Below are 487,587 nucleotides of genomic sequence, written 5' to 3' on the forward strand. Positions count from 1 at the left end.
TGGTTTATACACTGATTTTATTGGCAAAAAATCGATATATATATATATAGATAGATAGATAGATAGATATCTTTTTCAGAGATTAGGAAGTTTATCTGGAAGGTTTGTTGATGATTATAAACATTCTGGGCCTCAGTACCCCTGAGGGTATCCATTTTGAGCCTGATAGGAAACTACCAAACTACCACCTCCTTCTAGTAAATATTTTTGATAAACATTTTTGAAAAATATTTTTGATAAACATAATGTCTGGTGATAGTTAAAAACATCTGGCAATAATTATAGTCCATTTCATTTGTTGCTAGAGGGTGTTCCTTTGGAGTTTTCCCATCAACAAAATGACTAACGTCTTCCATGCCAAACTCCCTTGCTGCTCTACCCCTCATGCTACACCTTAGGGGTTTTTGTGCTACTCAGCCTTGCTGCTATCCCCCAATCCTTGCACTTTTGAGCTGTTCCTACCATTCTTTGGAGCTTCTCTGCACCTCTCATGTTGCTTTGATGTCTTGATGCCACTCTTTGTACTGCTTTGTCCCTTTATTTGTGGCTTGGTGTTTTTCCTGACACCTTTTCTGCTTTGCTACCCCTTCTTGGTGCCTTTGGATGCTCATGCTAGTTTGCTTTTCATACTTTCATTAAGGATTCATGCCACTATTGCTATTGCTCTCTTTTGGAGCTTTGAAGTGTTCATCCCGCACTAGCTTTCTACTTTGCTCCTCTGCTGGTGCCTTTACTCTTTGCCCCTTCATGGATCCTTAAGCTATTCACGCCGTTTTTGGTACCACTTTGCCACAGTTTAGGTACCTTGAAGTTCTTTCTCTTTTCTGATGATTTTTTTTTTCCACAAGTTTTATGAGAATTGATTAGAAAACCCCAATTCTGGAGCTCAAAATAGGCTGCAATGATTCCCCCACTGACTTTAATGGCAAACGAAAAAACAAACAGGCCAATTTTAAAAAGCTGCGGGCATTTTCAAATGCCCACGTCCACGCATGTATCTCCTAGTACTCGCAGAAGACCAGCTCGCTAAATAAGTAGCAAGGCAGATGCCAGCCAGCGCACACTATTTACTACTGCTCCGGAGAATAGGTAAGTATATTAAAAAATAAATCCTATTAGAAGGGATTTAGAAGTCGGAAAAGAGAGGGGAAAAGACAGGCAGGATAAGTAGGGGGTGTAGAAAGTTCCCTCCCAGTCCGCTCGTGATTCTGCACTCACGAACACATATGCGCATCAATATAAAACCAGGTGTGCATGTGCGCATGGTAGCCGATTTTATAACATGTGCGCATTGACACGTGCATGTTAGAATATCAGCGCATCCATGTGCGCGCATCGTGAACCACGCACACATGGACTCCCATGCGGTTCTTTAAAAATTTACCTTAAAATGAACAAACTTTTTTTTTTGTTTTGAAACTAATGAAACAAATTTACATTCTCACATAACAAATGAACTATACAAAATTAATTGTTTTCTTCTGCACATCCCTAGTGCTTCCAAGAGGAGACTCTGCTGGAGACCATCTCTCAAAAAGATAAGATCAGTGGGATCTGAAAGACAAATGTTTTCACTGGTTATTCAGTGTTTATGAAATATGTTACTGTAAGATATTAGGATAACAAATTCCCTAATTAATTTTAAGATCTCTCCAAACCTGGTTATTTTAACTATATTTTCAGTAACCTTTGTTTCTGATTAGTCTATTTCTGACCCTTGGGTTTATAGAGGGTATATGTAGTAATCTGTGGGGAATGTGGATACTCTAACCTGCCAGTTTATGAATTAAGTTGTACATATTTTGTGATGGGCATTATATTCCCCTGGTAATATAAGAAGGCAGGCTGTAAGGAAAATCTGGGAAGGAGATCTAGTATGTAAAAGAAATCAGAATAGGAGGTGAACTCCAACTTTGCCACCCCTAAAAAAAAAAAACAGGGATTATGGAGGGGGAAGAACTTCCCAGGCTTTGCCCTGTTGAGAAGAGAGAGGGCCTGGGCATGTTGGGAGAAGGGTGAGAGCTTGTCTGAAGGAGGGGCATGGCAGGACTAGGGAGGAGTCCTACTAAACCAGACGAAGAGACAGTAGAGATGGAGGTGGAGGTGTTGAGTAGCCCTGAGGACAAGCCAGAACCAATGGACTTTGCAGACAAGTGGTGGAGACCTCCACCAGAGGAGGACACGCTCATGGAGACTGAAGGTCAGGAGTTTTAAATGAACCCTGCTGTAGGGTGGATGTAGTTGCAGCCATTGTGAAAGGAGAAGCACAAACCCCAGCTGCAGACTATGGTGGGAGGTGGCAGTAGGGCCTGGTTCCTTAAAATAGAGGCCCATAGAGCACAGATAAGCTTAGACTGTGCAAGAAGCAACTGTGAGCAACGTGTTGGAAAACAAAGGTGAGAGTTGCTTTCTTATATTATGAGTTTGAGACCGATTTGGTTTGATAAAATAAAGCTATAGAGACTTTAAACTACCTGGATAACCTGGGACTATGTGTGATTAATTTAAGGCCAGCTCACCAATGGGAGCGAGAGGATTTGAACCCATAGCCATGACACCCTGGAAGGAATGGGGTAAAGTATAGGCAATAGAGTCTGGAGTACCTGGCCTGGGGAGTACCTGGCCTGGGGAGCTGCAAGGAGGATTCGGGCAGAGGAACAGGGGAAATGCACTCTCCAGAGGCTTAACCAATGCTTCAGTTTCTTATGTAACCAGAGAATTCCAGCCAGATTGGGACTGGAGAGTGACCGATGGCACGAACCAGCAACATTTGTTTAGGGTTTTATTTTCGGCCAAGTGCTGTTGCCTTTTAATTATGTTCTTGGATTTCTTATTTCTGGCTTGTAGTTATTGTTGCTATGTAACATTTGTAAGCCATTGGGTTTGCACTTAGAAATGACATATAAATATTAAATAAACAGAGAACCAGAGATGGTAATGGGGGTTGTTAGAGGTGTATGGGAGTGGAAGGAATGACAGAATGCTACCGTAGTAGTGGTGACTAGGAGGGGAGAGAGGGAAAAGGAGAGATAGAAAGAAACACACAAGAGGAATAATTGATGGGAGGATGTGAAAAGGTGTGATGAGGAAGAATATGAGGGAGAGCCAGGGAGTGTACTGTGGGGTAGGGAAAGGAAAGATCATACAAGGGGGGTAACTAGGGGTGAAAGTGAATCAGTGAGAGGCTGATAGGGGGAGCATGAGAGGGGATAATTTTGGGATGAGGGAATTCAAGCTGAAAAAATAGAGTAAATCAGTTTGGAAGAGGTGGGAGAACCTAAGAGGGGGTGAATGAACTGAAATGGTTGAAGACAAGGTGAAAGTGACGGTTGGGAGGAGAAAGGAAGCAGATAGCAGGAGATTGATGGGAGCAGCAATCCAGTGATGGAGTGATAAAGGGCTGAGAGAAACAATGGAGGGGAAAATTGAGGAGGTAAAGTGATGGAGGAGAATGGTGAAGGACAGAAGAGGCAGGTGGAGAAAGAGGGAGAGATTCAGGTGTGCCTAGATAGAAAGAGTGAAGAAATTATGAGGAAAGGCAGCAATTCAGAGGGAGAAAAAAGACAAATAGAAGAAAATGAAATGAATGGTAAAGATCAATGTCAGAAAGTGAAATAGAAGAGGAATTGATGAAGACAGAAAGAGAAAAAAAAAGTGAGATTGGGAAAGGAGTTAAAGGACAGATAAGAGGAAAGCAGAAAGTAGAGAGTGGGACCAACACAATTAGAAAAGAAACCCACCCAGACAACAAAGGTAAAGAGAAGCATTTTATTTTCAGTTTAGTGTTTGGAATACGTAATGCAGTGATGTAGTAGCTGTATGGATCCTGAAGTAAATTGGATTCTCTGCAAACTGTGATAGCTTTTTTTAAATCAATGTAAGTATTATCCAAAAATATTGTTCATGAGCTATCGAGATCCCATAGGTTCCTTCTTCAGATGTGACTGGAAGATTTTTTGTGGTTTAGAAGCTCATATACAATATTTTTAGATAACTTTTATGGTGATGCAGTAAAGCATTTCAATCTGCACAGAACCCAGGTTTGTAATGTAATTTTCAGTATTTGTTAAGAGATTTGTGGCCCAACAGAATTTGTTTAGATAAGAGAATACCTTCTTAAAAAATCCAAACAAGCGCACGTGAATTTCTCTATGGTGATCGTCTTTAACGAGTCCAAATCCTTGCATACAAAATTGATTCTTATTCTTCTGAAGTGGTTTTGTCAAGGCATCAGTGATCATCTTTTCTGTTGGGATGTAGCTCAGCTGAAATTTTCCCTGTTTCACTTCATCTCTTATGAATACATATTTAAGATCAATGTATTATGTTCATATATTGAGTTATACTCTCTAGCAGTTTCATCGTAGACTGACTGCCAGTTTTTATGTCAAATGGGTTTTTATAGTACTTTTTATAGTACTTGTTAAATCCAAGTTCTTCCAGAATTTAGTTAACCATTTTCTTTCTTTGATAGTTTTATATAGAACAATGTATCCAGCTTCACAAGCAAATAAGCACACCATCTGTTGCTTAACAGCTTTTCAACTAATTGCTGCTTTTAACAGCATGTATAACCTCCTATAGATCTTCCATCTTGAGCCCAAGAGTTCCAAATACATCTAAATAACCAGTGATTCTTTCTCCTGAAGCTTCATTACACAAAATATTCTCTTTGGTTCCTTGACGATATCTAAAAATACATTTGGCCATCATCCAGTGTTTAGTATATAGCAAGTTCTGAAATGGCACACTTAGGGGTTGATTATAAAAGGTGCGCACATGCAGCCACATGCTTGCAGTTTCCAGCGCGCATAAGGACGCACTGATTTTATAATATGTGCATGGCCCTTCTGTGCATAACAGGGGTTATGCGCATGGACAGGCCCTTTGTAAAATATGCACGGCGTGTGCAGGACCCGGCCATGTGTGTAACCTCAGATTTTTATGTGCGCAGGCCTTTTAAAACTGACTCGATAATAAACTGCAAATGAGGAAGGTGGTCTTGGCCTGTTCAAGCTACATCAAACATTTTTCGTCTGCATTTTTCTCTGTGTCAATGCCAAAGATTCAACTTGGCTCTTCTAAATCTTTTAGTTTAATTTTACTCTCTAGAAAAGTCTTTACTCCTTGTAGAAACATGCCACCCGTTGTTACTACTAGCATGTCATCTACATAAATGCATAGCATAGCATATTCTTCCCCTTGTTTCAGCATATAGATGCAGCGATCTGATTCTAGTTGATGATAACCCTTGTCACATGGTATTTGATCTAACATCTTGTCCCTTGCAAAACCTGATTGTTTTAATCCATTCATTGCCTTTTTGAGCTTGCAAACTCTAGACATTTTTTCTTCTTCATTAGTTCCTGGAGGTTGCTCCATATAGACTCCTTGTAGTTCTATGTGAAGATATACTGTTCTCACATTAAATTGTCACATAATTATCTTAAATGTTCTTCATTTGCTAAAGCCAATAATAACCTAAGAGTTTTCATTTTCATTACTGGTGAATATGTTTCTTGATAGTCTATTCCATATTGCTGATCATAACCAACTGCCACAAGTTGTGCTTTATATCAGGGGATTCAAGATGGCAGCTTGAAGAAAAGATATGCTTGGAGCCCTCTCTGAACCTGTTGTTGCCCTATCCCACTTTTCTTTTATTATTGACTGATTTTCTTTGTAATGGTCAAGAGGAAAGGGAAGATTTGGGGTGACCCCAAGTCCCTCCAGAAGAATGCCTTACTCAGCACTCAAAGACTGAGGTATTCCTGGGGCAGTTGGTGGTTGAAGTACCGAAAGAAATGACATTGACTGCAGAAGGACGAGCCACTCTGCAGTCGGACTTAAAAATCTCATTGAGTCCAGATGGATTGGCAATATCTCCTCCACAAGCCAGTGAAGATATGAGCGGTGAGGTCTTGTATCCAACGGGATAGATAGCAGGCATACCAGGTGAAGAGACTGCGGGCATGAGGGGCAACTCTTGCCCCTTCTTGTGGGAGCTCATTGAATTGAGTTGTCAGGCATGGAAAGTAGGCTGGAAGAAACTTTGGGTGAGACTCAGCTGATTCAAGCTCCTCTGTTTGGGGAGAGCACATCAGTGGTGCTCACTGGGTATACCATCAGACCATCATCCCCCCCCCCCCCCCCCCCCCCCTTGGTTGAGGCATCTACTATCTCCCTGAACTATCTATGGCAAATCTTGTCACCATTTGAACTTTGCTAGTTATATTGACTGTTGATATGCATAAGAATTTACAGTCCAATTAAGTGACTTTGAAAACTCAGCAGGAGAAAATGAATCAGAACAGCAAATTAATCAAAAGTCTGCATCTCAGAGTGAGCTATTACAGGGGAATCTTCTGCTCACACAGAAGATTGATTATTTGGAAAACTCTGCTAGACATTTGAATGTTCATGCTCTTAATTTTTCCTAAATTGATTACTAATAATCCTGTTGGTGTTTTTAAAGAATATTTGCTGGAGAATTTGCATGTTCCATCTGAGGCTGTTCCACCTATACATACAGCCTTTTTCTTGCTGACTGCTGAAAAGAGAAGGAGACATGGTCAAGGAGACCATAAGGAAGTTGTACATCTAACAGTTTGGCTATTACTGGTCAACTGAAGAAGTCCAATATTGATGAAGAAGTCAGCAGAGGAACTCTCCTTGTCACCTTTCAGGGGAATTTTAAATCCATGGTGCATGCAAATGCTGGACTGCATAGAGAGAGGAATATTGTGTAAGAAAAGGGAAGTGATTATCCCCTTGTACAGGTCCTTGGTGAGGCCTCACCTGGAGTACTGTGTTCAATTCTGGAGACCGTATATCTGAAAAGACAGAGACAAGATGGAAGCGGTCCAGAGAAGGGCGACCAAAAATATGGATGGTCTTCATCGAATGACTCATGAGGAGAGATTGAAGAATCTAAATATGTACACCCTGGAGGAAAGGAGGAGCAGAGGTGATATGATACAGACTTTCAGATACTTGAAAGGTTTTAATGATCCAAAGACAACGACAAACCTTTTCCGTTGGAAAAAAATCAGCAGAACCAGGGGTCACGATTTGAAGCTCCAGGGAGAAAGACTCAGAACCAATGTCAGGAAGTATTTCTTCACGGAGAGGGTGGTGGATGCCTGGAATGCCCTTCCTGAGGAAGTGGTGAAGACCAGAACTGTGTAGGACTTCAAAGGGGCGTTGGATAAACACTGTGGATCCATAAAGTCTAGAGGACTTGAATGAAGAATGGGTGGCTCGTGGGAATGACGGCTACTACCTGGAGATAATACCCTTATTCAATAAACATACACACGGTTAATGCGACTCCAACATTGCTCTAAGCTTCAACAGCAAGAGGAAATGTGGAAAAAAGGATTTGCATTCACAAAAAAGCGGGGAGTAGCTTGCTTGTTACGGCAGTTACTACCCCAAACCAAATAAGCCTGATACTTCACTTTCAATGCATATCCAGCATAGCTCTCTGCTTCAACAGCAGGGGGAATGAAGTAAAGTGGATCTATATATAGACAACAACCAACAAGGACTGAATTACATAGTCTGGGTAAACAAATAAGCATGGGTGTAGCTTGCTTATTGCGGCGGTTACTACCCCTAACTAATTAAGCTAGATATTTCTCTTAGATGCATTTCCAACACCTCTCTCTACATTAATGATGGGGGTGAAAGGGTAATAGAACCAAAAGCTTACTAAGAGCCAAGAGTAGCAGATAAGTATGAGAAAAAAGAAAAAAAAAGTGCGAAACTTGCTGGGCAGACTGGATGGGTCGTTTGGTCTTCTTCTGCCGTCATTTCTATAAATATCAGGGGATATGCACATGACTGGGCCAAGCGCATGCTGAGCACATTTTCAAAACAGCTCAGCCAAAATGCATGGAAGAGTTGGGTTTTTGAAAAAGGGCGAGATGGGGCGTGGAACTTACTGCTGCTCCATCAAGCAGGTAAGTTCCAAAAGAAAAAACATTTGGGTAGGTAGGTGAGGTTTAGGGGTCAGGGAGGAGAGGGAGGAGAGGGAGAAGAGGGGAAAAGAGAAGAGGGATAAGTAGGGGATTAGGGAAGTTCTCTTCCAGTCTGCCCCTTAAGCAAAATACCCCCCTTGCGTGAGCGAGTGGGAACCCACGCACATGTGTGCATGGGAATCAGATTTTATAACGTGCGTGTCGCAACGTGCACATGTTATAAAATTGGCCCGTCCATGTGCTTTCACTGAGAACCTCGCGCACATGGACGCCCACGCAGCCCTTTTAAAATGTACCCCCTTTGTTTCTCCTCGAGACAGAGATTCTTTTATGAGGCTTTTTTTTTTCCAAATATGTCTACTTTCTTTCATGGCCAAAAACTGTAGCTTTTTCTGGATGTTTCAAAAGCAACTCAAGATTCTAGACATTTATGACTGTGTGCCAAGAAGCTTTGACTTTGAATGCCACATTTGTTGTACCTTTCCCTTGTAAATGAAAAATATGGGTGTTTTGGAGCCATTATAGTTGCATTATTTTCTTAGATGCTAAGAAAACATAGGAGTCTTACGGTGTTGGTTTGAATTCATGGCTTCCCAGCAATCTTATAATAGTACAATTTCTGTCTCTGTACTACTTTTCTGGTTGCTTTTTTCCTTTTTATTTGAAGCTTGGAACTTACCGTACTTAGATCCTTTCATTGCATTGTGGTCTCATATAAACTCATGGAAAAATGTTTTCTTAGGTTTTTATTTTTCTTCTTATTTTTGGAATGCTGCATTGTTTTCTAATCAAGATTGTTCTTGAATTATATGTATAAGCAAATAAAAACAAAGTAAAAAAAATGTTGTAATTTATATCACACCACATCATCTTTAGAACTTAACTTTAACTTAAATACCCATTTTGATGTAATAATTCTCATGTGCTTCCTTGGCACTAGTTTCTAATAGAGATGTGAATCATAACCGGAATTGGTTTGGTTCCGGTTCAAATTGTGCATTTTTTTTCGTCCAGCCTGATCATTTTTTTTTTATCGGCTGCGCCCAGTCCGATAAACAAAAAACCCACCCGACCCTTTAAAACCGCTCCCTTAGCCTCCACCACCCTCCCGACCCCCCCAAAAATGTTTTAAAATTACCTGGTGGTCCAGTGGGCCCCGGGAGTGATCTCCCGCTCTCGGGCCGTCGGCTGCCACTAATAAAAATGGCGCCGATGGCCTTTTGCCCATGGTAGGAGCACTGGATGGCCGGCACCATCTTTAAAAATGGCACGGGCTATCCAGTGGACGGCTGGCGCCATCTTTAAAAATGGCAGGGGCCATCCAGTGGACGGCCAGCGCCATCTTTAAAAATGGAGCCGGCCGTCTAGTGCTCCTACCATGTGACAGGGGCCGGCCAATGGCACGGTTACCCTGTCACGTGGTAAGGGCAAAGGGCCATCGGCGCCATTTTTATTAGTGGCAGCCGATGGCCCAAGAGCAGGAGATCGCTCCCGGGGCCCACTGGACCACCAGGTAATTTTAAAACATTTTTGGGGGAGTCGGAGGGTGGTGGAGGCTAAGGGAGCAGTTTTAAAGGGTCGGGGTGGGTTTTTTGTTTATCGGCTGACAGCGCGAGCGCGAGAGAATGCTCCCGAGACCCCTGCTGGACCACCAGGTAATTTTAAAACATTTTGGTGGGGGGGGGGTCGGGAGGGTGGTGGAGGGGTTTTAAAGGGTCAGGGTGGGTTTTTAGGTTGTGTCCTAACTCCCGTTAGTGTGCACTAACCCGATTAACGATTTTTTCTCGATAAATCGGTGGAATTTCTATTGTATCGCTCTCTATAATGATTAATGACGATTTAAAAAATATCGGATGATATTTTAAATCGTCAAAAAACGATTCACATCCCTAGTTTCTAAGTTTCATCCAGTTGTGAGATGAAAGTTCTGCAATAGCCTCTGAGCACTTATCATGCTGGTCAAACTTCATTGCAGCTTCAGTGCTCATGCGGTTCTTTCACTTTGTTGCACACTTTTGTGATTATTATTATTATTATTATTATTATTAATAATTATACTTGATAAACTTCTATTCCATAATATTATAATCATAGCAGTTTATAATATTATTCTGTACAATAAAATAAAAGTCAAATTACACAAAATAGACATTCTAAAAAATTACATCTAGGCATTAAAATAAAATAACAATGCCTAGGTACTAGTTACAACTTGCACATTGAATTACATAGTTCCTGCCTCTGATTGTTTCTTTTCTTGTTCTAATGAGATTTCACCATGTATTTCTGCCACAGATGATGGAAGTTCATGCGCTGACTCAGAAACAACGGAATAGTCTTCAAGCAATTGGAAGAGAGAGTCTAGAGTGTCAACGATATGTTCCAGTGGGACAACCCGACACCAGCTTTTCAGTAACAAACACCTTCTTCTCGTGATTCCATCCCAAAAAGTGAGAAGTTCCCGGTATATACGCAAATCTGGTGGACAAGATATCTCACAAACATCTCACAACAGGATGTGGTTCTGAGACATAGATAAGTTACTTTACTGTGTTCTATGTTTTGTATGACATTATCTCCTGTTGGGAATCACTTATTTCACAAAGCTTGGAATTATAACAATTTTTTATGTCTGAGGAGACTGCATTATTATGTTTAAGCTTTTTTTGACATTTTTCATTTTGGATACTTTGTTGATTTATCACATTTAAAAACTCCACAACATCTAGATTGACATAAGCCTTTGCCCTTTCCTGGGGCTTGCAATAACAATTGTCCATACCCTATGGGGTAGTTTATGGCACCTTCAGTTAGTGATTTTTACATTTATTAAAGAAGTAATTGAACATCATTGATTTATTTATATATTAGATTTTTTTTTTAACCTTTCTTTATTGTATGCATGTGTTGCTTGAATGTTATCTTTAATGCAGTCTTTACATGTAGCTAGAACCGCTGTCTTCAAGTGACTGATTTTCCCACTTTCACTCAATGGGACAGTATCTTTGATACCAGCACGCAGGCACACATGTAGCACATATGCTGGCTCGCACCAAAAGAAATGGCCATTTATGACATACGCACGTATATGTGCATGTGGTATAAAACAGACTGTACGTGTTGACATGTGCACACAATTTTGCTCGCATTTGTGCAATTGTGCGCAAATGCCACCTCTACTGTGTAAGTGGGGGGGATTTTAGTAGACGTGCGCAGACGCAATTACCAGTTTCCCCAGTTCGTTCCCAGTTCATCCAGGTAAGAGATAGGACTTCCTAACCAATACCTCTCTTTTACCCTGTTAGCAACAACCCTTAAAACCCTGCTGACTAGCCTAGATTTTTTTTATTTTATTACTCACACGCCATCCATAGCAGTAGTAAAGTTACGCAGCAGGGAACCCCAGCGCGCACTTGTGCATGTAGATACTTGCACACACATTTAATATTAAAGTCCCGGAATGCCCATGTTCCACCCAGACCATGCCGTCATCCTGCCCCTTTTTTTGCAACTTCTTATTTGTGCGCGTATTGGGAAATACGCGCTTATACGAGCAGCTTTTAAAATCTGCTTGGCATGTACCGGCCGGGCATACTTGCGCATCTCCTGGTTTTGGTGCACAGCGGGCTTTTAAAATTCACCTATATGATTTTAGAGTACTGTAATCCAAATGTGCAGGGCATTCATGCCACAACTTGGCAGTATTTGCATGATCACTCACTGGTATAGTCTTGGCTTTCATCCAATAAATGGCAAAGCCACATTCTTGATGCAGTAAACAAAAGTTCTTTGCCATTTTTTACTTTGCAACTGTCAAAATAACTTTCAATCTAGCATCTGTTAATTTGGAAACATACAGGATTGTCAGCTAATTCAGGTACATATAATACATCTTCTGTTATCAGACTTTTATAGTTGCTGTTTTCTTATGGCTTGCATTGAATACTGACTATTCCTACTGCTTCCTTGGACGTGCCATCTGCCATTGTTACAGATCTTCCCTGTACTGCACTGTAGTTATCAAGTAATTCAATCCAGTTAAATGACTTGAGGCACCAGAATCTATTTAAAATGACTCTGTTGTAAATTGTTTCGATCTATATGGTGTTTTTACATAGAATTTACATCGCCTCTTGGTGAAGTACCTTTTACATTTTGGATTTTTAAGATCTTTATTTCCCTTGGGTGCAAAATGTCCACTTTACTTGCAATGAAAACATTTTACTTTCTATCTGTCATTTTCTATGAAGTTTCTCAAACTCTGCATACACTATATGCTGATTCAGTATCTGGAGAATCATTTTTATGTTGTTCTTTTTGTAGTCGTACATGATGTTGTTCTTTTTGTAGACGTGCATGATAGACATTTTCTGAAGTCATCTCAGACATACTGCACACGTCAAAACTTCTGACTCCCTAGAATGCTTGAGGGAGTCCTTAAATTGTTAGTGATGCAACTTCTACCTCCTCAGCTGGATCTCCTAAGATTCAGATTTCTTCAACTAATGATTTCACACACACTTCTTTCTGCCACATCACAATTTTTATCTCAAGTACTAGAACAACCGCCGGCATGTTTTTGTGCAAGTGAAGATTTTAAAGGCTTGTATAATCCATCTCAGCGGGTTGCAAGTCTGTGACTTCATCATTTATGATGCCCTTCGATTCCTGAAAAGTTTAACCCACCCCACCCTCTACAGCTTTTGCTTCATAAGTTGTACACCCTAGGACAGCCGGTGGCATGTTTTATGCCAGTGAATTTTCTCAATTCCCACTCATCCTGATTCATCGTTTGAGATGCTTTGACTTCTGTCTGAATTCTGACACTTGTATCTAACAGAGCATCAATTCATTCACCATAAAAATGTATTTTCTTTCACTGATAGAGCCTAAAATATAGTGACATAAAAATGTGCCAGCAGCTGTTCTAGGGTGTAAAAAAGTTGGTAGTTCTGGTTCATTTTCAGATGCTTTCCCCCATACTTTTGTAAATAACATACCTTGTTTGTGAAGTGCCTATGACTAGACAATTATATTTATGGTATCTAGATAATTTTTCTTCCAGGAATTTTTTATTTCCTATATAGATGTTATTTCAGGTGGATCAGATTCTATGACTATCCGGTTACTTAGTTTTTAGAAGAATCATCATCCTAAATCTGCAGGTTAGATAATTGCTAAAATTCACCATTTTAATATGATTTGCCACATTTTCAGCCATTTTTTAGTTACGTTTACTTTCAATATGTTCAAAGAAAACCTTTTTTTGTTAACTAAATTATTTCTGTAATTCACAAAAAAATAATTTGTATGAGTTTCTCTCTAAAGCATGCTTAGTGTTGCATGTCCCGGCTGCGGCATGTCTGCGACAGGCCCTATTCACCCCCGGCACCTGGGTCCTGAACCTGGCCCTTCCTCTCTAGCAGTGGTAGGCAGCTGCCTATGTGCCCATGCTCCTAGCATGTCCCCAGGATCCTTCAGCTGCTCCGTGGCCTCCTCAAGTCCCAGTTGAGTCTCCCCATGTGTGCGTAGGGGAGATGCCGCCACCTCATAATTCCTGCCATTTGCCTTAGGTGTGCGCGCGTGCACCTCTCTTGTCTTTAAAGGGGCTGCGGTGGGAAACATTCCCGCGGCCCCGGATGATGATGTTGCCGGGCCCTGCTATTTAAGGCAGGCCCCGCCACTTGGTCTTTGCCTCGGCAACAGGTCTCTAAGTTTTATGTGCGTAGTTGCTACTCCTTCATTCCTGTTCCTGCTCCTGTGCTCGTTTGATCCAGTCCTGCATTCCTGTTTCCAGTTCCTGAGTTCCAGTACCTGTTACCTTGTTTCTGATTACCTTGGATGGATTCCTGGATTGACCCTTGCTACTCTTGACTATGCTTTTGGACGGATTCCTGGCTTCGACCCTTGCTATTCCTGACTACGCTTTTGGACGGATTCCTGGCTTTGAACCTTACTACTCCTGACTACACTTTGGACGGATTCCCAGCTCTGACCTGTGCTCATACCTTGTCCTTGTCTCCAGCTGCCTGCCCTGTCTTCAGCCTGTACTCGACTTCATCTCCAGCCACCTGCCCTAACTTTACTCAGCACCTGACTCTGTCACCAGCCACCTGTCCCGATTCTAGCTTTTGGACCTGTCTCTGCCTCCAGCAGATTACGTGGACTTGGCCTCTTTTAGGCTTCAGCCTACTTACGAGCCCGGACTTAACTTGTGCTCGTCCTCTAGCCTGTCTCAGCCTTTCCGGACTTTCGTATCCAGGCCTTCTCTTACACTCAGTTCCTTTGGACCCTGTGTGTCAGCTGCTTCCTGGCTCCCTGTTCTGAACACCTTCCTCGGGATCAACCACGCGGAGGCCCACCTAAGATCAGCTGGCCCCAGTACCCAAGGGCTCAACCTGCGGGGAACAAGGGCTGGTATTGGCGACACTCCAATCGGCCTCCACTTCCCGGTCTGCTCCACCTCCCAATGGTGGAGACCCATGGGGGTTTCCCCACGGGTAGTGTCAACTCTAACTCGGGCCAAAGGTCCACCTCTGCAACACTTACCTCACTTTTTCTTTACTGTTTGATGTTTTTTGTTTGTTTGGGAGTTCATCTTTATTCCTTTTGGCTTTCTCTTTATCACCTTTTTCATTGCCTGGGCCCATAACCCATTTTTTATTGGAGATTTGTGGTAAAATGGAGCTTGTTTAGGTCAGAAATACCTTCTAAAAAAATAAATAAGTGAGGGAGATTTCTTCTTTGTAAGAGTAGTAAAAGAGCATTGTTTTTATTAAAGGAAAAATGGAGCTATAAGCAGCCAACAACTTAACTCATAGAAACAGGAAGCAAGTCTACATACAGACAATACAGAAGTCATAGTAGCTCAAAACACTTCAGTACTAGCTAACTCAATACAATCCAGCACTGTAACATGAAATGTATTCCCAACAATATTAAGTTATTGAATGTTTATATCTAATTACTCATCTTTCTAAATCTAAGCTCAAGAAAAGTTACAAAACAGATACAATAGGTGTTGCAGAACCCCAGATGGTACTGTTTTGCAGTATCTTACCATGGAAGGGTGACAAATACCACAGACTGTGGTAAAACACAATGGGGGGAGGGCACTACCGCTTTTTTCCCCTCCATGGTAAAATACCTTGGTAGCTTCCTTGAGGTATTTGTTCTCACAGAAAAATTCTGGATGATAATGCTAGGAACAGAGCCAGAATCTGGAGATGTGGTCAAGCAGGCAGAGGTCAGAATCCAAGGGACAGTCCAAGGAGTGGTCAACAAAGCAGGGGTCAGGTTCTGGAGGTTGATGAGGTCACAGGCAGGCCGAGGTCAGAAGGCAGGCAGCAGTCTGTCAGGTCAAGGAGCAAGCCGAGGTTAGTACCAGTGAGACAGTCCGGAGGTACTACCTGGGGAGACGACAGACGAACACAGGAACAAGAGGACACTGGATCGTGGATGCAGGAACAAGACTAGAACAAGGCTGGAACAGAAGAATTCTGGAACGAGACTGGAACAAGACTGGACAAGACTGGAACAAGACTTAGAATGCATTGACAATCTAGCATGAGTAAACCCGATTGCCAAGGCAAGGAAGTGCAGTCAGGGACTTCCTTATATTAGGGAATCAATCAGTGCATGCCGCGGATCTAGGACCCGCCCCTGGCCATACAAGAGACTGGGTGGTCCGTGTGCACGCATGTAGGGGTGTGGCCAATGCCATTGAGGACAGCGAACTCCGGCGTGAGGCCTCGTGCATAGTGGAAGGCCCGGCGACCGCCGCCGCCAGACGCCAAGGCCTGGAAGAGCTCGCAGCTGCCGCTAGGGAGGCCAACCTGGGACCTGCCGTGGAACCAGAGTGGTGAGCAGGCCCGTGCATGGGCCGGACGTGGATGGGGTGCGTAACAGCTTACTGATGATCAATTTGTGTTTGCAGGGCGTTCTGTAATTGCTGCTGCCTTATAACGAGGACCTGGATCACCTGCTCCATCTTCCCTGCTTACCAAGCTGCCTCCAAACTACATACCTCTCCAGGGAAAAGAGGGGAGAACAAAAAAAAACCTGATGCCCTGTCCAGCCCTTACTCACTGCTTGACGTCTGACTACACAGGTGGGGCTAGCTCCTTTGGTCTGTTGTGTGAAGGCTGGGTGAGTCGAACTAGAATGCCCAGGAAAAAAGAAAATAAAACTCTGCAGGGTTTTTTTCCCTTACTGCTGTGACTGTGGGCTCATGCCTATGCTTCCTGTTTAGGCAAGAAATCCCACTACTGCCACCATATATGGTAACTTGGCGATAGCAACTTGGGAAACAGCCAGAAAGAAAAAGGAGGCAGACTCTGTCTGTTTCCTTTATGTGCAATTTATTTACTATGAAAGAAAAGTCAAACAAACAAATGCAGCTCACGTTAAGTTCAAGTAGCACACCGACATCACACATAGCAGGTCTTTGCATAGGATGCTTCCCTGCTTACCAGCTAAGCCAGACCACTTGTCCAAAGAGTGGTCTGGCTTAGCTGGTAAGCAGGGAAGATAAATGTTAAACAAAACAGCAAGTCCCTTTTATATTGAGGTTTCAAAGAATCTTCTTCAGGAGAGCTGCAATGAAGACAAAGCATGAGGTAGTAAATGCTCACTTTTCAGCAAAAAAAGCGTGAAAATGGTGAAGAAAATCACATGACATTAGACAACCAATCCAATGTTTGAAAGCTGTAAGTGCAAACCAAAAACCTGTAAATGATTATGAAATACCTAATTAATAGAAGTCACAAAAATACAGTCCAATATACATTTTTATTTAATCCATGTGGAACCACAGTTTTTAATCTGAAAATCAATTTTTGGTCAAGACGCAAAAGCTGTAAATCCAAGTTTCCTCTTTAAATTGATGGTCGCATGGTGTCTAAAATACCCCATGTGAGTGAGTCATTTGAATGCTGAAAATTGATGCAATGTTCAAAATTGGTGCTTCAAACTGTTGTGTATTGATGCAACATCGATGTTCAATCATCCTTTGCTGGAAGGGCCAAGCTGTCTTCCCTACATAAAGGAGTGAGCAGGGGCATTGGCCGTTTTGTTTTAATTTTACAACAGCTAAGCCAGACCACTCATTCGGCAAATTAAGTATCGTTGTGACTGACAACGTTGGCATCATCCAAAAAATCCTTTATAAGTTGATTTTGATATTTTGAGCACTATTTGGGCACCATTTACTTTGAGAAAAATATATTGAAAAAGACTGGCAAATGATGGCATAGGGTGGAGTATTTCATGCAAAAATAATGCGATGAAGTTCCACGTTTGATGCCTCTTTAAAAAATGTTTAAATAATTTTCTTGTTTTTTGAAACAGTGCAATTTGTTTCCACATTTATAGGTCACGATGAGTATTGCTAATCCACCAGCAATTAACATGCATTACTGCCTTAGTACATGGACACTAGCTGACACCTGCATTGATGTGTGTTAAGTGCAGGTCTCGGCACTATTGCCCATCAGTACATAGGCCTCATGTTTTTCTCTTGTCTAGAATATACTTGGTAGCCACCTAGTGGCTGAAGCCAAAATTTACATTCAAGGTTTTATGGCTGCTTCACAAGTTGCATGTTTTACGTAGGCAGGAAACGATTCAAGTAACAGCATCTGGGAAATTCCTGAAGCATCCTTCTTGATGGGTCTGGAACAAAACCTGCAGAATAGCTGTACAAACTCTGATGTGTAAAACATTCAAGAATTATTTGCTAGGGATAGTTTGTGCTTCTTCAAAATTAAATGCATGACTGGAGATCAGGTTAGTTGCTAAGCAGTGGAAATCAAGCCAGTTATCATCCTACTGCTTCTCACAGGAGAAACATATACTTATCTAAACTAATTAACCTTTCAGAACTGTTAAAAAATGTTTATGAAATGTCAAAAGGACAGGCATATGTCACAATTTTTAGAATACTTTTAGTATTAAATCTTATAAAATAACTACAAAATATTAATGACTCATGGCATTAATTCTATTAATAAAAGAATGTACATGAAAATGCATGAAAAGTAATTTGTTTATTTTGGAATATTTTTACAAAACGTTTTTAAAATTCATACATAACTAAATCAAACTAAGCTTTACTAAATGACAAATATTGTTATATTATTTATAGATGTATTTTTATGCTACATTATGTATTGTATTTTATTCCTATATTATTTATGATGCATTTTGATTGTATTTGCTTCAAGTAAACTGCCTTAGGTTGAACTTGTTTCAAGGAAGGCATAAAAATATAACATAACATAATAATAACATATTTGTGCAAATATATTCCATATAGTTTAATGGAAAACCTTTATAAAACTCATAAGGCTTAATCCACCCAGTCTGAGGCCATAAAAGAGGCTTTGGCAAATATTTATTTGGGAAGACCTATAAATAGGGCCGGTGCAAGGATATTAGGCACTTTAGACCAGTGGTCCCCAACCCTGTCCTGGGGGCCCACCAGCCAGTCAGGTTTTCAAGATATCCACAATGAATATGCATGAGAGAAAATTTGCATGTTATGGAGGCAGTATATGCAAATTTTCTCTCATGCATATTCATTGTGGATATCCTGAAAACCCGACTGGCTGGTGGGCCTGCAGGACAGGGTTGGGGACCTCTGCTTTAGACAAATCTTACAGCCTTATACTCTGTCCTCCACACACACAATTAAAAATTATGGGGTAGATTTTCAAAGGGTTACGCGCATATATAATGAGGCTTTCCAAAATGGGCAGGGCCGGGGGCGAGGCAACATACCGGGGGCAGGACCAGGGGCGTGGCGGCGGGCCAGGGGGAGTCTCGAGTGCTCCAGCACAGCGGCCTGTGCCGGGGCATGGCGCATCGTCAGCCAGCCGGTGCGCGCAAGTTACGCTTGCCTCAGGCAGGCGTAACTCCTGAAAAAAAGGTAGGGCTGGATTTAGTTAGGGCTGGGGGGTGGGTTAGATAGGGTTAGATAGATTTCAGAGCGGCCTTGGATGGAACGGAGAAAGCCATAGGGACTCCTCTTGGGCTCGGCGCGCACAAGGTGCACAAGTGTGCACCCCCTTGTGCGCACCGACCCTGGATTTTATAACATGCGCACAGCAGCGCACGCATGTTATAAAATCGAGTGTACATTTGTGTGCGCCGAGTAGCGCGCACAAATGTACCCCGCGCGCGTAACATTTAAAATCTGCCCCGTGCATTCATAATAAAAGATTTTATGTGAAAAATACATTCAAAGTGAAATCTTCTGTGGTGAAAATATCACTTACAATAGTATATATTATATTTACATGCATTGGGTGGTACCAACCAGAAAATCCTATGAGAAAAGGTTAAAGAGGTTAAGGCTGTTCAGCTTTGAGAAGAGATGGCTGAGAGGAGTTATAATAGAGGTATGCAAAATCATAAAAGGACTTGAATTGGTTATTTACTCTTTCAGATAATAGGAGGACTAGGGGACAAGTAGGACATTTAAAACAAATCAGAGAAAATTCTTTTTCAGTCAACGCACAATTAAGCTCTGGAATTCATTGCTAGAGGATGTGGTTAAGGCAGTTAATGTAGCTGGGTTAAAAAAAAGTTTGGATAAGATCCTGGAAAAGTCCATAAACTGCAATTAATCAATAAGGAATAGCCACTGCTTGTTACCAGCATTAGTAGCTTGCAATTTGGATTGGCCACTGTTGGAAACAGGATACTGGGCTTGATGGACCTTTGATCTGACCCAGTGTGGTATATCTTATGTTCTTATGATCTTTTGTAACCATGAAAAAGAGAAAGTTGGAACCCATATGGTACTAGGCCTATTGTAAAGTGCATTGTTGTGTAAGCTTGGCCCTCAAAGCCAGAAGTAAACTGAATTACAACATAATAAACATCCCATACCAAAACTGCATTAATTGCCCACACTCAAATAGTAACGACCCTACCTACGAAGATATAACATTGCAAATATTACACCAGGCTCTAAAATACCAATTCACCTCCTGTAGGGAAAACAGAAACAGCCAGGCTGCTATAGATCTCTACACAGAAAGTTCATGTTGACAGAATACCTCACCAGAACACATAGACCCTCACCAAATACAAAATAAAGAGACCTTAGTGTACTAATAGAAATGTACAGACTCTGTATGTAGTGAAACAATGGAAAAACAGAAACAATAAAACCAAGAAATATAAAAGACTAGCGAAAATATCTGGCATTGCTTGGGGAGGCTGGTCTATAGCAGCCTGTGTGTGTGTACCTGTGCGTTTGTGCCTGCTTGTGTGTGGGTGCGTGCCTGTGCTTGCACATGTGTGTGTTTGCTTGGGGGAGCCTGTGGGGGGAGGCCTGTGCCTCTGTTTGTGTGGGAGGCTCTCAGCCTATGTTTGTGTGTATATGTGTCGTCCTATGTATATGTGTGTATGTGTGTGCGTGCGTGCATATGTGAGCCTGTGTGAGTATTCGAGCCAGTGTGTATGCATGTGGGAGCCTGTGTGTGCTTTTGTGAACTTGTGGGCACTTCTGCATGCTTGCCCGAGCTTGTGTGCGCTTTTGCATACCTGCACATACTTCTGCCATTAGCAATGGTAACATGGAATAGACTTAGTTTTTGGGTACTTGCCAAGTTCTTATGGCCTGGATTGGCCACTGTTGGACACAGGATGCTGGGCTTGATAGACCCTTGGTCTGACCCAGTATGGCATTTTCTTATGTTCTTATGCTCACTAGCATGAGCTTGTGTGCATGTAAATTCCAGTTGCACAAGCTTGCATGTGCACATGATAGAGCTTGTATGCACTTGTGTGCACCTATGCTTGCCTGTCCCTGTGTTTGGCAGTATGAGAGTGATATAATTCATAACTCTGGTTCAGAACTGTGGCTCATTCAGCCATTCCCAGAATCCTCAGAGGGCTGATTCATACTGACACTGCTGAACTATAGTGAATTTTCTGACCATCTCAAGAGTCAAAGAATGTAGAAGAGTTGGGAAACTTGTGGCTCTGCAAAGCCTATAATTAAAGGCCAGGAAGGCATCAATGACAATATTTGCACCACAATACAGGGAAGCTTGGTTCGCATGAAGCCAAGATGCAAGCTTTTGTCTTACAAATGCCTATCTCAACGACAGGAGCCAGGTGAAAAGATTCTTCTTTAAGGTTACAAAGTCCTGGCGCCAGTAAACGGAATTCAGGCCGAGCTTCTATTCAGAATACAGACTTGCTATCTATTTACACAACACAGCGGATCAAGAGAAGATCAGAAGAAACAAAGGGCATCAAAGCCATGTTGATAAAGGAACTTTTATGGTGGGAGGATGGACAGGTTTAGCTGGTGAAGAATTCTCAGTTGGGGGGAGTGATCCTCACAAGCATTTTCTATACATGATAGATTGTCATGACAACAGCATAATGTATCTTTGTAAATGAGTCTTTGGGCAGTCACGCCATTCTGGAAGTTTCGGCAATACCGTATGTTTAACTATAAAAGAAGGTTCTCTTCCTGTATTAGAGGAGATGCTGGTTATTTTGAAAAGACAAAAGGGCACCTAGCATACAGCATCTCCCAGGAACACTTTAAAAAAGCCAAATAAAATGTATTTTATACCTTTTACTGAGTCTAAGTGTTCTTGCGTGCCTGGCCCTGAGTCCAGAAATTATGGACAAGAGACAATGCTTAACAAATAGAGCATGTCTTGGCTGTCCATGTGTTTATCAGTGTGAGAGACAGTACTTCACAAATAGAGCATTTAAGTGAACATTACCCGGCGTTGCTCGGATTGTCTGCTCAATAATAATCTGTGTGTGTGTATGCATCTGTGTGTGTGCCTATGGGTGCCACGGACTGTGTGTGTGTGTGTGTGTGTGTGTGTGGAGACATGTGCCTGTGTGTGTGTGGGTGCATGTACCTGTGTGTTTAATTGGGGAGCCTGTGTATGTGTGTGTGCCTGTGTGAGTGTATGCCTCTGTGTATATTTCTCTGCCTGTGTGTGCGTCTGCCTGTGGTTGCCTGGGCATGTGTGAGTGTGTGCGCGCCTATGTTCCTATGTCTGCCTGTGTGCCTGTTTTCATGTGTGTATGCCTCAATGTATGTGTGTGTGTGTATGAGTGTGCCTGTGTGTTTTTTGACAGTGTTTTGCAGCAGAGCAAATTGGGTTAGATTTTAAAAGAAGCACGCGTGCGTCCATGTGCACGCACTTTCCAGCACGCACATGGACGCGCCAATTTTATAACATGCGCGCGCACATGTGCGCCAGATTTTATAATCCACATGCATATGTGCGAGCAGCACGCGCAGGGGGGCCTAATTTTAGAAAAGTACGCATGGTGACGAGATCGGGCCTCTCCGTTCCCTACCCATACTCCTTCCCTCTTCCCCTCTCCTCTCCTCCCCACCCTTACCTTTTTTTTTGTTCTGTTGTTTACTGCTCCCCGCCCCTGGAACACTCCTCCCTGCTCCCGGATTGCCCCTTTCTCTGGGCCCAGCACTTCAGCGTGTAACGGGAGTTACATGCGTGGCTGAGTTCCTTTGAAAAGACGCGCAGTGCGCGCAAGGCCCAGCCACACTCATAATCCCCGTTTTTTATGAGCGCAACATTTTTAAAATCTACCCAATTGTCTTTGCACATTGCATCTTTCACTGCTTCAGGCACCACTTGGTGGCCATAGACAGAGCAACACAAGCCTTAGCCATATATATATATATATATATATATATATATATATATATATATATATATATATATATATATATATATATATATATATATATATATATACACTACTAATACAAAATAAATATTTCAAAAGAGCTGACTAATAGAATAACATTCAATAATTTTAAACCTCATTTAAAAATGTTAAAAATTTCCCAAACACCAATAAAATATTTCAAAAGAGCAGACACATCAAATAAGACCTAATAATAACTAACAAGGATAAAAAAATTCCCCCTGCTCTCCGTACCTGGCAACTTTTGATTTCCGTTACCACAAGATTGTCACAGATTAGTCAGGGAAGGGGGGTGCCACGAACTTTCTCCTCTTTCTTTCAAATACACAAACTCTCTAACACCCACATGTTCATTCTCATATCCCTGTTGCTCTCTCTCACACACACACACATACACATACACACAAACACACATTCTCTTCCTCACTCTCATATACACAATCATTGACTTAATTACATACTCGCACAAACATGCATTGACTCATTCTCTCACTCTCACGCACATGCTCACAAGCTTAGGGGTAGATTTTAAAAAGCCTACTTATATAAATCCATTGGATTTATGCGCGTAGCTGGGGTTATGTGCTCCGGACCTATTTTAGAAAGGTACCTGTAGGAGTGAGATATATGATGACGAACCTCTTCTGTACAGGTGTGCAGCATAGGCTTCACAGTGTTGGAGCCCTTTTGCGTAACAGATAAGTCTCCAGTGTTGGGTGCCCCTATTCTTGCTGGATTTTGTTGATATGTGGAAGGGGGTTGTGAAGCCATGAAAGCAATGCAGGGGTTAAGGACTAGATGGTAAGAGAAAGGTCTCATGGTGCCAGATCCCAGCCCTGGTTCTGATTGAGCTGGAAGATCAAAGGAAGAGAAGGAAAAGTGCCATGTTACAAAAAAAAAAAAAAAAAAGGCACTGGCGGGTCAAAAGGAAGCTGCATTTTTCTGCCTATAGGAAAAGAATGTGAGCTACATGATCAATAGGGAGGCCAGATAGCTTTACTCTGAGCAGGAGTAAAGCAGGTCTTGTGGAAGTCAATAAAACCTATGGAGGTGAATTTTCAAAGAAGTTATGTAAATGTAGAATACTACTGCAGCAATCTTCAAAATTTCATTTATGCGCTAATATTTCTAAGGGGCAGTGATGGGGCTAGAGGCAGAATGGCCTCCAATGATAAAGAGTATTTTTCTATTATTATTTAAAAAGCTTATTTCCCACTTAACCAGTAAATACAATTTAAAAAAGTTTCCAAAACTACACTCTGTTTATACTGTATATAATAAAATCATGGGTAGGCACCACCTCTCGCAGACCCAAATTTCCTCTTACGGGGCCTTCTAAATAACTTTGTGACTGTTTCAAAACATACTGAGATGAAGCGGAATATCCCCTTTTTCAACTGAGATATTCTCAAAAAGATGATATCCGGCTACTATTCACTTATTAGAGGCCCAAACCTCTAGGAGTGAATCAAAATCATTGTCTTTTCTTTTAAACACAATAAAGGTTAAAAAAGAGTTATGAGAAACAACTGTTTTAACAGTTTTCATAGTTCCCTTCAAAACTTTTTTGCACAAAGGCAAAAACCCTATTGCTTACCATATTTGCATCAAAATATTTTGCAAATAGTCTATACACGGTAGGTAGATACACAGCAACATCAATATTGAAATGGTTCAAACTTCCCCCAAACCAATTGGGTCAATGCTGCCAGGCTGGTGGTAGCCAGATACCATCCAGCAACGTGATAATGCGAAAACAAGGGGTCAGATAAAGGAAACAAAACCTGGTAACTCCACAAGCCATCAGGTAAGTGGCTTGGAACCAGCAAGCTATAACTCCAGAAAACAACCAGCAGGTTGGTTGCTGGCTGGCTGCCAGATATTTGGGCAATAGCCTCGCTAATTTTGATAGCCATTTAGATTGTTAGAGAGCTTGGTGATAAGGCCTGAATGTAGGGGAGTGTAATCCACACTGAACAATAAATTGGAAGCGGCGGAATACAAAAGATTTTAAATAAATAATAAATGAGGTGTCGGATTAAATATGGAAATTTGGATGCTCATCTCTGCAGGATGGTAGCGAGCCAATGAGGAAGACAACTAAAACTTAACTAAGCAGTCAAGATTGTACAACTGGCAGCTGATACGCATTCTTAGCACTGTTTTGTCTTTGCTCTCATCTATCTATATGTTTCAGTTGAAAGGACTTATAGAATCATCCACCCTGTCTGAATGATCCAAATCATACTATTTTGCTTTCTTGCACTAAAGAATTTAACACCTTCTCTATGAAAATAACGCATTGTGTATGCAGGTATTTTTCTATACTATTTTGATGAATAAATAGTTATAAAACTCAAAAAGAAAGATGAACAAGTAAATCAGAAGCTCAAAAACACTTGTTGGAATCAAGATGCTGAAGATATACTTATCTTACATACAGGATTTAATCCATATTCTATAAACTGTAGGAATAATGAGCCAATCCCTGGAACAAAATAGTAAAACAGAGGTGGAATTTCAGTACTATAGAGAGAGGCATACAAAATCCTTCTGTATAACATTTTTTAAAACATTGTAAATACATGGAAAAGCTCATTCTCATGTTTGGTCCAGAGAGAGAGCTTGTATCTAAGGTGGAAATCCAGAATAATTCCCTATCATTTAACTCATGTTCATTAATACCACCCTGGTCACCGAGCACAATTCTCTCATGTGTTCACTCCTAGGATCGCCCAGTCACTAGTCAAGAACTGACAGCATTATGTCCTAAACATCTGTAACTCTTTCACTTAGTCTGGGCAGGGCCCTCAGATGGCTCTGGGTTCAGAAAAAAAATAAATAAAAAGTATAGGGCCAAACAGAGTATAGGGCCAATCATTACAACAACAGATGTTGTAATGATCCCTGCAGAATGTCTTCGGAGTTCTAAGTTGGTATATTAGAAAACAGAGAAAACATGAATAAGATTGCCATACGTCAAAAACATTTAAAAACAAAAATATTACATATAAAGTTGAGCTCACAAATTATTAACCCAGACCAGCAGGCATATCCATAATAACCAGAAAACTCAGAAGAATGATGCGTCAACAAAAGGAAGACAATCTGCTCTAATCATAGTTGATAGAACAGAGCCAGGCCACCTCACCAGTTGTACCCGAATGGGGACAATTCTCCTTAAAATAAGACTAGAAATCACCTGAGAAAGAAAACAAAATCTTCCTAATAAGGCAGTCATATACAAAAGTCCTTTCATTCCTTGAGTGAAAATGCCATCTCAGGAGAGGCAAGACATATTGCAAAGCTTCTTGAAGATGAAAATGTAATAGTTCACCAGGAAATAATCCTTGGACTCTGACTCTCTGAAGAAGCAGCCTGAAGCTAGGCCTCACTCCTAGAGGAGCCAGGAATTCTTCTTTGGCAGACTGTATCCTTGGGTTTCCGAGACCCTTCGCAGAGAAAATGGGAACCTGGGTCTTGAGCAGAAGTATCAGAGGCAATGAGCTGTCTAAAATACGAGTCACACCTTTATGGACGAGGGTCCTTCTGCCCTCTGCTGCTCCTGGATCTTCTGGACAACTCTTGGCTGCCTACCTTCCATCCCATCTCTTCTGTCATGTTTCCCAGCCCCAGGCATCATCATGGGACATGGAGAAGCAGCAGCAGCAGCATTGTGTCCTGGAACAGTCCTTAGGCAGGACATAGTAGTACAGGGACCAGCAGTATTGCTGCATGCCGGGTCCCTGCAGCATCTCCTCATCCTTTCCCCTGGCACATGCTGCTCCCATCATAACTCCCTCATCCTTTTTCTACGGGTATACACTTCATTTGTAAGGAAAGGAAAGGAGGCTACCGTGGGGATAGCACATGCCAAAGTAGAAGAAGAGAAGTTGCCAGTTGACCTAGCAGAGAACACGTGCCAGAACCTGCTCTTTTGCCATGATTGGGTGAGATGGGCGTTGGAATTGAAAGGCAATGAATGGCTAAGGAGGAATGTAGGGCTAAAAGGAAGTGGTGGAAGCCAGAGAAGAATGACAGAGGGGCTGAAGAAGGCAGGGGAGGCAGAGAGCAAGAAAACCTGAAATGTGAAAGAGGTGGCAGAGAGAAAAGAGTTGGAGGGCTAAACAGCACAGAAGGAGCCATAGGAGCCAGAAAGAAGGATGGAGACCTGGATGGGGGCGTCAAAGAGTAGGATGTGAGAGAGCCAGAAAGGGAGGCATAGAAGGCTGAATGGGGTGGGGGAGCCAACTTGAGGCCTATGGTGGACTTAAGAGGGGTAGGGGAGCTATTGGGGGGGGGGACGGGTGGAGAATTGAAAGAAGAAGTCACAAAGGAGGAAATGGAGGGCCAATGGCAAGATCAGTTGGTAGAATGGGGAGAAAGGGAGAGAAGGATGGTAGATGAAATGAGGTGGAGGAGGTGGAGGAGAAAGAGAAGGAATGGCAGGAAAGGGGAAATAGAGATAGAAAGATGGAGGGTGAGTGCAGTGCAGGTGCAAACCATGCATTTGCATGGGGCAGCGTTCTAGTCCTACTATGTTTGCAGCCTGCCAGACAGACCCAGTTGCTAGTTACAGTAATTCTATCATCTGTAAAACACCGCCATCCTTTCAGAGAAGCCCGCCTGCTTGCTGCTTCTTTGCTAACATCCACAGTTCTAGATGTGCCTGGAGAGAAATGATTCCATTCTTTACTGTTCCTGGAGATGCAGAATAAGACATTTGAATGCAGTTCTGCCAAAAGACCCCTGACAAGATGTGATGGCATTCCTGATAGTTAATTCTCAGAGAAAATGCTGCTGTATTTCCAGAGGATTTTCTTTCATACTCAAAACAGCTGGGGCACCTTGAAATGACCTTCTGTTTAAGCACATTCAAAGCATCTACAGTACGTACATCAATCTTATTAAAATTGTGATTTAAATTGTTTTCTTCAGGCCAAATACCAATTTCAATAGACATATCCTTTAGCAAGGAGTTTAATGCCTGGGTGAAAAGGATCCACAGTGACATCCTGGCAGGGGCAGGATATATGAAGTGGTCTACTTTTCAAGTACATATTTGCAAAGTGACAAACTCAGCAAAATGCCCCTAAGTGTAAAGTTTGATTAAATGTTGCAGATTGCAGCTTACATTTATCTCCTCCATAGTTAATCAGGCCCAGTATTATTCCAGCTTAGGGCACATACTGGTTTGGGGAACTCAAACTTCCATGAATGATTTTTCTTTTTTTTTTTTTTTGTTTGTTTGGGGAGTGGTGGACGGGAGGAGGTGTAGAATTGAACATGTTAATTACTATGAAGTTAATCTTCAAAGGGGCTTCACATGTAAAAATAGCTTATATGTGCATAAGTAGCATGTACTCTTGTATATACTATTTTATAAAAGTCAAGAATGCGCGAGTATTTTCCATTTCACACATATATTTTATTGGTAGACCAGAAGTGTTCCAGGTTAGGGTTCAGAAGTATACGCGGTAGTTACTATTTTGTAAGAGATATACACATATACATTACTGAACTAATTTGTTCACTTTTGCACCTGCTAATTCAGGGGTAGGTAAACTACGACCCACGGACCATACCTGGCCCGACAGATTTCTTCCGGCCCTCCTTCTTCTCAATTTGCCTAATTAGATGCAGCCCGCCGGCACCTTCAATGTCATCTAAAATGGCCTAAAGAAATAGCACGGAAAATGGACTGTTAGAGCCAGGAAGCAAGTGAAACAGAGCGTAGACCAGTCGTCTTAGTTGAAGGGATGTTTTTATCAGGGGACGAAAGTTGCACAAGTGAAACGAGAGGTTCCCAAATAGCCCGACTCTGGCTGAATTTCGCCCAAAATTAGAGCTGCATCAGGGGTTGCAATAAACAAAAATAGATCCCTCTAAGAGGACTTGTGGTCCCATAGGTTAATGGTGCGTGACGGCAGTGGCTGAGAGTGAGCAAGATCTTCTCAATCCCGCGGTGGCATACACTGAGGTGGGTGGTGCTTTTCCGTTCCTGCAGTGGCATTGGCTGAGTTTCACTTTGCCGGGTTGGAACATTTTTGTAGGAGTGTTTAACTATTAGATATTATTCTATTTGTTTATGTGTTGAATTATTCTTTTTATTGGTATGGTTGCTGCTTTGGTCCTCTTACTGTGGGGTATAATTGCCAGTGTTACTGCCCCTCCCCCTGCTCACGGAGTTCTAAGGTGAACTCTGGCCCTTGGTTCCGATAAGCACCAGTAATGTGGCCCTCTTTAAAAAAAAAAAAAAAGGTTTCCCAACCCCTGTGCTAACTGACTCCTGCAAGTGAAATTGGATTTGTTTGTTGTCTGCAGTTCTTGGGTGGGAGGTCTGGGTGGGGGTTCAGGGTGAAGTGCTAGAAGGTCTAGTTGACTGGGTGAACTGGCAGAAGAAGTGATTTCAAGTATGTGTATACTCTCAAAAAAAAGTATAGGAGCACACTTTATAAAATACCTGCCTCTGTGTCTAAAATCGGGGTTATTACACATCACATTTTTTATGCATCTAAAATATACGCACATAGGGGGTAATTTTCAAAAGGAGTTACATACGTAAATGTAGCTACTATTGTAGCAATTTTCAAAAGCCATTTACTCAAGTAAAGTGCACTTATGTGAGTAAATCCTATAGACAAGTCAATGGCATATATTGTAGCAATTTTCAAAAACCCACTTACTCAAGTAAAGTGAATTTACCCCAGTAAACCTGGTTTTTACTCGAGTAAATGCTTTTTAAAATCAGGCCCTTGTGTTTTAAAAATAGGTAAAGAAAGTAGGTGTTTTTCTTGCATTGGAAATATTATTGTGTACTGAAACATACATGCATATATTTGGAGCACACAGTTTATAAAATACTAGGGTAAATCTCTGCACATCCAGTCACACACAAAAAATGCTGTACCACAGATAGGTCTGAAAGTTAGGCTCCCTGTGTGTATGGAATGTTATAGGTTACCAAATGCTATTGATCAAACTTTAAAAAGAAAGCAAAATGCACTTGCATTGTTATTCTGTTTCTGTTCTCCACTGCATACCGTCTGAAAAAGGATGTGGAGGAGAATGTCTTATTCTACATTTCTGGTCACAATATCAAATAATTCATGGTGGGGGGGAGGGGAAGGACTTCATGCCAGGCAGGCTCCTGCAACTAAGATTGATATTGATAATGCCACTCTTCAGACCTTCTCTCTCCATCCCAAGTGACAGATGCAAGATCTGGAAAAGCTGAGCTTAACCCAGCCAGGATGGGCGCCCGTACGAGTCCCTTACAGTCTTGCCTGATACACTGAGATAGGTCCCCCACCATTGCTGCTTGCGGCTCTATTCTCTGCCCTGCATCCGATGTAATGATAGTAGATAAGGATTAAGGATGTGCCTTCTTTCTCTTCAGATTATCTCCTCTTGTGACAAGGCCTATGTCTGTCTTCTCTGATTAGCATTCCGGTTAAAATCACTTTTTCACTTTTAGCTCCGGAACAGTAACAAAAAAAAAAAAATAGAAAATCGAACTTAGAAAAAGAGAATATGTCAGCAGACAAAGATCACAAAGTCCATTTAATCTGGTCATTTTCCCTTTCTGTTGCAATACGGCAGACCCAACTTGATCTCCAGCTTTACCACCCACTCCCTTGCAAATAAGGATTCCCTATGCTTATGCCCTGCTTTCTGGAATTCCACTACAGGGCCTACTTGCGCTATCTCCTCTGGGACGTTATTCCATTCATCCATTAGCCTTTCTGTGCACAAGTATTTTCTTATGTTACTCCTGAGATGGACCACTTCATCTAGAAATGATTTTCCACTGTAAAATGTTTACATTTGGTACATTATTTCTGCCTTTGAGGTATTTGACTATCAAATTCTCCTCCCCCCACTGCTGTACTAGGGTAGTGCTATTAAACCTTTTCTAATCACATACCACTTTCAATAAGCGTGACTTAAAAGAATGATTGATGGTAGTAGTAGCTTTATCATTTTAACCTTAAAAAACGTATTTAGAATACATTTTGGGGTAAATTATATAGGCAGAAATAGAATTAACCCATCCAAATTATCCATATCTGGGTAAGTGGATTCTTACCCACCTGGATGTATGCACAGACGTTCATAACACACATACTTTTGGCCGCATAGCAAAGAAGTGTTCTGGAAGAGAAGTAGGGGAGGTCTTAGAGGCCTGTTTTGAAAATACACATGTACATTTAATTCTCAAAAATGCCCACACATAGCAGGCATGCCGCTAACATGCGCACTTTATGACATCAGTGGGTAATATGTAAGAGTACTGCATTGGCAGCCCAATATTGAAACACAATGTGCGCGGCTAACTTATGTTTGGAAATGGGTTTGTTTTGCTCAGGCAAAAAAGAAAGAAGGCAGAGAAAGATAGAAGAAAGAAGGGAGGCCCGAAGTGGAATAGTAAAATTGAAAGATGACAAAGAGCAATGTGTGGAGAAAGACGAAGAAATGGCAGAAATATTAAACAAATACTTCAGTTTGGTGCTTGCTAAAGAAGACCCTGGAGAAGGACCATTGCTGGTTGAGAAGACTGTAGATAGGGGTGGGATAGGGATGAAACTCCATTTACAGAAGAGAATATATGGGAAGAGCTAGGAAAACTGAAAGTGGACAAGGCTACGGGGCCAGATAAGGTACATCCCAGGATACTAAGGGAGTTCAGCAATGTGCTGGCGGGTCCACTGAAAGACCTGCTCAATAGATCCCTGAAAACGGGAGTGGTACCGCATGACTGGAGAAGAGCAGTGGTGGTCCAGCTTCACAGGAGTGGGAACAGAGAGGAGTCTGGAAACTACAGGCTGGTTAGCCTCACCTCGGTGGTGGGAAAATGAATGGAGATTCTGCAGAAGGAAAGGAAGTGAACTATCTACAAACTGGTGGGCTGCTGGACACAAGGCAGTATGAATTCACCAGGCGAAGGTACTGTCAGACAAATCCAATTGACGTTTTTGACACGGACCCACATAGTAGGCTGATGAATAAAAAGGGAAGCTGGGACTCTGTGCCAAGTTGGTGGAGTGGATTACAAACTGTTTGACTGACAGGAGACAGATGTAATGGTAAATGGAACCTACTCTTAAGAGAGAACAGTGTTAAGTGGAGTGCCACAGGGATCTGTTTTGGAACAGGTTCTCTTCAATATCTTTGTGAGTGACATTGTGGAAGGGATAAAAGGTAAACATTTGTCTATTTGCAGATGATACTAAGACCTGCAACAGCGTGGCCATGCCTGAAGGAGTAGGGAGAATGAAAAGAGACTTTTAAAAAATTGAAGCGCGGTCAAAGACTTGGCAGCTGTGATTCGATGCCAAGAAGTGCAGAGTCCTGCATCTGGGGTGTGGTAATCCAAAAGCGCTGTATGTGATGAGCGGTGAAAGACTAATGTGCATGGACAGGGAGAGGGACCTCAGAGTGATAGTGTCTGGGGATCTGAAGGCAGCGAAACAATGTGACAAGGCAATAGCTAAAGCCAAAATTAGGTTGGATTGCATAGGTCAGGGCTTCCCAAATCTGTCCTGGGGACCCCCCAACCAGTCGGATTTTCAGGATATCCACAATGAATATGCATGAGATACATTTGCATACCATGGAGTCTCGGTATATGCAGATTTATCTCATGCATATTCATTGTAGATATCCTGAAAACCCGACTGGCTGGGGTGGTCCCCCAGGATGGGTTTGGGAAGCCTGGCACAGAGAGAGGAATAGCCAACAAGAAAAAGGAGGTGTTAATGCCCTTGTTCAGTTCTGGAGATCGTATCTCAAAAAAAACAAACCAGACAGGATGGAGGCAGTCCAGAGAAGGGGTCTGTCTGATTCGGCAGACTTATGAGGAGAGGCTGAAGGATCTGAATATGTACACCCTGGAAGTGAGGAGGTGCAGGGGAGATGTAGACCTTCAGAAAGGTTTTAATGATGCACAAACTTCAAACCTTTTCTATTGGAAAGCAAACAGTAGAACTAGGGGTCATGATATGAAACTCCAGAACCATACTCAGGAAATATTTCTTCACAGAATGCTCTCTCAGAAGAGACGGTGAAGATGAAAACAGTAAACAAATTCAAAAGGGTATGGGATAAATACTGTGGATCCCTAAAGGCTGGAGATGGAAATGAGGAAAAGCGGGCATGGGGATAACCTGCAAGGAGCAGCAAATTCTACCCCTAGCAGAAAGCATGTGGATACCGTTAACCCATTAGCTTACATGATTTTTATGGAATTGCAACATCATTCTCCACTGTAACCGTGGGGGGAGGGGGTTGGGGGAAGAGAATTGGAGTCAGACGATAGCCAATACTGGGCCCTGACCTTTACAGTCCAGGGTACTGATATACAGACATTAGGGAAAAAGCACAGGTCTGCTTCTACTGCCAAGTCCAAAAGCAAAGCACGTTCAATCAGCACTGTCTGAATTATCAAGAAGGCTGCTCACCCTGTAAAAATGTTACTAGCGGTAATTTTTTTTATGGGTTTAACAGTTACTTGTTTTTGATTGTTAATATTACTACTCTTCATATAAGGCAAATACAGAATAAAGCGATCAGAAAGTATAAACAGAAATGTGCTGAGAAGAACTGAACTGGAACCCACAATAAGCCATATGCAGAGCAACAAAGGGAAAACAGAAACATTACCATTCTTCATAAAACACTAATATTAAAATCAAGAAATATAAAACATCAATCATAGTAGTAAAATCATATTCATAAAAAGAATATTTCAAACCAGCCAATAAATAAAATATTGAAAATTTCCCAAACACCAATAAAATATTTCAAGATATCGGATGAATAAAAAATCCAATAATTAAAAAGTGTTCTATTCCCCTGCCAAAAAAAATTAAATATTTCAAAAAAACAGAATCAAATTACATCCAATAATTAAAACTATTAAGGATTAAAAAATCTCCTGCTCTCCAAAGCTGGGATCTTCTGGTTTCCAGTCACACTGAGATTATCGTGGATTGGGAGAGGTAGGCCACACAAATTTTATCTTTCTCACACACATGCCCAATAACACATTCATTCTCTCACACACTCCCTCTCTCTAACATATACAGGCTCCCTCTCCATCACCCTCCAGATACATTGTGTTTGTGTGTGTGTGTATGTTTGCACCTGCCTGTGAGAGCCTATATGAGACACATAGGTTCTCATAGACACACAAACACACAAGCTCTCTCACACACACATACACAGGCATACAGGCTCTCACACAGATACACACACATAGGATCTCACACAGACACATATGCACACACACAGGCTCTCTCTCACTCATAAACACATTCAAGCTCACACACACACAAACACACATGGTCTCCTATTGTTGTTGGGCCCCAGTGGGATGAGCTCCACTACAGTCCCGCAGGCCTCCTGCTGTCTTCGGACCATGGTGGGATGAGCTCCACCACGGCCCTGCGAGCTTCCTGCAGTCTTTGGGCCTTGGTGGGATGAGCTCCACCACGGCTCCATGAGCCTCCTGCTGTCTTGTGGTGGAATGAACTCTACCATGGCCCACCAATCTTCCTGCTTTGGGGGGGGAGCTGAAGCTGTGAATGGGCATGAGTGTATGCACACAAATGGAAGATGGGCCTCTCCTTTGGCCACCTGACGGTTGAGCGCAGGCAGCCTCCAGTCTCTCTCCTTCGACCGCTGGCGGGATAGGCTTTGCCGGCAGCCCTGTGGCCTATCCTGTTGCCGCTAGCCCCCCCCCCCCCAAATATGTGTCGTCCCATGCAAATGCACTGTATGCATATCCTGTCACGCTAGGCCTGTTTCCCAGAAATCTCCACAAAGTAACTTCTGGGCGAATCAGTAGAGAGTAACTCAGGTAGGGTGAGGTCAGCTCTCCAGTAGAAGCTAGCTGCCAGGTGAAATAAATAAGACAGCTTTGGCAAAACAGGGGTCATGAAGGAGGAAGCATGAGACTGGGGGTTGCTGGAGGAACCATGGCAACAGAACACCACAACCTCCCTAAAGCTGAGCCATTGGAGGAAGCTTCTGAGGAAGTGGAGCCAGAACCATCTTTATAACAGCTCCAGCACTAAGGTTAAGTCCTCTTTCTCTGAAAAACAGTTAGTGATTAGAAACTATTAGTTATTGGGAATTTAGAAAATTAAGCATGAGCCAGCGTAGGGTTCCAGAAGGCTAAGGTCCCTGTGAGATAACTATATGCAGGAAGAGGTGGGAAATTGTGTGGGGTTGAAGTGTTGCTGCATTTTGTATCTGTGGTTTATTTTTTTGTTTTACTGAAGCACTGCTGCAAGTGTGAGGGCTAGAGCTCTAAGTGATTGTGTTAAAGTAGAGCTAGCTACCTGATTCGTAGAAACACAGAAATATAGAAGTGACGGCAGAAGAAGACCAAATGGCCCATCCAGTCTGCCCAGCAAGCTATCTTACTTATTTTTCTCATACTTATCTGTTACTCTGACCGCTGAGGTCAGGGCCCTTATTGGTAACTTTTTGGTTCTAATTTCCTTCCACCCCCGCCATTGATGTAGAGAGCAGTGCTGGAGCTGCATCAATGTGAAGTATCAAGCCTAAATGGTTAGGGGTAGTAACCGCCGCAATAAGCAAACTACTCCCATGCCTATTTGTTTACCTAGCCTGTACAATTTAGTCCTTATTGGTTGTTGGCTGAATATAAATCCTCTTTTCTTCATTCGATCCTGCCGTTGAAGCAGTGAGCTTCAGGGAGATTTGTTTTGTTTTAATTCACTACTGCCTTAAATTGAAAGGGGAAGCTGGACTAGCTGGCTGTTTGCTTCCTGTGAGTTCTCTTAAAATGTGAGTTTTATGTGCTGCCTCTTAGTTAAAACAGCATGATCCTGTCTGATGAGCAATTGAAAAGTGATGAAGAAAATGTTAAGGAAAGAACTCTGATGCTATTCAAATAGTAGTTACTTTGCTGTACTTTCCCAGTCAAACACTAGAAACATTTTTTTTCTTCTTTATTGGTACCAGATGATGTGTTGGTATTTGCATGTTACCATCTACTATGTGTCTCTTCTAAATATGTAGTAAATTCAATAAAGAATTAATTATAAAAAAATGGTGCTTCAGCTATGGTTAGTTCTCAGAAATGATTAGTTACTCTAGTCAAGAAAGAAAGGAATAGTCTTAATCTTGACCCAAATAAATTGATTGTATATCATTACATTATTCAAGAGATTCTGCGCGCGCAGTTCTTGAGGCTAGATAATGTGATGTCAGTGTAATAAACAGCATTAAATTTATTAAAAAGTAGAACACTAAACAACCACCAGTTGAAAGAATTACTAAAAGACCTAGAATCATAGTACAGCAATTTAGTTTGCTATTGTGATGGCTGAATCAGGGACGTATGCTGTGGTGGTTTCATAAACTGAGAAGCGAGATAAAACTTTTCACGGAGATGAAGAGAAAACTTATGGTTGAGCTGAGTGATGACAACTGGCGATCTGACTTGTCATTCAAGGTTGACATTACATTGTACTTCAGTGAATACTGTGCCAAATTACAGGGGCCTAATCAGCGTTTTACTTTTCTTCTGTCAAATGTGAAATCACTTGAAACTAAATTAAAGTTGTGGCAAATGCAGCTTGAAAAGGGCAACAAAATCCATTTTCTTTTCCTTCATGAGCAACAACCGGGGGACAAGAGTACAGTAAGCCATGAAGTGTACCAATTTACTATGAAAATGTGCTGAGCAATTTCAAGACCTAAGAATAAAAGACCTGGAATTCAACATTTTTTTGCCACATCATTCCATTTCGAAGCAGTCAATGTATCTGAAAACTTTCCACTTGAAGTTATAAAACTGCAAAGCAAAGATGCATTAAAGGCTAAATACCATAGCTTGATTCTGCATTCATTCTATGGGATGCATGATGGCGACAATGAATTTCCAGACTTTTGGAGGCACACTCTGAAAATCGCATCACTCTTTGGAACTACATACAGCAGTGAGCATTTCTTTTCAAAGCTTTCTCTTGCAAGCTTGCATGCCAAATTAACAGAGGAGTATTTGGAAAGCCAATTGTGAGTTGCAACATCTTCAGTGCCACTCCAGCACACATTATAAGGCTCACTAAGGAAAAGCCAGCTCAGCCATTGCAGTAAAACATCTCATAAGCCCTGATTGGGCTCATGAAAGAAGGGACACTAGTGGACAAAGTGGGGAGCAGGAGGAAGAAAGGATATGGGGGCCAGTGAGTCAATAAACAGGAAAACAGTATTAAGACAGTTTTTAATCCCTGATTAGGTTCATGAAATCTTTGGAAGGGCACACTCCCCCTCCCATCAGAAACAGTTAATGTGATCCCCTAAGGGTCTCATGACTGCTAATCCAGCCCTTTATCCAAAATATATTCCTCTCCCCTGAATTAGAGATAGTGTTCAGAGAATCTGAACCATTGATCCCTCACACAGTCATATACAGTGTATCTTTATTTGGCAGAATTTCTGTAGATTTTCTGGCTCTTCTTTGAATGCTTAGGGAGGATTCGGTGATTCTAACAAGTCATTCGAATTTGTCAACGCATCAGCAGTTGTGCTGGACTCAGGCTCAGCACTGAAAGTGGAGTTAAGGACTGGCTGTGGTAAGATGCATTTGGCCAGTTGAATTGTTCATTCTGCTGGATCACTGGCCTGGAGAAAATGAGGGCTTGCCATGATATGTTTATTAATTGTTTAATGTGATATTCTGATACAAACTGCTAGAACATATGTTTAATAAAGAGAGGTTCATTATCAATCTAAAAAAATATAGGCATGTCAAAATTACCCAAAATGGCTGTTACCCCTGTCGGTCGCAGACGGCTGTGACCGCGAGTGCTCACCTCCTACACTCTCCTGCCCTTCCCGCGGCTGCTCACTGCGTGGGCTTGTCTGCAATGCTGTGTTCCGCAGGACTCTCTTTGGCGGCATGGATGCCGCCGCTCCCTGCTCCAACACTGGGCCCTCCTAGGCACGCACTCACATCACTGACCCCACCTATGAGTGTCATGGGGTGGAAGGACTGGAGCAAGTGCAGGTGGTCCAGTTGTCAGTGTATGTGACAGGGTACACTCTGCTCCTACCCTACCTGAATCACACGACCCTTCTGCCCTTAGGATGAAGTTTATTTATTAGAGATATGGATTCTCCTTTAGAGTTAGTTAGAGAAATTAACCAGTCTGAATGTATGAAAAATAATTTCTTTTATTCAGATAAAAGGGGTGATAATGTTTTATAGCATATGAATAACTTTATGAAGTACTACAGTGCTTAAATCTTATTTTAATGACAGTGCAGAGCTATAAGAGCAAATATGGTAACAATAGTGACTGCAACAATAGAAATTAGATAAACATCTACTAAAGACATTTCTCTTGTAAAATAAATGCATTTCTAATACATATCTTGCTAATACTTGCTAGAAATAATAGTATTTAATTAGAAAGGGTTCTCATATGCAGAAAAGTAAAATTTCTTACCAGATCTCACGAAGCTATTAGCCCGCTATTGTCTGTCTCTCTCGTGCACACGGTTAGTCAAAGTTCTGCCTGCATTGCCCTCTCTCTTTCGGGCCGATACAGTAAAGTCTGCGGGAGAGCGGATGAACGCCCGCTCTCCCGGTGCACGCACAGGCCCTTTGCCGGTGCGCGCAATTCTCTATTTAAATTAGGTGACGTGGTAGATCCGGGTAAAAGGAGGCACTAGGGACACTAGCGCGTCCCTAGCGCCTCCTTTTTAACAGGAGTGGCGGCTGTCAGCGGGTTTGACAGCCGACGCTCAATTTTGCTGGCGTCGGTTCTCGAGCTCGCTGACAGCCATGGGCTCAGAAACCGGACGCCGGCAAAACTGAGCGTCCGGTTTTCAGCCCGACAGCCGCGGGCCGAATTCAAATTATTATTATTATTTTTTTTATACTATGATATTAAGTCGAAGGGTGCACAGAAAAGCAGTTTTTACTGCTTTTCTGTGCACTTTCCCGGCGCCGGAAGAAATTAGCGCCGACCTTTGGGTCGGCGCTAATTTCTGAAAGTAAAATGTGTGGCTTGACTGCACATTTTACTTTCTGTGTCCCGCGTGCATACCTAATAGGGCCCTCAACATGCATTTGCATGTTGAGGGCGCTATTAGGTGCCGCAGGTTGGACGCGCGTTTTCCTCCCCTTACTGAATAAGGGATAAGGGAAAACGCGCGTCCAAGAGCAGGCAGTGTGCTCCATCGGAGCACACTGTACTGTATCGGACTGTTTGTTAGCAGTGGTTTAAATAAATAGAAAAGCCAGGTAGGGGCTAGTCTGCTCCTTCTCTTTCAAAAAGGTTAACAAATGTGCCCCCCTTCCTGAAACAGAGGGGTCTGGAGCTGAAAGGCTTCCCAGCTCAATAAAGTTGCCTTCATTGCCCTCCCCCGACAGGGCTAGACAGGAAGGGCTCTCACTTTTTTTCTACTAAGAGCAAAGATAAGAAATAAAAGTTCTTCTATTTTTTTATTTTTTCTTCCTAGCTTCCAAGGACACAGGTGTCTAATTGGAAAGCATTCCCTAAAGAGGTCCCTTTCTAGTGCAGGGCCTAGGAAAAGCAATTCTTATGTTTCAATACTAACAACGTTACTGACTACTCTGAATATACTTGATTACAAATAAATACATTTTAATATTTAATAACATATTTTCTGACACAGTGAGGCTGAGCTGAGTCTTTGGAATTTCAACAAATTATCCACGATGATGCCTAGATCCTTTTCCTGGGTGGTGATTCCCAATGTGGAATCTTACAATGTGTAGCTATAATTTGGGTTGTTCTTCCTACATGCATCACTTAGTACTTGTCCACATTAAAATGAATCTGCCATTTGAATGCCCAGTCTTCCAGTCTTGCAAAATCCTCTTGCAATTTTTCACAATCTTCATGTGATTTAACAACTGAATAATTTTATCAGCATATTTGAACACCTTACTTGTTGTTCCCATCTATAGTTCATTTATAAATAAGTTAAAAAGCAGCAATCCTAGTACAGATCCCTGGGGCACTCCACTATTCATCTTTCTCCATTGAGAAAATTGACCATTTAACCCTACTCTCTGTTTTCTACCATTTCTCATTAGAACATTGCCTTTTTCCCAATGACTTTTTAATTTCCTCAAGAGTCTCTCATAATGAATTTTGACAATTGCTTTCTGAAAATCCAGAAACACTCTGGGGTAGATTTTAAGACCTGTGCTCGGGCGTACATGTACATGCGCTACCCAGCACATGTGTATGTTATAAAATCGGGGGTCGGCGCGCTCAAGGGAGTGCAGAATTGTGCACCTTGTGCGCGCCAAGCCGCACCGAGCCGTGCTGCCTTCCCCTGTTCCCTTCCTCCTAATCTTCCCCCCCCCCCCAGCCCTACTCTAACCCCCCCCAAAATTTTTATCAAACCTTTTGCGCCTGCCTGGAGGCAGACACAGGTTGCGCATGCCAGCAGCCTGCCGGCACGCAATCCTCCAACACAGTGGTAAATGGCTGCTGTGTCGGAGGCTACTGGCCCCGCCCCCACCCATGCCCTGCCCTCAGACCACCCCTTTTTGCAAGCCCCAAGACTTAGACGTGTCCTGGGGCTTTACACACGTTGCCGGGCCTTTATAAAATAGGCCCGGTGTGCATAAGGTTATTTACTCGCATAGAGCTTTTAAAATCCGGCCCTATATCAATTGGCTCTCCTTTATCCCCATGTTTATTTATGCCTTTAGAAAAATGAGGCAAATTGGTGAGACAAGACTTCCCTTGGTTAAATCCATGTAGATTCCATCCCATTAAATTATGTCTATCTATATGTTCAATAATTTTATTCTTTAGAATAGTTTCAACCATTTGTCTTGGCACTGATGACAAACTTACCAGTCTGTAGTTTCCAAAATCACCTCAGAATCCTTTTTAAAAACCAGCGTTATGTTGGCCACCCTCCAATCTTCAGGTATCATAACTGATTTTAATGATAGTTTACAGATTATTAACACTAGGTCTATCAATTTCATGTTTCAGTTCTTTCAACACTCTGGATGTATTCCATCTGGTCCAGATGATTTGCCGCTCTTTAGTTTGTCAATTTGCCCTAGTACAACTTCCAGGTTCACTGAGATTTGTTTCATTTCTTCTGAATCATCACGTTTAAATATCACTTTTGACACACTGCCTTACTGAGTAAAGACTGAAGCAAAGAATTAGTTTAATCTCTGCACTATGGCCTTGTCCTCCCTTAGTGCCCCTTTTACCCATCTAATGATCCAACTGACCCCTTCACAGATCTTTTCTTTGAATGTACTTGGAAACGTATCTAATTTGAATTTTTGCTTCCACGGTAAGCTTCTTTTCAAATTCTGTTTTGGGTTTTTTTTTGGGTTTTTTGCCTTCCATATCAGTGTTTTGCATCTCACTTAACAGTGCTTATACTGTTTCCTATTTTCTTCATTTGGATCCTTTTTCCATTTTTTGAAAGATGTTCTTTTGGCTAGAATAGCCTCTCTCACCTCACCTTTTTACCATGCTAGCAGTTGTTTGGCCTTCCTTCCACCTTTCATTAATGTGTGAAATACATCTGGTCTGGGTTTCTAAGATGGTATTTCTCTTCAAAGCAATAACAGGGAAGCAATTCATTTTTGAATGTAATATAAAAATAACTTATAAAAGGACTAGTTCTGGATCAATGATTATGCAATACCCAGTTGTGCTGAAAGATGAAAATAAGTAACGTCAGTGTGGGTAGTATGATGGTCCTATTTAAAAACTGATATTTAAAAAGAGAAATTGTTTAGAAACAGCACAAATTTAATAACAAGTGAACATACATTTTCTCTCTGGGTATATATTTTTAAACAATGCCTGATTTAGACCTTTTCAGCTGCTCCTTTCAGTTTTTTCCCAAAGATTTTTCTCATTTTATCATAATCTCCTTTTTGAAAGTTAAATGCTATCACAGTAGATTTCCTTAGTGTATAATTTTATATATACACACACACACACAAATTTTTAGAAGTGTTTTCGGTGTCAGAACACCTATTTTTTAAAATTAAAAACGTACAGCCCCCACAATCCTACATACCGTACTTGGCAGTTACAAGTATACATACATAAGACAAGAACCAATACAAATCAACCTGCTAGATTAAAATTAGACAACAGACAGAAATTAACTATACAATAAATATTCCTTTCTGCCTAACAGTACACAAACTTACTTTCAACCCAAAGAAAATCAGATTCCCATTATGCACAGTCTGCTTGTTTAAAATAGAAGGCCTTCACTTGCTTTCTAAATATTGGATAACATTTAATCGCCCTGATGTCATCCAGTAAGAGTGGGCCTGTAACAAAAAAACAGTCTTTCTCTGGTCTCAGTCAGTCATAACGTCAAACTGATGTTACGTAAAGTAAATTGTAACCCGCTGACCTCAATGTTTGGAATTGTAAACTTTTAATAACATTGTTCGCTGTTCCATTTATTATTTTGTTACGCCTATTAACGCTGTTCGATGTAGCATTTATTACTATTTAATATTTACGTTCTATTGTTCAGACGCCTTGTTTAATGTAACGCCTTAGCCGCGACTGTTTTGTTATAATGGAAACCGATATGATTTGATATTTGTATCAAGAATGTCGGTATATAAAAATTCTAAATAAATAAATAAATAATGAGTTTACGCATGTCACTGTCTCTTCATTTAAGGCACAATGGATCAATGCTACTGTATTAAACTGAATTTTCCAAACTATGGGCAATCAGTGTAGTGGTCGCAAGATCAATGTGGATGTTATCATAAAGACTAGATCCAGTCACCAATCTTGCAGCTGCATTTTGCACAGCTTGTTAACAACAGGTAAAATCAACATAAAATGAATTATAATAATCCAGCTTTGATAATGCCAGATCCTGCAAAACTGTACGGAAATCCTCACAGGACAAATACAGCTTCAATCCTCATAGCATCTTTAATTTTAAACATGCACTTTTTTGCCACTGCTTTTATCTGCTGCTTCAACTACAGTTCTGATTCTAACAACACCTGTATGCCTTATCTGTTGAGAGATGCAATTACCCATTCTTCAAATCAGAAAGAAGTATGGAAAACTGCTCAGTATCATCAACTCTGTTTTATTAATTTTGAACGCCAAACTATTCTATATCATCCATGCCTTAACTGCACATAAGTAATTTTTAACGGTTTCCACTGTTATGGTCGACAGTCCAATCTGTCCATATGCTTGTCTATGCCAATGTTTCAGCAGTACAACAAGTGAATCAATTTGGTTGAAAAGCAATGTGCTTCATGTTTGGTGAAAGGTGTCGGGAACTCCTGAGTTTGGTTCAGATTGGTCCATATGGAGACCAACCTAACTCCTAAAGTGCCTCTGTGTTATTCAATGTATAACTTTCTTCAATTTGTTATTTATTTCTTAGAACACTGAAAACAGTAAAAGCTAACCCTGTGCTTAAGTTGAAGAAGGCAAAGATTTTTACTCAGAGATATTTGAAAGCTAGTTATTAGCAAATGAAATGGAATATAATAAAAAAAAAAAAGTGATATTAGCTGCAAAAACATGTGCCCCTACTGAAAACCTTATTTGTACCAAGAAAGCCCAATGATATGAATTATTTTGGATTGGTAGACAACTTATTATTATAGCTGAATGTTTCAGATTTCATAAGAAAAATCAGAAACCCAGGGAAAACCCTTTTGCATTTCTTTCAGCTATTAAATAAATAAATTGTTACTGCTTGTACTTTTGAGGGATTTTTGGATCACACCCTAAGAGAACATTTTGTTTGAGGACTGCAAGATAAATATTATTTGCACAAGCTATTGCATGAAAAAGATTTGACTTATGAAACAGCTTGCAACGCTGGCCTTTCATTAGTGTTAGCTAAAAATGATATAGGGCCATTGACAAAACACTCAGCAACTGGGCAGCCTGGAATAAATTTTGTCCAGTACTTTACACCAGTTCAAGTTAATAGAAATAATAATGGAAATGGGGCTCTCAAGTGAAATAGGAAAACTGATGTAGCCCAAAGTAGCAATAATACAAACTTTAAGAAAAGTTAGTATAGATGTGTTGTACACCACCTAAATCAATGCAATTTCAAGAATGACAGCGGCTATAAAAATGGCAAAATGGGACGTATCTTAAAGGTGTGGAAAAGTAAATACATCAGAATGAACCCTTATGGTACTAATGTACTAAAGAATTTTTTTCCATTTTGTGTTTATTCAAAAAAATACTTAGTACATAGGCCCCTATTGTTGCGGTTGGTCACAAGTCTCGCGACCGGGCCCTTACCTCCTCCTCCGGGTCGTCAATGACGGGATCCGCTGCTCGCCGGGCCCTTACCTCCTCCCCCGGTTCGCCGATGACGGGACCCGCTGCTGGCCGGGCCTGCTCAGGCCTTCCCGCGGCGGCGTCTCCACGAAGGAGATGCCGCCGAGCCTCGGAACCAGGCCTCTCCCCTCCTAGGCGCACGCGCGCAAGGAGGGACTATTTAAAGGGCTTTTCCCGCCAGACCGCGGGCCACCCCCAGAAGTGACGTCAGACGCCAGCAGGGATTTAAGCCCGGCATCTGACTGATCAGATCGCCTTGCAATGAGGTTCCCTGCTTGGGTATTAGTTGCTGTGTGCTGCTTTCTTCTCTGCTTGGATCTTCAGTTGGTTCCTGCTCCTGGTCCTGCTTCAGTTCCAGCTCCAGATCTTCTGTTCCAGTTCCTGGTCCCGCTTCAGTTCCAGCCCCGGATCTTCTGTTCCAGTTCCTGGTTTCGCTTCAGTTCCAGCCCCGGATCTTCTGTTCCAGTTCCTGGTCCCGCTTCAGTTCCAGCTCCGGAACTTCTGTTCCAGTTCCGGATTCCTCCTGGCTTGCTTCTTTGGTTCCTGACTCCAGCCTGCTTCTGACTCTCCGTGTCTGCCGCCCGCCTCGACCTTTGGTTTGCCATCTCGTCTATTCGCTGCCTTCGCCTAAGTCCCAGCGGCCCGGGTCCTCATGGGCTCCTCCCGGGGGGATCTCAGGCGTCCAGGGTGAAGACGTCATCTCCTCTTCCAGCCTCGCTGCCGTCACCTAAGTCCCTGCGAACCGGGTCCTCACAGACTCCTCCCGGGGGAATCCCGGGCTTCCAGGGTGAAGACTTTGGCTCTATGTCCAGTTTGGCTCCGCCTTCCGGCCTACCTCATCACAGCGGAGTGCTCTTCTTCTTCCATCCCACTCCATCAGGCCGGTCCAAGGGTCCACTGTTAGGTCCGCAACAGTTTGCAAGGCCATGGACCCGGTGGATATACCTGGCCTCCATGCCATCCCCGGAATGGCTCAGCGCTTGCAGCAGCAGCAACATTGCCTGGATGTACTTGCAGCCACTGTTGAACGCTTGGCAAACCGTTTGGATGCCACGCCTCCAGGACTTCCCTAGGTGCCACCTCATGCTCCTGTGGTGAGTGTGAACACGCCTACTCAGCTGCCGGCACCTTCTCGCTACTCTGGGGAGGCTAAAGCTTGCTGAGGATTCTTGAACCAATGTTACATTAGGTTTTCTCTCTTACCCAACCAGTTTCCTACTGACTCTGTGAAGGTGGCGTACATCCTATCTTTCCTTGATGGGAAGGCGCTGACTTGGGCCTCACCCATGTGGGAACGAAATGACCCTTTGCTAAACAGCTTGCCACAGTTCGTAACCAGCTTCAAACAAGCCTTTGATGAACCCGCACGCTTGTCTAAAGCCACATCAGAGCTATTACAATTACGACAAGGGTCCCGCTCCTTGGCAGATTACGCTATTGAATTCCGTACCCTCGCCCTAGAAGTAGCGTGGCGGGAAGATAGTCTGCGAGGAGTCTTTTTGGAGGGCCTGTCGGCATGTATCAAGGATGAATTAGCAGCTCGGGATATCCCTGATGATATTAATGGGGTCATCGACTTGGCTGGGCGAATTGACCACCGCTTACAGCAGAGGGCAAAAGAGGGCCGTCCAATTCGGCGTACAGTGCCGTTAGCCCCTGTGTTCTCTAGACCCATGACGTCTGAGTCGAGCCAAGAAGCAGCGCGCTCTGAAGTGTCAACGGAGGAGCCCATGCAATTGGGGCGCACTCCATTATCTGCGGAGGAGAGGCGACATCGCCGAACTTTGGGCTTATGTCTCTACTGTGGTAATAAGGGCCACTTTTTAGCCCAATGTAAGGAGTGCCCGGAAAACACCAGAGCCTAGGATGTATCGGGGAGCTGCTACTAGGCTGTGTCAACTCTGCTCCTCAATGTACTGTACCTATTACTTTGGAATATCTTGGTGGTTCTTTTGAGACTCTCGCCTTCATTGACTCTGGGGCAGGTGGGAATTTTATTTTGGCTGACCTAGTACAACAGCTATGAATTCCCATCCTTCCACGTGAACCTCCTTTATGAATTCCTCTATCCGAGGATCACTCCTTCCAGGAAATATCTCCGCCTCCACGGTTTCTCTCACTCTCCGTACCAGAGTCCTGCATTTGGAAGAGATTTCTTTTCTGATCTTGGAGAAAGCCGTCCACCCCATGGTACTGGGATTACCATGGTTACAGCAACATTCTCCAGTCATCCATTGGGACACTTTACAGATTGCGGAATGGAGTCCCTTTTGTTTCACCAATTGTCTCAAAGTTCCATGCGCACCATGCATCTCCTTCCTGCACACTTCCGTTTCACCTCCTGCATCCTACGCAGACTTTGCAGATGTATTTTCCAAGAAAAAGGCAGAGATTCTGCCACAACATTGCCCTTTTGACTGTGCAATAGAACTGTTACCGGGGACCACGCCACTTCATGAGAGGGTGTATCCCTTATCCCTGCCAGAGACACAAGCTATGTCGGAGTACATTACCGAGAATCTTGCTAGAGGATTCATCAGACCCTCCAAGTCGCCTGTAGGGGCGGATTCTTCTTTGTAGGGAAAAAGGATGGTTCCTTAAGGCCGTGCATCGACTATAGAGGCCTTAACGCCATTACCAAGCAAGATCGCTACCCCCTTCCGTTGATTCCTGAACTCCTAGACAGGTTACAAGGAGCCAGGATCTTCACCAAGCTGGATCTGCGGGGTGCTTATAACTTGGTCCAGATTCATCCTGGTGACGAGTGGAAGACTGCCTTTAACACCAGGGATGGCATTATGAGTACCCTGTCATGCCGTTCAGGTTATGCAACACCCCGGTCGTCTTCCAACACCTAATGAATGAAGTACTTCGTGACCTACTACATTCTTCAGTCATTGTAAACTTGGATGACGTACTAATTTATTCCCGGGACCTGGAGTCACATCGACAACACTTAAGACAAGTTTTGCAAATTCTCAGAGACAATCACTTGTATGCAAAGCTGGAAAAGTGCATGTTGAGCAGGAGTCTCTTCCCTTTCTGGGATGTATAGTATCAGCAACTGGGTTTCAGATAGATCCCGAGAAAGTGGCAGCTATTAAAGATTGGCCTCGCCCAAGAGGATTAAAAGCCTTGCAGCATTTTCTCGGCTTTGCGAATTTTTACAGACACTTCATTCCTCACTACTCTCTCAGGGTGGCGCCACTCACTGCACTCACTAGAAAGGGGGCTGATGCTGTGGAATGGCCGGAGGCGGCTTGTCAGGCATTTGAAGACCTTAAGAAGGCCTTTTTACTGGATATTTGCCTACGTCACCCAGATCTCCTTTGCCCTTTTATAGTGGAGGTGGATGCTTCCAACATAGCAGGAGGAGCCGTGCTTAGCCAAAGCACCAGTTTGGGGAGATTATTACCATGCTCATACTTCTCCAAGAAATTCTCCGCAGCTGAATGTAATTACAGCATAGGAGATAAAGAACTTTTGGCAATCAAGCTGGCTTTTGAAGAATAGAGACAATGGCTGGAGGGGGCTGCGCATCCTGTCACAGTCGACACAGGCCCCAAGAACTTGGAGTTCCTATGTCAGGTGCAACGCTTAAATCCCAGGCAAGCTCGTTGGTCTCTTTTTTTCAACCGCTTTGACTTCGTGCTTCGCTACCGGCCTGCATCCAAAAACGTGCGAGCAGATGCGTTATCTCGTACCTCGGAGTTGGAGGAGGAGGGGGAACTTCCTCAGTATATTCTAGATCCTGCAAAATTTAATTTATCCAGTACGATTGTAAGTCCTCTAAAGAGGACTGGTTCCACGACGATCTCGAAGGAGAGTTCTGATGTGGGCCCACAAATCCTTACAGGCGGCCATGCTGGCCGCGAAAGAATGCTTGATTTGTTAAATCGCTATTACTGGTGGCCCACCATAAGGCAAGATGTCCGCGCTTATGTCAGTTCATGCCCCACCTGCGCTAAACAAAAACCGCGAACTGGAAAACCGTGCGGGTTGCTGCAACCTTTGCCCATACCTGTAGAACCCTGGACACACATTGCCACGGATTTCGTGATAGACCTGCCTGTTTCTGAACGGAACAAAGTCATCTGGTTGACCGTGGATCGCTTCTCCAAGATGGCCCACTTTGTTCCACTTCCCAAGTTACCGTCTGCACCAGAACTGGCCCAGCTCTTCGCACATGTCTTCCGAATTCATGGTCTCCCACAAGATATAGTGTCTGATCGGGGACCCCAGTTCACAGCCCGCTACTGGAGGGCATTGTGTAAAACGTTTGATGTGCAACTTAATTTGTATACAGCCTTCCGTACCCAAAGTAATGGGCAGATGGAACACACCAATCATTCTTTGAAGACGTTTCTCCGCACATTCGCCAATGAAAGACAAGATAACTGGGTGAGACTACTGCCATGGGCCGAGTTCTCCTATAATAACCATTCCCATTCGGTTACGGGAAAATTGCCTTTTCTAACAGTATTTTCAAGCAACTCAAACCACCATTGCCCCTGCCCATGACTAGTTCCTCTCCAGAAATTCAACTATCTGCTCAACAATTGCACACTCTCTGGGTCTCTATCCAAGGCAAGCTCACCAAAGCGGCAGGCACAGCTAAAAAGTGGGCAGACCGACACCACCAACCTGCACCAGTCTTTCTCCCCGGCGATCGAGTCTGGCTCAGCACCAGGAATATACATCTTCGGGTCCAATCTCGAAGATTGGCTCCAAAGTACTGTGGGCCATTTCCAGTTGCAGAAAGAGTGGGCTTGGTGTCTTACCGTCTGCATCTTCCTTCTTCCATATGCATTCACAATGTGTTCCACATCTCTTTGCTTAAACCTCTCATTCTCTCCAGGTATCATCATAGAATTCAAGATCCCATGGACATGTCTGTTCAGGCCGATACAAACTATCAGGTTCGTGATGTTCTTGATGTCCGTTTTCACCATCGGCGATGGGAGTATCTGCTGGCCTGGGAGGGGTATGGCCCTGAAGAGAACACGTGGGAGTCAGCCCGTCAAATCTTGAACAAGTCCCTGCTTCATCAATTCCATCTGGATCACCCCGGTAAACCTGGTCCTTCTAGAAGGGGGCGCAAGAGGGGGGGTACTATTGCGGTCCCGGTCGCAAGTCTCGCGACCGGGCCCTTACCTCCTCCCCTGGTCCACCGACGACGGGACCTGGTGCTGGCCGGGCCTGCTCAGGCCTTCCCGCGGCGGCATCTCCATGAGGGAGACGCCGCCGAGCCTCAGAACCAGGCCTCTCCCCTCCTAGGCGTGCGCGCGCATGCAAGGAGGGACTATTTAAAGGGCTTTTCCCGCCAGACCACGGGCCACCCCCAGAAGTGATTTCAGACGCCGGCAGGGATTTAAGCCCGGCATCTGACTGATCAGATCGCCTTGCATCGAGTTTCCCTGCTTGGGTATTAGTTGCTGTGTGCTGCTTTCTTCTCTGCTTGGATCTTCAGTTGGTTCTTGCTCCTGGTCCTGCTTCAGTTCCAGCTCCGGATCTTCTGTTCCAGTTCCTGGTCCCAATTCAGTTCCAGCCCCGGATCTTCTGTTCCAGTTCCGGATTCCTCCTGGCTTGTTTCCTGGTTCCTGAGTCCAGCCTGCTTCTGACTCTCCATGTCTGCTGCCCGCCTCGACCTTTGGTGTGCCATCTCGTCTATTCGCTGCCTTCGCCTAAGTCCCAGCGGCCCGGGTCCTCTTGGGCTCCTCCCGGGGGGATCTCGGGCTTCCAGGGTGAGGACGTCATCTCCTCTTCCAGCCTTGCTGCCGTCACCTAAGTCCCAGCGGCCCAGGTCCTCATGGGCTCCTCCCGGGGGAATCCCAGGCTTCCAGGGTGAAAACTTTGGCTCTACGTCCAGTTTGGCTCCGCCTTCCGGCCTACCTCATCACAGCGAAGTGCTCTTCTTCTTCCATCCCACTCCGTCAGGCCGGTCCAAGGGTCCACCGTTATGTCCGCAACACCTATCTAGTGTGTGAGATGAGGTTCTGATAGTATCAAGCCCTGGAAGAATTAATTCACCTATGGGTATATTATGTACTAAATCATATTAGTGCTAATACCTTCATTAGGAAACATGCAACTTCGCAGAGGCCTAATGCATGTTTTTCAGTTTTATCATGCCATGATAAGATGCATTACATAATTATTAATGCCCATGTTAATAAGTTGATAAAATGCAAATGCACAAAATTTGATAATACCACAATGATAACTACGCCATCCAGAGGTATAGTTAACTCTTGTATTAACATAAGAATGATAATACAGTTATCAATGCAATAAAAGTTTGCAGCAGATAAGTGACCACACCTTCACAGGTGGTAATCTATAAAAGTGCACCTAAGCATGTCACATGCTTGTAGCCAGAATATTTGCTGTTGAGCAGTACTGCCTACTGTAATACGGAAAGAGGCTTGAAGGATTGAGGAGACACTACCCAGAGTCTAAGTGGAACAGGAGAAGGAAGAAGAGAAGATGAGCCTGCAACCAGGAAGATGCAGGAAGCTTCTTGCTCTTTTTCTTTGCCCTGTCAATGTCCTCCTGCTCCACTGTACTTTCAGCTCAGTCAGAGCCAAGATTAGGACCTGTTGCCATGAGCTTTCATTTTCAACCATCTAGAGATTTTTCTCCTATTTTATTTCTCCACCCCCCAGGTCACTTCAGTGAAAGTCCTGGACCAGAGACTATACAGCACCATGGCTCCTTCCAGAATCATGGACTCTGAATTCAGATGTCACTCTTAAGCAATGAGCACAGTACCTTCCACCACCTTACCTGAGGTATTGCTTCCACAGCATCTCAGACCCAGCTGACCTGAGGAATGGAGGATCCCACTTGTGGATCAAACCATGGATCTTCCGCATGGCAGTGCACATCTCTTGTCACCTGAGCCAATGAGCTAGCCTTACCTTTCCTTCCTGTAGCTAGTCTAAATAAATCTGCAGAGAGAATGTACAATGAGGCACATACATCCACTTTATCATTGAGCACACCTTTGGAATGTTAAAAAGTTGTTTTCTGGTATTTAGACAAAGCAGGTGGTACCTTACAGTAGTAATCCATCAAAATCACAGAGATTTTGCTTGCCTGTTGCATGCATCCTAATCTTGTTGTGAGATATTGACTCCTAACCAGCATTAATCTAGATCTTGGATAGGTGCATGTATAAGGGAAACAACATTAACGCCTACTTTCTGTGCACAGCAGAATGATTTTAAAAGATGTTTGTTATGGAGAGGGAGGGGTACAACCTGAGCAAGCACAACTTCCCTTTCATTGCTTGTTCTTTATTTACAGGACACCACTGCTCTGCTTTTCCCTGCACTGGAGATCAAACAGAAGTTACTGCACAAGAAGGGGCATTCTGACCAGCTTAGAGTCTAGGGTGTTTGTTGTCCACACCTGGCTGTGGGACCCTGTTTCCTGATCTGCACAGGCATGAATATTTACATCTCAATAGACAGCACGTTGAATTCAATAGGTATGTCAGCTGTATGGACTCCAGTTCAAAAAGGCCATATTGGGAAGGCAGTAGGGCATACTACAGGTCATACTTTTATGAAAGGATTCTGTTGCTGGCCAGTCAATGGCTGCTGTATGAACATGTACAGCCCCAAGGATGCAGTGCATCGCATCCTTATCAACAAGTGACCCCCATGCATAAAGGCAGATTTTAGGGTAATCTTGTATTTTGTTTGAGGACTCACTTCAGATCAAATGAATTTTCTATTGCAGCCCACATTTTCTTCTACAGCATAAGGAGTCCTTATGATTTCCTACTAAATTTACCTTAGAACCATGCTCTGACTCACAGATTCTCTGTAGGAATGTACATTCATTAGAAATGAAACACGAGGACTTCTCATTATCATTTCCTGTTTTGTTTCATTTCATTCTCAGAATGAAACGATTGAAAATCTGATGAAATTTAATTGTTTTTCACATTTCATTTTGAAAACCAATAAAAAAAAAAGTCACCTGAGGCCAGGGTCTCATCAAGGCATAGGCACGGCCAATGCAGGGGCCATGGCCTATGTCTGAGTGTGATGCCAGGATCTTGGTCTAGGTCTAGGCCCAGGCGCAATACCAGGGCTTTGGCCGAGATCCAAGCAAAGGCCCAGGACCCCAAATCTTTGCAATTGCCAAAAAATGTCCCAGTCCCCAATTACCTTATTCAATTGGGATGAGTGGCTAAAGGCAGATAAAAAGAATTGAAGAAAAGAGGTGAAAGAGAAAGATCAATCTTGGAGTCCAAATGTTGAAGAGGAAGTAAAGACAGAAAAGAAATAAAAAATGGAAAGGAGATCCTGGACAAAGACATTGGAAAAACAGAAAAGAGAGACTGGTAGCAATAAACTTAGAAAAATAGTATGTCCGGACAATAAAGGTAGAAGAAAGCATTTTAATTTTAGTTTATTGACTGGAATATGTCTGTTCTGGAAATATGCATTTCTTATTCTTTCATTTTGCTCAGCAGAGAAGGAAATGCATTTCTGGTTTAGGTCTCCAATGTTTCACTGCATGTGGAATCCGGCTACTTGGGATATCTATTTCAGTTTTTGTCTACACATTTCTAATGTCTGGTCACGTTATTATGTATTAGGGAAGGGTCTGTGTTCTGCATGTGTGGTTGAAGGGAGATACAATGCTAGCATGTAGGTTTTGTTTAGGGATTGATAGCAATCTGCTTTCTTCTGTTTTTCCGGTGGGAGGTATATTTGGTGTTTTAGAGCCCACTGCAATTTTTGCAGTGCCAACTCTTCATAGGCATGGATCTTGCTGCTTGTGACCTGGGTATTAGTGCCTTTTGGGGAATGACAGATTTACTCCAAAGTTGCTGAGTGCGCTTTCAGCAGGGTTTGTGTTGCTTGGTAGAGTAAGGAGTTTATGTCACTGTTACAAAGATGATGCCAAAATTTGAATATTCTTATTAGTATGGTAAATAGTAAGGGGAAACATCCTAGCTCAGCTCTGCACCCTTATCAGGGGTGTTTCTTTTCTATGAACATTCAATATTTGTTTGCAGAACTGGAGGTTCAGGATTTCTGTGTGGCTCTGTCCATTCTAATTAGTTTGGGGTTAATGACAGATCCGAGAGCTCATTCTTTTATAGGAGGAAAAATTGAATGATGCTAATGAATAATTGGTCTTTATCTGTCATCATTTATTATGTTTCTAATGGTAGAGTGGCAATAAAAGTCGTTTGTGAATGTAGAAGGGCATTATCAACAAAAATATTACTCAGCACCTCCATGTGTTTGGAATGTTCACAGTAGAAAGTTGGCCCACAGACCCAGCAAGAAGACTGGTCCATCTTTAGCACACTGGTACAAGGTTCTTTCTGAGCAGACAATCCAAGCAGTCCAGAACCAATCCCCGGACCTTGCCTCAGTCATATATAAGGTCAAGATCAGGTCGGCACCATATTGAAAAATGGCGTTGACCGGGTAGGGTGCCCTATTGCGGGACTGGATTCTTATTTTTAAGGTTCAGGGATGCATGGGGGGGGGGGTCGAGAGGTGAGGAAGTGCCTGGGGGTATGGGGAGGTGGGGGGCCCTGAACCTCATGTATTTCATTTCACATCTTTGGGGGAGGGGGAGAGGAGGGGTGCCAAGGAGGATACTATACCCCAGTGCCTTTATGTCTCTCTTTAGGAGGGGACCCCTAAACCTCCAATTACTTTTATTTAAAATTTTGTAGGAGGGGATGGGTGCAGGTCATCACCTTTTGTGAAAACATTTTTTTTTTTTCACTTTGAGGAATCGGAGCTTCCTCAAGTGGCGGCCCCAGATTGAGCTGGGAGTCAGCCCTGACCCCCACTTGACCTTCTCCTTAGCCATGGCTTTTTTTTTCCAGGCCCTTTAAATGTAACGTGGAAGCTTTGGGACCTGAGTTAGGGTCCTGGGACTCCTACATCACATTTAATGCTTTCACAGGAGGTGTTGTTATTTTATCACAGCTGACCACTTTCTCAGTCAGCCGCGATAAAGTATTAGAATCAAATTTCCTATTAATGACCTTCTTTGCATGTATTTGCATTATTCATGCATGTAAAGTACATGCAAAGCAAGCCATTGTAATAGGGAAGGCAACCGGGGCAGGTCTGTGCATAATATCATGAGCTATATGATGTTTAACATGCGTTAGAGCACTGTTGCAGCTTGATGCATCACCCAGTAAGTTTGTACCTGAGCAAAGGGTAGAGTGAGTTACCCAAGGTCTCAAAGAGCAGTAGTGGGATTTGAGCCCTGGCTTGTAACCTGTTGCTCTAACTACTATGCTACTCCTCCGTTCAAGGAAGACACTACTGTCTCTCGAGCAATTTAATCATCAGCCTATATTCATGCTAGCAGTATTATCAAAATAGGAAAGGGGGATGAAAACACTGCCATGCAGAGTAGAGCTCGTGTTATTTTTATTGCAAGCAGCACAAAATAAATCAGAAATCAGTTGTTGGTTGTCCTTAAAGGGAAGGAAAACAATGAAAATAGCAAAAACCATGGCAATTCCTGTCGCTGCATCCCCCTACCTTCCCAGAGAGAGGAAAATAACTTAGAGCCATAATTATACTGGTGATATGCTAGCAGTGAAGAACGATTCATTGTGGATATCCTGATCACTCTCCATTGCCTCAGGTACAAGTTTAGGGCTTCATTTACTAAGCATTTTTCCCACAGACACTGAAAGAGAGAAATCAGGCCTTTAGACTGCAAGCTCTCTGGGGACAGGAAAATACCTACCTGAATGTATTCCGCTTTGAAGTGCCTGAATAACTGCAAATTGTCCAGTGTCCAGTTGTGCTGCAATAGCAACAAATATCCACCCTATGGGGCAGATTTTAAAAAAGTACACGCGCCCGTACTTTTGTTCACGCAACCGGCACAAATAAGAGTACACCGGATTTTAATAGATACGTGTGTAGCCGTGCATATCTTTTCAAATCCGGGGTCGGTACGCGCAAGGCTGCGCAAAATCGGCAGCCTGCGTGCACCAAACCGCGCAGCCTGCCTCCGTTCCCTCCGAGGCCGCTCCGAAATCGGAGCAGCCTCAGAGGGAACTTTCTTTCCAGCGCCCCCCACCTTCCCTTTCCTTCCCCAACTAACCCGCCCCCCAGCCCTAACTAATTCCCCCCCCTACCTTTATTTCAAAAGTTACGCCTGCCTTAACTTGCATGCGCTGGGCCGGCTGCCGGCGTGCCATGTTCCTGTCCGGGGGCTGGTCCAGAGGCCACTGCCACACCCCCGGGCCAGAACCATGCCCGCAGCCCCACCCCGGAACGCCCCCAATGACGCGCCGGTCATGACACGCCCCCGACATGCGCCTCGAAATGCCCCCCCCCCCCAGGAAAGCCCCGGGACTTACGCGTGTCCCGGAGCTTTGCGCGCACCAGCAGCCTATGCAACATAGGCTCGGCGCACACAGGGGGAGCTTGAGGGAGGTTTTGGGGGGGTACGCGCGTATCTTATGCGCGTACCCCTTTGAAAATCTGCCCCTATGTCAGGAGCCTTTTGAGAACTTCAGAGGTGCTCCTCTGCCAAGGGGGAAAATCCTCTGCCAACGTCACCATCAACGGCTCCATTTCCAGCACCTAATCTTGTAAATCAGGAGCAGGAAATGCTTCCTTACCAAACCTATCACAATCCTGATGTTTTAAAAGTAGGGGGCCCCCCCTTAAAGTACATCATGTTTTAGTTTGGCAGTACAAGTCCTTCTGAATGGAGCAGACCTGAGGAGTTATTATTTTTACATTTTCTTGGACATCTTACATATTGCACTGGTAATAATGTTGAATGACCACTGGATGGTAAAATTGAGCAACGTGATATATTAATACTGTTTGGGTTTAAGGGTTGGTGTGTTGGTCCCCTTTAAAAATGTGGGATTACAGGATCGGAGTAAGATGATTTAGTGGGAGGTATAAATTTGGGAGGAATTGGTGGAAGCTTTCCCTTTCCCAGTTTGGAACTGGTGTGAGAGGGACCTCCAGCCTGTGGAGTGGTGGGTCCAGGACTGCCCCTGTATGGAATGGAGCTCTTCCCCTCAAGGGAAGAAGCTCAAGGACAGGATATCAAAGAATGTTTTCTTCCTTCTGAGGAAAAGTCCCAGAGTTAAGAGTGAAGAAGCAATTCCTTCCTTGGAGAAAATAACTAGGAAGAAGGAGAAAGGGGGGTCGACCTAAAATGAGGAGAAGCCCGAGTAAATCCAGAGAGTGGAGGCAATTGAGGAACACTGCACACTGCTGTTAGGATGGAGAGGAGATGATCCTGAGAAGTCTGAGATGTTCGAGCAGGTGTGAGTATGGAGTGAGTGGCCGCAGGAGTAAGGGATGTAAACCTGATATCCCACTAATGGTTAAAATGATGAGGAATCTGGGAGGAACATCCTTATCTGGTAGTCGTGAGGGGGCTGAGTGATGGGGAAGTGACTAATGGTGTGAAAATGAGAGACTATTATAGATAATTTTATGGGCCAGGGTTCATGGAGGAGAGGCGGATTGTTCTCCCTGACCTGTCCAGAAAATACTACCCCTCCCTGTTCTCCCTGACCTGTAATCTACCCCTGCTGTCTCCATTCAGGTCCACTTCACCACCTGCATGACCCAGTAGTTCAAACCCACTAAATAAGTTGGGGAGATGGGAAAACCCTCATATCATTTTATGTACTCCAGGATGTGGATTACATAAATAAGCATGGAGGAAAGAAAGTGAGTCAGTAACAGTACAAGTATAACAACATATATACGGGCAAATTTTTAATTGGCCACGCGCGTAAAAAATGGGGGTTATCTGCGTGGCCGGGCCCTGCGCGCACTGTGCACATTTTCAAAGCGGTCCGGCTACATGCGTAACCCCCATTGCGCCCAGAGAAAGAGGCGGGGAGGGGGACAGGGAGGGGTGGGGCTGGAGGCGGCCGGTACAGCGGACATTTGATACTGTGCCGGGGAAGCGAGCGCAAGTTGCTTCTGCTCCAGCAGAGCAGTAAGCAACAAAATAAAAATAATGAAAGGTAGGAGAAAGGGTTTAGGGGGTGAGGAGGAGAGGAGGAGAGGAGGAGAGGAGGAGAGGGGGAGAGGGAGGGAGTATGGGAAGGGGGGTAAGGAATTTCCCTCCCAGGGGAGTCATGCTTGAAAATCCTGACCTACATACAACGAACAGGAATGATGCAAATACCTCTTAAAAGCACACAAATACTGATGGCAATGAAAAAAACGATACTATATTTTGGGATAGCAAATTTTTAATTCTGTTTCAGGGTTTGTTCGCAGATCAGAGAAGAATACAAACTCCCTAACCCCCCCATACCTGTAAAGGGTCTCTGTTTCCCTGATGCTGTTAAGTGCAGTAGAGATGCATGCTGCAGAAGCTTGGAACCGGATGCCTCTAATTGACTGGAACTCATTGTCAGTTAAATGATGTCAGCTTTAGAAAAGAAAAGCCTTGGAAAATATGCTGGAGAACTTATCAAAATGTAAATTAGGGATGTGCATTCGTTTTACCCAAATGGGTAAAACTCAACAAATGAGCCCATTTTCAGTTTGTTCCAAATGAACAAATCAAAAATGGATTTTTTTGGATTGGTAAATAGTGCATGCTAGCAAATCGTGCACACTGTTTACTGGCACATCCGGCCTCCGCAACCTCTCCACATCTCTCCTCTCCCATCCCCTCAACTCCTACTTACCCCATCAGGGGTTTTCAAGATAGGAAGTGGCAGGATCCAACCCCATTCTCTTCTGCCCCTCTCTTCTGGTAGCTCCTCTGGAAGGGAAGAATCCCTCTGCTTGCCACTCCAGAATTTCTTGGCTTCCGGTCCAACCCTGAAGGTGAACAGACCTCTCCAACTCTTCTCGGCCTCAGGCCTCTCTCCTTGAGGAGGAGAACCCCTGCAGGATCCTACTCTATTTGGAGGGTCCCCCAACCTCCCAGCCCATAGTCTGGGTACTCCAGTGTAGTCACATACCTGGAGGTCCTTCCTTCCCATGCTATACAAAGGAGAGCAGGGAAGAAAAGTGCAAAATCCCTCAAAATTCCCATTCTTTTCTGTCCCCTGCTTCATAACTTGGGATCCAATAGGAAAAAACCCCCAAAACTTCAATTGAAAGACTCACATTTTATCCCAATCAGATTACCCAATGATCACTTATCAAGAACTGCCATCCAGTGGCCAACATCATTATTACATGCAATAATTATTTTAAAATTCCTTTCTCCTTACTAGAAATGTCTCTCCCATCCAGAGTTCTCTGCACTCCCCCAGGCTCAAATGACAGGCACAAGTGGGTGGCTCCTTATACTCAGAATAAGGAAGGGACCCTGAGGACTGTTTTGAAGAATCAAAGAACCATAATTCATGTATTTATATAGCTGACATTTTTTTTTTGTGGATATTATCTAAAAGGCATATGTCATATTATCAGTAAAATTCTGTTGGAATGCCAGCTTTGCCTCCAGTTTTGGTTAATGTCACCCATCAGATCAACAGGCAGATTATGCTGAGGGCCCAGGAGGTTATCCTTCCCTTCTATGGAGAATCCTGTAGGGTCATAGATGGAAAGAGTGAATAAAGTGGGAAAGATTTTATTTATTTATTTAGAGATTTTTTATATACCGCGGCACGTTACAAACATCACCTCGGTTTACAATGAACCATAATTCAGCAACAAGCTTTACAATCAATTGAGAATCAAACAAGCCTATATCTAATAAAGTAAGTAACAAAAACAATAGCATATGCATATAGTACAAAAGAGTCTAGCCTATCAGGAGGATGTCATCTCTTGAGAGAAACTATGTATAGTTAAGAACTTTCAAGCAATTGCAGCAAGAGGAGTGATGGGTTGAAATCAGCTTGGTATAGGTAATATATTGTATGGGGATACATTAATGTATACAATTGATTTTTACCAGTAAGAAATAACCGTTGAGATATCGTGTGTGATGGGTAGTTCTGAGGATGAGGTGACCATTATGTATAGGCTTGTCTGAAGAGCCAAGTCTTTAAGTTTTGTTTAAATTTTTTATGGCACGGCTCCTGGCGCAGGTCTGTGGGCATTTTGTTCCAGATGTTGGTTCCTGCTATGGTAAATGATCGTTCTCTCATTGACACATGCTTGATATGTTTGAGCGAGGGAGTCTTGAGTTTGGCTTGGTGTATTGTTCTTATTGGTCTATTTGATTTTTGGAATGTGAAATGGTCAGAGAACCATTGCATATCTTGATTGTAGATGGATTTGTGTATTAGGGTGAGGACTTTGTAAATAATCCTAGATGCTACTGGTAGCCAGATGTTTAATCCAGACTATTGTGTGTGTGTGCAATAGACTACTATCTAGGATCCCAGTCTGGAGATCACAATTGAAAGGAAGGAAAAACAAAAATTCATATTGGCTGCATGTCACCCAAGATAAAAAGGTGCCCACCCTTAGTTTCAGCATCAGAGCTAAAGCTAGTGATAGCAATAGTGCAGATCCTTTAGGTGAAGATAATATTCCTGGAACAGCTATAAGTCACTGTTCATGAACCCACTACAATAAAGGACAGACCACACAAGTTAATGGAAAAACTAAGAAGACGAGATACAGTTCCACAGATTCCAGAACATAAAAAGGAGATAATGTGCTACTGTTTTTATGCCACAAACCCTATATTTAAATCAAGAGAGTGAACAAACGGAGCATTCCAAAAACTGGAAGGAAGAGAAATATCCATGGAAAAAGCTGCAAAAAGCAACTGACCAAAATTTAAGATCTTTAACAAAAGTTTTACTAAAAGGTATTCAAGTGATAATATTTTAAAACAATTAAGGGTTGGTGCAGAAAGAGAAAGAAAGACTAAAAGAGGAGATTTGTAGAGAAGTGCCAGATGTGCAGGAACAGTCAAGGAGGCACCAAATGACAAGCAAAGAAACTATCAAGAAGAACCAGAAGAAAGTCATCGGAACAGTCAAGAGGCACCAAACGAAAAGCGAAGAAACTATCAAGGAGAACCAGAAGAAAGTCATCGGAACAGCCAAGAGGCACCAAACAAAAAGCGAAGAACCTATCAAGGAGAACCAGAAGAAAGTCATCGGAACAGCCAAGAGGCACCAAACAAAAAGCGAAGAACCTATCAAGGAGAACCAGAACAAAGTCATCGAAACAGCCAAGAGGCACCAAACGAAAAGTGAAGAAACTATCAAGGAGAACCAGAAGAAAGTCATCGGAACAGCCAACAAGCTGCATAAGAGAGGCGTTGGAACAAGCAGCGCAATAGGAGAAGGTAAACGGGTGATATCACAGTGAATGAGAAAAATGCATAGCAGAAGACTGAGCAGTTGGAAACTCTATAACATCATGACACCACAAAAGCACTGGGATCATAATCCAGAAAGAATTGTAGAGAATTAAGTTGTGACTACCTGGAGCCTTTACACCGATGAAAAGCTTGATGCAAGAAAACTGGGAGAAAAGCTCAAGAGCGGCCTTGATAACAGAAGTTTCAGGACCAAACAACTATTCTGTGGAACATATGGCGAAATACCAACAGATGCAATCATGGGCCATGAAAATAAGGCAGAAAGATACAGAAATAGTCCCAACTGTATTGGGTGCCCCTGGCCTGATTAAAAAGAACTTCCAGGCGCAACTTAATATACCTGTGCATATCACATCCTACGAACTCCAGAAGGTGGCTCTTTTTGTAAGTGCAAGTGGTAAGAAGGATATTAGCCATAAATCTGAGCGATTGAGGTCATGTCTTATCCAACATACCCTGGCTTTGCGCGAGTTTCATTCTTCGCATGGTATGTGCAAAAACTAACCCCTTCAGAAGCTTTACCCCATTGTGAGACTCTCTAGAATGCAGTTCATGGAGGTTCTTCAGTGTCTGTGTGAGAGAGAAAGCGAGTGAGTTTCTAAGCTAACAGGTGCAGACAGCAGATGCAGTTAAGCTGCAGTACAAGAGGGAAAGATAGTGTTTGGTGAGCCTTGTGAAGAGCTCCTTACAGGACCATCTAGGTCCATCTAGGTCCAGCTTGAGAAAGTAGGCAAATCTGTACTTTGCAGTGAGGGAAATCTGCCATGAGCCTCCAGACAAAGGGAGAATCTCCCTAGGACATGCAGAGATTGCACAGGGTTTTCAAAGTAAAATGGCTGGAAACCGAGCTAACTGTACTTGCAAGCTGCTTGTTTGCAGAAATCTGGTGAACACATGAAACAAGTGTTCTAAATTTAATAAGAGTCTGTATGGAAGCTGTTTAGTCAAGGAATGCAGTGAACAGCAGGGCCGGTTCAAGGCTATAATCAGGAAATATGACTGCATTCGGCCGAAAAAGAATGGCGGCGAGATATAACTCCTAGTGCTCCCTAGCATTGCTTCTGCCCATCTCACTGTTTTGCTGCTATTTCCGTTTAAAAACAAAAACAGCTTGCTTTGCTGTCTCACAGCAGGAATGGAACAACAGGCTGCCAAAAGTATCCCCATTTTGTGAGCTAGGGATGTGCATTCCTTCAATTTGTTTTCATTTTTAGTGCAAACTGGATCGAAATAGTGCGCACAAAGACAATAACTTTTAAACTGGTGTGTGGGCACACGTGTGCGTGTGTTTGTTGGCCCGCGCCCAGGGCTGTGGTTATTGTATAACATACACACGTATATGCATGCATGTATTAAAATAGCCTGGCTATGAGCACACGTGCGCTGAATTTCAAGTGGGAGCGCACCGGTCACGCAAATTCCGCTTCTACTGCGTGAGTGGAGAGATTTTAAAAGGGACGCGTGCAGATACATTTGCCAGTTTTATCAGTTCCTTCCCAGTACACCCAGTTAGCAGATAGGCCCTCCAGCTCTCCCTGGTTTGATAGCCTGTATGCCCCCCTCTCCCATTGCCCCATACCCTTTAAACCCCTCCGAAATGGCTCTTTTGTTTGTTTTTGTTTACATGCCATCCATAGCAGAAGTAAAGTTACGCAGGAGGGGGGCCTCAGTGCGCATCGGATTGCGAAAATATTTACGCACAAATTTCTGTTTAAAGTCCCAATACTCCCATGCACCGCCCACACCATCCTCCTTTTTGAGAAGTTCAACGCACAGCGACATAAAGGTGCGTATCCGGGCAGCTTTTAAGATCCTCTTGGTGCGCATTAGCCTTACATATTCGCACATCCCCTAATTAATGCGCGCGAATCGGGTTTTAAAATTCACCTTAGAATGAGGTTTTGTGCACACTAAATAAAATTAAGCAAAAACAAACCAGGAAAAAAAAAAAAGCAACTGAAATTTTTCCAGCTGCTCATCCTTACTGTGAAGAAATTAGCTGCCTTGCATTGCAAGACGAAGGGGGAGATTTTCTGTTTCCTTTTTTTCTGGTGAAAAAGGGGAAGGAGAATTTTATTTTCATAGCCCGGAGTGAGCTGTAATTATACTTCCCTTTGCCACGAAAGGTATGTGTGCATTGGCAGGGAAGGGCTCCAAATCTGTATTGCACTGAGCCCAAAAATTCCTTAAACCGGATCCGCTCTCTTAAGCAGGGGATGCCTTCCTCAGTTGTATTCCTTTTCCAGTTTGTTGTCCCAAGCAAGTAAAGCTAATGCATGAACTCCGGACAGGGTTACAGCGAATTCAATGGCACATTCAGAAGAAATGTCAGGGCCAGCCAGGTTTTCATATATGAGGCAATTTTCAGAATGGCCACAGGCCTGCAAACTCATTTTGGACGGGAAAGCCCCTGGGGAGGGTGGCACCCAGTGGGCACTAAGTATTCATGTACACTTGTGCCTGCTTTGAAGCAGATGCAAAAATACATGCAGAAGATACTTGTGTGTGTGGGTGTGTGTGGGGGGGGTTACTTTCTCCCCAAACCTAATTCTGCCCCTTTTTTTCTGTCACGGGTAGAACCACATTTGTTTTTCACAGTACGGGAAAAAAGGACTGTTGCTGGTAGTTTGATTCCAAGCCTATGCCTGGTTACTGAGGTTCTTTAGTAGTGGACTGGGCTCAAGATGAGTTTTACACTGGACAGGGAGAAAGATCCCCTCCATGGTTATAGAAGTACCTTCCTTTTCAGATCCTGGCTCCTTTGACAACCTTCACCTCCCTCAAACTGAGCTCAGGCCAAAGACTTGGTGATGGTTCCACACTGTGCCAGTTTATTTGCAAAAAGCAAAAGAAAAGGTAAACCACAAAAGCCCATGGCTACAGGCTCCACAGTGAGTGATGGCTCCAGCAGGTAGCAGCACATTCCAGCAGCAAATAAAACTCCTCGCTGTTGGAATTCATTTTCTGGAACAGGCGGCAGAGTCTATGCTCACAGTGAACAAACGCTCCTTGCTGGGGGTTAAAGGCAATGGTGAGACAAGGTTTTCAGAATCTGATTCCCCCCAGTCCTCCTTGGGTAGCTAGGCCAATTGGCCTAAGGATAGATCCAAGTACTATTTCTCCATGAGATGAGCTACAAACAGCCTGCTGCTATTTAAGGCAGATCTCTCTCTCTCTGAATCTCTCACTGAAATCTCAGCAGGATCTCTAACTGACTGACCTCCTCCCACCACACATCTCATTACCTACACTCACAGGAGTGTATGATCAAGATCTGAAGTTGTTAAGTCACAGCACCACAGAATGCCCCTGCAAATGGTAGCTAAGGGCACCTTTTTATGATATAGCTACAATTGCAAAGAAATGGTTTCTCAGTGTCTAAGCAACATAGATGCAGCTGTTTTTAGATATTGGAGATAATGGTGGATGATTAAATATTGTTTACGATGAAGTATGAAGGTGAAAATTCTCACATTGCCTTTGATTGTGGCACAGAGATGTTGACTCACTTTACTGGATATAAATTGGCAGCAATATAAAAAGTTTTGTTATAAGGAAGCTGGAGCATAAGCATCCATCTGTTTATAAAAGATTTGGTAAAAAAAATATGCCTCAAGTAAGAATAAAGCCACAAGTCATGTCATGACACAGAAGAGAGTGAACTTGTTGTAAAAGGAGAGCTACTCAGCAACCTCTCTCATTTGGCTACATAACTGATGATTTGTTGAACAGAGTGAAACTTCTACACTATAGTTATCCTTCTCTTGGTGCATAGATGATTTTGTAGGGAAGCCACCATCCAAAACATTGCCAGAACTTTGTAAAGCTTGAAGCGACCAGAACAAGCAAGGAGTAGATTCAAATTATTCAGTCTTAATAATGCCTGAAAGTGTTTCCAAAGGTGTGGCCATAACTGCCACTTTAAGAGGACAAATTAGCCTTCCATTCCAATCAAATTGCTAAAACTGAAAACAGAATCGTGTTGCACGAGCAGACTACAGAGAATACACAGCACCGGTAGACCACCAGTTCCTCTTGGAGAGATGTGAGGAGGTGGATTTGAGTGGACAGGTGTTAGCCTGGATTGCTAATGGCAGGGGCATACTCACAACCAGTGGATTTACAGAAGACGATTCCCCAGGGCTCCTGTCTTTCACCTTTGTCGTTTAATATTTTTATACACCCCTGTGGCTGATCTTTTGCAGGAGCTGGATATTCCTGGATATATTTATGCAGATGACATCCAGCTTCTGGCGCCTATTGATTCAAGCATAGTTGCAGCTGTTGATTTGTTAATAACTTTTTGACAAGTTTAGCTAGGCAATATGGCAGAAATTGCTAAAGGCAAGAGATTCAAAAATGATGCAGCTAGTGCCTGCTAGGAAAGATAGTTATTCTTTAGAAGCTTTACTATATATAATAATAAGTACAGTTATTTACTGCAAATAGGACCATTAGATCACATAGGCAGTACCTGATGTTATGCACAGATATTAGTTACAGGGATTTAATGAATATTGAAATAGTGTTAAATATTGCCAGGTGATTTGTTGATTGCTTATTATCATGATCTGTACAGCACATATAATAATTAAAACTGTGAAACTTCCTCAGAACAGGTTCCCAATTTTTATGATAACCTGTTTAGTCAGAGTGCATGCATCTGGTAAGAAATAAAGAAGTAGGATTGCAAACTGTTTCTGGACCTTGTTATTTAAAGCATTTTTGTACAAATTCAAACAGTGTTAAGACAGAGCCAAGAGTTTGAGCCTGATAAGGAATTTCACAAGGGAGATTTACTCCAGTTTTTAAAGAAAGTTTTCTCACATCCATGTTCTAAACATTTTTCTCAAACTGCTCCTCCATCTGTGAATGTGTCCCTCAGTACTTAGTTCCAACATGTTCTTATCTCCAGGGCTTGGAATAATGAGTCCTTAATGGGTGAGGGTATCCTAGATGTTGTGGGATCCCTTTCCAAACAACACCTGAGGTCCAAGTGTAATTCCAAAATAAAGGCCCTTGACTTTTTTTTCCTCCCAGGGTGAAAACTCTGGTGGGCATCATCAGCTGACATGACATCTCTTACTCCTGCTTCTCCTCTCAAGATGGAAAAAGTAGATCTTTCAGGCTGAAAGATCTTGCAGCCAGGGAAAGGGTCAGCTTGTCTCCTTTCTCCAACCACTGGGCAGGAAGGGTAGCTGCAAACTCAAAAAGAAAAAAATCTTCTACAAAATACAAAAAACCAGGGCTCTTTTGTGGTGAGTCACCACTGTCACTCTACAAGTTCTGAGATATAAGCAGCAGATTTTCTGTCCCCCTGTCTGTCTCACTGCAGGACTCTCCCCTCCGAGCCAGGACCAGGAATTCCAAAACTGCCCTTCAACAGAGCTTTTATAATGGGGAAGACGTTTTATTTGTGACACTTGATGCTGAAAAGTATTTGATATTATTTCATGGGATTATTTGTTTTGACTTTAGGTGATTTTCGCTTCTCTGGACCTGGAATTGGGTAAATTATTATTATTATTATTATTATTATTATTACTTATATTAGGTAGCCTGCCCTTCTACTCGAGGTACACAAAGCAAATTATATCATTAAAATGCATAAGATATTTAACTAATACAATATAAATTCTACTCAAAAATCAAAAGACAAACACCATCAACAATAAAATAGAGCACAGCAGTGAAAATGCCATTTTAAAAATAAAATAAATACAACTTTCTCACCTATTGATCAACCAAATACCCACATATTATAAAAATATAAATAACAAACCCAACAGCAGTACACTCCTCTTCCCTGACCAAACAATAACTAACTAAGGGGGTCATTTATCAAAATGCAGTAAGGTGTTTTTGCATGTGTTAAGGGCTTATTGCATGCGAAAAAGCCCTGTTTTTGCATGTGATTGCACCATATTGTATGGTGTGATGCAAATGCTGGGAGGAGTAGGGGTGGAGAGGGGATAGCCATAATAGCATGTCCCATAGATAGGTATTTGTATCCCTAGGATAAGCCCACCTAGTAACTCGAGGTGGGGATTAGGTAAGAGTGTAGGGGGGTAGGGGCCGCTTTCACATTGTACATGAGACGTACGAACAGAACAGTGGTCTCTTGTGAGGATTAGCTGGCCTTCGGAGTGAGGAAACTCACTCCAAGATGAGATTTGGGCAAGGGTCTCTCAACCTAGCTTGATGGACTACATCAAGCTAGGTTGAGAGACCCTTGCCCAAATCTCATCTTGGAGTGAGTTTCCTCACTCCGAAGGCCAGCTAATCCTCACAAGAGACCACTGTTCTGTTCGTACGTCTCATGTACAATGTGAAAGCGGCCCCTACCCCCCTACACTCTTACCTAATCCCCACCTCGAGTTACTAGGTGGGCTTATCCTAGGGATACAAATACCTATCTACGGGACATACTATTTTGGCCAGTCTCTCTCTCTCTCTCTCTCTCTCTCTCTCTCTCTCTCTCTCTCTCTCTCTCTCTCTCTCTCTCTCTCTCTCACTCACTCACTCACTCACTCACTCACTCACTCAAACCAGGTCCCCCAGTGGTTGAATTACATCTAAACCATGCCCCTTTTGCTATCGCATGCGGTACTTACTGCATTTTGATAAATGCTTGTTCAAACACCCTGATCTTTATAATTTTCCTGAGGAGCCTTATTACAAAGCTCAGGAACAAAACCCGAAAAGGCGCATTGCCTCGTACCTACAAGCTTTACTTCTGAAATTGGAGGAACCCACAACAGCTGCCATGATCACCTTAAAGATCTTATGGGTACGTATGGCACAAATAAATAAAACCTTCAAGTGCCTCGTTCCCAAGTCATTCAAAACCCTATAGGTAAGACACAGATCTTAAACTTACTCTTCCAGGCTACCAGCAACTAATGAAGTTTCTTTAGTATGGGAGAGATGTGATCTCTAACTTTGGCACTAACCAACAGCCTGGCATTACAGTAACCAGTGCGTGAATAACTCCACAAACCATATAGGCTTCCATCTCTCGGTCTCTTTAAGCCTTGATCATAGGGACTTCTCCAACAGTGGGTATAGAGGCAATTGCAAGATCTAGGACTGGGAATTCCTTAGTGATGTCCCCTTGGATTCTCTAGTTCAAGACAGGGAGATCTTTGCAGAAGATCAAGACGGTGCCACCACATCTGTAGACTACTACATTGTGTTAAGATCTGCTGTTCTAATTTTAGAAACATTATGGTCAGCTCTCGTTGTCTTGGAAAGGAATTTAACTACCAAAATGGACAAGATGATTTCCCTCAGTTAATGATTTATCCGTTAGGTTTATCCATTAAATCTAATGAACATACTAAAAAAAATTAAAGAGCAGAAGGAGAAACTAAAATCAGTAGAGAATTCTTCTAAGAGTTTGTATGAAACCAATTTAGCTCTGACCAAAGATAATCAGATTACACAGCTCTTGAACTGCTGAGAAAGTTCTATATTGAGTTACTAAAAGTTCCCACAAAGAATCTGTCCCTCCCATTGCGAAATTATATTATTTTCCTATGCCTCGGGGAGGACTACTTCATTAGAGGCTTTAAATGATGTACAAACTTTCGATTTGTCAGCTCTTCTAGCACAATCACAAGAAGATATAAGAGAAAGAGCAACATTGTTGGTTAGTTTTGCTTTGAAACTGGATAACTTATGAACTCTTTAAATGTATTTTTTGTTTGAAAGACAAGACATTACTTGGTCAAAATATTGCTTTATTTTATAATGTTGCTAAGGCAACGCAATATAGAAGAAAATTATAAGAGCTATGTTTCTTTCTATGATTTCCCTGTAAATGTTTTGTTAAATTTAAGGGGGTCAATTATGTCTTTTTTGAGCCTTCATAATTAGATGAATTTTTTAAAATACAGGATTCTTCTTAGAGATGCTGATGCACAGGATGTTTAGGAATCCTAAAAATTTTGTTTAGCCTGTATTGTTGTTCTTTTTTTTTTTTTGTCCTTTTTTTCTCACCCTCTAGTGGTCTGATTTATGATGATTTCTTTTTCCTAAATTTCTTTTTTGTTTGATTATTTGATTTGTAACCAATCATCTGTTTCTGATATTAGAATTGGGTTTTGATTCAATTTGAAAATGCTAAAAAGACTAATTGGGGGGGAAAAAAAAGAGGAAAAAGTATATAGGAGAGGACAGAAAGGCACTCAGAGAGAAGGGGAAAGAAAGCGGGCCAATGAGGAAACCTAGGGACCTGGGTAAAGGAAGGAGGGAAAGGAGAACCCACAGTCCTGAGGATGGTCAGAGAGACTGCAGCAGGGAAGGAAGAGCAGTAGAAAGATGGGTGGGAAGCAGACGCTATGAGAGTGTGGAAGTTGTGTTTTCTGGTTCACATGGTAATGCAGACATCGTAATTGAGGCTCTGATGCACATTTTTTTTTTATTAGGTAGCTGTACTGTCACTTGAGCCAGAGGACCAGCCTAAGAACGCCAGCTTGTAATGAGGATATGGATAAAAGCTTGAATCCTGTTTGCTTTTTCATCCCTCTGAAGAAGACAATTTCCACATAGGTCAGTTTATCTACAGTAGGTAAATCGTTATTTACTCAGATAAGTGGCTTTGAAAATTGCCTTTCCCATCTTTAATCACCTTCTTCACTTCAAATTGTGAGCTTGTGTGTACGAGGATGGTAAATCCTCTCTTTCATCTAGCAAAGGAGGAGGAAAAGTAAAAGCCTATCCAGTCACTGTAGGAAAGCTGTCTGAGCATTCAACTTTTTAAATGACATTAAAATGTTTTCCTCCTTTTGGGGAGAAAACAAAAGAACAAAAGTTTATTCTTAACATCAAAGCAATTTAAAGTAGAGGTATATCCTTATGCAAAGGTAAACATCTTTAACCTGGTTTGTCTTTCCAGGCCTAAACACCTATACACAATTAAAAAAAAAAAGTTTATTTTTATGAGTCAATGACTGAAAAAATAAATCCTGAACTTGGCTCTCCAAATCATTCATACTCTAGTCTACACCCAATTGATTATAAACCACAGACCCACACCATCCACAACAAATGATTCCAGGAAGCATGCAAATATCCCCCATGGTACCCACCAGGATCTGTTTTGCACACCCCCATCCTCTTCTTATTCTTCAGCATGAACAATGATGAGGTCTTTCTCTCTTGCAGCTTTCCTTTATAAACACAGTTTCATAAAATGTTCAGTCCTTAAATAAGGTTTCTAAATTTTAAGCTCCTAAATTTAGAAAGATTTTCAAATGAAAACTCACTTAATTTAGGGGCCTAAAACTTAAGGTCCTACATTCAGAGCTGCTCAATTAATTTCCTAGATTTAGGCACCAAAGTTAGGTATCTAGTGTGAGGCCCTGTTGAGCAGTCCTTGCCTCCTGCCAGCAAAAGGCCTCGGTGCACCTTTTGGACTGCCTGGTTAGTCCTCCCAGCACCATGGCTGGTGGCCATCTTGTTCCTGTATATTCCAGGCTCACAGCCTGCACTTTGCCAGAGCTTGGTGCAGCACTTGGGCCTGTGTTTAAACTTGTGTTGGTCCTAGTCTCGGGCCTGCATTTTCAGTTCCTGTTTATTCCTAGATTGCTTTGTGTATCCTGTGTTCTTGTTTGATTTTAGTTTGCTTCGTGCATCCCGTCCTCCAGCAGTGATCCAACACTGTTTCTGGGAGCACCTTTATATTTCTAGGTTTGGTTCTACAGTGTCGTAATGTGTGCCTTGAGTTTTCTGTTCCGGTCCAAGTCTTGGTAGCCTCCAACATGGCTCGACCCAAGGAGAAGGTGGCCATCACTGGCTGAAGATGCCTTGCTCTTGCTCCAGTTAAAACTTGCCAGTCTCTCATGGTCTGGGCACCAGCAGCTCTTAGCTTTGGAGGACACACCTTATCTCTCCATCCTAATTCTCTCCTGTTTCTGCCCTCTTTCTAGGAATCCTAAATATCAGGTGCTTAGCCCTAGTCAATTTTCAAAGGAGCTGGCCAATTTAAGTGCCTAACTGCCAAAACTAGAAACTTAAACTCCTTGAAAATTGACCCCATAAAGTTTAATATTCCAGCTAAATATTTATTGAGTGTAACTTGATGCTGTAACAATTGCTATTAATACTATAATACAGATATTTATACATTTTGTACTAAGAACTACATGCCCTTTGTGTAAATCCACATAATCTTAAAATGTTGTACCATTTAAAATAACCAAATAACTATAAGAACATAAAAACATGCCATACTGGGTTAGACGAAGGGTCCATCATGCTCAGCATCTTGTTTCCAACAGTGGCCAATCCAGGTCATAAGAACCTGGCAAGTACCCAAAACTAAGTCTATTCCATGTTACTGTTGCTAGTAATAGCAGTGGCTATTTTCCAAGTCAACTCCAAGAACTTATCCAATCCTTTTTTAAACACAGCTATACTAACTGCACTAATCACATCCTTTGGCAACAAATTCCAGAGTTTAATTGTGCGTTGAGTGAAATAGAACTTTCACCGATTAGTTTTAAATGTGCCACATGCTAACTTCATGGAGTGCCCCCTAGTTTTTCTATTATCTGAAAGAGTAAATAACCGATTCACATCTACCCATTCTAGACCTCTCTTGATTATAAACACCTCAATCATATCCCGCCTCAGCCGTCTCTTCTCCAAACTGAAAAGTCCTAACCTCTTTAGTCTTTCCTCGTAGGGAAGCTATTCCATTCCCCTTATCATTTTGGAAGCCCTTCTCTGTACCTTCTCCATCACAATTATATCTTTTTTGAGATGCGGCAACCATAATTGTACACAGTGGGGCAGATTTTCAAAGAGGTACGCGCATAAGATACATACGTACCCCCTGAAAACCTGCCCCAAGTTCCCCCTGAGTGCGCCGAGCCTATATTGAATAGGCTCGGCGGCACGTGTAAGCCCTGGGACGAGCGTAAGTCCCCGGGCTTTCCTGGGGGGCGTGTCAGGGGCATGTTGGGGGGGTGTCATGGCGGCGTATCATCCGGGGCAGGGCCGTGGGCATGGTTCCGGCCCGGGGGTATTTCGGGGGCATGGCCAAGGTCTCCGAAACTGCTCTCGGGCCAGGGAATCGTGCTGCCGGGGCAGGAGTAACTTTTCAAACAAAGGTGGGGGGGTTTAGATAGGGCTGGGGGGATGGGTTAGGTTGGGGAAGGGAGGGGAAGGTGCGGGGGAGGTGGAATGAAAGTTCCCTCCGAGGACGCTCCGATTTCGGAGCGTCCTCGGAGGGAACCGAGGCAGGCTGCGCGGCTCGGCGCGCGGAGGCTGCCGATTTTGCACAGCCTTGTGCGCGCTGACCCAGGATTTTAAAAGATATGTGCGGCTACGTGCGTATCTATTAAAATCTGGCGTACTTTTGTTTGCGCCGGTTGCGTGAACAAAAGTACGCGCGGGCATACTTTTTAAAAATCTGCCCCAGTCTTCAAGGTGCGATCTCACCATGGAGCGATACAGAGGCATTATGACATTTTCCGTTTTATTCACCATTCCCTTTCTAATAATTCCCAACATTCTGTTTGCTTTTTTGACTGCCGCAGCACACTGAACTGACAATTTCAATGTGTTATCCACTATGACGCTTAGATCTCTTTCTTGGGTGGTAGCACCTAATATGGAACCTAACATTGTGTAACTATAGCATGGGTTATTTTTCCCTAGATGCATCACCTTGCACTTATCCACATTAAATTTCATCTGCCATTTCAATGCCCAATTTTTCAGTCTCACAAGGTCTTCCTGCAATTTATCACAATCTGCTTGTGATTTAACTACTCTGAACAATTTTGTATCATCTGCAAATTTGATTACCTCACTCGTGTTATTTCTTTCCAGATCATTTTAAACCCATAAAAATCAGAACATTTATCTAATAGAGACTTCAATGTTTCCACTACTAGCGGGCTAAGCCTCTGACATACCATCCAAAAACTCTCCATTTGGATCATATAAAGATTATATTCCCTGCCCCACAAATAGATAAATACCAGATAAAGCCTTCTGTATAAGGCTGATTGTAAATCAGAACCTAAAATTCAGTTGCATCTTCATTTCATAGATTCTTGTTACCAAGATTAAAAGAAAGAAAATGCAGTAAACAGTTGAAAACAAATATCAATCAAGTTATCATTCCATTGCCCCTCAAATGACCCGTACAGATATTCTCATGGGCTAGAAGAAGATATAGAAAGAGACCAGTCGTACTGTGCAGCAGACTGTACACACTCAACCATAAATCAAACTATTCGTTCCATCTCTCCTCTGACAATGAATAGAGTAGACAACTCCCAAAAGTGTCTGATAAAAATAATGTGGTTTCTGCCCAGCCCATTTCAACAGCCACAAGCATAAATTATAATATATCATTAGTCAGTATGATTTTAATCAATGTCTCTACGTAGCTTACTTACTTAATATACATTAATCAAACACTGTGGTAGTCTGTTGGAAGGCAACCATCTGTGCCTATTCTCTAGACAGGCAAATCATCAGCGTCAACTGAGTCACAACTGAAGAAATGTCAAAGCCATCACCCAAAAAAGCAGCAGGCATGTTATACATACAGTGATATTCACGTTCCTTGACTTCTTGGGAACAACTGCCCATTACTCATCCATGTACCATGCCGCATACATCTAGCTCGTCCAATAGTGCATTTTCGTTTTTGGTGGGTAGGACATATTCTCCTCTTGTTCTCATGTGGGGCTCTAGAGACACTCCTGTACACATGCATGATGAAAATTTGATGGAAAATGAAGCATAAGGATGTACAAAAATAGCCAGTATCACAACTGACTCCATTTTGACAAGTTTCCACACATTTAGCAAAGCTTGAGGAATGGTCTAGAATCTGGCAGCTAAGATTTAATATTAAAAAATGCAACAGCATGTATTTGGACTGCAAAAGCCCAAGGAAGCTGTACAATAGAGAGAGCAAAATTCTTCTTTGCATGAAGCAAGAGTGGGATCTGGGGGTGAGATCGTATTTGACGATTTCAATTGGGCCCAACAGGTGGATAAGGCGATAGTAAAAGCCAGAAAGATGCTCACAGGCGCAGGAAGAGGAATACTCAGCAAAAAAAAACAAAAACAAACAAAGAGGAGATATTGCCCTTGCAAAAGTCCCTGCTGAGACCTCATTTGGAATACTGTGTACAATTCTGCACCTTCAAAACAATATAAATAGGATGGAGCAAGTCCAGAGGGTGGCCACTAAAATAGTCACATCAGCAGCCTTTGCTGTAAAGGATATGGGGAAAGGCAAAGATCTAAACATGTACACCCTAGAAAAAAGACAGAATAGGGGTGATATGAAAGAGACATTTAAACACCTCAATGGTATCAAAAAGGAAGCTTTGGAACAAGGGGCGATGACATGAAGGTGAAAAGGGTAGTCTGAGGAGTAGTGAAAAATATTTCTTTACAGAAAGTATGGTGGATGTATGGAACAGCCTCCTAATGGAAGTAGTGCAGACAAGACCAGTATCTGAATTCAAGAAAGCATGGGACAAGCACCGGGGATCTCTGAGGGGGGTGGTAGGGGTTGAGGAGCTGAGCTGATGGTGTGGATGAGCTGATGGTGTTCTGCTGTTATTTTTCTTTATTTAAAAACTGCAAGGTCCACTTTCAAATGCATTTAGCCTGACAACTAGGAAGTTATCAGGCTAAATGAAAATGTGGCCACTTATCTGGCTAGATTCTAGCTGGATAACTGCTTAGCTGACTAGAATTTGGCAAGACCGAAGCACGGGGCAGTCCAGGGGTGTTCCAGAGGCATCGTGGAGAGGGCCTGAGTTAGTCGGATAAGGTATCCGGCTAACTCCAATATTCAGAGTCAGCCGGAAAACTTATCTTGCTAACTCTGGTCACACCGTAGGGCTGTCCTAAAGTTAGCTGGCTATACATATCCCAGCTAACTTTAAGACAGCCATGTGGAACAGCTCTGCCGCTGAAAAGTTATGTACTCAGCACAGTGGCTGAATATGAACCTCCAAAAGCCTCACTTCATCTGAGACTGTACCTTAAATTCTATCTTAATAAAAAAAGAAGAAAAGGAGGGGAGAAAAAAAACAATCCACAAACCCTAAAGATCACTCTTTCACATTTCAGATATTCCTTATGTTCATATCAATTGTATATTAAAAAATTAGTAAACTTTTAAATGATTTCTCAGGATTGTGCAGTCAACGCTTTCAGACTTGTAGGACATAATGAGATAGGATACCCTCACAGCTCTGATTTATACCCAAAGCTACTTGTCCTGTGATTCAATAAACAACTTTGACTTCCATAGGAGACTCCAAGACTCTGCTATCTCCATTATGGAACTCATGAAGCTCAGCAGGACGTTGTAACCCTCCGAGGCCGCTCCGATTTCGGAGCGGCCTCGGAGGGAACGGAGGCAGGCTGCGTGGCTCGGCGCGCGCAGGCTACCCAAAATCGGCAGCCTTGCGCGTGCCGATCCAGGATTTTAGAGGATACGCGTGGCTATGCGCGTATCTTATAAAATCCAGCGTACTTTTGTTTGCGCCTGCTGCAGAAACAAAAGTACGTGATCGTGCTTTTTTTAAAAATCTACCCCACCATGTATTAGAGTTGAGACAATTGACTCGAAAGGGATAGTACACAAACACGATCCAAAGAAGTTTTATTATTATGAAACAATAAATTGTCTCTATGTGCAAACAGAGCCCATTTGTATGCATTTTCAATAATAGACCTGGGATAGACCCTTTGTTCGAATAGTTAGCTCATATGTACTGCATAATGGTTAAAATTCTCAGTAGAACATAGATGATGCAATATGCGAAACTGCCCAACAGCATAAGCCCCATGTAATTTATCTGCCAGATTTATGCTGCTTATTCACCCCTCTTGATGTACCTTAATCACTTTACTGGAGGCCTAAACTGTCTCTACTTTATCTGCTGGCAGATCTCACACTGAGAAGTAACCAGCTTGCACTGATCTTGAATTACATAATAACATAGTAATGACAGCAGAAAAAGACTAAATGGTCCATCCTACCTAAGCTCAGCAAGCTTTCCATGGCAGCAACCGTTATTCTGTGGAGGTCACCCCCACGCCCTATGTCAAGGACAGTAATATTTACAATCAAAACCAAGCAACTTTCAAACCCATAACAAAATTACTGCTAGCAACATTTTTACAAGATGAGCAGCCTTCTTGAGAATTTTGACAATGCTGCTTGAATATGCTTTGATTTTGGACTTTGTAATAGAAGCATTCCTGTGCTTTTTCTCTATACTCTGGACCATAAAAATCCGATCCCAGCATTGGTTGTTGTCTGAATCCAATTCCCCTTTTTCTCCCCTTCCATCAAAGTGGAGAGCGATGTTGCAGTTGCGTCAAAAGCATCAAGGCTAATTGGTTAAGAGTAGTAATCCCCATGCCTTCTGATAAGGGTATGTATTAGTGTGTAATTTTCTGTGTAATTTGTCCTTTATGAGAGGAAAATACTGTCATATAGTTATGGTTTGTTTATAATGATTGCATGCAGTTTTGTATTCACTGAGAAAACAGTTCTTGTTTCATGCTTCACGGCCTCTGCCATTTCTCCTCTAGTAAAGTTGAGAAGGAGCATATTAATAGAAAGTACAATTTAAATTCCATTATTAAGTACATGGTCAGCATGCACACACAGTCTTGTGGGGGTCAGGAGGCCCCCCCCAAGCTGGCCAAAAGTCCCTGGGGGTCCAGCGGGGGTCCGGGAGCGATCTCCTGCCGCGAATCGTTTTCCATACGGAAAATGGCGCCGGCAGGAGATCGACTGCAGGAGGTCGTTCAGCCAGGGTCCGGAACCCCCGCTGAACGACCTCCTGCAGTCGATCTCCTGCCGGAGGTCGTTCAGCCGGGGTAAATCCATGTTGACTGTGTTCCATTAAACCATGTCTTTCTATATGCTGTACAATTTTGATCTTTAGAATAGTTTCCACTATTTTTCCCAGCACTGAAGTCAGGCTCACTGGTCTATACTTTCCCGGATCACCCCTGGAGCCCTTTTTAGATATTGGGGTTACATTGGCCACCCTCCAGTCTTCAGGTACAATGGATGATTTTAATGATAGGTTACAAATTTTAACTAATAGATCAGAAATTTCATTTTTGAGTTCCTTCAGTGTGTATATATATATATATATATATATATCCGGAACAGGTTAACTTATTTCTCATAAGGCACAGAAGAGTAATACATTCCTTATGTGGCTTGGTTAATTTAAAAAGTTATTTCTCCCTCCATCTCCAAGTCTGTTACACTCTGCTGTGTTTTTTTATCTTATTCTGTGATTGAGGGGGCGAAAGAAAGGCACATTTTTTCTCTCCCTCCCTGAATCCCACAGCACACAGAGCAACACAGAATGCTTTTTCAGTGAGCTAAACCACATCTGCTCCTTACTTACTTATCACTGTTTATCTTTTGTTCTGCTTTGATATATATTACATGCAAAAGCATCTAATCCTGCCTGGGACAAGCTCTTTTGTGCCCTGTGAGAAACATGTGTACAATTCTGGTTGCCGGATCTCAAAAAAGATATAGTTGCGATAGAGAAGGTACAGAGAAGGGCAACCAAAATGATAAAGGGAATGGAACAGTTTCCCTATGAGGAAAGGCTGAAGAGGTTAGAGCTGTTCAGCTTGGAGAAGAAACAGCTGAGGAGGGATATGATAGAGGTCTTTAAGATCATGAGAGGTCTTGAACGAGTAGATGTGAATCTGTTATTTATTTATTTTATTTTATTTATTTAAGTTTTTTTATATACCAACATTCAAGACAGAAGTCCCATCATGCTGGTTCACAAGGAACAGGGGTGCACAATATAATAAACTTTACAATTTGAACAATAGTGCAGAAAAGCAGTTACATGTAACAGGAAAACAATAACTTGGATTAAGAAGGAACTTGGATTAGAAGGACCAGGGGGCATTCCATGAAGTTAGCATGTAGCACATTTAAGACTAATTGGAGAAAATTCTTTTTCACTCAACGCACAATAAAGCTCTGGAATTTGTTGCCAGAGGATGTAGTTAGTGTAGTTAGAGTAGCTGTGTTCAAAAAAGGTTTGGATACGTTCTTGGAGAAGTCCATTAACTGCTATTAATCAAGTTTACTTAGGTAATAGCCACTGGTATTAATTGCATCAGTAGCATGGGATCTTCTTGGTGTTTGGGTACTTGCCAGGTTCTTGTGGCCTGGTTTGTCCTCTGTTGGAAACAGGATGCTGGGTTTGATGGACCCTTGGTCTGACCCAGCATGGCAATTTCTTATGTTCTTATGTTCTTCTTGCAATATTTTTAGCATGCAGTTTCGCTGTGCTGGCATTGGATGAAATGGTTTGATATTGCAAATACAATACAGAGAAATCACACAAAGACCCACATTTTGAGTTTCAAAAATTCGGACTTTTTCAAAATGGGGATGTATCTGGAGGAAGAAGACCGAGAGAAAATAGGTAAGGTGGAACAATATCATGTAACCCATGCTGTAGTATATATTCCATATGACATCAATATGATATTTGCCTTTAGAGTAACTGTATTAGAATCCCAACATTCATAAATACCTAATGTATCTCATAGATGTCCTTCATAACGCCCTGCAGTATTTAGGGCATCGCTGCTGCATTATTAAACTGCTAAAGGGTCATCTTTAATCATTGGTTGTGTACTGTCCAGCACTCAAAAATATATTTTTTTCTTTTTTGAATTATATTAAAACTCAGTATTATATCATATTGCACAGTAATTTTAAAGTGTTTGCCTTTCACCGATATCACAACTTTAGGTTCTTCCCTTAAATGGCAGAGCTCAATTCAGCTCTATTCAGTATGAATTCGAGTATTCCTCTTGAGAAGATAGCAAAGCTTGGTCCAATGTGATCAAGTTTTGCATCCCAGCTGTCTCAGGGACCTCTCTGATATCAGGTTTTATGTTCTGGTACTTCAGGTTTCAAGGGATTGTTTCTCGATTTTATTTCATATTTATTCTACAATGACAAGAACATTATCACAACCACATTTACGGAGTTTCTACTTTTTGGTACTCACTTTTCAGAGATAGACTTACTCCTCCGCAGGCTTTATCATTACGTCCCCGCGGTATTGGAGATTCCTCCTACTAAACTATGATGGATTTCTACAAAATCATAAGAGGTCTAGAATGGGTAAATGTGAATCAGTTATTTACTTGATCAGATAATAGAAGGAATAGGGGGCGCTCCATGAGATTAGCAAGTAGCACATTAAAAAAAAAAAAAATTCAAGGAAAATACTTTTTCACTGAACACACAATTAAGCTCTGGAATTTGTTGCCAGGTGATGTGGTAAAGGCAATTAGCTTAGCTGGATTTAAAAAAGGTTTGGAGAAGTTCCTGGAAGAGAAGTCCATAAACTGCTGTTACTCAAGCTGACGTAGGGAATAGCCACTGTTTATTACTGGAATTAGTAGCATGGGATCTATTTACGGTAATGTTTGGGTTCTTGCCAGGTACTTGTATCCTGGATTGGCCACTGTTGGAAACAGGATGCTGGACTTGATGGACCCTCAATCTGACCCAGTATGGCAAGTTCTTATGTTCTTAACAGTGGGCCAAATTAAAAGTAGCCATTACCAAGGCAACAAATTGATATGTTAGAAAAGTAAACAAAAGTAAGAGGATAAATAAACCTATCTGGTTCCCAAAGGAGGTGGCTGAAAAAAATAAAGGCAAAAAGAACAGTTTTCAAGAAGTATAAAGGATCTCAAAAAGAGGATTACAGGGAATAATATCTGGTGAAACTGAGGAAGACAAAGAAAGAAATCAGGAAAGCAAAAAGTCAAGGGGAAGAAAGGTTTGCCAAAGAGGTAAAGAGAGGTGGCAAAAAGTTTTTCTGCTGTATCAGAAAAAGAAAGAAGAAAGGACAAGTGGTATAGTGAAATTGAATGGTGATAAGGAACAAGTTGTAGAGAGAGAGATTAAGAAATGGCAGAAATACCAAAAAAAATATTTCAGTTTGGTGTTCACTAAAGAAGGCCCTGGAGAAGGGATTGTTGCTAGTTGACAAGACCATTGATGGGGTAGATGAAACTATGTTTAAGGAAGAGAATGTATGGGAAGAGCTAGGAAAACTAGAAGTTGGACAAGACCATGGGGCTGGATAAAGTGTATCCCAGGATACTAAGGGAGTTCAGCAATGTGCTGGTGGGTCCACTGAAAGACCTGTTTAATAGATCCCTGGAAATGGGAGTGATGCTACAAGATTGGAGAAGAAGCAGCATGGATTCACCAGGGGAAGGTCCTGTCAGACAAATCTGATTTTTTTTGATTGGGTGACTAAAGAATTGGATCAAAGAAGAGTGCTTAATGTGGTTTATTTGGATTTCAGCAAAGCTTTCGATACAGTCCCACATAGGAGGCTCGTGAGTGGGTGCAAAAATGGTGGAGTGGATTACAAACTGGTTGACTAACAGGAGACAGTGAGTAATGGTAAATGGAATCTACTCCAAAGAGAGAACAGTGTTAAGTGGAGTGCCACAGGGATTGGTTTTGGGACCAGTTCTTTTCACAATCTTTGTGAGCGACATTGTGGAAGGGATAAAGGTTAAGTTTGCCTGTTTACAGATGATACTAAGATCTGTAACAGAGTAGACATACCTGAAAGAGTAGAGAGAATGAAAAGTGATTTAAGAAATCTTGGAGAGTGGTCAAAGATTTGGCAACTGGGATTCAATATATAAAACACAAACAGTGGAGAAAATAGTTATTTTGTGGGAAAAAACAATTGTCTGGTGCTATGGATCTTGGGTTGTGACCACAGAATCACTTTCAGTTACAATCCAGTGTAGGCACCAAATTAATAAATGTATTCACTAATGAAAACTATAATAATTTCTTTTCTTTTTTTATTTTTATTGCTAATAAAATATTCCCTTAAGGAAAATTGTCTCTCTTTTTGTAGTTTAATCCTCTAAAGCCAATACCCTCATTATAATCTACATCAGGGGCAGCACATGACGTCGAATCAATTAATGTCTAATATAATGGCAGCACAGCTGCTCAAATGAAAGGAGCCCAAAGCAATTCAAAGACAAATACTGTAATTACTGTATTTTAATAGCACCAATGTGCCTCTATTGAGCCAATTCAGTCAGTGGTATTGTCCGAGTGATCGTGCTCAAGGAAGCCCAACACTGGCAGCGTTTTGACATTAAACATGTGCTTCAGGGGCTAGGAGGGTACTTGGGAATATGCAAAACAGAATATCAGTACTCAAACACAACTACAATTCTGCCACAAAAGTTATGGCAAAACTTACTATGCATTCGTCCGACTGCTCTTTCAGGCCGCCATCTTTGGAAGATCCTCGGCATCTTGCTGCATTTAAAAAGGTTAACACGGGACCAATCAGAGTCATTCTTATTGCTGCTTATTTGTGATTGGCTAATGTTTGAAAACCTTATAGTTAAGAAGCTGTAAATATAAAACTATGAAAGGAAACAAACATGTACACCCAGTATTTCAACAACCACCAATTTTTACGTTATCTTGTGCCAAAAATATGTGATCAATTGGTTCACTCTGTTTCTATGATCTGGTATTAGACAAAACCCCTTCACAACAAACAGGGTATTTTTCCTGTGGATACTGTAACATTTGTGATATTACTGAGTCCCCATGGGCTCAGTAGAGAAATTGAATGGTCACATTTTCTTTGAATTCATTCTAGAAAATTGATGTGCTTAAATTTTCAGCTTCTGTGTATTAACTTTTAAAATCACCGTGAGCAACTCGATATGGGATCCTTTCCAAATAAGTGGATATGTGCTTGGTGATAAACCATTATAGGGTATGATAGAGCAGTGTGAAAACTCTGCATTCTGTGGTTTCACAGAGAGGGAGGTAGATGCCTGGAATGCCTTTCCAGAAGAGGTGTTGAGGACAAAATCAGTAAATGAATTGAAAAGGGCATGTAATAAACACTGTGAATCCCGAAAGGCTAGAGGGTGGAAATGAAGAAAAGAGTACATGGGTGTAACCTCTATGGAGCAGCAGTTTACCACCCTGTAGTGGGTTCTGCTAGTATGGGGGGGAGGGTCAGAAATGGGATATTTGCCTTGTAGCCTGTATTATTCAAACAAACTAAAAAAGTAACAATACTGACAATGTCTTATGTGAAAAAATGAAAAGATAAAACAGGTGCTTATGAGAACACCTGAGACAAATAACAAAACAGAATATATACAATATATCAGTACAAACTTAGGGACAGATTTTAAAACCTGCGCGCGGGCGCAGATTTGTTCGCACAACCCGACGCAAACAAATCTACGCCCGATTTTATAACATGCGCATGCTACCGCGCGCATGTTATAAAATCCAGGGTCAGTGCGCACAAGGGGGTGCACAATTGTGCAACTTGCATGCGCCGAGCCGAGCCCCCACCTTCCCCTATCTAACCCACCCCCCAGCCCTAACTAGATCCCCACCCTATCTGTGCTTCAGAAGTTACACCTGCCCAAGCTAGAAGATTAAGAATTAAGTAAGTAGTGATCTTATGCTTTTAATTAGGTCATGTTTTCAGTGCTCAGTATCTATCATAACCTTGAAGCTTGCAGACTTCAAGTTAGAGAAAGGGAGGACTAGCAGGGGAAATGTATGTAAGGTATTCCAGGCTTCTTCTAGCAAAGGAGGAAAAGGGAGGAGAAGATGTGGGCTGTGTGCGCATGCTGACCATGTACATAATAGTGGAGTCTAAATTGAACTTTCCATTAATATCCTCCTTCTCAACTTTACTAGAGGAGAAATGGTGGAGGCCGTGAAGCATGAAGCAAGAACTGTTTTCTCAGTGAACACAAAACTGCATGCAATCATTATAAACAAATCATAACTATATGACAGTATTTTCCTCTCATAAAGGACAAATTACATAGAAAATTACACACTAATACATACCCTTATCAGAAGGCATGGGGATTACTACTCTTAACCTTGATGCTTTTGTCGCAACTGCAATATCGCTCTCCACTTTGATGGAAGGGGAGAAAAAGGGAATTGGATTCAGACAACAACCAATGCTGGGATCGGATTTTTATGGTCCAGGGTATACAGAAAAAGCACAGGAATGCTTCTATTACAAAGTCCAAAATCAAAGCACATTCAAGCAGCATTGTCAAAATTATCAAGAAGGCTGCTCATCTCATAATAATGTTGCTAGCAGTAATTTTGTTATGGGTTTGAAAGTTGCTTGGTTTTGATTGTAAATATTACTGTCCTTGACATAGGGTGTGGGAGTGACCTCCACAGAATAATGGTTGCTGCCATGAAAAGCTTGCTGGGCTTAGGTAGGATGGACCATTTAGTCTTTTTCTGCTGTCATTACTATGTTATTATGTAATTCAAGATCAGTGCAAGCTGGTTCTCAGTGTGAGATCTGCCAGCAGATAAAGTAGAGATAGTTTAGGCTTCCAGTAAAGTGATTAAGGTACATCAAGAGGGGTAAATAAGCAGCATAAATCTGGCAGATATTTATTTATTTATTATTTTTAATTTTTATATACCGATATTCTTACATTCAATGTAAATCAAACCGGTTTACATAAAACAGGAAAAGCAGGAAATATAATTCCGTTGTCTGATACAATGAACATTTATAATTTAGCTAGTTAACAAGTTAAAAAGATAAAGATTGGATAAAAGGGTCAATTAATAGGAGAAAAACAAAGATAGGATAAAAGAATATTAGATAAGGCACTAAGGATTGCACGAAGGGGTGCACAAAGGGGAGAACCCCTTTGTTGCACTCCTTCGACGCACGGCGCCTGATGTTGATGTGCTTTTCAAGCGTCGCCGAAGCTCTCTTTGACGTCGTGGGAAGGGGCATGGTCTCTCTCTCCTTATTTGCATTTCACCTCCCGATGTTCCCTTCTTTTACTTTTTTTCTTTTTAATGGTGGAATAAAGTTACTGCGGGAGCTAAAGGTAGAAAAATGCCTCCCCGCTCGCCAGCACCTGATGTTGAGGTGCCCCTCAACCGCCGCCGAAGCTCTCTCTGACGTCGTGGGAGGGGGCGTGGTCTCTCTCTCCTTATTTGCATTTCACCTGCCGATGTTCCCTTCTTTTACTTTTTTTCTTTTTAATGGTGGAATAAAATTACTGCGGGGGCTAAAGGTAGAAAAATGCCTCCCCGCTCGCCAGCACCTGATGTTGAGGTGCCCCTCAACTGCCGCCGAAGCTCTCTCTGACGTTGTGGGAGGGGGCGTGGTCTTTCTCTCCTTATTTGCATTTCACCTCCCGATGTTCCCTTCTTTTACTTTTTTTCTTTTTAATGGTGGAATAAAGTTACTGCGGGGGCTAAAGGTAGAAAAATGCCTCCCCGCTCGCTAGCACCTGATGTTGAGGTGCCCCTCAACCGCCGCCAAAGCTCTCTCTGATGTCGTGGGAGGGGGCGTGGTCTCTCCTTATGTGCATTTCACCTCCCGATGTTCCCTTCTTTTACTTTTTTTCTTTTTAATGGTGGAATAAAGTTACTGCGGGGGCTAAAGGTAGAAAAATGCCTCCCCGCTCGCCAGCAGCTGATGTTGATAATTACTTGGGGCTTATGCTGTTGGGCAGTTTCTCATATTGCATCATCTATATTCTTCTATTGAGAATTTTAACTATTATGCAGTACATATGAGCTAACGTTTTGAACAAAGGATCTATCCCAGGTCTATTATTAAAAATGCATACAAATGGGCTCTATTTGCACATAGAGACATACAAATGCATACAAATGGGATCTATTTGCACATAGAGACAATTTATTGTTTCATAATAATAAACTTCTTTGGATCATGTTTGTGTACTATCCCTTTTGAGTCAATTGTCTCAACTCTAATACATTATATACTAGCATTGAAAATTGCTTAGTCAACCCCCATCATTTTTGCTTTACAGTGGGGGAGAAATGAGTGAGTCTTGTTAGTATCATCCAATGATCCAATAGAAAAGGTTTCAGATTCTTCAGTTAAACATAGTCAAGTTAGTTGTGGCAAATATTCTGACTGTGATAATGCATTACACATATGAAAGCTTATTCATCCTTCATTGGGATTTGTTTATACTATACCTGATTGTTTTGACTGCAGCTATTCACAGGTAGTATATGCAGTGCTCTGCCCATGTGACATGCTGAGCCACTTAGTTAACCATCTAAAAGACTTACCCAGCTATATTTATAGTTACCCACCTAGAATTTAGCTGGATAAGAAGGGGACATTCTGTGGGTGGGCGGGAGGCATTTCTGGGCAGAGTAGAGTTAGCTGCATAACTAACTGGGTAATATATGCCGTTATATAGCCATGTTTTTTAGTCTACATAGGGCGCACTAAATGAGCTATCAAAATGCACCTAAATGAACATTGAAGCTGTTTAACATGGCCATGTTAAACATTCCAATCATATATAATATAGACAGCGGCCATGTGTTCAATGATCTGCAATGGCTAGTTACAGAACAAATACAGACATTAAATTGAGAAGGTGACAGGAAAGTTTTATTGAACTGATAGGAACACTTTTGAATCTTCACTCTAAATACTATACAACCTATTGTCTTGAACAAGGAGGTGGAGTGGGATACACTTTATAATACAGTTTTCTTCCATTTACCATTTTAAATTAAAGTGATTGTATTCATGATTGATACAATTGGTTTAGCACAAATAAAGTTAAAATGGTCAGACACTATAAGGACAAATGTTTCCGGCTATATAGTTGATTCTTGGCGTGGATGACAGCGTTTTGTTGGTATATATCGTGTTGGATGTCTGGTATGAAATTTTATTGTTTGGAAGAAAAAAAAGGGGGGGGTATGTTGGAGATTGGAAATTTGATTGGTGATGGGTGTGTCTTCGGTAGAGTGATTGACAGTTCTCCTTTAGAGTGGGGGATTTAAACAGCGGAAATATCGTGTTGGTTGTCTAGTATGAAAAGCTATCGGGTGGTAGGTAAGGGGGTGTGTTGGAGATTGGAAACCCAATTGGTGATGGGCGTGTCTTCGGTAGAGTGATTGACAGTCCTCCTTTAGAGCGGGGGACTTAAAAAGCGGAAATTCGGTGTCTTGTTCCGGTACGAGGAGACGTTGAACCATGGCGGTATGAAGAGACACTCAATGGCGGTGGTATGAGGAGATGTTGAGTTGTGGTGGTATGAGGAAATAGTGAGTTGATTCGCTTTGTGAATTGTAGGTTATTTATATAGGTAGGATGGGTTATCTGATTCTTTAAGTATTTAAGATTTTAGATAATAGCGGGTATATTGAATGTCGGGATATGTCATTGATTTTAGGATAAAGTTATATACCGTTGGAGATTTTTTGACTGAATTTTTTGTTTTGTGTTTAGGATAAAAATACATGCTGTTGGAGATATGTCCTGGTTGATGGAGTTCAGACTATGTTTTAGTCATATTGGAGATAAGTTTAATAAATTCATTTGACGTATATGTGAAAGTCCTCCTTGTACACATGTAAGTTATGTTTGGTGATATTAAAAACATGGCGTTCGATGTAGGTTGGTGTTAGTGGTAACATTGTTACTGTTATTTTTTAGAATTAATGGGAAGTTGGTTGAAGATATTTTTCGCATATATGAGATGATTGGATGTTAACGGGAAGTTTGATTGTAAGTAAATTTTGTCGAATAGTTTAATGGTTCCGTTATATTTCATTATTTTTGTTACTAAAAGTATTTATATTATAGGTTGGTGTGGATACCAATACAATTGTTTGGAAGATTTGGGACAACGGGATATTGAGACTGCCTCGTGAGGGCTGCAAGACATATTAATAATATTGTGAAGGATAACCCCTGAAGAAGCTAATGTGCGAAACAAGGTCCTTGTCGGGGATTACCTATTTGATGTATAAATTGAATATATGAGAGTTTAATAAATGTTTCCCGCTCAAGTGCTGGGTGATAATTAAAAGTTCAAATTTAACATATGTTGTATGTAAAAAAAAGTATCTCAGTATCCCTGTATTCTAAATTTATGTTTGTAACATCAGGTTGTAAGTTATGTTTTTGGGATAAGTGCAATATTGTGGGGAATTTTAGGTAAATGTGTGTATGAGTGAATGAATGGTAGTGTATTTTAAGGTTGGGTTACTTGTTGCTGTTATAGGACGTGGGAAATTGGGGAGTTTAGGTATCCACATATATTAAGAGATATTACACTTGTGTTTTAATAATATTGTGTCTTGAAATTATTGATGCTATATTTATATTTGGTATGTACTTAGTTTGTGAAAGAAATACATGTTGAATAATAAAAAATGTATGTATTAAAAAGATATTAGTTTTCATGTTGGTAAATGAACGAAATACATGTTTTACATAACCTATGTTGAATAAGAATATATTTATGTCCTTTTGATGATATATGATTATGTTAAGTTAAGGACTATTATATTGCCCGTGTATTGTTTACAGACACTATAAGGCAAAGTTATGTGTTAAATGTTGATTGGACTACAGAGGATTATAAATCTGCATGTGTCCATCTGCTTTCAGAAATGCTGCCATACTAAGATGTCCCCCTGCCACAGAAAGTTCAACTTACTGAAACACAGACCATGTCGGAGAAGCACTCAATTAGTCTTTCTTCAAGATACATTTATTTATTTTCAATTTGAAGTATTGAAATTGTTTATAGGTGCATAAAAACCTAACAAAAATGTAATGAACATGCAATACTTTCTAAGTCCTTGTTTCTCTGTGAGATCTATCAAGCACTGATGTTTGTATTTCTGCCAGTTTCAAGATAAGTGATCTCTTTGTAAGTCATGGTACCACATAAATTGGTGTGTATACCCCCTGAAGAAGCTTGCACAGGTGAAATGAAGGAGCTTTGTTGGGGGTGATAGAAGCATCTCTTATGAATAGTTTTTACCAAGTAAAGAAGTAATGATTATAAACATTTATTTACCAAAAAAACTTTTGATTCCTGCAATGTTAAATTAATGGCATAGACACAGTGTTTTTGCTAGCCATGATTATAACATTGGACTTCAATAATATGCTTGTTATGAGCTAGCTTTTTAAATCTTTTTTAAAGATAGCTCGTTATATGTATCAGTACATTAATAGCATTAGATTGAAATCTTGAGGTGTTCTCTTAATATTTTGTTGTTTTCTTTTTGTAAACACCTGTTTGTTCTGCCTTTTTTTCTATTACCCTATGGCATAATCACCTGTGATTATGCAGTGATTCCCAATGAACACCCATTCAGGTTACTGATATGCTTACCCATTTAAATAAGCAACCCAGCAGAATACCGTAAAATCTTTGGAGATTATCATCTCACATTACGGTGTGCCAGATGAAATTCAGTCAGACATGGGATTCCATTTCACTGGTCATGTAATACAATCCTGAACTAAAGAAAACCATAATCATTGGGTCACTCATGTTCCCTTATTACCTGCAAGCATCTGGATTAATAGAGTGAATGAATACTTACTCAAGCAATAGCTGAGAAAGTACAAGGCAGGTTTCTTAAAAAAATGGACTTGCAATCTGTCAGTAGCCATGCAAGAGTTAAATAACAGGTCAGTAGAAGGTAACACCACTTCCTTACATTTACCACTCGAGGGACAGCTCCATGAGTGGCTGCACTTACCCAAATGTCACCAGCCGAATACTGCTGCTCCATGTGGCAGGGAGAAGCCACCAATCCTGCCCTGCTCCTACTCACGAGTGCATAGAGCACGCCAAGCCTTGAAGTCCCCACAGTGGAATCTACACTCTTGGTGCCTCCTGATGACATCACATGACTGGGTATTTAAATCCCAATTGTGAAACAAAGAATTGCCTCAGCAAACAAGTCCCTTGCCTTCATCCAAGCCTGCCTTGCCTTTGTACAAGCCTCAGCCTTGCTTCGTCTTCAGCCATAGTCCTCAGCTTCAGCCTTGCTCTATCTTCAGCCACAGTCTTTAACCTTAGCCTGCTCTTCGGATCTGACCATGGTTACAGATTCCTGGACCATATCCTAGCCTGGCTTGTGCAAAGACTTGTTCACCTGCCAGCAGCACAAACTTTGGGGCTCTGCCCACAAGATTGCATCAATTGTGCCATGGCAAGAGGGGCTCATGCTAACCGCCATTTGCAACAACAAAGGATGGTGGTGCAACCCATAATCCTAGAAGCAGAGGATTTTGAAAGTGCACCTTCATGCCATACTACTCCATTGCACAAGTCCATGTGCCATGGGGATGGGCTTGCATAATCTAGACTGATGAAACAGCAAGGGAGGCTATCTAACCAAGCCGTGGAGGCAATAATATGAAATTAGAAGCCAAATGTCCGATCTGGATTCTTTATTGAACAGAGACAAATATATTTAATAAGCCTGAGTTTCACCTTCTTACAATGGGGTTGCATCAGGGGCTACAACATATAAACAAATAAATAAATAAAATACACTAATAAACAAATATAAATCATAAAAAAGTATAAATCATAAGACATAATTTTAAAAAACTGACATATAAAATGGTAACATACATATATGTAGTGTAACCTGTAAAAAATTTTTTTTAATATGGATAATGTGAAAATATTAAATATTCTTTAATTTAAAATATATTGCCTTTACCTCAGCTTTATCATTTTGGGATTTCTGAGTATCCAGGTCTGAAAGTGTATTTGTACATCAAGTGGTCTGAAACATGTTAAGTAAAACAGGGGTTTAAAATAAATAAAATCGTCATTAGAGAAACACATTGTGTTTGAAATTATCCAAAAAATTGTACCTCTGGCAGATTGTATTATCCTGTGCCGCAGTGTTATTTGAAAACAACGCTCTTCAGTTCTATGAAAAACAAAAATATTTTTTAAAAAAATGTTTTTTTATATTATATCGCTTAAAGGCAATGGCACTATTCTTGTGTGTATGGTTGTTTGTTCAAAAATACCCCGGTCATTCATACAACTGAAAAGACAAATGCTTTGGCCAAAAGAACTTTATAATGAAAAATTCAATATAAATGCCACTTGCATTATTGGACACATAGTTAAAATATAAATAAAACCTGCAGCCATGTACTAATATTCCTACTAAAAGTAATGGCACTATCTCTGTATGATTAACGCTAAAGAACCATTCTTAAATACATAGTATTTAAAATAGACAAATAACTTGCCAAAAAAGCCTGACCATATATGCCGATATCATAATTCAACACATAATTATGCTTACGATTTGGAGCGCTGACAAGAACTGCAAACGCTAAAAAATGGTGCCAAGAAAGTTGTCCATCAAAAAAAAGGGGGGCGTGGACTCGCAAAAGACCGTATGTGCATAGTGTGTGAGTGGCTATTGTTATGAATCCTGCTGCCCGCGGGTCTCCCCGTGAGCTGGCACTCACCCCATGCTGCTGCTGCTTCCCCAACACGGCAAGGACACCGCCATCGGGCCTTCTCCATGTGGCTGGAGCCGCGGACTTGTTTCACCATGCGGCCCGGAGGCCTTCCCTGATCATCCTCTTCACCGCGGCCGGAGCCGCGGACTTTCTGCCTCTCTTCGTGGCCCGGCACCACCGCCGATGCCATCTGATCTTCGCGGCATGGAGGCCGCAAGCCCCGGGCTCGAGTAGCGGCAGGAGCCGCCCCCAGGGCCTCCTGCAGTGGCTGGAGCTGCTGCCGTCATTGGGCCTGCTCCTCAGGCCCAGCCCTGCGTCTGCGTGTGGAGTCGTCGGTGCAGGCCGCTGTCTGCGGTCCTGCACAGCTCTTCCTGTTTCCTTAGGTGCCGGCACGCGCCTCTCTGTAAGATTTAAAGGGCCAGGCACAGGAAGTGTGCTGGCCCCACCTAGGGAGTGGACTTCCTGCTTCAGCCCTATAAAAGGGCTGCTCTGTCATTCAGTCTTGGCCTTGCATCGGAGTTACTTCACTCTGGAGGTTCCTGCTTGCCAGAGCTCCGTCAGGTCTTCTTTGTGGAGCTCATCTTCATTTTGTCTTCTCGTCATGTCACACCATGTCAAGTCATGTCTTCGTGCCTGAGGTCCTCGTCCAGGTGTCCGGGTGTCTCGTCTTGATCCTCTGCTTCCTGATGTCCCAGCTTCCTTGGTGTCCTGCCCTTCTTGGTGTTCGCTTCAGCGCTCCTGAGCCTTCTGGTACTTGTTAGGCCGTTGCTCTCTCGGATGACGTCTATCCCGAGCGTGGAGTAGCCTACAGGTGGAATTCGTTCCTGTGCTCCTGAGCCGTCATGTCCTGCCAGCCTTTGCGGAGCTCCGGATGACTTATGGCTCTGTCGTCGAAGTTCTGCCTCGGCTGGATTCTTCCCTGCGCTCATCCCGTTCTCAGCGTGGTCCGTGACCAGCCTCCTTAGGCTGTGTAGGGCGCGCAGTGGGCAGGGTGGTCTGCGACCAGTCCCGCAGGTGGACTGTGTAGGGCGCCCTGAGAGACAGTGCCAATGTCCTTCCGCCCAGCTTCTCATCTCGTCTGGACTTCGTCAGTTCCTCGTCTCATCCTGGATGCTGTTGCATCACTCTTGGTATCATGTCTTGTTCCTGATGTCGTCGCATCGACCCTGGTCCGGGATGCCGTTGCATTGACCACTGGTCCGTGATGTCTTCGCATCAGCTTTGGTGTCAAGTCTTTGTCCGCAATGCCGTTGCATCGATCCTGCTGTCATGTCTTCAGCTACCTTGGTGTCTTGTCTAGTGCCAGCCTTCGTCTCTTATGCCGTCTGCATCAGCTTTGGTGTCAAGTCTTCGTCCGCGATGCCGTTGCATCAATCCTGGTGTCATGTCTTTGTCCGTGATGCCGTTGCATCGATCCTGCTGTCATGTCTTCGTGTCAAGGCCCGTCTGCCCTAGACCTCAGGCCAGGCCTGCTGCTCCATGCTGTTCCACGCAGCAGGTCCGAAAGGGCTCGGAATGGTCGGAGGACCATTCACTTTCCAACATCATCTTTTGTTGGCCATGGGAGCTTGCAGGCCTGGCAGAGGGTAAGACCATCAGCCATGGTGGAACATGCCATCAACCCTCGGTCCGGTCCTGGATTCATCTGGGGTCGGGCTGAGGCCCAAGGGCACACTAAAACCCCCCATCACGTAACAGAATGCAAGGCCTTTAGAGGCTACCCTTCACGTAAAAGAATGCAAGGCCTTTAGAGGCCGCCCTTCACAACAGCTGTTAATTGTCCCCCACTCCCCCAGTGGTTGTAGGTAGGAATTACAACAATTCTGGCACTTACCGCAAAGTGCAAAAAAGTTATCGCAATTTGCAGTAATACCTATGCGAGGTGCTAAGATAGTGCACTTTGCAGTATACCGCCTCTTACCATAAAACACACCCCTTTTCCTATTGCATGCAATATTTAGTGCATTTTGATAAATCCAGGCCTTAGTCTGACCCTCTTTTATCGGACTAATTATCTTTGTCTCCCATATACCCATCAGACTGGCTTGTTCATCTTGAATACCCAGAGAACTACATGGACTAATCAAACTGAACTTGCATCTCTTTCCCTCACATTGAGTGGCTGGGCTAGTTGTGTTCCCTGCTCCTCTTTGGTGCAAGTGATAACTCCTGGGGTGTATATTATTGGTCCTGGGTGGGACAGTAAATATTGGTTTTCAAGACCAGACACCAAAGCAACCTTTGGATTTGTCATTTCTCACATTACTCTTGATCCTGCACTCAACATATCCTACTTCCACCAAAACATCAACCAGCACATTTGTACATACCAAGAGTCAATGACTAAGATTTTCCTTATTTCTACAATGCAATAGTTAGTCGTCATGATAAATTAAAATGATTCCTTTCACATACTGGATCCTGTCAGGAAGGGAACCTGCGTGATACTGACCTTGTGCCTTTCAGTGATGGATCTCAATGGAGGAAATGCCCGGGGGATACCAGTCCCTTTGTGTTCTCGGGTTCTTAACACACCCACAGAGTGAGCCCGAAACAAGTGCAGATATGTGCCCGTGAAAGCCAGAATACAAGCATAAGTTTGATGTTTATGAAATAGCATGTACAAAAGTACAGGCTACTTATGCACATGCATGCTAATTTTTATGAGCATAACTCTTTGAAAATTTGCCTCTTAATAAGCAGATAATCTGCTGTCTTTGTGGAAGTTTTTGAATAAAACTGTCTCCATTTTCTCTTGGCACAATACCAGTGTGGCAGGAATTGTGCTGAATTGAACTTTCTTTGACAGGTATTCCACACTGTATTATCTCAAGTTGAACATTTTCTACTATATTATAGTTAGATAGCTACAGCTGTTGCAAACCCCCTCAAAAAAGCCCAAAACAAAATTGGAAATTTGTAATATGTTTATAGGTAGAAGACCATTTGTGATTTGTTATAAAAAAAAAAAAAATGAAGGGAGCCGCTGGGATAGATTTAGCAATATTGTTTAGCAATATTGTTTCTAAAGTAAACTTTTTGTATATTAAAGTTTAGTAAATGCACAAAATAACATGGCTACCTGAATTCATCTCTCATAATGTCAGGATGCATGGGTCCTATCACAGGTTGTGTTTCTGTAAAATTATTGCAGAACCCTTTTTATAATACAGCTCAACACATTGTATGTATCATCCTTCCTAGAAATGTACCTAAAAAAAAAAGATTTATAACCTTATAACAAATGCTCTGCAATAAAATATTACAACTAACCACCATGATAAGTATAATAAACTAAAAAATTTACATAATGAAAAGTGCCAAATGAGAACTACATCTGCTATATACTGTGAAATATTGTACCTATAATTATTAGTAAGATTCACCCTATTAAAATCACTATTATTTTTAAACTGTGAGTGACCAGAAGAGTAGATGGAGGGGTGGGGGGGGGGGAAGCAGTGTCAGTGCTTCCATTAGGAAACTTTTCAGATAATAGACTAGGGGGCACTCCATGAAGTTAGCATGTGGCACATTTAAAACTAATCGGAGAAAGTTCTTTTTCACTCAACACACAATTAAATTCTGGAATTTGTTGCCAGAGGATGTGATTAGTGCAGTTAGTATAGCTGTGTTTAAAAAAGGATTGGATAAGTTCTTGGAGGAGAAGTCCATTATCTACTATTAATTATGTTGACTTAGAAAATAGCCACTGCTATTACTAGCAACAGTAGCATGGAATAGACTTAGTTTTTGGGTACTTGCCAGGTTCTTGTGGCCTGGTTTGGCCTCTGTTGGAAACAGGATGCTGGGCTTGATGGACCCTTGGTCTGACCCAGTATGGCATGTACTTATGTTCTTATGGCAGCAAAATCCCACCAGTGCACGTCCCAGGACCATTGGCAGAGCCCATTCTACCAGTGGTCGAAGAAAAAGAAAAGACCCCAGGGGCAGAGCTGCTGGTAGAGCCCATCCCACCATCATCTGAAGAATAAAGGAGGCCTGAAGCTGCCACATTAAGAAGAGAGAGATAGAGACAGAGAGACATGAATGCTTGTAAGTGTAGAGGGGTGGATAGAGAGAGAGAGAGAGAGGGTGGCGAGAAAGTGCATGTACTGAGCAAATGGGTTGGAGAGAATATGTAAACTAAGAGAGAGAGAAGGTGCTAAGCCATTGGTAGGAAGGGGAGAAATAAAGAAAGTGCTGAGCAGCTGGCAAGGTGGTTGAGGGAGGGATGAAGAGTATGTTGGCATTCTAGATAGAGAGCAAAGATATTGGAGTGGTGCTAGGAATGGAGGGGAGGGGGAAGAAAGAGGACAATGCTCAGTGGGGAAAAGAGAAGAGATGAGGGTCAGGGGGAGGGAGTGAGAGAGAGAGGATGTTGGCACTATGAGTGGGAGCAAAGAGAGGGGGATGCTGTACCAAAGAAGGGAGTGTTACGCTGCAGCTGCTACCAGTAGATAAGTTGGGAGAGGAAGAGCCCACTCAAGGCCAAACGTTCACCTAGAGCACCTAATACCCTTGCACCAGTCCTGGAGAGATGGCCTTTCGGGATTTCAGTAAAGCCTGTCACATGAAAGATTGCTGAACAAGCTAACCAGACTGTGAGTTGGAAACAGAGAGTAGGATGAAATGGTCTGTTTTCACAGTGGAAAAAGATAAACAGTGGAGTGCCTCAGGGATCTCTCCTTGGAGCGGTGCTTTTTAATATATTGATAAATGATCTGGAAAGGGGTACGACGAGTGAGGTGATCAAAATTGCAGATGCCACAAAATTTATTCAGAGTAGTTAAGTCACAAGTGGATGGTGATAAATTTCAGGAGATCCCTGCGAGACTGGAAGATTGAGCGTCCATATGGCAGATGAAATTTAATGTGGATAAATGTAATGTGATGCATATAGGGAAAAATAACCCATGCTGTAGTTACACGATGTTAGGTTCCATATTAGGAGCTACCACCCAGGAAAAAGATCTGGGTGTCATAGTTGATATTACATTGAAATCGTCAGCTCAGTGTGCCTATGGCAGTCAAAAAAGCAACAGAATGTTAGGAATTATTAGGAAGGGAATGACAAATAAAATGGTGGATGTCAGAATTCCTTTGTATCGCTCCGTGGTGAGACCGCACCTTGAATAATGTGTGCAGTTCTGGTTGCTGAATCTAAAAAATGATGTAGTTGCACTGGAGAAAGTACAGAGAAGGGCAACCAAAATGATAAAGGGCATGGAATGGCTCCCCTATAAGGAAAGGGTATAAAAGTTAGGGCTGTTCAGCTTGGAGAAGAGACAGCTGAGGGAGGATATGATAGAGGTCTACAATATCATGAAAGGACTTGAATGGATAAATGTGAAATGGTTATTTACTCTTTCGGATAATGCAAGAAGTAGGGGGGGTACACCATGAAGTTAGCAAGTAGCACATTTAAAACAAATCAGAGAAAATTCTTTTTCACTCAACGCACAATTAAACTCTGGAATTCGTTACCAGAGCATGTGGTTAAGACATTTAGTGCAGCTGACTTTAAAAAAGATTTGGATAAGTTGCTGGAGAAGGCCATAAACTACTATTATTCAATAGGGAATAGCCACAGCTATCTTTAATGTTTGGGTATTTGCCAGGTACTTGTGACTTGAATTGGCCACTGTTGGAGACAGGATACTGGGCTTGATGGACCCTTAGTCTGACCCGGTATGGCATATCTTATGTTCTTATGTGAGGATAAGGAAAGATATGATCCAATATAATATCTTCAGTAGTACCAGAAAGTAGCATTTTCTTTCAAATGGACAGGGATAAAGAGTCATCAAATGAAGCTGAAGGCATAGGAGCCAGCATTTCAATACCATACTATAGAAGATCTTTGCTTTGTGATTTTAGAAAACACAGAGCATTACTGCCATGGTGGTGAAATTTTTAGTGCGAAAGGAGCAAACCTTTATCTTTAAATGGGACACTGTTTTCCCCAATGGTTAAATAAAGAGGTGAAATCATGGGCCTTTTTTTAGCTAATCAATCAAGGTAGTAGTTGTGCATCTGTAGAAAACATAGTGTGATTGGTTGCAAGGAGTTTAAATAACATAGTGACGCTTTGATTATGTCATCACTCACATTGCCATGCTATGAATAAGAGAGATGTGGTTTGTCCGCAGTAAGTAACCTTATCCACTTTTTCATACAAAAAGAAAATGAAGATTAATGGTTTAAGTAGGATTTATCATCAGGACAATTTTCTTTTTACAGTCACAGTAACATTCCCCTATCATAGGCATTGTATATGCCGAAACGCTGCAGCTTCAGAATTCTGTTGGATTGTTTCAAGAGGGTTTCGCTTGAATGTATACGCAGACAAAAAAGTATTTTAAGACAAAGTAGCCTGTTGATAAATTGCACATGAAATTGAAGATCTTTTTGAGGAATCAATAATTACTTTAGCTTTGACGTTGCAGTACGATAGATTAAGATTTGGAAATAAGACTGGAATGACTTGAGGATATTACAGCCAATTTAATCTTTACATTGCAATCTGAGAGATTACAATTTGGAAATAAGCCTGAAACGCTTTTCTTGCTTGGATTTAGTCGATTGCAGTGGCTTCCTTTGGCTGTTACAAACAATGTAAAATCAGTTAGAGAGGCTGTTTTTTCTGTTATTTATACAATGTAGAAGGTAATATGGAAGGGTGCATGAATGTTGTATAGAGTGAATGTTAAAGTATGATTAAATGGATGTGGTGATGAGATAAACGCTATGGAATTTTAAAATTATTGTATACTTTTCATTTACAAACAATAACAAGGCTAGTGTTATGAGATACCCATTACTATGAATTAATATGCTGTTCTTTGTAGTTAAAAAGATTTTAGAATTTAGAGAACAGGATTGTGGTTTTTTGTTATCTCAGTTGATGCTATTTCTTATTCCTTTTTGAGCAAGCATCAGCATTATGTAAACTGCAGGCTCTGTGAGGAAGATCCCTGTTGTGGCTGAGGTATCTAATGTTGTTATGTAATCATGACTGGTCTCTGGCGGCAGACTCTTCAATGGGACCCCACAGTTGTTTATTTCAATGCCCTCCACCCAGCCAGGTCTCCCTTGAGGAAAAGGCGCCTGCAACCCAACCAGCAATGACTCCCAGGGTTTGGAGAGAAGGCAGGGACAAATTAAAGAACTTGACTCGCCTTTTATGTAACAAATAATGAAACTTTTATTATTAACAACAGTTTTCTTTTGCTAGAAAATAATGATGCTTCATTTAAACTCAGTACTTTCCTTATTCAACATTAATAATAACATTTCTCTATTTTTTATTTGTCTACTGTAGTAATGAATGAAGAACTCAAGAATTTCTACAATTACATAGTGTTACTCTGGTAATCCTACTGTAATGTAGTTCAAAAGTTAATTATGTTTTTTAATATTTTCCAGGAATTTGTGAATACATCTTCCTTGGATGCTTTTACTCAGGTGAGTATATATACTTAATCTGGTTTTTCTTCTCTATTCTATCTTTATTCTTTATGTGTGTTCTCTTTTCTTTGTTTCCTCCTTTAATGTTCTTTTCTCCTTTGCTTTCTTTCTCTCTCTGTACTTGAATATCTGTGTCTTTATTGTCTTTGTATGCTCAGGCCTAGCACTTTTGGATGGTGTTCACACACTTAGCTGTTAGTTTTGATGAAGTTGGCATTATCTGGGACTGATACAAATGTAGACTTGGAATCTCTTAACCACGACGTCCTCTTTATCTCCTCAGGAATCTTCTTCCTATTTCTTTACTCTTTAATAAAACAGTAAGATAGTCTGCCTCCCTAGTCCAGAAATCTTCCGCAAGCTAGTGTGAGTGACCCTACTATAAATAATTCCAACGGCTTGGAGATACTGATTTTTCTAAGTATTAAAAAAAAAAAAAAAAAGATAGGCATGAATACACTACCCTAGATTTGAGAGAACAGTAGTGCCCTGAGCATTTTAATCTTACACTCTTTCAGCTATGCTTTATATTCTGCCAGGTCACAATATCTTTCCTTGTATTATCTCTATACCTGTCACTGCTTGATGGCCAGGTTATTTGAATAAATTTCCGTTTCACCATCAGTGCTGTTATGGGTCTCATAAAGGGTTAACTTGCTACATATAGGGTTATTAGCTGTTGGCTGCTTATCCAGGGATTTATCTACCTCTTCTGGTAACTCAAGCCAAACCCTCTTAGTTGCTCTGTTAATGTGAAATGATACAGTGTGACAGGGCTTGATTTATGGATGGGATGCTTCCTTTCACCAATTCAGCCACTCCTCTCAGTCTTATTAATCTGTCAAAGCTGTGCTAAAATTCCTTGGCATAGTAACTTTACTTTTACACCTTTCCTTACCTTGGCAGAAAACTAATCAATGAAAATATCACATTCACACATCACTCTCACTCTCTAGTGTGCGTCTCACTGTTGTCTCTCTTAAAAGTGGTTTTTTTTTTGTTTTTTTTAATTTTGTGGTTAGACTTCAGGGCACAAAGACAGCACTTCTGCTCCAGCCAGTCTCTCTCTATCCATTCGAAAACCATCATTGGATTTTTGTCTACACATAGGGCCAGATTTTGTAACATACGCGCACAAATCTACACCCGATTTTATAACATGCGCTTGCAGCTGCACGCATGTTATAAAATCCTGGGTCGGCGCACGCAAGGGGGTGCACCTTGCGTGCGCCGAGCCCTAGGGGAGCCCCGATGGCTTTCCCCGTTCCCTCCGAGGCCGCTCCAAAATTGGAGCGGCCTCAGAGGGAACTTTCCTTCCGCCCCCCCCCCCCCCCCACACACACACCTTCCCCTATCTAACCCACCCCCAGCCCTATCTAAATCTCCCCCTACCTTTGTTTTATTATTTACGCCTGCCTCTGGGCAGGCATAGGTTGCGCACGCAGGCCAAGTGCTGGCACGCGATCCACGGGCCCAGTGGCAGTGGCAAAGCCTCTGGCCACGCCCCCTCCCCGCCCACACCCCGCCCATTTTTTCAAGCTCCGGGACAAACGCATGTCCCGGGGTTTGCACACTTCGCCGAACCTATGCAAAATAGGCTCGTCGCATGCAGGAGAGATTTTAAAGGATTTCACGCGTAACCCTTTGAAAATCCGCCCCATAGAATTTTGTTTTCATGATTTCATCAAAGGAAAACAGGACTAGCCCTGATGGATTCCCAACAAATTAGCCTCTACGGGTTCTGTTTCTCTCCTTGCTACAATGTTTCTAGGCTGGGTAATTTTTTGGTAACTTTTAAACTTTTCCAAATGAATTCTAAGTAAAAGAGAGCTGTGAGGTATTGTACATTTTGGTCAGATTTTAAAAAGGTTACGCGTGCCGGGCCTATTTTCAAATGAACCCTTTATTACAATATTCATTAAAAAACATACATTACACACTAAATTACCATTCACCCTCTCATTCATTCATGTAAACAACATGTAATAAATACACACTAAAACCTCCCCTTAACATCATATACATAATCTATTGTTGTTAATACAATGTAAACATTCCCACCCAATTACATATTTTCAATTCCATTTAATTATATGTGTTGGCTTACTTAACACTAGGAAATTAGTTTCTTCAGAATAAGTTAAATCGTTTAAAAGAATTGGGTAATTTGGGGTGTATAGTGCTATGTGTTAATTTATAGTGGTATATGGTGAAGGTAAGATTGGAATTATTTATGATAAAGGGTTGAATTTTATTTGAGGTGTTTTTGAATATAACAGGATCAACAATAAAAGTTTTATGTATAAGGTGATTGGCGATACAGAATTGCTGAATGTTCTCCAAGAGATGGAGTTTTGAAGAACGATTATAAGGTTAATCCCCTGAAGAAACCGAAGGGTGAAACAGGAGCTTCCTGTCGGGACCGCAATTGAAAGAGGGAGAACAGGAGTATAATTGAAAGAAGGAGAATAACTGAGAGAACATCAAATAAAGGGAAAATTGGGAGAACATTTTGTGACGAATAAGCTGAAATCTGCATTGAAATAATTCAGTATTTGTGAAAATTTTTTGTGTTAAATAAGTCAACACATATAATTAAATGGAATTGAAAATATGTAATTGGGTGGGAATGTTTACATTGTATTAACAACAATAGATTATGTATATGATGTTAAGGGGAGGTTTTAGTGTGTATTTATTACATGTTGTTTAGATGAATGAATGAGAGGGTGAATGGTAATTTAGTGTGTAATGTATGTTTTTTAATGAATATTGCAATAAAGTATTTAGATAATTTAATGAGGAAATACGGGTATATTGTGTATAATTCTATGATATAGGATACCTGTAGTGAACCCATTGAAGGAAGATATATGTTTTGCCTATTTTCAAATGGCCTGGTGACGCGCGTAAAGCCCCGGGACGTGTGTAAGTCCCGGGCCTTTACTAAAGGGGCAGGGTGGGGCGGGGGCATGGTCAGAGGCTCCAGGCACAGCGGCCATTTGCTGCTGAGCTTGGGATCGCGCGCCGGCAGTCAGCTGGCACACACAACTTGCACCTGCCCAGAGGCAGGCGCAAAAGGTAATTTTGGGGGGGTTAGAGTAGGGCTAGGGGGAGGAAAGGTTAGGGGAAGGGGTGGGAAGGGGTGGGAAGGTCAGATTAGGAGGAAGGGAAGTTCCCTTCCAGGCCTGGGAGGGAATGGGGAAAGGCAGCGCGGCTCGGCGCGCGCAAGGTGCATAATTGTGCACCGCCTTGCGTGCGCCGACCCCCGATTTTATAACTTGCGTGTGCCTGCATGCTCGTTATAAAATCAGGCGTACATGTGTGCGCACCGGGTAGCACGCACATATATAAGCCACGCACGTTTCTTTTAAAATCTACCCCTCTATGTGTTCTTCTTTCCACCTCATCACCAGATTGTTTACTCATTGGCCTTATGTTTCCAAGGAAACAGAATGGGAATTTTACTTGAGCTGGGATACCAGCACTTGTTTTTTTGGGGAAAACCTGGACTGGATTCCTAGAAATCAAGAGGAATGGATTAATTCTTGCAATAAATTTGGAAGTTCAGAAATGCTCATAATATGTTTTTCAATGCCCAAATTATATCCCATAGTGTCTAACCCCCACCTTAAGATGAAATTAACACTCACAAGGTCTATGAACTGCTTGCTGGCACGGATGCCCGCACTTTAAGATGTTTAACAGTTATAACAGAAATAAGAGCTGGGTAGGGATCCCCAGGCTCTTCTCAACTACTCATTGTAACCAGTGAGGCACCCTGTCACTGCCATGCTGTCTCCAGTCAGCAGGCCCACCAGCTCTGGGCTTGCTCTCTTTGGCAGCCCTACCAGGCTTGGGCTCACAACCTCCAGCCCAGCCCCCAAGATCACTCCTGCCAGGTTCAGGCCATACTTCAGGGCATCTAGGGACAGGTAATTGTAATTTTTTTTATTTTTGGTACCCCTATTTACAGGTAGCTCAAATCAATCTGCTGCCTGAAGTGAAGGATGAGATAGTGTGCCCACCCTCCAGCCATAATGCAGGTCAGAACTAGTGCTTGAATTAGGAAAATGAGGCAGTCACTTAGAGCTTAAACTTTTTAGGGTGGAAAAATCCCATCAGCCAAGAAGGGCACTGTGCCAGAGCCAATACCAGCAAAGAAGGAGCCACTCTTGATGGTGGTAGGGAGCACTGAGCTGTAGGTACATTAGGAGAGAGGGGGTGCATGAGCAAAGTTTAGTCTAGGGCGCTAAATACTATTGTACCAACCCTGGTGCAGGTCAAATCAATGAGAAGGTTAAGGGAGCCTGGCCCATTTGGTGATTTGAAATGCTGGGGAAGGGAGAAGGTAGGGGTCAGGGTTGCTAAAGGAATGTAAGCAAGTTTAGGGGAGCGGAACCTGTCTGCTACAGGACACTTTCAATTGCCCTCCCATCTTACCTAATGATCCTAAGTCAGGAAAAGACCACGTGTGTTCTCCTCAGAAACAGACTTTTATTTATCAGATTTGGCAGTCTCTAACATCCTGGCCACTAAATACCAGTTTTCCCTAAAGAAAGTTCTGTATCATGGGTGGTACCAACATGCCAAAACCTTAGCCTGCCTAATATATTAATACTTATAGCTAACTTACTTACCCTTGGTCCTAGCTTCAGGCAATACATCTCTGTTCACTTCTGAAGCAGACACTGGCTGGAGGTCTGGAGAATGTGGGCAGAGGAGAAGCTTGCTTACTGGGCTTGGTAACGGCAGAGTGGGCAGGTGGTCCTGGAAGGAGACTTGCTTCTGGCTCTGATACTTGCCAGGCTATCTGGATTTGCTCTCACCCCTCACCATCCCAGACTCCATGTCACTCTCCATACCTAGCCAGGCGTCTCTGGTCTCCTGCCCCAGTCTCTTCGCTACACCTAGTCTTCTCCCTCCTCGATAGAAAGGCTGCTGGTCTGCTTCAGGTTCCCCTTTCTATTCTTTCAGGGGTCCCTTCTCTGGTTTCAGGGTTTTTTCTCAGGATTCCTCCTCATGGTTTGCTTCTCCAGGGGGTCCTTTGCTTTTTCTGGTCTCACTCCCTTATTCTTCTTTGCCCCCCCATCTTATATTTTCCACCTGATAAATAAGCATACACTCATGCATAATCACGTGGTGGGTAGAGGGTCTTTGCTGCACTGTAGGTCTTTTCCCCCTCCCCATTTCCTTGGGGGGAGAACTGCCACATCTGTATGCCAAGCTGTGTGTCAGAGTATTTTTCTCCATCTCTGACTGCACAAGGGTGGAGGTCTTTGAGACCTGTGGACTTGCCTTGGATGATCCATGACTCCTGCTTATGGGCTTAAGTTGTTGCATTGTTTCTGTCTTCTTTATATTTGAACAGGAACTGAGAAACAGGCAAATCCCGATAAAGTATCTTTCAGTGTATCAGGGCAAAGTTTCTTCTTTTTCCTCTGAGAAAGTGCTGTTTTGCTAGGGGCATAGATTCTTTCTCTTGTTGTGACAATGTTTGTGGCTTGTCAGCTACTGGTCTGTACATTTCTTGGCTATTTTGATTCATATATGGTGATTCAGTGGTAAAACAAGAGATATCTCCCTACAGGAGTGGCAGAGAGAGTGGCAGTGATAATATTTCTAGGAAGCTGGAAACTCTGCCGCACTCTCAGGAGTCCTACCACTTGTCTCCCATCCTTCCCCAGCATCTGTGCTCTGGAGACATTGGAGCTAGGAGAGTTGTGGGAGGTATGTGTGTGTGGTACATTCTCAGTGTATTAGGCACCCTAGGTGAAGCTTAGAGCCTTGTTTCCCCCTACCTGACCCTTCCCAAACACACAATTAAAAATTAAGCATTCCTAATAAAAAATGTTACATGAAAAAAGGACATTTAAAGTACAGTCTTCTGTGATAAAAATATCACTTACAATATATATATTATATTTACATGCACTGCTGTGGTTCCAACCAGAAAACCCATAAAAAAGACACTTAGAACCAATATGATATTAGGCCTATGGGTATAGGCTTAACCCTCAAAACCCATGAGTAAACTTAACTACAATTACAATATAGTAAACCTCCATACCAAAACAGCACTAACTACTAGCACTCAAACCGTATTTATTTTATTTTATTTATTTAAAATATTTGTTACCCGCCCTTATATAGTTCAGGGTGGGATACAGGAGAACCCTCATAATAGTTAAAACATACAATCATAAAAAGTAATAGGCCTACTGTACAGGAGTGTCTCTGGAAACCCTCCTTAGCCTGGTCCATCTTTAAAGGTAATTCTAAGAGTGGGGCCTTTAGAGCAGGAATAAGATAGAGAGGAAGGGAGGCCCTTGGTTCCCAGTAGAAGGCAACCTCTGTAAGATTACTGAGCTGCATATCAATGCTGGGTTGATTTACACTGCTGGAGGTAAGCAGTTTGGATTCTGATACTACTATTTTTGTGTTTTAAATAAAGCACTGCTTAAGAAGAGAATGCTGAAGTCCTGGGTGTTCCATGTCTCCAGCCTAAGACTGTTCAGCTATGTCACACCTACCTATAAAAAGGCAACACTGCACATATTAAAATGCTAATACATCCCCCTACACAGTAACTACAAACTAGCAGAATACTTCATATCTATTACACATGCAGATTACACAGACCTTCACCAAGTACAGAATAAAGAGACCATAAAATAGAAATAGAAATGTGCAAACAAAGAACAAACTGGAAACCGCAACGACCTAGACCCTGTATGCAGTGCAACAATGAAAAAACAGAAATATCATTCCTCATATCATCAAACAAACTCAAGAAATATAAACATCAATCATAATAGTAATATAATCATAATAGTAAAATATAGACAAACTATACTAATAAAAAGAATAAACATTTTAAAACAGGTGATTAAAATAACACTCAATAATTATAAAAATCATATAAACATTTTTTTTTAATTTTCCCAAACATCAATAAAATTTTTCAAAACAGAATGCACATCAAATTATACCCAATAATTAAAACTAATAAGGAAAACAAATTTCCCACTCTCTATACCGTGGAACGTTTGGTTGTCATGGATTTGGTAGAGAGGGGAGGAAGCAGGACACAAAAACTTTCTCTTCTTCCTCTCCTATTTACACACATAGAAACGACGGCCTATCCAGTCTGCCCAGCAAGCTCCCACATTTATTTTCCCAAACTTATCTGTTTCACAGACCACCAAGTTCAGGGCCCTTGTTGGTAACTGTTTGATTTGAAAACAGAGCTTGAATTTGAACTCTTGGTCTTCTAGTTTACACATAGCTTATTGTAACCCACCAGTAGCTGTTGTTAAACTCATGACCCCTGGTTTACAAGACCAGTGCTCTAACCACTGAGCTACAGAGCCTGACACATGCCCATTCTCATATATTCCCTCCCTCCCCCTCCTACTAATATGCTCTCTCCCTCTCTTACTCACACACATGCACTCATTCACATGCTCCCTCCCATTCTGTCCCCTCCACTCACCCCTCATTCCATCCTTTCCCTTAACCTCTTCTCCATTAGCTCCCTTCCCTCTCATTTACTCCCCTCTCATAATCCCTCACCCTTCCCTCTCTCACTCTTTCTCCTCCGTTTAACCACCCCCCCTTACCTACTCACTTGGCAGGTTCTGCATCTTCCTTAGCTGTCAGGAACTGGCCTCCCTGGCAGGGCTGCCTTGTTGACTTTCGATGGCTGAGCCCAGCAATTCCATCACCTGCTGCCTTTCAGGTAGGGCTGCAGACTCTTCTTTGGCTGTCATCTTTTCCTAAAGACATTTAAAAGAGCTAAGTAATTGTGATTCTTCCGACGACGGTATGAGATAAAAATAAGTGAAAAAGTGTTATTCACGGAGAAAACGTTTGAAAATATAATAAAATAGAAAAAGAAAAATAATTAAACAGACATATATAAAAAATTGATTTTCTATGATCCAGTTCAATGAATTTTAAAGTTATGATTTACAAATAAAAATTGGAGGCGGGAGGTTATTTATGATTATAAGAAAAAACGTCGACACCCGGATGGTGTTGTAGAACATATGAAATTTCCACCCGTTTTCCTATATATTATTATCATTAATATATAGAGATATTATGATAGGAAATAATTTGAGCAGCTTCATGGAAAATCATTAATAAAAATAAACACTGGGTGAAAATGTATGTGTGATTGATTAGGTGTTCATCCGGTCAGGATCTTAATTGTGAAAATTGTCATCTTTTCCTGGCAGGCCTGATCTCCTTGGCAGCTGCTGTCTTCCCCAGTGGGACCAGCTCACGGTCCTGGAGCAGGACTTTTTTCCCTGCCAGTAGGGGTTGGGGTGCATTGGCACATCAATAAATCATGCGGCTGCATGGGACTCTTTTTTTTTTTTTTGGCAAGTGGGGTGTGGGAACCCCTCTGGCACCTTGTATCAGCACTTTTGTCCAGTAAGGAAATGAGGAAATTGCTGAAGGGATATTTTAGGGGGCACTTTTTGCCACCCAAAATGTTCAAACTTGAGACAATCGTCTCACTCTGCCTAATGACAGAACTTCCCCTGGCAGGCATGTTTGGGAGATACATAATTTCTGAATGGTTTTTCTGCTGTTTCGGGTATGGGGGTGACAGACTGATACTTGATTGTTGCTAATATAACTGTTCACAAGGGGATAGGGAAACTTCAGGCTAATAACTTAAAGAAACACAGATGATTAAGAAAACAAAGTCTTGCTGTCAACAAGGATAATGCCTGAGCTCCATGGTGGTGATGTCTGGTGATGAGGCACGGGAGGAAAAGAAAACAGGAAAGAGAAAGGAATCTGACAATGGAAAGCAGTGTGGCAAAGGAGAATTTATTGGAAGTATTTCAACAAATGCTCAGAACAAATCTTCATATTTAGTGTCAGTAACAACCAGGACTTGGAACTTTCATAGACACAAAATGCATAGAAACAAAGGCAAAGAAAGAAAAAGTAATTTAAAAGATACCTTTTTATTGGGCTAACAGTACATTTCTTGGCTAGCATTCAGGAGTAAATAGAAAATGCAAGTAAATCCTAATATATATTACCATGGTAGTAAGAAGGGGAAGGGGGAGGGTGATGGTTTAAAGCAGTGCTTCCCAAACTTTTAGCTAATGTGACCCCATTTTCACACTCCAAAATGCACATGATCCCCAGAGGATGACCAAAATAAATTAGCAGAGGTGCAGTTCCCCTCCAACAATCACTCCATTCTCACCCTCCCTAAACCAACTGATTCAGTCTCTCAACCTCTGCCATCTCCTGTCTATTCTTCTCTCAACTTCCAACCCCTCCAGTGGAAATCTTCTCCTCTCCTGTGGACTCCTATCTCCCTCTGCTTCTCTAGTTGATGCCCTCTTACATTGCCTATCCCCTCTCTCTTACCCCTTCCAGCTATTTTTACATCCCCCCAACTGATTCTCTCTCACCTCCAAGCCCTTCTTGTATCACCCAACTGATTTTCTGACATCCCCTCCTGATCACCCATCTCCCATTCCCTCCTTACTCTCCTCCCCAATTCTTTCTCTCTCAAATTCCAGCCTCACTGCCTCCCATCCCTTTCTCTCACATTCCCCAGCTGATCCCCTTTCACCCCAGCTCCTCTATTAAATCCCTCAATCTTCTGTCATTTCTCCTCTCTCACCTGCCACATCAACCCCTATCCACCTGATTCCTCCCTTCAAACAGCCCTTCCTCCAAACATCCCCCTGGCCAGGGACAGTGGCAACATTTTCCTCAGGAGACTGGGAGCCTGCCTGAGGAAGTGGGGTCTTGGTGTGACTAAGAGCCTGCCTGGGGTAGGGGGGTGTTGGTTTGTGAACCTTCCTGGGAGAGGGGGTTGTTGGTGTGTGTGTGTGTGTGAGCCTGCCTGGGGGAGGGGGGTGTTGGTGTGACTGAGAGCCTGCCTGAGGAAGTGGGGTCTTGGTGTGATTAAGAGCCTGCCTGGGATAGGGGGTGTTGGTGTGTGAACCTTCCTGGGAGAGGTGGCTGTTAGGATGTGAGCCTACCAGGGGGAGGGAGGTGTTGCTGTGTTTGAGCCTGCCTGGGGGAGGGCAGGCTCAAACACACCAACTAGGGGGGTGTTGGTGTGTGAACCTTCCTGGGAGAGGGTTCACACACCTGCCTGGGTGAGAGTGTTGTTGGATGTAATAAATGACTGCTTCATGGAGCATTCATTTAGGAGGGTTCACACAGCCTGCCTGGGTGAGAGTGTTGTTGGTGTGACCGGGAGCCTGCCAGGACATTTGTGTATGTGAGAGAACGTGGGAATGGGGAAGCTGTGTGTATGTGTGAGGGAGAGTGTGTGTGTGGAAGTGGGAGCCTGCGTGTGAGGGAGAGTATGAGAGTGAGAGCCTCTGTATGAGCCTGTATGTGAAAACCTATGTGTTTGTGTGGGAATATGAACCTGTGTGAGAGAGAGAATGTAAGAGAGCTTGTGTATGTCTGTGAGGGTGAATGGGAGCTTGCCTGTGAGATTGTGTGTGGGGGGGGGGGGAGGGGGAGTGGGAACCTGTGAGTGAGAGCCTGCAGGCAACAGTGAGAGCCTGAATGTGAAAGTGGGATCCTGCATGTGAGAGAGAGCATATGAGAGTGGGCGCTTGTGTGAGAGAAAGCATGTGTTTCAGAGAGTGCATGTGAGAGAGAAACTGTGCATGTGTATGAAGGAGGAAGGAAAGAAGACAAAAGGAGAGCGAAGAAACAGAAAAAATAAGAGAGATCCTGAAAAAAGAATTAGGAAAGATAGACAAGAGGAACAAAGAGACTGGGACCAACTAATTAGAAAAATAAGATCAGACAACAAAATGGCCAGACAGATGATGAAATGCTAAGAGAAATCAGGGAACATAAGAACATGCCATACTGTGGCGCAAAATACAGAAACACAAATACATTGATATATTTAAGCTGCTGGAGGGCTTTGGGGTAGCAGGAAGGAAGAAGTATAGTGAGCGACTGCAGGGAACTCAGAAAAAGGTCCCTAGGACCATTTTAACTGGATTTGATGTTTTTTGTGAATGGCTAGCGTGATTGGGCATCAGGATACGTTGCAGTACGAGCCGATGTTGGCTTATGCAGATGCTATATTGGCTGCCCACAAGGAACATAAGAACATGCCATACTGGGTCAGACCAAGGGTCCATCAAGCCCAGCATCCTGTTTCCAACAGTGGCCAATCCAGGCCATAAGAACCAGGCAAGTATCCAAAAACTAAGTATATCCCATGCTACTGATGCCAGTAATAGCAGTGGCTATTTTCTAAGTCAACTTAATTAATAGCTGGTAATGGACTTCTCCTCCAAGAACTTTTCCAAACCTTTTTTAAACCCAGCTACACAAACGGGCCGATACAGTAAAAATCATGGGAGAGCGGGCAAGCGCCCACTCTCCCGGCGCATGCACAGGACACTCTCCTGTGTGTGCGCCAGGAAAGTGTCCTGTGCGTGCCAATTTGGCAGTGCAATAATAATAGGAGATTTCAATTACCCCAATACTGACTGGGTAAATGTAACATCAGGACTTGCTAGAGACAAAAAGTTCCTGGATGTAATAAATGACTGCTTCATGGAGCATTCGTTTAGGAACCAACAAGAGAGGGAGCTATTTTAGATTTAATTCTTAGTAGAACACAGGATTTGGTGAGAGAGGTAACAGTGGTGGGGCCACTTTGCAATAGTGAACATAACATGATCAACTTTAAACTAATAACTGGAAGGGGGACAATAAGTAAATCTGCAGCTCTAACACTAAACTTTCAAAAGGGAAACTTTGATAAAATGAGGAAAATAGAAAAAAACTGAAAGGTTCAGCTGCAAAGGTTAAAAGTGTGCAAGAGGCATGGGCATTGTTAAAAAAAAATACAATCCTAGATGTGCAGTCCAGATGTATTCCATGCATTAAGAAAGGTGGAAAGAAGGCAAAACAATTACCAGCATGGTTAAAAGGTGAGGTAAAAGAGGCTATTTTAGCCAAAAAACATCCTTCAAAAATTGGAAGGATCCATCTGAAGAAAATAGGATAAAGCATAAACATTGTCAAGATAAGTGTAAAACATTGATAAGACAGGTGAAGAGAGAATTTGAAATGAAGTTGGCCATAGAGGCAAAAACTCATAATAAAAACTTTTTAAAATATATCCGAAGCAAGAAACCTGTGAGGGAGTCAATTGGACTGATAGATGACTGAGGGGTAAAAGGGGCTCTTAGGGAAGATAAAGCCATTGCAGAAAGACTAAATGAATTATTTGCTTCTGTGTTTACTAAGGAGGATGTTGGGGAGATACCAGTTCTGTCGAATTGAACCAAATCACTGTGAACCTGAAAGATGTAGAAGGCCAGATTGACAAACTAGAGTAGCAAATCACCTGGACAGGATGGTATGCATCCTAGGGCACTGAAGGAACTAAAAAATGAAATTTCTGATTAATTATTTAAAATTTGTAACCTATCATTAAAATCATCCATTGTACCTGAAGACTGGAAGGTGGCCAATGTAACCCCAATATTTAAAAAGGGATCCAGGACCAATCCGGGAAACTATAGACCAGTGAGCCTGACTTCAGTGCTGGGAAAAATAGTGTAAACTATTCTAAAGATCAAAATCGTAGAGCATATAGAAAGACATGGTTTAATGGAACACAGTCAACATGGATTTACCAAAGGGAAGTTTTGCCTAACAAATCTGCTTCATTATTTGAAGGTGTTAATAAACATGTGGATAAAGGTGAACCGGTAGATGTAGTGTATTTGGATTTTCAGAAGGCATTTGTCAAAGTCCCTCATGAGAAGCTTCTAAGAAAACTAAAAAGTCAAGGGATAGGAGGTGACGTCCTTTCATGGATTACAAACTGGTTAAAAGATAGGAAACAGAGAGTAGGATTAAATGGTCAATTTTCTCAGTGGAAAAGGGTAAACAGTGGAGTGCCTCAGGGATCTGTACTTGTACCGGTGCTTTTCAATATATTTATAATGATCTGGAAAGAAATATGATGAATGAAGTTATCAAATTTGCAGATGATACAAAATTATTCAGAGTAGTTAAATCACAAGGGGATTGTGATACATAACAGGAGGACCTTGTGAGACTGGAAGGTTGGGCATCCAAATGGCAGATGAAATTGAATGTGGACAAGTGCAAGGTGTTGCATATAGAGAAAAATAACCCTTGCTGTAGTTACACGATGTTAGGTTCCATATTAGGAGCTACTTCCCAGGAAAGAAATCTAGGCGTCATAGTGGATAATACTTTGAAATCGTCGGCTCAGTGTGCTGCAGCAATCAAAAAAGCAAACAGAATGTTAGGAATTATTAGGAATGGAATGGTTAATAAAACGGAAAATGTCATAATGCCTCTGTATCGCTCCATGGTGAGACCGCACCTTGAATACTGTGTACAATTCTGATCGCCGGATCTCAAAAAAGATATAGTTACGATGGAGAAGGTACTGAGAATGCCAACAAAAATGATAAACGGATGGAACAACTCTCCTATGAGGAAAGGCTGAAAAGGTTAGGGCTGTTCAGCTGGAAGAAGAGACGGCTGAGAGGGGATATGATAGAGGTCTTTAAAATCATTAGAGGTCTTGAACGAGTAGATGGGAATCGGTTATTTACACTTTCGGATAATAGAAGGACTAGGGGGCACATAGCACATTTAAGACTAATCGGAGAAAATTCTTTTTCACTCAATGCACAATTAATCTCTGGAAATTGTTGCCAGAGGATGTGGTTAGTGCAGTTAGTGTAGCTGGGTTCAAGTAATAGTTTGGATAAGTTCTTGGAACAGAAGTCCATTAACTGCTATTAATCAAGATGATTTAGGGATGGCCTCTGCTATTACTGGCATCAGTTGCATGGGATCTTCTTGTCAAGCATGGGATCATCTTGGTGTTTGGGTACTTGTGGCCTGGTTTGACCTCTGTTGGAAACAGAATGCTGGGCTTGATGGACCCTTGGTCTGACCCAGCATGGCAATTTCTTATGTTCTTATGTAAAAAAAATATATTTTGACTTTCAGCAATTGGAATTTGTCATGCTGTTTCTTCAGTATTCCAGAGTCTGGTTTCTCAGGCATTTCATTTCAGATTTGTCTGCTTTGTAATCCCTTATTCTGTATTGGGTAAGGGTCTGTCTGTATTGCCCATGTGTGACAAAAGTGCAGTATTTTGGCTAGTGTGTAATTTCTCTGCAGGGATTTGTAGCAGTTCGGCTTGTTCTGTATGCCCACTACATAGTGTATTAGTCTTCTAGGGCTTGGTGTAATGCTTGCCTTTGCTGCAACCTGTGTCCTGAGAGTTAGCTGGTATGGCATGGTATGGGACGGTTACAGGTGTTTTTGGGTTGGTTTTTTTGTAGGTATTTGTTTTACTTTACAAACAGGCAGTACAGACATGCTCAAAAAGCGCGTCCGTTTTTGGTGCCCGCTCTTTCAGCGCACACACAGCCCCCTCTCCTGGGCACACGATACAGCAATCAAACTGTTTCATGCTTAAAGGAGGAACTAGGGACAATTGCGCGCCCCTAGCTCCTCCTTGGCCCAGGAGAGGTGGCTGTCAGGACTTTCCTAACCTGCTGTCAGCGTTTTCCTGTGCACAGCCACAGGTTAAAAAAATGGATGCTAGTAAAATTCAGCATCTGTTTTCCTAACCTGACCCACTGACATGCTTTTTTATTTTATTTTTTTTTTTTAACCTTTGGTTCCTCCAACTTAATATCGCCATGATATTAAGTCGGAGGATGTACCGAAAAGCAGTATTTTCTGCTTTTCTGTACACCTATTTGGGCGGATCGGGTGCACATTTTTTTATGGTATCTGGGGCGAATGACTAATAGCCTTGTCAATATGCATTTGCATATTGGAGGGGGGTTTGGACACTCGTTATGGACGCACTAAACCTCTTACTGTATAAGGGGTTGTGAATGGGTGTCCAACCTGGGTTAAACAATGTGCTCAGCTGAGCGCACTTTATTGTATTGGCCTGAAAGTGTTTGGCATTGGAGGGAGTTTGTTTTGCAGTCACTGAGGTGGCACCAGTATTTGAATATATATGTTTTTGCATGCCCTAGTTCTGTTCTGCATCTATTGCAAATCTTAAGTTCTTATGATGATTATTATGATTATTACTGTTTTATTATGTAATTGGATCTGATGTTTGTTAAACTTCTGCTACTTTTTACATGATGTGTATTTATAAACTGCAATAAATATAAAATAAATGAATATAGATTAATACGGTGTTTTTAATGTTGGTAAGTGCTTGAAATAATAGAATTGAAATATTTTAAAGCATCACTCATGATGAAACTACTTAGAAATCCATTGTCAGTTGCACTCTAAGGCATTATGTATTGATAAGAGTACAAATAGTAGGACCTAGACCTGATGTCAACTGTCCACCCATGTTAACCTTGGACCCTCCCAAACGTTCATTTCTGGCTACGCCACTGTTTGGAATCTAGGCTAAAGGTGGAAGACAACTGGAAAGAGAGGGCAGGCTGATGGATCGGTTCAGTGGTGGGTGAGGGGCGAGGAGCAGTTTAAATCTCTGCAATGCTTGGGACTGGCCCGTGCACACTCAGCCATTCCCTTCCCCTTAACACCCAGGCACTACAGTGATCTGCAAGTGGCAGCAGCATTAGTAATGAACGTCAGCACAGGAGCTGTGAACTAGTGCAAAATCACAGATGCTGAAGTGGCCCTGATCCCTCCTCACACAGGGCACCAAAACTCATGCAAGGGCAGTACCATTGCAAGAGTTAGTTTAGTTTATTGTATTTAATATACACCTGGGACCTGATATAATGACTTGTGAGTCTGCGTTCTATTGAATTAAAATATTTTTACAGCCCTTCCTTGGATGGTCTCTACTCTGTGTCGATATCCTTTAAGAGGTATGGCCTCCAGATGAGGTCTTACCAATGACCAGTTTAGAGGCCTTCTCATGTCCTTTATTTCTACTGTTACACCTCCCACTATGCATCCTAGCAGTCCTCTGGAACTGGCCACTGCCTTGTCACACTGTTTCACTACTTATCAGAAAGCATCTGTTATGTTAACAGAGAATTTTTTTTATTTATATAACAAACTCTTGCTAAATCTATATAGCCTCAGTAACATGCAAAATGCAAATGTATTTTATTTCTCTGCAAACACAAGGTTAAATTAAACAATGAACAGTATAATTAGGACGATACACAAAAATGTTAGAGTATATGATGTGTAAAATATTAAAAATATACCCAAGTACAATGATTTTACGATGGAAAGAATTCTATTATCTGTTGTACTATCTCGTTTTTAATGTGATATTTTGATTAGATAGCATTCAGTCATTATTTAATGATCCTCCCCACCCCCTCTTAAATGTCAAGTAAATTAATTTACTTGAGATTGTTTTGTCAGGATTCCCAGAACCATTTTTTTTTAAAACATTCATTTGTTTCAGATTTGAATGCAGGAGAATACATCAGAATAGAATAGAATGCACAAATGGTTATAGCCGTATTGGGATTAGAGGAAGAGAAGAAGCCCAGCATAAGTGGAAAAATGCCTACCATAATGAAAATTGTCTTGCACCTTCAATTACCGTAGTGTACACGAGAGGATGCGTGCATTCACTGCACCCCAGAGAAAGCAATAATCGTTCCAAACTGCAGAATAACATAGTATCTGAATACAGCAAGGAAAACTTTATTTTTTTTCCTTTAAAATGTAAGAGATAAAATATTCCTTTTAATGAAACTTTAATTCTAGGACTGTGAGTGGGTAGGCTTCCTGGGAGTTAGCAAATGAATATTGATTTAGTAAGTGAATAAAATGAAGCAGTAGTGATTTGGAGGTCATTTAAAATGGAAACTGGAACAAGGGAACTGGGTCACATAGTAGTAGGGGGGGATGGTGGAATTCCTAAGAGGGAACAAATAGGAAATAAGGAGGAAGGAGCTGGAAAATCAACTTGGAAAGCCATGGGGTAGATTTTAAAAGGTTGCGCGCAGGTGTACATGTGCGCCCGTTACCCGGCACGCGCACATGTACACCCGGTTTTATAACTTGTGTGCGCAGGCACGCGGGGTACACAATTGTGCACCTTGTGCGCAGTGAGCCGCCTACCTCTCCCCGTTCCCTTCCCCCTATCTGACCTTCCCACCCCTTCCCCTAACCTTCCCCCCCAGCCCTACTCTAACCACCCCCCCAAATTTTTGTTTTACCTTTTGTGATCCCCAGCACAGCAGCAAATATGTCCGCTGTGCCAGGAGCCTGACCCCGTCCCTGCCCTGGACCGCCCACACCCCACCCCTTTTTGCAAGCCCCAGGACTTACCAGCATTCCCGGGGCTTCATGCTCGTCGCTGGGCCTTTTTAAAATAGGCCCGGCACACGTAAATCCTCCAGATTTATGCACGTAACCCTTTTAAAATCCGACCCTATATGTACAAGTGCTTGTAGTCTAACAAAATTAATGACATTAAAGTGAGTCTTCAGCACCTCTTAGGCAAATAAGTTCAGACTTATCCAGTTAAGTGGCAATGTTTAAATATTCAGCAGCGAAGTGGTGGGCGGGTCAGGGGTGTCATGGCCACTCATCTGGCAAATTTAGCAGGATAAGAGGTGATATTCAGACTTATGTGGCTAAGCTGGCCATATAAGTTAGACTTGCTATTGAGCAGGTTTAAAGTTAGCCGGATATACTAGGGATGTGAATCGTTTTTTGACGATTTAAAATATCATCCGATATATTTTAAATCGTCAAAAATCGTTAGAAGCGCGATACAATAGGAATTCCCCCGATTTATCGTCAAAAATCGTAAATCGGGGGAAGGGGGGGGAAGGGGGAGGGCGGAAAAAACCGGCACACTAAAACAACCCTAAAACCCACCCCGACCCTTTAAAATAAATCCCCCACCCTCCCGAACCCCCCCAAAATGCCTTAAATTACCTGGGGTCCAGAGCGGGGGTCCCGGTGTGATCTTTTACTCTCGGGCCTGCGGTGCGTTGTAGAAATGGCGCTGGCGCTACCTTTGCCCTGTCATATGACAGGTCAAAGGTAGCGCCGGCGCCATTTTGTTTTTTGTCCCCCAACGTCAGGAGCGTAGGAGATCGCTCCCGGACCCCCGCTGGACCCCCAGGGACTTTTGGCCAGCTTGGGGGGGGGGGCCTCCTGACCCCCAAAAGACTTGCCAAAAGTCCAGCGGGGGTCCGGGAGCGACCTCCTGCACTCGAATCGTTTTGCCGTACGGCCGGCGACATTTTGTGCAAAATGGCGCCGGCCATTTTGCACAAAATGTAAAGTAAAAACTTTTAAAAATATATCCAAAGCAGAAAGCCTGTGAAGGAGTCAGTTGGACCGTTAGATGATAGAGGGGTTAAAGGGGCAGTTAGAGAAGATAAGAAGATAAGGCCATCGCGGAAAGATTAAATTATTTCTTTGCTTCGGTGTTTACTGAAGAGGATGTCGAGGCGGGGGGGGGGGGGGGGGGTGTACCTGTACTGGAGAAGGTTTTCATGGGCAATGATTCAGATGGACTGAATCAAATCACGGTGAACGTAGAAGATGTGGTAGACCTGACTGACAAATTGAATTGTAGTAGGAACTAAAAAATGAAATTTCAGACCTATTAGTAAAAATTTGTAACCTATCATTAAAATCATCCATTGTACCTGAAGACTGGAGGATAGCAAATGCAACCCCAATATTTAAAAAGGGCCCCAGGGGCGATCCGGGAAACTACAGACCGGTCAGCCTGACTTCAGTGCCAGGAAAAATAGTGGAAAGTGTTCTAAACATCAAAATCACAGAACATATAGAAAGACATGGTTTAATGGAACAAAGTCAGCATGGCTTTACCCAAGGCAAGTCTTGCCTCACAAATCTGCTTCACTTTTTTGAAGGAGTTAATAAACATGTAGATAAAGGTGAACCGGTAGAAGTAGTATACTTGGATTTTCAGAAGGCGTTTGACAAAGTTCCTCAAGAGAGGCTTCTAGGAAAAGTAAAAAGTCATGGGATTGGTGGCGATGTCCTTTCATGGATTGCAAACTGGCTAAAAGACAGGAAACAGAGAGTAGGATTAAATTGATAATTTTCTCAGTGGAAGGGAGTAGGCAGTGGAGTGCCTCAGTGATCTGTATTGGGACCCTTACTTTTCAATATATTTATAAATGATCTGGAAAGAAATATGACGAGTGAGATAAAATTTGCAGATGATACAAAATTGTTCAGAGTAGTTAAATCACAAGCAGATTGTGATAAATTGCAGGAAGACCTTGTGAGACTGGAAAATTGAGCATCAAAATGGCAGATGAAATTTAATGTGGATAAGTGCAAGGTGATGCATAAAGGTAAAAATAACCCATGCTATAGTTACACAATGTTAGGTTCCATATTAGGTGCTACAACCCAAGAAAGAGATATAGGCGTCATAGTAGATAACACATTGAAATCGTCGGTTCAGTGTGCTGCAGCAGTCAAAAAAGCAAACAGATTGTTGGGAATTATTAGAAAGGGAATGGTGAATAAAACGGAAAATGTCATAATGCCTCTGTATCGCTCCATGGTGAGACCGCACCTTGAATACTGTGTACAATTTTGGTCGCCGCATCTCAAAAAAGATATAATTGCGATGGAGAAGGTACAGAGAAGGGCTACCAAAATGATAAGGGGAATGGAACAGCTCCCCTATGAGGAAAGACTAAAGAGGTTAGGACTTTTCAGCTTGGAGAAGAGACGACTGAGGGGGGATATGATAGAGGTGTTTATAATCAAGAGAGGTCTAGAACGGGTAGATGGGATTCAGTTATTTACTCTTTCAGATAATAGAAAGACTAGGGGGCACTCCATGAAGTTAGCATGTGGCACAATTAAAACTAATCGGAGAAAGTTCTTTTTTACTCAACGTACAATTAAACTCTGGAATTTGTTGCCAGAGGATGTGGTTAGTGCAGTTAGTATAGGTGTTTAAAAAAGGATTGGATAAGTTCTTGGAGGAGAAGTCCATTACCTGCTATTAATTAAGTTGACTTAGAAAATAGATATTGCTATTACTAGCAACAGTAACATGGAATAGACTTAGTTTTTGGGTACTTGCCAGGTTCTTATGGCCTGGATTGGCTACTGTTGGAAACAGGATGCTGGGCTTGATGGACCCTTGGTCTGACCCAGTATGGCATGTTCTTATGTTCTTAAGAGGTCTGACCCAGTATGGCATGTTCTTATGTTCTTAAGAGGTCTGGTATTAAACTTGATACAAGCATCAGGAACTCTGCTCCAGAGGAACCAGGAGCTGGATTTAAGATTATAGAGCCTATAGGCAGAATACTGGGATTGGGGAATTTCACCCCCAGAAATGGAGTAGCAGAGCAGTTACAGTTTTTGGGTGCATTCAGACTATTACCCTAGGCACTGGCCCATGTTGCCCATGCCTAAATCCATCCCTGTGAGGAATCAGATTCGATCCTGGGTCTTGAAAAGTGATCTCTGGGAAGAACACTTTGTTCCCAGCACACTTGATGACTGTTTAGCTGAGCAGAACCCGGGTAAGATCGATCACATTACTCCAATTCTTTATCATTTACAATGGCTACAGATTATATACTGTATTAGTTTCAAAATTGTAATCCTAACTTTTCATGATTTTCAATTTGGTCTGACGTTATGTTTATCAAGAATATTAATTCCTTATTCCTCCATATGTACACTCTGCTCTTCTCAAATAGGTTTACTTCATGCTCCTCCACCTTCGATAATTTGGATTCCACAAGAGAGTCTACTTTTAATTACCAAGTTTGTGGAATTCTTTGCCTAATGAAATCTGTATAGAAACAAACTATTTAATGTTTAGAAAGGCTATAAAAACCTGTTTTTTAAATCAAGTTTTTCATGAGTTAATTTAATATAGAATTTTGAATACTGTATTATTATTTGTTTGATGATTGCTTTTTAGGAATCGAGCACAGTTGTTTTTGCTCCATCTTGGTTGTTGTATAGTTTGTTGGAGTAATCTGTTTGTTTTATGTTTTGCTAAATTATGCATCTAGAATTTTATTTTGCTCACCACATGCATAATTTGTTTGACACGTGGGATATACATTTTAATAAATGAAATGACTTGACTTCACGTGTGCTTGTATATGTGAACCTATGTATCCTGACCTTGGAGATGGGGGATGGAAGAGAATCTCTGTAAACCAAAGCCAATGTGACCTGGCTTTGTCTGTCACAGTTTTCTCCTAGATCTTTCTAGCCTATGCAGTGGGTTTTTTCAATTTTAGAATCCTCTCCTTCATTACCCACCTTTTTGTGAGAGGCTTTCGAGGACTATAAAAATCCCCTAGTCCACAAGAATTTGGTCATTGCCTCTTCCCAAGAGCAGTGAACACAAGGTGGTCTTTGCCATACCCCAGGTGGACTGACCAGGAGGAAACAGGGCTTCTCTGTTTTGCAGTGGAGAAGACCTAAGGAGTAGTTCTTGGAATTTTGAGGATTTTGCTATTTCAGGATTTTAAGTGGAACCAGTTCCTATCAGTAGGGATTTCACATGGCATCTGGAAGGGCTGGCTTTGAATATGCATGAGATAAAATTAGCATGCTGCGGAGACAATGCATGCATATTTATCTCATGCATATTCATTGTGGATATCCTGAAAACATGACTGCTGGGGGTCCTGCAGGACAGGTTTGGGAATCAATTGTGTATATCTGCAGAGCAAGAGACAGCTCTAGCAGACATATTGTGTATGTTCAGAACTGTAGCTGTGTTGCTCAAGAAACACTGCCAGCGGGGAGACCTGACAACCAGACAAAAGGGACTTATGGCGCCAATACCACAGGTGCCATGGTAAGGTTGAAAGTCAGATAGAGAGAACAGTCTTGGGAACAGGAAAGATACTAATGTTGGAGCAATAGTGGACTAGGGAGAAAACAAACAGATCCAGCTGGCATGATGTGCTGAGATAAGAGGAAGCTGGTAAACAAAGAAAGAAAATCTCTATATAAGCAGCTAATATGCAGGCAGAGAACAGGAGGAGTTCCGACAGTGGCTGTCAGGTCAGTCATTTGTCTCTCCTTCCTGATTCTCTGTCTTTATTTTGCATGCCAATAAATTCTGATTGCTTCTGTTACGCCGCTGCGCAGTCGGTGGACCCTTGGGCTGAGACGAGGTCGGTGCTTCCTGTAGGAAGGCTTCCCACAGGCCCTCGTCGCCAGGAGGTGGATGCTGGAGATGGAGACCCAACCGAACCTTCACCTGTACCAGCCCATGTTCCCCGCAGGTTGAGCCCTTGGGTGCCAGGGCTGGCAGGACTTAGGAGCGGGTCTCCAGACAAAGACGAGTGTGAAGACGGGAGGTGAAAGCAGAGTCGAGCATGCCAGAGGTCAGGGTCGGTGGCGGGCAGGAGGATCCAAAGACGGGCCAGAGGTCAGGACAGGCAGCAAGCGAGGCAGAATCCAGGAACCAGCCGAGTCAAAACCGGAGAACAAGCCGAGGGTACGAGGAAGCAGAAACACACGATGACGGAGCAGGAAGACACGGAGGCAGGAGCTGGAACACACAGAGGCAGGAACGCAGAGCAACCAGTAACTTAGGTGAGTGGGACCTGTTGCTGAGGCAAAGCTTGGGCAGCAGGAGCTGCCTTAAGTAGTGCTGGGGTTGATCATTAAATCCAGGACCGCGGGAGGCCTTTCCTGCCGCGGCCCCTTTGAATTGGGAGCTGAGCCCCGCGCGCGCACGCCTAGCAGGAGCTGGGGTCGGTAGTCCGGCAGCAGCATGGTCGGCTCCCCACCGTGTTCAGAGAGGGCAGCAGCCTGGGGAGCCATGAAGAGGACCCGGACTGGCTCGGGAGGTAAATGTAGCCGGCCGCGAGGTTCCGCAGCCGGCTGCCGTATCAGCTTCTAACCGTGTTTGTTTATCTGTAAACGGGGATAAGCACTATAAGAAACCTTCACTGGTCTAAGATTACTTATGTAGGGGTAGAAAAATATCTACAAGTACCATCATGAACTGGGATTCCAGTAAAAAGATGGCAAAGCATACAGAAAGAGCAACGTGGTGAAATTCCAGAAAGCCTGGGATGAGTTAAGAATCCTTAGTTGTGATGAAGTGGGGATTTAGTAAAATAAAAAATATCTTGTAGTAAATGAAAGCAGATAAGACCAAGCAGACAAAATGGGTTATACCAGGGCTAGCAGCTAATGACAGGTGCTCTGAAGTTCCATCTTGGCGACATCGCTTATCTTTCCCAAGGGCATCCCTTCTGGTGTTGGAGGCACCAGGCAATTGCCCTGCTTGCCCTCCCTCTCCTCTAAAATTGGCTCTGGATTCTAGAGTACTGCAATAAGAACACAATTCTCATAGACTAGATGGAACCTATAGCTATCTTCCATCATATTTTATATTTCTATATGGCCATATGCTGCTGTTCCTTGAGTTACTAAGGGCTGAGGGATAGATGATGCCATATGAAACACAGAAACTCAGAATATAATGGCAGATAAAAAGTGCAAGGCCCATCTGCTGAAGTACCATAGACCCTATTTAGCCTCAGGCTCTGCCTTCACTTCCTCACTACTAAAGCCAGAGAGTAGAACTTCTACTTTCCCACAGCTTTTAGTAGCTCATATTGCCAGTGGGTCACATCACTATCCAGAGAAGTAGATGTTTCATATCTTTTAATGTTACATTCACAGATGCTTTAACTTTTTATCCTCTTACCTCCCATTACAATATATTGGGCAAAACAAATATTAACATAGGTCTTACGGTTCTTATCTGCTGTTATATTCCATCTCATCTGCCTAGGATCACCAACTCACCCAAGTCGATCGAACAGGGTGATCCAGTCCTGGTTTGCTCCATTGCATGCTTGGAATTGTAGTTCTGATTGTTTTGGAAAGGCGGACAGGCCGGAATGCCTTGCTGCCCGAAGCTAACAGGCACACCAGGTAAGCTTCAGCAGCTTGACGCTGGAAGGGGGGGGGGGGGGGGGGGTGTGAGGGGTGCTGAGCAGCGATATTTTTTATTTTGAACGATCTCCCATCATAGCCCCATCCCACTGGGTGGGTGCCGCGGGGAGTATTTACGGAAGGCAGGGCTTGGGGGAGCTCTTATCCTGCTCCTGGATTCCGGCTGAGCGTTGTTGTTGCTGCATCGAGGAATCGATGTGTTTCCTTCAATTCTTTTGTGGCACGATGCATCCCGAAATTGAGGTCTTGGTCAGCGACCATGAATCTGAGGGAGAGGGTCTGTCGGGTGCTGGGTTGTAGGCAGAGGGTGGAGTTCCATCTGTGAGTAGGGTGGGAGCAGGCAGCTAGGCCTCCCTAGGCCATCAGCAATGGCCAGTAGTGCGTGCGTACAGCCGATGGGGGAAGTCCCCTTTTGCTCGGCGAATGCTGCTGGGGTGGCCGGGTTTGCCCTTTCCCGGGGAGAGCGTAATAGGTGCAGGGGAAGGGGCTCTGCCCCAACTTGCATTGCTGTAGCTGTGTCAGGGGAGTCTCCTGGGCATGCGGCTGTGTCGGCTGTCATGAGTCGGGGGGGGGGGGGGGGCTGCTTGGTTGAGTGGTGGGATGTGGTGGGTATGGAACTGCGGCCATTGATGCGGTGGGGCTGTGGGTAGGCTCTGCGGGAAGGGGCACCCCTCGGTGTGAGGATTCTCAGCTCAGTGACATGGTATCCTCGGGAAGGGATGTGGAGCTGGGTACTCCCAGGGACAGGGCCCTGAGAGCTGAGGGTAGCAGGAGACACGGTGGGGATTTCGGTGTGGAATGTGGGTCTGGGCTGGGGCCTCGGAAGCAGTGATGCCCCGAGGGGGCTGGATGGGGACTTAGGAGGACCCACATTTATTCAGGAAGGGGTTTGGTCAGGTCCCTGGTTGGTGTCAGGGGCAACTGGGGGCCTGCCATTGGGTATGGCTTCCGGGTTTGGGGGGTGGTGTTCACCCCCTGATTTGGACAGCATTTCAGTTGGCGCAGCGATGGGGGTGCTGGTTCTTCTGGGTATCCAACACAGATGTGGGGGTGCGTTGGGCCGGAGGGGGGCATGGGATATATCTTGCCCAAGAATGGGGGGAATTGGTTTCCTGCATGGGGTAGGGCTTCTGCGAGCGGAGCAATCCCTGCAGGGGCTCAAGTGTGGGGTTATCCTTATGGAGAAGGGGTTGGTTCTGTTCCTGCGTCTGCATCGTCTGTTTCTGTTTGCTGGTCAATCGAGCTGATCAGCAGCAAGAGGAAGCAGCGCATGGTGGTCCTGGTGGTCCAGCATTGGATGAGCATGGATCGGGTTTGATGGAGGCAGTGGAGAGGGATGCAGATGTTGTGGTGGCAGGAACTGCGGGTATGGTCACAGTGCCTTCTGGGCAAGGTGAGTCTTCAGACAGGGGCAATGTTGTGTGTGGAGATGGGGGGTTGATAGTGGTTACGGCTGTGGAGCATTCCAGGGGGTTGGAGGCTATGCCAGGTTGCAGCGGTACTGGGAGACAGGTGGAGCAGGCAGTTGCAGATCAGGTGGGGGCTGGGGGTCGGAAGCGATTTAGTTTGAAGCATAGACAGAGGTGGAACCTTTCTAGTTCCTGTTCCTCTTCAATGTCGTTGTCTAGCTCCTCCTCGTCCTTGTCTTCAGGGAATTCAGCTGTGGCGAAGGAGGTGGGGGTCTAAGTTTCTCGACAGGGGTGCTCCTGCCTTGGTGCCATTGTCGGAGCTCTGGGAGGACATATCGCATTCCATGTGGCGCAAAATACAGAAACACAAATACATTGATATATTTAAGCTGCTGGAGGGCTTTGGGGTAGCAGGAAGGAAGAAGTATAGTGAGCGACTGCAGGGAACTCAGAAAAAGGTCCCTAGGACCATTTTAACTGGATTTGATGTTTTTTGTGAATGGCTAGCGTGATTGGGCATCAGGATACGTTGCAGTACGAGCCGATGTTGGCTTATGCAGATGCTATATTGGCTGCCCACAAGGAACATAAGAACATGCCATACTGGGTCAGACCAAGGGTCCATCAAGCACAGCATCCTGTTTCCAACAGTGGCCAATCCAGGCCATAAGAACCTGGCAAGTACCCAAAAACTAAGTCTATTCCATGCTACTGTTGCTAGTGATAGCAGTGGCTATTTTCTAAGTCAACTTAATTAATAGCAGGTAATGGACTTCTCCTCCAAGAACTTATCCAATCCTTTTTTAAACACAGCTACACTAACTGCACTAACCACATCCTCTGGCAACAAATTCCAGAGTTTAATTGTGCGTTGAGTGAAAAAGAACTTTCTCTGATTAGTTTTAAATGTGCCCCATGCTAACTTCATGGAGTGCCCCCTAGTCTTTCTATATTCCAAAGTAAATAACTGATTCACATTAACCCGTTCTAGACCTCTCATGATTTTAAACACCTCTATCATATCCGGGGGCCGGTATTCGATATTCTGCTCCTACAGTACATCAAGGAAGCTCGCAGTCTTGGAAGTTCCAAATCTGCTGTTACTCGGCAGCTGGCCGGGTTCTCATTTTTTATGAGGGCTCATGGCTGGGGCTATACGATGGGCCATTTCCTGATAAGGAAATTGTTGATGGGATGGGCTAGAGGAATAGAGGTGACGCAGGACAGCAGATGGCCTGTCACCCATGAGATATTGCTGGCATTGTGGGACACGCCTGCCGTCGTGTGTTCTTCCTCTTATGAGGTTTGTCTTTTTTGGATGGCATGTCTTGGCCTATTTTGGGGCATTTCGCATTGGGGAGTTGGTGACTAAGGCTAGTCAGGGGAAGGAGAATACGAGATTGCAGTTTCACCATGTGTGGGTTGGGAGGGATATAATTAGGTTGGCGATTCCTAAATCGAAAACTGATCAAGCAGGAAAAGGGGTTGAGTTGATGCTGAAGGCGATCAAGGGACTTCATACTTGCCCAGTTGCCAATGTGCTACATTACTTGTCTCAGCACCCTGATGGAGGCTGTCATTTTTTGGTGCATGGGGACTTGCGGCCATTGACCAGGTATCAATTCGAAATGGTGTTCAGGGCCACGCAGTCAAGGATAGGTTTGGAGGCGGCCAATTTTGGGACTCATTCTTTGAGGTGGGCAGCCATGTCCGCCGCGGGGTCAGGTCTAGCTGGGGAAGTGATTCAGTGGATTGGGAGGTGGAAGTCTGATGCATTCCAGACGTATTTTAGACCTGGGGCGGAGGGGATATTGCTGAGTGGTGCTGTTTCCCTTAGATATCAGGCCTTATAATCAACAGGTGTGGATTATTGGGCACTCCTTTGTTGTATAGGCACACAAACACGCTTGTCAGCAGCCTTATGGTACTCATCTGGGCTTGGCAGCACATGGTGTGACCGTCCACTGGTTGGGACGGCGGGGGATGCGCTGGATCGAACTGCTACCTTTGGTGCACCATTGGATGAGCTGCAGGTCCCATCCGGATATTGTGGTGGTTCATCTGGGGGGCAATGATTGGGGAAAATTGTATGGTCACCAATTTATTAGTATGGTGAGGAAGGACCTCTCCATGCTGATGATTTGGATGCCGGAATTGTAGGTCTGTTGGTCAAACATTATTCCAAGGCCTGGGGGTGTTGTAAGCCAAGGCCAATCAACAGATTTTGTCTTGGTTGTGGGTTATGGGAGGGGTTCACATTAAGCATGAATGGTCTTGGGATGTTAATGCTGGCCATTTTTGGCCGGATGGGGTGCATTTGTCTTTTCTTGGTAAGGATTTATTTATTAATGCTATACAGGAGGCTTTGGAATATGTGCTGCTGCGGGAATCTTCGGCCACATCTTTGGGAGGACACGGGGTAGGCTCGCCTTCCCATGTCCGTGGCGGTTTGCCCGAGCCTCATTAATGCAATGTGGTGGCTGGATGGGTAGCCAGTTTGGGCATTAAGCGGCTGGGGCAATACCCATCTGGTGAACGGTTGTTCTGGCCTTGGCTCCTTGCTGGTTGGTGGCGGGATTGTGCTTAACAGGGATCAGGCCGGTTGGCTTGAGGCTGGGTTATCTTGCTGGCTTGTGGCAGATAATCATCTGTTTATTTTTATGAGGGCTTAGGCTGGTTGTTTGTTCTGTTTAATAAAACTGCAGCCTGTTGATTCCCATCTCCGAGTGTGTTGTCTTTGTTGTGGAGAGCTATTGTGAAAGGGCGGAGAGAGAGGTGAAGTGTATTCCTGGTAGCATCTGTTATGGAAGAGCAGACAAGCCGGAGTGCCTGGCTGCCCAAAGGTAATGGGTGCGCTAGACAAGCTTCGGTGGCTTGATGCCGGAAGGCAACTGGGTGTAAGGGGGGGGGGGGGGGGGGTCTGAACTGCGATATTTTTTATTTTGGACGATACTCCCATTGTGGCCTCATCCCATTGCGTGAGCGCCGCGGGGAGTATCAGGATGGGGGGAGAATATTTAAGGAAAGCGGGACTTGGGGGGGGGGGGGGGGGGCTTTCATCCTGCTCCTGGGTGCCGGCTGAACAGCATCCCTCCCTCCTGCCCTTACATTTGTGATTTGTAATATGGGATGTTAGGTGTTGCTGTCGCAGCTTGGTGTGGGTGATTTGCCCAAGCCTCATTAATGCAATGTGGTGGCTGGACGGGTAACCAGTTTGGGCATTAACTGGATGGGACAATACCCGTTTGGTGAACGATTGTTTTGGACTTGGCTCCTTGCTGGTTGGTGGTGGGGGCTGGAGGTTAGGTGGCAGGATGCTGCCTAACAGGGAGCAGGCCGGTTGGCTTGCAGCTGGGTTATCTTGAGGGCTTGGCGGATAACCATATGTTTATTGTTGAGGGCTTAGGCTGGTTGTTCTATTTAATAAAGCTATTGATTTCTATCTCTTGAGTGTGTCTTTATTGTGAAGAGCTATTGTGAAAGGGCGGAGCGAAAAGTGAAGTGTAGACCTGGCTGCGTCTGTTACAGAAATGAGCGGCCTAACGTCTGGAAGACACTTACTTTGGGTGATCAGTGAAAACAGAGAAGCTGGATGTCTTCAGCTTATGCCAACCATCTTAACCTAAGGTTGAGCCCTCAGGCGCTGATGGCTCGCGAGGCATAAGGAATGGGGGTAGAATCTGATACAAACAAGCCAGAAGCCTAGAACAGAGCAGGATACTAGAACACACCTGGAAAACAGGAACATGAATGAGGTCAAGAGGGATCTCTGAAGGTAGAAATCAGAACAAAGAAGTCTTCTGGATTCAGGCAACAGGCTAGAGCCAGAGTATGAGGACCAGGAAGAAAGGCCAAGCTCTGGCAAGTATCTGACGAAAAGCCTGAGTATAAATACAGATCTGGGCAGGAAACATGATGGCTGCTATAGGAAGTGAGGGGCACAGAGCTGAGAGGACTGGATAGTCCAAGCAGCTCATAGCACCACCTACAGGTGGGAGGTAAAGTTGCCAATGGATCTTCATATTTAGACAGTCAGAACTGGATCAGCCTGTTTAATCGACCTAGTGGTGAGTTGGCAGCTCTGGACCGAATATTTAAAGCTATCCGGGTATGTAACTTATCCAAATATTTGTGGCACGGAAATACTGCTGAATATCCACATAGAAGTCACTACTTAGCCAGATAAGTTAGACCTGCTCTTTGGCAGGTCTAACTTATTAAGTTAACTTAACCAACTAAGAGGGCATCTTGCTACTTATCAGGTTAGGTTAACTGGATAAGTAGTGCTTCCCTGATCTGTCCTCTGCCTGCCCACTGTCTAGCTAGCTAACCAGATAAATGATTATCTGGCTATCTAGCAGCCGCTGAGTATAATTGGATACTCAGCAGTTGCTAGATAGCCGCTTAAGTCACACTTTGAATATGCCGGCCTCTAAGTCTGCCAAATTTCATTCCTGGTGCGGTGCCACACACACCACTTGATCTGTGATTTTCCTCTGCAATTAGAGATCCTCTATATTTATCTCATGCCTTCTTGAATTCTGTTATTGCTTTTATCACCGCCGCTGGGAGACCATTCTCTGTATCCAGCACTTTTCCTGCGAAGAAATATTTTCTCACATTGCTCGAGTCTATCGCCTTGGTTAAGGAGCAACATAACCTCTTGTTTATTTATTGATGGCTTTTTTATACCAATGTTCAAAGGACATCACATCGGTTTACATGTAACAGGTGTAGAAGCAAAACATAAAATAGAAATTATTCTGATCTAGAGCATCCAATCCTAACAAAAAGGTTTACTTCTGGTTCCTTATTTATCCTGTTCCTTCTTGGCAGACTGGATGCTTCTTTTCTTCAGCAAGGGATTAAAGAGCAAGTAGAGTGTTGGCTGAACATCACCTGTATAGCATGACCCAGGTAACACCGTTATAGTACTACAAATAAGTAATACCGTATTTCTTGCATGATAATCCGGTGGAACAGCAACCTAATGGTTACAGTTATGGGCTAAGAACAGGGAAAATTAGGGTTCAAATTCTGCATCTCTCACTCATACTCCTTTTCACCATGGGCAAGACACTTCACCTTCCATTGCCTCGAGTACAAATTTAGGACCTCATTTACTAAGGTTTTTCTCCTATTCTGTGTTTATGGGAAAAATGCTTAGTAAATGAGCACCTCTGGAGCAGGGAACTACCTACTGTAACTTGCCTTGAACTGAGTTTTGGAAAGGTGAGTAGTTAAACCCAAAATACAAATATAGGTCACTAAAGATCCATCTAATCTTTCAATTTTCCCTTCCTACTGCAGATCCTATCATTCGGTAATCCATAATCCTATGAATTTTATCTGAAATAAGCCTTAAGATTATTAAAACAGGAGAGGGCAACATTCTTGAATGCTTGAGGTAGTGCCTCATGCACTAATGACCACACTTAGCAGCGAGAGTAAAAGTCATCTCATGCTTAAAAGTATCACACAAATGTTATCAAATGTAAATTTATTAAAAATCATGTTTACAAAAGGTTCTAATCTTTAATTTCTTTCTATAAAAGTCAACAGAATAGTTGTTAATTACAGAGAAATTGGCAGGGAGATATGTGAGAAAAAAAAAAAAGGATAAAATAAAAAAATACATCAGGTGATTCATACCGTGTTATAAATATGCAGCAAAATATTTTTTTTTAAAAAAGGGTGACAAAATTAACATGCAGAACTAGTGAACGTGTACCATAAGACTCTTGTCCATGGCCCGGCAGGAATGTTAATGACCGATCCAGCAAATATTCCAGTATAAGCTCCATCATGCAGAATCACCCCTAAATTCCTCACTGTAGGTGCGATATTCTGCCAGCCAGGCAGACAGAAGAGAGAGACGTTACATTCACCGTTTGCAAAAGAACTCGGAATAGATATACTAGCACAGACTATGACACTTTTGCTGGTGGATTATTCTTTCACTGGTTGTGAAAACAAAAAGAAAAACCTCATCCAGTGGCATACTTAATTTAATGTCGTACTGTTTAAGGAAAACCCCATCCGGCTACAACAAACTGATGAGAGTGGACCCAATATGTTCCACTGTACAAGGTGGGGAGAATATATCAACATACTCCTGCTGGTTTTTCACTGGGCTTAAAAGTTATTTTTCCAAAGAGAATATTAAGCAGCCTCTCTGCCCCTATTGTCACCCTGGGAACTGACACGTCAAGACGATGCCCAAGCAGCTGAGAGATATAACAACTAGCCTTATACAGAAGTTAAGAGTGTTTCGTGGTGCAGCCTGGGCAACATTGCAGTGAGGATACCAACAGTCACAGGTTCTGCAGAATTAGCCCCACATTTAAGGAACAGAACAACCTCAGGATTTCTCAAACAGCAGAAGTGGAAGAACAGAAACCCTATCAACCCATCCATTCAATAAAAAGAAAAAAAACAAACAAACACCGCACTCACTTCTGAAGCTGAGGCCTCCACATTTGACATGATATTATTTACAGTGGTTTTATTCCCTGTGTTTAGAGATGCAAATGATAATATAGGTACTTCAACTACGTTGCATTTACACTGCCACACATTACAGATATACTGTTAGGTTCCTTAGTTGCCCTGGCTTTAACTCAAACAACGCACATGGCTGCGGCCTGGAGGCTACTGGGACTCCATCCACCACAAGGGTCTGAATTGAACAATCAGACTGGCTGGTTCAGGCATTTTCGGCCCATTCAAGTCCTGCTGCAGTTATGCAGAATGCTTGAATCAAGTTATTTGCAATGACACCGCTCAGCCATCCACTCTGCATTATTTGGACATAGTGCAGTTATCGGTGGTAACTCTGGCAACCTGGCGACTACAGTGGTTCTCTCATTCTTTAGTGGTGCCTGCCTGCTGGCACTGCCATGCTAATAGAGCCCCGTGCATGTCCTGGACGTACATTAGCGCTATACAATTGCATATACACATCCCTCATTCCATAATACAGCGTTTTGGAGTGCAGCTTCTCAGATGGTACAGAAAATAAAAACAATGCCGAGCAGCTGAACCGGAATGAATGTATACCGATTGCTTGTTTTGTTTTGTTTTTTAACTTTTGATTTCTGTGCTCATCAGTTGTAATGAAATTTGTGATTCTTCATACAAAAGCAATATGACAAAGTTACATTTTTATATTAATATATATGTATATTTTAAATAAATCTAAAGAAAAAAGTCTTTGGTGACACTATCTATACAACAATCTATTTTCGATGTAAAACTTCTATGCTATACAGGTTAATGAAAGAAATCAAGTTATATGGCTTTGTAATTGTTCTGTCTCACTCTCACAATTTTTTTTAATTTTTTTTTTTAGATTTAATTGCACTGTCATCAGTACCCTAATGAAGGGGGTGGAGGGATGGGGAAGGAACACTTTAGAAAGGGCGTGGCAGCAGCTTTCTGGAAACATTGGCAACATATTACAAAAATTTCCTAAATGTACATCTTATACAAAATATTTTTTTTTTAAATTCGCTTTACACTTATCTTCTACATTATTTCTATTTTGTTTCCTAGCAATCATACACTATACATGTTTTCCATAATATAAATATATACAAGATTATGTACACTGTGACAAGGCCCATATTAACATCTGTAATTTCAGTGTGAAATAACCAGCTCTGAAAGCAGCCTTAATGTGTCGGATGGCCAGACACCACCGGAAGAAGGAAACTGCAGCTTTAAAAGCCACGGAAAGTCGGGTACGATAAAAGGGCCTAAATTGCAAATGGCTTCCCCCCCATTCTGCATCTATGGGGAGGAGAGGAAAGCTTAGTTAATTGGGTCCAAAGTGATTTTAAAGGCCAGCTTCGCCACCTTTAAAGCAGGGGTGAGATACGCAAACGCCAAACAATCTGCCAGTAACAAAAATGCGGACCTGCTGCTGCCGCCAACCTGATTTCTTTCCCTCTGCATTGCCCTAGAAAGAGCTTCACAGATTCTGACAAGTACCGGGGTCGTTCGGCAGCAGCACAGCTGATGGGACAAAACAAATGGTTGTCGTCTGATTTAGCAAAGCACTAGATCCTGTTGCAAAGAATGGATGCTGATCGATGGCAGTATCAATAATGGCAAAGCCGACTTCAGCGTTTGTTACACTTGGGGCGCTGGGGGATTTCAGCTCAGCATGGCCTGACCGTTCCTTTCAGTCCTTTCCATTTTCGATGAGAAAAAGGTTCCTCTCCCTATCAGATGAGACTCCAGCTGAAACTTAAACATGGGATTGATCCAATCCCTGCCACATCTGAACAGAAAGGTAGCTCAAGTTACTCATCAATATTTCAGCACTAGCTTAGTATTAAAATCGTTATCCACCTTCTACATCACTATTTTTAACATGCTACAATAATTAGATTAAAAAGAAAAAAAATAATGAAACGAGAGCATGAACAACAGTCTTTTAGCCTACTCTGGGAAGGACCTTATTACAGTCCTTCAGACTATTTGTCTCTCATTCTTCTGACTGCTAAACCATCCTCTAGAAAAAGGCTGTTGAAATTACAAATTTCAGATTTACAAATCCAACTGTAAACTTGTTAACCGATTGGTTCTTAATACAGTGGCTGTGGCTTGAGTGGGCTTGGCAGCTGTAGAGCTCCTTGAATTCATTTGTCATTCTCACCCCTGATTAAATGTAAGCTCCATAACCTTTACCAAAGGTCAAACACCACACTCCTTCAAGTCATTAGACATTCAAGTTCCTGTAAAAATAAAGGCTAACATAGCCTGCTGGTAACACAAAATGGCAACAAAGCAATACAAAAATAACGGGAGCAACAAAGAACCTCCCTGGTCTGAGCACCAGTTGCAATAAGAGAAAAGTATACATTAACAAGCACTTGTAGGACTCTACATAGAAAATCTAATAAATCCTTACAAGTCAGAGATACAGAAAGACTTTGTCTAGTCTATTTACAAGCCTATGTAGATAATTTGTAGGGAATCCCTTCCAGATCTTCTTCTTTTTTTTTTTTTAGTTTCCATTACCAGTACGGCATATAATCCTCAATGTACTTGGTTACCCAACCTCCAATGCTCAGCTAGGGATGGATGCTTTCATGGAGTAGACATCCCAGACGGATGTAGCCACTATCCACACTGGCTGCAGAATATATCCATTTGTACAACTGGCTCTGAACTGGAAACTTGTTCTAAAATGAACGCCTTCCACTCTACCAGGATTCTCTTAGTACTGCAAAAAATAAAATTACCACATGGCAGCCATACTGCTGGAGTACATACTAACTGCCACCATTAAAACGAGAATAGAAGTCAAAGAATTATCAGCCTTGTGCTTAACGTGAGCTGTTGATACATTCCCTAAGGAAATGCCTCACAAGCAGGGATCAATAAGACTACTTTTTATTTAAACTACAGAGGCAAAATAAATATATGTTATCTCTTCTAGGGAGAACACTCTATGGATGTAGGCACCTGTGAAGTTGTGGAAAGTTTGCATGAAGACATTTAGTTTAATGTTTTGGCTGGAAAGGTATGGAGAAAACCTGCAGATTCGTCGGACTGCTGGCTTCTTCTAGGTTTAGAGGGTGAGCCCTCGCATGATAGGGAAATACCTGTAGTATCTGAATGTAATCCACTTTGAACTGTCACATAATGAAAAAACATTTTGTTCGTTTGTAAAAAATTAGCTTAATACATTAACATTTCTAAAATTAAAAAAGCAAACTTGAAAGTAGAGGATGGGCATACCAATTTGATTAGTGTTTTCCAGTTAAAAAAAGTAATGACACTAATACAATTTATCTCAATGATGAGACCTCTCCTACCCTTAACTTTCCTGCAGTCACCTTGTACTTTACAAATCCTACCCATTGCTGTCTTTCCAGAATCTCTGCTGAAAAGTTAGCTTTTAGTGGTCTTTTTTTTTTTTTAAGTTTTGAAAATGGGAGATTATAATTGTTCTCCTAAATTTATTTTCTAAGAATTTATCAGAAAAAGTTCAATGGCTACTAGTTTAATGGCTACAGAATAGTTTTCGAGCTTATTGTGTACTAAGGACTAAGAAATATTGTCCTTGAATCACAGCAAACCTCATGATATTAGGAAGGAGACTGGGTTTCGACCAGGCTGGTGGCTCAGCAGCAGAGCTACGCACTGCAACACGGAGGGACTTGGATTTGATTCGTGCCTCAGGTCATCTGCTTCCCGGATTGGCCAGGGCTAGCTCAGATGCGGAGGTAACATTCATAGCCCCTTGGAGAGAGGGAGTCGTAGTCATTATGCAACACAGTCGTCAAGCACATGCAACAGAATTTAGGGCCCGACTGTAGGATTCTGAAGGGCCCCTGGTGCTTGACCCGCAGCTGTGAGCTGTCACTGCAGTGGCTGAACCAAAGTAAATTGGAGAGGATATAAAAGAGGAAAAAATCCCCAGCCAGTGGCAAATGAAGTTTCATGGCTTCAATCCTAGCCCCCGTTCCGACTCAGCTGGAAGCCCAAATGAGTAGGAGGAAACTGCCAAGAAAGGAGACTGGGTCAGTCATTATATCTACTCGGCAGGATTCAATTGCCCTTTGTGAGTACATTCATCCCTTGGATCTTTCTCCTACTTGCATGGTGATATTTAGTTAGCTTTATTTCTTGTGCAAAAACCCAAATGTTTCTATTCAGCAATGTTCCCTTAACGTTTAGCCTTAGCTTTGTTTTCCTTCGCTTTCTAATGTTCCTTTTTATGTCAGAGAGGCTGATTTATACCTTTCATGCATCTCCTGCATAAAGGAGATTTCCAGGTGTGAAATGGCAGACTTAGCAGAAGTCTGGCTGATGTGCTCTCTAAGCAGGTGATCTGTGCTAGCATGAATGACATAACTTGACCCTGAGGTTCTTCTACAAGCTTAAGGAGCAAGGCATCTCACAGCCTGACAGTAAATACTTCACTAAGCTATTCTGCTCAGGGAATTCAAGGTTTTGCCAGTTCTGTACAGAAAACATTGTATTCTGATAATGAGCTGAACACGCAACTTGGAAAGCACTTACAAATTTTATATAATGGGTGTATACACGTTCCCGACATTGCCAACCCTTTCTTTGACGCACAGGAGAGGATGTGCTATGTCGAGAAACCAGGAAGCTTTTGTTAATTCGAACTCACCACCACTCAGTCTAATTTGAATGGGGGGCATAAAAATGCAAAAATATAAATAAAAAATGCAAGAAATGAACGAGATGAGCAGTGGAAAAAAGAAAACCAAACTAATTTAGCAAAAAGTGCGACTCGTCCCTTAACTTTTGTCTACCTTGTGATTTTATTTTAAGCTTTGCAAGGGTAAAACCAAGCAGTGATGATAAAAAAATAACCATAACCAGGATTTGGAATCTTCAGTAGAAGACAACTTGCATCTTTGAAACATTCACGACCAACACAAAGTAGATTAAAGAAAGAACTCTGTTTTTAATAGTTTTTTGATCATTAAAAAAGTTTAAACCTGCATAGCAATCATTTCAAAAATAATTATTTAATGTTCCATAATTAAACTGTACGCAGCCTACTCTTGAGGCAATGGAGCCTGTGAGCTTGGGGAGTTGTATATTATTTTTTTGTTTGTTCGTGGAGCAGTCCAGTGCAATCAAATGAATTCTAGAAGTCAAATGCCGGGATTCCATTTGCCATTGCTCCCTTCTCCTGGGCGTGATTTGCATTTGCCTTCTATTGTCGAGCTCGGCTTCGTGTGCCCGCACTAGGCAGAGAACAGCTCAGTCACTTGGGCAGGATTTCTCACAGCCGTTCAATGTCCCGGTATTTCTTCCGGAGGATGGAGACCTGATCTTTGAAGAGGACAGGGTCAAGCCTCATCTGAGAATGGATCAGCGGCATGTAGCCAAACCAGCTGGCAAACGTGTTCATGCAGGTCTGTCTCTGGGCAAAGTGGTCTGGGTCAGCCCAACGGGAAGCCCTGGAAGTCTGGAGGAGCAAAGTGGTGGGGGGGGGGAGAGAAAAGCAACAAACTCAGGTGTCAAATCTTCCATTATAATATCTGGATATCAAGCAGAAAACGAAAATGGGCAGTTCCATCATGTTTTTAACTTGAGCCGGTCTAGACACCAGAGCATTTTTTTCTTTATAAAATATCTAGATTGCATGTAGTCATCCTAGCATTTATATATTCTTTTGGATAACACAACTTTGGGATAGGCAATTTCTGTTTTGTTTTCTTTTGAATGCAAGAGAGTGGTCAGACTACATTCAAAACCAGCTGGGGCTTTCTTTATAAAATGAATAGCACCGAGGGATCTCTGTGACTGGCCAACAGCACCTTTCCCACATGTAAAGGCTAAAATCTATATAGTTAAGCACTAGGCTTGATCCTCTCACTACTCCCGAGGTCTAAATATAAAGGACTGGAAAAATATTATTGGCCATAGCAACTACCAATCCGAATCCCCTAAGTTCCATCACTGAATTCCCCAATTTATTCCACGACCGCCTTCAAAAGCAATCTGCCCTTGGGGGGGAAAACACGAAGGCCCTTTTCAGAATGCATGAAACATTACTTTTTATCTCTGAGACTGCTTACGAGCCCAAGGATTATTCCTGTGTGATCCAATTGTTATGACAGCTTCTGGTGTCTGAGAGAGCAGGATGTGGGGCTTCTATCAAGCCCTCTTCTTGGGCAGCTTTTTTTTGCTTGATCACTGCGTGTCAAAACAAAGCCCCTCCCGACCGACCGTGCTGCCGTACCAGAGGACTTCACAACAGGCCACCAGAGGGAGGGGTGAACACCGCTTTATTCTGGCTTGCCTTTAGTCATGGATCACCACCATAAAACCAGTATCTGGGAGCCAACATGGTGGCTCAGGCCTCAGAGCTTCATGCCACAGCCTGAAGGATCCAGATTCGGTCTCACCTGGAGCACTGAGTCTAGTTTTGCAGTGCTGCATCTCCAGAGGGACATGGGGCAGGGAATTAAAATGGGGGCGGGGGAGCTGCTCAGGAAGATGAGGCTTAAGACCCTAAATATGTACGGCACGGAGCAGAGGAGGGGGGAGGGGCACACAATCCAGACATCTCAAGGATGTAAACAATGTACAAGGGGCAACTGTGTTTTTTTCAGTGGAAGAGAGGCTGTTGAACGCACGATTACATTACGAGGCTGGAGGAATTTAGATTCTGAAGTAAGGCAATGGTGACGGAAGCACGAAAATGCCTCCCAGTCGTGGCAGAATTGGTATGGGAAAATGTAAACAGGCATGGAAAAGCAATGATAAAGTCAGAGGCAAAATAGGGTTTTTGCAGCATTGCAGCAATAGGAAAGGGAATTGAGCAATTATCTGCTGTTAATTCTACATTTCATGAGACTCCAAATATTAGGAAATATTTCTTCACAGAAAGGGTGGTGGACACAGGGAACAGTCTCCCTGCTGAGGCTGTAGGGGGCCATAACTAAACCGGAATTCAAAAAAGCAGGGGGATAAACAGAGGGAATGACGATAAAGCTGGAGGGTAGGGAGACCTCAGTGGTACTGCCGCTGCCACTCTGCTCTGCGCTTCTATGGAAAACCTTTTACTGTGCAAGGGAGAGAGAGAGAGAGAGAGAATGCTGTGTAAGAGAATCTCCTGCAGCGTCAGGGTGCACAAAGCTCCTTCCCAGACAAGGCTTCTGCTGCTCACCAGACTGACAAAATCAAATACAGTGAAACCACTGCATGCGACTTATAAAGGGGATGCACCGATGCGCCAGAGCTTTGGAGTGCTGATGTTCTGACTACACGTTCAGGGTCAATTTTAAGTTTGGGGGCAAAAGATTAGCTTAAAAGAAAGAAAGAGTCTGAAAATCAGCTTGCATAATTTTGAAGCTGCACATCTTTCGCCCCCAAGGAATCTCCTGCAAGTAAAGGGCAACAGATCGGCTTTATGTTGGATTCACTTAATGCCATTTAGTAACCAGTTTTTGAGAGCCACGCTCCCTTCCTCTGATCAGGGCAGATTGAGCAAAAGTGGATTAAAGCTGGTCCAGTACAATGTTTCACTTGTTTGCTTTTTCTTTCCATTATGTCCAAGGAGACTAAGACGGCAATCACACTGCCTTACCCAGGCGGAGCAAAAATGTCAAGAGAAAAGACCACTGTGTAGAAAGCAGTGGGGGAGTGGGGGGGGGGGGGGGGGGGGGGCTTTTCCTCCGAAAATGCAAAATATCAGGATCTAGGTAAAAGCTGCATAGTACCCTTTGCACGAATTTTGTTTCCTGATTTTAGGTGCTGATAGGAATGAAATCCTCGGGGAGAAGACGCGCAGTTTCAAAACTCTGCATGCAAGCTGACTTGCGGGCTTTTTGGTGCTTGGATTTTGCTGGGAGTTTCTCTCTGACCCTTACGAGTCAGTGGGACTCAGCAGGACCCTTCAGTCCTTTCCATCTGCACAGAAATAATCATTACAGACGACTCAAAGCCTACTGGTTGGCATCAGTTACATAAGGAGAGGTATTAAAAAGGAGGGATCCTGTGCCCTGGTACAAGCCGCTGGTGAGACTCCCAGGTGAAGTACTGTGTTCAGGGCAAGAGGTCACACATTCGTCAGGAGAGCACAGAGGAGGGCAAGCAAAACCGTGCAGGATCTACGATGCAAACCGTACACAGAAACTCTCAAAGGACTGAAAATCAACTCTCTAGAAGCAAGAAAGGAAAGGGGAGCAATACCAGAGAAACCTTCACAGAGCTGGAAGGTTTCCATAAGGTAAAAGTAGAAGGCATGGTCCTTAGAAAAAATAAACCCAAGGACATGGGGTCATTTTGGGAAGGAGGAAGGCTGCGCTGTGAGTTCCCAGCCTTTATAGAGTCACTGTCAGAAGAGATTTTTAAGGCTGCAAGAACACCCAAATTCTAGCCAGACTAGATAAGAAACTCCCTCCTCTCTATAAAAATGACTGGATGGAATCGTGACGGTAGTTTTCACCATGCAAGCTCATAAGATATTGTGGTCCCAGAGGACATTCAGGGTAAGCTTCATCCACCCTCAACGTTAGTTTGTGCCAGCATGGCTGGAAGAGGAGGAAAAGGGAAATCTTGGGGATTGTACTGTACTGAGAGGGCAGTGGAAGCCTGGAGTTACTTCCAAGCAGAGGCAGTAAGAACTAAGAGCGTTAGAGAATTCAGCTGTGCTTAGGGCAAATACGGAGGGGGTGATGAGGGAAAAGATAGGAGATCGCATAAGGTCTGAGGTAATAAACGGGCCGATACAGTACAGTGCGCTCCGACGGAGCGCACTGTTAACCCTCTATTGGACGCGCGTTATCGACGCGCTAGCGTTACCCCTCATTCAGTAAGAGGCCAAAAACGCGTGTCCAACCCCCGAACCTAATAGCACCCACAACATGCAAATGCAAAAGAAGGTGCTAGGGACACTAGCGCTAGGGACGCGCTAGTGTCCCTAGCGCCTCCTTTTGCCTGTTTTTACCGCCGGGCCTAATTTGCAGTGAATCGCGCGCACAGGAGAGTGGCCTGTGCGTGTGCCGGGACCCGCGGACTTTACTGTATCGGCCCGAAAGTAAGTTGGGACGACTGGGCTTATTAAGAGGGCTTTCTCTGCCGATAACTACTATATTACCACACACCTATGAGCCTGATGTACTAAAGGACTTTCTCTGCTTTACGTCCATGGGGAAAAATACTGAGTACATCTGGCCCTATATCCGCTGCTGCACCACAGCAGCTCTGCCCGTGTAACCTAGCCCTGGAAATGCTGGCTTCAAAGAGCAATATTGCATTTGTTTTAAACCACTTGCATAACTACTTTGTTCCTGCTGCTGCTTATTCTATTCCATTTTAAAATATTTGCTATGCACTGGATATCTTGTGTGCACCACTAGGTACCTGGTAGACACACTTTTTCAGGATGGAACAAGTCCTTTCACACCCACCTGTCCCATCATGGTCTCCTTGTACTGTTTCTTTTGCGTCACTTTGATCGGAGGCAACTTTGTCACGGCCGACACCAAGAAATTCATAAGAATATCCTCACAGTTGGCTAGTTGGTCCACCATGTTCTTCAGACTAGCAGGCAGGTAATGCGTGTACAGGTAGTGATAATATCTGGGGGAGGGGGAGAGAGAGAGGAGGAATCCAAAAAGCAGGAGATAGATAAATACAGGCCCAAAAAGGAGGCATACATCCTATTCTTAATTATCTGGGCTAATGCCAGCAGGGATTTCTCTGCTGCTCTCCACTGCCAGCTGTGCTGATGTGTTTCGTGTTCCAAGGGAGCCATTATACAAGCAGCGTTATTCACTGGCGCTAGTGCACAGCAACTTCAGAGAATCAAAAATTGCTCTGTTCTTTTTTTTTTTCTTTTGAACTGGCAATTTCCTCCTGCTCCTTTTGGATTTACAGCTCAACCGGAACCAGGGCTGGGATCCGGCACCATGAGCCTGCTATCCGGGGGGGATTTTTAAGGAGGTGCAGCTCGGTGCAGGGAGAGGCTGGGCCGAGTTGAGAGGGGATACAAAATAAAATCCCTGGGTAGTCATCTAGCGCCCCCCAGAGAGAGAGGACAGTTTTGACTCGGCTGGAAACTCAAGAGGGGGAACCTGCCAGGCCAAGAGAAAAATCACTCAACATGGATGCAGCCATCTTTGAAATGCGCTCTCACTTCACACAGTCCCATCCTTTTAATCTAAGTCCCATCCTTTTAATCTAGCGCACTGTACTAAATGTTCCTCTTTTGTTCTGGGGACAATGAAATCCTTCCGGAAGCATCAGCCTGAATGTTCTTTGCTTTGCTGACATCAGGCGACGTACGTGGTGGGTGTAAGGTTCTCCCTGTACATCCCCCCCCCGCCGGCAGGAAGTCTCTTACTTGTGGTAAATAGCAGCTCCAGTTAGTACCATGGAATAGTCGTTAGTCCACTTGGATGTGTAGCCCCACCTCTCCTTTGTGCTATCCCAAAAATGACTGCGAGCAGGGTAGCCCACAATCCGCTCCGGAAAGCTCTGCCACACAGTAAAGACGAAATCCACCTGCAGATAAGACATGAATAAAAATAAGCAAACGGGAAAAAAAAAATATCAACACATTAGCTGTAAACCAATTCATAGCCTGAGAGCCTGGAAATGTTACCAAACATTAAAACTGCCTATTAAATGAGCTGCTTGACATTTTGCCTCCTAATTAGGCACCTCTTAATGCAGCCATGAATGAACATTTACAGACATGTATTCCGTACATCAAACTTCTCCAGCCAGTCCATATTCAGTAAGCTGGTAAGCAGACTAGTTATCCGGATAACTTGTGATGCACATTCAACGGGGCAAGTTTTTCCTGAATACACCTGGTTACATTTATCCGGGTAAATTCACTTGGATTACTTTAAACCTAATCGGCTGTATTTGAAGACGACCAGTTATGTTTAAAGTTATCTGGGCATATGTATCTGGATAACTAATCTTAACTGGTTATAGTCAAAATATAACTGCTTAAATATATATAAAACAAAACCTTCCAGGTCTGCAGGCCTGACAACTCTCCCAAAAGAATTACAATAAGTATTGGGCCATAGAGGCCCAAAGCACCTCTCCACCCACCCTGCAGACTCTGGGCACATTTCTAATCCTCACCTGCAACCCCTACTCCAATCCTCCTCACCCCACCTGACGGCCCCCAAACCCACCAAGGCCACTGGCAGCACGGTACATTCATTTCCCTCCCGGCAGCGTTGCTGTAATGCAATATTCCGACAACACTACTGGACCTTGCTGGGAGCGACAGAAAAGTACTGTGCTCCCAGCAGCTTTGGGGGTTCTGGATGAGGTAGGAGGGTTGGCGTAGGCGTTGCATGTGGGTGGGTGGGTGGAGAGGGTGAGGTGGGAGCCTGAAGCCTGCATAACATTTTATCCAAGTATATTCAGCGGGAGACTTGTGCATGCAAAGTGCCACCGAATATCTGGGAAAAGTAACACGCCCAACTATCCCCAGATAAACCAGACTTTTACCGGCTCTCTGAACATGGACCTCTAAATATCGGCAATAAAGCAGCCATATCAAGTGAAAGGTTAACTGCTGCTAAGGTAATTACACATATTCTGGAAGCGCGTGATTTTCGGTCAGAGGGTTCCCACAGTTTGCATTCAAGGAGGATCCGTCATGGCTCATGGCAAGGTTAGATGAACTGCGTTATCTCGACATGCTGATGAATACGCACGCTGGTTCACCGAACTGCCCAAAAAGGGGGCGTTATTGACAACCGTGGCTTAAACTAATGCTGCTCCTTCTTTACTCGCGCACCTGGATTTTGGTGGGTTCGCCTGTGCTTCCTTCTCGATGCTCATGGGATGGAACGGGGCAGGCACAGACTATGCTGCCCAGTAAGAGACGCCAGCCTTGGAAATGCAACAAGCCTCAGTCCACTTCTATGAGAATAAGTAACAGGGATCCGGAGGCTATGATGATTTTTAATTTTATTTTGTCCTATATAGGCTTCATTTCGCTCATGGGCAATGAGGCAACCCAGGTATCCACCTGGGTTGCCTCAACAGTGAACAAGTGTAGCTGTTTTGTGTGTGTGGGGAGGGAAGGGAAGCGCCAATTAGGAGATTATTAATTCAGTCCCTTCCAAACTGCAAATCAGATTGAGTGGAGACACTAATGTTCCTGGTAGCACTGCCAACTGCCACGAAACAGCACATGCCATGACCTGTTACAAAGCTAGCTAGGGGGAAGGTCATATATCCACTGACAGTGGGGAAGAGTGAACGCCCCTAAATGTGTGCTAATATGTGGTGTCAGTGACACTGCTATTCACATATAAAAGTTCATGGAATCTAAAGTCAATGAAAGGAAGGAGACATGGACTGGCAGTGCCATTCTCCCTATGCCTCAGAATCTCTGGATCTCCTTAGCTGGTACCAGTTCTGTTCCTGCTTTTCTTGAGGGATGATCATGCAATCAGATGGCATGACTGCTGCACGGCCATCACCACAGACGATACTGCATCTAAGTTTCTGAAATGTCAGACTTATGGAGATCAGTGTGATCTTGGGTGCATAGGTGGTTTCCAAACACAGAAATGAAATGACGGCAGAAGAAGACCAAACGGCCCATCCAGTCCTGAGTATGGTGGGTGAGCCTGAGGTGGTGGTGGCAGTCAGTGACTGGAGAGGTGGGGGAGAGATGGCAGTCAGTGACTGGAGAGGTAATGGGAGAAATGGCAGTCAGTGACTGGAGAGGTGAGGAGAGAGATGGCAGTCAGTGACTGGAGAGGTGGGGGAGAGATGGCAGTCAGTGACTGGAGAGGTGGGGGAGAGATGGCAGTCAGTGACTGGAGAGGTGAGGTGGGGGACAGATGGTAGTCAGTGACGGGAGAGGTGGGAGAGAGATGGCAGTCAGTGACTGGAGAGGTGGGAGAGAGATGGCAGTCAGTGACTGGAGAGGTGGGGGAGAGATGGCAGTCAGTGACTGGAGAGGTGGGGGAGAGGTACTTTCTATGCACACTGCGCACATTGGCAGGAGTGTCCTTTTGATAACGAGTATGCGGTCAGGCATGTACTCTTACCTGAGAGACTTCAAGCTCTGCGGTAGGCTCATTACTGATCTCTAAGTAATGTCCAGTAATTTGCAAATTCCTTTCTTCATTTCGTCAAATTGGGATGGTCCATCAAACAGCCAAACTATTTTCTACCCCTTTTTTAAAAATGTACCCCTGAGCTGCTGCAGCAGACAGGGGGCCTTTTATTAGGGCAGTACACATCACTGTACAACACACAGAAGACATCCTTATCTTCCCACTCCACTTTCTCTGTGCAGTAACTATTAAAAAGATTTTTCTCTTTTGAACTCCCCAAACAAAAGGGGAAGTTCGAACTCAGCCTACCCATTGAGCCTGGTTTCACATCACGGCTTTTCACACAGCAGCTGAGAAGTGAAGAACATTCACGCTGTGTTTGGGGCAGTGGAAACTCTGCCCCTGCGCCAGGATGGAGAGAGCATTCCTGAAACCTTATTAGTGAAATGAAAACACGGGGGAAGCGGATTCCTCTGAATGGACTGCAAGCAAGCTAAACCCATTCACAACCTTGACTACTGCCTGCGGCTACGCATGCAAATCAAGGCGCTAATTAATGGGCAGTAAAGCCACATGCCCTAGCAATGGCAGGGGGCTGTACTAACACTGTCAAAAATTCAACAATTAAGACAGGCACAGCTGAAATATTTTACATGTGTTGCTTAATAAGTTGGAAATAAATGTCCCATCTTTCAGGAGTGCTAGGTACATAAAGGATTCGGGGATTGGACCTATAGGCCCCTGGCCCCTGCTCCCCTCTTCCCCCACCCGCTCACACACAATCCACTCTTGCATTTTTTTCTCCTCTCCTCCTAAAATTTGTCCATTTAATAAAACAGATAACAAATCAAATTATTTAAAGTGGCAGCAGTGATCAGGCAGTCTGCAAGGAGTCCAGGGAAAAATCTGTGATTAATCTGCTCTCAGAATAGGGAAGTCCCTGTCACTTAACCTCACATTTTCTTACTGCAAAATACGAAGACCCAAAGCAAGCTCTCAAGGCTGGAGGCCTTATTCAGCTAAAGCTGAATAAACCAATTACAAAATCCATCAGTTTCCTCCTCGTACACTGCCTCTGTATCAGAGACGTATCCTGGTTCTGATACTTTGACCTGCGTCTCAGGAAGTTTTACCAGGATTAGTTTAGTAATATTCTCTTTCCAGCAAATTCCATGCCGGGCTCCATCGGATGACGTCACCCATGCGGGAGGACTGCCATCCTGCTTGACCTCAGAGAAACTGCTTTCCGACTTTTACTGTCTCTGGTCTCTGTTTTCTCGCTCTCTGGACTTGCTTGTGTTTCTTTTTCATGTTCTCTCTCTCTCTCTCTCTCTCTTTGGTGTCCTCCTTCCTTTTCTATTTTGGATTGGTCTCTTTTTCCTTCAGTGATGTGTTTTTCATTACTTTTCTCTCCCCTCTCTTTCTACCCCCCCTTCTCCAGCTTTCTCCTGTCCCCTCCACCTTTCCTCTCTCTTCCTCTAACTTTCTGCTCTGCACTCTTCTCTTTCCTCTCTCCCTTTCAGCTCTGTTCTCCGCTCCCCCCCCCCTCATCCCTCCAGTGATGTGTAAAACCACATTTGGCCTGGATCTTACTTCTCTGGCTTTCCTTTTTAGGTGTCTATGAAAAGAAGAACACAATATCCATTTCTCTTCACCATGAGCGGTGCCCGTCGCCGCTGCCTGCCAGCCCCTATTAGCAGAGAACCCAAGCATGTCTGGCAGATACTCAGAGCTCTGCAGCGAGGGCACGGGGGAGATGAGCAGAGGTCGGGCAGGGTCCGTGGTGACAGCGTATGGTGGTGCAACTGGGCAGATGGGGGAAGGACAAGAGGTTATTATATGCCCAGTTAGTATGCCAACGCTGACACGTTCCCGTTCTGGGTTCAGCGCTTCACCTCACGAATGCCCTCCGCACACACTTTTGCATGGCACTTCAACTTTTGTAAACCACGATGTCTCCTGCAACATAGAAAGCACTGGAGTGGGCGGCCCAGAGTCTCTTACCTCTGTGGTCGAGAGCACGGTGTCTTCGTCGAGACTGAGCACTGCATCCGTGTGGATGTTGTCGTACGGGATGAAGCGGCTGCTCATGACCTAAAGGGTTAAAAGAGAAGCTTGCTTGAGAATTCTGCTACCATGGGGACCCAGCTTTGCCTGCTGCCAATCTTATACAGCCGGGTCCCTGCATCTCATCCCAGGACAAGGGATAGCCCTTCTCGGGCCCAGCTGACAGGCTGTCACCAAGAATGCACCTCCAGCAGCAGCTCCGTCCTCTCCATACACCCTCTAGGCCCCTCCCTCCTCCTTCAGATGAGATGCAGGCCAACCTCTTGTGCCCTGGGATGGGGAACCTGCCTTCCCCGGCCCTTCAGTGTCAAGGGCACAGCGGGTGGGCGACATCAAATCCAAAACAAGCGTGCAATATTCAAAAGGTATGAAAAGTGCACATTCAGTCCTGATGTTCTGCCAGCAGGTCTGACTTGAGAGAGCCAGGAAGGCCTGCTGGTGGCCCTCGCAGGACTTCTGGGGCCTCCTCCTAAACGTGCTGCAAGCTGGCCACCACCTGCAGGGAGAGAAATCGGCAGCGGGCGGGGTAAAGGAGGTCATGGGTCAGAAGCAGGTCTGCTGCCGAAAAGGTACTGCCCCCTCTCCCTTCCTACCCTAAAGGACTGCACGCTTAAAGTGCAACTCTCCTCTCTATTGAGTGCTAAGGGTTTTTTTTTTTCTCCATTTTCCATTCCGTTCCCTGCTCTTCTCAATAAGACTCAGAGCAGCTTACAACAATAGAATAAAATAAACAAACGTCAATATAAAACATATTATACACAATAGTAAAACATAAAATATACCCATAATCACAAAATTACAAAATAACTAAAATATAACCAGAATAGCCTCCCCATCCTATCTCTCTCACAGAAAGGTGACAGCACAAAACGACCCCTACCGAAAGCAAACACAAAAATTAAGAATTAAAATATAGCAAATGCTCACTATACCATACTCTCCCAAAAAGACTAATATATAAACTCAGCGTCCAAACCATAAACAAATCCTCTTAGCTGCACTGCCCAGGCATTTGCAGGCACCAAGCACTGGGGGGAAGAGAACCAAGCAGAAGCTGCTGTGTGGAGTGTCTCAGAGGATGGGAGGAGGGCTGGAGGGACAACTTCTTTCTGCGGTGGGGGAAGACGGAAGAGCCCATTTCAGTGGGGACAAGAAGGGGGGGCTCCCCCGAGGCTGTTTGGGGGAGCCTCGGGGGAGCCCCACAGGTGCTTCCAATCTGTTCATGTACACGAGACAGAGACCAAGGATTAGCGAGGGAGAAGGAGCAGGTTGGGTATGTGTGGGGGCTATACCCATGGAAATATGCAAATAAAGTGTGTGTGTGCATCTCTGTCTTTCTGCCTCTCTATGACTGCAACAGGATGGCTGAAGATGAGACCAAGGTTCGGCTGTGGAGGTGCCTGTGTCTAAGACACAGACAGTAAAAATTTAAAAAATCCCCTAAAGATATAAATTCAAGACACTTTAAAACAAGGAAACATGGACAAGGCATACTGAAGAAACAAATATCAACAAATAAAGAAGGAAAGCCATGCAGAAAAATGTGCATACATAAACATGGACATAAAAAAAAGATCTGAAGAAATTTATTCTTATGATTTTTAAGTGATTACACCTTTTATGGGCAATTTTTAAACAACCTGCGGGGCTCACTGATCTGCGGGTGGGGGAATGCGGATACTTTGTGCCAATTATTCAGCGTATAACTGCCAATTATTCAGCCTTATCCAAATTAGATATCCGGATAAGTCTGGGATAGCTATTTGGCTGTCCTACAGTTAGCGGGATAAATTTATCTGGGCAACTATAAAATAGCTGAGCGTGTTTGCCGCTGATTATTTCAACCAAGAAAGCTGGCCGGATGGTGACTGAATAGTTGCCTAATAAGGTCACTCCCTGACCCCCCGAGCTCCCAGTTACCAATTCAGTGTCCTGTCAAGAGGCCCGGCCACGAAGCGAGTCAAGGGCTATTTCCTTTTACACAGGACAAATGCAAAGTGGTTGAGAGGCAAGTTGCCCTGTCTATTTATGGAAACCTAACAGCTTCCAGCAACTTTGGAGGTCGTAGACCTGTGCATCTGTGTGGTTGTACAGCAGGCCCTAAGTGTGACATGACATGGAAGAGCAGTTCCTGAGGATGCCAAGCAGCAGGTGCTGCTTGGCATCCTCCGGAACTGCTCTTCCATGTAGCAGTTTCTCAAAGACAGTCTGTCTTTGAGAAACTCCTACAAAGCACCTGCGTGTGCACCGTGCCCTTGAAGTGGACGAAAGAAAATCAACGAAGTCTGGCTTCCACAACGGTCTCCTCTTTTTAAATGGGGAGGCCAGGGTAAAATAAAACAAATCCTGAGGGAAGCCCAGCTGGTCCGGCACAGCGTCAGCCTTTTTCTGAGTCAACAGATCAACACTGTAAGACCAGAAAGGGGAGGAGACCCCAGATTTGTTAAGAAGCTTGGGGGCATATTCTGCAGCGAAGCTGCTAAATAAATTAGACTTGTACTGATTAAACCCTGCCCGGCTCTAGGAGGTGCCCCGCCACTTACCTTGCTTTCTCCCTCGATGACGATGACAGGCACGGCAGTGGCAGGCCAGCGGTGTTTGGCTGGGAGCGGCTTATCGCAGTTCCACAACACTATAATCTGAAAAGAACACAACGTTTATAGGAATGTGCTTCTCCGCATTCTCTCTTGGACCCAGAAAGCGGTCGCCAACCCTGTCCTCGTGAACCCACAAGCCCGATGGGTTTTCTGGATGGCCATAAGGAATATGCATGAGATAAACTGGCATATGCTGGAGACCCAGCATATGGAAATAATTAGAAAGCAGTGGACAACTGGATGACATCATTAACAATGTCATCCCAAGCTTCCCATTAGATTTTCCTTGGGCAATAACTGAAAGCAAATAAAAATAAGTTTTTTATTCCCCATTTTGCCACTTTTTATGCTCCCCCCCCCCCCATCTACAAGTAACTACAGGGTTTTTTTTCTTTTTTTTTACTGCTAGAGGGTTAAATGGACACCCGTGACGCCCCTGAGCAGACCATCTCTGTGAGGCTCTCAAATGTATCACCCTCTGTGGGCCCCAAGCTCTGCTGGGTCAGAGTACAGAGTCAGAGCCTCCTGTGGGGCACTGCTGCAGGGGGCCTAGCCGGAGAAAAAAAGACTTAGCTATCTTACAGCCGGACATAAGGGTGATACAAACTTCTCATTTTAGAAGCAACTCATTACCCAAAGGGCTGGAGTGCAACTGCGTGCCACCAGCTAAAAGTTAGGCTACCAAGAGTTTTGCTTGCGTCCAGTTTGGGATTTATTTTTTTTTTTTCCCCCTCTGCAGATGCTCCGGTGAGATTTTGGATCCTGCAGCGCTCTCTTGAAATGCTGGAAAGACAGGATCATGGGGCTTCTGCAACACCCCTGCTCACCTGTGAACAGTATTGAGACTTGGCCACAGCAACCAGCAGCTTTAGGACAGGCTGAGACTGGGACAACAAGGGCGTGACCCCATGGATCACTGCCGTAAACTTGGAGGGCGGTTTTACACCTGAAAGGAAAAAAAAAAAACACCAAAGCAAGTCCATCAAGCTTCCTAAATGTAATGTCGCTCCCATATAACTCTAGCCCAGCCACGGGTGTATTTTGTTCTTACATTTGTCATGTGTGCAGGGGGACATGAAATTTCAGGTCCAACTGCATTAGCCCCCCAAAAGCCCCCCCTCACCAGACATCTTCGCTCTGAAACACAACCTGAATTTTCTGCTACACATGAGAACAGGTAGCAAAACATCTTTCCTGCAGCTTGGTGGGGGGGTTCTTCCCATTTTCCTTCTGCTTATCTTGCTGGTGGGTGCGTTGATTTCTGGCACTCCCGTGTGGTACCAGAAAACGATCGAGGAGTTTTTCCCTCCCATCCCACTCCCGCAATAACATGGTCAACAAAACCCAACGTTTCCCAGGTATGCCCAGTTCCACCTCCCCACCCCCGCCTCTTCCCCAACCCTTGCACTCGCTCTTTCCTTACACCCCCCCCCCCTTGCCCTTGCTCTCTCTTCCCCCGCTCACGCGACTGAGTGCAAACGGACCACAGGAGGGTGGGAGGCAGCGCTTGTCTTCCGCTGCGGCATAATGGCTGCTAGCACATAGGCCGACAATCCAGTAAGGTGCCCCCCCCCCCCCCCAGGCGGGCAGGATTCACTTACCCAGATTGGCATAGTAGTAGGGGAAATCTCCCAGATATGAGGAGTACTGCGGCAGCACAAACAGTCCCCCGGGATGCTTGTTCCATATCAAGCTGTTGCGTGATATGTGCTTAAAAATTCTGTCCTGAATTATCTGGAAAGGAAAAGGAAAAGGAAAAGGGAAAATGGTAGGCAGGCACTTTCAGCATCTCTCCCCGGAAAGATCCTCTTTGATTAAGCCTCAAAGAGTTGAGGAAAGTTGCAATCCATATCCAGATTACTATACATGAACCTTTTAGGGCTCTCTCTTAAAGCAGCACTCTACGCTTCCCCAAAAACCGCTATTTTCCTGCAGTCATTTTTATTCCTTACATATAATTTTTTTTTTTTTTTTTGTCCATCATGCCCAAGGGCCTCGGGGCACCTTAGAAATTGCCCAGCAAATTGTTACCATGAAACGTATCGCAAAGTTGCTTGCTCCTATCTTTATTTATATTGCTGCAAGGAAATTGTATGTAAGAGCAAGAAGATAAAAGCAAGGCAAGCAGTAATGTCACAACTTGTTCTTCAAAAAGGCAATTACAAAAAAAATCATGAAATCCGAAAAGCATTCCCATCCGACTCTTTATGACAAAAAAGTACCGCGATCTGCCTTTCTGTTAAGGGTCCCCTGTTTCTTTGGATGGTGCGTGCAGACTGGGCTGGGATCAATCAGAACCGACCTCCGACGGACAAAGGCGCTTTCCAAAACGCAGCCCCTCCCACCCCACGCAAGAGGCACTGCAGATGGGAGATAACCACAAGTCTGGTTCAAGGGGAATTTCATTTCATTTCATACAAGTTGCATAGATTCTGAAAATAGCACAAAGTCGGGGAATGACATAAGCCAGTCATTTTCAGCAGTCAGGATTTTCAAAGCTGGCTAATGCGCACAAGTCCACAGTGAAAATGTGTGGGTGTCGCTGGAGTGCGGGTATACGTACACACAGAAATTACAGCTGTCTCCTGAGCAGGGGATATTTCCGTGCATACCTTCTCCATCCCTAAGTCCCCTCCCCCCGAATGTCTGCCACGACTGCAGGAAAAATGTGTGCATATTTGAGTGATGCGCTGGTCTTTCTCCGCAAAACCCTCACCCCCACCACCGCACGGATAATTTCCAAAAGCTGAAAGTAAACCAGGATTTATGTGCATACATTCTTTTGGAAATTACCCCCAAATGGTACGAATAAACAGAAAAGAAATATATTCAGACAATACCAAAACAGTACAAACACAAAAGACATCCAGAACTCCTATGTCAAAACAAGTAACATACATATTAAAGTTCACAATTCATTGCAAGTCTCAAACAATACAGAACAGCCACAGCCCAAATACAATCTTGATAAAAACCAGCAACCAATCCCCCATAGGTGCAACTACCAGACAGCAAGTTTGCTTACCTATAAACACAGTTCTCTGTAGATAGCAGGAGGATTTAGCCATGTCATGTGGGTGATCATATCTGATGGTGCCAACCGAGACCCAGCTCTCAAGAGCTCAGTAAAAACTTTAGCGAGCATGTGCGGGAGCTCCCATGCTGCCTTATGAGCCCTTCAGTCTGATCAGAGACTAATTTTTAGTGAGGCAGTAAACACTCCAGAGAGGCGGGCACAAATTACATATGGCTAATTCATCCTGTTACCTAAGGAGAACAATGTTTATAGATAAGCAAACTTGCTTTCTCCATCGACAAGCAGGCATGAATTAGCCACCCCTGAGCGGAGGTGTCTGTAGATATGCTGGGATGTAGCGAGAGACCCACCTCTGTAGGAGATATCAGAGATTTCACTGTATGTAACAAAAGATGAACTCCCACAAGATGGGCACCGAAATACAAGGATGAGGAACTATAGCCAGAATAACAGTACGTGCCTCAGTTATCTGATCTGCCTGTTTAACTAAGCCTTTCTGAAGGAATACAGCTTCTCTCCATAAATACTGACCTAAAAAACAGCCCAGGTGTGGATGTCAGGGCCAGGTCCCAGACGGGCAAATGAGCCCAAATCTGCCTGGAGACAAGAACAACCAAGTCAAAAGGCGAGCTTATCAGACAGGTCGGCTCACAGGGGAGCTCTGCGACAACTAGGGCAGCTCACTGGTCAAGAGGTTACAAGGCAGAGAGCATGCGCCCTGGCCAGGAGTTGCTATGCAGCAGAAGCGGTCATGTGCCAGAAGGGAGGTCCAGCTGTCTGAAATGAAAGAGAGACCTCTTTTTCATGCTCCTGTTTGAATATACATGAGCTCTTACATAAACATGTCCTGCCTGTTCAGGGAGGTGGCCGGTAGGAGAAAACCCATTAACACTGGAAGATGCGCCTGTGTCATCGTTTGCTGCTCTTCCTTACAGCCAAAGGACCAGCTTCAGCTACCCAAGGTCCCTGCCCATCAGAGAAGGTTCTGCTTCCTGCAGGGCAGCTGAGACGAACCTCTTAACTTGTGCTGCCATCCCAGAGGTGTCGTTCCCCCCCCCCCCCCCCCCATCCTGTGAGGTACAACATTTCTGCAAACCAGGCATCTATAATGGTGAGAAGTGATGTAATCTCCTAAAGTTATGGGGTAGTTAGTTAGCTACATTTATTCAAATACCCTATGCAAGTCTAAATGCAATGATGCAAAGTTTTAATCAGTATAAGCCTATGCTGTATTAAGGTCTGTAGAGGCACGAGTTGTCTGTCTTATTCTAACTGGTAAGCCTGAAATGACTGCAAAATAAAGGTCGAGTCTGAGCTAAGTAGTTGTCTTTCCTGGGCTACTTATATCACGGAGAAGGTAAATAGGTAGTAATCTTTATTAGAGCAGCCTCAGCCCAGAGACAAGAAAAGACGAGAGGGGAGGGGAGGGGAGGGGAGGGGAAAGCAGTCTATCCACAAACTGCAGAATACCTATTTTTTCCTACACCTCTAGAACTCCCGGATTCATCCATCATTGAAGGGATGCCCTCATCATGGGGGTAATGGAGATTTGCTGGGATAATGGCTGACCCCACTGGCTTCAGAGTCCCCAGGGAAGGCCCCATATATACAAACAAGTTAGAGGAACCACAGCCACCTTGTAGAGAAGCATGACCAAGACTCAGCTGTGTGAAAGTATAGACCTGTATAGACCCCATCAGCAATGTGGCTCTTTCGAAGGGGAGAATTTTTTTCCTGAAGTGAGTCTTTCCATGCTCCTATAAACTGAATTCCTGGAGACAGAACCAGGTTGAACTTGACAAAATGGACCAAGAAACACAGTGACTGGAGATGGCAAATAGTCTTTTCAAGAGATTCTAGAACTCCTGCTGGAGATGGGCTCATCACCAACTAATTGTCTAGGTAAAGGAATACCCAAACCCCTGACAATGAAGTTGTGCAGCCACCACCACAAGGCATTTTGTGAACACTCTCGGGGCATTTGACAGGCCAAAGGAGAGCACATTGTACTGGTAGTGCATGTCTTTCACCACAAACTAGAAATACACCTAATGAGCAGAGTGGATGGGGATGTGCGCAAATGTGTCCTTCAGATCCATTGCGCACATCCAATTCCTTGGTTGAATGAGAGAGAATATCATTGCAAGGGAAATCATCTTGAACTTCTCCCAAACCCACAGTTTGCTCTGCCTTTGTAGATCCAGGGTAGATCCAGGGTAGGCCTCAATCCCCTGACTTCTTGGGGATTAGGAAGTACTGAGAATAGAATCCTGGACCGCCTGTTGCGGAAGGAGTAACTTGTCAATGAGAAGAACTGAAGCAATAATCCCATTGGGTTGCAGAAGGGAAAAATAAGTGAAAGTAGCAGCCATTCTCCACAATCTTTTAGGACTGATGCTATTCCAGAAGCAAGGATAAGGCCTTTCCCCCATAGGAGGCAGGGCTTAAAGATGTCAAAAACTGGCTCCAGGCTTAGATTGTGACTGTTGCCAGCCTTTGGTTGATGTTTTTCCTTCTGTTATCCTCTAGCAGGCATCCACTGCTACGGAAGAGCGGGGCCCAATGACAGTGAAAAGAATGGAAGGGACGTCTTACTTTGTAAGAAAGTACTGGCAGTGAGTTGGAATTGGCTGGCTCCCACCTGCTGCTGATGACTGCACAGTGGATTGATGCTTCCTGCTCAGAGCCATTGTCTCGCCAAACAAACTGTCCCCTGTACAGGGCACATTAGCAAGGCGGTTGTGCACATTCCCCCAAAGGCCACATGCTTTCAACCATGCAAGCCATGCTCACATAGCAGTGGCTGAGGTCCTGGATGTGTTACTAAAGGTTTCATACAAAGAGCGAGTCAGATGTTTTTCACACTCCTCAATGACCTCCATTGCATGAGTGACAAATAACTTCTGGGTCTGAGAAATAACTTCTGTACCCATTTGTATAAATATTGTACTGTGTACAGCTGATGGGCTGTGATCCAAGTGCTCAGCATGCATCCCTGGAAGACCTTCTTCCCAAAAGCATCCAACATTTTTGGATCTTTTCCACGAGGCAAATTGGGCTGATCTCAAGTGTGCTTAGCCTGCTTCACCGCTTACTCTTCCACAACAGAGTAGTGTGGCAGCTGGATTCCCCAAATTCTAGGGAGGCCTGGACCCTGAACTTCAGATCTAACTTGTGGGCCATGAGAAGGCATGATGTTGACATTTGCTACGTTCTCATCTGCAGGTGCTGTTCAGCTTGGAGAAGAGACGGCTGAGGGGGGATATGATAGAGGTCTTTAAGATCATGAGAGGTCTTGAACGAGTAGATGTGAATCAGTTATTTACACTTTCAAATAATAGAAGGACTAGGGTGCATTCCATGAAGTTAGCAAGTAGCACATTTAAGACTAATCAGAGAAAATTCTTTTTCACTCAACGCACAATAAAGCTCTGGAATTTGTTGCCAGAGGATGTGGTTAGTGCAGTTAGTGTAGCTGGGTTCAAAAAAGGTTTGGAAAAGTTCTTGGAGGAGAAGCCCATTAACTGCTATTAATCAAGTTTACTTAGGGAATAGCCACTGCTATTAATTGCATCAGTAGCATGGGATCTTCTTGGTGTTTGGGTAATTGCCAGGTTCTTGTGGCCTGGTTTGGCCTCTGTTGGAAACAGGATGCTGGGCTTGATGGAACCTTGGTCTGACCCAGCATGGCAATTTCTTATGTTCTTATTGGCCGCAGAGTCCACTGAAAGCTTAAGAAACTGAAGGAGTCCATTCTAGGGTCTTTTTCCTTCTTGACATAGATAATAAGTGTCTTTGCCATATTATGCAGAAATAGGGATTAGCAAAGGTTCATTGGAGAAGGATGATGAGGCAAGTCCAGAAGACAGTCTGAAGGAATCCCCACAGAGTCTTCCTCCTCCTTCATCGACCACCAGGGGAATGTTGATCCAGGACCCTTACAAAGAGAAAGGTGACCGAAGAGGGGGATCTCTGCTGGTCTGAGAGGAAAAGTCTGGCAAGAAAGTTTGGGTAAGCCAAACCTCTCCATCACAATGCAATTCATGGAAAGAATCCTTTGAAGGGATCTGTGTGGTGAGAAATCATTCTCAATCTCAGAAGTTCTTGAGGGGACACATGCTCCTATAGGGGAGCTTTGAGCATCCCCAATTACTTGGAAAAGTTTCCTCTATCTTGGACAGGAGAGACTCAAACCTCCTGACTGCAAGGCTTAAACAGTTGGGTTTCCACTGGCTGAGGAAGTCTCTACACTGGAAGAAAAAAAGAGATCCTCTTCTGAGACCGAGATTGGCTCATCCTCAATAACAGTCAGTGAAAGGGCTGAGTACTCAGTGCTGTATCAGCTACCTCCGCTGGGGCTGCAGCAGTTCCGAGACACTCTGCATTATGCTTCTTGGGCTGTAGTTGCATATCCTCCTTCCATGCCAGCTCTAGAGTGAGACTCACCAGTCTCCATGCCAAAGTTCTCTGTTCCAATTAGACAGAAGTCACCTTACATAGATGCTCTGCTCCAGGTAGAACAGGTGGCTTGCAGCCAGGGTTATTTTTCGTACCATGAATGAAGACACCGGTGCCCATGGGGTTATTTGTTTTGGTGTCGAGGAGGGCTCTGCCTTGGTGGAGCCCTGCACCAAAGGAGCTGACTTCCTCTTAGAAACCAAGAGAGAAGGCTCAGGAGAGGATTCCTCAGGTCGCTTAGGTACGCTTCTCGGTGCCTCCACTGACAAAATGTTTTTATATTGCATTCAACCCTTAAACTGTGACGGATCCAAGAACCAGTGCTATGGGTGGGGGCACATTTCCAGGCTTGTGGAAATGGGAAGGAGAAGTCTGCCACCTTGATCTTTTATGATGAAAGTCCAATAATGCCTTGCTCCTGAATGAATAACAGCTCTATTGTGTCATAGTTTGCCTGCTATGCAGTCTCCCTATAACAAGGTTCCTCCTGCTGCGCAGTCTTTCTTCCACCAAGGGTCCTCAGTAAGCCTTGCTCACAACGCTGCCATTTACCTCCTCATTGGTCACACAACGCCTCAGCTTAAGCCTAGCCTGCTCAATCTCAGTGCCTCTTTATTGAGTCACCTCGGCTTTCTGACCTGGCCACTTATATCTTGCTATTATACCTTGCCTAGCATTGTGGCATCCAGGTCTGCCTTGCCTAGCCTTGTGGCCTCTGGGCCTTCTGCTTTGCCTTGCAGCTCCTCTTGGCCTCTTGCCTTGCTCTGGGTCCTTCCAAGCCTTCTGGCTTTGCTTTGCGGCCTCTCAGGCTTCCCTGTCTTACTTTAAGGCCTCCGGGTCTGCTAGCCAGCCTTATGCCCTGTTGGGCTTCCCTGTTTATTGATGCCTGTTTTGTCTAATCCAGTCCTTGTCTAAGCCCTGCCCTTGTCCAGTCTTTATTCTGTCTTGAACTGTACAGTCCAGTTCCTTGTTTGTTTTACAGTCCTTGCCCTTGTCCCTGTTTAGCCCTGTCAGATTCCAGACCTGCTTGCCCTCAGTAGCAGATTCCAGCTCTCACCCAGGCCTTGGTTCCAGCCTCCAGTCTGTGCTCTATATATAGCTTCCAGCCAGTGCCTGACTCCAGCTCCCAGCCTACACCATGATGTTTTGCCAGAGACAAGTCTTACTGTCCCCCAGAACCCAAGGGGGAGGGGGGCTGGTTAGGCTGAAGACCAGCCCTAGTCCAGCCCTGCACTGGTGCTAACTCCATCTCGCTGCCCTGTCACAGAATGAAGAGGCCAAACAACCTCCATAGGAGTGGGTGCAGGACTCCCTGCCAACCTGGTGAGTAAAAAAAAACCTTTTGTATCATTACTGATTTTTGTAACCGGTATCAATGTCGGATCCTATCACCATTCCTTGAACGTACTAAGTCTAGCTCTCCAAACCCTGCCTGGTGGAGATGTGTGGTGTGCCAGGTGGTGAATCCAGCATCTGTTAAGACTTGTCTAAGCTGGAATATACTCTGTATCTCTGACTGTAGCAAATGTTAGAGCAGTAACTCATCATTGTCTCTGAATTGTCTTGGGTATAATGCTTTCCACTCTGCCTAATAGGAATGCAAGAAATGCAGTTTTGCGAACTTCCATCCAAAGCAAACCTGCCTGGGTTGTGATTCCTTTAAAATGCCTCCCAAGCTGCAAATACTGAGGCCTGCCAGCATGTAACTTGCTGAGGAAGTTCCCAGACCAGATCCTTTGAAAATCACAGCTTCTCTGAAAACCACAACTAATACAGCCAGAATGTGCCAAAGTGATTATCTGTAGGGGCAAATCTTGCTCCAGCTGTAGCACAGAAAGCCATTCCTGACACAGCTCTGTACTGTTTGCCCTGGTTGTCAGACTTAGAACCCTCCAACCTTTCCTGAATGTGTTGATTGTCATGTGCTTAAGGAAGTGTAAAAAGTGTTTGCATGCAAACCCTCACTACATTGAGATCTATTTTAATTGTGGGGTTTTAAAAATGCCTTCTAAGCTACTAACACCAGTTTCTGCCTACTGAGAAAGTTCCCAGTTCAGCTCCCTTGAAACTCACAACACGCTCAGGCACAACTGAAACCACCCAAAAGGAGTTAAAATCAGTACCTGTGGCGGTAAAAGATGTAGCAGGATCTGGCACACTTTCTGGTTTTCTGCCTTTTGTGTCAGATGACCACACTTTTAAAGCCAGCTCCTGATATGCAAACCTCAGACTCTAACAGCAGAAGAGCTGCCTCTCTAGGAATTCCCAGCACAGTCCCTTTAAAAATCATAGCCATATGTTACCAGGAAAATGTTAAAATCTTACCTGCAAAGTCAAAATGTGCCTCTAAATACAAACAAACAATCAGAAGCAAATGAACACATAGGGTAACCCTGTTCCTGAACCACTGCTTCCATGCATAGACGCTTTGAACAAGGAAAGCTAACTGATTCTGCTTCTAGAACTAAGCTGCCCACAGCTGTAGATAAGCTGTTAACCACTTCAGCTCAGACCTCCAGAAGAGTAGCCTGTACCTTTCTCACTCCTGTTTCTAAATCTTTCCCTAGTAAACAAAGCTCTGAGATTAGGACCACTCCAGTTGCACAGAATCCTTTCCAGTCTTCAGTAGTCACTACAGATGCAGTTTTCTCTTCAGGAAAATCCAGTGCCTCAATACGGTCCCTCAATCCAGTCATTATGCAGGATGAAAACACCATTAATGCCTTCTGCACATTTTATCATCTTTCCAGCCTGAGGGAATAGTAAGTTCTGCCATTCTTAGCTATGCCTTTGCTTCAGGAGGAGCCCACTCCATCCACTCCACTCCAGAGGAGCTCTTGTGAGGAGCTCCATTCTTGACAACTCATTCTAGGAGGAGCCTGATACCACCCCACTCCTTGAGGGGCCTGTTCCATTTAGTGTGACACTGTTTCAGCCAGTCTGTGCCAGAGTGATATGTTCCAGCCAGTCTGCGCTCGAGAGACGCGGACCCAGCCACCCATCGCTCAAGAGACGCGGGTCCAGCCACCCAGCGCCCGAAAAACACGGGCCCAGCCACCCAGCCCCGGAGGGGCTCTGAGCCAACAGTCCAGCCTCAGAGAGAACCAATAGTCCAAGCCCTGATGGACCTTGAACCCGCCACCCAGTCAGAGAGATGCCAGCACAGCCACTCAAATCCAGAGGGTTTCTGGTTCAGTACTTAAGCACTCTAGAGACATTAACTTAGTGCGTCAGTGCCAGAGGGGCTCGGCCTAATGATTCAATGCCAGAGAAACCTTGTTTTGGTGCCTCGGCACTCCGGTGAATCTGACTTAGTGCTTCAGTGCTCCAGAGAATCTAACTCAACGCTTTGTGCTAACACTGCTCTGGTTCATGACTCTGGTTTCTCACTTGCGTTCCACGTGCCTTGGTCTCCCTTCAAATCCTGGACTCTACCAACTGCAACTCCACAAAACCTAGCGCCTACTGGTTGCAACCCCCATGAGGAGGGGGTCTTAAACTGGGAGGGAGGGGTACTGTCACAGTTTCAACTGCTATGCAGTCTCAACATGCCAAGATTCTATCTGTTATGCAGTCTCCCCACTGTGCAGACTTCCTTCCACCAAGGGTCCTTAGCGAGCCTCGCTCACAGCCAGTTACCTTCTCATTGTCACACCACGCCTCAGTCTTACTTAACCTATCCTGCTCAAAACATAAGAACATAAGAAAATGCCATACTGGGTCAGACCAAGGGTCCATCAAGCCCAGCATCCTGCTTCCAACAGTGGCCAATCCAGGCCACAAGAACGCGGCAAGTACCCAAAAACCAAGTCCATTCCATGTAACCATTGCTAATGGCAGTGGCTATTCTCTAAGTGAACTTAATAGCAGGTAATGGACTTCTCCTCCAAGAACTTATCCAATCCTTTTTTAAACACAGCTATACTAACTGCACTAACCACATTCTCTGGCAACAAATTCCAGAGTTTAATTGTGCATTGAGTAAAAAAGAACTTTCTCCGATTAGTTTTAAATGTGCCCCATGCTAACTTCATGGAGTGCCCCCTAGTCTTTCTACTATCCGAAAGAGTAAATAACCGATTCACATCTACCCGCTCTAGACCTCTCATGATTTTAAACACCTCTATCATATCCCCCCTCAGTCGTCTCTTCTCCAAGCTGAAAAGTCCTAACCTCTTTAGTCTTTCCTCATAGGGGAGTTGTTCCATTCCCCTTATCATTTTGGTAGCCCTTCTCTGTACCTTCTCCATCGCAATTATATCTTTTTTGAGATGCGGCGACCAGAATTGTACACAGTATTCAAGGTGCGGTCTCACCATGGAGCGATACAGAGGCATTATGACATTTTCCGTTGTATTCATCATTCCTTTTCTAATAATTCCCAACATTCTGTTTGCTTTTTTGACTGCCGCAGCACACTGCACCGACGATTTCAATGTGTTATCCACTATGACACCTAGATCTCTTTCTTGGGTTGTAGCACCTAATATGGAACCCAACATTGTGTAATTATAGCATGGGTTATTTTTCCCTATATGCATCACCTTGCACTTATCCACATTAAATTTCATCTGCCATTTGGATGCCCAATTTTCCAGTCTCACAAGGACTTCCTGCAATTTATCACAATCTGCTTGTGATTTAACTACTCTGAACAATTTTGTGTCATCTGCAAATTTGATTATCTCACTCGTCGTATTTCTTTCCAGATCATTTATAAATATATTGAACAGTAAGGGTCCCAATACAGATCCCTGAGGCACTCCACTGTCCACTCCCTTCCACTGAGAAAATTGCCCATTTAATCCTACTCTCTGTTTCCTGTCTTTTAGCCAGTTTGCAATCCACGAAAGGACATCGCCACCTATCCCATGACTTTTTACTTTTCCTAGAAGCTCTCATGAGGAACTTTGTCAAACGCCTTCTGAAAATCCAAGTATACTATATCTACCGGTTCACCTTTATCCACATGTTTATTAACTCCTTCAAAAAAGTGAAGCAGATTTGTGAGGCAAGACTTGCCCTGGGTAAAGCCATGCTGACTTTGTTCCATTAAACCTTGTCTTTCTATATGTTCTGTGATTTTGATGTTTAGAACACTTTCCACTATTTTTCCTGGCACTGAAGTCAGGCTAACCGGTCTGTAGTTTCCCGGATCGCCCCTGGAGCCCTTTTTAAATATTGGGGTTACATTTGCTATCCTCCAGTCTTCAGGTACAATGGATGATTTTAATGATAAGTTACAAATTTTTACTAATAGGTCTGAAATTTCATTTTTTAGTTCCTTCAGAACTCTGGGGTGTATACCATCCGGTCCAGGTGATTTACTACTCTTCAGTTTGTCAATCAGGCCTACCACAACTTCTAGGTTCACCGTGATTTGATTCAGTCCATCTGAATCATTACTCATGAAAACCTTCTCCATTACGGGTACCTCCCCAACATCCTCTTCAGTAAACACCGAAGCAAAGAAATCATTTAATCTTTCTGCGATGGCCTTATCTTCTCTAAGTGCCCCTTTAACCCCTCGATCATCTAACGGTCCAACTGACTCCCTCACAGGCTTTCTGCTTCGGATATATTTTAAAAAGTTTTTACTGTGAGTTTTTGCCTCTACAGCCAACTTCTTTTCAAATTCTCTCTTAGCCTGTCTTATCAATGTCTTACATTTAACTTGCCAATGTTTATGCTTTATCCTATTTTCTTCTGTTGGATCCTTCTTCCAATTTTCGAATGAAGATCTTTTGGCTAAAATAGCTTCTTTCACCTCCCCTTTTAACCATGCCGGTAATCGTTTTGCCTTCTTTCCACCTTCATTGAGTCACCTCAGCTCTCTGACCTGGCCACTCATACCTCATTATTCTTGCCTAGCCTTGTGGCCTATCCAGGCCTTCTGCCCTATGGCTGTTCATCTTGCTCTATGGCCTCTCTTGGCTTCTTGCCTTGCTCTGGGCCCTTCCAGGACTTCTGATCTTGCTCTGCAGCCTCTCAGGTTTCGCTGCCTTACCTTATGGCCTCTGGGTCTGCTAGGTTCTCCTAGCCAGCCTTGTACCCTTTTGGGCTTCCCTGTTTATTGTTGCCTGTTCTGTCTAGTCCAGCCCTTGTCTGTCCTGTCCTTGCTCTGTCTTGCGCCAACCAGATTAGTTCCTTGTCTGTTTCCCAGTCCTTGCCCTTGTCCCTGGTTTAGCCCTGTCTGTATCTAGCCATTCCTGCCTTCAGTCCCTGGTTTTAGCCCCCAGCCTGTGCTCCTTATTTAAACTCCCAGTACCTGTATCCTACCTGTGCCTGATCTCTGCTCCCAGTCTGCACAGATGCTCACAGTCCTTGTCTGCACCATGATGTTCTGCTGGAGACAAGTCCTATCGGCCCCCAGAACTCAAAAGGTTTAACTGCAGGGGAAGGGGTTGGTTAGGCAGAAGACCAGCCCTGTGGTCCTGATCTGCTTCTGCAGGGGTGCTCCCTGACTCCAGCTCGCTGTCCTGTGACTCGCTGGCTCAGCCTCACTTCAAGGCTTCAGATTTGCTGGTATCCTCCTCAAAGCTTCCATCTTCTAAGCCTGGTATTGCTGAGCCCCTCAAGAGACATCCAATTACTGCTATAACAGTTGGAGGTGTCATGGTCCACAACCAGGTAGTCATAACATGCATGAAAGTCTGTGATGGACATCCGGCACCCATAAATGCAGGTAGTAAAATGGCTGACTGCAGGCTTCTTAGCCTTGGCATTCTCTAAAGAAACATCACTTTTTTTTTGTTGTTGGTTAAAACTGAAAATTTTAGTAGAACTCAAAGACAGCGGCGAAAAACGAAAAAAGAGCAATGAGTCAATATTGAAAATAAGTAAGAGACTGGGACACGTCTGCAGAGTAGTTTGGATGAAGAAGGCCTTCGGGGCTCATGAGGTAGCGTGCAGGAACTCCCGCGCATTCTCAAGTCTTTATGGAGCTCTGACAGTTGGGTCTGTGTAGGCACCATTGGATGATGTCACCTATATGCTTTGGCTAATTCATGCCTGCTTGTTAACAGAGAAATACCGTATTTTTCGCTCCATAATTTACTACAACCCCCCACCCTCCAAGACCTGCCAAAAGTCCCTGGTGGTTCAGCGGGGGTCCAGGAGCGGTCCGAGAGCGATCTCCTGGGCTTGGGCCAGCGGCTGCCGGTACTCAAAATGGCGCCGACGGCCCTTTGCCCTTACTATGTCACAGGGGCTACCGCTGCCATTGGTCAGCCCCAGTGACATAGTAAGGATAAAGGGCCGTGGCGCCATTTTGATTACTGGCAGCCGACGGCCCAAGCCCAGGAGATCGCTCCTGGACCGCTCCTGGACGCCCGATGGACCATCAGGGACTTTTGGCAGGTCTTGGGGGGGGGGGTCAGGAGGGTGGGGGGGTTGTAGTAAATTAAGTTGGCAGGTTTTGGGGGAGTCAGGAGGGTGGGGGGGGGTGTTTGTTAGATTTTTAGTTTTTTTTTTATATTCGCTCCATAAGACGCACATACATTTTCCCCCCACTTTTGGGGGGAAAAAAGTGCGTCTTACGGAGTGAAAAATACGGTATATCAACCATTATGGAAAAGATAACTCTCACAGCCTGAAAAGAGATCACAACCCTAACCCATATGATACATCAGCTGTGTTAAATCAATAGATTCCTTCCAAACCGCTATCACATGTCTATCCCCACCCCTTTTTGTCCAAGCCAGACATATAGTAGAATTCCCAGCAGATGCTGTTTCTTGACTGGCAAGAAACAGTATAAACAATGCTGTCGTTTCCTTTTTATTGTGCCTTTAAATCCCCCCATTGGAGGTCTATTATGGGTGATAGCATTTGAAATGTTATGTTTCTTCTAAAATGTGTATTTGATTTACCCAGTGTAACTTAATGTCAAGTCTGTTTTTCTTCTTGGCTTAAATTTGAAATTAATAGAGAGATTTAAAAAGAAACTGCATAATAGTCAAACTGGCAGTGAGAAATCACATTAAATAATTTTCTTATAAAGGCAGGTTTTAACATGGCTCCTAATATAATTTGTTTCCCAGCGTGCTTCCCTGGAGAGTGCGTTCCAACACTGGGGAACAAACAGCCGATGTAAACATCTCTCTCTTGATTTGGTCAATCAAATTTCTTCTAATATTTCTTTTAACGAAGGTATCTCCAATAAGGCATCATTTGAAGAGCTGAGAATGGTTGGTTACTACCACTACTGTATATTAACCTTTTTGTTTTTCACATGCTTGCACGATAATGCCACAGAAAACCATTTACGATGGCACAGGAGTGCAAACAGGGTGCTGAGTCATGGGTACCAGGCAGCGGCAGATTCCCGATGAAGACCGGCCTGGGGATTCGCCGCCCAGGCGATACCACGTGGGCTGCCGAGTGCGGCTCTGTCGTGGCCTCGCTCGGCAGACCACGTGACTAGCGCGACCGGCCCACCGGGGGATGCCCGATCCCCCGATAGGCCAATCCGCCCCTGGTACCAGGAAACTCTAGATTTCTTTCCTGACTTTTATATGGTAGAACTAGGACATCAATTAAATTACTTTTTTAAAGAACACTCTTTTTCAAGGTTTTCTTTTCCCCCCCCCCCCCCCCAGGTATTTATGTGGCTACCCCATTACTCTATGCAAAGCTGGGCTACTAGTTCAATTCTGCTGCCCTGGCATACCGACATGACTGCCCCTCGTCTTTGTTTCAGTATTTCCACATGTGCAATTATTGTAGAAAGAGAATAGATATCTACTGCTACAAATTGCTAATTGTAGTCAGCTAGCAATGGAGCTAGGCCAAGTCGGTCCTCAAGAGCCAAAAACCAGTCAGGTTTTCAGGACGTCCACATGAGGTATATACGCATGCATTGCTTCCACTGTATGCAACTATATCTCCTGTATATTCTCCGTGGATGTCCTGAAAACCTGACTGGCTATGGGGTCAGCAGGACAGGTTTTAGAACCAGTTTGCTAACTGAGGTTAGTTAGTGCTGGAGTTGGGAATGAGGGGGGCTCAGGGGTGGCCTCAACTGGAAGAGCTGAAGCGACTGAGGCCAATTTCAGCACGAGCTGCCTAACGTCCCTGATCTTCTATGGTCAGGTCACCATTAGGGTTCATGCAAACTCCATAAAGATAACCGTACTACTGTGAACCTAGGCAAATGCATGAGCATGCCCAGGAAGCCACCTTAAAGACAAACAGGCCGATGCAATATCGGTGCGTGTTAAATGGGCACTCATGACTGAGCGTCTGCTCTCTTAGCATGTGCCGATCCACCTATCCAGGGCGCCCGATTTAATATTTAAATGGGCTGCTGCAATTTTATGAGCATCCTCTTTTCCCAACCTGTGCACAGCCAAGGGTAAGGAAAATGGAAGCTTGTTAATTGAGCTTCCGTTTCCCTAACCTGACCGCTGGCGACACTATTTTTTTGTTTGTTTGGGGGTTTTTTTTGGTTCTCCTTTTTCGGTTCCTCGTCACGACATTAAGTTGGAGAAGCTACCGAAAAGCAGTATTTTCTGCTTCTTTGTAAACCTTTGGGGCTCCTCAAGAATTAACGCCTGCTCCGGGGCAGGCATTCATTTTTGAGAGTAAAAATGTGCGCATTGGGTGCACTTTTTTTTTTTTTTTTTTGCATCGGGGGTAATAGCTAACCAACATGCATTTACATGTGATCAGCGCTGTTAGCTTCGTGCTGGTTTGGATGCGCATTTTGGGCGCGCTAATCCCCTTTCGAGTGTCCAAAAAAGACATGTCCAAGCACCTGTATAACAGTGCGCTCGGCTCAGCACAGTACATTATATTGCAACGGCCTGAAAGAGGTCAATATGTGGTGGGCTGGCGAGCAGGAAAGTTAACAGGGTAACTTTACCCAGCTCTTCGGTGGAACTCAGCCAGGTACTTATTCTGCTGAAAACGCCCAGCAAAGGTTACCTAGGGTAACTTTAGGGCAAGCTATTTTTCTAAGCAGACTTAGCAGGCTAACATTAGCCGGGTTGTGTGGCATGTTCAGCGCTCATCAGCTGTAACTGGATACAGCCATTGGAATGCCTCCATCATCACCTTTTTCTATCGGCTAAATCTTGTGCTGGTAATGAGTTACCCAGACTGAAGTTAGCTGGGGCATGGGGGAGTGTGGCCTGGAATTTTGAAATTTTGGTTTTTTTGTCTGGTTGACTGCACAAGTTACCTGGACAAAGCCTTTGAATATCATCCTCAAAATGTTTGTGTTTTTAAACTATTTTAGCTGAGCGCATAATAAATGGAGTACATACATTTGCAATGTGCTGCATATTCTAAAGTTAATTTTGTACACAAATTACACCAATTTTCACAGCAAACTTGCACAAGTACATTCCCTTTGAAAATTAGCCCCCATATTAATGGGCGCAGGGATCATTTCAGCAAAGATTTTCATGCGTACTTTTCAAAATCGAAAAGCGTGTGTGTGCAAATCCAAACCCCGCCCAGACTCTGCCCCCTGGAACGCCGCTCCACCATGCAGAGAAATTTCCGTGCATCTGGGGGGGGGGGGGGGGGGGTATGCACGTGATATTATGTATGTAATAGGTGGGCTATATTCCAAAATTCTGGGGGTCCCTTTGAAAATGACCCTCCCTATGAATATTTTCGGTACACAAATCCCCCACATTTTACATCAATTAGACATGCAACCGGATGGCATACTGTTGTCACTTAACTATTAACATCTGGTGTTATAGAACAGCCCCGGCGGGTTATTTTTCTTTCATGCACGCTCAGTGCCGCTCCATATGGTTATATTTCAATGTTCTTTTGACATTTACCAGTAGAATGCTTATGCATCGCAAAATACATCCATGCAACATTACTTTCCCACTGCTGGTATGCAAATGAGAAGTTTAGCAGAAGAGGCAGTGCCCTGTCAACCTGCTCTAGCCTTATAGTCATGGGGAGAGACAGTCTTCACAGCGATTTAAGTGAATAAATGCCTTTTCATGTGCATTTGGGGCCAATGCAATAAAACGAACGCAAAAAAAAAAAAAAAGGTAAAACGTAAGGCGCTAGTTCAAAAGCCGCTTAGTGAGCCAAGCAAAAAGGTTCAGGATGCTCGTGGGGGGGGGGGAAAAAAAACATGACAGAAATAGCTTTGAAGAGGGCATGGTATAAGTACAGAGAATCCTTAGATGCAGAAGAATTAGCAGCTGGGTCTTTCTGGCAGGCTGAGGTGTGTATGGGTTTGGGTCTCGATTTTCCTCTTCAGGAAATCTCTGCTCTTTTCACTTCCTTTCCTTATATAAATACTCTTAGCAGAGGTTTTTGTTCTTTTGCCTTTTCCCCTTTCTGTTGTCCTCTACCCTTAATCCTCCCTCTCCGGACAGCATTGCCCAGGTGGCTGTAGAAACCTCCAATGATCCAAGGGCTGTCTGATCCCAGCCATGCTGCCCACACCGCTTGACGGCCAGCAGGAGCCATCATGGTAGCTGCAACCATCCTCTCTCCCTCCGGGAGGGGGACCTGAAGCCGGATTCCTGCATAGCAGTGGCCCAAGCCTGCAGCCTCGGCTATGGGGCCAGCCCCAAAAGGGAGTCTAGTAAGGAAATGACGCTGAGGAGGAAAAGTCGTTTCTAGTAGGGTCATAAACTATTAACATGGAAATTAAGCTTAGCTGGAGGACGCCAGCTGGCATCTGTTAGCATGTGGGCTCCCTGCAGCACTCTCGCCACCGGTTCTCAGAACTGATCCCTGCTGGGCTGAAGCAACGCACCACCAGCCCGAGTCCACAAGCAGGAGCCTTTTGTGTCCCCCGATCTTCCTTCCCCACCCCCCGCCCCGTCACCTCCGAGTCAATATTTGAAGAGTAAAGTCCCGACATGGCACCACACTTCACTCCATGCAAAGCTGTTTAATTGGCGATGAGGGCAGGAGGAAGCAGAGTTTGTTCCCATCCCCACATAAAAATGGTGAGGGGTAAACCCTCCTGCGGACCTTTGTCCCGTTCATTTAAACATTCTTTGCATTGCGCCTGTCTATTTTGCAATAACATTAACTCAAGTGAGTTAACACAGAATTCATGCACATTAAAGGCTTCTGTTAAGTAGCACAGGCCAAGCCATTAATGCACTTCAGCAAACATTTCTCTATGCGCTCATGAAACAATTTAAGAAGGGGGACACCTTAATCCCAGGGGGGAGCCCCCTCTAGCACATCCCGGACTAATAATTAAAATCCCAAGCATCTCCCCCATTGACAAATTAAGAAGCCTTCAAAAAGACCTGGGACCTCTTATGCAAGTTAAAATGTATCTACCAGAGCTCTAAGCAGACTCGGTTACTCTATTCTCCACCACAAAACTATTTATATTCACCTCAGAAGCATCTTTCCTTGTATTCTATTACCAACTGCACCTTGCACTGTTATTTTCTCACCTCCATGTTTAGCCAGCTATTGGACACAGACGCCCTATTACACGTGAATTAACACATCGGAATTATTTATCAGCCAACCTACTAGCTTGGAGCAAGGGGCTCCCCTCACCGTTTTAGCTAAACATCCAAGGACGGTAATGCCTTGTTCACATATAACAGTGGATGGCACACTGCATATACTTAATGCAAATGAAAAGAGTTGTGTATGCAAAATGAATGACTAGCACGAAAACACAGTTTAGCCTAAAATATAGTTTATGCAAATGCCACATCACTGCTTTTGAAAGTTTTTGAAGCTGCACGGTGCTAATTGAGGAAATTACCTTAGGTCTGGCACCTATCTGTTATCTCAGTGAAGATGGTGTTTTACTTCTGACGTGCTCTGTGAGCTCGCCCGGCTGACCCACCGAGTCAGCCCTAACACCCAACCCTCCCCGCCTGATGTGTTAATTCATGTGTAAAGAAATTTGAAAAATGTCCGTACCTGCGACCAAGCACCCTTCGCAGTGCAAAGCCTTTTACATCTGGATCATGTTGCCCCTGAATATTTAAACATTTTTAGGAATGTTTACCCATAACAGGCGCTAACCCAATCCAATGCTTAGGAAGACTGTAGCAAAGCTCCTTCTGCCGGAGCAGAATATTTCACCGCAGCCACCTACAACCTCAAGCCAAGATGAAAGGAGAAGCTGTTTGGAAACAGACATAGTCCTTCCTCCCTGTCTACCATCCCCATCTTAGAGGAAGATTAAAAGGGGTACAGTAACAATTAAAGGGGCAAAAGGGTTTATTGAAGAGGAGGATCAGGAGAGAGCAGATAGTTTAAACAGAAGGAAAGGGGGCTGTGGCGTGAACACATTACCGTTTAGTGACGCGGAACTGGCGCATCGCAGAAGGAGCTAAAAGAAAGCGGAGACTTTACCCCCTCACACCTCTGTTCAACTTATCACTGGAAAGAGAAAAGACTCCAAGATACGGGGAGGGGGGAACAGATATAGTACTACCCCCTCCCCCCCTCCAAAGGCGAGAACAAAGAAGAAGCCGAAAACTACAGCCCTGCTAGTTTGGCATTTGTGTTGGGCAACGTTCTGCAAACCCTAATGAAGGATGGAATAGTTACCGGAGCCGGTGGGTTACAAGATCAGCCTAACTTGAATGATTTCCTTGACGTAACCAGAGTAGTAGATCGGCGGAGAAGGGGGGGGGGGTAACAATATTTCAGGAATATTCCACATGGAAGTCTGCTAAGCAAGCTAAGAGTTGGGGGGGAAAAACCCCCAATTACAAACTGGGTGAGAAGTTGGTTGAGAAACAGCGCTCAGAGAGCGAGAGCAAATGAGATCCATCTGCTAAAAGGAAAACGATCAGGGATGGGTGCTAGGCCCTGTCCTCTTCAGGGTCTTTACATGAAACCGTGCAGAAGAGCTGGCAAGGAAAATCATATGAAAATCTGCAACAGAGCGGACATACTGGGGGGGAGGGGAGATAGATGAGACGCCAATTTTCAAAGAGAAAGCCCGCGCATATTTGTGTTTTGAAACTTGCCCTATACAACTAAAGTACCTGCGGACATCGCCATTTGCAATGGAAACAACATGGATGGGTCTGAAAATGCAATCTCCGCACGTGACTTCCCTCCTTGAAGAATTTTTAGCCGCACCAAGGGAGGGCAATGTTCAGGCTAGTTGCACGCAGTTAAAGCTACCCTCAGAGATTTAAGGAGCTAAAGATGGGGGGAAAAAAAGGGGAGACCTGATACATGCAAGTACCTAGCAAGCTTCGGTAATGTACGAGAAGGTGGCATTTCCCCACAGAATGAAAAGTTAAAGGCCAAAAGGTCATTGCATAAAACTGAAGGGAGGAAAGCTGAAAAGGCAAAAGAGAGAGAATGATTTTTTTTCCCACCAAGGGAGGTGGGCACCTGGAACAGACGAGCCACCACAGTGGCAGAATGAAAGTATGCATGGGACAGCGAGGGAGGGGGACCACAGATAATCTGTGGCAGCACAGAAGGCAAGGGTCCACATCGGCTCACATCTCTATGTTTCGAAGAGGCAGAAAGGGAGCCTTATCAAATCGTTTGCTGCAGTGTGAAAATTATTCCGGTTCTGTCCCGTTGGTTTTCCCAGTCTGAATTCCGAGACACTTTCACCAAAACATCTGCCCCCTCTCATCTCCTATCAGCTGGGGGTTGAATTACACAATCCCCTTGCTGTTTGGCCTGATATTTTTCAATAGGTCATGCGTGATGATGGGAACTAGGAGTATGCACATACAGGCCCGATGCAATACGCGCGTCCATGGCCGATGCAAAACGGGGGTTAGCGCATCTAAAACGCACGTCCAATCGAGTGCGTAGCTAATAGCGCTCATCACATGTAAAGTATATGTAGATGAGGCTATTAGCTAATCCCAGCCATGCAAACAATTTCTCACACAGCCAACGCGCCCTTGCAATGCGACAAATTCTACGCCAGTCCGGGGTGCATTGTAAAAACCCAAAATTCCTGCTTTCTGTGGCCCCTCTTACCAGTATCGTCGCGATACTAATTAGGAAGGACCAATGAAAGCAGGAATCATTTAAAAGAAAACCAGTCAAGAAAAAGAATAATTTCTGGGCGCCCAATACACACCCACAATACACACAGTCCAGGCCGTGTAAATTGTGGTTGTATATTGTGCCAGTAGCGGGAGAAACCAGATGCTCGTACTGAGCGTTTGTTTCCTAACCTGCTGGCAGTCACCTTCCCTGGGTGCCTGCTGCCGAGGTGGCGCTAGGGACGCACAATTTCCCCTAGCGCCTCCTTTTCACTGCGGCAGCTCATTTTAACATAGAAACGAGCGCCCGGGAGAGGTGGATCGGTGGGCGTTAGGAGAGTGGGCTGCTCAATCGGGAGCGCCAGGTTTTGCGTGCGCCGAAACTGCATCAGCCTGGTAGAACTTCATTTATCTGTACTGCACTGCATGATCTCTGGGCTAGAAAATGTTCAGCCTTTCTAAACCACAACGGCGGGGGCAGAGTTCCCAGAGGCCGACAAGCTTGCCCGTGCCACGGGGAGCGTCTCTCACCACACCTCCTGAATTCTGTGCACCAGAAACTCGCCCCCACCTCTAGGAACCCTACATCAGTATCCCTAAATGTCAGAGACTGCTCACAAGGTGTGACCTTTCCCTGCGTCAGCCAGCTGCCTGCTTCAGGACACCTCCGTTTTTTTTCCCACCTGGCACCCAACAAGGAGGAAAACATTTCCTTAGAAAAAAAAAAAAAGCAGAATTTGCCTGCAGGTTTATTTATTTAGTTTATTTTCTTCTATTTATCAACTGCTCCATGCAAAAGACTCAAGGCGATGAACAAATCTCAACAAAACCTAAATGCACAGATAAACAGACAAAACACAAGAAACGAAGGTCAGGCAAAGGGCAGAGTGCGCCCTGCGAGGCAGGAAGGTAGAGCAAGAAAGAGAGAGAGGGAAGGGCCGTTCTCTGAGCAATGTCAACAGGACGGCTGATACTCACCTCTAGTGTAGTCAATACAATCTTCTCAACCGAAGAAAAATAAGCCTCCCACAAGAACTGTGTCTGCTGTCTAAGTGCTAGGATTTTATCCTGATGGATAGACCTGATTGTAGAAGGAATCTGTAAGACAAGGTTGAGACAATCAGCTCCTGCACAAAACAATGTAACTTGATCAGATCAGTACACATGCACCGCTGGGAATCCCAGCTTCTGGACCACTGCAGCTCAGTGGCTTTTCTGCTTGCTTTACTAGGTAAGAACAGGAAAACATGGAATAGGTTACTGTCACGTGATAAATAAATCTCACTGTTGGAAAGTGACAGATGGAAACCTCTCTTGACCTTGCCAATTTGAGAGTGGGCTTTGAGGACACTGTATCGATTAGTGGTCAATCAAATAATAAACAAACAACCATCTCTGAGGTTTAATAACAGCTTATTGCACGGGGTAGGGACCAGCTCTGTTTTTTTGTGCTTGTTTGAAGGTCTCTCGAGCTGGCAGCAGATAAAGTAGCACAGTGGAAAGCAGTCAGACTTGAAGATGCGGATTCAAGACCCAACTCTGCCCCTCACCATGTAACACTCAGCAAGCCACAAAGACTTCCAGCTCACCTCCCGCCACACATATATAATCAGTGAGGATCCATGAAATACAACCTAGTAAATGACAGCAGATAAGGACCATTTGGGTCCACCCAGTCTGTCCAGTTGCCCCTACCTACTTGTTCAAGCTAAGAATATCTCCCAGCTGTCAGCCATACACGCCTGTCCACAGCAGATGATCGCTCCTTCTGCTTTCCAACATATTGAATGTTGCAAAAGAATTATGTAAAAGGGTCTGTGACTGCAGGCAAAATAACTCTCCGAAGAAGGAATGGAAAGTCATCAAATTTGGCATGCAGGAAGAAAGTGGGAATATCTCAGATGAGTCTGAAAATCAGAAACACTAGATACCCTACTTTTGGAGAATACATTCCCATTGCTTTCTATGGGAGGCAGTTAGAAGCTGCTGCGTTCCAAAAGATCTCCTTCCCCCAGCAGTTTGGCCCAGAGCAAGAAAAAGCAGAGAGAGAGAGAGAAGGGAAAAAAAACGAGGAACCCATACGTCCCCATGCCACACACATACACCCTCCACACCCACATAAATACACCCCAACACCCGCCACACCATACACACACCCGCCACACGCTATGCTCCAAACATCCCTCACACCCCTGAAGCACCCACTCCTGCATACAACCTCCATATATCACTCCGGCCACTGTGCAACTCGGCTAGTTAGCTGGTTAAACTTATCCAGCTAACTTAAGCTACAGATTCAGAGGCGTGGACTTGCCACTGACTTTATTTATTTATTTATTTATTTATTTAAAGGCTTTTATATATCGGCGTTCATGTACTGGTACATATCACGTCGGTTTACATAGAACCAAAGTTGGAAATTACATCAAACAATTTTATATTTAGTTACCTTAAAGTTTATCCAGCTCACTTTAGGACAGGTCTAGAGACTAACCAGAGCTGGTCTGTTTTTATCAGAGTTAACCGGATAATTTATCTGGGCTAATTCAGCTCCTCCCAGTTACACTCCCTGACTTATCTAGCCAAATTTAGCCAGATAACTGGTAAATACGTCCGGATATAGACCTCATAGTGCCTCACACCACTGAATCCATCACTACAATCGTTTTGTCATATCACTAAAATTGTGTTTGATAAAAAAAACCCCCAAAACAATTGGTTTACTCTGGGAGGGAACAAAATGCTTTGTGGTGACGTGTCCCCCCCCCCCATATACAAACACCCTCTTCCCTGCTCCCCCTCTCCCCCACACACAGATTTTTTTCTTTTCTTTTTAGTCACGACACCAAGGTTTGGCCATCTTGCAACAGATGGGCAAAAGATCATACTGAGGCATAGCAAGTATTCAAATGTAATATAAGAACCTCATCACCCCCTCCTGCAAATCTATGGGTGCAAAGCCTTGCCTCTGTACGCTTCCCTTCTTCTTGCCCTTAACTGAAGAATGCAGGCATGTCAGTCTCTGGAAACCTTTCACCTTGGGAATCATTCACAAAATCTGTCATCGCTGGTGGAACCTCCTTAACTTGCCTTACACTCAACCAACAAATTGCTGCTGAAGCCCTGGAAGTCAGTTTGGCAGGCTGTGCTGCAAGAAGAAAATCTACTGTGCGGAGTCAGAGCCAGGGCTCTCCGAGCCCAGCATCCCGTCTCTTAACAGGGACCAGTCCAGATCACAAGCGCTTGAGAAATCCCCAAAATCCTAGATCTGTTTCTCGTTGCTCACTCCCAGGGATAAGCGGTGGCTTTCCCAGGTCTGACCTGGCTAATCGCCGTTTATGGACTTTTCCCTCCAGGAACCTGTCCAGACTCTTTTAGACGCTGCTCTGCTGGCCACCTGGACCATGTCCCTCTGGCAACAGAGTCTGCAGCTCGACGGCGCAATGCAATCCGTGTTAAATTCGGCAGTGAAGCACCGCAACCTGTGATGAAACGCTTCCAAATTTCCTGCACCCTTTGGTGAACCTTGGGTGAAAAGCCCTTGGTGGTGAATCTGTTCTTTCTACTGAACAATTTGCCATATTCAAATGAAGGCCAAATTCCCTTTAATGGCACAGTGTTTGCCACTTAAGCATGGTGGACAGCCTGCACGCAAGGGTCTTTCTATTCCCTGCCGGGGTGGCTGTCCAGAGGCGCTCGGACACCTTTAAATGGTCAGCACTGATTACAGGAAGCCTGCAACATGTGATGCCTGACGTATTTGGATCAGTTTCTGCCCGGACCACGGTGCTCCCTGCTGAGTTGCTGGTGGTGCAAGTCAAGGTTGTTCTGTGATACAGCTGTGCACCCTGCAACTCTACGGAGTAAGAAAAAAAAAAAGTCAAACCCGAAGATGCACTAATGATTTGCTCTCCATTGCTTGCCAGAAAATGCACAGAGACTGGGGAGGGCAGGAAAAAAACAAAAGAATCAAACCAGGAGTAGATGAATGATTAGAAATGGATAATTGCTATATTTTTTTTAAAGAAAGGGTAATTTAGAGAAAGCAATGATTATAAAGTGAAGAGCCACAATACAAAAAAAAACCCAAAACAAAACAGTGTAGGCAGGGTGGATTGGTGATAGATACAAGGCAGGCAGCATGCAAATATTACATAGATATATATTTTGAAAACAAAACTAGCCAAACCATCAGAGCCATTTTGAAACAGGAAATTAAAAAGCATACGGCATCATTTCCCCAAGCAGACACGCGGGTTCCCAGTCAGCTCTTTAGAAACACTGTTAATGATGGTACAGGAGAAGCTTATTTTGGAAGCAGCTGTGCTGAAACCAAACTGGTTATTCCGGGGAAGCTTGGAGGAGAGCAAAACGTAATTAGAAGAAATCCATTCGCAAAAAAGGCAAACTCTCCAGGAGAGAGGGGGTGCCAGCATGGCCATTTGGCTAGGGCCTACAATGTTCAAGGGGCCTAACTTTGTTGGGCAAAATTTAACAAAAAAGCTAAATATATCTATTTCTAACATGTATAAATAAAAATTTCAATTGTAATTGAAGAATTTGCTAACAAAAAAGCTCGTAAAGCCTTCTTAAATAAATAAAAATTATTTGGGAAATTTAGAAAAGTACCACATCAGAACCTTACATAGGGGCCTACTTTTCTTAGCTGGCACGCGCCTAAGTCCTGCTCTCTCTGGCCCTGAAGGCAAGCACTTGCCATCTCTCTCTCACAATTAAAAAATGAGAGCCCTCTGCTCCTGCCTGCTTTTGTCTGACATCTACAGGACTGCTCTGTAGGAGGCCCTTTTTAACATTTCGTCTGCCTGATTTTCCTTCTTGATTTTTTAAAATTGTGGTATGCCTGTTCTTAAAAATGTCGGCAACAAGACAAAACACCAGCCGTACTGAGAGATAAAGACAAGTTAATAACTGGCAGTGGCAGTTCATGGACACATTCGTCAGTGCAGGCTAGAAAATGTTGTGGCTGCGTCGAAGTTCTATATATTTATAGTAATTGATTTGGATAAAATGGCATTTCTATTTTTTTTTTTTTTTTATATATATTTGCACTTTTGGCCCTGCAGTTATCTCCTGCTCCTTCGGGATTCGAGCTCAGTTAAGAATCGGGCATTGGAATCAGGAGCCTTCACTTGCAGCAGACCCCCCCACGGATTCTGATCCTGGTTTCGTCTCTTTCCCTGGACATCGCTGCGGTGATGGTTCTCGGTTGGAAGCTGCAGGCACCGGCTCCTTCCGGGAACCCGGCGCACATGCACCCGGTGTCCATACAGTAGGTGTCACTATTGAACAATGGCAAGGGCTACCTCCTGCCCCCCTGGGCTTTGAACCCTGCCTCCGCAGCATCCCAAGCCAGGGCCGGGAATCCAACCCAGGTCATCTTCACGAGAGTGAACGGCGCTGCTTCTGAAGCCACCAGGGAAAGCCCCCAGAAGGCAATTTTTAAGGACTCTTTTTCAACACTTTAATATGTCCCTTTCAAAAAGAACGTTTCTTTCTTTTGGTCTGCTTTCTTCACGATTTCCGTCCTTCCTCCTTCCTGCGTTGCACGCACACAGAGCAATTTCCAGGCCTCTTGCTGGGGGTTTCTGATGTTCTCCACCAGCAACGCGCCTCGCTCCCCTCCGCTGCATACAGCGTCAATGAGCTTGCTCATTCGTGACGTTTGTAGGGCCTGCGGGCAGCAGTAGATATTAACAGGACCTCGCCCAAAGACATGAGCGCACGTAGGCAAGATGAGGAGCTGTGTCTAGAAGAAAACTGCATATTTCAAAATACAGATGCACCAGGAGAAGAACATTTCTGGCCTAACTCGTGCTCCAGGTCCTGGAGATAAATCACAGGGATTATAATTTCACCCCTTTTACGTATACTTGAACTAGATATCGCAAACTACACAGAAAGCGAAAAGGGGGCAAAATGTGTTCGTTTATATTTGTTTTGCTGTTTTTATAAGTTGCCCTGACTGCAGCATCCTACATTGAAAACAGTGCAAAAAAAGAAAAGCACGCTAGAAAGCTACACAGGACGGGATTAATGTGAAGGAGGCCAAAGAATTAATAACCGGGAGAGGCGAAGCAGGAAAGATAGGTTTTCAGTTTAGGTCAGAAGACAGACTGGGGAAAAAAAATGTACCCGCTGGATTAATCAAGGGACTGAAATGATCACCTTTTTTAAATGGCTGGGGCAGATATTTAAGCGCTGCTGTAGTACAGTTATTCAGGTTTGGCAGCAGGGCCAGATTTAAGATTACAGCACTCATGCACAGAGGACAGGGGGGCTAGATTTAGGTATAGGAGGGTCTTTTCTGAAAGGCAGGACGGCTGCCGTGCGGCGGATGCTTCTTGCTGGAGTGCTGCTGTTCTGCTGCAGCCATATGAGGATTATATTCAGGATCTGTAGAATGTGAAAGGAGTTGTGCCTTTGGAACAGCAGGCAGACGAGTTGTTAGTGTAATCCAAGGAGATCTAGGTCTAAGCACATCCTCCAAAAGGGGCCTTTGTTAGTATATATTTTTTTTTAATTTGGGCATGCCTAACCCTGTTCTGGCCATTAAAGATATTGCATCAGAGATAAAGCGTTCATCTGTTTTCACACCCTGCCTTCTCTATTAGTGACTTTCACACCTAAAGACTTGCAAACCTAAATTTGAGTATAACGGATATGGGGGTGGAAGGGTTAAGTGATTTGCTCAAGGGCACATGGTAAATAAGTGGTCAAATCTGAACTCAGATCTGCAGCTTCCACAGTTCTATGCAACACTGCCAGCCCACTACTAAAAGTTGATGACTACCCTGGTCACGCATGCTCTCTCTGTACAACATTTCCTCTCAGTTTGGAAGGATGAAAAAATTAGTAAAGAAAGGATGAATAAACTTTATATATTTATTTATTTATTTATTTTTGTTGGCTTGCGGTGTCCAAATATGAGCAACAGACTCAGACTCAGGGCATAACCCCTGCCCTTCTTGGGGGGGGAGGAATCTTTGATTCCTGCTTTAACCATTTGGGAAATGTTCCCTCAGCATGGGAGGAAGACTTGGTAGGCAGCTGCCCACAACTCCAGACTCCTTCCAGACATCCAAGCTGTGTATTTGCGCCATGATATATGCACAAGTGGGAACACTTCTTAGCCAACTAAGTTGCTTATTCCTAACAGATATGTAGGTAACAAGTGATGTATGTATGGAAAACATATTTATGGCTTCTACCTTCATTTATCTGGTACATTTTTCTCTTTTATTTTTCCATATTTATAGATTTTTTTTTTTTTTTACTCAAAATAATCTGGCTCAAAATGTTCATAACATAAGAGAAAAGTGGTCTTTCACATTTGTTTTCACTTAATTTTATATTGGTATATTTTACATTCTTTGTTTTCTGTTTGCAAGCTGTGGACCTGCCTACTCGCCCTTCAGCCGCACTGCTGCATATAGAGCAGGCCTGCCCCCCGCTACCACTCCCTACCCCCAGGAGTATTTTGTACAAACACAGATAAAACTGAATCTTCAATTATGTCAGTATATATCCCTAAACATGGGAAACTAAAACTATATCTAAATAAATGTATGAGGCACTGCACCAAACATCAAATAACTCGGGGACCTGAGACATGTCTGAGTCCAGATGAAGGATGATCTTTAGTATCTTAATGCAAATGTTTTCCTACTAGTTTCTTGCTTTTCACTTCAAGGGTTTGCAATACTACGCCATGATATATATCTGACTCTTATGAGTTGAGTTGCCACAAGATCAGAATAATCAATCACACAATGGAGGAGGTGATAATTCCTTGATATGAGTCATTAGTGAGGCCTCATCTGTGTTCACTTCTGAAGGCTGTACTTCTAAAAGGATATAGAGAATAAGGAGCAGTCCCAGGAACAGCTATCATAAGAAGTTGCCATAGTGGGTCAGACAGAGAGTCGATCAAGACCTGCATCCTGTTTCCAACACTGACCAATCCAGGTTACAAGTACCTGGCAAGTACCCAAACATTAAACAGATCCCTTGATTCTAAGGCAATGTCTATTCCCTAACAGGCCGATACAGTAAGGAGCGGTAGGAAGAGCTGCGTTAGTGCCGGGCGCACCCGAGGTTGCCGCACGCACAGTCCGGCTCACCTACCGCTCGATACTGTATGTAAATAGCTTGCAAATGCAAGCTGCGTACAAGAAGCGTCCGTGAAGCGTTAGGCCCGCGCAACCCATTTTACTGTATAGAGTGCAATACAGTATCCTGGGTGCGCTGGCCTAACGCTTCACGGACACGCTGGTATCTGTCATTTCAAATGTCATTTCAAATAACAGGTACCAGGAAGTGGATGGTTCTCCTACGCTCGGGATTGCCAGTCCTCTCTCCCCTCCTCCCGAAGCAAGTGTGAGAGGACAATGCATCACCTTGAGAGGAGGTATTTGCTACAGAATCACTTTCTCTTACACCAGGGTGATCTCTCTGACCAGGAGACCTTATTACTCCAGGGCAGCACCAGTGCTGTCAGTCTGGATTGCGACTTGGCTGCTATGTCCCTAAAGGTCTCCTCTATATACCTCTCTGTCTGCCTCTAGCCTCCAGAGATCAGACTCATTCTTTAAGAGCCAGGAGCTCTTTGCACTGGGTGCACACTACAACCTCTCACCAGCGGGCAAAAAAATCATACATGTGACACTCATTGCAAAAGACTGGAAGGCCTCCTTCTTGGTGCTGGATTGCTGCCTTCATCTTAATTTTGTTGAGTTCTTAGATAAGTTTAAATTGCTAAGGGATTAAGAATTCATAAATCAGAGACCTTGAAATTTATTGCTGTGTTCGCTATTAACCTGGAAGTGACCTGCAAGAGGATAATTAAACTTTTGATAAGGGTTGGGGCAACCCTATGTTTTAGATAACAGCCTAATTGATTTTTAATGTGAAAATGTCTCTTGCCTATAAATCAAAGGATGAGCTATTGGTGGGTAGAAGTGGGGTGGGGTGGGAGGGGAGGAAATATCTCAAAAGCAGCAGGAATTCTCCAGGGGAAAGGAATTTCATGATTTTGGGCAAAAAAGGTGGTAGACTCAGAATAATAAGAAAATATTTCTTCACCGAAAGGTATAGGGTAAGTACTGAGGATCCTTGGAAGTGAGAAAATATTGGTGAAGCCATAGATAAGTTGGAAGATCTGCTATGTTACATTAGGAATGGGTTGGCTGGGGGGGCCTTACCTATTTAAAAAAAAAGTTCTTCTATTCCGCATACATCCTTCGGATTACAACAAAACATACAAATTAAAAGCAAATAATTGTACACAGAAGTAGAAATGAATAAATCACAAATCAATTAAAATCAACAGAGAAGCTTATCTTAAAAAGTCATAATAAATCAAAAATGCCTTTAACTGCCATTGAATACCAATTAAAAAAAAAAGAAAGTTTTTAACACTTTTTTAAACATTTTGCTGCATTTTGTTTCTGGAAGAGAGCGCCAGATAGCCAGCGCTGCCACCGAGAAAGCTCTCTCGAGTTATGCGCAACCTGGTCAACTTAACTGAGGGACTCTCTAGAAGGTTCTTGCTTTCAGATCTAAGGGCTCGATTTGGTTTGTAGATACCAGAATGGTATTGGACCAGGAAGAGGAATCGTTTTGTAGATATTTGTGTATTCTTGTAATTATTTTGTATTGAATTCTGTCTTGAACAGGCAGCCAATGTAAGGCTGTAAGAGTTGGAGTAATATGTTCACGCATTCTGGCTCCAGTAAGTAAGCGAGCTGCAGAATTCTGCACTATCTGCAAAGATCTTAATGTATTATTTGGTAGACCAATTAAAATAATCTATTCCAGATAAGACCAAGGTTTGAAGAACAGTACGAAAATCTCGTGGAGCTAATAAAAGTTTTAGATTTCTTAATATACGAAGTCCGAAAAAAGAATTCTTCACCAGGTTGCCTATATGTGAACTATCAATGATGACACCCAAGTTATAGGCTTGTTGTTTAATGAGAATTTCTTGTCCCTTAAAGATAAAGGATTTTGGGAAACTAAGATCATTTTTTTTCAAATAGAATCAATATTTGTTTTATTAACATGTAACTGTAATTTGTTATGAGAAAGCCATGAATGAATTGTGTTCAGATATATTCCAAGCAGATTTAGTGTACCTGGTATCCTTTTCTCCATGTCTATATCCAGTGCTCTTTTGAGATCAAAACTGTGATTTGGTCACCCATCTGAATGTCATATTAAAATACAGACGAGGTCTCGGTTTGTGGAAAGGGGCTAGGTTTGGCCCCAGCCTAGAAAGTAACTAGAGATTACTTTTTTGTAGAAACAGCAAGCAATATCACATTAAAACCACCTATAAGAAAGAAAACAGCACAGGAACTGCGTAAGACTCGCAGGGCATTACCTTCATTTAATGGTACCTCACCACAACCATTTCCACGGCTCATCGGAGGACCAGGATTTCATGTGTGGTGTGGATCCTTTACCCGGCGCGTGCCAGTTTATATAGCAAACAAACTACGAAATATGCTGACAGCTCTCCTTACCTGTAGTAGCAACCTCTCATCCCCAATAATGGCAGCTAAGTTCCAGTCGATGACTTCGGAGAACGGCAGCTCCCATCCATTACTCAGCATAACCGGGACACAGGCAGCCTGCAGGAGCAAGGCATTGCAGTGCGTTACATTTCTGTACCTTCCTCTCATGCAAATTCATTAATTCAACCGTTTCCGTACTGCAGAGGCTCCAAAGCATAACACTGCAGGAGATATTAACCGTCAAAAGTACAGGACCTGAAATAACTGCAGACTGCGAGAAACAGTTTAATAACCAATAACTTTATCTCTTTTTATACTGGTTATCGTGGCCCAAACTGATTCAGATTTCCTCTCTTAAAGCAAGGCTGTGGATTCTGTTACCAAACATGGCACCAAAGGATTTAAATTTAAAAAAAAAAAAAAAAAAAGAGAAAAGAATCACAGAAAAGTTACTCTAATAGGAAATATTTCAAAATTTACACTCAAGTATAGCAATCTCAGCTATAGATGACTCTGATTAATGCCAATGCAGCAAATTATCTGCTTCTTAATTATTTAAACTACTCGCCTCCAGATCCCAGCAGGGTAGAAATCACGTGCGAGAATCTTCAACCCTCTGAATTTTCCTCTTGAAGGAAGCAGAATGCTCTAACCTGCGGCTTACCCTGAAGCTAGGCCAGCGAGTGAGGAGCCAACTGCACCCATGGTGGCAGCAGCAGGCAGTCGCCACTCCCCGAGGAGCTTGAGGAATTCAATTTTCACATGAACTCTGTGCCGAGATTCCCCGAGCTGCAGCGACTTTCACCCGCGACTGATGTGGCGGTGCTGCAGCGTGGTCCTGCTGCTCCTCGGGGACTCCCAATCAATGTTATCACCTGGATATATTCCTAATGAAATTCCAAGTATTGCTTCCAAAGGTCAGGACCACTGTGGCTTTTTAAATCATCTGGCAGCTCTGCTCCTCCCCCCCTCCCCGGGGCTTCTCTAGTTCACACAGCGCTGGCTCTCTTACCTGCAGTGCTTCCAGAAACCTGAAGGATCCCAGCCTGCGGCCACGAGGAACCAGACAGAAAGTGGCATTGTGCAGCATTTCACGATAATCATACCTAGCGGGGAGAGAAGAGAAAGCAATATGAGCGCTGGCTGCTCTGCTACCCAGTTGTCTGCTGCATGTGAGATTAGATCCAGAACTGAACACCAAGCACAAGGGTTTATTTTTCTCTCTCTCTTCCTATCTTTTTTTGGTGGAGAATGAGGAAGGCGAAGGGATGGGAGGGGAGGGGGTAGAGGAGGAAGTCAAGTCTCCAAAACAAACTACATAGAGGAATGGGAGGGACACTGAAAAAAAACAAACAACTGCTAATGCCTTAAAGGCTTCTGGCTTTGGAATCACAGACTAATTCTGTCGCTTGGTTGTAAATAATATAAAAATAAAACTGCTACTGCATAAACGAGTTCAGAGTTTAAGTTCTATGTCAGGGAAGTCTGAGGAGAAGGCCGAATGAGCTTCCTTCTCAGTAGACTGTGGAGGCTCCAAACCACATAACACATACACACACACACATTAGATGCATAAAATCTCACATATACATAGGAGTTTTAGTTACAAGACAGAAATGTGCTGTTCTCAGATGCAGGGTTATCCTAGGGGGGGCTGTTGCTGGAAGAGTGGAATTGAGGTAACTACCCAGGGCCCTGTGCTCTGGATGTCTTGAATCTCCATGGTAACCTCACTCTCTACAACCAGTCACAGAGGTCAACATGGAGTGATTCCCCGCTTCCCGTTCTTCTTCCTGCCAGCAGGAGGCATAAGACAGCAGCGCTTTTACCACCTGGTGCCTCCTGTGGCACACTATCGTGGCATGGAAAAAGCACCAACGGGGAAGGAAGCAGGGGAGGTTGAGAGAGAGTCACCACATTGCTTTGGCACACAAAGCTTGAAGCTTGTGCTGCAACTCTATTGCTTCCTGCTCCAGGCCCTCCCAAGTAGCCTGCAGACAACAGGATGGGAGCGAACAAAGCAAAGAAGAGCTACTCTGCCCAGTAATCTAGCCTCTCCCACATGACACTTCCCAGGGGCCAATGCCAAGTGTGGAGGAAATGTTGCTGGTACCTTGCATGGCAATAAAAAAAGCCCTATATCTATATATGCACACACACAAATATATTCATGCTTGAGCATGTTCAGCCTAAAATGCAGTGTAAAAGCTACTAATTTATTTATTTTTATTTATTTGAGTTTTTCTATACCGGCATTCACGGAGATTCGTATCATGTCGGTTTACATAAAACGAGGGGTGATCAATACATTACAAACGTGCATAAATGCTCGTCACTAATGCTCAAGTCACTTTGAATTGTTTTCTTTTTTAGACCTGTAGAACTCTATTGGGCTTTCATGTCAATGAAAACCAGCCTGTGTTGGACTATGGCCGTAAAGTTGTTTGCCGGCTGGCTCAGTTTGTCATTGAGCTGATCTTTTTAGTTTAGCTATTGTTGCTTTATTATTTCAATTTTATTATGGTGATTGGTTGAATACTTTTTAATCTTTATCATACATTGTTTTATTATTGTAAACTGCTATTTTTGTCTTTACAGGCAGTATATAAAATTCAAATAAAGAAAGAAATAAAAACACAACTAGCCTGGGGTTTTTTTCACCTATTTTTATATTCCCTCTTAACTCAGACCAGCCAGTGGCCCAGGGCTTCCCAAGCTTTTCTTGCTGACCCCTCTGTCAGTCAGGTTTGCAGGATATTCACAATTTCATATAATCACAGATCCAGTATATGGAAATTCATCTCAGGCATACTTATTGTGGATATCCTGAAAACCCAGCTGGGTCACCAGGAAAAGTTGGCGACGCCCTGGGCTCGACAATGGTCCCCAAGTGATCAAATCGTTATTTTCTGGATAACGTTTCTCTGTCTTTTGCCATTGCAATGATGGAGAACAGACTGTGGCTCTCGAGGGTTTGTGCACCCCAAAAAATGCCCCAGCAGGCGTGAGCATTGAGTGATGGTTGACCCTCCTCCTCTGCAGGTCAGGGCATCAAACCTGGGTCCTTCCGCACAGCAGTGCACAGTACCGGGCCGGGCAGGCCCTAGGCACATAGAACTTAAGCAGTGCTAAACCCATGCATAGAATATTCGCCTCAAGCATCCAGCTGGCTCGCAAATGCGAGCACACTGCACTGATAACACCAAAAAAGCACCAATTTGCTGGAAAAGAACTGGGAAACAGGATAACTGGTTAGCTCACAAAAGCAAAACCCCTCCTAACCAAAAAAAAAAAAAAAATCCTGGCAATGTGGGCAGTTAAAAACACTGGCTAAGCCCTGTGTGATACCAAATTCCATCTACAAGCTCATTCACCACCAACGCCTCAGTCAGAGACTAGAGGTTCCAGGTGCGTTCTTCGCTAATCCTGGCCCCGGCGAGCCCAGAGAGCTGCGAACGTCGCTGACACTTCCCTTAGCCTGCTGCTGAATCTCTGACTAACCATGGGCAAAGTGGGACTAGCCCCCCATCTCTCTGGAGACCAGTGTCACTCTGACAGGAACTTGCAGCAGTGCGATGCTCCAGCTCACACAATCTAATTTAATCGCAGCCTGCAGGCACCGAGCTGGGTTTTATTTATTTTTTTCCCCTCGGTCCATCTAAATCTATTTTTACATCCTCATCTACTCGACATATGTGAGCATGCCAGTTTTCAGTGATAAAGCCCGTCAGCGGGAAGAGACATCTTGTGAAGTCTCATTTGCTTAAACGAGCGTGCATACAGCTAATTTGCACCAAGGAAAGGTCATCGTGAATCGAGATTATCTCCAAGGAGAGTAAAATTAAATCCCTCCCTGCATTAATTAAACACCAAAACAGACTCGAAAGCAGAAGAGAATTTTGAACAGGACTCAACGAAACCTCCCCTTTCAGCACCCCCCCTCCTAAAATAAATATCTGTAATCTGTGTTACTTCTCGTTAGCAGCTGTGATTTACTTTGAGAACAGGACACTTGATTATTAAGTATCCTTTAAATTATTGCCAGACTGAGGAAAAGTAAAGCGTTTTAAATGTGTCACACTCTGTTAAGTGCATTCGACTCAGAATGGCTTTCCAGCCAGCACACAATGTGTGCCGAATCCCACAGACCCGCACGCCAAAACCCTCCCAATGCATGATATGGGCTTTCGGAAATGTGGGCTTGGCCTTGTCACTTGCGGTACAGAGTGCATTTTTCAGCAAATCCGTGAAACAAGGGATGACAGCACTCACCGACTGGGCATGCCAGCGAGCAAGACGGGGCTCTCGTGAGCGGATGGATGCGCCATTCCCAGTTTTGCATGCGTTGAGGGGGCAATGACTTTCCGGTGCCTCCTTGTACTGAATGCAGCAGGGGGGGGGGGGTAATTCCGTAACATCGCGCCTAAATTACACAGCAACTGTGCACGTTAAGTTACCCAAATTTTCAAAGTTTTCACTTTGAAAATTGCTCAGCAACTTTACCCGCACATGCTTAGACCTGCTGTTCAGTGCATGTAAATGTTTTTTGGAAAACATGTGCGCATGTGTTTGAATTTTCAAAACCCCTTTCCCCAACTCTACCCCCCGGGAAATGCCTCCGCTCTGTACGGATAAATGTACTCACATCCACAAATACGTTCACCTGCATATCGGGCGGATAATTTAGTAAAAGGCGATTTCTGTTTTACCTGCAGAAGTCTCTTTGAAAATGACCCTCCTTATGGGTGAATTATCTTTCCTTCCTACATCATTTGGAAGTAATTAAGAAGCTCGGTCACAAAAAAATAAATTACCCGGTGTTTGTCTCTGAAATGGTACTACTGAACGTGGTCCTGGGACAGGTCATATTTAAATTAAGTGCTGCTTATTCATTCTGACAGCCAGGAGCAGAATTTACCCTCACCTATAGCAACAATTCTTGCATGCTCCTCCAGCAGAACTGCACACAAGCTGCCAAGAACTGCAAAACAAAATCTAAAGTGGCTTCATAACCAGTTATACGCAAAAGTCTGCTTGCATGGTGAATTTTAAATTTGAAAAGATTTATGAGCTATCAAGCCTGGAAAAATGGCTGTCCAGCACTGCCGGCAGCACCCAGTTTCCGCTGCTGCAGCCAAGCAGGGATTTTACCTGCGTCTGCCCCATTTCAAAAAGTGGGCAGGTATTGAAAATGTCTGAGTCCATACTGTCGCAGACTCAAAGGAAGTAGTCCTAGCACAACCCGCTTGCATCTAAACTTCTGTTGTGCAGCCAGATAGGCACGTTCACATGGGTGCACAATCAGCTGCCTGGAAATTCGAGCGCTCCCCATTCCTCAGCTCCAACCCTCTTCCTGAACCTCCGCATGGCCAGCCAGATCAATGCAAGAATCTATCTGTGCTGATTCTGATTGGACTTCCTGAGCGGAGGAGTAACTTGTGGCCAGTCGGAAAGTTGTAAGGCTGGGTGGTTAGGAAGGATAAGACAAGATGATGACTCATTTTTAAAGTAATAAACACAACATCCCCTCCACGCCCACGTGATCTAAGTGATACGTAGTAGAAACTAATGCATCATAAAAATACATCAAGTGAATATATTTGAACTCAAACGAGTACAGTGACTTCTGCAATTTCAATTCTATAACACGTTCTAAAAATCAAAGCAAAACAGTATCTGTGAGGTCTTGAACAATCAGGGACTACATCTATTTTTATTTTTTGCTGGTCTTGCTGCTACAACCGTTTCCAAAACAAAACGAATTTAGTTACTGTAGTTGAAGAATACTCTAAAAGCTTTCTCTCGCGTCTGCTCATCCTACCTCCAAAGAGTCACATTCCTCTGCTTATTTTCATGTATTTGATGTTTGATTTACATCACTGTATTTTGGTTCTGAAAGAAGATTAATTGGACACACTAAACTTTCCAGAACAGGCAAAGAACCTTCCATGTAGCCGAAGTGCTCTTTTGGCTGCTAGCAATGCTGTTTCAACAGTGAACACACAGCCTTATCCCGCTTTCTTCTTAAGAGCCCGCGACTCAGCTAAGGAAGCAGGGCATAATGGGGGCGTGGAAGGCAAGGTAGGCAGGACTAGGCGGGGGCGGGTAGAAAAGGGAGAGTCAGCGTGGGCAGCACTCCCTTTTCGGCCAGGCACTGAGCAGCTTCATCCCCGCCTACCCTCCCGTCTTTTAGGGAACTAGATCCAGATTAGAGGGCCAGATCCTCTGGTCCTGTCACAGCCCTTGGCGTTGCATGGCATGGTGACTGGCAGAAGCAACAACCCCCCCCCCCCCCCCCCCCCCGCATTTAGGAGGATCGAACAGGCGGTTCGGACTGGGCAAGCGGCCTAACAGATCTGGCGCAGTCCCTCGACGCTTCAACGGCCAAGAGGGAAGAAGAAGGAAATGCTGGGGCGATTAGAACAAACGTTCCCGACTTCCACGGTCGGGTCGCCAGATGCTGGCGGGCGGATTTTAAAAGCCTTGCTCGCCGGTGCGCCTATTTTCCATAGGCTGCCGGCGTGCGCAGGGGTTTTTGGAAGGGGGCGTGTCGGGACCCGATGACGCTGCGTTTTGGGGGCGTGGTGCCGGCCCAGGGGCGTGGTCCAGGCCTCCAGACCAGCCCCCGGGTCGGAGGACGGCGCGCCAGCAGTCCGCTGGCGTGCGTAGATTTACGTCTGCTTCTCGCAGGCGTAAATCTACGGACAAAGGTAAGGGGGGGAGGGTTTAGATAGGGCCGGGGGGGTGGGTTAGGTAGAGGAAGGGAGGGGAAGGTGAGGGGAGGGAACGGAGGCAGGCTGCGCGGCTCGGCGCGCGCCGGATGCCCAAAATCGGCAGCCTTGCACGCGCCGATCCAGGATTTTAGAGGATACGCGCGGCTATGCGCGTATCTTATAAAATCCAGCGTACTTTTGTTTGCGCCTGCTGCGCAAACAAAAGTACGCGATCGCGCTGTTTTTAAAAATCTACCCCCTATGGCTTTAACGGCCAGGTGTCAAAGGACAGCTCCACGGTTTATATGGCCAAGGGGTGTGCGCCCGCCTCAGCTGACTTTTATACTTACCACATAGAAGGGGGGGGGGGGGGCTCGCTGGTCACTAATTTAGTTACGAGTTGTTATGGAGTTTTGTACAGTTATGATGACGTTATTGATATGTTTGCTAATTGCTGATTATTCAATGTCTATGGGCTGCGGCCATCTTTGTCCAATAAATAAAATCTGCTTTTCGGAAGAAGTTATGTAAATGTGCAGTATTTGGGAAAGTGGGAGGTTGGGGGGCGGGGGAGGGGAGGGAGGGTAAACGCAGCCTTTACACTGCCCACATTGTGTGGATTTCCATGAATCTGCCCTCACTGTACTACTAAATCAGGATGGCTACATACCCTGAATGACAGACAACTTTAGGGGGCAATCTTGAACGTCCCAGGCCTAGGTGCAATGGAGCTTGAACCTAATTTTCAAAGGGAAAGGAAGCGCGGACTTTCCCTTTGAAAATAGTCTATAAATACAAAACGCACACAGACTCTACACCTTATTTCTATCTGAGTGAAATTATAATGGAAACTAACATCCGTAAATTTGAAAATATAAGCCGCATGAGCTATTTTCCTTCTCCTACTTAAACATGCCTCCGGGACCGCCTCATTGCTCTCTGGCTAACCGTTGACAAGTGATTGCACATACTTTCAGCCGGATTGAAGGGAAGAGAATTTTCAGTGAGTCAACGTATCTGGGGGAAAATCGCCCTCTAGATTCATGACACGCTGCAACACTTTCCAATAATCCAAACCGTGACTGTCAGATAACTATGTTTGGAAAGTCTTTAAGCTGTTTCCCCTAAATCCCTAGGAGTAGTTGAACCATGCCACAAATGATTCCATGTAAAAAAAAAAAAAAAAAAGAAGGGATCTCAACAGTTCATACGGCACGTGCCTATGGATTGTCATTTGCAACACTCTGACCAATATGGACCAATAAAGTTCAGTGCACCCGAGATCACTGCTGATACTCTTGTCAATTATGACTGCTCCCAGGAGTTCAAGAGAATCAAGGGGAAATGGCTCAATGACCTTAAAAACAAAACATGAAATATTTGATAGAGGGCGTTCATGTTTGATGGCCTGCGTCTCAGGTACTGAACAGAATTCAGAGAAAACGGCTTCTATTAAATCATTTTTTCCATGTTTGCAAAATACTGCATAAGAGTAATTAACAATTCTCTTTTCCCCTTCCCCTTCCCCCCCACAGTGGTAATAACAATCCACGGCCTAAGTCTAACAAGGGAATGTCCATCCTGAGCAGATACCAGAGTACTGGAATGCAATTGGTAAACTCCTGTGAACACAGAGAAAATAACTCATCGAGAGTAATTTGTGACTGGAAATATACAAAGACTAGAAAGCGAGCTACAATATTCTCACCTGAGAGTCTGCCACTTTGATCTGAATGTGCTACAGCAGGTCGAAGCTCAGCTAATCGCTTTCAAACAGGTCACTTTTCTGCAGGGTGCAGCAGACAGCTTGTTGCAAGCCTCGCCAGAGCCTATCAGAATCACCCAGGCTTAGCAATGATGTCCCAAATGACAGCTGCCTGAAGTGCACAGCTGTCCAAAAAAGAAACCCGGAAAAAAAACAGCAAAACAGAGAATACGATGGCCAATAAGAACCTGAAGACCCCTCCAGTCTGTCCATTCCTGAAGCAGTGCGACAGACTACCCAATCTCAGGTTTTACCTTCATTTCCCTGCAATTAAGGGTGTGCTGTATTTATTGAAAGCTTTCCTGAATTCTGTTCCTTTTTTTTTTTTTTTTTACCTCCAGCGGGAGGCTGCTCCATGTGTCCATCTCCCTTTTCCATGAACAATGATTTCCTTATGCCCTTTGAGCTTCTTGTTCGAGAATTTTCTTTCCACTGAAAAAAAAGGTTTGTTTCTTGTACATTTTTTATACTCCTGAGGTATTTGAATATCTATACTATCATCTCTCTTTTAAGAGATACTTATTTAGGTGCTTAAGTCTAAGTTCCATAGGAATTTTGGTGTAGACTCCATTTTGGTAGCCTTTCTCTGGGCTCTCTCTATTCTGTTTCCCCACCTTTTCAAGCCCAAGGCACACCTACATTTACAAAAATGCTGTATGGCACACCACCCTCCATGAGGGAGGCAGGCAACGTGGACATGGAGAAGTCTCATATGTTCAAGAGAAGTCCTGAAAGCCCTACCAGCCTCTCTTCTAAATATTACAAGAAAGGGGGCGAAGACATACACAAATCTGTCATGATGGACCAGCTCCCTCTATATAAAAGAGAGAAGTTGGTATGATGCGGGCAGCTGGCTTAGATAGTTACCTTGGCTGTTGCATGTGGTTTCCAGATCTCCTACATTGCTGTTGCTCCAAATGCTCAGAATGAATCACATCCAGTGCTCAGTGAACAGCCTCCCTGTTTCACCCAATCAGGGCAGAGGCTGGAAGGACTTGAAGGAGGAAGCTGAGGAGATGTTGTGAGCACTGTATGGGCCGGACAAAGTGGGACTTGGCTATCCATACTCTGAATGACGCCCACTGAATACTACACCCTGAGGTGCTGTAGCTAGGAAGAAGAGGCATGCGTGAAGGTGACCTTTGCTGCTGTGAAGTGCTGAGAGCAGAGTCAAGGTGCTGGTCTGAGAATCGGGCAGTGGTGATTTTTCCATGGCACATTCGATCAGGTCTGAAGACACACCGGTTTGCCATGGCACACTGATTGGGAAACACTGGTTTATAGCCTCTTGGCAAGATGGTCTCCAGAACTGGATAAATCTCCTGAAAATAAGGTGGGTGCTTGATGAATTTTAGGGTTTTGGTGGAGAATGGAGACTGGGGAAGAGGGAAGAAGAGCTTTTTGCCCCATGACATTTCCACCCATCTTTGCTCACCCTCACCCCCTGAGTATTAAATTATGGATAACATTCACAGCTTGCTGAATTTGACTACTCAGTTTCTTCCTTCATGATCTCTGCTTTTAATCTGCAGGTGAAACTCCTCCCACTGTCTGGTTTCAGCAAAAGGCTGTTACTCAATTTTTACTATGTCGGCCAAGCGAATGATTTGATTGGCTAGATATCTTCAAGTGCAGGGGGCCACAGCACTGCCGTATGCAAGGGAACATTTAGGAAGCCTACTACTGCACACAGTACAAAGGGTCTGATGTCCACCTACTGTTTTCTTTAAAATAATTGCAAAGCACCAGCAAATCAAGAAATTCAGACATGCTTTACCAAATTAAGAGGTGCCACAAAAAGCCTCTCTGGTGTTAAAGAGATTTCCATCTCACCCAGGCTGAGGTAACATGAAAGAACTACGTGGCTATGAGGTCTTGGCTATCTAGTGCAACCAAAAGCATTCCTGTAAACCAGCTTTTTCCAACCCAGTCCTGGAATCTCACCTACAGGCCTGATTTTTAGGATATCCACAATGAATGTGTATGACAATCGTCTTTGCATGCTTGGGCTTCAGAGAATGTAGATATATCTCATACAGATCCCTGGGGATATCCTTTGATCCAGATCCTTGAGAGTAATCTCCAGGACCGGTTTGGGGAAACAGTCTTAAATCGTTAGGAAGCTGAATTAGAAGTCATTACTTCCACCCTCTTGCCAGGGCTTACAGTTTCAAGTTGAGGTTTCATTCTTGTGGAAACAAGAGACTTGCTCCAAGTTTTCTCTCTTTTCTGTATCAATAGCTATATTTAAATTACTGTTTGCAAAGTCTGAATTTAAATTGCTGTACGTTTCGGTACATTTTCTTCAACCAACATTTATTCTTGTGTAGTGTACCAGAAAGAATCCGAGGTGAAATGAAAAATGAGTGTAATTTAGAAAGTATAGAAATGATGATAAACACCCCCCCCCCCCCCCCCTCCCGGCCCTCTGCCATAAACCACTGTTTGGTACAGACATACCACTCCTCACAATGAAGTTCTTTTTTTTTTTTCACAAGGTTTTAAATGGCCTTTAAGCTTAGCAGCTTCTCTACAAAATGATTAAGTACCTTGTGCTCAAAGATAATACCTCTTTGGGCATTCTCAAGGAATACCCACATTTGTAATCAATTCTGATATGTATAGGAGTTCAACTAAAAGATTCACCCTTCTCCCTATCTCCCACCCAGAGCTTAAAAAAATATTCAAGGCACCATCCATCATCCCACTGTAAACCTCAGAGCCTTCTGCGGGCAGTTCTCAAGCTGAGAAATGCTGCTCCTTAGGACGCTTCTATAATTTCACTTCTTCATCCAATGCATTTCTCTTCTGAGGTGGCGACCCCCGTCTATCAACACTCAGATTAAGTGACTGGTTTTCACCATGATCCGATTCAGGAGGGGGCAAGTCATGCAGATACCGTAGAACGAAAGGCCTTCCCTAATGCGTTTCGCCTCACCGCAACGCTTAGGCGATTCCTGGGGCTTGCAACAGGCTGCGCTGGGGACCATTATAATCGTCTGTTATTTTAACTCTTCATAATATCAGAAGATACACAGGGATAGATTCGCGACGGTACAACATTTCCAAGGACACGTTCTGTGCCAAATAAACGGGGGACAGAAATGAAGATTTCTGGTTATCTGCTTGGAATTTTTCAAGGGTGACTTGGTAGCCCAGACAGCGCAATCTGTATTCGTGTTTCACCCAGACACTTGGAGCAAAAACAGACTGACCTTATAAAAATACAGTAACATGGAACATGATGGCAAATAAGGCCAAACCAACCTAACCAGTTTCCTTCACGCTGCAATACTGTAGATTCCAGCTTTACCTTCACTTCCTCACAAAGAAAGATTCTCTTTGTGTATATCCCATTCTTTCATGAATGGGAATGTGTTTATGCTCACATGTCCTTTCTACAGAGAAATATTTCCTACTCCTGAATTTACCCCCTTTTCAGCCTCATTATCTTGACCTCTTGTTCTTGAACAGGAGCCCTAAACTCAGTCCTCGAGGGCTGCAATCCAGTTGGGTTTTCAGGGTTACCACACTGAATATATTCATTGTGGCAACTGTAGCTCTGGAAGATCAAGTTTGGAGACCCCTGTTCTAGAACTTCCTTTCCACTGATAGATTCTAAGTAGATTTATACCCTTGAGGTAATTATTCAAATATCTCAAAGAAAAAAACATCTCAATCATACCCCCCCCCCATCTCTCTTCTGAGATATACATATTTAAGTCATTAAGCCTCATTTCACACAGCTTTTGATGTAAAACCCGCACCATTTTGGTAGCTCTTCTCTGCCGCTTCACTATATCCTTTGGAAGACACAGTTTCCACAAATGGCCTCTATGTTTCAGATATGGTCTCTTCAATGTCTTGTATGAGGCATTATCACCTTTTTTTTCTACTCGTTATCTCTCTCCCAGTACAACCTAGCATTCCTCGACCCTTTCCCACTGGTTTATCATGCTGTTCTGCAACCTACCTTGAGATTTTTTATCATGTTTGATGCACACGTAACTCACCACCTAGGTACTGCTTCCTTGATTTTTGCATGCCAAATACATCACTGTACTTTTTTGCACTGAGTCCTATCTACCATGCACTTGAGCACGCTTGACATTTCTTAGATCACTCGACATTTTGTCTACTCCGTCAGGCGCTTCCACTCTGTTGCAAGTCTTCATTTCCTCTGCACAAAGACAAAACTTTCCTACCAGCCTCTTTCCAATATCACTTACAAAGATATTGGAAAAAGAAAAGGCCTCCAGACCTACCCCTGAAGTACTCCAGCAGTAATCCCCCTTCTTCCTTGGCATGAACTCTATTTCCATTACCTTTCCATCACTCAACCAGTTTCTAACCCAGCCATCCACCCTCCGAGTCAGCCCGAGTCTGCTCAGTTTATGTATGAGCCTCCTGCATGTGACAATATTAAAAGCTTTGCTATATATCACATCCAGCATCTGTCTCCATCTAATTCCTTGGTCACTCGGTTAAAGCAAAAAAAAAAAAAAAAAAAGTGGACATCGTCCACATGGCCTTTAATTCAATGTCTCATTCAAATAACAGCTTTTATTAGCACAGTGTGCTCACAAATTATGCTGGGCATTACTCCAGTTCCAGATTAAAAGGCAAGAGTGCTTCCACACTAAACAGCCAATACCACCATTTTCCACAGCACCTGCTGTGCTCTGGCGATCTCGCTGCCAAGTGCCAGTCATGCCTGACCCTGCTTAGCTGCTCAATCTAACAATCTGGAAGGAAGGTGTCAGGCTCCTCAAATCTGGTTTGGGTTTTTTTTTAATTTTTTTTTTTTTATTATGCAATATACTCAGGGTCTACCACCACTTGGCAGTGTCACCCCTGTAAAAGGTCCGTGGCCTATCTCCAGAATCTGCACGTTAGGAAACATTCACCAAAACCACGACTTTTCAAAAAAAGTGTGTGAAAGGTCATTCAGCTTCCTTCTGCTCATTTGGATTTCTAGCTCTATTGGACCTTCTCACAATTGGAGCCACGAAACACGAGCCTTCAACCTCAGCCACCCAGAGCTTCCTCCCCGATTTTTATTCCCACTGCCTTCTAGAATCCAGCCCTCAGTGGGAGGGGGGGGGGGGGGATAGCACAAACTATGGCTACATTTTTAACCTGCTGAGCTTGCATCCTGAATGGCACCCATAGGTAACTGGGTCCTCCGCAAATACCCCCCTTCCGAACCCCCCCCCCTCCCCCAGAAAGGAAATGTGTCTGAAAGGAGTCAAATATCATAAAATACATAGCAGGCTCCTGCAATGATTGGACACCGTACACAGAATGGGAAATCTCATAGTTTTCTGCAAGCAAACCGGATCAAACCTGACCTTTATTCATTTGAAGCAGCAACAACACTAAAAGGCTGCAGATAAACCAGGGCCTGGTGGCCTGTAATGGGACTTCCGCTCAGGGAAATCTTTGGGGTTCTAGGTCTTGCTAGGAACAACTCTGCAGGCTGTTTCAAAACTCCAGGTATGTTATTTTGTTATTACGTTCGGCAGGTATTTGTCAGGTTGTTGGGTAAGGCCTTTCGCACGCGTACAGAATCCCTTCCCACAGGGGAGGGTACTCAAGCTCAGGGAGGGAATGGCTCCCACAATATTCTGCATGCTAGCTAGCAACCTCTGACCTCTAAGGTACAAAATGCCTTTATATCCAAAAACCATGACTCTTCCTGATCCTGACCCTCTCATGAGAAACATGTTTTCACTGTAATATTTACATTACTAGAAATTATTTGCTTTATCTGTGTGCTCAACTAGACTGTAAGCTCCACGGAGAAGGGACCGTTTCTATTTTTACGTATCTGTATAGTGCTGTGCAGGACTCACAGCACCAGAAATATGATAAGCAGAAGCAGTAGAGGTATTGATCTCTCCAAACTCCACAAGTTTCTCCAAAATGCTTCTTGTCCCTGCCTGTGGAAAACAGATCAATTAAAACACGCAAAAACGTAAAACTGGTAACTTCTGAGGAAGAAGATGCAGGGGCATAAACATCCCGCTGAAATCCCTTGAGAAAAATTATCTGGATGTAGCTAGCTGTCCCCAACTATACAAAGCATACTGCTGGTTAAAAGGGCAAGCAGGATGAAAAGATTAAACCATCAAGTTGGGCTGTCAGCCCAGTCCCCAATCTAAGTGAGCCAAATGCTGGGTTTGCTGCTTGTGCTCTTACCCACCACCCTCACCCCCCCCCTGTTTGGCTGAAAAAAATGTACCTATAAAGCAATGCTGGAAGCTGCCAGGATCATGGTACGAGTGTACCACAATATCAGTGGTGCGCGGGGGTTCGGAGGGTGCTGGGTGAGGAGGAAGGGTTAGGTTTGGGGTGGTGGTGATGGTGATGGGGGGGGGGGGGGAGGAGAGTGCTGGAGGTAAGGTTTTTCAACCAACTGGAGGGTTATGGAAGGGGGGTGGTGATCTGCTGCATTTAACAATTGTAAAATCTTTGGGGGGGGGGCCTTGGGAGAACAGCGATTGGTCCAGTAGGCCCAGCATTCGGCACACGGGAGCGGAGAGCGAGGGACTGAGACAGCAAGCTCACGTGATTTCCTGCTTGCCACTTAACCAGCTACATCCTTTGAATCTAGCCGGTTAAGGTTTAATTTTACTTTAAGTTTACTCTTTGACACACAAAGAAGTAGTGGAATAACTTTATTTGGCTAACCCTGAATACTGGAATTAGAGAAATTGTTTAGCGAATTCAGCTCCACCCTTCAACGCTCCAAAACGCCTCTCAATCATCCTGATAAAATTAATCTGGATATGTGGCAACTATATTCAAATCTTGGCATTCATCCAGATAACCCAAAAGTTTGAAAATTGACCTCCGAAAGTATTACATTGCCTGGGCTGTATTATCTATTTCTTATACTTTGTTTAGGGCCAGATATAGTTTCAGGTAAAATTAGGGCAAACACAAAATTTACCACAAAAAAAAAAAAAATCCTACAGAAGTCAGTCTGAATAATTTTGAAAATGGCACATCCCTGGCCCAATGGGACAAAAACACAACTGACTTCCAAGTGGTCCCTTCAAGTGATGTTTGGCAGCCAAAAAGTTGTTTTTCTTTCTGGCCCAAAGATTTCATTTCCTGCCACTAGAGGAAGGGAAAATATACACAGAAAAAAAAAAGCCATTTTGTAAGCAAACTGTGCTGTGGGCCTTCTGCTGGAAATACTGAATTTAAGGGGCTGTGTATTATTTTATATATATGTATGGAGAGAGAGAGAGTTATATACATACATTATGTCCCAAAGCAGGGAAAAAAAAATTTACTCTTCATACCTTGCTAGTGCCTGGAGAAGAAGGTACCTTGGGGCTTTTAAACAAATTGTCAATAAAAATTGAATAACGGCCTATTGCAGAAACCAGACAGCTCAGCCGCCTGCCAAGCATCTGATGGGAAGCTGTGAAGCCGAATGATTCCTGAACTTGGGAGAAGGCCGTGCCACACCATAGGCCTTCCTTGGATTGAGGTAGCAGAGGGCCCAGAATATGGCAATTTGCTCTGAAGCTGAACTAATGGCCGACAAATCTGTTCCCTCTCCGTGACCGTTCTGCAGACAATCGGAAAAAAAAAAGTTTGGAGGCGAGAAAACATAATTGGAAAACTTTTTTTTTTTTCTAAATTCCTGCGTAAAAGGCTAATTGATTTCACAGGTGTTTAATTATCATTCACTGTGAGATAATACCTTGTAGTGCCATAAAAAATGGATTTAATTTTCAAGAGCTTGCAAAACCATTGCCAAAGCAAAGATCGAGCTTAAAGCTGGATAATTATTCTATAAATCAAATACACTTGCCTCCTTTCTTTGAAAATTTTAATACCTCACCATAATGATTTCAGACAACCTTGAAACTAACACTGGGACATCCAGCAGAGAATTTTACCTTTTCTTGGATCGATAGAATTCTCCAAGGATCACGACACATCAGGACCACATCAATCCCTTTCTTCAGAAATGACAGAAGTGAGTTGGAAAAGCGCGTGCTCGTCAGCAAGTCTGCAAACCTCTTTGTACTGGTCCCCTATAAAAGGTATCACAGCCTACCGAGAATCCACTTTGCCCCACAACCTGTACTGTGGCTAGAAGTCCGCGTTACAGCAGGGGTACCGGGTCCTTAATGGTGGGGGGGAGGGCAGGCAGTCACGCCACCAAAACCGCTTATTTCCCAGCTAGCCCGGAGTTGGAGAAGGTGGCAAACACGGAGACGCCACACTCCTCTTCGGAACATCAACTGCCCCGGCCGCAAGGGAAAAGGCGGAGTTGACGAGAGCACTGCGTCTTCCTGCAGCACAGGCAAGATTCAAATATCCAGGACTTCTCTCACCCCCACCCCCACCATCAAATCCGCAGACCAAAACTTTCCTTTTTTTTTCAGAAGGTATTCCATTTTGCAAACACTTTGTAATCTCTTTCTGCAACAGGGGACGGCTAAGATAATACCACATGGTCTAAGTGAGAGTGTAAATGGATTCTAATGCATTTTTTTTTTAAAACATGTTTTGACAACATTTGAAGGCTATAGTGTTGTATTCCTCCCATTGCAGCCGTGGGTTTTACAAAAAGGTTTTTATCAGACGTAGGCTTCCTTTGTCCTTGCCACTTGACAAGCACTCTCTGTGTCGTGAATTTTTATAGTATTATGCACAAATATTAAAGAAAAACATTCATCTAAAGGCAACTTAAAACTGCTTATCTAAGTTGGTGTAAAGCTGTGTTTCAACATAGCCAGCCAGAAAGCCGGGCATGCTAAAATGCTCGCAGTGAAGTTTGCAATGCTGAGATATATATTCTGCTTGTGAGGGAAAAGTAACTTGTAAACTGAAATGCTTGGTCTTTTGACTGATGCACGACATGAATTCATGGCACTGCCCACCTGCTCGACCCAGCTTTCTGGGGAGAGTAGAGGGGGGTGTAGCAACTTCCTGCTCCTCCTTCGAAATTGGCTTCTATTGGGGTACAGAGCCTTAATCTGGAATTGTCCAACAAGTCCAAACACCATAAAGAAATGCAAAGAAAGCATTTGGCCCCGTTTTCATATCCTCCTCCCAACTTCCTGCCAAGCCTCGTCAAACCGCGGGACCCTCCAGAATACGGCTAACACAGACCCGAAGTCTGGCCGCTATTTATGGTATAAACAACCCAACGATTTCAGCGCAGTGGTTCGCACCATGTTACTTGGGGACCCCTGCCTTTAACAATAAGGACCCTTCAATATCTGTAGAACCAGGCCATCTGCCTGATTTCTGGTCTTTCAATGCATGATCATACCACCCCAGTTTGGTGTGACCTCCACTGGTTACCTCTCCAGTGGAGGATAAAATACAAGGCAGTGTTTCTGGTCCATAAGCTGTTATCACTAAATGCATTACCGTGGGCCAATGCCTTACAAAGGGTATATAACCCAGGCAGATCCCTCCGCTCCACAATCCATCAAGCAAGGTTGTCGGATACTAGAGATCGGGGCTTTTCTGTCGCCGCCCCTCTATTATGGAACACCTTGCCATATGAATTGCAGGTGACGTAATGTACAACAACTCTAAAGGCCATGTCTAAAACATTCTTTTTCCCGACAGGCCTTCGGTTGTGAATTACAACATTCCAGTTACTTCTGAATATCTCTGGGCTGTTATTTCTTGCAGTTGAAGACCTTTGATATCCTGAGGTCCATTTTGGCCAGACTTCTTTAGACATTAGTTTTCTATGCTAGACTGAGACAACTATTGCTTGTTTTAGCATGATTGATATTGTGTATGTTGTACTGTATGCCGCATAAGTAAATACTTTAAATACTGCCCATTTCCGGAACCTGTTCTGAGCACTAGGCTTTGCCGTTCAGCGATGGCTGATGTGCCCACCCTCACCCTCCTAGGACTGTAAATGCCATCACCACAGCATCTTCAATCCCGGCTGGTCCCCCAGCGAGGATCTGGACACAGAAATCAAACCCTAGTCTTCTATATAACAGTGAGCAACCCTTGCAACTGAGCCAATGGGCCAGTTTTGAAGTTGTCCTAATAGCTAGCTGAAGAGGTCCAATGGCTCACGCTGCCATGTGGAGGACCTAGGCTCGATGAAACGGACAGGTCAAAAAAAAAAAGATTAGCTGTGGTTAGGCTGACCTGTCTTCTACTTATCCAGAAGGCCAGGGCACTAACCCTAATAATCTATGCACTGCACAAATACGACCCAAGCCCCACAGGGGAAAAGACTGGAATTAGTATTTCCAGAACAAATTAAAATCTTTCAGTTTACGAACTGTGATGTAGGGCTCTATGGAAAGTTTTAACATTAGGCAAAGAGATATTATGTATAGAGATTTTTGCACGACTTTTTAACTCCAGATATGCAGAGATGAATACGGATTCTGTGATGAAGTGAAATTTTATGAAGCTTAGTCAATAAGTAAAGTCTTTTAGAAAGTGTTATGTGAGCCATTAGTAATTGTATGGATACGTCAGGTAAAGATACCGCTTGAAAACCCGAGGAGGGAAACCGTGACACTACCAATTCTCTCTATTACCAATTTTAACTTGCAGGGCATGAGACCGTCTCTTGGTTTATTATTTTAATAACGGCTGTTCATTATGATTGAACTGTTTAAAGGATTCTCTTAAAATGACCTCTTTGATCATAAGAACATGCCATACTGGGTCAGGCCAAGGGTCCATCAAGCCCAGCATCCTGTTTCCAACAGTGGCCAATCCAGGCCATAAGAACCTGGCAAGTACCCAAAAACTAGGTCTGTCCCATGTTACTGGCGCTGGTGCTCCCTGCCTGGATTTTGCAGCCCTTCCCAGGCTTCTGTTTTGTGATTCAGCTAGAAGATGTGTCTTTTTGTTCACAGAAAAATAACTTTAATGTCCTCAGCACCTACTGACCCCCAAAACTTAAAACCCCCACCAAACTCGAATAATTGCCATTTCAGCAAAAGAAATGGTTACCCCTCGTGTTAAGCAATCGTAAAAATACAGCATTGGCAATGTTTGGGAGACAGGGCGGGGTTGCCTGACCACTGTCATGTGAACTGGATGTGTGTAATGGGAGGCCCACAGAACTGAAGAGAAGGGGCTCAGGAACTGTCATATCAAAGCAACTGATATTAGGACCCTGCTGCTGCTGCTACTGTGAAGAGACGTCTCCTTACCACCAACGGTGTGACGATGCCCGGGACAAACACTACCTCAAATAAGTTGGCAGACCGAGACGCTACCTTTATTCACTGCGTTAAGTCCCAGCAAGTGCGATCATCTTCTGCCCGAAGAGTCCCAATGCGTGGTGGATCAAGAGGAATTTGGCAGAACAGAACTCCAGTGGCAGGGAGCGCATATGCCAGGTTCCCCATCACGACAGATGCTCAGAGTCCCTCTGAGGATCTAACAAGGTCCCAGTTTAGAGGATGGAGTCTGCCAGCTGCAAGACTCCACCGCTTCAGCAGAATTCGCTCAACCGAGCAGACGGCATCAGTTCATTTTCCAGCCTTGGTTTTCCTACACTTGTTTACAAACCATGGCGAAGGCATTAATCAGTCAGATGCCTTGATCGCTCTGCACATGACAGTATCTTACTTATGTAAAAGAGAGCTCCAAGCACAAATCAGTGACAGCATAGACGACACTAGGATGTATAAATGGGAGAAACGGAAGATTTTGCCATTCCTCCTCTCATCCCCAATCTATTAGGTATCAATGGGGTTCTTATAGTTATCAAAGTGGTGGTCATATAGATCAGATTCAAGAAACTTTATTGGCATAATGATCTGTACATGTTACTAAAGTAATAATTTCTTTGGACTACATGCTGGGGAACTGTGCAATTATGCACCTCCTAATTTGGTGAATAATTGATCATAGCACACATAATAGTGCAAATCTGCATACTTTCCCAGAGTGGGGTTGGAAAGAAGGGAGGTATCGGCTAATGTGGCCACAAAGTAGAAGTCATTCTCGTTCGAGGGAGGGAGGTGGCATCAGCCCGCGTGGCCTCAAACAGGAGACAGCATCAGCCTGGAAGGAGGTGGCGATAGCAGGAGCATGGGTGGGAGGATACAGTCTTGTGGGGGAGAGGAGAAATAAATGGTGGAATCCGGCTTGGGGGGGGGGGGGGGGTTAGACGACAAAGTGGTGGGGTCTAGACTGAGAGGAGGAGAGAGAAAGTAAAAAAAAAAAAAAAAAAAGTGGTGGGATCCCATTTGAGGGGATGACAAGACGGGATGAGGGGGGGGGGGGGGGGGGAGGAGAGTGCAGTAGGGGCTGGCTTAAGGGTAGAGCCGAGTGGAGGCATCCAGCTTGGGCGGGGAGGAGACAGCTTGCTCACTATAGGCATCATATTGTCTAATGAGCTAATTAGCTGCACACATTTCTATCTATGTTCACATACTGCAATATACTGTTCTGAAAACTAAAAGCAATTAATTTGGCATAATTGTGACCTTTTCTGTACATAGTTTTGATCTTTTTTCCCCAGCACGGCAGTTCCCTGGAGTGTAGTGGATGGCAGTGCTGCAGCGTTTTGCGGTTCTCACAATGGAAAATGTAAGAGCACTGTTTAATAAGGGGGCTGGGCCAGAATGAATCCGGGGACTTTGGCAACACAGAGGAGTAAACACAGGACCAACCGGGGCAAATCATTTTACGAGGAAGGCTGAAATTCAACTTTACAGCAGTAAATAAAACAACAGCGCTCAGACCCCAGGGAAGGTCACTGAGGAAAGAAAGATTTTTGGGTGTAAAAGTGCACATCTGTCCGTTAACGAGTAGTACGTGCCGCCCCCCTACACATTAATTACTGTAGGCACAGGAAACGAGTCGCTTTATCTGTGTCTTGATAAATCTATGTAGCGTGCAGTAGACGTGATGACTGCTGTAACAAGAACGTTTGCATGTTTTCTGAAGTTGTTTGTTCAATGCCTGTAAATCGTCCACTGGGAAAGGAAGCAAATTATAGGAAACCAAAAGGGGTTTTTTTGTGTGTGTGGGTCAGCACCTCACTGAGCTGAAAGAGCCAAATCTTTCTTCTTTCACTTGCATGTCCATTATCTTTTGGATAATTTTCTTGCTGAAAGGAGTTCAAATCATCTTCTTCCCTCCTTCTCCCCACCTCCACTGTAAATTATTCCATTGGCAGAAAGCACTCCAAGATAAACGCTGAAAGTGTGAAATGGGGAAGAGGCACCAATAGTTTGGAGACATTAGAGGAGGGAGAAAGGAAGTGGGGGGCTAGCAATCTGAAAATCAAAGAGAATTTGTGCAGAAACCCAGAATTCAGCCCAGAGGTCTGAATTTGCTATCCCGCAGCTCCCACACAATTCAGCTGCTCCAAGGCCAGAACTGAGTGTAGGAGCTCCAAGCTGGCAAAGTTAAAACGGCAAGAAGAATGCACCCAATGTCCTCCAGCCCTCCGCTAACATTGGCGCCAACCCTTCCCTTCCCTCCCCTCCTGCAGCGCCTGTGGGACTTGCACGGACTACTCACTGGATTCCTGTGCAGATGATGCACACATCTACCCTGAATTTGTACAGCCCTGCACAAACTATATTATGACTGACAGGGCCTGCCTGACAAGTCTCATTCATAACTGTAATACCACAGAACTTGTCCATTTCCCCAACGCTGAAAAAAAATAAAGGGAGAGTACCATGGGCACAGATTTTAAATACTAGTACTTTAGCAGAAGTGTAAAAAACAAATATATCACAGCCGAAAATCTGTCATTTGCATGTTAACTTAGGAACATTTTTGCCTTCTTCCTGGTACTAGGACATATCCCAAGATGCACTGCTCTCAATGACATTAAAGCACAGTTTCCCCTGCAGTATTCATCAGGAAGCAGTGCCAGCCACTTCTCCTCTGCCAATCTAGCCCTCTCCTCCACCCCCAACTGCTGCTTCTCTAGCCCCCTTCCCCATCATCTGCAACTGCCAGTCCTCTGGCTCTAACAGCACCTTCAGCTCTGCTCCTCTGACCTAAATCTGACCTCTAGCCACTCCTCCCTTAAGGCTTCCCCTTCTCAACTTCATGCCGCTGCCACCATTCTTCAGGGCTTTCCACGTTGCACCTCAAACTGCTGGCACAAATCCTCAAGTCCCCTGTCCCCTCCCTCACCTCATGGGGATGCTGCCATTCCTCAGCTCCTCCCCCTCCACTCCTGCCACTTCCATAAAACAGGCACAGCCCTGCCGGTGCTATTTCATTCTTTCCCCAGAGCGGGCCTGTGCTGCCCTGCCTCTGAAACCATCTGAAGACAGCTCCTGCTGCTTGCCTGACATGTAATCCAGTCCCTCGCAAGTGGCCTCATGCCAGCACTTGCTGTCTGTTTCCCGCCAGCTCTGGTCCTCTTTCCCTGCAGGAGGGCTTCCCTGATGGAGCCCAAGCATGAGCTCCCACTAGCACCACAACATCCCTTATAACCCAACGTCTCTCAGAACAGGAAACACATCTAAAGATGTTAATTCGGAGATACTGCCAAAAGCATCCTCCCCACCCATATACAAGCAAAGAAAAATAGACTCCAGATCAGTCACCAACAAGGCACTTAAAAAAATTGTGCATGTGAGTGTGTTAGGGGTGGAGAGGGGGTTGGGTCTCCTGCTTCTTTGAGCAGGTCATTGTGCTTGCTGTATGTGCTAATCCATATGCTTGCCGATGCATTATTTACAAAAAAAAAAAAAAAAAGCTAGCCAAGCAGAATGGCCACGATTTAAAATGTCGAGTTGCAGGTTTGCCTCAGCTGTCATACTCAAATGTCTACCAAGTTTGTTTCATTAGGGAACAAATCCTAATAGCAAGCCCATAGCTGTTTTATTACGTTTCAATGCATTGGATTGGTTTCAAATGTACGTCTCGCCTGATTTAAGATGAACTCCAAACGGTTTAGGGTGTGAATTGAATAGTGCACCGCTGGGCAGAGTAAGTTTGGAAGGAGGTGCCCTGGAGCTGGATTTTCTTTGGCTTTTCGGGAGGCCTGGCTCACAAAGGGCAGGGGAGGGGAGAAGCTTGCCTCTCCGTAGTTATCAGGTCATGAACAGCGTGGGATTTTTCATCCCGGCTCCGATGCGATTGGCCTGTCCTGACGGTAGATGGCGCCAATCTATGCTGCAATAGTTTTCCTCCAGTTTGAAGGAGACTCCTTGTGGGATTCACTTGCCAGGCCTCATTTCTTTTCTTTTCTTTTTTTGTTTTATTTGCAAGTTGCCTTCCTTCCGATTCGCAGGCCCCCTCTCCCAGAGAACCGTGCCATCGCTCGGGCTCCCTTTGGAAGCTGTTGATGCCGTTTGCCTTAAAAGTCAAAAATGGTGTGAGAGGAATGCAAAGCGAAGGGCCCACCTGCTCCATGGCTCCAGCCACCCAAGGACAAGAGAAGGGATTTCTTATTTATTTCATACTGAAAAATGAATTGACAGTGAATATTACGTTTTAATGCAAAGGGGAGGCTTTGACCGTGCTCCTAACTCCCACCTTGATGCCCACCCCCCGGTAAAGGGGGACATTATAAAACCCAGGACTGGAGCAAAATTTGCACCGTAATCTTCCTTTAACGTTGCACAATGTCTACACGGTCGGTCTCAAACCAGCCTTAAATGCAGATGCACGATAACAGAAAGCGCCTTTTGCTGGCAAAGCCACATGAAGAGGGCGGTGACGGGGCCACAGGGTGGCCAGCTGGCAGATGCTGCTGTCCAGAAATACCCCAACCATGTGCCCAAGGTGGCGGCACAGCCCCTCGGCCCTGGACAGAGAATGGTAGTCTCCTAATGGCGCTGCTCACTTTAGCACTCCATCATTGTCCCCCTTTTTGGCCTCGGCGGGTGGGGGGGAAGGCACAGACTCTGATCCTAGGCAGGAATGCAGCTGCATGTGGATACTGCATCTCCCTGCACAACACCGCATCCTGGCCCTGCATGCACCCAGCAGCCCTAAATTAGAACGCTAGCTGCCTGCATAAATGTGACCAAACAGATGTTGTCCCCTCCGATTCCAGCTGCTTTGCGATATTACGCTCCTGGCCCTGGCATGCCACAAGTCACAGGCGTGCCAGCAGTGTTTTGCTGGTGTCTGTTCTGCCACAGAGACCTTTAGAGCCATGCAGGAAAGGGCCTGAAAGCACAGTCACAGCCAATTCCCATCTACATGACCGCTGAAGATGTTCAAATCCATGATTACCCTGTTCCTATTACAAGCAAGTCACCTTTCCCTCTCCTAATGCATTTCTTTTTGTAAGATTAAGATTTTAAGAGTCATTGCTGATAAACTGTCGTACATGCAGTACTTTTTATAAACAGACCTTTTTTTTTCCCTTGAAATTAAGAATGCCATATCATGAATGTTACACTAAAAATGTGGATTATTTGAATCTCTCTCTGGTTTTACTGACCACTACTCTCAGATTTCAAATGACACCCTTTCGAACGGTTTCCTGTCTTTTTGTATATCTTATAATTGATTTCTGTGCTTCCTTTCTTCAATGAGCTTTCCTATTGGTGTCTGAAAGAAGACGTCACTAGGCCAGCGAAGGTGAACTTCAGTTTTCGAGTGCCAAAAAACAGGTTTGATGTTTCTGGATAGCCACATCTGGAAAATTATTCTAGCTCTTGGGTAAAATGGATACAAATCTGTGTCTCGTTAATATTCCTGGTGAAGCTCCTGAAAGCCAGAGGATCACAGTTTGCCATTCTTGCAGGAGGCTCAGCATCTTCCTCTTACCTTTAGCACAGTTGCTTCTCAGCCCGGTCCTCCGGACACACACACCTAGCTGGTCAGGTTTTCAGGATATCCTTAAAGAACATGCAGATTTGGATTCACTGCTTCCATTGTATGCAAATCTATCTCGTGCATATTTATTGTGGAAATCCTGAAAACCTGACCGGCTGGGTGAGCCCAGAGGACTAGTTTGATAAGCATTGCTTTAGCATTAGCCTATTTTCTTTTTTTTAGAGCAGGGGAGCCAGACTCCAGTTCCACAAACAGGATACTTTTTCAGGCTATCCCTGATAAGAAAGGATTTGAATACGTATTTAACCATATGCATTAGGGATGTCCTGAAAAACTCTGAGTGCAAACCAGTCAGGTTAACACCTCTGTTTCTGGAGCTTTCTCTTTCTGTCTAGTATTGCCGCCACTGCCCTTCATCCTTCAGAGCCTTTCCATAATAGATTGGGCCTGATATTCAGTGCCATTGACCTGGTAAAATTCAGACTTAGCTGGCTACGTGGCGCTGTTTGAAGATCCGGGCATGATCAGTGGCTGCCACTAAGCCGACTAACATTTTGTCCAGCTAAAAAATTAGCCAGGAAGGGGGAATGGGGATATTCCAGGATAAATTAACCAGATAAATGCTGATATTTAATGTTATCCAGTTTAGTTAGCTGGATAATTGCAGGACTATTTGGCTGTCCTAGAGTTAGCTAGATAAGATAGCCAAGTACATTTAATGCTGCAGTTGCGCCACTGAATATCTCGACCAAGTCAGCCAAGATAAGTTAATCCGGCTAACGGCTGAATATGGCCCCACTGTATATACCCCCTTTGCACTCTTAGCTGGAAAATTCCAGCGAATTGTCCAGAACATCCTCAAAGAGCCACCTAGTGGATAAGATATATGGCCATTTTCAGCTCTCTATTCTTAGGATAATTTTCAGCTACATTCTAGCCAGCCACATTTTTTTTTTCCTGAAAATTAACCTAAAATATATTAAGAACATAAGACATACCATACTGGGGCAGACCAAGGGTCCATCAAGCCCAGTATCCTGTGTCCAACATTGACCAACAAGTTACAAGTACCTGGCAAGTACCCAAACATTAAATGAATAGATCCCAAGCTACTGATTAATAGCATTTTATGGACTTCTGCTCTAGGAACTTATCCAAACCTTTTTTAAACCCAGTTACACTAACTGCCGTAACCACATCCTCTGGCAATGAATTCCAGAGCTTAATTGTGCACTGAGTGAAAAATAATTTTCTCTGATTAGTTTTAAATGTATTACCTGCTAACTTCATGGAGTGCCCCCTAGTTCTGAAAGAGTAAATAACCGATTCACATTTACCCGTTCTAGACCTCTCATGATTTTAGAGACCTCTGTCATATCCCCCCCTCAGCCATCTCTTCTCAAAGCTGAGCAGCCCTAATCTCTTTCGCCTTTCCTCATAGGGGAGCGGTTTCATCCTCGTTATCATTTTGGTCTCCCTTCTCTAAACTTTCTCCAGTGCAACTATACCTTTTTTGAGATGACCAGAATTGCACACAGTATTCAAGGTGCGGTCTCACCATGGAGCGATATAGAGGCATTATGACATTTACCATTTTATTTGCCATTCCCTTCCTAATAATTCTTGCCATTCTGCTTGCTTTTTTGACCGCTACAGCACACTGAGCCGACAATTTCAATGTATTATCCACTATGATGCCTAGATCGTTTTCCTGGGTGGTAGCTCCTAAGATAGAACCTAATAGTGTAACTACAGCATGGGTTATTTTTCCCTATATGCAACACTTTGCACTTGTCCATGTTATATTTCATCTGCCATGTGGACGCCCAATCTTCCAGTCTCACAAGGTCCTCCTGCAATTCATCACGATCTGCTTGATATTTAACTACTCTGCATAATTTTGTATCAGCTGCAAATTTGATCTCACTCATCGTATTCCTTTCCAGATTATTATATAATATATATAATATATATATTAAAAAGCACTGGTTCTAGTACAGATGCCTGAGGCACTCCACTGTTTACTTTTTTCCACTGTGAAATCTGACCATTTAATCCTACTCTGTTTCCTGTCTTTTAACCAGTTTGTAATCCACAAAAGGACATCGCCTCCTATCCCATGACTTTTTAAGTTTTCTTAGAAGCCTCTCATGAGGGACTTTGTCAAACGCCTTCTGAAAATCCAAATACACTACATCTACCGGTTCACCTTTGTCCACATGTTTATTCAGCCTTTCATAAAAATGTAGGCGATTTGTGAGGCAAGACGGCCTTAGCTGGCTGGCCTGTGAGCTACTTAACTGCAAATTTATTCTAGGGTTTTCCCAGCTGGTCCTGGAGCACCCGACAGTCTAGCCCAGGGCTTCCCAAATCTGACCTGGGGTCCCCAGAGCCAGTCGGGTTTTCAAGGATACCCACCACTGAATATGCATGGACTAAGTCTTCAACGTATGGAGACTGATCTCCTCTATATACTGCCCTGCCCTAGACAGCCTGATTTTCACAAGATCCATAATGAATATTCATGAGATATATGTTTGCATGCAATGGAAACAGTGTCTGATAATCTCAGGACCAGTTTGAGAGACACTGCTCTACAGAGGATCCACCTGCCTAACTCGTTTGTTTCCATATACTTATTGCATATTCCTTACTTACACAGTTCAACTACCGTTAGTTAACCAACCTGCCCCTGTTATTTATAGATGTTAACCGTTCCTTGTAAAGCATGTATGCTGCATTCATGTTCAATGTAAACCGACGTGATGTTTCCCCTGAATGTTGGTCTAAATAAAATCTTTAAATAAATAAATAAATTCGGGCAAGATTATAAAAAAACAAAAAACCCCTCATACTTCCCGGCAGCCCCCGATCTATTCAGAAATCCCCTCTCCCCCCCTTGCCTGTCAATCCTTCTTCCTTTCTGCTACCCTGGGAACACAGATCTTTAATTAAACACCCTTCATGAGCTGCAATTCCACCCTCCTATCAACGATCTTTAATTAAATACCCCCCCCCCCCCCCGATCCAATTCTGACCTTCTCCCCCTGGAGAAATCAAGATCTCTGCGGGCAGGGGCCACACTTACCTCCTTCCTGTGCCAGCTCTTAAGCTGGAAATGACACAGGTAAGCGGTACGAGGTAGCTCAAGCTCTGTAGGGATGGAAGGAGGTAAGTGTGCCTGGGTGCAGAGACCTTGAGGTTTCTGGGAGGAGCAGGTCGGTTGTTCAGGATGGGTGGAAGGGAGATGACTGCCAGTCAGGCTGGGTTGTTCAAGCAGAGATCACGGTTTGGAGGACGGGAAGCTGATCGATGCGGGGGGGGGGGGGGGGGGGGGGGGGGGGTCGGGCGCTCACTGGATAAAAGGAGACCCAGGGCAAGGGTTGCTTTCGGTGCCCTCCCCCCCTTCCATTTTGGGCTGGCATGCTCGCAGTCTAGCTCAAAGGGGCAGTGAGGTGGGTCCCGCACCCCAGCTTGGTGCTCCTGGCACTTGTCCTGCTTGCCCACTCCATGGCAACAGCCCTGCCTGGGGCCCAGGCGCAGTGTCTATAAAGATTTAGGACTGCTCTCTCTACTCTGAATTTTGGGCACCTAACCTCCCTCTCTATTTATTGTGGATAAATTTGGTGGCAGTTAGGGAGCCAGCTCCTTTGGAATTCCTATACTGCAGTTTGCATTGAAGGGGTCCAGTTTTGGAAGAGAGGCTGGGAAATCACCAGAACTATTTTCATAAAGAGAAGATGGCACAACAAAAACAAGCACTGGATAGCATGATATATGCAAACAAATCTTCCCTTTTATTAGTCACATTTAGTCCTTGCCAAACGATGAAATAGGCTCATGGCAAGTTCCAACAACGCTTAATGTTTTTAGTCTGAGGAATCTTCCAGATCAAGGCGGGGGGGGGGGGGGGCTCTCATTTACTTGTAATTCTTTCAATTTTACTATCTGAGGCACACACAGCAGTACAGATGACATTCTTAATCCTGCCAAAGAGCAGAGAGCTCTTCACCTTGGGGGTCTCGCATGACTCTGCAAGGATGCGGACTCGAGTTTTACAAGGCAGCAGGCGCTCTCCGTCAGGCTGAAGGCTCCAAATCTCCGAGCCGTTAAGACGCTTTCATTTTCACAACATGCCACCCCCGCCTCTGTCCTTGTTTAAAAGGAGACACATGCCAAACCAACCTCCTCACATCCATGCGTGCGTTCTCTCTCCCCCCCCCCCCCAAGTAAGCAGCCCGGGCCCCTCTGAAGCTATGCAGAACGCCCCTCTCAGCCCCAGGCCCACCTCTACTGGCAGAGCTGGTGCATTCCCCGCCCTAGCAGGCGGTGCACCAAACGTGCGCAAACGTGATACTCGCTTCTCCGGCGCACCGCTCCTTGCAAACTCTGTTCACTGGGCAGATCACTCTTATCTGTGCCCTCCTCCTCCGGTGCCAAGACCCCACTCCACACTTTTCATCTTGCTGTGCTGTTCCCCTTGCACAGACGTCCCTCTCCGGCCATATATGAACCTCACCTAAAACCCTCACCAGTTTACATCTTATAATAGCTCTCTGCTTCAACGGCAGGGGAGAAAGTCTGATACTTCACTTTCAATGCATATCCAGCATAATTCTCTGCTTCAACGGCAGGGGGAATGAAGAAAAGTAGATCTATATACAGACAACAACCAACAAGGACTGAATTACATAATCTGGGTAAACAAATAAGCATGGGTGTAGCTTGCTTATTGCGGTAGTTACTACCCCTAACTAATTAAGCTAGATATTTCACTTAGATGCAATTCCAACACTGCTCTCTACATTAATGGTGGGGGTGGAAGGGAAATAATACCAAAAGGTTACTAAGAGCCAAGAGTAACAGATAAGTATGAGAAAAAAAAAAGTGTGACAACTTGCTGGGCAGACTGGATGGGCCGTTTGGTCTTTTTCTGCCGTCATTTCTATGTTTCTATTCCTGGCATCACCAATAGCCTTGCTGATTTTAACCAGGGTTTCTGTAATTAATACATTTCCAAAACCTCTTATTTCTGTCTGACTCTCTAGACTAGAACGTAAGCCCTAGGGAGCAGGGCCTCTGGTCTCTCCTGTGTATTTGTACAGCGTTGCTCCAGTTTCTTCTCTGTATCTCTACAGCACTGCATAAGTCTGGTAGCGCTACAGAAATAATTAACAGTCGTAGTATGTTGGGAAGGAATTCATCAGGGATGGTTCAATAATAATTTCAGTGGTAATTCAAAGAGCAAGATATTCCACGCAGAAGTAATGGTGCCTACTTTGTGCAAGATGAGTGCACACATGCGTGCATGCCTGTGGATCCCAAAAACTACCTGTTGCAATCCTGCTGTCACTCGTGCTCCCTCCCTCCGATACATCCTGAAAATTTGATGTTCACAGCACATGAAGCACAAAAGTTATTTGAAGGGGGAAGGGGGAAGACAGCCACAGCAATCCCACAAACCACCTTTTTCCCTTTCAAAACCATAAACCAGGCCATAAACTCTAAAGAAACATTCTGTAAACTGCTTTGACTGCACTAGGCAGGATCCAGCCCCGGCAGTCCAGCCAGCACGTGGCCAGGGCCGAAAAGGCCCTAGCAATTAAGGATTCATCTTATTCTCTGGGCAAATATTTCCAATAAGAAACAAAGAAACAGGATGGCAGAAAAAGACCACATGGCCCATCCAGTCTGCCCCTCCGTCCAGTTAATTTAGCATCACTTCCTCAGAAATCCTGTGTATTTATCCCATGCTTTCTTGTCTTCAGATATTGGTTTTGTCTCCACTTCTACTGGGAGGCTGTTCCTTGCATCCCCCCATCCACTCTGTAAAGAAATATTTCCTGAGACTACTCCTGAGTCTACCCCATTTCAACCTCATCTCATGACCCCTCGTTCTACTGTCTCCTATCCATTGAAAAAGGCTCACCAAGTGTGCATGGAAACCATTGCGATATTTGAATGTCTCTATCATATGTCACCTTTCCTCTAGCGTATACATGTTCAGATCTTTAAGTCTATCCCCATATGCTTTGGAACAAAGACCACTGACCATTTTAGTAGCCACCCTCTGGATGACTCCATCCTGTTTATATACTTTTCAAGGCTGCAGCCTCCAGATTTGTACACACTATTCCAAGTGAGGTCTCAACAGGGACCTATACAGGGGCAATATCACCCCTCTTTTTTTTCCGCCCATCATTCCTCTCCCTCTGCAGCCAAGCATGTTTCTGGCTTTTATTGTCACTTTATCCACCTGGTTGACCCCCTTAAGATCGTCAGGTCCTACTCTTCTTTTGTGCTTAGAAGAATTTCACCTCCAATACTGTACCTTTCCCTTGGGTTTTTGCATCCTCTACATTATTTAGCATTAAAGTTTAGCAGCCACATCTTTGACCATTCCTTGAGCTTAGCTAGATCCCTCCTCATGTTTTCTACACCTTCCTGGCTGTCCAGCCTGTACCAGATTTTGGTATCATCTGCAAAAAGACAAACCTTTCCCGATAACCCTGCTATCATGTCGCTCACAAAAATGGTGAAGAGAACCGGTCCTGAGGCACATCGTTAATAACACCCGCCTCCTCAGAAAAAACGTGTTATTCACCTTGCCCGCTTGCTTCAAGAAGTAGGTGCGATTTGCTTTCATGAAGAGTTTATTGGTAATAATAATAATAATAATAATAATAAAATACAAACCAACCAACCCAATCCCATGTACTGCCCTGGCAGCAGGAGGGCTGGGGCAGTGAGGTCTATCAGGCCATTACAATCAGCTACCAAATTCTTTCCCTTTCGTAATGAAAGGGTGTTTCCCCCCACTTTCCGTTCCCTTAACAAACAGTAGCACTCCTGAAACATTAGGGTAGCACTTAAGTGGCAGGATAATGAGGAATGATTTATGTCCTGCAAACAGAACATTTAAATCTCACAGTTGTGCACTGCCTCGGCATAATTGTGGGATTTATAACCTGATTGAGGGCTCCTGTGACATCACAATACTTTTCCAAATTAAAGCAGTAATATCCTGCCTGGCGGTGATTACTGTGATGGTAGGCACAGAGGAGCAGGGAAACGTGCACGTCAATGCTAATGGCGTAGGCATAACACAAGCTTGCAAATAAACAAACAAGAAAAACGTATTCCCCCCCCCCCCCCGTAACCTATACTTAGCAGATTTGTTTCCTGGCACCAGGATCCTGACAAGGATCAATTTGTTCATTTATCAATCACTGTGTGAATATGGGAGTGCACCTCCCACTTACAGGCAGGCAAGCTCAACCCTCTTTGTGGCTACGTTTTTACACAGAAACATTTCAGTGGTGCTCGTCACCAAAGGGCTCGACCCCTAGCCGGACAAAACTCAGAATGGAATGATTTATCTACCGCCAATGCCATGATGATCATGTAACACCCCCCCCCCCCCCCACCACCACACACACTTCTCAAATCGCCTCGCCGGCTCCCTGTCTGCTTCCGTGTAAAAATCAAGATGCTTTTACTCACCCATCACTGCCTTCACTCTGCTGCTTCTCAGGACCTTTCCTCTCTCACTTCCCCGTGCACCCCTCTTCCCAAACTTCGCTCATCAGGTAAACTGCTCTAATTGGTACCCTTTTCCCCTTCGCCAAGTCTCGTCTCCGCGCCTTCCTGCCGGGTTGCACCGAATGCCTAGAAATGGCCTTCACTTGGGAGGCCTGCATCCTTTTTTTAAGACCTGAATCTCACTTCTTTCTGCTCATGTAACAGGCCGCTCAAGCTGTGCCGGTAACGACTGATCAGCAAATATCTTCAGACCCCAAAAGTCATATCCAATTTATTTATATTTTTGAACCACCAAACTCCTAAGACTCCAAGCAATGTACATATTAAGAGGAGACAAGTAAAAATGAAAAAACAAAACAAAACATCTGTACAATTGCCCACAATATTACAGATAAAATACGATTACATCAATAACCAGTATACAAAATTAAATTTTAAAAATACAACATAAAAACAATTAAAATACCATAAATCTGAGGTTATTATTGTTACAACAAGTAAAATTTTCCTCTCTTAAATAGAATCTCGCCCATCTTAATGTCTCTCAAATACTGCCTTACTTCCTTAACGCAAAGCCTCACTTTTGGTTTTCGCTGTGCATGCTGACTTGTCTAATTTGTAAGCTCCAAGGAGCAGGGGCTGTCCATGTGCTGTCTCTGTACAGTGCTGCATGCATCTGATATGAGCTACACAGGCAGCAACGACAATAACAACAATAAAGCCGAGAGTCAGGGCACAGAATCAAAACAGAGACTGGATTCTGTGTTAGGAGCTGAGAAAGGGACCCCATGATAACTTAACTCCTTATTTATTTCTTATTTTTATATATCAACATTTGATCTGAGATATTACATTGGTTTACAATCAGGTACTGTAGGCATTTCCCTATCCCCAGAGGGCTTACAATCTAAGTTGTTGTATCTGAGGTAATGGAGGGTAAAGTGACTTGCCCAAGTTCACAAGGAGCAACAGCGGGACTCGAACCCTGGTCTCCTGGGTCATAGCCCACTGCTCTAACCAGTAGGCTATTCAGAGCAAGAACAGTGAAGAGAAATAAGTGAGGATTAGCACGGGCCAAGCAACCACGAATAAGTCAAGGTTCAATTCTGCAGAGCAGACAGCATAACTAGACTTCATCCTGTTTCTGGGAAAAGAATACATTCTTTGCAGGATGGAACAATAATATAATATATAATAATAATACCTCTGTTTGGGCCAACGGAAGAACTACCAACATCTTCAGATTCATGAAATCCGTCAGTAATCTGGAACCCAGACCTGTAACTTTACGTGGACACCAAAGATGCCAACGCAGGAAGCCCAGATACGACTCAAAGAGAATCGCATCGGAGCTGACCATCTCAAAAGCATTGGTACTGTCCCAACCCTGTACCCTGGTCACAAAGCAGAGAACGTGCCCAGTCCTCCCCGCTTTTCATTCAGTAAGAGCAGATGCGGCGTCTTCAATCTGATCTCAGGGGATGGTTCTGGAGCCAGTCACGCTGAACTATGGACCATAGGTACTCAGCATTTTCCCTACAGACGCACGGTAGGAGAAGACTTGGTACATCTGGCTCCATGAGTGCCGGTCAGACAAAAAGAGAAGGGGTTTTTTTTTACGTGTTTGATCTGATCTTGTCTGTCTGTCTGGGGGCATAGAAACTCCAATCAGTGGACCAATCAGAGTCAAACCTTCCAATAAAGGTGAAGCCCTTTACAACAAGGTCTAGGCTGAAAAGCACTCCAAGTCCATGCATACGCATGGTTTTTCTTCAAGGGATGGGGTGAGGATGAAACATTTTAGCTCCTGGAGCGGAAGGGAAAGGCTGCTTTCCTTATGCTCGCCTTCATTTCTTTCTGCTCTTTTCCAGGGATTCCTGGAGGGCTGCCCTGGTCAACGCCCTTCTTGTTGAACCTTTCTGCGTGTCCTCTAAACATGTGGGACTTTAGTTTAAAGCACCTCCATATGTTTTTCCCGGGCGCCGTTGCATTAATTAATTGAGTAGAGAAGTGATCCTGGCAAGTGGCTTGCTGATATCTTAACGCCGCCACCAGAAAATCCATATTCCACTGTGACAGCGCAGGTCACGCCCCAGAAATGTCACTTTAATGTTGCAGAATTTGAAACTTTTACTACAACACCTCCCTTGTCTTTTCTGTAGAAAACCGAGAAACTCTGCAAGAAACACTCAACCGTCTCAGCAGCTTTTTGTACACATCTGTTTCTGCCCCATCCCCAAGAGATGTCTAAAATCTAATTAACCAATTAATTTGCAAATATATTCTAATTTATTCAAGGCAGATTTTCTTAGTGTTAAATTATCTGACAGTGAACCATATGCAGTACACAGAAACAGGACTTCATTAAAATACCAAACGTTACTCAAACGGGGGATAAAAATTATATTTGTACTACAGTCAGCACATACTTCTCTCCCCTAATGAGAAAATGTGTTTGCATTTCCATCATTCTAATTTGTTTTTGCATGTTTTGTGTAAACCTTGGGTAAATACGTTTCCAGTCCCTTACTGGAGATGATGATTCAGCCGGAGCTAGCGTAGTAAATGACAGCAGATATAGCCAATGGGTGAGTCTGCCCAGTTCTCGTCTTTCTCTCAGCCTCTCTCCTTTTTGGGGTAGATGAGCATTGAAATTCCCATGCTTATACCAACACTGCCTTCTACCTTACCTTTCAACCCGATTCCTACCTCTGCCTTCTGTTATCTAACCCAATCATTTTTAAATTCTGTCACACCGCTGGGCCTCTGGTGGTAGGTGTCAGGCCCAGCCGGACTTGAACCTGGAGAATCGGAGCCAGAGTACTTGACCCGCACACCACTGCTCTCTTGGATGCAGGGGGGAAGGAGGATCAGTAACTTAGCCTGCAGATGCAAAAGGGCAGGAATGAGGTCCAATAAGGGAGCTGCCTTTGATTGGCTAGAATATTTAAAAGCCCAGGCTCCTCTAGCTTCCTTGCTGATGTAACCAGAAACCTGGATCAGCCGCTTGGACCCCTTCTTCTGGACTCCAGCCTAGATTAACCAGCCTGGGTCTCAGGCCTACCTTCCATCCTGCTCAGCAGCGGCCCCTCTCTAAGCTCCTGCCTCACCGACAGGTCTATCCAGTAAAGTGCGGCCGCGTTTACCCCGCTCCTAACCCGCGTTCTACTCACTTTCCGGCCGCATTAGCCCTTCCTGCGATCCACAACCCCCTTTAACCTACCCTTACCGCGTCCTTAAATCCCCGGGTAACCCCTTCCGCACGCGGCATGTATATTGCATGCAAACGAGCGAATTAGCTATTCCCTAGCATCCAGTAACCCACGCCCCGACTATTGCTATTTTACCCTGCCGTTTTGCCGCGCGTTTAACCTGCTAACTTACCGCCTACCCTTACCCCTGCGTTAGAGGCAGGGGTAAGGGTAGGCGGCAAGCTTTCCCCCAGCCCCCGCTCACCTGCCCTGGCTGCGTCCATGGGTGCCGGTCTCCGGGGCAGCCCCAGTCCTCTCCCCTCCTCCCGAAGCCAAAAAAAAGCGAAAAAAAAAGTTGCAAGAGAGAGAGGGGAGAGGACGGGCAATCCTACGCTCGGCGACTTACTTTTGCAGCCCCCTCCGGACATCGTGGCTTCCCCCGTGCCAGTCCCCTCTCCCCTCCTCCCGAAGCAGGGTGCGAAAAGCAGCCTTGCTCCGGGAGGAAGGAAGAAGGGACTGGCAGTGCAAAGCGGCGAAGCGACTTACTTTTTGCACCCCCCTCCGGACATCGGACGACCTCTCCTGCCTCCAGCTGCTCGCGAAGATGGATGCCTGCACGGCCGCTGAAGACGTGACATCACATGCCGTGACGTCACGTCTTCAGCGGTCATGCAGGCGTCCATCTTCGTGAGCAGCTGGAGGCAGTAGAGGTCGTCCAATGTCCGGAGGGGGGTGCAAAAAGTAAGTCGCTTCGCCGCTTTACACTGCCAGTCCCTTCTTCCCTCCTCCCGAAGCAAGGCTGCTTTTCGCGCCCTGCTTCGGGAGGAGGGAAGAAGGAACTGGCAGTGTAAAGCGACCTCTCCTGCCTCCAGCTGTTCGTGAAGATGGACGCCTGCACGGCCGCTGAAGACGTGATGTCACATGCCGTGACGCCAAACGTTGTGACGTTACGTCTTCAGCGGCCGTGCAGGCGTCCATCTTCGCGAGCAGCTGGAGGCAGGAGAGGTCGTCCGATGTCCAGAGACGGCTGCAAAAAGTAAGTCGCTTCGCTGCTTCGTACTGCCAGTGCCTTCTTCCCTCCTCCCGGAGCAAGGCTGCTTTTTGCGCCCTGCTTCGGGAGGAGGGGAGAGGGGACTGGCAATCCCGACTTCCTGGTATCTGTCATTTCAAATGACATTTGAAATGACAGATACCAGCATGGCCGTGAAGCGTTAGGCCCGCGCACCCAGGATACTGTATAGGCGCTCTATCCAGTAAAATGGGTTGCGCGGGCCTAACGCTTCATGGACGCTTCTTAGACGCAGCTTGCATTTGCAAGCTATTTACATACAGGATCGAGCGGTAGGTGAGCTGCACTGTGCGTGCGGCAACCGCGGGTGCGCCGGGCACTAACGCAGCTCTTCCTACCGCTCGTTACTGGATAGACCTGCTCATGAGCTCTGATCCAGCCTGCCTTCTGGAAGAGCCTACGGATTCCGAAGTCTCAGGACCTGCAGACCAATGTTCCCCAGACCCCTGCATGGTCTGGGGAACTGGTGCTATGTGCCTGACAATTCCTGACAGTAGGCTATTTCAGGCCACCTGGTAAATTTTTACTCTTCGGTTTCTGCAAGAGCCCATACTTAATCCAACAACCACACCTTGCCCCATGTCTCACCACCAAACTGTGTGAAAATCCATACAGTCACCAAATCCTAATGAGGCTGTTGGCCGAATCATCCGGCCACCCTGTGCTTGTGGATGTTAGAAGTTATAACCCTGGCTGCTTTGTGCAGATTATCAGAGCCTTTGCAGAAGCCTGTTACAACCATACCATTCATTTTAGGAGTTGTAACCATGACTGCTCCATGCAGATTACTCCAACCTTCTTGGAACCCTGATGTACCTGTAACACCAATCTCTGCTCAATGCTCTTTGGCCTGCCGATGCTCCATATGACTGAGCAAACACTCGGCTCCCTCCCTCATTTCTTCTCCATATTATTCCCCACCTGCTCTTAGCACTGTGCTGCCGGTACTGAGTATGTTTAAATTCTGTGGTAGGCTATTCTAGGCATCTACCGCACTCACAGTAAAAAAGTATGGTCTGATAATTCCTCTGAATCTTCCTACCTACAACTTTGAATCATGACTTCTTGTCCTTGAATTTCCTTTTCTATGGAGAAAACAAGCGTCAACAAACAAATTGTAAATGATATCTTTATAATGATCTAAACATATGTCACTAGCTTTGAACAGCTATGTTCCCTTCATCAGATCAATGAAGAAACAGCACAATTATATTAGATTTAAATAGTACAGCGTTAGCGAGGCATTCAACTGTCAAATTCCCACTAGGGCAGGTCTTCAAGAGCCACAAACAAGCCTGATTTTTAGGACATTCACAATTAATATACATGAGCTAGATTTGCGTACACTGCCTCCATTGTACGCAAATATATATCATGCATATTCATTGTGGATATCCTAAAAACCAGGTCTGTCTGTGGGCTCTTGAGAACTGGAGTTGGCCATCCCTGCATTAGGGCTTCCTCAGTGCTCTCATGCGACATCTTGTCATCAATTATCCTGAAGTCCAAGACCCTGCTCTTCAATTACAGTTGGAGTTTGATATTGAACCAGAGAGTACAGTGATCACTAGATCTTAAATGTTCCCTTCCCATGAGGTCAGTGACACTTATACCCATTTCTCTGTGCCAGATTTAGCATAGCTTCAGCTTCAATGCTCCTTTTCGGGCATCTAGGATTTCTCTACTCCTAGCTGAAGTTGTAGCAGGTAGGCTCCATCCCACATCTAGTAGACTGAAGCCCCTTACAAGCAGGACCTCCCGCCCTTGCACATCATACTGGTGATGCCTCTTCCATCTGAATTCACCGCTTTTCCCTGTGCTGGAAGCTTACATAACATTGTCATGCCCACGGAATTTCGCTTAAGATTTCCCAGAGCAACTCACAGTAATTCAGCAGCTCTGCTGAGTGCCTAATGTAAAAAGATAATCCTCCACTCTTTCTTCTTAAAACAGTGTAGTCTGGGATGGTCACATCCCAATCCTGGTTCTCCTGCCTCTGTCACGGTGGCATCCGGATCTATGATTTCGTTAAGGCTTTTGGCATTTGCCCGCATTTAATTTAATTTTAATTATTTCTAATCTGCTTTTCCAGTCCACAACAACCCTTCAAGATAAGAGTACAATAAAGCAACACCTATACGTTCAACACACAAAACATTAAAAACATCATAGCCGAAACCATCAGACATAACGGCACTACTAAACATACAAAAAAATAAAAAAGAGGAAACTCCACATCCCTCTTTTTCCTTTTGTCCTCTAATTTTTCCACGAGTTACTTCAGCAGCTCTCTCCCATTTTTGTTTGCTTCCTTGTGGGGCTTTGTTCCCTTGAAGGCCTGTGGGAGAAACCAGTCTAAGCAAGACTTGAATAGATGGGTAGGCACCATTTGAAAAGACCTCTATCCCCCTCGAGGAACATGCCCGGTCACCAATGTACCCAATGCCTCAACCGTGAAGTAAAGATCTTTGGGAGAATAATTCCTTCCACTCCCCAGCTCAAGGCTGTCAGTCATGGGTCCTGACTGCTTGTACAACACCTCTCCCATAATCCTTAAACTGATTTTGTATTTCTGCTAGCTCCTCATTTGTACCCTGGTGTACAATGATATCCAGTTCACCTTCCTTTTGCATTTCTCTAGCTCAGTGGTTCTCATCCTTTCATAGCTATTGTAACTCCTTTCTAGCGTTTCAGGTGTCTTGTGTAGCTCCTGTTTTGCAAAAAAAATCAAAATTTATAGCCAATACTTAAGTTTTGTTTTTCTCTCTAATTTGATTGTAAGGGATTTCCCCCATTGGTCTCTTCCCTGCTTTCATCCAGTTTGTCTTCTAACTTTGCTTCCTGGCTCTCCTTTCCATTTTCTCTTTCTGTCTATGCTATCTCCTTTTTCATTCATCTCTCTCAAATGTGTCTCAGATTTTTTTTTCATCTCATTTCTTTCCATTTTTCTTCTGCAACTCTCTCTCTCTGTTTTACCTTTCCCTCTCATTTCTCACCTTTCTACTTTCCTGTCTCTTCCTCTATTGACCCCTCTAAGCCTTGCATCTCTTCTTCTTTGCTAGCTCTCTGCTCTCCCTCTCATCTCATGCTCGCCATCTTTCTCTCCCTTTCCCATACTTCCCAGCCCTCCAATCCCCCTGTCACTGGCTTTTTCCTTCACACCTCTCCACCCTCACTTTTCCTCTGATTCTTTTCCCTACACCTCCCAGTCATTTCCCTTTCTCCCCTCCTCTTCCTCCTTATGTCTTCCATCTCCCTTCCTACTAGCCTTTCACCTGCCTTGATTAATCTCCCCCACCAACCAGCCTTTCTTCACCCCTCTTTCTCAACTCTCCCCTCATTTGCTCTCTCCAATTCCCAGCCCCCATTCCCACTCTTTGCTGTCCATCTCCCTAGTCTTGACCTCTCTCTATGGCAACTGGAAAGCAGCAACAGTGCCATCACTTGAGAGCAGTCAGTTATAGGAAGCACAGAGCTTTTACTGTACCCCCCCCCCTCCCCTCCCAGAGCCTGCTGTCTTTGCTTTATTTCCACAGACCACCAACTTTCTTGCTGCTCTTGTGCTAGCGAGGGCAGACTCAGGCTCTGCTCTCTCCTTTGCACCAGCAGTGATGCTGTACATCTCCGTTTAACGTCTCCCAATTGAGGTTACTGCTTTGCACCACAAGATGGGTGGTTGATTTCCACCATTCAGGCTCCCCTCTTGCGTAGTGGTGATCTGCGCGCAACCTCCGACAGGTTTCCAAGTATCCCCGGGGACACGTGCATCCCTGGTTGAGAGCAGCTCTAGCTAACCTCTGGACTTTCTGCTCATCCCTGCAAGCTGAGGCATCTGGAAGGCACTGCGAGTATCATTGGTATTTTCCTCGGTTGTACATTCTTGAATAACGTATGAGTCAAGTAACGAAGAACTTACAATCAATCAGGTCCGTCCTTCAGTGAATTACTTCTCAAGGTACCAAGTTATGCACAATGGCAAGATTTCAAAGATTAAAGCTAAGGTGAAAGAAAATGAAGCTCTGTGGATCCATAGGCCTGCTCCCAAGCAGACATAATGCCCTTGAAACCTTAAATGTACAATCCTCATATAAAGCAAGGGCTGCCACGAGGCTCCATGTCATAAGGAACATGCTAATCCAGTCCTGGCTTTATCCTATTCCACTCAGGAACTTGTAGTTCTATTTTTTTTAGGTAAATGAATAAGACAATTGGTACTACAAGTCCCTGCATGCAATAGGGCAAAACCCGGACCAACCAGTTCCTTATGGACATGCAGCCAGGTGGCAACCCTGAACAAAACCTTTACTGGAAGGCAGTTTTTCCAAGGAGATGAGAACTGAAGTTTGTTTTTATGCTGTGTTCTTATGAAATGCCATATATGGATCTCTGCTAAAGCAGGGCACAGAGGCAGCTACTGGTAAATCAAGATTCTAATTTGTAAAGCCACAGTGTCTTTCATATAAATATCTCACACCATTGAGTGTTTGAAGAAGGGGGCGGGAAGGACAGGGAAAAGCAGGGCGTGGAAGCTGATCATGCAGAGAGAAAGCCATTGGCAAACAGAGGGTGAACAGAGCCAGACCCACCATTAACCACAGCTGGATTATGAGAAGGAACAGAAAAAGCCACGTGTTGGATAGAAGAATGGGGTGACGGGGAGTCTCGAACGAGTAAAGCACCAGAGGGATAGGCAGGTTCAAGGCAATGGAGGGTTTTGGCACCGAGCAGCACAAATTTCAGCTGCACTCCGAAAGAGCCAGGAAGCAAGCCAGTGAAGGTTGCTGGACGACTGAAATGATGTGGCCCTGTCCTTTGGAAGAGGCGTGCGGCAGCGGCATGCTGTAGATTTGGCAGGGTGAGATGTTTTAGGCGAGGGATGTAAGCATGGATCAGGATCGCAGTAGGAGCAGCTCCCCAGAGCTGAAAGGCAGACTTACAGGTACTAGAGAAAGGAGACATGGAAAGCCGCAATGGATCAAGGGCGATAAGATTAATGAGGGAGGAGGTGAAGTGGAAGCTCAGAGTGGAGAAAGGAAACAAGATAATGCACAGTTGCTGTTGATGAGGACTTCTTGCCCTGCATGGGGCCTTCAGTTGTTTCACAAATGCCAAATTGAAGCATTAAATGCAGCTCAGTAAATAAGCGGGTACAAAGACCACAGCCGGAGAAAGCCCTGGTTGCCAATAAACTGAAAAAGCATAACACACATAATTACATTGTGCGCAACATCCAAAGGCACAGGTACAGCACCTCTCCCACTGAGCAGCAGAAAATGAGCTTCGTGTCACGTATTACTCTAACATTTTCTTTTTAACATGCATTGCCACAAAAGCGCCCAAGACGTGGCACAACAAACATGACATACCAAACATTACAAAATCAAAACAGTTCAATCTAGAGCAGGGGTGGGCAGCTCTGGTCCTCAAGGATGACCAATCAAGCTGATTTTCGGAATAACCCTGATGAATATGCATGAAATAGATTTCCATACAACTGAGGCAGTATGCATGAGGATCTCTCTAATACATATTCATTAGGGCTATCCTGAAAATCCGACCAGATGGTGGCCTTCGTACACTGAGAATTATTACCCCTGTTTTTAAAATCACCCCAAAGCTCCGAATCTGATTTCAATCCTTAAACATTTTGTGGAATTTGGGGGGAAATCCCTACAAACAAGCTGATGGACTAATTAAACATATGGTGCAAACTGCAATACTAAAGGCACAGAATCCCCTGAGCACTAACTGTAGAAGATGCCACTGCAGTGTTTCATACATCTCTCTCGTATATAACTGGCAGACGGCCAGACAGAACGAGCTACTTGCTGGAAAAGTCTGAATCAGACCATCAGGCGTGTCCGAGTCACTCCTCTCCAACACACAAATCACTCTATAATAACCAGTATTACAGAGCAAGGATTCTCAACCCAGTTCTCATTTCACATCTAGCCAGTCAAGTTTTCAGGATATCCCCCAAAGACTATGCATGAGGTGGATTTGCATACAATGGAGGCAGTGCATGCAAATCTACCTCATGCATTGTCCCTGTGGATATCCTGAAAGCTCGACTGGCTCGGTGTGAAATGAGGACTGGGTTGAGACTCCTTGCTCTGTAAAACTGGTTCTTATCCCAGGAACATCTTAACTAGTCGAGTGTATAGACTATGCATAATGAGCACAGATGAGACAGACTTGCATCCCTTGCATATTCATTACAGACAGCCTGAAAAAATCAGTCTGGCTGTGCTGCACCAGAGGACTGGGTAGAGAACTGCTCTGCAAGGACAGCATGAAATTCCAATGTTTACAGACAGCATCGAGCCCTTAATGACAGATAATTAGCTACAGCAAAATACTGAACATTAGGCACAAATTTCATGCTCTTTACACAAGTCAGTCAGATGATGGACAGAGGTGGTCACTTCTGAAAACTATCGCCAGTACTGGTAATTCAAGTAGCATGGATACAACCTACTGACACCTGCAGAAAACACCCTGTAACAAATACATTAATTTAAGTAAGAAAGGCTTAAAAGTAGCATTTTGGCTACTAGACTGAAAATCCCAGCCAGGGACCATGACAAAAGCAAAATGCAATACCCACTAGGAATGCACTTTCGCTTCCCGTCAGTTTTCCTTCATCCCCGCTGGGCTCATAGGGAACAGGCAGTTCAACGGCAATGGCCCAGGAAGGCTGCAAGGAACTGAAGCGTCTCTTGCTGTGTCTGGATCCAGGCTTCCTGAAGAATTTTTTTTTTTTTTTTTTAAAAGAGTGTGAGGCTGGCCGAGCCGGCTTCACTATCCTGGAGACAGAAAACACGCTGACTCCTCCAGCCTTTCTGAAGTAAGATTCATGTTATTCCCAATTCAAACAGACCCAATGCTGAAAGTCACTGCCTACCTTAGCAGTATTCAGCTTACTCATAGTGTTGTAGGCTGTCTGGCTCTGGACAGGATAGTTTAACAGGAACTGCCTCATGAAACCAGCTGGGCTTACACTCTTATCCCTGCCCTAGAGCACTCTGTCTCTGTGGGATTTGTAGTTTTATTTATTCATTCATTTAGATTTTTATATTTCGCTTTTCGCACTTTTTTCAGCGCTTCAAAGCGGATTACATTCAGGTACTGTAGGTATTTCCCTATCCCCAGAGGGCTTGCAATCCAAGTTTGTACCTGAGGCAGTGGATTTTAAGGTGAACCAGGCATCTAGCCTGATCCTAACCATACAACAAGGGGAAAAGGGGATCAATCTGTTACAAGGCCACCTGTTCAACCTGACTGCCAGCCATTAAAATTAAATCTCTTCTGAGCTCCTGAACTGCGGCTGGCCAAGGCTAAAAACATTTTTCAAAGCAGAATCTCAGGGAAGGGTCTGGCTGGGCAGAATTTGGGAGGTCCAGTCAAACTCTAGCAGTGATAAACAGAAGGAGACTTGAGTACTGGACTATGTGTGGTGGGATTTGTAAGAACCAAAGAGGGAGACGGCAAGGCCTGGAATAGCCTTAACAGAGAAAATGGTGGAGACCAGCAATGTAGCAAAGTGTAAATATGCATGAAACAGATATAGAGGGCAGCTGTTGGAACAGGGTAAAAAAAAAAAAAAACCCAAACAGGATGGGTAAAACACATGAAGGTGGATAGGAGCTGGAGTTGGTTTGCGTATGGGAATATCGATGATCATCAACCCAGGGCGTGGAGAGCCAGGGAGGAAGATGCTAGGCAGACTGGATGGTCCCATCGGTTCTTATCTGTCATCATGTATTATGAAACCAATATTCAGGTACAAGGTTGAGCCCCTAAATAAGGTGCCTATTTCCAGCCAAACTAAATTTTTGGCTGCAAACATAACTAAATCTAGGTTCCTTAATTTCAGGTCTGCTAATAATTTCCTACATTTAGACTACTAAATTAAGTGCTAAAAATCAATGCTAAACTCCCTGGAGCCACTCACCAATTAGGTGCCTAGTGGAGCTAGAAGCCTAAATTTAGGGACTCAGCCCTAGCAAAATTTCCCAAAGGGATAATTTATATAGTAACATAGTACTGACGGCAGAAAAGGACCAAATCCAGTCTGCCCAGCAAGTTTCTTAAGGTAGTAACTGCCACACTGTGCAGGTCGCTCCCATGTTCCCCCCAAGCCTTAAGGAAACTCATAAAAATGTATGCTGCAACGTTTTTGACTGAAAATTCAGACAGTGCTGCTTGGCGTGCTTTGCTTAGGAACTTGGCTGTAGAAGCAGTGCTCTGCTTTTGTGTCTGAGTATCAGTACCCCAGACCGTAGAAGTCAGGGCCCTCTTGGTTGTTTCTGAATCCGATTCCCCTCCCCCCTGCTTTCACAGCGGGGGAGCAATGCTGCAGATGCATTAAAAGCATCAAGGCTTATTGGTTAAGGGTAGTAATCTCCATGCCTTCTGCTCCAGCAAGTTACTGCCCCACATGTTTTACTTTATTTCCATCCTTTAGCCTTTAGAGATCCAAGGGGTTTATCCCATGCCCCTTTGAATTCCCTGGCTATTTTTGTCTTCACCACCTCCTCCAGAAGGGCATTCCCGGCATCCTCCACCCTCTCCATGAAGAAAGATTTCCTAAAGTTGGTTCTGAGTCGTCCCCCCCCCCCTGGAGTTTCATTTCCTGACTATTAGTTCTATTTTCTTTCCAATGGAAAAGGTTTGAAGTTTGTGCATTACTAAAACCTTTTAAGTATCTGAAGTTCTGTATCATATCTCTCCCCTGCACCTCCTCTCTTCCAGGATGTACATATTCAGATCCTTCAGTCTTTCCTCATAAGTCTTCTGATACTGACCCTACACCATTTTGGTCAACCTTCTCTGGACTGCCTCCATCCTGTCATAAAAACATGCCATACTGGGTCAGACCAAGGGTCCATCAAGCCCAGCATCCTGTTTCCAACAGAGGCCAAACCAGGCCACAAGAACCTGGCAAGTACCCAAAAACTAAGTCTATTCCATGTTACCGTTGCTACTAATAGTGGTGGTTATTATCTAAGTTAACTTAATTAATAGCAGGTAATGGACTTCTCCTCCAAGAACTTATCCAATCCTTTTTTAAACACAGCTATACTAACTGCACTAACCACATCTTCTGGCAACAAATTCCAGAGTTTAATTGTGCATTGAGTGAAAAAGAACTTTCTCCAATTAGTTTTAAATGTGCCATATGCTAACTTCATGGAGTGCCCCCTAGTCTTTCTGTTATCCAAAAGAGTAAAAAACCTATTCACATCTACCCGTTCTAGACCTCTCATGATTTTAAACACCTCTATCATATCTCCCCTCAGTCGTCTCTTCTCCAAGCTGAAAAGTCCTAACCTCTTTAGTCTTTCCTCATAGGGGAGCTGTTCCATTCCCTTTATCATTTTGGTACCTTCTCCATTGCAATTATATCTTTTTTGAGATGCGGCAACCAGAATTGTACACAGTATTCAAGGTGCAGTCTCACCATGGGGCATTATGACATTTTCCGTTTTATTCATCATTCCCTTTCTAATAATTCCCAACATCCTGTTTGCTTTTTTGACTGCCACAGCACACTGAACAGACGACTTTAATGTGCTACTACCCAAGAAAGAGATCTAGGTGTCATAGATCTCTTTCTTGGGTAGAAGCACCTAATGTGGAACCTAACATCGTGTAACTATAGCATGGGTTATTTTTCCCTATACGCATCACCTTGCACTTATCCACATTAAATTTCATCTGCCATATTGATGCCCAATTTTCCAGTCTTACAAGGTCTTCCTGCAATTTATCACAATCTGCTTGTGATTTAACTACTCTGAACAATTTTGTATCATCTGCAAATTTGATTATCTCACTCATCGTATTTCTTTCCAGATCATTTATAAATATATTGAAAAGTAAGGGTCCCAATACAGATCCCTGAGGCACTCCACTGCCCACTCCCTTCCACTTTGAAAACTGTCCATTTAATCCTACTCTCTGTTTCCTGTCTTTTAGCCAGTTTGTAATCCACGAAAGGACATCACCACCTATCCCATGACTTTGTAATTTTCCTAGAAGCCTCTCATGAGGAACTTTGTCAAACGCCTTCTGAAAATCCAATTACACTACATCTACCAGTTCACCTTTATCCACGCGTTTATTAACGCCTTCAAAAAAGTGAAGCAGATTTGTGAGGCAAGACTTGCCTTGGGTAAAGCCATGCTGACTTTGTTCCATTAACCCTTGTCTTTCTATATGTTCTGTGATTTTGATGTTTAGAACACTTTCAACTATTTTTCCTGGCACTGAAGTCTCTATCCTTTCTGAGATACGGGTTCCAAAACTGAACACAGTACTCCAGGTGAGGCCTCACCAAGGATCTGTACAATTTAGGAGCTTATCCCCCACCCCCCAAGTTAAGCACCTAAATCATTTGTAAATCTACCTCCATGTTACCGAGTAACTATAAAATGAATAGAACCCAAGAGTTCTGCAGTGATCCATGTAAAGTTGGGTCAGCTTATAATAACATAAGAAATTGCCATGCTGGGTCAGACTAAGGGTCCATCAAGCCCAGCATCCTGTTTCCAACAGAGGCCAAACCAGGCCACAAGAACCTGGCAATTACCCAAACACTAAGAAGATCCCATGCTACTGATGCAATTAATAGCAGTGGCTATTCCCTAATAGGCCGATACAGTAAAGTTCGTGGGAGAGGCCTAAAGTAAGATATTGTCTCTTAAAATAATCCCCCCTAGGACTGACCCCCTTGGCAGCATAGTGGATCTGGGCTCAGATCCCCCTTTCCGTCAAGGCTAGACAGAGTTTGGGTGCAGTACTGAAGGGATGCGTCCAGGCAGAGGGAGGGAAGACAGCTGCTGTCAATGTTGTGCTGAGGGTGTCTCTCAGAGGATGTGCCATGCCAGCCCGCTTACTGGTGAGTTTCCCCAGAGCCATCAACTGGGCGGATGGGAGAGGGTGGAAGAATCTAAGATGGGAGTCTAAAAAGGAGAAAAGACAATATAAATCAGCCCAAAGTTATGTCTCATTCAGAAAGATCAAACTGCAAGTGATCCATAATTAGGGAGAGTCATCTCCTACTTTGCTTTTCAGCCAGAGCATCTCAACTTCAATTTGATTCAAGTGGTGGCCTGATTATGATTATGTCTTTTAATTTTATAATCTGCCTTTCCATTCAAAATGCTCAAGGCGAGAAACAAGAGTCAAGAAGAATACACAACATAATAAGCACAGTCCTGTCATTCAGCATACATCTAAAATAAAAATAAACACAGAAAATGCAGGAATCAAAGATCAAAAGCTTGTTGAAATAAAGTCTTAAGCAATCACCGAAATATCATAACATCAATTGCTGAACGAATTTCCCTCGGAAGAAAATTCCACAAATAAGGGGTAGAGTTAAAAAGCTCCATTTTCATGTTGTAACTAATAGGAACCCAACACAAATGCTGGAATAGAGTGATACAGTCCCGAAGCTTTAAATAAGTGTATAAATGCAAAGTTTCTTTTATTCAAAAATTGGCAACTCCATTGTATATAATGAACATGATCTTTCATGCACACGGGGTCCCCCGACACGGACCCGTGTTTCGCCAGCGGCTGCGTCGGGAGGGATGCCCACAATTTTTTACAGGAAATTCTTAGACGGAGTTCATAAGTTCCAGGCATGGAGTGCCTTATGAACTCCGTCTAAGAATTTCCTGTAAAAAATTGTGGGCATCCCTCCCGACGCAGCCGCTGGCGAAACACGGGTCCGTGTCGGGGGACCCCGTGTGCATGAAAGATCGTGTTCATTATATACAATGGAGTTGCCAATTTTTGAATAAAAGAAACTTTGCATTTATACACTTATTTAAAGCTTCGGGACTGTATCACTCTATTCCAGCATTTGTGTTGGGTTCCTACAAATTTGATTGAATGCTGGCCGCAGCTCGGTTGCTTGTGGCATGTTGTAACTAATGCCATTTCATCCAGAGGTGCACATGCAATAACCCTATGTATTTATTTAGCCATTTTATATACCATCGTTCCAAGTGAAGATCACAACGGTTGTGAGAAGACCTTAACTCATGACCAGATACATAGAGGATAAGACAGAGTTTTAAAATGAATTGGATCCAATCCATGTAAAGCCTTAAAAACTAAAGTAAGGATCTGCTACATTATTTTCAAGGGGTTAATAAATATGTGGATAAAGGTGCGCTGGTGGATGTCGTGCATTAGGATTTTCAGAAGGTGTCTGACAAAATCCCTGATGAGAGACTCCTGAGAAAAATAAAATGTCATAGGATAGGAGGCAATATCCTAGTGTGGATTTCAAACAGGTTTAAAGATAGGAAACTGAGAGTCAGACTAAATGGTCAGTTTTCTCATTGGAAAAAGGCAATCAGCTGAGTGCCTCAGGGATCTGTACTGGGACCGGTACTTTTTAATACATTTATAAATGGTCTGGAAAAGGGTATGACGAGTAAGGGGATCACATTTGAAAATGACATAAAATTATTCCAAGCTGTTAAACCACAAGCAGATTGTGATAAATTGCAAGAGGACCCTGCCAGACTTTCAGACTGGGCATCCGCAGTTGAAATTTGTGGACAAGTACAAAGTGATGCACATGGGGGAAAAGTAATCCACACTGCAGTTACATGATATTAGGTTCCATATTAAATGTTAGCACCCAGAAAAGGATCTAGGTGTCATTAGGACAACAGTCTGAAATCCTTGGTTCAGCGTACGGCCGCAGTAAAAAAAAAAAGGAATGGAGAATAAAATAGAGAATGTCATAATCAGGCTCCCAGTGGAATACGGAGTTAAATTTAAGGTTTTATGCCTTTTACACAAAGCAATCTACGCCGATCAAGTAGATTGGATGAATGCCGTTATACGCATTCATACGCCACAACGCAATTTGCGCTCAGCTGGAAAGGGATTTCTTACCATTCCCTCTGTTACTACGGCCCCAGACTTACCTCTGTCAGGGACAGGGCTCTTTCTTTGGCAGGCTCAGTTCTTTGGAATGCGTTACCGACTGATCTGAGACTCCAGGGTGATATGAAGGAATTTAAGAAAGCTTTAAAACCCTGGTTATATGCAGAAGCTTTCCCAGCAGATACCAGTTAAAATTTGCTCTTGTTCTCTAATGCTTGTCAGTTTCTTTTAAACTGTAATAGGTTATTGTATTAGTCATACGTAAAACCTAGTTTTATTTAATTCTTTGTACATGCTATTTTAGTTAGTTTTTAGTTTTTATAAGTGTTTCATGTTATTATGCCCTATTGTATTCTATGTCTCATTTTATTATAATGAATCAATGTGAAGGTTTACACCAACAGCGGTTTAGAAAAAATAAATAAATAAATACATAAACAAATACCTTTGCATCAATTCATGGCGAGACCAAATTTAAATACCATGTGCAATTCTGGTCGCCGCATCTCAAAAAGATATAGTTGAACTGAAAAAGGAACGGAGAAGGGCAACCAAAATGATAAAGGGGATGGAATGGCTACCCTGTGGGGAAAGGATGAAGAGGTTAAGGCTGTGCAGCTTGGAGGAGAGATGGCTGAAGAGGGATATGATAAAGAATAGAACAGGTAAATGTAAATATGATAAAGAATAGAACAGGTAAATGTAAATCAGTTATTTACTGTTTCAAATAATACAAAGACTACTAAGAAGTTAGTAAAACAATCTGGAGAAAATTCTTTTTTTCACTCAACACACATTTAAGCTCGGGAATTCATTGCCTGAGGATGTGGTAAAGGCAGTTAGCATAGCTGGGTTTAAAAAAAGTTTGGACAAGTTCCTGGAAGAAAAGTCCATAAACTTATTAACCAGACTTGGAGAAAACCACTCTTATTCTTGGGCGTTAGCAACATAGAATCTAATTACTGTTTGGTATCGGCCACTGTTGGAAACAGGATACTGGGCTTGATGGACCTTGGTCTGACCCAGTATGTCAATTCTTATGTTCTTTATTTATTTTATTTTATTTAAAGGCTTTTATATACCGATAACCATTTGCACATCGTATCAGTTTACATGGAACAGGGTGATTAAATAATTACAGGGTAACAGTTACATAAAACATTTGGTAGCATAAATAAAATTAAGAAATAGTACAAACTGTAAACATATTATTAAATAAAAGTGACAAATAAAATTAAGAAATAGTACATACTGTAAACACATTAAATAAAAGTGACAAATAAAATTAAGAAATAGCACAAACTGTAAACATTAAATAAAAGTGACAAATAAAATTAAGAAATAGTACAAACTGTAAACATATTAAATAAAAGTGACATAAATAAAATTAAGAAATAGTACAAACTGTAAACATATTATTAAATAAAAGTGAATGATATCAGGGTTTCAAAAGGAGAAACATAACAATTAACATGTGGAGAACTCAGGGAGGATTGAAGTTAAAGAGGATTATCTTATCTTAAATAGTGTACAAAAAATGGTAACCAATACAAATCTTTCAAAAATGGGAGTAATATAATCAGTAGTTACATCTTGAGAATACACGGGAAATGCATTTTGCTCTTAAATGCTCTTCAGTCATAAACCCAAACAAAGAGCATTACAAAAATCTAAATGGGATGTCCCTAATGACCACCGCTAAATCTGACTGCTCAAGAAATGGGCACAACCGCTGAAACTAATCAAAGTTGCGCAAAAACCCTCTCAACTGAAAACCTGCCGACCACCCAGCTCTCGACACTTGAAGCACAGATCTAAAAACAACCATAGATACAACTGCCCCAGCAAAAATCTCCGGAACTACAGGAATCGAAACAAGATGAAAGGAGGCCGGAGCAGAAGTGGCAGAAACCAGCCCGCCGGCTGCCTACAGTCACAAAGGTTCCCTTGCTAGCCATCTAGAGCACTTTCGGGCAACTGTGCCCTGTGCGCAATTTTATATTTTGCATTCAGAATTCTGCCTAGGAGGTAGGAAGCAAGTGCACAAGTCCGTGGGAAAGGAAGGCGCTGTTTCTTTCTGCCCGATACTGCCCCCCATTTCCTTGGTCTTTCCCGCTCTCCCTCCTTCCCCACCCCTCAAAAGCCCGACTCACAGTGTCCACCGGGGGCCTGACTTCTACCGCTGCGGGTGCTGGCAGCTGGTTGCCCCCTCCCACGCAGGAGCAAGCTGGTTGGGAAGCTGGCCTTCTTAGGAGGGCTCCTGTTTAAAGCTGCTCCAGAAACTCCCCTCTTTTGCAGCTCAGAACAGTGGCGACACCTGGAGCTGGGAGGCTTAAAGGGGCAGCAACAGCCAGCATTAATAGCAAGAGATTGATGTGGAGGTGGGGAGGGGAGTGTGAGCCGGGAGCTGGGGATGGGACTTGAGCCTGGGGTGAGGGAGAGAGAATGCAGAGAGGTGGTTGTTGAGCCTGGGATGGGAGGGAGAGCGAGCTGGTAGGGTTTGAACGTGGGATGAATGAGAACTGGGGGCTTTAGTCTGATGGGTAGGAGAGAGAGAGCTGGGATGGGGCTAAGCCTGGGGTAGAGGACAGAGGGAAGTACCAGCTGGTTGGGAGAAAGAGAATGTAGGTGGTTTGAACTGATGGGTAGGCAAAAGATCTGGTTTGGGGAGAAAGAGCTTGGGAAGAAGGGGGAGACAGCACATGAGAGAGAAAGAGAGGGGGAGTGGAGAAGAGCTGGAGGGAGAGGAGGAACCTTATAATGAATTTTTACAGAATTGATGCAAGACGTAATACTGCCTTCCAAGTAGCAAGCTTTCACTGTTGCCCTGGGGTCAAAGTCAGATAGAGCAAGATACGTGCCCAGGGAGTTTGGGATTGACCCTGAATCCTTTATTCCCCTGGCCAGTGGCGTTCAAAGACTTTGGAATGGCTGAATGCATATGAGTTTGACTTCTGCTGGCTGATAAAAGGAGTAATAGCGATTTTTTTTTTTTTTTTTAAAGATGTGTATGTCTATCCTCCCATGTCCACAAATGCAATGGCGGCAAGAGAAGGGAATAAAATTGTAACTGCTCAGTAATTCTTGAACAGATGAGACCCCTAACACATGCAAAACGGCCTCACTACTAATAGCGCTGTCATTTCTATCCAGCAGTAAACATAAGATCACACAGGGTGCCTTATGTGCATGGAAGCCTGCAAGACGCCAATCAAAAATCAGTAAATTTGGGCCAGCTCATGAGCATGTAAGGCATCCACCACAGTCCATTACTTATTGCTGGATAGGATTATTTGTTTGGCACTGGCACATTATGGAACAAAGGTAAATCATCAACCCCACCACTCCTCAATCTGTCTTACTGTCAACCACAGCGCTACTGCCAGGAAGCACCGCCTGTAGCTTTAAATGGAAACGAGAATGCTTTATTTCATACGAATGGTGCAAACGATCCGAGTCTGAAGCGCACTCCTCCGCTGAGCAAATGGGCAGCGGCCACGTCTGTCCTGCTAGGTGGCGACTCGAAGAGACTCTGTGATGTGAAAGAGAACTGCCAGGTGCCTTCCAGCAGGAAGCACATGTCCTCTCCGACTGTCCAAAGAAACCGTCCCCCATCGTGGCGTGGTCCTTCTGAAAGCACAGGCTGTGTGATCCGTGGGTGCTCCGCCCGGAGCGTTCCGGCCAAGTCTGAAACGATGGGAAATGTTCTGGGTGCTTCTCAGAAGCCGTACATTGAAACCCACAAATCCTTCACACTTACAATTAACTCAGAGCTAATGAGTACACTGAAGCTCCAGATTCTAATTAGGATTTTATCTTATGCTCCTACGCCTGCCTTCCCCTCCCCCTAGGTTCTTCACTTTGGCCCAGTGCAGTACGTTTCCTGCCACCGCTTAATAAGCTGAAGTGAACCTGGTGAGAACAGCTGGCCTTTTTCCTTCCCTGTAAATCAGGATCACCGAATTAATGAGCGAGCAGCCGCAGGACCTTTGAAGACGGTGAACTCTACCGCTGGCGTCAAGGCAACACCCATCTTAGCCAGCTCTCAGCAAATCCTTACAAAAATTTGTAACGGGTAGAGAGACTCCTTTTTTCTTTTTTTAGACTTGATGTTCATTATATAGCAAAACTGCAGCCGAGCGGAGGAGGGGAACCAAATAACAACTGAGACCCAAATTTGCAGGACCACGTCTGTTGCAGGAGTCTCCTGGAAGCAGAAAGCTCTTCCCACAAGGTCTATTTTTGTCCGCTGAATTTCAGAGATCTGATTTGTGTTTCTCTATACTTTACAAACAGCATCCCTCAGAATCCGGGAATACCAGTGCCATGAAACTATAACATTTTGGGTAAATAGGGGGATTGTTTTTTTGCCCTTTAGAATAGTAATAGGACTAGGGGACACTCAATGAAGATAAAAGGTAGCACATTTAAAACAAATCAGAGAAAGTTATGTTTTCACTCAGCACACAAACTGTGGAATTTGTTGCCAGAGGATGTGGTAAAAGATGCTAGCATTGCTGGGTTTAAAAAGGGTTTAGAGGAAAAGTACACAAACCATTACTAGCCACTGCTTATCCCTGATTATGAGCAAGGAGGATTCTACCTATTCTGTAGGATCTCGCCTGGGACTTGAATTGGTCACTGTCAAAGAGAGGATGCGAGGCTTGATGGACATTTGGTCTGATCCAATATAGCATTTCTTATGTTTCATAGAAATTCAAATAGAGGGAAGGCACGGGAACAATGCTAAGAATCCATCTCAATTAAAAGCCTCAGCTTGTTGTCTTGGCCACAGCTTTGAGCTCCATAGCCAAGCACTCCTCGGTATATGCTAGCTGGCATCTGGCAGACTAGGGTCTTGGCATACCTCAGTGGTATACTGTTTACCCTACGAAGTGATATAAACTGAATGTAAAAATAATGGGAGCCGTGGTCAGCTATGGTTGCTCAGGTGTAATAAATATCTATAATAATAATAATTCTCGCTGCCTGTCCAGGAAAAACTAACATCTTGTGGTCATTGCTGGTACTGTAGCCTCTAGTAGCCAATACTGACAACTTGTGGCCACTGCTGATACTACAGCTTCTTGCATTTTCCACGCAGATTAAAAACAGACCCTGTCCGCCTGTCTTGAAGATGCATGTGCATGTACAGGAGGGGCGCAGGCACAGCGTGACCATGTTGGGTTGAGTAGGCTGCATCAGAGGCGGAATGCCAGTAATTTACAGCGGGCAGAGTGAGCGGGCAGACCATATTGGGGGGGGGCCACACCACTTGCAACAGTATTGGCACCAGCAGTGTTGTGGCACTGGCAGAGGCACTGAAGGCCGTGGTGTTAGCCAAAGTGCACTTTTGGGGGTAATATGGGACCACAACTGGTGTGCAGGAGTGGTTGTAAATTCTCTGGGAGCTGTAAAGACTATGGCTGTCAGGCAGAGCAAGGAGACATAAGGGAGTGAGAATTGGGATCTACGGTGTGTGGGGGGAGCACTGAAGGAGACTTGGGGGAGGGGACTAGCTGGGGGTGATGTGGCTTGGCTGGGGGAACTGAAGGGAAAGCGTTAAAGGAAACATTTGTGGGGTGAAAAGGGGGATCAGATGGGGTAAGAGCTGGGAGGGGGGAGATTATAGGGGATTGGCTCAGGGAGTGAATGCACATAAGACAGTGCACATTAACGCAAGGGGTGTTTGTGAGAGAGAGGACTGGTAAGGAGAGAAATAGGATATATAGGGAGAGCATGACTGGAGCTCCCTTCTCAATTTGTACCTTCTCAGGAAATTTTGAATCTCTTAAAGTCTCGGTGAAAGAATAGCTAGAAATCCTCTATTTACACAAGCATGGTTGCAATAAAGATATAAATGTGACTGCAAATGTTTTGCAGGTTTGACTATTACACCTACAAACCAATAAGTACATGGATTACTTTTAGCTCCCAGAACTACAGAAAGCCCATCACACTAGAGATCTCAGCAAGCCTTAAGCCAAGGTCTTAAAGAGTATTGGCTAATGACATGTACAAAACAGAATCAGAGCCAAAGACTCACACAATGCATGCCACAGGGATGCACCTGTTTTGTAGCATCTTGGAAGTCATCTGCCTGCAATCCTGGAAAGTTGCAATGCTAACAATGGACGTTCCTTTCACATTTTCAGAAAAGAATAAGACCGTACTGTAATAAAAATATTTCCCGAACACTCATCTTTTTCCTGTTTGTGAAGTAGACTGTAAGCTCCATAGAAAGGAAGTCCCATTCAATTAAAAAACAGCGACACCTGGGGGCCAGATTCAAGGCCTGTGATTTTAGAGTTCTGCAAGGGACCTGGCCCCTGGCTGAGGATGTCTCTGCAATGACGGGGCTGAATGAGTTTGGGGGGGGGGGGGGGGGGGAGGGGGAGGGCGGGAGAGAGATAAAACAATGGGGAAACAATCCTTGGATAGTTACGACAACAGCAGCTGGCGGTGCATCCCAGCAACTGATTCTGGTTGAGCTGGAAGCCCAAAAGAAACAGGGGAATACAGCTAGGAGCAAAAAAGAAAAAAACAAAACAAAACCATTTTCTGCATAACCTATAGGGTTTTTAAAATAAGCCTTTAATTTGAACAGTGCTCTATACTACTGTGCACGCATACACACAGTCTCTCTCTTGCTCTACATAAGAACATAAGAAATTGCCATACTGGGTCAGCCCAAGGGTCCAGCAAGCCCAGCATCCTGTTTCCAACAGTGGCCCATCCAGGCTATAAGTACCTGGCAAGTACCCAAACACTACGCAGATCCCATCCTACCGCTGCCAGCAATAGCAGTGGCTATTCCTCAAGTCAACCCGATCAATAGCAGTTAATGGACCTCTCCTCAAAGAACCTATCCAAATCTCTTTTAAACCCAGAAACACTAACTGCACTAACCACATCCTCTGGCAATAAATTCCAGAACTTAAATGTATGTTGACTTAAAAAGAATGTTCTCCAATTTGTTTTAAATGTGCTAACTTCATGGAGTGCAAACTAGTCCTTCTACTACCCGAAAGAGTAAATAACCGATTCACATCTAACCGTTCTAGACCTCTCATGATTTTAAAGACCTCTATCATATCCCCCCTCAGCCGTCTCTTCTCCAAGCTGAACAGCCCTAACCTCTTCAGCCTTTCCTCATAGGGGAGCGGTTCCATCCCCTTTATCATTTTAGTTGCCTTCTCTGTACCTTCTCCATTGCAACTATATCTTTTTTGAGATGCTGCGACCAGAATTGTACACAGTACTCAAGGTGCGGTCTCACCATGGAGCGATACTGAGGCATTATGATATTTTCCATTTTATTAACCATTCCCTTCCTAATCATTCCTAACATTCTGTTTGCTTTTTTGACTGCCGCAGCACACTGAGCCGATGATTTCAATGTATTATCCACTATGATGCCTAGATCTTTTTCCTGGGTGGAAGCTCCTAATATGGAACCTAACAACATGTAACTACAGCATGGGTTATTTTTCCCTACATACAACACCTTGCACTTGTCCACATTAAATTTCATCTGCCATTAGGATGCCCAATCTTCCAGTCTCGCAACTCATTTGTGATTTAACTACTCTGAATAATTTTGTTTACTCTTTTCCACTGAAAAAATTGACCATTTAATTGTACTCTGTTTCCTGTCTTTTAACCAGTTTGTAATCCATGAAAAGACATCACCTCCTATCCCATGACTTTTTAGTTTTCGTAGAAGCCTCTCATGAGGGACTTTGTCAAACACCTTCTGAAAATCCAAATACACTACATCTACCGGTTCACCTTTATCTACATGTTTATTAATCCCTTCACAAAAAGGAGCAGACTAGTGAAGCAAGACTTCCCTTGGATAAATCCATGCTGACTGTGTTCCATTAAACCATATCTTTCTATATACTCTCTGATTTTGAACTTTAGAATAGATTCCACTATTTTTCCCGGCACTGAAGTCAGGCTCACTTGTCTATATTTTTCCGGATCGCCCCTGGAGCCCTTTTTAAATATTAGGGGTTACATTGACCACCCTCCAAGTCTTCAGGTACAATGGATGATTTTAATGATAGGTTACAAATTTTAATTAATAGATCTGAAATTTCATTTTTGAGTCCTCTAGAACCCTGGGATGTATACCATCCGGTCCAGGTGATTTGCTACTCTTTAATTTGTCAATCTGGCCTACTACATCTTCTAGGTTTACAGTGATTTGGTTCAGTTCATCTGATACATCACCCTTTAAAACCAACTCCAAAACTGGTATCTCTCAAACTTCTTCATTAGTAAACACAGAAGAAAATTATTAATTTAGTCTTTCTCTAGAACATCTTTTGTCCTAAAATTGTTGAAGTAAAACATAACACTCAGTGATTTTAAAGCAAGATCAGCAGAACATGGGGGATTATCTATCTGGAACTGAAATGAGTTAACGCTGAGCTGGCAGACCTAGCTGCTCTGCAATCTATTTATTCATTTAAAAATCTTATTTGCTGCAAGTTTTCCTACAAAACTCTGGTCACTGCACCTTACAAATAATATCCATAATACGGGCAGTCTAAACTGTGAGCTGTTTGCCTGTATTGTATCATCCTGAGCTCGCTGAATGGAGATACTGTGAAGGACCAAGGCTAGATTAACCAGATGGAAGCAGAGCTGGCAAATGCCTGGAAATGGAAAACTGTGCCAATGTTGATTTCTAAACTCAGTCACATCTCTCAAAGCAGGAGCAGACTGCAGGGACACAAGCACTGGCAGACTCTGGCAGGAGACAGCACAGGTGATGCATTAACCATGTTCAATACCACTGCTGCCATCAACCTCTGCTTCTACCAAGATCAAGGTGGATATTATTGATTTAATGTTCTTTTAATTTTTAAATTTTTTTTTTTTGTGATTGTAATCTCATACCCAATAGTTCTTTCCTCAGTTTCAGAGGGTACTTTACAGTGCTTATCACTCTATTCCCCACAAAGCCTAAACTGTAAGGGAAGCATTATTATTTATTAATTAATTATTATAATTATTTAATTAATTATTATGTATAATTGTGTATATATATATATATATATATATATATATAATATGTATGTGATCTATGTATATATATATATATAATGCTATATATATCTATATATATAATGCTATATATATCCCGTAGAATGCTATATATATATATACAAGCCGTTAAGCCCGTTAAAACGGGCTACATCCCTCTGTCTCTCACCTCCCCCTCTTTCTCTCTCCCCTCACTCTTCACCACCCCCTCCCTCACCCACTCCTCCCCACCCTCCCTCTCCTATCACTCAGTCCCCTCCCTCCCACTCAGTCTCACTCACTCACTCCCTCCCCCCTCTCTCCCCTCCCCTCTCACTCACTCAGTCCCACTCACTCTCACTCAGTCCCCACTCCCTCAGTCCCACTCCCTCCCTCCCTCTCTCTCCCTCAGTCCCACTCCCTCCCTCAGTCCCCCCCCCTCACTCTCACTCACTCCCTCCCCCCTCTCACTCACTCCAGTCCCACTCACTCTCCCTCAGTCCCACTCCCTCCCTCTCTCTCCCAGTCCCCCTCCCTCCCTCAGTCCCCCCTCTCCCTCTCACTCAGTCCCACTCCCTCCCTCTCACTCAGTCCCTCCCTCTCACTCAGTCACTCCCTCCCACTCTCTCTCTCCGTCCCTCCCTCCCACTCAGTCCGTCCCTCCCTCTCTCTCTCTTCTCCCTCCATCGCTACCGCCCGCTACCGCCGTCGCCGCTACCCGCCGTCGCCGCCCGCTGCCGGTACCGCCGCCGCTCGCTACCGCCGTCGCCGCCCCGCTGCCGGTACCGCCGACGCCGCCATTTTTTTTTCTTTCTGAAGCTGCCTCAGAGCGACGTGCTCGCCCGCACATGCGCGGTAGAGCTGGTCTCTACTGCGCATTTGCGGGCCGTCGGTCACAGGCCATTTATAAGGTAGATACTTGGTTATTCAAACAAGCATTCCCGTAGAACCAAGAGCAGGAAGAAAATCAGTCACATATTTTCCGATTACCCCAGCATATTTCACATAACCTTGTTATTTAACCATGTTATTTTTCTCATTAACCCTCATGTTATTTTACCAACTGCTATTGTATTTTATTTATTGTCATTTTTTTATTGCCATTTTTCATTGATATTTATTGTTGTTTATTTATTAATTATTTATTAATTGTTATTGCATTTATTTTCATCTATTAATTGTTATTTATTAATTGTTAGCATTGTTATATATATATATTTTTTTCTGTTTCTTGGATTAACTATGTTCATTGTAAACCGCTAACTTGAAGCGATAGTTACTGTTCATTGTAAACCGGGGTGATATGTATATTATACAGGAACCTTCGGTATATAAATCCGTAAATAAATAAATAAATAAAGCAGAGGACTGGAACACCATCTCCAAGTCCTTCCAACATCACACAGTACTTTCGGAGATACTAGTCCTTTAGGGGATCAATTTTCAATAATCTGCACTGTGTGCAAAGAACATTGGCTGCTTCAGCCCGTGACCATCACACCAGCTCTCAAAGGGAAACAACCTGCACGGTTTCTCTTTGAATTGGAAAGCATAGATGTCAAAGGCGTGCCCTGTACTCAGAACCTGCTACATGTGTGGTGGGCTGAGCAGGGGAGGTAAAATAGCACTTCTGGAATGCTCACGTGCACGCATACGCTTTGCTTTCCCCTCCCAGTCTAAGCATACCCATGGGAATGCTTCATTTTAATGCAACTAAAAATAGCTGTGCTATGGAAGCCACGCGTGCTCTCAGCCGCATCCCAGAAAGACCGTCAGGCCGGATAAATGCCTTCGAAAACTGTCCTCTCATGAAATACAGCTCCTATCCTTCGACCTACCCCCTACCCTAATTGGTTATGTTTACGCCGCTTGGCTAACTGGACCTGTGCTTGAATCCTCAGCTGTCAGATGTAGCCCACCATCTCAGGAGTCAAAAACACCAAGGACTCCAAACTTTGTGAGAAAATAAAGAACTACTATTTGGCAAGCTAAAAACAAACAAGTAAATAAATAAATAGAAATAATAAAAAGTCACAAATAGAACAGTTTTGTGATCTCTTTTTGTTGGCTATGAGCAATAAACGGCAAGGGAGGAAGAATGATTCTTCACGCATATCCAGCATAGCTCTCTACTTCATTGGCAGGGGGGAATGAAGAAAAGTGGATCAATATACAGACAACAACCAACAAGGACTGAATTACATAGACTGGGTAAACAAGCATGGGTGTAGCTTGCTTATTGCAGTGGTTACTACCCCTAACTAATTAAGCTAGATATTCACTTAGATGCAGTACCAACACTGCTCTCTGCATTATGGCGGGGGCGGAAGGGATATAGAACCAAAAGGTTACTAAGGGCCAAGAGTAACAGATAAGTATGAGAAAGGAGAAAGAAAAAAAAAAGTGCGAAAGCTTGCTGGGCAGACTGAATGGGCCGTTTGGTCTTCTTCTGCCGTCATTTCTATGTTACATGTTCAGGCCTTAAGAATGCTTTACTGCGGGGATAGGCTGGCAGGAAAATTCCTTCGTTCAGAAAAGTATGCAGCTCTTCAGCACATTCCGCAGTTTGTAATTACATGCAATTCATTTGCGATTAAAATAGTTTATTTTACTCTCAGCAGGGGTGGGTGGGGGGGAATCCACATATCTATCTATGGTATAAAGCAAACTGGTTTACCAACAATATTTCACTCTGTACCAATTAAAATGAAATTAGAAAAGCATGGAGAGAAACCTTAGCAACTCTGAAGGCCATCCAGGGCCTTGCCCGTTTCCTAGCAACCAGCTCAGCAACAGATTCAAGCGTTCAGCCAACCCGACATCAATTCATCCTGCCGATTAGTATCTGGTGTCGCTGACTTTTATCTAATGCACGACTCGGGGTGTGCTGTTTCCATAATGCTTCTGAAATCGGGCAGTACACTGATTGACTCTTACTTATGAGGTCTGTGTTTTCCAGGAGGAAAAAAACAAACAAAACAAAAACAAAATTGGGAGATCCTGTTGGCTAACATTATGGCAGGTGGCGGCGTTTTAACATGCGTTTCTCGGGCTGGCGACACCTAGTGACCGGCAGAAGTCACCCCGGTGCTGCTGTACGCCAGATTGCCTCGGCCAAGAAACCTTCTTGTGGGGGAGAAAAAAATGACCAGAGGCCTTGGGGATGGCAGCTCCCTGATAGGAAAAGCAGCAAGGAGCAGAGATGCTTTTTTTTTTTGTTTGTTTTTTTCCAAGAGAGGTTAAGAGGAAGTGCAGATGGAGGAGTTCTCCTTTGGGCATAAGGGCCCAGGCATAACCAAATTATTACTGATGGCGATACTGGCACATTTCAGCTGCTGGGTTTCTAGGCACACTCCACACTGAAATTACAGCATTTCTTAAATTGTTTAGAAGCGCGTCAGAGTCTGCTGGTTTTAAAGCCTAGATGTAAAAGACATTGATTATTACTGTTGGTTTTATTGGCTTGGTAATTTCCTCCTGCTTTGGGCTCAGAGCTCAATTAGAACCAGCCTCTATTGGGCTACAATGCCATGAGCCTTCAGTAACAAACTACCCCGAGGGGTTTTTGGTTGTTTTTTATTTGGGAACCACTCACCTAATCCATCCATTGCCGCTGATGGCCCTTGGCCCTACAGAATCAGGTCCCAGCATGTTCCCTGCTGAGCAGTGGCTGGGAGGTTCCCTCCTCAACCCCAGGCTCTAAAATTGCACCGGGTCTTCCCCACAGCGCTGCCACTGAGCCAGTGGGGGTGGCCCCAAGACATCGTCTGATGGGCATGGCTGGCGATTAGGGCAGAACATCTGGCGCTCCTGCTGCTACTGCCACCTGGGTTGCTCTGCGCTGCGAGCTACGAACAGCCGTTTCTGCTTTTAACAATGGTCACCGATGCGTAACCCAGAAGAGGGGCAGAGACGCCTCCAGAGCAGACTCTGCCCTTGGCATGGCCCTGTCTTACGGCAAAACTCCCAAGCCAGGCTGCGTGTCAGATTCACGTCTTACACTAAACAGCCAACTGTGCAAGCAGCATCTGTTTTCATTGTCACCTCCCTCATCTGCTGGTTTCAGAGTTGTACATCTCTGCAGAATTCATCTAAAAGTGGAAGGCAGCGAGTTGTATTTTTGGCAGGCTTTTTTTTTTTTTTTTTAGGGAGAGGAGGGGGCTGCCATTCCCCTGTTATGTCTCACCGGGTAACGGTTTCTGCCAGCGGCATGGATTCTGCTTGCTATGTGCTGCAAAGCTTTGCTAGAGGCAAGAACTCATTTGGACTGCTGTGCCCTAAGAAATCTACATTACGAACGGCAAGGCCAAGATCAGCTCCTGAGCAGCCTTCTATGACTTGCCAAAAAAAAAAAAAAAAGACAAAAAAAAAGTCTACTGGTGCAATGCTCCATGCTGGCTTTCCCACTCTACTAGGATTACATGGAGAGAACCCAGGAGTAGGCAAAGAGCCAGAGGAGAGAGAACAAAACGGCAGCCTCAGAGCAACAACTCCAGAAATTTGCAGAGTGCAGTGCATTATGGGAAGATACTGAAGACTGAGGGGAAATAAAGAGATGCAGGTCCTTTGGCAGAATTAGCTAATTATCTACAGAGGTTCTGTGAAGGGGCTTCCCTGGGAGCTTCACACTAGTAGCCATCCAGCTGAGGAAGAACACAGAGGAGGAAATCTGCTGAGGAGTTATGCATGTAACTGGAACATACTATCCTAGCAATTTTCGAAAGCCCTCTTACCTGCGTCAATTGCACACAGCACGGGCAAAACCTACGGGCAATTGCAGCAATTGGGTAAAGTGCATTCACAGGTGCAAAACCCAGTTTTAAGCGCATAAATGCATTTGAAAATTACTCCCATAAAGGTTTCACGCTAAAAGGCTGAGAAGTTTCCCTGGGGGGGGGGGGGTTTCCCTTCGAGTGTGGGGTTTGGGCATCCAAGTGGCGTAGCGGCACAGCTCTGCCATGCAGAGGGCCCCTGGTTCGATTCTCAGACCAGGTCCTTTGTACCCCCAAAGGTCTGGCCGGTGCTGCAGTGCAGCGTTCATAATCCCTCTGGTGGGAGAGGAATGACCTGGTCATCGCCAAGCGTGACACCTAGTGGCTGGATTTACAGCCCATGATACAGGATTCAAGAAGGAAACCTGGTGCATGGTTGCCAGCCTCAGGGATGATTAGACTAGGAAGTGGACAGGTCTAATAATGGGGGAGGGGGCGGGCAACCTCCCAGGCGGCTGCATGTGAAGGCTCATGAACCCCGAAACCCAGCACCGATTCCCACTGAGCAGGAAGAAAAAAGGAGAACGGAGGAACTACTGGACCATGAAAAAAAAAAAAAGGAAAAAAAAAAAACCCACTTGGGGCTGTGCAAAGACGAGATTTAACGAAAAGGAGACAGTGCGCACATTTGTTTCCTGATCCCCCACTCAGGTCAGGCCTGGAACGAGGAACGCCATCGCAGGAAGCTGCTACTCGCGAAGCAGAGGTTAATACAATTACACGGCATGAAAAAGGGCCATATGCTCCAGACAGCAAACTTCTGTTCCGAAAATTCCTTTACAGCCTATTTTCACACTTAAATAAAAGCGAACGTAATTTGACTGCTTCCTGGCAAGGACTCCTGCCCACAGAAAGTACATAAGCGCGTACGGGGGAAGCGTGGGGAGCTGATTACGAACACAGTTTTCCTCATCTAAAATAATGTGGTTTTTTTTCTTCTTAAAGCTGAACCGTTAACATGCCTCTCATGCTAGGAGCTGGTTCTTAAATCTGTTTCAGGGCCCAGCCAGAATAGAGTTACCCATGGGCCCATCTGCAACACTGCTCCTACATCAGAACCTGCGGTGGGTCAGAAACAGAATGAAAGGGCCTCTAACTCTCAGCCTCAGGGCCCTGAGTCTTCATCTGCACCTACCCAGTGTTTTCCTCCCCATCCCACCCAGCAACCTTAGTCCAGTGGCTGCCCTGACAATTCTTGCACCACAGCCCCCCTCTGGAACCCTTCGATCTTGGGCCCCAAGGCTGGGTTACTGGGTGCTGCCGTTGGGCAATGACTGGGCCTCTCCTCCACCCAGGGAAGGGGAACACGACCTCCGCAGCATCCCTAGCTCCAGCTGACCGGAGAACAGAAGGCCTGGCTAAGGAATCAAACCCAGTACAGTCAGCCATTCGCCAGGCCAGCACTCAAAACTCTTGATTTACCAGGTGACCGAAACAGGCAAATTAGCTTGGTTCTTGCACCAAACAAATGCAAATATATTTCATGCATATTCACTGTGGGGACCCTAAAAATCAGACCCCTGTGGGAGCCAAGAGGACCAGATGTGAGAACCACTGCTGTAGGCGGTCTCAAACGTCAGACAGTCAGCTGCAGCAGCCAATACCAGTCGATGCATATGAAGACCTACAACTTACACTGTGCCCAGCATCATCATATAAAAATCTATTTTTTAAGCTTATTGATACAGCAAAAGGTACAGAATAAACTCTCAGAAAATACAACTGCAAAGGCTACATCAAGCCAGAAACAAAGGCTATACAGCATATCAATATGGAAAAGGCAGAAGGAACGAAAAGCCAAGGAGAACTAACCGGCACTGTCTGTTGACATGGTCCCAATAATTTTCCCAGATCCTGTCATACATGGCCACTGTTATTCTGCAACTCATCTGTCAGTTTTGCTATCAGGGCAATCTCGTGTACCTGCTTCTCCCAAAGAGTGGCTGTTGTAAATCTAGCCAGCAACAGAAATGGATCACAAAGTTTTCTGTGGCACTGATTAAAGAAGATACACCACCACACCATCCAAAAATCGGTATTTATCAATTAATTTTCAGAGGTTACTTTTCAAGGTAAATACTTGCATCAACGTATAATCCGCCAATTTTTTTTTCTCTACGATGCCACATATTTTTTAAATATACATGCAAGTGTACACACACAGACATGAAATATTTAATATTTACAGGTTTTTTGTTTTTTTTACTGCTCAACATTTCTATAGCACTACCAGCCAAAGCAGGAATACTATGCAGAAAACAATGCTGCATACATCTCTCTGAATATTAATTTTATAATTCCATGTCAGAAGGAACAGGCTAACCCAGTCCTGGCTTTACCCCAAGGCATGCAAGCCACTTGTAGTTCTGATTATCCCATTGTTTTACCTAAGAAAATCAGTACTGCAAGTCCCTGCATGCCACGGGCTAAAGCCACAACTGGATTAAAATGATCCTTATGGCATGCAGCCAGATGGCAACTATCAACCTTCAATGGACTACCATTACAATTCAATAAGCAGCAAGGTTTAACAGGGTGCACATTATAGTTAAGAGTCAGCTTAACAATGATGGCAAATGCGGACCAAAATGGCCCATCCAGTCGTCTTTCTGTCTGGTTCTCTGTCACTTTGTGCAAGTGAACGTATGAAATGCCATATTTAAACCAACACCAGCCCCTCTGCCCCTCCCCCCCCACCTCCCAATGTCTTTTATTTAACCTCTCAACCTCTTTCCTACAACCGTGCTCTGCATCTATCCCGAGCGTGTTTACATTCCTCCACCGCCTCTGCTGGCAGGCTGTTTCAGGCCTCCTCGTCTTTCCTCTTTGAGTTTGTTTTGGGTTTTTTTGTTTGTTTTTTTTTTTTTTTTTTACAAGACCCCTTTCTTAACCCAGCACCCAGGCCCCCTCCAATGTCTTGCTACCGAGTTTCGTAATAATCCAAACAGCCACTGAAACCAGCGAGGCGGAGGGTTGGCCGGATGCTTCAGACTTCTTGCTCATCGATATTAAGCTTTTAGCCATGGCTGCCCCAGCTTTTTAAGAAACCTGATGGAGCTGTACCTTTGATGTTAACCATGGTCGCCCCACCCAAGTTTCCCCAGCCTTGTTGGAAGCCTGATGCAGTGGGATGGCCGCTTTCTGCTTATTGGCTTATATTCTATCCTTTTTGGCCCTCAAATTCCGCATGACCGAAAAAAAAAACCCCATCAACCCCCTTCCTCATGTCTTCTACTTATTTCCCTGCCCACCCCCTCCAACCCTGCCACAACTCCCCCCTCCCCAAGCATGTTTACATTCTGACACGCATTCAGCTGACACTACCCTTGCTGGGAGGCTATTCTAGCATCATTCATCCTCTCAGTAGGGAAATATTTTCTCAGGTTTCTTCTGACACATCCTCTCCGCAATTTCAAATCCCCCTGTCCTTGAATTTCCTTTTCTATAGAAAATTTAATCTTCTCTTACTTTATTGAAGCCGGTCAAATATTTTAATGTTCCCCCCTGATCCCTTCTTTCCTCCAGCAAGTACATTTTCAGTGTCTTCAGCATCTTTTTTTCTGGGTGACGTATAATTTTTTGGCCTGGTAGTTCTTTTTTCTTCCAGCTTTGTTCCTATCCTTACTAAGGGGTGTATTTCGGACCGCCTGCGGCATATCCGAGACCCAGGGCCAGGTGAGGCTGTTTATATATGCTCACTCTCTCTCCCCTTCCCCTTTTTCTATCATAAATGGCACGCCCAATCGAGTTTGCTTGTTTATGGCCTGTTTTGCACTCCTGTTTATCCATTTATGATACTGCCCCGTAATTCAATTATCCAAGTTATTAAACTAAGCTGTCGTACTCTACCTTGGATGAACAATCATTCAAAAAAAAATAAGGCGGGTAATAAATCCTAATAAATACATGAACACTATTTTTCCCTCAGCAGTGCCACTAATAAAGATATTGAAAACCAAAGAAATGGTGCGAGCAAAAAGGTTCTGGGGTACCCCATTGTTCTCACCCTGCTTTCTACAAGAGCAGGCTCCATTTAGCATTTATTCTTTGTGTCCTGCCACGGAGCCAGGTCCTCACCCAGTAACGGAGTGAATCCGTAGCCCTGCAGCACTGGAACATGATGGGATGAACGCTTCCGCCAGGCATGAACCCCCGGATTTTTTTTTCCCCCCTACCTTTATAACATTGCTCAGGAAACAGAACATTTCACACTAAAAGCCTCGTTCACTCTGTACGTGACCTGAACCGTCAGTTCACAAGGAAATCTATCGGGTTTTTTTTTTTGTTTAACTTTGTAACCTAGTATATATATTGGCATCGGTTTTCTTACTCAAAGGAATATCTGCAAAGCAAAATCTCCCTTGGTTTTCTCAATTTCAACCTCTCTTAGAAATCCAGATTTTAAAAGCGTGAAGCAGATCACACGATTCCACCACAGAACTTCCACAGTGCATTTTGAAAATGCTACCTACCATGGAGGCTGGCTCTTGATTGCACACCGTGTTGACCTGGGCTGGTTTTTAAAGTATGCATGCTTGTTTTCCCATCGAATTCCAGCTGACACGGGCAATTATAAAAACAGAACACAAAGAGAGCCCAAAAATCTAACTTCACGACGAAATGGAATTCAAAATTCCGAGGTGTGTCAATAGATACCTTCTTTTTGATGAACGGACAATTTTCAGCGTTTTTCTTTACTGTGAATGGGAGCACGGGACAAGTATAAAGGGATGCTGTATAAAAGAGCCCCATGTACTTTTGTGGTCCCTTCCATGTTAAGTTCTAAATGTGGACCCATTTAAAAACAAAAAAAAACAAACTTGCAAAGCAATGAATTGCCAGCTGGCCAAGGAAAAAAAGACTAGGAGAGGAAGATTTAGAAGCCAACTGGATACCAGGTTCTTTGCACAGGTGTGAAAGCATTAAAAAAAAAAAAAAAAAAAAAAGCATTACATTTGTGCAGGGCAACCCAGATTCTACATTCAAAGCCCGAGTCTCTGGACAGGCTCCCTATGCTCTCATTAGCTCATTCACCGTATCTCAGCTTGCTTCACTTTGTTAATGAAGGCGATTGCAAACCCAATCTACTTTCTGGAATCTGCCTACAAAGCAAGTGCCTGCAGATATCTGAACTACATCTTGCTAGCTGCAAGTGCAGCAGCTGTTGAAATTCCAGCTCGCAAGCTTGTTACATGTGAGCGGCACCAAGCTGGCCCCGGGGCATCACAGAGAGAGAGAGAGAACTGCCGCCTGTGGCTGAGGCCTGGGGACAGCTTCCCGCTTCCAAGCTGCAACCCAGAGCATTCCTCCCCTCCCCCCGCCGCAGCCATGCTGCCAGGAAAGAGAGGCCGCGCCCGAAGCCCAGGGCAAGAGCCCCTGCCACCAGAGCAGAGAGAGGCCATCGCTAGCTGCTGGCAAGGCTGGTACCTAGAGGAAGAGACACGGAGAAAGGGAAGGAGCAAAGAAAAGCGACAATAGACAAATAAGGGGGTGGTAGTGGGACTAATGCTGACAGTTCCTGCTCCCTCAGCTTGAGCAAGTATTTAGTGCCATTCTTGAGGGTTAAGCCTAGGAAAAAATCACTGAAATGCTAGGATGCAAGAAGAGGCTGGCAAACAGCAAAATCCTCTCCTTTAGGTTTTCTTTTTTTTTTGGCCTGCGGCCGCCCTCACTAGACCTGCCTCTCAACATGATGATGCTTAAAATATAAGCTGGTTCCACACCTATTCACACACCTAAGGAATATGAAACATTCCGGGCTGGATCTGGATCTGGTGAGGAAGGGGGAAAATGCCCCGTGCGATTTCGGCGCTTCTAAAAACAAGTCACTCCCTCTTCTCTTTTGTTCACTAAAGTAGCACTTTCTTCCTCTGCCTGTAATTACCGATAATACAATTCTTGCTCAACGTCTCTACGAAAAAAAAAAAAAGTCCATTCAGATGGCCATGCTCCTGCCACAAATAACATCCTCCATCTTATTATAGCTCCTCTTTTTGTTTCTTTTTCCCCCAGAAGTGTAAACCAGGATTATTATTATTATTATTCCCTGGAGCAGCTGCAGTTCACTGGCATATTATATATCTATATATATCTATATATCCAGCCGCTCATTAATTAGCAGCATCTTCCTAGGAGCCTGTCCCAGATACACCGAACTCTCCCGACGGCGGTAAGCGAAGCAAGCGAGAGCTTGAAACCTGTCGCCGGAGCTCCCCGGAGGGAGACCCTTACGCACCCCTCCTGGGCGACTCAGGAACCCAAACACACACCTTAGCACAAGGAAGGCGCCTGCCATACATAGCATATGGATCTCTGATTTTTTTCCCCCCTTCTTCCTTCCTGTTAATCGCCTTCGTTTGAAAAGCGTTCCTTATCACCACAGTAAGCAGCCAAAATAAATAAATAATAATAATAATAATGCAGGCTGCCCGGTGATCGTCTTGACATGGCCACAAATATTCGTCACACCAAGTGAGCTGTGAGAAAGGTTAAATAAATAGCTGAACAAGGGCCAAGCTTTCTTTAGGAGGTCCCTAAACAGTGTTGTTTGCACAGGATAAATATAGTTCAGGCTTGCTGCCTTTGGCTGCTTCCTTGCCTAGAGGACTTTTCCCAACAAGCGGAAAGACTATAATTTCCCGCACAGGTAAAAAGAGAGCCGCGGAGAGCCTGCTCAGAAAACGCTGCAAGCGTTTCACTTGCCAGCTAATGTACAGGGCAGGGGATCATCCGCAACAATGGCGCCTTAAGCCGCATGACTGGCAAAAGTCAACAGGAGGCAGAGATGAGCACTGCCAGACTACAGGGGGGAAAGGGTGGAGGGGCAAACAAACAGCAACCCAGGCTTGCAAGGGAGAAGGGGTGATTTATTTATTTATTTATTTAATATATATTTCTATACCGGACTTCACGAATGGAATTCACATCAGGCCGGATGTGAATATCCCAAGCTCTATCACTCCGTGATGGAGTGGAGGCGGCTTGGGATAGGTAAAGGAAGGCATGAGGTGGAAAGTAAAACCAGGGGCTACGGCTCCTCCAGAGGCTGTCCAAACCCCTATTAGACCCAGCAATGCCAGCTGTCTTGACCAAGGTCCTCCGGCAACAAATGCCACAGCTTGCTTTGTGTGAAAAGATACCTTCTGCGATTCAAAACTGCTACGCGCTGGTTTCACTATTTAAAAGGCTGAATCAGTCTCCAGTCACCTGCTCCACCCCTACTCAAGATTTTAAAAGCTCTATCAACGGAGATCCCAACCAGTATTATCGTGAGGGAACCTCAAATGTAGCGCAAACGTTTGGCCATCTGTAGAAGGAAGACCGGGGGCAGGTCACGACCACCGTGAGACAGCAGCAAAAGACTCCCCCCTCCCGCACCATGGCCGCCTGCTGGCATGAAGAGACAGCGAGCAACGCTCCTTAACCTACCGCCACTTCCTCTCTTGGCTTCCCTTTTGAAGTCAGCAGCAGGCAGGACGCGCTGGCCCCGCACGGTTCCGACTCCAGAGGGAAGCCAGCAGAGGAGGCAACTGAGAAGTGCTGCTCACTGGATCCCTTGTGCCAGGAGGAGGCCCATCCTGGGGTGGGGGGAGAGTAAAGCCGAGGATGCTGGGGAGGAAAAGAAAGGGAAGATGGTGCGATGCCAGAGGGTGGGAGAGAAAGGAAGGGGCTAATTAGGAGGCAGGGGTAGGGAATACAGTGATGCGGAGGGGGGGGGGGGGGGGTTGGAAGATGGGGAAGCTGGTGCTGATGCCAGGGGCTGGGGAAGGGAAGTGGGGATGGGGGGGGGGGGATGAGAGGGATAGTGGTAGTGCCAGGGGCATGGAGAGGAGGGAAGAGAATGTGCTGATGCTGTGTGGGGGAGGGGTGGGGGGGGGGAGGGGAGGTATTGGTGTGCCACCATGGAGTGAGCCCAGTGAAGAGGGAGGGTAGTGGTGGTGCCAGGGGCACGAGGAGGAGGGAAGGGAAAAAGTGATGATCTGCACAACAAGGTGAGCCCAGAGCCTGGTATGCCACAGTGCTCTGTCATATCCCCTCTGTCTCATCTTTTTTCCAACAGGCCCTAACCTGTTTAGCCTTTGGTTCACAAGGAAGCCGTTCCCTGTGCCGTTTCAAGCTCCGCTGTATCTTTTCAGAGCTGGGACAACCGGAACTGCCCTCCAGCTATGCTCGCAACCACGGATGGGTACAGAAGCATTATGCTATTCAGTCCTCTCTCTATTCCTTTCTGAATAATTCCTAACGTTCCATTTGCTTTTATTTTGACCACCCCCGCATACTGAGCCAAGGATTTGGACGCATTGCCCCCACTGACTCCATTATCTTTTTCCTGGCGGCTTACTCCTAAATACGGAAACCAGCAATGCACATCTGCAATTAGGATTAGCTTTCCTTCTGTGCCTCACTTTGCACTTGTCCACGCTGACTGTGGTACGCTATTTTGATGCTCGTGCTTGTCGTTGCAGCACTTGAAACCAGACAGCATGTCATTTCCAAGTGTGGCTGGTTGGCAAACCTTTCCAGCTGGTGGGTTTTGCTATTTCCAACTCCCTGTGAACTGAAGCACCATCATGTACGGAGCACAGTGCAACTGCTCCAGTTCCCAATGGGGGTTACGATGCGACAGAAGGTTGCCTCAAACACCCGCTCCTCACAGGTCTCCCAGGAGAGCCAGCTCTCTCCCTATAACCCCTCTTCTGAAGGCACTGCGTTGGCTCCCTATCTGCTCCCATATACAGCTGAAGCGTCTCTTACTCACCTTTAACAGCCTTCACTCTGCAGCTCCTCACTACCTCTCCCCTCTCTCTATACCCCCTCCCGCCCACCGTGCACGCCACTCATCAGGCAAGTCACTCCTATCTGCGCCCTTCTCCCCTACCGCCAATTCCCAACTCCGTGCTTTCCACCTGGCTGCACCGAATACTTGCAACAGATTTTCCGAGTTGGTGTGCAATGCTCCCTTCGCTTGGCTTTTTCAAATCCAGACTATAAACCCACCTTTCTGAGGCTGCTTTTAAATCTTAACTCCTGCATATTTGTCTTAGACTGTAAGCTCTACTGAGAAGAAAGTGCCTTTCAGTGCTGCATACATCAAGTAGTGCTATAGAAGGGATTGGCAGTAGTATTAGTAATATATCAGTAACAATTTAGAAAACAGCATCACAATAAAATCACACACACACACATTTTTTTTTTTTTGCTCCAGTTCAAAAGTCACAAAAGTTATGTCCTGTAGCTCTGAAATCCTCACTTCGGGCTTCAAACATCAAGGTCTTTTCCCCAGAGGCACAAGAATGGGAGAAAAGCTGGCCGACCCTTTCTTAGCCAGGTAGGTTCTAGAAAGCTACTGCTGTCCCTAGGAGTAAGGTCTGCCAGGCACTTGCGGCCCAGACACCAACTTTGGGCTGACGACTCACGGCGTTTCTCACATTCTTACGTCAGGCCTCGGCCTAGTTTCAGCGCATGCTCCTTGGGCCAAGATTCCTCACTGAGGTGCTCTGGGCACAGGAGAATCGGTGGTGGGAAGAGATGGGGGTGGGGGGAGGGGTTGAGAGGGGGTTTCCAAATAGCAGTAATGTCACTTGGGATCCACCCACTCTTTTCTCTGGAAAGAGTGACTGAAAATGAAGCCATCCAAGCACGAGTCGCACTTCCTGAAACTTGTTAGAATGGAAAACCTTGAGGCCAGTGAATCATACATATATATTTTTTTTACTTTTAATTTCTGTAAAGGTTCGTTATCCATAATTCCTTCTGCACTGAGCCTATGACGACTACCACTTCAAAAAGCAGTTCCCAGCAGTAAAAGTTGTGGACAGGAATCTATGGCCCCCGTTCCTGGAATCCTCATTTTGTCAGGACTGTTTTCTTCGGCTATCGGGAAAGGTTTTTAAGGGAAAGGGTTTGGTTTCTTTTTCTTGTGGGAGAGGGGAGAAGCAAAATCAGCAGCTTGAAGGCTGTTTGCCACCTCTTGTCTGGTCCAGCTGTAACAATATCATCTTTACTGTAAATTATCCTCCTGCTACACCCCTGGGGGATTTTGTGCCAAAAAAAAAAAAAAATTAAATAAAGATCAAAATTATGTGAAAGTAATTGATAGAATTTTCTTTTCACAATATTTGAATATTCTTATACGCACACTCTTCAGCACATTACTACAATTTAATAATGCTTATACCTTTTCCCATCAACAAAAACTACCTCTGGGAATAAATACCTCAGCCCTTGTTCATCTCTCACATGCAAACCACCCTCGCCCACCACATCCACAACTGGTGCTATCACACTCCGTCACTGCAACACAAGACTGAAAGGATTCTGGGTCGCAGCGAGTGAAACACGTTGCAGCAAATTAATTCTAAGTAGCGTGGAAGGAGTAGCACAGTTGCCCCCAGCCCCCAACCTAAAGGACCTTATCTGCTGCTGACCCATCATATTCCTCTCCCTCTCCAACACTTCCCCATCGAGGTCCCCACCCTCTGTCCCTCTCATTTACGATTCCCCCCCTTCCACCTTTTGTCCAGCATCCCCCGACACCCCCTTCTCCACCTCCTCTCTTTCCATCATCCCTGTCTCTCTCTTTCTGCCCAGCAGTAAATTCCCTTCTCCTGTTGCCCAGCCAAGCCCGGGCAGCCTCCGCAGCAAGCCCCTCCCTTCTTCTAACTGGCAGCAGCTCTTGCCCTCTCTTTCTCCTTTGGGCCGGCCGAACCACTGAATGCATGGCGGTAGTAGTGGGAAGCAGGCTGTTGGAGCCAGACGCCTCCTTCTGAACCGGAGAACGGTTACCACAAGCCCTTATCGATCCACTCATCCCTTAGTTGAAGGGAAATATTATCAAAGGCTGCAGGCATTTACTTTTCGTTTCAACAAACCCATGTGCTTTTGCCCCTACTTTCGGTGCGGGTACATTTTCCCACGTAAATTAAAGTGGATAGAGTTGCAAATGCAAATCTGCGTGCAGGTTATTTTCATCCCTCGCCGGGAGTATGCGTCTTCTAAATGTGCAGCACTGACGGCCACGCGGAGGGATGACAATGCCCAGGCTGGGCTCGTTTATGAGGAAAAATCACTATCTGCCTGTGTCAACGGCTTTGATAATAGTGCTCATGACGGACAGTATTTTTGGAGAAACTATCGTTTCAGCGATGCAAAGGGATAAAAAAAAAAAAAAGTGTCTGAACAAGACAGCACCGTAACCCAAGTTCGATTTTCTGAAACCAAATGACAAAATGAGAGCTGTAGAGGGATAGGTGACAGATTTCCTGCTTAAACGACAGGCGTCGAGTGGCTCCAGACTACCACAGCTATCCCTCTGAAGGTTTTTCACCACATTCCTGTAATCCCTTCCTCCTCACATCCCCATCACTGCTACAGAAGAACACTTGTCGTCGTACAGTTTTGCTCCACTTGCAAGTTTTCCGTGCTGGGCTCCGTCTGATGATGTCACCCATGTGCGAGGACTATCATCCTGCTTGTCCTAGGAGATCAAGGCTTCACCCCCCCCCCCCCCCCCACCCCCTAAGGCATGGTGTTACCAATAATTTGCTGAGCGCTAAAGCTTCATTGGCGGAACGGGGCTGTGGATGCTACAGGGTAAACGAGCAGGGTTCCAGTTACCGTAGGCTGGAGAGAACCCAGCTTTCCTGGGGAAAGCTGGGTTCTCTCCAGACTGTCCGAACTTTTAAAGGACCAATGTAAAAAGTTACCCCAAGAGGTTGTACACAAGATTGCAACGTCCCTGGGAGATCCGTTCATCAGACGTTCGCAAAGATTGCAGTTTAAGGGAGGGATTATGGCTGGGGATCCAGATCATCTCTGCGCCCAATGGAAGCCGCTTAAAACGTTTCAGAGAATGATTTGCATGTATTGCGATCATCACAAACCAGGTTACCTATGGCTCCCTCTTTAAAGACTGCCTGTGTTGGACAAAAACTCGGAAAAGAGCTTTCTTTCCCAGTCTACTGGAACAGTTTACACGAACAACTGAGGTTAACAGCATGGGTCAAGAGTTTCGGGAACTGCTAAAACCCTATCTATTTCTTTTGGCATATGACTCCTAAGGTTAACAACATTTGGAGGTGAAATATTGAGTGGTTTATAAAGGTCTGCTCATAGGTTTTTACTCGGTAGTATTCTTTGTGTCCGCAGTGCATTGAGATCCACCCGATACCTATGTCATAAGAACATGCCATACTGGGTCAGACCAAGGGTCCATCAAGCCCAGCATCCTGTTTCCAACAGAGGCCAATCCAGGCCATAAGAACCTGGCAAGTACCCAAAAACTAAGTCTATTCCATGTAACCATTGCTAATGGCAATGGCTATTCTCTAAGTGAACTTAATAGCAGGTAATGAACTTCTCCTCCAAGAACTTATCCAATCCTTTTTTAAACACAGCTATACTAACTGCACTAAGCACATCCTCTGGCAACAAATTCCAGAGTTTAATTGTGCGTTGAGTAAAAAAGAACTTTCTCCGATTAGTTTTAATGTCTGCGGAGAAATTAAGATTCTCCTGAAGAGACCTTGCAAACAGGCCTATTAATCTAGCTTTGTGTTAACATTTAATGCTTGCAACTTTTTTTTTAATTGCTTTGAACTCAGGACTGTGCCCACCAGACAGGGGGAGCCGAACCTGGATCCCCTGCGGCCAATGTTCGGCAGGATGGGACAACGTGACGGCGTCCTCTTCTTCAGAGCGGCGGCAGTTAACAACCGCGCTGTGATTTCTTTCTGCTTCCGCTTAAACATAGGAAAGCAGGTAAAATGGATTTCAGGAACACGGCTTGTCAGCAGCATGAAGGGAGGAGCGCAGGGATGCTTTTTTTTTTTTTCCCCCCCAAAGCACACGTGTTACATCTGTTTTCAATGAAACAAATTTCAGAGCACTGTTACTCATCAGAATCATGGTGGTTTCAGTCTTTTTTTGAGGGGGGAGGGGAATGAGGCACAGCTGAAACAGCAGTTTAGTGTGGAACAGTGGGAAATAAAAAAGAAAGAAAGAAAGAAAGAAAACACACCAATCCAAAACCCACATATGTTTTTCCAAAGCTGCCCTGCCGCTCTTAATGAGAAACTACATCAAAACACATTGTTGAAGATGGAGGCACTTTGTACTTGCTTACCAGAAACCTGTCATTTTTTTTAAACTCTGCTTCCCTATTATCCGTGCGGTGCTTTTGGAGGCACGTCCCGTTTAGCTTTTTTTTGTGTGTGTGTTTCCTGTTGCAAGGCATTTTGGATACAGGCGACGTCTCACTCCTGCGGGGGAGTTCATGCAATGTCCGCACCGACTGGGGACGTCTGCAGATTCTGATGCAACATTCGACCCTCAAGAATTCCGAGAAATCTCAAGCCGCAAGACCCCCCCATTTCCAGTTCTCCTAGCCTTCACCAGAAATAAGCTTCCCTCTTCAAGCAGGAAACTGGCAGGAGGAGGGAGGTGGGACTGTGCGCGCGCGTGCACCGGGGCTCAAGGGCCCACGGTTGGCTCTAGGCCGCACAGCGGCATCCCCTGCACCCCCCCCCTCTGCCAGGGAGCACAAGGATGAAGAGCAAAGCTAATTGCGGCAATGGCAATTCACGAAAGCTTCTTGCAAGCTTGCGCGTGGGGTATTCTTGACTGCTGACCTCACTGTCACTGTGAGAATGCCCAAATGATCAAAGTCGCTACAATGCTTGTACAGCGGGGGAGTGGCCCTAGTGATTAAAGCAGCGGGCCAAGACCCACGGTGGAAATCCCACTTCTCACACTGATGTTTCCTGGAGACCTTGGGCAAGTCACGTCGCCCTCCCTCGCCCTCAGGTACCACAACTCAGATTGCAAACCCTTTAGGACGGGTAACTGCATTCTGTACCCGAACGGTCTCTCAGCATGGATGTGGAAAGCAGGTAATTAAATCCCAAATCCAGCTGCTCTCACCAAACTCAGGGTAAAAGTGCTAGACTTAAAAACACAGGTGCTCGCGCAGAGTCGCGCCAATGCTGCTTTCAGGTGGGTGCTTGCAGCCGAGGGAGCAGCGCTCCTGGCACCGGTGAGAGAGATGCAGCTCAGCATCGGCAGAGAAAAGACGGCACATTGACCCTTGAGGCTTAAAAACAAAGTACTCCCTTTTTCCTTTTTTTTAAAACTCTACCCAGCAGGGGGGAAAAAAAAAACCCAACCCTTGCGCTTTGCATCTTCTACTAAAGTGAGAAGCACGAGCAGGTGAAGTCGGGGCCGGCAGGTACTTCTGTTTTCACTAAGGGGTCATCTCGGTCAGTAACGAGTACAAAGCAGGTCCAGAGGGGAAGTGGCGAGGAGGGAAAGCCACTAATGGTTTTTGACTGTGACTTTATGCGTAGTAGAGCACATGCAAAAAAAAAACAAAAAAACGGGGCCATCATTTCACTTAACTGGTCTGCTGATGTATAGGAAAAGCCTTCCAGAGCTGCAAATAAATAGCTGTAATCTGCTGTTCTGTCACTTACCCCCGGCTCCGCAATAGCCATAATTGACTAATAGGATAATAATGCGGCAGCTACAGATCCGAAAGCTCAGCTCCTCTGTTTTAACTGTCCTCGAGGAGAAAATGCTCCTTCAAGCCCAGGAAGATGAAGTGGGCCTGATTGCAATCATCTCCCTTGATTGAGAGCATTCGAACGCCGCGGCTCTCCCGTGAACCGGCGGATTTACTCGGGGGCACTAATCACAGGCTCTGTGGCTGCAGCGCAAACGAGACAGCCGCAACAGGCACGCCATGAGGCGTCACTCGGAAATACCCGCGAGCAGAGGTTTTCAAAACTATTTCCGTGCCATTCCAGTAGAAGGAAAAATACTTGATGCCTGGGCTCCTTCCCTCCCACTACGCTCTCCTCCCCTACCCCCGTGGCATCCAGGCCACTATTCCCCACCCGCCTTGTGCATTCTGTCCTCTAGAGGATCCTTCCCCCTCCCCTATAGCTCTTTCCAGTGCTCCCATCAGCCCTTCCCACCCACCCACCCCCACCCGGTACTGCTGCCACCTCTCTGATCCGGAGCCTCACAGCCTTGCAGTAAAAGTTTGAAGGTGCGCGGTGCCTGCCTTCCTGTGCCGATCTCGGGGGATCTCAATCCGGCACCGCGCACCTCGGCCCTACCGAGGAGCGCACAGCGCCGTGCCGGGAAGGGAAGAGGAACGGAGGCGCGGGAGCCGCGCTGCTCTTCCCCTCGAGCCACACGGAGCCGGACCGGGAAAGCCGGAAGGCAGCGAGTGAGAAAGTCACTGCCCTGCCACGATCCAGGTTTTGAGCACTGCCGAGAAGGCCTTAGGAGCCTTCTGCCAAAGGGCAGCTTGTTTCGGCCCCCGTATCTCTCATTTCCATCCCCCTTCCTGGGTCAACTCACAGGCCAAGCGGCCTGCCCTGCCGGTGAGGCGGTCAGCCTGGACCGGAGGCAGCAAGGAGCTGTCCGGCACCCCTGCAGCAGTTCTCAAATCACTTCCTGGCCCTTACGCCCAGTTAGGGAACAGCTGAGGGCAGTCGGTCCGGGGCACGTCACATGATCCTGGTTGGCTACGTTACTATTCCAGGATTCTCTATCTAAAAAAAAACCAAATAAATAAACAAATAAAGTTCCTCACTCGCTCCTCCTGTTGAAGAGAACTTGGAATCGGTTCATTTAATGCAACAGAATAATAATAAAGCAACATAAATTATGCACCAAGCCATTAAAAGCTTTGTAGAAGAAATGCTAGTGCAGCTGCCACAGAGCAGGAAAGGAGGCAGTAGCAAGCTGCCCCCCCCAGGCACAGCTTCAGAGGACGCCGTGAAAGCTAACGCCACCTGCCAAAAATACCCGCTCCCTCCCTCCCCCCCCAAGAGCCAAGTCCGAGCACTCCACGCGCGCGCACTCTCGATTTCATTAGGGAAATTGCTCTCCGTGCTTGCTATTACAGGATTTGGATTTATCGCACGACTTTAAATCCTTAAGAAAGGAAAGAGAGAGAGAGGAAAAGTTCCATGAACCCATCAAATCCTCTGAGTCCAAGCCACGTGGGTTAAGACAGGCACGGCCCCATGCAGGTAAAGATGAGGAGTCTGAAGTCCTCCGCAAGGCATTCCTGAGAGAGAACAACCCAAGTGAATGCTTGTAGGCCCCCCTGCAAGGGTTCAGCCCTTCTTCCATACCCACAGCCCTCCACCCTTCTCTTCGGCCCAGGGCTAGATTCACAACTCCTCCTCCTCGCTTCCTTTTTCTTCACGCACTTGTGATCCGATCCCATAGCTACCACCTTTTAAATTTCTGGTGAGGAGGTTCAGACCCAGGTGGGAAGTGAGGCGCAGGCCTTGCTGCTGCTCCAAATCACCACCCTGCATCCAAAATGAGGAGCTGTTGCTCCTTAAACAGGCCACCAACTCTCAAGACCCTGGCAGTGTAGGTGCCAGGAAAATCTGCGGGGGGTCAGGCCAGCTTTGAAGCAGAGAGCTGTTGACTCTTTGGTCGCTGGTAACAATCTGCCTGCCAGTATCTCTCTGCACAGGGGAAGGCAGCGAGGAAACCTTCTTGAAGGCTCCTTAACATAGGCAGGCGAGAGGTGTCTTCTCCGCTCTCTAAGCACACAATCTTCCCAGACAGCCATTTGGTGCTATAAAAGGCAGGACTGCAGCTTTATTCAAGGGTATATATATAAAACACTTGCACGCACCCGAGATATACCAAATAAATAATTTGCTGTCTTCTGATCCGCCAAGGAATCAGCCGGGCCATCTGTTTCGGGCTGAGGCTCCTTTGCCCGGCTGGCCCACATTCTGTGCGCATCCTGCTTGGGACACAGTGCGACGGACACAATCAATGGCCTTTGGCCTGGGTTGCTATATTTCCCGCTGACTAGCAGCTTGCAGGGTCTTCTTAGCCATGCTGCAACCGGGGGGGGGGGGGGGGGGGATTAACGCTCTGTCAAGGACAGATCCAATGCGCTTGTCAGCTGCACCAAGAGCAAACGTGTCGAAATCGGCACAGGAAGGCGCCAAAATCCAAAACAGTGAGGGGCACTATGGTGGATCCCCCTGTCCGTCTTTGCCTCTTCTGCCCTTCCATCCCTAGGCTCGCACTGCCTGGTACGGGGACCATGTTGCAAGCACTTTGGCTCAGTGCCTTTTCGTATCTTGGACTGTAAAGGAAGCACACACTAGATGTCGACATTTTAAAGCTCTGAAGTGGTGAAAAATGTGAACTCTCTTTTTAAAAAGCAAAATAAAGGGGCTGAGTGGCAGTGCTGCTAACTGCCATGCAGAGGGACCTGAGCTTCATTGCTGGACCAGGACCACAGGCCTTGGGGCCAGTGAAAACTAGTCAGGCTGCAGGGACAATGTTTACTAGCCCCAAGGGGGCGGAGGGCGTCAAAGCCATTCCTGAACAGTGACACCTAGTGACCAGACTCGGGGTTCCACGTTATCCATACTCCCGTGGCCTTGTCCACGGACGGTCGCTGCAATGGCTGGGCGGCTTACATAAAATAGGGGAAATGCCCCGGGTAGCTGTGAAAGTCAGCTCACGGCACTACAGCCCAACTCAGGCCTCTTCCCTTTGAGCTGAATGAAACTGCCCAGGCAGGGTAAAATAAAAACATTCAGAAGAGAGACTGCAGAAATTAAAAAAAAAAAAAAAAAAATTAACATTTTTGGCAGAAGGAAATTCTCTCTCATTCAGAGGGAGAGCTGGCAGTTCCCAGAGATGAAGGAAGGTGGAAGTGCCGTATCTCATAAGCCTGTCATGGAGATACGCGGGACAATCAGTCACCTCAGGAACCACGGTCTCCGCAAGTTGTAAAGAGGAGATAACGGTGGAGAAATTAAAACTGGCAGCGCTGCAGAAGGAAAATGCTTTATGCCCATTCTGCTCTTGACCCAAGGATCTGCCACCCGCAGCTGAGACGGCTCAGAAATAGCCTTTGGATGCAGAAGCTGGCAAAGAGGGGGGTGCTTAAACACGAACCACTGCCCCATGTCTCCTCCTGACTCTGCGGACTTTAAAAGAGGCACTGGCACGAGAGGGCAAAGAGGGCGCCCGTTCCAGCCAGGCAATACGCTGGCGAGGTATGCGCACTTTGGTGATGGTGGTGGGGGGGAGGGAGAGGTCCCTCTCCAGAGAAGAAAAGGGACGGACGAAAACCTTCCCTCAAAAGCTGCAACATCAGCAAACTGAAAGAAACTTGTACCGGTGGGGAAAAAACCTACGAACGAATGTACTAAAGCACTTTCACCTGCTGAAACTTCAGCCTTCCTGATGAACCACACAGTGGTGCCAATGAATGTAAAAAGCCAGGTCCTTGTACCCAGGCTGCAACCAAACATAACATGGATGGGGCTCTGTAGGCGGAAATTCAATTTGTGACATACATTGAAGGGAAAAAATCCTCCTCCTCAGATTTTACATACTGTGGTCTTCGCCCTAGTAGAAGCTGCAAATTGGCATGGGTAGGTATAAAAAAAAAAAAAAAGGGTATTTTGTTTTTAAGCCTTGGGATTAGCATGTCAGCAGCAATCAGTGCCATGATGTATCCCAGGTGCTGCTTCTTACTACGTCCTGGGCTCTGCAGTGTTCATCAGAACGCACTACCCAAGGCCGGCCCGGTCCAATGACCCAGTGGGGCAGTCAGAGTTTGAGGTCATCGCTCAAGGGTGACATCTAGTGGCCGGATTCGGGGCCCATGATTGCAGGGTTCTGAAGAAAGTCTCCCTAGCAATTATAAAATAGGGGCAAAACCCGTGGGGAGTTGCAAATTAAAAGCTCATGGTTCAGAGTGAGTTGAAGGCTCAAAGGAACAAGGAAGGAAGGAAACGTCCGGGTCACAAGATAAAGAAAAGAAAGCATTGCCAGTGCTAACAATTGCTTCACAGCTCCTGCTCCTTGCCAAGCCATCAATTCTCTAGACCTCCCCGAAAACTTTCAGTTCCCCCCACCACCCCCTTCCCAAACATTTTTCATTCCCCGCGTTCTCTGCTCCGCCTCTGCTGCAGCCCCCCCAATCTTTCAGACAGGGCTTCATTGCACAGGTCCCTTGCCAGCCACAGCTGCTCCTCCCGACCACCACACCCCTTCATATTACCTGCCACCCTTATTCAGTTTCTTCTTCCCTTTCCCTGTCCCATGCCAAGACACCATTTCTCCAGCCCTCTCCCTCATACCACTACTGCTATAGTACTCTGCTACTTCTGCTGCACTATAAAACACACATGTAGCGTGCCCATCTCTCCCTAAGAGCCGGTCTCTGGAAGCTGCCCCAGTCAGCACCTGCTGTCTGCCTGCCTGCCAGCCATACTGGGTCAGACTGAGGGTCCATCAAGCCCAGCATCCCTGTTCCCAGGTTCTTGTATCCTGGCCAATCCCTGAGGCACTCCACTGTTTACATTTTTCCACTGTGAAATCTGACCATTTGATCCTACCCTCTGTTTCCTGTCTTTTAACCAGTTTGTAATCCACAAGAGCACATTGCCTTCTATCCCATGACTTTTTAATTTTCTTAGTAGCCTCTCATGGGGAACTTTATATCTACCGGTTCACCTTTATCCACATGTTTATTCACCCCTTCATAAAAATGTAGCAGATTTGTGAGGCAAGCCTTCCCTTGGGTAAATCCATGCAGGCTGTGTTCTATTAAACCATGCCTATCTTTATGTTCTGTGATTTTGTTCTTTAGAATAATTTCCACAATTTATCCTGGAACTGAAGTCAGGCTCTATAGGTTCCCGGATCACCTCTGGAGCTCTTTTAAAATATTGGGGTTACACTGGCCATCTTATAGTCTTCAGGTACAATGGATGATTTTAATGATAACTTACAAATTACTAGTAATAAATCTGAAATTTCTTTTTTCAGTTCTTTCAGAACCTTGGGGTGTATACTATCTGGTCCGGGCAATTTGCTACTCTTCAATTTGTCAATCTGAACTACTACATCTTCCAGCTTCACCATGATTTGGTTCAGTTCATCTGACTCATCACCCTTGAAATCCGTCTCTGGAATGGGAATCTCCCCAACACAGGTGCTTGTGAGCCAAAACACTCATAAGCACCTGAGCACCCTACAGCACTGAGACATCACTTTTACCCAGCATCCCTTACAATAGGAAAGAAACAAATGAATAACTGGGTCAGCCCGGACACCCGTGGATCTTTTCCCACCCCTACCAACCCGGTTAGATGCCCCAAAATTACACACACAAGGAAATGGCCGCAGCCATTTTAGAGGACCCTAACAGGGGAGTCTAATTTAGACGTCGAGTCCCATCACCACTACCTGCTCTCCCTCAATTGGGCAGGTGCTGAAACCCAATTCTCCTCCGCCCAGTCGGAAACTGAGGGGTCTCACTCCCGTGAGCCCCAAAAATTGTAGTGATTGCCCTCTCCTGAGAGGTCCCAGACAGGCTGCCGCCATGCAGCAGGCCCCACCAGAGCCCCTCCCAGACATGTCCGGCCGTTGACCTGTCAAGGCCCAATCCTCGGGCCTGACATTCGCCGTCTTGGCCAACCGCTGTGATGGCCCCCTCTCTTCTTTTCCCGGCACCCCCCTGGATCCCTGTTATTGCCTCCTATTGTTTCAATAGCCTCTCCTGGACTCGGTCGCCGCTGCCATGACAGAATAACAAATGAACAATAACTTGCTAAGTAACTCTTTATTCTAGCTAACGAAAGGATGGGTTGGGTGGGAATCGTGCTGCATCAGGCCAAGGAAAGAGAGAGGCCAAACAACCAAACCCGGCAGGTTTAAATTCCCAACTACATCAGTGCGCCGCTCCTCTGGTCCAATCATGTGGTCCGGCACCGGGGCGCGTTATAATATCGCTGTACCCGACGTCGAACCAACCAGGAGGAGGAGCAGCGTCGCTATTCGACAATGGCCACACTGGAATCGATCCTTCCTGGGGCGCATGACCTGCACGATGCCGGTGCCATCATGGGGATGGACCCACCGTGCCCAGGGTGAGTGAGTTGCGACAGGGTGGGGACAGCTGCCTGCATGGGTGCATTGGGTAACCAGGTATTTCTGGCACCTGTACATCCGTGCTGGGGGAGGGAAGGGGGCCGCCCATGACAATGATTCAAGGGGAAACCAGGAAACGGCTTGAAAAATGCTTTCACCGGCCAGATGTAAGTACATCAAACATACAAAGAGTAAAAAAACAGATTCCAGGTAAGGTGGCAGCAAGTTAAAACCTTGCAAAAAAAAAAAAAAAAAAAAAAAGTAAAATATTTGATGGCATTCCTCCTTTAGAAATACAATTTGGGTAATACCAAGAAATGGTTAATGGTAAAATAATGGGAATAATGCTTGCAACTAAGCACCACAGGCTGATTAGGCTTTTTTAAAATTATATTAGATATTATATTCACATAACTAATGTTTCAATCCAAATTTTATTTTTATCCAACTTCGGTGATTCAGGGTGTGTGTGTGTATGTGTGAATGTGAACGGGATGAGCTGGGAAGAAAGGAAAACCACTGAACGCCATGAACGAGATTTAGAAAAAAGTGTGTGCCTGCTCCATCGACTTCAAAGCAGTGAAAGAAAAAAAGGAAGGGGGAAGGGAGAAAGGGTTATCTGGTGATGCTCTGTTTGTCAGGTGCTGACAGAGATATTCATTTTGAAAAACCCTTGTACTCAGGGATGCTGCCTAAAAGTGAAACGCCTCACGGCAAGGTGCAGACAGATGGGTGGTACAGATCAAGCGACCATTAGCAAAAGCAGGCCTGGAAGTGCCAGCACAACTTGGCCCATCAACTGGCCTGGAAAAAAATAAATAAATGGAAAAACCACACAACAGTCAACCAATCGGCTAGAAGAGCAAAACCTTGGTTCGGGTCAGCTGACCTGGCTCAAAGTCCAAAGTCGCAGAATGCTTGTGCCCCTTAACCCAGCTTTCAGATTTAAGCAAGAGGGTCGGGCAAAGACATCAGAGGGGACTGACGAGACAATTCAGCCGATATTAGTAACTGCTAAAAAGATTTCAGAACGATTTGCAGTCATGGTTTAAGGGAAGAAAAAAAAAGGAAGCGAGACTTAATTTGAGCTAAGCATCTTAACACTATCACACAGCTACAGCCTTAAACTGTCTTCTCTCTTCATCCAGGAGGAAGCTTATCCACAACGCAGAAAGCTAAGTGGATTTGAAAATAACAAAAGGTTGGGGAGGGAGATTGGGGGGAAAAAAAGCCACTTAAGAACTCAATCGCTGTGCTGTAATTTGAAGTGCTCTTTAATTACGGCACATTGCTCCATCTAGCGATGCCGCGCGCAGATGCTCTGCGCTTACTTCTGGCACAGAGAAAACGTCTTGCTTAAACAGATCACTTCTTGGAATTTTTGGGGTGGCATTTAAGATTCCCGTGTTCCTTCCGTTCTTCAGTAAAATACCATAGATGGGGGGGGGGGGGGGAGTGAAGGAGATGACAGATGACAGTCACTGAAGGAAGCGCCCCACGGAAAGTCAAAGAAAAAAGCCTTCCGTCTGGTTTAGTGAGGGCACATGCACTGTTTATGGAGTACAAAAAATAATCGTGCCAGGGAACCCTTACCTGCCCCTATCCTGTAAATGTGAAAACATGCACGTTTTGAGTCCGATTTCCAAAATAAAATAAGATATGATAATCAAAAAACCGTGGGGCTAAAAATAAGACACATGAAGACTAAATGGCATATAACTGAAAGGCTAATGATGCATTGCGACCTTCCTCTTCCATCATTCCCCATCTGTCTTCACCTGGCGTTTCCTCCTGGTTTTGTAAAACAACAAAGTTCCATGGGGAGACTAGGATAGGCTTTCCGTGGGCTCTGCTGAGCTCCCCCACCCTCATACCAATGTTTTGCTCAAGGTAACACGTTTTGCTGCTCTCACATCCGCTGCGGCCCATTCCCAGGGCCCGTCGGCATCTGCCAGCTCCCACGAGGGAGCTGGCAGATGCCGGTACTGTTTAAATAACGAAGCGCACCGTTTGTTTACATTCGCTTCAGAAGGATCGCTTCCACTTAGTCGATGAATGCGCACATCGAAATAAACCTGAAATCGGAAAATAAAGTTCAGCCTCTGGGTGGCCATAGAAATGGCACAGCCGGTGTGGCTGGCGTCACAGAGGCCCCACCCGCCTTTTTGGAGTTGGCACAGAATATGTTGGATCCACTCAATCCGTTCATTACAATTCTTTTTCATTCTTATTTTATTTTTATATCGAAGGAGCAGTACGGACTTAAAAATCTACTAAACTAGGGAGACTTACTACATTTTTGTTTTCGAAAAAAAATATGAAATGTTTCCTTAAGGGGAAATGAAAGACAGATCCTAATGTCCCTTCGAATCAGTGCTCCCGACTGGCTCCAGTTTTTCAGATCAGGTTGATCCAGACCTGGTTTAACCTCATTGCCCACATTGACTTCTACATAAGAACTTGCCATACTGGGTCAGACTGAGGGTCCTATCAAGCCTGGTTCTGCTTTTCTAATGGAAATCAATAGGGAATTCAGAACTGCGGTTCCATACATTCAGTGGCTCCACCTGGCCTGTTAACAAAAAAAAAAAAAAAAAAAATAGAGCCTGTAGGCTAATATAAGTTTAAATTAACTGGTCTAAGCTAGGCTTGAGTCTCTGCGGTAATACCTTGTGTTGGCGCAACATGTAAACAGTGCCCATGTGTGCGAGCTTCCAAGCCCATGGAGGTCCCAATGCATCTGCAGGAGAGGAGCCCCTCTGAGGTCTCATGCACATCGTCACCTGGGGATGATAAAAGCAATCACAGCCTGCAGAGAATCTCCTTTTATCTCTGGGACCTGGGAACTTGCACTGCTAAAACATCTCTGATGCCATCCGGCTCCTGGACCTCTGACGCTTGTGCCCGTGGGGGGGGGGGGATGAAAGCTAACTGCAAAGGATTTAAAATCCCCCCACCACAATCCTATGCAGAAGAGCCAGCAGAGCTTTTAAGCGTACAGACAGTATCAGCGTACATGGATAAAAAGCTGTCTCCAGCCAAACTCTCAGTTTCACGTCTTACAAAGCTATCGCCCAGCTTAACTGGCGAGATCCACAGCGTCTCAACATGAACACGCACCCACCACACATCCCCCAGCAGGATGAAACTAGAAGACAAAAATAAAAGTAAATCTAGCCGAAACCTCACACGAGGAAGAAATGAGCTGGAGAAAAGGGACAATGGGTTGTGCACAAAGCAAAACTTTTTGAGACGTGAATTCCCCTAACCTCGGTTTTTCACTGAACCCCAGGATGCTGAGTTGCATGGAACGGAGCAATTTTTGTTTTGTCCTTCAGAGTTATAACCAGTCCTATCAAAAAACAGCACATCCGCCGATTTGTTAAACTGGCAGGACCCAAGTGCTTGGCAGCAGGACTGTCACAGCCATGGCTGCAAGGTGTGCCTGTCCCTTCCCTTCTGTGCCCTATCACACAAGGACCCGGGTGCTCAGCCAGAGGACAACAAACAGAACTGCAAGTCCAGAAGCAGAGCTCGCTCGCAAATCAATTACTGTGGGGCAAATTAAACTGAAGCGACTCAAGGGATATTTTTCTTAACCAAAAAAAAAAAAAAAAGTCACTTAAATAAAACTATTTTTTGAGCGTTTGAGTTTTATTTTGGGGGTGGGTGGGGGTGAATGAGTAATTCCTCCTCATGTGCACTATCCTGTGGAATTTTACCCCCTAATTTTATATCGCCCAGCCCAGTCATGACAGTGATTATCCTTGTGACAGGCAGTGTGGATCCTTCCAGAATTCCACAATCTTGTGCTCTAAACTGGACCAGTGGATGTTGCCGTTGCACTTAACGGCTGGGACTGCCACCCTCACCCCTCCATAGGGACATTACCTGTCCTGGCTGCTCTGGGGGAGCTAACTGCTAACTGAGAGTCTTTAATGATCTTCTCGTTCGTGTTTAAAAGCCCAGCTTTCATCCCCCCCCCCCCCCCCCCACGGCACAAGCGTCAGAGGTCCAGGAGCCGGATGGCATCAGAGATGTTTTAGCAGTGCACGTTCCCAGGTCCCAGAGATTTAACAGAATGAAAACTGCCTGCGTTTCAGGGAAAAATGTTGTAACAGGGACTTTGGTGGATGATGTGTTTTCCCTAGGAGCCAAGCCGCTGGCATAACTCGAAATCCCAGGCCTCAAACCAGAATTTTGGAGAGAACGTCCCCCCCATCCCCTTTCCTCAAAGGAACGGAGGTGCTACCATACCTCTGACCAAAGTTGGCCTTCATCTCTAAGTCATCATAAAATCTCATCTTCACGGAGTCTTGGGTTTCCCCAATACTAGCTGACCTGTGGCTTCGGCTGAAATCCATCAGAGAGCAACTCTTAAACCAGCCCAGTCCTAAGGACTCATTCCCTAACTGACCACCCCCTAATGAATATGCATGAGATACGTTTACATACACCAATGACACATTGTTTGCAAACCTCTCGAACACTGTGGAGGTCTCCAAACCCCAGCACTGAGGAGACCTTTTCACTGAGCAGCAGGACTCTGACAAGATTCAACAAGGATACGTGAATCACCAGAGACAGTAAACGGGTTTTGCCACATCATATGAAAAGCTGTGGTTACATCGGTAACGTCTTAAAAATACTTTTTTTCTTCCAAGGTGTTACAGCGGAGTACAACAGTAATACCTACTTGTGACCTCATAATCCATATTTTTCATTTAAATGGAGCTGACTAAATCTAAATCTGCCTGACACCTCTGGTATATTATTAGAGGTCTTTAAGATCATGAGAGGTCTTGAACGAGTAGATGTTAAGAACATAAGAACATAAGAAATTGCCATGCTGGGTCAGACCAAGGGCCCATCAAGCCCAGCATCCTGTTTCCAACAGAGGCCAAAACCAGGCCACAAGAACCTGGCAATTTCCCAAACACTAAGAAGATCCCATGCTACTGATGCAATTAATAGCAGTGGCTATTCCCTAAGTAAAATTGATTAATAGCCATTAATGGACTTCTCCTCCAAGAACTTATCCAAACCTTTTTTGAACCCAGCTACACTAACTGCACTAACCACATCCTCTGGCAACAAATTCCAGAGCTTTATTGTGCGTTGAGTGAAAAAGAATTTTCTCCGATTAGTCTTAAATGTGCTACTTGCTAACTTCATGGAATGCCCCCTAGATGGACCCTTGGTCTGACCCAGCATGGCAATTTCTTATGTTCTTAAACCTAATATGAAAGACCAGGGATTGAAAAGTCTGCTGGGGCAAGTCGGAATTGCCTTTGGGGGGGTCCAAAAGGCCAGAGAGAGCCACAGCACGGGGGAGGGGGAAAGAGAATGCCACTGGTCTCATGCCAGCAGGCTTCTTCCTGGCCTGCCTTCCAACTAACCAGACTTTTGCCAGTGCAACGACCCGTTTCATGCCACCAATCATCTTGATGCCAAGGCTGAGGGGGACGACAGCAGCAGCAGTCAAAGATCAGTATGGGGCCCCTGGGCCGGCACGTATTCTTAAACCCTGCAATGGCTCGCTTCTCCCCCATCCCTTCACTCAGTATGGGTCGCAGGCCGATTCTTTGCTGCTGCTGCTGCTGCCCTCGAAGTGAAGGGGGGGCAATAGGGGCTTGGTGGGGGAAGGAAAGGGAATCAGAGACTCCCGGCGGGGGGAGGGGAGGTCCTTTTGGTGCCTGACCGAGCTTGTCCCTCCTTCCTGCTGCAGGTCGCAGCTGTCAGTTGGACCATCGGCCTCCTAAAAGTACAACCTCATGCACGGCTTATGGCGGGGGAGTGAAAGCACAGGGAATAGAGGAGGAGGTGAGAAAGCGGATCTCGTCGGGGAGTGCACAGGCAAGGGAAGAAGTGCGCTTATTATGCACTCCTGCCACTGCCCCTCCCATCTCCCAAAAAAAAAAACCAACCCTCAAATTATTGGGGTCAGGGTGCAGCGACGGGAAGTCCTTCTATATCCACTCTTCTGCATGGCCTCCGCTGTATTTGGTTGGAAGTTGTTCTGGCCAGCTAACCGTTGTCTCAGGCCTGGGGCAGGTCTCCACATACTACACAGGGAACTTGGCCTATAAGTTCATCTGTACGTTCCCTCCTCTGTATTTTGTACCCTCAGAATTCGGGGTTCACCTTTTCCCCCCTTACAGCAGGATATCTGCTCCTGGGCTGCTATCCGTAAGCTCCTCAGCTTTCTGGTTTCTCTCTCTCAGCCACCTCCCTGTTCTCAGTCTCCCTCTGCCTTTTGTTAGGCCCCAGAGCGGGACCAACTCCCTCTCTCTCTCTCCCAAGTCCTGCTCAGGGACACCTTTTCTTTCTGTGCAGGTCTGCTTCATTTTTTTTCCTTTCCCCAAATTTATTGATGCTTGTCTGTCTCTGTGCTGCTGTAGAGGTTGCTCTTCCTGGATATTTAGTGCAGTCAGCTTTGTAAAGTTCCATGGGGAGTCTAGGATAGGCTCGTCTAGGCCTCATGAATTTACAGCTACATCTTTCCGTGGGCTCTGCTGAGCTCTATCGCTGGCCCTCCACTCACCTCCTCCTCCAGTCTTGGATTTCTGCCATCCTTTTCCTGACAGGACCCACAGCACTGATTTCAATGGGTAGAATCAGGGACTACAAATCCCACACTGCACTGGGGCAGAAGTTCAAAACCAGGACTGGCCAAAAGGCTTCCCTCCTAGAACTGGGAAATTTGGCAGCTCGGGGACAAGTCCAGATGTCACCATTAGGCTGTACTCAGAGAAAGGGGAAAGGGGGACTTGTAAATAAACTGTTTCTGGTAAAACAGCCTTCTGAAACCCTTCATTTTTCACGCCAAAAGGTCTATCCACTCAGCTTGCATTACAATTCTTTTTTGCTCCCAGGATCCGACTACATTTTTCTGTCGCTCTTTTAACTGTATTAAGCCCTAATAAAAAGCTAGTTTAGCCTATGTTAATTATTTGTTTTGCTTTAATTGGGGGCGGACGATCAGATATATTATCTTTTATGTAACCACTTTCTATATTATTTTGAACACATACACAATTTGTCATGCCAATAAAGTTTCTTGAATCTGAAGTCAAACCTTGTCCAACGTATTCTGCTAAATAGTTTTAAATACAGTCCAGTCAAAGAGAAGAGGCTGCCTGAGTCTTTCACTACTATTATTATTATTATTGCTTGCGCGTGAGTGTGTAGCTGAGAGCACAAATGATGCTGTCGTGATACAGGCCCCCTATATTAGAAAGTACTGCAGCCATTTCTCAAGGGCTGTTAAAAAGCACCTGTCCTGTGACATGTCCTCTTATACAAGGGAATACACTCCATGCTCCCCTTCCATTTCAAAAGTTTTAAAATTGAACACCAGGAAGTATTTTACAAATGAAAAATAAAGAAAACCACACATACACACACACACACACAAAACCCAGCAAATGTGTTTTGTTACAAGTGACAAAAAATACTTTTTTTTCCCCTTTTCTAACAAGGGGCCCGATTTAGTAAGCATTTTTTTTTTCCCCCAACGACACAAATCGGGAGAATAACTAGTAAACAGGACCCACAGAGTCAAACTTTAAGAGAGTCACGGCAATCCAAAGCAACCCATCTCCAAGGTTGCCTTCAGAAAATGCACTTAGCAGGGTGAAATTTGCATTCCTGGAGTCTACCAACCCAAGGGGCTTCCATCCAGTCAGTTACATAAGCAGCATTCCTATCGATACACACGGGGACTAAGGCACAGCAAAATCCAGCAAGCTACCAGAGACTGAAGCATTCCAGACCTCTGAGTAACCAGGACAGCGCTCCACAGAAACCCAGGAGGGAAACAGTTTTGCAGCAGTTGCTACATTTGGTTGATCGCGCATGCCTCCCCCAACTCCTGAGGTGCTCTGGATTATAGGAAAGTTTAAGAAACTTTAGCAAAAGCATTCACGGTTCATGGAAGCCCCCACGGCCAATGCACGCTGAAATGAGAGGAAAGGGTCCTCTGTCAAGTGTACTAGGATTTGCAACCTGCAGACTGAGAGGAAAAACCAAAGCTGGGCCCACTAACAAGGTCGTAGAACAGCAGCACTCTCACAAAGCAGCTTTTGAAAGCTCGCAAGTGCCAGCCAGATGGTACAGTCTGCTCTGTGTGATTTATCGTATGCTCCCCTCTGGAGGATCTGACCGGGCCGGGGCTGACCTGGGGGCACGCTGCCCTGACCTTCTATGCTGCAGAAGTGTCTTTTAATGTCCCTAGGGAGGCGAGACGGCCAGGGAGAAACGAAGGATCTTCTGCAGCAACTCCTTCACATGACGTCACACAGAAAGCACTTATAAGTTTCTGGAGTTGTAAAACAAATAAATACATACGTGTTTTGGTGATGGCGGGGGTAATTTCTTTGTAATCATCGCAGGACTGTGTAACATTCAGTGCAATATAAAAAAAAACCCAAAACAAAACAGGAAGTAAACTGATTTTTACCACCAGGAGTGACATGACTGTTCCCACATTAGATGCATGGAAATCACTGAAACAGAGATGGAAACTATGAAATAGGATTTGACTCAACAAGCAGAGTCATTTCCCAAAATGGATGATAAGTATATAGACTTTCTGACCTCGCAATGACTTCTGTCCCAGTCACAGTGGAAAGCAGACAACATATTTGCTCTTACTCAGGGTGACTAAAAGATCCCGGCTGTCTATGGGGCCTATTTACAAACGTTTTCTACCATTTTACCTCTGAGAAAAATCCTTAGTAACTGCAGCCCTATGTCTTTTCAATGACAATTACTCACTTGCATTTAGAATAATTACCATTTTTCAACTGTATATTTAAAAAAAAAAAAAAAATGTATGAATTTCAGCACCTTTCAGTTACAAGGTTATGGGACGGTCTTTTTCTCAGTGTCCATTTTACCTTCATTCTCAAATTCTGATCTACCCTACTTGGGAGAAGGCAGGTGGAGAAAAGAATACTGAGATCCATATTCCAAAGCATTCAGCCAGATAACTCAGAAGTCATCCGGCTAAATGAAGAGTTGGGCACTTATCCGGCTGAATTCTAGCTGGCCAAGTTAGGGGCGTTCTGGGAGTGTAACTGGGAGAAGCTGAATTAACTGGCTAAATTATCAAGCTAACTCCAATATTCAAAGCTAGCCGGCTAAGTCTGGATGGGCCAAAGAGATATCCTAAAGTGAACCGACTCATTTTAAGTTAGCCGGCTATATTCAATAATGTAGCTGTACTACTGAATGTACCTCCAAAATTTACCTGGACAGTAACTGAATATGGACCTCATTAGATGCTTATATGTCTAGGCAAGGGATCTCCTTGCTCCTTAAAAATATGTCTATGTACCTATATTATCTCTCTATATATGACTATATCCCTGTATAGTGCTGCATGGGTTCTTATCTTTTCAAACTGGATTATAGGCATCATTCAGTGTTGTACGTCAATACAAGAGTTCGTTAATATGATCAAAGACTGATAAGCCCCAAGAGAAATCAATGGTTATTTCAAGAATTACATACCGAAACACCAAAGCCGACATACCTTTCTATGTATCAGTAACAATTTAACTATAATGTGCAAATATGGAAACTTATATTGAAGCAGTCTGTCTGTTCCAGATGATCAAATGCAAATGAGAACAAAATCTACAGCACTCAAAAAAAAAAAAAAAAAAAGTACGCAATCTCTCTCTCCTCCCCACTCCTCCACCCAAGCTACTTCCTCATTCTCTCTTTGGAAATTCCATTTATTCTGGGTCTGAGCTCTCAGGAAATGTGCGATCAGCTTCTTAAGTCAGATTTACAGACCAGACACAAAACCTATCCACGTGCACTGGTCGTGTATTTCTTCCGGTATCCGATAACGCGTAACGCCGCGTGCGCCCACAATACAGCGAGGCCTTTGGCAAACAAGCAGCCGAACTCCACCCGGCACACACAAGGCCACACGCAACCCAGCGTCTCAGACGCATGGTGCACCCTAATAAAAAAAAAAAAAAGAAGAAGAAGAAGATACCCAACCTCTAGGGGCAGTACACTTAGTTTGCACCAGAATCTGTAGCTACACAATGCAATGACAGCGTCAGCAGGGCTTCTCAGTGCTTGCACCACCCAACCCCCCCCATATAAACCAAATATTGGCTGACTATTTTTAATTTGTTCCAACAATCCGGTTATCATCCGTTTCTTAACATCTGAGTACATTAAAACAATACGCAGGCCAACAAACACATTTCAGATTTTAATGTAGCTGACTTACAGAATTGCCAAAGACAACAGAGCTAGATTTCTCTTTTGGCTTTCCAGTTACATTTCTTTTTTAAACAGAAAAGAATACAGTCAACCCGAAATCTGGCAGATAGACAGCTCCTTTCAGCAGTACATTGCAGTCTCCAGTGGCTCTTTCATGCCCAGATGTCAACTGATTTACGGTGATGCATGTTCCATATGGTCCGTCCTCCCTTGGATATGAATTAGCTCGCTGAGAATCATATACAGGTTTCCTAGTTATGGTACCACAGTTTCTTTCTTTTGGATTATGCTTTCATGCAAGCTTCTGCTTTTTTTTTTTCTCTCTTTACATTTCTATCTACACTTTTGTGCCTTTCATATGGCTCATAGCAAAGCACAGGTATTCCCATACAACCGCATATCAGCCATCAGTCAATAGCTGTAAAGGATGCAGTAGTCCCCAACCCAGTCCTAGAGGAGCCTCCTAAGCCAGACTGATTTTCGGGATATCCACAATGAACGTGCATGAAACTGATTTGCCTGCAGGGCCTCCGCAGTATGCAAATCAAGCGTATATCATCCGGTTTGTTTCTGCCACGTGGCAAAGTTCAGCTTTCTGAACAGATGGGCCACAAATACTGATCTGACAGCGCACAGAAAAACGCCAGATCTGTGAACGCCTAAGCAGTTGAATCAAATGTTAAACTTACCAGGTTTACCACCAGTGCTCCAGGTCATAAATTAGCCAGAATTGAATCTGGAACCACTCTTTTTACGGAATCAATATTGGTTTAAATGTATTTTTTTTGGGAAGGGAAGAGATGGGGGATGGGAAATAAAGAAAAATGCTAAAATGTTTTAGGTGTTCTCTTTTAATACATTCAGAATATATTTTGTTAGCTGATATTTTGGATAAACAATATTATTTTCGGAAAACAAGTTGTCAACTAGATTCCTCCCCCCCCCCCGGACTATACGTGGAGTACACGGCAGGTCACCGGGCATGGGTGATGCCATGTCAAGAGTATGCCCTTCATCAGGGCAACAATAATAAACCTTGCTTCTTCCAAGCTCTCGGGAGCAGGGGGGGGTGATCATTTTCACAGCTCCAGCCCCACAAGTGCCACTAAGGAGTGCATCAGGATGTAACCGGCAGGTTTCATCTGAAGAATGCCCCCCCCCCCCGGTTACAGGAAGCCACTCAAAAGCACACAGTGTGTGGCTCCCTTCGCATACAGAGGTGAAAGCACCGTCCATGCACTTAGAGAGCTAATGTTGATAGCAGGCGCACCTCATTTCCTCATCGCTGTCCTTAACACAATACAGCGTCAGGAAGCAATAAAGCTCTCCTTCTGACAGAGAGGCCTCTCAGAAAAAAAATAAACCAGGCATGCCTTCTCTACATATATTATCTACATACATACAGAGAGATACGGCAACTACATTTTCACGCCTGGCACCCACCCAAGAGATGACAAATTCCCAAGCCCTGGACAAGAAGGGGCCCCCCCACCGCTACGCCTGAAGGAACTGGGCCCGCAGTCCCGAGAGAGAGAAGGACCAGCCACTGCCACTCTGGGTGGTCCCAGCCCGGCCGAGAGGAGGAAGACCTTGTGCTGCGCTCCAACACAGCCCCAGCACCGGAGAGGAGAGCGTCGGTTTCTGAGACTTGCTACTGCCCCGGCTGGGCCCTGGGGAGCAGGCCCCCCCCATTGCTGGGTAAGTGAAGAGGGGAGGAAAAGAAGACAGCAAGAGACTGGGAAAGTAACAGGAGGCGGGGATAGTAAATGCACCCTTCTCCCCAAAAGACCGCAATCCTCCATACTGCAAAACATTTTTTTTTAAAAAGGATTAAATAATAAAACAAGAATTACAATTGAGAGAACAATCATTATTTTCCCTAGTTTCTAAAAATCTTGGCTGGAGCCTAATTTTTGTAAATATTTTCCCAACCACTGTATAAATAAGATGCAGGTCAACTGTTCCAGGAGTGCGGAGAGATTTCCTGTTAGGAGATGCAGTCCTATCACCCTGTATAGGGAGTTGGATACGACATCAAAGCTCTCCCGGCCGACGGTCACGCTGCAATTTCCGAACAACAGAAATGACTGCCAGCGCGCAACGTGAGATGCACGCGGGCAGAGCACTTTAACCATCCAGGTTTCTGTATTTCTATTACCACCGCTACAACTTACCTCACACACAGAAACACGGGTGAAATCTTCCACGTCCCTAACTACTGCGGACGCTACCCGATTTCTGGCCTTGACCTTCACGTCACCACCAGTGAAGATCCTCGGCGTCCGTTCCCGGCTTTCTTGGATTTCGTGATGGGTTTGGTCTCCGCTGAGCCGGGCTCTGTTCCATATTTCCAGCACCTTCTCTTCTACTCTTCAGCTCCTTCCGATATTCGGTGAGAGAGGACATTTTCTATAATGTACGTGCAATACTATGAAGAGAATCTCGGAGGCGGGGGGAGGGGGGCTCTCACTTTTCTTTATAGAAATTACAAAAACTCTCAGAAAAGGCATCAGTGAACCTCTTGACAAACGGTGCCCTCTTTAATCTCAGGAAGAACCTGCGTGAACCATCGTGCAATGAGCAAGGGGTGGGCCAGATGTTTCAGGCAATAACCTCACTAGTTCTGGGCCCTGATTGACCGCGTTTCTTCCCGTAGACACAGAGTGGGAGGAAACCCTTAACAAATTAGGTCTTTTAAAAACCAAACAAGACGGCAGTGCCTGAAACCGGCTGCCAGAAGAGGCGGTGGAGGCTGGAGTGATAGTGGAACACGCCTGGGAAGAGTGCAAGAGGACGGTGATGGGAGAGGGGTTGAAAGGTGAAATAAAAGAAGGTGGAGAGCTGGTGTGGGAATGTAGACGCTCATGTACCCAAACTGGCAGAGAACCAATGACAGATGCAACTGGGCAGACTAGCCGAGCCAACTGACCCCGAGCTGCTGCCATTTATAAACTCGAAATTTTGTATTAATCCGAACATAAAAGGAATCTTACTTTTTTTTTTTTCTGAAGACATCTTCAGGCTTGCTGGGATCTACTTTTCAAACTACTTGAAGGCAGTTTCAGACAAGCCATCGCGCTTTCCGTCCTGCCATCAAAGCAGCTGCTTAAAAGTGTTAATAAATAGCATTTCAACTCAAGCAGGATCCCAACCTGCTTTACGGTTACGGCGGTTCAGGAACACTGTCCCAAGCAGCTTGCTAGGCTGGACTTCAAGCCAGGGACCCAAACCTCATACACTGCATGACAGCTCCCACAGGGGACAGGGAAGGAAGAACATTATCACTGCTCAGTGACGGCGGGCGGAAGTGGAAACCTTGAGCAAAGCCATCATGGGTCACTGACACCGAAGATTCCTGAATTCCAGCCCCCAACCCGGTTAATCACAAGACTACTCTTGCTCAGACTGACATGTTCCCATATTATCAATCCCTTGTGTTAGAAAGAAAAGCTACTTCAGTTCCTGTATCATCTGATCCCTACGCAATTTCCCGAGTGCTCCCCTTGTGAAACACAAGTCAGGCATCAATAACAACTTTTTTTTTTTTCATGACAAACAATTTCAGTCCTCCTGAAGGTTACATGTAAAAAGTAGGCCAGGATGACATTTTTCTACTTCAGTAGACTGACAGGGCAAGCTACAGCAGCTTTACATAGAGAAAGGTGGTAAAGGAGTTTCACATAACTATTACATCCTTCTATATCTATATCTGTACCTATAGCATGCATATGCACTGAAAGCCAAACTGATGCACTGGTCCTCAAGGAATGGGTGGAGAACCACTTCTCTTACGGAAGCGTGGCTTCTAGCAGGACCCGATGGAAGAGAGACAATCAGGGAGATTACGATCTAGAGTTAGGATTCAAAGAGAAAGGCTTGGGGACAGGAGTCAACAGCCATGACTGGAAAATCCAACCAACCCCGCCTGCCACTTCCTGCTGCTCAGCACCAGAGATCTGAGCCAGGCTGCAAACCCACTCTGACTTTCAATAGATGGGTTATGACAAGGTGGCAGGGACACTGAGGGCCGGCCTGTCTTTCTGCCTCCTTTAAAAGCAACCACCAGTGCCACACACAACAGGAAGGCATGTGTACAGTTTCTGAGACAAAGTGAAAGACAATGTCACAAGACCTGCCATCCTGATAAGACAGCTGGGTAGAAGAGCCTTTGCTCAAAGACACAACCCTGCCCTCTGCTTGCACCATGTGGTCATGAGCAGGGTGTCCGCCTCCCTCCCTGAATCCTGGGGTAGTGGCCAAAGCAGCTGGTGCCTAGAGCACCTTTGTAGTAATTAAAGTAAGGCAGAACTTGGTCAGGCCTTGCCACATATCGTGCCCCTTCCCTTGGGGGTTGTCTGGCTTCCTCGACAGAAATGTCCCCCGTTCAAAGAGCTCACTGATTCGTTGGGAGGAGGGCAGGAATAATCGTGGCCCTGCCCACACTGGCAGAGTTGGGCCGAGCTTATGTTAGAGTGTTCCAGGAAAGGGTGACATGGAGGAGCCTACAAGGTCACCCATGATGGCAAGAGAAAGGGACCAGAGCTCAGAGTCGACTTGTGAAGGTGGGAGAAATCCTTCGCCACATTTTTTATTTTAAAAAAAAGTTATTTATTCCACCTACATCAACCTCAGTTGTTCTCTGTGGATAACAATTTAATTATACGCATAATAAATAATATTAAAAACCTACCCTTTGAGGCCCAGGCATCACTTTGACTTTTGGAGAAAACAACCCGTTATATGGGAAATACAGAACAGAGGAGATGACAGCTTTGATTTATTTGAGAGCATTTGCTGTTAATTTTTGTATTTTCAAAATCTTGGTATTTTACTGTAAAAACAGCAGCATTTGTCTGATTGGTACAGCAGCAGCATGCAGTCCATTCCCCTCTCCCTCAGCTGGTCTTGCTCTCCAACATCTTGGAAGTAGATGTGGGCTTTTTGGCACACCGCCCCGAAACACTGCTGCCAATTCCCAGGTAATCGCAGGATTCTAACCCATCCCCGCGGAACACAAAATGCTCACCTCCCGAAGGATTAAAATGAAGGGAGAGCACAAAATCAGAACGCGCAGCCTAAGCTCGGAAGCAAGACGGAACAGGTCTGGTGTCCGTAAGAAGCAGCAGGCAAGCATAGCCTTCCACAAGGGGCATCCTCAGAACAGTCAACGCAACAGAAATCCCTCACTGCTACTGAAGTCTCTAAGAAGAAAGGTGAGAAACAAATTTGTTGCATGGAAAAGGGGCAAATCTCTCTGCAGATATTCACCTGATAGCAGCAGCTGGCAGGGAAGAGTCTTAGCCTGGTTCTTGAGGAGGCCAGGAGAACTGAACAGATTCCACCTTTGCCTTTACCAACTGTTCTGGACAGGGGGAGGTCACAAGATCAGTGGATGTCACTGTGAGAAAAACAGAGCCATTTCCCCCTCCGGGACATCTGCTGGAACCGCAGCAGCAGCCGTCAGTGCGGGGCCTATGCGTCCCTGCACGCTCAAAGCTCCTGGCTCTGCCTCCTGCACGGGCTTCCCATGATTAGACTCACGGATCCTGCCCTCTCCTCCTGCAGGGTCTGTTAAGGCCAGAAACTCATGAGGTGTGCTCGTGAGCGTGAACTCGCTCATTCCTGCTAGCGACGTCCCTGGTTCTGGTAACCGCTGCCGCCACCTGGCCTGGTGCCACTGCTGGTTCACTGCTTATTGAATTTTATATTTACCTGATTTTTATTCTGCCTTTCAGGCACTTCAAAGCAGATTACCTGCTTCTGGTAAGCAGGTGCCATGAGGGATGGGAGGAAGAGTGTAGACCTGTCACCGGCAGCATGGTGTGAATTTTCAAGCGTTAAGATATCACATGGGATAAAAGTTTGGGAAGTGCTGGTCTTCACTGTAGGGCATATTCCCTTCTTATTCACTCAGGAGGAGCCAAACCCAGTAGAATAAAGGTGCAGAGGGTAAACGGCCTTCAGACAACCTGCTCACTGAAGGTGGGTAAGTTGTCAGGGTCTATAAATCTTACTGCTTGCTCTCTGGATCCCATGTCCTCATGGATCTTGAAGGCTTTGAATGTATTTTCTGTTATAAGCAGTATACAAAATGTTAAAAAAAAATAAATATGGTGGTTGTTGGGATTTATTTGAAGGTGATACAACTAAAATTTTCACTGGATCTTATGTTATAGAGGGGTTGGTGTCGATGGTATTATCAATAAGGCATAGCCGGGACCTGTTTAAGTAGTTTTGATCTATGCTTTGTGATTTTATTATGTGTTGTTCATCTGTAATGTTTAGTGGTTATTTGTATTTTTTTTTCTTCCGTAATCCGCCTTGCTGGTACCCAGACTGGCAGGATATCAAATATGGAAAAATCAATCAAAGGCTTGCCGTATGCTACTGCACTGTAATTTTTTTTTCCACAAACTCAAGGGGCATTTCATTTCACTCATACCCGTTCTAACTTTATCCCCTTATCTGTCGAAAAGTCAATATTTTCTTTGGCATGGTACCAGATTATTAGCAGGAATTTAAAAAAAAGAGACAAGTTTAAGCATGCACTGAAGAACAGTAAAACAATTAAGCCTTGCCACACTCCGGATTAATGTCTTTGTCCCATCTTGGATTAATCACAAGGAAGTGAGTTAATAAGACGGGCAGAATCGACAGCCAGTGAAATAAATATTAAACGCTGTACTCGTGTTCCCGACTCTGCCCAGCTGCAGCGCTGCCAAGCCGAGGGGATGGCCTGCATTTAATTCCTAGCTCTCCCTCTTCCTGGAGCAGATCGGGCATGGGCGAAGCGACGGGTGTTGCTCCCACCAGTGTTCATCTGCTGGTTGAAGTACAGCTGTGAATGAGCGCCAGAGAAGCTGAACCTCACTTTCTCTGCCACAGAAGGTACCCCTCACCCCTCTAGATCTGGAGAAGGGGCATGTGCGTGTTGGAGGGGGGGAGGAGGAGGAGTTCCCTCCCCCTCAAAAAAAAAAAAAATTGGTGAGGTTGAATTGTTCCTTGGAGGAAGTATGAAGATAAACTACAGCTCTCTGCACCCTGAAAAGGAGAGAAAAGCTTTCCCATTTACATCGGAGAGAATACAGCACTAGAATATAGCGCTACACACATGGCACTCTTGGGTGGAAATCTCTATGAGCCTTCTCTGAAAGCCAAAATTTCCTCACACAGAACTTACAGAGCCTTGCTTGGATAAATATCGCCAGCAACTGACACACAAGAGGCATTCATCCATAAATTAGAGGAGCTTTGCCAATGCTAACGAGGCTGTCATCTTAACATGTGATTTACTCTGATCCTGTAATGGAAAAGCTTCATTTCCCTTGACACCTGGGTGGTAATGGGAGCGATCATTTTCGTGCCCGTGGAGGCTTCCCTTCCTCTTCTCGCTTACAGGTCACAGTTAACTCTGAAGCCAGGCCCAGGAGCCCCGAAGAGACATGCTATGCAAATGCACATGCACGCACACCTCTCTCTCTCTATATATATATCTATATATATATTCATTATCCAACAAGCCCTGGCCGCCCCCTGGCCTTCCTCTAACACATGCAGTGTGAAAGAGGAGCTGCCCTCGCCAAGTAACAAGAAAGCCTGCAAGAATGACAGATATCCCAAGGGAAATTCAAATCCAGTCCTTTTAATTTGGAAGAATTAATCCTGGTGAGTGAAAGAATATTTACAGTCACAAGCAAAAAGCAAAATTGCAAGAGGCAGTCGCCCCCTTGCTGGTCCTGCACACCACGTTGATCAAACTTTTAGTGCTGGCTGTAATAGGTGTATTCACTTCTTGGTCCCCTTCCGGCTAAGATCAAGTGTAAGATCAGACCCATGATTCCTTGGCCTTTTGGCTGAGCCTGAGTAACTGTACAATATGAGGTTGGGAATCGGGGGTGGGGGAGGAGTTAATGCCCTTCCACTCAACCCCACTACGAAAACAATTACATTAGGATTATTGCCAGAGCAGAAGGATTAAACCTTCTGTTAAAAAAAACAAAAAACAACAACACTCCAGCAACCCTGACTGTTAGAAAGGTCACCAAAACAGAAGACCCGGGCCCATGGCGTGGGCGGCTTTGAAAGGAAGGTCTGCCAAGGCCAGCTGACTCCTTGCTTAATCAGCAACCGAGGCAATGCCATCCAAACCTGCAAACACAACCACCAAGAGCCTGGCACTGGAGATTAAAAACCACTGCTGTGGAAACGTTAAAAGGCATATTACATCTAACCCACAGAGGCAGAGGGCACAGAATTTCAAGTCTAACTGCACTAGCTAAAATAAATGGATGCTTGTTATATTAGCGGGGCGGGTGGGAGAGGGAATTTGAGCAGTGTTTTCTGGTACACACGACGGCCCCACAAATTGCCATGTAGGCCCCAAAGCCTTTCCTGCAGTTACAGGCCACAGGAAGCAGAGAGAGGCGCACATCACTGGTAGAAGCTACCTGCAAGCAAAGCGCAGTTATGGGCACTACTAAACGCTCAGTAATGCCCCGGGGCTTCCTCGCTCTCTCGGATTTGTTTCCTCCTATTTTCCCGCCACAAACTCCCCCCCTCCCCATCCTCTGTGCCTTTTCTGACCTTCCTCAGGTCTCCCTGTGCCCATCTTCCTCCCTCTTCTGCACTTCATTGAAGCAGGGCAGCACCCCACATCCTCTCTCCCTCACCCTCCTCCCTATCACGTCAGAGGGGGATCCGCTCCCCCCCCCCCACCTTCCCCAGGAATGAACCGGGGGAAAGGGGACGGGGGGGGGGGGGGGGGGGGACGTTCTCTCCAAAATTCTGGTTTGAGGCCTGGGATTTCGAGTTATCCCAGCGGCTTGGCTCCTAAACACATAATCCACCAAAGTCCCTGTTACAACATTTTTCCCTGAAACGCAGGCAGTTTTCATTCTGTTAAATCCTGAAATCTTTCAAACGGTTAAACTGAAAAACTGCAGCTTTCCCTCAAAAATCTGTGTGGAAAGAAAATGACTTTCAGGCAATGCATTTTGTTATTTTCCTAAACAGTCTTCCATTATCTAAAGAGGAATACAGACAACGGGGCAGGTGTTTCGTAATTTAAGTTGGTCGTTGGGGGCTGGGATGGATGCGCAGGCAGTGCAGGAACGTAACACGTTGCCGCTACCCCTGCAAAAGCTGCCCTGAGATCAAAAGCAAAGAGCACCCCCAGAAGAAAAACACGGCAGCCGGACTACTAGCCCACCAGGAGCCGAAACTAGGGGCCTGCACACAAAACAGTTCTGTATGGGTTTTTTTTTTGTTTGTTTGTTTCGTTTGGGGGGGTGGTGGTGTTTTCCCACCCCCGTCGATTTTTTGGTTCGTTTTGTTTTTAGCGCGCACTAACTCAAAAACAGTACGTGCTAAAAACGAAACGGAGAAAAAAAACCCCCCTCCTGCACATCTCCACCGCAAACACCACTTCTTGCAGCGACTAGGGGTGCTTGGGGGGGGGTCCCTTCCAGGGCAGTGCAATCAACCGACTTGTCTGATCTCGTCCGCGCAGGGCGCACCGTCGCACTAAGGCACAGCTGGTTGGGACCCGTGGTACTCGGGCTGCAGACACTATGGATAGCCAGTGATTTTTTGCTCCGGTAAAAAATTTGCTGTTATTCCTGGGGAACAGCTTCGGTTCCCCTTCCCCAAAAAGTCCAGATCACTGCATCCTTTTCCCCAAAAGGGTATACAGGGAAAGGTAAAGAGGAACGCAGGCATACCGCGATGGTGCAGGATTGCACCGGGGAAAATCAGGGACACTTGAGACTTCCTAACACCCCCCCCGCCCAGCAGAGGTTTCCAAACAGTCTTCTGATTTCCTCCTATTCAGGGATTCAGACCGAACATGAACCAAAAACCAGACCGAACATTTGTTTTTGCCTGAACCGTTATCTGGAAGTCTCTTTTGAACCTGGGCAAGAACCGACCTATTAAAAAAAAATAAAAACATTTTCAGGTTACCAGCTCAGAATGAGGGGTTCGACCAACGAAAAAGCAAAGCGTTACACCAGAGCGAATCGGATTGAGCACAAAAAAAAAACAAACCCCAATATCCGGGAGCATTTACGCTTTCAGTTTGCCAACACAAAGAAAATAAGCTTTGAAAATGTATTAAGTCGTACTCCGAGTTCAGGTCTCTTTTCATGAACGCTTCGTGGTATTTACGACCGACTCGGCCCTCAGCCTGCTCCGCCTCACTTTGCAAAGGATCACTGTGATGTGGCGGGTTCAAGTTAAATTTTCTCCCGAGAACAGGAATGGAGCCAGTCGGCTCCTGCGTGCCGAGTCAGATACTGAAACCGAACAGGAAGCGAACCACAACACACAGAGGTTGCTATTCAAAGGCACTTCCGCGGATAAACCGGTGCTCTAACCGAGGCCTTTGATGAAAATCGCACGCAACTGAGGCAGCAGGTATTCAAATCTCTCTCATGCACAGGGCCTGAGGACACACTTGTAGGAAATATACGTAACCTTGGAATAATAATGGACCCTGAAATCAATCTAAAACAGCACATATCACTAAAAGTAAAGGAAGAATACGCAAAACTCATGGTACTCAGAAAACTAAAACCACTACTAACTCAAAATGATTTCCGAACAATTCTACAGGCACTAATTTTCTCCAGCACGGATTACTGTAATGCCCTGCTGCTAGGACTACCAAATACTACGTTAAGACCACTTCAAATACTTCAGAACACAGCAGCTAGAATACTAACCGGAAAAAGGAGGAGGGACCACATAACCGAAACCCTAGCGGAATTACATTGATTACCGATTGAACACAGAATTAAATACAAAACCCTATGTACCATCCATAAACTAATTCATGATGAGAAATCAGACTGGCTAAACACAGCATTATGGGTACACGTCCCACACAGAAATCTTCGATCAGCAAATAAAGCACTCCTAACCATCCCTTCAGTTAAAACAACAAGACTAACCCAAGTGAGGGAAAGGGCCTTATCATTAGCAGGACCCACAATTTGGAACACAATGCCTCCAGAGATCAGATTACAAAGTGATCTCAAGGCATTTAAGAAAAGTTTAAAAACATGGCTTTTTAAACAGGCATTTTACAAGGAGACGGGAGAATAGAAATTATTCAGGAATAAGCAGATAAGCACAGACACACAGTAATTAGGACAATACAGTAGAGTAGTCTATGAACCCCACATCACAACTAGCATATTGATAACACTATGTATGATAAATTTACCCGTAAAAGTACTTTCAGTACACTCGGTCATGACCCACTTCTCTATAAATTATTTTGTCTAATGATATATTGTAACCGAACCTTTGACGGCACCTGTTAGAATGTACTATAGTACACTTTTACCTACATTAAATATGTGCCTACATGTAAACCGTTGCGATGGTGTATAACTTAGTGACGGTATAGAAAAGATTTTAAATAAATAAAAGAAATATATATATATATATATATATATATATATATATATATATATATATATATTCATTTTTAACTCCTTCAGCTTTGGCGATGGCCATTACACCATCATGTTCATAATGGGTACGGAAGGCAGGGGGTTATTCTCTCCCATGCCCCCCTAAAAAAAAAAAAATTATCATACAGTTTCTCAGTCTTAGCCAAGAGGAGAACAGTCCTCAGCTCATAGCTCGGACCCTGATACCCCTCACCTGAGGTTGATTTAATCGGAAGAGAAGCCAGAGTACCATCTGTTTGCACCTTCCTTCCAAACCTCCTGCCCACAAAAGCAATCAGCAATGGCTGGTAATTACAATCCATGCTGCTCAGGGTGACCTCCCTCTGGCTCCGTGGACGACAAGCACTTTAGAGGCAAAACAATTATTATGGCAGGCCTAAAAAAAAAAAAAGAAATCTTCCCTCTGGGCACGTGGCAAGTGGGAGCCCTTCCCCATGGCCTCAGGAAGGGGGCAGTAGCTGCCCCCGTGCAGCCTCCGATTGCACAGAACGTTTGGATAAATAATTAAAAAGCTTATCCCCAGCAACCAAGGAGACCGGACTTTTCTGCAGAGCTGCACCCCCCTGTAAAAAAAAGAAAGCACAACAGAGATTCTGCCCTCCTGAATCCCTCCACCCCCAGCACTACTCTCAGTGCACACCACACGTCAGGAGTGGATTTCCCTCAAGTGCTTTTACCTTGCACATATTAGTAACTGGTGCCAGTGTGTTAAGAAATCTAAATTTAACAGTCAAATGTAGAAAAAAAAACAATTTTGTTTCACAAAGGTCTCCCTCCCTCCCAGGGCTGAGTTGCTCCTCTTCCTTGACAAGATAAATGCGACCCGGGAGGTTTTGTGTACGGCTGTTATTGTGGGCATTCAATCAGCTTACATGTTACAGGATACAGAAAGGGTTTACATGCATAGTAACAAAGTTGTGATGGTAGAAAAAGACCAAATGGTCCATCTAGTCTGCCCAGCAAGCTTCTTATCTGGCAGACTGGAAGGACCGGGATAAACCTTAACTAGCTAAACTTTAGACCTGCTATTGAGCAGGCCTAACTTTTCCAGTTAACTTGACTGGGTTAAGTTTGAATATCGTTACTTATTTAGCCAGATAAGTAGGGCCTCCACAGAACACCCATAATCCCCTCCCACCACTTATCCGTCTAACTACTTAAGTAAACCGGGGAAAGTTAGATCTCCTCAATACCACTTATCTGGCTAACCAGCGATTTATTCGGGGATATTCAGTGGCATAGCTGTGCTGCTAAATATCCTGCGTGAATTAGCTTGATAAGTCGTAACCAGCTAACTCACTTATAACTGGCTGTTTGACAGTTACTTACTTTTGATTGTAAATATTACTACCGTGGCAAGATGCGCAAGCTGGAAGTGTACACGCACATCTAGAAGTACATGTTTGTGTGTGCGCTTGCATGCTAGCTGGGAGTATGCATCTGTGTGTGCAAGCATGTTGGCTAAGAGCGTGTGTAAGCGTGCGTGTGTGTGTGTGTGTGTACACGCGTGTGCACCATCCGATCGCAGAAAGGACATTCACCTGTGTTTCGTGCCGGCAAGGAGATGTTTCCAAATAAACACGTCAGCCATTGCCATTTCCAAGTTTAAAAAAAAAAAAGACGATTAGAAAAGACAGCCGAGGGCAAGGCCCTTTCTGCTGGGAACTGTGCAGGGTCTGGAGAGCGAGAATACATTGGCGGTGTTGTGCTTGCTGATTTCCTAGGCTGGCCTGGCCTGACCTGCGTCTGATACTTCTAAGGGAGAAGAATGACAGCAGTGCCCCGGGATTACCGCTGGGAGGGAAGCCACTGAACAGGGCAGGCAGCCTTTCTCTGCCAGCAAAGGCTTGCATCCGAGCCCGCTCCTGGGAAACAAAGCCTTTATTCTGTGGGAGGCTTAACCTGCCACCAGCTCAGAGCCCTCCGTGGGTGGCTTGGCAGGGCACGTTTGGCTATTAACGCCCCCTTTTCTCAACCACTTGAAACCCTCTTAGACAAGAGTCTGTCAAGGGGGTTTCTTTCTATGGGAGCCACTAGCAGTCTCATAAAAATAGCTTTGCTGTTTCCGGCTTGTTGTTTTTATTTTTTTTTATTTTTAAACGGGTGCACCTGTTGCAGCCAGGCGTAGCGCAGGCTTTTCCTGTACACCACTGTTACTGAGCCCGACGCTGTTCCGCTCCGGTCCCCCGTGTCTCCCAGACGGACTTGTAAATTGCAAGCAGGTCTCAAAGGGCTTTTCTTTTCCCGTGGACAAATACCAACTGAGCAGGCGCTGGCATCAGGTCAGCAAACGTGGGTCCTCAGCGCTGTGACTGGAAGCCAGTCCTCTCGAGAAGAGAGGCCAAAGCAGCAGCCGCTGCCAAGAAAGCAAGGGCCGTCACAGTCAGGGCTTACCCAAACCCAGTCGTTCCGGTCAGGTGGATCAGGCTATCCAGGGAACCAAACCAGAGCTCAGATTTAAGAAGGATGGCAGCGGATTTTCCAGCCATCAAACGCAACTGGCCATTTACTTTGTTATACTTACGAAATGTAGGCCCAGTCCCTTGTTCACCCTGACGAGACAGGCATCCTCTCTCTCTCTCACACACACTTTCCAGTTTCTGTTTTATTTTCCCCAAGACTTTGTGTGTTTTATTACAAGAACAAAAAATAAATTACCTCAAAAAAAAAAATGTCTAGTAATTTCTTTCCGTTGATTTTTCCTCTTTTTGTTCTGCGCGCTTGGGCTCAACACAAGACATCTGTGCACGCTTTCACATACACGCACCTGTGCAATCCATTCACCTTGCTTCTGCTATCACTAAATTCAAGGGCTGCCAGAGAACCATGACACTGGCAAACATTTTCAACTACGCCCACCAAGTCCTATACACATTCCACCATACATGTGCAAGCACACACACACACACACACACACACACACACACACGCTCAAGTAAAACATACAGGGGGAAAATAATCATCTGTGTTTTACTCCTCAGATGGGGTGACCAGTGTTCTTGAAAAGGAACAGATAAGAAGCAGCTTAGGCCGGCACGGTTGTTAACCCCTCAAAGCATCTATCTTGTTTTGTACATTGCTTCAAGTGTTCTATTTGACCAAGCTGGCGGCATCAAAACATTTTAAAATAAATAATCATGTCATAGCTCCCCCTGAACCCATTTTTGTCAGCAGGGAAGTTTGAGGAGTGGCATCCCGGGGTGGTCTAAGCTCAAGGGATGCAGCATGGATGACCCCAGAAGTATCGGGATGGCGGCCACCAGCAGACAAAAAGCAGACCCGCCATGAGAAATCTCACCTCTGTTTCAGACCGATGAAACGGCAGGTTGGTTATCAAGATGCTACTGGAAACTGAGGGGGTTGGTAAAACCACAAACACTACCCCCCCCCCCCCCCCCCGCTGCCAGAGAGGCAGCACATATCTCCTACCGTTGCGCATCACACATGATCAATATCACATTATCTTTTCTTTACTTGGCAAGCCCATAAATTCTGTTCTGTAACTGAAGGCATGTGAGGACAAGGGCAAGAGGAGAAGAGAGAGGGGGTGGTGGGGAGAGAGACAGACAGGAAGGGAGGAGAGAGAAAGAGAGAGAGAGAGAAGGGACAGGGAAAGAGAATCAAGGGAAAAGGAGCAAGGTAGAAAGGTGAAAAACAACAGAATAAATGCCACCCATTCCCTTCAGCAATTTTCTGCAGCCTAATACAAAACAAGGGTTGAGTAAATTCAATTAACGCCTAAGAATATTTAAATGCCATCCTACGGGAGAATTTGATTAACAAGTCAAAAAAACAACTAATATTCTACTTGGGAAGAAAAAGGGAAAAGTTTGTCCTAGCTGGGCGAGAGAGCCCTGCATTTCCCTACAGCTGGGGCTCGCTCCCTACTCGTGTGCACAGCCCCACACTCACAGAGCTGGGAGGTCACTACAAGATGTCACACGCTCACATCCCCCAGCATCCGTCATGTTTGAGGGATATCTGAATTCAGCTTCGGTTTTACACCGCCACTGGAAATATGGAGCAATGTAAGCAAGATCAAGCATGCAGAACAGCACAGTGTTAGAAACACTGCGGCCACAGGGTGGGAGGGCAGTGTCACTTGCTCCTGTTGATTAATCCTCGGGGGGGGGGGGGGGGGGGGGCTGCAGGTGGCTGCTCCTGCTACCTGTCCAGAGGTGGCAGCAGGCTGCTGAATGTCAAGAAATAAACACAGAGAGAGAGAGAGAGCGAGAGAGAGGAGGCGTTGCCACAGGGTAAGCTCTACACTACGCTTCTTTCGAGGCTGCGGTTACCTTTCACCGCCAACACAAAACGCTGTCACACCTGAGCTTTTGGAGGCTGCATAGGTCCCCCGTCTTCGGATGCAGCGGCGAGGCAGAAGGAAAGCTATTAAAAACCTGCATACGGCTGTGCCTCCCTGTGTGATCACCACATTGCCGAGAATGCAAAGGCCGCGCACCAAGGGCTTTGCAGGCCTCTATATGTATTCCGATGAATGTGACAAAATCGCAGGCGAATTAAAATGATCTCCAACTGTAATCTGTTTGGGGTAGAGGGGAGAGCGTGCTGTGCCGCCCCAGCGTGGGCAGCATCGGGCACCAGCAGCTTGGGGGGGTCTGTTGCGTGGGGGCTGGTCTGGAGCTTGAGGGGGAGAGGAAGCTGCAAGGGGCATACACACTGCTATGGGTGTGGGGATAGTGCTAGAGCTGGCAGTGGTGGCTCCGAGGGGAGCGGGGACGGGAACCGTGATAGGCTCATTCTTCTCTCCTCCCTGCTTTTATTGTTTATTATTTAAAATGAAGGGAAGGAGAACAGACCAACAACTTTCTATCAACATAAATTTATTGCCATTACTTCTCTGTTTTAGTGCTACTATGGTTCAGACAAATTATTTTTGGGTAGGTTTGCCTCCCCACATCTCTTAGATGCTCCATCTATGAACTGTGGAAAGTTTGCTTCTCACAGTTAGGTATATAAGTATATAAGATTTGCCATACTGGGTCAGTTCAAAAGGTCCATCAAGCCCAGCATCCTATTTTCAACAGTGGCCAATCCAGGTCACAAGTACCTGGCAGGTTTCTGAAAGGTCAACAGACACCGTGCAGCTTATCCCGGGGATAAGAAGTGGACTTCTGCAACTCCATCTTAATAATAAATAGTTTATGGACTTGTCCTCCAAGGACTTGAACAAATCTTTTTAAATGCTGCTACACCAGTAACTTTCATCATATCCTCGGGCAATGAATTCTTGAGCTTAATTATGCGTTGCGTAAAAGAATATTCACTCTTATTAGTTTTAAATGAATCACCTAGTAATTTCATTGTGAGTCCCCTAGCCTTTGAACTCTTTGAAAGAGTAAACAACAGATTAGCATTTAGTCATTCCAGGTTTATAGATCTCTATATCATATCTCCCCTCAGCCAACTCTTCTTCAGGCTGAAGACTCCGAACTTCTTTAGCCTTTCCTCATAGGGGAATCGTTCCATCCCTTTTATCATTTTCAAATTCTACTATCTCTTTTTTGAGATGTGGTGACCAGAACTGCTTACAATATTGAAGATGAGGTCATGCCATGGAGCAACTTAGGCATTATGTTATTCTCTGTTTTATTCTCCATTCCTTTCCTAATAATTCCTAGCATTTCATTTGCTTTCTTGGCTGTTGCTGCACAGTGAGCAGAAAATGTCAACGAATTATCAACAATGACACCTAGATGCTTTTCCTGAATGGCGACTCCTGATGTGGAATCTTGCATTTTGTAGCTATAATTTGGGTTACTCTTCCCTGAGTGCATCCCTTTGCATTTGTCCACATTAAATTTCATTTGCATGCCCAGTCTCCCAGTTTTGCAAGATCCTCTTGCAATTTCTCACAATCTTCTTGTGATTTAACAACTTTGAATAATTTTGTGTCATCGGCAAAATCTGATCACCTCACTTGTTCCAATTTGCAGGTCGTTTATAAATATATTAAAAAGCAGTGGTCCCAGAACGGATCCTGGAACTCTCCACCTTTCTCCATTGGGATAATTGACTATTTAGCCCTACTCTCTGTTTTGTATCTTTTAACCAGTTCCTAACTACAATACTTTTCCCATCTTCTGTATAAGGGGAAATTAAAGGTCGTCATCTGCCATCAGCAAAGAACCTGGCCTTGACCTGATAAAAAAAAACAAAGCAAAAGTAAAGGAAATCTCCAGTAATTCAGAGGCCCTGGAAGAAGGCGGGCAGTCATAGTCATCGCACACTGGTGACACCTAGTGGCCAGATTCAAAGCCAGTAACTGCAGGGTCGAGTGAGGAACCTGGTGCATGGCTGAGGGCTGTTACTGTGATAATCGGACTAAATTAAATTAGGAGAGAACATAAAATAGGGAGAAAACTCCCCCAGGGAGTTGTAAACGGCACCAGATCGCAGCCCTGCCTTCTGGCAGGAGGAAATTGCCGGGTCCATAAAACAAAGAAAATGGGATGATGGGTGGGGCTGCGGAGGGAGTGCCCAGGGAGCACAAATCTGGAACTTTCCAATTCTTTTTTTTTTTTTATTCCCAATTCTGATAGTAGCTTTCTGCTCTTGCACACAGGGAAAATAATCCCAACAACAGGTACGAGATGCTGGGTTCTGTATGGGAAAAAGACCTTGAGAGTCTTGGCCCAGTCTGCAGCGGCGATCCAAAAGAACATAAAGATGGTTAGGAATGATCTGAAAATGAATGAAGAATAAAACAGGAAATATCATACTGCTTCAGTATCGACCCATGGCACGATCTCAAGAAAGAAAGCAGAAACAAAAAAGATGCAGGGGAAGGCAAAAAAAAAAAATTATAAAGGGGATGGAAAGGCTCTCCTATTAAGAGAGGCTATGCAGGTTAGAGCTTTTCAGCTTGGAAAAAAAAAAAAGACAGTGAGAGGGGACATGACAGATGTTTGTAAAATCATGCATGGGATGAAACAGATAAATAAATACAGGATGGTTATCTGCCCTTTCAAAAAAATACTAAAACAAGGGGACAACTCCATGACACTAACAGCAGCAGATTCAAAACAGATCATAGGAAGAGGTTTTTCATTCAGTGCACAACCAAGCTGTGGAATCTGTTGCCAGAGGATGTGGGTCAAGGTGACTAGCATAGTGGGGGTTTAAAAAACAAGGTTTGGAAAAATGCCCTGGGAGTGAATACAGGAAACCGACTGACAATTTGGGGTCTGCCGGGTACTTGCATCTTGGATAGGGCACTGTCGGAGACAGGGTGCTGGGCCTGATGGACCTTGGTCTGACTCAGCATGGCATTTCTTATGTTCTTAAATCAGGCCCTGCGGGGTACTTGGCCTGAAGCAGTCTGTGGTGATTTAACCCAGAAATAGCCATGGGGGAAAAAAAAAAAAAAGCCTAAAACACACGGGGGCTACGTGTTCTTAACCATCATCGCCATCAAGAACAGAGCATTGCAAAATTACAAGAAAAAGTTCAAAAGCTTGAACAAGTTGGGAGTCCAAGTTAGAGGAGAGGGACTCTTTCAGGCAAGGGCCTCCCCTAGCTGCAAGCTGTAGAGTTTACAACCATGCCTGGTGCACACACCGGACATCCGAGAAAAGGAGAATCCTACTTCCTTCCTCTTCCAGCTCTCACTCCGAAGCAGCACCCAACTCCCTTCCTGCAATAAAGGAACTAGCCACAACGAAGAGGTCCATCGCGACTTGAGGCATCACTAACGATGAAAAGAAGATCTTGGAGGGTGCAGAGAAAAGAGCGTGGTCCAACTACCTGAAGCTGTTGAGAACGGAGCAGGGGATTTTCTCTGCCGATTGGGAGCTCCAGCTGACCCGCCGACGTCGCGACGTGAGGGGCGGAACCCCGACAAGGATCCCGGAAGTAGCCCTTTAAAAGCAGGGCCTCCCGGAATACTAGCTGAGGGTGCAGAGAAAAGAGCGTGGTCCAACTACCTGAAGCTGTTGAGAACGGAGCAGGGGATTTTCTCTGCCGATTGGGAGCTCCAGCTGACCCGCCGACGTCGCGACGTGAGGGGCGGAACCCCGACAAGGATCCCGGAAGTAGCCCTTTAAAAGTGGGGCCTCCCGGAATACTAGCTGAGGGTGCAGAGAAAAGAGCGTGGTCCAACTACCTGAAGCTGTTGAGAACGGAGCAGGGGATTTTCTCTGCCGATTGGGAGCTCCAGCTGACCCGCCAACGTCGCGACGTAAGGGGCGGAACCCCGACGCGGATCCCGGAAGTAGCCCTTTAAAAGCGGGGCCTCCCGGAATACTAGCTGAGGGTGCAGAGAAAAGAGCGTGGTCCAACTACCTGAAGCTGTTGAGAACGGAGCAGGGGATTTCTCTGCCGATTGGGAGCTCCAGCTGACCCGCCGACATCGCGACGAGAGGGGCGGAACCCCTGACGCGGATCCCGGAAGTAACCCTCTTAAGTGAGGAGTTCAGCGGCACACCTCTGAAGCCGCGCGCGCTAAAGGGGCGCGCGGCGAAACGGCTTTGCCCGGCTTCGCCCTGATTCGTCGGACGTCGAGGAACATCTAAGTTGACCCGATTAAGGTATTAACTGTTTTCCATTGAACAATATTGGTCTCTCTACTGAACAACAACTGCACGTGACTTTTGGTATCATATGAGTTGGGAGGAACCGAGGTTTCCTAAATTTGATTTGTAATTATGCCTCCAAAGCATAAAGGTAAAGTGCGGGTATTCCCCTCACTCCCTTTGCCATCTCCAATTCAGCAGGAAATCAGCAGGTTTCTCCTTTCTCCTGCTTTTAATGACGTGAAGTCTAAAGACTCTGATGTGCCACTCATCCAGGGAGGGCTGAGTGTGCCTACAGACAAGGCTTCTCTGAGCCCTAACATCGCCATACCCCCTGCACAAAGACCTGCGGAGACAAGCCCCATTGGGACTATTGTAGAATCTATCATAGAGGGGGCCTCTGCTAATTTGGACACTACTTCAAGAAGTGTAGGAGAAGGAGTCTTGAATGTGGAAACTCCTCTGAGAGGGGAAATAGATCAAATAGTCCAGGATGGCAGTATAGGCCTTCCCTCCCGCCCTGCAGTGGTTACTCTTGACTCACTTTGGGGAATGATGGAAGGAATGTTTGTTAATATTAAGGGGCTAGAAAGGAAAGTAGATAGTTTAATAATAGGAACTCAACAAGACAAACTACAAACACAGAAACAAATTAAAGAACTAGATGACAGGACAAAAGAATTAGAGAAGTCCCAAAAGAATAATATGGAATTTCATGCGGCTGTTGTCAAAGACAGAGATGTAATTTCAAGAAGATTGGAATCACTGGAGAATACCGCCAAGAAATATAATTTAAGAATTTTAAATTTCCCTAGAGTGATTGGGGAACTACCCTATACCACTCTTAAAAATTTATTAACGGAGATTCTTGGCTCTGTCTCTAGTGATAAAATATCTATAGTAAATTGCTACTTTATTCCTAAGAAAAGAAATTTAAGTGATAGATTAGAACAGCCCTTTCAAGGAGATTTGATGAATTTTCTCGAATCTAGTGCCCAAATAATTGATTGGGGAACTCTTTTGGTAAATTTCTCTATATATGAGGATATAAATTTAATAATGAAAACTTATTTCCAAAAATATCCTGTCAATTTTATGGGTAAGCAGATTAAGATATTCCCCGACTTAGCTTTTACAACACAAATACGGAGGAAAGCCTTTTTAGCCTTACGCCAAGAGGTAATTGATATGGGTTATACCTTTACCTTGAGGTTTCCGTGTAAGTGCGTCTTGAAAAAACAGAATGATGTATTTATTTTTTTCTCGCCCGAACTTAAGGGTTTTATAGAACAGAAGAAAATTCCAGCCTCCTCCCCAATTATGAGTTAAGTAAATAAAAAAAGTTAAAATAAAATAAGCAGTTCATATGAACCCTAACTTAACAAATTTCTTGATATAATATACTCCCCCATGAGTTTCAGCACTGTGTAGTGTCTCCCTCATTTATGCTTAATACTAATGAGTCTGGATATGCTTAATATGTTCTTCTATGTATAAGTTCAACTTCACACTGTGAAAGTATAGAATGTTCTCTTTTGGTGTTGTAATCATACCCAGACCATGTATTTCATTTGCAAACTTATTGTTATGTTTGTAATTATACTTAAAATGAGAAATAAAATATTAAAAAAAAAAAAAAAAAAAAAGAAGAAGAAGATCTTTCCTAAATCTGCAGTCCACCCAGTTCATTTGCCCATTCATCACGTTGATAGAAGGGCCCAGACCTGTTTTCTTTATTATTTAAAATCATTTCTCGACACCTTCCCGACCAATCCAGTTGGTCAGCCAAGGTGATTATACAATATTAAAAGCACTAAGCAATATAATACAATTAAACAAAATCAAACAAACAAAACAAATAAAACATTATTAAGCACATCATTACCAGCTTCCTAAATAAGCTCACTTGATTTATAATCTTCTTGTGGAAACAGCAAATAATTAGTTTCCAGTTTAATAGCCACAGGCGGTTGTTCCATGACAACGGTGCCACCACTGAAATCGTTCTGGCACGCAATTTTTATTTTCTTACCACTTTGCAAGGAGGAACAATCAAAGAAACAGACAAACAGAGAAGCAGCAAGCACAAGAGGGAACATACTGATGTGCCTTTTGTTTTAAATACTGAGGCCCATTTCCATGCAGCACTAAATACCAACGTCAAAATCTTAAACTGGGCTCTTTGCATACAGCAAGGAAGAAGTTGTTCCACCCTTCCCTTGACCATGAAGCAAGTGAACCGTTAGATTGCCAGTTATTCAAAATGTATGTGTCAGCCTCCTAGGTAAACTTACAAGTACGCCATCAAGGTAATCTACTTGAGATAAAATTATAGACTGGACCGCCAGACGAAAGGAATTTTACCACCGAGGTACTTGGAGGCTGCTTTAGTTTTGTCCATGGCCTTGGTAAAGTTCTTCAACAGACCCAGCTTGATATGTAAGGGTGGTAACAATATCTTCCGTGATTCAACACTCACTTCTGATTTAATTTGAGATCCTTTCCCTTTTTAACTCACTTATCCTCCGCAATTCCCAAGTTCAAGGGTCGTATATACTGACCCAATAGCATATCTTGAAAGCTAAAGCCAGTCAACAATTTTAGGCAGCATTTTTGTTCTCAGTGACCCAGATTTAGGAAATTTTGTCTACATTCATTTTGAAAGCATTTTGGCTGTAGACCAGTGGAGTGAAACCGCAAAGAAATGCAGGCTTCGGCCCAGATTCGGGTCATACGGAAGGGGCAGAGAATCAGTTCTGCTTGGAGTTGGCCGCGTCTCTGACTCACGAGGTCTTCCTGAACGCCACTGGTGCTCCCGTCCCACACTGCGAGCCTCCCTTCTTTCAGCACTGCCCGGCCCCAGCCTCCTCTGCAGACTCAGTCTCTGTAAAGTGGCACCCAGCCAAACACCAGAACACAATGCAGGCGCCTGTCAACCATTTCCTAATTAGCTAAAAATAAAAGCAGTAATCACGTTTTAAAATACATGCAAGGTCTTCCTGTGGATTCCATCTTCAGCAGGATTTCCTTCAGTTCATTTTAACCTGAAAGTTGGGAAAAGCTGGAATAAAAATGACCTGAGGCTGCCAGGCAGGAAGCAGACCTCTTAGAAGTTACTCCGTAATAGTTTTGTCATGGCCACAGCCACGGTGTCCTGGAATCACCATTATGTCTGGCTTGGAAGAAAGGGCAATGTTAAATAAAAACAAGGAACAGCCTTCAACCCAAAGACAGTAGCAGCAGATAAAAGCCATTTGAATCAGGGGTAGGCAATTCCATTCCCCAAGTTGTAAACGACTCTGGTTTTCTAAAAATATTCATCCGAACCCATCTGTATACAGAGTAGATCCAATTTTCATATTTGGTTAGCCTGAAAACTAAACCCGTTGGAAGCTCTTGAAAACCAGCGTAGCTCATTCTCCCTACCTCCTGCAATATCACAAGGTCAATATGCACGTATCTTCAACTGGGAACCGGAGAGCTTTAGCAGCCTTACTGATTGATTCTAGAGAATGTGGAATTCTTTTCAGGCTGTGAAAACTATTACTGGATCGCTCTAAGAATTATGCAGCATAGTTACATCTCAAGCTGATTGAGATAAACTGCAGGAGGATCTTGTAAGGCTGGAAGACTGGGCTTCCAAATGGCAGATGAAATTTAATGTGGACAAGTGCAAGATGATGCATATAGGGAAAAATAACTCTTGTTGTAGGTACATGTTGTTAGTTCTATCTTAGGAGTTACCACCAGGAAAGAGATCGAGGCATCATAGTGGATAATACATTGAAACTGTCAGCTCAGGGTGCTGCGGCGATCAAAAAAGCAAACAGAATGGGGCCGATGCAGTATCATGCGCGCAAACAACGCGTGTCCAACCTGGACGCACGTTTTTTTGGAACACGCACACTTCCTCTCTCTTGGGCACTCAATGAGCTGGCATGCCAAAAGGGATACGCAATGCATAGTTTGCGTGCCCCTATGGTAGCACATCCATGCCATCGAGCGCCCAGAAGAAGTGGCTGTGTGCAGATAAAGAAAACAGGCGCTCAATTTTCAGAGCATCCGTTTTCCTAACCATGGGTTAGGAAAATGGATGCTCATAAACTGAGCTTCCTTTTTCCTAACCTGACCGCTGTCAAGGGGGTTTTTTTTTGTGTGTGTTTTTTCTTTGTTTTTTGTTACAGCGTTTTGTAGTTGCTCCTGCTTAGTATCTGAGCATGGTTTGGGATGCCTTAAAACTTAACGCCAGCTCTAGGGTGGCGTTAATTTTTGAGCATTAAAATGTGCATGTCAGGTGCACTTTTTTTTTTTTTTAAAGATTGGGGGTACTAGTTAATAGCTTTATCAACATGCATTTGCATAGCATAAGAGGTTGTAGATGTGCGTGCAAAATGCACATCCAACCACAGGTTAAACAGTGCACTGTGCATCTCCTCCAGAATTGGCATAACACGATCCCTGGTGCTCCAAACAGCATCCTAGTGGCCATATTCCGAAGGAGTTGCAAATGTTTCAGTATGCCCAATGACAATCCCAGTGCATGGAGTGCTGCTGCCATCTCTTTCCTATGCAGAGAAGGCCTATATTGCCTGATTATCCATAAACACCCAGATATTGACCACCACAGATGAGATCTGAAGCTCTATTGTAAATTTGGCATCCACCACCTCTAGGTTCCACACAGCCCTTTTTTAATTCCTAAAACAGTGAAGATAAGTTAATGTTCTATTTCGTCAGCTCACCCAAACTTTGTAGGGTTTAGTTTTAATGTATTAGATCTGAACCATATACCTCATTTAGCCAGGATACCGCTATGGCCAGATCCTCCTCCATGCTGACATACAACTGTATGTCTTTCTGCATAAAGATGAGACAAGCCTATTTTGTGATTGCTGGGTCAGTGTACTTTGTGAAATCTCAGTTTCACTTTCCCAATATTACTTTTTCTGAATAACAAATTTTTGAAACATATCGTTTTAGAGAGCGCTTTACATACCTCTGACAAAGTGGACTCTGTCCTTGAAAGCTCACGCTTCAATAAATTGGTTAGTCTATAAAGGTGCCCCCTAACTTCGGTCATTTTTGCCACACCAGACTAACACGGCTATGCTTTGGAAGATTTTTTCATGCTTTACGTAGAGTAAGCATACTTGTATCATTATATGACTTTTTTTTCTCTATATTTGATTTGGTTAAGTTTACCTCCAATACACTTGCCCTATCAACACAGTTATTTTGCTAGGCCCATTTGCAGCTCTTGAAGTCCAGAGTAGACCAACCCTATACGGAGGGGATTTCTCCTGTCTAGTGTCAATGGAAAAACCGTTCATACATCTAGCACCACATGTTTTTGCTTGACATTGGCCACCTTTAATCATTTTCCACCTTGAACAGCTAATAATTCCTTCGAAGGAAACATTTGCAGTGTTTCTTGCCTACTCCCAGCGGTGCTACTTGACACAGTTTTCCCCTAAGCAATTCATTGCAGATATTTTTGGTGCACTGGCAGTATTTACGGTACTGCAGCTTGGTTATGGAATGAACATCAAAACCCGCATTAAAAATGGACATGCTGTCAGCTTCCGACAAGGTCAAATCTCATGGGAACGGGGCGCAATAATGAGATTTTCTCATATGCAGTCTTTAAATTGACATTTGTGGGCTTGCCCCAAACAAGATTGCTTTTCGTCAAGGTCGAAAGTTTAATGCGTTACAGGCAGATTTTTGTATGATCCTGAAGTAATACCAAACTTATGGGCTTTGTCATTTGCCCTCTTTAACACCACACAACTGGGGTAGATTCAAAAGATGTGTAAAGCAGCAGCACTTTATAACATGAACTTTGTCTGTCTTGATTGATCCTGTTCACGAGTCTCCTTTCTTTTTGTTGTTGCAGTAAATTCCATTTCTGCTCTCTAATTTTTTATTTTTTTTTAAGACAATAAGGCATACATTTTATTATAGCATATTTCAGAAGCCTACTTTTAAAATCCACTTTCTTGCTGTTCCAAATGCTATGCCATTGCATGGGATCCTAGAGGGAATGAACACAGTACTACTAACTCCAGGTTACGTAAATTCATAACTGCAGGGGTCGTGGCTACATATACAGCTTTTTTCAAACACTTTAAACAGGACTATCTTCTCAGAAATTCAAACAAAGCCAGAAAAAAAAAAAAGAATCTTATCAATTCTTTAATGAACAGGACTATATAAAATGTGTAATTTCTTTTAATTAGGCAGGTTTTAAAACAAATAAAAGTACTTCTTTATACAATGCACATGACATTTACACACACACACCCTTGATATTCCACCTTCTTCCAAGTCAGTCTCAAGGCAGATTACCCCAGATCAATAGAGAAATGAGTACAGTTTACAATCAGGATCAGAAATTACAGTTAGAACAGGAATTAGTATCAGGAATTCATTGCTGTCTTAACCATGATCAGAGGTGTGATGTTTCGTTCAGGTAGAGGAAAGCATGAGCTTTCATCTCTCATATAAAAATAACTTTAGTAATGCAATAGCGTCTGGCCAACCAAATATGCTCTGCTGCCCATATTCACTCCATCTCCAGTGCTCTCTGGTGTAAACTGGGTTTAAAAAAAGGTTTTGATAAGTTCCTAGAGGAAAAATCCACAAACTGGTTTTAATTAATAAGCAATAGCAGCTTGTGATCTATCTAATGTTTGGGTACTTGCCAGGACTTGTAACCCGGATTGGCCACTGTTGGAAACAGAATACTGGGCTTGATGGACCCTTGGGTCTGACCCTTGCTAATTTTCCTGTTGCTGGGCGCTAAATGCACTTACAGAAAGTGAAAGGGACCTAGAGGCTAAGAATTACTGGTTTCCAATGTTTTGGAAGCATGCTTTAACCACGTGGGCAGTGCATTTAGCAAAAAGCAACTCTGTCCAGGTAAAAATTTGCAGGGTTCAAGAATGATCTCCAATTCTGATCATCTTCATTCCAAGACGATCCCTAGACAGAATCTGCTGGCCACAAACTCTTCTCCGTCTGCACCGGCTACCTGACTCCTCTCCAAGACGCTGCTCCACTGCAGAAATATAGTTAAGCTCTTTGACCTCAGGGACTAGCCGCTAACATCCCGCGAGAAGCTTATCCCTAGGAAGGCGAGCTGTCATTACACTTGTTTCTGATTCTTGGCTTCCTTCGTGGTCGTTGGTATTATAGGCCCATTATCGACCTGAGCAACAAGATTTAATATGACACGAATACACTATCCAGCTAAGCCGCAAGCAGTGTGTCATGTCACCTGATACCAACCAGGAAAGTAACACCCCCACAGCACAACAGAGTCTGGAGAAATTTTAAACAGGATGAACATCCGAGTTGACCGCAGAGATTTCATCCCCCTAGAGTGGGCTTTGCCTGTGGTACAGCAGGCAGGTCCATCTAGTTTACTTGCAGCACAGCACTTGGATTTCTACAAGACAACCGAGGTTTCTTTAGACCGACGAGGAAAATCTACAGTCGGCTGCCAGAAGACAGTGGCATGCAAGCTGAAAGAAACATTTCTGTTTTAACTGAGCAGGGTCTGCAGACCATGCCCTGCTGTCACTGATCAGACATATAAAAGAAAAGCAACAGAGACAACATTCCAAAGAAAATGACAAAGAATTATAAAAATAAATATAATGCTACCAAAAAAAAACCACAAAACTTTGTTGCACTGTTGGTTTAAAAAAATTCTCTGTGTGCATCTTGTTTTCTCAGATGTAAAAAGGCCCCAATTAGCTCTGATTAGCTTTGAAGAAGAATACATCTAATTAGCAAACCTTGATTTGTGTCACACTGCAGCATCTGAAGACTGCTGTCTCCAGACGTAACACAGGGGGCTGACTGGCCACGGCAGCTAAGAGCAGCCCCCCACATCCCCGCTCGCATATTCTACCCCCAGCACCAAAGGTGCAAGCAGGAACAGACGACGGGTCCAAACCTTCCCCACCAAACCTTTTTCGCAGATAGGCCCTTTTGCAGAGTTTACGGCTCTCAGGTCACTGCAGCATCAAGTAGCAGGGCTATTAATCTGGGTTGCAGCCCAGTCCAGTGTCTGAAAGGGGGAAAAGACGGAGGAACGCAAACAACAACAGAAGAGCTTCAGATAGCAGACAAGGATTTCCCTGTAATGGCTACACAGAGAGAAATATTAAGACAGCAACGCATAGCACTTTCCAAAGTCACAACCGGCACAATTGGCAAATAAGCCCGGGGGGGGGGGGGGGGGGCTCTTTCCATGTGGTGATCTGTTCTTCTACAGAACTGGCAATCGCGGCTCCCCATGTGAGCGTGGCATTCCTAGCACGATGCTGTCCCCACGGCGCTGGGTCCTCCCTGCATGTCTCCCATCCGGGAACTAGCCAAGCCCAGCCCTGCTTAGCTGTGTGTGTGTGGGGGGGGGGGGGTCGGGGGGGGGGGGGGGGGTCCGTCAGCATTGTCGGATTTTAAATAAGAAAGGGAAAATAGCTTTGGAGCATATCTCTCTTAAATAATGGAGACTGGCCTCCTTGATTAAAACAATAAAGCAGTGCAGACCCGCTTTAGAGAGCTAGACTTCCTTTACCAGACCCTGTAAGGCCTCATTCCTGATTCCTTTTCTATTTGGCTCTTGCCAGGGCCTCTTGCTGAGGTCCCAGTGTTTTGTTGTTGAATTGCATTTTTTTTTTTTTTTGGCATTCACAAGCCAGTCAGGCAAGCTTACTTCCCGTGGCCAAGGGAATGCAACTCCTGCTGAGCCACTTTGAACCTTGCTCCTCCACCAGCCAACAGGCTTGGGCATAACCACAATCCTCGTCTTCTCTCAGAAGGCGCAAGCAGCACTGCCAGCCCTGGAGCGCCACGAAATCAGGAATTCAGGCCTAGAAGTGAACTACACTGACAGACCTGATCATACAACAGCAAATGATACTTTAGAGCACATTACAGCTTAAATTTGTTTTGCGCATCCAGACCACTTCCATTCTCTCTCTGAGCTGGATGGGGAAAAGAAAGCTGCGCTCTGCCAAGCTATGCTGAGATATAGAGACAAATACAGCACACAGATGGCTGCAATCGTTGGATAGACACTGCAGACAGACTGACTCACAATTTAGCTGTTAAATAGTTTGTCGGTTGAGATGAGTGCAGTAGTGCTGAATCAGACAAATGGTAACTTCCATAGCACCTAATCTTTTTCATTCATGAAGAATTCTCATGTACTGTACTTTGATTATATCAAATGGTAATAAGCACATTGTCATGTCCTCAAACCACACAGTTAATAAAAGAAAAAGAAAAAAAAAAGCATGCCACTTCCTTTCCTGCACTCTTATGTCAAAGATAATTAGCACATGCTGTCCAATTCCAACCAAATCTCAAGTCAATCAGAAAACACCATAACCCGATGTTCACGTGCAATCTGTGCTATGATATATTCCAAAAGGAAAGAATACAAAAAAAAAAAAAAATCCATAATAGCAAAAAGCCCCTCGCTGACTGGGCACGTTATAACTACATGAAAGATGTTACACAATCATATGGTTTTCCCAGAAAGACAAACGGCTTTCTTTCTTTTTTTTTTTTATGGTCGGGAATGTCCATCAGAACATATTTTTGCCCATGTAGCGGTATTTCCACGTAACTGCTGGCAGTTTGACACCAAAGCAAGCAACCTCCAAAGAGCTGCCTTCCTTCTCACTTCTACTGTAGGAATCTGGGACACAGCTGCACCTTTTTTGACTTTCGGACTTTCCGGTTCATGGTCTGAAAGATTAAGATGGGCTTGTTTTTCACATGATTTCTTGATGCACAGCCCTGTAAATTGTATGAGGCGGAGTGAATATATGTACTATTAGTTTGTTTTTATGTTGAGTTTATTGTTTTATTTTAATTTTTGTGGATTTTAAAGCTGCACATCGCTTTGGGTGAGTCTTTGGAAGCAATTAATATATTTTATCAAATGAAAATGAAATGAATTTACAACTGCACCCCAATGGATAAACAAGCAGAACGCGAGCATGCCATGCTCTCTCTCATCCAGCCACGCTGAGATAATTAGACTGAAATTTGGTGAAAAGGGAATGCCCACCATAAGCCATCAATAGATTAATTCAAGGAGCCACAGGTATACTCTCTAGTAGAAAGGAGGGAAAGAGAAGATGCAATAGAAACATTCAAATATCGAGCAGGAAGGTACCAAAAGGTGACATTTTCCAAATAATGAATATCCGACAATGGAAAGCTAAAGGAATGGAGGCTCATAAGTAATGCAAAAAAGAATACTTTTCATAGACCAGACTTCCAGAATAAGTGGTGGGAACCAAAACAGTGGCAGAAGTATGTTTGGAAAAAAACAAAGAAATGGATGCCACAAGATAGTCCTTTTCAACGTTTAATCAAGGAGACGTAAAATTCTTATAAACATGCCCGACTCTGGCCGAGTTTCGCCACCAATGGTGGCTGCCTCAGGGGCTACAAACAAACATATATAGGTGTTTAATAACTCATACATCATGTTAAAAGCATAAAAATTAAAAACATAAATAATCATGAACAAATAAATAAATAATTCAAAAGGATTTTTGAATAAATAAAAACTATGTAAATCTATGTAAATTCTATCAGAGTGACAATGGACAATGGGATTTCATCTTAAGATGAAACTCGGCCAGAGTCGGGCATGTTTATAAGAATTTTACGTCTCCTTGATTAAACGTTGAAAAGGACTATCTTGTGGCATCCATTTCTTTGTTTTTTTCCTCACGGCTGTACTGGTTCGCCTACCTAGAAGTATGTTTGGGACAGACAAAAGAACCTTAGAGACCGGGGGGATTAGGGTGACCACCACAGACAGGTGGACCAGGTAGACTAACTGGTCCTCATCTGTCGACATAATCTCTGTTTCTTTTCAGTAATACAAAGGCCACATCCATAGTCTTTTCAAACATCACCTGCCTGCACTGGCCACAGGATGCTGATACCGTATTTTACAATTCCTACAGAGAAGTCTAGAACTGTTGATAGAGAAAGGTAGTGGTCTAGAGGTTAGAATAATGGGGTTGGGAACCATAAGACCAGAGTCTGAATCCAACTTCTCCCACTGTGACTTTCTCCCTCTTGTCTCAAGTACCCCTTTACCTAAGATCTTTACAGTGTCCTAGGCCTGGATTCACTAATGCCACAAGGCTTCACTAGGCCTGGGTTCACTAATGCCACAAGGCTTAGTGAATCCCAGCGGTAACGGGGGGACGAAGCGGGGGGCGGTGCTGTGCTAGCCGGCAGAGATCGCACCTCTGCGGTGTGATTGCTGCCGGCGTCGCGCCAAATAACTACACCATAAAAGGTGTAGTTATTCGGCACGAAATAGGCAGCAATATGGAAGCTTTCCGTTTCACTGTCCGCACTGCGCTCGCAAAGTCGGCCCCGTGCCGCCCCGACTCCTCCCCGATGTTGCTTTCGCACTCGTGCGAAAAGCTTTCTAGCTGGTAGCGCAAGCGTGTGATAGCTTTAGAAAATAACCTCCCTAGTTTAGGATGCTTCATTAATGCTGAAATAAATACAAGTTATGGAAGTATGGTAAACTTGTTTCCATAGGAAAAAAAAAAAAAAAGGGATTATTTCAATTTTTTCTCGTCCTGGATAGCTTCACTTAAGACCAAGAAGGCCATGTTTCCAGGTTAAAAAAGACCCAACTCCTTCAGCCTATCCTTGTAGGTCATAATATGTAAACTTCCTCTAACCATTTTCCTTGTTGTCCTCTTAACTTTCTACAGCTTTTCTTAGTCCTTCTTGAAGTACATGGCCCACCATTGGACAAAGGTTACAAAAGCTCTACAAATGTTGAGCAGAGTGGGAGAATTGTCTTCTGTACCTTCTATGTAATTCTCCCATACATCCCAGTATGGCATTACCATTCTTTATAACAGCACAAACATGGCTGACTCCTCTTCTGTTTAATGTCTGCTATAACCCATAGATCATTTTCTGCAGTACTACTGCCTAGCAAGCCATTCTCATTTTATATTTATGCATTTGATTTATCTTTCCTGTGTGTAATACCTTACATTTGTCCTTGCTATATTTCATTCTTTTTATGACTTACCATTTCTCCAAAAAGTCAAAATGCCACTGAATTTTAATCTTGTCCTCCAAGATACCTCCAAATCCTCCCAACTGGTACCTTTAAAAATGTGTTAGCCTTGTACAGGAATCTCTAGTAACATAGTAATGATGGCAGAAAAAGACCAAATGGTCCATCCAGTCTGCCCAGAGAGCTTCTTATATAGTAACTAACACCCGGACAATTCACTCCCATGTTTCTGTTAAGGGAAGTAACTGCTGCTCTGTGCAGGTTACATCCAAGCCTTATGTTACAGGTAGTAATATTTGCAATCAAGCAACTATCAAGCCCATAACTAGCAACATTTTTCTGGGTGAGCAGCCTTCTTGATAATTCAGACAATGCTGCTTGAACATGCTTTGCTTTTGGACTTGGCTGCAGAAGCAGTCCTGTGCCTTTTCCCCTAATGTCTGCATATCAGTACCCCGGAACGTAAAAGTCGAGGCCCAGCATTGGCTGTCACCTGAATCCAATTCCCTTTTTGCCCCCACCGCTGAAGCGGAAAGCAGTGTTGCAGTTGCTTCAAAAGCATCAAGGCTAACCGGTTAAGGGTAGCTTTCTGTTAAGGGTAGTAACAGCCTCTCCATGCAGGTTACCCGCATGTACCCTTTTCTTCATTATCAGCCTTTAAGGATCCACAATGTTTATCCCATGCCCTGCTTTCATCCTCATCATCTCTTCCAGAAGGGCATTCCAGGCATCCACCACTCTTCTCTGTGAAGAAATGTTTCCTGATGTTGGTTCTGAGTCATCCCCTTCCCCAGAGTTTCATTTCGTGATTCCTAGTTCTACTGTTTCCTTTGCAATGGAAAAGGTTTGAAGTTCATGCATCAGAAAGTCTTCCACTACAGATCACACACCATTTTGTTAGCCCTTCTCTTGTTCTGCCTCCATCTTATCTCTATCCTTTTTGAGATACAGGCTCCGGAACTGAATACAGTATCCAGGTGAGGGAAAGGCAATGGAACTATTTGCTGGATTATGAAAACAGAAGGGGCTTGTAACTAGCCACTGAGAATTTGCACGCAAGCAGCCTTAATGGCTTTGAGAGGAGGACAAATTTGCTCCTAAAGAGAGGGGAGCTGCCATCACTGCCTGACCCAGGGGGTAGGGGACCCTCAATGAAGAAGTGGTGCCATTGTGGAGACAAGGGTAAGGAGAAGAGGAGGAGGCTGGAAGAAGAGAAAGGGCAGGGGCAAGAGAGAGGAAGGGAATGATAACATAAGAGGCCAGAGGAGGAAGAGAAGGGTCAGAGGGGAAAAAAGTCGAAGGAAGGAAAGGGGAAGAGGCCAGAGAGAAGAGGGAAGGAGAAAAATGGGAAAAGGGTAGGAGGGGAAGAGGCCATAGGGAGGAGAGGAAGGAAGCTGGTACAAAGAGAAGAGGCGAGAGGCAGGAAGCTAAATACATAAAACTCAACTCTGGGGTGCATGGGGAGAGAGGATGGCAAGCGGGCTAACTGTAGAATAGCACTGGCTTCTCCTGCTACTACAGCTCGAGCCATTGCTAGCATTGCTAGCATTGTTTATGGAGCTCTCGAGAGCCGTTATAACTATGGAATAGCTTGCTTAAAAACAGCTGAATTCCAGGGTGCAATACTGCTGCTTTAACAATGCAAATCAGCATAAACTCTATCAAAGAAAACAGGTTTTATTTGTTGCCCACACGTTTCCTCGTTCTCCTCTGGGACTCCAGCTCAGCCAGAACTGGACTCAGCAGGGCTCAGACACCATGAGGCTTATTCAACTAATTAATGAATTAATTTCCTGGGCCTTTATTTGCAACTACTCCAGTTTTTCCCTCCCTATTTTTTTTTTTATATCCCTCTCCCACCTCAGCCTAGTCATTACAGCGACAGTCCTTGGCCCAGGGGCTACAAACTTGAGTGCAGCTCCTTGCGGGACCCAGCTCAAGTGGACTGTAAGTCTGGCCTCTTGGTGTCACCACTGAGTAATGGCTGAGACTCCCCTTCTCGCCAGGGACGGTTGAACGCTGCGCTCTGCAGCGTCCCAAGCTCTGATTGGCTGGTCCAGGAAGCCGAAGCTTGGCCCTAGCAATGTCCAGCCGGCCTCAAAGTGATTTTTGTTTATTTCTGAGGTGATACCAATGTTTAAAGGGGTTAAAGCTCCTTCTCTGGTGCTATTTTGATCAGTACTCATTTTACCTTTCTTGCTTCTTATTTTTTGCTTTTTAGAAAATGTTTCACAAACCTCCTCAAACATATTTGCATGAGTGTGGGGTGCAAATCTCAAATAAATAAATCAAATTGCCAGGTGAGTTCAACTGGATAACTTTAGAACTGCCTCTTGGCAAGACTACTCAAATCTTCAAAGTTATCCGGGTAAATTTAATCTCTGTTAGCCAGATAACACTGGTACAAAAATACCCCTGGAATCTCTCTTCTCCCATGCTTTATCTGATTGGGGGGGGGGTGGGGAGGGGTAATTTAAAACCTTAGAGTTTGTCCCGGTAACTCAAAAGTCACCGGGAAAACCCCCTTTGAATATTGACGCCCCTGAGGTTACAACATGGAGCCTGAAGCTTTGTTTCCTTTCTATGATCCTCCTATAATAAAAAGGGCACCCCCATTTCTACCAAAATGAACTGAATACGGAGGATGGCTTGAAGAAACTATCCATGATGTCAACAAGAGCTTCACACTAGACTTTTATCAGCCTTTTATCTTAAATAGAATAAAGTTTTCTTTTTTTTTAAGACAGTGGGGATAAAACTAATCACTCTTCCTTAGTGGGTCTTGGCCTAGCTTAAGAGAAGCAGATGCTGTACCTTTAAGGGAACATGGTCAACGAAGGATGTGAGGGACACTCAGCATCACAATGCCCACATGCAGAAGAACAGCAGCTTCCTGGATAAAAGCTAAATAAAGACTTTCCGTTTGTGTGAAACAGAGAGCCGCAGTCCCAAATGTGCACTTAGGGCCTGAGTCATCAAGATCTTTTCCCATAGACATAAGAACGGAGGGGACGGCGAGAGCTGGGGAAAGCCTGAGTGACTCATGCCCTTAGTGTAGAGAGACAGGGACGCAAGAAATGTGCTTGTAATGGGTTTCCTCTTTGCCTCCTCCAGTTCATCGCTCTGGCAGATCCAACGTCTGAAGGCGCATCAAGCATGGAGTTCGCCTCAGCACTGTGGTGGCTCTGCATTCTGCACGCAGTGCATGTTCAAGCATGCTTACGCTCTTCAGAAGATTATTTAACGAAGGAAGCACAGGTCATGTTCAGCTCCTGTCTGTTTGCTCAAACACATGAAATGTTATCAGGCAATTATCTGATAAATACGAGGTTTTATCAAGTATAACCACCAAGGTTCCAGATGTGCAAAATATCAAGAGGTCACACTTAAGTGTCGACAGGCAGCAACTGATGAGAAGGCAACATTTAAAACAACTTTGCCTCAACTCTGCATTCAGATTGCTTGTCGGAACAGCCCCTTGTACACTCCTGCCGGCAAACTCCCTTACAATCCTTTGTCTGATGTGACTTTGATCCCCACCCTTTTAAATTCCATTTGAATGCTGCTTTTGCAGCATCATCTCTCTTCGCATCACAGATGTTTATCCATAAACACCGCTGTATGGGATAGAAATCCTACGGGATTTATCAAAACCAAATGATATGTAATTCTGCTCCATCAAGAAAAATGTACCGTAACTGGTACTGAGCTGGAGAACAGACTGCTCGCTTTCCACTGCTTTTGGCTATGCTCTGCACTAAGGGCTGGATAATGCCACAGTCACTTAGGTTAGATAGGGAGCTCCTGAGGATAGCTCGGCTTGAATGTTGGAGACAGCCAAGAGCGTGATGAATCCTGGGGGTCCCACCCTCTCTCTCAGCACTCCTGACCTTCCCTCCTCTGCCCACAACTAGTGAAGGAACTTTTCTTCACGCAATCCCACTTCGCCTTCAAGAAGGCTAATCCAGTCCGACAATCGTCATCTTCGTTCACCATCTCCTTCACATGCCGCAGCAATACTACCTAGATATAAGAAAATTACTTCTTACCTGCTAATTTTCGTTCCTGTAGTACTAGGATCAGTCCAGACGGTGGGTTATGTCCCCCGTCCAGCAGATGGAGTCAGAGTAAAACTTCGAGGGTGCTGGTATATAAACTGGTGCACCCTCCTAGATCCTCAGTATCGAGAATATCAAAGCCAAGCCAGAAAACTGGACAGACCAAGGATGATGGATCAAGCATAAACTCAACCAAAGATTGAAACCGTGAACAAATTTATGCAACATGCAATAAGAACTGTTAAACATAACAACACACAGAAGACCACTACCCCCGAGAGGGAAGGAGCAGCGAACAGAAGGACAGTAGAGAATAGTCGAGCAGGTTCATACCGGGTGGGCGTCTGGACTGATCCTAGTACTACAGGAACGAAAATTAGCAGGTAAGAAGTAATTTTCTTTTCCCTGTACGTACAGGATCAGTCCAGACGGTGGGATGTACCAAAGCTTCCCTACACCGGGTGGGACCCTGAGAACCCTGCTCGAAGTACCCTGTCCCCAAATGAACCAGACTCCGTCATCGGTACGTGGAGACGGTAGTGTCTGGCAAAAGTGTGGAGAGACTTCCAAGTCGCCGCCCGGCAGATTTCTTGTATGGAGACGAGCTGAGACTCTGCATGGGAAGTTGCCTGAGCTCGCAACGAATGCGCCTTGTTACCCACCGGAGGATCCTTCCCGGAACCAATGTAAGCAGCAGCCACCGCCTCTTTAAGCCAGCGTGCGATGGTAGTCTTGGACGCCTGCCGGCCCTTTCTAGCACCCGACCAGAGTACAAAGAGATGGTCGGAGAGTCGAAAGTCATTCGTCACCTCCAAATAGCGAAGAAGCGCTCGTTTGACGTCCAGGCACCGAAGCGCCGCCGGGGCGTCCCCTGGGAAGGCTGGAAGTTCCACCACCTGGTTCATGTGAAACGATGAGACCACCTTAGGCAAGAACGAAGGAACCGTCCGCAGGGAAACCCCGGAGTCCGTGAACCGCAGGAAGGGCTCCCTGCACGACAGCACCTGTAGTTCCGAGATATGCCTTGCCGAAGCTATTGCAACCAGGAAAATCGTCTTTAGGGTGACGTCTTTGATGGAAGCGTGACGCAAGGGCTCGAAGGGGAGCCCCCCTAGGGCTCTCAGCACCAAGTTGAGATTCCAGGAGGAACAAAGAGGACGCACCGGCGGCCGCAAGTGCTTAACTCCCCTAAGGAACCGGGATATATCCGGATGAGACGATGGATCCGGTCTACCGGAGGCGCGAGCCAAGGACGCGAGGGCCGACATCTGTACTCGGAGCGAATTGTAGGAAAGACCCTTTTCCAGCCCATCCTGCAAAAACGCCAAGATGTGATGGCGGGAAGCTGCGGTCGCGAGGGCCCCCCGCGCCGAGCACCAGACCTCAAAGACCTTCCAGACCCTTACGTAGGCGATCGACGTTGAAGCCTTACGCGCCTTGAGGAGGGTGTCCACCACAGAAACAGCGTAGCCCCTGTTCAGAAGCGCCCTCCTCTCAAAAGCCACGCCGCAAGACAGAAGGGTTCCGCCTGTTCCAAAAATACTGGGCCCTGATGCAGGAGCCGTGGAAGGTGCGCGAGTCGGAGGGGCCCGTCCACCGACACGCCGAGCAGATCCGCAAACCACGGACGCCGCGGCCATTCCGGAGCCACTATGATGACCTGGCCGTGGTGCCGTTCCACCCTCCGAATCACCTTTCCCACCAGTGGCCAGGGGGGAAAAACATACAGTAGAATCTGAGTGGGCCAGGGGAGAGCCAGAGCATCGACGCCTTCCACGCCTCGCTCTCGTCTTCGGCTGAAGAACCGAGGAGCTTTTGCGTTGGCGGCGGACGCCATGAGATCCATCGCCGGCGTCCCCCACCTGCGGGAGATCAGCGACATCGCCTCGTCGGAGAGAGACCACTCCCCCGGATCCAACGCTTGACGACTCAGAAAGTCTGCTTGAATGTTGTCCACCCCAGCAATGTGGGATGCCGCCAGCTGGTCCAGGAAACGTTCCGCCCACGCCATCAGGCGCGCGGCCTCCCCTGCGACAAGACGACTCCTGGTGCCCCCCTGCCGGTTGATGTATGCCACCGTCGTCGCATTGTCCGAGAGGACCCGAACCGCTCGTCCCCTGATCAGAGGCAGGAACTGTACCAGGGCTAGCCGAACCGCCCTTGTCTCCAGGCGGTTGATTGACCAGGTAGACTGCTCCACCGTCCACCTGCCCTGAGCCGAGCTCCGGAGACACACTGCCCCCCAACCGGACAAGCTTGCATCGGTAGTGACCACTACCCAGTCCGGCGTTTCCAGGGAACATCCTTGAGCTAGGTTCCTGGGGTCCAGCCACCACCTCAGACTGGACCGGGCGGCCGGGGGAAGAGGGAGAATCGCCTGGTAGTCCTGGGAGACTGGTTTCCATCTCGATAGCAAGGACATTTGCAGAGGCCGCAGGTGTGCAAAGGCCCAGGGCACCAAGCTGATCGCAAACGCCATGGAACCCAGAACTTGGAGATAGTCCCACGCCGTGTGTGTCTGAAGAGACGCAAACCGGACGATTAGATCCCGCAGCGCTTGAGCCTTGTCCGGACGCAGGAATACCTTGCCCAGAGCCGTGTCGAACCGCGCTCCCAGAAAATCCAACTGTTGGGCTGGCTTCAGGCTGCTCTTGCTGAAGTTCACCACCCAGCCAAGGGACTGAAGGAAAGACACCACCCTGTCGACTGCCGCCCGTCCCTGCGACAGAGACTTCGCACGAATGAGCCAGTCGTCCAAGTACGGGTGAACCAGGACGCCTTCTTTCCGGAGCGCAGCCGCTACCACCACCATAATCTTCGTGAAGGTTCTGGGCGCGGTCGCCAGGCCGAAAGGCAGCGCCTGAAACTGAAAATGTTGACCCAAGATTTTGAAACGAAGGAATCTGTGATGGGCCGGATGAATAGGGATATGTAGATATGCTTCCGTGAGGTCGAGGGAAGCTAAGAACTCCCCTTGATGAACCGCCGCAATGACCGAGCGGAGTGTTTCCATGCGAAACTTGGAGACACGGAGCACCTTGTTGATTTCCTTGAGGTCCAGAATGGGACGAAAGGCTCCGTCCTTCTTGGGGACCACGAAGTAAATCGAATAATGCCCCGAGCCCACCTCTCCGAAGGGGACGGGCGAGATGGCTCCCAGGGTCAGCAGCCTGTCCAGAGTGTGCTGCACCCCCTGTCTCTTGATACTTGACCCGCAGGGGGAGAAGACGAACCGATCCCTGGGGGCCCGCACAAATTCCAACGCGTAACCTTCTCTTACAATATCCAGGACCCATTGGTCCGTGGTGATGTTGGTCCATTCCTCGCGAAACAAAGCGATGCGACCTCCAATCCGGGGCAGCGAGGAGTGGACTGGCCTGACATCATTGGGAAGGCTTGCCTGAGGCTCCCTGAGCCGAGGAGTCCCTGGCCGGTCTGCGACCTCGAAAGGGCCGCGTCCACGTTTGCGACCTGGTGGAAGGTGTCCTAGGGCTCTGTGTTCTGGAGCCTCGGTAACGCCTCTGGGGGCGGTAGCGGTTCCTGGAAGTTCCAGTGTACGAACGAAAACCACGCTGCCGGTCCTCAGGCAACCTGTGGACCGAATTTTCCCCCAGGGTCTTGATGATCTGATCAAGGTCTTCACCAAAGAGAAACCTGCCCTTGAAGGGCAGAGCTCCCAGGCTCGCCTTGGAGGAGGCGTCCGCCGCCCAATTCCTGAGCCACAGGAGTCTTCTGGCAGAGACGGCTGATGCCATGGTCCTTGCCAGGACCCTCAGCAGGTCGTGCAGAGAATCCGCCCCGTAAGCAATGACCGCCTCCAGGCGGTCAGCCTGGGCTGCCTCCTCGGGCGGTAACTGTTGAGAGGTGAGGAGCTGTTGAACCCATCTAAGCCCGGCTCTCTGAGTCAGCGAACCGCAGATAGCCGCCCGGACCCCCAGCGCCGAGACTTCGAAGATCTTCTTGAGGGCGACCTCCAGCTTTCTATCCGAAATATCTCGCAGCGCGGTGCCCCCTGTGACCGGGATGGTAGTTCTCTTGGTGACGGCGGACACCACTGAATCAACCTTGGGGACCCTGAGTAGGTCCAGGAAGTCCCCCGGAAGAGGGTAGAGCTTGTCCATCGCCCTGCCAACCCGAAGGGACGCCTCCGGGTTATCCCACTCCCGCACCAGAAGATGGAGAAACGAATCATGAATGGGAAAAGTCTTCGCTACGGGACGCAGACCTGCTAAGACAGGGTCACCCTTGGAGGTAGCTGAGGCTACGGAGGGAGCCGGGGGTCCCGGGGGTTCCACGGGAGGGTCGAGGTCCAACTCCTTGAGAACGTGGGGAATGAGCTCCGCCAATTCTTCCTTGCGAAAGATGCGAAGGACCCGCGGATCATCGCATTCCAGGTGCGCTGCTAGGGCCAAATCTTCATCCACTTGTGACACTGGATCGCCCCCCAGGTTCGGGGCGGGTGACGGGCCCCCCAGGGAGAGTGGTATACTCAGGGGCAACCTGGTGCCGCCCCCTCCGGTCCCCGGTAGCGCAGCCGCAACACCCGAGGGCCTGGGGACCTTGGCGGGAGGAGGAGAGAAAGCTGCCCCCCCCTGAGGGCTCAGGCTCTGCAAATACGCCTGGTGCATAAGCACCACAAAGTCCGCTGAAAAACTGAGCAGGCCCGTCGAGGGAGAGGGCAGGGGGTCCCTGGGGAGTCCAGATGTGGAAGGCAGAGGCCCCGAATCCGAGGTCGGGGGGGCGGACGGCAAAAAATCTTCAGCGGGCTCCTCCGTGTCCGAGTCCGCGCTGCATTCTAGGTCCAAGATGGCCGCCGCTCCCGCCAAAGACGGGGGCGGGGCTAGCCCTCGAGGCCCGCGGCGCTCCTGGCGCGGCGGCGAAACTGTCGGCGGGGCGCCGCTCGTCTCCCCCCCGGGGAGACAACGACCGCATGGCCCGTCCCTCGAGGTGCCCTGACCCGGGCCGCCGCAGGACGGACAGCGCGCGCGTTGCATCGCGCCGAAGGGACGCCTCCGAGTGCCGCACGCCGGGAGAAGCCCCCCCCCCGGGAAAACCTGAGATCGCGGCGCGGGAAGAGCGGGCTCGCCGTGCCTGCCCACACCCGCCCAAACACCCTCAACCCCGGGGACGGCAAGGGAATGGGACCTCCGTGCCGTCTGCGGCCCTGGGGAATGAAGCGTCGCAGGACCGCAGGGGAGGTGAGACGCCGCAACGGTAAGGAGGGGAGAGGCTGGCCCCCACCAGCATCCACCTCAAAACGCGCCCAAACCTGCGCTGAAAGAAAAAGGAACACAAGACCATAAAAAAAACTACCCCCAAGCTTACCCCTGCAGATCCCAAGAAGAGAAGAATAAACGAGGTAAGAGGCAGTCCTGATGGCAGGCTGATCAGGGGAGCCCAGAAACCCCGGCTCCCTGCTGACCGAAACAAAATACTTTTTTTTTTTTTTTTTTTTTTTTTTTAAAGAACTTGATCCATCAACAAAGAAAGAATAATATATATATAGAGTAATAAACCCTAAATTTGGGGAAACAACGAGATCCCCTCCTCACATCTGCTGGAGTCAGAGAGATACTGAGGATCTAGGAGGGTGCACCAGTTTATATACCAGCACCCTCGAAGTTTTACTCTGACTCCATCTGCTGGACGGGGGACATAACCCACCGTCTGGACTGATCCTGTACGTACAGGGAACTCAAAATACCAACTTTACTATTTCCCCCAGTGATTTTATGCCTAAGTCTCTTTTCTTACATTCTAATATATTGTATACCTTAATTTGTATACTTTTTTTGGTGGGAATAAAAGGCCCCACCCACCATGAAAGAAAGAAAGACGCCTTCCTGGAGTTCATCCCTCAGTTTTTCATTGCACACTGTTTGAGATTTAGCTGACAATCAGCACAGCGCCATCCTGATTAAGACGCACAGTGGCGGGAGTAGATTTCAGGGCTTCCCACAATGAATATGTATGAGACAAATGTGCACATATTGAGCCCCCATGACATGCAAATTTATCTCATGCATATTCATGGTGGCTATCCTGAAAACCTGACTGGCTGTGAGGCTCCCCAGACTGCTTTGGGAAGCCCTGGTACAATTAAACAAATGGAAAGTCTTACATTCAAGACAGCCTCGATTCAACTCCCAGCCCATGCATTTTTTTTTTAAAAACTGTGCCCCTCTCTTGTGTCCCTCCTCCCCCACACCAAACCTCTCCCCAACTGTAAATTTCATTCCTCACAGACTAAGTTTCTTTCAGATCAGCCTATTGGCTGAGGGGGGATATGATAGAGGTCTTTAAGCTCATGAGAGGTCTTGAACGAGTAGATGTGAATCGGTTATTTACACTTTCGGATAATAGAAGGACTAGGGGGCATTCCATGAAGTTAGCAAGTAGCACATTTAAGACTAATCAGAGAAAATGCTTTTTCACTCAACGCACAATAAAGCTCTGGAATTTGTTGCCAGAGGATGTGGTTAGTGCAGTTAGTGTAGCTGGGTTCAAAAAAGGTTTGGATAAGTTCTTGGAGGTGAAGTCCATTAATCGCTATTAAGTTTACTTAGGGAATAGCCACTGCTATTAATTGCATCAATAGCATGGGATCTTCTTAGTGTTTGGGTAATTGCCAGGTTCTTGTGGCCTGGTTTGGCCTCTGTTGGAAACAGGATGCTGGGCTTGATGGACCCTTGGCGTGACCCAGCATGGCAATTTCTTATGTTCTTATGGTTGTGCAGCCCTAAGCACTTGAAGTCTCCCTCATGAATTTCCTATAGCAAATCTGTCCACCTTGCAACCCCCACCCAATCAATTCTAAACTGTTAAAATCATAAAAAGTCACCTGTTCTCCCAAAACTCTACCAAGGTAAGCCAGTATAGCTGAGGCGTGGCCAATTCCGGTCCTCGAGAGCCACAAGCAGGCCACGGCTTTGAGGATATCCACAATGAATATGCATGAAACAGAGTTGCATACAATGGAGGCAGTGCATGCAAATCTCTCTCATGCACATTCATTGTGGATATCCTGAAACCGTGGCCTGTTTGTAGCTTTTGAAGACCAGAGCTGTCCCCCCCCCCCCCCTCCCCCGGTACAGCTGTTGAAAGTTATTGGGGGGGAAGGGGGAACACACAGAGAAACATTAAACCAAATTTCACACACAGACATTTAAGGAGCAGCTGACAGGTCTCTTCATGTAGAACTGAACTGATTTATTACACATTAATACTATTTCAGGAATAAAATCATTGAGATCTTTTTACTTCTGATTTTTTCCTGCCAAGTCTTTTTTGCCAGTCCTTCTGTCCATTCTAGGCAATGGTAACTTCACCATTGAAATAATTGTACTTATTAAATAAATCCCCTGGGTAGCAGTCGGCAAACACGGTCTGCAAGCCGAGGAGCAGGAACTGGAGAGGCCTGCAGCTTTCTCCAGCTCCTCTTGGCCCAGCTCTGATGCTCCGAATTTGAAAAATGGCTGGACTGGGAAGAGGGAGGTAGAGATCACTCGACAGGGGCGGGTATCTCAATTATGGATCTCTGTGGGCACAAGGGGGACACAACACTCCTGACACCCAGCAAGTGATCGCCCACCCTCAGTCAGCTGCTTTGATGTCCCAGTTAAAAATCATCCCAGTTTCCTCCAGCCCTCTGCTAGTACCACACCTCTCTCTCTCTTTAAGCTTAGAAAGCTAAGGCCATGCTCTTTAGAAACCCTGCCATTTTTTAAGATAAAAAGGAGTTATATTTTTTAATTAACTGTCTTTTTACACTATTTCAAAGCATGGAAGTTTTATTCCACCCCTTCCTGCTTCTTTCTTGATTTTTCCCCTTTTGGATTAAAAGATTTTTTTTTTTCCCACTGGGAGTTAATGGCCTTGTTACCCAGGTTTCAGAAACCAAACCATTGAGAATGAGGTATCTTTCATACTGAAAGTACCTAAGGAGCTTGGAGGAATTAATTTGGAGGAGAGGATCCCTACCAGTGTCATAAGGAAACTAGAACTCAGGGGAAATACAAAAGGAAGTGAAGTGTCCTTCAGGTACTGCCTAGGGAGATAAAGGATTACAGAGGATTTAGAAAGAGTAAAATATCTGGGGCTAAGTTCTGATAAAATATTGGGACTGTAATCTAACCAACTTTAGTGGGAAGGCCTTTAGATACAATTTGGGAGTGAAGGAGGACTGAGCAAATTTCAATCTGATAAAGTTGGAGAATTTGGAGTAATTGGGAAGAAGAAGGAATTCAGTGTAAATAAAAGTACTTGCCAGGTTCTTATGGCCTGGATTGGCCACTGTTGGAAACAGGATGCTGGGCTTGATGGACCCTTGGTCTGACCCAGAATGGCATGTTCTTATGTAACTCAGCAAAACATCTTTCTGCCCTACAGAAGGCAGGCCAGGTCTGACCCTCTCTCCAAGAAACACCATTACTCCAGCAACAAGCAACACAGACGACAAACAAATAATGAAGTGCACAATTCTGTTCTTTGTCGCTGTGTCAAATGCGAGGGAGGGGGATAGGAAAGGGGCTGTGCGTTTGGACAGAACAAAAAACGGCATTCTTGCAGATAAAGAGTAGAACAGGAAACCCAAGAGAAAGAAAGAAACTCAGTAAGTACATGTCCTCCAGGTGGATGGAATTACTCCAGGAACGCTGAAAAAGGCCTGCAGACCGCCAGGGAAGACGCAGAACAAACACCTGCATATGTGGCTGGATTAAACATTTGCTTCTCTGTGCAAGTCACAACGAGGGGGAAAGGATCAGCATCAGTAAGGAGAAAGCATGATGCAGGGAAAGCCTTTGAACAGACTACAATAATCCATCTATTTTTCAAGGCAAGCTTTCACCTTTGAATCTAATCTTCATTAATATGTAAAACACAAAGTTTGCAAACTGTTCATGACTGCTAAGCGCTTAATTGCAATCAAATGCAGCAGACATTCAAATTAACAATGCTTGTAGACAGCACACGCTCTCTTCCATTCCTGAAAACACGGTTTTGTTTGCTGTACAGCAAAATTATCCCTGATCATAATTAGCCGGGTCTGCACTTTTCCTCAAACAGAAGTCAAGAAGAATACTGCAGCATGTATTCTTGAAGTTTAAATTAATACTTTTAGCAGCGGAGAAGAGATGGCATTTGCAAATAAAACAAAAGCATGAAACACCATTTTGCCTGGATCAAAGTCTATTGAAATGTACAGGGGCCATAAAACGGATCAAGACTCTGTCTCCTGAATATTTTCTGAAGGCACATTGAACGCCCCTCTCCTCTCCCAACCTAAAATCAAAGTAAAAAATCCTGAGGAAACACAAATAAAAATTAGAACCCGAGATCTGAGAAGCAGGGAAGGGAAATATCTGAATTTTATCAAGACCTTTTGGCCTGTACAACAGGGAAACTAACCCCCGTCTACTCAGGCTTAACAGTAGCACCAATAAATTACTGAGGTGCTACGCAAACGCCACAGGCAGGAGTTCCCCAAAAATATTAACTGTTCTACGTACCCAGATTTGAAAATTCATATTGTAACCTCTATCCCCTGGTAAGTTCAAAGAAACCCTGTTCGGGGGACGAGGAGTGGTCCATTTCAAGATTGTTTTGGGCACCTTGGACAACATCTAGAGGAGAGAGAGAGGTGGAAGAACCAGGAGTTAGCCAGAGCTTATAGGAGCTAGTGAGATCCCTAAAGGCCAAATTTTAAAAGCCCTCTGCGAGGCCCAATCTGGGAGACACGCGCGTGAGTGGGACGTGCGCAGGCCGCGCGGATTTTCAGAGGCCCACAGCCACGTATCTCCTGCTACGCGAATAATGAAGTTTGGGGGGGGGGGGGGGGGAGGGATGGGCCAGGGGCTGTAGTGCTCCCACAGAGATTGAGACTTTACTCAAGTATAATCTCCACCCAAGTGAAATTCCAGCAGCAGGAGTACCACGGGGTGCCCACGGCTGAGGTAGAGTACGTGAAGTGAGGCATCGACCCCAGGTTTGGGGATATGGACGTGAGAAATCCATTTCAGGAGTTGGCAAAAGATCTGCTCCATCAGGAGAAGGGGGGTTGGTAGTAACCAGCTAACTTCTCAAGGGAGGCATTGGAAACTGGCAAATTCAATTCTGGGCATCATAAAACCACACTGAGCATGAGAACTGTACAATTCTTTGGTCTTGTGAAAGGAGGTCTAGGAGGTCATAGTCAAAAGATGAGGGCAGCTAACTCAGAGTTAGCTGGACAAAGCTTCGGGGGTTCAGGTTAGGCCATGAGGGTAAATTTGTGCGCACAAATCGTTGCCCACACGCAAAAATAAAATAGGCAGGGCTGGAGGCATTGGCTGGGGCGCAGCAAAACCTTAGCCGGCCAGCACAGATATTCAACGCTGTCTGCTAAAGTTATGCGCACAAGTCTGCTCGGAAGAAAGGCTATCCCACAGTTATTTATGCAGATATGTTCAGTAGCAAGCTTCCTATGGGTAACTTTCCCATCTGCCAGCTTACTGAATATGGGCCTTTATGTTGGCGGCAACCACCCTTTCCACAGGGCTGATGACACTGAAGTCCCAGCTTTGGAAAGAACATTTTTTACAATCGGAGAAGCCACCTGAGGCCCAGCACACCACCTCTTGGCCTACATCCTACATCCTGTCCCCTCAGAACTTCGGCGACAACGCGATAAACCACTTTTTTTTTTTCCTAAAGATAAAAATAAGATTCTTTTGAACATAAAATGCTGGCTTCATATTGGATTTCCTTTTTTTTTTAACCCATTTCTACACTTATAAAAATCTCCAAAGCTAGGGTCACCTGAAACCCTTCCCAAACGTCTTCAGACGGCATTTGCGTTAATCACAGCTGGCCCTTAAATGTGACTCGCCCTGTCCGAGTTATCGGCTGCTATCACCCAAGAGGCAGCAAGGGGTGCGAATGATGCATTCATCAACTGAAAGGCATAAAGAAATAATTCACCGAAGGCCAGGAAACATTTACAATATGGGGTTACAACGTCAAGTAGGAGGGAGGCGGATACAGAAAGAATGCAAGAAAACACGTCGTCACAGAAAAGGTGGAGGATACACTGCACACGGTGGAGACAAAAACATTGCTGGAATTCAAGGAAGCACGGGAGAGGCACAGAGAATCTCTGGGGGAAGGCAAGGGGCTAATGGAGAGGGCGGTAATGTCTCCAAATGGGTTAATTTTGCACAGCAATGAACCCTCAAGTCCTAAGCCAGTCTCAGTCTCTCAAATTTACAGCTAATGCATTGTGCCAAAGACAGCCTCCTTCTGGAGTTCATGGAGTGTAATATGTACAGGCAACGTCTCGAAAATCCTTGTCAAATCAAGCTAGGGGTGGCCCAATAATACTGAAAGAATTTCTGTAGCTTTCTGCCACTTTTTCTTGGACATTTTCTTGTTTGGTACCACAGAAGAGTGGCTCACTACTAACATTTCTATTAAAAGTGCCATTCCGGTGCTTTTCTCCTTTACCAGAATATTCAGTTTCCTTGCATCGAGTTTATCAGTTGGAATAGATCGTCCCGGGCGATCTTCCACAGCAGAGATAAATCCAGAGCACAAGCAGGGTCTGCAGTATTGCACAGAAGGAAGGGGAAAAGAGCTTGGAGCTCTTTATCAGACGTCACATTCTATTATTTTAAAAGTAAAATGATCTGATATAATCTGGCACAGAACAGAGGAAAAGGATACAATTACTCCAGGGGATGGTTGCAACTTGTTTAATCGTACACACAAATTGCTTTCAAATGTAAAATTACTGTTAACTACTTAAGCTTTGCATATTTAACAGCGTACCGACTTAACCTGTTCATCCAGTACACTTCTTATGAACTGTGCAGCAGATTGTCATGTGGAGTAGAGCAAGAAGAAATATATCATTCAATACTGTAATAAAACATTAACTGGTCATGCTTCCAGCCTTGTAATAAGATATTAACTGATCATGCTTCCAGTGTAGCCTGCTGGTTTGGCCACCAAGCAGGAGATTTAACTAATCGGTTGAAAATCCGTAAGGGTCATGTTGCTTCAGAGGCATACTAAGGGGGGAGTGGGGCGAGAAGGGGTGGTCCGCACTGCGTGATAACAGGGAGAGGGGTGCCACTGCCGCAATCTCGTGGTGGCACAGAGAAGTAACGTGCCGACAGGGTTCCTACTCCCCGCCAGCAAAAACGAGGCCTTTCCCCGGAGCTGGCGGCAGAAGAGGTCCTGCCATGCTGCCAGCCATTCTCCAGAGCCGGTGGCAGATGAAGAAGCCCTGCAGCCAGCAGACGAAGAAGAGGTGCAAAATGTGTGTGAGAGCGCGAGAGATTGGCCCTGTGAGAGTGAATGCCTATGCATGTGAATGTATGTGTGTATGAGAGAGAGTGCCTGTGAGCATGCATATGAGAGGGTGCCTATGAGACAGCGTGCCGTATTTATGTGTATGAGAGGGGTTAAAGTTTGTGTGCTCTCCTCCAATCCATAACAAACTCAGGATGACTAGAAATCTAAAGTTCCGAGGTATGGACAGCGAGAGTTTTTTTTATCCTTGTTAGTTTTAATTATTAGATGTGATGTGTGTTATTTTGAAATATTTTATTAGTGTTAGGTAATTCAATTCATCATCTGTTTTGATATGTATCATTTTTTAGTATGGTTTTACTATTCTGATTGATTTATATTTCTTGATTGTATTGTTTTGAGGAATAGTGATGTTCTGCTTTTCCATTATTGCACTGCATACAGAATCTGGCTTGTTGTGATTTCTAGTTCAGTTTTTATCTGCATGTGTGTGTGTGTAAGTGTGTGAGAGACAGAGAGAGAAGCATATGTATGAGAGAGAGAGAGGAAGCATGTGTGTGTGGGTGAGAAATAGAGGAAACATGTTTGTTGTGAGAGAGAAAGAGGAAGAGTGTGTGTGAGTGTGTCTATCTCTCTTTCTCACACACACACACACGCTCCCTCCGTCTCTCAGCAAGCATGAACGTGTGTGTGTGTAAGAGAGAGGGTGCATATTGTGTGTGTGCATGTGTGCCCCCGGCCTTCGGCAATCTTAGGATGACAGATATGGAGAGCGGGAAATTTTTAAAATGCTTATTTTAATTATTGGGTGTTATTTGATGTATCTGCTGTTTTTAAATATTTTATCAATGCTTAGGAAATTTTAAAATTATATATGGGGGGGAAATATCCAGTCCGGGTGCCAAACACTTTAGGTATGCCTCTGTGTTGCTTCTCTGTCTTTTTTGGTTTAGATCAAAAGCGAGATCGGAGCCCTGCTACCTGACCACATTGAGAATATAAAAAACAATTTGGACCCTGGCTAAACAGAGGATTAAATCTTGCATTTGAAGGGAAAAAAGGCAGAAGATCCATGGAAGAGTTATGAGCTCAGTTTTTTGCTAGAGGCACCAGCCATGGCTCGTCTTCATTTTTCTTCCATTTGCTAGAGATTAATTTCATTTATCAGAAGCATTCATATCATCAAAATGTAAAGTTTTACAGATATTTTTAAAATGAGAGCACCCTTTTATCACCACATCTGTAGGCGTTACACATACACACCCTCGCTCCACCATCAGCAGCAACCGAGCAGACTAATTACCCAAACTCAGCAAAACCAGAGTCCTTGAAATGGGTAAGCAATGACCTGAAATCACATATTCTCTTTATGTGCGTTCACTGGCAATACACAGACAAGGAAAAGCTTTCTGGCTTCACCTACCTTCGAACTCAGGACCACCACCCAAAAGTCATAACAAAACTATAGGTTTCTAATGGAATATCAAATTGGTTTAGTCAATGCCATCTGATTATATTTTAAACTGTCCTTAGGGAGGGTTAGTTTGAAACATCACAGATAACCAATGCGGCAGCTAGGCGCATACTATAAGTTACACCAATGTTTAAAGCCAACTTGTAAATATAAGTTGACTTTGAACATTAGGCAGAAAACCGTGTACAAGGTTCCACCTGCTAGCTTCCAGGCATACTTAGGTGGGTGAATTCATGCAGATCCTTTTTAAAATCAAAAGCACGCATGTTCAATCCAAACTCCAGGCCCACTCTGCCTCCCTGGAACGCCCTTTTGTGCATGCACAAACCCAGGCAATTTTACAAGCAGCCACTTACGCGCAAAAGCTCACTATGAAAATTACATGGCTTTGAAAATTCAACCCTAACAGCGTAATTTTAAAAGGAACACGCGTGCGCCAATAAATGCATGTATCGGCGCTTGCGCGGAGAGACGATGCATTTGTAAATTGTGCTCGCAAGTGCGCGCGTATCAATTAAAGTAACCCTCCTGCATAGGTTCGGCGACGCACGCAAGCCCCTGGACGCGCGCATGTCCCGGGGTTTGAAAAAAGGAGTGGGGCGGGGCAGGGCCGGAGCCTCCAGGCATGGCGGCCATTTGCTTCTGTGCCTGGGATCGGGGGCCGGCCATCGGCCGGCACGCGCTTCCAACGTCTGCTATGATATAGCAACCAGTTAAAATAATGATGGAATATGTACAATGCTTTAACTATAGAGTATGTTATAGGGAGGGAAAACAATCTGTATATTTTTACATAGTAGTGAAGTATAGGGAAGCATAGTTATTATCGTCCAGCAGCAGTGGGGGAAAGTGTAAAAGGAAAGTGTATTATTGGATTGGGACTGATAATGAATGACATCAGTGGAGAGAACTGCAAAGGCGGAAAAAAGGAGTTAAAGGTAGGGGGGGGTTTAGGTAGGGCTGGGGGGCGGAACGAAATTTCCCTCCGAGGCCGCTCTGGAAAGGAATACGACGATCTGGAAAGGAATATATATATATAGAAAAGCACCAGTCCAAGTACAGAACCCTGAGGCACTCCACTGTTTACCCTTTTCTGCTGAGAAAATTGACCATTTAATCTTACTCCCTGTTTCCTGTCTTTTAACCAGTTTGCAATCCACGAAAGGACATCGCCTCCTATCCCATGAATTTTTAGTTTTCTTGGAAGCCTCTCATGAGGGACTTTGTCAAACGCCTTCTGAAAATCCAAATACACTACATCTACCAGTTCACCTTTATCCACATGTTTATTAACAACTTAATAAAAATGAAGCAGATTTGGGTAAATCCATGTTGACTGTGTACCATTAAACCATGTCTTTCTACATGCTCTACGATTTTGATCTTTAGAATAGTTTCCACTATTTTTCCCGGCACTGAAGTCAGGCTCACTGATCTATAGTTACCCGATCACCCCTGGAGCCCTTTTTAAATATTGGGGTTACATTGGCTATCCTCCAGTCCTCTGGTACAATGGATGATTTTAATGAAAGGTTACAAATTTTAACTAATAGATCAGAAATTTCATTTTTTAGTTCCTTCAGTACCCTAGGATGCATAACATCCGGTCCAGGTGATTTGCTACTCTTCAGTTGTCAATCTAGCCTACTACATCTTCCCGGATCACAGTGATTTCATTCAGTTCGTCTGACTCATCACCCCTGAAAACCATCTCCGGAACTGGTATCTCCCCAACATCCTCATTAGTAAACACGGAAGCAAAGAATTCATTTTGTCTTTCTGCAATGGCCTTATCTTCCCTAAGAGCCCCTTTAACCCCTCGGTCATCTAATGGTCCAACCAACTCCTTCAAAGGTTTCTTGCTTCGGATATATTTTTAAAAGTTTTTATTATGAGTTTTTGCCTCTATGGCCAACTTCATTTCAAATTCTCTCTTCGCCTGTCTTATCAATGTTTTACACTTAACTTGACAATGCTTATGTTTTATCCTATTTTCTTCACATGGATCCTTTTTCCAATTTTTGAAGGATTTTTTTTTTGGCTAAAATAGCCTCTTCCACCTCACCTTTTAACCATGATGGTAATCATTTTGCCTTCCTTCCACCTTTCTTAATGCGTGAATACAGTATGTCCATACTTGTTGAACATTTTTAACCTTTGCAGCTGCACCTTTCATTTTTTTTCTATTTTCCTCATTTTATCAAAGTTTCCCTTTTGAAAGTTTAGTGGTAGAGCTGTAGATTTACATATTGCCCCCCTTCCAGTTATGATCACTATTGCCAAGTGGCCCCACCACCATTACCCTCTCTCACCAAATCCTGCGTTCCACTAAGAATTAAATCTAAAATAGCTCCCTCTCTTGTTGGTTCCTAAACCAATTGCTCCGTGAAGCAGTCATTTATTACATCCAGAAACTTTATGTCTCTAGCAAGTCCTGATGTTACATTTACCCAGTCAATATTGGGGTAATTGAAATCTCCTATTATTACTGCACTGCCAAATTGGTTAGCTTCCCTGATTTCTCTTAGCATTTCATCATCTGTCTGACCATTTTGTCCAGGTGGACGGTAGTATACTCATATCACAATACTCTTACCCAACACACATGGGATTTCTACCCATATAGATTCTACTGAACATTTAGTCTCTTGTATGATCTTTATCCTGCTGGACTCTATACCCTCCCGGACATAAAGTGCCACACCCCGTCCAAGTTGATACTCCCTATCATTGCGATATAATTTGTACCCTGATATAGCACTGTCCCATTGGTTATCCTCCTTCTACCAAGTCTCTGTGATGCCAATTATGTCAATCTCATCATTTACTGCTATACACTCTAACTCTCCCATCTTACTTCTTAGACTTCTGACATTGGCATACAGACATTTCAAAGTGTGTTTTTTGTTTGTATTAGCAACCTGCTTTTCAGTTGTTAGGAATAATTTGGAAATCTTTAGCTTCGGTGATTTTTTACATATAGGCACATGGACTACATTTGCTTTTATTGGAACCTCTCTGTTGGGATGCCCTAACTCTCCTGTTTCATTAATATCCGAACCATGCACTGCTGAGTGACTGTCAACTTTCCCCCTTGTTCTAGTTTAAAAGCTGCTCTATCTCCTTTTTGAAAGTTAGTGCCAGCAGCTTGGTTCCACTCTGGTTAAGGTGGAGCCCATCCTTTCGGAAAAGTCTCTCCCTTCCCCAAAAGTTTCCCCAGTTCCTTACAAAACTGAATCCCTCTTCCCTGCACCATCGTCTCATCCATACATTGAAACTCTGGAGCTCTGCCTGCCTCTGGGGACCTTCAGGTGGAACAGGAAGCATTTCAGAGAATGCCACCCTGTGCACACGTCAAATGTGGACTTACATGCGCAAGTCTTGGCTCCGCCCCAGAATGCCCATGCCCTGCTCCTTTTTGGCCTCTTCTTGACGTACGCACAGGTATGTACATGTGTACTTCATGGCTTCTTAAGATACGCATGGTTCCGTGAGGCCATTCTTGCGTGAGCAACACTTTTAGAATTGACCCATAAAAGAGCAGTAATTCACTTTTCAGTAAATAGTCAACATGACAACTTTGTTACATTATGCTACCTCTTGAACTCTTCAAGACTACTACATAAGGCAAATATAGACTCTTGGCTTTACAACAGAAAATGTACTGCTGATCTCAATGCCAGCCATTCAGAGATTTGGTGCCCTCAAGCCTTCTGCTCTGGGAATTATAATATTCTTTCAGTCAAGCGACGGAGTAGGAGCAAGAGCGAAGAGTCTGCAAGGCAGGAAAAAAACAGGTGAAAGGTGGCTGGCTAGCTGATTTGTTTGGATGATTTCATAGTGAGATCCTGATATAAGAAAATGGTCCTAGGTCTTAGCTCTCTAGATATTTCACTTTACTTCTTTCTATACTGGTATATCCAGTTTTAAACCCTTAAGGTTTGATTCATCAAGCACCCCCCTCTCCATCATCAATTTCAAACCTTAATTAAGTTCTTAATGTTTTCTCAGAAATACAACCTTGCCCAGGCATGCAGAAAAATGATGAATCAGACTCTCTCAAGAAAACGTTGCAGGGCTTCTTTCAGAGAGCAGAGAACGCACTGCAGTTTCTTGCTTCTTGGCATTCTAGCAAATGCATGCCCTGTGTTACAACTACTGTCAGAGAGCCACTGCATGGTATCATGCATAGAAGGCCAGAGGCATCCCCATCCGGCGCAGGAAAGAAAGAAAAACCAAGGGTTTCTAAAGAGTAGCTAATTTTTCGTTTCTCCATTTCATTTCAAAGACCCCATTTACACAGTGCCAAGAGGTTTCAAGTTTGCTTGCTCTAATGCCATCTGATTTCTACTGTGCACCAGGGAGCAATTAGGCCAACCGAGCACAATAGAAAGTATGTAGAAGACATGCCAAGGAGCACTCTCTTCTAACTTCAGCACGTATTAACACGCCTGCTTGCTTGGAGACGGACGGGAAAATATCAGCAGGAGTTATGACTTGGGGAAGGTTCCAATGCAGACAGGAATATCTGTTGCACGGACCACTTTAAAAAGTTAGTGCACTGCATTAGGCTGCATTTTATTTTTGCAAAACCATTTTATTTAGCCCCCCCATACCACGAAGGAGATCACAACACTGAAGCTGGTTTCTCAATTAAACTATTTCTGACAGTGGTGGGGGGAAAGGATGGTCATGGAGTCAAGAAAACACAGGATAAGCTATCAAGTAAGATCTGTGGTATTACGGTATGAAGGAAAAAAGGCAGGTGGGTCCTTGGGATCCTCATCTACCGTCATATTTGATGCCTGTGTATTCCAGCAACAACAGTGAATCTGTCAGTTTCTTTCACAAATCAAAAGGCTGAAACAGCGCAAGTTTGAAACTGGTAAGCAGTAACACTAACTATCAAGGTTTCAATCTTAGCCCTGTGAACTTCATGAACACTGAAAAATTCAAATTATTTTGCATGCAGAAGACCTAGGTTTGATTCCAGGTGGGAAGATGCTTTAGCCATCACTCTATGGTGCCACCTAGTGGCCAGGCTTGGGGTCCAATTTGCCAGATTCCGGAAGGAGCTGTGGTTTATGGTCCCTGGTCAAGGACTTGACTGGCTGGACTGAGAAGGGTTGGGGATATAAAAATTAGGTTGCAAACACACCCCTAGGCAATTGCGAATGAAGAGTCAAGGCACTATAGTCCTGAAGAGGCTGGTTCCAAATGAATTAGAGCCCAAAGAAGCAAGAGGAAGCTGCCAAACAAAAGAAGAAATTCAATTACCGTAAAAAAAAACAGTGAAACCAAATCTTTCATTCGCTCATCTCGTGTGGTAAGAGAAGCTGGGGAATGCTGACTCTGTGTTTCTAAGAACTACACTAAAGAAAAGTTAATATAAATAGGAAAGGGGGATTTGCAGGGCAATGTGATAGTCCAGGGAGAGGTTAATGAGGGGTTTGGGATAAAGTGCATTTATACTGGCACCCAGGAAGCTGACTTTGGGAGAGGTATTAATGACAAAAACCAAAGAAGCACCGTCCATTGCCACTGATTTGGTCACAACCCTTTCTAACATAAATTTCTAAAATTTAGCTAAATCTGTTTACTTTTAAAAGAACTGGGACAGTCTAAAGCCTACATTCTAGAACAGTCTCACAGCAAAGTGTTGGCTTTCACCCAAAAGGGGTGAAAAGCCAAGTCCCTCAGATTAGCTATTACTAAAATCCCTTTTCCCCAAACTCTCATTACATTCCCCTTAAAACACTTTGTCCCTATTGTTGAAATTTCCTAAGGCAGTCCTTACAAACCCAAAGCTAGTATTCTGCAATATACAGCAGTTTTTAAACCAGAACATGGGGGAAAGCAGACAAATCGCTCAACATTGCATGGTTCAGAGGGAGTTATCTTCAAGGGATACTGACAAACCAAATAAGTTAGAATGTCCCGATAGAGAGTTAGCTGTAAAAGCTAAAACAAAATGTATTTAAATACAGAGCATATAGATAAAAATGACTCCAAATTGCCTGTATCATCTGATAATAAGCAGGATGAGGATACATATACAAATAAAACTACTTTAAAATGTCTGTACACAAATGCCAGAAGTCTGAAAAATAAGACTGGAGAGTTAGAATATATGCTGCTAAAGGAAGATACAGACATAACTGGCATCTCGGAGACCCAATGGAATCAAGATAACCAGGAGGACACTAAGATGCTAAGGTACAAATTATATCAACAAGACAGAGAAGATAAAATTAGTAGAAGGGTGGCATTACATGACAAGATGTCAAAAATCAAACAGGATATACATTTTGCTGGAAACAAACTGCATTCTGGAATGCTTATGGATAGAAATTAAGGGTAAAATGGAAGAGTATAGTAGTGGGCATATAACACCACCCACCTGGCAAGGATGAGGAAACATACTGGAAATGTTAAGAGAGATTAGATTGGTTATTAAAATGGGCAACAAAATAATAATGGGAGACTTCGTTTACAGAGTATTGATTGGATAAATGTCACATCAGAACACGCATGGGAAGTAAAATTCCTAGATGTCATTAGTGACCGCTTCAAGAAGCAGTTGGACATGGAACCAATGAGAGGGGAAATATATTAGATCTAGTTTTCAGTGGAACACAGGACCTGGTGCAAGAGATAGAGATAAACGAGGTAGATCTGCTTGGCAACAGGATCATAATATAATAAAATTTAACAATCACCAGAGGGCAAACGCTAAGCAGAACTACTGCAGTAACATTTAACTATAAAAATGGAGGAAATTTGATAGAAAAAAAATCTGAAATGAGTAGTTCACGAGGTTAAAAACTTGTAAGAATTGTGGACACTGTTCAAAACAACCATCCTTGAGGTACAGACAAAATGTATTCTATTCGGTGCAGTGTGCTGCGGCAGTCAAAAAAGCAAACAGAATGTTGGGAATTATTAGAAAAGGAATGATGAATAAAACGGAAAATGTCATAATGCCTCTGTATCGCTCCATGGTGAGACCGCACCTTGAATACTGTATACAATTCTGGTCGCCGCATCTCAAAAAAGATATAATTGCAATGGAGAAGGTACAGAGAAGGGCTACCAAAATGATAAGGGGAATGGAACAACTCCCCTATGAGGAAAGACTAAAGAGGTTAGGACTTTTCAGCTTGGAGAAGAGACGACTGAGGGGGGATATGATAGAGGTGTTTAAAATCATGAGAGGTCTAGAACGGGTAGATGTGAATCGGTTATTTACTCTTTCGGATAGTAGAAAGACTAGGGGGCACTCCATGAAGTTAGCATGGGGCACATTTAAAACTAATCGGAGAAAGTTCTTTTTTACTCAACGCACAATTAAACTCTGGAATTTGTTGCCAGAGAATGTGGTTCATGCAGTTAGTATAGCTGTGTTTAAAAAAGGATTGGATAAGTTCTTGGAGGAGAAGTCCATTACCTGCTATTAAGTTCACTTAGAGAATAGCCACTGCCATTAGCAATGGTTACATGGAATAGACTTAGTTTTTGGGTACTTGCCAGGTTCTTGTGGCCTGGATTGGCCACTGTTGGAAACAGGATGCTGGGCTTGATGGACCCTTGGTCTGACCCAGTATGGCATTTTCTTATGTTCTTATGTTCTATGCATTAAAAAAAGATCACGGGAAAATCAAATGACTGCTGGTGTGGTTTAATAGTGAGGTAAAAAAAGGTAATTGAGCCAAAACGGCATCCTTCAAAAAAAAAAAAAAAAAAAATAGAAAGCAGACCCAAATGAGTAAAATAGGGAAGAGCATAAGCACTGGCAAGTTAGCAGTCTAAGAAAGAATTTGAAAAGAAGTTTGCCACAGAAGTAAAAACAAGTCATAAAAACGTTTTAAAGTACATTTGAAACAAAAAGCCTGTGAGGGAGTCAGTTGGTCCACTAAAGGACCAATGGCAAAAGGAGTGGTCAGGGAGGACAAGAAAACAGTAGAAGAACTAAATGAATTCTTTACCTCTGTCTTTACTGAGGAGTGTGTCCAGGTAACTCCTGATACTGAAAGCATTTTTTAATGTTGATGACTCTAGGTGATTAGATGGAATCACTGTGAAATTGCGATAATCCAGATTGACAGATTAAAGAATAGCAAATCATCAGGACAAAATGGTATTCACCCCAGAGTTTTGAAAGAACTCAAAAATGAAATTGCAGACCTAAAACAGGCACCATACCAGAAGACTGGATGGTGGCTAATATGATATCAATTTTTAAAAGGGGCTTCTGGGTTGATCTGGGAAACTATAGACCGGTGAGCATGAGGTCTGTACTGGGCAAAATGGTCAAAGCTATTCTTAAAAACAAAAGTTGACTGCCCCCATGGTTTAATGGGGGCAGTCAACATGATTTTTGCAAGGGGAAGTCTTGTCTTACCAATTTACTAGATATCTTTTAAGAGTATAAACAAGCAGGCAGACAAAGGTGAGTCAGTTGATATAGTGTATTTGGATTTTCAGAAGAAATCTGACAAAATTGCTCAAGACAGAGTCCTCAAAAAAAAATTGGGAGATCATGGGATTAGAGATTGTGGATTGGTAACTGAATAACTGGCAGGCAACAGAGGGTAGGACTAAATGGTCAGTTTTCCAATTGGAGAAAAGTCATTAGTGGAATTCTCCCGGGGTCTGTATTGGGACCTGTACTATTTAGCATATTAATAAAAGATATGGAAAAAGAAATGATGATTGAGATGAACAAATCTGCAGATGACACAAACTTGTTTCACTAAAGTAATAGCGGCTTGTGAAGAAGTGCAGAAGGACCTTGTGAGATTAGGAGACTGGACTTCTAAATGGCAGATGCACTTCAATTTGGTCAAGGGCAAAGTAATGCACATAGGAAAAAATAATCCCTGGTTCTGCGTTAGGAATCATCACCAGAAAAAGGACCTCAGAATCCTCGTGGACAATATCTTGAAACCTGTGGCTCAGTGAACAGTGGCAGTCAAAAAGGCAAATAAAAAGTTAGGAAATATTTGGAAAGGAACAGAGAACAAAACTGAGATTATAATGTCCTTCTATGGTGCGACCGTACCTTGAGTATTGTGAGTGCAGTTCTGGTCACCCCACTTCAAAAGATGACAAAGCAGGCAGAGAAAAGGTACTGAGAAGAGTGACAAATATGATAAAGGCTCCCTTATGGAGTGTTATTTTGCTTGAAAACGAGATGACAAATGAATTAAATTTATAAAATCATGAATTGGGTGGAATGGGCAAATAAGGAACTCTTATTTACCCTTTCAAACAATACTAGGATTAAGAGACACTCCATGAAATTAGCAACTGGAAGATTTAAAACAAATCATACAAAGTATTTTTTCACTCCATGCATAATCAAGTTTTACAATCTGTTGCCAAAGGAGGGGGGGGGGGTCAAAGCAACTAACACATAGTGGAGTTCAAAAGAGGATTGGACAAGCCAGGCAGACTTAGGGAAGCCAGTGCTTCTCCCTAGCAGTGAGATACAAGGAATGCATCAACTATTGGGGGTCTGACAGGTTCTTCTGACTTGGACTGGCCACTGTCGGAGAATGTTGGGTTCGATGGACCTTGCATGACACTTCTTATATTTCTACCAAATATAGAGGTAAGTGGAGGAAAGATTTATACTATTTTTTTTATGGTAAAACTAAATTATGATTGTTTGTTAAAGAGGTGCAAATGGACATTAGCTCACAAGTTTTAACTTGAACTAATTCAACCTTTGGGGGCGAGGCGGGGATATGTTACCATATGTCCAGTATATGCAAGTGTACTAATCTCTTATAATTCCAAATTCTCTACAGACTTGCTGAGCCACAACATATCTGCACCTCCACAACGAGCCTGAGCAAGAATGAAGGAGAGTGCCCACAGCATCATCCTTCCAAGGAGGCCTTGCAGTCAAAAAAACCAATGAGAAGTACACATCCCTTTGCAAAATGCAAACCAATACAATACAATAAAACATCGGTGTCTGATATCTGCTGAAAAATGTTAGGAGTACAGAAGGTCAAGAGTCATCCACTCATTTTCTCTGGATCCTTTTAATTTATTTAAAAAGTGGAATACCATTTTTTTTCTCAGCCCCTTCGAATCAGAAAAATATACTTGAGGAGAAGGATGCATTTATTTTGAATTCACTTTCTGCCATTTTAAAAGTGCAAGAACCTAAATGTCAAGACAAGCAAATTGCATCAGAGTTGCAGCAACTCCCAGGGTTAGATGCATACAAGGATGTCTCTTCTTTGTGCCTAAGAGAGAAAAGTCCGGCCACCCCTTTGTGCTGGGCGGTTCAATTCTTCTGTAACATGGCACTGACCCTCAATGCCGTTGATTCGTCTGAAGAGAGAAGTTTCTGTTTGATGCTGCAAGCTAGCAGGGCTAAAGACCCAGCCAGGATACCTAGATTCTGTGGGCTTCCTTTGAATCCGAGCAAGTCACTCACACCAGTGGCTCTAAGCTAGACTTATGACCAGGGTTGGAAAAATCCCAGGTGCCAGCCTGCCCAGGCACTTACATTTGGGAGGTGGAACCTTCGGCTTAGGAGAATAGCAGGGCCCGAGCCAGAGGAGCTGTCGAGCCAAACCAGACTAGGTGAGGAGACTAGGTGAGGAGTCACTGTGGGTGGGAAGGACACGAACTGAGCTTATGGGTATGAAGGAGAGGTTGGAGGGGGATGGAAAGGAAGGAGAAGAAGGCCTAAGGGTAGGACAAAGCAAGTAAAAACAAAAAACAAACTAAGCATACCAGAGAACTCAGATAAAACAAAAAAAAGAGACAAAATAATAAGAAGAGACTTTTTTTTACCCAGCTCCTAAAAATATGGGCTGGACCTGGCTAGGATCCTAGAATCATGTGCTTACCCCACTACAGAAATAAGAATTGATTGTGTACAACTTGGTGAACTGGATTTAGATTTGAAATGTCATTACTTGCGTTTCCCAAACCCGAGCTCAAGGCCAGTTATGATTCAGGTACTATGGTTATTTCCCTGCTTGAGCGGAATTACAGTTTAAGTCGTACCTAAGGCAATGGAGAGGAGTGAGAAGCAGGATTCAAATCCTGGCTTCCCAGCCTGCTCTTCTAGCCACTAGGCCAGTGCTTCCCAAACCTTTCAAGCTAGTGTGACACACAATGTGGACTAGGACTCATATAGCCAAAAGAACTCAAAATATTTTAATTATCAGTCTTTTATATCCTTTCTGCTGTAGTGATTTTATCTATATAAAAAAGTCAATTTTTTTTTGTGTGTGTGATCTGCCCAGAACAACATATGTTGCTTTGGTGGAATATAAATATTTTAAATATATAATTGGAGGGTGCACAATGTAACACCCATTTTTTAAAAAAGGCTCCAGGGTGATCCAAGAAACCTCAGACCAGTGAGCCTGACTTCAGTGCCAGGCAAAATGATAGAAGCTAGAATGAAGAACTAAATTACTAGCCGTCCAGATAAGACACCGACTAATGGGGCAGAGCCAACATGGATTTAGCAAAGGGCAGTGTTGCTTTATAAATCTGTTAGGTATTTTTGAAGGGGTTAACAAACATGTGGGCAAGGGTAAGCTGGTTGATTACAGTGTATCTGGATTGTCAGAAGGTATTTGATAAAGTCTGTCATGAGAGATTCATCAGAAAATTAAAGAGTCAAGGCATAGGAGGCAGGGTACGTATAGGAACAGCGAGTAGGACTGGTCATTTATTTCTCTTAGTGAAGAAAGGTAAATAGCGAAGTGAACCAGGGTGTAGGGCTTTTTAATATATTTATAAATAATCTGGAAAAGGGAGTGATAAGGGAAGCGATCAAGCTTTCAGATGACATGTTAGATCATGAGCCAGTTGTGAAGATTTGCAAATGAAATCTAATGTGGACAAGTGCAAAGTGATGCATATAGGAATAAATAAGATGCTAGGTTCTATATTAGACACCACCACCCAGGAAAAAGATCTTTATTTCTTACACTTTTATACCGCACTAACAGCAAGCTGACCAAGGCAGTTTACAACAATAACATACAATAACAAATACAATCTCAACAAGATTACCGTAATCAAAACACTGGAACAGCACTTTGAAATTTTTGGCCAAATATGTGGCGTCAGAAAAAAAAAAAAGACAAATAGAATGTTAGGAATTATTAGGAAAATAAAACAGGATATCATAATGCCTTGTACCAGACCTTGAATATTGCATGCAGTTCTGGGCACCCCATCTCAAAGATAGCGGGAGTAGAAAATATAAAGAGAAGAGCGATCAAAAATCATAAAGGGGATGGAATGGCTCAGGGGACGAAAGACTAACCAGCCTGGAGAAGAGATCTGACAGAAGGTCTATGAAATCCTAAGTTGGGTGGAACGGATAAACGGGGAATGCTTACTTATCCTTTCACATAGTAGTAGGACTGGAGACATTCCTTGGAGCTAATAGCACATTTAAAACAAATTGGAGAAAGTTCTGGGGTTTTTTTTCACTCAGTGCACAAGTAAGCTGTGGAACTTGTGGTCACAGCATGTGGTGAAAGCAGATAGCATAGCTGGGTTTACACAGGTTTCTGGCTTTTTCCTCCAGGAACTATTAAGCAGCATGTGGACTTGAGAAAGCCACCGCTTATCCCTGGGGTTGCGAGCAAGAAAGCTTGGGCCTATTCTGTGGGATCCCATGTTTACTCGTGAACTACTTTGGCTACTGTCCGAGACGGGATGCTAGGCTTGATGGACCTTTGCTCTGATCCAGTGCGGCATTTCTTGTAGTCTCCTGCCGTCGGATCCGCACTCTGATCGACTGTTTTAGGATTTTTTTGCATTCGTACTCCCTTTGTGTGTGTGTGTGTGTGGTTATCTATTTCGTTGGTACTGATGTGGGCATTTTATTTTTGTGCATTTTCCTTTGGTTGTCTTAATTCATGTTTTAAAAAAAAAAAACAAACAATTATATTTTTGTCCTTGCATGGCTGTGGGGGAGGAAGGGTGAAATTGCCTTCAGAATCCTGGGGTATATCCCTTTTCCCCTCCACAATATGTGCTTCAGTGTTTTCAAAGACTTGTGAAAAGAAAACAAACCTGTCAAGCTTACGTTGACCCTGGAAGGAGTCATTTGCTCCACGAAAGGGAGTGCAGGTTATAGCAACACTGCTGTTTTCTCCGGGTGTTTGCAGGTCTTTCATTAAGTGTCTGTTCCAGAATGAGCTCTCTCAGGCATCTCCTGGGATTCCCAGAGAGCTGCTGTAAGTGCCAAGTGTAAAAAAAAAATAAAATAATAATAATAATAATAAGAGGGCTGGAGCAAGCCTCCTACACAAAGGTCTTTTAACAGAAGAAGAGAACAAAAGGAAGAGACAGTTTGCTTTCAGTAACGAGCCATTATAAGTTTGGGTGTGTTTTTCATGGTCCTTTTCTCTGGCTCTCTCTCCTCTTTCTAGTTCTTTATTTCAAGGATACCAAGGTGCAATACAGTAAATCACACAATAAAACAAATGGGCACAAGTAATGATGCCATGGACCTCTGTTAGACAAATGTATGAGCTTAGTGGAGAATTAGGGATGCATTTTCCCAGGTTTCTCATAAGCTCCTTTTGGAGGATGAGTCAATGAGAGCTTTTTGTTTATTCAGACCCATGAGCCCATCAAAATGCTGGGGAGAGGAGTGTCTCGTAAGATTTTTAGCTTTGCTTTATCTTGTTATAGCTGGTTTGTGAGAAGAAATCCATCAAAGTGATCTGAAGCACCTGCGGCCACTGGCATCAAACAGTCAGAGACATGGAACGACTGGGTTCACTTCCGCTTGCTGGTTCTACAATCTCGTTAAGTATGATAGACAAAGGGGGGATTATTTAAGCACTGGCGCCCTGGCACAGGAAAATTAGGACTGATAGGTAGATCACTGGAAGAAGTGAGAGGAAGACCAAAGGCATGGGGATGTGACCGTTTCTACTCCTTGGGCTTAATGCAAAGATTTCACTAGTGAGCAGACGACCAAGCTTTGGCTGCTGCTGTTTGCATCCTGCCTGGAAATCTGCTTTACTGAACGTGGCCGAGCGCATGGGTGCGGGACAGCTCCGACTGGGTCTGGCAGATGGCTGCAGGTTCTCAGGGTCAGGCTGGGTTTGCCGTGCTTGTGGACTCGCAGTTCCAGTTTCCCTGAGAAAAGCAAAGCTGCATTTGAAACGCAGTGAGCTGTAATCAGGACAGGCTCAGCCTGGCAGTAATGACCTTGAGTCATCTACTTAACCCCCAAGGTCAGGCAGATTATTACTTCTGGCTAGATATTTGCCCAGTGACCCCAGCAGATTCCCCGATTGCTTTTCATGTAATGCATTGTTTTTTTCCACATTAGCCTTGTTGCAAAAGATAAAAACAAAAATATATATCATACAGTGAACAGAGCTCAGCCTAGTTACTAGTAACCTAGTGCAGTGTTTCGCACCCAGTGTGCCTTCAGGCCTGATTAGGTGTTGCCCCAGAAAAAGTCACCACTGCCCGATAATTCAAAGCAGAACATGGGCTCTGCTCTCAGCACCTCGCCAGAGTGGCTCTTAAACACGGAGGGCCTCCTTCCTGGGAACCTGTAACTCTTCTTCTTAACTTGGAGTGGCATAATTAATGGGCAGCATGCAGAGGGCATGGATATCCACACCCCGCTTTGTTCGGCGCACACAGTGCAGACAGCACCTCCTCATCTTCCGCCTCCTCAGTTTCCTTCTTTGAGTCCCTTCCTGCCTCTGACTTATCCCCAGGCTGAGTGAGACGGGAGAGCGTGCACACCGAGCGCTGGCTGTGACTCATTTATACAGAGTAAGTTCAGTAAAGTCTGCATGTGCAATGTGCCAACAGACTTTACTACTATGTGGGTAGTCATAAAATTACCCAGTAACAGAAGAAGAACTGAGGCTAAGAAGAATCCGATAAGCACGCAATTTGGCCCGGTGGTGATGGTGGAGAGGGTCAAAAGAGATACTACTGCTATTACTTATCGTTGTTAAAGTGTCATCAGACACACAAACGAGAGACAGTCCCTGCTCCATGGAGCTTACAGTCTTGTCCAAACAAACAAGAATCTACAGGCACTGTATTACATTTTAAAGATGTGGTCAAGATGAAACATTAACCTGGATATGAAAACAACAAAGAGAGGGAGCCTGACACACCAATTCAGGAAGTCTACTGCCGGCATCCGGTGCACAAAGGTGGAAAGAGTTAGGTGGGAGTTGGTGGTGGAGGAGAAGGGCACAGATAAGAACAGTTCGCCGGATGAGGAGCGTTCACGAGGAAGGGGGCTGGGAGAAATTAGAGAAGACAGGAAAGTAGCAGGCAAAAGCCAGACTGGAGCAGTTCTAGAAAGGCTTCAGGTGAAAGGATTTGAAGGATGATTCAGAATCTAAATGCAGATTATTCTAAGGGTGTACTTCAAAAATTAGGATGTGTGCTGACTTGGCTATAAATTTTAACCCTCTTATAGATAAGCTATTTATTCTTCAACACTCATCAATGCCAACTAAATCAAAAGAAAACAGACAGTCATAAGAATGAACCAGCTGGAGGGGGGGGGGGGGAAGGTTACAAATTGCGTAACATCTAGCTGGTTTTTGGGTTCAATTGGTCCCTCATATAGACCAATCTGAAAAACTCAGAACCCCTTGATGGCTCTGAATTTAAAGACATCAAGGTGTTGCAGGATCTAACAGAACCCGGACACAAGCTCCATGCTTCCTTTCCACTCATATAAAATGACCCCTTGTCCTACAGTTCCCTCTTCTCCAAGAAACGTTGGTCTCTTGGGCATTTAGACCCTCAAAATATGTGACGGTCAGCTCACTTTCAGGCCGATACAGAACAGTGCGCTCGGCCGAGCGCACCGTTTAGCCCCCGTTTGGTTGCGCTATTATTACCCCTTATACTGTAATGGGTTAATAGCGCGTGGAAAACGCGCGGGCAACCACCCGCCCCCCCCCCCCCTCCAAAACTAATAGCGCTCATCACGTGCAAATGCATGTTGATGAGCCTATTAGTTATTCCTGCGGGATACTGAAAGTAACGCCCGCCCAAGGGCAGGCGTTAAGATCTGAGCAACCTAGGAAATGTCGGGGACCCGAGGCTGCACTTGCAGGGAGGGAGAGGCGGTGGCTCTGCTACTCACGGGGCAGATCGGCCACGGTGGAGGAAAGAGGAAGGAGCCCTCGGGCCGCGCACCAGCCGGCTCTGACCAAAGACAGCGTTCTCTGCCAGTATTCTGACTGACTGCGGCGCGCTGCCCTCTCGTTCGCTGACAAGAGCTCTCCAGCTTCAGCTGCAGGTCAGCCTGGCTCACCCGGTGGCACGGTGGGAGACGTGGCTGTCAGCGGGTCGACAACAGACGCTCAATTTTACTGGCGTCTGTTGTCAACTCGCTGACAGCCGCCTCTTCCGCCAGTAAGGAGGCGCTAGGGACGCGCTATTGTCCCTAGCGCCTCCTTTTTAGCACGCGGCCTAATTTAAATAGAGAATCGCGTGCCCAGGAGAGGTGCCTGGGCGTGCGACGGGAGAGCGGGCGCTCAACACGCAGCACCTGCTCTCCCGCGATTTTTACAGCATCGGTCTGTTTGATAGTCTGCCTGCGCTCTGTCCCCCCTTCCACAGGTTAAGAAACAACTCTAGATAAGTTCTCACCAATAACTTTAGCAAAGATTTGGATCCCCTCCTCTGTTATGCTGCTTCTCGCTCTCTCCCTGTCATACAAATGTCCCACACAGCTTTAAAACTTCGTCAGTTTGAAATCAACAAACATGGTCACCCTCAGATCCCTATCCTATGTTCTCCCCCCCCCCCCCCCCAGGGTTCCCGTGCACCAAAATGCGTAAATCACACTCTTTTCTTTCCTTAAACCTTACCTGGCACACACCAAGACCTTTCCATCTTTCATTGTTTCTCTCCCCCAGACCTTAACTTTTATTTTTATTTATTTATTTATTTAGGGATTTTTATATACCGCAGTACGTAAAAAGATACATCACCGCGGTTTACAATAAACAATAATTAGCAACAGGCTTTACAGATAACAGGTATGAAAGATAACAGGCAGTACAGACAGTAAACCATAAATGTTTTACATACAAGAATGATATTGGATGTAACTAAAAATCATTTACGAACCAACACAAAACCTTAGAACATAAAAGTCAATAATAGAGCTGATAGTAACCACAGGAACTAAATTGAACAAAGGAATATTCTATTATTTTAAAACTAATTGAAAGATCATAATCAGGGATAGTGCGGGAGAACAGGGAGAGGATTAAAATTGGGGAAAAAATATAGGGTCGTAGAGACAAGGAGCAGGGAGTTAAAGGGGGTAGAATATTAAATGGCATTTCGGTTTAATCGGATATCATAGTGTGAAGGCTTGTTCAAACAACCACATTTTGAGTCCTTGCTTGAATTTTTTATGGCAGTGTTCCTGACGCAGGTCAGTGGGCATCTTGTTCCATAAGTTAATTCCAGCTATGGAGAAAGCGTGGTCTCTTGTGGTAACGTGTTTGATATGTTTCATTGGCGCAGATGCAAGTTTAGCTTGATGGATATTTCTTATTGGTCTCTTAGAGGTACGAAAAACGAAATGCTCCGAGAACCATTGCATCTCTTGATTATGGACAGACTTATGAATAAGGGAGAGTACTTTAAAGATAATCCTAGATGCTACAGGAAGCCAATGCAGGAACATGAGAGCAGGTGTAATGTGATCATGGTAGTGGGTATTAGTGATTAATCGTGCTGCAGCGTTCTGTAGCATCTGTAAAGGTTGAATAGAGTTTTTAGGGAGATCTAAAAGTAAAGCGTTACAATAGTCAAGTTTCGGCAGTATGGTAGCTTGCAACACAGTCCGGAAGTCTTGTGGATGTAGGAGAGGTTTAATTCTTTTTAGTGTGTGAAGTTTGAAAAAACCATTTTTGATAGTGGCCGAGATGAATTTCTTTAATGAAAAATGGTTGTCAATTATGACGCCAAGACTGCGGACATGCTGTAGTTGGGGAAGGACTGAAGTTGTAAGATGGGAGGAGTTAGAGGAGATGTTATTGTGTGGCGTGATGACAATGAGTTCAGTTTTGGACGTGTTTATTGCTAGGAAGTTTTCTGTGAGAAGCTTTTTTATTTCAGCCAGGGCTGATTCCCAAGTTTTCAGTGCATTAGAGAGGGAATCGTTGATAGGAATGAGAATCTGAACGTCATCAGCATATATGAAATGACAGAGATTCAGTTTTGCTAGGAGTCGACAAAGCGGTGATAGGTAAATGTTGAACAAAGTTGATGAAAGCGAAGAACCTTGTGGTACACCTTGTAGGAGATTTCTGGGTTTAGATATTTGGGATCCTAACTTGACACTGTATGTCCTGTCTTTCAGGAAAGATTGGATCCAGTATAACGCAGTGCCAGTGGTGCCAATTTGAGAGAGGAGGGTCAGGAGGATATTATGATTGACCGTGTCAAATGCCGAGGAAATATCAAGTAGGGCAAGAATGTATGAATGACCAGAATCCAGTGTTTTTAGAATAGAGTCTGAAAGGGATACTAGCAGCGTTTCAGTGCTATGGTTCTTACGGAAACCATATTGTGACAGGAAGAGTAATCTGTTATCGTCAAGATAGTCAGTGAGTTGTTTGTTGATTACTTTCTCCATGATTTTTGACAAGAATGGGAGGTTCGAGACTGGACGATAATTGGCGGGTTCAGATGGATCCAGATCTGGTTTTTTGAGAGTAGGCTTTATTATTGCATGCTTGAGTTGTGTAGGAAAAACACCAGTCGATATAGATTTGTTGATGATGTTGGAAATGGGAGGAGCAATCCTTGTGGGGATGGAAAGGAGTGTTTTTGTAGGCATGATATCAATGGGGTGCAATGCAGGTTTTATCTTTTTTAGAATTGCTTCGATTTCTGAAGCAGTCGTGTTTTCAAAATTAGCGAGCGATGGTGAGGTGATCATGGTGCTTGTGGGTTGCAGGGATGCCTGAGGATAATGTGTAGTAAAGCGCGCCATGATATTAGAAACCTTGTCATAGAAGTATGTAGCTAGTTTCTCACATTTATTTTTATCGTCATTTTCTGGTTTGCTGTTTGATGGTGGGGTAATAATGTTAGCAACATATTGGAATAATGCACGCGGGTTGAACTGGTACTGATGAATCTTAGTTGTGTAATAGTTTTTCTTAGCTTCATCAGTTGTTTTATGATACTTATGGAGTAGGGATTTGAATTTTTGTAGATGTGTTGGATCTTGGTTTTTACACCATATTTTTTCCAGTTTACGGAGTTCGCGCTTCATAATTCTAAGATCGGTGGTGTACCATGGCTTTTTATCTTTTTTATCAGAGCTTATTTCTTTCGTTAGTAGCGGACAGAGTCGATTAGAAATGCAGCTGGTGAGTTGATGCCAAGAGGTACAAGCAGTATTGGCATCCGAGAGATCTAATTTATGGAGATCTTCTGTTAGAGCTTCGATAATATCATCTGTTTGGCATTTTTTTCTGAATTCAATGGTTCTTTTCTTTGATTGTATTGTATGGGGGTTACAGTTAATGGAGTAGAGCGAGTCTACTCGGTAGTGGTCTGACTATGGTATAGGTGTGCATTGGGGATGGTCAGGGTGTACGAGAGAGTTTGTGAAAATAACATCCAGAGTATGGCCAGCCTTGTGTGTTGGGCCTGATACAATTTGTTTAAATCTTTCTTTGCCACTAATACCCCTAACGTTGCCACTAATACCCCTAACTTTGGGGTTGCTTATAAAGACACTGGAGGAAAAGCAGAAATCGGTGACAGGCTAACTGGAAGACTCTTACCCCTCCAGCAGCTTTCCAGCTCAATGGCTTTCAGAGGGACATCATAGCACCCGATGATTCTGCGAACCTGCGCCCACCCTCAGCAAATCTCATGAAGCACAGCCAGAGGAGTCCACATCTGGTCCACTCCCCATCTCGCAGGCCTGCGCCAAGCTCAGACTAATCTGGAAATCTTATTTAGCAAGTTCCAACGGAGGCAGCAGCTTCAATACTGTTAACGGAAAAGGCCTAATTAAAGACAGGCTTCCACAAAGTATGTAATTCTCTTAAAAGCTTCTTTTGTGAAAATTGTATCTACTTTTTTTTTTTTACATTACAGTGCTCTTTAGGACGAACTGTCAGCTCTCATGAAACTAAAACAGAATTAAAATTTGGGCCAGATGTGCTAATCACTTTTCTACATACCAGAAAGAAATCCATGCCTACACATCTGGCCTTTTGTGTGGCATCAGAGCCTTTATTTTTAACGTCTGGACTAACCGTGTTTCTACAGCAATTACTGGATAAAAATAAGGCTCTTATAAAACAGAAGGGAAAAACTAACCCTTTGTACTCGAGCGATGCTCTCACAGCAAGCTCCTGGGTCCCAGGATCTACCAGTTTTATCATTTAAGAATAAAACTTATTAGCTGCAATATATCAAAGAAAGATCTTCTGTGTCATTTGAGGGAAGGAAGGAAATACTGAGGTTATTAAAAAGACTGATGTGGTTAAAATCAGCTTTTAACCCCATAAATAAAACTGGTTAAGAATCATTTCTCTCCCCCCATACCTCAGCTAAAAGCCATCCACGCAAATTCTCTGTGCATGCAGATTTAGCCGGTCAAAAAGATGCAGGAAGTCTGAAGCAAGGTTTTCAAATGTAGCCGGTTAGCACTATATTCAGTGAATTTCACCCCCCCCCCCCCCTGAGTACAGCCACACAGATGTTCGCTTTAAATCTATTCATTTACTTAGCTTTTTTCTTTTTAATTTATTTGCAGGTGCTTATATACAGCTATAATTATCCTTTCAAAACTGTGTACAAAAGTCACATAAAAATGCATACCACCAAATACATAATTACCATGCAAACAGAAACTTTTAAAAATAATAAGACACACATTTACAAAAATACCAACTCGCAAAAGACAAAAGCCACACAGTATCAACATAACACTCAAACCAAGAGAAAAGGACACTATTAAACCCATGCCAATTCCTGACCTGGCTTAAAACCCCACTATATATCAAATGCCCATCCACTGCACGCCAGACGAAGAGAAACCCTAAACCTCCAACATGCATCCCCTAACATCCAAAAACCGGCCCCTCTGCACGTCACCACTGCCAGCTAATCCAATGGAAATCACCCAAGCCCTCTCCTGCTTCCTGCACAGACTGATCAACAATAATATATGAAATATACCAAATTTATTTAAAGATATCACACAGATATACCTATATAGACAATAAAACTAAGCTAGCACACACACACATTCATACCCACAAGTTAAAAAATATGTTGTATTGAGATACAGTATATAACTCTTTTTATGTTACCAATTGAGTTTACAAATACTTATAAAATTTCAATTGAGAATTAATAAATTACTACAAACTTTAAATTGGAATTATATGCTATTTGTGTCCGACAAAAGCAGATGCAAGATCTCTTCGTTTCACCCCTGTCATTTGGGGCTTCCTCAGGGACTGATGTAAATGTACACTTACAAGTGTATTGCCACACTGAAGTACAACAATTTATTCAACCTATAACGCTTCTAACTTCTTACAAAGTTAGCGGGTGACGGCATGTTACGTCACTTCCGATCAGACAATATGTTTGGCTTGAGATCGCAGGTCGGCGTATTTCATCAATAAATATGTAAAAAAGGAAGGATGTATAGAAATTCATAAGGGCTAAAGGAAACGCCGCGAAACACAGATGGTCGAAAGACGTGACTAATGAATGAAAGGGAACGCTGTGTTGAAGGAACTTTGTAAGAAGTTAGAAGCGTTATAGGTTGAATAAATTGTTGTACTTCAGTGTGGCAATACACTTGTAAGTGTACATTTACATCAGTCCCTGAGGAAGCCCCAAATGACAGGGGTGAAACGAAGAGATCTTGCATCTGCTTTTGTCGGACACAAATAGCATATAATTCCAATTTAAAGTTTGTAGTAATTTATTAATTCTCAATTGAAATTTTATAAGTATTTGTAAACTCAATTGGTAACATAAAAAGAGTTATATACTGTATCTCAATACAACATATTTTTTAACTTGTGGGTATGAATGTGTGTGTGTGCTAGCTTAGTTTTATTGTCTATATAGGTATATCTGTGTGATATCTTTAAATAAATTTGGTATATTTCATATATTATTGTTGGGCTCTCTATATTGTGTGTAATTTTATGACAAGTGGATAGAGAGTTGTAGTTATTTACCCTTTGTGTATATTTATCCTGCACAGACTGAGCCAGATGTTCAGCCGCAGCTGAAGAGCCGGGCAAAGGGAACTGGTTAATATCTCTGCCACTCAGCGGCCCTCTGAATCCCTAACCCCACAGCGACGAGGAAGTGTGCACTCTAAGGGCCTGATTTACTAAGGCTTGTTCTCCTAAATGCTTACTACATCAGATCAGATCAGCTTACCGGTCCTAGAAGAGCATTAGGGGAGCTGTAAATCTGAATCCACGCAGCAAAGCTCCACCAATGTCTCCTTGTGCTAGTGCCTTACTTATGTCTCATTACTCAGGCCCAGCACTCATTTACCCACACACACACTGTGTATATTTGTAAAGATACAGAAAAGAAGAGATCTAACACTAGAAGGAGAATTTCAGGATTACATTTCACCTCTTGCAACTATAAATATCCCACTGGGAAGTCTGGTGGAGGGAGAGCCTGCAAAGTGCATCTCTCCTATGCCTGCTGCTCCCACCTCTTCCCGTATCCCTACTGCTTCCCGAGCACTGGGCAAGGAAGAAGCAGGGTGGGGACCGGAAGGGGGAGCATGGGATGAGGATGAGGGGGGCGGATGAGGGAGAGAAAAGGGGTGAAACAGAGAGCAAAGGAGGGCGAGAAGCATACCTGGGAACTCCGGGGTTTTGGTCAGATTGGGCCCAGAGCTGCAGCTCCTCCTATGCTAAGGAGCACAGTCTGATGCTCCTCCCCAGTTCTCTGCACTTCTCTCTTTTCTCTCAGACCACCCCCCACCCCCCCAACTCAGTAAGCACTGCGTCTCTCTGCCCCCTCCCCTTTACTCTCTTCCTCCCTGAAGGAACTGCCGTGCAATTAGTGCGGTACAGCCCTAGCACTACCATGAGACTGGCTGTGAGGCAGAGCAGCAAAGAAGCTGCCGCTCCCACCTCTTATTGGACCTCCCAGGGTGGTGTGCACCGAACCAACAAGGCTACAGGAGCAGCAGCAGAATGGGAGGCAAGGGAGCTCTCGCTCTGCTCTGCGGGGCTTCGCCGGTGCGCACGGCATCCTGGGAACGCGCTGAAAAGACCCGGACTCGGGGCCTCCGAGCCAAACCCGGCAGCCTGCAGCACTGCTACAGGGAGAGAAAGCTGGCATTCAGAGCAGCAGAGGGCGGAAACAGAGAACAAGTAGGCCAGAAAGAAGTTACCGAGGGGATGCAAAACCGAGAAGAAAAAATGCGACACACAAAGAGTACCAGAAATTGCTATTTTTGCATTGCTGTGCGTTATATGGAAGACGACTCCACTGGCAACTCTAGTAAAGATGGACCTGAAATTTCAGCTCCTATATATACACATACAAGCCGTAAAGCCCGTTAAAACGGGCTACATCCCTCTGTCTCTCACCTCCCCCTCATTCTCTCTCCCCTCACTCTTCACCACCCCCCTCCCCCACCCACTCCTCTCCACCCTCCCTCTCCTCACTCAGTCCCCCCTCTCCCTCACTCCCTCCTCTCCCTCACTCCCTCCCACTCAGTCCCCCCTCTCCCTCCCACTCCCTCAGTCCCCCTCTCCCTCCCTCCCACTCAGTCCCTCCCTTCACCCACCTCCATTTCCTCCCGGCGCCGTAAGCGCGACTTCCCGCAACCCTCACCCGGCTCCATTGACTCCTCCCGCTCCTGCCGGCAGATCTCGGGGGGGGGTGTCACCCCGCCGCGCGGCAGTGACCCCCGCGAGATCTGCCGGCAGATCTGGGGAGGAGAAGTAGCGGCACCGCGCGCGCGCGGTGCCGCTACTTCTCCTCCCGCTCCTGCCGGCAGATCTCGGGGGGGGGGGGGGCGCGGGAGTGACACCCCCCCCCCCCGAGATCTGCCGGCAGATCTGGGGAGGAGAAGTAGCGGCACCGCGCGCGCGCGGCGCCGCTGCTTCTCCTCCCGCTCCTGCCGGCAGATCTCGGGGGGCGCGGGAGTGACACCCTCCCCCCCCCGAGATCTGCCGGCAGATCTGGGGAGGAGAAGCAGCGGCACCGCGCGCGCGCGGCGCCGCTGCTTCTCCTCCCGCTCCTGCGGCCCCACCGCCATTTTTTTTTTCCTGATCGACGTCCTTGCCCGCACATGCGCAGTAGAGCTGCGCTCTACTGCGCATTTGCGGGCCGTCGGTCACAGGCCATTTATAAGGTAGATCTTTATACACACACACACACACACAAAATCCACCAGCAGCGTGTGAATTCTGGAAGCAGGAAGAAGGAGCTACAATATCAAAGCCACATTTGTCCACACTCTTGGCTGGCTCGTAACTTTTAAAAGGGATTCAATTCTGTCCCGTTGGCAGTAGCTATTTAGAACATGATCAATCGGGGCAGACCTAGAGGCAGGACCATTTGCAGCTCTGACATATGATGTGTCCCAGCTTTCTCGTTTTAATAACCAGCAGTCTTGCCTCCTAGGCCTGCAGCAATAAACAGTTGTAAATGAACCTTTCCGTTTCTGCTTAGTGCTAAATTAAACATTTAGGGCCCGATGGGCGAAGCATTTTTCTCCAGACACAAAACGGGGGGAAAACCCTTAACTACGCCTGGCCCTTAAGTCTGACCACTGCAAATGAGTTGCCCAATTCAAAGCTCAGAAGAGGGCGTGTTAATTCCTGCTCAGAGAAGGGACGTGCACTGGAAAAAGGCCAAAGTTAATATTTCTGGCATCTATTTAGGGACTTGTTCTAATGGTGTGAATCCAGCCCATAGTGTCCAAATCTGTTTTAAGAATATAAGAATGGCTAGGACTGGGTTGGACCATCTAGCCCAACAATCTCTCTCCAACAGAGGCCCCAAAAGTAACCGTAAATCCCAACGAACCCAAACCAAGAGTTCATCTACGCGCTCCCCGACACTTTTGCATGTAATTGTTCAGCACCCCGATCCCCACCCTCTCTCAGTTATATGTCCTTGCCTTCCAGGAACACATCCGGAACCTTCCTATGCTGTTTGATGTGCCGGTTTCTCCATCATCGTTGTTTTTGGTTTTGTGGGCAGAGAAAGGGAGAGGCAGTTGTGAGAGACCCTGATGGCTGAGATCCTTTGAAACTTGCTGGCCGCATGGCCTTACTGGTGTAAGCCTGTAGCTGCATCATGACCATGCAAACCAGTGAGTGGCATCCAAACCATTGGCCCGGTCCAGACCGAGAATCAACAGCCAAGATCAGCAACCCAGCGGACTTAACAGTTATGATTTAAAAAAAAAAAAAAAAAAAAAAAACACAACTGTGTGAGGGGAAGCAGCAACTCATACATTTAAGATTTGAATTAAAAGCTACCTCTCTATTGACACTTCCTGTGTGCAAATGAACATTAACCGCTAGGATATTACCAACTGGAGTTGGGACTCCTATTCTAAAATTTTAACAAAATGACTAAGTAATGACTTAAGCCTAGATGAGGTGCTCGAGGCCCAGCCTTCGTGACTCTGAAGTGCCCCGGCTGGGGACGGTATTGTTTTATAGGAAGTTGGGAGGAGGGGGGGGGGGGGGAAAGTTATCTGCTGGAGCAGAACTTCATCATCCCTATCTGCAAACGGGAAAGCGCGCGCATCTGCTGCCGAGAAATATGCCAGACACTCAATCCTAGCAATTTATCACCGGCCAACTAAAAATTGAGTGTGCTGACTGACAAGGCCGGTTCTTACATTTCCAAAAGCTCCTGCCAGCTCCATTCTTGGCATTCTACATGCAGAGAGTGTAACCAGATGAACAGGAAGCAGAGGGTCGGGGGGGTGTTTGTTGTGTTTTGTTTTGATTTTTTACATTGGTCCTACAAGCAAGGACAATCTGGGAGGCTCACATGGCGAGAAGTTTCCAGAGCGGCACGGCACGGTCTGCATCTGGAGAGACGAAGGAACAACATTTCCGTTGCCAGCGACAATGCCATTTCGATGAGGCCACGCTTCAACAATACGTTTCTGTGGGCATTCAGAGGGCAGGCCTCCAGAGCTGACCTAAATGCCAGAAAGGGAGGTCCGTCCGTCCCCCCCAACGAGAGGCGCCGTCACTAGGGATGCTAATACTGCAAATATAGGTGACGAGGGGGGGGAGATCTATCGGCACGGCGGCCTAGGTGCCTCATTGGCAGAGAGAAATAAATACGCGCCAGGATATTTACACTCTGTTTATTTCCTGAAGGCCAGCCACATAATAGGGAGGTCAGAAGAGAGAACTTTTCCAGACTGAGCCTCTCCATGGGTACCCAAAACGTGCAATCCCTTCTCGCTCCCTGCCGGTTCGGGGGCCTTAAGTCAGTCGGTTTGACAAACGTGAAAGTAAGAGAGAAAAATAATATTTCTAGACTGGTCTGCAGAGGAAGAAAGGAAGATACAAAATTTCACCCATTTAAATAACTACTAAATAAAACGGACAAGGCACTTTTCCCGGAAGCAAACCCAGGGAGGTGGTGCATCACAGACCCAATTTCTGTCCCAGTCTGAGAAAGTCTCAGAGGTTTTGGTCGCCCTCTCACATGCCATCCAAGGGAGAAAAAAAAAAGCCTTCATCCTCTCTCCTCACTCGTTATTTCACTTTTTTTTTTTTTTTTCCTTCTGATGCAAAGGTCTCCTAACAGCTTTGCCTCGCAGGCAAGAAAATAAAACTTCCAAAAATAAAAAAATAAAAAAAAAACCTGACAAACTCTATTAAGATCTTCAGCGATAAACAACCGATCTCATTCCGACCAAGTCAGCATAAACAGAGTCGTCCGGCTCACACAAAAGCTGACGCTAACAATCTAAGTAAAATTGATCCAGACTGGCCTGCGAAATAAAAATGAGGAATGGTCGGCCGTCACTTCTCTGCGGCATTCAGAGAATGCAGAGGGGGGCCCCCATTCGCCAAAGGAGCTTCTCCATCTCTAGGGGCAAAGCTAGGACCTTGGGAGTCTTATATGGGCTGAATGCAGAACTTCAAAATCTGAAAGCAACCCAAAAGCACGGTCTCTTGGCTCACTCCCACCGCCGGGGGCTGAGAAGAAGTGGATGGATAAAGGCACAAATGATTGCCCGGTGGATTAGCAGAGCCCCGACAGGTGTGTTTGCTCCTGTTCCGCATCAGTGGGGAGGTGGGAATTTTTTTTATTTATTTTTTTTTATAAATACAGTCCTCCCCTTTCACTTCTGGGTTACTGATTTAAATTTTGCTAATGTCAGAAGCAACACAAATCCCGTTTTTGACTTCCCAGTGGAGAGTCACGGTGCAGGTTCCAATGCACAAATCCCCAGGTACACTCAGAGGGCAAACCTCAAGGTCATTTCTTGCCATTGCCTCTGGTACAAACTTAGGGGCCTATTTACTAAGCATTTTTCCCCCAGACACACAAAACCGGAGAAAACCTTTAATAAAACAGGGCCCCTTCGAGTGTAACCCTCCAGGGACAGGCAAATACCTACTGTACCCAAATGCAACCACCAATATAAAAGCATAAGATAAATTATAAAAAAAAACAAAAAACAAAGGAAACATAGCCAGTGAAGGGTTTATCTGCAAGTTGCCTCCTCTGATCAACTAAATGTACATGCAGGCTTCCACAGCTCTTAGCGACTACCCATATAGTTTCCAGTGAAGACCTGCAGGCAAAAGGTACAATGCAGCCAGATGGGCTATTCAAAACTGTCCCCTTTAACCAGCAATGGAGTGTGTAGATTTTTGTTTTGTTATGTTTTAGTTTTATTTTAGCTCATGTGTATGTGTATGAAATTGATTGTGCATCACTTTGAGCGGTTCTTAGTTGAGAACAATTCATAAATGCCTTTTAAATACAATTAATAACTTCCATAGTGCTACTAAACATACACAGCACTAAACAAAAACACATAAGAGGCAGTCCCTGCCCGGTAGAGCTTACAATCTAATTAAGAGAAATATGCAGGACAAAAGAGATTGGGGGGTTGGGGGGGGGGGGGTGCAGGGAGGTTTCATTTATCACAGCGCCTGATCATGGCATTAGGCGACCTGAGTACTCCTGGGTAATATATGCCGAGGTATGAATTATGCTCCGTCTCACACCACTGCCACCAACAAAAAAAACACAACACCGGCACAGTTGTTTTAAAAACAAACACATACTAGCTCTGCTATTCTATTAAGATTTGCATTAAAATATTTGAAAGATGTATAAATGGAAATTAGGCACGACACGTAATAGCTCAAAGAAGGTGATTTCTCAGTAGGGGGAAAAGAAAAACCACTGGACTAAATTTTTTTAGAAGAAAATGGCAAAAAAAAAAAAAAAAGTGATGTATAAACCTGGCCTAAAATCAGGCCTTAGCCCTGATTACACTGCCCCCCAGAGACTCATGAATCTTCTTAACAAAGACATAGCTTGAAGTGCCTGGTGCATTAGCAATGCATTTCCTCCCCAGGCTTTCCCAGCTCCCTCACACGCACCCGCTCCAGATGATGGCCCTTTGTCTTATGACAAAAAGAAATCAGCGCAAGGCTGAAAGGCCTCGGTGTGGCGAGGGGACGGCTCTCCATGCAGTTGCATATTATAATCTGCGGTTTAGATTGAGACTGCAGAAGGCTGACCCGGGCGGCGGGGGCAGAAAAGAGAAAAGAAACAGGACAGACAGACGGAAATCTTTCAGCAGGTTTCCTCATCTTAAAAATGCTCTCTCTTTTCACCCATGCCAGGGACTTAGGTCAAATCGGAAAGCGCGGGGGGGGCCTTCTCTCTTTCATGCCGTCGTTCTGCTGAAGTGCCACACGTGGCTTTCAGTTATCTTGCACGGTCTGCTTCAGCCGCGCGCCAAAAGGCCCTACCTTTCCACCCCGAGGGGAACAGAGCATAGCAGCAAGGAGCTAATTCAATTCAGCTTACCCAGGCAGCAGAATCAGTTTAACACTGCAAAAAAAAAAAAAGGGCATCATCAACAGGCACCTACCCTGCCACAACAGGCCCTAGGAAGCTCTAATCCTTACCAGCAAGAGCATGCTCGGAAAACCCGCTCCCATGCATTGCCACGGGAAGCTCGGGATCAAACAGGATACGCTGAAAAGTCCAACGCCGGAAGCTCTGCCACCATTTGAATATTTGACACAACCTTGGCCAGCACCTAAATGTACAATATCTTTCTCCCCCACGAATGTGACCCCACTTTGCTGCTCTGCTATAGTTTGTTTTCATGGTCTCCTAAATCATGCTTGCTTCCATTTCAGGTCAATCAACCGGGGCCTCATGTTCAATTAAGGGCATCGCTGTGCACAAGAAAAAGCGGGGGGAACCTTCGAGAATGCCTACAGCCCCACAAAGCTCGGCTTGGAGCTTCTTTCCCCATCTGCCCCCTGCAGTGGCCATTGCTCCCCTGCTCTAAGCCATCGTCCTGCCTCTCAGCCACCACTGCAGAGGTTAAGAATGGCTGGAAGGAAGGTTGGTTACATCCGCTGCAGAATCGGAGCTGCCGTGCCTCCCACAGGACAAGGATCGGGGGGGGGCTGCAGCCATGCCTGTGACCGCGTACTGGCTCAGGGTTCCCGACAGAGTGCAAGGCCTTCTCCCCACTCTCAAAAAAATCAGTGCCCGCCCGCCTCCTGAAAACCATGGCCAGTATTTCTGAGCTGCTCAGGCTCCAGTTTTATGTTTGCCAGGAGACAGCTACGGTCATCCTTTCCTAGCATTTCAACCTTTTTATAGTAATTACTGCATCAAGGCAGCATCTGCGGTGCTCTTACCCCACTTCTGGCCCCCATTTACAGTATATACACCTCTGCCGCATGTGACATGGGAGTCTGATCCTGGGGAAAACCGACATAGCTCCTCCGCTGCCCTCGCCTCACCGCTCTATTTTATACTTTCCTTAAACGAGGTATCCAAAATTACCAAAATATTTGAGCCCTAAAACCAGAGGAATACATTGAATTTTCATTCTTGGAAGTTTGTGAGAGCTCCCCCTCACCCCCAACAAGGCAGGCCCGGGACACACCGAGGTGATCCCTTGGCATCCCTCTTGATAGCAAGCAGGAGCCATCACAGTGCCGGCAGCTGCTTTCCTCTCCTCAGGAATGAGTGTGCTGCCTCTCCGGTGCACTCAGGCAGCAGCAAACCCAGGGCTGAACCATAAGACCTCTTCTGTAAAACAGAAATAATGCATCCAGACAAAACCACACAGTGGAGTAATTTACAGACAGAAATGTACACACATGGAAATGATCACGTCAAAGAAGGACTTTACATGTATTTATTCCATAACTTTCTGACTAGCTACCACTCACGAGACAGGAATTTAGTAACTCATAAATGAACGAACAAACGCTACCATGCATTTAAAATTCCTTGAAGTGAGGTTTTCCATTTAACATGCATGAAGAATGCTGGGTGGAACTGGAAGAGATACAAAAGCCAGGTAAACTGTTCTTGATTTTTTTTTTTTTTCAAATGCAGAGGAGGAATCATCTATCGGTTAGAGCAGTGGGCTGAGAACATTTCTCCCACCGACATCCCTCAGGCAAGTCACTTCAACCTCCACTGCCCCAGGCACGAACTTCGGCCGGAAGCCCTTAAGGGCAGAACAATGCCTACTGTACCTGAAGTGGTAACTTGCCTTGTTTGGAAAGGGGAGTCTAAATCCACATTTAAAATGAGATTACATTTATATAGTTTATACAAAGAGAGAAATCGGTTAACCCCCCCGTACTTTCCCAGTGGACGAAGACAGAGGAAAGAAACTTATCTCCTGTATTGCATATCAAGCCAGCAGAATGGGAGCATGGGAGAGAGAAAACGAGATGAGGACCATCTCGTTGTGCACAACAAATGTTTAATTTATTTATTTAGTTTCGGGGGGGGGGGGGGGGAACTACACCCCTGACAGCAGTTAGATATTTCTCAGAACAGAAACCACACCGCCTGTAGTGATGAGCCCATTCCAGCCAAATCACCTGGCACAACGATAGCCAACCAGGGTCCACACGTGCCGCAAACAGGATTTCCACTGGGAATACGCATGAGATGTGTCGACAGGCTTTTGGTCCAAGAGCCAGGTTAGTGAGTACCATCTGTCTTATCTTGAAAACTAGGGCCTGGTCTCTGGCACCCGCTGACCAGAGTTCGCCATCCCTGACCTAGTGCAACAGTTGTGGCCAGTGCGACCCTCTCAGAGCATGGCACGGAAGCACCTGATATCCTTTAAGAATCTTTTCAGCAGGCATGGAATCAGATATACTAGGCCTAAATTCCCAAAGAAAATATTCATGTTTTTAAAAGCATGGACGTGAACCTGAACTGCACGGCTTGCAAATGGGGGAAGAGAGCAGTACAGAGAGTTAGGAAAAGAAGCTAAGAATTGGGCAAATTGTGGCCCACCAAGATACCATGATTTGCCCTGGATCAGCTAGAGAGGGTATGTGGCAGAAGGGATCTGAATCTGCGCACCTACACTTCCCATGCCCCAGCCCCACGGATGAGCTCGGATTCAGCCATGTCATAACAGGCTCTTTTAAGCTAGTTTGGTCAGCTGGAGCCTGTAGTCTATTTTACAAAAAGGAAAATGCTCATTTTTAGAGTCTTGCACATCTGGCAGCAACTGAGATACATCTGGCTTGGGCAAGAGCGAACGATGAAATATCGCCAAGATTACTTCGCCAGAGTAAGTAACGTTCAATTGCTAAACATCAGATGTTCCTGTGCTCAGCTGCAAGGAAATGGTTTCTGTGCATTTTTTGGAGACAGACGTAGCATCTGGAATTATGCCATTGATGGAAGATATCAAAATAGCACAGGGGGGAAAAAAAAATCATTCCTAGCCCACAGATTTTCATAACACAGAAGAGCAGACCTTTCCTCATGAAACACAGAAACATTTGTACTCTCTTCCCCTTCATTCTCTGCAGATTGTGATTCCTTTCACTGGCGCAACACGAGAATAATCAAAAGATAACGTAGCCCGTGAGCTTTCAAGACCACGGGGCTGCTACCTCTGAATCTGGATAAACAGTTGGTGCACGCGTCGTGCAAGTCACAGTTAAGAACAATGCTGCTCTAGCACCTGGAGCACACACGGCGTCCGAACCACCCTGGATCTTCCCTTCTCTGTTCCCCCCGTGTTTTGTCCAACCCGCGGCTCCTTGGCCAAGCTCTCCTACAGCTGGGAAGCGTTGCACCAGTCGGTCCAGAGTCAGTGCACATGTTGCCGATACAGGACCCATTTTGCCATTCCACCTTCCCAACAGTTAAAGTCAGTCACATGCTTGGAAGCAGATAGCCTGGGCAGGTGCTCTCAGACGTTTGGAAAAGTGCAATGAACAAGCACACTGGAGAGATTCCAATGCTAACTCATTCCCTCTCTGGAAGAGAACAAGCTCCATTTATCAATCTATCTCATTAGACATTAGCCTTTTTGGTTTGGATAGGGCTTGCTTCCTTGATGGCTTTTGCCATACCTTCTCGTAAGTAACAAAAACCCCTTTCAACGTAAAACTCCTGGTTATTTTTACATGCAAATTCCATTTAAAATATATAATTTTCTCTCAATTGAGAATTCGAAACCGTACAATGGTATCCAGCAGTCCAACTGATAACATAATGGCTGCTTTTTGTGCAAATAAATATGTTGTGATGCTCATTTCTGAACGAGTGCCACTTCAGGACATCTGAAGAAGGGAGCTAATGTGGTCTGCAAATATCATGCACGATATCTTATCACAACTTACAAAGGTTCCTGCTCTCCCCAGGACTAAAAGCTATTAGAACTCTTTCCTACAATCGGTGTATATGTAATCAAATGTTGAAAATTATATACATGTACACACCTTGTACATCTCTCTGATACAACCTCTGTTATAAACTGCTCTGTGATTGTAGTTGCAATCTTAGTCACAATTATTTATACCGTGATGGTGGTTGCAATTTTAATTACAACTACAATTATTGTTGAATATTTATTGCCTCTGTTATCTATAAGTTGTTGATGTTGTTATTACTTGGTTCACTTTCTGCCCTTACTAAGTTTATTGTTCCTGTTTATCCTTTGTATCCCCCCTCCCCTGTTTAATGTATTTTCCTCCTTGCTGTTACAATGTAAACCGATAGGATGTTGCCACGAATATCGGTATAGAAAAGTTTATAAATAAATAAATAAATAAAATAAATAAATCTCAACCCCCTTGAAAATTAAACCAAAATCCAAATCAGGCCCCCTGTGTTTGCAGTCCTCTCCCCCACACCCAGCAGAGAGCGCGAGGCGATGCACTATGAAAACCAATTGTCAGCACAGGCGCACTGAGTGCATGAGTGTGGCCTAGATCAAGGGTCCCCAAACTATGTCCCATGGGATGGTTCCGGCTAACCATACTTTTTCTTCCGGCGGCCAAATCCATCCCACAGGAGGTCCCACCCCCCCAGGTGCAGCGGCGGAAAAGCTGGTGGGGTTTCCCAGGCCGTGCCAGCAGCACAAATGCTACTGGACCACGGCACTGGAAAGTGCCACTGGCAGGGAGACCAGGACCCACCAATAGTATTTATAGAAAAGCTGCTGGACCACGGCACTCGAAAGCGCCACCGATGGGGAGGCCAGGCCCCTCCAGCAGAAGATTAAGCGGAGGCAAGGTGCTTGAGGGTGAGCAAATGGACAGGGAAGGGAGCGGCTAAGTGAAAGTAAGATAAGGGGGGGGGGAGGGGGAGAGGGAGTAATTGGGAAGGAAGAGTGAAGGAATGGGCTAAAAGTAAAAGGAGGAAAATAAGAGGGAAGGCAGAGACATGATAGAAGGGAGGAAAGGGAGGTGAGGAGATGTGAGATAAGGAGAGAAAGGATGGGATGGGAGGGGAGAGAGCCTATCATGCATGCACACACATATATATATATATATATACACATATATCCATTACACACCGGGGGTGGGGCAGATGCAGAGGGGACTGGATTCTCAGCAGTATAATTTAGTTGTGTGGCCCCCTCCTCTGTAAAATTTGGGGACCTTTGGTCTAGACGGACACGCACAACGGGAAAACCTTTTACTGCATCGGGCCCTACAGGAGTAGTGGGGTCAGGACTACGGCGGGAAAAGGGGGATGGGGTTGCTATGGGGACAGAAGGGGAGCCGGACTGGGTTGCCATGAAGGCTGTGGAAAGAGGGGAGGGGTCAGGGCTGCTGCAGGATAAAAGGCGTGTGATATTTGCAGCCCTCCTTATTCCGTTTGATGTTAGCAGAACGGCTATGAAAAGGCAACAAGGACGGGCGTCAGAAAGCCAGGGCGAACCTAAAGTGCCACTCCGGAAAATGGGTCATCAGGCACCTCTGGTTTGTTTATCACTCCACATCTATCTCCAGCTCTTTACCGGGAATCTTCAAAACTTCCCCCTCATCCTGCCCCCCCCCCAAAAAAAAAAAAAAAAATTTGCCAAGGGGTGAGAAACCAGAGTTCATACCCTGAATTTCAAGTTGGCCAGACCTCTTCTGTCTACCTTACTTGAATGCTGATAGCGCGAGCAGCGCAATGGCTGGGAACTCGTCGGGCATGTTCGGCCATGTTTGCCTGGTGTCAAACGCTTATGGGAGATCGTCGCTGTGCCAAGGGCCCGCTGAAGCGGAGACCACCTCCTCTCCACCAGCCTTTATGTGCTGGGGTGGAGGGGGGAAACAATTCACCAGCTCCTTGAATCGCCTCCTTTGTCTGCATGGCAGGCGGATGAATGAAAGATTCCTCCTCAGCCAGGACTGTGGGAAATGATAATTAGGGCTCAGACTTCAAGCCTCTCCCACCCCCAACCACCACCACCTTTGTTCCTCTCTGGTCCCGAGCAACGTCTTTTCAACCTCGTACTCTTTTCAGAGTTACTTTTTCAAAGTAGCAGTTTGTCTAACACGGAAACGATCTGGCCAGTTTTATTTTAAATAAAGGGTGTCTACATTCTTGGGTTCTGGAGGTTAAAAAAAAAAAATGTTTGATCCGTTTATTCATCAAAAGGGGGGGGGGTTTCCATGTCTACACTGCCTAACAAGGAAGGCTAAATGCCCGTTTAGCATTAAAGCAGGTCTGCTGAATGGCACCCCCAGTGGCACACCTTATTGTTCCTTGCGGGGAAGGGGTCACATGCTCTTTGGCCTTGAAAACCTCTTGACCTGTAGCAGGCCGGATCAAGGCTCTCATTCTTTTGCCTGAAGTAAGTGGAATACCAAAGCAATAGGCCCGGACAAGCTCGGCTTTCATCTGTTTGCTTTAACGCAGCAAGAGGTCTGGAGCTGGGGGGAAGCTTGGAAGAGGGGCAGAGAAAGTCTGCCTCCCCCCGCCCCCCCCCCCTCCACCCCCAGCTCCTGTCACCAACACATGCTGTCAGGCAAGAACCAGTCCAGTGTTTTTCCCCTCCCTCCAGTCTTCCAACACACACAAAAAAAAAAAAAAAAAGGAGAAAAGCCCAAACATTCTCTCTTTTTTGAACATAAAATCTTTTGCAGTTTTTTTCCTAAGTTATCTTTGAGTTTTATTCAACACATGTATATCAACAGCAAAAAAGAAGCACTTACAAACTAAACAGGCCGATGTAATATCAGCGTGTTAAAAAAAAAAAGTGCGTCCAAACCGGGCGCATGTTTTTTGAATGTGTGTACATCCACCTCTCCTGGGCACTTGCTGCAATAGGCAAGTGAGCTGCCACGCTAAAAGGGACACGCAATGGGTAATTTGTGGGTTCCTAGCACTTTGCATCAGGCGCCCAGGAGAAGTGGCTGTATGTCTAGAACAGCCTGACCAGAGCTCCCTCCCCACCACCAGCAGGGCTGCTCCTGATTGGTCCTTTTCACTGACACTTGTCAGTTAAAAGACCAATCCCCCTTTCAGGACAGCCTTCTGAAAGGGGATTGGTCCTTTCACTGACATGTGACATCGAATACCAATTGGCAGGAAGTGAATAAATTAATACCAAGTGCCTGACACTTAATATATTCATTCCTTCACTCGCTTCAGGTAGGGGTTCCAATTGGGCCAGACCACAGGGATGCTGCTTTCTGTGGCTCCCTGTATGAGAAACCTCAGAAAGCAGGATTATTTTTTTTTTTTGTCAAGCCCTTGAGCAGGACATAATTCTGCTTTCTGTGATTCCTCCTATTTAGTATCGCTAGGAAACTAATAGAAGGCATCACAGAAAGCAAGATTTTTTTTTAGTCAGCCCTTGAGCACGCATGCTTTAACGTCTGCTCCCGGGCAGGCGTTACGTTTGCAGCGGTAAAATTTGCGCTGTACCCGTACAGCAATGTATTGCATCGGGGGGGGGGGGGGGGGGGGAAGAGTAATAGCCAATAACATCACCAACATGAATTTACATGTCATGAGCACACTGCTTTTGGACGCGCTAATCCCCATATTGCATGAGGGATTTTGGACGCACATCCAAGCACGTGTAAAGCCATGCGCTCGGGCAAGCGCACTATACTGCATCAGCCTGTAATAAAGAAAAACATGGAGGTTCTTTTGAAGCTGATCTCAAAACAAGTAATCCAAAACTCAGTTGGACTGGCTGGTTTTGGGGCCAACACAAAAAAAAATGCATGCATCGAACTCCAAGTGCTGTGCAGCACCCACACAGTTGTGTTCACAAAAAAAAAATACATGCATAGAACTGTAATGCTGCACAGCACCCTCAAATGGAAATCCCATGCTAATGAAGATGCAGAGAGCTGCGCTGGTTTACCTCCTGTTTAGTCCTGTGAATTTTACTGCGGGTCAGAGATGGAGTAGAATTACCAGTGCTAGGGTCAGTGTACGTGAAGCAGCAGCAGCAGCTCTGGTGCTGGGTCCTGACTCGGGATTTCTGCACATAAATATGATTTACATACATACATACAATTTTCTGCACTGAAAGCATTTTTGTGCACTTAAATCCCATTCGAGAGATTCCCCTTGCCACCCAAGTTAAAATGTAGGATCAGCCTGTACTGAGCATGCATTTTAACTTGGGATTTATGCACTTGGGTTTTGTTTGTGTTGTTTTTTTGTTTTTGTTTTTTTTAACTCCCGAAGCATAAGAATGCGATCGGCCTATTGCATCGGGTGTTATGTTTCTTTTTAGCACTTGCATTAAAAACTGTGCGCTGAATTTCAATATGAACAACAGCTAAAAAAAAAAATGCTTAGGGAAGGAAAACCCAGCCATCAATTGTTTCTAGTTCACTGACTCTGGAAATCTAAGCTTAGGTTGATAAGACTCAAGTTTTAGTCCACCTGGTTCAAAGTAAGTTTCAAACTGGTTTTATACAGATTTGTTATTTTTATTATTTTTGTTTTGTATTTGCAATATGTTCTTTTTGCAAATCACTGCAAGCTATGAGTCAGCAGCGATCAACAAATGTAATTAAGGTAAAGTTAATTCTCTGACCATTGGGATTAAGTCTCCCCTCCCCTCCCCCCTCCACACACAACTTTACATGAAATTCCTGGATATGAGGTGCCGCGGACCTAAAAATAACCTCGATTTAGCTTTATGGAAGATGCTCCTTGCCTACTGCTGGACCTTGCTCTGCAATGTGAGCTCCCTACCAGACCTCCTCCCCCTACCATGCCGGGCATGTCACTCACAGACTAACAGGATCAATCGCTCTGCTGAAAAGAAACCCGGACTATTCACGGACAGGAAGACATTTCAAAACCCTGAAAAGTATGCGCCAAAGGCAAAGATAGCTTGTTTATTTCTAAATGGGGCCTAGAAGGGAATTTCAAAAATGCTGGACCTCACAGCGGGGGGAGCATACGGATCTGGTTTTCAGTATGCTGGCAATGAGCAATTATACGATTTACTCAAAGCAGTTTTTTGGGGGGTTTTTTTTTGTTTGTTTTTTTTCTTTTTTTTAAGGCCAGTTATCTTGAAAACCAGACCAATTTGCAGGCCCTTGAAAGTCAGAGTCTGCAGATGCTGGATGGGGGGGACACAGTAGAGATTTTCACCACCTCTGAAAACCAGGATTCTGTCCAGACAGGCAGCACATTGCAATGAAACTCAAAACCAGCTTACTATGGCAGAGGTTCCCAAACCTGTCCTGGAGGTCCCTAATCCAGTCGGGGTTCCTCCAGGACAGGTTTGGGAACCTCTGGTTTGGGAACCTCCCTATCACTACCTTCCTCCCACCCATCCCTTTCTCTCCCCTCTCCCCTCCCTGCTATCCTCACCATAAATTATCCTCATCAACAAGCCATTTATGTACATATGTTATATACTATAGTCTAATGTTCCATGGATTCCTGTTAGTTCTGTTATAACTTGTTATATTTATTACCATGTTATAATGTAAAATATTCTTATATCCATTTATTACCATGTTATAATGTAAAATAGGGCTGTTACCACCCTATTCCTTTAGTTATCTGGAAACCGATGTGATATCTCGATCGAATGTCGGTATATAAAATAAATAAATAAATAAATAAAATAAAATAAATAAATTTAACTTATCCTGTAACCTACAGGAAAAAATAAATAAAAAAGTTTAGTAAATTCAGCCCTTCACTAGGTATTGCCAACAACGAGGGGCCTGGCCTGGAGCAAGCAGGATGGTACAGCTCAAGACGGAGCTGCTGCCCAGATAAAGTCATGGCTGAAGCGCAGGCCTGCCACCACATTCTCTTCCAGCTATCCTCAGCTCCACAGGAAGAGTTGAGACACCATTTTATCTTTACTCCCACGCCTCCTGGCCTGCAAACTGCCCTCCCCCGTCAGCCAGGAGGGCTGCTTCCCTCTGCAATCAAAACCGCAGTCTGCAAGACCTGCGGGTCCCATGCAGCTCTGCCTGAGGAGGGAAACCAGCAGAGGAGGAAGCAGCAGGTAAGCAATGCTCACCAACATCTGCCAGTCCTAGGGTCATGTGAGCAGGGCAAAGAAGGGGGGAGGGGAGGAATATCTCAGGTGGGTGAGAAGATGATGAAGCCATGGGGTAGTGAGAGGGGGGGGGGGGGTTGATGATGATAATGCCAGGGGGGGAGAGAGAAAGAAAGTGAAGTGGTGATGCCAGGGGGCATGGGGGAGGGAAGCCAAAGTTATAATTGTTGGGGGGGGGGGGGGGGGGGAGAGAGAAGGGAAGAGAAGGTGATAATACCAGGGAGGGGGAGGGGAGACAGAAGGTGCTGGTGTGCCACAATGATGTGATCCCTAGGCTAGGTGTGGCCACTACACACAAAAAGTTGGAAATCTCTGGTCTAACCAAATTAAAATACAAAAATGAGGAAAGGATATAAACAAAGATGTAATATATCCAGTGTCGATGACAAATCACTCTCACATAACAGACACACATTCTAATCTCCAAATAGATCTAACCTCTCTCCCCCCAATTTCTGTACACATTTTCCCTTAAGGGCCTGGTACCACCACCACCTCAAAAACCACCCACCCTATGCACCCCCTCCTGAGCACCACCCCAGGCCCACCAAATGGTATCAGCCCCTAAGGAGATGCAACTCTCAAACTCTAGGATCAGTCCCTATCACTCAAGGGCCTCCTTGAGTGATAGGGACTGGCTGAAAACCTGTGTAGCGGCCTTCGGCCTACAACCATAAACCTCAACTGGAACCCAACAGAGCCGAACTGCGACATTCCCCCTAGCCACCAGCCTCTTAATTTCACAGAGCACCATTTCTTGATCTCCACGCTTGCTGCCTAGCCTAAAATTGGTTGTGACATCGGTATTTTGGATAAGTTAAAACTTTAACTGGCAATTATTCTGTATTTAATATCTGTAATCTGAATTCAGTTATACTGAACTGTGAACTGCAGCCTTTTAATAATTTGAATTGTGTAGCTTTTGTCTGCCTCTAGAATATTTTTAATTGTAAACTGTAACCTAGACCTGATGAATTTCCCTGACTGATTATTACTCCATGTATACAGCACTTTCCGCTGTAACGAACTTTGAAGTACGATGTTGGAAAACTGAGTTATAAATAAACAACGATGCTGATTTACCATATTTTTCAATAATTACATTTCTACATTTTCCTCATGGTGAACAAAAAAACAAAACCCAGGAAAACTGGGGGGGGGGGGGGGGGGGGGGGGGGGGCATGCGGGAAGAACAGCACAGAACAAAGCGAGTCAGAAAACGACGCTCCGGTGGACACGCACGGAGGCCAACTTGGTCCTCTGCGGCTCTGCAACAGGGGACCAGTTTTCCCTTCAAGAGCAAACTTACTGTTAAAGCTGCAGGCCCACCGGCACCAGAATCAGGATCTCTCCCGTTCCGCTTGCCCACCAAGACAGCGCTAAATGGGGAAACAAAATCAAATCGCCATTTGCGTGTCTTTGTTCGGCAGAAGCAGCGTTAAGAGGGCACAAATGAGCCCCCTTCACTCCTACAGATGCCACCTCGCAGGTCTGCTCACGAAAGCTCACGCCCTGCCCTTCCGGCGGAGCTCAAGCTGCTCCGGGCAAAATCCCCTTTCAGATGACAGTCACGGTGCGGGCGTTCAAGTGCCAACGCAGACGCCCGCGCAGCGGACATCCGCCAAATCCTGCAGGCTTATGCTTCACTCCGGCGCATGTGAGAAATATATAGATAGGTTTGTACGGGCCGATTCCAATCTATCCAGAAAAGAGGACGTCCCTCCTGACTGCGGCACTTAAAAAGCCGGCGAGATAGCGCTCCAAGTCCTTTAATGCCGCACTTAAAAAAAACCTCGGTCGGACACACCGAAGGTGCACTTCCCGGTGATTCACAACCATCAGGGATAGCCATATCTATCTATTTAAAAAAATGTCATGCTTTGACCGACAGAAATGCAATGAAAACGGCACACTTGGGTAATTCAAAAGCAAAAGAAATTAAATGACTGTTTATCTGTAAACCTGCCCTTGCCCCAACCACCAAACTCCAGGACCAGACTGGAAGGAGGCCTTCCCCTCTCCCTTGAGCAAGCTCCGTGGGTCCTTGGGAACTTGGACACCTGGTGCCTCTACCTGGGGGGGGGGGGGAAAGGGTGGTAGAGGATGAGATTCCCCTCCCTACTCCCAAGGAAACCCAAAAACAAACCCGCCTGGGGGAACAAACTCCCAATTCCAGTCAGCCACTGGGCCCCTACCCCTCCCTTGGGCGACCAAAGCTCCAACGCTCTTCCCTAGCTGGGAGGGATGGCATTGCTATGCTCATGACTTGCCAGGTTTTGTCCGTGACTTTGGCCCTTTCCAGTTTTAGCCTGGCTAGGTCTATAATAAAACCTCTCAGCTCTCCTCAGTGACAGCAAGAAAACGCAGACAGACAAAGATCTCTCCTGCTACCCTGGCTTCCTTTCCACCCCACCCCCGCCGGGTTTGGACACCCAGCTGCCCAGGGTTTTCAGACACAAGCATTAGTCCTCGGCCCGAAAACCCGTCCACTCAGCCAAAGTGCATAAATGTTCTGAGCTACACATCTTCCTCTTTTCTGTGGGAGTTGTGAAGCTTTGTTTCAGTTTTGTTTGTGTTCTCGTACTGCGATGGAGCCAGAGTCTGTTTTTCCACAGAGTCCTGCCCTGCCCTATGCAGATTCCTAGCTCTGGGGCTCGGCTTTGCACCTCGTGGCCCATTCTCACCCTATACCTGAATGCTCGTGTCCTCAGGCTGACAGCTCGTATTCACACAAGGCATTGTGCGCAGCTCAGTCACTTTTAACCAAATGCATACGCCCTATCTGACCTGCCCCCCCCTTCCTGGAACCCTGACACGGAAATACACTGAAACAGCCACCCGCAGGCAATTGGAAAAAACACCATTTAAAGCAAAATCGCTCTGCAATCAATCAAGAGTCCACCACCCCTAATTTTTTAAGGACCTGCTTTTATTTTTTTTTAGGAAATAGAATTGCTAGTAATGTGGGGGAACTGCTTCCTGGCACATTTATTGCTTATTTTCTAATGTTTCAACTTTCCTTTTTTTTTTTTATGTAACACGAAACTCACACAATACATTCCCATGTGAGCCGTGCAGAGAGTAGGACCGCTGAGCCTTCCACACCTGCAATGGAAAGGACTCCTTTTCTCCACCAATCTGCCGCCGCATTCAATGCCACTCTCACGGGCAGAAAGGTGCGCTGAGCTGAACGCACTTTTTTCTGGGGTCAAAAAAAAAAACAAAAAACTGGTGAGGCTGCAAAGAATTCTGCGAGCAGAAAACGTGTGGTTCTGAGCGGGAATACTGCTTAGCTCCCTCGGCTGGAAATCCTGTGCAAAAGAAGGCATTAAGCAGTACTTAACTCCAGGTCAGAGCGGGAGTTAAGTCTCCAGCACATTTGCGCTGGCACTTAAAACCCCTAAAATAGGGGGGGAAATGGTTTAAGAAAGTTCATGGCTTATCCGGCTAAGTAGTGGTCACTTGCGCCAGATAGCCGGATAAATCAGTATTTAACCGGCTAAGTGGCAGCAGCTGCCATCACATATGGCCTGTCGGGAATGCCTCCCCCACCCCCTTGCAAGTTAAACGTGCATTGGACCTGTCGGGAATGCCTCCCCCACCCCCTTGCAAGTTAAACGTGCATTGGACCCGTTCCCAATGCATATTTACTCCATCTCTTCCGTACCATACTCTTTAAGGAGTCACCTGACCCTCAAGGATCTTAGGAGACTTGATCACCCTTTACTCCCACATCATATCCCGTTAATCTTGTTCTAATGCCTCACTCCCTTCCTGCCTACATACTCCTCCTTCCCTCCACCACTCAGTCTTACTCTCATAGCTACCTTATGCCCTATGCTACCACCACACCTTATCCACTATGCAGCTGCACAATGACACTTCATTAAACGTATTTTGATATTACGCATACAGTCGCCCCAGTTGTTGTTCCCCTATTTATATATATTATGTTACTCTATGATGAAGCATTTCACTATATATTATTGTTGAACTGTTGACCTGTTCTATGTTTATTGTTTATTGCTCAATGTTCTATGTTCGATGTAACGCCATAGCCGCGACAGTTATGTTCAATTGTAAACCGATATGATTTGATATCTTTGTTCAAGAATGTCGGTATAGAAAAATTCGAAATAAATAAATAAATAAATAAACAAACTTTTTGTTGGTTTTTAAACTCTTGATGCGTTTGCCTTCTATTAGCTTACTGCATGGGCAGTTTAAAAAAAATTAAAAAAAAAAATATATATATATATATATGAATCTGGGCGTTAAAAAATGTGCACTGGTTTTCAGCGTTCATTTTCTTAGTGCCCAGATTATTGCAAGGGCCTGACAGAGCGGCGTTAGTGCAGCCTGAAGGAGTTCCACACTTTCCACTCTCGCTTCCCCATTCCCCTTATGTCTTTCCCCCCCCCCGCCCGCCCAAAAATACCCCCCTAACGTACGAACCTTCTCAGGAAACTTTCAGTTTACTACACCAGTCACAGCGAACATTTGCTCCTGCCACAGACTTCCAAGGGGGTGAGAGCTGAAACAGGTTACTGAAATAGCAAGCCCATACAAAGCTGGCCGATTTACCGTTTAGGGACTGCCCAGAATTAATTCCTGGTTTTATGGATCACGTGTCGTCCCCCCCCCCCCCCCCGCTCTGTTCTGCAGCTAGGGAGTAAGGGATGGGGGTAAAATATGCTTCATTGCACCATTACAAACCCAGCATGTTGGGAGGGGGGCGTTAATTACCCCCTCCCACCGCTCACCCTGGAAGTACCTATGCCAACACGCAGCTTGGTTTACGGGCATTGGAAGACTAAGCCTAAAGTAGGGTGGGGGAAGGGTAAGGAAAAAAAAAAAAAAAAGGACTTCCAGTTTCTTTTGGAAGAGACAGGAGGAAAGATAAATAGATCTCTCTCTATCTAGCTACATACAGTACAACTACCTATTTAGCAGTAACTCTACTGGTTATGCACATTAGTTAAGGAATACCAAAATTCAGGAAATAAACAATGTTTACACCACCAAATAAACCCATAGTCTGTAAGCCTATATTGCAAAAAAAAAAAAAACAAAAAAAAAACAACCCCACACACTGGGGGTCATTTTCAAAGGAGTTACGCATGTAAATGTGACATACTATCATAGCAATTTTCAAAAGCTATTTACTCGAGTAAAGTGCACTTACTTGAGTAAATCCTATGGACAATTCAATGGCAAATATTGTAGCAATTTTGAAAAGCCCACTTACTTGAGTAAAGTGTATTTACTCGAGCAAAAACCAGTTTTGCTCGAGTAAATGCTTTTTAAAATCTACCCCACTGTAAACATTGTTTATTGTTCCCTGTATTTGGAATCACATATGTATATGTATATAGAGTCACGGGAATCCAAACACTAAAGCATGGAGAGAGGAAACCCCTTTCCTTCTGCTCAAGACGAGTGGCCTCCTGGGTTAAATTGCTACGTGGACATAAGAGGACACACGCACCTACACCCATACATATCCAAGGAGTGTGTAGATGGTGCCTCAGTGCGACTCCCACCTCAGAGATACTGATTGGGAAGCATAGTTTGAATCCCAGTAAGTAGAGGGAAGGTGAAACACCCGGTTGCAGCATTTTATCCAAAGATCTTTTTTTTTTGCGCCATGCAACAGGTTAAAAGTTTTCCATCATAAACATGGTTGGGCATTCAGTTTCATTTGTTTTCAACGTGAAAGGCACAAGCACTGTGGAATTTCCTGTTGTGACCGGGACCTCCACTGCGCTAACCAAAGAGACTACTTTTAAACCTCCTACACACTGAAAACACATCAGTACTCATTGTCTACAGAGACTTAAGATCCCGATCAGTATGAAAACATCTTGGACCTCCAGCAGGATTACAGTCTTCTGTGTCTCTTTTTCCATCGGTTTCCTCCCTGAGGAAGCCGACCTCTGTGAAACAAGGGCCTTGTCAAGGATTTAACACCACTCCAAAGAGATACCCTACACCGTTTTACAAATATCATTTAGGCATCAATGTTAAAACCTAATTTGTTTCAGGGATCTTATAGTAGGTAGCCAAGTTTCCTGGGATTACAGAAACCTAGGGTATAAACCAATGCTCTATGGCATTCTACACTCTTAAGTGGTGAAAACTCTTTTCGTACAAGTAATGTTTTTATCTTTGTAATTGCCAGATTTCTCTTGTGTTAAGAGTGTGATATTGCTTTACTATAAATCTTTGGTATTTTTTTACACACGTCTTTGCATCGTTTAAACAGCTTAAAATTAACATTGTGCTTTGAAGTTATATGAGTGGTTGCACATTTTTGTATTTTTTGCTGTTTAAGCGGCACAGTACAGTGCTAATCTCTAATTTACGCTGATATTTGCGTATAGTCAGAATTTATAATACAAAATGCTCATTTTATGTAATTTGTTAATAAAGAAATACAATTCTACATCCCATTTGACAAATCATTTGAACACTGTCAACGTACACGAAGGCAATACAACCAGTGTTGTAGCCACGGGTGGGCAGCTGCCCACCCAATTTGGACCAGGCCCACCCAACTGGAACTGGAAGTGGAGCACCTGACCTGCAAGGCTGTCGCAGGATCCCATCTCCGCGCAGCGAAGAGGACGACCCAGGGCTGGCGCGCCATTCCGTGCATTTGCATGGCACACATGGGGAAGTGATCCTGCGGCCGTATGGCACACTGATCTTCCTATTTTTTTTTTTTGGGGGGGGGAGGGAGGAGAAGCACCGCACACAGCTTCCGCTTCCTCCCCCTCCCTCCCAAGCAGAAGAACGGTGGGCCATACGGCCCAAAGACTACAGGAGGCTGGTGGCAGCAGGAGAGGCCAACTGATCTTCCTGCTTGGGAGGGGGAGGAAGCAGAAGCTGTGCGCGGGCTTGAATATGAATGAGTGGGTGAGAATGGGAGCCTGGGTGTGTGTGTGTGTAGGTGAGAATGGAAGCTTGAATATGGGGGTAAGAATGGGTGCTTGAATGTGTGTATGTGTGGGTGAGAATGGGAGTCTGGGTTTGTGAGTGGGTGAGAATGGGAGCCTGAATATGTGTATATGTGGGTGAGAATGGGAGTCTGAATATGTGTATGTGTGGGTGAGAATGGGAGCTTGAATATGTGTATGTGTGAGTGAGAATGGGACCTTAATTGTGTGTATGTGTGGGTGAGAATGGAACCTTAATTGTGTGTATGTGTGGGTGAGAATGGAACCTTAAATGTATGTATGTGTGGGTGAGAATGGATCCTTAAATGTATGTATGTGTGGGTGAGAATGGATCCTTAAATGTATGTATGTATGTATGTGTGGGTGAGAATGGATCCTTAAATGTATGTGTGAGTGAGAATGGGACCTTAATTGTGTGTATGTATGTGTGGGTGAGAATGGAACCTTAAATGTTTGTATGTGTGAGTGAGAATGGAACCTTAAATGTTTGTATGTGTGGGTGAGAATGGAACCTTAAATGTTTGTATGTGTGAGTGAGACTGGGACCTTAATTGTGTGTATGTGTGGGTGAGAATGGAACCTTAAATGTGTGTATGTGTGAGTGAGAATGGGAGCTTGAATATGTGTATGTGTGGGTGTGAATGGGAATTTGAATATGTGTGGGGGTGAATGGGAATTTGAATATGTGCATGTGTGGGTGAGATTAGGAGCATCGGTTTGTGGGTGAGAATGGGTGCCTGAATGTGCTTGTGTGTGTGCATAAGAATGTAAGCCTGGGGAGGGGTGAGAAAGTGAGAGCTTGTATGTCTGTCTGCAGAAAATGTGAGCTTGTGTGTGTGTTGGGGGGGGGGGGAGAGCATATGAGTGAGAGTTTGAGTGTGTGAGGGAGTCTGTAAGAGAAAGCATGTGTGTGTGTGTGTGTGTGGAAGGGAAGAAGACAGTAGTAGAAGAAAGACACTGAAAAGGAATTATGAAATGAGCAACAAGGGAAAATATAGGAAAAAAAGAGACCAGGACCAACTGATTAGAAAAATACAAAGATCAGACAACAAAAGGTAAAAATAAATAAATAAAATTATTTTGAGATGTTAGATATGCTACCTTTGGGAATGTGCATTTCTTATATTTTTGTATTTTGCTCTTTCTTCAGTATTCCACTGTTCAGGGACTTTAGTTTCTTAGGCTATTTTGGTTTTATCTGCATGTTTCTGTTTCTAATTTGTGGTCTCTTATTTCTATATTAGGTAAAGATCGGTCTCTGTTTTGCCTGTGTGTGTGACTGAAATGCAGTATTTCTGCTAACGTGTAGTTTCTCTGTAGTAGTTCTGTTATTCCCGTAGGTGATGTATTAATGTTCTAGGGCCTGGTGTAGTATTTGCATTGCTGCTTTTTCATAAGGTTGCTGTTATTTGAATCCTGAGAGTCAGTGCTGTGACTGTATGGCAAGGTTCTAGATGCCTCTTTCTTTGCAAGAGTTTGTTACTTCACAAAATAGCAGTGGAGGGTTATATTTTGCTGAGGTGACACCAGAATTTGACTTTTTTTTTTTCATGTTAGTTGTAATGTGAATTGCCCTAGCACTGCGCTGCATCTGTTCTGATGATTAATTATATTTTATTGTATTTATGAAGATTTCTGGCTTTCTGCAAAGATCATTCATGAAAGAATACATACATTTTTGTTTTATTACATGATTGGATCTGATTTCTATACTTGTGCATTTATAAACTGCAATAAATATAAAATAAATTCTGATTAGTAAGGAATTTTTTATGCTGGTAAGTGCTTGAAATAATTGAGGTAAAATGTTTTAAAGTTTCATGCATGATGCAGAATGGCCATTCTAGGGTGCAGTATATGGCATTATTTATAAATAAGAAAACAACTAGTAGGTCTCAGACCTGCATGCCTACAGCCCACCCATGTTAACCTTGTGCCCACCCGAAAAATCAATTCTGGCTACGCCACTGAATACAACAAAGACTAACTCAGCTGAAATTAACACTAAACACAAAAAAGCTGAAATTGTATATGGTTAAGGAGAAATTCCACAATAATCAAATCGCCAATCCTAGATCTAGGAAACTTTAACATTACTCCCTCAGATCAGGTACAAGATCTAGGAATACAGACTGACAAAAATGTGTCAATGAAAAAGCATATAAGCAAACTAAAACAGGATATTCCAAGCTTCGAATATTACATCGACAAACCTTTACTAACAATACAGGACTTCCGCACTGTTTTACAAACACTAATATTTTCCAACATAGATTACTGCAACTCCCTAGTACTAGGCCTACCCTTTGGACTCATTAAACCTTTACAACTACTACAAAACGCCTCAGCTAGACTGCTACTAGGGACAAGGAAATTTGACCACATCACCCCAACTGGCTTCCTTACAATACAGAATTCATTATAAAGTACTGACTCTAATTTTTAATATCATCAACAACATTAACTCATGCCTATTAGGAGTGACTCTTCAACCACATACACTGCGGAAAGATCGCGAGACAAAGGACTTCTAAAAAAAAATAAATGCCTACAACACGGAGCACACACAACACAAATAAGAGACTGCATGTTCTCCATAGCAGGCCCCAAGTTGTGGAACTCTCTCCCAGAGTCATTATGTCAGATAACAGAAAGAAAGAGTTTCAAACGGGAGCCGAAAACATGGCTCTTTAGAAAAGCTTATAATCTAACATAAAGGCCAATAAACATCACTATCAGATCTTCAGACAATATTAGTAAATTGAGCAAAAAGAAATGCACGATGAGTATGGCATATAGGATAATGAAATGAAGTAGCACCTTAATTAACTTATACTTGATGCTGTTGTGTTGACCTAGAATAGATATTTAGATTTGTAAGAAACTAGATAATGCATGAATATGACCTAGACTGTGTATTAGCTGTTTGTATTAACCCTGAATATGAACGCTGACCTAGGATGGGAATGTTGACCCAGAAACCGAAAGATGTCTTTTGTAAACCATTGTGATCTGATCTTGGAATGATGGTACATACAACTCCTAAATAAATAAAAATAAATAAATAAATAAAGAATATTCAACATTAGGGCTCTTTTTCCTTTTCCTAACTCGCCTGGGATTTTTTTTTCTTTTATATGCACACAACTCTTCCTGGTTTTCTTTTTTTCTCACTCAGCAAGTGCCAGATTATTTTCTGTATATCTGTAAGTCTTCTCTGTGCAGAGACGCCCAGAATCCTGGTCTTACACCTTATTGGATATTCTATGGAGAACCAGAGTGCCAAAAGCCACTTCCCTTACCGGCCAACCCCATACATTGCTTCCTTTTGCAAATCAGCAGCCTCAAAGCATGCCCCCTAGAAGACATTGCATACTTTGCTCCTGCTAGCAGTTTGGACAGCCGGGGTAGAGGCCCAAAATAATGCACGTATTTTAGAAAATGGGATGTACACGTGCTGTTTCCCCTCCACCCCCGCCCCCAATCCACACACACCAGGGAATGCCTCGTTTTAACACCGCTCAAAGTAACAATGTTCAGAAAACCGGTGTGTGATTTCAGCCGGCAGACAAGGGCAATATTCGGCCAAGCCCTTTTACCTGGATAAATAACTGAAAACTGTCTACATCAAAGCCTGACCTTGCTAAAGTCAATCTACAATACGGTCATATTTTAATTCTACACGTCAAAAGATAGCAACATGCACACCACGTTACCCAAGACCAGAAGCTGATACCATCTTACAGTTAACATGGTGGGGATTTTCCTAGGCAAAATTCCTCATTCTGTTCTCTGCTCACTCCCGCTCTACTTTCCAGAAATTATACAACACGCCAGGGGGATACCTCTTATTCCCGTCTGCTTATCCATTTCCCCACTGTCCTTTTCGCTTACACTCTCCCTCAACAATAAAGCCTTCTAGAAAACGTAATAGAAAGCAGGCCCTCAGAATCCTTACCCAGAATCTAGACTCCCCTGGAAGAGATAATTCCCACAGGGAGAATCTACTACAACAAAAGGTAGCCAGACAACCAATACTGAAGGCATCTCGTGAAGGTGGCTGCTGAAGATTTAGATCCAGCTTAAAGGCCTACATGTTGACTCCGTCCCGGGAGTATCCCGCCATCATCTCTCAAATGTGGAATCCGGGAGGAAGAGGACTTGTTCTCATTGCCGCAGAACTGGGTACAGATGCCCACAGCTGTGCACCTGTACCCTACGGACACCGAGAGCTGCCGCACATTCAGAAGGCTGAACTCCGGGGACCTCTGGTCTCCTTTCAACCTAAACAGACTACCAAACCATGAACTACGATACATCGTACTGAAAACCTTTCCAAAATCACAGAAGGCTGATTATGTGCTAGAATAGAGTGAAGAAATGAAACATTTCCGCTCGGCTGCATTTCCAGCTCTTAAAAATCCAATGGCAAGTCTCAATGAGGTCATTAATTCCCAGAAGGTTTAATGCGCCGGCACTGGATAAGGTTTCCTTCCATTTACTTGTCAAACTGCCTCTTGTTTGCAGGGAAGGGAAGGTAGCAGAGGTTACTTAACACTGCACTCTGCTCCCTCCTCTCATTAACAGCCCTGAAGAATTCCACTTGCAGGGTCCACAACAATTCCTAATCTGTCGAGAACTTTCAATTAGGCTATTCTGGTATTTCAAGAGTCTGCAAGCATCGCCTATTAAAAAAAAAAAAAAAAGGGAATATTTATTTTTCTGTACTGGGTAGACTACCAGCTCCCAGAGCTAGAAAGCTCCACAGACTGTTCTGCTAATTTCAAATCCCTAATGGACGCCAGACCAATGTGCCTGGAAAAAGCTATTTATACTTCAGCTTTCCTACTGTGTTCTTAAGGATTTTAAAATAAAGAAATAAAACTACAGACAAATGAGAGTGGAATTCTTTTTTTTTTTTTTTTTTTATCTACAGAAGATTCTCTGACATTTGGAAGACTGAGGGGTGGCCAATGTAATGTCAATCTTTAAGAAGGGCTCCAGGGGTGATCCGGGAAACTATAGACCGACAAATCTGACTTCAGTGCCGGGAAAAATAGTGGAAACTATTCTAAAGGTCAAAATCACAAAACATATAGAAAGAAGTGGTTTAATGAGACACAACCAGCATGGATTTACCTAAGGGAAATCTTGCCTCACCAATCTGCTATATTTTTTTGATGGGGTTAATAAACATGTGGATAATGGTGAGCCGGTGGATATGGGGTATTTGGATTTTCAGAAGGCATCTGACAAAGTCCCCTCTGAGAGACTCCTGAGATAGGAGGCAATGTCCAATTGTGCATTACATACAAAAAGATACAAAACAGAGAGTAGGACTAAATGGTCAGTTTCCTCAATACAGGAAGATAAGACAATGGAGTGCCCCAGGATCACTATTGGGACCTGTGTTTTTATTTTTTTTTAAATATAAAAACATAAGACGCTGCCATTCTGGGTCAGACTGAGGGTCCATCAAGTCCAGCATCTTGATTCCAACCAATGCTTCCTGTCTGTGTTCAATCCATGTTACAAGTAATTGGCAAACACCCAAACAGTAAATAGATCTCATGCTACTAATGCCTTAAATAACAGTGACTATTTCCTAAATCAACTTGATTAAAAGCAGTTTATGGACTTCTCCTCCAGGAACTCATCCTTTTTTTAAACCTAACCACAACCTCCGGCAACGAATTCCAGAGCTTAATTGTGCACTGAGCGAAAATTTCTTTTAAATGTGCTACTTGCTAACTTCATGGAGTGTCCCCTAGTCCTTTTATTATCTAAAGGAGTAAATAACCAATTCACATTTACCTGTTCTAGTCCTCTCATGATTTTATAGACCTCTAACATATCCCTCCTCAGTCATCTCTTCTCCAAGCTGAACAGTCCTAACCTCTTCAGCCTTTCCTCATAGGGGAGCTGTTCCATCCCCTTTATCATTTGGTTGCCCTTCTCTGTACCTTCTCCAGTGCAGATATATCTTTTTTGAGATGCGGCGACCAGAACTGTGCACAGTTCTCAAGGTGCAGTCTAACCATAGAGCGATAGAGGCATTATGACATTTTATTCTCCATTCCCTTCCTAATAGTTCCTAACATTCTGTTTACTTTTTTGACTGCCGCAGCACACTGAGCTGACGATTTTAATATATTATCCACTATGATGCCTAGATCTTTTTCCTATGGGGTAACTCCTAATATGAAACCTAGCATCATGTAACTACAGCATGGATTATTTTTCCCTATATTCATCACCTTGCATTTGTCTGCATTAAATTTCAACTGCCAAAAGGGAACGATGAGTGAGGTGATCAAATTTGCAGATGACACAAAACTATTCCAAGTTGTTAAATCACAAGCGGATTGTGAGAAATTGCAGGAGAACGTCAAGGGGTTGGCCATCCAAATGGTAGATGAAAATTAATGTGGACAGTGCAAAGTAAAGCACATTGGGAAAAGTGATCTTCCAAACTGTTACACGACATTAGGTTCCTCACTGGGAGTCACCACCCAGGAAACTGAACTAAACATTATCATGGACAATACTTTGAAATACTTGGATCAGCGTACAGCAAAAAAGCAAACAGAATTGAATTTGAATTTATTAGAAAAACTTATATTCTGCATTTTCACAGGGAAACCGTTACAAGGCAGTTTACTCAGGACATTCCTAATAAAATAAGCATGAATAAAGTACACAATAAAACAATGTTAGGGATTATTAGGAAAAGTATGGAGAATAAAACAGACAGTGCCATAATACCTATGTATCGATCCATGGTAAGACCACACCTAGAGTACTATGTGCAATTCTGATTTCTGCAAAAGATATAGCTGAACTGGAAAAGGTACTGACAAGGGCATCCAAAATGATAAAGGGGATGGAACAGCTCTCCTATGAGGAAAGCCTAAAGAGGTTAGGGCTGTTCAGCTTGGAAGAGATGGCTGTGGAGGGATATGACAAAGGTCTCTAAAAGTCAAGGCGTAGAAAGGGTAAATGCAAATCAGTTATTTACTCTTTCAAAAAAATGCAGAGACTCAGGGACACTCCATGAAGTTAACAAGTAGCACATTTAAAACAATTCAGAGCAAATATTTTTTCACTCAATGAATAATTAAGGTTTGATTGCAGTTAACCTAGCTGGGCTAAAGAAAGCTTTTGACACATTCTTAGAGGAAAAGTACATAAACCATTACCTGGTAGACCTGCGGGAAGCCACTACTTTTACCTGTATGTTAGCAGCATGGGATCTATCTACTATTTGGGAGCCTGCCAGGTACTTGTGATCTGGACTGGCCACTGTTAGAAACAAGATACTGGGCTTGATGGACCCTCAGTATGATCCAGTGTGACCCATTCTTATGTTCAGAAGCCAAGATGCATTTCAGATTCATTCATTTATGAGTCTGGAAATGTTTGTCACTGACAGAGAATATACCTCCTCAGGGATGATCTGAAATTTTGCTGTACAAATTCTTTAAGCAGCTTCAGGATACCTTGAAACCGAGCATTATATCTTCCATACCATGCAGAGAAGGGACCTGGGTGGTCTGATAAGCTCATGTACCTTTATCACATTCGGACAATTCTTATGCGAGTCTAATAAAGGGTTTTCTCCAGGAGCAACGCTGCCCCTAAAAGTTCAGCCCTACCCGTCAAGTTGCTCTTTGGTGCACCCGGCTGGCCCACATTGGCCATAACCTAACAAAAGCCATCGGAGGAAAAGCAGCCAGACGGGCACCAGCATGGCTCTTCCCAGAGGAGCTGCAATAAATAAATAAATAAATAAATAAATAAATAAATGGGGGAGAGGTTCACCTATGTTTATGAACGCACAAATTAAAGTATGACCCATGCACACTCTATTTTGCCACATGATGTTTTCAAGCCTTTTCCAACCCTGCAGGCTACCCCCATGACATGTGAGCAGGCCTGGTTACAATACACCCGTGGAATCCCGTCTGGGAAGGAGCTCAGAGGAAGCGGTTTACTGGGTCCGGACAGGAAATCCATAAGTTTCCAAGCACCCAGGGGTCTGTGGGTTTTCGGGAGCAGAGTATGGGAGGGGTGATGGATTATTTTGATTACTGCATTCAGAGAATGAAAGTCACTCACTGCAACAGAAAATCGTTCCGATATGTTCACAACTGTTCTATCTGTAATCATCTCCAATTCCCTTTTTTAAAAAAAACAAAAAAATTGCAACTAAGTATAATGAAACAGCAGCCTTCTGCATGCTTTTTTTTTTCTGTTCTTCAGTTACACTTTAAAAACTTTTCTGTAATAATGAAGACACGCAAATGTATAAATATTCTATATATACTCTGTCTCTTTTTCCACAATTCAATGAACAGAGCAAAACCGGGTGTGTGTTTTGGGGGGGGGGGGGGGTGTCAGAGGGTGGGAAGAAACATGCAATTTCTGAATAAAAACTTATCTTAATCCGCTCTCAGAGCGCAGTCACCAGCTTTAGAGAAGCAAACGCCAGCTGGCTGCCCAGAACTTACAGCTCCGGTCTCTGCTGCCAGACAGTAAAGCACATCCTCAGAGTCCTTTTCGAAACACGACGTCCATGAAATCAAATTAATACAGTTATGCTGACAAACCCATCACCCAAAATGTTTAAAAAATATATCACCTAAAAGCCTCGGCCTTTATTTATTTATTTATAATTTTTAAACACGATTCAAATTAACTTGCAGGCAAGGCCAAGATTTAAACTATGAGCTCCCATAGACAATGAGGGGAGGAGGTTCCCGGAGGGGAATCAGAGAGTGTGGGGCGTCATCAGAAGTAGAGGGGAGGAAATCTCCCTCTGCATTGCCCCTTGCCATTCCCTCTCCACCGCGGTATCCCCCCTCCACCGCGGTATCCCCCCTCATCTCCGAGTTGCCATGCTTCTCATCGTTTAGAATGGCAGCAGACAACAATTCGGAAAAGAAAATGCAATGTGAGGGGCTGTGAGCCATCGCACTCTCACAGGACCAGCAGAAGCTCCAGCTCCTCCTCCTCCTGCACAGGCTTCCCCCGTTACCATGGGAGCCTCTGAAAGGGGCGGGGCCACAGCAGGGCCTGCAAGCCCACGACCGCTCACTGGCCGCCGCCGAATTTTCTTTTCCCGAGTAGCTGGTGCTGCTGCAAGGTCAGTGCTGCTGCTGCCGCGCTACACGACAAGGGATGCGGCCCACACGGCAGCAGGGCAACAGCGTCCCAGCACCTCTGAAAAAAAAATAAAAAATCTATCACTGGAGGCGGCTGCCCGCGTTGCCTAAATCCAGGCCTGCTCGCGGAACATCCGCGACGGCATTTCTGCAGAGAGCAGCTTTCTCCTGTAAATGCTTCCCACGCTTCAGCCCAGGTGCGAGGTGCGGACTGCCTGCAGACGCCGCCACGCTGTCAGCTGCCACCAGCCACAGAGAGATAATTAGACAGCAGACAGAAACCTGGCTTCTGCTGGGTCTTGCAAAGCTAACACAGCGCAAGTCTCCTGGGACTCAAACATCAAACTTCATTAGCTCACAGTGTGCCGGGAAAAAAAAAAAAAAAACAAACCAGTGCAGCTCAGAGCACCGGAAATTGGACCTAGATTTCTGCACACCGTGGGAAGCGGAGGAGGGGTTAAACCAGAGCATTTTCAAGAACCGAAAAGGTAGAAGGCAGCAGTCAGGTGCAGTGCTGAATCTGGAACGTCAGAGTTCAATAGAAATAAATAAAAGGTTGACAAAAAAAGATATGAGGTGAAACCTTGTACTAACGCGACAGACGCCATCCTTAGCTCATTCTGCCTTGACCTGAGGAAGGGAGTGCAGCTCTCCAAAGCTGGTCACCAGTAGTATCAAGCAAGTCCAACATAAAGCCGATCTGAAGCCCTTTATTTTTACCAATCCAACTGAACCGAGCATGTCGCGTACTGCACACTTCCAGCCATCACCCAATTTAAACACAGACCAGACTAGCTGCGACATGCTCTTCCATCCCCATTAGACCTTAAATGTTTCCCACTCTCTAACCTTGGATGTACCTGCAAAAGGGATTTTCAATGCACAAGAATTAGAAACGCTAGCAATAAGAAAGCTCGGGCTAGCCTCTGTTCTTCCCACACAAAAAGGGTGAAGATTTAATTAAAAAGAGAAGGATACACTCATGTGGAAAAATCCCTGGGCCTTGGTTGCCCAAAATGGAGAGAGTATTTATTTTCCACTTTTTCAGGCACTTCAAACTGGATTACATTCTCGTACTGTAGGTATTTCCCTATCCCCAGAGGGTTTACAATCTAAGGCAACGGAGGATAAAATGACTTACCCAAGGTCACAAGGCAGCGGGGTTTGAACTCTGCATTCCCTGGTTCACAGCTCGCTGCTCTATCAGGCTAGTCCTCCACCCAGTGCCTCCACATCCTCCACCCCGTACCAATGCATGCAATGGCACTGGTCCACATGGCAAATGGGCAACCAGGTGCCAGGTGTTCTTCCAGCATCTCTGCTGCGTGTGTATATATCTTATTCTTTTTATAAACAGGGTAGACAATGATTAGGACAAGAATACACTCGCCCATTAGAGGTCCAAAATAAACCCTGCTGCACTGTCCCTACACCCGGGCCAGGACAGTCTCTGCGACCGGGCCAGGTCAGTTGGGAGATAATATTAAAAAGAAAAAAAAAAAATCCCTGGGCAGTTGTAAATGAAGGCTCATGATACCGAATCAAAACCCTGGTTCTGAGTGAGCTGGAGGCCCAAAAAGGAGCAAAAAAAACCTGCCATGATGGGAAAAAAAACCCCCAAGATTGCCTAAGCATTCTACTCAGATATCTGGAAAAACAATTTTGACTATTCAAATTAGTAACTGGGCAGCTAATTTATGTTACTGGACACCGTTAATATCCACAGTGCTGTGCACATATGTAGAAAGAGATATGTTCCATGGAATAAATCAGATTTGCCTCATAACTAACCATGAAGAATGCGGCACTGATGACGAAATGGCCACAGACCCTGTGAATTTCTAACCCATGATGCCTGACTTCAACCCCATATAGCTGCGCGGTTCCTTCGCTGGCCTGAGGACGGGTGCCTGGATCTCGAAAGCCTGTCGCTGAAGTATTAAGCGAGTCCAATAAAAGGACATCGCCTACGACTCGTTGGCCAGCCCTTGTTTCTACATAATCAACTGGCCCAAGGTGGCAAATCGTAAATCTTTATCACAAATGCCCGGTACTTTACTTCTTCTCAGCCAAGACGAACTTACTTGCCTTGTCATGTTTGTGAGAAGGAGTAGGATTCAGATGTAACTTGTGCAAGCAAACACTCTCAGAGCCTTTCCATAGAAGCATGTACCAAGCACCGATGCCGGCGGCTTCTGGCTGCTGCTTTATTTATTTATTTTGGTAATGCTCTGAATTGCCAAAAAAAAAAAAAATGGAAGAAATGTTTGAAGGAACGCAGAGGCAGAAGGAAAAGGTTTTCTCACAAATCATTCCATATGCTGGTTCATGGAATTAGTGCTCAGCAGACCTACCCTTTTGGAAATGTCAGCTGGGAGGTTTATTTTGTTAACAGCAAAGGCATTTCTTATGCACTGGGCTTCATTTTCAGACTGCTGGGGAAGTCTCACCAGCAACAGCTCCGGGAAAAAACACGGAGGAGGATGCAGCGGTGGGGGTGGCGGGAAGGGACATAGATCCGAGTCTGTCCAGGTACTTCCTGTTACTGAAGGCTGAAATATATTGTGGCACCAAAAACCTGAAAGGGGGAACCTACTAAAACCAGAAAGAAGGCAGCTGCCACAGGCGCTGTGACAGAAAGCGGAGTGCGAGAGATGGAAGGAGAGAGAATGGGAGCAGGGCACAAACAGTCAAAGACAAGGGCCTGGGCTGAGGGCTAAGGTGTGTGTGGGGGGGGGGAGGGAGGGGGCAGAGATGAAACAAGAGGAAGGGCAGAGAAGCGCAGGGACCTCCATCAAATCAGCTTGAACCGAATACAAAAAGGAGATGGGACCAGGAAAAGCAGAAGAGGGAAAATATTCATGCTACTGCATTTTGCACACATAGGAGACTGAGAGGCCACTAAAAGCGAGGGATAATGCAAGGCAAGAATTTGGGTTTTGGCTGCACACATGGAGAGAAAGGGACAATTACCCTGTCTGCGCGTTTTCCCTGAAGACAATGCCCAAGCGCTGAGACGTCCCGGTGGCTCCCGTGCTACTGAGCTAGCTGGCAGCTGCACAGCCCGCTGGAGGTTTGTGCAGATGACGGGTGCTCCAGCGAGAAAGTTATGATTACCAGCAGACACAAGAAGCCCTGCACTAGTGGCACAGGTAGGCAGGACAGAGGCCTACCCTTACCAGCACGCGATCAGTCTAATAGGATGTGGGGGTGTACAATATAATCTAAGCATGCTCTTGTCATGCAATTCAAAAGAAACACACTGCCCTTATGTGACCAGTCTGACCATCTTTCTGTCTACGAAACTGACATCACAAACAGAGACTACCTGCAGATAAACCTACCACGTAAGCCCTCCTATACGTGCCAGCACAGAGTGGAGAAAGCTGGGCCACAACCCTGAATGCCCCACCAGCCCAGATACCTGCCATGCCGCTTCCACCGGACCGCAGCAGCCGGGCAGCTCCAAGCGTGGCCGTGTTTTTCTCCTAGCATCAGTGTTAATGCGCCGCACGGGGCCAGGCAGCAGGAAAGGACCGGCAGGAACCACACCGGCAGCAGGGGGCAAGCAGGATCAGCAGCCAGAGAGAAGATGCAACAATCAGAGACCGGTGGCAGCTACGCCGACGGTGGCAGCGCAAGAAGCTGCAACAGCGGGTCGGGGTGGTGAGCTAGAATAGGGTGGGGGGGAGGGGAGAGATCCTGAGGGAGCAGAGTACGCGCAAGGCGAGCGTGGGAAAGTAGCAAGGGGTGCGAGAAAGCATGAGGGGTGTGTGGGGGCAGCAGAGAGGAGAGCGAGCGTGTGAGGGAGGACAGAGTCTGGGAAATGCAGGCAAGCAAGCAATACACCTGTCCTGTCAGTCCTGGAAAAAGACGCCCAAAACGCACTCTTTGGAGTTGCCATGCAATTCTAAACTTGTTCAGATTATGCATGCAGGATGGATATGCCTGTGTGTGATTGCATATATGAATACATTCTTCAAATAAAGCCGTGCTGAGGTTTTGACAACCCTTGTATTTGTTCACTAAAAGCTTACAAGCATTCTCCACAGCAAGGCCCTTCTCCTGCTCCGCTGGTGAATTCTTGTAATGCACTCCATGCTGAAGGTTAACGCGTCAAGGACTGCAGAGAAAACTTCTTTTGCATTTTATCTAAACCATGTGCGACAGAGGAAAATATTTTTTTCCGCTACTTTAACCAGGAGCAAAAATCTCTTATAATTATCTCCTCGATGGGCCCCTGTCCTGTTTGTTGTTTTGAATATTCAGATGTGCAGCTTTAGGCACTATCGTTGCTTCCAAAGCATCTTTTATTGTTTAAAATGTATAAATAATGCCCCTGACATTAACAACCCCACATCTGAAGGCTTCTGCAATTGATGGGAAGAAAAAACACAAAATTCACATAGTTAAGGGGGTTAAAATGAAAACACTGGCTACAGTCACCAAGGCACGAAACCATGAGGCCTCCAAAAATTTCATCTAGTGATGCAGGCTTCCCAAACCTGTCCTGGGGGACCTCACCGCCAGTCAGGTTTTAAGGCTATCCATAATGAATATGCACGAGATAAATTTACATGTACCGAGTCTCCATGATAAGCAAATTTATCTTATGCATAGTCACTGTGGATATCCTGAAAACCCGACTGGCCGTGGGGTCCCCAGGACAGTTTTGGGAAGCCCCGAGGTGACGCATCCTCAATGCTACAGCGATATTTATACGCTGGTTTTTGTAGGAGGGAGCAAAAACATGCTCCACAGGATAGCTACAGTCTGATAAATCATTCCGTGAAGAAAAGCAAAAACCTGTCATTAACGGAAGAGCCCCGACTGGCGAGAGGCCTCCGATGGCCGGCTTCCAGCAGGTGGGCCGTGGGAAGGAGGAGCGAGGTTTACAAAACTGAAACCAAGGAAATAAAAAGGCGTGCGGCTGGCCTGAAAGGCACGCATGTTTTTACTCCACACAAGCGGGAAAAGCTGAAGAAATAAAATATTAAAAAGATCTTTGGAATAAGATCAATAAAACCAAGTAGTACCAGGTCGCTTGGGAGGGCCTAAAAATACACACCTGAAGCCTGCTGCTGGCCGAGGAGCCGCTGCCTCTGGTGCAGCAGGCCCAGGCCGGGAGAGGAGCAGACACTGCCGCAGTGGTCTGTCCCTGGCAGGGGCTGCTTCCACTGCAACAGGCCCGGGGGGGGGGGGCGGGGGGGGAAAGAGCAGCTTCGGCGGCAGTGGAGCCGGCGCTAGAGGAACGGCTGCGGTGGGGCCATGGTCCTAGGTGAGCGGACCATGGGTTCCAACCCAGGAGGAGTTGGGAAACCACGGCTGGCCCGGGGGAAATGAGGGACAGAGGAGGGGGAAAGGGCAAAGGAAGCTGAAGGCGGTTCTAACTAAGCTTTCTTGTCCAACTTTGCAACGTGCTTCTTTGTTTCTGCACTTTAACTCTCCTTTATTCAGCCTCCGCCTCTCTATATTTTTGTAATATATATATATTTTTTTTTTTACATGATGGTTTCTAGCCCACTGACTCTAAAGAGGGACCAACGTATTTCATATAGGATAGGAAACAGACAGGGAGTTCATACTCAGCCTCCACCTCCACATAAAAGAAAAAAAATTGCTGAAAACAAAAATACAGGGAATGAGTTTGGTGGAGATGATCCATATATTTGGCTTTGAAGAATATCATTGCCTACGGAAGGGAGCTTGGTAGCCTGAAAACATCTTAAAACATCTGTTAGGTTAATTAACATACCTCCTTCACACAACTATGTTGTTGGCTTACTCTGGGCAAATTTCATACATAACAAAAACTCTTCTGACTTTGATGCCAACAATGCAACAGGGCACTTAATAGGGAATGCGGCCCTTCTCCCCCACCTTGGGTGGATGGCGTTTTGGTCAGTTCACCCCAGGGCCTGCACAGGGCTTTTTGCCTTCGCATGCAGGCTGATCACTCTGACAAGTGGCTTCACCATTTACCACGCCGAAGAGCCAGGCAAGAGGCCAAGAACGAAATAATTAAAAACCACTTCCAGCCCTAGACAGAAAAGCCAGCAGACTCCAACCGCACCCAAGCACACTTACTCCGGCACAACTCTACATGCAGAAAAAGCCTGTTGCTGGCTGGCAGGTTTCCGTGGGAGAGAGAAACCAGCCCTTATGTATAACGCGAAGGGCTTCGCCCTCTCCTGCGTCTCAGAGGCTTGGCACAGAGTTGGTGTTTTGATATTTGAGTACAGCGCAGGGATGCGCCGAGCTCAATCCGCACGAGTAGTAAATAGAGGGACAGGTGCTTCCAGGATGCAGTCAGTAATCTCTCCTCTAGGACCGTGCTATCAGGAGAAGGAAGCACAAGCCACAGAGCAGATTCAAAAGAAAGAAATGGATGCTAATTCCCCACCCCTCCAGTACCTCTGCTACCTTTGGGACAAGCTCGGAGAAAGTCCAGAGCTCAGCTAAGAAAAAAAAAGCCCGCGAGGCTGAAAAAGTAAGCTATCCTTTCAGAGCAGACTGGACAGAATAACTCTCCTTACTTCACCCTTGCATTTTGAGGACTTGGCGGTAAAAACCCGTGTTTTCGGGAGACCATGGCCTGGTCTCCCTACTGCCCATCATCCAACATCCCCTTCCCTTTCCTTAATGTTTGGCCCCTGCTGCTTCCTGGATGCAGACTGCTGCCGGCTGCCATCTGCCTTCATATCTGTCAGGGGGTCTGGGGAGACAGAGGACTAAGTGACAAGCTGCCACCTACATCCCACTGCCTTCCTTAAAGCAGCAGGCAGCACTTCTCACCTCTCTTTATTTTCTCTGAAATACTTTTAAGTTCCCATCTCCTACCAAAAGGGTAAACATTAACTGGAACTTTAAACTGCAGTACAACGTAACATGCCATTAAACTTCCTTCACATGGCACATCCCGTGCCCCTACCCATTTCATCCCATGCTTCCCCCCCAAGGGGAGAGGGTGCAGCATAAGAACTGCTACACAAAACACCGAGCCCCCAGACCGGGCTCCGAAAAGCACAGCCCCCCCGGACATGTAATCAATACACGCCAAAGAGACAACGCTTGCATCCCTCTCAATAAAAACCAAAAGCAAACGCTGAAAGCACCGGCGGCAACAACAACGAGGACACAGATACGAAGGCAAATAACCGAAGTAATTGATTAAGCTTTTCTCCAGCTGCTCTGCCCTCTCCGCTTCCTATGTAGGGAACAGGAGGTCATGCAATATTTTCTCAAAGGAGATTGGAAGTTACTTCCCGATAAAGCAGCAAAATACTTTTGTTGCACCAATAAAACCAAACGGCAAGTATCCAGTGCAACTTTACATCCCTCGACAGACGAACATGCTCGATAGCTGTTTAGTAAAGAGCTGCTCAAACAGGCTGACTTTTCGGAAATTATAAAAAAAAGAATGCAAAACCAAAATGGAAGATCCTTTCTCTGAAGCTGGGAGGCTGCTAGCAACCTCCTTAATGGGAGAGGCTATCAACTCAGCAGCCTGGACTTCAGGTGACTTACAACAGCTAACCAGTGCCTGAAATCCACTCTGGCGGGTCCCTCGGCAGTCGCACACTACTTAAAACTGGGGACAGAAACTGAATCGGGCTGCACACGCCGGCCCCAACTCCCAAATTTGCTGTTCGACATTGTTCTGCACATCTCGAGGCCTCTTATTTCACCGTATGTCATTCACATTAAATCTTAGGAAGTCCAAGTTTACACCTGGCCTGGCAGCTGTCGGCACTCTTCTACATATCCTGCAATACCCCATGTTAAAGGACGCAGACGTTGGGAACCCACGGATCACCGCATGCCGTGGCATGGCAGATCGGCTGTGCTTCTCCCCGTCCATCAGCATCAGTCCGACCTTGGCAGGCAGTCCAGATGATGCACTAGGGCCCAGGGACAGAAGATAAGACACCTGCCATGACACTTGCACACTATGATGGCCAATGAGCAGGGCTAAGGCTGCTCCTCAAAGGACATACGGTAAGTGCATAAAAAATTGCCATACTGGGTCAGACCAAAGGTCCATCAAGCCTCACATCCTGTTTCCAACAGTGGCTAAGCCAGGACACAAGTACCAGGCAGGATCCCAAGCGATAGACAGATTCCACGCTGCTTATCCCAGGCAGAAGAAGTGGATTTCTGCAACTACTGCTACTTAACATTTCACCACCTTAATAGTTTATGAACCTTTCCTCCAGGAACACGTCCAAACCTTTTTTAAATCACAGTTCACTAATAGCGTTCACAACCATCCTCTGGCAACGAATGTCAGAGCTTAATTAAATGTGGATTAAACAAATACTCTCTCTTATTAGTTTTAAATGTATCATCAAATAACTTCATTGAAAGAGTAAACAGACGATTAATATTTACGCATTCCAGTCCACTCAATTTAGAGACCTCTATCATACCTCACCTCAGTCATCTCTTCTCAAGTTGGAGAGTCCTAACCTCTTTAGTCTTTCCTAATAAGGGAATATTTCCATCTTCTTTATCATTTCTCTCACCCTTTTAGTACTTTGTCTAATTCTGTTATATCTTTTTTTGAGATGTGGTGACCAGAACTGTACACAATCCACAAGATGAGGTCGCACCATGGAGGGATATTGAGGCATTATGATATTCTCTATTTTATTCTCCATTCCTATCCTAATAAACCCTAGCAGTCTATACGCTTTTTAGCTACTGTTGCTGCAATCTAAGTATAAGATTTCAATGTATTATCAATGACACCTGGATCCTTTCCCTGAATGAAGACTCTTAATGTGGAATCACACAGTGTTCAGCCATAATTTGGATTACTCTTCCCTAAGTGCATCACTTTGCACCTGTCCACATTAAGTTTTGTTTTCCATTTACATGCCCAGTCTCCCAGTTTACAAGATCTCTTCCAACTGTTCACAATCCTCTTATGAATTAGTTTTGAATATTTTTTTTGTCATTGGCAAATCTGATCACATCGCTAGTTGTCCCCATTATAAATATATTAAAAAGCAGTGGTCCCAGTACAGATCCCTGGGGCACTCCACTATTCACCTTTCACCATTGGGAAAATTTACCATTTAGTCCTACTCTCTGTTTTCTTTTAACCAGTTCCCAATCCACAATAGGACACTGCTCCCATCCCATGACTTTTTAATTTCCTAAGAAGTCACTCATGAGGGACTTTGTCAAATGTTTTCTGGAAATCCAGATACACTATATCAGCTGGATCACCTTTAACCACATGTTTATCTTTGCCCTCAAAAAAATGTAGCAAATTAGTGAGGTAAGACTTCCCCCTTGGCTAAATCCATGTTGGCTTTGTCCCATTAAACTATGCTTATCTATAAGGTCAGAAATTTTGTTCTTTATGATTGTGCCAGGCAAAATGATGGAGACTGACGTCAAACTCACTGGTCAGTGGTTTCCTGGATCACCACGTAACACTGGCAACCCTCCAGTCTTCAGGTACTATAGATCATTTTAATAAAGTTTACAAATTACTAACAGCAGGTCTGCAATTTCATTTTTCAGTTCTTGCAGCACTCTGGGATATACAGTTGTGCTCATAAATGTACATACCCCTGGCAGAATTTGTAAGATGTGTAGCATTTTAAGAAAACATGAGTGATTAGACAAAACATGTCTGTTATTTTTAATGTGTTCCAAATTAAAACTATTACACATCACAGACTAGAACACAAACAAATAATAGCAATAAGGGAAATAATAAAATGGTCCAGTCCAAAAGTTTACATATCCTTGAATGTTTGGGCTGATAATATACTCGAGCTGATACCTACTCTTGGTTGCTATCTCAGCCTGTGTGTATCTATACCTGTGCCTTGTTTGATTGTAATTAAGTGTCTATGTATAAATAGTCAAATTTCTTAGCTTTTGAGAAACCCTTGTGCATTTCATCCAGGTCTACACGGACTTTGGTGGATACTGAAGCATAAGAACATAAAAACATAAGAAAATGCCTTACTGGGTCAGACCAAGGGTCCATCAAGCCCAGCATCCTGTTTCCAACAGTGGCCAATCCAGGCCATAAGAACCTGGCAAGTACCCAAATCTAAGTCTATTCCATGTTACCATTAGCAATGGCAGTGGCTATTCTCTAAGTGAATTTAATAGCAGGTAATGGACTTCTCCTCCAAGAACTTATCCAATCCTTTTTTAAACACTGCTATACTAACTGCACTAACCACATCCTCTGGCAACAAATTCCAGAGTTTAATTGTGCGTTGAGTAAAAAAGAACTTTCTCCGATTACTTTTAAATGTGCCCCATGCTAACTTCATGGAGTGCCCCCTAGTCTTTCTACTATCCGAAAGAGTAAATAACCGATTCACATCTACCCTCTCTAGACCTCTCATAATTTTAAACATCTCTATCATATCCCCCCTCAGCTGTCTCTTCTCCAAGCTGAAAAGTCCTAACCTCTTTAGTCTTTCTTCATAGGGGAGTTGTTCCATTCCCCTTATTTTGGTTGCCCTTCTCTGTACCTTCTCCATCGCAATTATATCTTTTTTGAGATGCGGCGACCAGAATTGTACACAGTATTCAAGGTGCGATCTCACCATGGAGCGATACAGAGGCATTATGACATTTTCCGTTTTATTCATCATTCCCTTTCTACTAATTCCCAACATTCTGTTTGCTTTTTTGACTGCCACAGCACACTGAACCGACGATTTCAATGTGTTAACCACTATGACTCCTAGATCTCTTTCCTGGGTTGTAGCACCTAATATGGAACCCAACATTGTGTAATTATAGCATGGGTTATTTTTCCCTATATGCATCTCCTTGCACTTATCCACATTAAATTTCATCTGCCATTTGGATGCCAAATTTTCCAGTCTCACAAGGTCTTCCTGCAATTTATCACAATCTGCTTGTGATTTAACTACTCTGAACAATTTTGTGTCATCTGCAAATTTGATTATCTCACTCGTCGTATTTCTTTCCAGATCATTTATAAATATATTGAAAAGTAAGAGTCCCAATACAGATCCCTGAGGCACTCCACTGTCCACTGCCTTCCTCTGAAAAAATTGTCCATTTAATCCTACTCTCTGTTTCCTGTCTTTAAGCCAGTTTGCAATCCACAAAAGGACATCGCCACCTATCCCATGACTTTTTACTTTTCCTAGAAGCCTCTCATAAGGAACTTTGTCACCCGCCTTCTGAAAATCCAAGTATACTACATCTACCAGTTCACCTTTATTAACTCCTTCAAAAAAGTGAAGCAGATTTGTCAGGCAAGACTTGCCCTGGGTAAAGCCATGCTGACTTTGTTCCATTAAACCATGTCTTTCTATATGTTCTGTGATTTTGATCTTTAGAACACTTTCCACTATTTTTCCTGGCACTGAAGTCAGGCTAACCGGTCTGTAGTTTGGGGAAAGCAAATGAACTGTCGAAGAATTTGCAAGCAAAAGTAGTTCAACTTTATAACTCAGGAAAAGGATATAAAAAGATATCCAAAGATTTGAAAATGCCAATCAGAACTGTTTAAACTTTGATCAAGAAAATTATGGGTAGACCAAGAAAGATTTCAGACACAACTGTCAGGAAAATTTGTCGGGATGCAAAGAAAAACCCACAAGCAACTTCTATTGAGATACAGGCTTCTCTGAAACAAAGTGGTGTGGATGTCTGACCATGAATAATAAGGAGATACTTGAAAAAAAAAAATAGGCTGCATGGTATAGTTGCCAGAAAAAAGTCATTGCTGCACCAACACCACAGAACAGCCCGCTTAACAATATGCCAACAGCTCCTAGGGAAGCTTCAAAACTTCTGGAGCAAAATAATTTGGAGCGAAGAGACCAAAACATAAACAAACGCTATGATGAGAAGCACCCCATCCCTACCATGAAGCATGGAGGTGGAGCTCTGCTATTCTGGGGGAGTGTCAGCTACAGCTGCACAGGGAATCTGGTCAAAATTGATGGCAGGATACATGCAGCATCTTTCAAAAAACATTGGAGCAGAATTTGCATATATCAGCCAGGATGCTGCACATGGGGCGCACACTTGGACTTTCCGACATGAAAATGATCTGAAACGTAAGTCGACCCTTCAGTGGCTGCAACAGAAGAACGTCAAGGTTCTGTTGTGGCCATCACAGTCTCCTGACCTCAACATCACTGAAGTACATTGGGGAGAACTCAAACATGCAGTTCATGCTAGACAACCCAAGAATTTACAGGAACTGGAGGGTTTTGCCAAGAGGAACCGGCAGCTTTATCACATGAGAAAATAAAGGGCCTCATACTCAACTATCACAAAAGACTGCAAGCCGTCACTTTCGCAAAAGGGGGCAATACACAATATTAAGAACTAAAGATATGTAAACTTTTGAACAGGACCATTTTATTATTTCCCTTATTTCTATGGTTTGTTTAATGACTGTGCTATTCTGTGATGCATAGTTGGTATTTTTAATGGGTTTCAAATTAAAACTGATGTGTTTTGTCTGATCACTCATGTTTTCTTACAAATTCTGCCAGGGGAATGTAAACTTATGAGCACAACTGTATATCATCCTGTCAATTTGCCCTATTACATCTTTCAGATACACCGAGATTTGTTTCAGTTCTGCTGGATCATCACCTTTGAATATCATTTATGACACGAGTATCTCTCTAATATCTTCCCCCGTGAAGACCGAAACAAAAAATGAATTCAGTTTCTCTACTATGACTTTGTCGTCCCTAAGTTCCCTTTTATCCCTTGATCATCTAATGGCCCAACAGGCTTTTTACTTCCAATGTACCTGAAAAGTTTTTACTATGAGTTTTAGCTTCCACCACAAGCTTCTTTTCAAATGTTCTCTTTGCCTTCCTTATCAATGCTCTGCATCTAACTTGCCGGTGCTTATGCTGTTTCCTTCATTTGCATGCCTTTTACATTTCTTGAAAGATGTTCATTTAGCTATTATAGCCTCTTACCTCACCTTTTAACCATGCCCAGTGATCATTTAGCCTTCCTTCCACCTTTTCTAATGTGTAGAATACATCTAGTCTGGGCTTCCAAGATGGTATTTTTAAACATCCATACTAATGTAAATTCTTAACTTTTGCAGCTACTCCTTTACGTTTTTTCCTAAGCATTTTCCTCATTTTATCAGTCACCTTGCTGAAAGTTAAATGCTATCACAGTATATTTCTTTAAGTCCTCCCCTTTAGTTATTAAATCAGGAAGTACCCTTATGGGACCTGTACATGCCGGCTCGGATGGGGATGGGTTGAAAATGGAGGAACTATTCTTTGCAATATTCACTTTAAAGCAAACCACATTCACCAACTGAGTCAATTCAATTAAGTGAAGAAAGCATTTTTTAATAAAAATTGTCCTTTAATTCTTTCACATGCCTCTATGTATACGGCCTGGTCTCCCTGCCACACACATACGCACAGCGTCAAGCAACTCATATGCCTTTAAATTAGTATTCTCCCTCGGAAATTAGAAGCTGGGTGACTGATTGCGGAGTCATGTTAATGAGGATTATCACCACCTGAACAGGGCCTGTAGCAATTCTTTCACAGCAGGAAGTTACAGAATAAAAAAAACTGGCATACAGCTCTAAAAGGGTAGCAACAGTAAAAAAAAAAAAAATTAAGAATAAGAATAAATATAAAAAAAATAGACACTTCATCAGCATTCTCCATCAAGCATCCACTGACCTGAATTTACTGCTGTGCAAGTACCTTTGGCATTCATTATACCTTGTGTCAACATGCCCGTACAGAATTATACAGGGCGTGGAAATATAGCTAGAAAACTTAAGGTACTTGCCAAAAGGTTTTAGGAGCCAGGGAAACTTTTATCTTTACTTTTCTTTCTTAACTTTGGATGGTGCTATTTTGCTTGGCTTTTTTTTTCAGTTTTGCTTTATTATTATTTTTTTTTTATCCAACACCAAACAACAACTTTCCAGTAAGAGGTAAATAATACAAAAATACACCCAAAAAAATAATCACTGATTAGAAGTTCATGTCCTTCTCGTTACTTATAATGAAATGTCGATGCCCATTAACCCAGAGCCTGCACACATTGGACAAAGAAATACAAAGTAAAAGAGAAAAACCAACAGGCAGCCCTTCAGCTGATCAAAGCATTTCACCGGTGTCAATTCACTGCTTTCTGCTGCCATCCCCTTTGCATTGCTGAAGATAAGTATTATTATTATTATTATTGTTGTTTTGTCTTGATTTTTGGCAGATTAGACTGCACTTTAAGAAACTGATAATTATTTGGATTTGGAGAAGAGGGTTGTTCTAATATCGTTCATGCAAATTTGGAAAATCAGAGAGCTGTTTATTATTTGAAAAGGATTTTTTTTCCCCTTGAAGGGGCAATAAGCCTTGTCTTCACACCGGTGAAATGCTTTGATCCGGTAAAGGCCATCTGAGAACTGTCGCTTTCATTTTGCATTTCTTTGCAGCATTGTCTCACGACTCTGGGTTAATGTGCATTGACATTATAATTCATAAGTAAATAAAGATCAGAAGGACATGAACTTATTTTGTGTATTATTTTCAAACTTTTCTTTATTTTTTTTTTCGCCCTAGCTCATAAAAAACTTCTCGTTGGCATGCAAGTTTTCTAAATATTTTTTTTCCATTCCCAGATTTAAATAAATCCTGCCTAGAGCTTGGCCCTCAAAACAGGTTCCTCTCCCAGCCAGGTAAGCAGATGATCTGCAAAGCCATGGCTACTGCCCCAGCAATCAAGGCTCCATCTGCCTTGGGCCTCTTGCAATTCAGAAGTCTGAAATGCTTCTTTAAAAAGCACAACTCTTCCAAGACTTCTTCTGCGAAAGGGAAAGCAAAATGCATTTAGAACACGCCACCGGCTAGAAGAGAAACCACTTTTCCTTTCCTCCCCTTCACCCTCCCCAGTGCTGCCACAAGAACCACATCCAGGCAGAGCAGTTACGAGGATGCATTCAGAACCCCCGGAAAAATACGGCCAAAAAGCACAAGCTCCAGCTGTGTTTCACTTCCCCTTAAGAGTTCTCGGTAAAACTTGGCTCAGGTGTGTCTATGTGTGTGTGTCTGTGTGTGTGCGTTTTGCTGCTTCTGTTTGACATAACATTTGTAATTCTCACCTGCGGGGGCGTGAATGCTGAAGCTGGAGTCACCCTCCGTGTACGTTTCCAGCCAGCGACATGACACCTGCGAGAGATGGGCTGACTGAAATGACGCAGGGAACCCTCCAGTGTTGCCTGCATGTTAGTGCCGCATCAAGGGAGTGCAGAAAGGGTGGCTGGTAGAAAGGACAAACTTTTTGCCAACAGAAATAACGTAGGAGACAAATGCTGAATGGCAGCTTCATAAAAAAAAAAAAAAGTTACAAAATTTGAACTTATTTTCAGAGATCTGAGCCCCTTAGAAAAATGAGATATTGCCAAGAATCCAACTAGCCCACTGGCCAAAGGCATAACACGGAACGAGCTCCTGTGCCAGGGTGTATGGTTACCATGAGGAACCTGTCCCTTGTGGGTGCCATTTCTAGACTGCCAAGAACGGGAAGATGCTAAGTAAAAGAAAAAAAAAAATCTAGAGATCACCATCCCTCAATGCACTTAGCTCACATCCCAGGCGTACGTTTCCAACTGGCAGGAAGCTATTTATCTGCCCCGCAGAGGACCATCCTTGGCATAGTAATGGTGAATGACCCTGAGGATGTTTGTTTGATTGTTTTTAACAAAGGCTCCTGATAATGTAAAAAGGAACCAATAAAATGGATGACAAGTCCTCTCCATTTGTTGCTGCAGACAGGACCAGTGATTTAGAACTTCTGTCACATCTGGGTTGGTGCTTGAAAGAAAAAAGTCGGGGGAACTGCTTGCTAGCCCTGACGCAGAAATTAACCGCATTCGGGCTGCGCGCACCTGCTAGGAGACCCCAATTACAGCTAGTAATTTCTCATTCCCTTCTTAAATTAACAGGAATCACAGACCTCAATGGCAGATAAAGACTAACGGGCCCCATCCAATCTGCCCAGTTCTTTTGGACTACACTGCTAAGGATATATCCCAGCTGCAGAAATTTCTGATGGGGTAAAAATATAATTTACTATCTTCTAATCGCCTTCATGGGAAGCAATGTTTGTTAATCTGTTTTTACAATCTTTTGCCTCATCAAAGTTGGTTACAGTAGGGTCAGTTCTCTACGGCAAACAGCAAGTGAATCGCAGAACCCGATTTAAGTCCCGGAGGCCAAAAGGCCTGCAAGTCAGCTTGCCTGCACGGTTTTATACAGAAAAATACAAACACCAAGAATATGCTTCCCCGATAGGTGGAGGCCATAACTTGGCTGAGAGAGTACCTGGAAATGGACAGTACAAAGAGAGTATTAGTCAAGTTTCTAAACGTATACAGAAGACGGTGGGGATCACGGCAGGTTCTGTGCCAACGGATGAGTCTCCCTACATTTCAGTAAATTCAGTTTTACTCCCACAGTTCTGAGGGGCATGGTCAGCACATTTGTAAGCTCTTTTATCATGTTGGGGTGACACCATCAGTTTCCAGTTCCCCCTCTTCCCTCCAGTTGATTTATGACTCTCTCCATTTTATTTTGTCTTTTCCTTTTGTAGAAATTAGCAAAATTAGGGGGGAAAGTCCAGGTGGTTCTTCACCCCCATACCAGTAAAAGCAAAATACTGAAGAGAAATTCAAATTTTGCCACAAGAGGGAGGCACTGTCGCTTTAAGTCATCCATCAAGAAAAGAAAAAAAAAAAAAGGAATGGGTTTTTAATCAGACATGCAATCCAAATCCCATCAACATGACGAATATGACAACCAATGAACGCCCGAAGGTCGGGTGATGCACAACACGATACCAATGAAAAGGGCAAGGACCTTTCAATTCACTCATCTTGGACAGGGCATGCCCTTCCATTCTAAGACAGCCAACCTCTGATCCAACTATCCTCCTCTTAGTCCAGCTCCATTAACTCGGCAGGTTTCAACAGCAGCGTCCAATTATTTCACTGCTGCCCCCTGCAAACATTAGAAATAACCTCGTTAAGAATGTGGTGTTTCATGTGTGTGTGGAAGGGAATCCACCCTCATTAGCGAACCAGCAGGCTTGTAGGTCCCACAGTCGTGCCAACAAGCTGTCATTTTATGCAGTTCTCCCCCTGCCCGGCTTCGGTCCTTCAGTTCCTGTCAGGTTGGCTCATTACATCATCACTTATGTAGGAGGCGGGCGGCCGCACAGAAGCGAGACCCTTCAAGAAGAGCAGAGAACCCAAAAGCCTTACCTACAATTTACACTGGTTTTCTCATCATTTTAACCCTCATTTCTCATGAGAAAAAATATCATTTACTATCTTCTAATTCCTTACATGGAGAGGAATGTCTGCTTACCTATTTTGTTTTTCCCACAACTCCTACCTCGTCAAAGTGGACTGTTGGATGGTCATTTCCCTACTCAGGTCACAGAACAAGCAAAGAAGGACGGGGCCAGATTTAAGTACCAGGCCCAAAGCCTGCAAATCAGTTTGCCTGCAAGGTTTTACTCAGAAAAATACAAAGCGCCAAGATATGCAGCAGCCATCACTTGGCTAGGAGAGAGTACCTGGAAATGAACTTTTAAGTACGCTGGACATTGTAAAAAGCCTAAAAAGCATTACAAAAGTTTAGAAATTATACAGGATGAAAATGGGGTTCATGGTACAATCAGTAAATTTAGCTTTACTTCCCATGATCTTTCTAGCTAATTAAAAGAAAATATAATTCTCTCTCTCTAGATATATATATGTATATATATTTTTTTTTTTGGAATATATATTCCAAAACAATCTATGGAAAGTAAAGTAAATCCTTATATGCTGTCTGCTTCGCTCCTAGCTCTCATTCTCCCAAACCCATCATATTCCCCTGAAAAACTTTCCTTGTTGATATTTCAGTTTCCTCACCGTAGCCTTCCAGGGGCTTAGAGCCAGTATGCCCAGCTCGTCCTATTGATCCAAGCATGACGTGAGTGAAGGAAAGATTTACTTTACTTTCCATAGATTTTTTGGACTTTTTAAGCTAATTGAATTATGAACGCTTAGGAGAGATTTGCAAATGGGACAGCAGCCAGGGTTGAAGCTTTGCAGAAATCCTGCTCACAGGATTTCAACTTGTACTCAAACCCACGGAGATGAGTCAGCCAAAGATTAAAAGATACATGGGAGTTTTACCCCAAAATGTGACATTTAAGGCTTGGGCTCACCCGGGGTCTTCCTGAACCAGGTTGCTGCTTGCAGAATTTTTCCTGTTTGACTTTTTGACTTCTACAGCAAAAAAAAAAAAAAAAAATGTACTATTTCATCCCAAACCTACAGGCTTTAAGGGGATTTTTTGCCCTGCCTTTACAAAAACCCCAACATTAACCTAGCCAATGACCTAGCATGAGAAATTCAGAGTGTTTCACATTCCCATCCCACCGACGGGAAACAAATCTCAGCTATAGAATATGAGGGCAGACAAAAGCTAAAAGACACATCCCTGGCAGCTTCACGTACCTGATCTACTGCAATACCGGCGACTTTACCCAATCTTGGGCTCTGAGCTTGCCCCAGGCTTTCCTGAACTCTGCTAACCAGATCCCAAGCATCCAGCGCACTCTGCCTGCACCATCTAACAGGGTTAGCTGCTTTATTAATAAACCCAAATTATTACTGACATGGCACTACCTGCACATAATGGGAGAACCAGCAAGGGCTTCAGCCTTATTTGCTCTGAGTCCTAACCACGAGGCTGCATCGATATTGCAGACTTGGAAACTACTATTATTTTTCAGAACACCAAAAACCGAAAGATCTGTTTCTGTCAGTTGGGTTACAGCGAACGTAGCTTTATCTACAAGCTCCAAAAATCCTATTCTATGTGCGCTAAGAATATTTTTGTTGCCACAAAATAACCCTGGGTATTTGTCTTTGTGGCTGAGGAAGTTCATAGGCTTGAGATTTTTCTTTAGAGGTTTTATTAAATGAAATTCCAGCTTCTGTGTGAAAGGAACCTTGGAGGTGGGGTTTCTGTGGCAGATCACTATGAAAACTTGCCCCCCCAGGCCGCTGGTAGAAGAGGAAGTTAGACAGGAGAAAAGGGAACCCAAGAACTGGAAAGAATTTAGTTGTGTGTGTGTGTGCACTAACCAGCTTTTTGATTTCTAATTTTTATTGTTGCAATACTAAAATGAGCAGGTCTCGGCTGAGCACTTCCATGACGTGCAGCTTGGAAGCTTTAAGTTTAAAAAAAAAAAAAAAAAAAATGAATAGACAAGCGGCAGAACGTGGAAGCCAAGAGAGAGCACGCTCATTCCAAGGAAGCGCTTCGCTCTCGGAAATTTCCCGTCATTGCCTCAGACTCTCTTTTCCCTGAACTATGGGAGGCTTGTTTTGTGTTTTTTGGCAAGACTGGTGGCCGGGCTGTTCTCTGCCTTCAGCAGCGAGGTTTTTTAAGGATCTGGCCTTTCCAGTTCATTGTTCGCTTTTTCCTATTCCAACACGCAGACACAAAGAAAAACACAATTTTCCTAGCCCTAGCAAGAAATAAAATGCTTTCAGGGGTTTGTTTGGGGTTTTTTTTTTTTAGATAAAACCTGTTCTATTGGTGAAAATAATAGGAGAGCGAGAATGGTTGACCTGTCTTCCCCCGCTCATCCTCACACATGCTTTAGGCCAGCAGAGGACAGGGTGACAGCTGCAAGGAGTGTGGCTTATGGCCAGGGGTCTGCTAATGAACAGGCCGAGGCGCGCGTGTTAAAGGACAGCTTTACTCCTGCTTTACCGGGGAGTTTAATGCACAACATTATGCGCGCACAAGCCTGAGTATATGTGGGAACAAATTTAATCAAGGCATCACTTACTATCTCCTAGGGGCGTAGACCTGTCACTTGTTCCTGTAACGCTGGAAATTTAACTCCTGGTCAGAGGTGGAATAACATTTCTGGGACTAACACTAGTCCGTGGAACCTGGAGTTGTGGTGCAAGGGTCCAATACTTGGGAACTTATACACAGCGACCGTGCTTTTTTGCACAAATTGTGTTTTCAGTACAGAAAATGTGGTTTGTGCATATAAGGGGCCTACCCCCTTATGTACTATTTCCAAACGCATTGCTTTGACTTTTTGCAGGGGTATTTTTTTTGGGTGGGGTAGGAAGGGGCGGGTTTCTGCTCAATGCTTAAATTCGGCCCAAGTAATACTGAAAAGACTGAAATCACGGAAATGGACGGCAGAAGCGCACAAGCTAACATGGGAAAGTCTGAAAAGTTGAAAGATACTTGAACACCATCCATGCCTCCGGTGTCGCCAGCCAATCCCCCCCATCTTCTGAGATGCTGTGCACTCCTGGTCTTCCAACTCTCGCCCCAAATGCACGACGCAGCTTTGAGTTATGCACCATGCAGGCCATGCAGGTTTGCAGTGCTATAATCTTCCTAGTTCGAAACAACAAAACAAGAAAACATTTGGTTCAAGGGGAAAAAAAAACCAAACAAACCACATTTTCTCCCCCTCGAAAGAAAATGCAGGCAAACCAAGCCAGGAAAAGCGTGTTAGGGACATGTTACCATCAGGGAATGCATTTTAAGAGAACAGCTGTGTTCTCCTAGAGGAAAGTTTCCAATGGAAGCTGCATATTTTGAGCATCCCCTGTGTATTGAGAAGTTAGTCTGGTGTGGAGGAAACTGAATTACAAAAAAAAAAATCCTCCTCATAATCCATTAGGCTGCAATGGAAGTGACATGGGTTAATTACAAAATTAACTCACGACAACCCCAATGAGTAACGGAGAATGGTTACATGCTAATTCTACAACTGCACAAAACTTGGGTCACCAGAAAAGCAAGACGACAGAAATCAGGGACCTGAACATTTAGAAAACAGGTTGCAGTTTGGTACAGTCTCGAAAAACTGGCCTTGTGAAGGGAGACTGAGCTACACTGTAGGCTCTACAAGTGAAAATCCAAAAATGACTGCAGCATGCGAGTGTGCACCAGGCCAGCAAGCATGACAGGAATGTAGGAACAACTCAATAGCGAGCTGTGCCTTTTCTATTCAAGTCTCTCCTTATTCGTTGCTTCTTTCAAAACGTTGTGGTCAGCAGGCTGCACTTTTATACAAATAGATTCATGTCACAGCATCCCCTGTTTGAGTGATTCCAAACTCACTGGCTTATGCTGGTGTATCTCCCCCAGTCTCTTCTGAACAATTTCATCAATGTCAAAAAAACAAGAGTGGTATACAAAAAGATAAATAGATAAAAATATTTAAAAATGTGTGATAAAATATTACAAATGTAATATCAATAAAAGCATATTTACAATAAAATCAAACATAAAATTAGCACAATGATGGAACCAATACACCCAACATGGCCATGTTTCAACAAATATCTGCTTCTGGGCGATTATATATTTTGTCATCCTTATTCCCTAACAAGAAACCATAAAAATCTATCATCAAAATAGTAAAAAAACAAACCATAAGAGATAAAATAATCTACTAGAATTAAAATTAATTTAAATGTTAAAATATTATAAATTAAAAATGACAATTCATAATAAGTGACATAATAAAGAATTTAAAACAAAATATATAAGAATTAAAGTATACCTCTTAGCTAAGAGGCTGATCACTGTAGAGAATAAATGTTTAAAAATCACAAACCTAAAAACTAAAAGGCAATAAAAAATAAATATGTACAGAAAATATACAAAAATTTAAAAAAGATAAAGAAACTAAAAAAAGATAAAAAAAATTTCTGCTGAGAAAATTGACCATTTAATCCTACTCTCTGGTTCCTCTCTTTTAACCAGTTTGTAATCCACGAAAGGACATCGCCTCCTATCCCATGACATTTTAGTTTTCCTAGAAGACTCTCAGGAGGGACTTTGTCAAACGCCTTCTGAAAATCCAAATACACTACATCTACCGGTTCACCTTTATCCACATGTTTATTAACCCCATCCAAAAAATGAAGCAGATTTGTGAGGCAAGACCATGTTGACTGTGTTCCATTAAACCATGTCTTTCTATATGTTCTGTGATTTTGATCTTGAGAATAGTTTCCACTATTTATACCTTATATACTTATACCTTCATTGAGCCCACTCACTTGAAAGCTTTTCTAGAAAACAGGTTCTCTCTTCAACCCCTGACCCTCTGCGAGACAGACGATAATTAAAAGTATTACTTTCATGGACAATCTGTTACTAGAAATAATATTCTTGTGTGTCTCTCACATCCCTCTCTTCTCTTTGAGGGCTCTTTACAATGAATATTGTATATTTGTAATTTTATTCTACTATTCCTATGAACATTTCTTTTTGATTATTTTTAATTTTAAAAACTATAAATAAAAAGTTAAAAAATAAAAAACATTGGATTATGACATCAAAAACCACAGAAAACCAAAATAGGTGATGACGTTCAAAGGTCACAACAGCTAGATAAGTTCGTGTCAGATACATCAAATGTAAAGCCAGAGATTTTGTACAAATTACACATCCTTTCACATCACAGGTTGATTTCATATGAAACCGTACTACTCCGCAGTCCATTCTCACCGTTACCTTTTGCTGAAGTGAACTGAATTCTTTGGGGACTGAGTGGACCTTCAGGTTTCAAAAGTTTGCAGAAAGGCAGAAAAAGCTTTCAATTGCTCTATACTTGGGGGAAGGGTTTTTTTAAGGCGCATTTTAACTGCCACTTCAGAAGGATACCTGGGTCAGAAGAGCTGTCCAGAGCCCGAGGCAATGTCAGAGCAGTGATTACCCAGGCTTAAATATTTCAGGCTCCTTCACGCTTCCCTTGGTCTCGCTTTGGAGGAGGAGGAGAGGCTGCGGACATTCCTGCCCATTTCTTCTGGTAGCAATATCTTTCTGTCCCATTTTTTTCTGCTCTTCAAATCTGCCTATGGGGTAGGACTCCCACCCGGGACGTATACCTGAGAAGGGGAAGTGGGGGTAGGGGAGGGATTACTCCAGTCAATATGCAAAGGTACCATGAAGAATTCCTCTCCAGGGCACATTTTTTTTTTTTTTTGTCTTCTGCAGACAGCAGATGAGGTTTCTTTTACAGGAAAAGGCAGGAGGAAAAAGAAAAGGCAAACAGATACAGTGCTGGTTTGCCTTTCATTTTCAGGAGGATGCCGCCGGGCGGTCTTCTGCTGCACGTGACCATCTGGAGGGTGGGGACGCAGCAGGGTAGAACCGACTTATAAGGTCATTCATCAAAATTTGTTAACGGCATAACGCATGCGGTATTTGGGCACAAATGCAAATTCTTTGAAGGGGTGGGATTGGGGAGGGGCAATATCGCACCATGTGAGAGCGTACCGCATGCCGGAAATAACTACACCTTTTTTCCTGGCGTTAAGCTGGGCAATACAAATTGTATTTTGGCCATTTCTGGCCTTGGGGGGAGAGAGAGAGGGAGCGATAGAGCACCTCTGCGGAGGCCTTCACACTATTCAATGATTTCGAGGTGAGGAGTCGTTGGCTGTGGTTTAGGGTTTCGGGGCCAGTTTGACATGCAGAGTGAGCCGTACGAACAGCACGGTACACCTAGGTGAAGACTGGACGTCATTTGGAGTGAAGAAAGTCTCACAAAGATCTCTGCTATGTTCTCTCGCTCCCCCACCCCCCCGGATAGTAATAGCCTGACTGGACATGTCGCGAGCTGCGAAATAGAGGTATCGCGGGGCGCGAAAACTTTACCGTAACTCGCGATGGACTACCTAGGTGAAGCGCTATATTAGCGCAAGGTGCAGTAATTCTAAAATTACCATAAACACGCCCCTTTTTCTTATCTGTGCGACATTATAGCATTTTGATGAATCTAGGGGGGTTAGCTTGCCCTAAGCATATTTTGTTCCTCAGTGAAACCGGATCCTAAAACCAGCTGCCACACGCACCCATTTTATTCGTTAAAACGTTACTATACTGCACTATCTGCGATTCGGAGCGCTACACAGAACATCCATAAGGAGATTAAAATAAGTAACAAAAAATAAAATTAGAACACATGAAACAAATCAAACTAAAACAAAAATGAACATAAAACAAATAAAAACCTGCAGTGACCTGCACTAAATTTTAAAATGACCATCATTGAATTCAGCTTAGCAAAACACACGACTGACATTTCTGACCGTTTGTTTTAAAGTAGGCCGTGCAGTTTTTCCCAGCAGCAAGAACAAGTACAGGGAAGATATGATACAGACCTTCAGATACTTGAAAGGTTTTAATGATGCACATTCAACAAACCTTCTCCATCAGAAAGAAAATCAGTAGAACTAGGGGTCACAAAATGGAATTCCAGAGAGGACGACTCAGAACCAAAGTCAGATAATATTTCTTCACGGAGAGCGTGGTGGATGCCTGGAATGCCTTTCCGGAGAAGGTGGAGAAGACAAAAACAGTAAAAGATTTCAAAGGGGCATGGGATAAACACTGTAGATCCCTAAAGACTACAGAATGGAAATGAGGAAAAGAACTCATGGGGAAAACTTGCTGGTGTGGCAGTTACTACCCTTAACCAACAAGCCTTCATACTGTTCAGGCAACTCACTATTGTTCTCTGTTTTAATGGCAGGGGGAACACTGAACTAAAGATGTTCCGGGCTCTGCAGCTCAGAGGGGGCCATGGTCCTTCCCCCATCCCCGCTCTCCCCGCCTCGCCAGGGCCAAAGAAGTAACCCAGCAGAGGGAACTACAAGAACGGCCTATCCCAAGGCCCGCTCCTCTCACTGCATCCCCTTTACCTGCTCACCCCTACCAGAGTGCGCTCTCTACAATACCAATTGCTGTGGAAATATAATAGAGATCTTGAAGGGAGGATGAGGAGGCAACAATCTGGGGCAGGAATAAGACCGACTCGGGGAAGAAAAGAGAAAGCAACACGCTGATTATTATGAATAAATTAAGCAATGCTGCTGCTGAAACTACAAAAATACCAAACCAAGATAGAAAATGAACTTTGCGTCCCATAATATGCATTCCTCATGCTGCCAGGCATCTCAGTGTAGGAAGGCCTTGCAGGAACGAGGAGGAGGACAAGCGTCCCTTTAATGCAGGTGCAGACTGCATCAGAAATCTTTAGTCATAAACACACAACTCCCAACGGACAGAGCAGGACAAGTCACACGCTGAACACAATACGCTATTGTCTAGTACAGACCGTCCGTCTGAGGTTTGTTTTTAAGAAGTAGGTCAGAGGACAGGTTTCTTTAAAACAAAAAAAACACAAATACACGGCGGCCCGCAACCTTCAGCTGCAGCCCATCTGGGCAGAGTTATCAGAAGAAAGCACCAAGAAGCTACAAGCCCAGTAAAAAAAAAACCCCTGAAGGACGGCTAGAGGTCATTCATTCCAGCTCTTCACCCGGGGTTTCCCAGTGCCAGGTTTGGAAGGACTAATTTGCACAGGCTGCTTACCCTGAAACCCATTCCTGTTTGAAGCACGGGAGGGGGGGGGGGGGGGGGAAACCAAGTTTAACCCCCTTGCTCTGATGCACCATTTATCCCAACTCTTCTTAAAACGAAACCAAAGTAGCACATGCAGCCACCTCTGGGGTGAATGAGAAAGCACGCTTGTTTTTACCATCACATGCTAGCTTGACACAGAATAAATAAATATACCGCTACTGGTATTTTTAACCAGTTACAACTGGAGACAGAAATAGTCATTCAATTTGTAAAGCTCTTTGGAAAAAGTACCACGTACAGATATTATTATTATTATTATTATTATTATTAAATAAAATGAAGTTTGAAAGACGATGGACCTAGCTGGGGCTAGAATCCAAGTAGTAGGTTCCAAGCTCTGCATCAGTCTGCCTCCAACACTAAACTACTGGCAAGCCAGAGGGCCACTAAAATGACCCACTAAGCAAACCAAATTAATGCTTATTTATCCAGATGTAATTGGAAGCCATCACAGAATGTAAAAAACCACTGAGAGAAGTTGGGGCCTACTGGTTAGAGCAATGAGCTGAGAATCTGGGTTCAAATCCTACTTCGCCCACTGACACTTGGGCAAGTCACTTTCTCTCTTGTTCCTTCAGGTACCCCCTTGGATTGTAAGCTCTTTGGGGCAGGAATGTATTGTCCATATATTCTAGTAATGCTGTGGATGACTTATTCAAGCCGGGATTCACCCTTGGGCAGAACTGCACATCTGTGCACGTGTTTCCAGAAAGATCCCTACCCAAACACGAGGGGCCAGGAGGGATTTTTTTAACTGAGAGCGGTCTCACTCTCCCGTTTGCTGACATGAATATTCATTTGAAATGGACTGAATGTGCAAACGGGACAGCACGCCGGCACATGTCCCGAAGACACGTTCCAGTCTGGTTACGCTCTCTAAGTACTTACTCCAAGAGTCTCACCAAGATCAATCATGCACTAAATTGCTACTGAAAATACACCGTCTCTCTCGCCTGGATTTATTTCCCCACACAGCTGACCTGCTCTTTTCTGCTCCCCTTCTGTGCGCTGTAATTGCATGCAGAAGCAGCGCTCTCACCAGGAGCCCTTGCAAGGGGCTGGGTCTTAAGTGCTTTCTGTATTACAACAGAGCTAAGGCAGCCCTGCAGAATTGCTTTCCCACATTCACAGACACCAGCAGTTTTACTCTTCTCACAGCAGATAAAAGCCGGTACTACTGGTGTCACATTGCTATACAGGGCTACCAGACAACCCCATTCGGACCAAGTGTTTATTATCTTGTGGAGGGAATGGAACTGGACTTTTCCATCACTGTTTTGTCGGCACAGCACTAGGGGGCCGATGCAAAAAAAAAAAAAGCACGGAAAGCGGGCACTGAAAAGTCAGCGCCCGCTTTCTTAATGTGCGCATGGCACCCGCAAGGGGGGGGGCGCCATGCTATATTATAATTAGGGGGTTGCGGTAGCAAGGAGGCGCTAGGGTCGCTCGGCTGAGCGCACTGTATTGCATCGGCCCCTACGTGCTACAGAAACGTTTCGTCGGGAAGAGAGAGGAGCCTCTCACCTCAATCTTCAGGAAGAAAAAGTAAGATTTCAAGAGGCACTGCTAAGCGTGGCAGAAGCCACGGCTCTGGCCCTGGCTCTCTTGCTTCGATTCACATATCTCTGCCGCACGGTAATGGCAGCGTTACTATTTATTTATTTATTTATTCAATCTTATATACCGGCTTTCAAGTTCATTTCAAGGCGGTTTACATTGATTGAAGTTGCAGTAGCAACCTTCAAACACATATATACTAAAAACAAAACATGGTACATGACTAAAATACATTAAAACCAAAAGCTAGCTGACTAAAAATATATTAAACTAAACCCTTTCAAATCCCAACAATTCTGCCACATCTTCCCAGGTACCCCCCTTCCCTCCACCCATCCATCTACCCTCCTCCCCTCCACCCACCCATCTCCCCTCTTAGACTCTCCTCTCCCTCCTCTCCTAGTGTCTCTGTACTACTATGGAAAACGGGGTCAACTATTCAGGCTAAAAGCCTGTTCGAATAGCCAGGTTTTTATCTGCTTCCTAAAGCTGTTAATGTCCTCCTCTGTCCGAATCTCAGCGGGTAAGGAATTCCACATTTTTGGCCCTGCTAAAGATAAGGACCTCTCTCTCACTGAACAAAGGTGAGCCAGCTTGGGCGATGGAATGGTCAACAAGGCCTGCCCAAGGGACCTCAAATTTCGTGATGGGACATGGATACGTAAGGAGGCATTCAGCCATTCCGAATTCGTGCCATATATTGCTTTATGTATTAAAGTTAGGCACTTGTATTGTATACGGAACTGAACCGGCAACCAATGTAAACCCATCAGAACTGGGGAAACATGATCAAGTTTTTTTGTGTCAGATATTAGCCGTGCAGCGGCATTCTGCAACAATTGCAGTGGACGGATAGTCGATGAGGGCAAACCCAACCATAGGGCATTACAATAATCTAACTTGGGTAGAATTAATGCCTGGACTACAATCCGGAAATCATTTGAGTGCAATAGTGGTTTTAATCTCCTTAACACTCTTAATTTGTGAAAACCGTCTTTTAGGATAGCCTTCACAGAAGATTTCATTTTAAGCTCAGAATCTAGCATACACCCTAGATCTCTTACCTCAGATTGAATTTTATATAAAGGGAGACAGTTAAGGATGTCCTTTTCTACTTTCTCTGTTACCTTGTTACCGATAAAGAGTATTTCGGTTTTTGAATTGTTTAGCGCTAATGACATATGCGTAAGAAGTTGGTTTATTGATTGATAATAGACATCCCAGAGTTTCAATGTAGCTGACAAAGAATCTTTTATGGGTATCAATATCTGGATATCGTCCGCAAAAACGTAGTGTACCAGCCCCAGACCCGCTAAGAATCTACATAATGGGGCCATATAAATATTAAATAAAGTTGGTGAGAGGGAAGAACCCTGAGGGACTCCAGTATGAAGATCAATTACCTCGGATTCAGCTGTTCCCAATTTAACAACGTATGATCTATTGGCCAGAAACGATTTAAACCAATCTAATGTTTTGTCTTGAAGACCCACTTCGCTCAATCTAGAAATAAGTACTTCATGATTGATGGTGTCAAACGCCGCTGATATATCCAACAGAATCAACAGATAGGAGGTATTCTGGTCGAAACCTCTTTGTACGGTATCAAGTAGTGAGATTAGCAGGGTCTCTGTATTCTGAGCTTTCCGAAAACCATATTGGGCCGGGAAAAGCAGCTGATGTTCTTCTAGGTGGTCCATTAACTGTCGGTTGACCACTTTTTCAATCAATTTGGCCACGAATGGAAGAATTGAAATTGGTCTGTAGTTTGTCAAGATTTCTGGATCCAGATTAGTTTTCTTCAAAATAGGTTTCACCATTGCACATTTCAGACTGTCAGGAAATGTGCCTTCTTCTAGTGATAGATTGACAATATCAGCTAGTGGTTTGGCTATAATATCTCGCACTACCTTCAAGTGATTGATCGGCATTTTGTCCATGGAGTGATTAGCCGGTGTCATTTTTTTTATTAAATTCGCTATTTCTAGCGATGAAATGGAATCAAATGTTGACCAATTCACAGATGGATTACTAGGTAGAACAATATTTTGTAAGGTCTGTGTATTGAGATTTTTTAATACGATTTGAATTTTTTCATTGAAAAAGGCGGCAAATTCATTGCTCTTGTTTTTTAAGTTATTCCCCCAATTAGCTACATTGCCTCTAATATTGGTCAGTTCTGATACATATTGAAACAAAATCCTAGGATTAAACTGAAATTTATGTATCCTATCCGAATAAAAATTGCGTTTGGCCGTGTTAATTGCTTCTCTATAGTTATGTAAGGCCATTCTATAGTTTACTTGTGACACTTCGTCTCGGTGTTTCCGCCAAATTCTTTCCACTTTCCTCAGTCCTCTTTTTAGCTCTTTTAGATGAGAGGAGAACCATGGGGCTCTGTATTTACCTTGAAGGGGAATCGATTTTTTTACAAGGGGACATAGTTTGTTTGCTAACTCCAGCATAGTTAAGTTCCAAGATTTAACTGCGTCCAAAGTATTCGATCTATCTAGAGATAACACAGCTTCCGGGAAGTTGGCAATAAGATCCTCACTATTACAGGCCTTTTTAACTTCAATTTCTATTTTATCATCTGGCAGCGTCTCAATCTGAGGCCTTTTTAGGGAAAGACCGGCAGTAACTAAATAGTGGTCCGACCATGGTACTGGTAGACTACTAGGTACTATATTGACCTTCAGGGCGTCATTTAAAAACACCAAATCCAAAGTATGGCCCGCTTTATGCGTAGGAGCATTAATAATCTGAGTGAAACCTAATGCTTCTAGTGTATTTAAGAAAATCTCACAATTGGCCGAACGTGGCCACAAGTCCACGTGTAAATTAAAATCCCCCATAATAATTGTAGGAATCTTAGTAACAATCATAGATGAAAACAGTTCTATAAGGGGAGAACTATTATGCTCTAATAAGCCCGGAGGTGTATATACCAGGCAAATTTGTAATAGGCTAGATTTAAATAGTGCAACTTCATATCGTGCAGCTATATTAATTTTTAGTTGGGACAAATGGTAGGTTTTATTCACTAATAATAGTAGGCCCCCTCCTTTTTTATCTACCCTAGGGCAAGAAAAAATATCATAGTCTGCATGGGGTAGCTGATTAATAAGTACTGTATCGGAAGACCTTAACCACGTCTCCGTAATACCACAGATATCAGGTTTCTGATCCTTAAGATAATCCAGAACGACCGGGATCTTTTTACTAATCGATTGGATGTTAACCAAAGACAAAGATAACATTGTTAGTGTTATAATTTTGTGATTAGGAATAAGAGACACTTGGGTCAGATACCGCTGCGTGGGTCTTTTCCATTTCTGATCTTGGCGCACTATATTTCTGTTACAGTTAATCCTAACTGGAATCGGATATCCAGCCATATTGGGCTTTAGTACTCACAGTTATTATGGAAGCTTGGATTGTCTGTGGACACTGGGCACCAGGAGGCACCAAGGGGGGCGCTAAGGGGAACGCCCCTTTAGCGTGCCCCTTCAGCTCGCGCCGACGGCTCGCGCCGCCAAGCTGGTCAGCGTCTTAAATGGCCCCGCGCAGATTGATGACGTCACCCGGGGGGAGGGGTCGGCGTCTAGCGAGGGGGAGGAACAGGTCTCCAGGAGGTAATGCAGCAGCTGTACTCAGCAAAGTCCAAAGTGCAGGTGCAGTAAAAAACAACAAAGATTCTTCTCTCCCTTGGGCTCTTGTGAACCACCGACTCGGTCAGCGTCTTAAATGGCCCCGCGCAGATTGATGACGTCACCCGGGGGGAGGGGTCGGCGTCTAGCGAGGGGGAGGACCAGGTCTCCAGGAGGTATTGCAGCAGCTGTAATCAGCAAACTCCAAAGTGCAGGTGCAGTAAAAAACAACAAAGATTCTTCTCTCCCTTGGGCTCTTGTGAACCACCGACTCGGTCAGCGTCTTAAATGGCCCCGCGCAGATTGATGACGTCACCCGGGGGGAGGGGTCGGCGTCTAGCGAGGGGGAGGAACAGGTCTCCAGGAGGTAATGCAGCAGCTGTACTCAGCAAAGTCCAAAGTGCAGGTGCAGTAAAAAACAACAAAGATTCTTCTCTCCCTTGGGCTCTTGTGAACCACCGACTCGGTCAGCGTCTTAAATGGCCCCGCGCAGATTGATGACGTCACCCGGGGGGAGGGGTCGGCGTCTAGCGAGGGGGAGGACCAGGTCTCCAGGAGGTAATGCAGCAGCTGTAATCAGCAAAGTCCAAAGTCCAAAGAGCAGAAAGATTTTGAGAAAAACTTGCAATAATGGATATAAACATAAGGCCAGGGTCACTTACTGCCAACTTCTTTGCTTATAACTAAAGAGCAGGCAACGAACAGTAATTGAATCCTCATTTTACCAGTCAGTGGAATATTTATAAGTTTTCTTAGTTCGTGCTATGCATGATTATTGCTATAACACAAGCATCATTCCCTTCCCTCTTGCACGTCTAAGCTCACGCCTTGATATTTTGGGCCAAGTTACGCGAGCTAAATTCTGTTCATCAAATACCCGTGTCTCTCGGGCAGCCGTGAGGAAACCATGTTTAACCCTGGGCATGGGAAATACTGAAAGGAAACCCCCTCCCCCCCCCCCAAAAAAAAAAAATGGCAGGGCTGCGCCCAACATGAGGATGCATTCCTCCCTCCTGCTATGCTCAGCACAGGCGTCCTAGCGCCAAAAGAATAATTTCGCTGAGGGAGGCCTTTCAGAACTCCGACAGCGTATCACTGAAAAAGAATGAACCGGAAAAAAAGATTACAAGGGGAGTGGGGAGTGGAAAACACAACTTTTCTACCCTGAAGTTAGGATAGCACCCAGCCTGTGATCCATTCATTTCTGTAAAAGGGTCTCACACTCACTTGGCAACGAAGGCATTTCGTTCCGGGTGAACGCGAAAAAGCATCAAGCACGGCTAACTTCAGTCTGTGGCGCCTGAATTGCAGGGGCAGTGGTTGGCGTACAAAACCCGCCCAGCTGAGCCATTCTCCACTCTGTTAAAAAAAATAAACAAAAAAACCACCACAGCCTTCAAATGTTCCCCAAATAGGACAGAAACAGCCCAAACGTTTCCACTATGGCATTCTCAATTGGGAAAAAAAAAAAAAGAGCCCCCACAGAGGATTAGGAACTGCCAAAACACCCTTCAAATGATGCACGGCCTACAATCGATGAAATTATTAAGCATTTTTTTCTCTCTCTCTCTGTATAAAGCGGACTGGGATATTCCATTTCCTCTGGCTGCTTCTGAAACTTTTCTGCTCTCCACAAGACAGGCTTGAAGAAAGATTTTCAGGACAGTGAGGAGACTCCACAGTCCTCAAAGGCCTCCCAACGCCCGCTAGCGCTCCCTTGCTAGCTGCTCCAGTCCCCGGTGGACTGAGCTTGTGGACGGGGGGTGCCCTGGGTCCTGGACCATTTTCAAAAACACCAATGTCTGTCTGTTTCTGGATGCTAACAAGTAACAGCCCTGTTTTACAGGACAAAGCTGCAGAAGACAACCACATCGAATATTTCTGGAAGGCAAGCCAGCATACAGTAAAACTAGTAAGCGAATCCTCCTGCACTGCTCCTGACTCCATGTGCCCTTGGGAAAATATCTTTTGACTGTCCCATTGCCACTGGGTCACACCAAGAAGAACAAGAATGCTGTCACCGATCACAACAGTGTCCAGACCTTGTGCATGAGGAAAAGCGGGCTGCACCTATCCCCCACAGTTCAGAGAAACGTTTCTGTGACGCTGAGCTCAGGTACTAATAAATCTCAACGAACAAGCGAGTACTGTGGTCTCGAAGGCTCCAGTGTGCATCATCATCGTCGTTTGTGAGGGATTCCTTCATTGCTCTGGGACGAGGTATCATGGCCTGCGGAGAATCCAGACTTCCTTGGGGACCCTAAGAACACCAAAAGCAAACTGCGACTCCAGCAGTCTCGAGAGGATGAAGAGATCATCTTTTCACCTGCCATCAAAATCACAGTTTGCTTATGCGGTGACCAAACAAACGAGATTTCACTTTCAATGTTAAAGCAAAATAGGCTCACCGGACAATCCTAAACCAAGGGCAGGCTGCCAGCAGAAGCGCCACGGTCCACGCCACGGGTGCCGCTCTGATCCTGCGTCCTCTCTTCAGGTGCTGTCTGTGTCTGTTCCAATACTTTGCCTCACTGGAGCAGGGAGGTTCTGATAACGGAGCCCACCAGCTCCATAAAACTATTCTCTTTAACTGCTGGCCCTACTATATTCTTTTTTTTCAGTTTTGCTGGCAGTGCTTTTTTTTAAATTCTACCCGAGCACAATGCATTTCCTTGGCATAACATCCAACAGAGCAGGAAAGGCCAAACTCAAGAGAATGCAGATTTCAAAGTCCGGTCCCAGAGCCTATGTAATGTTGCCGGCACCGATCCACTTCCACTTCCCCCTTCCCACCCCCAGCATCTGTGGACTTGTAAGTTCGGCTTTTCCAAGAGAAACTAAAACTACCAATGCAAAAGGAGCAAAACCAGCACTAGATCAGCCTCTCCAGGTCGACCTGGGTCAAAAGGCCACCCTATACGCACTTCGGTTCCCGACCCTTGCCACGGAATATGGGACGCGCAGGCTGTAGGGCAGAGATCTTAAAACCTGTCCTGGTGACACCCCCCCCCAATGAATTTGCACAGGGTACATTTACAAATGTATGTACATTTCTTTCACGCATATTCCCTGTGGATAATCCTGCAAACCAGCTGGCGGGGGGGGGGGGGGGGGGGCGGTCATCAGGAGAGGGCTGGGAAGCTCTGCCCTAAGGGTCTCCCTGCAGGGTCCTACAGGAGACAGGCAGTTACAACCCAGAGCAGATCAGGCTCTGAGTTTTGTTGCCACAGAACAATAAAATGCTGATTTAATCCCAGATTGACTCAGATACAGCCCAGAGTGGAGGGTGTAAATTTTGGTTTGTAAGACTGACAGAGGGACTGGCCTTCGTGAGGCATGCACAGCTCCAGTTTGTGGAGGCGTGCAGGGGTGTATCATCCAGAGAGCACAGTTAGGTCTTTACAGGGCCGCCTGTGAAAGCTATCAAGCTCCGAGCTGCCAGTTCAAGGAGGGTCTTTTTGGTCAGTCCTGGTTTTTCAACTTACATTCCAATGCACTCTGGAATTTGACATCAGCATGACAAGGACCATAATGCACCAGGCCGTGTGTTGTCAGAAATCCAGGATAGGCCGAAAATCTCCCTTCCTTGAACTGGGTCACTTGGCAGCTCTGCAAACTCTGGAAGACATTACATATTGGTTTGGTGAAGGGGGTTAATTATCTACCAGGAAAACATCCCTTCCCTTAGCCTTTCACAAAGTTGTATAGGCTGAAAGGAGAACAGAGATCTAACGTCACTCACTACATGGTAATATGGTAATCATGGTAACCATCGTGATATGTCCTTTCACCGTGCATACAGCTTTTCATTTCTGAGGCACTCTAACCAAAACAGTAGCCGTAAAAAGAAAAAGAAAACCATTCAAACTTTGCCTGTACCAGCCACCTTCCACTTGGATTGAGCCCTCAGGTGTGATGGTGGCCGGCAGGACATAAGACAACAGGTACATTCACACCGGGGAAGTCACCTACAGGAGCGGGGCAGAGGTACTGCAGAAACAGGAAGCACATGGCGCCCACTAAAACAAGAACCAGACTAGGATCAGACGAGAACACAAAGGGAAAAGCGAGACCAGACATAAGGCCACAAGACAAAAACAATCCAAAGAACAAGAACAAGAACTCAGAATACATCAGCCTAAAAGGCCAGATTCAAGAACAAGACGAGGTCAAGACATAAGACCATGAGTTAGATGAAAGCTCTGGCAAGGTGTAGGCTGAAAAGATGGAATATAACAGAAACAAAACAAGAACAGCATGGCCACCAGCAGGAGCACAGGTCACAGAGCTTGGAGGACTAACTAGGATCTCTGAAAACTGCAGATTCCAAACACACACACAGGCCGACCGGGCAGGAATAAACCTGTGGCTCTCCTTTGACACAGGCTGCAGGGTTTTGTCTTTGTGGAGAGAAGAGGAGGGTTTGCTTTGCCTCTGATGGTGCAGGATGCTTCATATCTGGAACTTCTCCCCGAGCTCAGGGTGAGTTGCAATTCAGATAAAGAGTTATTTCCCTGCCCCAGAGGGCTTGCAGTCTAAATTGGGCAATGGGAGGGAAAAGTGAATTACCTGAGGTCACAGGGAGCACCAGTGGGAGAAGTGGGATTTGAACCCGACTTTCCTGCTGCTCTAACCCCTAGGGGACCAGTGATGGCGAACTCCAGTCCTCGCGTGCCACAAACAGGCCAGGTTTTCAGGATATCCATAATGAATATGCATGAGAGAGATTTGCATGCTACTGAAAATACACCGTCTCTCTGGCCTGGATTTATTTCCCCACACAGCTGACCTGCTCTTTTCTGCTCCCCTTCTGTGCGCTGTAATTGCATGCAGAAGCAGCGCTCTCACCAGGAGCCCTTGCAAGGGGCTGGGTCTTAAGTGCTTTCTGTATTACAACAGAGCTAAGGCAGCCCTGCAGCACGGCCCAATTGCTTTCCCACGTTCACAGACACCAGCAGTTCTACTCTTCTCACAGCAGATAAAAGCCGGTACTACTAGTGTCACATTGCTATACAGGGCTACCAGACAGCCCCATTCGGACCAAGTGTTTTTTTTTCTTGTGGAGGGAATGGAACTGGACTTTTCCATCACTGTTTTGTCGGCACAGCACTATGGGGCCGATGCAAAAAAAAAAAGCACGGAAAGCGGGCACTGAAAAGTCAGCGCCCGCTTTCTTAATGTGCGCATGACGCCCGCAAGGGGGGCGCCATGCTATATTATAATTAGGGGGTTGCGGTAGATTTGCATGCGCCTCCCTGCTCTCTCATGCATATTCATTATGGATATCCTGAAAACCTGGCCTGTTTGTGGCACTCGAGGACTGGAGTTCGCCATCACTGGCCCCCTAGGGGTTAGAGCAGCAGGAAAGTCGGGTTCAAATCCCATTTCTCCCACTGGGGCTCCCTGTGACCTCAGGTAATTCATTTTTCCCTCCCATTGCCCAATTTAGACTGCAAGCCCTCTGGGGCAGGGAAATAGCTCTTTATCTGAATTGCAACTCACCCTGAGCTCGGGGAGAAGTTCCAGATATGAAGCATCCTGCACCATCAGAGGCAAAGCAAACCCTCCTCTTCTCTCCACAAAGACAAAACCCTGCAGCCTGTGTTAAAAGGAGCCACAGGTTTATTCCTGCCCAGTCGGCCTGTGTGTTTGTGTTTGGAATCTCTGCAGTTTTCAGAGATCCTATCTCCTCTGGAACCAGCTAAATCATATGACTGTGAACTTGAGAAATTGCACATTGATCTAATTAGGGACCTTATCTTGTCAGTCACAGGCCACGCGCTTTAAATATTTATCAGCACATCCAAAACGGTTAGCGGTGCTGGCAGGTGATATATTGGGTTAGTGCTTTTAATCTTTGCCAGCAATCGATCGACATTTAAAAAATTTACTGATCTGTCTTTTAGAACTTTTAAGACAGACTGATATTTAAGGCGCTCGACGTGAAAGCAGCTACTTCTGCGGAGGGCGTTAAGAAACCTGCCTTTTCAGACGCTGAAAGCTGCAAATCGGCAGAGCTAACAAGGAAGCAGCGTAGGCTGAAAGGCTCCGACACCACATATTCACTGTGGGATATAAAAAATTATCTGCCTTTGTATTTTAGCGTTACCCTGTGGCAGGAAGCATGAGTTCCAGTAGTAGGCGCATTATCTGTGCCTACGTAAGGGAAAAATCCTCACAGACTTTGTCCCTGGTTAGATGACATGGCAAAACGATTTGTCAATAAGGAAAGTTGAAGAAGCGAAACTGCTAAACTACAGGAAGCAAACGATACAGAAGGACTAACTTTATAGAAGACTTAAGACTCCGAAAAGCAAACCGAAGCAAGAGACAGGCCCCACTGCAGCTTTAGTGGCCCCTGATGCTGCTTTAAACCGAGAAAACAACATTAAAAAAGTTATTTAAAAAGGTCAAATATTCTGCCCCACCTAGTAAATCATGCTCAGTTCATGTTGCTTCAACATGTGAAGTATTTCTTTCTGAAGAGTCAGATTTTTGGGAGGGTTTTCTTTTGTTTACTTAGACTCAGAAAATTCCCAATAGAGTTTAGTTAACTACCTTCATTTACTGTTTAAAGTTTGTTTGCCTTTTGATGGCTATTTTTCCCCCCAGCCCCATCAAAAGACACAGAATGAAGCAAAAAGCCTCAGTAAATCAAGTTTTAGGAGCAAGTTAGTCAGATTTAGGAAAAGGAAAAACAGGCACGTGACTTGGACACCGTATTCTGTGGGCACCCCCCTCACTGTTCTCTCGATTTCCAGGGGAAAATTCTCCTACCCCGAGCTCTCTGGCTAGGGGGCACCATCCTTTTAAAGCCGGCCCTGCTCATCCCTGCAGCAGGCCAGCACCTGTGGCGTGTGCGCTCAACCTCTCACCTCTAAACCAAGAGCTCTGGGGCTATAATCCCCGCAGCGCCTCAGTTAAAAACCCACCACCTTCTACCTGGGGAAGAAATTCTCCTGAGCCTGGGTCTCCTACTTCAGGAGGATCGTGAACAGATTTCTCCCAGAAATCTCATTAGCCGCGGAAACTCAGGCACAGATGCCTGCAGGGAAGGCAACCGGGGCGGCAGCAAGAGACTCAAAATTTGGGCTCTTCGGGCCACGACGAGCAGGACCAACGAAATCAATTGACACACAAGGGAAGAGGAGTGTTTTAATCATCGGTATAAACAGTGCACTTGGCGCTGTCTGCCTGCCTGCCTTGCAGAGTCAAATAAATAATTAAAGAATAAATAATTGTGGCTGAGCCGTGTCCCAGGGGCCCTCTGTACAGATTGCAATCTGCTGCCAGGAACATCTGTGACCCTCTGCATTAACGCAGGCTGGAACTGCACAGGTCTTTTTCCTTTGTTCCAGCTCTGCGGGCACTCTCTAATATCTCTCTCTCTCTGAACGGGGAGAGAGGTTTGGGCAGCGACGGAAGCACTCCCTAGCGAAAATAACTCCAAAGCAGGAGACACTCGGCTCTGGCCAGTCTCAGGCCGGCCTTCCCCCCCCCCCCCCCCCCCCCCCCCCGGGAAAACAACTGGTGTTTCAGACTCGTTTCCCTGCCAATCAATAACAGAAAGCAGCAGCAGCAGCGGCAGCACATTTCACCTGGGGAGCTGGTGACAGCGTGACAACGAGCGACAGAGGGGGTGTCTCTATTAGGACATGGGAGAAGCAGCGAATGGAGGCATCATCACAAGGTAACACGTCCATTCCCATTCATTATACAGGCGCCGAACTGCCACCTCAATGTTGCAACCTCATCAAGCAGTGCTCCACCCTCTATCCTGCCACCTCTGGGTACAATAGCAGGTGCCATGCTGCCAGAGGCCGATGGGCAGATGCAAACCAGCTGTTGCTGTTTGGTGCTTAGCTTGAGCTGAACAGATATTAGGCTAGGCAGACAGCACCAAGAGGATGGACCGGTGATTAAAAAAAACAAACAAAAAGGAATAGTTGAGTCTGGCCCAGAGGTAATGCAACCTGCTCTCTCTGATCTAGGTAGGAATGGGGAAAGAGGGGATTACAGAGGAAGCAGCATTCACAGCAGCAAGGAGAGCGTACCAGCCACCGGGCAAGATTGGAGGAAAGAACGGGGAAGGCGAATAAAATGGGAGAAATACCCAGGTTGCTGGGAGAGAGAGCTTATGTTTTAGTCCTCTTAGGGCAGGCTCTGCCTAAGCTGAAAGCCCAAAAGAGCAAGGAATGGTAACTGCTGCTGAACCTGAAAGAAAAAAAACATTGTTTTCCCATGATCCCGGGAAGCATTTTAGTACACTGCCTACATAATGGAAGCCGGCCAGGCGATCGAACGCTGTAGGAGTTTTTGCTCAGGAGTCTGGAGAGGAAAGCAGGGAAGTGGGATGCGAAGAAGAGGGAGGCCAACCGGTATAAAAACTTCCTTCTAGCATGGGGCGGGCTTCACTATCCCCTGGCGATTCTTCAACTTTGCTACGGTCTTCCCCGTCCCTCTGAGGCTGCTTGAAAAATCAATCTGAGGAATGCAAGCGGAATGGAGAGAGAGACAGACAGACAAGCAGCAGCAACTCTTGCTCTCTCTTACATGCTGGGGAAGCTACCCCAAAGTGCTTGTCCAGGGTTTTCCCTCACTTGGCTTGGGAGCCACAAGCCGTGAAGGGAGAGGGCAACTTCCCCTGTAAGAATGATGCACGTTCTCTGGGCCTGTGCAGCACTGCAAACGGGACACAGTAGTCAGGAAGACTCATCAATATATCAATTAAAAATGATAGCCATTCATTCTTTTTTTCACCTGCTTTCCATAACTTCTGGGTGGGGGGAAGGGATCTGCCATGTATGCTGTCGTGGCACAGGAGCCATTCAATTTACGAATGGCATGATGCAATGTCCGACATCAGTGTCAATATGGGCTGACCCAATGTAGTAAGCCAAATAAGGCAGGTCTCGTGTGGGGCCATCAGTAGGCCCGGCATGTGTCTAGTGGCGCTGCGGGAACGATAAGTAGTAGGCCAGAGTGGAGCCCAGAGAGACACTGCAATGCAGGTCCTTTTCCTAGCAGCCGGGCCTAGGCATGGCTCCAGGAGCTTCTCCCCACCTCAGGTGTGAGACGGTGGGACCTGAACACTTGACCCAACTCCCTCCTCCTTCTACCAGGCAATTCATGCAACACAGCCATCTCTTTAGGGCCTGGAGAAAGCTACCGTCTAGTGCAAGGACTGATACACTTCCACCTTTCACACCTGCCGAAAGCTTGCCCTGGTTTCAGAACTGCCAGGAAAATTCTTGAAGAAACTTAATTGAGGTGTTTTCATTCCGCGACTGCAGCGCATTTCACAAAATGGTCAAGTCACAGCAGGAAACCCGTCAGCATCTCTAACTCAGGGGCCAATTATAGGGAGGGAATATGCAAACCCCCCCCATTTTGCAAAACGTATCATTTTAGCTCAGGGGTCGGCAACTCCGTTTCTGGAGTACCACAAACAGGTCTGCTTTCTGGGATATTCACAATGAATATATATGAGGTAGCTTGGCATGCAAATATATCTCATGCATATTCATAGCAGATGTCCCTTAAAACCTGACCTCTTTGGGCAATCTAAAACCAGAGTTGCCTATGTTACCCTCTTCTGTAGCTGCAGGCAAGAGAGGTTAGGGTGGAGAAGGGAAGGCAAGCACAGGGATTTCATTTTGAATACTCTCATAAGTACTAAAGATGGTCCTTTTATAGCCTCTGTGCTTGCCAGGACACATTTTTAGAAGGAGCTTCCCTTGGAAACTTAGCTTGCAAGCCATCTCAGCAGTTTAAAAATCGCCCCCAGGTCTTACGAGACGTACTCACCGACAAAACCCACGTTTCGGCAACCAATGCCCGCATCAGGGTCCAGAAATGCCTCAAACCCTAGCAAAGTCTACTGCAAATTCCAAAGCAAATGTAAAATTTCAGCAGTCGCCCTCAATCAGTAGACTCATCCAGGCAGTAGTTCCCTTCATTTGCTACGTCCACAGCAGCCAACACTGTGAGAGCTTTCAAACCGAGACAGCCCGCGAAGGACAGACCAGCATCGCCAACCTGACCTCAGAAAACGTCATTAGCTCATCCATAACAGACGCCCAAAACCGACCACTCAAGGTAAGGAAATGCACCCCCTCCTGTCAACTTCAAAAGGGTCCAATCAGAAGATAATCTCTATCCAAAGCTGGCACGGAGAATAAAAGCCTTCCCCCCAAAAAAAAAACAAAAACAAACAGCTAGATCAAAACATTCAATGCAGGCTGGCCCCTGAGCGAGTGGAAACTGCAAGATCCCAACAGTGATGTGCTGCGTTCATTCCCATAAATGTCTCCAACAAGGAGGGAGGAGGAGGAGGAAGAGAAAGAGGGGGAGAAGGGGGGGGGGGGGTAAGACACCCCCCACCTTTGTCACCGTCCTCAAAGTCACCAATCAAAGAGCATTATATTTTTTCCTATCCAAAAGGTATACAAAGTAAGAGCTGTCAGTGGCGCACAAATAAATCCATCAATCGTTATAAGCTATCCCAGAAGTGAAGAAACAACAGCAACTAATCAATCCGAGCTAGGAAATGTCATCAAGTTGTTCATAAAGTTGTCGCCCAACCAAACACAGATGCAGCTGCCGTGGGTGCAGCGCGGCCCCATATCAATCTCTTCAACAGTAATAACAGAAAATATCTAGCCAAAAAGATGTACAAATACAGGAGCCAGTTCAGACAGAGGAAGAAATAATCAAGGCAGACTATCCCAGGGGTAGGGAGGCAGAGACGGAGTCAAATACATGCCTCCCAGTGCAACTGGCCAACCTGCCAGAAAGAAAATGCACCAAAACAAGTCATTATCCCACGGATAAAGCACCAGCAAAGAACCTTTCCTGCAGTAAAAAGAAAGAAAAGTGAGCTCTCAGCAGTCGAGTAAATCTTGCAGTACCTTGACAACTCATTCATCCAGACACTCCATGTTTATCAGCCCGAACTTCCACTTCTCCTCATAGGGGCCGAACGAACAGGCGCTAGCTATGAGCGCGGGCTTTTCATCACCGCAGGCGGCTGAAGCTGCCGTTTCCGCGGGTTGTACAACAAAAATACATTTTGCAAATGATTTGCGCGCAGAAATCCGCGCTCATGGGGGACAATGCGCGCACCTAGGCGTGGTAAGGACCTAGGTAATAAGCGGCCCCGTCCGCGCTCAAAACCTGCGCCGATAATCTGCGCATAAAAGTGAGCGAGAGAACGGGTCTCCCTTACTAAGTGAAAGTATGACCCCCCCCCCCCCCCCCAATAACTGTGCTGCAGAAACGGGGCAAATATTTCCCTGGATGCTAATTCAAGCAGGCACGGTAGCGAGATTGCTGCAGAGTTGGGCACCAATCTGGATGCTCGAGAGCTGACACGGGCACTCAGCCGGGAGCGAATATGGATGCACTGGCACCCTTAAAGGTGTCTAGCCAATGTTACTGCTCAGGCGCAGAGCTAAGCGCTTTCTTGGTCGCGAATCTATACGATCGGGCGCCCAGAAAGGTGCCTAGCTTAGCACTCGGACGCTGAGATAGGGGCTGAGCTAGGTGGTTTTCAGGACGCTCGGACGCAGACATACACACCCCCCTCCCCGAGTCAGCGCTGACACTTAACTCGTGGCGGTAAAAAACCCGCATTAAAATTAGCGCGGCTCCCTGCATTGCCTATGATCAGCTAATCGCCTCCTTTGCATGCCATTAGCACATATTTGCGCAGGAAAAACTGCGGGTCCGGAAGCGCGTTCGGATGCGGTTTTTTTTCCCCCCCACGCACAAAACCCTTATTACATTCCCGTAAAGGGCTTTGCGTGGGAAAACCCGCGGCAGCTTCAGCGCACCTTATCACATCGGCCCCAAAAAAAAGAGGCAAGCATTTGTCCAACTGAGCCCCGAGTGAAATTGCTGGACAGGACCACTGTAGACAAATGAAGATCATAAGTAACCCCCGCCGTTACGAGGTGGCATGACCAGCGGTGGGGGAGGGGGAGGCAGGTGAGCTTTGGACCCAGTTGAGCTACACATAAAAGAAACAGCAAGTCCAAAAAGACCCCGGCAAAGAGGGGGGGAAAGTCTCTCTCACAGCCAGAACCAGAAAGGAAAGAGGAAGATCAGGACTCAAAGTAGGCCCCATGTTTGCTTTTTTTTTTGTCCTTTTCAGAGTGGCATAGGAGGTGGATGGAAGCTGATTATATAGACTTCCTTCCATCAAGCCACATACACAAAGGGGAGAAGAAAGATAAAAATAGAAGACCTGCCACTGCATGAAAAATGCATGTCCATAGCTAAAGCTGACTAATGGAAAGTCTGTAGTACACCCTTAACGGCCTCGTTAACTGAGAGGGACAGGATGAGGCCTAGGCAGGAGCTCCACAAACTGCCAGAAGCCTTTTCAGTCTGATCCCATTTTAAGTTGCTTATTTTAAAAACAATGCGTCAAATTAACCCGATCTGTGGTTTATTTACCACCTACGTTCACACAAGACATCCACTGGACCGGTGAAGTCTAAGGAACCGGGCCACGCCTACCATATACCCTAAACAAAGGAGAGGATGGTGCACACAGCATCATTAAAAGGTACAGATTGGCCCCAGGCACTGGGCTAGAATGATGGATAGATCGGAGATTCCCAGTTCTCCAAATGTGACACATTCTTCCCTTATGTTTCCTGACAAGCCTTTGCAGGACAGCTTCAGCAGCTACCGTATTCTGCAAGTTCTCTGTAACTCTAGCATACCCAGGAAAGGAAAAGGTCCCTAACTAAATGGTTTCCTAAATCTATCATCATTTCTTCCATTTCCTTTCCATTTAGTGCACGAAAAGAGAAGCAAAGCTTACACGGGTCGGTATGAGCAGACGGAAATAACCTGCCCTTTTTGATATTGGCAACCGCATAAAAAGGCTGAGTGCAAATTTAAATGTTCCCCTTGCTAAGAGAGGATTTCTAGTTTAATGGTTTGGGATTCATAAGCCAATAAAACAAAACCATCAGTAGGAAAACCAAACACGGGATAAAGAACGGACAATAGTTCTAGAACAGGAGGACAAGGGTCAACAGGCTTGGGATGCCAGCCTGTTGAGGCAGCCCATAGGCACTGTGTACACAATCTGGGGCCGATGCAATAAAAGGCGCCCAGGTTTACATACAGTTGGATGCCGTGTTGTGGATGCGCTAGACTAGCACCCGAAATAATAAGTAGATTAGCACGTCCAAAATAATGCAAAGCCAATAGCACCCATCACATGTAAATTCTATTGCCCCCGATGCAGGAAAGTGCTGGGTGCCCAACGCACATTTTATAACGTGGCAAATTTAACTCCAGACCCGGAGGTAAACTAAAAGTCAATTCGCGAATCAAGGGCTCATGAGAAAAAAAGAAAAAATACGGTCCTCTGCGTTATGATGAGTGCCTACTTAGTATCGGTGTGACATTTTACTGCTTGCGGTGGAGAAAAAAAAATCTTTATTGGCTTGATTAAAAAAAAAAAAAAAAACATTTTTCTTATGGCTGCAGAATTTAGACGCCCATAGCAAAGGGTGCTTAATATGACATTTAGGCAACCAATCAGCCTGAAGAAGCAGAATAAAAACGGATGCTCATATTGAGCGCCCGTTGCAATTGTGGGCACCGTAGTAACTGAGCGCTGCGGACGCACAGTTCTCCCCTAGTACCCTTTTTTTTATGCAGCCTCTTATACAGCATTGGGTACCCAGGGGATGTGGCTGCATGAGCATTAGGAAAACGGGCACTCAACACGAGCGCCCGTTTTCAACGCAAGTCTTATCGCGTCGGCCCCTCTGTGTGCACCCAGCATGCTCCATGCACTGTGCCGGCAACCGGCGTTTTCTGGATGATGCTCCATGCTCTCTGCTCCGGGGACCCTGCACGAGGCGGGAGCCTACGGAAGGGCAGTTGGGTCACCAGCTTTCCTCACCGTCCTTGGGAAGGGAAAGAAAGATGAATCGTGTCACCGAAACAATCAGCATGACCTCCAGCACAGTGACAGCTTTAGAAATAAAAAAAAAAAAAAGGGCAGAGGTAATTATGACAGGATGTGAGAAACCACAGATAAGTTAAGCATGTGAAATGGTTATAATTAGTAAGGTAGGAGCTCAACCTCTCTTCTGAGCATCACACAGCAAAAAGAGCCAAGGAAGGGGAGAGGGTCTTGGCTCCATGCAGCCCTAGACCACCAGATCCAGGCCAACAGATTGCTGAGTCAGAATCCGCACAGGTACAACACACACCTTCACGGCTGGGAATGTCTAGATGGTTTGGCCGGATTTCAAAAACCTCATGGTTGGCATCATAGCTGTAGAAGGCAGCATCTTCGGGCCTAATCAGAGCCCGGAGGAAAGGAGAAGAATGAAAGTGTTGCAAAGATGGGTGGCCTGGGAGACAGCAATGAATGAGCATGAGAGGAGACGGGGGAGGATGAGTGGAAAAGGGCGACGGCACTGTTTCTGGAGGCGGAGGAAAGAGAATGAAAGAGCTGCAAGAAGTGGTAGAAGGGAGGGAACAAGAGCTGAGTACACAGCGAGTGCATGTCTGCCCCGACAAGTAAGCCATGAAGGAATTTTGAAATCCTCGCAGTTCAGGCCTGAAGCAAACAGAGCTCTAAACGACCAATTCGAATCTTAATTCTGCATCTCTCCTCATCTTATGAATAGAGTAAGTTGTTTCCTTCAGAAGCCACCTCAAAGCATTGCACCCAATCCTATCGTACACTGTAAGGGAAGGAGAAAAACAACCTACCACAGAAACTTAAAATACAAAGACAAGCAGACAAACTTGGAATCTCCACACAAGGTCGGCACATTAATGGTCACTCAACTTCAGTACAGTGTGCAGTCTGTCACCCCATCTCATTAAAAATAAAACAGAGCAAAACTAGAAAAGGTGCAGAGGACGACAATAAAACTGATAAAGGGAATGGAATGGCTCCTCTACAATGAGAGGCTACGCAAGTTAGGTCTTTTCAGCTCGGAAAAGAGAAGGGGCATGGTAGAATGAGTCAGGGAGAAGGGATAAAAAAAAAAAAAAAGAGTTCTTTACCCTTTCAAGTAATATTAAGACAAGGGGACATTCCAAGAAACTAACAACCAGCAGATTTAAGACAAATTATAAAAACATACTTTTTTTTTTTTTTTTTTTTTTTTTAACTTCGCACAATTCAGCTGTAGAATCCGTTGCTAGAGGACATGATCAAGGTGATTAGCATAGCACGGTTTTAAAGGGGTGTGTGGACAAGGTCCTGGGAGTAACAGGGAAAAGGTCTATTTCATGGGATCTGCCGGGTACTTGTGACCTGGTCTGGCCACTGTAGGAGAAAAGATGCTGGACGTGGACCCAGCAGGGCATTTCTTATCTTCTGACCTGGACAGGGAACAGTTCAGTGTTGTTTTGTTTATTCAATGTGTTCCCCACTCCCACCATGGAGTACAACTTCATTTAAACACTTTGGAGGGGGGAGGGGTTACGTTTCTCTTTGAGTACTGATTCTACCCATCTCAATGGCAGACATGCATACCAGTCATTTCACTTTTTAATAGGTGACAGATTGGAAGGCCGACTTCCTTTCATTTGCTCCGAGTCTTGGATAAACTTGGAACTTGAACCATATGCTAATAATCTCCAGAGATAAAGGAAGACGAGCGGGGTTGTGGGGGGGGGGGGGGAGGGGGGGGAGGGGGGGGAGGGGGGGAGGGGGGGAGGAGAAAAACCATTGAGAAGACCCGTCTTACCCAGTCCCCCCATTTGCTGTAGGATTTTGAGTAGCTGACCAATGCAACAACTTAGGAATTTCTTGTGTGTGTGTGAAAAACAGTTCTACTCTTCCACTTCTGTTTGCTGAGCATTTAAAATGTCGCATTTTTAAAAAATTGTTTACAAAACAGGGAAGAGCAATTAATCTTTCTATATCCAAAGGGCAGCAAGATGGGCAGCAAGATGAGAGAGAAAACATTTGCCATTCATACCCTGGGGGGGAGAGCATGGAAGAGAACCTGTCTTTCTGGTATTTGTATGTCATTCTTATTCTAAACTGGCAAAATTACTTACCTGATAATTTTGTTTTCCTTAGTGTAGACAGTTGGACTCGGGACCAGTGGGTTTATGCTCCCCTGCCAGCAGATGGAAACGGAGCAAGCTGACATCACAGGATATATAACCCTGCAGTGACCCCAGCCTGCCAGTATTCTCTTCAAAAGCAACTGTGGACAGATTAGCAAAAAACTTGATTAAAAACATGATTAAAACCAGATAACCAAAGCTGTACTCAACCAACCATAAACCCTGAACTGACATAAGATTCTAGGTATCCCAAGCTAGTGACTGGATGAACACTTACCGGTAATCCCTTGGGACCCAGAGCTCCACAGGACTACTGACACACTCATGCAGCAGGCCAAGGGCGGGAAGCTGAGTCCATCTGTCGACACTTACGAAAACAAAATTATCAGAGAAGTAATTTCTCCATTTCCTAGGGTGTAGATAGATGTACTAAGGACCAGTGGGAAGTACCAAAACTACTCCCCAACAGGGTGGGAGGCTGCCCATGGTCCAGTCAACACAGCATGTGCAAAGGCTGCATCCTCCCGGGCCTGCACATCCAGATGATAAAACCTGGAAAAAGTGTGTAAGGAACACGTCCCAGCTCGGCAGATATCGATGGGAGACAACAGACTAACCTCCACCCATGACACTGCCTGAGCCCTAGCGGAATGAGCCCTAACCTGAGTAGGCAACGGCTTTCCAGCATCCACATACGCAGTCGTGACCACTTCCTTAATCCAATGAGCTATGGTAGCCAGCAAAGGTGGAGGGCCCTGCTTACTCCCGCCATGGAGAACAAACAGGCGATCCGTCTTTTGAAAAGACTCAGACCTCCAGAACCCGCACGACAAGACGCTTAACATCCAAGCGGCGCAAAAGGCGAAACTCCTCCGCATCCCTAACCTTATCTAGGGATGGCAAAGAGATGGACTGATTCAAATGAAAGTCTGAGACTACCTTGGGCCAGAAGGATGAAACAGTGCGCAGCTCTAATGCCCCCAGAGTCACCTGAAGGAACGACTCCCGGCAAGACAATGCCTGCAGCTCAAAAATCCGACACGCAGAACATAAAGCCACCAGGAACACAGTCTTCAAAGTCAGCAACTGTAAGGAAAGGCTGCACAGTGGGTGAAACGTAGGGCCTGCCAAAAAATCCAGCACCAAATTAAGTCTCCACAATGGAACTGGTAACCTCAAGGAAGGCCTAAGGTGCTTCACTCCCTTCAAAAAATGGGCCACATGAGACAAGAAAACACCTTTAACCAGGCCTCGAACAGGAAAGAGCCTCAACCTGCACATTCAAGGAATTAAGGGCCAAGCCTTTATTCAATCCATCCTGCAAAAAATCCAGAATGAGAGGGATCTTAACTGAACAAGGAATAACACCCCGCTCCTCACACCAGGCCTCAAAAACTCTCCAAGCCTACATATAAGCCAAGAAAGTGGAGAACTTGCGAGCGTGAAATAAAATGGCAATCACCGCAGAGGAATAACCATACTTTAACAGGCAGAATCAAATTGGATCCTCGGGAAGAACTGGTCCCTGCCGAAGCAGATCCATGTGTGGTGGAAGACGAACGGGGGCCTCCACCAGGAGTCATCGCAAATCTGCATTCCATGGATGCCTGGGCCAGTCCAGTGCCACCAGGAGTACTAACCCCCTCCCTGTGCCCTTCACAATCTTGCAAATTATCCTGCCCAGCAAGGGCCACGGAAGAAAGGCATAAAGCAATCTGTCTTCCAGCCAGACCTGTACAAGATCGTCTATTCCCAGGGACCACGGATCTCTCCTGCAACTGTAGAAGCGAGGAACCTTCGCATTTCAAGAAGCTGCCAGCAGGTCTAGAAACAGAAGGCCCAGAAATGCCTCAGCTGACAACACCCATTCTCCTGGGTCCAGACTCTCCCTGCTGAGAAAGTCCGCTCTTATGATGTCTTTTCCAGCAATGTGAGAGGCCGAATTCATCTGCAGATGACCTTTCGGCCATTCCATCAGCTAGTCTATTTCCTGTGACACTTACTGGCTTCTTGGTTCCTCCCTAGTGAACGCGAACCACTTGATTCTGCAGCCGGTGGCTGAACACATGCCAGCCGTATCACTCGAGCCTCCAGGTGGACTCTTCGGCATTCCAGCGCCCCTGGGCTGTTAACTCCAAACAGACTTGCATCTGTTGTGAGTACCAACCAGGCCAGAGAGGGCAAGGGAACTCCCTTTTTCAGATGATCCTCCTGCAACCACCACTGGAGGCAGATGCAGATTTCCATCAGCAAGTGGAGCCGAACCACATAATCCTGAGATTGCGGGTTCCAACGAGATAGCAGAGAGCACTGAAGAGAGTGCATATGCACCCTTGCCATGCCACTACTTCCATGATAGCTGCCATCAAACTGAGTACCTATAGTAGGACCACACAGTCGGGCATATGGTGTTCTTCAACTGATGCACTTGAGACATCAATCTCTGGATCCAAACTTCCGGTAGGAAAATTCTGTCCTATCCCATGTCGAACTAAACCTCCAGATACTCCGATGACTGGGATGGTTGAAGATTGCTCTTGGTCAGGTTCACCACCCAACCAAGCTCCTGCAATAAGGAGATCACCTTGAGTATCACCAGGCAGCTCTCTTCCTGAGACTTGGCTCAAATCAGCCAGTCGTCCAAATACGGGTGCACCATGATTCCTTCTTTTCGCAAAGCCGCCACTACCATCACCTTAATTTTGGAAAATGTTCTGGGAGTCATAGTGAGACCAAAAGGCAGTGCCCAAAACTGATAATGGCACCCAACACAGCAAAGCATAGAAAGCATAGTGTTCCAATCAGATGAAAATATGCCGAATGGAAGAAAAGCTTGTATGCCTTGAAAATATTTCACCCAAGAAAAAGCAGCCGGGTCCAAACCAAGCCCAGAAAGAACCTGAGCTGATCGCACAGAACTGACCTCTCCAGCGGAGGAGCCACTCAAAAGGAGAACCAAGATCTGGCATCCCCCCAATCAAGGCCATGACCAACCTATCATCAGAATGAGAAGAGAAAAATCTGAGGAAGACAACTCTCCCTGAGCATCTGAGCAGCACTGACAGAGTTTAGAAGCCAGGTCAGGTTGAGAAGCCCCAACATGACAGGCAACACAAATAGAAAGATACCTAGGCTTCTTGCTTACCGGTGCCATCGCTGCGGTAAAACGTGCGTCGGAACAGTTCACTGTTAAAAATGAAATGCACCCAAAAATAAGCGGTTAGAAGAAAGCACAGCAAGGCGCACGCACAACCTGTGCGCCAACTTAAGCGCATAAAGTTTGTGTGCTTAAAAAGCACGCCCATAAACAAGCACAGAATGTGTGCGCAGAACAAACACACTGCACACACTGATGGCCTATAGAAGGCAGCAGAACACGCACAAGAGCGCAAGAAAACAGCCGGCACAACCTACCACTCGGTGTGCTAGAAAAAAACCTGTGCAAGACCTAGCCCACTGGGGGCCACTCAACCCGCCAGGCTGCCCATTTCCCCAACTCCAGCAGAATCGTGAACGAACGTCAGCACGGCAAACCAAGAACAGAGACTGGAGGAAGTCCTGAAACTCTCCTGTGTCTCTGATTCTGGTAAAAACTTTTTTTTAAACCTTACCTGAGCTTAGCACTTACCGGCTGACTACAGAGATGGTCTCCAGCTGCAGGGGGAAAGGGCATCTGCCGTCACCGCCGCACTTGGCCTCCTGCACCTGCTGCCATTCAGTTCAACTAGCAACTAAGTCGAGAAGCCCAGCTACCAAACAAAGGCACACCTCTGAGGGACCATGGAAATCGCCTCAGATATTCTCAACTGGGAGAGGGAGCTTTAGGGCTTTCTTGTCCTGAATTTAGAATTTCAAATTTCTCCTTTCAAAAAGCTCAAAGCAATCCCCATAGGGAGATGCACTTCCACCATTTGTTGGAGACAGAGAATACTGGCAGGCTGAGATCACTGCAGGGTTATGTATACTGTGACGTCAGCTTGCTCTGTTTCCATCTGCTGGCAGGGAAGCATAAACCCACTGGTCCTGAGTCCATCTGTCTACACGCTAGGAAAAATAAATGTTAGAGAAAAAAAAATGCAAATATTTCCAAGAAAGCTAACTGAGTTTCTGAGCTACTACCCTGGCTTTTGTGACTGTTAATCTACTTGTGGAATTCCTAAACCCCCTATTTTACAGAGGCAAGGTCAGAGACAGATAATTAACCCCTACTCCTTGGTACTGGCTGCTTGTTCTCTTGCTGTTGCTACCTTGAGTCATCCTTGCCTCCCTCCCTTCCCCCTCCACTCCGAACAGGTATGAAAAAAAAGTCTTCAATAACAGCAAATGTGCCTCAATATTCATTGCGCTTATCCTGAAAATCAGCCAAACTTGTTGGAAGGGTCCTAGAGGAAACGGAATTCATTGCCATTTGTGATCCAATAATAAAGTATGAAAAACTGATGATGTAAGCTTTCAAAACCACACAAGTTCCCTCCCTCCTTCAGATGATATCTCATTGACGTCACCTTGGCTTAGTTCTTGGCAAATAGAAAGTAATTCAACTTCCAATAAACACCTTTTATGACAGGATATAAATTACGAGAACGATGCCCCTTCACCTCAAACAGAAGAGAACACAAGTGGGTGGGAACTCATTAAAAGCTTATCTGAAAGTAGTACTTACAAAAACCTTTAACCATGGGCTCATTTTAATATATGAAATCTCACATTACCCTAGACACTGACTAAAACAAAACAGACCTCCACTCGCCCTCCCGTAAACCACCCCGCCCCATCCCAACCCCAAGCAAGAAAGCAGTAGTAGCCAGCTCAGGGTCTATGAAGCTTGTGCAGGAGGATGAGTGGGGCCTATGAGTCTTACAGGAAGTCAGCACAGGAGGAGGGGGCACGGGCCTAAGAGTGTGGACAGGTTAACAAGCCCTATTGCTGACTGTTGCTGCTGGTTGCATGTCAGCATGGAGGTCCCGAGGAAGATGTCCATACCAGGCAGGGAAGCAGAAGAGGAGAGGAATGGCAAAACCTGGTTAAGAGCTCACAAACGGGCAGATACAGTAAAATCCGCGGGAGAGCGTCCCGGGGCGCGCACAGGCCACTCTCCTGTGCGGCGATTCTCTATTCACTAGGGCGTCCCTAGCCTCCTTTTGGACCGGGGCGGCAGCTGTCAGCGGGTTTGACAGCCGACGCTCAATTTTGCCGGCGTCAGTTCTCAAGCCCGCTGACAGCCACGGGCTCGGAAACCGGACGCCGGCAAAATTGAGCGTCCGGTTTTCGACCCAACAGCCACGGGCCGACTTTTTTTTTTTACTTTTGGAAACTTTCGTGACCTCCAACTTAATATCGCCATGATATTAAGTCGAAGGGTGCACAGAAAAGCAGTTTTTACTGCTTTTCTGTGGGGAAAAGCGGGGAAGCATCCAAAGGGGGAAAAGACCAATGAATGAATTAAGCAGAAAAATCATTCAGGACTGAACACTGAAGTGGTAAAAGAGATCCTGTTCTTTGGCTTACAGTGTGCACCAACACCCCCCCGCCCCCCCGTAGTTTTATAAGAAAGATTTGTTGTTTTACAGTAGAAGGAAGAGGAGGAGAAAATTTAAAAAAAAAATGTAAAAAAAGTTTCTTCTTTTGAGTGGAAGTCCTATGCTTTTGTCTAGATTTCAGGGGGTGTTGGCACCTCCATCCAAGTTAGTTATGCCCCTCCCCCATATCCAAATGCTTTTCTAGATGTCTACCCTGACACCAGCACCAGCACCACCAATCCCTGTGGCACACAGAGGAGCTTCCTCCTTCACAGTCACAGCCAAAGAAGGGAGAACCCAGACACATGCAGATTTAAATAAAAAAAAAAAAAAAAATCCTTATTCACATTCCTCCTATCCTTAATAACCATGGTGCCATTCTACAACATGCCAGCAAGAATTGTTTTTACATAGTAAATGAAGAACTGGTGGCCCCCCATCCAACCTGCCCAGATTTTCTGCCATGTGAGTAGATGAGCACTCAATTCCCCTTTTCCTAAACCAATATCAGTTCATTCCCCCATTGTCCCTCACAAAATTCTCAACCCCTCTCCCTGCACTACAACTGTCCCAAGTACATCCCTATCTTTCCACCTATTCCCCCCCCCCCCCCCCCCACCAGCCCTTTGCTAATGTATGGTGTCCGTTCCATGCATTTTCAAATTCCATCACGGTTTGGCCCGCCAATAGGCGGTGCCAGATATCGACAACTCTCTCAATAAAGAAACATTTTCTCATGTTTCCTTCTACACCTTCCTCCCTGCAACTTCTGAAATTATTACTCCTTGTCCTTGAATTTCCTCTTGAGAAACAGTAGGCATGCTGGTGGTGCCGATGGATAGCGGGAATAGCTGAGGAAGACACTAATACCAGGCTTGGTTGGGGGAGGGGATGAGGAGGACACTGACAACAGACATAGTTGAAGGGAATTTTGAGGTTGGAGGAACATGGATATTCCATTCCTCCCACATATGTATATTCAATAACAGATTCTGTCTTTTTCCATCCCACACCTGACAGGCTTTCAATCGTCCCCCTCCCTGACTCCCTCACCAAATAATAGGCATTCACACCAATTCAATTCCCACCTCTTCCCGCCAGTCTGGCCTCTGATTCTTACCCTACCATCCCAACGCACTGCCTTCGGTGGAGCTGTTGTCAGAAGGAAGTGAATGCGGGCGAACAGTGACCGCACAGAAGTCTAGAGCACAGATGTGCGGGCTCAGTCCCCGCACTCACTGCCAGAGCTGCAAGGCCAGCGAGGGCAAGGGAGTGCGGGATAGAAGGAGTCAAAGGATCAGATGCCTGGCTGGAGAGATGGAATGGGAAATGAACTTGGTTGAGAGGTCCAATAAAGGCTGCAAGAGGGAGGGAGGGAGGGTGTGCAAGGAATTTGGCACCAGAATTTTGCCATCCTAGACCCAGGGCTGCAGGGCCCATAACCAAAAGCCTATGCACAATCACCAGGCCATGGGATGCAATAACCTCCTCAGTGGCCATATGCAAATCTTATAATCTGCTGCAGAACATAAGTCACTGAGCGGTCATCAACCACATGCAATGTGCTTTTTTTCACAGCTGAAGTTGCAGTCACCCAGGGACAGAAATGTAGGTCTTACCACTTATCAGTTATTTGATGTGTGACCTTGAGCAAACCACCCATGGGCATTAGGCCGGCCCAGCTTTCTTCAATTGGCCTTCCCTTGACCTCGTTGGGGGCTGGGGGGGTGTTGACGCAGCTTGCTATGCTAGGCAAGAATCGGTATTGGCTTTCAATTTGCAGAAATACCTTTAGCTGAGCAAAAATAATTCCCTCAGGTTTATTTTTTTCCCTGTATATCTCAAAATAGCAGTACACGCTTTCATATTAGCACAATTCAACACATTATACCTTTTTTTTTTTTTTTTTAACCAGATTCCTGCTGTACTGATGTTGTTTCTAAAAATGCCACCAATGTTTAGTTTAAAAACAAAACAAAAAAAAAACATTTTAAGAATGAGGGCAGGTAATTGACGGAGAAATTTCATTTTCTGGAGAGTGGGGAGGTCGGGTTCTGCATTTGATACGAATACAACGAGAAAAATCTCAGTCCATGACGCAGGGCAAGTAATGGGAATTTGAAAGCCTCTCCCCCCCATTCACAAGCTTTAGCTTTTTAGTTAAGGATTCTTTTTCAGGTCCGAGGTGGGGTCAGCAGAATCCCTTCTGGATTCACAACCCCGCCATTACTAATTATTTATTTCAAAATGTAAATACCACTAATCAAAATTTCTTAGCAGTTTACAATAAAACAAATCATAAAACCACAACATAAATACCTAAAACAAAAATTTCATTTACAATAAATGACAGAACATAAACAACGAGCTCCACACAGCCTCTAATACTCCCACTATTAAAACTAACTACACTTAGAAAGCAAAATAAAGTGAATAAAATTAAGAAGAAATAGTTACAATACTATTTTTGTATAAAAGCAGCCATACAGTAATTTTGCCACTTTGGATAATATTAATATTAGTCACCACTTCCATAAAATCAGCATGTCCTAATTAAAAGCTTGTTGAAAAAAGAACCCCTTAACCAGCTTTCTAAACTTGAGATAAGCGGTGCAGTGAGGTCCAAATCTCAGGTCACGGGATTCATCACATCGAGCAACCCTCTGTGATGGAACGTCCAAAAGATTTAAAGAGGCTGCTCTAAGCGGCCTAGCAGGTCGTTAAACATTTCAGACAATAAATTAACACACTCAGGCGCGCGCTAAGACTTAATCTGCAAACGTCCGCCATCTTTATTCAACGCGGCCCCGTTCTGGGCGCTCCCTGTGAGGGTTTACAGCATGGGATTTTTAAAACAACAGGCACTAGGGTCTTGAGTCTTGGGCTGAGAAAGAATATCTAGTCCAGAAAAGCTCCTTCCTGTTATGTCGAAGCCTCCTACTTGACTGTTTTTCCATTTTTTTTTTTTAATCCCGTACAAAAGTCCTTCATTGCAGTTGCTCTAACCTGTGAACTCTCTCTATGCTCCAGTTCCTTGCCCTCACAGACCCTGGCACACCCCCCCCCCCCCCCATCTGTCCTCACTTCTGTACCAGTCCCTTCCCGTGGCCTGACAAGGGGGGAGAGGGAAGCGGAACAGGAAAGGACCCCATTGTCCTTAATTAATTGACTCAGTCAGCTGTTAACTACCTCCTTTAACTGTACAGTAGTGCGTGTGCGCTGTGCTGCTCCTCCCCATCCCCAGTAATGTAATAACTCTCTCTCACTGCACCGTCCCGGAATTGTCATCTCACTCACAGTCTCAACCGCAGGAAACAGGATCCACCAGCCTTTCTCTGCCCCCTCCCTGCAATTAGGCAGCAGCTCAAGATAAGGTGGGTCAGTAAGAGGGGGAAAGTCCAACCCTTTCCGCCCAGATCAAAGGGGAAGAGAGAGAAAGGGTGGAGAAGGCATGCTCCATGGCTCTACGGTGGCAGTCAGAGACGGAGCCTTTGCAACAGATTCTGTCATAAAAAAAAAAAATGCAGAGATTTAACAGTTTGCTAGGAAGATATAAAAGTAACATTATGTGAAAGTGGATGTCAACTGACTGCATGTTTCAATCGTCTCTGACACAAAATGAGAGAGAAAATTCACAACAGGCCTCCTAGAGCACCAATGCACCTCCTACTGGGAGGTGCAGATTACTAAACCAAAGAAGATGAACAAGTACAAAACCCAACCCATAAACTACTAAATAGGAGAACACCTCTCCTCGGGCACACATGCAGACCCCCTCACTAAATACAGGGATGAGACCCCACAAACGGGAAACACAAATATGCAGGCAAAAACTGAACTGGAAATTCCAAGAAGCCAGATTCTGCACGCAACACAAAACCGGAGAAATCGAATCTGAAAAATATCTCCTCCTGTGAAAAATATAAAAGACAGAAGAAGAAGAAGGAAAAATTCTGTACAATCCCTGAGGAAACAGGTGAAACTACAACCATGAGAGCAAAATGCATCTCATCCTGCTACCAGGCCAGAAACGTACTCTCTGGCCAGAGACAACAACGACCGCTGAGCTCATTTCTCTTCTGGATTTTGTAATTCTCTCCCTCAAGGGGCTTAAGGAAGAAGCTGAATGGCATAATTTTTTTAATGAATGTTATAAACATTCTAGGCCACGTGAGCACTATGAACTTTTTCCATTGGTCGCTTTGTGGTTTTCCATAACGCCTGGCTTTTGTGCAGATCAAACCCTCAGTTTTTGAGATGAAGGTGCAAATTGTAACTTTTTGTTCCCCTGACGCAGATCAGCATTCTGAAACATGGTGACCATGCTGGGCTTAAATCTTTTGATAAGTAGTCATTTCATTTTTTGCTGTTATATTGACTGGGCAGATAATTATTTATTTATTTAAAAACTTTTCTATACCGTTGCTAAGTTATATACCATCGCAACGGTTTACAAATAGGCACATATACTAAGGTAAGTAAATGTAGGTTATCGTACATTCTAACAGGTGCCAATAAAGTTCGGTTACAATTTCATAAATAAAATCATTATTTGAGTATTGTTGGTCAAGTCCAGGTATGTTATTGAGTTACTATCTCTTTGAGATATTACTTCTTAAATGTAGGATTGAGTAAATTCATTCTCATCTGCATTACCCTGTACTTTCATTCTCCACCCTCCAGATATTTTAATGCAAGATAAACCACCTGTTAAACATGGACTGGATTCAATGATTATAATGGTGATGTAGGCACTGGACAAACACTAACTTGAAGATCTATAATATACACATTTAAATGGTTTTGGAATTTGAAACAAAGGTTATTTATTGTGTATTTCTGAGGTTTTGTTACTGACCTACGGCGATTTGAGTTTTCTTAGAGTATAACAAACACAGGACATGACGGCAGATAAAGGCCAGATACGGCTGGTCCAGTCTGCCCATTCACAAAGAACATGCATGAGGCAGATTTCTGTGCACTGCCTCCACTATATGCACCTTTATCCTGTGCATATTCATTGTGGATATCCTGAAGATCAGACCTGAGGACTGCTACTGGCCATCCTTGCTCTAAGCATTTCCCTCCCAGACACAAAACACTAAGTGCATCTCACCCTATGGGATGCAATTTGTGACCATATTAAAAAGATGACAGCACCCAAGAACTCCAGAGGCATTGCATGGGCGCCTCTAAAGTAATTTAGATTAAAACAACTTGGAAGAATTCCTTATTTGATAGAAAATGGCTGATACTGCATTTACACACACACGGCTCAGTGGTACGATTTTCTTTAAAAACCAATTACCATCCGTTGTATTCTCAGCACAGCCCTGTACGACATCCTGGTAACAGCATTACGGACTCATTCCAGAGCTTCAGGACCCAAAAACAGCAAAAATGAATTCTGAGCACGGCAGCAAGACGGGCCGGAAATAAAACACAGTGTGGCAAAGTATCAAGAAGTAAAGAGCTACAGTACTGAAGCGTCCCCATTTGTTAATACTTTAATACAACGCACATGATCACTCTGCGGTTTGATATCGTGTGTGCAATCGGCTTTAGTCTCACAAGGGGCTTCATTGTTCTCCACACCTGAACAAATCTGGCTCTGGGCTTCCACGTCTTGAGTTATGGTGAAAATCTTAGGCTGCAGGCTGCAGCATTTGGTAGAGGTATCTGGGAAACCTCCAGTTGCCCACTGAGAACAGAGTCAACCCTCTTCAAATCTTTCCCTTGGAAGATTTTAGCTGGATGCTCGCTGGCCCATATTGTTCCTGGAAGTAGAACACAATCCACGATTAAGGGGCAATGGCCTTTCCATCAGACTACCCCAATCCGACTCACCAATGGCATAAAAAAAAATCTACAGCTCTTAAGTTCCTCCTCTATCACGTACATACACCCCTTCACCTGCGCACAGTTCAGAAGGGATCAGAAGTTAGCACCCACCCACCCACCCATTTAATTTCATACAAATCTACCCTCACTCAAACATTTTGTGCTCAAGAAGAGCACACGAGATAGCAAGATAATCCATCAGAACTCGTCCACAAACCACTAGCTACTATTTATCATTTCCATAATGTTACTAGACAGAGTGCGCTGTACAGATACACAAAGGAGACTGTTCCTGCTCCACGGAGCTTATAATCTAGTCAAGACATGGAAGGCACTCAAAAAAAATATATGTTACAATAATTATGAGAAGGAAGAGTTCAAGAGTTAAAAGCAAGCTCAGACTTTCACCCCGGCACTTCCTGTTGAGGGCAGCAGAAGAACTGGCGCTCACGGAAGGCTGAAAGTCTTGAGACAGGATGGAGAAAGACAGCGAGAAGGAAAACATTAGGAGAGGAGAATCCAGTAGGTCATTCTAGACATAGATTACAAGTTACAATAATAAACAAGGTTTCAAAAATCCATTCACCCACTTAGCTGGAGACAACTGGATTTTCACAGTAACAAGCAGAGTTGGAAGAGGCATGGAGTTGGTAGCGTTTTTGCCTAATAAGGGCCATAAGGCAGCAACAGAGTTAAGGGGAGGAGAGTGAGGGTGATAGACGGGTGACGGAAGGGGGTATAATAAGGATGCTGGTGGAAGAGGGGAGGAGAGGATAGAAGTAAGCAGGATGTATGGGGAGGTGTTGGGTACTTTCTGGATGAATTTGCAAATTCTTCATAACAGAAAATATCGTCCCACCACAGTGGCAAGGCTATATGCTGGCACGGAGACAACGGGAAACAAATGAGCAGAAGAAATGAGGAGGCGGGTAATGAACCAGGAAGGCATGAGGTCAGGACGGAACTATCCCCGTGAAAACAAGTCCAGGAAGAAAGGCAGCTGCACTGTGAACAAGCCAGGGACCCCAGTGGACCCAATGCGTGCATAAGCTCCGGGGTTTGCACAGGAGAGAACGACGACAATGCTTTGGAAAAGCTATATGAAAACAAAAACAAACAGGTGGACCAGAGCCCCTACCATCGTGACGCACGCTGTGGTTCGGTTTGGTCTTCCAAACAATTTCACTTTGTGGCTGAGTCCAGCATTTTGTTTAATTTTTTTCTTTTTTTCAAAAGTGGAGAGGAATAACGAGTACATGCATTAGCCAAAATACTCCGGAGAACACCGTAAGAGTTAAAAGTCACCAATCCACCAGAAAGCACATGCAAAGCCACGGCTGCACCTCAACAAATGAAATACCCCCGATAAAAAGGAAGATACTTCCCCTCCTTTCGTAATAAAAAGTCCAATCCCACTGCCAGAGAATGGCACGCTCCCATTTCTTCATCGGAAGCAGCAACTTAACACCTGGCAAGTCACACTGAATCAAATTTAAATTTGGGCAGAATAATTAGGAATAGAGAGGGAGGGGAATCCTAAAATGACAAAAAAACATGGCAAGAAAAAAATAGTCGATATAGCGATACAGATATATATAGATAGATAGATAGATATTATTTATTCGCTTTTATATACCGAAATTTAGCTAGAGGCCTTCACTCCAGTTTACAGGTAAAACAACAAATTACATGTGAGAAAACAACTGGTATAACAACAAATATAGAAAGGTTATAACAACGAATGCAAAATGGTTATAGCTAACAGCTTATATAGCAACAGATTGGGTTTATCGTCAGTTATAAAGAGATTAACTATCCGTAATAGTTTGCAGTGTCCTTTGTGGTGTGAGTGATTAGCCGATCCCGTCCTTTGAAGGCTTGTCTGAAGAGCTCTTTTTTGAATATTTTAGTGTTGTTTTGTAATCTTAGGTGTTCAGGTAGTGAGTTCCAGAGGTGGGGGTCCTGCTATTGAAAAGGCTCTGTTTCTTACAGTGGTGTCCCAGCGTGGAAGCGGGACACCTCGCTGGGGAGAAGGGTTTTCTCATGCCAAACTTCGGTGTGTGGATTTATTATGGGACTCCTTCAGGACAGCTGCAAAACTCAAATGTTCCAATAACCAGGGAAGTGGGAAGTGTGTAAGTATTCTGTGTGCCTGACAGAGGCCTCAGCTGAAATATGGTAACCTTCCCTGGCAGGACACTCTGCTGCCAAGAGAAATGCAGAACGTGGTGTAAAAACACGAGTAAAAACGCACATTAATAAAATGACACTATAAAGAAAGAACAAGGACGACACCAGGGATCCCTAGGAGGGCAGAAACGCATCCTATAATCCTCAGTCTAATCGTCTACTTGCAATATCGGGCTCCTTCTGGAGCTCACAGCCAAGGCCGGAGTCCGGCACCTTCGCAAATCCAGAAACAGGCGCGTCACCCCCGGCAAGTTATCTTTGGAGCAAACGTCTACCGCCAAGCGCACCAGCTCTGAAGAAAAAGATTATTCAGTCCTGCCAAGGCTACCTCCGTGATACAATGAAGTTGAAAAAAGATAAACAAACTTTTTTTCTTTCCTGTATTATCAGAGCACTCATCTCTGCTTTTTGTTCTCTCACTTGGGTCACAGAAGAAAGGAGCATAAAGAGAAAAACCAAGAGAAATGTTGCACATTAAGAATGGGATCCAGGAATACAACAAGTAAGAAAAAGAATTACAGAACAATTCACAGGAGCACTATTTTTTTCCTCCCTCGGTTTAATGGGAAAGCATGGGTTTTTTTTCCTTCCCCAACCTTGGGCTAGAGCTGTAAGTTTTCTGGCTTGTATAAGGATATAGATAACCTGAAATCCTGAAAACATGGGTGCTGTAAGTTACATGGCTCAGGAGACAGTATGTACACAGAGTGAATATTGGCGCACTAGAATCACTAAAGAGCAAGACGCTACCTGTTTAGTAGAGTCCTTCCAGCTCTCCCTGAGGCTGAACAGATAAGAGGCCTACAGTTATGCCTGTATGAAACCTAAGTGTGTCCTATCCAGCACACAGGGAAAGGCAGAAGGCCTGAAACTGTTATGCAACAGGACTGCATCTACCCTGCCTGGATGCGTTTTAAGCTTGCGGGGGGAAGCAGAAAATGCCAGGATAACTGAACAAGGCTGAATTTTAAGGCCATCCTGGGGTACTTTTGACAGTGACAAAATGGCCAACCTTCAGACTCTCGCTCTACGTCAGCAGCCCTCCCTCCAGCCTCCTCCCCCCCCCCCCCCAAACAGACTTACAGCCTTGTTAATCACAGTGGCCTGCTCTCTGGCACAGAACACGCAGCCTGGCATTATGAATTAGTACATTTGAAAAGCGTAATCCATCTCGGGAGCTCCAACGGCGGGAGTAAATCACTCACTCCTCCATAATTCAAAAACGTCAGTGGAATGGTGCATTTTCACACTCGCGCTAACAAAGAAAAAAAAAATTGAAAAAAAAATGCATAAGATGAGGAAGGCGAGCCAGGGAGCAGACGTCGCACACATTGGAAGCGTTCCTGGTTCCTAACCCCACCCCACCAACACCACCACCACCACCACAAGCTGTCCACGACTCTGATGGGTTGCTCGGTGACTCCCCAAGCTTGCCCTCGAGCCAGCCACTTGGAATTTTTTTTTTCAGGACGTTGACAGTTTAACATGCACGAGGCATTTTTACACGCAGGAGAGGCAGCGTATGCAAATATAATCCACCAAGCTGCCGGAGGCCAAACCTGAGCGCCGGTGCTGTAGATTTACACGATGCGGCCTTCAGGGACACCGGTTGCTGCCTGAACTTTTCACAGCACCAAAGCTACCTCTCTCTCTCTCTCTCTGCTCCTTCCGAGCTTGGCAGACAAGAACCTGGGCTCAAGGAGAGGTCAGCGCAGCGGCTGCAGGGTCTCCAGGCTGGGAAAGCAACGCAGCCTCAGCTAGCATCCAGCCCCCCCCCCCACCCCCCTCAATCTCTCCTAAGGGAGGTTTCCCTGTCTGGGCACATCAAAAGCTCCCGGCTCCGTGGGAACCCGGAGAGCTCACAGGAGGAAGCCAGGTAACTTCCAACACCTTATCTACACCTGATCCTAATCAGCCGACTACAGCATGAAAGAGCCCGGCCCTCTTGCCAAGACAAACTGGATTCGGCAATTTACAGTGCAGCAGCAACATTAATAACACTTTCTGTTGGAGCGGGAGTCTCTTTCAAGTGGCTGGCTCTGCACTCGGCAGGAGCAAACTTGGCAAAAAAAAAAAGCAAAGCAGCAATTCTTCAAACTGAGAGAAGAGTCCAGCAGAATGGAAGATCTGGGGTTTTGGGGGTTTTTGTATTAAACTTATGCAAAAGGAAAGCTCTGTGGCCCCCTCCTTCGTCGGAGACATAAGCAAGTTGCTTTCTAAGAGAAGCAGAACGCTAGGGATATTTCCCCCAGCATCACAGGGTAATCCTGATGCAGCCTCTCGTCTCCCCTGCTCCAGAATGATGGAAATCCCTTCGTGGGGGAGGGGGGAGGCGAGCAGATTCATGCTCCCAGTGCCTCTGTGGGCCTGAATGAGCTGCCGAGTTGCCAGCCCACTGCAGCTGGCAGGCGACAGCCACCGAGCCTGCCCTCATTTTGGTGGTTTTTTTTTTTTTAATTGATCTGGTCTCTCCTGGACTGATGCGCATCGCCGTTGCAAAGCTGGCTACCTGCACTCATACGCCCAGAACGAGTGCCCCACTGCAAAAAATAAAAAAAAAAAAAAAGCACATAGGCTGCAAACAATCTAGAAGCCAGATCATTTGGTACCTACAATTCAGAAAAACAAAAATAAAGGAGACGAGAGGAGGCAAAAAAAAGAAATTAAAACAGATACAAAAAAAAGAGCAAAATAAAAAAACAAGTCCAAAAACTGAAAAAAGCAAAAAAGCAAAAAAGCAAGAAAAATAAAAGTACGGAAAACACTTCCTCTGGTACCTAAACTTTTTAAAAGCATTTCCACCCCTGAAAGGCGCATATATGTAGATGAGGTTTTTTGACTTTTATACCCAGCCCTGGTAATACTGCTTACTGGTTTCATGCTCAGGATCGGATCAATGCCGCACACAAGGATCCACAGCATCGCTCCAGCTCGTAAAGCTGGAAGACTGAAACACTGAGCTGCAAGACTTGTCTTAATGCCGTCTGCTGCTCCGTGAAGCAGGAAAGGGTGCAAGGGCGCCCCCATGCACAGGAACTCCCCACAATTGCCTCCTCAGGGTACCTGTCATCAGTGTTTTACTGCCTAGGAAAAGGGACGCACAGTGCAAACATCTTCAGGTGACGGTCACGTCACAAACACGATCACCGTTCCACAGGGTATCGCTTTTACTTTAACCCGCAGGATGGGGCCGCGGGCAGACCACCCAACACGGCTGCGGCACGAAAGATGCCTGCGGTGGCGACTTCTTTCTAGCCCAGGGGGTGCCAAAGTTAGCTAAGTCTCGAGGGCCTTCACCTGTTAAAAAAGCTAAATAAGTAAAGGCCATCTCCACCATATAACATACAAAATTCAGCCAACTGTCTTATTAAACTGAATTTTAAAAACCCCACTCCTGTCCTCTGTCCAATGACATGGGGACTTTTCTGTGCTTATGCTCAAGCCTCAGCACCACTGTTACATGCAATTCAATTCCCCTCCCAGTGACCTTGCTCCTAAACTTATGCTCACCTTACGTCATGAGGTCACCCGCACGCCACATCACTGGATACCTGTATGTTATCTTGGTCAACAGCATTACTTATACTCATACAACGCCATCAGTCTACCAGCACAATGAATGAGATTGTGTACTGCAGATATGTAGTCGTTTTTAGAGTGAACTCACTGACAGTACAGATCATCTATGCTGTTATAGAAAACGATTGGTTGACCCTCTTTCTGTAGCCCATCGGTTCTCAATCCTGTCAGGTTGGTTTGCTTAAACAGTCTGGCTTTCAGAACATCTGTAATGACCACACATAAGAAAGACTGACATACACAAGAGACCCGGTGTACACAAATTGCTCCCATGCATTTTCACCGAGGTTATCCTGAAAACCAGACCAAGACAAGGTTGGGAACCGATCAACGAGGCAAAGCCTCTTGCACTGCTCCGGCGAACGGCTGTTAATACGGCAAAGGGTGGTCTGTACTGTGTGCGCATCACTACATGTACAGCCTCTGTGATCAAAAGCACTGCTCCATGTTTTACCACGCCCATGTCCCACACTATGAAAAAGGAGTTTAAAAAATATATTGTACAAAACGAATCTCTGTCCTGACCTTGGGATCAGAAGTAAAAAAGCAAAATGCTGCTCTCTTTTGCCAGCCATACAAAAACAAGTTCTTGTAGATAATTACATTTTATTGCTCTTCGTTTTAGAGGATTTGGGTTATGCAAAACAAATGCCAGATGCTTAGTCTGTGATCTTAAGTTTAGTGCTGTGTTCTGCAGGCAAAGCCGTGAGCAGCGCCGCCACACTCAATCGAAACGCAGTGTGCGAGTAGCTCCTGAAAACAAGACCAGCCCAGCATGCTCTGCCCAGTCAGGGGCTAGCTGGCCAGAGAATGGGGCTACAGAAGTCCCAGCCAATGGGAGTCTCATACTAGCTCAGCGAGGTGGTGGACCTCAAACTTCACCTCCCCAAGAGCCCTGGTTTTCAGGATATCAATATTCATGGGATATCTGCACACAAAAATAGTTTTTTTTGTGTGTGTGTTTTGGGTGTGCTGAAAGCCATAACTGCTGAGGAGGCCCAAGGACCAGAGAACCACTTACCCTTTAAGCTTTCTGACTCAATATATCCTACTTCTTGACCCTCCTCGTGGTCTTGTCGCTTTACTATCCTTGCCTCTCTTCTTCCCTTCCTCCAGCTCAAGGCCCGGCTTTTTACCTCCCTGTTCTATTGCTTGTCATCTTCTGCTCAATGCCACAGTCCCTTGTTCTCTGTAGCCATGTTTCACCTGTACAGCCCCCCTGAATAAAGAAAAGCAAAACAGAAACAGCAATAACCGAGACCTATTTCAGCCCACCTGGAAACATGCAAGCTGGCATACAACGTAAAATTACCACTGTTAAGCGTACGCAAATACAGCTCGCATCTGAAACAAATGCTCACACAAAGCTAAACAGCAAACTGGTCTTCTTACAAACTCAGATTTTAGGTTACAGCATGCAAGAAGATGGATTTCTCTCTACTCCCCACTCCCCACCACCACCAGACACACACAGCTCGCATAAATAGCCGCGGCCAAAGAAAATCCTCTCTTTCTGGTTCTGTAAGAAGACTCCGAGGATTAAAGAGGAGGAGGAACACTTGTTCCATTTAGAATGGCAGGAGGGACGAATCTCCAATGCTAAAATATTCTCTGTCCTCTGCCACCCACATTTAGCGGTGTGTAGGCCAGATGCCTTTTAGCAGTAGCTCACAGACTTTGCATTATCTGGATTCTGGGGGGGAGGGGGGGAGAAATCTATTCAGAGGGGGTGTAAGGTGGGAAAAGTCAGCACGGGTTTAATGACCAAGAACCCTGCACCCTGCTTTCTGGCAGGACAGCACTGGCTCTCTCTCCTTACATCCCCCAAAGGCACTATGGGATATGTAGTCCGGCCTCTTCCATATGGAAACCAGCAGAGCACTGACCGTCATGGATGCCAGCTCTGAAGATGATTTGAGGATCCCCCCCCTTCTAATATTGTGTAAACTCCTCACCATATCCAGAGAGAGGTACTTTGTGTTGAGTTTCGCAAACCCAATTAAAAGTCTGGCTCCTGTGTTGCCCGTAATACATCAGAAGGCTGTCAAATTTTTTTATATATATTTTGTTTTTTTAATTTTCGGACTGGCTAAACGTCTTTCTCCAAAACCTGGGTCACTTGGCAGCTTTCCACAGCACCTCTGAAATGACTGAGGGTGGAAGGGAAGGAATTGCCATGAATTAATCTTTTTCCTTCAAATACTTGTTATTGTGCATGGGGCATTCTGGCTAAGCTTTCACTTTGCTGTAGGGTTTATCTTCTCGCCAGGAAATGTGTTTCTTTACTTCACATGCAGAAAAGGCCCCCAGAACTAGCTCCGCTCGCTGCAGACACTGTTCCTGCACAGAGAAGCCCATCAGATGTTAAGTCCCTTGTAAGTAGCGGCACCAAGACCCAGGCCGATTTGTCTCCCTCTTATTCCTTAAAGAAAGCCACTAGCACCAAAGCTATAGGAGGAGCCCAAGCTAAAATCTCCTCGGATTTTCATTTCATTCCTTTCAAGCAGAAGGGAGGGGGGCGTTTAAAGCTCTTCCAGCTAATTCACTCTCCTTACATGAAGCAGCTGCTGTGCCTCTACGGCATCACGCAAGCACATGAAAAGAACGAACAGCACCTGAGCCGGCGAGCAAAAAGGAGACATTTAGATATTAGGAGGGCTGGGCTATAAAACGAGGTACACAAAACATTTAAAAATAAACAGCAAACATACAAAAAAGAAAGGAGATCAATGAAGAAGACTAAAAGAGCCAGCAACAGAGCAGAGAAAGAAAGCGGCTGATGCGTTCCTGAGCTGAGACACCTGCAATTTGCCACTCTCCCGCGATTCAACCACTTTCCAACAACTCCTTCTGGCTGCAGCTATTTCAGCTGGAGAAGTTTCTCCTTAACACACTAAGGCCATTCAAGCGCCTCTTAGCACCCCGGGATTACAGCTCGAGGGCTCCTTGAATTTTCAAGCCAAAAAAGTACTTCACCATTGCCTGCAGCAGGACGGCACTTCATGCAGGGCTCCCTCCGGTTCATAAACAAACGAGGTCTCAGATGCTGCTGGCTGAACGCCCACTGCTTTCGAGGTTAATGCCAGCTGCTCCACCAATCAGGTGCATTCACTCTACGCTGGGGCAACTCGAAAAGAGGCAAGAAACTCTTAAGTTAAATAAATTTACAACAAAAAAAAAAAAAAAAAGCTTTGGCACTCTTCGAAAGAGATTAAAATCTTAAATTGCCTAAGAAAATGCCAAGCAAAGAAATGCAGCATATTTTCTTAATTAGGAATCCCTGACTGGACTGAGCAATGTAGCATCCTTATACATATACAGACCCAGGCACTCTCTTTTGCTTTATGAAATGATTCGGTCTTGTGTTTTACCAACAACGAAGTCGAACCGTGAATACGGAGAATTGCCTTGCAAAAGAGATGGCCAAGCCGGATGCGCCACAGGCCGCAACACCTTTTAAAGCGGGCCGGAGGAAAACAAGATGCTGCGGCGCAAGAGAGCCGGTGAGATAAGGAAGGGCGGCTCCTGAACGAAAGCTTCACTAAAAAGAGCCAAGCAGAAGCCATGTATAAAGAGGGAACGGACCTGGCGGCCGAAACCCAGCACTCCCTGGAGGCCGGGTTTCGGCTGGGAAGGCCCAGTTTTGCAGCTCGGTTTGTAATGGCAGGAGGGTCCCATATTTTGCCACGCGGACGCCACGTGCGCACACGCGCACCAGTCTGGCTGAGCTCTGAACCAGTTTAACAAAAGCCCGCTCAATTTTCGAAGGCATTTCTGTGAATAAAATAGCGCCTTGCTCGCAGAAATGGCTGGTTATACAAGTTCACCCGGACATGACAGGTGGTGTAATGTTTCCTGGACTGAGCGGAGGGGTTTCTGGGGTGCAACTGAGGAGGGGGGGCATGAAAATATTCTCACTGGGTCCAAATTAACAGCTGGAAATGCGAGCAGGTGGAATCCTTCTCACAGAGAACCTATGCACGGAAATTCGCTGTGAAAACGCGCACTTGTGTGTATTTGCAGTCTGTCTTATGCAGTCTGCTCCAAAATTACCCCCAACGCAGGGTGGACTTGATGGGCCTAATGGACCCTTTCTATGGTTCTGTTCACAGTGTAACCTTTTAGTCTCATTTACGTTTTAGGGCAGGATTAAAAGATTGAGCTAAAACAGGGCAAAAAAAATATATATACAACAAAAGGATTATAAGCATGTGAGCAGTTTAAAAAAATGTTCTATTCAAGAACTGTGCAAACAGAGCGACTTGCAGGGTTTTTGCATTTGGGTTTTGTTTTTTTTTTTGGCCCAAAACTTAAATTAGGCCCTTAAGCATCTACATTGGTCTCCATCCATATTAGATGACTCAACAGCTTGGGACAGACAGCAATACCCAGCCCCCCTTACTGCTGCAATGATTCTCTACAAACTACTGGAGCCTGTCTTACAAACAGATTTTAGGTCTCTTCTGGGAGAGACAGAGGCACGCAAATTTTTAAATGAACCCAACTCGTCCAAAGCGGAAAAACAAAAACACTTCCCAGCTTAAACAAATCGCTGTCAGTACTAACAGGGCCATGGCCAGATGGCTCCAGCAATCCCCAAGAATTGCCACCATCGTCACACTGAGCCAGTGTGCCCATGGCAGCCTCAAAGCCTCCTCTTGCATCTTTCTGGTTTGAAAAGGAAAACCCGTGGGCTTGTGGGAGGGAGAAAGGAGGTTGGCAGGCTCAGTGTCCCCATGCGATGATGGCAGTAGCTCGGTTCGGGGGGGGCAGTGGTCTGTGCACGTTGGCCACACCACCCGGTCGTCAGCTGGCCAGTGGAAATGCGAATGTGGCTGTCTCCGGCCCACCGCGCAAATCAAGACTTACACTCGTATTTTGCAAGCTTGTGCATGGGCACCACATTGTTAAGGTCGGGCAAACCAGTGCCGGTTTCATCCCAGTGCAGCCAAAGACTTGGCATTCTTCTTGGGAGAGAGCGCAGAAACCTGCATCCTTCCCACGCTTCATCTGCCAGCCCTGCCACCGATAGGCTTCAATGCGGGCTCTGCAAGACCACAACAGGTATTTCACCGGCACGCTACACGGTCAGCTTGGTTTACAGATTCCGGGAAGATTATGGACACGTACAATTACTGTTTGAGTCTTATTACTCGCACTTCTTAATACGTGTGTGTTAAATAACATCAAGCAAGGACTAAACCAGCCCGACTCCTGGCTAACACCGCAGGAATGACGGGGGTAGCCTGAAAAACTCAATGCAAGCAAAAGATGCGTGCCCGGGGAGTATGCTGTGGCATTTCTTACGACTTTCCTGAGGGAAGACCATATGGAGAAACCCAACTGGCCAAGCCGACAAGCAAGACTACCAGCTGCCAGCAATCAAATTACACACACAAATTATTTCTTCAAACCTGGACTGTCACGATGCCACTTTTGATTCAGCTTTTTCTTTTAAGCAACTATTTAAAGAGAGAGAGAGAGATAAGCGGTGCATATAAAGAGGATCTGCTCCTGCAACTGAATAACCCCCTGAATCTGATCTGGTCTTACCATCGCTCCTCTCTTAAGGGAAGGCGCATGACCCCCAAAGTAATCTTTTTCCATATCTCTGTCACCAGCAGAGTTCTACTTCCTTGTGCATTTAGCAGAAGGAAAAAAGGTTTCCGCAGATCTATGCAAAATCCATCAAATAAGGCGGATGTCCACGTTTTTTTTGGGCGCAAGGTCACGACTGCTACCAGTTAAGATCAGGTCAGTACCAACACGCAAGCAATCATTTAAGAAGAGTTTTCACAAGGTTTCGAGTCTGCCGCCGCATCCTCAAAACAACCCTCACCAGGATCTCTCTCAATGCAGGACTTGGCAGGAGAGCAAACAGCCACCCCATTCCCCTTACCTTGGATAAGACACTTGTAATCCAGCAGTGGGATTGGGCTGTTTGAAATCTGATCACCTTCAGGTGCACGTAAAGCCATGCGGACTGTTCTGCAATGGGCAAAATTTTCTTTTCTTTAAAGTTTTTATATTTTATATATACAAGTCAACTTGTCCTAAGTGGATCACTAATGTAAACAAAGATAATACAAACCAAATTTGTAACCTGAGGATACACACAATCTTCTGCCAAAATGAAATCGAAAGATAACAGTAACATGACAAAACATTAGGCATTTACAAATTCCACCCGCGCCATCTCGAGGTGCTCCTGAGAGCACCTTCAGGTCAGGAGACGCCACAACCTGCATCAAGGACCTTTTCCATTATTTTCCAGGGAAAAAAAGTATTCGTGGACAAAAGCTAGTGCAAATCCCTGCGAGTACTTTTTTTTCCCAGGGCAATAATCAAAACAGAGCCAGGCACTTAATTTGGCTGTGGTTGTGGATGCAGAGCCCATGAGTAAAAAGTACCCGCAGAGCCTGCACCAATGCTGGCAGATGATCATTGGCCACCTTGTGTCTATACTATGCATTCTGCCACAACATTCCTGACTGTTCCAGAGATCCCCAACCCTCTCAGTGAAAAAGGCTCTCTCCCTTCCTTCTGGTACATGCACTAAAATAAAAAGAGCCAGCTCCAAGCCTGCAGAATTTCAGTGGATTACAAAATGAAAATAAATAAATAAATAAAGTCCATAACTGGAAAACACGCATTGGGCATCCATCTTGTTCGAAAGAGTTGAGTGGGGGCTGGGACAGTAGTTGACCTGTGCTATGTGAACCCCACACACACCGGGGCCAATGCCATAAGACACGTGCTGAAAACAGGCACTCGTACTGTGTGCCCCGATGCAAGACGTAAATGAGAGGCAGCATACAAAATGGCGTGCTACAGGAGAATGTGCGTATCTGGCGCTCAAAAAGAGGTTATGGCGTCGGGTGCCCACAATTGCAATGGGCGCTCAAGTCGAGCATCTGTTTTGATCGCCCTTCTTTTGGTTATTTTGCTGAGGTGCCGATTTTAATGCTGCAGTTTGTTATATCAGGCACCCATTTCTACGAGCATCTAAAGATGCTCGTAGCTATTGGTTCTGTGTAAACCGAAGTGGTATGTACTAGTACATGAACTCCGGTATATAAAAGCCTTTAAATAAATAGATAAACAAATAAATAAATAAATAAAGAGTGTGGCGATAAGACACGTGCGCTTCTATTTGAGAAGATCAATATACATTGGCTCTCCACCACCGCCAGCAGTGAATTCAAGGGCCAGGACGATACTAAGGAATATGACATTTATCGCAACACAGAGGATCATATTCTGTAATGTTTCTCAAGAGCCCAAGACTGCGAGTTAACTTTACTCCCCTTCCGGAGCTGGAGTTAAATTCCCTGCAATAAGTGTGCTTTCAGCGCACGTTCCTGCATCTGGCGGCAATAGTTAGCACCCTCGTCTAAATAGATTTTGCATACATTGGGCTTTGTGTTCACATTTGTTAGGGCGCGCATTTTGGACACGCTAATCTCCTTACTGCGTCAAGTACTAATCTAGTCTAGAAAAAATAAATGGACTCTGAGACATTCAGGTTAAAGCACCTCCTTAAGTTTTTAACTTGTACACTCTATGGTAAAATTTCTTTTACCGGCCTATCTTCTTTCCAGCTTGTTGCAAGCTTCCAAGTTCTCTCCCCCTGTTGATTGTAACTGACTTATTCCTACTTATTGTTATCTTTCGTTTACGTGAATTTGTTACTCTAGTTTTTTCCCTTTTTTTCCCTTTGTTAAATTGTAAACCGATCCGATATGGTAATTTACTATGAAGGTCGGTATAAAAAACTGTTAAATAAATAAATAAATAAATAAATAAATAAATGTCCAAAGCGTGCACCCAACTGCGTGTAAACCTGAGCTGGGCCCATTTTACTGCATCGGCCCCACTAGAAGGCAGGCTAGTCCCAAATTCTGCAACTGTTTCACCCGCTTTCCTTTTTTTCTCCTGCAAGTTTACCCACTCCACAGAAATGCCAACCTGCCTCAGAACGCCAAGGCACAGCCAGGTGTGCCCGTGGCCGACAGAGCATGCAACTCCGCCCCCTCCCTTCCCCGGGTTTATGGACTAAGGCGCGGAGCACCAGCCACATTCTCGCTGTCAGATGACGCCTACTCGTTCAGCAGCGAAACACATGAACTTATGCACCAGAGAGACTGCATCTGCATTTTGCATTACCCTTTAAACCAAAAGTGTTGCATGCAGTTGGACCGAAGTAAAATTTCCTAGTATTCAATTAAAAAAAAAAAAAAAAAAAAAACCCCTACACCGTGAACGAGACATAGTATAGTCTCTCCAGTGACAGGCGTAGTTATGAGAAACACAAACCGTGACTTGATGGCACCTGCTTGGCGGAGTAGCATATTGGTTAAAACCAGTTTGCACAGTTGGAGTTGCTGCAGAGGGCAGAAAAAATGATAGCGCTGATCTCACTCTACCAAAAATGAAACAAGTCATAACAAACAGCATGGGCAGAGCTAGTGCCTTGAGGCATCAAGTATTATCTCTGCCCAAATGCTTGGTTAGTTTTCTTGTCATCCCTTTCTTCCCACTGCAGGATGCAGCACATGAGGTGGCGTGGTACTGGGGTTGACTCATTATGTGCAAGAGAGTCAAATAATAATAGATTTTTATATTTCTAGACCACCTTTCCAATTCTAGTTCAAGGTGGGTTACAACATTATTTAAGTACAACAGCTCCCTACCCAAAGAGTTCACACTCCTTCCTCGTGGCCCTATGATTTCACCCGTCTATCTTCTTTTCACCGGCCAGGTGTTGCTAGGAAAAATGTCATTCTTGCTTCTCGCTCATGAGCGGTGTGGTCTCCAGAACGCTTTCACCGCTCGTTGGTATTCTCAAGTTTCTCCAGGGACCAGCAAGAAGAAAACCTTTCACCCGGAGGTCGATTCAGATGGTTTGCGCTGCCTACACAAGGAGGGATGCAACATCAGGTGGAATCGGTCAGCCCAATGGATCGATTAAGATTTTTGGGTAAATAAACCTGCAGTACACACAGCCACATTGCGGCAGTGTGAAAGGTTTTAAGTGGCCTCCTTATGTAGACTGCTTCCTGTACATGCATGCGCACACACTTAGCTATCACGCCTATATGTGCATTATTCCTTTTTATACTACGCGACAATACAGCATGACCGTGGAGCCTCTGCGCGTGGACATGAAAATCCAGCGAGCAGGAAACATTTTAACACATATGCACACATGTATAAAAATTGGCGTGGCTATGTGTGCGTGCACCTTTTAAAATCAACCCTTAAGAGCGCTACCAGAACACCAAGGAACAGAAGGGAACTGTTCCATGAGGGCTACAGATCCGGCACAGAATAGCAGAAAATTCTTGAAATAGCGGTAGTCACACAACGGGTCGGCCAAGGCTGGGGATGCTGCAGAGGTAGCGTCCAAAGTCCTTGGGGGCAGGGTCATTATTAAGGGTGACACCTGATGACTGGACTTAAAGCCTATGATACAGAGTTCAGGAAGGACCCCCCCCCCCCCCGGAGCATGGATCCTGCCCCAGATTACGAATGGTGGGAGGATTTAACAAACTGGCGGTGGTAATTGTGAATGAAGGTTCAAGACATCAGGATGTCCCCACGAAAAACACAGTACTATTCACACTGCCAACGTCAGAGGACCACAGTTGGGCCTAGTTTTCCAGGTACCCAAATTACGAGATTATACATAGTCTTAGGCCAAAACATATCCGTATCTTGAGAATCCCTTCCAGAAGAGAACAATCTACATTACTGTTGGTTTCAGGACGTACGAAAACAATACAAGCAGCCACACCATCAGCTAAGCCACCAGGCCGATCCATTATTATAGTATTATGGTTCAACCTGAAGGCCTCGGGCGGGCCACAGATTATCAGAGACGCATGCATGGCTTAAAACCGGAAATGACAGACTGTCAGGATGACGATAAATTTGAGCAACAGAAAGCGCCTCACACAGATACGGATATTTCCCTAATTTAAAAAAAAAAAAAAAAAAGGCCTAAGACAGGGTTGCTGGGAAATCCACTCCGCTTCCACCCACCGCCACGATAAGAAACATCAAGGATGGAGGCATCTGAGCGATGCCGGAATCAGACGCACCTTGAGCGCTACTAACCAGCTCAACAAATGTTTGAAGCGTTTCTTCATATCCTGCTTGACAATTCTTGGAAAGCCTGATGCCTCCTGTTTTGTACCTGTCAATCAGATTGCTCCTCGGCAGCCAAAAAAATGAGCAGCTCCTCTAGAGGCTTCGCCTGGCTCAGAAGTCCAATCTACTCTCTGGAACCTCATTAAAAATATCAAAAGGCAGAAACACAAGAGTCAGCTTTTGCTTTCTTTGGCTGGCAGGGAGGGAAGCGTGCCAGCATTTGCAAGATTGCCTCCATTTAAGCAATATGCTTAGGACCTACATGGAGGGAATTCACACACAAACGACCATCAGTGCAGAGTCAAATGGAGGCTCCTAGCAGACTCAAAGGTCATTACAGACCTGTAATTACCTGAAGAGGAGGCAAAGAAGTCGCCATTGAGATAATTAGAAGATTTACCAGGGGCTGCTGCAGAGGTTTTGATTTTTCTTTTTACGACCAGCTAGCATTTTGGGGCCTACGGCAGGTTTTTTTTGGTCTGTGTCAATATTCAGTAACGTTCAGCGTTGAGGAATAAACAGACGATCAAGGCTGGGTTTCAATCATTTATCCGAAATCCGCCACATCAGTCCAGTAGTCGTAAATCAAGAGATCAATGACCAAGAGCCAAGATCTGGATGGACAGTGCCGGGAAGGGACATCGCGGGGCTTCAAAACATGCACCTGCTCCAGGTCCTCCTTTCCAGCCCAACAGCAGCACAACTTCCTCTAGGACTGTGTGCACGTTTCCTGCAGGCTTTTGGGAATATCTGAAAATTTCAAAAAGTCACAATGGAGTTTGCCCAAATCAAACAAGACAAACCATATCATGACATAAGACAAAAGTAAAAAAAGAGCATGAGCAACTGGAGCACAATCTTTTACATATTAAAAAAATGTTGATGGTGACGCTCTTCATCTCCGCACAGTCCACAACTAAATAAAATCTTCTCCTTCGCCCCTACGTAGCACCAGGATTCCAGCAGCCTTTCAAGAGTTCGGCCCTGATTTACCGGGGAAAATTGTAACGTTACATGCCCTTGACGAGTTCACAACGTAAACAAGGAGCAAGTTCTGGGTGGCGCTTTTGCACTTCAGGATACCAGGACGAACGGAAACAGGCCCAGCACACGCCAACATCAGCCTGCACCCGCACAAAGAGGGCACGGTTTCTGAATGGTTCTGTCAGAGCTCTGACAGATTCTCTGTAAAAAATTAAAAAAAAAAAAAAAAAAAACGGCATTTCAGGGTTTTACAAGTGACCGAGGTTCACACTAATCACAATTTCACATCACCATGGAAAACACCAAATAAAGAAACCCTGAAAACAAAAATTGTATAAATTTGAAACAGAATCCGAACCACACAGAATTAGTAGCAGAAAGAAAAGCACTACTTAAAGGCCTAATTTACTAGGGCTTTTCATTCACTGTGTGTCTGGAGGAGAGGCGAGGCAGAAAGTTAGCAAACCAGGCCTTTCGGCCTTCTTCCTTCCTGTGAACTAAGCGCTGATCATCTTCTCCCAAAATCTTTAACTAATTCCACGGTGTGAACAGCAACCGCCTCTGTCCAGCTGCACAGGTAACCCGATTATCCGGAGAAATTCAGCCCCCAGCATTCAGGAGCGGCAGAGGTAAAAGAATGGTTAGTTGTGCACCCCCCGTCCCTTCTCCAGCGAGTGCAGCGTTTACGTCTGACACAGGCAGACTATACTCACACTGATACTATAAAAAAGGACTGACACACGGACCATATCTAAGTACACAGGCACCAATCTGATCTCTGCTGCAGAAGAGACATTTCTCCTCTCTTTCGGAGCCCTGCATCCCCCTTCTATGCCTGTTTCAGTGAGATGGAATGGAAATGGGGGACGGGGGACAGCGAGACACATGTTCATCTCCGGTTTTCAATTTTAAGCTGCACTTACCCCAAGCGACTAAGGTGCGGTTGTTCCACTGCTCGCTGTGCTGAAGTCTGCACCTCTACAATGAGTTTGGGGGAGGGGAGTGGAATTGCATGGATTTCCAAAGGTAGAAATACGATCCCGGGACCTTGCATACAGACCCATCCTTGGCTCTACGTGTGCTCATCCCACGCACTGGACTAAAGGTGCACAGAGGTGGACACACAAAGAATATTCTGCCAAAACAGATCAGGATTCTCTTGCCATTCCCCACACTTTTCAATAAAAACAAAAAAAAAAAAAAGAAAAAAAGAAGCATTCCTGTGACATCTCCCTAAAATAAAAGAACTCAAATGAAGGGCAAACATGCACGCAAACACCACAACCTTACAGACTACAGAAAATAACCCAGAGAAGATTTCTATTTAAAGATATGGGGACAATAATGCTGTTAACTTTGGTTTTCCCACAGTCCCACATTCAGTCTAATCCCTATAATGCGATACAGTTTTATCATGGCAGACTGATCTGCTGAGATCTATAACTTTGATTAGAATCAGATTTATAATCACCCAGATCGATATTTTGAAGGGCCACAGTAAGAAAACTTAAGGCCGTCAAGGCCCAGCTAGTCCCCCCAATTTACTTCCCAGTGGAAGCAAAGCCATACGCCCCGGGCAACTGGCTCCCCCCTTCTCTTTTCCTCAACTATGCATCCCCTGTTTATTTACCCCAAAGCCTTTTCGGATTGTTTGGCCTCCACCACCTCCGCCTGTGAAACTGCCTCTCAATAGCCTACGCCCCCCTCCCCTCCCGACTCATATCACGACCCCTCGCTACAGAAATTCCTTTCCGTGGAAAAAAAGCTTTTCAGTCTTGTAGGGCTGGATCGCATCCCTGCTGCCTTCCCTGGGTCACGTTTAGATCCTCGGCTCTCATTTCCGCACCGTTCTGGCGGCCCTTCTGCTCCGTCTACATCGTTCCGGACAGGCAGCCTCCAGACCTGGACCCAGTATATTCCAGGTGAGATGGACTCCCTAACAACCTTCATAGACAACTGGTCTCTCTTCTTGGTCTAGCAGTCCTCTGGCTCCAGCTATTGCCCCGCTGCAGTGTTACACTACTTTGAGATAATCAGATATAATCATTGCGGGGATGGCGCATGCAGTTTTTCCTCAACCCCCACCCCCAGATCCAGATTTCTGCATTCCCACAACTCTACAATCTGTCTGCCATGAAACTTTGCTGCCAAGCATAAAGGACCAGCCAAATGCTCCCAGGTTAATATAAAGTAATACACTGAGCCCTCCCCCACCCCCAAAGCAATAAAAGCCATTTCCTACAGGGCTGCAAATCCAACCCCTCAGCACAAACACACTGCAAGAGACTCATTAAAAGCTGCTCTCCTGTTAAACTGCTGCTTTAACCTCCTCCCCTGGAAGCAATCAAAATCAAGGTCTTAACTTTCACACAGCGGATGTCAAATCTGAAATGGTTTGCTGTCCAGTCGCCCAATTGTGGGCCTCTTTGTAAGTTACTCTTCCTGAGGTTGGACAATTTTGTCGGTTCCCCCGCGTCAGATTCTGGAGGCCTCTCTTTTCTGGAAGATCTAAATTCAGGAAAGCCCGTTGGTGCAGCGAGAGTGCTGCTTGCGGCCCAGGCAAAAGACACACCCCCCTCCCCAAACCGGTAACATTCCTGCACCTAGCTTCTCCTTCCCAGCGCATGCTGGCCTGGGGGCGGGAGGGCAAAGGACTCCCAGGCATCAATACTGGAGACGAACACAAAAAATAGATGCCTGGACAGGGCGATTTTATTTGACACGTCTCTGCATCAATAAAGTGTTGGAAAAGATCCAGGCATCTATTTTTTGTGTTCACCTGCCGGTATCATAGATCGCCTACCTCTGTGTTTTCTTGGATCAATACTGGAGACGCCTACTAGCCAAACCCAGGGTTCAGAAGAAAGCCGCAGTCTATAGCCCCTGGCCAAGGAGTCGCTACAATGGCCGCCCGAAATCCATCCGAGTTCAACTTCTGACGCCAAGTTGCCCTCAACATCCCTAATCTCCCCTCCGAGGGCTGCACAGGAACGTGACCCTCTGTGCACGTGATTCGCACTCGCATGATCTCTGCCGGCCAAGGGAAATGCATCAGCCAAGACAAACCTGGCTGGAGAGCAAAGTCATCCAGAAAAACTTATTTTATCTGCTCGTAACTCCCCGTCGCTTTACACACATTATCTCCCTGCATGCCATATCCACCGCCTCTATTTTTTTTCTCTTTGGATATTAATCCTAGGTTTCAGGGGGGTTTTTTTTATCCTACCAGATTTTGTTAGTATGGATTTCATTTTTACGGTAAATAAAGAGTGAGGTCCACTCTGGCCTTGGCTGCCTCATTCGTTTGGCTATCAGCAGGATACCAGGATGGGCTCCAATGCGGTTCGGGAGAGCAACTCCGCATTGGTCACACCAAAAGCTTCACCCCACCAAGATCTGTTCTGGCATGCGATACATCTCAAGACACAAAGAGGGATCTTAAAAGTATTAAAATTGATGCCAACGTAGCGGGTGACCGCAGAAAAAAAAAAGACCAACCGACCCCCTTCAGTCTGCCCAGTTTCCTCCTGTCCCCACTGCTAAGGATATATCCCAGCTGCCAGTCATAAGCTTGACCACCATCCGCCGGCAAGACAGCGCTCTTTTATCCAGGTCACTTTTAGTTGTCTCTATAAATAAAGTTCTCCTACTTAATCCAACATCCAGTCACTCCCTCCCCTTGTCTTTACCTCCAAGCTTTGTAATAATCTAGCTTGCTGCCAAACAACATAGCCAACAGGTTACTGGAGAGCTGTAACCCGCTAAGTTCCAAGCCGGAGAGACACTGCTGCCGCGGCCACCACCATGGTCCAGGCCACGGGGCAGAAAAGCTACCACTGCGGCTGGAGCACGGAGGAAAGGAAAGAGGGAAGAGGCCAGAGGCAAGGTGGAAGGAGAAGCAATTAAAAGGAAAGATGAGTGGGCAGAGAAAAATATAATAGATGAAATGAGGGGAAACGAGCCTTGAGTGTGTGTGTGGGGGGGGGGGGGGCGGGTTTGACCATCACCACTGGCATTTCATGCCAGGAAAGTCTGAGCTGTCGCTAACAGCATTTTGGTGGAATTCGAGGACTGGCGTGCTCAGTCCTACTTTTAGGGGGGTGACTGACTGTACTTAAGTTATGCCCAATTTGCTGGCAATGACCTGGTGCATGGGTAGGTTCAGATTACTTAATATTGCGATTATTTTATTTTTTTTAATATATCTGCTATGTAAATCACTGAGAGCTGGTGGGAGTTGCCATCGACAAACGGAAATAAATACCTTGTCACAGGTCCCGGTTCATCTCTGGCTTTCCCGTCACTTCTCTGCAGTGCTAAAGATCCTCTCTGCTTTCTGGAATTTCACTGCTTTTTTTTTTTTTTTTTGGCCTCCAGCAGGAGTTTGTTCCAAGTATCCATACCCATCCACCCCCTTTCCGTAAAGAAACGGTTTCTAATGTTACCGTTGAACCGTCCTCCTCTGAAGCTCATATCATGAGCTTCCTTCCTCTGAAAAGGATCCCTTTTCTTATGCATTTATACCTTTGAAGTATCTGAAGGGGGATCTGTCATATCGCCTCTCTCCTCTAGGATATTCATGACTTAAGGACATCAATTCAGAGGGCTTTCGGTGCAGTAATGCTTTGCATTTCTTTGAAATCCCATGCAACTAAAACGGGAGGAGGGGGTCCCTCTTTCAGAGGAATGACACGGGGCATCTGAGCATGATGCACCAACATGCCCAAGGAGGAAGCCACCCGCGGAATTACCAGGAATGTAGGCCTATGTCACTCCACTTTTAAGAGGCAGAGAAATGATGTAGTTCCCCCCCTCCCCCCCCCAACACACCTCCCTGCAAAAAAAAAAAAAAAAATCATAAAAACACACACAACTGATATGGGGACTCCGCGTAACCCCCACCTCTGCATTTTTTTGTAGGCATGAACCCCCTTCCTCAGAAATAAAAGATAAATCTAAAGAATTAAAAGGGTCATTCCAATGATTTTCTGTGTGCTAACTTTCAACTGAATTATCTACACATTTGCTGCTCCCCCTGCTTGAAGGTTTCCCCAGGGCATAATACTTTAGACCAGAGAGAGAGAGAGAGAGAGAGAGACTCTGTCTCAGATTACTCTCCAGCAGCCCAAAGCAAGACTTTCCTGAAAGGCTGTTAACATTTTTCAAAACCACAAGAACATGTCCACCAACTGCACTGCGGTACAGCTGACAGTCCACAACTATCCAGAGTTTATTAGGATTTTAAACTCCCTCATGAGGAAAATGTAGTTAAAAAACACACACACACCACATGCATGCGGTGTGAAAAAAAACTCACCCCACAAATAATTCAACCGGCAGAGAGACCACCGCACATGGTGCCTGCGGTCAGCACGGTTTGCCAGAGCAGAACCTCTACCGCCGGCAGCAACTTTTCCAGATGGGATTCACAGGCCACTTAACCTTCCAGGGGCTATCACCAAAAATGCTCTCCCCCCCCCCTTACTTCTGATCCTCCAACTTCGGGTGGCACCTTTGACTGGCTTAAAGAATAATATGTGCTGTATAACACCCAGTACTAACAAAGGGCTGGCATATTGCACTAAGACATGCAAAGCAATCTTTGCAGCGCTGCTGTCTGGGCTGCTTCCTTACTCCTTGGGTCCAGGTCACCTTCTTCTTAACCCACTATAAATCGGACTCCTCATTTTTCCACACTTTCCACATTCTTGCCTTCAGTGAATCTAGTTACAGCAGTCACTCCCCGCAGAAGGCTGGAGGGATATTTCTTCCAAAAAAAAAACCTCTCCCCACTATCACACCAATCCAGCACACATCAGGGTGTGCTGTTAATGAGCAGTAACAGAGTAGCCCAGTTTCCCCTGGTTTATAATGGTGAGACAGGCTACAGAGGCACTTCAAAAAGCAATGGGCACAAGTATCTCAGCAGGAAGGAAACATATCAGAAAAAAAAAATACATCTTAAAGTTACCATTTTAACTTCTAGCTTACAGTTCTCTCTAAAATGTGAAAGGCAAGAAGCACAGCCAGATCAGGTCTGTAGTATCATCCTCCAATTAGTGAAAACGCCAAAGATAGCGCAAGATAGTGACAGTGACAAAGCAACAGCTTGGCCAGGTAGGTTAGCGGCCTAATGATTAGAGCAGAGGGCCGAAAACCAGGGAAATTAGACTTTAAATCCCGCTTCTCCCATGGTCATGCTGAAGGCGAGTCACTTTGTCTCCCAATGCCTCGGGTATGTATTTATAAAAAACTTACATGCCACAGTCTCTCAGCAATGCGGATCACATAACACATTCAGAACAGGACACAAAATAAACATAACATTAACCTAAAAACAACATTAAGATAAACAAAAACCATGAGCCCCTTTGGGAGCCTAGCCTAATTGTACCTGAATAATTATCACTATGCAGTGCTACACATGTCCAGCAGGATTAGAAAATTGTTAAGTATGTACTAAAGGGTTTTTCCCAAGAATGGAAAAAAAAATGCTTCATGCACAGGACCTAATGTTTGTTGGTTTGGCCTTGCTCTGCACCAAGTACCTGAGAGAACAGAAATCCAAGTTTCAGTTGCTAAAAAAAAAAAAAAATGGAGAGCATAATAACAATAATTTATTAAACAACTAGAACTTTTTTCGCTATCACTAAGGCTCATATGGGTTTGTTCCTAAAATGAGTAGTCATCTAGTGGTTAGAGCATCTAGTGGTTAGAGCAGTGGGCTTCGAACCAGGGCAAGCAGTGTCCAGATCCCAATGCCACTTCTTGTGACCTTGGGCAAGTACCCTACATTGCCTTGGATACAAACAAGATTATGAGCCCTCCAGGGATAGGAAAATACCTACAATACCTGAACATAATCCATTCTGAAATGGCAAAAAGGTTGAATATAAAATAAAATAAATACCAACCATGACCGTAAACCATGAGGTGCTGTTTGTATGGAAAAACCACAGAAGGTTCTACCCAAGAACAGTGAAGAGAATAAGCTGGCTCTGAGTGGCACACTGGGTGAAAAATAAAAAACAGGTAGAAATTCTCATGGCATACAGTCAACTAAGCTACAAAAGCTTTTCAAGTGGAAAGGAAAAGGATGACATAAGATAGTGCAGCTGGGCATTTCTTATGTAGAAAGCTTGGATTTTTTTTTTTTTATGATAAACTATAATGTTTGGAATCTGCATGCTTTCAGAGAGAGAGAGAGAGGCACTCAAAGATTACAAGGAGGATGTTTGCTTGGTGCTTCAGGTGACCTTTCCCAGCACCCTCCCATACCACCCTCACTGTGCCTCCAAAGCCCAAGAGATGCATAGAACACTCTAGAAGTCAACAGCTCTCCTAGTACGACCCTAAACATTTTTCAAGAACCAACAATTGCTTATACAAAACATGTTGAGCTGTATATCTTATTAAGCACCCAAACAAATTTCACAGCATAAGGAAATACCTTGCTCCTGTTTGCACCTGGAAGAGGGAAAGATAGTTTATCTGACAGCTGCAGGGCACATCTGTACAAAGAATGGCCTTGTATACCCCAAGACCGGAAGAGGATGCACTCACTTACTTTTCGTATTCTGTGTTGTCTTTGTCACAACGAGAATCCTTGTGCTTTTGCCAGTCTTTGCCATGTTTGCAGGTGGTCAAGAGGACAACATCCTCCCCATTATGGACGTGATATAAGGCATTCCTGGTGTCTGACCCTATCCCCGTCAGGTACCTTTTCCCCTTGAATACCAACATGTACTTCCTAAGAGGGGGAATGGTATTAAATCTTAAATATCCCTTTTCCCCTCCTGTCCTGGGATGATCCTTAGAAAACAGTGGAATAGAAACATCAAAATTAGGTCTGAAGTTTTCAGTACTGATACTGGCTTTAGCCAACATGGCCTGGCCTATATCGAAGCCCACATCTTCGGTGTAATCAGGCCAGGTGCCGGAATATAAATTAAAAATTAAATGATTTCTACCATTGTTCCATAAATGTAAGTTCTGAACTTTCGATTTCAAGTTGTGCACATACTGAGGTGACAATTGGTCTCTGTCTAAAGTATCCAAACTCAGGACAAACAAGCATGCCTGACTAGGATCCGAAGTGTAAAACCTTGATCCCTCAATGGCCGATAAAATGTTTTGGTAACTTTCGGAGATCTTCTCCCCTTTCTGCTGCGGATAGACATAAGCTTTGAAGCCGTGCCTCTTGCACAGAGTGAAATCGAAGCAGGACTCCAGGCGGCACTTCTTGCCCTTGTAGATGCTGGAATTGGCATCTCGCTTCTGCCGGGGAGAGACCTGCATATTGTAATCCTCATTTTCCGACTGATCCCAAGGAATGAAAGGGAGCAGGGCGTCTGGGAAGCGGGGCCACAGGCGCTCGGGACCCGAGTGCGAGCCATGCCTACTGCGCTCCTCTCGCCTGCTTTGGTTTCTGGATGCCCTGAACTGCAAGCCGCCGAAGTAAAATAAAAGCACGAGACAGGTACCAGCCGAGAGCAGGATGAAGTAGCGTTTTTTGGCCTGCATGTGTCCTATCTGAGTCAGGATGCTCGCAAATAAACACAAGAATCCGCCAAGTTTTCCAATCCCCCCTTTCAGCTCCAGTCCGCCATCTTCCTGCCTGCAAAGATTTCAAACTCTCTTCTCCCACCTTCTTTTTACTCCTTTCCCAGAGCCTCGAGCTGATCCAGCGCATGTGGGCGATTTCTTTAACTTTCTCCCCTCCTGTCTTTCATCGTGTGCTCCAGAAACACACACGGAGGATGCAGGGGGGCCCGGGGGGAGAGGTGGGTGGGGGATTCACCGGCCCGGCAAGGGTTGGGCAAAGGGCGCCGCACCAGCAGCAGCTCTCCCCCCACCGCCCGAGTCCACAGTCAGGGGCAGGATCCCCACCTCGAGTCCGATCAGCTGCAGCAGGAACCGGCTACAGCTCTCCAGCTCAGCGCAACAAGACGCTGCCTCCGAACCATGCCATCCAAAATGCAAGAAACAAAAGGATCTGAGAGGAAAACTAAAAGAAAACAAAAAACAAAAAAAAAAACGAAACAAAAGGCAACAACCCCGGGTAGGTAAAGGCAGGGAGCGCGCTTCAGGTGGCTCCAGGAAAATCGTTACATCGCGCTGCTCTCCGGCTGTAACCTCACAAATCCCTGCATGTCTCTTTCTCTTCCCAGCCTGCAGCCGCTGCGAGGAGGCTCCCGGTGCTGGCTGCGATCGGCGGGTGCCGGTCTGGCCGCCGCGCTCCCCGGCGACACCAGCAGCTCCTTCTCGGCCCCGGGCGGTAGCCCCCAGCCCCCACCTCCTCCGGTGCCCCGCGCGAGCGTTCGAGCCCCGAACGTCGGCGGCAGCGCGGTTCGATCAGCGAACGTTACCCGGTTCTGATTCCTGCACTCACACATTCCATTCCCTACACGGCAGCTCCTGACCTCATCGATCCACACAGCCCGCGCGCCCATTGGTGGCGCGTCACGTCCGGGTGGGCGGTGCTTCCGCTGCCACCCATTCATAACCCGGCAGGCTGGGTAGGAGGTGATGGGAGCTTGGGGGTTGTGGTGCGGGTCTTGGCAGTACGCGGTCTCCGGTAGGAGGTGGTGCTAGATAGACTCTAAATTAAGGGGTGTTTTGATTTTAACACAATCGCGACAGGGAGAAACCTTGGGGCGGGCGGAGTTTGGACAAAATGTAGGGGAACATCAGTATTTGTAATGGGGAGGCTCCTATTTTGCTTTTTACTAAAACGGACGCGATAACTGTTTTATAATGAATCTTTTTCACAAATACATATACCACCACCCCTTAGTTATTTGACTCTTTAAAGCGTCATTTTGTGAGGTGATTTTCAGATGTACAGGTAGTTGGAGACCATTTCTAAAAAAGTTTTGATTTTTTTTTTTTGTTTAGCAACGTAGGTACTACTTAAACGAGATACTCCAATAGTGTACTGATGTGAAATCTCGTCATTTGTAGCTCAAATTATCTTAAGTCATTCTTCTACAGTTCCAATATTTCCATGACGGTAGCTCGGTCCCTGAGAATGTGCTTCCAAAGGCCCACTCTGTTCCGGAGCTGCGCCGCTATCGTTCTCTCGGTGCCAGCTCCAGGAAGCTTGAGAAATCCCGACGCGATTTCTTCTGATCGGAGCAACGTGGCAGCCGATTCTTGAGCACTGTCCTAGAAAACGCCAGGTCTTATCTGACAGGTAACTGTCCAAGGGCTGCAAAGTCCGAAACGCTCGGACTTTGTATGTTTGCTGAAGGCTAGGAGAAAAGGTGGGTGTACGCAGCTATGGAGGTGTGGTTGGTTTACACATGCAGAACCTGTCCCCGGATAAACGTGCGCCCGCGCAGTCTGCGCCAATCGGTGAGGCTTTAGTAAACAGCCCCCGGCTGGTGACTTACGCGAACTGTATGGCCTCGGGCAGACCGGAGAGGAGAGGGGGCTCTGCCTGTGCCCGGGGTTCCCACGCAAGGCCTCTCACTGTCCATCAATTTTACTGCTATGATCAAAAGTTGTATATCTGTGATGGGAGTACTCATAAGAACATGATATTCCAAACTGGGTCAGATAAGGATCTATCAAGCCCAGTATCCTATCTCCAACAGTGTTCAATAAACTGGCATGATGTTCCGACAAATGTCGGTATATAAAAATCAACAAATAAATAAGTTGCAAGTACCCAAACATCCTATGCTACTAATGCTGGCAACAAGCAGTGGCTATTCCCTATTGATTATAGATTTCTCCTTCAAGAAGTATCCAAGCCTACTAGATGCCTTAACCACATCCTCTGGCAATGAATTCCAGAGCTTAATTATGTGTTGAGAGAAATGGATTTTTTCCTATTTGTTTTAAATGTGCCACTTGCTAACTTCATGGAGTGCCCCCTAGTTCTTGTATTATCCAAAAGAGTAAATAACATTTCACATTTACCCATTCAAGTCCTTTCATGATTTTGTAGAACTCATCATATCCCTTCCTCAGCCGTCTTTTCTCCAAGCTGAACAGCCCTAACCGCTATAGCCTTCCCTTAGGGGAGCTGTTCTATGACCTTTATCATTTTGGTTGCCCTTTTCTGTACTTTCTATAGTGCAACTATATCTTTTTTGAGATGCAGCAACCAGAATGCACTCAAGGGAGAAGTGTTCTGAGATTTGCTATACTAATGTGTGGTCGTCTACTCGATGACATTCTGGTGTTTTCCAAAGTCCTCAATACCCACCGCTGAGATGTCTCTCGTGTCCTTTAATGTCTCCGGGATAACCAATTCGCCAAAATGAGAAATGATCCTTCGAAAAGGAGAATCTGTCATTCCTGGGTTACATAGTTTCCAGATGAGGGTTCCAAATGGACCCAGAAAAGAGCATTCAAAATTGACTGTAACCGACTGGTCTGCGGGCCTTTCAAAGATCCCTTAGCTTTGCCAATTATTATCGTACCTTCATTCGCAACTAAGCGGCCCCACTCATAGCCTTGACACGAAAAGGGGTGAATCCTAAGTGCTGGCCCCTCCGAGGCTGAAGCAGCTTTTCAGCACTTAAAGGCTGCCTTCCTTCAAGAGCTGTGTCTCCGGCAGCCCAACCCAAAACGTTTCATCGTGGTTTCATCGTGGTGGTCGATGCCTCCTCTGAAGGGGTAGGGGTCATCTTAAGCCAGAACTCTTTCACTGACATTCTCCACCCATGCTCCTTCTCTAAGCAATTTTCCCCAGTGGAGCAGAATTATGGCACTGGGGACAAATAACTCTTGGCTATCAAACTCACCTTTCAGGAATGGCGTCCATGATTGGATGGAGCCCAACACCGGATCACCGTCTACACAGATCATAAAAACTTAGAATATTTACCAGACCCAGCATCTAAACCCACATCAAGCCCGATGGGCCCTCTTCTTTTCTCACTTCGACTTTGAGCTCCATTATCGACCCTCAAGCGGATGCCCTCTCCTGGTCCTTCATTCCCGAAAATACCATCAAACCACCCCGGCATATTATATATCCCGCACGAGTGTTGCTTTCCGCTACCATGACTGTCCCATCCAGAAAAATGGTCATTCCACAGAATCTCCGCGACAGGGTGCTATTCTGGGCCCATGATTCCCATGTCACTGGCCACCCCAGACAAGCTTGAACCCTTGCCTCCCTCCAACGATTCTACTGGTGGCCCAGTATGAGAAAAGACGTCCGGGCCTACGTGACACTTGTCCCGTCTGTGCTCAACAAAAACCCCTGATGGGTCGACCATGGGGACTGTTATAGCCGTTGCCAGTCCCCAAGGAGCCTTGGATGCACATTTCCACAGATTTTGTCGTAGATCAACATGTCACATTACATCGCCCTGCCCAGTCTCCCCTCGGTTCCTCTACTGGCTCAACTCTTCATCCAACATGTATTCCGACTCCACGGACTCCCCAAGCATATCCTATCCAGCGTAGTACTGGGGAGCACTTTGTAAAAAATTCAACATCACATTGGACTTCACGACTGCCTACCATCCACAAGCGAATGGACAAGCGGAAAAGGTGAATCGCACATTGAAGCAGTTTCTCCACACCTACATCAATGCATGTCAGAACGACTGGTCAGCACTACTTCCCTGGGTGGAGTTCGCTCTCAACTCCCACCCTTGCTCCGCCACCGGATCCGCGCCCTTCCAGATTGTCTATGGAAGGCAGCCGCTTCCTCCCCTGCCTCTACCACTGACCATCCCCTCCCCTACGGCTCAGTTGACGCCAAAGAGTTACACCTCCTTTGGAACCAGACACAGCAGTTGCTGCGTGAAGTCGGACTTAAAGCCAAGAGGGTCGCATATGCTCACCGTAGACTGGCCCCGCGATTCAAACACGGTGAGAGGGTCTGGCTCAGCACGCGCTACATTTGCCTCAAGATCCCGTCCATGCGATTGGGGCCACGATACATCGGCCCCTTCCCAGTACTCCGTCAACTGGGTCCCGTAACCTATCAGCTGCACTTGCCTTCATCTTTAAGAATTCATAACCATCCACACCTCGCTCCCAAATCCCCTGGTATGATCCTGGCCTTCTAGGAGGTTACTCGATCTGCAACAACTTATTTCGGAGACCGACACCACCTATCAGGTGTGCAATGTACTGGACGTAAGAAGATGAGTCTGAAAGTGGGGGAGTTCCTGCTCACCTGGGAAGAATTTGGCCCAGAAGAAAACACTTGAGAACTCACCTCCAACATAATAGATAAGGACGTGATTAAGCAGTTTCACGCCTCTCACCTTTGGCTGCTCCATGGCAGCAGGCTAGGGCTCCCTGGCAGCCTTGCAGAGCCACTGCCAACATCAGCCATCCCACCTTGGGCTGCCTGAGACTCTCCTTCCTCTCCGGCGGCCGGGACACCATAGACTGCTGCTCCCCCATGGGCTCCTCCTATGCACGCACGTGCGCCTCCTCCCGATCTTAAAGGACCGGTGGCGGGAAATTGCTGCTGGCCCTCTCCGATGACGTATCCACTTCCAGCCTATTTAAGGTTGCATCTTCTCCAGCGTGCTTGTTTGGCTGATCCTGTGTTCCTGCCTTCCAGTTCCTGTTCCGGACTCCTGTTGCCTCAGATGGACCTTTGCTTCTTGACCATGTCTTCTGCCGCCTGCCTCTGACCCTCTGGACCAGACCTGACCGTGTCTCCTTCCTCCTGTTTCGGACCTTCGGTCTCTCGTGACCATCCGCCTCGTCTGGCCATTCCCCACGGGATCGTCCGCACAGAGGCCCACCTAAAACCAGCCAGCCCCGATACCCAAGGGCTCAACCTGCGGGAAACGAGGGCTGGTAGTGGCGAAGCTCCTGCTGACCTCTGCTTCCCATCCAGCCTTGCTTCCCGACGGTGGGGACCTGCGGGGATCTCCCTCACAGGTAGTGCCAACACTACCTCGGGCCAAGGGTCCACGTTCACAATACTGTTGCTGATGACCGAACTGCAGATTCAAAGATGTCATAAGCAGTTCTACTTAATTGACCAGTAGCTTCTTCAAGATCTTGAATTTGATTGTGGAGAATCTGAATACCCTCCTTTAGTAAATGGGTAAAATCCATTTTTAAATCTTGTATCACACTGAAAAGATACTGCACCATTTGAATCTTGGAGCTACAATCCTGGATGTTAACATGGCCAATTGAAATTGGTGGTTTCCCAGAGAATCTAACAAATGCAAATCTTTGGAAGGTGGAACTGCCAAAAAAGCTTTTGATTTTCTAGCCTTTCTCAAAACACTCTACAACAACAGAGTCATGTGGGAGTTGAACTCTTTGAAAACGTGGACTTTGCTGTTTTCTGTACCTTGTCTACAGCTTTTGAAACAGGAGGAATAGTTTATGGCGTTGTCCAAATTTTTGATTGAACCTTATCTATCATTTTATGAACTGGAACTGCTTTACTCATGGTTTATACTTTTTAAAATTCCAAGGAGCTCTTCTAGTGTGTTTTCTCCATCTTGTAGTAAAAAAGGGACTTTCCCTGTACGTACCCAGACTCCTGGGTTTTTGCCTCCTCTCCAGCAGATGGAGTCAGAGAAAGTTTTGCTGACACTGCCACTTAAGACGAGGTGCCTCCTGCAGTCCCGCAGTATTTCTTTGACTCCAGTAGATGGTGGAGGTGCAAAGCCTGCAGTCTGACTAACAAAAAAAAAAACCACATCAGAAAGGGCACATAGGCTTCTCTCTGTGCCTCCCTTCTGGTGTATGAGACTTGCGAGCAGGGGGTCGGGGACCTTGTGTTGCTCAGATCCCTGGCCGGACAGGGCTGATACCCGGAAGCTCCGGATCACGCGCCTTGTGGGATCTTCACAGTCTGTCGCCTCTTCAGGAGCCTGCTGCTGCTTTTTTAAGGAAAGTGCCCCTTTTTTTCCTTTTGTTTGTTAAAGTTTAAAGAAAAATAAAGAGCAACGGTATGGTTTAATATCACTAATAGAATAGGGGAAAGAACCACAAAGACCCGAGTTTTACAGTTCAAAAACACAGACTTTGAGGAAATGGGAAAGTACCTGGAGGAAGAACTTAAAGGATGGGAGAACGAGAGAGATGTGGATCAGCAGTGGACCAATCTAAAAGGAGCAATCACCAAGGCAACTGCTCTATATGTTAGAAACATAAAGAAAAGCAAAAGAAAATTGAAACCTATCTGGTTCTCAAAGGAGGTGGCTGACAAAATTAAAGCTAAAAGAACAGCATTCAAGAAATATAAAGGATCCCAAAGGGAGGAGCACAAAGAAGAATATTTGTATCAACTGAGGGAGACGAAGAAAACAATCAAGTTGGCAAAAAATCAAGCAGAAGAGAGGATTGCCAAGGAGATAAAAAATGGTGACAAAACATTTTTCAGATACATCAGCGAAAAGAGAAAGGTCCAAAGTGGTATAGTGAAATTGAAAGGTGGTAATGATCAATGTGTGGAGAGAGACGAAGAAATGGCAGAAATATTAAACGAATACTTCAGCTCTGTGTTCACTAAAGAAGACCCTGGAGAAGGACCATCTCTACACAACAAGAAACTGGAGGGAAGTGGAATAGATGAAAATCCTTTTACAGTAGAAAATGTGTGGGAAGAGCTAAAGAACCTGAAAGTGGACAAAGCCATGGGGCCTGATGGGATTCATCCAAGGATATTGAGGGAACTCAGAGATGTTCTGGCGGGTCCGCTGTGTGACCTGTTCAATAGATCCCTAGAAACGGGAGTGGTGCCGAGAGATTGGAGAAGAGCGGTGGTGGTCCCGCTTCACAAGAGTGGGAACAGGGAGGAGGCTGGCAACTACAGGCCGGTTAGCCTCACTTCGGTGGTGGGAAAAGTAATGGAGTCTCTGCTGAAAGAGAGAATAGTGAACTATCTACAGTCTGGAGAATTGATGGACCAGAGGCAACATGGATTCACCAGGGGAAGATCCTGTCAGACAAATCTGATTGACTTTTTTGACTGGGTAACCAAGGAATTGGATCAAGGAAGAGCGCTCGATGTCATATACTTGGATTTCAGCAAAGCTTCTGATACGGTTCCGCACAGGAGACTGGTGAATAAAACGAGAAGCTTGGGAGTGAGTGCCGAGGTGGTGACCTGGATTGCAAATTGGTTGACGGACAGAAGACAATGTGTGATGGTAAACGGAACCTTCTCTGAAGAGAGAGCGTTTTAAGTGGTGTACCGCAAGGATCGGTGTTGGGACCAGTCCTGTTCAATATCTTTGTGAGCGACATTGCGGACGGGATAGAAGGTAAGGTTTGTCTTTTTGCGGATGACACTAAGATCTGCAACAGAGTGGACACGCCGGAAGGAGTGGAGAGAATGAGACGGGATCTAAGGAAACTGGAAGAGTGGTCGAAGATATGGCAGCTGAGATTCAATGCCAAGAAGTGCAAAGTCATGCATATGGGGAGCGGAAATCCGAATGAACTGTATTCGATGGGGGGGGAAAGGCTGACTTGCACGGAGCAGGAGAGGGACCTTGGGGTGATAGTGTCTAATGATATGAAGTCTGCGAAACAATGCGACAAGGCGATAGCAAAAGCCAGAAGAATGCTGGGCTGCATAGAGAGAGGAATATCGAGTAAGAAAAGGGAAGTGATTATTCCCTTGTACAGGTCCTTGGTGAGGCCTCACCTGGAGTACTATGTTCAGTTCTGGAGACCGTATCTACAAAAAGACAGAGACAAGATGGAAGCGGTACAGAGAAGGGCGACCAGGAAGGTGGAGGATCTTCATCGCATGACGTACGAGGAGAGATTGAAGAATCTAAATATGTACACCCTGGAGGAAAGGAGGAGCAGAGGTGATATGATACAGACTTTCAGATACTTGAAAGGTTTTAATGATCCAAAGGCAACGACAAACCTTTACCATAAGAAAAAAATCAGCAGAACCAGGGGTCACGATTTGAAGCTCCAGGGAGGAAGATTCAGAACCAATGTCAGGAAGTATTTCTTCACGGAGAGGGTGGTGGATGCCTGGAATGCCCTTCCGGAGGAAGTGGTGAAGACCAGAACTGTGAAGGACTTCAAAGGGGCGTGGGATAAACACTGTGGATCCATAAAGTCAAGAGGCCGCCAATGAAGAGTAGGTGACTCGCCAGAATGATGGCTACTGCCTGGAGACAATACCCTTATTCAATAAACATACACGTGGTTACTGTGACTCCAACATCACTCTAAGCTTCAACAGCAAGAGGAAATGTGGAAAAAAGGATTTGCACTCACAAAGACGGGAGTAGCTGGCTTGTTACGGCGGTTACTACCCCAAACCAAATAACCAAATTACTACCTCCACCTTCCTCTATTCCTGATGCCTTTCAACTAGCTTGATCACTCCATTCTTATACTTCACTTTCAATGCATATCCAGCATAGTTCTCTGCTTCAACAGCAGGGAGAAGAAAAACTGTTACTTCACACATCCAGCAGAGCTCTCTGCTTAAACGGCAGGGGAGAAGAAAAAAGGGTTCGCACTCACAAAGCGGGGAGTAGCTGGCTTGTTACGGCGGTTACTACCCCAAACCAAATGTACCTGATACTTCACTCTCGACGCATATCCAGCATGGCTCTCTGCTTCAACGGCATGGGAGAAAGACTGATACATCACGAATTTCCAGCATAGCTCTCTGCTTCAACGGCAGGGGAAAAGAAAAACTGATATTTCACGCATATCCAGCATAACTTCAACGGCAGGGGAGAAGAAAAAATGATTCACACTCACAAAGCGGGGAGTAGCTGGCTTGTTACGGCGGTTACTACCCCAAACCAAATGTGCCTGATACTTCACTTTCGATGCATATCCAGCATAGCTCTCTGCTTCAACGGCAGGGGAGAAGAAAAAAACTGATACCTCACGCATATCCAGCATAGCTCCCTGCTTCAACGGCAGGGGAGAAGATAAACAACCAATAAGGGCTGTATAACATAATCTGGGTAAAAACAAATAAGCATGGGTGTAGCTTGCTTATTGCGGCGGTTACTACCCCTACTACCTCTAACTAATCAAGCTAGATATTTCACTTGGATGCAGCTCCATCACCGCTCTCTACATTAATGGTGGGGGTGGAAGGGAAATAGAACCAAGAGCTAAGAGAAACAGATAAGTATGAGAGAAAAAATGAGGGAAGCTTTCTGGGCAGACTGGATGGGCCATTTGGTCTTCTTCTGCCGTCATTTCTATGTTTCTATGTTTCTATGTTTCATCTACAGTGAGAAGTTTGTTTCTTTCCTTCGGGGGCAGTGTGTTTTCGCCTTTCTTCGGTCCCTTAGTCTGGCAGCCAACGTCGGAGCTTTTATTTTCTTCTCTCACCTGCCTCATTCGGCCTCTCTCCCTTGTGGTGCTCGACCGGGGGAGGGGGGGGTCGGTCTCGCTTGTGGATGCTGCATGGGGCAACCTGTTCTTCCTTTGCTCCCGATGCCTCTCCCGGGGGGGTGGAGGGGTTGTCATGTAGCTCTGCAGGCGACATGGGCAGTGACTCCCATGTCTTGGGGAAGCGTCCTTCAGTGCTGCCAGCCATTCAGGACTTGTTCCCGCTAAGGGCGGGAACGGCGGCCGTATTGTCTTTATTTCGGTCAGCAGCACGGGCCGTGGACGGGAGTTCAGATCTCCCTCCCCCATTGTCTCAGGAGCCCCAGGCCGGGGGAAGTCATCAGCAAGCTGGGAGCCCTCCTGGCAGCGATGAGGACCCCGAGCATCCATGCTTGTCTTCAATTTTTTCTGAGTTTGAGCTGTTGCTCCATAAGGCCTTTACGGTCAGGAAGGCTGCATCCAAGGAGGCCCCAGGGCGGCCCGCCAAAAGTCCAGGACCTCCGTGGCTGCGGGGGCCCCTAGGGTCCAGCAGCTCCTGAGGGCTGCAGTACCTGTGGCTGCCACGGATACTTCCTTGACAGTCTCTGATACCGAAGGGGCCCAGGGAGCAGATTCCCAGGAGTCCAGGCCTGGGGTCAGTCTGCTGGATCCGGATCTGTCCCTCTTGCAGGGTGCGTCCCTTAAGGTGATGACCCTAAGGTGGTTCATTTAATCCATAAGGAGGAGCTGAGCCCACTTATTTCAGGCAGTTGGAGGAGTTGGGCATCGAAGTCCCGCCACAGGATTCCAATCTGGGTGCGGTGAACCTGGTTATGGTTGGCCTCCAGGGTCTCGCAAAGTCCTTCCTGTTTCATGGTTCGGTCAGTGCTTTTCTGTTCCAGGAGTGGGATACTCCAGACGCTGGTTTGAAGGTCAGCAGGGCAATGGACAGATTGTGTCCATTGCCCGAGGATGCGCTCAATCTGCTCAAGGTATCTGCGGTCACCAAGAAGACCACCATTCTGGTCACTGGAGCAGTGACTTTAAAGGATCTTCAGAATAGAAAACTGGCGATACACCTCAAGAAGATCTTTGAGGTTTCCACGCTCAGGCTGCCATGTGTGGCAGTTTCATGCTGCAGGCTAGTTTTCGCTGGGTTCAGCAGCTGCAAGGTGATAAGTCTTTTTCTGAGGCTGAGGCCCTCCAGGCAGAACGGCTGGAGGCTGTCATGGTGTACATTGCTGATGGCTTATATGACCTTCTCAGGACCTCTTCTCTGACTATGATGTCGGTGGTGTCGGCCTGGCACCTCCTCTGGTTGAGAAATTTGTCGGCTGATGTTTCTTCCAAGGCGCAGTTGGTATCTTTGCCTTTTAAGGGAAAGTTTCTCTTCGGCAAGGATCTTGAGGAAATGATCAAGTCTCTGGGAGAGAATAAGGTCCATAAGTTGCCTGAGAACAGGCCGAGAGGCAAGAGTTTCCCATCTTCTTGTTCCTGCTTCAAGGGGAATCGAAGATTCTGAGGGCCCAGACTCTCAGGTCCGGCTCCAAGACAAGTCTCTGCTCGACAACTGTCTTGGTCTCAGTCGTTTCAAGGTCATCGACCCAGCAGGGATGCATCCTCCCAGGGAGGCAGTGGCACCAAGTCCTCTCAGTGAGGCTGGTCCACTATTTGGTTCCTCAGATAGGAGGACGCCTATCTCTCTTTTACAAAGGGTGGACCAAGATCACGTCGGACCAGTGGGTCTTGTGTGATAAGGCATAGTTATACTTTAGAGTTTGCTCGGCCACTCAGAGACCGATTTCTCATGTCTCCCTGCTCGTATTGACACAAGGAACTTGCAGTGAGGTCCACTGTCAGCTGTCTGCATCAGTTGGAAGCCATTGTCCCCGTCCCTCTAGACAAACGTAGATCCATACGCTGCTCCATTTACTTCATTGTTCCAAAGAAGATAGGCACATTCTGCCCAAACCTGGACTTAAAGAAGGTGAACCTGGTGCTGAAGGTTCCACGGTTCCAGATGGAGACATTGTGCTCTGTGATTGCGGCAGTCCATAAAGGAGAGTTTCTAGCCTCCCTGGATTTGACCAAGGCTTACCTGCACATCGGAATCCAATCAGATCAACAACAATATTTGAGGTTCATGATTCTGGGTGATCACTTTCAGTTCTGTGCTCTCCCCTTCGGTCTAGCTGCGGCACCCAGGACTTTCACCAAGGTGATGGCCGTGGTTGCTGTGGCTCTGTGAAGGGAGGGTGTTCTAGTTCATCCCTATCTGGATGACTGGTTGATTCGAGTGAAGTCGGAATCCCTATACTAGACAGCGGTGGATTTGGTCCTTGGTCGTCTCCGATCTTTAGGATGGATCAACAATTTAGCTAAGAGTCATCTGGTTCCTTCCTAGAGTCTGAAATTCGTGGGGGCACTTTTTGACACGAGGACGGGGAGAGTCTTCCTTACCGAGCAGCGCATTGCCAAGCTTCAGGCTCAGGTTTGGAAGTTATTAGCTAAGAGGGTTCCCAGAGTCTGGGATTATTTTAAAGTGCTAGGGTCTATGGTTTCTACCTTGGAGTTGATACCCTGGGCCTTTGCTCACATGAGACCTCCACAATCAGCCTTACTATCTCGCTGGGACCCAATGTCGGAGTGTTATCAGCTACCTCTCCCTCTCCCAGAACCTGTATGGTCCAGTCTCTCATGGTGGCTCCACCGGGACAAATTGAGTCGCGGTGTGGACCTTGAGGTTCCAATCTGGACAGTTGTTATTACCGATACCAGTCTTTTCGGCTGAAGAGGGGTATGTCAGCATCAGTCAGTGCAAGGCCATTGGTCCCCAGAGGAAGCTTCCTGGTCCATCAATTGGCTAGAGACCAGGGCAGTACATCTGATCCTGTTAACATTTCTCCCCTTGGTGAGGGGCCGGTCGATGAGGATCTTGTCGGACAGTGCAACAACGGTGGCCTATATCAACTGTCCAGAGAGGCACCAAGCATCATTCCATGGCTCAGGAGGCTCGGCCTCTGGTGGAGTGGGCAGAGCAGCATATGGGCGTCTGGCAGCCTCACACATAGCGGGCTCAGAGAATGTGCAAATAGATTTTCTAACTCGCCAGCAGCTGGATCCTGAGGAGTGGGAGCTGACCGAGGAGGCGATGTCCTTCATTTGTCATCAGTGGGGGACCCCTTGCAAGACGTAATGGGGACCTTCCAAAATGCCAAGGCTCCGCGTTTCTTCAGTCGGCGGAGAGAAAGAGGAGCAGAGGGAGTAGACGCCTTGGTCCTGCCTAGGCTGACGGATGTTCTGCTGTATGTGTTTCCTCCCTGGCCCCTATTGGGCAAACTTCTTTGGAGGATAAAGGTTCATCCGGGACCGGTGATTCTGGTTGCGCCAGAGTGGCCATGGTGTCCATGGTTTGCAGACATGATCAACCTAGCAGAGGATGGTCCTCTTCGGCTCACCCATCTGCCAAATCTACTGCGTCAGGGACCAGTTTGTTTCGATCAAGCAGATCGATTCTGTCTACTGCTTGGCTTTTGAAAGGCAGTGTCTGAAGGAAAAAGGTTATTCAGATGCAGTCATTGTTACTCTTGCAATCTAGGAAGTCTTCCACCTCTCTATCCTACGCGTGGGTGTGGAGCATTTTTGAATCCTGGTGTTCCAGCCAGAAGGTGGACTCCAGAAGAGAGTCTATGTGCCATATTTTGGCCTTCCTTCAGGATGGTTTGGCAAAAGGGCTGTCTTTTAATTAGCTTAAGGTTCAGGTGGTGGCACTAGGTTGCTTCCGAGACAAGGTTCATGGCACATCTCTTTCAGCACATTTGGACATTGTCCATTTTCTTCACGGTGTGAAACACCTGCCCCCTCCTGTTCGACAGCCGTGCCCAACTTGGAACCTTAATGTGGTCTTGCGGAGCCTCTGTGCACCCTTCGAGCCTCTGCGGTGTGTGACTATAAAGGATCTCTCTTTGAAAGTGGTCTTTTTGGTGGCTATCTGTTCGGAATGCAGAATTTCCGAACTTCAAGCTCTTTCCTGCAGGGAGCCCTTTTTGAGAATCTCAGACAAAGGGATTTGCTTGTGGACTGTGCCTTCTTTCTTGCCCAAGGTGGAGTCCTCCTTTCACGTTAATCAGTTGATGGAGCTCTCGTCCTTCTCAAACTTAGATCTGGCAGCAGTGCACATTAGAGATTTGCATCGCCTAGAAGTCAAACGAGCGTTGCTGAGATACTTGGAGGTCACAAATAATTTCCGCATATCGTATTACCTTTTTGTGTTGTGGAGCGGTGCTAAGAAAGGGCATAAGACGTTAAAAGCGACTACTGTGAGGTGGTTGAAAGAGGCGATTAATTCCGCATATATTTGTCAGGGTCGCCCGATTCCGGAAGGTCTCCGGGCGCATACTACTTGCACTCAGGCAGCCTTTTGGGCAGAGTGTCAGTTAGTCTCTCCCAGGAGATCTGTAGGACGGCTATGTGGAAGTCATTGCACACCTTTGCCAGACATTATCGCTTAGATGCCCAGTCCCCGGGAGCTAGAAATTTTGGCACGAGTGTGCTGCGAGCAGGACTCTCCCAGTCCCACCCTACTTAGGGAAGCTTTGGTACATCCCAGGAGTCTGGACTGATCTGGGTACGTACAGGGAAAGGAAAATTTGGTTCTTACTTGCTAATTTTCGTTCCTGTAGTACCACAGATTAGTCCAGAGTCCCGCCCTTGATTAGCAAAGAGTATTTGGAGAGTCAGCTCGATCTGTCTGTTTTTGCTGTATGGTCTATGAAGAAGTACAGGGTTTCTTGATCCCACACAGGTTTTTGGTATGAGGACGTTTTGTTTTTACCTGTTTTATAGTTATCTTCTTCCTCCCTGCTCGTTTAGGGGAGTAGGCATAATTACTTGATTCTTCTTTATATTTCTGGCTTGGGTGCAGATTAATACTGATGATCTGTAGGAGGCACCTCATCTTAAGTGGCAGTTAAACTTTCTTTGACTCCATCTGCTGGAGGGGAGGCAAAACCCAGGAGTCTGGACTGATCTGTGCTATTACAGGAACGAAAATTAGCAGGTAAGAACCAATTTTCCTTTTACATTCATCTTTTGAATGAATCCAGCTACGATTGGCCTTGGACCAGAGAGTTAGGAGAATCATCCGGTGGGATATCTGTCTGAATCTGAAGATTGTTGATGATCACAATGAGAAATTTCTCTTTTTCTGAGAGGTTTCCTAGAATCCTGAGTATCTTGAAAAAGGACATCCTCTTCTTAAGGAGGTGGTAAATCCTTAACTAGTGATATCCTGTGTTGATCGGTTGTTTAGGAATGACATTTCTCATATACATTTTGACAAATTCCTGCCATATCATCTTAACAAATTGTTCTGGTAAAGGAGGATGATTATCTAGAGGCATTTTTGCTGGAGATCTATGTGCGAGAGTGTGCTATCAGGGGACTGCTTATTTTTACAGGTAGGATTTTGAAATGGTGAGGGAAAGTAAACCCTTCTCCTCTTCTTAGGTCTCTTAGGAGACTCATGAAGACCAACTTCTGATATTATAGAAGAAGATAAGTGAGAATGATGTCTTTATGTACAGTGAAAAGACTGTTCAGAATCAGTATGTCATAAACTCTTCTACAGAATGTAGTTTGTCTGTACTTGGCTTACATCTTGGAGAATACAAACAATTAGAATTTTCCGATGGTGCTGTTTGTCGATTTTCATAAGCTTGGTCTGAAGTAGAAGACTTAGTTGAAGAAGATTTCCTAGCTGATTTCTTAGCATAGCGCAGTGATGGAGCCATAAAATGACACGGTGATGGTGCCGATGAATATTTCTTAGATGTTAGCGCCTTAGAATGGAGTGGTGATGATGCCGCAGATGGAGCCCTGTCTTGGTATTTTTTCGGTGCCATAAGTATGGGCACATTAGAGCTTGGCACTATAATCAAAGACGCCATAGGTTCCCTCTCCGTGGGAAATGGTGCCATGTGAGATCCCGATGGCGCAATAGTGACTTCAGTATGACCGGGAGTTTTCGAGTGAGAATGTTTAGAGCTCCGCAAACTTCCTGAGTCACTATCTGAACGGTGTCCCATGAAGAATGCGAAGAGGAATATTTTGTCAGTTTTTGAGAAGTGCTCTTTTTCTTTTTAGAGTGAGAAATCTCATGTTTAGAAGAGCGTTTAGCTTATTACAAACAAAGGACTCAATCTCAAGGAAGACCATCTTAATTGTTCCTCTCCTTTAACTCTAATAATCCAAACCAGCCTGTCTCCAAAAGAACCATTGATAGTTGGTTATCCCAATGCATTGAGTTCTGCTACAATAAACGTTCTATTGTTTTGAGCAACAAACCAAAAGCACACCAGATACGAGCAACAGCAGCATCTTTTGCGCATTTAAAAAGAGTTCCGCTACTGGACATCTGCAAAGCGGCAACTTGGTCTTCTCTTCATACTTTCACATTTCACTATTGTATCGGACAGCAAGCATCTTCCGATGCAGCTCTGGGTTCAGCAGTTCTGTCAACCCTAAACTCTTTGCCGCTGCCTGCGCTGACTGCACTTTGGAAGCAGGTACCCCGGAGTCGCGTGTAGGAGCTGGGAGAGAGGCCAGCGCTTGAGCCCATCGGGGTAAGGCCATTACTCTCGCCCTACCTCCGTGGGCCCCCGCTCCGGCCACGTGGGAGTTTTGACTCTTCTTCCTTCCTCCTCGCACCGACCCGATCCAGCCCCCTTCGCCGTCCATCGCCGCCTGAATCAAGTCAGGGAGGAGTCCTCCGGGACAGGCCCTCCTCCTGCCGACCAACGCAGACCGATGCCGCACAAATTCAACTAAGTTGCGCCGGTGACCTCACTCCGGCGCGACCGCACCAGATTTAAAGAGCCAGCAAGATCACAGGCGCGCTCTTTGCTGCTGCCTGCGCTGACTGCACTTCGGAAGTAGGTACCCCAGAGTCGCGTGTAGGAGCTGGGAGAGAGGTCCGCACAGCCAGCGCTTGAGCCCTTCGGGGTAAGGCCATTAATCTCGCCCTACCTCCGTGGGCCCCCGCTCTGGCCACGTGGGAGTTTTGACTCTTCTTCCTTCCTCCTCGCACCGACCCGATCCGGCCCCCCTCGCCGTCCATCACCGCCTGAATCAAGTCAGGGAGGAGTCCTCCGGGACAGGCCCTCCTGCCGACCAACGCAGACTGACACCGCACAAATTCAACTAAGTCGCACTGGTGACCTCACTCCGGCGCGACCTCACCGGATTTAAAAAGCCAGCAAGATCACAGGTGCCGCGCACCGGCATTGCGCGCCGAAGGTGCGCAACAAAGGGGCCCGCCCCTTTGTCGCGCTCCTTCGTGCAGCCCCCAGGTGCTTTACCGAATTCAAAACTACAGTTTAAAATTTCTTTCCTTATCAGTTTTCGCCCCCCCCCAGTTTCCATACGATCGGGGTTCACCTTCCCTCACCCACTCTTACTACTCACTCCTCCAGCACCTTCAGCCATCTCAGCAGCAGGAGAACGAGATAGAGAAAGTATCACAATAGAACGGGGAATGACACCGCACGGACCGCGTTTGTGAGAGGCCTACCATACAGCGTATCTCTTCCCTACAGCAAACATCCAGCACCCTACCCTACAGCAAGCATCCACCCTCCCATTCAACAAACTTTCAACAAACATCCTGCACTCATCTATAACAGCATACTTCCAGAACTCTTCTATGCCAGCAACCATTCAACACTCACCTATACCAGCAATCACTCAAAACTCATCTTGCACCGGTCTCTTCCCAGCGAGCATCCAGCTCCGATCTCTTCCCAGCAATCTCCTAGCACTCGCCTCTCCCAGTGATCATCCGGCTCTCATCTGCTTCTGCGATCATCCAGCACTTTCACATCCAGCAAACAGCCAGCCAATTGAGTACCATTCCTCTATTCCAGCAAACATTCAACTCTCATCTATACCATAAATTCATCCTGAACCCTTCTCTTCCAGCTAAACATCCAACACCCTCTCCCCACCAATCAATCTCATCCACCAAACAGTCAGATCCCTTCTCCTCAAGCAATTATCCAACACTCTCCATCTCCTACTCTCATCAACCACCTTGTTAGCATCACTACCAGCAACCTTCCATCACTCATCTCCTCAAAAAAAACTATACTTCGCTTCACATTCCGAACCTTCATCCATATTGCTCAAAGACAACATGTTACAATCCTACCCCATCACTATCATTCCACGCTCTCCCCTTTCAGAGCCTTTCCACCCATGCTCAACCTTCGCTCAAAGAGATCACTGATTCCAATCATGATCTCCCCGCTAACCCAATTCCTAGGTCTGTCTTTAATCACCTTAACCCTTCTCAATGCTCAATCCCTCGCAAAAAAATCACACTTGCTCAACGACCTCCTCCTAGACACCCAACCGGACATCTGCGCCATTACTGAAACTTGGCTGAAAAACACTGATACCGCCCTAATCAATCAACTACCAACTCAATCTTATGATTTCTTCTCTATCCCAAGACCTAAAAAAAGAGGGGGAGGAATAATGTTAGCAGCAAAGAAAGAACTGAGACTATCCCAACAAGCCTTCAAATAGACAACCAAACTGGAAATTGGTCTATTCAAATCCTCCCAGATTCAAATAGGCCTTATATACGCCCCCCCAGGGCTCTTAGAATCAGACCCCTCTCCACTCATCAAAATAATTGCCAAACACATCAACACTAACTCCCCAGCTATCATTCTAGGAGACTTCAACATCCATGTTGACTCCCCTTCTCTCATCTAATTGCAAAGCTCTTCTCTCCTCATTCCAAGCCATGGGGTTCAAACAAATTATAAACAATCCCACGCACAAGGCAGGCCATACGCTAGACCTTATATTCACGAACGAAACCATCTCGCCTCTCTCCCCACCTACTTGTACCTTCATCCGCTGGTCAGATCACACTCTGATAGTTTCCGAACTATCAATAAAACAAAAACAGTCTCCCATCGTCTCCAAATCCTCTATCCAATTTAGGAAACCTTGTTCCATGGAGACCCTCAGCAATAGCCTTACCAAGGACAGTGAAATGCTAAGAGAAATTAGGGAAGCTAACCAAATTGGTAGTGCAGTAATAATGGGAGACTTCAATTACCCCAATATAGACTGGGTAAATGTATCATCGGGTCATGCTAGAGAGATAACGTTCCTGGATGGAATAAATGATAGCTTTATGGAGCAATTGGTTCAGGAACCGACGAGAGAGGGAGCAATTTTAGATCTAATTCTCAGTGGAGCACAGGACTTGGTGAGAGAGGTAACGGTGGTGGGGCCACTTGGCAATAGTGATCATAATATGATCAAATTTGATTTAATGACTGGAAAAGGAACAGTGTGCAAATCCAAGGCTCTCGTGCTAAACTTTCAAAAGGGAAACTTTGATAAAATGAGAAAAATTGTTAGAAAAAAACTGAAAGGAGCAGCTACAAAAGTAAAAAATGTCCAAGAGGCGTGGTCATTGTTAAAAAATACCATTCTAGAAGCACAGTCCAGATGTATTCCACACATTAAGAAAGGTGGAAAGAAGGCAAAACAATTACCGGCATGGTTAAAAGGGGAGGTGAAAGAAGCTATTTTAGCCAAAAGATCTTCATTCAAAAATTGGAAGAAGGATCCAACAGAAGAAAATAGGATAAAGCATAAACATTGGCAAGTTAAATGTAAGACATTGATAAGACAGGCTAAGAGAGAATTTGAAAAGAAGTTGGCTGTAGAGGCAAAAACTCACAGTAAAAACTTTTTTAAATATATCCGAAGCAGAAAGCCTGTGAGGGAGTCAGTTGGACCGTTAGATGATCGAGGGGTTAAAGGGGCACTTAGAGAAGATAAGGCCATCGCGGAAAGATTAAATGATTTCTTTGCTTCGGTGTTTACTGAAGAGGATGTTGGGGAGGTACCCGTAATGGAGAAGGTTTTCATGGGTAATGATTCAGATGGACTGAATCAAATCACGGTGAACCTAGAAGATGTGGTAGGCCTGATTGACAAACTGAAGAGTAGTAAATCACCTGGACCGGATGGTATATACCCCAGAGTTCTGAAGGAAATAAAAAATGAAATTTCAGACCTATTAGTAAAAATTTGTAACTTATCATTAAAATCATCCATTGTACCTGAAGACTGGAGGATAGCAAATGTAACCCCAATATTTAAAAAGGGCTCCAGGGGCGATCCGGGAAACTACAGACCGGTTAGCCTGACTTCAGTGCCAGGAAAAATAGTGGAAAGTGTTCTAAACATCAAAATCACAGAACATATAGAAAGACATGGTTTAATGGAACAAAGTCAGCATGGCTTTACCCAGGGCAAGTCTTGCCTCACAAATCTGCTTCACTTTTTTGAAGGAGTTAATAAACATGTGGATAAAGGTGAACCGGTAGATATAGTATACTTGGATTTTCAGAAGGCGTTTGACAAAGTTCCTCATGAGAGGCTTCTAGGAAAAGTAAAAAGTCATGGGATAGGTGGTGATGTCCTTTCGTGGATTGCAAACTGGCTAAAAGACAGGAAACAGAGAGTAGGATTAAATGGGCAATTTTCTCAGTGGAAGGGAGTGGACAGTGGAGTGCCTCAGGGATCTGTATTGGGATCCTTACTGTTCAATATATTTATAAATGATCTGGAAAGAAATACGACGAGTGAGATAATCAAATTTGCAGATGACACAAAATTGTGCAGAGTAGTTAAATCACAAGCAGATTGTGATAAATTGCAGGAAGACCTTGTGAGACTGGAAAATTGGGCATCCAAATGGCAGATGAAATTTAATGTGGATAAGTGCAAGGTGATGCATATAGGGAAAAATAACCCATGCTATAATTACACAATGTTGGGTTCCATATTAGGTGCTACAACCCAAGAAAGAGATCTAGGTGTCATAGTGGATAACACATTGAAATCGTCGGTTCAGTGTGCTGCGGCAGTCAAAAAAGCAAACAGAATGTTGGGAATTATTAGAAAAGGAATGATGAATAAAACGGAAAATGTCATAATGCCTCTATCGCTCCATGGTGAGACCGCACCTTGAATACTGTGTACAATTCTGGTCGCCGCATCTCAAAAAAGATATAATTGCGATGGAGAAGGTACAGAGAAGGGCTACCAAAATGATAAGGGGAATGGAACAACTCCCCTATGAGGAAAGACTAAAGAGGTTAGGACTTTTCAGCTTGGAGAAGAGACGACTGAGGGGGGATATGATAGAGGTGTTTAAAATCATGAGAGGTCTAGAACGGGTAGATGTGAATCGGTTATTTACTCTTTCGGATAGTAGAAGGACTAGGGGACACTCCATGAAGTTAGCATGGGGCACATTTAAAACTAATCGGAGAAAGTTCTTTTTTACTCAACGCACAATTAAACTCTGGAATTTGTTGCCAGAGAATTTGGTTTGTGCAGTTAGTATAGCTGTGTTTAAAAAAGGATTGGATAAGTTCTTGGAGGAGAAGTCCATTACCTGCTATTAAGTTCACTTAGAGAATAGCCACTGCCATTAGCAATGGTTACATGGAATAGACTTAGTTTTTGGGTACTTGCCAGGTTCTTATGGCCTGGATTGGCCACTGTTGGAAACAGGATGCTGGGCTTGATGGACCCTTGGTCTGACCCAGTATGGCATTTTCTTATGTTCTTATGTTCTTAAGGACCTAACTAACCTGGACCTCTCCGATGCCGACTCTGCCATTAAATCTTGGCAAAATATCACGCAATCAATAGCAAACAATATCTGCCCCACGTCCTCCAAAGTCATCAATCCAGCCCGCTCTAACAAAAAACCTTGGTATTCAACAGAATTAAGAAAACTCAAACTAGACTTGCAACACAAAGAACAACGATGGCGGAAGGATCCCTCCCCCACCTCACTTGCTTCCTACAAAACCACTATGAACTATTTTAGGACCGCCATTCTTCGCACTAAACGGGACTTCTACGCCAAAAAAATACACGGCTTCCTTTACGATCCAAAAACTCTTTTCTCATACGTTGCAGCTCTTACTACCCCTGCTCCCCCCTCCATCCCGGAAGAGGAAGCCCAAAACAAATCAACAGAACTGGCAACCTTTTTCGATAACAAAATCAAAAATTTACTGGCTCCACTGGCTCCACTGGCAACTTCCAACCCTTCTTCAAATACCTTTCCACCCCGTACCATTAATTACTCCCCTACCATCCACATACAGAAACTAGAATTCTTCGAACCCACATCATCCTTGGAAATCGAATCGATAATCAAGAACATGAAGCCTTCATCACACCCATTGGACCAAATACCTACCAAACTCCTTCTTACCGTTCCCAATACCATTGCTAAACCTCTGGCCGACATCATTAATTGCTCCCTCATTCAAGGTACTGTCCCTGACTCATTAAAAATTGCTTCCCTGAAGCCTCTATTGAAGAAACCTAACCTGGACCCAGCCAACCCCGGAAATTTCCGCCCCATTGCAAACTTACCTTTCATAGCCAAGCTAATGGAAAAGCTAGTTAACATCAGACTCACAGACTACCTTGTCTCTCACAATATTCTCTACCCTTCTCAATTCGGATTCAGGAAACGCCTAAACACAGAATTTCTCCTTCTCTCATTAACAGTCAACATCCTGTTGGGCCTTGACAAAGGCCAACCTTCTAGCTCACCTCGACATCTCAGCTGCGTTTGACACAGTAAATCATTCAATTCTCATCAACCGTCTAAAGGAAATAGGCATCTCCGGGCTTTGCACTTCTCTGGTTCAAATTCTTTCTTTCCAACAGGCACTACAAAGTACAAAGAATCCCACCCAGTCCCTTCTAATCAAGGAGTACCACAAGGCTCATCACTCTCTCCTACCCTGTTTAATATTTATCTACTTCCGTTATGCCAACTACTCAATACCCTCAACCTCGCCCCTACATTTATGCTGATGATGTGCAGATACTAATCCCAATCTCGGACCCCATCTCCATGACACTAAACTTTTGGAACAATTGTCTGCATTCCATCAACCTCCTCCTATCGAGTCTCAACCTGGTTCTCAATACGTCCAAAACAGAACTCCTCGTCATCTCCCCCAGCGACAATAACTCAGTAGCCAACAACGCAACTATACCACTAGCCAGCCAGGTGAGAAACCTTGGGGCCACCCTAGACTCCAGATTGAACTTCAAAAAGTTCATCAATACTACAACAATGAATGTTTCTTTAAGCTACAGGTCCTAAAACAACTAAGACCACTCCTTCACTTCCATGATTTCCGTTCAGTTCTTCAAGCCATACTGTTTTCAAAGATTGACTACTGCAACACATTACTACTCGGTCTACCCGCCTCTTCTACTAAACCTCTACAGATGCTGCAAAACGCAGCAGCCAGGATTCTTACCAACTCACGTCATAAAGACCACATCACACCAATTCTTAAAATCCTACACTGGCTACCAATCCACTATAGAATACTCTTCAAGACTCTCACTATCATTCACAAATCTGTCTACCAATAATCCCCTCTCCAACTCTCCATCCCCCTCGAACTTCATGCTTCCACAAGGCCGATCAGATCCGCATACAAAGGCTCTCTCCAGGCTCCCCCAAACAAATTCTTGGTCCACAACTCCATACATAAACGAGCACTTTCGACAGCGGGACCGCTACACTGGAATTCTCTCCCCCCAGATATACGTCAGGAACAATGCCATCTATCTTTCAGAAAGAAACTGAAAACCTGGTTGTTCATCCAAGCCTACGGTTGACAGAGCCTCTATCTACCAATATTGTCTCTTTCACCTTCCTACCCATTCCCTATCTCCTCCCTCCCCCCCCGCCCCGTTCCCTGCCCTGACACCCCCCCCCCCTCCGCTTACCTCCCCTGTTCCTCCCTTTTTTACAGGAAAATCTTTCCTAATAATTGCCTATGATAAATCACCAGCCGAATTCTTTATGTTTTATCTGTTTTATTGAGTGATACATGTAGGAAACAACTTACAAACCACAACGCTGAAGAACAACACAGAACTGGTGAAGAGAAAAAAACATCAAGTACAATAACAGCACCAATATACTGTCATGTAATCACTTTTTATACGAGTGTGAAACCCCCCCCCCCCCCCCCTTCCTTAAGGCTATGTCCGGCATTCAGGGGGTGACCCTAGATCCAGGGGAACATTGTTCCTTTGCGTCCCCTGGATCACGATGCATATTAGCTTAATGTAACAGCTGCGATACCCCCGCCCCCATAACATCTAAACTGCTAGCACCAACGCAGTCAGATAACGTACAATCTGTCGCCAATAACTTTGAATATTCGGACAAGCCCAAAAAACATGGGACATGTTCCCAACAGACACCTGGCAGCGTTTGCAAAAGGCGGTACTGGTGAGACCAGCCCGGAACGCTATGTGTGGGGAGATGAAGGCCCGTCCCAAAAATTTG

The 487,587-nt window shown here is 44.9% G+C and overlaps 1 protein-coding gene across 1 annotated transcript; it reads right to left on the reverse strand.

The window, feature by feature from the left end:
• Positions 1 to 132,484: 132,484 nt before the first annotated feature.
• On the reverse strand, positions 132,485 to 464,317 carry EXT1 (exostosin glycosyltransferase 1). Its single transcript, XM_029591929.1, has 11 exons — positions 462,457 to 464,317; positions 180,814 to 180,907; positions 179,811 to 179,918; positions 170,245 to 170,364; positions 148,434 to 148,566; positions 147,660 to 147,778; positions 146,779 to 146,874; positions 144,173 to 144,262; positions 139,468 to 139,628; positions 138,533 to 138,704; positions 132,485 to 134,580 (listed from the first exon to the last, which is right to left on the reverse strand). Exons 1-11 carry the CDS (start codon positions 463,410 to 463,412, stop codon positions 134,395 to 134,397), a joined length of 2,235 nt encoding a protein of 744 aa, XP_029447789.1. The 5' UTR covers positions 463,413 to 464,317; the 3' UTR covers positions 132,485 to 134,394.
• Positions 464,318 to 487,587: the final 23,270 nt, after the last annotated feature.

The sequence above is a fragment of the Rhinatrema bivittatum genome, chromosome 2 (genome assembly GCF_901001135.1).
Source record: "Rhinatrema bivittatum chromosome 2, aRhiBiv1.1, whole genome shotgun sequence".
In the NCBI taxonomy this organism is placed as follows: Eukaryota; Metazoa; Chordata; class Amphibia; order Gymnophiona; family Rhinatrematidae; genus Rhinatrema; species Rhinatrema bivittatum.

Excerpts from the sequence above, each read along its gene's own strand:
- EXT1 (XM_029591929.1), bottom strand. The coding sequence starts at position 463,412 with ATGCAGGCCAAAAAACGCTACTTCATCCTGCTCTCGGCTGGTACCTGT. Across the intron at positions 180,908-462,456 it reads GACAACACAGAATACGAAAA|GTATGATTATCGTGAAATGC; the intron begins GTAAGTGAGTGC and ends TCTCCCCGCTAG. Across the intron at positions 144,263-146,778 it reads TCATCGAGGGAGAAAGCAAG|GTCATGAGCAGCCGCTTCAT; the intron begins GTAAGTGGCGGG and ends TTAACCCTTTAG.